The following is a 576716-nucleotide window of genomic DNA, read 5'->3' on the forward strand; positions in this document are numbered from 1 at the left end:
TAGTGACATTAATCCAATTTGATTGGATATCTGCCTCACTTTGGTTAGAGCATTACTTTTGAGTTGAATCTGCACCTACAAAGACAAGGTTCCTGCTAAAAGTGATCAAGTACAGTGAAGTGCTATTTAAAATTCACATTTATTTATTTTGCATTCTGTATTATACCTGATAATTTTACCTTAAATCATTAAATTAAATTATATTTCTGTCTGTGTGCAGAATTGCACATGGACACTATACATTGTGCATTTGTGCTTTGAACTTGTACAGATAAAAACAGCTTTCACTCATGATCGTCCAAAGCTCAAAGCTTGTTGTATCTTAGAGGTTAAATAGGGGGGTTTAAAAGGAGGCTTTAGTTGAAAGCATATGGCATCCATGAGTGATCCTTTACATTCAGTGGCCATATACTGGTGTTTGTGTGCGGTTGAGTGGGTGTTGTCGCACTATTCTCAGGCAACGAGCCCAGACAGCCCTCACCCTCTCCTCTCTCTCTCTCTCACTCCCTCGCGCGGGACAGGCACAGCTGTCAGATCAAAATCAATCGCATTTTAAAGGACGTGCGAGCTAAATATTTCATTCTTGCCTTGGGAACCAATTAAGTGCTACATATGAAGTCAGAAGGACTGGTTGAGCCGGAGTCGTACTGGTGCGTACCAGCTGCTCCATTGCTTACACCAACCCCCCTTTACCCCATGCAAATGTGTCAGTGTGAACGTTCGAGTTCAATTACCTAGTGATGTTTTAAAAATGCACCAAAGCCAGACTGGCAGTCCGGAATTGGAGGGGATCCACCCCAGGTATGTTGTTTATTTAGTTGTTGTCTGTTGTGCTGGCTGTAACCCATTTGCCCTGATTGCAGATGTAAAGGATCCCAGCGATAGGAGGGACCGGGGCCTTCAAAGTGCCATGTGTCAGAGAACACCTCGCACCGGATGGCAGGGACAACTGGCATCTATTCCTCAAACCATGACCCCTGCCTCCATCTCCCATTACACTGCATCACTATTCACACACAGAAAAAAAAGTTATTTTCAAACTTAATCTTTGTGAATGTTTCCTCTGGGTGTCCTCTATATATTTTTTGCTGATTCCGATTTTTGTCTTTTTTATTTGCTCTTTTGTCCACTTCTCCGTTTCCTCTGCACTTAAATCAGATTCCCCGGGTATGATAAATCACTGGCTATGTATTCCTTTTGGAGTTGGAACAAGGTATTGCGTTCTTCCAGAGCATCTGCTTTGTCAATCTAAAGGACAAGTAAAAAACATTTTTTTTTTTACTAAAAGTGTGTGCTAAGACTGAAGAAAGGCAGGGGTGAAACAGATTAGAGGGTGAAAGAAGGAAAAAAAAGTCACACTAGGAAGGTTAAAGTGTGTATATGTGAGGTAAGGGGGAAGCTGAAGGCGTGTACAGTATGTGACTGAAAACGAAAGAGTTGGTAGCCTAAGTGGAAAAGAGGACATCTGAGAATGAAAAAAGAAAAAGTGAGAGAAAAACAAAAGCAGGGAGTAGAACAGGGACTGACATAGAATGAGGCAAAGTGAGAGACAGTGGCAAAAGGAAACAGTGTGAAAGAGAGAGTGAGAGAAAGGAAAAGTGGGAGAGAAAGAGAGAGAGAGAGACAGGGAGGGAGTATGATTGATAACGGTGCTGACAGAACCCCTCTGGCCATGCTCTCTGTGGCAGTTTGGGGAGACAGGGCCTCCCCGCGTGAGACCGAGCTGCCCCTCGCCACTGTCCCAGCACACACTCCACATCTGGTGGGATCGCCCACGCTAGGTCAGGGGTCACGGCACCATGGGGCTACTTTCGGACTCACATCCCCAGAATGCTTGGAGAAAAACACAAGGCCTGACGGGTCTGTGCAATAATCAGCATTTTGAAAGTACAAGCATGAGCCTAATCACTCCTCAGGAATATGTTTGCTTTGCATTGACCTGGGGAAAAGGTAGAAGACGAAAAAAAAGAAGAAAAATATTGCTTTTTTATTTTTTAGCAAAACTGTGATGACATGGAGTATCACAAAAACAAAATCTCTGTAGAAGGTAAGCAGAGATTAATGTGCTGATGTGCAATGTGTGCCCTGTGTGTGTGTGTGTGTGTGTGTGTGTGTGTGTGTGTGTGTTCAAATTTAGTATATGTGTGTGCATTACTGCCCGTGTACGAGGAGACAACACTGATGAATTAGAGATAAATAATGAAGTAGCTTGGGGACTGATTTGTGATAGCAAGAGGGCCCATCAACAGAGAACACTAATACTTTTGAATGCTATGCCGTTTGATGTTGATCAAGTTCAACTCGGTTGACAGGGCTGAGAAGACTGTGGGGAACACAGGGACCGTACTAAAGAACCTACTCAGACAGGTGAAAGAGGAGAGGGACAATACCACTCAGACACACTCACGTACGCAGCCACTCACACATACAAACCCACACCTAACCACACACACATACACACAGGATGAGGAACCCTCATCCAGTTCGCAGAGTTATTTAAACATTTTACCTTTAAACAAGAAAAGGTTAACTCTGTCCTCGTATAATCAAATGTGTTTTATTCCATTTTAGAATCGACTTTTTGATAATTAACCGGGTGAAATTCTTATAAGAAATACACATTAAATGGCTTAGTGCCCCACCAATTTGTGTCTATAGACATTCATGACATGCCACTGTTCCTCTATTGCTTGGGGCATGGGTCATTTTGAAAGTGTCACCATTTAACCGGGGGGAGGGTTTGGTCTCCATACCTCCAGCATTAGCCCATGTGGGCAGAGTTCGGGTGTGTGGAGAGCGTGGCCTCATTATGAAGGAGATAAAGACCGTTAAGGCTGTTTGGTCTTGGGCCGGCTCCAGCCCCTATGGTGAAACACACCTGCTCCCCTCTTTAAAAAGCCCTGCTCCAGTTTAGCTCTTGGCCACGGACGAGTAATGACCTATCCAGGGGGCCGTAACGCCCGCTTCGTTTAGCCTGTCGTTAAGACCCAGAGTCAGCAGCATACTGCGGCACAGTACCGTGCCAAAACTCAGTACAGGGTGTCCTTGCCAAAGATCTAACATCAAGCCTACTCTGTTAGAATATGGATAACTAACTAGCTAACCACATTAATGAAATGGCAGAATAAATTTGGCAGCTTTACTCTACACTTGAAGAATTTCTTTTAGACATATTGTCAGTTGGGTTTGATACTTTGATAATTCAACTGAATCATCAACATGCATAAAAATCAAAAAATAAGCCCTTGTATCTCAGCCAATAGGAGCACACTCAAGAATACAGTATCCACTTAGTAATTAGAGAACATAAAGTTGCAGCTTGACACTGCTTGGTTTCCCATTGTTGTCCTGTCTTTGTTGTTGCACACACAAACACAGCACATACAGACATGCACAAACACACTCAGTGAAGACACACTGAACGTGCCTGTGTGCAACATGCATGTGCACACAAAAATACATACAGAGGCGCACACATGCATGCACACGCATTTACACACACAAACACGCTCACACACATATAAAGATTTCCCAGTTTCCCAGTTATGTTTTCATCAAAGCTTTTCTTTGGCACTACAGAGCAGCGTCAGTATGGTAATGTGTTGTGCTGCCTGGAAAGCTGTCAAAAAGCTCCCACCTTGGATGAGAGACCACGGTAATTCAACTGGGCTCCTGTCTTCTGTGTGTTCAGGTCTCCTCATTATTCCGCTTTGCAGGGTAATGGCGTCTTGCACTGTTTTATCTGTCAGCTCACAGCAAACTATAGTTTTTTAGCCCTGTATATTAGATGCTAACATCAAAGGCAGCTGTCTTGACACAGGAGAGAAAGAAAAAAATTGTTGCGTAAAAAAAATGGAAACACTCCCGGTAGGCGAAAATTGAATCTCTTTACGTCTGGGGTGATGTGTGTATTGAGAATAGATTTGCTGGTTGGTGTCTATGTGTTTGTTCTCGAGTAAACAGCAAGGCTTGTTTGGGTGTAACTGTCAGGTATATGCGTGTGCCCCGTGTGAAAATGGGTTTGTTCGCAAAGTGGGAGTTAGAAAAAAAACAGCAACACAAATTCACTCTAGCTGTCTGATCAATGGGGATTTAAGTTACCACTGACAACTGCATAGCAGATGTCAAGAGACATAGACCCCTCGCATACCGTAGCAATGCTAGCCGCATATTCTATCAGCAGGTTTTGTGACTTGTCTCTTTTTACCCAGCTGAACGCCTCTGAGAAGTGATTTGTACATGCACTAGTTAGATCATTTGAGCACACATTTTTGTTTGGAGTTGTATTCAAGTTTCAAGAAAAGTGTGCTCCTAGAACTTAAGTCTGGCACCATCCTGGTTCCCCACCTGCACTCACCTCTATTTGGGCATGCAGGGCTTTTGCCCCCTTGGGTGGTAGTGGCAGATTTGTATACATGGGTGTGTGTGTATGTTGAGGTAAGATCTGTGTTTATAGGAGTAGATGAATGTGTGTGTGAGTGTGTGTGTGTGTGTGTGTGTGTGTGTGTGTGTGTGTGTGTGGTGTGTGTGGTTGGGGGGTAGGGTTCTTCAGAAGACGCGGGTAGAGCAAATTAAAACTCACCGCAGGAAATGAGCGCCCTTGGCACTCCTCTTCCCAAGCAGCTGCACACACCCCAACCATCATCTGCCATTTTGACACATCCACGGGGCGTAGCAGGCAGCGACAAGGGGGGAGCGAGGGGTGCCAACGCGACACCCACGGCTGCGAGCATCGCCGGGCCGCAGCCTCCAGCCAAACAGGTGTGTGACATCATGCCGCTGGTTCCTCTTCAGGGGCCCGGGGAGCAGGCTGGGGGACCAGAGCAGAGAGGGGGGTGGAGGAGGAAACAAAGGGAGGTTAGGTCTCTACCTGACAAGCTCATTGATAACGTTTGGGACACGAGCCCTGAAGTAGATGGCAAATTGCCTCTAATGTCTCCCGGAGATCACGGGCCAAAGTCAGGTGCTGGGCGCTAAATGGGCTCATTAGTTATGATTTTTTTCTTTCTTTTTTTGGACTTTGCAAGGAGTTTTACACACACACAAACACACATGCACACGCACACCATGTCAGAGATAGTTGAAGCCAGAGGGCTTTTGCAAACTTGGGACGTCATCATAACTCAAGACAGGGTTATAGTTGAGTCCAAGTGTTGAGACCTTTTCCGCTCAGCTCTTGTAGCACATACAAAACAGGACATTTTTGGTTTGGAGTTTGACTATTTCAACAACTGAGACATGCTGAGTTATCTAGGGAATACACAAGTCAAATCCAAATGATCTGAAATCAATCCCACGCAGACACTGAACACTGTAATTTTTTTCATCAAATCTGTAACCAGAACAAAACTTAACAGAGAGACAACAAATGAAATCAGCACGTACATATTTAGAATTCTCGGCACGTCTCCCACATACACCCCTCTTCACACTTCAGTCGAATCCCCCAGCGACAGATCCTGTAACAGAGGAGAGGGAGGCTGTGAGTAGCCTGGGGGGTTCCTAAAGGCACCCGTCTGGGACCTGCTTCATAATCAGTGGACAGAGAGGATAGTGGTGGTACGGCTTCCCAGAGCCACTCTCTCCCCCTGGCTGCCCGAACTCTGGTAAGCACCCCAGGGCTACCTGTTAAGGTGTTCCCCCTGGTCCAGTCTCTCTTCCTGGGCAAAAAACTCACATGCAGTCGGCTGTCTCCAGTCTACAGTGAACAAGATCATGTTGCTGATTGGCTGAGAGGGACAAGGAGGGTGGTTTTGTATTGTTGATGTGCATTTGTACACAAATTAATGTTGATGTAGACATGCTTATGCATGTGTGGGCACATTATGCATGTGTGAGCACAACTACATCTGTGTGTATCTTCTAATGCCTGCACATGTTGCTGCAATGTACAAATGTTTTGCACGACTTCTTGTGTTACTAAGAGGAGGTATATTATTGTTAGTTGTCAAGGAGATTGCAAGGGAGCTGGAATTACTCACCCACATGGACATAACTGCATGCCAAGTAACAGCCTGGACAATACAAGCCTCTCTGCAGACCTCTTTGGCCCTTATCAACAATAATGCTTGTTAATAACGTGAAATGCCTCTAATTAGTCTGCAGTGAAATTAACTGCTGTAGCCTAACAAGAAATGATCTTCCTGATAATAAAAAATTTAAAAAGACAGCAGCTCAGAGATAACAGACACTAAAGATGAAATATGGCTACTGATGTGTGTTGTTGGATTTTTTTATTTATTTTTTTGCTCTTTAGAAAAGTACATTATGACATGTTGGCTAGGATCTGTTTTATCTGTCTGAGTTTTTATTGTAGTTACTGTAGGTATATGTAACATTGGCTCTGTTTCTGTTTCCATAGTCAAGAACAATATTCCCTTGACTGTGCCTCAGGGTATCTCTCCTCCTTTCCGCTGTTCTACAGCAGACCTCAACATCACCACTGCTGTTGTAGATGCAGAAAACACAGTAGTGGTAAGAAACCAAGGAGGCAGGTCTGGGGCTGCAGTCGTGGACTTTCTAATTCAGGCCCTGGCCAAGGGATCTGGGAGACAGAGTAGATTTTAACAAACACACTGGCCATTTCCAAATCTGCCGTGTGTGCTCAGCCGTCCATGGTTCTCCAAGATATCTGGAGGAGAGGGAGGGTGGGTGGGAGGCTTCAGGGAGGTGGGGTGTACAAGGCGGAGAGAGCCAGGACTGTGCCGTCTCTCCAGTTTGGTTTGGTCCGAGCACAGAGCCAGCTGGCCTCATTAGGACTTGATGGGAGGCGGGCTGGCATGAGACGTGCACATGCATGCACACATCAACAAATGTAGTGTGAAGCGTGGCCTGATGCCCGTGAAAGACCCACACGAAAGTTTTTTTTTTTTGCAGTTTTTTTTTTTTTAATGGAGTGCACTGTGGCTTATGGGCAGAGGGAGTGTATGATGTGGGAAAACATGATCATTAGTTTATGTCTCTCTTTAAGGTGCTGTCTTTACCTGGCTCACCTGAGCTACCTCAGTGCGCTTGAGTGCTTGTGTGAGGGAAGAGCGAACCATGAACAGGGGCAATGAGGGTTGGGGTTGGATGGAGTGGAGTGGGTATAAAGAGACGAGAGGATATGATTCATGGTAGGGTGGGTTCATCACGAGAGACGGCCGCTGACCTACAGTCTGAGGGCCGTTGGACCGGAACCAAGGCCTTGTTCCGACAGAGCGAGTGTAGCGTGAGCTGTGACGGATGGCGCCGGTCTGTTTGAGAGCCCCTGAGCAGGTGTGTGTCTCGCTCACATCTGCAGGCAAGCACAGTGAACCGAGACCAAATGGCAGACGCACGGGGCCCATCGGGTACCTGTGCACTGAGACACACTAATGATTATGGATGCAGGCCTATTAACGGTCACATCTGTAAGGGAGAACAACAACCAGCGCACTGGGAGTGAGTCAGCAGTTTTAAGTCCCCTCTGGAACACAGACATGCTGGTGTCAATGTTGGGATAAAAACTCAAGTCAAAATGCTGCCTTTCCCTCAGTTCAGGTCCAGGTATGGACCTCAGCTCTGCTCAGGCTCCATCGAAAATGATGAGGCGCTCTGGCCTCCTTGAGAGAAGACTTTAGGAAGTTTACTTGTTGAACTTGAAAACTGACACATAGTTGTTCTGGATTTCAGGACAGAAACTGAAGGACATTCTGAGTAGGAAAAAAAAAAAGAACTTGCTGTTACAGCTCACCACTAAATTATCTAATGAATTCATCAGCTTAAAAACAGCGTTAAATATTTATTCTAAGAGTATAGGTAATAAATTAAATATTACTCATTGACTCATTATTTAAAAATGCATAATATGATTTGCATAGTTTTATCCTGATAGGAAATAATAATGGGTAGTTGTCTTGTAGCGTCTTTCATGACGGATGAAGCTTGCGTCTTTTTGTTCCCTCATCATCCCTCTCTCCTACTTGCTTCTCATTAAAGTTTTAACGGAGGCTGTTTTAATTGTCAATCCTTTGACAGGTTGATAAAAGCAACTTGACAATTAAGTTCATTGGCTCTGCTATGCATATTAATTAGGTCTTATTTGGGTTTCTATTGTTATTGGAAGGAGCACTCATGGTGTAGCAAAATGTCATCCATTAACTTCCCTCTTCTCAGAACTTAATGTAATTAAGCTTGCTATTGTATGACTACGAGAGGAGACTCAAGAGAGGGGAACTTTTAGTATTCATTGTATAAATGAGTAATGCCATTCCTGTGACACTGCAACAACGCTATTTCTCCAAAATCAGCCATTCACAACTTTATTATCTGTAACAAGTGCTGCCAGCTCCTGTTTGGTTAACAGACAAAGGAAGCTTGCTTTCATGTCATTGTGTGTGTATTCACATGTGCATGTGCATGTACTGTACGTGTGTCTATGTGTGTGTGTGTGTGTGTGTGTGTGTGTGTGTGTGCTTTGTATGTGTGTTTTTGTGTGTGTGCATCCGTATGTGGGTTTGTTTATGTATGTGTGAAGCAGAGAGATGAAGCGAGAGAGGGAGTGCGTGTCAGAGGGGAAAATGAAGCAGGACATAAAGGGTGCAGAGAGGCTCAGCATTGGGAGGGAGGGGAAAGAAAAACGAAGGAGTGGTGGGGTTGGAGGTGGGGTGGGGGTGTTCTAGCAGATTACCCAGTGCACCTTGCTCAACTCTGCAGGCCCACACACTCACATCAAAGTGGTACCCCCTATCTGCCCGAGGCTTAGTCGGCCCCTGTCCACCCCCCATGTCACTCCATACATCCTCCTGTTCATGTTGAATAATTGACAGTTCTGTTTTACATGCTCAGCATTTGCCAGGACATGGAAGTGTGACTCCAAACAGGGCATGACTCCGAGAGGTGCTGTGCGTTGGGTTGACTTCATTATTGTGCCCTGCTAATGCTCCGCGCACACCCTGAGCTGAATACCATCAAGCATAATCCATGGTGGAATAATCTGTTGAAACAGAGAGGTGGTTGCAGTAGTAAAGATGCATTTTTGCTGCGGTTTTATCGAGACTTAATTGTCCACATAGCTTAAAGAGTTTCCCTTCCCACATGTGAGTTGACAGCAGGTTTCATTTCGCAGCCAGGTTTATGAAGGGAGCAACAACTCCCTTCATTACAATGAGACTGTTTCAGCTCCTTCTTTGAAGATACTATGTACTGTCTGGTGTGTACTTACATTCTGAATCTGCTGAACTTGTTGGATGTCACTCAAGACCGCCAGAATGGCCGTGCATAGCAAAGGACAATGACTGCCATGGGTATGTGAAGGGGGCTAGAGTGTTTGTGCCAGGGCGATCTCTGAAGTCAAATAAGCCATTATCAGTCTGTCAAGCCAGGTCTCATTTGAGGTCTCTTAATAACAGTTAGGCAGTTTGGTGAAGTCTCTATCAATGCCCTGGTAATAGCTTTTTACAACTACTGTAGAGAAATTAGACAAAGAACTAAAGTGATAAAGTAAGGTTGCAACAGGGTGGTGTGTTCTTCCAGCTATAATCCCTGCCTGCATATGTGCTGAAATTAGAAAAATATCAAAGTACTTCCGGTGTTCTGTCTTTGCATCACATTGTATGGAAATTGAAGATTTACTGTAGTAGTGTAGGATGGTATAGTCCTTAAAGCAAGGGAGGGAAAGGCCTGGCTGTTCATTTGATAGTTTACCTTGACCCCTGAAGTGTGTCGCTCGCACCCTGAGGGCTTGGGCTGGCAAAACCTTTCTCAGTCCCCCCTGGGAATGATAATCTCAACGTGGGCGTTTACTACGGACACCAGACACAACACCATTAGCCACAGCTCCGCTGCTGCTCATTAGGACCCTCGATCGATATAGGCGGCCACAGAAATCGCCAGTGCTGCGGAACCAGCTATCACTCTTCAGAGTTATTATCGTAAACAGTACTGGCCAAGATTTAGGGCAGCACCCCACTTTTGCTGTTTCTGTTGGAAATAGAGGGTTGGGAGGGCAATAACTGACTGACTGAGGCCCTTCTAAGGAAATTATATTGTATCTCTTGTTCGGAAACTTTGCGCTGTGTGCAGTCATTGCCTTGCAATAAAATTAGAAGCAGTCAGGAAGCATTACTGTGTAGCTGCTCTGTTCTCTCTGGGGTTTGGTATTATGACATGGTCAGAGCAGAAAAACACTGACACAGAGGAAGTTCACTCATTACTGCGAAGATATTTGAGCGCTGATGTCTCCCTTATTGAGTGTCAAAAACAAATGAGTAGATTCAAGCACAAATATAATATTTGCTGAGTTTGCAAAGCAGCGCTGTAGACGAGATAAAATGTGTTATGGGAAAAAAATTGAAATCTATAGGGTTAAAATGGTTAAAACTAAATGCAGAATGACCACACTGTTTTTAAAATGTTTCAGTGGGACCGTGGGACCCCTGTTTGATATCACCATGACAAGATAATTTAATTATTTTCCAATTCTCCCCTCCAAAACATGAGGTGTGGAGACATTAGTCACAGGAAATTGTAGATGAAAAGACAAAAAAAGGGATAGTCCATTGGTTTCTGGCAGAGGAGAGAATAATATTGAGGCAAAATTGTGAAAATAAGAAAAAGGGGAGATGTATTGATTTTTGGTGGAGCCAGGGAAGGAAAAGAGAGGGAATAAAGAAGTGCTCTTTGGCCGACGTGTCCAAATGATGTCTCAGGGGAGGTTCTTAATGGTAGGGGGAGGGGTGGAGGGGGGTTAAGGGGGTGAGGTGGGGGTGACGGGGGCAGGTGCCTACCCTGACTAAGGCATGGAACTGCCCTTAGGCTAGGGCTAATGGTATTGGCTGAGCTTACTTTAAGCAGCTCTTTCCTAATGGCCAACTATGAGTGTGCCACAGGATAGACAGGTATTGATTGGTTCAAATGCTCTTGAGTTGACAAGAACTGAAAGTCCCTCAAGCATATACAATCTTGCAGCAAATTATGTCACACGGAAAGGTGATTAAAAACAGAAGCTTGGGGCAGGCACACTCATTAAAAGTGTATATGATATTTCTCTTGTTGTCCTTGTATGGCTCTCTCTTTGTGTTTACTCCTTTTTCTGCCAAAGCCTTTGTCTCTCTGGTGTTTGTTTTTTAGTTTTCTTGAGTGAGAAATGTCTGTTTATACATTGTGAAATTCTACCAGCAACACAGTCTTCAAACCTTGTTTTCCATAATAGAGATCCAGTGCATTGACTGTTGAACCTCCATTGCATCAGTCAAAGTGGTGCACATACTGTAGTTATGCACTTCATCAGTGGTGCAGAATTGTCATTTGAGTAGAGTCAAATGGTCTGACTTTTTTTTTTTTTTAAATGAATACAGGTGTGATGGTTATATTCTCGTTTTAAAAGGTGCAGCATACGGGTATAGTATACAGAGAACAATGCCATATATTTGCTTTGTTGTCATGCCCCCCTTCCTCATACACACATACAAAAAATGCTGTGTACAAGATTTTCTCTTATTCACAAGGGGCGCTTTCTAGACTGCTTGAGGCATCTGCTTTGATTGCATAATTCCCAAGAGACGAACAACACAAAACAAAAATACTGACTGAATTCAGACTTATAATATACCGAACAAATAACATACCAGCTCCACTCTTCAAAACCATAGTTCTCTAAAGAAAAGGAATTGGAGAGTAAATTCAAAGTTGAAAGCTTAGCTCTTTCGCAGTGAATGCAGGGATGAGGGTGAAAGATGAAACAAACTTTCTCCTGGCTGAAAATGTGCAGCATTACAAAAACAAATAGGCCATAGCATACGCATTTACGTACACTTTAACTTAAGTGGCACATATCAGAGATGCTATAAACCATTTTTTAGCCTTAAATGCTGTTGATATTTCAGGAATGACTGGTGAGGAAATGTTTTATTATGCAGAGGTAATACAACAGGTCCCCCACGTCATCTGGTGCTTTGCCAAGTGTAGCATGACAGTTTCAAGCAAAGTTAACAGTGCTGAACAAATGAAAGTTAAATTAAATGACGGGTCCTTTTTCTACAGCAAAACAAAAAAAACGAGAGAGAAGGATTTTCTGCATCCAAATGATACGGCTGCACTCAAAGCTCACAGTTTTCTTCTCTTTCGATTAAATGCTCTTTCTCTGGCTGTTTGTGTTTTACAGTGGAGTGTGCTACATCGCTACTTTCTTCTCTACAGGGGCCCCTGGGCTCCCCAAGCAATAGGAGTAAATTAGAGTGCACCTGTTCCAGCTCCAAGATAAGCCATCTCCAGAGGATTTCCTCTGAGTAAAATGAAGTGAGTGAAGAATAAACAGAATATCACAGCATTACTCCACCAAGGTGAAGTTGCTGCTGCTCTGGGGACACGGTTCGTTTTGCACAACACCCAGCAAAATATCCTCTATAAACCTCTGGATGTAAGACTGTAGGAATGGTCTCTGCTCACAGCGGAGAGAATAGGCGCTGCACTTTTGTGTTCCAACCAAGGCAGCGAGTCTGCTCCTCGACTGTATCTACTCACAACCTTGACTTGAAATGTTCTTATTTGTGGTCTGGGTTTTGTGGTTTGTTTCCAGCATGTTTTGACTCTGTGTCAACACATCTGCGATAGTCAAACATCAAACCACATACTTCCCCTTTTTCCATTCCTGTACTGCTGCCAGATATTTCTGAAAGTATCTAATTAAGTCAACTAAGAAAATTGTCAGTACATCTCTCCCCTCTTCCCATCAGCTAAGCCACATGAGTAACTCCTTGTATGTTTCTTAGAGGAAATAAAAGATGTAACCCCAGTGTGATGCCCAAAGACCGCTGACCATAGATGTCTAGAATGCAAAATTCACTCAGTTGGTTTACACATAAAAGGCATGGATAATTAGAGGAAAAATGTAATTCATCATACGTTTGATAATCAGTCTGATTTGGTCTCCTATCTGCACCAGGGTATTCAAATAACCCCCCTACTATTAGCACCCCACTCTCCCTCACACCAGTAGTCTGTTTTACCCTCTCTTTGTTCCCCTACAACACATTATCATTATTGTAGCTAATTGCATGGTTTGCCTTGAAGTTGTGCTGGAGACTCGTGATCTGGGGTTGAAACGTGGACAGGGATCCAGTCTTCTCCACAGCTTGCTTTACACTGCTAATTGCCGTTACCACAGGATAAGGCATGCTCCTCGCTGTGGCCAGCCGGACGAGGCTGGAACAGTCATGGGGTGGGTTGGGTGGGGGGATACTATCACACAAGGGTGGTAAGACGTGGGAGGGAGAGCCATGGGTGGCATAACTGAAGTGGGATGGGTAGACCAGATTGGGGAGGGAAAGGATAGCGGTTGGGGGTAAGCGGGGGGGATGGAACCGGCGTTAGATGTGGGTCAGCGGGAGTGGAGTACCCTAAAGATTACAGTTGGTTAATGCGACCCCTATCTGACAGGATCTGAGCCCTTACTCCCAGCAGAGGTGGACCCTGGCATTTGGGGAACCCAGCTATTAGTGAGGCTAATAAAGCCCGGGCAGAAAGTTTTGAACCTCCAGTAGTCCAGAGAAATTGTCCTGCCACAGGTCCAAAAGCTGGATGTTAGTTAATATAGTCCTAAATGACCGAAGAGAATCTTTAAATGCTTATTAATAAGACAGTGGAGCTGTGATGAGGTGTAAAAGACATCTATAGGCACCAATTTTCATTTTACAGTCTCTCCTAATAATTGTGTTTTTATGAACCTATCTTTTTTATTATCTTTGTTTATTAAAGAAGTGTAATGTGAGAGATGAGTTCATCTAACTCTGAAAATCTGAGATTTGTGTGAGCTCTGATAGTTTCTTAATTCAGATGGGAACGTTAGTTTTACACCACAGTATCAACTTCCAACTTCAAAATGAGTCACAGCTCCCGACGGGGTTTTAGAAAAAGGAAGTGGAATCACAGACATAACTAGTGACAAAGCCTCCATCACCTCATATAAGATCTCATTCCATCTGTGAGAACTTTGGGTCTACCCTAGAAAAATAATAAATATCCAACTCTCATGACTGGCGCTCGTTTTGTTCAAAAGGTGGCTTCAAGACCAAACAAAGGAAATGGTGTCATTAATGATATATATTATGAACTAGGGCCTCTTAGAACAGTTTCCTACAAATGCATGGATAAGGAGTTGATCTCTTTCCTAACAAAGGATCTCTAAAATATGAAGTGAAAAGCTACCCCAAGATGAAGCTGGTAAAGAAACAGGCGAGGAAGAGCCTATTTCCACAACACAAACAGATTTCCTGGCCTTTAGCAGTCTCTTACTGGGATACTTTGAGACATATCCATCAAAACACAGCTGTATTCATTCATATTTCATACCTCCTCCTTCTCCCAGTGCTTTAACACTGTTCTTTGATCAAAGGAGAAAAGTCGGATCACAACAGGAAGGTTCCCTGCCAGCCAAGAAGGAGAAGGAAGGCCAATCCACTACTGTACTGTACATGCTACGGTATAGATTGCTGTACTTCAACTTCAGTCACAAAAAAAGAAGAAAAAATTAGAATAAAATAAATGAATGCCTTGCAAATGCAAAACTAAGAACACTTGAGAAATGTATGACTTTCCACAGATTAAATGCTTTTATAAGAATCTCCACATTATACAGTGAGCTTGGTTTCAGGCCATGCGCAGTTCTATTGCAAAATTGTACAAAATACTTTTTGTTATAAACACAAACTCCATCACTCATCTTGCAGAAAAATTAACAATTTCTGCAGAGTTAGAGATGATTGATTGAAGTCTTTGTTAGATTTAGAGGAATAACAGTTTCTGCAACTCAAGTGATGGAATTGCTGAGAGACCGACAAGCCAGCAGCAGATTCAAAACACACAGCTCAAGAGTGTCACCATGTGGACGCGCCTGGATATGACAAAACAGTAACTGAGCAGCGCTGAGAGCAAATGTTTTACCTGTGAACGCAGCTCAATAAGAGCAGTCGTATTCTCATTTCTTCTCTGACCCCTTGCATAGTTTTGTTAAATATTTTTTTCCAATTAAATTTCATGTCAACTGCTTTACATTAATCCTTCAGCTTCTCTCTTTACCTCACCTCCACCATATCAATTCCAAGACATAGCACTTCCAAAGACCACTTTCAGTAAGGCTCTGGGAAAAAAAAGTGTTTGAAGACCTCCCTGACATTTAGACTCTCTCTGAAGATGACTTTGCCTTCTACTATAGCCTGCGGGAACATAATAAGACCCACACTAAACTTCAATTGATATGCAGTGCCAGATTCCTCTAGGGGAAATTATCATTCTGTTCATAATAAGAGCCACAACAAGCACCTGGAAAATGACTTTATTATACACTCCGCTTCAATAAAAGTTTCCTATGACCCATCCAAAACACACACACACGGTGAACGGAGCATAATCGTGATGAAATGAAAACTATATTATGCATATGATAGAATGCTTATTTGATGGTAGGCTGTGCGAGGATGCACATCTGCTCGGGTGTGCTTGATTGGCAGGTGTGTTAATGTAGCGCTGTAGCCTTGGATGGAGGTGCTCTGAGACCCCTTTTTCCTGAAGTCATTATCCAAATATGTTCTGTTTTTCAAACAAATGAATAGCACAAAAATCAAAGTATCAAAAATGTATTGCCCTTCATAATGGAATTCCCTCTGAGCAAGGACATATAACAATGGGCCATTCTCAGCTTCCTGTGCTTTCCCTCTCTATATGCCAATGGATGTGACCTCCACAGCTTTAACAATGGGGCATCCAGCAGCATAAGCACTTGGCTTCTCGCCACAGCCACTACGTGCAGTAAGGTTGCTTTCATCTTTGTTGTTATATTTAAGGATGACATCCTAGCCTGTCGGCCTCTACTATTGTCTTCACCGTGATTATTTTCTACCGTTGTTTAGCCCCAGTTGTGGCTCTTTGATGAAAAGGTCGCCACTCAATTGGAAAACAGTCATTAAAATGCGGTGGGTACTATTCACCAGTGTGCATGGGGGAACCAACTCAACTGAGCTGGTTAATCAAAAGTTAATTATATAATTTTCATGCAGATGAGGGAAACATTCAAATGAATCCCAACTCTACAATCATTACAAAAAATAAATAAAGAAATAATTCTAAAATGCTATAAAATGTTCAGGGACCGGGAGGCTGTAAACAATATGAAGTTTAATTTGAGGTAAACAAAGTGAATATCCACCAGGGGGTCTGGGAAGGAGAAAGTGAGGTTAAATCAAATTTGGAAACATAGATACCAGCAGGTTTTGTTGTCCTGATATACGTGCAATTAGGCAGGTCCTTGATGAGGACACTGGGAGGGAGAAAGTTGGCTTTCACAGTAAATGCTTTGGGATTATTTAAAGGGAATTTATGGGATTTTATGCTTTATCTGTAAACATTAATTATTCTCACACAAGTATACCAAATTGAATTAAAACCATATTTTAGGAAATGTTATAAAAGCATAATTATCTTTTATGAGGATGTTGCAAACTTATTGAACTCCATAAAGATAAGTATAAATCAATTCCAGGAAGTCTCATAGTGACTTTCATAAGAAAACGCCTTGGACAACGTTTTCTTCTGTAACTTTGTCAAAGAACGTAAAGTAGCACTTTACAAAGAAATCTCAAGTCTTTCCTCATCAAAGGAAATGATTGTGTTATGCAAATTACAACTATGAATATTAAACCAACGATGTGAAGTATCACAAATGAGCAAGCATTGTTCTGGAAGTGCAATGGAATGTGGTTTAATTTCTCTTTAATTCTATGTGCTTTTATAATGTTCACCTTTTCCCAGTTGTGCCAGCGGGTTTGGGTTCATTGGTGTGCATTACAACCGCGCTCTAACAATGCAGGGCCTCCACGGTGTCAGCACAGTTCATGAATCCTAGCCCCTTATGCACCAGGCGATTAGTATGGTGCTCTGTCTGTGGGGCTTTGCCAGAAAATGAGTTCTCTTTAAAACATATGCCCCCTGCTGATTCTTTTCCTTTCCTGATATGAAATTCCAATTTTTATAATGAACACCAATTTCCTGTACGGAGAGGGTGGGGGAAAAAAAGTTTTGGATGACTGCAGTTATCCTAAATTAGAGGAAAGCTATTGTGGACATCACAAGCAAAAAATATTTAGATGAGTGTATTTCAGTTTCTGGGCTAATCAACATTCTGGTACGAACACAAAAATCAGCTAGTGTAATTTTCCACATCACATATGCACATGACTGGTGTGGCAGAAAATGGAATTACCAAAACTGTAACAAATTCAATTAAGTGATTGATTTCTAATAAATTGGCTTAATCACCAGCTGTTGTCATGCTAAGATTGTTGTGTCACAAGTTTGTCATGCTTGTCGGTCGTGGCTGCTTTACAAAGACAATTTAATCTATTTACGGGCACTCAAACAGCATTTTATACGTAAATAGGATCATTTCAGTTCTAATGACCAGATCTACAAGGCGAGATTACACATTATGACAATCTGATTGAACAAAAGGTTTGATCATCTCATCAGATTTCAAAAACTTTATTACAATTTTAAACGGATTTAAATGTTACAGACATACATGTAATTGAGATCTGTGCAATGATTTGAAGTCAGTATCCTGCACCCGGCCGATCCATCACTGGTGTTGATCATGATGCAAGTACAGTCTGTGTTTTTTCTTCATTTTTTGTAGCTCTTCAATTATTAGGGAACCTTTTCTTTCGGTCAAAATGACTGGAATCATCATTAATCTGAAGGGGTTGAAATTAAATCTCAGTTGATTTTCTGTTTAAATATTTAATCTAAGAAATATTTAAATTTTCATTTTCATGATAGCAAACAAGTCTGAGTAAATTAGCATTACATTCAGAAAGATAAAATTAAACATTCATATATTCAATAAAACAAAAAAGGGAAAAATAAAAACAGTCATTGAGCAGTTTGTATATTGTCATTGCTGCTTTGGAACACAGTGGCACACAGTGGTGTAGTGTACATTAATATTGTACAATTGAAGTAGACATTGGTGATAAATTATGTATAATGAGCACTTACTACATTGTATGGTCTAAGTCTCTCTTGGGTTTGGGCACTCGCCTCTTCAGGAAGAGACACCACTTCTCCTGTACCCATCATCTAAGTACAATCAAATAGAGATTTTAGTAGATGAAAGTTGGTGTAAGATCTGGACCCAACATAACATATACAGCATCTTAAAATAAGAAAAAAAGCCAGTCATTCTGAAGTATTTCTGTTACATTTTCTGTTAAATTTCATAAAGACACCACATTTCCTGAAACTGTAGAATCATTCACATAAAAAAATAAATAAATCACTCACCCTGATGGTTGCCTCTAGCTCTCCCACACTTCTCTTCCCACCTGGTAGCCATCCATAGGACCAGTGCTGGGACAGGGTGACCTGAACCACCAACGCCAACAACAACACCTGCACCATCACTCTGCTGTTCGCTTCCATTAGAGCTGCAGGGGAAGCCAAATTTGTAATAAAAACAATACTGTCACAGTCTCCTCTCTCACAGCCCCACGGCTCGCAAACCATGGGATATAAAGCATTGCCCAACATTAGTAAACAACATTTTAGACAGTAATTAATAAGAGGAGTAATTCTAACTTAATGAACATTGAACAAACTTCATTGAGGACTCACCTCTGTATTTGCCTTGTTAGCATGTGGTGCATTAGCCAGAGGGAGGTTTTATAGGTGTTGTAGAAGGATGCTGTCAGGATTATAATCCCCTCTCTGCAGGTGTGACACATTTACAGACTAATGGGACACAAAATACTACTAATGGAGTTGGCTAAGTGCTTAGATATGCTGACATCACTGTGAGGGTTCAAACAGCATAAAATATATATCAAAATTGTCTTTGTGTTTATATCGGATGCATGTGTGGAAGTGGACAAAAAGACAACACTGGGATGAGCTCTGACATATCTCTCCATCTATAATTTATTGGGATCAGCTTTTAGCAAACAAATTGTTCAAATCCATACAGATTCAAAAGGCAGAAACATCATTGAAAAACAAGATGCTTGTGCGTTTATGTTACATCAGCTGCAAGGCCTCACTGTCATTACCCCTGTTTCTTGTTCAGCATGACAACACATTAAAATGAAGTCAATAATGCAGTAAACCTTAGTGACGGTTAATGACCACAATAATGTATGTACACTAAATAAACAACATGATCAGTAAACCTATCTCATGACTTTATAATAATGAAAGTACAAACACAGTAGAAAGTTATTTACCCCAAATTAAGACTTCCAAGCTTACGGCTTTACAAAGAAGTAAGCAGAAGCCTTGCAAAAATATATGTTTTTGTGTTTGCAGCAATGTCGGGGTTTTCCTTTTTTAAATATGAAACTAAGACTAACTATCACAGTCAAAATATGTCAAAATGCCTGTGCGTGCATATTTAATATTTTGACTGAGCACTGGTTCTTGATGTCAGTGCTTTTCAATGTCCCAGACATTTTTCATCTCAGTTCCTGGATATGAACAACGTTCAACCACATCACTTATCAACTCTCATTAAAACAAACATTTCTGCAGTTATTTTCTTCTCAATTTCTTACACACTTATTTTAACTAAAATTATGATTTACATTTGTTATCCTTATAATATTCTGATAAGTGTTTGTACAAACAATGAATTATGATCCATACAGGAGACCACCATTCAAAAACAATACACTTTAAGAAATGAGTCTATTATATTAAATTAAACATAAACATCTGGCTTATCTGTATTAAAATTGTGTCACTCGGTGACAAGTTTTTCATGATTAGAACTGTCTTTCTAATCAATATGGCACTGCTTTATGCACATATGCAAGTGTAAAGTTGGCTTGTTAATGTGTATAAAATTTTTTTTTTTAAAGCAAGATCTGATGCTTGGCTGCAAAACATCTGTAAGAATCATACGTTTGGATTCCTGTAATAATACACATTATTTTCTGCCTGTTCCAATGTGGGCTAATTGCATTTTGCAGCGTCAGGCACCAATCCACTAATATTGCCACAGGCAACAAAAGAAAGTTGGTGAAGTTGAATAAAATTGCAACAGGCAGCAGCTGTTAAGTTATTCACAGACAGAAGTGAGGTAATTTGCAGCGTCTTACAGAATTAAATGTATCTTGAGCTAAAAGTAGATTATTCACACATGTCAGACAGGACATCATTTTAGCAAAAGCATAAATCATTTACCCTACTTATCAGACACACTATTTATTCTCCTCATAGCAATCAGACTTGTTGAGTGGGTAGAATAAAATACAAGACTACTGTAAACCAAAGGCATTGTGGTCAGTAACAAAATAAAGTAGAAACAAAAGAGAATGCATGTACCCTACAACACATTAGTGATGCATTTCAGGTAGTGAGCAATACATACTACAATATATATATACATTATTTATATAGGTAAAGTTGGAATACAGTTTTTGAATATTTCCTCTTAAACACTTTATCAACCCTCACAATGTTGCACTTAAGCAACATAAAATTCTTTTTTTGTATATATATATATTCAAGAACCCAATCAACCCAGTAATAAACCACTATAATTTCTATATTTATACATGGGGATACTTGAAAATCAAGCTTTCATGAAAGAGACAGACTCTTGTGGAGCACAGATGTTTTCAATTATATTACAGTATGTTACAGCATTTGTTTTAGATCTGTAATCAAGTGCAAAATGTAAAAAGAGCTTGCTTTAGAAAATAACATTCAGGGAAAAAATGCATAAGTTAGTCTGACATAAGTATACAGAACAGTATCTGATAGGTATTATTTAAAATTGGCGTAGTCTGAGAAGATGTCAACAAAATCCTGAACCACTCTGTAGCAGAAGTCGTATTGCTCCTGGAACGAAAAGCAGAAGGAAGAGTGTTACAGTGCATATATGTGCAGAAATGGTTCCAAGCAACACAAACGCGAATAAGCTGAGTTTTATATTATCTCGTTTTCTACCTACCACAGTCTGAACCATGTGTGGTCTCTGCATGCGTAAACTCTTGACTGTCTGAAAAACGTCCAGGAGCCCTTCAGCTTTCACCCTCTCCAGAATGTTACTGAGGGCAATGAAGGTACCGGTCCGACCTGCACCAGCACTGAAACATGAAGGACAAAACGATCAGCAACCACATCACATAATGCACACACTGGACCGGACTAGAAAATGAGAATTTGTTGCAGAACTGCAGTGGATTGTGGAAGAACTACAGACAATTCAGAAATGTAGCTCAGAAGAAGACCAGGACATTTTTTCATTCTCAACACTTCACCATTTCTTAACAATAATGCTGCAATGGAAGTCTTATAATCTTAGCAGTACATCCTTTTCCCATTTAAATGAAAAAAGTTTGCAAGAGAAAAGGTGACCTTTGTGTAATAGTGCTAATAATCATCCTCACTTAAAGAGAGGCTAATCCAAACGCTAACACTAATCAGTTTGGAAGCTCAGTGTTTGACTGAGTCAATGTTTACAATGATGGTGGGATGGAGAGAGAAAGACAGAGAGAGAGAGCCGGGGAGCGAGTGCGAGAGTGATGTGCGATTCGGAAGAGAAGTGTAGAGAGACGTTGGGGATTGCAACGGGTTAGCCCCATTTCCCAGGGGCAGAGAAAAAGCTTTAAAAAGCCCTTCTTAGACAAGTGGTGATGAAGGAATAGAAGAGAGTGATGACACCATTTCCTGTCGTTAGCTCATCTTATCAGATTAATCATAGTGGGAGTCAGAGGAGATTTCACTTTGAGAGGTTTTAATTGACTGTGAATCAGTGGATTGGATCAATCCCACAGGGGCATGCTGCTTTAGAATCACTTCACCTGAAGCTAGGTTCTGATCAAAGCTTTCACAGCTAAGTCTTTATAAGGGATCACATAAGTGGTTTAGGCATAGAACACCAGGTCTACTGAGGCAAAATGTAGAATTTATTGTAACAGACATAAGAAAAATGTATCTGTAAAATTGAAATTCCTTCAAATATCACTCTGAGAGTTTCAGGTGATCAGGAAATAAAAGCACAGCGAAAAATGAAAAGGGGTTGTATTAAAAGCACGAGTGGACAAAATCACTACTGTACGTAATTTACGTCTGAAGACGCACATCATGCTGCAGAATTGTCAAACCGAAATTCCTCACCTGCAGTGCACAATTATGGGACGGTTTCCAGACTGCTGCTGCTGCCTCTGCACCGCGGCAATAATGTCAATCATTCCTCTTCCCTCGGCTGGTATTCCGATCTCAGGCCATCCGTGGAAGTGGAAGTGTCGGACGTGTTGTGACTGCTTTTCCTGGTGAGATGGAGAGCTTACTCTTTTATTTTCATGCAGGTAAAAATGGTAGCTATAATGAAATTTCATGAACTGCTTCGTCTGTAAAGACAGCACTGAGGACACAGCACGGTTCATTTTAAAATTTCTTTTAAATGTTATAATAAAACTTTACGCACTGGTCTGTAGGTAAGCACCATGTCTTTGAGAGTGAAGGTTTCACACAGCGTATCTCCAGTCAGCTCCACAGTATAATCTCCAAATGTTACACTGCCCTCTGATGGCCAATACTGGAAGCACTTCTCCTGGTTGGAAAGGTCAGATGGAAATAAAATAAGGCTATGTCTGACTGATTTATATCCAATTTTTGTTTTTATATTTTCAGAGTGCACCAATATAAAACTCTTAAATACATACACAGACTTTCAGGAAAAAATTAGTCAGCGAAATAATGGAATAAAAAAGATGAAGATTAAATGTGCAACTCCATTCTTAAGCCTGTACTTTTGCAAGAGCACCATACTGTACCTGCTCTCTCTCTTTGAGTTCGGTGAGCATAACGATTGAATGACACCTCCACTCCCACACCATCCTCCAGAAGTCCTCCACTGTGTGAGACAGGGGGCCCTGGGTTGCGATAAAATAGTCCTTCTGCCTGTAGCCCTGGAGGGCAGATCAGCCGGTAAACAACACTTGAGAGTGCAGCAAACATAATATTTTGCATTGTTTGTAAAGGAAACAATGAGCTTTATATATACTTGTATGGGAAATCTATACAAGAGGTCATAAGGGAGTGCTTACATCAATAAAGGAGGCATTGATGTAGTCGGTGAACTCCTGTCCTCTTTTCACTGAGAGTATTACTCGGTTGAAATCATCTGCAAAAGAAAAAAAGGAAAATAAAACTTTCCGCAAGTGATTCCTAATAAAATAAAAGTTTGAAGAAGCTGATGGGAAAAAAAAACAGCTAAGTAAAACTTTAGCTGTGTTATTAAGGCCAAACAAGCCAGAGCCTATATCAGTTTTCACTGTAAAAAGTTGTACCCCGGCATTCCTTTCCCGGTCTACTCCCAACTTTAAGTCAAGATACAAGCCCTATTTAAATGTCATTGATCACACAGACATGAACTGATTATCCACATATCTGTGTACGGCATCTCTGAAATCACCAGCAGAGTGATACTTTGATGTTACTTGGAAGTGATGTATTATGAAAGTGTTCGGAGTATCAGAGAAGTCCTTACACGGAATGATCTGAAGCACACGGTTCTTCTTCATGTTTGCAGGGAGGTTCCCAGTTCTCATGTTCTCCTTCATTATGCGAACGTTGGTCAGCTTCTGATGGGAGAGAACACCACCACCAGAGGATTGACGTGATCAAAAAGTTTGTTTTCATTAGTGCAGTGGGCAGTGCAATGCTAATAAACATGGTGATTTTTTTAAAGCTAATGTGGACAATATTTCTTTTTAAAATACAACAAGTAAAAACACAGAACTTGGATAAAAACATGCACATTACTAGAGAGGAGAAGAAGAAGAGGCAATAGGGAATAATTCCAGTCAGTGTGTTGGGAACTGTGAGGAACTCTTTGCAGCAAAAATGAGACATTTTCAGCAAGCTACAGTAAATTCTATGTGGCAGATGGTGGTGCCTTATAAAGTTTTAGTTGATTCAAAACATTGTTATTTATGTTACTACTGCCAGGAGTGGCACCCTGGGCAAGTTTTCCATGAAAATATACCGATGCAGGGCACAGGGTGATGGTGACAATTCATTACTGACTGAAATGTTAAAGAGTGAGCTTCTTTGTTCTTACCCTGAACTCCTCCTCCAGGCCCAGCCTGTCGTGGGGAGCCCTGGTGTTGTGAAGCCTCTGCAGATGGCCCTCCAGAGAGCACACATCTAGCTCTGTGTCTCCATACAGATAGTACTCCAACAGAGCCTGGTAGATGAAGGAGTACTGCATCTGAAGAGGAAGACAGAGGAAGTGAAGGAGACGAAGAGGCAGAAGTAGTTGCTTTATTTTGCCAAAATATTTCCCACTATTTCTGCATCACAGACACAGTTGTTTTTCCGTGTCCTCGGCTTGTTTATGCCTCAACTAGGGCGAGTGAGTTGAGCTGTCAGTCCGAGGTACAACAGGTCGGAAAGGGTCAACACTTACATCTGTCTGGATGAGTTGACAGCGCTGTTCTCGTATTCTGCTCACAAAGCCAAAGACATCCAGCCTCTGTTCCATGTGCATCATGTCGATCATGCTGTCAATGACAATGAATGTCCCAGTCCTCCCCACCCCGGCACTGTGGAAACACAAACGAGAAGAAGGCACAAGGTCCTCTCTGTAACAAAGAGCCAAGTGTAGCAACAAAATGTGTAGAATAAGAATCCTAGTCGACATTTTATCTACAAATAGAACCATAGAAATAGAAGAGCCTTGTGTTTTTTGCATTCATAATACAGAGTAACAGACACGATATAATGATATATGTATTGCCATACTATCCCTGTATTCTTAACATAGATGTCAATTGTGGGCATCCCCAAGCATGTGTAAAAGTGCTTCACCTCTGAAGCCCAAACACACTCCTAATAGATTTACAAGGGTCATTTCAGCAGACGGCACCTCTGGGAGCACAGAGCTGGGATTCCACAGTGGGGTGTTGAAGCCTCGTCAATGGGCCCCATTCAAGAACAACAGTCCCTCTCCCTGAGCACCTGTTGCAGCAGTTGCTACAATCGGCTGCAGATTTCTTTGGTGAGGGTTTACACTGATCTGCCAGACAAACATATGTATACATACCATCTCTGACCTTATAAAACATTAGTTCACAATATATATTTAACAAAACATTATCAAATAATAAGAAGTTTACCTGAAACTTCCATTCCATGAAAACCAGGAAATCTTTGTGTTTGTGAACTGTTTTTTTCACAGAGCATATTTTAGTTTTGCACATAGATTTATTGCAAAACAGGATATACATAATTCAAAGAGGGTTTTATCCTCCTTAATAAGGAATTTAATCAACTCTGACTGTATTTCTACGGCCCTCTTCTGACTTCCTTTATGCTGCATATTTTACCTGCAGTGCACAACAATGGGTCCAGCATAGGATGGATTGACAGTCTTGACCTTCTTGAGGAATTTCAGCATGCCGATGGGTGAGAATGGCACCCCGAAGTCTGGCCAGCTGGTGAAGTGGAGCTGGGTGACCAGCCGGGGAGCGCGGGGACCATCACTGCCCTGCTGTGAAGCACAGACACACAAAATTTATACCAAATCAGTCAACTGACTTGCCGTCTATTATATGTATGACACCTGTCGACAAAAAACAGTAAATGACCTCAAAGTAACTGAACAATTTGTATTTTTTGTCATTTTGTTATTTGTGACAGAATATAATTATTAAACATGCACACTGTTTGCCTTTGCCTCACTCTCATATCTTATGAATACTCTCTCAAGAGGATGTAATTTCATTCTCTTGAACACTTGGTTGCTCTGTGTTCAGAGAGCTGAATGTGAAAGCACCCGGTCTGTCAGCTTGTACTGCAACGCTACAGCAAAGTCACAGTTTTCACAGAGTCAGAGAGGATATCTGCACGTCTCTGGCTTCAAATGGAGAGGGAACAAAGTGAATTTTGCAATCTGAAGACTTCGCAGTACACTGAGATGGAACTTGGCAGTCAAAAACATAAGAAAAGAAATACAGATACTTTATGTGTATGAACCTACAAGGAGGAGTTTTAAAGAAGAGCACATGTGCACAGTATTTACTGTATGTTAAATACACATACATATTGATAATTTTCTGCTATATTTATTACATATACCCTTTAATATTCTTTAATGTGTTTTCGTTAATTTATTATATTCTGTATCCTCTTATAGGTCAATAAAATGTTTAAATTTCCCTATGGGGAATAGTACTTTTCACACCATTTAAATTCGGCTTTATTTCTTGTTTAATTTTTAATAAGAGTCTTGCTATTATGATTATAGATTTTTAGAGCAATTAAGTACGTACACTATTATTTTCCGAAGTGTGTCTAAATAAAAGCGACCTTTATCTTAATCTTTGGCAATATTTTGGATAAATGTTGTCCTTGTCCCTACTGTGCAGAATAATTCTAATTTAATTATAATTAATGTAGTGTGAGGTAATCAAGCTCTATGTTGTGCCAAATAAGACTCTGTTGTGCATTTAAAAATAATAAACGCTTGATAATTACCTTAAAAAATACATCCCTCATTATTATTCTGATATGTAGATATTTTACTTACATACTGAACACAAAACTTTCTAATGGTGTAGTCCACAAGTACAGTGAAGTCCTCCATTGCCACCCTGATATTCCCGTACATCCAGCAGCCTTTTTCTGGCCAATACTGAAAACATTTGTCCTGGTAAGAGAATCACAACAATAAAGAGGTTATTCTTCTTGAATTAGAAGGCCGTACAACAGTCTTACCAACGTAACTTACATATGAAAAATGTCTGTAGGGCAGCAACTGTTGTGTATATCGTACGTGTATGTATAGAAACGTGTATTTGACGTGTGTATTTCACAGTCCAATTCAAAGGCAATCACAGGGACTTTGTGAAACTCAGTCAGTCAATAAGATCTTCACCATGACGTTTCAACTCATTAACTAGAATCTCAGACTAATTATCATGAAGCCTCTTAGGATCTTATCAACAATTATTCCATCATTGATCCCCAATGCCTCCATTCTGCCCTATCAAACCTGCTGTTGAGCTCTCAATTGATCATCCCTTTGAGGCTACATTTAATGCGATGCTAAGTAATCTGCTGGGTGACACTTTGTATAGATTCGTAGTTGGGAAAGGGGGTCAAACAAATTATGCCCATGACTTTGGGTCATGAGAATACAAAAGGGTTTCAGTAATGGTGCACTGGAGCCATATAGATTGTATAGGTTCACTTTATAACACGCCCTACTTGGGAGTATTCGAAGAATGCAATGCAGAGGGAAAACACTCTTAGACAAACCTCCTTCCTTTCTTTCAGATTTGTCAGCATTACTATAGTTGCAGTTTTCTGTTCCCAAATCATCCGCCAGAAGTCGGCCACTGTCTCAAGCTTTGGCCCTGAATCAAGAAAAGTATTAAAACACAGTACAAATGGTCATAAACTCAACTACTTGCATGTGCAAAAGTACTTAAAATATGAAACCAGGCAAAAATGTACATTTACCTTGAGCTGCAATGAATTTGTTCTTCTCTTTATAACCCTGTGTGAAAAAAACAGTATAATGATTAATGCCGCACAGAGCCAAGTCATCCGCATTAAAAGCTCATTTGTAACTAAGACTCACATCTATGTAAGAGGCATTAATGTAGTCTGAAAATAGATGTCCATCAAGATGACTTAACACCACTCTTGAATGATCATCTGTGGAAGAAAGAAGAAAAAAGGCCACCAGTCTGTAAATAAAGGTGCTTCCTATTTTTCATTTGAGCCAACATCACCTTTTCTTACGATTTAGTAATCAATAAAACTGCAAGTCTAAAGGTCACATTAATATTGTCTGCTGCAGAGTATAGATCTTCACTCACATGGTAAAATGTTGGGGTATCTGTTTTTCTCTCTGTTGTGCTCTCTGCTCGCCTCCTCAAAGGACCCGTGGTGGTAGTAACACGGCAGCGACTATAAGGAAAGAACCCAATCCTCGTGAGATAAAAATAAAGCCACAGGTACAACACAGCCTACACACATAAGATTTTTATTACTATCTTCTATACTTGTTCTGTGCTTGCAGGTCTTAGTCAGATACAGACTGTACTGTATAGTCCACGCAACACAAACTCATGCTTACATTGAACTCTTCTCTGAAGAGCTTGCCATCGTCTGCGGAGCGTATCCGGTACTCCTCCTCCAGCGAGTCCAGAGGGATGGGGAAGTACCTCTTGGATGGCGAGGGAGATCTGGGAAGGAGGACCACTGTCTGCTCTCCTGTGTTTAAAGGAATATATGGCGGTCAGACTGCTAACGTTTCCCAATGGAGAACATTACAAGCTCTCATAGCACCTGCAAAAACAAGCCTGATGGCCATTAAGATTTCCTACTTTTGTGGGTACATGACAGAAATGATTTCTTGAGTCATAAACATGCTGCTGCTGCTGCACGAAACTGTCTTAACTCAGAATTTGGCATTTCCCTTTATTTATTTATTTTTTACTTGAAGTGAGAGTTTATATGGCTCCCTACGTGCTGGGAAAGCTAAGAGCCTTCTAAACCCTTTCCAGCTACCTTGGAATTCAGATCATGAAACTTTCCTAGTCTATAAAGAACATAAATCTATAATTAAAATAAAAAATAAATAAAAAGTAAAAGGCTGAATTATATTTTCATGCACTGGCAGTTATATTGAGTGCAGCACAACAGTACCTTGTTCCTCCATGAAGCCATTTGGAATCTTTTTATCCACCGAAGTAACTAGAGCTTTCCTGTGGTTTTTGAACCTACAGTAATGACAGAGAGAGACGTACAGAAAGCAAAACCATGAGAGAAAATAAAGGGCTATCTTGAAGAAGCAGAAAATGAGCTGACCTCAATCACTAGAACATAGCTGTTAAGCACATAAGGTAGGCAAACAACAAATACCAAAACCAATATCAACCATCTGAGAGAGGCAAAGCTGTTCCTCCTCATGTCGTCGTCAGGCCGGTCAGTGGATGAGTGTCTGTGGCCTGACCTGACCTAGCTGTTTCTGTTTGCTGTCTTTCTTGTGTTGCAGCTGTTTACCCATAAGCCACTGCTCACCGCCTGTTTCCAAACCACCCCCACCCTGATGCCCTGACACACATGCTCACACATATGCTAAAAGGGAAATAGAGATTAAGAGAGATAAAGAGAAGAGAAACACTCAAAGAAAGGCAGATAGAGTAAGTTGTGAGTGTGTGTGTGCAGGTTTATTCACCTGAGACAGTAGATTGTCAGCAGGACAACGATGATAAGAAGCAGGGATATGATCAGTGTTGAGGGCAGCACATGAGCACCCTGATGGGTGGGGGTTTCTGGATTGAACACACACAGAGAGAGAACAAATAGATTCAAACACATTGATAATTGATATTTAAAGGAATAGTGTGATGTTTCGGGAAATACACAAATTAAGTTACAGCCAGCAGCCAGTTAGCTTAACTTGGCACAAAGACAAAGGTAAGAAAAAGGTAGTAAAGTATGCCTACTAGCACCTCTAAAGCTCATTAATTAGCACATTGTATATTGTTTGTTTCATCTGAGCCAAAGATATGGTGCTAATGTGCAGATTTTTTTCTAGCTGCTAAGCCAACCATCTTCTGGCTGCAACTTCATAGCAGACAGATATGACAGTGGTATCAGTCTTTTAATCTACTCTTTGCAAGAAAGCAAAAAAACATATTTTCCAGCATATCAAATTATTCCTTTGAAGGAAGACTATGTAACTCATTAGCATTAATAGAGAAGAGTCATAATGTCAGCACACAGTAATATCTGTCTATAGCTTGCTAACATTAACTAACATACCAGACCGAATAAACCTGCACCAGCAAAATCCCTCAGTGTGTGACTAAGGGTGTGATCTAATTCTAATAAATTAAACATTTGTATGCAAAACAAATTTTTATTTTGTTGCATAGTCTCACTTTAACATGTTATGCTTGCCATATGCAGTGTAATTGCTCTTCAGTCATTGCAACCCTTACCTGCAGTTTGGTTCTCATGAGATGAATTGTTCACAGCAATAGAGATCCCAATCAGAAATAACACCATTGTCACTGTGGATTTACAAACAATCACAGAAAAAAAGATTAAACCATGTAATTCTTCACAATTTCCACTAGAAGGCACCAAATCAATATGAAATACATCTGCGGCCTGGTGAAGCAGACAGAGGGCAGAAAGGAGAGCTCAGCTTTGATGATGCTTGAGAGCGATGTCTGTCTCTCTGCTGAGCAGTTTAAGTCCTTATGGGAAATCTGCTTGCAGTCTTGTCCTGTCAGGCGGACTTGAAAGAGCAGCAGCATATCAAATAACTTGATATTCAGACATCAAACGAGAGAGGAGGCTTTAACCCACAGGTGACAGTAACCATATCCCCTGTGGACCCCGTGGATTTGACAGAGGAGTTGAGCTCAACGTAGTATTTGTTAGAAGAAGCCATCTCATTTTTTGTGTTGTCTTTGATGTGCAGCACTGTGCAGTCTGGCAAATCGTCCTGCACGCTGACAATAAGACATGCACACTGTTCTTCAATTAAGTCGTTTTTAAATACAGTAAGTTCAATGGCCATAAATATGATTTCCAGGGGAACAGTAATATTGATAAACAGGTTTAGAGTGTTGTGTGAAAATTACCATATGTATATAGGTTATACTGTTGGCTCTATGAAGAAGGCCAGATGGTGTTGTTTTTCTTTTTACTGCAGCTTCTCCTGTTTTCTCTCCCTCCATCACTCTTGTCTCTCTCTTTCACTCCTTCTATAGTGAACCATCATTTTATTCTAAACCACATTCTCACTCTTGCCTTTTACTTTATTGCAGGAAGATATTAGTGATTTATTTGGGGCAGAGCTCTGCGAGTGTCTTTCCAAAAGGAAAAGGATATGGGAAGTTCCTCGCAACTCAACCAGAATTAAATCGATTCTGACACATTATCCTTGAGCCTTATTATCTCCAAAATGTAGCGGCCAATTTCTCCAAACCCACACCCATTTCCTTTTTTCTCCCCATCCTCCAAATAAGAGGGTAAGAAATCACAGAATAAATTTGGCAAACAGGGCATATCTGCGTAAATGGCTTTGATGGAATAAATGAGAGAAGCTAGAGATGAGTGGCCTAATTTATCCTCTGTTCCAAGTCCCCTTCTCGTTATAGAGGCCACAAGACTGGATGGAATAATTCATTGTGTCAATTTAGTTATTCTAGAAATGGGTCATCTAGGGGCCTCATTTGTGTTCTTTGAGAAAATGTCTTGCACATAACACTAGGGGGTTTCATGTAACTATATTTCCCAAAGCTTTTGTAGGAAATAGAGCGACATAATAACACTCTAACAATATGCTCAAAACTAAATGAATGTCTAAACTTATAAAGTATTATTGGACAACAAATTAGGGGCTCTGTGTTTTGGCCATTATACAGTCTCGCTCTACAGCAATACATGGTACAACACACAAGATGCACTCGTACATTTGCACGCTCAAAGGGTTGTAATCAGGGTGGCACCAGCTGACAAAAATCCTTGTATTTTATTTATTTAATGTTCAGAATCCAGTCTGGTATCTATTTTTCATGCTAATCATTGCACAACCAAATAAAATGCCCCAGAATCATATCTGTGTGCAAAATACACACCACACACCACACACTGCTTTTTCTCATGTATGCATGCCTGCACATACGTCCCACGGCCAAAGGCTATGTGTTGCATATGTGCCGCACTCTGTCGGAGGGAGCCAATTCTCTCCCCAGTGTTAACAAGCTGACAGTGTCGGCACCTGTTCCCTACTCTACCCCACTGGGCAAGTCACATTCACTCACACAGACCCATCCTACAGCTCTATGCCGCAAGGCATGCTGTGTGTATGGGTCATTGAACAGGCCACGGCATATCTGTCATCTCCTGGCAGCTACAGTATATACAGCATAGAGCCAGGAAATGAAAGAACAGAAGTGAACGATAAAAATATGTCAAATGCACTGTCACTTTAAGTGACTCGGTTAAATTAAAAAATGATAGCCCCAATCTAGACTCAATGTTTTACTGTACCACAGAAAAGAAACTGATGGAAAAAAAAGGAACTGGTAAAATATAATAGGTCTGTGTCTGTTGATAGAGTCTGTACTGCAGTGTGACCATTTGACCAACAGAGGGAATTAATAACACAACTAAAGAGTAGGTTGATAAGAAGAAAATAGTAGTCTTATTTCACTATATTGTAACCATTACCAGTTTGGTCACGTACGTATTAGTTTATTTATGCAGTTTGAATGCACTTATTCTAAGTCACTTAATAGTTAATAAGTTAATAATTAGTGTAATATGATCTTTCCAAAGTGATTAATTAGATATTTTACTTCTTTTTCAGACCAAAGAAGAAAGTTAGTTTTTGTACTGTAGACCAAAGCCTTTAGTAAAATTAAGTCTTCAGTGTCATATATACAAGGCATCAAAAGTCACAAGTCCTTGATTATTAATGCAATCTTTATATCTTCAGTAAAACTGATGCACTTTCTTGGCGTCGTTTTAAGGAACAAATTTGCAAAGCCATTGTGACTTGAACTATTGTCTCTTATTAAAACACTGACTTCTGTAATGGTTTTGGTAATATAGTTCATTTTTTGAAAATCTACATTTATCTTCATGAAACTTGTCATGACTCATTCATTATGGCTCATACCACTTACTATACACTATTTATATATCTTAATTAGCATCTTACATCATTTGGCCCTCATATGAAAATGGATTTGTTGGAGAGACCCATTTTAAACAAGGGAAAAAAAAGCTTTCGCATAATTGGCCTTGACATTCCCACCAGCTATTGCATCATTTATTCCAGATCCCTGATTTTTCTGTCTTTTTAATGAAATACTAACAACAATGTGATGACTTCAACCTCCAGCACCTGCTTCACATAAATGTTCTCAGGGAATTAAATTATACTGCATCACTTGAGTTGGGAGTGCAGAAGCACCATCCATGCATGACGCAATGCTAACATTCAGGATGCCTCACATGCTGCTTGAACCTTGGGGGTAGGGTTAATATTTTGTGCACAAATATGCATTATTCAACTTCCGATCCGCTTTGCTTTTGTGCTTGTGAATAGAGACGAGATAAAGATCACCGCATGAATGTGCATTAAATGTGAGACAGCTATAGAAAGTAGAAAAACACTTCTGTGATATATACTGTACATCTCTCAAATCCCAAGACTCACAGCACCCTATGAATCTGTTCTGCTTCACTACAACACCCCCCTCACCTCGGCTCTCACATGAAAACCTGAGAACAGAACTCAAAGAAAATAGACATCAGAAATAGAACTGCACACACCTTGTGCCAGACCTGCAGCCTGTTAACTCGTCTTTATCATTAATTCAAACCAAACTGTGCAGGGGAAGGTGATGTATTATCCATTTCCAGACAGAAACACAAAAAGATGACTAATCCAGGTAAGAGATGTTCCTTCTTAAAATGACTGTCCTTAAAGATTTAACCTCACATATGTGACCAAAAGACAGATATTCCCTTGCAAAATAATAATAATAATATGTCAGAGTGCTGAGAAAATGCATTTATGCAAACATTGGTTCAGAATTCTAAAGACTTTAACCATTTATCATATGACTCTATGCTGACCTCCTGGCCTTAGTTAAACACCTTGTATAAATAGTTAATTATATGCACACATGCAATACGATGTAAGCTTCTCAAATGCATACCATAAAAACTTTAATGTCTTGAATAATGTTAATTATGCAGTAGCTTTAAATCAATTTAAGAGCTTATTAATATCTTATCAGATGCTAAATGCAGTTACAGCAAGTAATTTGATTTCTGCTGATTTTTGGACTCCTCAATGGATCTATTTAATGTCCTTATGTCACTATATGATAGCCTGGATGGAGGCTCATTGGGGTGACATTCATTTTTTAACCTTCACAACCAGGTATCTAAAGTTCCCTCTTAAATTTCATCATGAAGCAGCATCTGCTACTATAGGTAGTTTGTAGCTGAATTGTCACATGAAATAATCTCACAAACTATTGGACATTAAATCTTCTACTATGGTTGAAAATAAGGTTTGTTGTGTGTATCTTGTTCATGGAGATAATTAACTGTATTCTGTGAAAATCACATTCATAACTTGGTGCACGGTCAATTTTCTTAACAGATTAAGCACTGAATGTGGAAAAAGCATACTGAGTTCTTCAGGAACAGAGACACTGATATTCTCAAAAGATTATTCCTTTTTCTGTGGTGTCTAATCTGCTATTGTGTTTCCACTTAATGTTCTTGTTCACTGGTTTGATACAACACAATAAATTGCAGCCCTATATTTGTGGTAATTTATTTCAGCTTCACAGCAAGGAGCCTCAATGAGTATAGCTTGCTCAGCAGCCCTTCTTTACATCTTTTTCCTAATAGCTTGTGGACAAAACATGGAAAACACAATGATGAAATGTTTACACCTTTTACAGAGGCGCTGCTGTGAGGTGTCAATAGGAACCAGCTGGCAATTCTAGTTGTCCTATAGAACAGGTTGTCTTAAAATCTTCAAATTAGAGAAGAAGAAAATATATATATATATATATATATATATATATATTTTTTTTTTTTTTTAAAGTGAAAACAATCATACGTGTTTTACATTAGTACTTTGTACTATTTAAATAGCACAAGCACTAACCCCGTCTGTTGCTTTTATGTTGTTCATGTATGTGCTCTGTCGATGTGTCCTTTCATTTTAAAATCAAACCCAAGCCTGAATCCCTACCTGCTTAAATCTGCTTTTACATTCACAATCTTTTCATTATGGTGCATGTAGCCTATCCCAGCATGCACTGAGCAGGGAGGCTGGGTGCACATGGGGCAGCTCTCCAGTCTATCAAAATGTGTTTTATGGTGTACAGTTATGAGTTAAGGAAGGATGGAGCTATATAAAACCACATATAGCCATGAGCAGAGCCAACAGTTGATTGCTATGTCATCTATTAATGAACACTGTTAGTAAAATGATCTTCTGTGCACTTTTATTCACTCCACAGTTTAACAAGATGCTAAGCGCACTGCAATAAAACAAGACTAAGAGTCTGCAGCCATGCTGAGGCTATACTTAGGCACAGTAGTCAGCATGTTAACATGTTTACAATGACAAAGTTAACATGTTGATGTTGATGATTTAGGAGGTACGTATGTTTACTGTGTTCCTTGTTTGCCAAATGATGTAAGGATTGGGATTGCCATACCACACATTCATAACATACATTACATGTTGATTTATTGGTATTTACCACAGTAGGTAGCTAAGCACTGAAATGATCAAAAAATGCACTGTTTCAAAGTTATTCAACATGTTCCATCAATGACACTGTGTAGCTGACATTGATTGATATTCAGATATAATTCTTATCTGAAGGATGCATGACTACAAATTTCAAGACATCAGTGAGACATAAAAAATACTGTTAAACATATGGATAGCATTTATACTACAGGATAGTAATTTGCTTTACAACAAAGGTAAAGAATGTTCTGTTTAAAGGGGTATCTCAAATGATAACAAAATACATCAAATAGATAGCTGCATCCAATCATGTCTCAGCTTCTTCACAGATCAATACAGTCTCAAAGACAGATCCACATTTTGTGCTTGGCACAGAATAGATGGCATGTCTTGTACACAAAAAGATAAAAGTATTTTTTTTTGTTTCCAGGGAGAGAAAGAACAAAGGCAGAGCAAAAAAAAAAAAAAAAGAATACCAGAAACAGCCACCACTTCCATCGTCAAGTGCCAAGGAAAAGGATGGAACGAGAGCACAAACACATGTCAGTAAAGTGTGGCAGCAGAGAGGAAAGATGAGAGAGGAGATGAGATGAGAAGAGAGGGGAGAGGAGTGGAGCTGGAGGAGATAAATGTCTAGATTCTGGGTTCAGAGATAACAGCCATAATGGCAGACATCCTTGGTACACAGAGGCAGTAAAAGGATGAAGCTGCACAGCCTGGTAAGTCACTGCTATATCTTCAAATGTCATTTGCTGTATTTCACATACAAGGGAGGCAACAAGGCTGCCTTTCAAAATACATCTGTCGTACCCTTTACAAAACATTATATTGCAACACTTCCTATCAAAAAGACATGATGCCTAATACTGGGAACACTACTGCATCTTTATTTAATCTTCTCACTCCTCTTTACATGTCTTCGATCACTGTCTGCTACATAGTTAAGGTCAAAGAATTGATCTGGAGAGATGATTTCAAATCCAATTAGTATCATCTAGAAAGTAGACACTAATTATTGGATTATTTCTCCATTCATGGATTGAATTTCAATTGATTTCCTGAAAGCATATTGACCTGGTTTGTGGTCAGATGGATTAATTAAAAGACTTACACTTCCAAGCAAAGCCAGTATGATCTGGTATCAGTTGACCTGTTACTCCATAGCAGCCATGTGGTCCCAGTTCCTCTCTTGGTTGGACTTATCGGGGTGTCTTACCCTCAGTCCGCCTCTTACTCACATCCTCTCTGAGATATTGGACGAAGGGATGACTGAGACTGATGACTTGGTGGCAGCGCCTGAGGTCGTTTTGAGGTGTGTCAGCGCTTTAGATTTGGATCAAGTCACAGGGCATCATGGGAACCTGGAAAATAATACAATAGTTAGACGTGTATTCAAGTTCCACCAAACCCAAAAGCTATTCTACATATTATATTGTTAAGCAGTAACAGAGACAGATTTTCTGTGACTCACTGTTTGAGTCTGACTCAAAGAAAAGAAAAATCCCATGAAATGCATCAATACACAACAAAAGAGAAGTGGAATGAGTGGGAGTTTCCATCTGTGCACAGTATGTCTGACAGAATGACGATGCATTTATTTAACTATGTGTCTGTGCGTGTTTGTGTGTGTGGATGTGCAACCATTCGTACTGTACGTGCCCACTGTTTGTGTAATGTTTAGTGCACTTCTCTGCCACAACCTCTGTTATAACTTACAGAACCCACTGTTGCAAGGCCAAAACATTAACAAGCTACTGTATCTCCAACCATGCAAAACTAATTATGCCCAAATAAATCTTCTGAAACAGTGTTTGTGGTACACATTCAACGCTTCACATCAGTGTTACCCAATTAAAGTTACCACTAAACACGGCCCCAGATCTGTCTGTGAATGTGACTATACAAGAAAACCACTGCATGAAGTATGTTGGAATACATTCTTTGCTATTTACACAAAGACTTTACTGTCACATTATTCTATCGCCTTGCTTGAGTCTGAGAACGAAAGCATGCCCCTTCTGCCCCTCACTCCTACTCTCCCAGAGTCTCACTGCCCACAGGTGTGAGACACAAAGCCATATTGTTAACACTTGGCCACTGTGACGCAGCCGAGCAGAAAGCAGCAGAGAAGAGGTAAATTAGTCACTAAACACAGCTGGACGAGCCCACTCAGTCTGAGGAAAATGAATGAACAAGGTATGGAAAACACCTCTTTTCCCCCTGTATAGGTGCTGGGCTCAACTTTTCCTAATGTTACAAACTCTTTGGCACCTCAGCATAAACGTGTTTGCCATTAAAAGCAGCCCATTTAACTGGAGAACTGTAAACCTGGTCAAAGGATCCTTCATAAATGAGCCTTCAAAAAAGTGCTCCAATGGTTTAGTATTGCACTTTCATAAAGTTCTGGGACTTACAAGAAAGGTTACAGTTTTTTTCTCCATTATTAGAAACAAAAGCCAGGTTTTGAGAATACTTGACTCAAACACCAAAATAGTCCATGGGCCTGACCAGATTTTGGTACCACTCAAGGTGGCAGAATCTAGTTAACATTTTGGAAAAGGTATGTATATAATTCATATTTTGATTTGCTTTGTCACGATATATCTTTTAACAGCAGGGCATATCCTCGCTTGATTTATGAACCTTTATAACCTATAAAACTATGTTTTAAAGGATACACACTTCGCTTTCAGTAAATTCCAGTTGTGAGTCAGTCTGAAAGACACATTTTAGCAATGTGACAACTAAGAACATCACAGGCACAAAATAAAAAAATTAAATAATAAATTGTGTTGGGTCACTTCAGACCTTAAATGACAAGAATGTGTTGTCAAGAAAATCTAAAATTTTACAGGCTTTGCCTTCTAAAAGGAAGTTCAAACATACATTCATTCAATGGTCATACAAAATATTTTAGGTAGTCTGGTTACTGCTCCATATCACCAGTATATGAGTCAAGGTTTTGAAAAACGCTGGATCCTACACCAAACATAATTTAACCTTTTTTATACATAAAAAAATCCCTGCCGAGTTATGACTTTAAAACTTCATGCCCAAGCAAAGATTACTCAAGTGAAGCCACAGAGAACACTATACAACAGTTTTCAGGCTGTGTAGCACTAATAAGTTTACATTGACATGTACAATTAGTAAAGTATTCCTTTAAGGTTACACATCTCCAACATGGCAACATGTGGCTTTAATTCAGAAGAGTAACTCTCCAGTGCATTTATTCTGTATGTACCGATGATACAAGAAGGTCAAGCTAAAAACATATACTAAGAAGACATTTTATGTATGTCACTACACAGCCTGTGTGACCTTTGCCCTTGCCCTCAAACATTAATCTTGTTACTGAATCTGTCAATCAAAGATAAATCACAGAGTAACCGAGCAGGAATAGCTACTAGATCTGAGCACATTCAAACTCCAAGGTCGAAGTCCCTACCATTGACAGTATATACAAGGTCCCTACTATTTTCTATACAGCAGGTTTATGAAAAGTTTAATTAACAAGTAGTGGTAGAAAGATATTAATAATACATTAAATAGTTAACATGCTACACTGATGTAATAACATACTTCGAAGAATTAGGCTAGGTTTTTTTTTTAATGTTAATATATTATTATTAATGTTAAAAAGCCTGAGCTAAATGATAATAGGTATAAAAAATTTATGAAATATAAGTTATTCATACTGTATTTCACTTGCCTAAAAGTCTTTTGGGAGACTTATATGAAACCATCTTTTCACACAGAGTATTGTTCTCCTTTCAGCCCTGTGCATTCAATCCAAAGAAGAAGGAGACATGCTCACGGCATACGATTACTGCAGGCACAAGCACTTCCTTTCTGTGCCACTCTGCCCATTGACTAAGAGGGGAAACATGCAGGCTATTAAAGTTTTATGGGAGTGCAGTCATCACCCAGCACTCTGTGGTTCAATCATTAATTCATACCCAAACAGACAACACTGAGTACTGTAGCTAAGCAGGGCTGTGAAGTAAAGTTATTTCTTCTGGTTACATAGTCAAGAATTAAATGTCGCTATTGTTGTCTTTTTTTTGCAAGGTCAAAATATTTCAAATCCATGCCTAAATATGATGGGTGTTATTCACATACAGCTAACAGTTAGCTTTCATATAATGGGGTAAACTACTGCAGGTCTTTAGACAGTACAGACGCATGCAGTAAGCTTCATTCATGACGCTCAATGTGCAGAGCAAGCTGAGACTATAATTTGTCAGTCAGGTTGGAAAGTGTGTTTGCTTCAGTCGGCGAGGTTGTCTGCTGAGAAACTGCCTGAACAAGAAGGCAAAATGACAGCATGAGATAAAGACATACCATGCTGAAACAGCTGTGTCTTTTGCAGAATACATTAGAAGACATTTCTTGGTGTACATGTAAAGATCTGCCACTTTGAGACTTCATATAACTTCCTACTCACGCAAATCCTGAACCCTAACTGACTGGTCTACTGAGCATGTCACAGCCTGAGCCTCAAACACCCATGCTCTGATATAAGTGTCTATCGCCGGGGGAAATAGCTGAGAAATATTATTTTTATGCCTCCATATGAGAGGATGAGTAGAGTAATCTCAAGCCTCAAGTTTGAGGACTCTGAAAATGACACTTCTGGGGCACAGTGTAGGTGAAACCAGGGACGAGAGATAATAATCATTGCAATTACAGCTTCACCACTCGTTCTATTGCGGCTCAACCAAGGGTAACAAGTTTGCTCCTTTCACTAGGGTCCAGTCGAAATAGGTTAAGTGGCCATGTTCAGGTTTCCTTGTCTCCATCACCACGAGTGTTTCCTGAAACAGCTCTTTGTTTTTAAGTGCAGCAGCTCTCATTAAAATGAACAGTCACTGTCTCCCCTCTCTATCAGACAGAGTGACAATATGAGCACTTCCTCTTCTCAGAGCAAGTTACGCCACAAAACACTGACTTAGCACGACAAGCCTCTAACTGACTGACATACTTGAGTCAGAGGTTAAATGCAAGAATGGATGTCGAGCCTGGATATTACAGAACTTTCCTGGACTACATCCAGATGAATATGTAAGGAGCACAGTCATTTTCATCCAGCACGCTCTGTCATAAGCAAGACTGCAGAGGCAGTCCAATCAAAAACAGTTGCAGTGTTTTATGAAGTTATGAGATCTTTCTCAAAATGACTCACACTGTCAGTGTACACATGCAGACAGTCTTACCTCTTATTTCAATGATAAAATGGTGACAGCCAACAGACAAAAAAAAGCAACAGCGACAAAAGTCAGACCGTTAAGATCAGCCCATTACTAAGGGTAATTACCCAGTCACCTCATGAAAACTTTATATGGTTAAATTAACCTTTGATTAGCCCACAAGACTTAATGTGCCAGCAACGTTAAAACAAGTGTAATCAAGATGACAAAATGTTAAACATATAAATCAGTTCAAATACTGCACGAATCCTCTCTGGCTTAAATATTTCTGCAAGTGTAAACTCTCAAAAACAACTTAATATGTGGTCTTTAAAACAAATCTATAATGTGCACACTGAGTGGTGACACAAAACTGTTTAAATACAAACTCTAACATGGATGGAAAAAATGATTCAAGTGCCCTTCAGTGACTGCTTGTTTTTTAAATTAAGATTCTGTAGTTGAGGGGACATTATTAGACCTATACAGAAAACTTTTCAAGCGGTCACACAGACACCAATATTAGTCTATATTATCTTCTACCTCAACCCCCTCCTCTACCCACATTGCTGTCTCCATTCTTCTTTAAGCCCAGGTGTTCAACGCCAATCTCATACCTGATGGTGAAGCACTGAATTAGGTTTTATGACCGACATCTGATAGAGCATCCATGGCAACCTCTAAAATGACATCCATCTGCTTGAGGGATCGTTCAAAGCAAGTGGATCATGTTGACTCAACAGTGACTCAGGTCTTCTTACACAGGCTGTTGTCATATCAATGTCCTCCATTTATGTTTCAAAGTTTAGGTTACATAAACTGCCCATCCATTCCATTCATTCATTCTCTAAAAGTCACATCTAAACCAGTGTAAAACAGGCCAGTGTGGATGCATTTAACATATCAGCATCATTCTTACCTTAGGATATTGAAAAGTCATCTTCAGAAAATTAATTTTGCGCATGTGTCTAACTATAGCTCATGTATTCCCAAGGTGAAAAAGATGTGGGCTTTGTAGTCCAATATTCAGACCACAGATGAGGAATCTGAAGTAAAATTAACATCAGCTTTTTATTAGGCCATTTAATCAGGGAAAGGAACTGATGGCGAAGTTATTGTGAATGAGGTTATGGTGAATGAGGGGCATTTATAATTCATATATGAACACATGGCATTTCCCATGCTGCTACAATATCACCTCATTGTCATAATATTATCATAAAATATGTACTAACCAATTCAATTTCTTCCTGTCTATTCCTTTGTGTTCACATGTTCCAGATTCATGAGTCAGTGTTTGCCATTAGCGCCACAATGGAACCGGTACAAATATGGGAAACTGCAAAAATGTGTTTTGAAGATGTTTATTTTACTTAAACCAGACGTTAGATCTGAATATACCCTTGCATCAAAATAAAGTGAACTGGCATGTTATTATTCTCTGCAGTGATATAACAACCCATAATGTGCAGCATCCTGTAGCTAAACCTGTATGTTAAGTAGCGTATAGCTACAGGCCTGTGTACTACACTATATGTAGCCTACAGTATACTACGTGTACTCGCCCCCTTGCGTTTTCTGTCTAGACCAGTGATGCTGCATATCCATTGCCCCCGTTCCCCATAAAATCTCGTCTGAATTTGAATATGCAATCATAAATGTATGTGATCAGACAACTATTCATATAAAAACAATCATTGGTAAACGATCAGATAATCACATGGAGCATCCTGGTGGTCGCAGGGCGTGTGGATTTGCTCCACTAACCCATATTTACTGTGGTCCATCTTGTCTAGTGTTCAGGAATGGCAGCCGGAATAGAAATAGATCATGTCCAATCCCCTGGGCCTGCATTCGTTTCCCCTCCCTGGAGATTTTGTTTTTGCAAAAAGCATTTTAATGTTTTCAGAGAAACGCAATGTTGTCTGATGAAGAGAGAGAGAGAGAGAGAGAGAGAGAGAGAGAGAGGTGCAGGGAGCCTAACACACACAGCCACACTGAGGTTGCAAAAATGAACCGACACAGAAAAGTCGGTGTTTACGCATAAATAGGGCAGATGGAGAGGTAGCTGTGCTCTGTTTTATTTTTTTCTCGTGTCTTACCGTGGTTGAATCCGTGATGACCTCGCCTCACACGGCGCAGCGGCTGATGGTGTCGGTTTGTGTCGTCTCTCCTGCACGGACCCGACGCCTGCCTGCCTGCCTGTCTGCCTCTTCTGTTGTGTCCTTTTGAGAATAACGTAAAACGCACGAAGTTGTCAATTCATCTAACCGGAGCCGAATAATGCGTCTATGTTCCCCTGACGATCATATTTCCAGCAAATCTCTCTGAGGATGCGCTTCCACCCCCCTCCCTCCCTCCTCTTCTTTCCTGCCTGCCTGGGCTGAGGCGAATTGAGCGGTGTTATGGCAGCCAGAGTGGAGACCGGAGACCCTCCCCCGGGCGCAAAGCAGTGTATCAGGTGGACACTCAGCATCCTTCACATTCCTGCATCACTGGACGATAAAAGGGCAGGCCTGTGCATTAAAAAAGGCACAGTTTGTTCTTGTTTCTCCCCTGTGATAGTGTTTACGGTTGACATTTTAGCATATGACGTTTGTTCAATAGGCTACAGTAAGAAGAAAAAAAGGCTTTAAGCTGTAACATTCCTGTAGTGTTCCTCTGGAGGTTTACACTGACCTTATCCAACTTTATGCTATCTTTCCATGTCATATCATGTTATAAACGTGCATGTTTTGAGGCATATATTTTGACAAACAGATATTTTGTTTATGTTTCTTAGTATTTCTCTATTGGCCTTTAAATCGGTCAGGAGCTCCAGTTTATAGATAATTTAATATTTAATTAAACTTTTTTTTTTTTTAAAACAAGCAGTTCAGAGTGTTTCCGGCCAATACTGTATATCACAAATCATATGGACAACGTTTACAGCAAAAAAAAAGAAAGGTTTTGCTTCTTTTAGAGCATGAATGTATGTAGAGCCATCTGCTGGTAAACCTGTCATAGGATGAGCACACAGTAAAATAAGGTTATTATTTTATGTAAGATAATAAAACCAACCGAGATTTCATGTTGACATGTCAAGGCACAACATGTAATGTAATATTAGGCCTCAGTGTATGTCTGACATTGTTGGAGTACAAACATTTATTTTGAGTGCTTTGTTAAATTTTACATTTTACTTAATTATATGGCTCATGGCCACCTTTATTCTGCTGGTGCATTACAGCTTGTGTAAAATCCCATTTAGTTTCAATTAAATACTTACTACAGTTAGTGACATTTGTGTGTGTGACTCATGAGTCAGAAATATGAGCCACTGGGGAAAACTTGAGGGCAGTTTTGTTAAAGGGCAGCTGTGTAAATGCTCCTCTATTCCCAGGATGTGCAGTCATACTGGCAAATCTCAAATCTGCAGGGGCTGGTGAATATCACAAGGAATATATATATATATTGACATTGTTTATTGCAGTTAGAAAATGTGGTAAACAAATGTGCTTCTTATGGGATAATCCTCTGTGGCTTTTATTGACTTTCCAGAGACATGAAAACAAATCTTTTAGTATAACTGTGCTGGTTTTGCTGACCTCTTGTGGAAGCTGAATTGAGTGAATGGAGTGATTCAATCTGCAGTTAGGGGGAATAGACTGCTGCCACATAAATACATACATACAAACGGTGGGACAAATCCTTTACAATGATTATGTAATGTCTCTGACTAGGTTACAAAATCCCCCACCATAGGGAACTTCTTTTAGTTTTTACTGACAACATTAGACTCCTGAAAATGAACAACATACACAAAGGAGTGAATGATATTCCTTAAGAACATGCTTTCTCACCTGTCTTTCCAGTCAAACTGAATCATAACTGTAAAAACTGTACAAGCCATGAGAGAACTGAACCGTTTGGTGGTTTAATTCTTAAAATGTTTGATTATTAATATTATAAAACATGACTTAGATAAGACAAGATAAAACTATTTTGGGATTACTTGACTACAGCTCCACACAGATGTTTTTTTACTTTTTAACTATTTAGTAATTTATAGCAAATTGTGAGGGGAATATGCAATTATAAGTCATATGAGTCATACGTCAGTGATAACGCTGATTAAACAACCAACATATTTCACTGAAATAAAATCTGCTCAGACCTACTTGCACTCATGCACAAATGTGAGTTTGAACTTTCTCTTAACGTAGCCCATAGCCCCATGGTTGGATGTCTGTGGGAAAATACATAAGGCAAATCTTTTGGATGGGGGTGGTTTGTTTTTTGCAGTAAAAATTTATTTTGTGTAGGACATTTGGCACAGTCATAAAAGCAAAGCCATTCAAATAAAATATGTAATACAGTCAGGTACATAAGCTTTTTGGAGAACTAAGAAAACAGAAGACAAAATAGACTTTAGAGTTAGCAAGAAAGTCACTGTCGAGTGTATGAATGTGAGGGTTAGTCAATGTTTAGTGGTTACTAAAACATATGACTCTACAAAAGATAACCTCACCATCATGTGTCACATGTCAGCTGAAGTTTCCTCTGTAGGACTACTGAGGAAATCACATGCTGTACAGTCAGAGATAATCAAATATTTGTGCTAGAACTGAAAATAAAAAATTTCAATGACTTAATAACGTTCAGTATTTCAGGTGACTGGAAAAAGTCTTCAAAAGTTGCAATTATGGAACGTTCCTTCATCTGTGTGGTACATTTGAAATCATTTAAAGTGAATATTTTTTGGAACATTTTCTGCATCAATGCATTTTGAAGTAAAAGGTCTGATACATATGCACTGTTTGCTTTTTTGTTTGTTCTCTTCTCTTTGCAGCATGTACTCCATTGAACTAGTAGCACCAGTAGGACCCACCACATTTCAGTTGGGGGCAGTGTTGCTCTATAAATACTGCATAAACATCTACAGACTCTGAACACTGCTTAGTGATTCATAAAGTTTACTGTGTGTGTGCAACAATGACCCAATCACTTACCTAATTTACCTCATCATAGAATTGAATTATTTTAATTTCACTCCACAATGAAGTCAAAAGAGATCTAAGCATGATGCTCGGCTCCAATTAACCAAAATGCATTGCGAGTGAGTCATGTGGATTGCTCACCCAGCTGAAGTTAATTGCCATAGAAGAAACACTTAAGCCTGCTGAAAAAACAAAAAAGAAATGATCTCTAAAATGCGGCATCTACAAAGAGCATCTTTGTCTTTATCAGAGCAGCAACAATAATTGTGTTCGCATTGTTTGAGGTTTAAATCATCAGTGCTTTGTGCAACATACAAACATCAGTACCCGATTACTTTGGTCCTCAGTGACGTGATATTTTGTATATTTATTTATTATTTCTTTTTCCCAGATAACATTAAAACTTGCTGGTTTCACAGTGAAACGGCACTGAGGCTTTTAGCAATGGGCATTTCATGAATGGACAATGTGGCACTATGTTGACGGTACATTTGCTTCCTCAAGGCTCAGGAGACCTTTAGGGAGGAAAATGTTTCCCACCTGCATGTCAAATAGACTTCTGTCATGAAAAACAACCCAATCTGACCTTCATCACTTCATTTTATCACATTGGAGGGAGGGAATCCTTCAAGTGGGATTTAGCATTTAATAAGATAGTCTCTATGTTATTTTCTACATCTACTACAATACAGTGATTGATTGCACTCATTTGATTTATTAATACAGAGAAGGAATATCCTGTCTGTGACCAATGACAAACCCACACTACACATCTTAAGCTGTGCCCTTGTACTTGAAGCATCCACAGCTTGGCACTAGCGGGTATATTGTTCTGAAATAGGCCATGATGACAAGTTGTTCACTAGTGACCGCTAGCAGTGATATACATTTTTCTTTCTGTCCTGCCTGTTGGCTCTAATGCCAGACCAAGAGAAAAGGTGCTGCTGTGAGCTTTATGACAAAATGCTTTATCCCCCATTAACCTTCACAGAGTGGGTATCAGGAGGGGATTTGAGGTGGAATAAAGCACCGGTGTCAATAGGCAGGTGTGTCACTGAGCTCAATGGAGACGATGGGATAGCATAAGGAGCCCTCCGTCCTTCATTTCCCCTCTTTCTTTTGGGGTCATTCCTTAGCTGGGCTCTGACAGCAACCGCTGATAAGAAAATGATTAAGTATCATGGACTCAACCACAATCCAATTCACGTTCCTGGTTGCTCTGCAGACTACAAAAAAGCTGTGTCAGAAGCTTTTTTTCTAATCAGGAAGTCCAAACAGCTTTTTGATTACTCTTCATATGTGTGTAAGTCTGCCTGACTTACAGCCTGAAATCCATTTACAGTATATTGTGTTTCTGAATGTGGGGCATGTTATAGATTAGAGACATGGAGGAGTGTGCATATTGACTCAGGATCAAAAAACTAAATAAAGCAAATCAGGCTGAACACTCCCCTGTATCTGAAATGGATCAGTCTGAGTAGACAAACTATAAAAAGAAACATATACACATACACACACATGGATATACAGTATGTGCAAAGGCAGATTTAGTCCACAGGGATCAGCAATCAGCCATGAAATTCCCCCCGTGATACATCTGGGCACCCATGAAAATGGAAATGGCAGCAGCTGATCTGTCGATGGGGACCAATCTGTCTCCTCATCAGGGCTCTTCATTAAAGTCAAGAACTGTCCATTAGACCCCTGTAATCCTCCCTCACCCAGTGCCATACACGACCTTGCAGTGTAACAGTATACACTGTTTTAACAGCTCCTGAGTTCCCACAGAGGCATGGTAAATGTCAGGGGAACTTAGGTTGCCGGATTTTGTGGGTGAAAAAGTTGTTTTGCAACAGGATTTAGAGAGTTCTCTGAACTCTACAATTCCTCGTGGAGTCGTCAGTGACATTACAGCCAATCATAACCAGTAATTTAACTTCTCCTCATGACTCTGTCATCGCACAGTGTGACTTTTTTTACTGTCTACTACAGAATGTGATCATTCCTTGCTCAACATAGTAGCTGCTTAATTGAGCTGGATGCGCGTCAATGATTTCACTTAGAGGGGATCATCAAGATTCAGACAAGCACCTGGTCTTTTATGTGCCTGTAGAAGGCTGGCAGGAAAAACGATTACCGGCCTCATTTGTTCTCTATAGACAGTTGTGACCTTTCCAATTGGCACATCCTCTTACGAATATGACAGCTTTTCTTTCCTGAAACCAGGAGTGATCTTGCATTTAATATGCACATAAATTGCATTTTTGCCTATTGGGGAGCTTGGAGTGCGAACATACTGTACAATCAGTATGGCTGCGCTTTTTGACTTTGGATGTGTCAGTGAGAGTTTATGGTGGTCCCATTGTGCTCGCCTTTCAGCTACATGAAAAAAAGAAAGAGATGTCTATAAATGCCTGTACATATGCTGAAATATAGTTTAATTTAATGTCCAGTGATGTGAATAAATAACAATGAGTCACGTAATATTAACACTACATTGTGGGTTTTTTTCATGCATGTAGAAGAATGAATAAACTGTTGTCATACACAGTAATTAAACAGCTGTAATATTATGAATGGCTGACATATAAGCATTTATTTTGCATTAATGTGTAATATGCCATGTCAAAAAGATGCAGAAAGACAAAAGTACTCCTCTAGAGCTGTCTTAAAACTTGAAACCCAACGCAAACTACTGACCTATAAGATAAGGGTTGCTGGGCTGTTAACAAATACTGTAAGAAATACAAGACAAAATACACACATGGGAGATACACAGCAAAATACAGCGGTACATACCAATCAAATCCCCTATCTCCCTGTATACAATGAGGTTAGATTGTATCATAAAATGCATTTCTCTGGATGAGTTGGGGATGGAAGCACAGGGAATGATTGCCAAAATCACTGTTTACTTGAATGGATTACCTTTCATTGGAACTGTTACGATGTGCAATCGCCGGGAAATATCAGTGCAGAATGAACTGGCAGGACTATCAAAGCAAAAAGCTCAAGTGGATGTTTGATTTGGAACTTGTATCCTCACCAGGAGCTACAGAATGTACAGTAAATGTTATTTAGTGTCTCTTTAGTGTGCAAGTTCACTTCATGTTTATCAAACATATAAAGGTGTGACTGATTTTAATCCTTGTTTTTATAGTACATGTCATTTCAGAATTCCTATAAATTACACTTTCTTTTTATGTGTACAAGCTTATAGTCTTGATTTGCACATTAGTTGCATCGCTCCAGCCTATTTAGCAGAAAGAATTGGGCATTCGTTCAGGGAAACTGAAAATATAACTCTGAAAATAAGTATTTTTTGCAGCTTTCATTAAAAATTTCTATTTCTCTAATCTCTAATCCTGATATTTGTTTTTGTATGTGAAAGGGAGAAAAAACTTTGAATGGCACTGTTAAAACTAGAACATATGGTTGTGATGCTGACCTACGGAGCACAGCTGACAACTCGAATTACAAGCATGATGCAAAGGCAAAACCTTGATGAAATGTCTTTTCATTTTTACATGACACAAAAGGAAAGAATTCAATTTGGGGCTAAAGGGATTCATCTTTTGACTGCAAAGAGACAGAGAGAGAAAAGGCAGAGGAATACATTTCAGGCACTTCTCTCTCTCTATGGGAGTGTTAATGCTTTTTGTTGTTGCCTCTGTTTGTTGTGCAGCGCCCGGGTCGATCAGTGTCTGCTGCCTCACAGTCTGTGGAGGCCATCTCTAGTGATGAGATTGTACAGACTGTGTCTCAAATGCCCACACATACTCTCATACACAAATAGAGGAATGCACACACGCACACACAGTACAAAGAAAAATTAGTTCAAGGACACCCACAAAAACACACTAACACACACTGTGTGCTCTCTCTTGCTTCAACTACCTCTTACACTTTTGCGTCACTGCCTCTGTTTCAAGGTTTAAACCAAAGGCCTTTTAAGTCATTTTTATCCAAGGGCTCTTCTTGTCCATCACTGCTTTCATATCTTCAACAGGACTGGAGCACAGTCTAAACCTGGGCCTTAGTAATGATGACCACAGGCACAACAACCATCTGTAATGTGTCCGCTCCTCCCTTCAGGGAGCTGGAGAAGGATCTGCTGTCACTCTAGCAGGGGAAACATCTGTTCCCATTAAATTACTGTGGCCCTGCCATGCAAGTTATCTCTGCTGCACTCCATTTTACTGCCTGAGTCCTGCGCCTGTCGACAAGGGGATAAAACAAGATTAGTTAAATGACTGGGAACTGGGGAAGTAGTAAGGGCTGGACAGAGGGGGAGAAGAGAGAAAGAGGGGTAGACGTCTCTTCCCTTGTCGTCTGCTCTCTTACCAATTAGGAACTGGGGACTGTCCTCGAGTGAAGCAAAAGAGGGATGTAATCACCTCATCCATCAGCTAACTTGTCACCGCACGGCCTAAACCCATTACACGAGTAACACTGTGAGTGGCCTGTGAGAAGAAGCTTGTCCATGCTGAAGATCACTTGGTTTTTCAGTTTTTGACAGATGACTGAGCATGGGCGTTGTTCTGACATTTGCTTTTCAAATGCTGCAGTATTGCTCACGGTCAGAACTTTGTTTCACGTTCCAACTTGAATACGTTTTGAGGAGCAACGAGAATGCTGCTGCTGCTGCTGCTGCTGCTGCTGCTGCTGCTGATGCAGTGTTGTGGTAGGAAAAAAGAACACATCCACTGTGCATTCAATTATATATAAAAACTTGCAGCTGGGCATATGGCACAACGACAGCCCACAACATCATGTGTCATCTGATTGCAGATGAGTGTAGAAATGATGTAGAAGAAGAGCATCACATTCAGTTTTGTTACTTTTCTTTCAAAGGACACATAAATAAACAAAGTGCAGCATCATTTGGACAGTTTGTTCAGTCAGCATGAATTAAATATAACAGAGAAAGGTTTGTGTGTGTGTGTGTGTGTGTGTGTGTGTGTGTGTGTGTGTGTGTGTGTGTGTGTGTGTGTGTGTGTGTGTGTGTGTGTGCGTGTGTGTGTGTGTGCATGTGTGTGCGCGTGTGTGTGTGTGTGCAGGGTCTGTGTGGCTAAGTGCTCTCTGTGACTCTAACCTTTGTATTGCTTTTCATTGTAGTTTTTCTCTGACAACTAGAAAAAAAAACAATCTTGATATTGGTGCATCAGTAACAGATGCTGCTTGAGCTGAAGTAAAGCAGAATATTTTTGGGGATATGCTTCCTTTGTTATGTAAACTTCCTGATTCTTTTCACAACAAGCATTCATTTGGTATTCAACAACTACAGATGTGAGCTAAACTAAAGGCTGCTGTAGGCTTTTTAATGTAACACGCCTCTTCAAAACTCTTAACAAACATTTATACTGTCATAAAAGGCTGCTATGCTTTTCGCTAGAGGGAAAGCAGCGTTGCGTTTTTAACACATGCTTAACAGCATGAAGTATGATGACCATATGTGCAGATATTTGCTGTTGAAATGAAGTGCGAACCACAAGTCACAGCATCGCCCATCACTGAGGTTTATTTAATTTTTTAAAATAAATTTGGCACACAGCTTTGCCTTGTGAGATTTTCTTTCCTTATGTGACTGGAAAATCAACAATTTGCTTTTTTTCCCCCTCTTGTCATGTTGCAATAATGTCACTGGTCAATCAAAGCCCAACATTATAGAAAATGACATGCAATTTAAATGAAAACGTCAGTGACAGATGGCTTTCGGTTTGCAAGAAGTTTAAGCTGTAAATGACTTTGTGTTCAGTCATTCTGTTGTAGATTGAAGGAGAGCAGGTTAAAGCTGTGTGTGGGGTGAGGAATAAGCTAGGTAAGAAGAAAAAGAGATATCTGGAGGGTAAAAACAGCAGGGGGGGAAGTGAAGTAATGAAGAATATTGGCTGAGAGAAAACCCTGCTGAGTGTCATGACAAAGTGAGACAGCAATGACAAAAACTAAAAATAGAGATGCTCAAATGGTGGGACATAAATAAAATGCAAGCAATCAGGTGACTTTTGTGTCAGACTCTATCCTGGATTTTGTCACTGTTGGATAGAGCCAGGCTTGCTGTTTCCCCCCTGCTTTCAGTCTTTATGCTAAGCTAAGCTAACCGGCTGCTAGTGGTAGCTGCGTATTGAATGGACACATACTAAAGTGGTATCAATTTACTGATCTAACTCTCCGCCAGAAAGCAAATAAGCATATTTTGCAGCTGTTTTTACACCTTCACTGTGCACATTTATTAAACAGTTTACATAAGCCTCTTAACAATAAACTCAAAGTCATTAATGGAGCTGTATGTAAGAACTGGCAATCTGTCGAATTCATACTCCAAACCAACTGGGGGCAGCATATCACCAGAAATTTGGGCTGTGTCCACCTCTGTCGTAAGAAACAAGAAAATGCACTCTCCCTCAGATCTCATTTACTTTCAACAGACAGCTACTGTAGCAAACATTTTAACACTATCAGTAACGTTATACATTTAACTACCTTCATAAGCTATTTCTAAATAGCAAATGTTAGCATCAACAGATGTTTACTTACCAGTCTAGAAGAACAATTGCAAGTTTAGTATCAAACTTTATCCCTTTACTCGCCAAGCACAATGCCAATTTATCTTTTGTTTTTCATTTCTTCTGTTTCTATCACTTCTTTCTTTGCCACCGAATGTGGTTTCTTGCCCTTGGGGCAGCGCTACTTCTTCCACCTCTCACGTTGGACTGAAGACATACTGGACGCTACAGTGCCTCACTATCGCCTTAGGCTAGCCGGATTGCAAACTAACTTCAGTAGATATCTCTGCAACACAATACATAGACGTCTTTGAGTGTTATTTCTTGACTTTGTGTTGATAATTTTAGTTAATTTTTGAATGTTTCACAAAATTTTTTTTTACATATAGCTCCTTTAAGCGTTCTTTGCAGAGGCACCATACTTTCCAGTGTTTGCATCAATCATCGCCCTAAAGAACATCATTGGTGAAATCTTCACCGCAATGCTGATGGAATGTTTCATAATAATTAATAAACCTTATTCAGTGGAGCTCAGCGGGTGTCATAAACCTAATAGTAAAAAGCAGCAGTGGCTATCATCTTTCACCCGGATAGTTTAATTCTTAGCACTGGCTAAGTCTGATTAAAGCTCTGCAGCTCATTGCCATGCTTTTCAATACAATGACTGGGAGCTGTGATAAACAACTTTTTAATTGCAAATGCCTGAAGTGTGACCAGTGTCAGAAGTTTGCATTTTACATCAGCGTACTGTTTCCATTGCAGCATGACTCACCTCGCCTAAAAGACGGTGAAATGCGTACCCAGGCTATTCAAAACACTAAATGCTGATTATTAATTTACATAGAAGATTCTGTTTGATTTTTTTTTTACTCCTTTCATGGTTACCCTCTTTCTTCCACATTATTTTATTTGACCGATGTCAACTTTATTCACTACATGAATAACTAAAAAAGCAAATATGGTTGCAAAATGTCCTATGTGGGCACACTTTTGTTGAATGTGAACATAATTAGTCATCACAGAATATTCATTAGGAAATTATTATTACCCTCTTCAACATGTAATAGACCTACATCACAAACCATCTTTCTTCTGATAAGGACATAATTGTCTTGCGGGGTCTGCAGACACTAGAGGGCTTCAAGAGATTCTCACAAAGTAACGATTGGCCCTTGGTGTTGGACATGGATAATCAATGTGTAATTATTCTTTCAATGTGAAACCGAATGAATATGCAAAGACCAAGACACAGGAGCTCTATCTTTCTCTTGTGTTTTAATCATTCTAATGAAATACTGTTTTGCCCCCATTTCCACATATGAATAAATCAATGATATAAAGAGAGATAAGAGAATCCCTCTCTCCTTTCTCCTCATCTCTCTCTCTCTCTCTCTCTCTCTCTCTCTCTCTCTCTCGTAAATCTACCGACCCATGTCTCCCTCCATCATTTAGATTCCTTTTACAGTAAATTTTTACAAGCAAGATATCTTGGCTTGTAATGAGACAAATATAGATTTTACAGGTTAGCCGTGTCTATCTGGCAGAGCTTCTTCCCCTGCTATGATAAACAACATTTTGTAATATGCATTTCACCTTGAAAACGGTTTTGCTGCGTCATCACTGTATAATAAACAGCGGTTACCCAGTTTTGAAGCAGTCTTATCATTCCACTTCATAAAAAAACACAAAAAAGGGAAAATGAAACATTGGGTATCTTGATAACAAAGCAGTGCGCCGCATTCAGCTTTCATCAATTTTTATTCATAAACAAAACACCATATCACCGTTGTGTAATACAGGCACTTTGTGGAATTGCCTTCACAGCAAACAGCAATACCTTTGTGCCCTTGATGCCCCATCTTACAGTAAAAGACATTTATCTTGCACACGTGCATGTGTAAGCATATATTGTGCACACATAATATCACATAAGCACTCTTGCACAGCCTCTGCCCCAGTCTATTTCTCACCCTCATATCACAAGGATGCCAGAGGAACACAAAGAGAGAGCATCATAACCTCTGCTGTGGCTAGTCTTTGTAAATTGTTCCCTTTAAATTATTCATCAGTAGCATATTTGTCAGCCAGATCCTGGTGTGCTGTAGAGGGTTTTAAATAATGAATAGATTTCACATCTAATAACACTGGAGTACGCACTAAACTCCATAAAGTAACTATCAGGGAAAGCATGACTCATATACAGGATGTGTCAGCGAAGCTCTAACAGCAGAAGAGAATCCCGCTGCATATGTCAGCATCACTCCCAGCCTGCCTCTGTGCTGTATGAAAAATGGTAAACAGTGTGAGAGCATCCCATTGAATCTGCCTCCCACTCAGAGTCTCTCTGGTTTTCTGACATTCTGCTGGTGGGAAACAGGTGGGCGGGGGTCAAAGGCACACTGCCCTGGTACTCAAGAGACCCCAAAGTTCAGGACCAGCTTTAATTGTGGTTCTGGAGTGGAGGAGGTTTTGACCTTTACTGATTTATTTACAGACAAACATCTCTATCATCATAGACATGGTTTGTCATCTTGTGAGAAATCCTTGGATTCTGCACCAAAATAAATAAATAAAAGCCTCTTTTATCATTTTATCAGCACACGCACCCTGGCATTTGCATGCCCTGGCATACACACACAATCTCAAGCTCACAAACACATACACTCTCACTGGAGCAGAAACTGAACAGAGTCATTTGATATTTGTACAGGGCAGAGCTGAAATGAATTAATTAAACTAACCAGTTTGGGGTTACATTTAAATTTAAATCTTCCTCGAAGGGACATCTTCTCCAGGACTTGAGTAATGTTTGAATTTTATTCAACATTGTTCCACATATAAACCCCAGTGAATATATTCAAGTTTGTACAGCAGTTAAGTAACATTTATTGTCTCTTGGTCTGATGTAATCCCCCGAACAGAAACTTGACTTTTGTTGTTTGCTGAGTGTGATGTTTGACTTTCACACAGTTAAAATTATTGGAGTGGTGCCCTTCATCATGTTATCTCATATGACAACAGCTGATACATTATTTGAATTATTTCCATTGCAGCTTTTTAGGATATAACATAACTACACTCTTAATGAAACACTAACCAAAACAGAAAGCAGCTTACTTCAGATATATATATTAAAAGTGAAACAATCTTTGTTTACTCCACTCCTGTTACAGTGCAATGCAATACATGTAATTTTTTTACGCCCTTGGTCGCTGAGCTCAACATTTATTAACCTGAAACATATTACATGATGGATTGGTGGCAGCCATTGACTGGAACACAGCAGTAATCAATGCACACTGGCCTCCACTAACCAACCAATTCAATAAAGCCGCATGTAAAACAAATAAAAATGTGAAACTTGCAAATGCTGCAGCAAGAAAATACTAAAACGTTTCACAATCTCATGGGACCATTTAGAAGGCACAAAATCAATTACTCAAACATTTGCAATGTAAACACAGTATAAGAAATAATAATATGATATGAAATAAGCTTTAAAATTGTTTAAAATTAGATAAAATAAATGTTTAGCATGTATTTGCATGCAATAATTTGCGCTGAAGGTTGTACTCAACACCTATTAAACCTGTTAATATAATTAAAAGGCCAGTGTGTAACATTTAGGAGAATCCATAGGTAGAAACTGACACCTTTTATCTACAGGGGGTGTGGACCATGAGTCCACCCTGTTTCTACGGTAGCCCAGAACAGACGAACCAAACACTGGCTATAGATAGGGCTGTTTGAATTTTCGCAAATTTCGCCGCCACTATAGCTTCTCCCTCGCTTGGGGAAGGGGACGGTGAAGGGAGAAGGTTGCAAACTGCAAAGGCACCACTAGATGCCACTCCACCCTGGACCTTTAAGAATGTCCTCTAGTTGCTGAATCCTCATTGATGATTATGCCCAATTTAAAAGTTGAGTAAGAGGTATGCCAGGATGAGAAATTGAATACTGGTCATGCAAAGAACAATGTAATTGGATCAGGCAGATATGTTGCAAAAATGATTAATTCATGAAATTACAGCATATAATGAGATACAAAAAAACACCATCTCATCCTGATAAATGCCTGCAAAAGTCTAATTACACAAACATAACAATCAGGCTCAGAACATTAACTGTGTCTATGTGTCTGTCATCTCAAACTATTTGCCATCAGTGCAATGAATATTTAATCTTTGGATATCTGACTTGCAAAAATATTAAATTGGGATCAAAGAAATGAGTCAGTTTGCCTGTTAAAGAAGGACACACACGGTCATAGAAGGCTCAGCAGCAGAAATGGAGACAAGACTAAATTTGACGTGTCTGTGTGTCACCTGTTGTAACCTGCTCCTAGAAATTAAGTTTCAATTACCTGACTTGCCCTGCATGTGATAAAATTACTTTGCAAACATAAAAAGTAATTTCCCAATTATGTTATGTTAGAAAGCATAATTACTGTAACCTGCCTGAGTTACGTTCACAGGCAACATTTTTTCAAGCGAAGAAACCCCAAACAAGTGTAAGGAATGATAATTCACATTTTGATTATTTATTTTTGGTATTTATGCTGTTTCTAGAAGGCTGATTAAACCAAATGGCTTAGAAAGGCAGAGGAGCCAGAGGGATATCTTACAAGGGTCCCTGGCCAGAATCAAACCGGGTGCATTGTGATTTCATGTTATGTGCCTTAACCATTTGCTTGCTGGGACCCCCTGAGAGCAGGACTGGGGTTAACATTTGTGGTTGCATGCACTTTGGTTAAAGCTAGGGAAAGATTATGGTTTTGGTTAAAGGTCCAGTTAGTAAGATTTAGTGGCATCTAGCAGTGTAGTTGTGATTGCAACACCCTTGCCTCACCTTTCAGTTCCAAGCATGTATAGGAGAAACTACCGTGGCCTCTGTAGAGGAGTTCTTGTGCTTTCTCGTCTCGCAGGTTCTTATCGATCCTGGTGGAGCCTCCTGCCATGGTCCTGCTAGATTTCCATTACCAATACTGTTGTTGCTGTGCACCTGTCTGTCTGTCTGTCTGTCTGTCTGTCTCTCTCTCTGTCTCTGTCTGTCTCTCTCTCTCTCTCTCTCTCTCTCTCTCTCTCTCTCACCCCAACTGGTTGAGACAGACGACCACCCACCTAGAGCTGAAGGATCTGTCCTAGGTTTCTGCCTTTTAACAGGCAGTTTTTCCTTGCCCTGGTCGCCAAGTGCTTGCTCATGGTGGTACTGTTGGGTCTCTGTAAATAATGTTATAAATAGTTCGGTCTAGACCTGATCTATTTGAAAAGTGTCCTGAGATAACTTCTGTTATAAATTGGCGCTATACAAATAAAATGAATGGAAAATTGAATTGAATTGTTGATAAAAACGGCTCGTTCTAAGATAATGAAAACACAATGATTCTTAATTTCAGGTGATTATACACTAATGAAACCAAACCTATGAATATTATATTCCATTTCTGCCAATAGAGCCTCCTAAATATTACACACTGGACCTTTAAATATTGAAAAGGTAAACATTTCCTATTGTGTCCTATCCTTGTGCTTTAAGTCAGCTTCTCATGGGCATTGTAGCAAAATAGTGCTAACACAGAACATTTTAATAATTAGTACCAACATTTTACCTGAAACATTTCCTCAGTATTTAAAAAAAACACCTTCTTGACATCCCTGACAGGGATAATAATGATTTAACCATGAATGTCTTCCACTGGCTATAAAATATCAAATAGGAGACTTTTTGATTCATCAAGTTTTTGGTTATTATTAAACCTGAATTCAAAATCACCACTCAAAAATGTGGCTGTCTATCCCAATGAGACATAACCTGAGCAGATCAAATTAACAGGCAGTACACTGAGGATTTCTCTAGCGTTGCTCACCCACCATGTGTGGAGCGGCCACAGGGGACAAAGTGAACAGCAATAAAAGAAGATGAGTGAGGGATTTGGATAAGTCACCCAGGATCACCCCATTATATGAGCTATTTCTTTTTAAACCCTCATCAGCATAGCAGGGATTTCCAGTGCGGCTTTACCACAGCTCAGGCAAGACTACAGTCTCCCAAGAGAAAAAAAAATTCTCTTTTTATACCACTGCATGATGCAGCTGTCACTTATAAGCACATGAAAATAAAAGGCCTCCTCATTTATGAGATTTAACAAATTCCTGAGGTAGCACCTAACATTAAGGTGATATCTACAAACACTTCCTATGGCAGAGGGAATACTGAGTTCTTTTAATGTGTCATCCGTGCTGTGAGAGGTTTTTCATGTAATTTGCAGGCAACTGTTTATCTGCAAAATAAATTCAATAGGCCATCCTCGAACAGTGTCAAATAGTATTCTGTAAACTAAGAGACACAACCGAGGGGGCAAGGGTCAAGTGTTTTTTCCTCAGATAGTGTCAAGTGAGCAACCTTTGAGGTCAGAAGGTGACAAAGTGAAAACTGTTGACATAAGAGGACTCAGACAAAACAAATAATGCTGCTTGAGTCGTCCAATGAGTGAGAAAAAGATTCTGTTCAGATTCACTGAAGTCTGCCGAGATTCAACCATGGATCCCTTTCTCTGTTCTCCTTGTAAGCCATTACGTTTTTCGAAACATGTGTCCATTTAAGTGAAAGTGGTCCTCGCCCTAACCCCTTTCCCCTTCAGTTACAATATGTGCTTTATTGATCACAAGGCTGTTACTTGGATTGCTGTTGTGGTTAGATGTCATTGCTTTGGTCAATCTGAGTGAGCCTCACAAACAACACAGGAGACTTCTGTAGAAGCCTTTAAAAAAAGCACACAAGCTGTAAACACTTTCATTTTTTTGTCCAAAATGCAAGATTAGTAATACACTGTGTACTGTGTCCTGGTGAAAAGGGGTTGCATTATAATGACTGTTCTACCTAAATATTTTAGGTCCCCACTTCAGGAAGGAAAGCTTATGTCCAGACAAAAGTCCTTGCCATGTACTTGAGGTGAACTTAAGCCATCTTACACAAAAGAGAAAGGCTATTAAATATTGATCAGACATCTTGGAGAGTAAATGGATGTGGTCTGATGCAGTCAGCAGAACAAAACCTTCAGATAAATGTTGCATGTTTCCTTTAATCAAGTCAAAAAATAATTGAATAAAGCTGATCATCAGTGAAAAGATGTCTTCCTATTTAATTTCCTATAAATAACCTATGAACTGGTCCATTGCCAAGTCTGTAAGATAGAAGTGCCTCTCTGCTGTCCTGGATTGCACTTAATAGTCGATAATAAGTACTGACATTGACCAATGCCCATTTTGGCAAGTGGCCAATGACACATTCAACTAAACTGGATTTGCACTGTCATGTTTTATTATGTACACACGCCAAATGGCCATTATCTGTGTGCATAAAGATCAGACCGAGGTAGATAAAAGTAAGCTTTTAATGTCTTACTGGCAATCGTCGATTTTGTCGACTAAAATGCCACCGTTGCCGGCAGATTTTATCAGTTGTAGCTAGTTAAATAATTAAGCTAACGTGTGTTAGTTGAAAATGTTGTCTCTGGCTGACTTTTTAAATTGTCTAGCTGACTCATTATAAAACAAAGATTTCAAACATGTATTCATGATACAGTGCTCAAATGCTGACGCTGAAACTGCATTATTTTATGCATAGTATTGAAGGAAGGAAAGGTTTTCTGCTCAAAATGTAAGTAATTTAATACTGAGTCTCTGCCAGTACAGAGTCCTGGTCCAATACTCTTATTTTCCTAGATAATACAGGTCCACAGTTTACACTTCATGTACGTAAAGTTATTAAAATCAATTCAGTGACAATTAAATAGCTCTGCAGTGCTTTAGGAAAAAAACTTGCCTGCATCAAAGCTGTTCCTTAATGTTTTTTTTTTTTTTGTTGTTGTTTTTTAAATAACAAACCCTCTGTAATCTTTTTGGCCTTGTCACTGTCTCAGGGGAGTTTCTCTCTTCAGTGGTTGTTGCTTGGGTGCAGCCTTTGCCTGAATTATCATGTTCATGAACTGTATCTATATCCTGTGTTGGATTTCGTCATCTTTTTTTGCAAATTGCATTTTATTCATTGTGACAGTACAGCTCACTGTTACTGTACAGGGATGAAAGAAACATCTGTTCCTATCATTTCGACAATGACTCATGATGTTTAAACTGACTCTATACTTAAAGACTCGAACATGACAAACTGCGGGAGAGTACTAAGTAACCTGTCACATGGTCACAACTATGACACATAAACACAATTTGTCATTCATAAACTGATTACAGCATGACTGAAATTACTTACCGTGATCCAAGTTGGATCCAGTTCCAGTAAGGGGTTAACATATCGGTGGCAACGTCATGCGTTAAAACAGCCACCCCTATTATTGTGTATAACCCCCACACCGGCCTATTTCCAGCTTTGCAGCGCCTGAAATTATAAATTATAATGGCAAGAAAGACATTACCTGGCGAGTCATAGATCTGGAGATTACCATAAAATAGAATAGAATTCCTGCCTCCAAACTTTATAACAGAGTCATTATCTTACTTGTGGAGAATTACAAAACTTGACATGTCTGCACTGCCCACAGTTGTTAGGCTATGATTGGATGATTGCTCTTCAGGGGAGGGACTACTAGAATAATCTAATTTTTTTTTTAGTTTAAGTTTCAATCGGTGCTCCACAGTACACTTTATGATACTGATGCATTTGTCAGAATTGTGAGTGTATAAATTAGACTCAGATTTATTTCTCTATAGGCCATTTAATCGCTTCACTGTAAATCTATTATGAGGGCAAAAAACATGAGGGGTAATTCAAGCACAGCAGGCTCAACCGCAGACTTTCAGAGCAGGTGTGAAGATACAGTAGAGAGGCTTTATTAAGTCGGTGTCAGGTAAACAGACCGCAGTAGAGAGTAGTAGCAGGGGTGGGTGTCATTCTGACAGGCAGCACAGTGAGGAACAGGAGTAGCAGTGCTGGGATCAAGAAACACCTGCTGCTCCCTCAAGAGCTCCCCAGCAGCATGGAAATGCGGAGAAAAAGAAAACAATAAACACTTTGCTATGCAGTGAACACATTATTCTGGCTAGGCATTTTGAGTAGAGAGCCTAATAATGGCATGAGATGTGTTTCCAATTTCATCTCTTCTGAGACTGTAATCACATTATGCATAACATTTTTGCGTCTGAATACAACTGGCCCTTTTACCTGCACAGTGGGACGTCACGACATGTGGGACTAAGTTTGAAAATACCAACCCGGCTCTTCTCTCTCAACCCAGGGTGGCACAGACACACATCAAAAGATTACACATTTATGTATATTCATGTGCAGTTTTAGTTCTCTTGAAGCTGCAAATGGCAAGGGTATGTGATATTACAAAGTCAGACTTTCGTTGTAGTTAGTTACCCAGTGTTGGAATGTAAACTCAAGTACTGTCCCCATGTTTCAAAAAATGTCACAAAGCTGCCCTCTTGGATGCCCCTATGGTAGATAAGCTAACAATAATTCTTGGAGACTAATGCGCCCGTCAAAGTACAACCACTAAAAATGCTTGATTTTGCCACAGACAGGATAAGATTGTTATTCTAAGTCAGTGGTTCTCAATCGTCTTGCAATTGTACACCACCTTTGAAATATTTTTTTCAGTTAATTGTTAAGTAAAAGTCTTGCATATTAAGTATTTTTAAAATGTGGTATTACTTTTCCTTAAATAAAGGATCTGAATACTTTATCTGAATACTTAGCCTTATGTCAACCAAGAAGCCACACAGCAGTGTTACACCACTGCAAAGCTGAGAGAGCTCGCACTTGAACAGAGGTCAGCACTTAAATGATGACCGACAGAGGCAATCAGGGCTCTTTCTCCCAATTGTGTGACTTTCCCACAGCACTGTACGTGTTCATTATGCACTCTGGGCACATCACTTTAGTGGACTAATTCCTAATGATTCCTCAGACTCACCACCTGCAAACTACTTCTTTTTTAACTCAGCCAGCACTATTGCCCATGCATCACAGCTACAGCACAAATCAAAGGGGAATGACTACAGGACTCATGTGGAATCCCTAAATGTTACATTAGCACTTCTATCAACTGCCTATCTAAAGAACGAAAGGAAGAAAGTATGTAAGAAGCATGAATATACAAATAAAACCCAAAAAAGGAAGGAAAGTGATAATTGTGTTTAAGTGTTAAAGTGTTTAAATGCCTTTTAAAGGTCCAGTGTGTTAAAATAATGAGGATCTATAGGCAGAAATGCAATATAATATTCATAGGTATGTTTTCATTATTGTATAATCACCTGAATATAGGAATGATTGTGTTTTTGTTACCTTACAATGAGCCGTTTTTATCTATAGACGCCACATGCCGCTTTTCTATATATACATATACTGTACATATATATGATGTGTGTAATGATGAAGTAATCTCAGTATATACAGTATCTCTTTTGCAAGACATATTTGATTAAGAATTTGTGCCAAATACCTTTCATAACTAAAATTTTATTTTGAAAAAGGACTGAATAAAAGCCATATACATGTATGTAGCCTACTATTCCAGGAAACATAAGTCATTAATGAAAATCGTAAAACTGAATACTCAATGCATTACATCATCAAAGCAGTTCAGTCAAACCATGATATTTTAATAGCATGATAAAATAACTTATTTCAGTACAGTCATCCTGTACAGTATGCTAAAAATCTACGTGAATGTTTTTCTGATAGTGCTTTTAATGGTCACAAATTTTATGTTTTTTGATGCATTTCCAATATACTTTAAACAATATGGCCATTTTATCATTATCAAAGGACAGATACATACATCATTGATGGGTTAGCATTCCACTGTGAGAATAACGGGAAAAAAAATATCATCTCTCTCCATTTCTCCAACCTTTTCTCTGTCGTTTGTAGGGTATAATGTTCACCAGCCGGAGAGCCTTTTATGTGAATAAAGTAGATGGGAGCCTGAAAAATGTTTGCTAATAATAATAATAATATGAATCTACTTTTACCTCCATATACTGTTTAATATTGCTGTTTTGGAGCTGAAGCATGATGACGTTCAACAAAATGCAAGGTGTACAAATTTAAATGTTTAATATTGACCAAATGTAATGAAACAAGGTTAAAGTTACAAACCAAACCAAATCTAGTATGCAGAAGTAGAAAAATGGAAAGGCGTAGAGATGTATTTTAAAACATCATATAACACGAACACCCTTCTTTGTTATTAGCGTGAGTTCAGCGAGCACAGTAAGGAGAACCATAAGAGAAAATGAGGCACTGAAATGCACCACGAACCTCCAGTTAATAAACTCTTATACTCCATGAATGATTGTCAGTAATAGTGGAGAACACCATTACACATGTCCTCTGTTTCTATTCTTCATCATGAAGAGTGGGGGGAAAGGGTAGCAGCCTGAGAGTTAAAAGGAGGACAAGTCATTGATTCTTGCTTCATTACCATTTGTTCCACTGCTTTTTAAATGAAAGTTATGCTCCATTGAGATACCCCTGTAGTAATGAAACATATTTTACATTATTTGTCTCATGTGCAATGTTGCCCATTTATAATAAATCAAGTATTTTCAGAGGCAGGTACTGTTTTCTACTGTGGATACTGCATGTATTTTGAACAACTGAGGATGTTTCCAAGATGGTTGCTGGATACGTTGCAGAAGAGTCCATGAAAAAAAAAACCACTGATTTCAACAGTGATACAAAAACAAATCAACAACCAGTTGCCTGCTCTTCCTCTAAACTGTATTCAGACCCAACCTCATCCAGCAAGGATCATCTTGAATCAATGGACAGTAATGCACCGACAATGCCCCTGACAGACACACACACACCTCCCCCCTACAAAGGCAACAGCAGAGCAAAGAGACTGAAGATAGCTTACTGCTGGAATTGCCAGGTGGGATCCCCCTCCCAACACACACACACACACTTAGGATTTGTTCCATTTTATGCAAAGTAGTAAACAGTATGCAAGCACCGGGTCACATCAGGCAGCGTCTAAATTCAGGATCTGATTACTGTATATGAATTAGTCATTTAGAAAGGAAATAGATACTTACAAGGCTGCTCACTGGGCTGCTGGATGAACAGTTGGGGGCTTTAGGTTGTCTGGCTGTTTGGGAAAATGCTAAAAGCTTCAGTGACACCTTGCAAAGAAACAATATATATGGTTTTGCTAACAGAGAAAAAGAAGAGCAAAAATGCAAACAGAAATCGTACTTTCACACACAAAGACAGACATTGCACTCTGAGGTCTAAAAAAATTCCAAATTGGAACGGATTATGATGCTCTCTGTCATTTCACTACTGTGTTCTGAGGACATTTTTCATCCTCAAGTGTGTCGACTGAGTTATTAATATAAAGACATGTCCTGGTTGACGGAAAAAAATTCCCCCGTATTTTGATTTAGAGTGGTATCGCAAAGTTGTAAAGGGATTATTCTCTATTAGCAAGTCCTGTCAGGTAATGAGACTTCAAATAAACATCTTTCAACCTCAGCTGCACTGACAGGGCTTAACAGTGGAGGTGTTTGATTTCACTGTATTCAAGACAGTAAGAAATTCCATTTTAAGGCCTTTTCCAGAATATGCTGCTTACATGCACATTTAGTTTTAGTCATTAGGATTTCTAGGAGTATGGCTTGACAACAGACAACAGCAGCATTATTTTGTTTACTGTAGTACATGTAGTACAGTATATTACAGATATATACATTTGATATTATATGTACAGTTTGTGCCAATTCACACAGTAAATGTTTGAACTGATTATGTTTGTAGAGTAACAACAGACAAAACATATTTTACACAACATCTTTTTTTAAACCCAAGGGATCACTGGGCATCACAATAAATACAGCTGCATACTGTTCTTCTGTCTTTGAAAACAAAACAAGTGTGTTTTTTTTTTTTTATGGATTTATGGATTTAGTCTTTTTTGTACAACTCAAGATCCACATAAAAATCAAAAGTTTGGACTTTAGGGGAGTTCAGCCCGGATATTGTCAATTCATAATTGATGTGAATAAACATGATCTCCATATCAATGACATTCACATTAAGCTTCCCTCTATTAATTCACTGCAGTCACCAAAGGCTTGTGGGGAGTTTGGCATATGTGGCAGCTCTCCAAATGGTCCCTTTGCAACAATGGCATGAGGGAGTCACTGCACTGCTGGTTATTATGAAGTGAGTGCTCTGATGGCAGTTTAAAGATGTCACTGACACAGGCGATCCAATGGCTTTTGAGTAGTTTTTTAGTAGGTTGATAGCACTGAGACACTTAACACTACTCACATGTCATTTGAATCAAGTTGGTGACAGTTAATTCCACTCTATGATGCCTGGCTGGTTAATGAGAAGCCTGCTGTGGGCTTGACTAGAAAATTATATGAGAGCTCAAAGTGGAATAGTAATAACAATAAAAACATTTGAAGGATAATGTTTAAACTAGATCACAGAGTTTGTGACAGCATAACATTAACGTCATACTGGTATCGGTTTTAGCTGGGGGGAATAGTAAGTTCAACAGAATAGAGGCACACATTTGCAAATTATTTTTATTTCCTCAATCAATAAAACACAGTAAGTCATTGAACTGATGATGTAACTCATTTCAGCTGGGATGTTGACGGGTTACAAGTGCATACAAGTAGCTTCAACAAGCCATTAACAAACCTGCAGTTCACAACATCCTTGTTGTAAACAGTCAAATGTTCTGAATATTACAGTTGCTTAACCTGTAAATCTGTATTTGTATATATAAAATTATATTATTTATAATTGCCAACTGTTTATACAGGGAATCTGCTCCTCTTCCACACAAGAAGCCAAGGTAATTTCAAAACACAGGTGGCATCTGAATATGGATGTTTAGCTGTTCACTCTGTTGCAATTCCCATCATGAGCTGTATTTTTGAAATGAATGAAATAGCTTTTAATATGAGGATTCAGCAGTGCTGTGTTCCATAGCGATAAGGTTTTCTCAAATAAAGGATAAATAAATAAAATAACTTGTTAGAATTAGACACCTAATGACTGCATTTTGGCTAGACTGGCTAAATGTGCTATACTGCTCAGACAGCACACTAAAAGATAAAGGGTTATGATATTCAGCAGAGACTTGCCTGGCCCTGGTTTTTAATAAGGGCTGACTATGAGCTGCTGAGATCTGTAGTGCTGTGCATTTCCACTGGGACAGTGCTGTGTATCGACCCCATACACTGGCTCTGAACACACCCATGACAGTCTTGCTTGCTTATTTCCCTCACTAACCAATAAACACTCCATGCTTGGTTGCATCGCAGTTTACAGGATGTAACAAATTATTTACTGGAATTAGAAAATGAAACCAGATCTCTTAATCTAATATCCTTGAAACATATTTTCAGCTGACCCATGTATTGTTTATTCCTAAACATGATTCTGTTGTAGTGTTTGTCTTAATAATTCAATCCAGTTCAATTCAATTTATTTGTATAGCGCCAATTCATTACAAAGTTATCTCAGGACACTTTTCAAATAGAGTAGGCCTAGACTGTATTCCTTATAAATGTATTTACAGAGACCTAACAGTTCCCATGAGCAAGCACTTGGCAATGCTCATGGTGCAATGCTCTCAGTGGCATACCATTATTATTTTCTGTCCTATTTTTATATTCAGAATATACACATAGCAGACCACAGGGTTTTTGTACTTTTAATTCAGATCAAGGCGCCCTGGATTCTTTCTTTTTAACAGAAAATCCAACATTTTCAACATTATTCTGGAGAAGTCATAAGTGATTTCACTGATTATGCAGAGCAGCGGAAATATTCAATTTATGCACACTGAGTTTGCAGTGAGTGAGTTTGCAGTCTCCCCCGGAATCCCATTGTTGGTTTTGCTTGTCAGATTTCAACCCACTTGTAAATCTACATGGACATTCCGGGGTTTACTTTATCACTTGATAACGACAAGAGGCTTACCTCACCTCAGGGACCGACTCCTCTCTGTGTTCTTGTTGCATAATGTCAAACACTTCCTTGTTTTTTAATGACAACATGTATGTGCTGAGATATAACACATCTTATTGAGTCCTCTCTCAATCCACATTTGTCTGAAAATAACCTCAACTCAAACGAGTGCCAGCATCAACCTGATTCTAAGTTACTCTGTGTATTTAAATGTGCTATAACTGTGTTTCTCTGCAAGCAATAGCTGCCCAAATGCCACAAGATTTAAAAGAAAACCAGCCTCACTTTGACATTACTGAATAGGAGCGATTCATGGGGCATCCCATTATAAACTATAAGGAAGTGTTCAGGAAAGTGTTTTTTCTCACTCTGACATTTCCCAAGCAAAATCTAATCAAATTTCTAAAATAACTAAACCCTTACCAAAGCAAAAACCTGGTGTTTGAAGAGAGAGTCAGCTTTGGCCCGCCCAGTTTTTTAAGTGTATTAAAAATGGCAGCCAACTCTTGTTCTGGGCTTCTTTCGAACCATATTTTAAAATGTTGGTTGCACAAGTGAAGGGCACAGAGGAAGACTTCGTAGCTATTTTTGATTCACTTGAAACATCCAAAGTTCAAGTACATAAAAAAAAGTTGCTCTCACTCAGCATCCAAACACTGCAGCTGTGCATAATTATGGGTCACATGCCCCATGCACAGTGCTAATCATTTCCCGTCAGATTATTTTTATCATTTAGAGGGCATTTAGCAGCTAAGTAAAGTAATAAAGTATTTTTTCATTGACTTGACTTATACATTTTCATGGTATAAACATTCTGGAAATACAAGAACCATACTGAACCTCAGGGCATGTTTAAGTACAAAAGTACCAGTAAAAACTGAAAAAATATTGTAGTATATCATCTATATATTTTGACCTATTCACAGGATGCATCGGTTATAGTGGTCAGTGAGATAATTTCTGTCAGACGACTCATGTGGAATAGATCATTCTGTAAATGTAGACTATGTACAGCATTAGTGTTTGGTGTCGAAATTTTAACCTTATTGATCTCAACTATACTAACTTTCCCCAAAAACCACATTCAATCAAGAACCTGAGAAATGAGAAATCTACTCTGTATAGTTAATATTTTTCTGCCCCTTTATGCTCAGCATACATTAAAAAATATGAAGCAACATGTGATATTAAATGAGGATTTAATATGTGCTACGCTTCTATTTTTCACAAGGCACATGGTCCAAATATTGGAAGTGAGGATATCAAAATTATTCATCGGCTTAAATGTTATATGTATGAATGACAGTTAAATTGCATGGTTCTGAAACCTTACCTGGCATGACCCTTTTACGTTAGGTCATTCAACTACAGGATATTCCTCACTCTGTTGGAGTTTTTGGAACTGCGAGAGCTAATCACAAAGTTACAGAGTGAAGTGTCTTTTCTTGTACTCAGCTTACAGAGAACACTTTAACCTGACAGACTAGTTTCTCTTCAGTATGTTTCTAACTGAATTAATGTTAATCAGTGACAGCTGGCTTGACAATATTCACCAGCAGAAACAGCCAAACTTTTGTATCAGACCTTACATGCACCAATTCAGCCAATTAGTGTTTTACTATAATTTCACTGACACTTCTGTGGGATCTCCAACTGACCGGACTCAGCCCCCCAAGAAGAAAAGTGCTAACGTAGACGTTTTATTGTTTCTTTATGACTGGTGCCCGTGCTCCTGCCCTTTGACCCAGCACCCCTAGCTGGAAGTCTGTGACTCTCTATAGGATCGATAAAATGTGTGATGAGAGCTGTACTTTTTAGCACTTATGAGGTAGAGGCCTGCTGAGAGAAGTGTAGACAGTGAGGTGGCAGTCTAAATGGAAAGTAATGGATTTTTTTTTTTAACTCCAGGCTCTGACTTTAGCAACCTTCACTCTTTCTAATCTGGGCCATCTATGGTCTGTGTGACCTGAGCCCCAGACTGATGCTTCTTCACCATTCATTATGTCTGCCACTCACTTTGTGTTTCACTGTCAGTTTTGAACTGCCTTCTCTCTTAACATCCCTCTTAACCTCTAAAAATCTAATACGATTATCTAATCATATAATTCACTAATTATGGCATCAATCCTACTGTCTTTTCTCCAATAAGTGTGTCTAGGATTTGTCAAGTATTTAAGGAAATGTTACATTACCAACTCTTATTATGCCATAAGCGAAGATTTGGGAATGGGTATGGAATTTGGTAATGTCAAGATGCTGCTGAATTGTCCCTATTCCCATTGATCTTGTCATTGTTACTCCTCTAAGCAGTCTAATCAGTGTTTCCAAGTTTGTGTATTTGTTTGTGTGTGTCCTGTAGTTAAGTAAAAAGCTGGCTACTTTGATGGAGAGTGAAGGAACAAGATATTGCTGATACTTGACCTGGTGAACTGGCACTCTGACTGAACTACACATTGCTATCTATCTTCACAGTCTATAAGATAAATAAACAGTGGTGAGTTTAAAACACTTAGTATAGTTCTAACGATTTACAACTCTATACAATTTAATTCCTGAATATAATTAACATCAGTTTGTATTACTATATGTACATTTTCGGAGTAAGGTGTCAAATGTGTTATCATATCAACAAATTGTATTATTAAATATAAGAACATGAAGCCAAGTGGGTCTCCACCAAGTCCATTTGTTTTCTATATCACAGAGTTATAAGCACTGCCATAAATCATGGTTACATTCCCAAAATAAGTAACTGAAAATCTACATCCATATGTTTAACCTTCCTAAGCCAATATGGAGACTATATTTGGTTTAACTGTTGACTAAGTCACTAAGTAAGTCATTATAGAAACAAGCATTTTTCTTGGCCATGGTATGAATTTGGTATGACTCTGATGCCATTTTCAATAAACCAAAAGGTACACATGTAGAAGCTCTCATCAAAAAACATCAGATTATGGGGTGAAGAGATCCCATTCATGATAAAAGTATAATTAAAGAACAAGGCCAATTTCAGAGAGAAGGATAAACCAGATTTGTAATAATTATATTGATGAGACACTTGTTTTTAAACATTTTTAGGGCTACAGATGTTGGCAGATAAGCAGCACTTTATAGTGGAGCAACACACTTAGTCTATGTCAACCAGTGCCTGCAGCTATGCCTGTCTGACTCTTTCCAAACCCCTCATGCATTTACACAGGAACACATTGTATAATTCATCAGCTGTTTTCTTGATGAGGAAACCCTTGAAGTTACAGTGAGTGATTTATGAATAGTAATATGATCTTTAGGTTTCGTCAAATGCTTTAATGTATTACTTGAACTGCTTCACAAAGCAGCTGTTTATACTGTATATATATTCATATAATAGGAAGTCTTCCTGTAGTTCCTTTGGTATGTCAGAGTAATTACAATTAGGGGGGCATGGCTGTACCAAATTTCATCAATCAATCATTGATCAAATAGTATGACAATTTTATTCCACACATCTTTCTTGTAAATACACGGTATCAACATTATCCACAATGCAGCTAGACTGCCGATATTTCAGTCACACTAGTAGCAGCTAATGCAGCCTTGAGCTGCTAGTCTCAAACAGAGATAAGGAGTGGGATACATGATCTGGTAACCTATTTTCTTTCTGACGCCACACCTCCAGATTTTTTTTTTTTAATTTTCAAACAGCCACAATTTCACTTAAAACCACAAATTTAGTAGGAAACATCAGGGGATTCCCAAAGTCATTAGAATACATCATATTGGGAACATAAATGTCAGGCTCAATCCATCAACTAGATGTTGAGCAATTTCACTGGATAAGAGAAAACTTTGACCTGCGAGTGGCGCCAGATAAAAAGGTCACCAAAGTCAGTAGAATTCATCCTCTGGGTACCATGGATATCAGTTTAATGTCAATCATTTCAACAGGTGTTGAGTGTGAAGACATTGATGTGAATTTCAAAATCATGGCGGTGCTAGAGGAAAAAACACTAGAATTCATCCTCTGGAGACGATATATATCTTTACAGATCATGAGATGAAGAAAGGGAAATATATTGCAATCCATCCATTAGCTGTTGAGACATTTAAGTGCGCAGCAAACTGTTGGACAGACTGACCAACCAACACTGCCATCCCTAGAGCCACCTGACTGGTACTGATAAAAATGCTTTTAACTTGGAATATTTTCAGTCAAATTGGCAGGAATACACATTTTTAACCAGTGCCTCTTGTTTGGGATTTTTTTGTTACACAAACTGTAAAATAACATCAAGAGTCACAAAGCAAATATGTCCACAGTGCCTGCTATGATGTAGCAGCCCTTGAATTTTGGTACTTTTGTGTATTTTCTTTTGGAAGGCAGTGTTCACCTTCTGCCACATTAACATGACAAATGACGAAACAGTCTTTTCTTGATCACTAACTACTTGGATACAGTGTTCTGAGTCTCCATGTGGGAGTGTGTGTGTGTGTGTGTGTGTGTGTGTGTGTGTGTGTGTGTGTGTGTGTGTGTGTGTGTGTGTGTATGTAGTGTACATGACTGACTGACTGAACAGTGAGGCGCCTTGCAGCCAAGAAGAGGAGCCACAGTGTTGCTTTCTGGTAAGCTCTGCTTTTGTTGGAATCAGAGAGAGCATGCCTGGCTTAGGAGAGGGATCAGACTGTTGTGCAATTGATCTCTTTGACTGGATATCCAAAGCTGCAACATCAAAAGTAAAAAATAGTCACAAAAGAATGGAGCAATGAATTCTTGCACAGAAAACAATAATCATACTGCTAAAATGTTTATAACAGATAATCAGCTTGTCAAATCTTTAAGCAGCAAAAATATGAATGTGAACTCATATTTTCAAGGAGAAAAAAACACTGCCGATTAAAGGGAGGGTTCAGATTTGAGAGACGTTGGCATTGATCTAGCGGATCACGGAAACACAAAATCAGAGATGACCTTACATGAACTAGTGAAACTCAGGTTGTGTAGCATCAGCTATGACAGTAATTAAATGAAAAGTACATTTATTTTGCAATGCCTGTTCAAAACCTTTCTTTCAACAAGCTATCAGTGGATCTCGGATTTGGAAGCAAAGCTGGGGGGGGAATATTCTCTCTGACATTTCAAAACACAGATTATCACAACCACAGAGTTGTGTAGTGTGAAATTGCCATGTGGTGTAGTGTGAACGAATCGGCAACTGAAAAGACCCTCACCATAAAATCACTTGCTTTCTTCTCTTATCCAGTCTGTGAAAATAACATGTCTGTAGTTGCTTTGGATGATCAAATTTGAAGTTCTAAGAGATACCAAACAGCAGTGAAGTGCAACAGTAAACATACATTTTAAAAACCTGTTCCAACATCGGTTTCACGTGTCTACAGTTGCTGCCTTTTTTTGCAAGAAAAGGTCATGCACAATACTCACAAGAAAATAATTCAAAACCAAATATATGTATACCATCTCCAGGGAGAGTAATTTTAAAATCAAAACAGGATTTCAGCTATGCAACATCACAGCTATGCAAAATATAATAGTTCATAACTCAATCAGAACTAGTGACACGCTACACTGAACGTTTCTTTTTGTAACTATCATAATATTGGAATGCAAAGTTGTTTTGCTAAATGTTTGTCATTTTCTTGCTTGAATATATATATAATATTCAAACAAAAACATCAGGAAAAGATGAGCTTAATGAAATGTAACAATCCAGCCCAAAAAAATGTAAATAAATTAAGACACTCAACTGGCACCTGCTCAATTATGCCACCAGAAAACAGTATTATTTTTGTCACTGTATTTTGTAATATACACCTGCATCAAGAAATATGATGTTGTACTAACACAGTGAAAGAGAAAACTTAACTTTAGCATAATTTCCATACTTCCATATCCCACTGTCTTCTTTCTCCTTTTCTTCCTCATCTACAGTACTTTGAGTGTTCAATTTACTGCCTGTCTGCATTTGACAAAAAAGCCAGCCTAGAACTGCAAAGATAAAGAGACAAATCTGATCTCCTATTGTTATGCCACCAGTGTGTGTAAAACATTGGTACTTTTGAAGTGAAACGCTTTAGGGCTGCCACAATTTTTGAAGTATTTTCAGTAAAGTGTCAATTGTTCATGAGACCATACATATATACCTCCGTGTTCCTGGGGCCTCCATGTCACAGAAAATGACTAATACGGAATAAGCAAATGCTTTTCCTTCAGTCTGTACATGTGTTAATTAAAAAGTCATAGATGTGACAGTCAGTGCACTTGAGATGCAACCACACTTATCTTTGCTAAATGATCCCTGAGTGGTTAGGGGTTAGTAATAGTCTGTTGGGTAAATACTTTTTTTTGTTTTTATACTTCGTTACTATCCTGAATTTGTGAGGTTATAGCAGAAGAGCAACTTAAAGGCTATTAAAAATGTATGCTGCTTATAAAAACATGTAACAGGCCTCACTTTAATTGATCTCTGGGCTTAGGATACTCTGACGGAAGCACACACTGTCACACAATTGTTTAATTTACTCACAAAATAAACATGAAATGCAAGGCTCAGCTTCATTTAGTCACTGTTGCCAGTGGTTGTGTGTGTGTGTGTGTGTGTGTGTGTGTGTGTGTGTGTGTGTGTGTGTGTGTGTGCGCGCGCCAAGACAAAGCCTATTTATCAGGCTGCTAATCAACCTGATAACCTGCAGCTGTGCCTACTGCCTGGCTGAGCCACCCTTCACTCTTCACCCTCAGCCAGTGTGAAACCACAGACCTCTGCTATACTCTCATATTTCTCACTTCCAAAATGACACAGTAAATCCTTGAACAACCTTGATGACTTTTAATACACTACCCAACTGTGAAAGACAGATTTAAGCTTGACTTTTTGCAGATTACAGTCATAGAAAAGAGTTATGTGTTCAGACGTCATTAACCATCTCCAACTACAGGATAACATTCAGATTTGTGGTACTGAATAAAAAAGATATACCCTACACTTGGCTATAGATAGAGATTTGAGTCCAACCAATTTGAGCTAACAAATGACTCTATGGTGAACAGAATCCCTGTGATTCTTAAAACTGTTTGTAATGACAGAAAACATAGCATTTACCATAGTATTGAGAGGTTTTGGGGGTCTGTTCATCTGCCAATGGTCAAACCATCAGACTTCATCACTTCTGTTATATAGTTGGTCTGAGCCCTTTTTACTGTTTATCAACAAGGTGCAATTTTTTTTATTTTTCAAAAAATGTTTTTGATAAAGAGTAACAGAAAATGTGGGGGGAGAGAGAGGGGATGACACGCAGTAAAGATTCACAGTTCGTAGATCCACAGGTCAGAGTTGAACCCACGGCTACTGCAGCAAGGACTCAGCTTTGGTACGTGGGCCGCCAGCCATATAGGCTTATTTATAACTAAATTATAACTTGTCATATCACATTACAACCACCTGAAGAAATAGTGTGACAGCATTGGTAGGACTGTGTATCACAGCCCACGTGCCCTTTCATGTGCGTTCTTGTGTCCACGGACCTACGGTACCTGATAACCGTAAGTTTTCACACAAAGTCTGATCTCTGAAGAGAAGACGATTAAAACACATAAAAAAAATCTAACAATCAATCCCATCTACCAAGGCCGAGTCCTTGCTGCAGCAGCTATGGGTTCAGATGGGTTTGTGGCTCCAGAGAGAGCTGAAGAGGAAGTCTGATAGACTGCTTAAAATGATGTGACTTGAGTCCGTGTCAGTTGATGCTCAAGACTACAAGTTTTAAAATGAAATAAATCCTCAGATTTTTATCCTTTTTCAGTCAGAGCACAAGTCACCTTTTGTGTGTGTGTGTCTGTCTTTGTGTTTCCATATATTCATGTTATTGTTTTGACTGATAATATTAACTAACTTCTACCCAATTTACTAAATATTTTACACCGTAACTGCAAAGAAAGGCCCTGTAAAGATATTTCTTCAAATAATAATAGACTTGAATTTCATTAGTGTCTTCAACAATGCGCTGAACAATTTAATAGACACAAACACAATTAACCCTGTGCTATCCTTACAATTCACTTCATTACAGAGTTGAGAATCTGACCAAGAGAGCTTTTTTCAAACACTTTTTAATTAATCTCTATAGTTGTAGACCAGAAACAAAAGTCATCAGGGAAAAGCAAATTAAGTCGGACATATTGTTATATGAATATAGCTTGATATTGCATGAGTGCACTCTCACAGAACAATGATGTGCCATTCAGTATTCACAAGCACTGTTGCATTGGTGAGTGGCTTTTTATACTGTTACATGTTGCAGGTTGCATGTATATAGTTATGATAGTGCTTCTTCAATGTATGCAAAAGTAGGAAAATGTTTTCACGTAGCAGTTGTTATCAATTAATATTCAAGAAGTCCTGTTTTACACACACATCTATCATAGTCAGCATGCAGGCATTTTGCTGAAGTCCCTATAGATTCATTGTCCTTGTAAATACCCTTGGGTGCAGTTAAAAACAATATGGCAATCATCAATTCTGTATTAGTATTTTGATGCCAAGAAACATATTTGTGAGGCTGCATTCATACCAGTATACACCATCTGGTGCTTTACATAGAAGCATCAAACAATCAGTCCATCAACAGACTCATTGGACAGTATAACGGCATTACACAGAACATGAGGCAAATGAACCAACTGGTAGCTGACAAAAGCAAAGTGACCAGAGCTGCTGTTATCAAAGAATAATCATGATTTTGTCAAACATCCAAGATTCACAGAAACCATCTCGCATGTCTCCAGTATCTTGGCTCACTGCTCATCTGAAGGAAAGGATGATTGGATGACATTGTACAGTATTATAATCCACAGATAAAAGATTAATTTGTCATATAAATGAATAGTATATATCAATGTATATGATAATGGAATAACAAATGGGATGCCCTGAAAGACATGGTTGTGCTACTCTGCAATATCAAAGATGCATGTCTGTCAGAATAAAGTACTCTCTGTTTAATACCATCAACTTGGTGGTACAACCCTCCCTGTGTGGAGGACATTTTACCAAGGAGAATAACTCATTTGTGATGAATTGGATTAAAAACTTTAATACGAAAATATGTGGTATCACCTTGAAAAGTCAAAATCTGTTTTACATAAACAGAACAATTTTATCAAAATAGCATTATCGAAGTATAACGTTGTACTGTATGTAATAAATGTAAACATTGATTTTTTTTATGCCTCTGAATAATGAAAATGCATGAAAACATCCATCATGGTTTATTGTATTGCTGTTCATATCTCGTACAGGATTAAACAGGTTAATATAATATGGAATATCTGTCAGATCTTAGTTTATGCACCTTCCATTACATTGCTGCCATTATATACAATGTAATCATGGACTGTATTGCTTTTTTAGAAATGTAAGTAATTATCTTTACTAAGTAACTAAGTAAGTTGCTTTTTTCATGTTTCATTTTAAAGAAAAGTGTCTTAGGGCCTGTGAGAAATGCTATTAGTGGTAATCCATTACAAAAAAAAATGTAAATACCTCTTAGGGTAGGTTATGAAAGGATTCTGATATTACCTTCATTGCTCTAAAGAGACCCCTGAGCTCCAGTTAATGCCACAATTCACCACCTTGCTCTTATCCTCTGTATTTTAGATACTATTTAGATACAAATATTACAATAAGTACTATTTGAATGTATTATTAACATACTGGAGTTGAGGCTAGGTCTTGGTTGGTGTTTGTTTTCCTGAAACTTTGCAGTTAGTGATGAGTTCTAGCCCAGCAGTTGAAACACCAACCCACTGCAACAACATCAGTACAGGCATCCAATAGCTTTCCCTACAATTGGCTCAAATAGACTTGAAAGGGAGTAATTTCACTCTTTTTTCTGTCCAAGCACATGCCTGTCTCCAGGAGATGGCTTGAGGGGATTTTTAAGTCTGTCTCCCATTCGGCCTATAACGATAAAAAGTAGGCTCAATCTTGCTGCAACTTGAAAAAAACATTGAAAAGGGAAGCTGTAACAAGAAGACTGGCAGCTAGGGTAATCCATCCTGGTCGTCCAAACAAAAAAAGGTTAATGGCTTAAGTGTTTGGAGCTCTTAACAGGAGAAAAAAAACTGACCTGCCACCAACCGTCTGGGGCTGCCCACAGCCTAACTTAATTTCCTGGCTACCGATCATGATGGGATTGGATCAACTTAACTTGATGTAGGTCAAGAGAATAGCAATCTGGAGCCAGCGGTGGGTCATGAAATTATTAGACCCTCTCCTATACTGTAGGTGCAAGCCTGTGTAGTTCAACTGTTTAGATCTTCTCGTCGAATCTCGTCAAATTGTTGTTTTGAATTAGACAGGAATCTGTGATATTCCTACTTTTTGTTCGCCGTCAGTGAGTCTGCAGAAAGCTGACTGTAGTGGTCAGAATGACTTTTTATACAGATAGTCGGAGAGATTAAGAGGAGAAATGATGATGTCGTGTGCTGCTTGCAAATTGTATAAGAGTTCTTAAGGACCTTTCATTATCCGCTGTTCTTATTTTATCTTTCTTGACAAATTTCATCAAGACCAAGGACATGACATTTCTAATTTATTAAAACTAAAATAGCAAATATGTAACACATTTCATGGCAAATTGTGCTCCTATGACTTACATATACCATACTGCAGGAGTGTTTTTGTTGCCAATTCAAGGACATACAGTAGGCCAAATGAGATGTGAAGGGATAGAAACATCAGAACAAATCATACCACCATCATACTCACAAAAGATTAAAGATTATATTTTAATAACTTTACGTACAAACTGTTTAGATCCTTTACTTTTATATTACAGCAGCCTTGCTGGGAACATTAATTTTCATGCAATGATACTTGCAATAAACATAATCTGCAATTTGGTGGAAATGTTTTTGGTACCTCTGTGGGATATTTACAAAATAAAATAAAAAAGTTCTAGCCCCTGTAAGCAATATTGCTCCCTTCTATTTGATAGCGTTGTGCCTAATAGGATTATACAAGAAGAGGCTGTGTGTGATGGAGAGGAGGGGAGACTTCCATGATTTACAAGCCTGACAGGAACAATTAGGAGGGCACGCTCAGTGGGCTATTACTCAACACAGACTAAATGAAAAGCATGCCTTTCATTTACATCAATGCAGCCATGAGGGGAGAAAGTGGAAGTGTAGCTGAAAAGAGATACTCTTTGTTTCCAATTTCAGGGGCCTATGAACAGCTAAAATGGCCACTGCACTTGTTTTTTGCACAACACAGTCAAGCATTTTTGGCACAGATGTGACCACTGCTCTTTTTTCCCTCTGTACTATGCTGATAATGGACTCTTGACTCTTGACACATCCATACTACAAATAAAGGGCTGCATGTTCTGTTAGTCATTTTTATCTGAATATGTGTAACTGATGTGGTACTGTGTACTACAACTGGTGGAATGACACATAACCTTACACAGTAGAGGACTGCCATTTTCTCACTTAGTTTCTCACTACAAAGTCTGTAATTGAGGGATGGTGAATCTAAATCAATGGGATGAATAGGCTGGACTTGAAAGTAAAATACTAAAACTAAGATGAGAGGAATCTAGAGCTACAGAATGAATATTAGTTTAAGATGATCTTGTATCCCCATCCATTATCACCCTTTTCTATACAACATATTCTGGCAGTGTTTACTTCCATATGAGTGAGTGCAGGTAGATGAAAGTCTACAAACAGGACAGCACAGCGAGAGGCAATTAGAGCAGCTGCAGTATTTCTAGGCTGGCCTAATGGGTCACGTGTGAATGCAGCAACGAGGGACTTCCAGCAGCTCCCGTCCCCACATCTGCTGAATAAATGAAGAGATCTCTCCAAAAAGCACAATGTTCGTTGACAGCTGATCAGAAGAGTGGGGAAGGATGTGTGTGCATGTATGTGTGTGTGTGTGTGTGTGTGTGTGTGTGTGTGTGTGTGTGTGTGTGTGTGTGTGTGTGTGTGTGTTTGCATGTTGAATGATTGGAAAGAAGAGTAGCATACTGATCACTGATGATCAGGAGTCTGTGCACACATTCATTTTTGTTATACAGTAAGTAGAGGAGATAGAGGTTTAAGCAGGACTGTTTTTGTTTAATCCCACACCCACCTGCTCCTGCAGGCTTTTGCACTATTACCGCCTGCTCCTGCAAAAGCACCTTCCCATTCGTCGTGTTCCCACTGAGATTTTGATCACTGCCGCCCTCAACAAAGTTTTCTGATGAAAATCTGTCTCCCACATCCTACACGGAAGATAAGACATATGTAGCCTTTATGGATTGTTCTAATCTAAATAAATGATACAGAAATTCAGTTACTCTGATGTTTAACACCTCAAGAAGACCATCTGAAATAAAAACTAAGCAGTGGTAACAGAATGTGGATACAAAGAAAACTGTAGATCATGCTTCAAGTCCTCATACCTGAACTGCAAAACACGTTCTTGTTGTCATACAAGGTTGCCAGGCAACCAGCAAATAATCCAGGAAGTCACTGTGCCCGGCCAAAAATCTTTCCAGTTATCTATTTCTACTGGATGGATTGGCATAAAATTCTGTACTAACTCTTCTCAGAAGATCAATCCCAGTGACCTTGGTGACTTTTTTTATATAGCGTGACCATAAATTGTCATTTGTGGTTTTGAGTGTCTCAACTACTATCAGACGGATTTCTATAAAATTTAAAAAGCTGGAAAGTTTAATTTCAGCCAGAAGAGATTAATGAAGCTCAATCAGGAAGACCTTGTCATTATGCCTCATTCATTCACAATTTTCTCACTTTCCTTTCTAATTAGTTTTGGGCGTTAACTCTTTCAGTTAATCCAATCAGATTTAGCCACAATCTCCAACAGCCAATCATGTTGCTGCTGTCAACCTTTAAATTTGTTCTCCTTTCTGCTACTTTCAGCTCTCATTTCAGTGCAAAATTGTTGCGACCCTCCTCCACCCCAGTTCATCATATCCAGTGTCCAGGTTGAGCTCATCGGAAATCCACTCCTCATCACATACAGATCTTCAGCATTCTCTTCATTCCTTCACCACCACCACCACCACCACCACCACCACCAGTGTCTTGACTCCATCAGGGGGTTTCCTATACTAGGCTTTACCAACCCCTTCTAATACAGTGATGTCACGATGGGGTCTAATCGCCAAATTTCCCATCATCATTGTGCACGTATCAATTAAATATATTTGTTCATTCAAAAATCTCCTGATTGAACTATGTTACATGAGAAGAGGGAGAGGATGATGATAGCTTTAGTTTAATTGTATTTTCTAACTTAAAGGTCCAGTATGTAACATTTAAGAGGATCTATTGGCAGAAATGGAATATGATATTCATAGGTATGTTTTAATCACCTGAATACAGGAATGATTATGTTTTTGTTCCCTTAGAATGAACTGTTTTTATCGACAGATGCCGTGTAGTGCGGAAGAGAAAAACCAAATGTTGGCTCTAGATTTGTGCATTCATATTTTTCACACATTTTGCGGCCACTGTAGTTTCTCCTTTGTGTTCGGAAGGGCACACTGGACCTTTAAACATCTTGAAACATATCAATAGAAACTTAAATAAAACATGTATTTTTTGGTTGTCTTAGAATGTCCTCGGTTACGATGCCTTTGGGAAACACCCCTTAAGTTTAAGAAGTTTTGTAAAATGGATTTTATGACATAACCTTAAGATACCTTAGGGAAATGAGGTCCAAACTTGTATGAAGAATGAAAACACTGTTACTCAAACTCCATTTACTGTATGCAACAGACCATAGGACAAGTCTACAAAGTCAAACAAAACTCTAGAGATACAAACTAAACTCAATGACCACTCTAACTGATACCATAATTAGAGGCATATACCAATAATGTATTCATCCCATTATATCCCATTCCACCCCTCTAGGATGTGGCATGAACTATACTTTTATTACTTTATGAAAGTTTTCTTTCTTCCTCTAATGAGCTCTCTGGATCCTATGAGTCTCCCCTGTACAAACATGCCCAGTGTTAATCCCATGCAGTTTTAGGCAAAAACCATGCAGTTTTGCAGCCATTTCCTTGAAACCATGGAGTTTTTGCATGCAGAAGAATTTTTGTTTTCACCCAGTATATTTGAATACTTCTGCACTGGGGTTCGGTCCCTAAAAAGTATTGGAATTGCATAAATTGGATATGACTAGAAAGCTAGGATTATTGTAAATCCAATGAGCCCAATGTATTCATGTGTAATGACGATTATCCCCCATTGTAGTAAGACTTTTTTTTTAACCTCACTATATATCTATTATGACCTAGGATAATCACAGCCTCATAAAACTTTACACATACACATACATCATGCCACCCATACATAAGTCAGTGCCCTACTTGGGCCACCCTATATGATAGTGACTAAATGAGTATTACTTACCATTGCAGACAAGCAATGTTAAAAGGGCAGTTCAATAATAGGAACCACTGACATTTTCTTTGATGTATCTCCATCAGCTAAGCTGAGCCATTGTCTTTTTGGTGATTCAACATCATCTGTCTTTCCTCAAAGAACTCTTTACTTGATGCCCTTCACTAACATTTAAATTCCCTGCATGGAATATAGACAAACATTTTGGGTGGAGCTAGTGCATACTATTAATAATTTATTTGGTGCTTTTGTTTTTGTTTGTTTTGAATTGTGTATAGCTATCTAAAATGTGTGTGCCATCACTGTCATTGTCTTGAGGCAACCAGGGTTCCCCAAGACCAAGTAAGTATTTCTTCTAAATGAGAGCGAGAGCAAGATCTGTATCTGCATGCACAATAATCATCTTCACAGATATGTAAAGAGTTTTTGACAACGACCCCACTTTTTAAAAAGAGTGCCCTCAGGGGTACTGTATACAGTAGTTTCAACAGTTCTTGTTAATTTTGTTTTCAACAGAGAAACATCCATTTTTAATATGTGATGTTTAAACTCTCAAATTAGCATCATTATACTTTATTGTTATTCACTTGAATAAACATCAACCAAGTATGTTTTGTAAACTGCAGCACATAAAGAATTCTTCCAAAAGAATCAATGTTAACAACTTGTTTTGGAAAGTTGTCCACTAAACTATATATTTATGTCTTTCCCATTTCCACATGTTACACACTCCCACCTCCTTGAGGCTAAAGAGTGACACTTAAATCAGTTTGACAGCAGAGATGCTATAATTTTACAACTCACAATCTGCCTGCTTTGTGGATATAGAACTTTCTGTAGAAAAGCTATCATTGCTGAAGTACAACTCTCAAAAACTCACACTGCCTCTCCCTAACACTCAGTTAACATTAGTATGCAGGCTGAAGCTCACATCTCCTAGGTTTATATCTCTGTTAGACCACCTGAAGCACCTTTTAGCAAAGCTCCGATCTATCATCTTAGTGCTTTTCCAAATTGATTTCTCACCATTCATTCATCCAGAAAACATTTTTACCTCTGAACTGTGTTTACTGTATTCCTTTCACTTGTTTGATCTATATTCTATATCACACAAAGTCTAAAATTATGTATATGAAGCCAAATCATAAATACATCCTCCGCTGTATGTAGGGGCAGAAGACAGAGGCAAAGACTAGGAAAAACCCTGCTTTTATAGATACATAATTGGAAACCTCCTGCCTCTCATGCCGGAATGACCAATTTGCCTGTGACCTGTGTCACACAGCTATAATTACCTCCATCCAATTAGAGACAGATCTTTAGCTCAGCCTACAGCCGGTAACTTGAATTTCCTTTGCCAGGAATATTCCCTTTTGATTTTAGATCTCTTTTCATCAGGATTGTACCTTCCATCTAAATCATACTCCCTGCCCCCAAAAAGTTAAATTGGTGAGTATTCTGCTGAGTCACAGCAGCTGGAAAAAAATGTATATGCACATCCGTCTGGATTGCACGACAGAGTGAAGCTAAAGTATTATAAACATACCACATTGAGTCATACACTCACATCCCAAACTACCACGCAGTACAGTGTACACATTTTGACAAAAAGAAGTCAATGGGCATTGGATACTAAACATAACCATTCAATAAGCAGTATGTCCGGTCTGTAGAGAGATCAGCAATGGGTGTTCTAAAGGGCAGTGTGTAAACCCAGTAATGAGTAAGCACTTCCACTATTGCTCTTGACAGATCTGACAGCTTCTCTCCAGTATTACCGAGCTGCAGCTTCATCTCAAGGGTGTATGAACTGAGACAGATTATTTGGGACGTGATTCAGAACTGTCATTATTAAGTCCTCAATGCAATCTGCTGCTATTTGATGGCGTCGCCTTGGACAGTGGTTCTGCAAGACCACATCTGAAAACTATTCCAGCTAATGTAAGCAGCATTTCCAAGAATAACCAATGTTCCATTACATGTGGTACGGGACAGGGTGTTGAGGCTGAGTACACAGAAAGTGAAGAATGCAGAAAGATGGAGAATTTAAAAAAAGAAGAAGAAATGGCAAGAGAGTTATAAAGGTGGCGGGGGAAGTGGTTTCAACCCTAGAGCAGCTGATATATTCATGTATCACCGTGATTAGAATTTCTATTCTGCTACTGCAGTCCTAACAGTAAAGTCTTCTGTTCCAGGTAATGTGTGTTTGCAGCATGGGAATCATTGACTGCATACAATATGACATTGAATAGTGTAGTAGTAGTAGTTTAGTGTGTAATGTGAATGTGGATGTGTTTGTGCTTTATGTGTGTATCTAACACTCACTCATGTTTTAATGGCTGGCTGGCTACAGGTCATCACACATCATAGTTGAAACAGACTGCCATATGGTGAGCTGAATATTATTATTACTATCATATGATTTTTGTAATTTTACTTTATCCACACATACATTTAAAGTGTTTCCATTCATTTCTGCAGCAGCATTTTTAAGTACCAGCTGCTGTGTAAATGTGGCACCACTCCCCTCACAATCCACTGAGTTTAGCTGTTTTCCATTTCAGAAGATACAATTGAGAAGAAAACTTCCCTTACAGTGTAACAGTGTAATTTGCCCCTAAAATAATTGGTGCTGTATGAGTGAGTAGCAGAACGGTAATGGCGATTTGTAACAAGAGCTTGAGGGGCTTACAAAGCCAAAACATTCAAAATGTTTCCCAGTCTGTTCACATTTTATGGACAGGCAGCTGTAGATGATACAGTAGTTCCAGCCAGTAGGTCCATGATGAATACTATTAAACATGAAAGATGTTCATAAAAATATTCTATCTATATCTCTATACTATTCCACCTAAAACAAGTGAGGAGCAGTTGACCACAGGTGTTGGAACAAGGGAACTATAAAACTATAGTTGTAAAAAGTGGCAATGTTTCAAACAATACAGATAAATAATGTCCAAAGAAAAGATGTTGATGAAGAAAACTGCATAAAAACTGAGGTTTGAAAACTCAATTTCCGAAACCTATGTATAAAATATATGCAATACAGTGCTCTGCACTGAATACAAAATGTCTACATGCCTGAGTGGTCTTGAGTGATATAATAAATCTAATTTAAATACTCACCCTTGTAGGCCACTTGCTGATGTGGCCTACAAGGTTAAAGACACCTAGTAGAGTTATGTGGGAATCATGGAATACTGTAATATAATACTGTAAATAAATCATGTCTCAAAAATGCTGTGTCGAGGGTTAATCCCTTGATATTCCAGCCACATACAGCATAGTCTCTATGTCTGGTTCACTAAATGGCCAGTGGAGTTAGTTACCACTGAGATTGCATAGGAGCTCAAATGGAAAATCTGATGAGTAACAGTGATTTAATTTGGATGAGCAGAGATGACATATTCACGCATGAGGAAACTTCAAAGCCATATTTGGTGAGTCACAAATGACGACCCCTTGAGAGTGGTGTTCTGGAGTCCTTATATTAGCCGAGAAATATCAAAGTCCTAACTGCACATGTGATTAACCAAAAACTTTAATCTCATCTACCCTATTGGATATTGTTTGAAGCTCATCTCTTTTACATAGCAGCACACAGTGCATATCTCTTTACTAATTCCACATAATATGGTATTTTCTTCTGTGCTATTCCGAGAGGCATCATTTTTTTTTGATGAGATAAAACCACTGCAAAACTAATTCATATCTGAAAAAATCTGATTAGTCACAACAATATGGGCTGCCATGGAAACAAACATATTCTAGTCTGAAGTAGTGCATATGAAGAGAAATGGGAACCAAGCACATCCAGCATCACTGGGGCTCAGAGATCATTTCTCACTTTGAAGTGTGTTGTCGACAAGAGACTGCAGTTGGTGTTGACACAGACTGGGAGCAAACAAAATCTGGGCCATTATGTATTTAATGATGGAAGAGGAGGTACAGCCACCACCACACCACCCCCAGCCCTCTCCCCAAACTGTTATTCTCTAGACTGTGTGGACAGCACTACTGCGGAGACTTCAAAATAATTTGACAATATCGAGACCATTATGTGCATAATGTGCAACTACTGAAGTCGCTATGCAGTCTGATTGAAAACCATCACTAGAAAGGATTCTGGGTTGCAAATATTGTGATTGTGAGAAAGTGTTTTTAAATTGTTTGCTTGTGGTTTTAGATTGTTTACCTCACTAAGATTATTTTTGAGTGTGTAGCCATATTCTGGAAAGGTATTATGCTCACAAAAACTCAAACCATTTGCACAAAGGAAATAAAACTGTTAGATCCCTCGTTAACAAAAAATTCTGGTACATTGTGTTTACAAGAAAAAAAAATCAAATGAACTTAAAGACTGAATAAAAGCAGCGGTACACAAGTTTAAATCAGTTAATCTGTATTTTTATCGGTATTGAAATATCTCGAGATCTATCACATGGATTGACATAACGGTTTGTAAAAATATCCTTTGTCCTCTGAGGATGAAACGTACTAACTCTGACCCTGAGTTTTCCTCTCGTGCCACCATGAGGTTGACATTTGTGATTGACAACTTTCAATGGATTGCCATATAATTTGCAACAGATATTCAAGGAGAGGATGGATCCTAAAGACTTTGGTGATCCTGTTACCGTTCCTCTACATCAAGCAAGTCAAAGTTTTCACCCAAAACTTGGATGGATTTCTGTGTAATTTGGTGCAGATATACAGAACATCGATCCCTGACCTTTCATCTAACACCATCATCAAGACAAAATTTTGATTTGCTCCAAATTTTGGTTTATGACCAAAAAGCTGAGAAACTAACAGCATACCATCAGCCTCAGCTATACTTTCTGTTTAGTGCTAATTAGCAAATGTTAGCATTATGCACAAAGATGCCTGCTAAACATCAACATGCTAGCATTATCTTCATAAGCATGTTAGCATGCTGACATTAGCATTTATCTCGAAGCACCACTGTGTTCATGCAGCCACTATAGCTGTAGGCTCATTTGTCTCTTTTATGCATGTTAACACTGAATCATATAACAATTGTAATTTGTCAAGCCCTGAGTGTTAGTAAAATATATCTGTCCCAATATTTCTTGTGAAAATTTCTAAAACTATCTTCAAGTAAACAACAATATTGTAATCTGATATTCAAATCCACATTTACTAGTGTGTAAACATTTAAACTCTCTCTGAAGGTAACTGTTGCCCTAACTGAAATAGACCATTGTAAAAAAATATGGTTCCTCATTCTGTGTCTGTCGTTTGTTGATCCAAGGAAAGCATGCTGCTCTGAGGCCCCAACGCCAGATTAGCTGTGTTTGAATGTGGTCTCCTGAGGGATGGGCACACAGTGCATATGCAAATAGATTTACAGACAACCAATTACACTGAAAAACTCTTCAAACAAAAGTAGACCAGAAAGGAGAAACCTGCCATTTCTGGATGGACGAAAAGGGCATAGAGAGCAAAGAGTCAAACAGTGACTGAGAGTTACAGAAAACATTGACAAGAAGTTTTGAGTATAATGTGTAGGATTAAATTTTAAATTGGATTATATTTATATAACACTGAGACTACACTTCAAAATACAAATATATTATGCCTGATTTATCATTGTGTTTATACTCCATATTAAATAGTTACCAAGAAATCATCTGCAGCCAACAGGGAAATGATGTGTTATGTAACAATTCTATATTACATTTATTATTTGTTTCGTGTTTACGTGCCTGTTTTGTATAATGGAAATGAGTTAAAGAGCATTAGCGTTGGCTTCACTGTGGGAGTTTTTACAGATAGTTAAGCCAATTTTCCAGAGACATTAATAGTGATTAATGGGGCTGTGTTTTTAATGCCATTTGTTGGGATAAAACTGGAGAGATTTTGTGAAAAAACTCCCAAAAACAGAGCAGGAGTCAATGCATTAAGAGCTGTTATCTCCTTAACAAGGACAATATCATTTAACATTATGGCAGTTTGGAGAATGGCCACCATCTGTGTTCAACAAAGCGTACATTTCTTGTCTATGTCTGAGTGTATGTTTTAGGAGTGGGAGTTGGATGATGTGTGTGTGTCCATGACTGCCATTGTCACAAATAATACCATTACTCTGGACTGTATGAGTATTTAGTGTTTAGAAGAGATCCATGGTAGAGGGTCTTTGTGCCTTTACTTTAGCACAGCAATGCTTTCAGCTGAATGATAACATCTGCATGCTAACATGCTTACAATTACAATGCTAGCATTTCTCATGTTTTGCACATAATATTTACCAAAGTCATCATCTTAGTTTAGCATGTTAGCATGCTAACGTTTGCTAATTAGCACAAAGTGCAGCTGAGGTTGGTGGGAATGCCATTAGTTTTGCAGCTTGTCCTGATGATGGTGCTACATCTGCTACATCTGTTGTGGGAAGTTATTACAATTATTTATGACAGCGATTTGAGGAAAAGTCAAGCGATTATCAGAGTGATTAGGATACATCATCTGGCAACCATGCACATCAGCAGCACATTTTGTGCCAATCCATCCAGTAAATGTTGATACATTTCATAGGAAAAGTAAAAAGTTTGACCTGCTGGTGGTGCAAGAGGAAAATACAAGGGATCACCAAGTTTTCAGGATTCATCCTCTCTGGGCCTTTGATAGTTGTACCACATTTCATGGAAATCCATTCAATAGTTGCTACGAAAGTCCCAAATGTTTCCTATGAGGAAAAGTCAGGAGATCACCAAAGTCAATAAGATATATCTTTTTGGAGATCTCTGTACAAATTACAATTCATGCGATAGTTGTAGAGATATTTCTGCACCAAAGTGGTGGACCAACCAACTGACTGACATTGCCATCCCTCACTAGCATGACTAAAACTACAGTGATCACTTTATCTGATTTCATTAAATGTGCTCATTGTGTTCAGTATCTTTGAAGTATAAGAATATAAGTGTTCAATGCTGTTCAACTTGTCCCAAAGGCTCCAAATATCATTCACCAAAAACTTTTCTCAGCAGGTGCAGTTAGGATATGTGAAGCAACCTCTCACAGTGAGAAAGTCCTTGTTTATTCATGGCTATATCCAGTGATCGTACTTGTTCTGATCCCCATGTGTTTGCTGCATACAGTGGGAAAATACTCATGAATAATTTAGATAAAAGATAAAAATGTATGTTTACTGCTTTGGCTGTTTCATATGCTAATGCAAACATTTCTCTTTCACCTAGGGATGCTCTGTGGATCTGTAAGAAGCATTTGACAGTGCACAGTTCTCTCACCTTAGAGACTTAGGAAAACTCAGTAGAGATTGGGAAATCAACTAGAAGAGATAGAACAGTGTTTGTGTCTGAACATCATCATTCTCTTTATGCAACATCTGCTGTTTTCCCATTCGCACATTTTCACTTTCCAAGCCTTCATTGAAACACACATTTCACCAATTTCAATGGGGTATGACCACTTTAAAGTCTCTGCTTGTACAGTGGCCCAGAGGCTCAAGCTGTCCTCAGGGATCCAACCATTATGCATGGTTAAGCTGACAGTCATCAGCGAGCAGTGAGGGCTTTTTTGCATAAATCTGGACACTCCCATCACAGCCTTTGGCAGGTCAATAAGCGGCGTAGTAGAGAAGGGATTGAGGGAAGTAGCGAAGGGGCGGGGTTTCCCTACTTGTCAACTGTGTGTTGTTCCACTCATTAAGCACAGTGAGATTAAGCTGGTGTTGAGACTGAGGGGGAGCTGTGTTTCTTGGCGGGTTGGATCGGCAAGCATGCAGCGGGCGCAGTCAGAAACCCGTCATAGACCTATGAACAGGCAGGGCTGGGAGGGAAACAGACAATTAAATCAATAAGACAGCAGTCAGCAGATCACTGCACCGGCTACCGCTCCCCCTCACTGTTGAAAGAAAAAACTCCTTTGAAAAACCCTTTCTCCTATTCAGCTTCAGGTTGCTTACACAAGCAAAGAGTTGTAAAACGTTGGTCTTGTGATGAAGTCTTGGTGTCTCTATCCAAGCTTAAACCAACTCCAAAGTAATTAAACTAATTAAAGTTAATTAAAGTTAGATAGACAGACATAACCAGCTGCGCTTTAAAACATGAATTCGACTTTGAAACACCACTCAAGGTTTCAGAGCTCTATAATCTTCTTTCTGCAGTAAATTACTAGAATTTGGTCTTGAATCAACTATTACTGTAAAAGGTACATTGGCAAGAATTTAGTTTATAGCAGTCTCTCAATCTCTGGGGCAATCTTTTGAAGGAGAGTGCCAAACAATGAAACTCGGTATGACTCCCCAGGAAATTAAAAGTATCAGTTCACTGAATTTACTGCCAGCTGTTTTACAGTTACTTCTTACTCTTTTCCACTTGTGAGGTTAATATATATATGCATACATAAAAACACACACATACATATTATACATATAGCTTATGCATATAAGGGGATATATTGCCTGTGAACAAAATAAAAACAACAAATAAAAACTATATGGGTACCTTGGTTTACTCTTTATTTAGTCTGCCAACTCCTGAGATTATCTAAGTATCTTTGGTTTGCTAACTGAGTATAGGTTTTGGGGTTTTATCAATACTGATGCAGCCTTTCAGTACTTAATTTTAACAAAACCTGTATTTGCACTATACTCTCCAAATCCTATACACAGGAGCATTAAATAAAGCAAACTGCAGAACTTAAAACTGAAATACATAGATAACTGGGGAAAAACATAAGGTATCCAGTACAGATTTTTTTTTTAATTGTCAAACAATTATTGGTTGCCATCAGACCAATTCTTGGTTGCGTTGTTCTGTCCATTTGGCTGTGTACAATGCGAGAGAAAATCACGAGCTATCATCAAACGTATAGCTATAAGACAACCACGTGTAAACCCAACTAGCCTTGATAAGAAAACATTACGCCTATCATAATAATTTCAGATATGAAACAAAAAATGTTTTCTTTTTACCCGGATAAAGAATGTTGTAGAATGTTTGGCGAACGATGATAGATGACAACCATGAGATGGCGCTGTTCGGATGCATCACACAATTCGGAGGCATATCACATATTTAAAGATTATAAAAACTGATTATTTTCCGATTCATGGCACGTTTTTCATTATTTTTTTAATGCGTTCTGCGGAGAAGGGAGACTGGCATTGAAAGGGAGAAAACAGGATAGAGTAACACAGCGGATATCGCTTATATTGCTCATATCACTCGGCCTTCTTTTTTTTTTTTGACGACGACGTAGTTAAGGCAGCAGGCGTGTGTTGCTAAGGCTACAAAGTGCTGCGGGAAACCCTGATATCCGTACTCATAAATATTTTGAAAAACGTGTTTTGTAAATAGTTATTTTACTCAAGACTGTTGCTCTGAAGGTCAATTCTGTAAATAGTTTCAATAGTAACTACTGATCAACCCAGTTTTAGGCTTAAATGAACAACTTCTGCTTATCACAACTTACTTCATATTTAAGTTCCGCCTACATCCACTATAAGATCCGCAAATTCAGAGTATGATATACAAATAGGCTACAGATCATTTAGTTGGTTGAAGAGATAGAGATACAGATACAGATACAGATGATAGTGTACTCACTCATTCCTAAAAAAAATCATTGAGATGCAAAGATCTAAACTTAGTAGTAGCTATATAAAGTAACACCAAGACAAAAGGATGTATCAACTTTTTCTCACATGATAAAAACTTCTTTGCAGTATGATTTTGTGCAATTTGTTTGTGCAAAATATAGCCCTTATACCCACAAGATAACAATATGTTATTGAATTTCTTTGTTGCAGGTCACCCTCTCCCCCTTTGAGAAATGTATTGCAGAACTTGCTTGCATTAGACAGTACAGGTGTTCTTATTATAATGCCCATTCTCTGTTATAACGGGACTTTATAAATCATTAAGCCATGAACTTCTAAGAAATTTAGAGCAATCTTAGATATTTAAGACATCCACAAAATCAATATTCCCCGCTTTCCAGTGCACATTCCTCTCTGTGCCTCTCTATCTATCTCACTGTCTCTATTACTCCCTCTCCTCATTTCATTTTCTCTCTCGTCTCAGATTCTCATTAACACTGCTGCCCTGTTGGCTCTTCGTCTCCTCTCTTCCCCCCTTTGTGCAGCTACAGAGCCTCTTCTCTTTTCCTTTGCTCAATTCAGCCCCCTTCACTACCTCTCATAAACAATGTGTAAGATGTATGAAAGTAATGGGGGGGCAGTAGACATCCAATTAAAAGCACAATGCATTATTATTTTACAGCTCCCCCTTTCTGCTGTCTCCCGAAGCCCTTCAGATTATATAACAGCTCAGTGTCAACAGAGCCAGCCTGTGGAGGACAAGTTGAGGGGGTCTTCGCCGATGATGCAGCTCAGCGACTCTGGACTTTCCCCAGCAGCTTGCGTACTACCCCTCACTCCTCCTCCTCCTCCTCTTCCTTCTTCCTCCCTTTGCCATATCCACCCACCCATCCACCCACCAGCCCACCCTCTCCCTGCCTTTCTTACACACACATACACACAATCACGAATGCACAGGGATTGCAGCAACAGCAGCAGCACCGCGAGATGGAGATCTCCGCTGCGTGTGTGAGTGCCTATTCCCGGTGAGTGCAGGGACAAGAGCGAATGAGTGTCAGTGATGCTTGAATGAGGTGAATAAGGGAGAAGAGGGGGAGAGAGCAGAGTAAAAAAACAGGAGGAGGATATCACTGAAGACCTGATGAGGTTTTGAGGCAATGTCTTTCTGCTTTTTTCCCTCTCCCATCCCGATAACCTGAATCTTTGCCGGATGTGTCACAACTACTCCAGCTGTCACTGCACCGGCTGCCTGTCTCTCTGTCCTCCCGCAGCCTGTGAGAGCTGCTCCAGTGGCTGGACGGTACCTTGGCACCCACTGACTACATGGATGAACACTGGTTCTACAGGGGATCTGTGCTTTCTTGTCCTTTGCACCTCTGATCTGTTTCTCAAGGTAAGAGTTATGCTTCCTTTTTTTGGAGTTGCACATATTCACAGGTATTGCAAAAAGAGTGTGGGATTCATCTGGTCTGCCTTTTCACATCTTAATTGAATCAAAGTGGGTATCAGAAGCATGCATTAATTCTGATAAAATACTGTTAAAAGTCTTAGGTTTGTGATTCGTGCTTGTGTATGATCCCAGCATACATTAGATATGGATAAATAAGGGAGGGGGCATTTCTGCATCCAAGCATTGACAGGTTTAATGACTAATAAGAGAGTACGTCAAAGGTTTTTTTGGTCCCAATTGAAAATGAATGTTGCATGCTGATGTAATTCGACTTTGATTTATATACTTATATCATAATGCGTGTCTTTGCAGCCTTTGACTGGCATGCAGTATTTATCTGATGAGGCAAACGCTGATTATCGAGATTGCTGTACTTGTGAATTGTCTGGGCTCAATAGTGAAGAATATTGATGAGCGCCCACTAATAGACTATTTTGGTATTGTATATTGTATTGTAATAGACTGTCGGAATGATGATCATTTATTGGAAAACACCTATCGTATTAATTGGCATAGAATATATAATAAATTCAGATGAGATGAGTGATGTCCTCCTCAAGGCTGAATTTGATGAAAGGTGGTTTCAGACTTATCATGACTAATGACATGTGTGATCTAGGAAGCTCTAGGGTACTGCATCACATACAGAGCTGCACTTATATTTGCTCTCAGTCGGTGCCCCCCCCCCTTCCCTCTATTTTCTACACGTCATTCCTTGACTACTTGAATTTACAGGAAACACAGACGGGGTACAGCTGTAAGGTGCCAAACCCACTGTAGCTTGTCTATCTCAGCATACTTTTCACACATAAATCATCTTCTCCATTACACCCAAGTTAATCATCAGTTCAACCTGAGTACACATGTATGCCCATAGCCCAACCCCTTATTAATCAATGAATTCATCAGGGTGATGCACTATGGATGTGAGCTCTAAAGTGTTAAAGACTGAGTCTGTCTTCTCCATTATTTTATACAAAAAGGGATCCACACTAGCAATAGAGCGTGTGATCACAAAAAAAAACCCCAAAATGCCCTTCTGCATATCAGCCTCTCCAAACGTACTCTTCCCAAGGATCCATTTCACAGCCAGTGCTCTCATCCAGGAGATACAGGGATGGGAGCTTTTTTAAAACCTCCAACTATTCCCCTTAACAGAAAGTGCTGCTCAGTGATAAATCTTTTAAGCCAATGTCATAAAGCAAACTTTCACAGGTGTAGCCGGCAGCCCGGATAGATACAGATAGCTCTGGACGACAGCTGGAATAAGATGGTGTGCGTGTATGTGTGTGTCTTGCATGACTGTGGAGCTGAGTGGCTGGGATTGTTCTCAAAAATGGAACAAAAGACAATATAAAAATCTTAGACCAAGGGGGTTTACATTGTTGCAGAAAGAAGAGCTTCATGGTGTATTGATAGAAAGATTACTGCAACACAAAATGTGTAGGGGCTGAACACAGTACCACTGCGCAGTACAGGAATGCATATGACTTCACACACGTATAATCTTATGCGTTATACCTTATTATCACATCCTTTACTCTGTGCGAAGGAAGGCATAGTTGGTGCAATGTCACTTGCAAATAATGAGGAGACAATCCTCAAAGAATGTGGATACAATGTACAGTAACAATGCATACGGTAGAATGCATCTTGATGAGCGTAGCATCAACCTATAACGAAGAGCAAACACCCTTGTTTTTTTTACTAAAATGATGAGCTGTACCATTGAAGAACATTCCATGTTTATGATGCACTCAGTTTGTGTTGATGGTGGAGTGGAGGTTACTATGTTTGAGGAGTGGGAGGCCACCATAATAACATCACTTAACCATTAATGAGAGTGGCTAGACAGTGTTATCCTATGTAAATATCCCACAGATGCACTTCAGTAATTATTGCGTTGACGCTGGCTGACAAGGATGCAAGGGAATCTAAGCAAAGCCGTCTCTTTTTCTCTGCTTTGCGATGGGGCATAAATCATGAGTCAGCAGTGTTGTAGACCCGCTATTGCATCCAACCCCCCCCCCCATTAACATTCTTTACAAAAAAACACGTTTCTACAACACTGTGGTCATAATAAATCAATCATGAAACTCTTGCTATAGGTGCTTTTTTTTTTGCTCATACATGCAGCATTTTAGCGTGAAGAACTGAAGGGCAATTGCAACCGACAACGTGGTCTGCCAGGGTACATAAGGAGATTTCAGAGGATTACTTTTGCAATTTTAGAGTCAATGCATTATTCATAATCCTTTGGATAGCTGAGGCCAAATCAGGGAAGGACCTCAGGTCATTAGCAGAGATATAGCTCGCTTTGAGAAGAGGAGGAGGAGGAGGAGAAAGAAGACAACGAGGCAAAAGAGATTCGCAGTCAAACATCTGAATATATCCATGTGTCACATCAGTCTCTCTGTCGGCCTGTCTTTCATCTCGCTCTCACTCTCTGTGCATCTGACTTCCAACAATAATAAGTCAGTGTAGAGCTGTTGTGTGAATTACCATTTAGCTGCTTTACATGCCTTACATGACTGCATAGGAAATTGTATGCGCCTAGAGGAGACTTCCTGCAGATGTGATTACCTTTTCAGTGGTGTGAGATTGGTATTTCTGAGTGTGAAATAGTATGATCCCATGTGAATCAGCCTTGAACTAATTCTTTTTATCCATGGAGCCGCTTCTGACAAACAACTTACGCTAAAATCAAAGTGCATACTAAGCTATGTTTCAGAACAAATACCACCCCCAATAAAATTCAGCTGCTCCAAATATCCAAAACAACTGTGTGTAAATTCATGACACAGCGTACCATATTGTTTGTGTATAATGATATTGAGCTAGTTGCTTGTTTCAGGGCTTTTTTTTCTCATCTGGCACTGAATGCATTGCAGTGACTGAAGTGACACTAGAAGCTGTTGGCCTGCAGTTTTTTTCCGAGCATTAATAGGAAGCTGGATGAAACACTGTTGCTGCCTAAATATATTCCATTTCATCAACAGTTTGAGGTTACAGTGGACAGTCTGCAAGGTGAAACACGCGGCAGGACTCCCGTGAAATACAACCGCATGCTTTTTATTATCAGTCCTTGTCTGCTGTTTGTGTGTGTGTGTGTGTGTGTGTGTGTGTGTGTGTGTGTGTCTTTGTTTGTGCACACGCTCCTTAAGATGCTAGCCAAGGCCTCTCAATTGAAAAGGTGACAACAAGGCCCATACACACTAATACTCACACTAAGAGCATGAGAGGGAGAGATATACCAACATGTATACATACTGCTCAAATACAAAAAAAAAAAAAAAAAAAACATCATTACAAAGTGCGTATTCTATTCAGTTAGTCATGCTTTTGTGCACTTTACATATTTAGTCTTTAGGTCACTGGAACTCTTCAAGCACTGCAGATGTAGATCAGAAATGAACATTAATCTAATCTACCCATGCATTTCCTTTCACAAATTTCATGTGAGTAGAGAAACTGACAGTAAGGAAATGTCTGTTCAGTATAAATTTCCCCACCAGAACAATCACATTGATGGATTTACAATGTCTCTGAATGATAAAACATGATTACTTTCAGAAAAGCTGCAACACCATGAATAGCTCGCTTTTGAGTGGTAATAAATGATTCATTGGAGTTTATTTATTGCGTGGTGACTTGTCATATGAAAATGATTAACCAGCTCTTTCTGATGTTTTCTGTCAATGATATCAGACATCATTTAATTTCCTTGTGCTGCTTGATATATTTCATGCTCTAGCTATGAAATGTGTTTCATCGCAGATGAGACAGAAAATGCAATATTTCTCATTTGATCATATGGACCTTAATTCGAAAACTCTGCATGGAGAGTGACTATAAACAAACAACAATTATGAAAGTAATTTTTAGCTCCTTTGTGTGATCAAAGCAGTTTGTGATTTATTACACAGTGGTAGCACAGTGGCTCAGTGGTTAACACTGTTGCCTCACAGTGAGAAGTACCTGCGTTCATATCCTGGCTGGGGCAGTATGTTCTCCAGTCTTTGTATGGGTTTCCTACAGGTGCTTCGTTCCCCCACCATCACAAACATGTATGCCAGGTAATGTCAGTGCCCCAGACCAAGGCTTAGAGGCTTAGAGCTGCTCGCTGATGATTAGGATGGGTTAAATACAGGGAATTAATTTCAATACAATTTATGATTGTGTATGTGACAACAGATGTGATTTAATTTTAATATAAATCAAGCTATTTCATTGGAAATATATAAAAATGAAGAAAAGACTTGACATGACATTAAAACTGATTTAAACTATGGTAATGATTAATGATTGGTGCATCATTAGTATGTTGGTAGTTAAATGTCTTATAAACGAAACACATTAATTTGAACCAGAGTGCAACACAAGAATTTATAATTTTATTGAGGATCTATGAATGATTTGGTGATCATAAACAACTATGGTTCAGATGTGTCAAAGCATTTTTTTCAGTTTCTACCATTAAACTCTTTTGTAAACTATATATGTATTTTATTATAAACAGTATGCTAAAATAGTTGTTAGAAAATAACACTTTTTGGAGACTTTAACACTTTTTTTTTCATGCTGTGTACTATTATGTATTTTTATTATTAACTGTGAAGCAATATGTAACTGCTATACAAATAAAGTTTACTTACTCACGTTCTAAAAGTGTTTCTCATTTGCAGATATGTTCAAGTGATTTCATGCCATTCATATTAAATTACTTATGGTAGAAAATGTCTTTGTGAGCCGTTTGTTTCTCAAACTCTTTGCAGCCTTTCATTTAAAGTTGTAACAGTAATCTGTAAACATTTAAAGTTTAAGGTCAGTTCAGTCAGTCAACTTACGTGGAACAGATTTATGATGGAAGTATGTGCACAGTTTATATTTTGTGTCTAGGCTCTGACCTCATCACAGCAGAGATTGAGGAGCGATGTTTAGAAATTTTCCTCTAGGGAGCCTACAGGTGGATGCGGGTGGAGGAGCCTAACACCAGCTTTTATGTAGAGTCTAGCATGTGTGGGCCAGAAATGCTGTGTGGTCATTTCCTCTGCTAGGAACCTCAGACTACAAGGGGAATATATTATATAGTAAACACTTTCTACTAGTTGGCAAGGCACCAACCACCCCACAGCTATTCCTTAACAAAACAAACCATTGTGTGGAAAACACTGTCAAGAAATCTAAACGCAGAAAGCTTACAAAAATATATCTGAGGAAATGTTATGTTGATAAGGAGATGACCATAAGTGGGTGGATATACAGTAAGCTTAAGGTTGGCCATGAGCGTGGCTGAGTGTATCAGTGCAGAGCAGCGAACAGGAGCTCAGCAGTTCAGATGTAATTATGATATGAAGAACAGTAAAGCGAGCTGTCACATAAACCCATTTGTTTGAGTTGGAACGTTTCCCTAATGTATAGCTGAATGTGGTGTGAACAAAATGTAAATGTAACTCTCCTACGAGCGACAAAAGAGACTTTCCCATGAAGCTAAGTGGCTGGGTGCACGGCAGCAGTCGTGTTTAAATCACAAAAGCTAATGTGCACAATTACCCTCCAAGAGAGACCAAAGCTTGTAGTGATCCAATAGGAAACCCAAAAAATGACATCAGCCAAGGGGGAAATAAGCCACAAAAACAACTGGGCCCCAAACGCTTATAATACTGAAACACAGGTATTACTATTTTGCCACTACATAAATCAATAACATAAATGTGTCACAATGTATTTGTAAAGCAAAAGCCAAAAGAAAAAAAAGGTCTGCTACTCGAAGTTGTCACTCACAATCACATCTACGGCAAAGTAATAACATCAGCCCTGTTATTCCTGTAGTTTTGATATTGTCAAGCACACAAACTAGAATCATTAGTAAAGAAAAAAAACTGTGAACAACTGTGTTAGTAAATGTCTGGTTCTTTTATTAAAAAGTTGAGGGTTCATGCTTTTGTGTACAAAAAAACGTCAAAGGCCAAGAAACATCTAATCACAAAGCTTAAAATTCTGTTAGGTGTACAGTTCAAGGCAGGTGGAAGATAAAGATTATTTTGCAGCTTAAATTGATTTATAAATATAGAAATTCAGTGACTATGGCATGAAACCTTTTGAATCCGCTTTTGAATCCGCTGCTGTCATTTGACACTCTGGCTGCTTCACAATTGCTCATGGTTTCTGTAGTAGAACCATCTGCCATGCTACAATGACAGACAAAACATGATTTCTCAGGGGAAAAAAGGTTACAATAGTTAAAAGTGGGGGCCATAACATAAACCTGTAGATACTTATCCAGGACAGTCCTTTGTTTCCATGTTGCGCAACACTGAGGATATCATTATAAGAGACATTTAAAATGGATGAACTCAGAATGGGAAAAAACACTTCCAGAACATCCCAATCAATAATTTGTCACCATGTGTATGAATAAATACTGTGTTTTAAATTTTTGATCACAGATCATGCCTTTAATACAGCCTGATAATGTACAAGTTGTGTTCCCATATGGAGAATAGAATCTGATTATCTGCTACAGTATTTTGCTTATTCATAGAGTGTTCATAGATTGAATTCCTTCCCACTCGATAACATAGTAACATACAGACTCTTTTACTTTCTCTTTTACCTTTTTCAGGAAATATGGTGAGCAAAGAGGACACCAAATGCATTGTTCTCTCAAATTCAGATGAATCAGATTCAGAAACAGGCCCATCACACAGTCTTGATGCCCAGTCTGGACCAGAATCAGGCAAGCAGCAGGTGAAGAAGAGAAACAAGGCCTTACAGGTGCGTTTTAAGGATATCTGTGACGCTCAGAATGAGCATCGGGGAAGACGCTCCAGGTCCATTTCCTGTAAAGTGACACACAGAAAATACATGACCATGCCAGCAAGACGCTCTATTCCAAACGTAACCAAGAGTACTGGGGTCCAGACCTCACCGGACCTCACTAAGCGATACAAGACTTTCCCTTTCGAGAGGAAAAAGGGACATACATTTAAACATACTGCTTTGGTGGAAGATTACAGGGGACAAAACAATGGTTTTTTGAGTGATATAAAAGCGGGAGGCGAGGATGGACAACCTATTGGGGAGTCCTCTAAGTATAAGGGTAAGATTGTGGGGCAGACAAAAGCACTGCTTCACCACACTGATGACAGCAGTGATACAGAGGATTTGCTTTCCAGTGCCAACTGTGTGGATGGACCCTCTTGTCCAGAGTCACATTTCTCGGAGGAGTGCCATCCACGCAGCTCTCCTTCCAAAAGAGAACCAGAGTACCAGGTTTGTGGGACAAGGACCAAACACAAAGGATTACCCAAAGAAGACATGGATGCTGGCCCTTCCTCAAAGCGCCAGCTGGCTAACTCAGAGTTTTCACAGGACAAGTCAAAGGGCACTGGCCCTGTTGCATGGAACTCTTTGACACAGGTGGAGTCTTTAGGAAGCCCGTCTGTGAGCTGTAAACGGAAAAAGGGTACGCAGCTAAACGTACAGCAGTCACAGACACTTCCCCATAGTGCCAAATGTTCTGTACAGTCACAAGGGCAGTTTCGGACAAGGCATGTGTCAGCCTCCTCTAAACTCCAGCAAACAGTTGGGGGGAATGAGGGCTTTCCTCCACGAGACACAGAAGCCCCAGGCATGGGGAGCAGTCAGCAGATAATGCCCTTATCTGGAGACAAGGATATCAAAGCACAGCTGCAGGCCATGGAGAGCCTCATCAGCTCGAGCCAGGAGACCATCAAGGTCCTACTTGGAGTTATTCAGGAGCTGGAGAAAGGTGAAGCACAGAGAGAGGGGTGAGTAGAGTAAGCTTTACAGTACTTACAACCAAACATACATTATACACTGTACATTTATGCACATTTCACTGTGTATTGTCCGAGGATGTCAGTTTATTGCAACATATTTTGTAGCCTTAATTTCTATTGGTTAATGTAACACTTTCACCAAGGAAATAATCGTCCATCATTAAAGTACAACAAGTATAGTAGGTCAAAGGAATTTGGTCACTTGGATACTTACAATGGGCAGTTTTTGGCTAAAGGCTTGTTTGCTGTTTGTATGATTGTCTGACTGCTGGTGTTTCTTGCCTCATCAGATTTTATTTGTAGAAATATCACTGTATTCTCTGATTTCAGCAGTTAACTTGGTAAGCGCATTAACAATGATGGCTTAAGCTACAAAAATAAAAACCAAGTTGTAAAAGACAGGGATTATGCTTCATGAGTCTACATCCAGGCAAGTGACAATGTGAGGCTGTACTTAGGCACAGCAGTACTTTCCAATTTACAGTAGCATTCTAACATGTGACAATGACAGCATGTTGATATTTAGCAGTTTTTTTTTTAGTTTTTTTAGTTAGTTTAGTATGCTAACACTTGCCAACACACCAAAAATACAGGGTTAGGGTAGTACAACTGAGGCTGATGGCTGTTGCATTGTAAACTTGAAACATAAATTTTGATCTCATGATAGCGCTATATAGAAGGTCAGGGGATCAAAGTCTTTTTAATTCATACTCTGTATCTCATAGATGTCTGTATCTGTTTTTACAGCAATCCATCTTACAGTTGTTTAGATATTTAAATAAAAGTAAAATAAAAAAAGTCAACTTCAGGTGGCACTGGAAGAAACATCACCAAAATCAAAAGCTTCATCTTCTGGGAACCATGAATATCTGAGCAAAATGTGGTGCAAATCTATCAAGTAAATGTTATTAACTGAATAAATGAAAACTTTAATCTGCTGGTGACACAGGTCTGAGCATTACTATTTTATTAATGTCCTATAACATCAAGTTCTAATGGGGCGTTTCAAAGACATAGTACAATACATGTTAGTAATGTCCTGTGTAATTTTGATGGAAGAGCAACTGTGCCTCCAATAACTCTTTATTTGTCATATTTCATTAGAGCCATACAGAACCTGTAAAGGAGAAAACGCATTAACAAGCTTCATAAAGGTCTCAAGCCATGTCTGCAGCCAGACTCCTACAACAGCACAACTGTAAGAATAAATGTACTCCATCTCTAAAACCCACAGCAACACAAAGCAAATTACATTTAAGTCTTATCCATATCCAGTGGAGAACAAGGCACCCTAGTGTGGCTCTGTGAAACTTGGTTTTAAAGGCCCAATTAGTGCAGCCCCATAAAACTTTGCCTTTCATCTCCACAAAACTGTGCCTGCTATAGTGCCTCCACTGTGTTGTGTTCCATCAGCGTTATTAGAGAGGTGCAGTTACACAACCCAAAGCCTGCCTTCCATAGTACGTTCCCAAATAGGCTTCACTATTTTTTTGCACGGCTGGACAGTCAAATAACCTTCTTTAATACTATACTTTGAGACAAACCAAACGCAACTAAAAGCCTGTCCTCACTGCGAATAAATGTGTGATTTCTAGTGATTTTTAAGCAACTGCTTTTAGTAAACATTCAGTGACAAAAGGATAAAGTAATCTACTGGTCCAGCAACAGTACAGGCACAATGTTTGTAGGAAAGCATTTTATTTATCGGGGTTATCTCCACTTCACTGTTTACATTGGAAATAACTTTACAAAATAGCATACTTCCCCATTTTCTTTCTTGCTTTCCCTCACATGTCCCATGAGTCAGTTACAAACATGACAAATATTTCCTACAAAAACAGCAGGAACTCTAAATAATGCACATGCTTGTCATCTGTTTCACATCTCAATTTTGAAGTCACACTTAATGTTGGATGCAAAAAGGAAATACAAACAATGCATTTGCATGACATCTGTTTCTTTTTCCTAACGTAAGAAAAAGTGAGTCACTGACACTTGATAATGATTGATAAATAAATATTACAGTTGTTCTAGTCTCTTAATCACAGCATAATAGAATATATCTTATAACCCTAATCCTTTTATACATTATATAATAACGGGACTGTAAGTAAGTGATAAGACAGACAACACTTTTGCATTACCTCATATATAACAGTCCTAGTGTGATGAATGCCAACTGTAGTTGATACTGTATTGATAGTGTTGCCATAATACTGTTAAACATGAATGTCTCTACCTATGCTAGTCATGGTACAGCACCATATAGTCAGTAAATGTTAATCACAAAATAAAGTCTGCAGGTATCTGCTGTATATATATATCATGTATGACATCCAGTATTCACGTGATATGTAACGCATTGAATGCCACCTGACCTTAGACAATGTGGCCTGATCTGACAGTAGTTTTTTTTCACAGGTTATCAAAGCACAAAATACTATGCAATGCTCAGGCAAGCAGAGCAGCAGGCACGTAGGCAGGGGGTGTGGACAGTGAAACGGGAATGACGAGGGCAGGACATATCCCAGGACAGCTGACGTGGGCAAACAACACAGCAGTGAATCTGTGCCAACAAACAGTTAGCTTAGAGAATGACTTTCAGAGGTGTAGTTCCCCCCCACCCCCACCCCCACCCCATAAAGCAACTACGAAATAATTATCTGTGACATTCTGTTCTTTAATACAGTGCCATTATATTGGGTCATGAACATTTTACCCTAAATGAGAAAAAAAAAGTGTGTTTTTGTGCTGAGTACACAGAGTGATTATGAATTTAGGTTAATACACTTTGATTATTAGAGCAAAGCTCTTTAAATTACAAGGATGTACATGAAAAGACAGGCAGGAAAGCACTAGTATAGACCGTGTCTGTGCAGTGAGTTACTGTCCTTGCTCACAGCTGTTCAAAGAGACTTCATTTGAGAACAGGGCAGGATAGATGAACTTAGTGACCTTGAGCTCCCATCAGCATTTTCGATCGCACAGAAGCTGTTCTGTCTCCCCGAATGAGGTCACCTCTCATGTCATGGTGAACAGTTGAGGTCCAACCCTTCCACATGTCATCCAACAGGGTGAACGGCTACCGTGACAGCAATCAATTACATGTGCAGCTCTAACACAGCCCCTCCAATCATCCCCATACCACTGCAGCCTACATGCAGTGACATTAAGTGCGGATAACAACATGAACACCTGCATTCTTATGTAAACTCAAATGAGGAAATATTAATGAAAAACTGCCTATATGAGAGATAGGGACTGCTACAACCAACAAAATCTATTTGATGTTCTTGACATATGTACACATAAGCTTCTGTCGTGCCCCAAGAGATAGTTTACTGTAAGTTGGTCCTTTGTGAAGGTCTTTCAACATAAAAAATTACAAGTCTTACACAGTAAAGACAACAGACCCTTGTGGCTGTGTACTTATGCCATAAACAGAGCAGATACAATTTGTCTTGTTGATTGCTTTTTTTGAATCCTTGATGCTCATTGTCTGCAGCAAATTGAGTTGGGTGAAAAATAAAAAAGATGTACCGTATAGTGCAGAATGTAAAGCCATTGATTTTTTATGACACATGATTCATGCAGCATTTTAGTTGCTAAGTAGTTATATCGCCTATAGAATAGAGACACAGAACATACTGTATTTTATAACTATGTCATGGCAAAGAGAGGTAATCCTATTATGGAAAATCAGCAAGTCTACACACTTTATTAACCAAATCTGAGAGGACTGCAGGATCAGAGCTCCTGCTGCATTTTCAACTGTTAGGAATAAACAACACAAGGTGAAAACCAAGCTGAACAAATCTGGCTGATAGCTGATGCCCACAGGTGTTAAAATATGAAGCTAAAGTCTGCCACTGGAGATCACGTATATCTTTTCATCTCTCTGTTCACAGGCTCTCCTACCGAACAGGACAAGACACAGCAAATTGTGACACTTGTCGGAACAGCGCATGCATCATTTACAGGTGGGCCCTTTTCACTGCCAGCATGTCATTAATGCTGCATTAAATGCTGTTTTCTGTATGATAATTCGGTTCGGTGTGAAAGGGATGCTTACAAGAGGTGTTTGGTGCAGTGGTGCTTTTCTTTGCAAAGAACGTAAAAGAAGATGTAGTATATGGAGGGTGCTGCATTAATAGTGATTTGACAGAGGCATAGTAATAATAATAAAAATGTTGAGCTTTTGTGTGTAAGAGTAAATGGAATCCCAAAGAGAATAACCATAAAATAAGCACCAGGTATATAGAAAGAACAACTCAGAGAAGTAAATGTGCAGCTACTGGCAGCTCTGAATACAGTATATTGGATGTTGCACCATAACATGTTTTTCTATAATGGATGATGAAATAAATAATATTGCCAATATCATTTGCAAGGGTTCCTGGGGTATGTATGGCCTAACTGTAATGAATAAGTAATCATACACAGCAGTGGGAAGTAAATTAGACAGAATAGGAAATACAGTTGACCCTGTCACAAAGTGTTTGAGGACCTAGAATTCTATCACATTACATAAAAGGTTTTATAAACAAAGGCTGGATTAGCTCTATACAGTCTCAGAAATACTAACAAGCATTGTACTGAAGCCATTTTTAAGAGACACTATTTCTGCACAACAGTTTTTTGTGCTGTAACTGTTCTGATATGCTCTGAGCTGAAAAGGGGCTCAGAAGCAGGTGGGAAATCAACTCAAGCTGTAACCTTGTGTCATTTGTCACTTCAATCCAAAATCCTCTACTGCTGAACCCTTGTTTTATAAAACAGGAAACAGGCATGTGTTTGGAAAATACTCTCAAACCTAGAAAATATACATTGTATAGCGGCTTTCTGAGTAGTTTTCACATGGGCCGGTGGGAAACAACCTTAATAAAACACAAAATCACAAATTATAGATGTAAACGTTGAGTCCTTCCTGAATATGGAATTTTTTCTGCACTACATGGATTTTTTCTACCCAACTTCTCCTTTATACTTCCCTTTGTGCATGAAAGCTACTGCACTATAATAGAGAATGTTTTTTAACAGTAAGATAACAAGGGCTGTCTGCTCTACTGTCCTTTTGAATTATTTTGGATGAATCTCATATATTTACAACACCTTGAATATTCTATTATTATAATTATAACTAATTTGGTTTTTTTTTTTTCCTGGAAAGAAAAGAAAAGCTGCCCTGTCCTGGAAAAGGGTTTTCATTTCATATAACATTTTCAAGATGCCTCCTCTGTTCTGTTCCTTGACGAGTGTGTTATGTTAAGGTGACCCAGATTGTGGTGTAAAACCATTGTGGAACAAGATCTCCATTTCATATCAGATACAGGGGCGTGAGAAATCCTCATGCCTCCCACAAGAACCACTTGAATAAACAAAGTTGCATTCACCAATGTTATACCTATTAACAATTTTCTCTTAGGCACAAATAGAAGTGGCGTGTCATACAAATCATGTACTGCCACGGGGGAGGGGGGGGGACATATTTGACCTAGATATTATAATGCCTTAATCTGAATGAGTTTTGAGTTTAAACATATTAAACAAACAATGAAATAGCAGCTAATGTGATATATAGAAAAGAAAATTCTCACACTCCAAAAGCCACCTCAGGGTTTTGTGAAAGTTGCTGTGTCTGTTGCACCCGACAGTATAACATCACTTATAATGAAATGCATTCTCTCGTCCATCTGTCACGTCCCCTTGATCGCCCCCATGGACTGCATTGCTCTACCAAGTTATTTTTTTGTCATATAAATTCACATCAAACTTTTCTTCATTTCTGTCAATGCAGCTTGCTCACATGACACAACAATGACGGCTGTAGTAATATTTTCTCATTGTTTGTTTCTCCAAAATGTGCTTTTTGTTGTCTTCTGCTGTCTGACAGGACTTAAAATTCTTTGATTGTGCAAATAATCAAATGATGAACGGCCACCTACTTAAGTGGCATTCATCACTTAAAATTTGGAACGCTTGTTCAAGCAAGCCTCAGAAAAAGAGTAAAAGAGATTAAGAATAAGAAAATGTTCTTGTGTGAAGCCCACTGATTTCTGTCTGACTGTCATGGATCGTGTCGTGGATGGAGTAGCAATGGAAGATGGACTGAACTTACCAACACAATGCACCTCACTTTGGGGGTTTTGATGACATAATCACTGATCTGTGCAGCACACTAATCAAGACCTACTGGATATGAACACCACAACTGACCCAGACATGAGCCGCTATCTTGCCTATTACTATTGTTTAAGTTGAATACTACTGCTGGTGCATCGAAACAGGAGCTGTGGTCTGATGTTGGTCTAGAAGCACAAATAGAAACAAAAGGCTTTCCTCCATCGACATCTCTCCAAAAACACAACAAGATAACAGAGACAGAGTGCTGCAAAGCGACAGCCACTCTCACTCCTCCACACCATAGCAAAACAGAGAACAGCTGGACTGCAGTCAATAAAACTAGAAAACAGATTTAAGCCTTTACAGAATGTGCCTGAGTTGCCATCAAAGAATAAGGTTCAACAACTATCAACACTAAGGCAAAAAGGAGATCACCAGTCCTCAGCAAGAAAATCTGACTCGACACTCCTAAGTAAGGCAAAACAAACATCAGCAACACCAAATGATTGGTCTTTATTCTGCTACCAGAGACATTGGGTGTCAGCAGTAAAAAAAAATTCAGCTTTGAGAGAAAAAAGGTGTTTAATCTAACTAAAAAGGATTGTTCAAATATTGTCTAACAATCTGTGTACACTTGTTGTGCATATCTGAGACTAAATTATGTTATTAAAACATATGGACAAAGCTGTTCTCCTATAACCACAAAACTACATTCTGCTGTTCTTCTCCGATGTCAAAGTAAAAAAGGCCAAGGTTGGTGATAGGAGAGGAATTGTCTTGTCCAGCTGTTCATATTAAAAACAAATATTATCTGCATAGTCATGTTCTTTCCTGCACCAGTTTTACAAATGCTTAATTTTCTACAAATTTTAGTCCTGAGGACATCACTGAGCCAGAAAATTGAAGAGGACAGAAGTGAGACAGCTCTCATCTAAAGCCAGCTCTCCTCAAAGCATTAAAAAACATCAGAATAGCTTCAGATACATGAAAAACATCTATAATGGCACTCTCAGTGCTGCATTTGGTACAGCTTAGCCTAATCTCTCAGGTACAGTTAATGACTCATTAATCTATAGTATACAATTTTGTTTCAGCAATAAAATATTTCTTGTGGTGTTCCCCAAGGTTCAGTCTTGGGCCCCATATTTTTCTGTTAGTATATGCTGCCAATGTAGGATCAGTTTCCTTTCCTACACAGATGACACACTGCTCTGTATCTCACAAGACAACTTGAGTCTGGTTGACAATCTTATAAATAGCATTTCAGAAATTAATAATTGAACGGGGCAACATTTTCTTCAGCTAAATAAGGACAAAACATAGATTTTGGTTTTGACACAGGCCAAAAAAAATCTGTTTAAATATTTCAGTACTAATCTATAGCTAAGAATTTGGCAGTGATCTTTGATAGCAAGTTCAATTTTAACTACAAATCACTGAAGTGTCTAATGATCACATAAAGAACACTGCAATGCACTTTCTGTGATAAGTGTAAAAAAAATATTATTTTGCTTTTGTTCACACTTGTCTCAGTTATTGTAATGAACTGTTCACAAACCTTTGTAAAACTTACGATATAATTAGTTGTTTTTTTTTTTTTAAAGTATATTTTTTGGGGCTTCTTATTGCCTTTATTATAGTGACAGCTGAAGATATACAGGAAAGGGGGGCAGAGAGAGGGGATGACACGCAGCAAGGGGCCGCAGGTCGGATTCGAACCCTGGGCCGCTGCAGCAAGGACTTAGCCTTGGTACATGGGTCGTGAGCTCTACCCACTGTTTAAATGTAATTTCTTGCCCTTAAAGAATACAGGCATGTAGAAAATGAGATCACGTGGTGCTGCAAAGATTAGGTTACATTGTAGACAAAGTAATGAACAGTCCCCATCTTCCAGTTAAAGAAATAATTTCCATACTAACAAAAGTCATAAACAGGGTAATGAATTTAGTAAACCCTTCCTGAAAATTGGTGCTGTCGCAACAATATTGAATGGTAAATAATTCACGATCCCCTGGGTATGTGAAGCAAATTAGAAAATTAGACCAGAACAGACATAAAATAATTTAGTTACATTTCCCACTGTCAGAAAATAAACGATAATTCTACAGTACATGATTATAATTTCTACATGACAAGAGGGACCAAGTGTGTCCACATTCAAGCAAAAATATTTAAAAAAATATCACTGCAGGGCTCAGAGGAGAAAAAGTATGCACACCGATGGGCTCCAAATAAATATCTTTCATTAATTTCTACATGATCATAATTTCCATGAATCATGAATGCAAGGATCACAAATAATATACTCTAGGTGCTCTCTTGTGTAACAACCAGAATACTGCAGTGTGCCGGTGTGGGTTTCGATTTGTGTCCCTATTGATCAACAAGGCCTTTTCATTGATTTGTTTTCATGGGTTTAGTCATTACTATAAGTAAGTGTGGCTTTCAATCTGGGGGTTTACGCAGAGTGGATATGTGAGAACTATGTAAATAAATTGTCATATGAGCCTCTAAAAGCTATTATTTGTGTCTTGTGACTGCACTTATAGTTTACTTATTTCTTACAGCTGATAAATGGGGCAATGCAGTACATTTAGGTTCCATCTAACAAGATGTAACAGCAACATAATTTGTAAGACTGACGCAAGAAGTCCACTGCATAGAGGAGCAAAGAAAAGTCCTAAAGCCTATATCTGAGTTTCTCTTTTTTCGTCTCACTGATTTTATCTTAATAAGACAAAGTGTGCCAACTCCTTGTGTCAGTGAAGCAACTTGGCTTAATTAACAAACTCTGAACAATTTCTGGTGGCAAAAAGTGACTTCAATCTGTTGTCACTAAACCAAAGCACGTGGTATGGTAAAAGAATCACAATGAAGATGCACTCTGCAAAGTACTAATAAAGTGGGAGATTATCATTTCATCTGTGATCTGTATCATTAGTTGTTTATTTCAGTTCACCCAACTGGTTTTTAACAGTCGTTGAATAAAGCAGAGCTGTAGTTGGCAAGCAGGGTAGTAATCTATCACAATCCTATCTATCTCTGCCAAAGCAATTGTCATAAATATATTAAATTCTGCAAACAGTGCTGTTTAATATTCTTCTCCAAAATCCAGCTTCACCTTCCAAGACTGACTTATATTTACTATTTATTGTTTATATCAGCTTTTTATTTCAGGTGTACTTCTTTTACAGTCACTCACTAAGCTGCTGTATGATCCCATCAACAGCATCCTTTTTATTACAACAGTCTATCAATCCAGTGAGTTAAACTGCTGATAGAGTAGCAGTAATCACCTTGCTGGACCAACCACTCTGTGTGACACCTAGATGAGGAGGCCTGTGTACAGTGAGGTAAATTTAAACAAGCCAAGAACAAACCAAAAAAAAGCAAATTGGAGCCAGAGGACACCTCAAATTCAGACAGAAACTGCATGGTGCAACTGTAACCAAGATTAGCAGCCCCTGAGATGTAACCCTTAATTTCAGAGCACTCCAGCATCTCCAGTATGTCCGATAAATTCAGGACTGTAGCACCTGCTGACCTCAGGTAGTCAATCTTTGGGTCTTATCCAGACTTCAACTCTCCCCTGACTCTCCACCCTCAGTATACTGCAGCATCTCATACATCACTGCAACAAATAGGGCATACATATGGCAAGAGAGAGGGAAAGAGTGGCTGAATATGGACGATAAATTATGGGAATAACTATAAAGATACTGTCCGTTACATCAAGGGAAAACCTAACCTGCCTCTAGTGGTATAGCATCGCAGACACGTTTGGGTTTATCTGCCCACGTTTTGAGAGATCCACCTCTGTGATCTTTGCCGTTACCCCAATAAAATACAGTTGCGAAGTGGAAGGAGACACTGGTTCTTGAAGTGTTTTTCGCAATCCTGTAATCCCATTCAAAGGTCCTGTGTGTAACATTTGGGTGGAATGAGAAATAGAATATAATGTGCATAACTATGTTTTCTTTCATGTATAATCATCTGAATTGTTATGTTTTATAGAACCGCCATGTTTCTATAGTAGCCCAGAACTGACAAACCAAACACTGGCTCTAGAACGGGCAGTATGCTTTTTCACGTATTTCGTGATGACCATTGTTTCTCCTTTGCACTTGGAAAGAGAGGGTGAAACAAGGGAGTTGCAATCTACAAGAAGAAATACACCGCTAGATGCCACTAAATCCTACACAGTGGACCTTTACACAATATCTTCATTTTACTTCTGATGAAGATGTAACAAACCTATAGAATTGAAAACTTACATAACAAACACAGTCACCACAGTTGCTTAATTAAGTGAATTGATCAAAGTTGCAGATTGTGTTTTTAGTTTTGTACTTTATGTACACAGGGTGGTGTCTTTGAATTTAATCAAAGAACCAGATATTTTCAAACAGAGTTCTTAATCGTTTGCAGTAATGACTTACTGATGAGTGTTTCATGTCCATACAAGCATCAGAAGTGCTCCAACTGTAAGCCACGTAAAGTTCTCTATGGTAAAAATGAATTGAACTTTTACTTCTGGAACCTGAAGTACACACAGATTAACTTGTCACTTTCTGGTGGGACCAGGCCATAACCGAGAGGCTGTTTCTGGAAAGGCGCGTTGCTGTTTTCAGTTTTCAGTGGTATGAACAAATTCCATTCACCTTTATTGCATTGGAATGGAAAATTGCTATTATTATTGTTATTATTATTATTATTTAGGCGAACTAACCTTTTAAAAAAACCAAAACATTCAACTCAAAGAAGGAGACAGCATGGTGAGACCTCCTGCTTTTTATTTTCTTGCTGTACTTACATGTATAGTTCAAACAAGATTTACAAGAGCATCAGTTGTCTACCACTGAGTCAACCTAGATTATAGGAGGAAGCCCAATTTAAAAAACACTCTCAGATCAAAGCATTAAAGGATTGTATTCCTACCATGCTGTGTTGAATAAGAACCAGCATTTGAATCAAAGCATACAGTGTAGTGTTTCCAATTTGGAACTAACAATGACTTTAAAAAACAGTTAAGTTCAGGGAACTGCAACTGCAATGCAATGTGATGAGACGCAAGGAGCTAATTAGCACTTGTGTCCCATGCTGAGATGGCAGAGCTGTGGTTGTTTTGGTGACAATTGTCAAGATTGCCTATTCTGTTTTGTTCTCATTAATGAGATTGGGTTTTTCTCTGTGTGTCTGTGAGGCAGAGAGCCATGTAATAGATGGCAATGGCTTTTATATCTGATATACATGACAGGGGAAGAATTTCTGCATCTGATTTACATAACCTGTGGGGAGTTTCTGCTTCAACTGTTGCCTGTCAGTGGAGGAAATAACTGTCACTCTCTGGTGATTTAATCTACTATGCCCCGTCGTGTAGTTCTGTAGATGTTACACTGTACTGGGCCTGAACCACTCATCTTGTCAAGTGGAGAGTTTGAACTACATGTGGATGGCCAAAGGGGAAATCACGGGAGGAGGAATGACTTAACGCTGAAAGGTGCCAGTAGCAGCAAGAACAGAGAATAGTAGCAAGTGGGTATACACTGTGGAATGAATAGGGTATGATGTGCTAAAAAGACATCTCACAGGCTGCAAAATCCCTCCCAGGAGCAACAATCATTGAATGGTGCTCAGCACACCACGACCACAGACAAACAAACGGCTCGCCACTGATCACAGCAACAGCTACTCACACTGCATAGCTAAAGAGATGATTAATCTGTTTTGCTGAATGCCCTAGAAAAGCCTGCCTGTCTCCAGTCGCTTCATCTGTTTGTGTACAGAGATGATCTTAGATATAGGGCTTTTGTTTGCTGAAGCACCTGCTCCCCAGTGCCACCCGCATCGTACAGTGCTGCCTCTGGCTTCCCACTGAGGCATTTGTCCACAGCGTACAGTAATTGCAGTGATCTGCCAAGTGATTAATTGCTTATTAATTGCTGAGGCTATTCTGTGTTGTGTTGTGCTGCTGTGATTCTGCTCCACTTTCTGTCAACTCAACATTTTTTGTACAACAGTTGTAAAAGACAACGATTTTAGCATTAAACAAAAGATACAAATATAGAGAAAAGCAAATTAAACAATAGATATGAACAAGAGATTGAGATTGTAAAGCAAGTGCACCACATAATGCTAGAAACAGCCATTCTGGCAAGACTTGAGTCTGTCCATAAAAAAAGAGTTTCTCTCGGTCCAGGATTCAGCATTAAGAGGACATTAGCAGGCAAAGTCCTGTGCAACAAGAGGTTTTGATTTGACACAAACATGCTTATAAATCCCTTTTTAAATCAATAATGATGTTGAGTTTGAAGTAGCCACACGCCCAGGCTCCTGTAAATTTAAGACTTTTTATTTAATCAAACATATTGATTCATTGGAAGTCCCAGCCTAGAAAACTGCCATCCAGCCGTCCATTCGGTTTCTCCCCTGAAGGCTTTAATAGAGCTCCTTTCTTAACTGACACTTATCTTAAGGGTGATGACAGTTCCCAGGATTCATTATGTCACTTTGAGTATAGCATATCCTTCAGCAAACTAATTACACTGCCCATCAAAGCAGTTACCCCATCAGGCAAAGCTTTGTACCTTAACGTCTATTTGTGAGCCTGCAGACAAAGAGAGGACTACATGTTTGACCTTGACATGCCAGATGTCATCTCTTTTGGCAGCTTCAGCTCTCCCTTCTACCTTTAATCCTCTAGACTTAGAATGACATGAGCTTTGTAAGTCGTAGTATGCACTGTGCTTTTTAAATCCAGAGTGTTAAGTAATGTTGGTGATAATAAAAAAATCAAAAATGCTCCAAACCAAAAATCAACAGAACGTTTTATTATCAGGTATGGTTTGTTGAAGAGTTTCACTTTGGCAGGAAAATAGCAGATGATTCATTCTCTTTTATTTCCACTATGATGCTTTCAAAATTTATTGCGCACCCCAGGAATAAATACATTAACAGAGCACTGCAAATCAATAGCAATAAAGTGAAAGGAGATGGTGTATAATAATGCATTTATCCCTTGCTTGAATACAGGCAGTTAATCAGGGTCTGCTTGGCCTCTCGATGGTTTCATTTGGATGGGATTAAGCCCCACGTTTCTCCCAGAGAGATTTAATCGGAGAGAGAGTTCAACTACGGTGGCGGAACAAAATCAGACGATGACCAGCCTGGGATTATACTGGCGGATGTGGACGTCTGATGTCAGGAGCAACCCACATTCTGGCTCATTTTTGATACAAATATAATCTATGCAGGAAAAGCCCTTTGACTGCATGTATAAAAAATGCAGAAATGATGCAAAGGAACTCTATTACTCGGAGGAGTCTCTGAAATGTGGATATGTGTTGCAAGAGATATGTGCTGCCAGGGTGTCTGTTAGTGCATTTGAACCATTTGCTTCCCTCCCTGCCTCCATCTGGACATTGGTGGATTATTAACATAAAAGCTAAGTCAAATATTGAGTCATAAATGTTATAGCCACCAAAAAGACAACTTTAAAAACCTTCAGATGAATGCACCTGAATCTATAATCAAATCATTGTATTCTAAGTACAGTACTGAACTTAATAATCTAAATATTCTAAAATTCTACTTCTTAAACTTGTCTTATAGTGTCGAACTGGACTTCAAGCTGCAAGAGGACAAGCTACATCCCCTGATGAAGAGACTATGCCCGCTGGATGGCCAACAATGCCCTGCTCTGCCTTACTCCAATGAAGTGTTCACATCCACCCCAAAACGCAAGTCCAAAACAGAGTCCAAAAAGCATGCTCGTTGGAAACTCTGGTTCCTTTGAATAAAACATGAGGGCTTTGGAAACAGCCTTTTCATTGGGCACATTAATACCCCTGTTATTCGCAAAATGGATGAAGGAGTATGGATAACGACAGAATCCGGATCATTTGGGGTTCTGAGTTGAGACTGCACATTAAGTCAGCTGGGGGACAGCAGAGACAAAAACATTTAAAATTCTGTCAAACCTTTTTCTGGCATGTTTGCTGAAGAGGATCGACATACAGCTGCAACAACTAGGTGAGCTTGGGATGCATTTTTGTACATGTATTTTTAAAGCTGTAAAAAGATGGATGTTATTTATATACTGGGTAAATGCACCCCTCACTTTATATTTATGTCTTTTTGTTGTATCCTCCAATGCAATGGTCTTTTGGTCTTTTTCCCCTTAGAGCATATTGCTTGGCAACAAGAGGAGGCGCCATGTGGAGGGCCTTTTATGACTGAAGCTATAATCTCTGAATGGACATCAGCCCCACCTCCAGCAAAGCACAAACATTTGACTATTGAGAGGAATATGCGTAAAAGACTGAAACACAGTACAGTACATGGCAGTATGTCAGCACTGTTCTTATAACCCTTCTCTCCTCTTCCTCCTTATCTGTTAACGTCCCGCTCAGTTTGTCTGTCTGACTGAACGTCTGCCTGCCTTTGTTAATAACCCCTGTCTCCTCCCTCTCTTTGTAACTCTGTCCCTTTATCTCTCTCTGTCTTTCTGTCTATCTCTCCATTTAGCCCACTGTGCAACCAACCGACTAGCCAGCCAACTTTGCCTCAGTCATTCTGTCCTTCTCTGTTGGCTACACTGACACATAATGTTCAGAATCTATATTTTAGAATATCTGCATCTTTTTAGCAAAGTACTGTGAAATGAAATTTTAAAGGATATATGTTTGGGCCCCTCCTCTTGAAGCAGGTATAATTGAAAATGCAGAAAAAAAGTCTTCTGGGTTAGGTCTGATTTTTTTAACAACATATATAATGTTTTGACTACTTCTAAGGCAGTATATTTTCTACGATAACTTAAACAGTGTTTGTTTGGGGGGAGGTGTGTGTGTCTGGGGGGTGTGTGGGGGGGGGGTATTTCCAACAAAAAGTAAAGGCTATTTTGACATTTCTCTTTGAGTCCATTAAGAGTTTGCCTTGCCTCTCAGTCACTCATTGTGTCACAGCAAAGCTCTGATGTGAACTTAATCTATTTTTAAGTCAGTTGTTTCATGTCCAGTTAGCCACCACTTGAAGTGTTGAAATATTGATTTATCTTGCCACTGCAAGTTTCATCTTGTAAAATGATGACTTTTTTCACAGAAGACAATTACAGAACACCAAACATCTGTCTACCAACCCACACAAACAACTGTGCACTGAACTTGCAAGAATAGAAGGGCTATATACAGTGCTAAAGGAGTATGGTAGCAATCTCACAGCAGAGAAGACTTGTAGCCACCAGCTTTGGTTAAGTACAAAACAACAAAAACACTGATGATGTAGCAATGATACTGAACTTGCACGCTGTTACAAAGCAGGTATTTACTGAGTTCTTAAAGTCATTTTATAACAGCAGCTCTTATGTAGATTATGGTACTGTTAAATATCAAAGAAACGTCAGGAAGACAAAAACTGGCCTCCCATCCTTAGAGTACGCAGTAGATTACATGATTCAGGTCACCAATGTCCATGCAAAGATCTGTACCTTGAGAAAGTGCAATTTAGTGATTATGTGCAATATTATGCATTTTTCTACTGTTTCTACATCACAATTAAAACATTTTCAACTGAAGGTGATTCAGTGTGCTGCTATGTCTACTGAATGCTAGAGGCAATAGAGTTGCAAAGTGCAAAGAGCTATTTTGGGAACTCCTGGTTCTAGAAGTAGAATTTCTCCCATAGACAATGTTAATTGACTCACAGTCGGAACACTTCTACAGCTTTGATCAGCATTAAACTCTTCCAGTTGAATCATCAGTTCAAAAGCTAACAACCGCCTTAGAAAATATCTTTCTTTTACCTTTGACTACAGGTGCATTTCAGTAAGAACTATTCGATCACGGCTCAATCACGCACTAAATGCAGTTTCACTTTTAATTTTTGTGTCAATAATGATTGAATTCAACAACTGCTTTTGTTAACACCTGCAACAAAGCATTTTTAATTCTCCCCTGCTCTTCTATAGTGGCAGCTGATGGGTATTGTAGTATTGGATAAAACATGATTTATCAGGAACCTGTGGCCACAACAAAAGCTTCTGTGGTAGCTATATTACCCAGAGTCCTGTGTTTCTGTTTTAGAAACATAGAGGATATCGTTGAAAGAGAGAAGTAAAATGGGAACACAGAATGCCATAAAACACTTCCAGAGCCAGCAAACCCTCCCACTTCCCAACTCTATGTGACAGCAGACAACTACACCAGCACTGGGTGTAGTCACAGCCAGAGCGGCATTCACCCGGTGTCAAACAGTCCACATTTGACATCTTTTGTGCTTTAGTGAAGCAGAGTTGGACCATGACCAGGGCTCAGCAGTAGTGCAGTTGAGCCCCTTCTTCTATTTTCTAATGTGATTAGTCCTCTATGGCAAGAAGAGACGCAACCTTCAAGTCAAGACCAGGAGGCGAGTGGGGGTTCGAGTCCATCAAACTGAGTGACCTGATCCCACACTTCCATCCCTCTGCCCTGATTACCCCCACTGTGTCTGTCTTACATTCTCCTCAGCAGATTCTCTTTCTCTTTTATTTTACTAATGTCCTCTATCATTTGATTCCTTCAGCATTTCCTTCCTCTGTTTTTTCCACAGCTCATGATTCTCTCTACATTTATCTTCCTCCTCTGCCATCTGCTTCTTACTCTCAGGCACGTAGGAGTTCCCATTTTCAGTTTCTGTTTACAAAAGCCAAATTAGTTTATTGATCAAATGCACTTTAGAAAAATGCTTTTCTTCCATTGTTGGCACTATTCGTATCATTATATGTATATGTGTATTTTTTGTTATTACAAATGGTTTTGAAACAGGTTAAAAAACCACATGATCAGGCATTGTTATAGTAATAGATAAGAATATTTACATAAGATAAGAATATTTATTTATCAATACTGAATAAAATATTTTCAAAATGTTATTGAAGTCATTTATCTCAAAAATAATACTAAAATTCAAGGGTGTACAGATGTAGTTTGGGGTACATATATAACCAGAATAAATAAAATGCAATACTGAACATAGACAATCTCTGTAGCATGGTCTGTAAAGGTTTTTTTACAATCATTTCACAGAATTATATAAAGTCATAGTAAAGTGCAGTTAATTTAGGGATGTCAAGGACTGTGTAGTATGGAAGACATATTTGAAAATTTTTGACTTTTTGTTTGAAATAGTAAGTCAACTTTTAATTTTTTTACCCTGGCAGAAATGGGCTTGCGAAGTATGGCAGTGGTTATTGTCAGCTAAAAACATCAGGGGAAAAAAGGTCCCCTAGAGTTCCTCTAATTTAATCAGAAATTGAGCGTTTCATTGCCATTTCTGGTTCTGGATAACATGTACAGCTTCTGGTTCTCTTGACGCAAATGGCTTTTCTAAAATCAGTGGTTTTTGGGTGGTGTTACGAACACTCTTGAGGAAGACCATTATGCTGGATCCGCCAGTCCCTGTTTTGTTCAGCGCAGTGCCCACACCTCTGAGCGGGCAGCCCATGGCGCGAGCTTGATTACCAGGTACAATGACATACTTGGTCACAGTATTGAGGTGGTAGTTCCGTAAATCCACCAGTGCTGAGACACAGGAGTTGTAGGCTTGGCAAAGATCAGAGCTGGCTTGGGACAGGATGAAGTCTCGCAGAGATGGACAGACAGACAGAGTTTCTATCAGCTGACGGTGGGCAGGAGGCATGTAATCCCTCATGCGTGTCAGGAAGGCTCCTAGATAGGGTGAATCAATGAAGAGAACAGAAAAGAGACTTTGAAAGAAAGGAAATAACAACCTTTCCTGGAGACATTTTCTGTCAGAGCAATCAACCTACTGCACAAACAGCGTGATTCATTCTTGGGAAGCATCTGAGGGGGTCAAAGGTTGAAGGAAATGTATCTTTACCTGTCTCATCCTCATGCTGGATGCACAGCAAAGCATCAAAGCACTGAATGGCTGAACTCTGGGCTGCACTTCCACCTGATAACAAAATTGGCTCATTGCTCACACCTTCATACAGCAGCCCCCTTGGAAGCATGGGGTTGTCTCGCCACCTAAAACATCACATACATACATGTACTATAATCAGAATCATTTATTGGCCAGGTATGTGTACACATACAAGGAATTTGACTCCAATCAATAGTGCAATGGTGGAGAGTGCAAAAATATTTTTTTTATCTAGTAGGTTACTTTACATAGCCTACATGAAGTTAGGGAACATAACAGTATATACAGCATGTATAGCAGGCATAGATTTAAACTGTGTATTTAAACAATGATAATATATAATTTATAGGAAGAATAAATTATTTACAGGCAAACTAAACGAATAAACACTAACATAAAAAAGTACCAGAGAGCGCAGTACCAAGGCAGCCATCCACGGCGCCATCTTGGATGATTTAAGAAAACCATAAACAACCACAGATACACAGAAATACATGGTATCATTCTACATGTTATCCAGTTAGACCTACAGGGCAGCAGAAAAGTAAGTAAGTAAAAACAGAAGGGAATTTCGTCCCTTCTGTTTTATTAAAATAATTAATACCTTCAGTATGCAGGAAAACTCACCCTGAAACAAAAATTCTCAATGTTCCATGAAACGCAGTTGGATCCACATGATCTGGAAAGAGAACAAATTCAGTTATTTTAATTACTTTGAATTTCCCTGCTTTCATAAAAGGCTCAGCATGTAAATTGATTACATTCAGATTGGGCTAGGTTTAATTCAAACTTACTATGCATGAGTTTGAAAGTTTCCTTCATCTTCTTCAAAGACTGAGTTACTTTGGCGAGACCTTTTTGTATGCCGATGAGGTCCAAGATTTTCATAGCACGCATCACCTCCAGAGCCCCCTGGACACACACAGTATGTGGATGGGACACAAGAAAAGGAAGATGGACAGACAGCATCATCAGGCTGAGGTTCAGAAAGAGTTAACATGAAAAAGAGGAAGAGCGGCCAATACTAACCGTTATGCCTGAACTGGCAGCCATCTCGACCAACAATGACACTATGAAAAATCCCCTGCAACTCTCACCACCAGGAAAGGAAAATATCAAGTCCATGTTCCTATTTTCGAAAGAAAGTAATGTTTTAAAACTATATGAGCTGGACATCACATGACTGTGTGACTGCAAAAATCATGTGAAAGTGCAAATGAGACGTGAGTGAATAACTTGTTCTACTCACTCAATTTCCATATCCCTAAAATGAAAATGAAAGAAAAGAGAGACAAGTGTTTTCATTGGTGAAAGAAATACTTTTTTATGTGGGTGAGTTTAGACATACTGTACATTTTTATTGTATTGTTTACTATTATAATAAAGGACAGTATGTGGATAATGGACATCAAATAAGGTAAAAAAACAACAACATTACTCACCCTGTTGGATCCTTCAGTTTCCAGTTGGCTAAAACTGAGTCTGCATAAGTCAGGATGGGTGGAAGGCCGAGCCTACGAGACACTAGCCAATAGGGCCAGGCCAAAGATTTGGGGAGAATCTGTCAAACAACCATAATAGTACAGTTTCAGGCCAGTAGTGCTGCCTTGCTGAGATTTCAGAGAGTTTTAGCTAGCGCGGCATGTCTCCGGGGTTGGCAATGGCTGTCTTTCAACCACTTTCAGCCAGTCCACCACTTTGGTCCAGACTGCAATATCTCAACAACTACTATATGAATTGTCATGAAATTTTGTTGCCCAGAGGATGAATGCTACTGAATTTGTTGATTCCCCTGACTGTTCCTCATGAACCACTAGTTGGTCACAAGTTATCACTTACCTGTTAAATATCTGAGCATCTGGGATGGGAATTGATAATATTTTAACTGTTGTATTATCTTTGGATGTGAACAGAAACAGAGTAGGATGCAAGGATGCATGACAGTCTTTATACCATCATCTAAAATAGATCAAATGAGAGAACATTTGTACAGTATTTGTTTTCATTTAAGTTTTCTTAGTTAAAGAAAAAATCTGCCACAGCTGCCTCACCGTGGGGCTAATGTTATTATAACATATGATATTTACCCTCAGTAATAGACGTGCTGCTTGGTTGGGAAGTAGTGGCAGAGTTTCAAATACATGGCATCATCAGAATCATTTTACAGACATTACAGCTGGCACTGTTGTCATCTCTTTTCGTGAAATGAAGCAAAGCTGTGGACTGTTTCTTCCCCTCACCATGTTTCCTTCTTGTTGCAAGTTTCCAGCAGCGTAGACGCATGAGTTTGACATTATTGTTACGCAGCTGTCAGAAAAACATGCCAGCATCGATAAAAGTAATAGATTAGCACGGAGGATACAATTCCGTTGGACTGGACAATTTGGAATTGGTTCCCAGCTGGAACTGGTTCTTGATTCCCATCCCTAGATGTATCCTAATGACTTTGGTGATCCTGGGACTCCATCATGAGGTCAAAATGTAACTTTTTCCATTACTTTTGTTAATGGTCAAACACAGAACCTGCAGTCTCACAGAGACGCTAGCATACATATATACATCTTCATAATTTTTTACAATCCCTTGTTCCATTGCACTGTTGGGTTTTACCTGAGCAGGTGCGTGTTGTCCTTCCTGCCATACATATCCCATGCTGATGAATCCCAGGGCTAGGTGGGCCAGCCTGAGCTCCCGATGGTTACTCAAGAGATGGGGACTCAAGACCGGCATCTGTATTGTGATCAGATTTTCTATTTTTATATTACCATTTTCAGGAACAGTGAACAATGTATGTCCACATTTACATGCACGGGTTCTCAACTCTGATTGCACTTATTTGCATTCAAAAGGCTTTGCTCATTCTCACCTTATGAACCAGATCCCGTAGTTTACATGATTCTATCAGATGTGTGAGATTATTTGCCAGGTCCATCCACACCCGATAATAGTCTGGAAGGTTACTCTAGATGATAATAAGAATAAAATGACTTGCCCATTGATTTTTGATTGTTTTTTTGCATGGGGGATTTTCATGTAGAGTGTAATCAGTAACATCATCAGCTCATGTTTGCTATGGTGCCTGACCTGCATGTCAGGGAATGAGTGAGGCTATCAATCAGAGAGAGAAAGCAATTTCAACAAGGAGGCAGTAGAAAACTGAGAAGTTTAGCTAAACAGAAAACAGGGGATGCCCAGATGGGAAATCCCTGTATAAACAGACAAGTAGGCTGTGCTTAATGCCAATGTTTAATTCTTCAGCTTACATTTTTTTAAATAACGTTAATGTTGATATGTAAGTTTTGCAACATTTGCAAATCCATCATTTTCATAAGAGACTGTAAGAGACCACATGTACTGTTTTATTTCTACCAAATGTCTACTAATACATAAAAGAATCTGTGATTCCTTGAAGAGTAATGAACTGTGTAATGTATAGTGCTGGACAGGGAGCAGGCTCAGTCATGTGAATGGCTCAATAGAAACTCGAAGAGATAGACTTTCACTGGATCAATAACCTTCCTCAAAAACAAATCTACTAATCTGTTTCAGGGCAGAGGGACTGCTGACTAACTACTTAAACAAAGGCAATAAATAAAGAGAAAATATTCATCAAAGGTAAACAAAAATGTCTCTGTCTGTTCAGTATGTAGAGCCTTGTTACGACATCTTCCATTCTTTTCAGATCTATTTTCAATACACAAGGAACTATACAGTTAGGGAATGTCTGTTAGAAAAGAAAAGAGGAAACTTACCAGTGGCTCTTCAAGTAGAAATCCAAGCTCTTCAGAAATATCAAATGTATCAAAGTCTGCCTGCAGTGTTTCTCTGCTGTTAGGCTCCATATGCTCTGCCTTGTATACTCTACTGCAGTAGTTTGGCTTTGAGAGGAGAATCACTCTGTGCTTCTGATACACAGATATCAACTGTCAATTTTGCTCTGAGCCTTATTTTACTACCTTTGTCACATCCCCTTTTTTTCACACTCTCAACAAATAGCCAATCAGATTCTTGGTACTGCAATTTCAAGTTCACTGGAAGCTTGAATTTCTTGTTTTGTACAGTAGGCAATATAAAGGAATTCTTCCCATTTTTGGCAGTTGATGAAACAAACTGAAAAAAATAGCTGCTGCAATATTAAGATTGTATTTGCACACATTCTGCTGGTTACTGAGACAAATAGGAATAAGACTTCATACTACAGACAACAACTGCTGTCTGTTATAAACTCAATGAATCACTGAATTATTGAACAAAACTGCTTATGCTGAAAAACATTTTGACTCTCAAATATGTTATGTAACATCAGAAAAAAAAAAGTATTTGTGGATTTTGAATTGTTTCTTTCACCTCACCATGCCTTCTGCACATGCATAAATCATCACATTTATGTTGTTACTCTGCAACAAAATTATTTGACACACCAACTTTGTTTACATATATAAGAGTTAGATATTGTTTTAATATGCAGGTATATAATATCACTGGGCTCCACAGCAAGATGGGATAGCTAATAGTTAAATCAGAGTTTGCTAACTTAACCCAAATACCTCAGACAGTCAAACCCCGTCCTTCCAGCTCATTAACAGTGGTCACTCTAACACAGTTACACATTCCTTAGTTCTGGGACAGTAAACAGACAGATAGTGGGGTGCAATGATAATGTCCTGGGCTTCTTAGTAAAGGCTCAACATCCTGCTGTTTACTTGGACATAGAGTGTTGTTAGAAACTAAAGGCTAAAGGTTATATGTATATATGGTTTTACAATGACCAGGTCAAAGGATTGTATAAGTTCTTAAAAATTACCATTACAGGGTCTAAACACCACAATTGCTGGAATGCTTCAAGTCATGTCTGCATCCTTTACTGTAATTAATTTATTTGTCTACCACACTCCTTGAAGCAAAAAAGAAACACATTTTGAACCAACTAGCATTTTGTTACTTGTAATCTTGCAGGATTTCAATCTCTTCCATGTTTCATTTGTGACTCTAGTCAGCTATCTTTGTTTCTGATGTGTTCTTTGATATGTTTCCAAGAAGCACAAATATTATCTTTCAACACAGACTACATTGATTGCAGACAAATATTGTATCTGAGCTTTAGAGGTGCGATTAGATTGATTTTTAAAACTCTGACTGAACTGTTAATGTGACTTTGGTGTTTTAACGTATTAATACATCATTACGGACTGGAGCCCCAGGACAGAGATGAACCCGGTGAATGTGACCTCTCTATCCATGATCCATTTGGGGCTGCAGTGTGACCTCCAAAACCCCCGAGACCCCCATAAGATCTGCAAGCTGTTTTTTTACAAGTCCCTGTCCTGCTTAGTCTGTGGTAAGTGTGTGTGGATTTATTTTTCTATTTTAATGAGTCACAAATTTGCATATCGCTGCCGGTATGAATAGTTTGGATGCGACATATTTGCAGGCCTGTATTCCGTATTTCCGTGTTGTTTAATCATCACGTCCCAGGTGTGTAAAGGCTTTTTTGCCTTCTCAATGCAGCTCATATGAAAAACTAAAACACAGTAACTAACTTTTTCACAAATTATTACAGCATGAAATTAAACAAATGAGAATTTTGATCACCAGTAACATTTGTTTTGGATTTTATAATCAACACAACAATTCCATTCCGCTTCCTGCCTGGCACATTTTGTGATTTCTCTGTTTGAAATTCACATCTTATAGCTCTACAATCAAGGCCCAGTGGGGTACACTGAGATCTGAGATGCCAAGTGAAATTTGTAATGTTGTAATGTAATGCACCAAGGCTGTATACCTAATGTGAGCCTTTGAGAAGGTTGTGCCAATTCCCTTGCATTACACATCAGTGTAAGCTTAGTCCAAACAATGTGAAACGTCCCATTGGGAGAAATAATTTCCTAAAGGCTTCATCGATGCATCATTCTCTTTCATTCTGACAGAAAAATACCAGATTCCTCTACTAAAATATTTTGTTCTGCCAGGAACTATAAATGAATATTTGTGGGGGGTTTTTACCATATTGCATGGGAAGTGCTTGTTTTTGTATGTTTATGATCATATAGCAAATTATATTATAATCCATAATGCATTTTGCATACATACAAAAATACTGCCTGATTTTTTCTAGTGGGTAAACCAGCTTCCTACAGAGGCTGCTTGGTCCTTTGTCATCTGGAGGTGTTGGGTTATTTCTCTGGGTTTTGATCAGGTCGGGAGTTGAGACCCATATCTGAGGTGCTTTGTCAAACGGCTGCATCACAGTAACATTAGCAGAGCAATCGGCTGCCCCCACCTATCATGCGAGCCCTTGTGCCTCCCACTGTCAGCATGCTTTACTGCCACTGCCAGCAATCTCTCAAATCATTTAACCATCCAAAGCAGAAGGAATAACAGACAGGAGAAGAGAGAGAGTAGCAGGAGGAATGAAAGCTGTGGTGCTCAAATTAATTTCAAGTTACGGTAGTGTGCCTTAGTTTTTATCTATATATCATGCATGTAAGTATGTGTTTGTGTATTTATACTGTATTTTTATGTTTGTATTTTATACTATATGTGAAGCACTGTGTGTTTTAGTTGCTATGTAAATACAATTATTAGTATTATTAATGTCAGACACAGGGGGCTAACAGGACAGTAGATTTACTCTGCATGGGAAAAGAGGATAAATTGGTAGTGACTTCAGGACAGCATCTGTGCAATGTTATACGTCAAGGTGGGAGAGGGGGATATCAAGGGCAGCGATGTTCAGAACAGGGGTTCTTGTAGACTCTGTGTCATTCACCAATCTCTCATTTCTTAGTCTTGTTCACTGTCTGCTACTCCCCGACTTGTTTTCTTTCCTCTCCCACATCCATGTTGTCTGCAAGCAAAAGAAGGATGTCCAACTAGCACATCAACTGCACCCTTTTTGTGTGTTAGTTGTGTTACAGGATGTAAAAGAATTATATTAACATGTAGTATAAATTGGTTATTATCTTCTATAATTAACATTTTTAGAAGAAATATCAAGTAATGCATACTATTACCGGTCTTTCTCACCATCTACATGTACAATATACGAGCATCTGATCCTGTCATGCTACTTATACAACATGTTTTTTTGGAAAATTAAGTTGCTAATGATGAACACTTCTGCCTTTAGTTCAATTAAAAAAACATTGTGCCATTAAGGTAGGCAAAATCTAGTATTTGTCTGATTAAAATGTATATTTTTTCTCTTTGGAATTGTGTCAAATTTACAATTAATCGTAATTTATTTAAATGTAACCCACTGATTTTAATTAACCAGGGTATAAAAGGTCTTCGGCTTTGTCATCTCATGTGGCGAGTTTTGCAAATTGCCTTATTTGTAATTCATTCAAAATAATTCCCCATATGCAGTCATCCTGGCTGTAGGCAAGCTAAGCAATGAAACTAAGGTTAAGGACTTGTCTAAATGTTCTCTATGAAATGTGTCAAATGATGTGCTATCCAAGTGTTAAGCATAAGCCTGTTTAAGTCTGACAGCCCTTTCCTCGGGGGGACCTTTTCAAATGTTGCTTAATTCCAGTTTTTATTTACCCACAGTTGGACTAATAACAAAGTCAAATTCACAGCAACTCACTCCTACACACTGCTTCACTTGGCTTTAACCATTTTATGTGAAAGTAGGTAGTGAAAGTTCTGTACCATACTTTATTGCACTGGGGCTAATTAACAAAAAAAAAACTAGCTGATGCTTTTTGGACATAAACAAGTTTTCTAGTAACCCATCAAACTCCAAAGCTGCATGTAATAATTGGGTAGGTTTTCAAGACCACTATATTTTAAGAAAGCCTATGAGAGCTTGAGATTTAGTGCTCAACCTTTTTAGCATGCAGAGCAACGCCTAATTAGGGCTAAACTGGGTTTTGTTCAGGAAATGCATTATACTTAAGATGTCAAAAAATCTTACTGTATGTGGAATAGACTGTAATAACTATAATGAACCAAGTCAGTCAGGATTTTGTATTTGCAATAGCATACCATTTTGTATAATTTAGTTCATATAATTGAGCTCAGAGATGGGCAGTATTTCAATTTAATCTATTTAAAACATGTAATTAATTACTTAAATAATTACTTATTTTGTCATTTGTATTTTACTGGGCAGAAGAAAAAAAACATATATATAGCACTTTAAAAGGTACTGGGATATATTAGGCAGCATGTGACTATTTTGTCTTCAAGTTGAAAGTAGAAGCAGGAGAAATGGTCAGCGTGAGGATTTGAGCAACTTTGACAAGGGCTGAATTGTGATGGCTAGACGACTGGGTCAGAGCATCTCCAAAACTGCAGCTCTTGTGGGGTGTTCCCAGTCTGCAGTGGTCAGTACCCATCAAAGGTGGTCCAAGGAAGTAAAACCAGTGAACCGGAGACAGGGTCACGGGCGTCCAAGGCTCACTGAGGCTCCGGGGAAGTGGAGGCTGCCCCATGTAGTCCAATCCAACAGACAAACTACTGTAGCTCAAATTACTAAAAAAAAGTGAATGCTGGTTCTGATAGAAAGGTGTCAGAACACACACTGGATCACAGTTTGTTGGTATGGGGCTGATCGATGTATAAACAAAAAGCAAGAAGACCATGTCATTATGCCTCAATAATTCACAGTTCTCTCACTCTCCTTTCTAATCAGCTATGGTCGTTTACTCTTTCAGTTAATCCAATCAGATTTAGCCACAATCTCCTCCAGCCAATCATGTTGTTGCTGTCTGCTGCATTGCGACCCTCCTCCCTTTCACCTCCAGTTCATCATTTCCAGTGCCTATAGGCTTCACCAACCCCTTACGATGACATCATAATGGGATCAAAGACTTATCACATAGGGAGAGGGCAGCAATGGAGAAGACCCCCGCCTCACCATATCCGCTGCTTTTTTGTTGTGTGTTTTGCACTCTTTCCATTGTAATGTTGGAGATTTCAACGCAAATGCGTCTTATTGTCACCTGAAAGAATTAGTGCATTACCGTGGCCTAAATGTTCAGTCCCCAAGTTATATTTTTAGCTGGCTGTTCACTTAGTCAGTCACTGGATCGCTTTGACAGACAGAAACCACCCACCATGCACCCCTGAATTCGCAGCCTCCCACTTCCAAGATATTCAGATTGACCACTTCAAATATGTGAAATTAGCAGAGCTTATCTTTACAGTGTGGGGGTGTTATGGTCAGACCCATATTAAGGCAAGTACATGCTTAAAATGTGATAATGTCTTTTTGAATTTTCTAATTACTTGAATTCTATTTAAATAGATTTTATCATATTATTTTGTATTTTGTCATTTATTCTTATACCTTTGATGAGCAAGCATTTGTACTTTGTAACAAGATACTGTTTGATGTATTATGCCTGGGGAGACAGAGCATATTTAAGTCCCACCCACAATGGAGGGGAAAACAATTGATCTCTCCACAGAAAAATAACTAAAAGCTGCTGTTTGGTGGGATGTACTGCCAACAGGGTAAAGAACCCAGAACTAACTTTTCGAAAAACTGAGGCAAAAGCGGAAACAGACTTGAGGCATCAGCAGGAAAAACGGGAAAACTGTGGGATCCTGACACTCAGTATGTCTAGTTTGCAGCAAACATTTTTTAAGATAAGTAATTTATTCAGTTCCTGGTTTTGATATTTGCATTAATTGATGATCTTATGGGAGGGGGTTAGCAAATTGTCAATTCAGAACCTGAATATGTATCATTCACTGCAACAGCAGAGCTTCTGTGCTCTATCTCTTTTTAATTATATAACGAATAAAATATAGACTTATGTACTGTATCAATAATGTATTCTTTTAAAATATAATCTTTCTTGAATAATTTAAAGCTCTAGGCAAAGCATTCATTAGACATAAAGAATGTTCTTGTACTATTATTCAAACCATATTATTAACTGAGATTATTTTGTAGTAGAACCTTAAAACTAGTGTTAATATGCATGCTGTGTCTTTCTATCTAAACTATGACTCTGTTGAACAAAGAGACGTTGTATGTCGTATGTCCACTGTACCAAGTATATCTCCTGAAGTTGTCACATAAGACAAGTACTGAATCCATTCTGCTCCTGGTCATGCCTCTAACATATGAGACATGTCAACAGAGAAAGAAAACAAAGATTTAACGTTTTGGATAAAGAACCCAACCATTTGTAGTTCTCGTCATCTGTCTTTGTAATTTCAGTTTCCACATTTCACCAGACAAGAATGTACACACACTCATACACACACACACATACCCTCTAAACCACCCCCTCCATTACTTTCAACAACACCCACTTGCTGCAGCCTTGCAAACGGACGGTTATTAAGTCAAAGCAGAGGATGAGTTGGCGTGTGGTATTCATTCTGCACTAGAGCAGGATGCCTTTCTGTATTAGTACAAAACTGACGCTGGGACAGACACAGAGGGCCTCCCCTTTCTGTCCCTCTTGAACTATAACCATATTTTAACTGAACTGTCAGAGAGCCCAGAGCTGAGGGCACTCCTGGAAGCAGTCAGTCACAGTATGAAGTCTGACACTGCTGCTACTGGTATAACAAGAAAGTGTGGAGTAACCACTGAATGAATTAAATAAAGACTGTGCCATTTCAATATTTGGAAAGGACGAGAGCACAGTTAGAAAAATTAATACTGATATTTGACCCAAGTAAATTATTTATGAGTCAAGACAGGGTGAGAACAACCCAGATATAGTCCATGAGCCAGGGGGGTTGATCTGTATCATCGGGGGGACAAATGCTATCATTGTTTTGGCAAGGTATACACCCCTAGTACCAGAAAAATCACGATAGCAGTGCAGGGGTGGTAGCGAAATCACTTTTTTCAGCTCATGAAGTTACTAACCCCCTAAGATAAATGCCGTTTTTGAAATCTGGTGTATATCTGGTTCATGGTAGGGATATTGTCAATATTCTATAATATAGTGCTTGGTATCGTTGGAAAGAGGATCTTTTAGGCTTTCATTTAAGCCCGGTACTGAATCTGTCTGACAAACACAGAGGTCACATGACTTCTTTAAACCAGAAATAACACACATTTTCTCACAATTTCCGGCTAAACTGTATGATTTCTTTTATCCCTGGGGCATGAAGGAACATCAGGGACACAAAACTTTCCCAACACTGGAGACAACACACACTGCAAGCTAACTATCAGGCTGGTATTTGGAGAAGATGTTTAGAAAAGGACCCACAAGTGCCAAGCCCTGTTGGAAGAGGATGGAAGATGGAGACAGAGGAGGAAGGTGAACAGTTGGTGCTGCACTAGATGGAAGGCCAGCAAGCACTTGAAGCTCTCCTGGATCTACTCGCCTGCAACTGCACAAAAAAATGTTCACTCCTACGATGTATGTGTCTTGCAAATGGCCTCAGGTGCACAGGCATGTGTAAACTGACAGAGTGTGAAAACCAGGCGACCTGTGTAGAAAGTTCAGATGAAGACGAGGACAACATGGAAAATGATGATGATTAGATAATAAAATAATGGATATCAACATACAAACCAGTCTTAGATTAAATATATTCACTTTACAACCTGTTTCTTTATTGACTTTTACAACTAATAGGGCTCCATCCTATTTGTCCATTCTATTCGCTCTATTCTATTTTGAAGACTTGTGCTGGCTGCACAAGTCTAATTTAAGGCTCTCACAAATAAATAGTATGGGTATATTATACATTTTCTGAATCATCAGAGTGCCTTGAGTATTGAAGTTGTTGAGTTTTGTGTCCCTGATGTTCCTTCATGCCCCAGGGATAAAAGAAAGCATACATTTTAGGCGGAAATTGTAAGAAAATGTGTGTTATTTCTGGTTTAAAGAAGTCATGTGACCTCTGTGTTTGTCAGACAGATTCAGTACCGGGCTTAAATGAAAGCCTAAAAGGTCCCCTTTCCAACGATACCAAGCACTATATTATAGAATATTGACAATATCCCTACCATGAGCCTAAACCAGATATACACCAGATTTCAAAAACGGCATTTATTTTAGGGGGTTAGTAACTTCATGAGCTGAAAAAATTGATTTCGCTACCACCCCTGCACTGCTATCGTGATTTTTCTAGTACTAGGGGTGTATACCTTGCCAAAAATCACTAGAAGACTTTGTCCCCCCGGATGATACCGATGGCCCAAATTTGGGGCCCTGGCTCATGGACTAATAAGCTCCAGGGAGGTTAAGGTTCACAGTTCTAGATTACAGTATCTCTCATTCGGCCTCATTTGTCGGTATCTGCAAACGTGTGTGTAAACTGATTTGTATATTTTGGCTGCATGCTGTTTTGTCTTGTACACTGTGCTCTGTGTATTCTATAAGTTAGCTTTGGCACACAGGAATAATTGCTAAATCTGAAAATATAAGACTCAAGCCATGGGACAACCAAAGACAAGCAATCTGTAACCTTACTCATTAAGCTATTTTCAGATATAATTTGGATAAGCTGAATAAATAATCAAAATGCAGTGAACAAAGATTTAAAAGAGAAGGGTTGCTCTTTGCTCTCTAGGTTGGTCTCTGGTTTTTAGCCTCAACCTCAGAAGCACTAACAAGGACCCACCGGAGGATCTCAGTCTGCACTCAGGCTCATTTTGGGTTAGGAGGTCAGTAATATAGTCAGCAACTACTTCCATATACACCATAAAATGATCATTAAATAAAGCACGAGGGTAACCAAAGCACAGAGGCTGAATTTAGGGTTAGATCTTAGATTATGAGGGTCACACTATACCACTCAAACCAAGAGGGGTAGAACTACCACACATTTCTCAATGGATAATCAGCATGACATTGCTCGGGCGGGGGGGGCACTGAGGCAAGTACTGGTGAAAAGGTTAACTGTGTTTGTTTATATTCCTCTTGACAGTGCCATTAGCAATGCCTGATGCCTGCGCATTTTTTCTAGAATGCGCAGTCAGATGTTGACCTTTGCATTATCAGCATGGTACCTTTCTCATAGTACCACTTGACTATGATACCATTGATTAGTAGGATGTTCTACACTAGACCACTGCTTACAGTATGTAAAAGGAGGATTTTTAACTTAAATGCCCTCATTCCTATCTTGGATGTCACTACAAAGTTATGGGATGCTGTAAGATGTGTGAACTAACTGCTGTGTTACACGGTGAGCCTGCATTCTTTATTGCCGCACCAAAATGTAAGGTTTTATGTTGTTTAATGGATATAAATGTGTGTAATTGTAATTTATGGTCATGATAGCTATAGAGTGGAACAATATCTGTGCATTTTTCAGTGGCTTTCACACCTTGTGATGCATCAGGCCGTTGTGAACTTACATTATACTAAAAAAGAGCATCCTAAATGAGTATACGCATCACACATTCAAGCCAGGGGTCCCATATAGGGGGGGAAAGTTAGGACAATTCCAAGGGCCCATGACTGACAGGGGCCCAAAAAAATACATTGAGACTGTAAAAGATTGCCTTTCGCACATTTTTTATGGTTGCTTTTAATCTTGCATCAAATAGTGAACTGCATACCATATGCAGACTTGCATGCATGTACAAATCACCAGCAGTAAATATTGTGTTAGTACTAGTATTGAACTACAAGAAGCAAGACAGTTGCAAGCCTTTAATTAGAGTTATGTAAAGCTTTTGATGGGACAGTTAGGTCCTAGAGATGTGGTGACAACAGCTGCGCAGAGTGGGCCCAATTAGATTTTTTTGTCATGGGGCCCAAAATTCCTGGCGGTGCCCCTGATTCAAGCTATCTACTATTTTGCATCACATGAATATCTTGCACCACACATCTCCACAATACTAATATGTCCCACCTTCAAATCTCCAGTCCAGTTCATCTTTTATACACAGGTATGCTAGCAGGAAAAGCAAGTCTGCCTTAATAAAAGAAAAATATGATCCCACCCAATTAACATATTGTTTGGTAACCTGCTAATGAAAGTGTGAAAGCCCAAAGGGGGGCTCTGCATGCAAAAAACTAAAAAGCTCAAAGTCATGTGTAAATAATGCTTAGAAGAAAACAATAAATGCGTATGGGTACAAGTCTTATACTTTTATATATATAATAAATGCATCTGGACAGTCAGAGATGCTGTAACAGCTGATAAATGCAGACTTAATAGTTGCCCTTGAATGAACTCCCTGATGTGCTAACAGTATTTGATTAATGCATCCAGAAGTCACAGTGCAGCATTGATTGTAATCCACAATGTGAAAAATAAGTTTCTTTCTCTGTGTGCTTCAAACGTATTCCATCTAATGGCTGCTGGCTGTGATAAAGCGAACATCACACAACAAGATTTTTGGCTGACTTTCAAAAATGTGCATAGCTACTACAGCATAAACAGAACATGATGCAAAAGCACAGCATACAAAGAGCTATTAGAGTGAAACATCTCTGAATGACCTTGATGGAAAATGTGACATAAAAGCACATTTAGAGGTATAATTAGTCTAACCTTGAGCCTTATTTGTTCATCCAGATGGTTTTGATTTTATTTGCTTAAATTTGAAGATATATATCTCCTTATAACAATGTACTCAGTGTCATCTGGTCTGTGGTGTTACAGCAAAAGATTACATCTGCAACAGTAATGCATCTTTCCAAATTTAGTGACAGCGTCACACATGATAATCCCCAGACTTAACTTAACAGGTTTTGCTTTTCTACTAAATTGTTCTGTTTGTCTTTATCCAGGCAGATATAAGAAAAAGCTCACAACATAATTTAAGCATTTAAGCATTCATGTGAGCACCTTTACTGCAGCAAAGCAAAGGAAAAGTATCTGGTTGGATAGATTGTAAAAATGAGTTTAGGTGAACTGTTCCTTTTATGTTTTTTCTGATGCAGAAAATAATTCAGTAACACAAGGAAAGCAAGAATAATAATTTTGATTAAATGTGAAATGTGAGGAAAAAGCGAATATTCATTTATTATTATTTGTCTTTAAAGGAAACAACAACCCTGAGCTGTTGGATGATGAAAGCTTGTTTTCTGCAATCACAGTTTACCTGTCAGCATTGGTCACTGGAAGCCAGTTTTGACATCTTTGACATAAAGCCTCCTAGAGATGCACTGGACCAAACACTGTAGTGTTGTCTTTTCAACAGCAGGTTTGCAGAGCTGCCAAACAGGTAACATTAATCAACACTAATGAGATTACAAGATTTTGTAAATAATAGAAATTCCAGGTTGACATTCATTCTCAAAGACACAGATGATGAGGAGTTTAGACAAAAAAATTAAAGAAATAAAATAATAAAATGAAATGACAAATGAATAAACAAACAAATAAAGACAGCCAAAAATATTAAATAATAATAGTTGTGTTTTCACTTGTAACTGAATCAGTGGCAGATGAGAATACAGAACATGATTCTCATCTGTGAATCAATAACTCAAATTCATGCATGGAAGACGTGCAACTTGATTCTTGTGCCTCTTGCAGTCCAAAGCACTCACATGAATTTATTCATACGTTCTGTGCTGACAGCAGGCTGTAAATAATCATTTGGCTCATACAAGTGGTGGAAGCATATTGTCTGAGGAATAGATTGCTGTCTGAGATTTCTCAGCTGTCTTCCGGTTTTAATTCCCAGACAAATGAGACGTACGCAAGTTTTGACAGATTGTCTGTCATTCAGTATGTGATAGCTTTTGTATGCCTGCGTGTGTCGCGTGTGTGTGTGTGTTTGTTTCTGGATATTTTGGGACAGTGTTGTCATTTCTCAGTACGACGTCGAAGAATATTCCCTCAAAAATAAATGTGTGGTATTTGAAAAAAAAGTCAACCAACAAATTGACCGCTTGCATCCAGGAAAATCCCCTTGAACGAGACATGAGTCCATTTCAATATGGCATGGGTAATCAATTATTTATCCTTATGGGCTGTTATTCTGACTCACAAAATAAACACCATGGAAATGCAAAAGAATACACAGTACTTGAGTCAACAGTTCTTCAACAGTAGAGCCTCCTCGTTTCTTTTTACATATTGACTTTTGTCATTACCTCACATGAGTGATGTTAAATGGAAGCAAATGGTGCAGTGAAATGTATAAGAATGATGGCCCCCCTCAGGCCATGAATAACTCAGAGACCTTCACAGTCAGTGAATCTATCCAAGGGGCTCTCCAATATACTGCAAAATACATGGAGGATATGTAAATGGTGCTCACACACCCAGCATTTATGGGTATACACATGCACACAAATGTGTTTATGACCATTTTGTTAGTCCAGCTCTTGCAAATTGATTTCAGCAGGTTTAGACTCAGGCTCTCGCTCCAGCCCTCCTCCCACAACAATTATCTGCCACCGTGTTGGCCGCTGCTCTCTGACATGTGGGCTGCAGATGGCCATCCTGTGTAACACTGCCAGGACAGGGGCAACTGTTCCCTGTGCAAAACAATTGTCACGATTTGCCACATGACACTTTCATTCTAATGAGTCTCATTCACTAAAATCGGCATGTCTTCCAAGGGCGTGCATATACAATGCGCCCCTCCAAAATTCTGCAAAGAAAACATTAAAGTCTCAGTGTGTGGCGTTCCAAAGAAGGCCAGCAAATGTATTATAAATCTGTAGTTTGAAAAGAAAAAGAATTCAAACACTTTTTCCATGGGAGAGAAAAACTCTACCTACAGTGGATTATCCTGTAAAAACATATTGACCACATGGGACATTTACCTGTCATGCACAGTGTATCTATGGCTCTCTCTCGCTCAATCACAATTATAGAGCTGAAGCTGTAACGTAATTGCAAACCATATGGGCAGATGGTCCCTTTACTGCATGTTTATCATGTCGCACTGCACATTCAGCTATCTTTTAATTTGTGAAACCTCTGTCAGTGTGCCCTACATTATGGGGTTTAAGCAATCATGATTAGCAGATTCCCATCATTGCCACAATATACTATGTGTGTGTGTGTGTGTGTGTGTGTTTCTAATGCTTTAAGTAATAAAGGGAGAACAATTACTGTGGTGCTATTCAAAATATTACAGTATCATCTAGCCCTCAATTTACCTCAACGTAACTCTCCAAATCTTTTATCTCATTGAGGCTGAGGCTCAATGTCTGCAGTCTGTGTAAATATAGATGTTATTCAGTAACCAGACAGAAAGGACCTTGAATTTGGAAGGAAATATATATATATATATATATATATATATATATATATATATATATATATATATATATATATATATATATATCAACACTTCTGAGTGACCTTCACAAGAAGAATGCTGTATATGATGGAAATTTAAAAAAAAATTGCCTTACAAATGTTTTTGAACTTATTTTGGATGTAGATCTAGCGAAGCAGTAACTTTTAAAGAGCTCATCGTATCCTATTAAATTTCCACCACTACCTGTTGCCAGTACCTGAGTCATAAATTATTTACAATGTAATATCATCAGTGACTAAACTGCCAGACTTATGACAGACAGGTTCTGTACTGTAACCTCTGTGATCACCATAATAACACTGGGATAATGTACTGCATAATGTGACGGAATCATTGGCTTGGTGGTTTATTTGGATGTTCATCAGTCAAATCAGTTTCCAGTAGATTACTTCTTCTCAGCAGGAGCAAGGTCTTATTAAGGCTGACAAACTGATTATGAGCTATCTTGCCTCCCCTATACCTTCAGAGTAATTACTTCTGCCACTGGGGTTATGTTTGCAGTCCCGTTTGTTTGTCATTTCACTAGTTAGCAGAGTATCTCAAATAGATATCAGTGAAATTATTTCTTAATAATGGAAGGCATCACCTTTGGCCATTTTTCTGCTTTTTTCTTACAGTGCACATCCCGCACATTCCATTATTACTGTTACAACCAGTAGAACCACAAATGGTCGGAACTAAATCCACAACAGAAGACACCGCACCTTGATGTAAAACACAGTCTTTACTTGCCAGAGCTACAGAGAAGTCCAATAATCGACTCGTTCAAGAAGAGCCAGGCCTGCACAGAATCAATCACATCAATCACAATGCATGCCTGCATGGTTAGATTTTAGTCCGACTTGATGCTGACTTGCTCTGACGCAATGCTCACGTGGAAACTATCCGACTTGACTGCAGCTTTTTATCACCGCCTCCTGCTGCTGCAGCCTGATCTCATCCACTTTCCAGGTGAGGTGCAGTTCATCTCGAACGAGCCTAATGACAAACAGATCCAAAAGGGCACAGGCAGAGTCCAAATCCAGAAAGAATTCAGGAATTGCTGGAACATTTTGACACTAGGTACAAAGTTGAAGTGGCAACTGACACATGGAAACACAAAGACTAAATGCACAGGTGAGGGGGAGGGGCAACGAGACACAATATAAAAATAATCAGGACACAAAAGGAGGACTACAAAATAAAACAGGTTAGTAAACATGACTATGAAATAAAACACTAATGTTATGACAGACATGAGAATTACAACAACAAATCTAGAGGGCTGTGCAGCCTTGGCAGGGCTATGTATTCACTCACTGCTTGCATTGAGATTGTTTGGTAGAGATTCTGGTCTGGCTGAAGATAATGTAAAAATGTAAGAGTATCATCAATGAGCGAAGTAACAATATTGTACATCCAACATTTAATTTATTTCACATTTCATGAGTGTTTGTTGGAGTGAATACACGCAGAGCTTTCCATGTAAAGACAGTTGAAGTTTATGATGCAAATAATAAATGCTGCATAAGAACATAACAACAGGCAAGGGAGAAGAACAGATGGTTCGTCTCGAAGTTGTTCTCATGAAAAATGCAATACAATGCAAACCAACCTTTGCTAAAAACAACTGTTGGCAAAAGTGGAGAATCACTGTATTACTGCAAATATAGTAATGAACCAGAGAACTGCCAGGGTTGAGTGAGGTGTTTGTGAATGTGTGTGTGTTTGGAGCGCGAGTCTCCCTCCCACATGCTGTAGGCATGACTGTCACAGGTGAGGAGTGTAACAAGCAGCCTTCGACTAGCCAATTCAAACACATGTATATGCCCTGTGATTTGAGCTGGCATGACAGCCAATCCTGTCAGCCACTCACAGTGTCACGCTTCTTATCTGTGTTAACAACAGCCGCTCAGTCTCACCGCAAAGATTAGAAGGTGTACCATGTCTAATCTGCTGAGTTAAAGCAATTACTGTAGCACTACTTAACGAGCGAACAGAATAGAAATACTGCATACAATTTAAAAAAGGTTGATTGTTTCTGACTATGCAAAATGTAACAAAACAGTCAATGACTGTAGAAAAAAAAATATTTTTTACAAAGGCTCATACATGTGTAATGAGTTACTAATTTGAATCAATGAGCTGTCCAAAATATAGCTCTACTGATTTTTTCGGGGAGCCAAAGCCAGAAAGCAATTACATCAACATTGGCTTTCCTCTTATGTAACATCAAGTGTATTTTTCTGAATTGCCATGTGTGTTTTTCACCAACGTTTGTTTCTTATTAAGAAGTGAAAGTTCATAAGCTCTGCCAGGGTTGTCAGGTCAGTGAAGCATCATGCCATATCTCCTCCCTGCCTGTCAGTCAAACAAAAGAAACTTCTCCATTACCTGTTAACCAGAGTGCCTGCTGTTTTGTCAAGAATCCTGTGCAATGGAGAGCAATTGAATTATATTTATACCAGTGTAACCCCACATCAGGTTTTATATTAAGGCTGAGAAAGTGTAGTGATGTATAAAACCCGCTAAGCATATCTTTCTGATAGTAGGTATCCAAGTAGTAATCTTGCAAACCATACCCAGACGCCATCAACTCACTGCAAAAGAAAGAATTTCTGCTTTTCTCTTTTCCTGCAGCCAGGGACAGTGCCAGGACTTATTTAAAGTGCTTAAATGATTTGCATGATGTACAGCTTGCCTAAAGATTCCTGGTCCATAGCAGAAATCTCATTCACTTTCAGTGATATTCGCCTTACTGAATAAAAATAATGGCACCCATTTTTGTTTGTGTAGATCTGATGATGCCAAAATCATAGTCACATATGCCCTCGATGTAGGACCTGACCAAACGTTTGTGATGCAGACAGGTTGCAGTTGCTGTTACTTGAAGATTTGCTGTTTAACTGAGCTACAGTAAGGTTGCCTTGTACAAAGCGGGCTAACTTTAGCTTTGTCTGGCCCAGCAACAGCAGCAACCCACTGATATCACTACACACTGAAGCTTGCCCCTATCCATTTTCTATGGACAGGATACACTTCTCAAGGCATCGTAGCCCACAGCATGTGATGCACGTCAAATCATTGTTTTCAGTTTTAAATTCCAACACACTGGCAACATCTTGATTCACGTTAAAGCTCTAGAAAAGCAATCATTTTATCAAAGGTATTTCCTCCTAAATCAACACATTTTGGCTTCTGTACCCTCACTTCTAATTCTAATTCTTCTTATGCTAGTGTGTGTTATGCAATGTGGTCAGTTCTTGGAGCCTTGGTAATTAAAAAGACAAATAAATCTGATTGAAAAGAGCTGTGACACTGTTTACAAAAAAAGTTTGTAAACTTTTCAAGTAAAAAGGCGTGGACTGGCGGTCCACCTCAAGATGTAATTGTCAGTCTTTACAGCTTGAGCACTTGATGTGGAAGTTAGTATGCACACAGGTTGTTCTCAGTGGACTTAACTCTTTTCCGTGCAGTACAGTGTATGTGTCAACCTGTCCCTTTTCTTCTTGACAAAATATACCCAAAGAAATACAGGGGAAAAAAGGAGGGAATGACATCATTACACGAATACTTTGGATAAAAAGGGGAAGAGGACTAAGTGCTGAGAGAGTGTAGCAGAGAGGAGAAAAGTGGTCAAGGAAGAAAAAAAATGCAAGAAAGACACATTTTGTACAGGTCAAAGGGATTATGGCTGCAACTTTATATATTTATTTTATTTTCTGATGAATTGTTTTGTGTATGAAATGTCCGATAGTGAAAGATGCCTTCCATAAGTTTCAATAAGGTGATGTCTTCAAATTATGTGTTTTGTCAATCAGTGGCAAACCCTCACATTTGAGAGGCATGCCACATCAAAATGCAGGGTATATGCACCAAGACTGTTATGAATGAACTGACAGTTTAAAATGTATTGTCATTGTTTCATCCTTTTGATTCATCCTGTTGTTATGCATTCTGCCATAATGCTACAGTAGCGCAGTGAGCAGTATATGATTCTCTGCCGCACTCAAATACACTGACAGGGTCAAGTGAGCAGACCTTTATGTTAGTGTGTTTTGACTACCTTCATGTGCAATATACACTTGCACAAATACACACAAACACGCACATAGGGCCTGGGGGAAAGACATGGTTGCTCTAATCAATATTTTGCTAGAGGGAGACAGAGACAAACAAAATGTTGATTTTGGGAAAGCAACTGTTTCTCCATAGGGTTCCCTGTTGACACTCTCATTATCTCTAGGGCTAAAATAATCAATCCATACATAGATGCCTTTTAGGTGGTACAGGATTCCTGAAGTATGTCATGTAGAAAGACCACTAAAGCAATGTGCTATCTCTCATTATTGGTAAACTTTGAGGAAATAACTGTTTTTAAAGTCAGTGATATCACAAGAACAAGGGTCCAATGGTAATACCATCATCTATGTGATTATAAACAGCATGGTATAAGAAAGTGGTAATAATATATATATATATTATCACAGTTTTTATTCATGCTTTTAACAACAGTGATGTACAACAATATTTCCTTTATCTTCAGTGTCCCTTCAAATAATAGAAAACGTTGTAATATAATTCACAGCAGTTGTCTAATCCTTTTTTAATAAAGTGTGAATCCTAGTGCAGTTTTCAAGGAACAGGAGATTGAAGTAAGCTGTATTTCATCTCTTAAATTCAAGTGTCAACAGTGCAGTGAAGCTGTCTGTGTTTGTAGCTTCATTATTGCCATCAATGTTTTCAGTATTTTTCGTTTGTTTGTTTCATAGCCAATTAAATCTGGTGGAAAGACAGCCATGGGTCAAAGAACAGGTGATCAGGTGACACGTTGATATCGATCTAGACTCTACTTTAATTTATTCTTTATTTTCTAAGGAATTTCTGCACACAAATGAGAACATACACACATTGAAGGAGGGTCTATTGGCAGAAATGGGACATAATATTCATAAGTAGGTTTTAATTAGTGTATAATCACCTGAAAATAAGATCTGTTGTGTTTTCATTGCCTTAGGGCCTTTCAGGTTGTTTGCGAGTTTCACAGCCACCATAGTTTCTCCTTCACACTTGGAAGGCTGAGATGCATTCAGATGGTTGCAATCTGCAACTTCACCACTTGGTGCCACTGAATCCTACACATCGAATTGAACCAGGGGCTTGATTAAAGGTGAAGAAGAATCTTGATTGCAATAACAAATTGGAGGTTTGTGCAGCCTTGGTGGAGGTTTGGCCCTATTTCTGTTTAGTGCAGTTGCTCATTATGCCTGTCAAATACAAAAGAAAAACAATAACAAATTCTGTGTTTTAAGCACAACATACTTTAAAATGACATTCAACTGAACACTGACTGTGGCAAAATATCATTTGTGCATAATGCTGTAGTCAACCATAGTAACCAAACAGAGAGTTAGAGAGAGAATATCTGTCACAACATATTACATGAATCAGAATCAGAATCAGAATCAGAATCAGATTTATTGCCAGGTAGGTTTTTACACATACAAGGAATTTGTCTTGGTACAATGGTGCTTAAAATATACAATCACACACAAAAAAAAGATAAATATATAAATCACACAAAAATATACAAGTCACAAAAATCACACAAGAATAAAGTACTTTTTAAAAAATATATAGATAAATAAAGATAAGAAAGATAAGAAAAGATGGGAAAACTGTACAGAAGACAGGAGTGCATTAATGTAATGCATACAGTGGGAAAGAGATCAGCTGGAGTTATTCCCCTGATGTTCATGCGCTCTTCTCTAGTGAAAGAGCCCCGGGTATCACAGTCGAAAACTGAATTAACACACAAAACAAGAAAAAACAAAGCGCACCAACACACCGAGGCAACTGTCCGTGGCGCCATCTTAGGTCTTACTTTACTGAATTTATGCCTGATCTCACTGGCTCAAATTGTACAAAACAGCAAAATCACTCATATTTACACTGTATCATCAAATGATCATTGAATTACACATCTGATGAATGCCTCAGACGTCTGATCACCCAGGAGTTTTATTGCTGCCAGAGGATAAAAAAAAGAAGCATTTTCTTAGGTTCAGGTTGAAAAACAAAAACGTAAAAGGCAATACTCTAGTCTATGCCTGAAACTTTAGAATGCCAGCATCTTGGCTGTGGTACTGAAATAATACTGTCACTGTTTCAATGCTGGAGTCTCTTATATACTTGCATCTTGCAAAGGCTTCCAAGTCCTCCCCCACACACCTGTCTTTGCACGTAAAAGTGTGACAAACCTAGTTTTCTGATTAATTAAATATATATTTTGTGCCACTGGTTTCATATAAAATCAAAAGGAATAGAAAGTCAGATGAATTATCTTTTACTTTTCTGTGATACAATATATTGCATGTGCAAACAATAGCAACAAACCCCTTTTCAAGCCTGCAGTTGAAAAGGACACTCGTTTCATTCTCTGATCATTACAGAAAAGCTTCTAATATATTTCGGAGCAGTTATAAAGTCACCTCTACATTGCAATCTTCACACTATTTAATCATTCTTTGCTCCTTGTTATGATGAAACAACTCAAGTGTTTGGCCATGTTTTACCTCTACTCTTACAATTCTTATTGCAGCTTCCAAACAAAAACAATAGTTCATGTCCTTCTGCCTGTCAACAACTCTGCATGTGATGAGTTTGTGGTTTTGTTGCATCATTTGTCACTGTTTCATCTAATTTGTCACTTGTCCAATTTGTGTTTCCACTGAAACCCAGAGGCAAAATGCAAGATGTTTGTTAAAGATCAATATTCTGCACACAGCACAGAGCATCTTCTCCAGGACACATTCTGTAAATGTCTGTGACAAAGTGTAAGGGGCTTTCGCTCACACTGATAATTTGTTCTCTTGATATAGTAACAATTTTATCATTGAGAGCATGAGAGACACTGCAAAACGATTATATTAGTTACCAAAATGTATTAATTGAGTCATATTGTTAACCATTTCTTTTAGATGAGACTGTTGTAATCATAGGAGGATATATAGCAGCAGTCTGAGGTGTATGGCAATGGCTCTCAACCTTTTTGGACCCCCAAATTAACACACAGCAAGCTAAAAGTCATGAACGGTAGTCATTTTTATACATTCTCTCATTGGGCTCATTTTTAGTCAATGTAATAAGAGTGAAATTGAAATATTCTCAATTTTTCTGGGGACATGCTCAAGGACCCCAGGGCTTCCTCAGACGCCAAGTTGAGAACCGATGGTGTAGGGTATAAGCAGTTAGTCGAATCAGAGGTGGTTGCACTATGTTGCTGGGCTGCATCCGTTCACTGTCTGAAAGCACATTTAGCTGTCTGAGGTGAATTTGTTGCTATTAAGACAACTTTCAAGTTACTTTTGGGCTCAGTTACTGTGTTGTACTTCCAATTGCAACTTAATGTCGATCTTTCACTGATTTTACTTTTTTTCCTCTTGGCAATTTGACAGCTAATTCTTTTGAGAATCCATTTTCCCATACTAACGTTCATGGTATCTCCTCTTTTCTGCTCTGTAATCACTACCATTATGTTTTGTACAATATTGTTTTAAAAAAGTGACACTTGTTGCCTAATTCCATGCTCATGTCCTCAACTTTTAGTGGTTTGTTTATTTCGCTGCATAGCTTTGCACTTACACATATAGTGAGGGCAGAAAAATGTGGAATTGTTCTGTGTCCTGTGTTTCAAACAGTGTGTTTGTGCGGAGTTGACAGGTTTTAATGACATTCAATATTTTGCCATTGTACAGAGAATCGAATATAAATTATGAACAGAATATACTCTTTTTCTCATGCTTGTGCAAACTCCAAAATACAAATAGTAAGTTATATCCACTGATCACTGCTTGTAGGATAATATTTGTACTTCTGGTCTGCTCTGTCAAACGCAAGCTTGAGTTGTCTAAGGGGATTCTCATTCACAGATGACAGCATAATCACTTCCTGGGATACTGCAATAATGAAATCCGTCGTCTTACTGTAAAATTTTGCAGGAACAATCAAATAATGATAGTGTCTTTATGAGTGTTTAAATTAAGTGAGAAATTAAAGCTCCAGTGTGAAACAATTAGAAAGATCTATTGGCAGAAATGCAATATAATTTTCATAGGTATCTTTCCATTAGTGTATAATGACCCGAAAATAAGAATCATTGTGTTTCCGTTACCTTAGAATAACCTTTTTAGATCTACAGACGCCACAGGTTACCTTCTGTGGAGGCTGCCATGCTGAACTGCCATGTTTCTACAGTAGCCCAGAATGGACAAACCAAACACTGACTAGATAGGGCCATTCATGTTTTTTGTGCGTTTCTCCCCCACACTTATAAAGGGAGGGTGAAGCAAGTGAGTTGCAATATGCAACTTCACCGCTAGATGCCACCAAAAGATTAAAGATCCTTTAAAGGACCACTGTGTAAGATTTAGTGGCATCTAGTGGTGTAGTTTGTAGTAGATTGAATGCTGTTTCTGTATTTAACGACCTGGGAATGAGAACGGTTCAACATGACTACATGGAAGGCAACCAGCGGCATTTGTAGATAAAAACTAATTTTAACTTAACAAAAATGCAGCACTCTTATATTCAGGTGATTATACAAAAATGAAAACATACCTATGAATATTATATTCAATTCCTGCCAGTAGATCATCCTAAATGTTACACACTGGACCTTTAAGGTGCTAAGAACTTAAAGGCCCAGGTCACTTTTTTTGAATTCCTGGTTCTGACAACAGTAACATTTAGTATGAAAAAGTAGGTAAAAAGTTAAATTGTTAAATTAAAAGTTAAAAAGTACATGCATATCATTTCAGTCATTGTGTATGTCCATTCAAGCGACATTACTCTGTTTTTAGGTGAGCTGCAGCTACACTTGAGCAATTTACTATCGTCCATAAGCATTTTTTTTTATTTATAGGATCAAATGTTCACTGCAGTTGATATATATGTGACACAGACTAATTCAAGAATTAGACGTAATAAAACATATAATTTTTATAAATTTAGCAAACAAAAAACTTCAAAAACTTTCATCTAATCATTGGGTTGTGGATGCTATCATTCAACTTGATAACCCTAACCCATTTTGTTGTTGGACACTTCATTAGAGCAGCTGCTACCAACATCGATCCTGGCCCTCCACATGACACACAGTTATGCTACTCTGCTGCTTCTGTTTACTCCAGCATAATTGTAAAATCAGGCAAACTATTGTGAAATCAAGTTCATCAAAATCCAGCTGCCTCCTCTTCAAAATTTCATCAGAAAATCAATGCAAACGTGTCATTGAGATGGATGGAGACAGTTGACTTCCTCATCTTTGTGTTTTTCAGCAACTTTAGGCGAAGACATTTTTGGCACAGTTTACTTGTCAGACAAAAGTGTAATACTCCCACATTATTTATTTAAATTTAGACATATCATTCCAAGTAATGTGTAAAACAGAAGTCAGAATCTGGAATTCGGATTCATGGACTAACTTTTTTGACATTTCTGTCATCCTTATTTCTCATACTTCACCACTGTCCCCTAGAAATTGCATTTATATATTATTAAATTGTCTTCCCAGTTCTGTTTCGTGTTATCTCTAATAATCTCTGCCAGCATTATGTTCAAGTTTGAGGTGATACAATATCGAAAGGAACCTACATTTTTACCCTCAGAGCCCTCAGCCTGTTTGAAAATCCTTTGAGAACCACTGAAGGAGAATAATTATAATTAACTTACATTTTCATTGCATTGCATTCATTTTCATGTTAGTATAAAATGTGCTGCCTTAACTTGAAAATTAAAATGCAAGCTGGACTTTTTGCATAGGAATTTAAAGTAGAGTATGTTGTGATGATAATGAAGAAAGAACTGACTAAGCCAAGCCAACACTACTGTGCCTTTATTTTCATGAGACATAGGAAAACAAACCCCAATGTTTGTTCTACAAGACAAACATGGGAACCTTAGAAAATAGTGTACTCTGCCTCTGCAGCTAACTGGGCACCACTCCATCCATTGCTTTTGGTGACTTTGACAGGTTTCACAAAAATAAGCCTGAAAGAATCTTGCTATCCGTCCAATTAGGATTCAAAATGTGATTCATTTTCATTTGAGATGGTGTATTTCAGATTATAACAAATGCATTTTTAACCATAAGCAGAAAATTATTTTTCTGTGGTGACTAGATTTTTGTTTTAATATTCATTTGGGCTGTCCGCAGCAAAATAAATGAACCGTTTTTCTCTCCTCCTCCTCTTGATTCAAATGTGGTCTCCAGCTTTATCCAGAGGAGATCATGTATTTGACAAATAATAAATGAACTGAATAGAATTGAGATGAATAAATAAAATACGTATGGCTAAGTCCTTGCTGCAGCGGCCATCGGTTCAAGTCCACTATATGTCATCCCCTTTCTCCCTCCCTCTTTCCTGTCTATCTCTCAAGCTGTCCTGTCAAATAAAGGGATAAAGCCACCACCCCCCAAAATATATATATATTTTTTAAATTGCATGTCACCACCTACTGTACTGTGTGTGCAATCATGACTTTATAATGATCAATGTCATTTTCTGGATATTAAAGTTGTTTTATTTAAATAAAGCCCTCTAGATAATAGGCTGTATCTCAGTGGCCTACTAAGTTAATGTTGTTTTTTTTCCCGGGTAGGGACTTTGAGGAATTTTATTTTGTGTGATGCGTGTTTCAACGACTGTTCTAAATATATTATGTTTAAATTGAGAATATTGGACTCATCATCCTGTTTATTGTTTCCTTATTAGGTTTATACAGTTAGGCAAACCAGGACTCTATTCCATTACACTATTATGTGCACATTACAGAAAACTGAGACTATACTGTGCAAAAACACTTTATTAAAACATTTGCATACATTTACAGTAAATGAGAAATGTACACTATACTGTACTAAAAACCTTATTCAAATCTCATGGTTGCATAGTTGTGGTGGCAGTAGGTGCTTCACCATGTGGTCAGATCTGTACTCTGTTGAGTGCACTCTATTAGTTATAAAAGGCTTTTATATTTTACCAGTGCACAGAAATGTGATGAAGTTTGAGGGAATATCCTTCTTCAAAATGTAATTTACTATTATGTTAAAAGTGCCTTTATTTATTTTAAGTATTAGCATTTTAAAAGCCATGGTATCACTGTTCATATATAACACTGATTGCAGATCTATGAATTCACACTTTCCAGTCCTTTTTTTTTTTTTTAAGGTTATTTTTTTGGCCTTTTATTGCCTTTATTTGATAGATACAGCTGAAGATAGACAGGAAAGGGCAGTAGAGAGAGGGGATGACACGCAGCAAAGGGCCGCAGGTCGGATTCGAACCCTAGGCCGCTGCAGCAAGGACTCAGCCTTGGTACGTGGGTTGCCAGCTCTACCCACTGAGCTTTCCAGTCCTTTTTATCATCTGAACACGTAGACGTGCTTTGAAAAAGAAAATAGGCCACATTCCAGCTATAAGAGGCTGACCCTCTGTGATTGGATAGAGCCGGAGTTACTTTTGCATGTACAATACCATATGATCAAGATTTGCATAATTTTTCTTCCAAGCAGTGGCCTTAAACCAAACCAGTTATGAATGATAAATCCAACTTTGCCATTGTGAAAAACCAACATAACAGGGCTACGGAGAGCTTTAGTGCAGTATACCCATGGTGTTTCTGATGTAGGCAAAGCATCCGTCTGGGTAAGAGGGAAGAGAAATTGCTTAGATTTAGTCTAATGAGCATAGTTCACTTTAGAGCACACTATTGATTGCACAAATCCCCATGAAACTTGAAACAGTGGCAGTCAAATGAAAAGTGACATTGCTGGAAGACTTAGGGTGGACATACTGTACGACATGAGAATTTTAATAGGATCAGCTCAGAATAGACTCTCCTACACATATCTTGGTGAGAAAACCCCATTTCACAGTTTTCTCAGGTACTTTCTCTGAGCTCTCAAACTAGAATATTTGAGTGAAACAGCAACTTTATATTTATTTCAAGAGCTCTTGTAGTGCGTCCACCCATAGCAAAATTTCAAATTGGAATAAAAAAAAGGTTTAAATGGTTGAGGTGGGAAGAGGTACACCAATGACTTAAAAACACATGGCTCAGCACGATGCACTGCAGCCGGACACAACAGCCACAATTGTCATGTAGTTTTCTTCAAAGAACAAACTGAGAGAACCTATGAAGCAAGAAAAGCTAATTTATAAAAAAAAAAAAGAAGCTATTTCCCGATACCAGAATTGTTGAGTAAGTACATTTTCGCTGCAATGAAATATATGTACAAATCTAAATGGGTCAGCACTGAACTAAGGTCAGAGTAACGTTGCATTTAATGTCTCATCAACAAATCAATAAGTCAAATGACACAAAGTCAATAAATTGTTCAATACATGGATCAGTGATTGTCAGGTGAGGAAACTTACATATTTTAACTGCTGTTTGAATTATGTTTTGCCAGTGTTAGTGTTATTAAACTTATCATTATATATAATATATATAATATAAGTTATTACATTATTCAGTTGCTAGCTGACATACCACAATGTTCTGAGGCCATTAATAATCAAGGAGCATGGCCCAACATTATCCCATCTACTCTGAATTACTATAAAATGATGACTGTGTAAACCCATATTTACAGCTATTGAGAAGTATAACAGTATATGTCTCAGATAAATAACTGGAGATATAAGTAATTGATCATCACCTTGCTTCATTCAGTATTCATATCAGCATAACCACTGGGTCATGAGTAGTGGCAAGAGTGAAATATATACCCCATTTTTTTTTACTGTTTTAGTTGAGTAACCGGGTAAGTCATCATGGAGAAAGTGTAAACTTACTGTACTTTACTGTGATTTTTATTGCTACCCTACTTTGGCTGGGTATTATAAAGGAAGGAGAAACAATAACTTGAATATTCAGCACTTTCAGTTCTGTACCATATCTAGACATTTATTTATAGTTTTGCCTTTACTCTCTCTGTTCTTTTGTCCACACCCAGGTCTACCTATTCCAGGAAGATGTGTGTGTCTTTTCAGAGAAGCTTTGGGAGAACTTTGCTGGGAAGTATTGGTATTGAGTAAGCACTGGAAAGAGTAAACGCAGGAGCAAACAGCCTCATTTTTATTTTATCTATCTATTTATATATATCTATACTTTTTTTTTGTCTTTGCTGCATCAGTAAGGTAACTGCAGGAGCTGTTGGGAGCCTCTGACTCCATTAATAACTTGTGCAGTGGGGACCTATTATGCAAGTCCTGAAACCTGAGAGCCAGTCACCTGTTCTGCTACCTGAGCCTGGGCTCTAGGGACGGAGGAAGAGAGAAGAAGAGTAGCCAGCCTCATTGAGCTGCCTGCCCACAGGACTAAACTCATATGGATAAGGCCTTCGGTACTGCTGGAAGCTCCAGAGATCCCTGGTGGGTGTTTTTAACCAGCAACTAAACCTGAGGCGTGTGGAGGGGAATGAATAGACTTAGAAATATCAAGATCCACTGAAGTGTGTCCACTGTTAAATTTCAACCAAGGACACCAGCTCGCCTTCTCTTTCATTTTCATCAGCTCTCAACTTTCCAGGCAGCTAACATACGCTTACAGGGTAATTTGTATGAACATATTGACTCAGTTGATGAGTTGTGCTTTGCTCCTTGATCCCCTGTAAGCTGAAAGGAGTTTTCACTGGGGCTTGTGAAAAGACCTCACAGTGCTCTCAGCTACTGGGTGACGGCGGGAATGTGTTGTACTCCCAGCTGAGTGCAGGAGAGCTCGCACTGTGGCTGATATATCTGTTCCAAAGAGAGGAGCAACAGTTGATGCCTTGGCCTTGTCGCTCTGCTTTATCAGGTAAGAAGGTGCCACAATATTTGCTATCAGGGTTGGACAGTAGATTATGTCAATAGATTATGCTTATTTTTTTTCTCTGTAATAATTTGAGTTTTTTTCAATGGTAACAGCAAGACAAACATGACGACAATGATATTATATACTGTATATACATCTAAAAAATAATAAATGTTAGGGTATAATGGTAGGACAATAATAATTGCAAAGGTATATGAATACCAGTTATTTTGGATATTATGTTCACAAGCAGTACCAATATAAAACCAAAACCAAGCTGCAGACTTTTCAGCACTAGTTAGTTCATAAATAGTCTAACATTAATAGTCTGTTCTTGCTGTTTCAGATGGGGATGAATGTTGAATATCTTTGTAGAATTTGTATGTTTTCCTACTGTGAATTCAAACAGATTATGGCCCATGTGACCACATTCCAGTGACCCACAGTCGAGACCATTACAGCACGCTTGACTCAGTCTGACAAATTTCTCCAATACAGAAACCGAGTATGTAACTGCTGCAGATAATAATAAGGAGCATTTGTGTCATCTTTATTGTCAATTTTGAACTGAACAATAAGAATGTGTGTTCAGAAAGTAATTTGCATCAACGTTTGAAACTGCAATATAGAGGTAATATTCCTCATACAAGAGGCAAATTCAAGTCATTAGGTGACTCCTGTAGGTTAGGTTTCTTTTCATTCAAAAATTGTTGAACTGGAGTACAAAAGACAGCGTGCAGAGAAATAAAAGACATTGTGAGTATAAAGAAAAATGTCATGAGACTATAGTCCATGACAAAAATAACCTCAGCTCACACCAGCACGTATGACACATCTGAATACAAGCATTTTGTCCCAGAGCTCCCTCAGTGAGCCTCGTTTCGACACTGGCTGTGCTGATGGGTTTATCTCTCATATACCCACAGCTCTGCACAGCCAGACTGCTTACTAACCAGCTGCAGGTCCCATGGCTTCCCTCTCTGTTCCTGGCACTGTCAGGAGCACAAAGGTTTACTCAATCACTGGTTTCCATGCATGCAACAATAAACATATGGCCACATCAGCCAAGTAAAAACCCTGTCTGCTCTCTGTGCTGTCACTCTGTCTGTCTCTCTCACAAATGCACACTCTGTTTCAATTTTTTCCTCTCATACTCATCCTCTTGCATATTTTTCTCTGTCTCTCACAGACCTGTAAGTTGGTGCATAAGGTTTACTTTTATATTCTATATTTTTATGTCAACAAATTCCAAGACACCAAAAGCAGCAATGCGTCTTTCTTTCAATACTCTCCGAGTTCCCCTCCCTGTCGAGACCCAAGTCCATTCATTCAATGGTATAAATATATTTTTTTTAAATGGCCACAAATACATACATGCATTTATAAAAGTAATTTCCTAAAACTGCTAGTAAAAGTTAAACATAGGACTACATAATGCATTGATCATGAACTCTTTTCAGTTGTTGTTACAGAGTGTAAGCAGGATAGTATGTATTTAAGGCTGCAGGATGGTGTATGCAAAATCAACTCAACAACAGTGTCCATGTTCAAGTGATGTCAAATGTTCAAGGATCAATTCAGTGTCGGTTTTTATGGGATTTGTTGACAATAAGAAAAATATAGAATATCACCAGACATATCCTTTAAAAAAGTTTTTATTTTTTAGTCCCACCGTGACTTAAATTATAATATTTTCCTATTACAGTAAGGTATTCACCACAAATCTCTGTAACAGCGTTGGTGCTCCTTAGCATTTGACATGTCTCTGAACTCTACTGGAGGGATCAACACAATTCCTCCGACAGATATTTTTGTGTTTTGATGATAGTGGTATAGAGAGCTATTTAACACCCAAATGTATTCAGTTGGATTGAGATCTGGTGACTTTGAAGACTATACAGTAGCTGATGATTTTACTTTTCTTTTCTGTATTTAAACAATACAGTGAGTCCTCATTTCCTATAGAATCATCTGCATTCAGTATGTTTTCTTACTCTTGTTGTACATCTGTATATACATCATACATTAATATAGACAAACCTTTATACACTATTCATATATGCACATACAATACATGCACATGTACCCATATATATATCTGAGTATATTAATTTGCACGCTGTCCATACTATAGCATATATGCTGTTAAATAAATGTTTTAGCTGAAAGACTGTTTTCACCCTCAGTTTCATTGTTCATAGAAATTGTGTTTAAATCCTTCTTTTAAGGGAAACGTCCTTCAGGTCCCTTTCTCTCACACAATATAAACTCCTATCCAACCCTCTTTTGTAGAGTGCAATATTATAAAACTTGCTGTTGTTCCTCCAATTACACTTGCTGGCTGGGCAAAAATAAATCAAAGAAAAAATGGGGTGAAACTGTGAATGTATAAACTTCTATTTCAGTGTTGTTGTTCAAGCCCACATTCCTGTCCCATGTGACTCACCTCAAAGTGGAGCACACAGGGTAAACATAATTACTTTTCTTGTATTATATACACTGTACCATTCATGCAAACATCTTAACAGGCCAACGACATGACTTCAATTTGCAAGGTCTCACTGTGACATTGTATAACACAGAATGAATTGCTCTGTATGCATGACAAGTTTATTTAAACAGTAAATTGTCCCTCCATTTGTTATAATCTCAGTTTTATTGACTGCAATAGCTACACTGGGCTTTATACCAGCTGAATGGAGAGAAGCGCACTTGGTGTATCATGATTATAAAAACTGAATTATACTGAGTGGTGAATAAAATGAGTCGATAAGCCCCTTCCTATGTCTTCAGAAACAATAGGCCTAAACATTTAAGCTATTGTTTGGTGTTAAGGAATTATCCAAAATGTGCCAGGCAAGCAGGACAGATAACCATGTTAGGAGAGTCATCGTCAGCTGAGCTGAGGAGCAGAGAGGCAGAGAGAGAGATTTTTCTTTTGGGTGCTGATAGGTGGGAATTAACATGGCTCTAAGCATGGAATAAATGATGGAATGATAAAGTGAAGTGAATAATGTGATATTGAAGTATTAGCAGAAAGACTATTTTCAGTGACAAGATAGCTGTACTTTTGTGATGAGTAGGTAAGTCTGATAATTGTGTTTCAAGTTGAGTATGTCTTTGAAGTGCACTTCCTTTTTATGTCATGTATGGTGTGTGCAGCCTAGTTAAAATCTTAAGGTCCTAAGCAACAATGTACAATTATTTCTTTTTATGTCGTAAATTGACAGATGAAAAAGCAGAAGACAACTGGTTGATGTCCGTGGGTTCCCACAGTTGGAGACTTCCAAGCGTATCGACACCTAACATCAATGAGGTAAACAGGTTGCACTTACCTGCTTACATAAGGTCTTATGGCATAGAAAGTTAGTGAACACTGTTTCTGCAGATACTGAGTGGATACACTGCTGCACTCAGTTCACTTCTGTTATTTGTTACTCGAAGACGCAAATGTTTTTGCCTCAAGGAAGAAGACATTCTAATTTTTACATTTTCTGAGAATGCTTGTTGAACAAATTGCTTTTTGAACTGATTGTTGTTATGTATATTTCAGCCAGAAATCTATTTCACTGTCATCGCTGTCAACTAAAAATACAAATAATACAAATGATGTAAAACTGTATGTCTGAATATGCTACAAAATACTCTCTTCTATAATTATATGATGTTTGATCTCTGATTTCCATCACTCCAGTTTACATTCAAGCAAGAGACAAAATTACTCATTAAGCCAAATTATGTTTGCGTAAAACTCTCCTGATATTTGGGTCTTGGGAATGTGAGCCAACACAAGAGCTGTTTGAGGAAGATGTTTAATTGTTTGCCCTTCAAACAAGGAGAAAAGGAAAATGTAAACCAACAAGATATCCTGTGTGCAAAAGCAGCAGGAAAGTATGTTTAATTCAAGTATCTACTATGTGTTCAAAGTTTGTTTGATTTTATTTAATTTTTTTCTGAATTGAGAAATGTAAATATTAGACTGGTAGTGTTTTGAATGTCATGGATAATTTGTCCCCAAGTGCTGCCCATCAAGTTACACATTGTCATGGCAACAGCAATGGATCAAGAAACAAGTCAAGCAGGAGAGCCGATAATAAGTCCCTACAACCACATCACAGCGGCTAATATCTTTGTATTTGCACTCTTTCTTGGTTTCGTTGGAGTTACAGAATCTTTAAGTTGGCACAGGAGTCAATTGCACACTTTGAGCACAACTCTGATATGTAGCTTTTTCTCTTTTCTCTGTCTTTTCATAGGCCTCAAGTAAGGATATCACTGCTTCACTGCACAGGAATGTCTTGTCACGGGCTATGTGGTGGGGGCAAGAGGAGAAGGAGAGTGTGTCCCTTAAAGCAATAACACACGCTGCCTGCTCTCAGACTGCAGATAGTGGATCTTACAGTGGCGCTTCCAACCTGTTCAGGACTGCAAGTGTCCCAGATGTGGTGGGAAGGAGTCCAAAGCCAGCATTTTCTTCCATTACCATTACAGCTCGGAAGGTTTTGCCATCACGTTCCACCTCACAGGACCCTGTGTATCCATCCACACTAACACAGCATGTGAAGGTATCACCTCAACCAAAACTATCAGGAACTTTTGGAGGAAAAGCCTCATCCATATCCACGAGAACAATGAGAGTGTCAAACTCTCAACTGGATGTGTGCAGACAGAAACCTACAATTGTGATGCCAAATGAGTTCAGACAGGCCTACTCATCAGCGGATGGATTGGCAGTGAGAGATCGAGGAAAGAGGAAAGAACAACTTGTACAACGCAGACTGAGCTACACAGAGGGCGACAGAAAGCGGGACGTGATAGGTGGCTCCTTATTGAACCTGTCCTCACAGCCTTCCTACCGGTCTTGTATCCATCTTGAGGTGCCTCTGAGGTCAACTAGCTCTGTTGTGTTTTTGGACAAGTCCCTCTGTATTTCCCTTGTGGAACTAGAAGGAAGAAGTGCAGGTCAACCCACTTCGTACATGTCCACCCTGTCTGTTCGCCTTGGTGTCTCATCCTGCCGCAGATCCTCTACAGATAACAAACCAGCAAAAACAAATGAGGGTTACAGGAGACCTAGAGCAGGCCATAACAAACGCAATGGCCGAGAAAGGGGTTTGGGTCATTGCGGAGGCCCTCTATCAAAGCATCGGGGCTACAAGGTCGAGCAAATAGCACCCGCACATGGTGTTAACAGCAATGCAGATGATTCAGACACACAGCGCCACAGCAATACTTTGGGATTATTGTCATTCAGAGGGCTCAGCCCCTCAAACACAAAGGCTGGAAGGCAGAAGAGGAATGCAGATGAGGCAGCCTTTCCTACACGAAGCAATTTCAGACACAGGCAGCACACTTCCAATATAGGCCCAGGTATGAATTTCATCACTTTGCTTCAGAAGGGAAAATCTAAAGGACCCACACCAATTGATCTGTATATTCCTTTCAGTGACCAATATATTCTTAAGCTGTTGTAGATAAGATCACATTTCCAAGGCGTACCAGCTATCTGAATGTGGTGCCAAGGTGGTCTTAGTTAAAGTTTTGATTTGTTTCACTCTCACTTTTTGATTTATACACCATGCATTGTTAATAGAACCACACCCACCCACCACACTTCTCTCACTGTACATTCACACTCTTTAAAATAAATCCCAACTTGTACACACACACTCAGTCCAGCTGCAGACTAAAATAAAGAACAAGCAGTTTGATTTATCCTCCTCTGACTTCCAACACTTCTATTTAAAATCTTAAGTTAGCAACTGCAACTGTATATATTAAAACTGCTTTGCTTAATCTAAAGATAGGCTGAATTTGCATGATTTTGAACAATCTTTCTCCAGATGTACAAGTAAGGAAAAGATTAAGGTTATATGAGGGCTGTATTAAGAAATATAATTTGGTTTGTGCCACTGAGGAGCTTCAGTGATTAATTGTTGGTGGCAGACTCTCTTTGGGGGGATATAAATGGTAACTAACAAAACATAGTAGTCCTAAAGTAACAGTGTTGGATGTGGCAGTCCATGTTCGGTCTTCTGAAAGGTAGCTAAATAATTAAATTATGCGATCTCAAAGGAATTGCTCAGAGTTTTGGGAAATACGCTTATTTGTTTCTTGCCAAGAGTTAGATGATGAGGTCAATATTGATACATGTCTGTATGCTAAATATGAAGCTACAGCCAGCAGCAGTTACCTTAACTTAGCTTAGGACTCTAACACTAGAAATGAGGGAAAGAGGCTCATTCCAGCCGTAACAAAACCCAGCTACCAGAACATCTAAGACTCACTAATTAACACATTATATCTTGACAAGTGTAAAAGAAAAAGACTAAAAATTATGGTTTCACCTGAGTTTATGTGATTGCATGATAATGCATGATAATCACTGATGACAAGATTAAGGAAGTCACTGTGCCTAGCCAAGAAATAGTCCAGCTGTTTCTCCCTGTTTACATTCTTTATGCTAAGCTAAGGCTGGCTGCAGCTCCATGTTTTACAGATGGATGTGAGTCGTAAGCTTAATGAAGCCATAAGTCTCCATACAGAATGTAGACGATGGCTACTGTACCTAACATGCAGTGAGTGGACCTATACAGTACTGGCAGTGGACTCACAGCTAAGAGGACTCAATAAATATGATGTCACTGCCTGAAGCACTTACATGGGCCGTCTCACAAAAAAACAACTGCAACACTTAATTATTAAACCACTATCTCCACTCATTACATTTTCTGCACCATCCCACAGATTTTTCTCCTGTGTTTTCTTATATAAACTTTTGTTTTTCTTTCACTGGGCACTTCATTTATTGCGATGCCTAAAGGGCAAGACATATCCTGTGGCAATAGCTTGCCCAGCATGGCAACATTACATTTTTGTGTGGGCTTCCTGGAGCAGGTGATGGTGCTCTGTCTACATGCCACGTGGTCATGGCAGGTTATTCAGTGGAGATATATATTCCACAGAAGGTAGAGGAATGGGGTTACGGGTGCAGAATGGATGCACTGTCATCTTATACATTATTCATAGGCCACACTCATGTTCCCTCTGGGTTTTTTTCTCCCTATGAGTTGTGGGGGTAGTGTGTGTGTGTGTGTGTGTGTGTGTGTGTGTGTGTGTGTGTGTGTGTGTGTGTGTGTGTGGGCGTATGGGTGCGTGTTATAGGGTCAGTTTGAGGTCTGTTCATTTTCCCGCTTCTCCAGATCATAAAAGCTTAGATGGAACTTGGAGAATTGTGAAAATTGTGCTATAACTCAAAGGGGAAGAATACAGTCATCTGGATTACATCTTCTGTATCAACACCACATAGTACATAACAAACAACAAAGATAAAACACACCTTCTTCAAATTAATATATATATATATATATCCCTGTGAAATTTATTTTTTCTTTGCAATCAAATTTCCCAGTGATATCTCTTCGTTCTGTGTTTCTCAAGTGGACTCTAGAAGATGGAGCAAGCGAGCAGACAGCGACAAGAAAGAGGAACGACAAGACCATAACTGCTCCACGGAGCCTCAAAAAGTCTCTGCTTTGGACAAAACCTGTTCCCGACTGAAGGCAGATTCTCTGGAGGGCGAAACCAAGACTCTCAGCCTCAAAGTAGGAGCCACATTTCAGTTCATATTTTTGTTGGCGATCTTTTCTCAATCATTACTCATATTTTATATCCCCTACACAATAGGATCAAGCAAAAGGATCCCGAAGTAAATCTAACCTTAGGGTTGAAAGTCACTTACTGGAATTTTTCTGTAGCTTTTAGCCACATCTCTGGGCCTTCATCAACAGATTTTCTTTGCTAAATTGTCATGGAAATAGATCAGTTGTTATCATGTGACGGGTATAACAAGTGAGCATATATGTGGGGGAGGTTCTTTAGAGATGGTCTCCCTGACAACTGAGCAAACTGAGGACACAAGATATGACTGAAAGTTCCATAGAATTTCTATTGATTTAGCATTGCACGTCATGCTCATGCAGAGATGAGGAGCAGACTACAGAGATCTTTTTTTTTTTTTTTAAGATACTGACTCAAGTGACATCACTTGAGGCAATATATTAGATTTTGTCCCGCTCCCTCTGGCACGACAAAGGCTTTTTACGTAATTTTTCACATGTGCAGTAGTTCTCCCCAAGACCTAAACCTAAACAGATTTTGATGTGTAAAATCAGAGTCACCCTTTAAATGGATGTTGTGCTAAGAATTAGCAATGTGCTAAGGCTCGATACAATATCACAAGTAGTTCATTATTCCTACTGATAATATTTTAGATATTACATTATATTTCCTGCAGGTTCATATAAAACAATTATGCAAGCCCCCACTGCTACTGCTTTTGATCCATCAAAGTTAAGAACTATCAAAGAATCAGTGAAGCGACTGAGGATGCAAATACCACAAAGAATGGTTCCACAAAGTACAGAACCGACTGACAACCTAAAGGTAAATTATGGAGTCAAGAAACTGCCATGAAAAGCTGTTTAGTATTATACTTATAAAGAACAACTGCAACTGTTTTATTATAAGATATGTATAAGGAAGTTCATTGTATATGGGACCTTAAAAACCTTTTATATATTTATATATTAGACTTTTTCAGTTAAGGTTTCCCACACAAAGAATCTCAATATGTTTACTCTTGAAATAAACATTATCACAACAGCAGCATCTCTTGAGGGGTGATTTTTACACTTGGAGACATTTTTGCTTTAGTTGGTGTTTGTCACAGCCTCTGCCTAGAGGGGGTTGAATGAAAGAAAATCTTTAATAATTACACAAATTTTCTTTTTTTTCTTTCCGGCTTCCTTTTTTTATTTTATTATTATTTTTTTTTTCAGTTTTTTGTTCTACCCACTTATCCCATGTAAAACATTTTATCTCAGGCAGTGAGGGGTAAAGATCCAGTGAGGTTTGTGAGGCTTTCAAAAGGATTCAGATTCCCCCTGTGAGTAAAGCTCTCTTACCTTTATCCCCTCTAAAGCTGAGCATAATATTACCATGTTGCCTACACCTCCTAGCTATTACAAGGCTGTGAAGAGGATTCTCGAAGGTTAAGGAATAGATTAAGGATATTCTAACCCAATGAAGATTTTTTTCTTTCCACAAGGATTAGTGTCTATGGGTTGTTCTGCATTCGTCCTACCAACAAGCAGCTTACTGTATATATCCCTCTCCCCACCCCAGGAGGCTTTGGAGCTCTTCAGGCCAGACTTCATCAGCCGATCTCAGGGTCGGTTGAGGAGGCTGGAGCAGAGGGCTCTGAGAAGGAGAACGCTTCAGGACTCCAATCCAGACCTGGTGCAAGGCCTTAGGGAGAGTAACTACAAACAAAAGAGGAACTGCACCACACCTGATCCACTTAGTGGTAAGTGCAGCTGAATATCTCTGCCTGAACCCTGGAAAAGCACCCCAATAAGGAAAACACAATGTCATCTCACTGGCCAATGGACTACCAACCAAAAAGGTTTCAGTTGTGCTGTCAGACCACCAGCAGCATACAAACAGCTCTAAGTTATATGATAAAAGATACTGGGCATTGTGGAAGTGTGATATCCATGTTAGTCGTGACAGCAAGCAATTCACAGTCTAGCACGTTGAGATAGCCTCCTGGGAGTCAGTCCAAAGCAGGCCCCCATCTTCAACATCGATCTTTTACCATCTGTGAGCCGTTGTTACATCACTTCTGCAGGGACATACACATTCATCAAATCATTGGATCGTTGGGATGAAAGCTCCTGGTATAAGGTATAAGAAGTAAAACCTCACACATACTGAACATGAACATGGACTATAGACTGTTTCTCTCGAATAAGCCATGTTAACCTCAACAACCTCAGCTGTTCTGGGGGGAAAGGGGGGGATTTTATTTTTTATTCGTCTTATAGTGTAGTGGCAATTATCCAACTTTGCTCTCTGGTGGCCATTATCTAGTATTGCAGATCAGCTGAAGCATTTTTCTCTTAAACCTCTGTATGCAGGGAATAAACTCAAGATGAGAACATCTAGAATATAATAATCCCTTGGATGTTTTCTTTTCAATTTGTTTCAGGTTTTTTTTTTTTACCACACATGAAAAAGGAAAAAGACAACATCATACACATAAATTCACAAATACAGATAAAATGAAATCAAGCATAGCACAGAGACACAACTAAATGAAGACTTGAGACCCAGACATGACGTAAATAGCAAAATACCGGTTATGAAAACCCTATTTATATGCAAAATGCCTAGGTTAAACCAGCAATTGTCAAAAATGTTATCCAGCAATGTATAAAAATTGCCTGTAATTCTATGGCTGCCAGTAAAGATGTTTCAGAGAAAACAACCAAGTAAGTAAATATTAAAAGATCCACAAGTACATTTTTGCATCATTACTTGTTATTTATCGTTTGACATTCATAAAGGTGCAGATTATGATTTCTGTGCAGGAAATGCTATTATATATTCAGTGTAAACACTGTCAGAGTCTTGCTCATCTGAAGCTGTCAGACTTACAAACTCTGACAAGGCTTTGTTCAGCTGAGCACACACCACATCCAACATTTCTCTCAGCAGTTTGATTCTTTGTCTGCTTTGTGAAAATATGGGATTTTAAAAGCTAAACAGGGAATTTGAAGGATTCTCTACAGAGGTTTGGTGATCTCGGAACGCTTTCTGATTATACCAGCATGAACACTTTTTTTCATACATTAATCACAGAAGATTGTTTACAGCAATATTTCTTTGCAGCAAAGCCAACTGTAGCTGACATTTGACTGCTCAACCCTGTAGTAAAACATTAATAACGTCGGGAGGCACGATTCTTCAGGTAAATGAAGGGCTCTTACTTGGTTTTGGACAGTCATGGGGGAGTCATGGAATTAGGAGCCTTGAATAGCTCACACTGGTGTCTGACTGAAGCCTAAAGTCTAATTATGAACAAAAGAATCTTCTCAAAAGAGTCTTGGTGCTGTTGAGCTGAATAGTCAGACTTAATAGGACTGGATATGGCTATGTATGGTATGTGTGTATTTGTGTCTTTGATATGTGTCCATGCATTTGTGTATGTGTGTGTGTGTGTGTGTGTGTGTGTGTGTGTGTGTGTGTGTGTGTGTGTGTGTGTGTGTGTGTGTGTGTGTGTGTGTGTGTGTGTGTGTGTGTGTGTGTGTGTGTGTGTGTGTGTGTGTGTGTGTGTGTATTTGTGTCTTTGATATGTGTCCATGCATTTGTGTATGTGTGTGTGTGTGTGTGTGTGTGTGTGTGTGTGTGTGTGTGTGTGTTTGTGTGTGTATATGTGTGTGTATATGTGTGTGTGTGTGTGTGTGTGTGTGTGTGTGTGTGTGTGTGTGTGTGTGTGTGTGTGTGCAAGTGTAGGTGTGTCAATACTCAAATGTGCAACTGTCTGAAAAAGAGAGATCACACACAGCCCTCAGTGTTCATTAACATATTCTAGATTAATTTACATATTAATTCCTATTTGTTATTCATATGTGTTTGTGTGTGTGTATGTGCATATTTGTCTGTGTGTTTGTGTGTATGTGTGTGTGTCCTAGATAACCTTTTCAAGCCAAGAGAGAGGTCTATATCAGGCAGAGAGATGCAGCTGAGGTCCAGACGGTGAGTTTCCCAGACGATGTCACTCTGTCTCTCCTCGCTCTTTGGTTATTATTCAGCACAATCCATCAAGCTTGTTTGTCATATCTGCCATGCATGTGGGTTTTTGCACAAACACGATGTGCGTTCACACACCCACATACTGTATGGATACAATAGATGTTTGATGTCCAAATGTCTTGACAGGAGATATGAGCTACCCTGTGTATACCTTATCTCTTCCTTTTTTTCTTGCCTTATCTGGAAAGGCACACCTGATCAGATGATGGCCGCCCATTGTAATTTTTTTCAAAAGCGACACTATCTGACTTGGAGGATCTCTTAACAAATTGGCTGTAGTTGTGGGAGTGAAAAATGAGTCTGTGTGAGACCTGTTTATCAGTGGATCCAGGTTTTTGCCGGCTGTGGTCTCACTAGATAATACCTTGTCTCTAGTAGCTATGCCAATCTGTTGGCATAGCTCAGCCACCCTCAGACTTCTGATACCATATTCCCCTGCCCTGTATGAATTTTGCCTTTTTTGTGTCTGTAGGATTTACAACAAGCTGCCGGAGGTGACAAAGAAAAAGGAGGAGGAGAAAAAGAGGGCTGTATCACAGACCAACAGACTGCGCGCGGAAGTCTTTAAAAAGGTAGATGGGACCTATTTTTAGTACAAAATCAGTTCAAAACACTGATTACTTATTCAGTAGAACAGGGAACAATTATATTCCAAAAATAACCTTGCAACAAAAGAAGCTTAAAATCCCAAACATAAAAACAATCAATTTATAACACTGTGCTTTAACTAAGCGTTGTGTATTGAAAGCATCTCATGCTGTTTAATACTGGACTAGGGTCTCATTTTAAAATTTGAATGCTTTTTGCAAGAAATTGTGTTGAAGAGGAGGTTTTTTTTTGGAGTCACTGTGGTCTCCTCACATTCATTTGTCACCCAGGAGGTGGGCAGTGGTTAGGTACAACATTTTATTACTTTTACTTGCTTTTTAGTGTTGAAAAACAATAATACAGTCCTCTGGGACAATTCAACTTCCACTAAACTAGGCCAACAATAGCCATCTTATAATTTTTGGTGGGGATAAGAAATGTTCAAAACAGGTGTCTGCACAGTATATTTTATGGCAACAATATATCTGTTTGTTTGTGTAATTGAATGGATTTATTTATAGATCGACAAAAATGATATGATATGATATGAAGTTATAAAAAACTAAAAAAGGAAAATCTAAACACAAATATCCACACCAATATACTTAGCACAACAAAAATACAGTGCATATTTTGATTTATTTTGGTGTTTTTCCCTAGCTCTTAATTTTTTCAGTTATTGCAATTCAATTAAATATAGATGACGCATACTCATTATGTCTAATTTAAGTGTAATTCAAAGGGGAGTTTGTGTATGTAAGCATCATTCATGGGGATAAAATGAAAGATGGTTTGACCATTGTCCAGCAGAGGTCACTGTTTGACTGCTAAACCCAGATCCTCTGTCATTTATCACATCTATCGCCCTAATAAATATATTGGCATTTAACATTTAGGTGCATTCGTGTTCCTCATATTTTATGTGAAATCTGATACTTTTCAAAGATGGGTGTTTTCTTCAAAATCAGACCAGGAAACTCTAAAGAACTTTAATTCCAAACATAGACTCTTACCTCATCACAAGCCTGTTTCACTCTCTATACCACAGCCTGATTGTGGCTTTCAGCACTGTAGAAACCAACCTACTGACATGATGCATAAGACCTGATTCAACAAGCAGCGTCTACGTCCTCCAACAGTGAGGGACATGAATGAATGATATATTTAGGACATGCAGTGTCAGACAGATCCATTCAGCTTCACCTCTAGTGAGACATCACTCACTCGCCCATTATAACCTAACCACAACAATGAATTCCCTGTCAGTCAGGTGAGATGTGAAAAATGTGAAGAGTTGTCTCCAGACTCTTGCAGGTAATTACACAATGATGGTGTCTTCAGATAGATAGTGTGTGTGTGTGTGTGTGTGTGTGTGTGTGTGTGTGTGTGTGTGTGTGTGTGTGTGTATGTGTGTTCTTTCCAAAATTTTATTCAACATGATCTCAAGATGATTCTTGTTCTGCCTCAGGCCTTCGACAATTTAATTTTTTAAGAAAACAGTGAATCTACAGTAAATCAGCGTTGTGTGGTTTACTGACGCAGCTAGCAACTATAACGCATAGTGTGACCTCAAATGTCTCTGCAAGAAAATATTTTATTTCTTGGGGAAATGGAGCAGGCGTGGCTGCTACCGTGCCAGTGTGACCTTGCCACCTCTCAAATGAAGCTATTAGCCAGGCTCAACCACAGTGAGATTGGGAGAAAAAGAGTGTGTTCCTCCCCGATAAACACTGAGTCGTGTGTGCTTTAGAGGCCTCATTTTTGTCAGAAAGTCTCCAACACACACAGAAAGGTAGAGCGCAGCGAAGAGTCACAGTGGGGTCTGATAGTGCAGGCTACAGGGTGGGTGTTCTTGAATGCTGGCTGAAATTAGATTCCAGCTGTTGGGTAGTACTGTAAGAGGAAGGTGATTGCATAGCGGGGTGTTTGGTCAGATAGCAAGCTAGAATTATTCCCCCTACCTGGGCTTGGATACCTCAGGGGTGAGGCTGATGGAAGTGAAAGCCAATTTAGCAGTGGGAGTTGCTTCTGTGTGATGCAGAGCTGCTCTTAAGAGAATCAGGGAGGGGAGGTCTAAGTGCAGATAAATGTGTTTTTGATCTGTTTTTTGTGGTGAAGTTTTCAGTATCGTTGTTGTTTTTCTTGTTTTGCAGAGACTTCTGGACCAGATCCTGCAAAGATAAAGAAGACAATGAGAGGCAAATGGGGTTAATTCAGTAACCGTTCAGGCTCTTCAGTTCTCTCCATGTATATTAAACATGACTGTGTGTTTAATTCAGTTAATCTTCTTTGCAAATCATTGCCATAACTGTGCATATGTATTCATTTTCTTCTATTTCTTTAAAAAAAAATCCTGTTTGCTCATTGTATCCTGACTGCTTTACAGTGCAACAAAATGCAACAGTAAACAAAAAAATTTGATTTTGCTGACATTGTCAATAAGCTTTTGCAGGGTGACAGGAAGACACATTAAAAGCAAATTTCTTTATTTTTCACCAGTATTTATATATGTATAATTTGATTGACACATAACAACTATTTAGATATTTCTGCTTATGCCAATGGCATACTATGGCAAAATAAGCTATTTTGTTTTTGCAAATTATACTGTATAAGTTTTCTGTAGATGAAAATTGTATATTATGCTCAAGGCGTATGTTATTAAGTTTGTTTGTGTGCACACACTGACAAAGCCCAACCTTCTCACCCACCACCAACACACTTATAATAAAAAAAGTGAGAATGGTTTGGCAGTTCAAATATTAAAGGATTTAAATTGTAATCTGTCTTCACCCAGTGATTAAATACAGATTAATCACATAATTGTATTAATTTATTTCCTAATGGTTTGATTCTTTACAATCTCATTTTCCTCTAATGTACCTCAAAATGAAATAAAAGTTTTTTCAAGGACATTCACTGTAGAAATAGTGTCATTTTCCAGGAAATTGAGTCTCAGTGCTCTGAGCAAAGCACCTTGATTCTGTCATTGGTACAGTACTATAGGTGTTTATAAAGTGGGAGAGGGGAGAACCATGTTTCGTCATTGGCTTCGCGTCTGCCTTGAGGCCACTGTAGCCTCCCATCCGGAACAGTGGAATTCCAAGCTAATCGAACTCAGGAGACACACAGCGCCTATGAAAGGGGCCTTTGTCACAGAGCTCTAAACCAGAGATGACATTGTAATAAGAGAGGAGACTTCTGAGAACTGCCTGGGACCGCAGTCCACATATAGCCCATAAAGGTGACTGACATCTCTGTGGCATTTAAACAGAGCCTGTTGGGATGAGGAGGGAACAGGGGAAGGACATGTGCCACAGGTCTCAGACAAACTCACTGTATAAATACATACTGTTGTGGCAGACCTTTGGTGAGCAGAGTAAATACTGACAGTGTTTTAAATCCCAAACAAAATGTTAGGTTAAATGTTGACTACAGGGTGAATTTTAGTCTGCTGTTCATTCTCCTCCAGTATGAAAATGATGGACCAGCTGCCATGTACTGCAAGGTTCTTGGATCCAGCAAGCAACATACTGCATGTAGTAAACGGTATTGTTATACACTGACTTTACTGATGCCAGCAAGGCCATTTTTAAAGAGTAATCCACATGGGAGAATTGCTCTCCTGCCATGTAGGCTGGTTCCAGATGATGAGCAGAGACTGACAGGCAGTTGTTTATGAGGAGAAGGGCTCCTGTCAGTCAGCCTCTCTCTCTCTGAGGCATCATGTGTCTGTATGTCACATTGCTATCTCCGCATAATGTGGACTATGTGCTCTGAGGCCCCCCCGACTGGCTTCCCAATGGCCTTGAATGACTCAGATGCCCTGAGGGTAGCGCTGATATGCCTGGCATAGAAAAGGAGAACACTAGCTGACTTTACAGGGCTAATTGTGTCTATTGAAGCAGTGCCACTGACTGTATCTGTTTAGTCATTTTACTGCCACTCATCAGAATATCTTGGCCTTATGGACATCTCTTTCTAGCAGCGGCTCTGTTTTCTAGGATTGTGATTGTAACATCGATACAAATAGCCTTGCCAATTTCAGTCTACAATATTTATTGTATGCAGGCCTTGAAATTAGCAACAGGAGGTCACTCAAAAACACAGGCAAAAGAGAACCAATTCAATAGTTACAACAACAAAAAAATATCTGTTTTTTAGGGTGATGATACACAGACACACCAGGACACTGTGGGATTTTAGGGACAAAACTAAACCAATGTCAGCTCAGGCAAAGCACTGCAATTTTTCCTTTTCTTTGCAGTTTGAAGCCTTAGTGGAGTGAACCGATGCCTGCGCAGAGACATCTGTGACTTTTTTGCCCGCAGCGTACACATACTAAAAAAGATTAGACTAAACCAGACCAGGTAGCCAGCGCAAAACACAGATGGGGCCATGGTGATGACAGTTTGTGTGTGTGTGTGTGTGTGTGTGTGTGTGTGTGTGTGTGTGGACAGAGATAGAGAAAAGGAAGAGACGATCTCATCCCAGGGGTATAGCAAAATGAGGGGTGACTCACTATTTTCATCGCTGAATACTATTTAAAATATATAATATTCACACGGAAACTGAATTATTAAGTGCTTTTATTTCACTGCAACATTACAAACCTTACTCGTGACAATGAACGTTGTGGGAACTAGGAATCAACAGGTTTAAAAGCTTAACATTCTTTTAAATGTGAACTTGTAATCCCATCAGCGTACATTCATAGATTTCATTCCACACAATTTACCATAGTGTTCCATACTATATTTTCCAGCACAAGTAAAAGACTGGAGAAAAGACTGGTCTATACAATTCATTTACACAACAACAATAACAACAACAACAACAACAACAAATGTTCATGAATAACGTGTACCTTCTGGGAAAATGTATAATGTTTTGTTTCTTCTCTACAATTTATGGTGTCATTTTTGAATGTGGAGTCTAACAACACTCAAATCCATTATTTACTAAAATGATTGTGCTTCTTGGGAAAACACAGCATCACACAATGCCTGAATTCTCACCTTCTACCAAACATAAATAAATATATGTTTTGTGTTGTACTACAAAATGTCTGTAATTTTATCTTTTAAACAGCCTTGCAGACATCTCTCCTGCTAAGATATTTTGTGATTGTTTTGTATATATTTATATATGTATACATGTATATACACAATTTATATATATATAAATATAATGTAATTGTAAGTTGAAAATTAATATATATATATATATAGTAACGCCTAATGTATAATAATAACATATATAATTAAATATTATTTCTCTGCACAACACATTTTTTATTTTTTTATTTTTATTTTTTTTTTGTTAGCTGACTACAGTTAGCTGACCGTTGTCTTCTTCCCCTGTTGATGTAACATTATGGTAAGTAACGTTAGCTATGTTCTGCTAGCTGTGGCAGGGGGGCAGATAATAACACACCTTCACTGATTCTTGGTGTAGATTTAGACTTGAGCTTTCGATATGGAATAGCTATTCCGTCTCCCTAACACGCATTAGGTGGGTAAATGGGTAAAAGATTGGATTTGGCAACTAGCTAATTGGATTTGTCAATATCTGTCCGGCTTTAGGACCCAGCGGAGTGTGAGGCGCACATGGCGAAGTGTGGCTGCTCCGGTACGAGAGGGGATGGTAGGTCCGCTTCACTACTCTCCAACATCCTCTCTCTCATTCTGGCTTTTCTACCGCTCCTTGCCATAACCCTATCACATGGGCAACACCTCCACACACACACACACACACACACAAAAAACCCTTTAGCTAACACATGTGTTTGAACGTTTTTCCCCCAGACAGTTGCCCGCCAAACGTCTGGGGTAGGAAGGAAAAGTTTTTGACAGCTTCTTTTTTTAAATGACAGCCTGCCGCATCTTGGACTCTTGGTGGTGAAGCTTTTTTTTTTTTTTTTTTTTTTGTCCCTCTTAGCCCCCCATCTTAAACCCACTATACATCTCTGTGAACTGCTTTGACCTGTATCCTCCATCCTGTCCCCTGTGTGAAGTGTCTGGTCGTGCTGCATTAATAACGCAGTTTGACCGGAGCGCTTTCTCCCCCTCCCCGGCTTCACCCCCACCGAGCCCGGGCATCATGAGAACCTGGAGGCGGCGGAAGAACTTTGCCTTTCTGATCTTCGCTCTCCGCGTCTGGTGCCTGTCCACGGCAACAAAAAATGCGGACAGCATGGTTCACAGTATACAGGAGGGTGAGTAGGTAACATAGCTGGTATGATGTCTGTCTTTAGTGACTTGGCTTGTTTTCACATAATGCTGCAGATGTTGAGCCCCAGTCTTGGTCAACTGAGCATGTTTGGAGTTGATTTCATGTATGTTCGTGCAGTGTAAGTACCTTTTATAAGAGGGTTATCTTGTTGTAGTTCACCGGCATACTAATATGTAAAAGAACTAATCTCATCGTTTTTATAGATGTACTTGATGGGACACTTAAATACAACCATTTTTTGACATTTCTCTTCTCATGCAGCTCTTCTCTCACATTGGGGAAATGTAGAAGGGGAAAGAGTTTGTTTGTTTAGATCCATCTTTCTGCTCAGATTGAACAATAAAAGGAAGTGTGGACAGATGAGTTTAACATCCAGGAGGATAGAGCGTCATCTTTAGGCTGTAAATATAAACCAAACAGGATGTTTGTTTTATGAAGCTAAACTTTTATCTTCTGAATGAAAAAGCCAGTAATAACTGCGTATTGTGTGTGTGTGTGTGTGTGTGTGTGTGTGTGTGTGTGAGATGCAGAGTGTGTGCCAGGATAAAGATTGTTTGTATGTGGTACGTGGCAAAGATAAAAACAGCCCCCCTCAACTCTATATTTTAAGTTTTACATGTGTTGGACTGTCAAACTGTTTTCTGTAGATTTTGACAAGTTGGCAGGCACGCACCAATCATAGATTATAGAGAAGACTCTAAATAACTCATCTCTTAACCTCAGTTGACTCCAGTGCATACAGACAGAGACTCTGTAGAGTGTACTTCTAAAACACTATTGCATGTCATCATCACAATGTGAGAGGGTACCATAGGAGCTCAGTGCTCACAAGTCCTGAGGAGGTAAAGTTAAGAAATGTCCACATTAATGGTAAAAATAGAAGTTTGAGTCATATCGTCAATGAATTTCAGCCAGCAAAATTTAAATGCAATGCAGAATCGCTCTCTTTCTTAAAACATGCATGTACTGCTCATTGTTGCTGATTTTGTGCTAACAAACGTGAAGCCTGAGGGTGCATCATTAATAGTACCTCACAAATTACAGCAAAGCTTCAATGAAAATTACCCATGTTTACCGCACACATCATCTCAATGTGGGGTCATTAGAGCTCTCACTCAGAGGGTTAGCTGATATATGAAAGCACGGAGTAAAAATAGTTTTAAGGGGTTGCGTGAGTATTGAAATAGGGCAGTACATACCACCTCTTTGATGTCAGCAGGATATTGACTTCAGCTTCTTTCTGAAATGTTTGTCATGGCCTCCCTCCACCTCGGTGGAGACCGAGCTGCAATGGCTTTAGGATGCTGTAGTTTGTGAAGCAGAAAGAAGCTAGAGAGGTTTTCCTTGAGGCAGACTCTCCCTCAGTTCTCTGACAACATTGTTTGGATTGGTTTATTTCGGAGTAAATAGCTATAGCAAAGCATTTTTTCAATTCAGAAATTCTACAGATTTTTCTGTTTTTATATGGAGTTTGGGATAACAGGAGCTGTCGATAGACAAACTAGCCCCAGGAATATTCTGTTGAATTTGTTTATGTTCTAGTTTGCATGCTAAATGTAAATGTTTATGAGGTGGATTGGTCTAACATGCCATTCAAGAAAGATTAATGTAGTGTAAAACAGTGACAATGTAATATTCATAGTACAGCAAAAACAGTATCAAAAACACATGGTTTATGAGTAGTATGATGACTGGGGCTCTTAACTTCAGACTTACCCCCTGCCCAAAATAAAAGACAGCATCTGTTATTTCAGCAAATTCCCCCAAATTACATATATTTACGTATAAGTGACAAATCCCTCTAGTGGCTATAACAATTATGACATAGTGTGACTCGGTATAGAGTCCACAGAGAAAGAAGGTAGAGGTGATTGAATGGGAAAATGTTGGACTTTGACACAGAACACAGCTGTTCGCTTTCCGCTTGCTACTGACAGTCACGTTGGCCAAATGTTAACGAAATTAAGTAGTGAAAGATGAATTTACACATTAGAGGAACAGCAGGTATTCATCACCAGGGAAAACAAGATGCCTGGGAGTAATATGCAGCTCAGGATGTATGTTAAGTGTAAAGCGGTTGGAAGGTATCTATTTTGCCTGAACGGACTGGTTCAACAGTGGGCTGAATCCGACACGACTGGTTGCTTGACTTTAACCAGATTTGTGATGAGTGCCCTGCCAAAATCACCCAAACTTGGGCCGATGCCATGGGTTGACACTTGCCCAAAGCTAGCCTGAGTGCTGCCTAAATCAACCAAAGTCTCCACCCCCAAAAACTCCATATTTGAGTCCTCCAGTGTCAGAGTACTTCTAAGCACAGCAGCAATCAGCTGCAATCGGCTACCTGGATAGAGTTAAAAACTAAGCAGTGTTAGCAGTTCCTGAATTAAATGATGCATCAGACAGTAAGGGTTATCTCTGCAGAGATTTGGAGGTGTTATGTTAAGTATATCCTGCACTTGAAGCCAGTGATATTCCACTACTAGAGTATTATTTTAAGAAGAATTCAACAAGTGGAAGCACTGTACAAGTTAACAGGTAGATTTAATCACACTTCCCCCGGTAAGCATAGAGTTGTGTTTGGTGTAGCACAAGAGAAACAAAGGCTGTTTACCAAATATATGCCATTGTAGCAAATGATCAAGTGTGAATTTGTGTGTGTGAAATGCTGACATTTTGTTCAGCTCCTCTTGCTCAAAGCTTGAAAGAAAAGGTTTTGTTTGTCCCTGTTTTTTTAAGATCAGAAAGAATACTTGAAATGATCAAAAGGTTGATTGATGGCTTCTTGAGTGAATCTTAGAATATTAACACATTTCCTGTTTAAAGCAGTATTAAAATATGTTCCTCTGTATAAATGTCGCTGTAATTAAATGATGAAAGAATCTGCAAAGTTAAAATCAGGTGATCAGTATTTGAATTGGCTGTCTGCTCATTAGCTTTCAAAAAATCTAAAAGCAAAACTAAGAGAAGTCCCATAAGGGCAAGAATTAAGCAGGCTGTGTTTACAAATCTTTGATGAATCGCTCTGTGGGTCTGTCTCTTTTTGTCTCTCTTCTGCATATCAACTGGTTTTCTGAGGGTCTGATCTATTTTCTGGGTAGAGGCTCAATAAATAATTAGAGACAGAACCAAATGACCTGGATTAGATTTGTGGATATTATCTGGTCAAACAGCAGCATCAGACAGAATTAATTAGAAAGATTAGAACGTCTGTATTGTCTAAACAAACTGGCAGAGAGGAGAATAAAATCTGCCCTGAGCACATTGAAACACTTAGAAATTCATGCACACTCCCTTTGGCCTCTCAGGTGCGTAGCCCACCTTTCAGAACAGTTTCCTAAAATGTAACTCAGCACCCGTCCTCAGGTCTGTGGTAGAGCACTGACGTATGGCTGCCATCTGGGTTAAAACAACCGCTTTCTGCTAAAACCATTTAGGAAATAACCTCACCCTGGTCTGTCTTTCAAACCCTTGGGGTGGCTGTCGCCTGACATTTTGAGGCCAGGCTGGCATTGATTTGTTGGCCACGAGGGAATGACAGACACAGTTAGAAACGTCTCCCTCTGTTAAGCATCATTGGTCATTATAGCCATCAGTGTGATTTAGCTTCTTCCAGCTCACCACGTGTCGCTCTGCCCCGAGGATGACAGGATCACAGATATAATAGATAAGCCGATATTATGAGACGGCAGCACAACACACAACATACAAACCAGCGGCATGCGCGGCTCAGAAATGTTTACTGCTGTGTGATAATCTGAGAAACTAACATGCACACATGGAATAATGCTCTGAGTAATCCCAGATGTCATGACTGGGTGATGAGAGAGAGGGGAAAGAAAGAAAAATGTGTGAGAGGTGTATTGTGAACGTTTGAGGAATCTGGGTGGTAGACAGCAACAGAGCTGGAGACCACCACCTGATAGATAGATAGATAGACAGCAGTCAGTCATAGATGGGATAGATGAGGGTGGGAGCATCCCCTCCCGATCTGCATCAGCCGCCAGCGAACCAGAAGAGACACAGAGACAGGTGCAAAGACAGTTACCTACCTCTCTCATCCATTTACTGCAGTGATTGAATGTGTCATTCTCTCGGTAAAACACCGATATTTTTGTGGGATAGACAATTTTCTCAGAAATTTTGTGGAGCAAAGAGAGGAAGAAATTAATAATGAATAGATTAGAAAGAGTAGGAATGGAACATAGAGTCAATGCTTTTACAACATATCTGAACAGCAAGCGGCTGATATTGATGCTAGAACACAGAATGAAAGCAGATATTGGATTTGCGAGGGGGGGGCAAGCATGCAATTGTCAGTTCTCACGTTTAAAATGAATTAGAGGCCAGAGGTATATCAGAAGAAATATGGAGTATTTTGGCGTGCACAAAAGAGCTGGTGAACATATAAATTCTTTAGAGCAGCGGTTGCTTGTTTTTGTCTTTTCCTTTGACGAAGCGCCCATCTCAAGATATATTAGGTTTTCGCTATGAGAGTAAGGACAGTGGACTGATGCAACAATATAATCCACAGTTGCACAGCGGGCTGATTCACAATGTCGCCCCTCATCAATAATTTCACAACAGAAAGGTCATCACACCTCTGTGTCAGTGTATTTACTGTGAGACGTTCTTGACTGGAGTCTAGCCGTGCTCTTAAGCCATCAGCCTTTATATTGTGGTAGTTTTTGATGGAGGGAATAGAAGCTGCTGAGAGAGTATTATATAGAGTGAACACCTTTGTAAAGAAAGACCTTTGAGGCAGAGGTTGGTTGTCCTTTGCCCACAGCAATTTGGGACCTCTTGATCTCAATATGTGTACGTGTGCATGTGTGTTGTGGGGTTGCCCCTACTTAACTACTTAAATTTCCTTCCTCGCGTGTTTTACAAAATCCTGACAAATACAGAATGTTTTGCTCTTTGTGTTTTTGGTATCAAATGAATATATATTCAATAAATATAGTTTTGAATGTATTAGCCTGTTATAGATCTTTGGATAAATTCATTGTCTAAAAGCCAACCCAAGGGTTTAAAAGCTGTACATGGGCCTTCACTTGGCCCTACCCCTCTGTTGTGTGTGGTGTCCCATTTGCTAGTTAACAATACTGAGAGATGCAGACTTAACTACAGACTTGCCTCTCTTCTAACTCGCTTAATTCTGAACTGATTTTTCAGTTTCTGTAACTATGATCTGACCCTCCAAACAGAGTGGTAGAAGAAAAATTCCCAGAATGCTTTGCGAACTGGAGGACTGTAGTATGAAACGGGGAAAGAAGCCCATAAATATAAGTATCTTCAAACAAATAATCATGCAAAATCTTAAAATCCATTGGAGATCTTGGTTTAATGTGAATGCAAAGAAATTTTGGGATTGGGTCTTTGAGCTAAATGTTAATGTGAGCAAGCATGCTAACAAGCATGTGCTCATTAGCCTAAAGCCAATGGGGAATGCTATCAGTTTTCTATTTCTTCATGAACCAAAATATTTGAAAAATGTTTTTTTTTTTACCTGAATTTCAACCTGAAGATGGCACTAGATGAAACGTCAGAGCATTACCCGAAGTTATTACAATTCTTCCTGAGGGGAACATCAGTACTAAATCCCAGGGCAATCTATCCAATAGTATTTGAGACATTTCATTCACCATAAATGTCAATCTTATGATGGCCGTAGGGGAAAAGGAAAGGGATCACCAAAGTCAGTAGGATTCATCCCTGAATGTCAGCACAAAAGTCCATGGCAATCTAACCCACCAATCCCGACCGACTGATCGACATTGCCATCCATAGAGCCGTGCCGCTAGCATTGGTAAAAATCCATATTCGTTGAAACCCCGTCTCCCCCACAAATGGCTGCTAGGTGACCCGGCATGTGTGATAAGTTTCTGTTAATCCACAAATCCTCCATGATGAAATCCCCATAGCTCTGAGACATAATGCCCAAATCTGTGCAAGACAAGATGGGAATTGGCTTTCCCACTGTTGCTCCCACCGGATGGGAACAGGACACAAGCAAATCTCACTAACCCACCCTGAGAAGTCTCCTATTACCGTTATTTCACTGTGAGTCACTGACCTCGTAACTTACTCTATCACGCCAATAATGGGCTGTTCTGTTTGGATTGGATCTTGGGGGTCCCACATCCAGGATTAACACCTTCTCAACTTCAGTGCTAATTACTCCAGCGTGTCATCATAGGGGAAAGTGAGCGATGAGGGAGTTGATAGAGGGAGGGACTGTTGAAATCAGGCAATGAGGGAACACTCAAATTCTCAGCTCCTCCAAAAGCCTTTGGGAGTCTTTGTTTTTTTGTCTCTCAGCCTGGTCTTTCCCACTGTAAATAATAAGCTCATGATGTTGTTCTTCATTGGGAGTCATATTGAAAACCACCCTCTCTTTGTTTTTGTTTGTACCTATTTCATTCTGCTTTGGACAACTTAGCACATCCACTAGACCCTTTTCTGTTATCCATGTACGCTGGTAGTAGAGGAGCCAGAGTGCAGTTGTGGAAAAAGTACTTCATTTGAGTCAGGATATTATTACTTTGCTGAAAACACAGGAAATGTACTCACTTATAAAAACAACAAATTTGCTCCATTTGATCCGGAGTGTAGCAGTCTGACCCTATGTCCCCATGTCGGTTGATCGGTCCACCACTTTGGTCCAAATATCTCAACGACTATGGTTTGGATTACAAAAGACATTGTATCCATTACTTTGGAAGACATTCCCATCAGCACTACCACATGTTAAGACATCTTGTTGTGAAATCAGATCAGAATCGACAACGTACAACAGTAAAGAGCTAAGAAGCTTGTTTCTTCTACCCCTTTAAAAGGCTGGCAGACATGGATTGAGGCAGAAACATAATTTGATATTTTTGCCCCTCCCGCGTCATCTCTAAATAAATCCACACATTTTTGAAGACAGCTTTCAGAGTTTGTCTTTGAACATTGAAAGTGCTTGGAAATTACAGCTCTGGCCAGTGTCTTGTTGAATATACTGTAATTTCCATCTTATTGCTGGAGAACATGAACTAACATAGTGAAAGCTAGCCAGTTCATTATGCTGCTCGAGATGAAACGCAGACATGAAAAATACATTTGTGCATTTGCTCTCTACAGAGAATAGAAGCCTATACATATGTTTCACTGGATGACTTATTTTAAGTTGCTTCTAGCATCAAACATCAATTCATATGCAGCAAAGTAGCTAGCACTTCAGAGATCTACAGCCGTACTCCTTTTTTTAAACAATGCTGTCTTCTTTTGTATGTCTTTTATTAGTCTAGGAACATCATATTGAGGATGAGCTGTGTCAGCAGCAGGGCTTTTTTCTTTTTACTGTTTATAAAAAAGGATTCATCGTGGGCCTTTTAACAAGAGGAATTGTAAAATGCTGTCTTTGATGTGCTGGTAGGAAGAGTGTTTGTTATGAAAGGAAACCCAGGCTTTTTGTTTAATGCTGAGTTTCACATTGTGACAAGACTCACTGTGACAACCTGTAATATGGCAGACAGTTTCTAAAGATTATGTTGATGTCTTTCTGCTTCTCTGAGTGACTACCTGCTAATTAAATAAATGCCATGACAACCTCACAGGTATCAAGTTCCAATTGATGTTTCAAAGGTAGATTCCATTTTTACTTCCAGGAACGACTCTATTAAGATAGTCATGAGCTGCACCGTGTTTCAAAGCGGCCTCATTCGCCATTCTCTTTGTTAAGGGCTCTTTATTTCCGAGGGCACATTGTAGGTGTAGCATCCGTTGCTGTATTTAGGTCAGTGGTGTTTTCATACGGAATCAGTAATTGGATGTATACAGAAAGCTCCACTAATGTGTTTTTAGAGCTCCTTTGTTCCACTTTGACCCAAAAGATGAAAACATTTTAGCATCTTTAATCCTCAGATTTCTGTGTATGAGAATGAGAATGAACCTGGAGCATCTGAGGCAGAAGTAAGAAAACCCAGAAGACTTCACTGAATCAGTGAACTAAGCATCACTGGCTTCTTGTACTTTCTTTACTCTTATTCCTCTCTTTCTCATTCTTATGCCATGTGCAGCCCCAGGTATGTTCACAAGTAACAATTTGTGTATAATATTGTAGTGTACCTACTAATGACTAATAACACAGTGTGTATGACTTAGTGGCATCCAGTTGCACAGTACACTGCCCTTCCAAGCACATAGGAGAAACAATGGGATCTGCAAAACCTGCGAAAAAACGTGAAAGGCACAATCTTATTATTGATATTTCAACATATGGACTGGGGATTGAAACACCAAGCCTGGGATTTGGTGAACTGTGATTTATTAGCGATAAAGATCAATACCACTCTAATCTGGAAATTTGCCTGGTTACCTCATGGTAACAACAAGACCTCAGGAAGTCTCTGCACCCAGGCAACAAGCAGTTGAGCATGTCACCTCTCACAAACCCACTAATTGTCATTTCGGTTTATCCACTACAGTTTTTGTAAATAATAAACAAATGATATATTACCATTAGTGAGCTTTAGTGGCAATGATGAGCAGACTTAAGACAGGCTAGTTGTTTCCCTTGCTAAGCTAAGCTAAGCTAGTTGGCTGCTGATTGTTGCTTCACATTTAACAGACGGATATGAGAGTGATATAATTCTTCCCTTCTAGATTCAAGCAAGAAAGAGAATAATTGTATTTCTCAATATTAGTGTATTACTTTGAATATTGGCAGGTTTACATTTTTGTAAATGTAAACCTGCAAATATACATGGGCAGGTAAAAATGCTGCCACATTACAGAATGTTAAACAATCAATAGCCAATGTTTATAGTAGTAGTAGTGTTTATATGAATCTTTGGTAGTTGAATCAACACCTCTATTGAACCTCTCTCAACAGAAGTTTTATCTTCACAAAGGTAGAAAACACTGCAGAACTAAGGTGCTCATATATTTTATTTCATGTATATTTCCAACACGTCAGTAAATGAAAAAAAAAACATTTAAAAAATGAAAAAACTGTCCACACTGATAATACCACCTATCTCACGTCCATGGAGTGGTTTCAGCTTGGCTCAATATGTTGCTGTTTTGTGATCAATATGTGTGATCAATACAGTGGGCACTCCCACAAGATTAGAAGGTTAGAGCCAGATTTCCATCGAATCCAATTGCAGCAGTTGAACTCACCTCTGCTGCGTGTTGCTTGTCAGCGTTTTGGCACAAGACACTTGTCCTTGTGTATAATAGTGAAACCTTCATTTTCCTTTTCTTCTCTTAAAGAGGCTCCTCCAGTGAGTCACTATTGGCAGAGATTCCCCTTTTGAGAGCATCACAGGGGTTTGATTGGAGGCTTGGAGGGCTTGGTTTGCAGCTGCTCTGAAGATATTGAACATGAAATCTTTGCTATTATCAAATCCATAATCAGAGTTCTTATCCTCTGATCTGCTGTTATTAAAGGTCTGTTCTCTGTGTGGAGGAATAACTGAAAAGTCACATCTCTGGGGCCATGTTGTGTTTCCTCGCTTTTATATTTGACCTCAGTTGAAAGCTGTAGGGATAAGGCCTGTGTGGTTAAGAGCAACTAAGACAGATGTAGTTTGCATTTGCAACATAAAATATCTGATTTTGAGTTTGTTAGATACCAGTATTTTTGTAGTAGGGTTCAGGAGGCGTTAACACTACTAACCAGCCTTCATCATTTCTCCTGTTGTCTACTGTATCTCTGTGCTCTGAACTTTAGGATTCTTCTGTTCGTCCATTTCAGGAGTATCAGCAGCAAAGATGATATACTTTAGGTAGTAATGATGAATATTGTACAATAAGGCAATTATAACACTTCTACAATAGAGCTGAAAAAATAGGCTGATTAGTTGACAGAGATAATCTGTGTCAGTTTTTTTTTTACAACAGAATAGTAATTAAGTCTTTTTTTTTTAAATAAAGATTTTAATATTTGATTTATTTTCTGGTTTTCTTACTCCTCTACAACAGTAAAACTAACACCTTTGGATTTTTGACAAAACAAGCCTTTTGAATACAGTGTCTTGGCCTTCAGGTAAATGTGATGGGCATTTTTATGTAATTTTTATTATTATTTTATAGATCAAATAATTCATAGAGAAAACCAAAGCATTAAAGCTCAGTCATAACTTTGAAAAACAGCAGTTAACAAAATGTCACTCACAAAGGCAATTTGGTAGCTTTTGATTACATGATATTGTGAGAACTGCTTTTTCCAAGGTCGAGAGTAAACTCAATTAAAAGGTTTTTATTCCTATGCTAAAAAATCTAAACCTGCAGGGTGTAACAATTTCTCTAAAATACACCGTATGTTACACATAGTTTGTATGCAAATGCCATTTTAGGATAATCAGATTGCAGGAGGTTTTTTTAAGTCACGCTGTGATGTTCACGCTCTCTTGTACTCCCTCAGCACATTGCCTATAGATTACTACATGTCCTTCATCCCCCTGTTTTGACCTTCCTTACGTTGTTTATTCTTTTGTTCATCTCAAGAGAGGAACCCCACGTTAACATTGCTGATTGAGCAGACACAGTATTAGCTGTGAATGAAAAGTGGTGTATTCTGTTTCTGCTGTAGACTAAAGGGAACGCAGATAATGCTGCACATATGCATTCTTCAGCACATTAATTATGCATGTATAGCTGCCTCGCTTTAATCACCCCCACAATATATGCACCCTTCTCCTCAAAAAAGATGAATAAATAAATCTACAAATAAATGTGAAAGTCATCAGTAAAGGTCTCTGATGCAGCAGGTAAAATACGTGTGCGTAATGTGTTTGATTTTTGTCCGCAGCGCCCTCAGTTTGAAGTAATTGCAGCTCATTTTGTTTGTTTATATTGTTGGCTGTGTCACTTCCCTGCTGAGAAAAGTGGACTTCAGGCCCTGTTTGAATTCACATTACCTACCAGTTAATTAGTAATACACTCATGTTCGGGGTGGAATGCCAAAATGGCAGAAACGAATCATCCTTGTGAGATGGTCCAAATGGAGTTCGCTTAAAAGAGCTTTGGTTTTTTTGAGGCTATTTAAAGAGAGAGTCGGGGAAAGATGTTTTTGGCTGCCAAACAGACTTGTGTTTTTTAGATGTATGACCCGCAGCTGATTTTCCCTTGTGTCCAATATGGGGATACAACTGTGGTTGGCTTAGCAATCAAGATACTCTCCAGAAAACATATGGGATTAACCCAGTTTTAGTTTGAATTTCAAAGGTTCCCAAAGAGGATAAAGCCCATGAGAATGATCATGAATGTCACATTTCTTTGCTGTTTGAAGGGAGTGCTTCTTTTTGGGGAGCAATGACGGGTGTTGCAGCATAAACTACAGTATATAAACTTTAATCTTTATCCAGCTTGAGCCCTGGTGCACACAAAAACCTTGACAAGCTCACATACAGCATTCGGTTCTCTTGCACACACATACATAAACATTAAATCACACATTGAAGGGGTCAGTATGTTTCTAACAAAGTGCTTGAATTTGCATGTTCAGAAAGCAGCAATCGAACAAGGGCACGCACTTCACGCTGCAAGTGTGTAGAAGTGAAAAACAAGGCAGAAATTGAACTTCTCTCTCAAGATTTCCTTATTATTCTTCACACAACTTCTTCCATCACTTTCTCTGTGAACAAACAAGTGCAACAGCATGAATGCCTTTGAGGAAAGATTGCCCAAAAGAGTGCAGTTCATTGTGCTTCAGGCCCCCCACCTCTTTCTTTCGAGTGTGACCACTCACAACATCTATAAACGCTTTTGCCCTCAGAGTCGGTCTGATGACATCTTGTATGAACTAGTTTGTTCCTAGCATACCCCTGCTTCAGTTTCCTCTGTGCATTGGTATTCAATTAACATACAGTATCTGAGAGATCTAAATGAATTTGCGAGGGACATCAGTGGAAGTGTCTTTTATTAGCAAGACGTCTGCATGACTTTCCTTTTATAGCTGCTCTTTAATGGCACTCTAGCCACAGCCTGTGGTCTCAGTCATGCTGCTCCGTCTGTCTAACGCGGTTTTCATGCACCACTAAAACCAACAAACTACCATCGGCACATGTTCAAATACCCCATTAAATAGAGGAGGTCCCTTTTATGCCCTTGTTAGCTTATTATGCACTGTGGATATACGGAGAGTCGTGGGCCACAGTGAGAGCGCAGAGCAACCGCTGTCACAGACTGTTTGAAGATGTAAGAAATGCAGTTTGTGGTGGTGCAGGAGTCCTCGCTGAATTTCGTCTTCAAAGAAAAGAAACGTCAGGCTTTTAAGAGACAGAGTGCTTGAAAATGAAGACACTGCCAGCCGGGAGGAGAGAGGGAAGAAGAGTAAACAAAATATGTCAGACAGTAGTATCGTTTTTCAGTGTACTACTGAACTCTTGTTGTACCCCGCGTGGCGCTACACATGCTCATGCAGACAAACAGATCCTTTATGTGCGTATCTCAAGGGATTAGGGAACAGGCCTAGACCTTAGACGTACAGTAAATAGAGACACAGCATGCTCTTTCGGTCTTCCTTTGGTGATAGCAGGAGTGTGAAACCTCAAACAACCTCTCCCCTCCCCTCTAACACTCCCTCTCCACTCCATCTCCACAGGTCCTCTCTGGGTTTGTAACATTTATTGGGCTTCACAGGAAGCCTGCTGGGCCTGCTACAGCGCAGACATGCCCAGTAAGGCCGTGGGAGCATTAGGGACAGCCTCAGTTGTCTGTGGGAGAAAAGGGATGAGAGCTGAGAGAGTAGAGGGAATTGTGACTGCGATTCCCACATTCAGCTTGAAGCCACTGATCCGATTTATTATATTTCATCCTATGCTATATATATGTATACATCCCATTCTGTTTGCCTCCCAAATGAGCAGTCTTTAAGAGCTCGTTAGCATAATTGGCTTCAACTTTGCTAATTTTACTTCAGTGACAAGAGGAGTAAGATGATATGTTGAAGAGAGAAAGTGCAAAGAAGGAGGAAACAGAAAACTGCAGCGCTAGTTTCTGACCTACAGTGAAAGAGGCAAAGATAGAAACAAAAATAAGAAATGGAAAGGACAATTTTATCCTGGCAGTTGTTTTTTTTTTTTAACTCCACTACCGTCTGGAGATATTGTAAAGGCTGACTTCCCCATAAACTGTGTGGGAGCATCTATTATTGATGTGTCTGTGAATGTGGTCCTACTTCAGAGGCCCTTTGGGGGACAGCACATCTCCTCTCAGGCTCCCCTGCCTTTGTTACAGGCTTTCTCTCTATCTGAAGCATTTTTGGTTTGCTTGAATTATTGAGGATATTACAGAGCAGCTTTGACCTATATCGCTGACCCCTTTGTCTGCATGCCAGTTTAACAAAGTCTACTGTATAAGCATTTGTAGGATGTTTGTAGTGTGATGTTACATTTTCATTATTCAACTATTTAATCTGCCCTAATTATCTTTTTTTTTTACAGGAAGTAGTTCAGACAAGCCTAAACAGCGAGGGGAAGCAACCAAAACAGAGCGCTATGGGACCACCGTACCGCTGCTGCTGAAGGGCAAGGAGCGCAGACCCCTCTGCCAGCTCCCAGCCGGGGTAAATACTCTCAAGGCTGTTTAGCAGTACTAGCTTAATGCTAATAAGCTGGCTCCCAAGTGTGCTTCCAAGAGCTCAGCCAAGTACAGATGTGTGGCTTTTTGTTTGACATAACCACAGTATATGATTCCCTGTTCGCCTGCTTGCTTTTTTCTTCAGCAGAAAGTCCCTTCCTCAGCTCTGTTTATCCTGTTGTGGTTTCTCTCCTCTCCTGCTCCCTCTCCTCTGTTTTTAAGTACGTCCTCTTTTGTTTGTTGAATACACAGTTGCCCCATAGGCGATACATGCTGTGAAATTATTCCTGAAGCACACCAGCCTTTCAACAGTTTTTACAAGTCAGCAGTTCACGAACCTGACACTGTGAGAAATATTCGAGAGCATGAAGTAGCCTTACAACACGTTATAGATGTGTTCTTTCCATTCGTACATATGTACAGTCAAATCAACCCTCTCTGGACTCTCTAGATTTGTGTTCTCAGGCAACGAAAACCAGCCTGTCCCACCTACTACTGCTGGAAAAAAGAAAATGTTTGAAATTCGGCATCCCCCACCACAACTTAAGGAAACTTTTCCAGAGGAGGGAAATGCGTAGGTGTTGAGAACTCCCTGAGCAATCAAACATTTTTTCCTGGTGCAGGGAAGTCACCATCTGAGAGTAGCCTTATATGCTCCTCTCTCAAATTCAGTCAGTAGGGGAAGGGCAGTGATGTTAATTAGCTGAATTGGTTATCACTAACATGTCACATAGGCATGAGGGGAAAAAAAGCAACTTTTAGCTTCATGGAGTTAATTAAGCAGCCCGTTTTTAACTACATCAAATATGTTTAACCACCAGCTACTGCTTACAAACTGACCCTTCCCATATTAAACTGACCGCTAGGGCAGCTGCTTGATTGTCTTATTGCACTAAGACTTAAACCTTCCCGGATAACAGATTTATATAGCTGCTCCTTGTGCCAATAGAGGGTTATCAAGCAATCGTAAAGTATTGCAGAGTCATTACTTACAGTGACATCCACTCTCCACACACACATAACTCTCACACACAAACATAGACACCCTGACTCTCAGACAGAGCTGCAGACCGGGTGGCAAAGTATTGGCCTCAAGGCACTGGTCAGCAGATCTAAGAAATGTCACAGTACATCTGAAATATCAACTGATGTGATTTCTATTCCTCACTCATTGAGATGTCTTTCTTCGTGTTTTCCCTGTTGTATTTCCTCATGCATGAATACACTTTTCTTCTGTCCTGCTGCAAGGGCACTCTTATGATAACAATTTTCTTAAGGCATCAAGTCATCTTAGAGCTGTTTGCTGGGAAATGTTTTGAGATTTCATTTAGGATTAAATTTCAAAAAGGCACTTGACATTTTGAGCAAAATCTCCTGCATCACCTTCATTTCCTGGGTTCTGGCAGCCATGAATTAGTGGCACGAAATACTCATACGCAAGTCATCACAGTCTGCCAAAGCATTAGCAGTAACTTAGTAGAAGAGCATTTTGAAGCCAGTGTAGGAATTGCAGACTTCGTCATTAATAATTAAAACTAATATCTATAAAGGTAATCACTGAATGTGAATAAATTGAATCACTATTACAGAAAAAAAAAAGATTATAACATTGAAGAGACAGAGTACAGATAGAAACCTTGAGTAGGCCGTGTTGTGACGTGCACAGACTTGGGAAGTGTAGGATGTGGCAGCTTTCTTCCTGTTCCTCTAACACTATTGTGCCTTACCACATCCTGCCTGGTACACAGCCTGTGTAAGTAAGGTGAAGCTTCACACAAATGCTGATCCACAGGCAGGATGGGTGAGATCCGGGCACCACCTCAACACTCCCATCATCTTTTTGTGTTGCAGAGACATCCTGCGTCACTCCAGCTGCTGGTACAAGCGGAAGGTGAACAGCTGATTCTGTTGCTGGAGAAAAATGAGTGAGTTTTCCACTGATTAATTTTAATTCTCTTTCCACACTCACCAGGACAGAGGGAACTTCATATTTATTATTATAATCACATACAGAGCCAATAGATAAACCCACACTGCCAGCTATGGCTGGCTGGATTTATATATGCAAGAGGGGGAGAAGTTGTATGGGTCTGGGCTATAATATAGTGTATTCAAGGAGGGAGAAAATAATATGTCCCCTAGTGATTGGACTCTTTTATGGTTCAGTCTCTCTGAAGGGCCTAAAGATGAAAGCTGATAAAGAATAATGCAGAAGAGAGCTCCGAGGACATGCTTGTCCTCCCCTCCTTTCCCTCTCCTCTCATCACTCCACTCCCTTCTTGACTGCGGAAAACAACACAGTGAACTGTGAAACGAGGGGTGGGGATCATTTGGAGTTCATAAATATGTAGATACACACACAAATTGTTTCCTATAAAGAGAAAAGACTGTTGTAAAGCCAGAAGAAAAAGTGCGTAAAGGTTACATGTCCGGGGAAATTTACAGTCTAACAAGAATGATGACATCGCTGTCTCAGGTCTTCTTTCTGCCAATGTTTCTTATTCAGAGGGAGTGGAGACATAATATTTTACCCTGCTGCTTTGGGATACAGATATTGACACTAGAATGATGGGTTTAGTCCACAACTGGTCAGACCTCCATCTCTGGTAACTCTAGAACAAACACAAATGGGACTGCTGAGATTTTCTTGCTGCTTCCCCTTTTTATACCGCAGAACCTTTAGTCGGAGTTTGAAAATGAAAAACGACTGCTGTTGTCAAAGTTCAGTAATATTGATTTACACAAGGCTTGGGCGGTATCTACATTTTCATACCTTCATTACTTCCTGACATTTCACCGGGGTATATGGTATATGATGGTATTTGGTTAAAAAAAAAAACAACAACAAAAAAAAAAACCTTAAAAGCTGAAGTCATTGTAGCAGCTTTTTTAAACATCTTTTTAGCAGCCCAGAATCATCTCACATCACTCTACTCAGCCAATCAAATATGTGCATTGCGACTTGACTCAGATAGTGAGATAATCACAGCCTGTGTGACACAAAGGAGACGAAATAAGAGACACTGGGAGAAATAAGCAAGTCTGAAAAGTAATTTCACATGGTGTGCTCTAAAATGAGAAAAGTAGACGCCGAAAAGAACTTTGTATCAAGAATGGACAGACTCTTACATGTTCATTCTTCCCACAGGCAGACCGTGGCGATTATTAAAACGCCAATGTGAAACGCCACAAACCTTATGAGACAAGCACAGAGCTCTTTGCCCAAAGATACCCACTCAAATCCGAACAGAAAATAAAACCAACCATCGATCCACCAGAAAGAGGAGCATCATTTTTTGACAGTATTGAAAATCATATAATCAGGATTTCTAAATATGCTGGGATACTGTAATACCTTGATACTGTCCAGGCTTAATTTACACATTCATTATCTCTTATACATGTGACATATAACTGTCAACCACTCTGAAATATTGCAAATCTAAAACCACTATTTAACCAAAAACCACAACCACCCCATCCCTGTTCAGAAATAGCACGTTCTTTGGAAACACACTGTCCCGGCTGACTCTTCCATTCACTGTTCTCCATGTGACCTCTAGTGACCTCAGCATCAGCTGTGAGTCATCCGTCACCAGGCCCAGGAGCATGCTGCCATTCCCATCCGGCTTGTTCCCTGTCAGGCCAGATGTGTCCTCTGATATCACTTCACCAGTTCAGCCAACTCAGAACAGGTGGTCTGTGACCTCTACATGGGTCTGTTTTGCCGGGGCTGTAACCGTTCAGTCTGGGGCAGAAGGACAGATGAGGGCGCATGAAAGGGAACTACTAATGATGTATGGATGCCTTGATATTTTTTGGGCTAATTTCCAGTAATATTTTGTATCTGGAAACACTGAGTCCCACTCCTATATACAATATATATTTCCCTAAATGTAACATATTGCACACATTAAAGTTAGTTGAACCAATCCAACGTTGCTGAGATATGCTTGATAGTTGAATTGCTCAGCATTAAGGAAAGTGGTTCCTTTTAGGGTTTGAATATCAGTTTATTTTCATCTCCAGCAAAATGTGGAAGTTAAAAGGCAGTTTTCATAATAACAGCACTTTAGAGGTTAGGTTCGCAAATATATTTCTTTCCTACCCAAAGCTGCCCTCCTTGCTTTACTTGCTGACGCATGCTGTCACAGTGGATATCTTCATGTTACTCATAGCAGCGTCTTACTTTTTAATGCCACTCCACAGTTTTAATGCCGCAAGGCTGTGTGGAATAGGTTTGCGTTTTAATAGAGCTCAATAGGGAGCACAGCGGTCACAGTTTTACTGATGATCCATAAAGAATTGGCTGGATTGGATACCGAACTTGAGCATCAGTATGGGGTGGTTCCTACACCGACAACAAAATCGTATATATATGCCGCTCAAAAAATGCACACGTGCCAAGTAGTATGAAGTAGATCTGCTGCTTGAATGGCACACAGGTCCCCACTTGCATTTTTTTTGGAAGTGTTTAATGCTTTAATATTTTCAGTTCTAGTCCAAATCATGAAATTATATCCAACACTGCAGTTTTGATTTAGTCTAATGGTCCAAAAAACATCTCAGTCTGTGTAAGCATGGTATCTCTTATAGAAGAGAACTTTAATGCTACTTAAGGAGAAATGTGGCGAAACATTTAGAGTTTTAGAGATGGAAGATTGCAGAATCAAGGGAAAAAGAACAAACAACCATTATGTGTTGTGGATGTGAATAGATATGAATGCAGGGAGAGCTTAGGAAGTTTTGCTTCTTTGTGCTGATTTATTGTAGGTTTCCTGTGAAGGCTCATCCTTTTTTTGCTTGAATCTGCTGAGCCCGTGCAGTTTGCTCATTTGGCACCGCTGCCGAGCACACCTGTTCCAAGGCCAGTGTGAAATGATCTCAGTCCTCACCAATATAAACACGCTACCAGATCCAATTAATAAACTGCTGTTTGTTAGCCGCTGGGCCCTGTCCCAGGAAAACTTGGCTACAGCAAGACAAGTACAGATCTCCTGAGGAGAGAAATCAGCGGGGTGCACTGTGTGTGTGTGTGTGTGTGAGGAAAGTTTCTATAGGTGGCATATGGCTAAATTTAGTTCCATTGTGTGTGTGTTTAAGAGAGTCTCTTTGTTTTTATCCACCTTGTGCATATTGCATTCACTGCTGGAAAGCTTGGACTGGATTTTATCTCCCCAGGTGGTAGAGGCCACTTCGTTTGTGTCCTTGCCAGTCCCTTGGTCTGTATAAGATAGGCAGTCTCTGTATTTCATAGTCTCTTAAATTTACTGTTTTACAAGGTACCACCAAAATTGTATCACAGTAGTCAAAAGAAGAGCCTTGGAAACCTCAGAGTGTTCCTGTTTGTGAATGTCTGTGCTGAAAAAGTCAGTTCAGAGTAAAAGTTCCTTTGCACTCTACTCTCTGTTAGTTTTGATTTTGGATTTTGTCAGCATTGTAACCGAGCAGCACATGACTTAGACCGGGTCTCTGCTTGATTTCAATTGTAACAGTCTTTTATGCCATTTCATATAAACTTCTTTGTTCTACATGCCAGTTCAGTTAAAATAAGTAGCTTAACATGGTTGAAAAGGAGAAAATGTTTTCCCATTACTCTGTCACATTTCTTATTTTGTAAGAGCAATGGGAATGGCTGTGTCATATACAATATTTAAGACTTGACTTGTGGTACAGTACAAAAAGAGCTGGACAGAAATTTAGACTTGTGCCAGCAGCGGCTGCTTTGATGTATAGCATTGATCAATGGCACAGTTGGCCAGCTTCAAATGATTAATGGTGGTCGTATGGGACATTCCACATTAGTCTTGATTAAAGACTTCAATAGCACTGTCTGGGGGACCAAGGTGCTTGTGTGTATGTGTGTGTGTGTGTGTGTGTGTGTGTGTGTGTGTGTGTGTGTGTGTGTGTGTGTGTGTGTGTGTGTGTGTGTGTGAAAGAGAGAGAGGGGGGAAAAGAAGTATCAAAGATGTAAGGTTTGGCCCACTTAGTTAAGTTTTCTACGTTTAGTATTCTAATTTCTGGTTTCTAAGGCCCATTATTGTTTGATTTATCTCATTTAAAAACTTTTTACTTTTAATGAACAATGGCCACAAGTGACAATTATGGGATAGAGGTAAGTACAAAAACTTCCTTTAGTTTTAAGAAGCAGAAGTAGAGAAGAGTTATAAAGTCCCAAAACTCAGTAGAGTAAGTTAACCAGCAATTTAATTAGCTAGAATTAACCACCGTAAGCTATTAGTCTCAATAAGTAAGGCTGTTGCATCAAGAACCTGTGTATTGTAGTGTATTGAGTTTAGCAACTGTGTGTTTTGTTGCTGGTAAGTTTCTTTTCATTTTTAAGAGGAAGAATGTGTTATTCTTTCAAAATAATGATGTCTCACACAATAAATACAAATAGTACAAAATAGTCTGAAACTAACAGAATTCTGATCAAAATCAGAAAAAAACAAGATTACGAAACAATTTGATGCCAGCTTTAGCTAGTTGACACTTTTCAATACTGGATACATTTTGATTTGTACCAGTAACAGTAATAACAGTAATACAAACACAGAAACACTTCATGATATGCTTCTTTACATTCTATCCAAATTGGATGTGATTTTAGTCATTTAGTGTCAATGTTTTTTAATTTTTGAAATAATATAGACAGCAAATGCTGCTCTTTGTCTCCACCTGTGGGTTAAACTGTCCCAGCTTTTATTTTGAAAGTAGAAGGCAGGATCTAACAGAATGACCCTTCGGCTTTCAGATCAAATTGAACAGGTGACGCTCTCAGTTTGAGCTCAAGGGATTCAGCTTTGATCATTACCAGCGTAGGAATTCCTATTTCTTGCTCAAATGTAGTAACATGATTCCGCTTGCTAAAAAATCATCTGTTATGCTCACGCTTCAGTCCTTTCTCCCACAGAAATCGGATTCTACTCCTATAAATCTGTGCTTGTGCGCTCTCAAGGTTTATAGGTCCAGTGTGTAACATTTAGGAGGCTCCATTGGCAGAAATGGAATATAATATTCATAGGTTTGTTATCATTTTTAATAGCCTGAAAATATAAGTTATGTTTTTGTCACCTTACAATGAGACATTTTGTTGAGTTGCCTTTTGTGAAGGCCGCCATGTTGAACTGCCATGTTTATACAGTAGCCCAGAAGGGACAAACCAAACACTGGCTCTAGATAGGAGCATTCACGTAGTTTCTCCTTCGCGCTTCGAAGGGGGCAAGTTGCGATCTCTTGAACTACACAGCAAGATGCCACTAAATCCTACACACTGGCCATTAAAGTAGCACTTAAATTTGTTTTGCGCTCACTCAAATCTTTTGTCGATAATATACTTCCATAACTTTTAAGACTGTATTGTCATTTTGGGTCAGTTGTTTTCAGTCCCAATTGAAACACAATGAGCTGGATGTGTTCGTAGTCTAACTAGCTCTCTGCACAAGACCGTGCATTTCCCAGTGAGAACATTTCCTTTCATTCTTCTATGGCAGGAAAGAAAAGAGGAAAAGAGCCCTTTTGGAACACATGGCCACATTTAAACAACATCATTATGTTTTTGACAAAAAAAAATCCCCATAGCAACATCCTCAGTGTGTTTTCTGTGGGGAATAAGATGCACTCCATTTCAATAACACAGCTGACAATGCCAAGATCTCTCTCAATGTGTGGTACCACACAGAAGGAATATTATTACCAAGTCAGGACAGACAAAGAAAGATCCCAGGTTTCCTTTAATTGGATCTGTCAGGACTATGAGATAAGTTGAACTGTATGTGGCTCTGCCTTTCAGCAGCACTATTTATGTGGAAAATAACTGGCTGCTAGCTTGTTTGGCTGTCAACTCTGATGCCTAATCAGGGTTGTAAAAGGAGCTTTTATATGTGTAACTACTCAGTAATGATAGGTTTTCATGCAGTCTAGATAAACCTGTACTGACCTAATGACCGTATGAGGTCAGGAAATAGACGGATGCTGGATGTAGAGCAGCAACAAACTTCACAAGCAAGACTTTGGCAGTCTACTTCCTCTTCTGCTGCCTCTTGCACCAACTCTTCCATCACTCCCACTTCCTCTGTTCCCGCAGGTCTGTGATCGAGTTGTTGCTCGTTGATGCTCTCTTCCTGTCACATGTCTCGCTGTTACTGTCTATATCTAGGTTTTTCTGCACCGCTATCTCTTGCTGTCCCTTCCTATCCCTTCCTCCCACGCTCTCCACATGCGTGCTTGTGTTTTCACCAAGCAGCTCTTCTTTCACCATGCAACCTGAGACCCTGTCAAAGGCACCAGTGGGGAACACTGGACCTCAGGCCGCTGTCTGGTGCCAGCGCATGTGTACTCAGACTTTGGTGCCAAGTCTCTGTGTGTCTTTTCTTTGGATGCCAAGGCATTTTGCTCCGCCTGTCACAATCAATTCACACATTATTACAAGGTTAAATACCAGTCACCTACAAGCAAGGGGTTTCTGTTGGCTGTTACGCCGCACTTGTGTATGCCAATTATTCAGATTTTCTGTTATGATACAGTATAGCAGATGTCCAGTGGTGTATTTTATATTTTTGCCTCATTCATTTAAAAGAATAGTTTAACATTTTGGGAAATGCTTTTTGCGGAGAGTGAGATGTGAAGATTGATACCACGCTCTCATGTCACGTCTTGATATTGACTAATGAATTTATGGTATCATGACATCCCTAGTCTTAGTGCTAAGCTAGGCTAACTGGCTGATGGCTGCACAGAGAGCTCTGGCAACACAGGGCCATCTGTCACATTTCCATTGTTTACCTAGTGATTGTCGTGAAAGGACAAATTGATTGCCGCTGTAATTACTTTCCAGAGTTTTAAAATCCTTCCTCATAGTATTATAAAGCGCTGTGCAGGGCTTTGGTGTTTGAAAAGCATTCAAAGTCATTGATCTGGTACTCAAATATTCCTTCCTGGATCATAGGATCATATTTAATTGTCTCACTGGTACCCGAAATATCAATCCCCACCAAACTTATACAAAAGTTAACTGCAGTGGCTCTCATTTCTTTACCTGCTGCTGGCTTTTTGTCAGGTCGAGAAACAAAATACTTTGGCAGTCAGATCTACTTCAACTCTCTTGTGGACACTGTGTGGAGACAACTGTCCTAAAACACACATCTTGTGTGAGCTGATACACATGCTGTCTGTTTGAGTATTGATCCAATTGTAATTTCCCCTCTTTTTTTTGCTCACATGACATTGTGGTTGTAGTTTTTTGCTAAGCTAAAAGCACATAGTAATCACATTTTGCCTCCTGCCATCTTTAATTAGTTGGCTAAAGAGTTTGTGGATAATGCAAATCGCCCTTGGGGAAAGTTGCCCGGTCTTGAAGGACAATAAGAAAAAAAAAAGGAGAGAGTCTTAGGTGTTGCTTGGGGAAAAGATTAGAGTGGTAGTTTTTTGACCGGTGGGATCAGAGCCAGGCATCAGAGCCAAACTAGCTTAAAGTCTCTCCTAGTCTTCCTTTTTTTCTCTTTAAGTCTCTCCCTATCTTAGGTTCACTTTCTCTCTTTGCCTCCCTCGTTCCCTAAAAGTGTGATTAATTTTCCAGACCCCAGAGATCTCTGGGGAAGATCAGTGTTAAGCCAGTTTTTTTTTTGACCAAGCAATAGTTTAAGTTGATTTGTCCATAAAGAAAATCAGTTACTTCTGACCTGTAATAAAGTGCCTGCTTGACGTTATATTTATGTAATTTTGGAGCTGGAATCAACTTGTTTATTAAAATTTAGAACTACCAAAAACTGTAGTTGGACAGATTAAGCACAGTTTTTTTTGAGTAATCATTTAGCTAAAATTATGTTCCAGATATTGCCCTATATTTTCTTCCGATGAAACATAAATACATTGATGCACTAATGCAGTAGTCAGCATATGGCATTATCTATTTGTCCACTGCTACAGACCTATTTTTAGGAGCCTGCATCAGTAGAGAGGATAGTGAGGGTGTTGTCACAGCACTTAACCAATGTGGTCAGGTTGTGTTTTGTGTGTGTATGTGTGTGTCTCTCTCTCTCTGTGTATATGTTCATTTCCCATTCATGCGAGGGAACATTAAGTGGAACATCTCCCAATTTTAACTGCTTTTAACCTTACATATACTGTACAGAGTGGGTCACCTGTCAAGGGTGCTGGCTTGCAGAACAATTAGGATCCTGTGAGCGTAAGCGATTTTCTGCTTCATTTCTGAGCACTTCACAGCCAGTAAAAGCCTCCAAATGAGAGCACAGAGGTGATGCATTTGCAGCCTTGTTCACAAACTCTTTAAAAAAGGCTGAAGCTCTTTTTTGTTTTAAATTAGACTCTGATATACTCAGTATGGTGTCAGTGGAGTGAACTATCGCCTTGGTGTAGGTGAGTAGAAAATCTATTATCTGCGTTGGAGATTTTGACATGGTGGAGTGGGGCTACAGATGTTGATGGTGCATAATATCCGTATTTATCGTGGGTATCATTTATCTGCATCAGCAGGAAACACATCCTGGAGAGCGTGGTACATGAGTGATTACATTACCATGCTGTACATAGATATATTTCTCAAGATAATAAAAGGCATGTGTGAACTGTACATTATAATGCACTTCCATGCATTTTTCTATGACAGGATACAGCCATTAGTGTACAATTTGTCATCAAATTACACTTCCTGAGCCGAGGAATCAGTCTGTACCGTAGTGGAGTGTATCATTATCATGTTTCACACACAACCTCCCAAAACCCTTAGCCATAAAAGCTTGATATAAAAGCTTTAATGAGAAATCCTTTTCAAAGTAGAAATTGCTTTGTGTTTGATTCACATCCTCCTCTGTATCTCAGCATGGCACAGAGAATGGGTCATTTGTAGTGGACCCATGAGAAATAAGGACTGTTCTGCCTGAGACAGCACAGCTCAGCAGCTGTCGCATTCTCTCATTGGTGTTTATCTGATATGGTTAATGTCAGCAGTATTGCTCACCATGCTATCAACCCATACAGGTGATATAAGATTTACATTATATGGATTATTGAGATTGCTCATGAGCCAAAGCCACTGGTCTGCAACATTTTAGATTTGCATTATCATGTATGTTCCCGATCCATTCAGTCTGCATCACAATACACGTATGACATACTGTGTGCACGGCAGCCTTTCAGCACAACATGACAAACAGCCTTATCAGCAATCAGAAGGCTTGCAGTCATCCGTTCAAAAGGTCAGAGGTGTTTACATGCAGCGCACACACAAATACAGTAGCCCCAGACACACATGGACATGATGAGAGGAAGTGTGTGTTCACAATGAATCCAGATGTGCCTAGGAAAACCGGTAGAGAGGAAGTGCATCATGTGACATCACTGATAGAGGGGAAGTTTTTGCTGTTCTGGGTCCATGTTGAACTTGACAACACAGGGGCAGCAGCACAATGAATCCACAGGCTGTGTGTATAAACACAGAGAGAAAAATACAGTTACGCTTTAGTGCTGATTTGTTGGAGAAACAAATCTGCAGAGAAGCAGATAAATCTATATTGAAAGTGATAAATATGTTCTAAATAGGTTTTACTGATAAAAGTAAAACCTGGGTTGTTATTTTTGTGTTTATGTTTTTTTATCTGTTATAATATTTTACTCACCAAAGTAACTGCTGAGATCAGGGGACATGGTGCCATTGCTACAACTGAGTTTGACAGTGAATAAAGCAGGCAAATAATAAGACAGCAACAAGAACCCTAAAGTTTCTAAACCACTTTAAATCTGAAAGTAAGCACAACTGAAATGTAATGTATGAATGCACAACCAGGGCTAGTACAGGAGGTCAAAGTTCAATCAAAATTCAGTTTGTAAACTGTGATTGATGTTTACAAGAAAAAGTTTGATTTTACAGTTCATCTTAATTTTTTCTTTGTTTTCTTTTATTTGATCTTTCCCAGATCTCAGCCATTATTTGGTGAGTATAATGTTATTACCAGTAAGAATGATGGCCTAACCAAAACCCAAACCTCTGAATTGTCCTTGAAGGCTTCCTCTCCTCTGCCTGAGCTTAAACTCTTGAAGATCAGTGACATTCTTGGTAATCCGTTTTATGGACCCTATTGAGAGACCACTGGGTTTATGTATCCTCAGCAGGTTGATAAAAGCAGTACATTATTGTATTTTGGACATTGATGTGCTCCAGACCGCTCACACTGGCCGTAGCTATCAGAGAAATGTCAAGTGTCTCACAGCTAGAAACCCAAAATCAAGGCTCTGATTAACTTAAAAGCACTTTGTTGTTTTACCACCCGTAGCCAGTCCAATAATTGACATGTCCCGCTCAATACCCAGCAGCCATGACGACTCACGTTACACAGCATCAGCATCAGTGACAGATTGCTCACCCTGATCCTTATGTTAAAATGATACATCAGTGCCAAGTGAAAGTTTCCATCTCTACCATGTTTGCAAGGTAATGGGGTGGAGAATGACAGATTGCATGCTATTATCTTATTGGAGAATCAGCGCAGGATCCGTGAAAATGTAAAAAGTGGGTTTAATGACGTGAGTCGTTTTTTAAGAGGAGGGGAAGAAATGCTCCATGGGGTCTGGGACTGGAGAGCTGATGGTCTGGGATGTGTGCAGTCAGCGGAGCGACAACATGTTATATTAAAGCAGTCGTCTTACGCAGCACAAGTGCTCCTTACTGCTTGAAGCTTAAAGTTGTCTGCATCAACTTTAAGGATTTCAGAAAGGAACAAATGTATGGATGGGCGTGAATGTGGGAGAGCAGGGGTTGATTCATATTGATATGCACCACTTATTTCATGTTTTTTGCAGGAAGATAGAAATGATGGAGTAAGACAAAAATAAAAGGGAAGGGAAGAAAAATGAAAGACAAAAAACATCTTTAATATTTTTTCTGCTCAGCTCTTAATTGCATATTTCCCCTGAAGACAAAAAAGTATGGCTGAACAATGAGGCTGCCCAGGGGAGCCACCATAGATTAATTGGACAGATAGGAACCCTCTGACATTAACATTTATGCATTTGTTTACTCTTTTTCAATGAATAATAATAGGCCACCTCCCTTGAAGATCCCTAGTCACTCATTAGTTCCGGTGTGTAGCTTGTTATGGATGGGAATATTGAAGCAGCAAAAGCAAAAAAAAAAACCACTTCATCTCAGTATTGGGCAGGCATACAAAAACTATTTCCAGAGGTTGTTTGGAATACTTCTTTCTCGCAAACTTTTAATGAAGATTTGATGCTACCGCACACACTTGTTATCCATATATCAGCTTCAATATGCAGAGGAGCTAAAATAGCCTTTTGTATTCTGTTTGGTCTACGTGCAAATAATCAACTTTTTGGAAAAATGATTCAAAAGATACAATTTACTGTATGATAAGTTCTCAGTATTTTGTTTGTAGTAATTCATTTTAGAAGATTTATCAGCTGGATGATTATTCAGAATTGTGTGCTAGGTTTTTTATTAGCTTCCCACCATTTTAAATGGGTTATACGAAAGCACTGATGTTACTGATGCTTCTTCTCATATAAGTATAATGCTTACATAAACTATGTGAGATGTGTTTTACAGGTTTGTAATATGGACTAAAACTGCACATGTAGTCTGTATATTTACAGAATAAGAGAGTTAAATAATAATGCAATAAATAAAAAAAATAAATAGTTTAATACCATCTCTTAAAGAAGTTATCAGCGGAACCTCTCAAAGTAAGTAAAATTCTGTCTAATTGCAGAAGAAATGACGTACTCTAGCCAGGAGGAGGTTGAGGGTGGATATGGACTCGGTGATCAGTGATTGAAGAAAAGGAGTACAAGCTCTCCTTAAACCACAGTAGATTCATCAAGCGTGTTTTTGAGCATAAAAGCATATTACCATATAAAGAAAGAGTTTATGGTTCACTGCTTTGTAGTTGTGGTGATTTTGCCTCCAGGCTTTTTTGCGCTCATACCATCATCATCTGGTACCCAGAAATATTCTGCGCTGCTTGGTTAGAGTAATAAAGAATTCAAACACTCCTTTAGCCACACATTTCACATTCACAACATGTTTAGCTGCGAAAGCTTGGAGCATTAATTACAACAAACAGCCTCAGTGGTGCAATAAGTGGAGAGGATGCAAACGCCAACGGCTATTTTTGCACAAGATGGACAGGTTGAGTCTGCATTATAGCAGCTGGCCATACCCAGAGAGAAGTTAGATTCATGTACAAGGTTCACTCTTACCGTACTGTAGATGAGCGCATTTTCCCTCCCTCTGATTCGACAAACTACTCCCTTTAAAGGGTGCAGGGGGAATATGACATCATTCTCTTTGTACAGTTACGAGGAAAAATATGTTTAGTGTGGGAATCATTTTATGGTGTTAAATATTCCGGACGTGTAGGCCAGCAGCTATGAAACAGTTCATTCTTTAACAGCTCTGCTGTACCCTACTGCTCTTAGCTGAGGTGGTTGCTTTTGCTCACAAACAAGGGCAGTAATCACATTGATATAGCTTCAGCACAAATTGCAATGTTTCACACCCACTGGACGTGCGCCGTACGTCATTATAAGTATAACATTTTTTGGGATTTGACACCACCAGCATTTCTAATCCTTGTTTTGCACCTGCAGCCTTGCATTTTTACCCAAATTCTGTTTTCAATTTTGAAGGCTTTTTAAGGCTCTACGGTAGTAAAAAGTAGAGCCAGTAAAAAGCAATGGGTGGTAAAAAGAAGAATTATCTGCAAGCAAAAAAGGTTACTATAGACGTGCTATATAAGAAAATAAAACCCTTTGGAGATGTAAAGAAGATATGTCAGAGGGAGAAGCCATATCAAGGGGAAATAAATTGACTCCAGTGATCTGTGAGTTCTTGAGACTCTCACTTGCGAGAAAAATGTCTGACAATTGATGCACAATCCCACACTGTGGATACCTAGATTTATCTTAAGGCATTTATCTTATACAACTTACACTCATCTTACACTGTGCGCTGTAAAGTCATTTGGAGAGTGGTACAATCCAATATAGGTACCAGCAGTTCATCATTGTTATCAAAATGTCTCCTTTTAGAGGGATGCTGACCATCAGAAGCCTCCTACCCCCCCCCAGGAGAGAAAAATCATATGACCTCACTGTCACTTGCTATCATTTCCTCTTATTTCTTTCTGTCAACACTCATATATTATCTTTCATGGGGCCTACATTTTCTATTGGTGACAAGTCATGCAGTCATGAAGGAAATCATATGGTCAGTGATGTAGCTCAAACAGGAAAATGTCATTTGAATATATTATCGGGCATTGTGTTTTCACATGAATGCCTATGATTTTGTTAATTTTAGAGTGTGTGTGCGAGAGAGAGACAGCCTCCCCTAACTGTATCACTATACTATGATTCATCATTCACAACTGCTTTCTAGGGCAGACAGCCCTGTTTCTCCGTCTGCGGCTTGTTACTGATGTGATGACTTCACTCGCCTTGGGCACCACATCACACACACAGCTCTGAAGCCCTAGGTGAGGGACACAGACAGAGAATGTTGTTTGAATAAGTGTACCCTCTTGGTGATTGAATGGTAGAAAGGTGGGTTTTCGTTTGAATCTGAACCGAACGTCAACTCTACAGCAAGTTATAACACTCTTACTCATAGCTTGTAAGTTTTGGGCCTGACCACTTTGAGTTTTTGGTGCATTCGCATCTACAGAGCCATTTTGTTTTTTTAATCTCTTAAACCAACTCTGTAGAGATTGCTATTTATTGTCTCATTTGGTTGTCTTTCTTTTCCCTATGATGAGAATCTTATTTTGGGAAATCATCTAGTGCTTTCTGAACTCACTGCAGAATGATTTAAAAGTGAGCTGCTCTCTCTGTGACTTCTATCTAAGCAAAGAGGGATCTTGACTCATTAAGGAGCTATCTTTGCTTTGGTCAGTCAATATTTAAATAGACTGGGCCCATCCGCCTGCTTGTTTGATATTGGTCTGCTGCCTGCTGGAACATTTTTATTGGACAATTTTTGTCTGCTTTCTCATTAATGTGACTTTTTCAGCCATACCAGCAGCAGGACAGAGACGGTTCAGAGAGTCAGTTGGTTGGTCAGTCCACCACTTTGGTCCAGACTGAAGTAGACGAGTATAGGATGGAATGGATTGGCATGAACTTTAGTACAGACATTTGTGGGCCCCAGAGGATGAATCCTAATGACTTTGGTAATTTACTGACCTCCATGGAATTTGTTACAGCCAGTCAAGGTCCCCAGGGAAGGATCCTAATCAATCTGGCATTGACATTGTACAGTGACATTGTGTGTACCAATTGATTTACAATTTTTCTAGTGAAATATCTCCATGTCTGCTTGATGGATTGGCTCACCTGACTTTTCCTCTGAAATGACTCCACAACTAATGGAAGGATTGCATGACATGTTCCCCATACGATGAATAGTAATATCTTTGGTGTTTCCTTGACATTTTTTATTTAGCATCACCATCAGGTCAAATTACAAATTTCTCTCTTAATGACATTCTCATCATCTCATCTTAACTGTACTAGCACGCTAACATGCTAAACTAAGATTGTGGACAGTGTAAACATTAAATACTTGCTAAACATAAGCATGTTAACATTATAATTGAGAGCATGTTAGCCTGCTTATGTAAGCATTTAGCTCAAATAAATGAAGCGTTTAGTCTATAGTCTCAAATATCTACTAGTGTGGCTGGACACCTTAAATTTCAGGGAGACAACCTGGTTGAAACCAGATTTAGGACGAACATATACCGGAGAGCCTGCTACCAAACTAATGATATAGTTAACATGATAAAATTTACACCTATAAAGAACAGATTCATTTTGTGACTTGCTGTATTTTCACAATAGTTATGTGATTGTTACCAAGAGTTGTACAAATGTATGTGAGTAATCTTTTATCAAGCCAGAGAAGTAGAGTGAAGGAAGGCACTCCTATAATTCTGCAGTTCAGGGGATTTTTCTGTTTTGCTCCCTCCACTCCTCTCACCCTCATCTCTGTCTCTCCGTCTTTGCTGGCTTTGTACACTCCAGTGCACCCGATACAGTCAAGCCTAAGCTGAAGGGACATTGAGCTGTATGTAAATCAATTTGGAACGCATCTGTATGTGGAAATAGAATTAGACTTGTCAACCACACCTCTTTAGTTCCTCCTCTCTTCTTCATCTCTCTCTCTTTCTGTAGTAGTCTGCTCCTTTTTCAAGTTAGGCATACAGTACCATAAGTAGCAGCTATAGGAAGGAAGGCTTAGGGTTAGGCTCGTGGGGTAGAGGGGATTAAAAGAAATCACTGAAGTTAGCAGTCTTCAAAGGAAGCAGAGAGACTGCAAGAGGAGCCACATTTCTCTCAAATGGTTTCATGCTCAAGGGGCTTTGTGTAATGGTGAATTATTACATGAGGCATGGAGTCACATATATGTAAATGAGGCTCAGCGCTTTAAATTTGCACAGAACATTGTACTTTCTGGATGGTTGAGAAAAGGATGAAATTAAAAACACTGATTCATGTAAACAACATGCAACATATCCTGTTTCGGCTTCATCAATTATGCCGCTGTGGTGAGTCTGTGTCTGCTAGGTTTGATTTGTTCTTTTCAAATAAAACTCACCAAAACATGTTTGGTTCAGCAACAACAGTTCCACCTCCCATAATTTCAGATATGACAGAAACTCATATCTGACCGTTTTTTCATGCAGCAGAAAAAGGAAGAGGGATTTTGTATGGTCTACTGTAATGAGTTTTTCTGCTGTGTCCTCGTGTGTTTGGTCCCTGCATTGTGCTAGTCATATCTCTGGCAGCCATTCATTGATTGTTGTGTAGGATATATGTCGGCAATCCATTTATGTCAAGAAATGGAAAGGGAACAGGAACATATGTTAATCTGAGACAATAGGGATCAGGGAGGTTGAAAGGATGACAAAGATCTGCATGAACACCTTTTCCAACTAGTAAACCATACTCCTAATTATGTTCATCACACAATATAAGCACGGACAACATACAAGGCTTTTAGGGGAAGTGTGGAAATCATTCATCTGGCTTTTAGAAACAATCAATAATTCATGCCGTAAATTAATTTTCAGAGAAATTAAATTAATTCTGAAGAGCACTTTGTAAGATTTTGAAGAGATGGGAGATTATTTTTTAGGACAAATAACGGTATTTTCTGCCTCCCTGAGGTGCTATTAAAGAGCCCCTCATTCATCACAATTAACCTGGGCGACTATTAGTGAAACTTTAATTAGATGTTAGACGGTGTCTAATGAATCGCAACACACACTTAAGAGCATTGAATCAATGGTTATTGACTCAAGCAGTTACAGGAGATTTATATAACATTTCGGAAGAGAAATATTGAAAGTTTTTCTTTCAAAAGTATATTAAAAAAAGAATATCTTAATATCAAGCAGTAAAATAGCAAAGACACACACTACCACTTCATAGGGAAGCTTATAAAACATGCTACACTTTTGTCTAAAATTGCAGTTGCGTAATAAATTATTACTCATGTGAAGTGAAGGTGCATGGTAAAATAGAAAGTCATTTAGCACATCCGTCAGAGGCTCTGTATTTCACTTGCATTCATACATTTTATCACCTGTCTCTTACAAAGTGAGGAAAACTGAAAGCAGTACTTTCATATAGAAGAGGTTTCTGGTGAGAACTGAGGCGATTTTCTGACCAATTCTCATCTGCTGCACTCCATCTAAATTGCATTTGATTGGCTGCATGTTCCTCTTGACAAAAATAGGGATGGAATTGGGTAGTTGTTGCTAAGAAAGGAGGTATAATCTCATGGAAGTATTCTGGTATTCAGAGAAAAACTCGCTCTCCTCCATTGCTTACGGTTTAGTGGAAAAACACGACCAAACACATTTTAGGTGCAGTGAGGATGACATTCTCTGTTGGCTCTCAATCAAAATGTCAAATTAAAACCTTTTTTTGAATGCGCTCAGGAATAAGTTAAATTGAGGACTGTTTTTAAAGTTGTAGTCAGTGCAACAGCTAAAAAAGGCAAAGAGGGACACATCCATCCACAACCAAGGCAATCTGATCATCAGATACACAGTTCCACGCGACAGAGCTAAAGTCGCCAGCAAGGGCGGAGAGGAAACTCTCCTCAACACACAGTAAACATTCATGGCCTCAAAAACTCTTGCCAGGGAGTTGATTACAGGCAGATTCCATCATGTAAAATCTGCAGATTTAATACAGTATGTGTCGTAGTACCAGGGGCCATGCTGCCCTAAGCTGGCTCTCCCAAACATGTCCTCAAAACACAGCACGGGAGCATTTGCTCGGAATTACCGCTCACATGACACAAATCCCATCTTTACTGCGAAAACATCCCTTATTAGAGCATTTTGAATTTGCCCTCCTTTCAACAAAAACATTATAGTATCGTGCTGGTGTTATGGTGGGAGGGGGCTATTTATCAGTGTCACTTTTTAAACACTGCTTTTGCAAGTTAAGTATAAAGATACATATTTTGGGAATATTTTAAGTACATTCTACCCTCTGATGTGTCATCCATTTTTAATGAGACATACCGGGCTCTTTAAAGTGATTACTGGCCGTTGGCTTTTCAGATTTGGTTTAGAGCTTGCTAATGGCATGATAAGGCACATTAAAGCGATAATAAGTATTTAATGAAGTTAAATGTGGCCAGGCTAGGGCCACAGAGGATTGATCCTTTTTTTGAACAGGTCATAAAAAATTAACTTTAAATGTACAGATAAGATATTAAATGGTGCTGAAGTTAAGAAAAAGTCAATTATTGGCTTTTCCACTCTCATCTAATTAAGGTTTGTTGTCCATGCAAGCTGTGTGGGATGGCAGAGCACTGTGGGATATGAATGGTTCCCACTGTGATTTGGACAAACACTGCGCTCCAGTTTTTTAAATCCTCTAGATCTCCCCTTCTGTCTTTATGAATCCCATGTTTTTCGCAGAAAAAAAAAAAAGTCGGCCAATTTGTGATACTTTTCTGACATTTTTAGTGTTGACATGGCAGTTATGCACTCAGCACACAGACTTAAATTGACTACTTTGCATTATATTTACTGTTGGACCATGGTGTGGTGAGTTTGTTTTATTTTGGCCAGGAATCTTAAATCATGTCACATACAGAGTTATTGACAACGTTGTCACTCTTCTGCATTTTTCACTTGCTGTTACCTTCTCACACTTTCTCTCTCTTTCTCATACATACACTCACACATTCAAACACATCCTGAGATCATCCTGCCTGATGTCAGTGTGATTATGCAGCTGCAAAAGATGGGTGTTCCTGCTGCTCCTTTGCCAATGCTTGGGGTGGGGCTCACTGTGTCCATCTGCTCATGGCCTTGAGAGGAAAACCCACACACATACACATTGACACTCAGTTTAAAATATGTCCATAGACACGCATGTGCACAGAAACGCACATACACAAAATAATTACCTCAGCAGGGATTCTACTCAGTCGTGCTGAATGCCAGGGGATTCAAGGACACGTACAAATCACCTAATAAATTCACAGAAAATCAAGTCTCTCCTTGCCTCAGAATGTTAAGCATTAACCCCCAAAATCCTCACAAGCAAAACTGAATGCACACACAAAATCAACTCTTGGGTAGAGTTGTCTTAGACAAACTTTTTTTTTTATCTATTCAGATTGTTTTTAAAAAAATGCCAGGGTGTTTGATGTGTCTCTTTCCTCTTTTTTTGCTCTCTTCATAGGGGTCTTTTTGCAAGCCATTACACTGAGACACATTACCGGGAGGATGGAAGTGCAGTCACCGGTGCTCACAACTTCACGGTACGGTGGCACTGGAGTGCTTTTGACATTTATGGTCGAATTGACGTGCAGTGGCACTACGAAGTCACGCTGTAAAAACTGACCCTTTAAAAACATTCATGTAGACAGATGTTTTTTTACTTATAGGGGATCGGTATTGTATTTGATCTACACTGTCTCTTATGCATTAGTTAATCAAATTTAGGACTGAAATTAGATAGTTGTTTTTTGTTTGTTTTTTTAATCAATCTATAATGTGACCAGTGTGTATTTGAAAGCTTCTGGCTGTTGCTGAACAGGACGTCTAGCCTGTGGCCTACTTGAGGATAAGCTGTATTTTATGATGGCTGTTTTTAAGCCAACATTGCCATCAGGATTTTATTATTGAATCCCCTTTTAGCAGCTGATCTATTCCTGGCTACTTTTTTAATTCTGCCGGTACATGTACGGTAGCTTTGTAAAGCAAAGCATCTGCTATTCTTTTGAAAAGGAAGAAAAGATTGATCTTCATTTGAATTTCAAGTACTTATCAAGGCCACTCACTGTGGCTCCGTGTATGTGGCTCACAAGAGAAAATTCAGGCATAATTGCTTCTTCATTCTGTCATGAAGGTATTTTTTTTACTTCCACTTTGGTAGAAGAAATATTTCACTGTTATCACCAGCCATTGAAGAGGAGGGATAATGATAACAGAAATGTAGTAGTCGATACCACAGTAAAAATGTCCCAATCAAGTTGTTTTTTTGCCATAACACACATTGAATATCAGATTATTATCTGAGTCCCAGTTAATAGCTCTGCATTGCATTAAGAAAAACTTCCCTGCAACCAAGCTGTTCCTTAATGGTTTTTATATATAATGTATTAATATTAATATAGCCTATATATATAACTAATATATATATAACTAATAAACAAAGTAGACTATAAAATATTCTAACAAACTGTCTCTGTAATATTTTTTGTCTTGTCTTGTTTAATTTCTTTCTCCCTTTTTAAGTGTCCTGCAGAGTTTGTTGCTTCAGTGCAGCCTTTACCTGAGTTACCTAAATGTACTGTAGTGTTTATTTTCCTCGTCTGTACATCTTTTACGTGGAACATGAATAAATTACTCTTTTTTTGCTTTTTATTTGTGGCGTGAAGAGTGTGCGGCTTCCCACCACTCTATGTCTCGCCCCAGAGTAGGAGCTCACACAGACGAGAGAGTGCACAAAAGTTTTCCGAGTGAATCAGCTGTATAGCTGAACTCGTCGCTGTCTTCGACATGTTGTTCTTCTTCTTCTGGCATTTATTGGCCAACTAGAGTATTTGTAGGCGTATATGCTGCGCTGTCAGGTCCGGAAGAAATTGCACCCTCGGTACCTACAGTACACCCCTACTCTCTTTTTAACAAAGTTAACAGTCCCTTGCCTTTGTGCGGCACTCGGATTGAATCACTGTTTAATTGAACAGCGGCATGGACAGTTTGAAAGGTCACTTACAGCTTGGAGGAGAAATGTTTGGTAACTCTGCAATGACTGACAAGTCTATATCCCACAAAGTTATGCAAACAGCGTTTTCCATTCTCTCTCTCTCTCACACCTTTAATTTTGAGTGGGAGGATGTTGCATCAGGCTGTCAGACAGACATACTGTATTGTCTTAGATAAGCCTCACACAGCTGCACACTTCCAGTACCTGCTGTCACTGAACTCAGCAATCAGGCATGTGTTAATCAGGGATCAGTGGAGAGACATGTACTGTAAATAAACTCTGCCTGTCTGAGAATTATCTCATAAGACAAAACAGAAACTGTGAAAATATGATTTTACTGCTGCTCCTTTAGCATACCGGTCAACATCTATAAAATAAACTGAAGCAGGAACTATAAATTAAGTGATTAATTAACTCCTTAACAAGTAGTAGCTTGGCAGTGGGTCAGTCATTACAAATAAATTTTTTGAAGCCCACAGAATTTCTTGTAAAACTGGGTTTTTTTATGGGGTTAACTAAGGCGAATTCCATCTCTGTTCAGCTTTTTTTGTAGCTTCAGGACATTTTCTCCAAATGAGCTTTTGACTGAATATTTTACTTTGAATGCATTTAGGTACTTTAAAAGTCACAGACACATTGAGGATAACTGAGGAGACGATCACTTTTGCTGCCTGATGTTTTCTTGTATGAAAGGTGAAGTAATCTAGGTCAAGCACATCCTAAGCACAGACCCTTTGTTGCTGCTCTATTTTTATACTTAATGTTATGAATCTACAAAATTCCATCACCACCTGGCTCTGTAACTTGTGCAGTATTGCACTTATCAAACAGACGTTGGAACCAACTGTATTTTTGCAAAAACCTCACCCCTCAGTATTTCCCCCTTCAGTTCAATATTTGGGGATGATAAATAGTCAGCATAGTGACTAATGACAGTTGATTTAAGAGGACTGGAGTGCTGCTGGACAGTAAACGGAGGTCTGTATTCCCTTTTAACGAGAGTCACTTCCTCTGCTCTCCTTGTGCTCAGACAACAGAGTTTTCAGTGTGTCTGAGGAGGCTTAAACATCCTCTACTATACCATTCTGGTAGAATAACGAAGGAAAAACAATTACCATATAACTGTCACCTCCCATCCGTGTCAGTTTTCCTTGGTCTCCCTTCAACTGTGTGTGTTGCATTCATTTTTCAAAAGGGCCTGTTTGTATGGAGAAGGATAGAAGGCAAATACTGTTCTAAAGAGCATGCTAATTTCAAAGAAAATAACTTCATTTGCATTGTATGTTGTCCTCTTTTGATGTCAGAAGAGCAGTGACAAGCAGCGTTTGTGTTTTTTTTTTAAACTGTAATACATATTTAATTACATTATCCAGTGGGTGAATCTTGTTTTCATCTACAGTATGTAAAGGCTTTTAAAGCTAGGACAGGTCACATTAGGAGAAGAGACGCCAGAGACCGAGAATTTGAAAGTATCCAATCAAAGGTCTCCCTGCAAAACCACTCCCCCAACACAGTGCTGGACTACTGCTGGAGGACGAGTAGTAGTCGAGATGAGTGATTGGGGAGAGGACCTACCTAGTTCTATGTACTACGTTGTTCAAGAAAAAAGCAAATCCTCCCCAAAACAAAACAAACCAAATATTTACCTTGATAATGTATTGATTTCTGTTGGGATGTATAAATAAATATAACAAAAAATGCTCCTGAAATACTTTTCCAACCCTAGCTTTAAGTGAACAATTCATGTCTTTTAGAATAACTGCTACTACCATGGGGAAGTTCAAGAGCATCCAAACTCTGATGTCACCCTCAGCACCTGCTCAGGCCTTCGGTAAGAAACATAACCCATCATTTTGTATTCGAGCAGCATCTCAACTCTGCCCTTTAAGTGCTATTTGCCACTGCAATGTTTATATTTACTTAAGTCAGTCTGAACAGCAGCCCATCGCTCTTAAGCCCCTTAAGCGCGCTGTCAGTAAGTTGGTGTGTGACTCGCAGGAATAGGAGAAAATGTCACACCTCATTGTCTTTGTCCACAGAGGCGTCCAGTAAATATCTGTGCTCATTTTGGCAGTAATTGGCATCTTGCTGTTGCTAATGACCAACCACAATTGGAAGATTTGTGCATCAGTAAAAGCCATAACACATCATGGCGCCATCTTCTGCTTAATTAAACAGGAAGAAAACATTTCTGGACAAGAAAATGTTTAGTTTGCCATGGCAACCTTTTATCAACAGCTAATGACAAAGAACATTAAAATTTAATTTTGTGTGTATTTAATATTGTAGTGGTATTGTTGTATATAATAATACTGAACTCATTTGTGAATTTGAAAGAGCATGGAGTTTTAACCCTAACAAGGATGATGTTTAGGATCTCTGGGTGCCTTGCCAAAATAAAAAGTTTCATAGTTTCATAGATTCATTTGGCTTCAGTAAAAGTTGGCTTGTTGGAAGAAAAAAAAAAGGGCTGTCAAATATTCCATTAGAGAGAACCTCATTCAATCAAATTCTGCATTTGAGAGATTGAGAGAGGTTATGCTTTGAAGCTTTGTTGTCAGACTTTGTTGTGCTGCTGTCCCTGCAGAGGCTTCATCGCGCTTAAAAACAAGACATTCATCATTGAGCCGGTGTCTGGCCATGGCAACTGTACCCACTCCATCTACCGAGTGGAAGAACTCAAACTGACACCAGGAGACTGTGGCCACGGCTTCAACATGTCCTCTGTTGCCCCTGAAAACCACATCAAAAACCCCTTCCAATCCTTCCACACGAGGGTGAGATTAGTATTATGGGTTTTTTTTATTGCAAAACTTGTGTTAGAGCCAATGGGTATCACAGTTCAAACCTATATTGTCATCAATTTGAGCATTTCTTTTGTTGTATTTAAATGCCAAACGTTTCTGAAGGGTAAGATTAATATTCACTTGATGAAAGATAAATTGGTGTTTGACCAAAGATCAGCAAATTGGCAAGCCGACCAGTTTGGATAAGATCCAGAGGGTGTTGCCTTGGGCTTGACACATTTTATCTGTGCTTAGAGCCCAAAGTGGAGGGCCCATGCAGGTTTGGCCAATGATTTACATGGAGCAGGTGCAGCATCCATCTGCCACTATTCCCAGCATTAAAATCTCCATTTGATTCAGAAAGCGAAACTTACCAACATACAGCACCTAATGACCCCTGAGTAATATCTGGGCTTCAAGTTTTTAGAAGGTCAATTCTACCTTAACAGGCATTAGATTGGTATTTTCTTTTCTTAGAAAGCAAAAATAAGTGTATTGAAAGATTTTGTAGCCATTGCAGGCCTGAAAGGGTTTTAATTTAGGCCCACAGGAAGCAATAGTACATCAGTCGTGTGTCTATGATATTTGCCAGTACTTGAAATGTGAAGTCAGATCTTCAGGAGGATCAAATGGACAAAAGTCCTTTTTTTCAAAACATTTCTAACATGCAACATTTCTGTTTTTACTTCAGCATAAAAGAAATGCTCAGAAGACAACTAAGTATGTAGAGCTGATCATTGTTGCGGACAACAGAGAGGTAATGCACATTCCATTTACGAATACAGTAAACAACACACTAACCCTTCATGGTATAAGTAGACAAAAAGAGCAGGGTAAGCTGTAGTAACAGTAGAGCAGGTCCCGCTGGGGCCGCAGAATTAGGTCAGTGTGCAACAAGCAGTGTGGTCTTGTGGCAGAGGCTCCGTTTGACGGGAAGTGCTGAACGATTCCCCAGCGGACTAGACAGGAAACCGGAAAAAGCCATGTGGATACAGAAGAGTCTCCCGTAAGCACTGACGAGCTCATTGTGGGGTTTCCTCCTGGCGGCCCTCTGCTAGTGCCACCAACCTGAATGGAAATGAAAGAAAAAAAACGGGATAAGGGATCAAGTATGTTGTCAGGCTCAGATTCCAGAAGTCCAGCACCGAACACAGGTGGATGCACAGTAGGGTGGAAATAGAGGGTCTGACTTTGCTACTATTTGGATCCAAAGCTTTGCAGGCTGTCAGAGCTGCCAATATACCTGCTCCCTGCGGCCGTGCCATTCGTCTCTCTAACACTGGGAGATTTTTCTAGATCCAGATGGTCACAGCTTGACAAGCTGCCTAACACACAGTAAAACGTATTGCCTTTGCGGGGGTTCTGTGTTGTTTCATGCTTTTTAGTTCTGAAAATGACTAACTACAGTATTATTCATGTCTTCATGCAACACATCTTACTTGTGGGTGTTATTGAAATGTTCCAATTTCTACCACTGATTACATGTAATTTTGTTTTCAGTTTCAGAAACAGGGGAGGGACGTGGAGAAGGTGAAACAGAGACTGGCAGAGATAGCCAATTATGTGGACAAGGTAAAACATCCTCTCCCCTTTGCACAGGAGGGATAAATCACTTTTTTAAAATAGAAAAATCGCTGGCAGCAGAGATTAATGGGATGACTCTGTGATATATTAATGTCCTACTAGAACAGCTGCTTTTAGTCTGTCTAAAACCTCTGCCAGGGCTGTGGATCTATAGCTCGCAGATACAGCAGGCAGATGGATTTGCATAAGGAAAGCATAGATAGAGACATGGAAAAGACATGCTCTGATCATGTGAAAAACAGGATGCTGATGCACACAAGAGAGGATTGAGGGCTGCCGAAGTGAAATGTAATGTAATTTAGTGAATTGAAGCAAGGATAAAAGTCTATAGTGTCTCACACATCTGTATGAAGGTGTTTTGATCATTCATGTTATGTAAGCCTTATCAATCTCCTGGCCTTTCTATCCACACTCACTCTCTCCTTATCCACATGCTGCACTTCAGTTCTACAGGGCCCTGGACATCCGGGTGGCCCTGGTGGGTCTTGAGGTGTGGAGTGACTCTGATAAATGTCCCATCACCCAGGATCCCTTCACCACCCTGCACGAGTTCCTAGACTGGAGGAAAGTCAAACTGCTGCCCCAGAAACCTCACGACAATGCTCAGCTCATCAGGTGGAAAATTAATTTACCAGAAGAAATTGAGGCCACAAATTAACAAACAGTTATTCATATTGGTACACAAAACACTAATTTCCTAACTAGTCAGCCATTGTTTACCATTAATGTCACTGCAGTTATCTAAAAACATTGTTTATTTTGATTCCCATTAGTTGTCACCTCGGCAGGTACAAATCAATTAGTACTATCAACAAACTACCACTAATAATAATATATCTGAATTCATAATGCAAAGAAAGTTAAAGCTTATTTTGCTTATTTAAGTATTTTAGGCCTGCCTTCACTTTAGTTTACTATTCCATTGAAATATGGCTCTGTATTGTTTTTTTTCATGTGTTTGTCTTCTCCTGACTTCTCTTCATCTACCTTGTTTGTTAACTGTGGTTACATCCAGAACATGCTATTTTTGATTGCAGATAATATAATTTTTTTAACTATTTGTAATTTCTGAACAAAGTTAATACACTACATCTGAACCTAGTAAGAGATTCATCTAAACCTAATCTAAACTATTAAATGGATTTGGAAAACCAGCTGCAATAATGGAGTCTCCCATAACATCTTTATCTACTCTCCACTCTACTTCTGTCCTCTGTCCTTTGCAGCGGGGTTTACTTCCAGGGTACCACCATTGGCATGGCACCCATTATGAGCATGTGCACAGTTGAGCAGTCTGGAGGCATTGTCATGGTGAGTACAAAACCTTGCTGCACCCACCATGCCTCCACCCTCCTCTTCCTATGTGTAGCCTGATTGTATCAGTATTCAGCCAGATATTGTTCAGATTCAGCCAGCTAACACAACCCAGACGTGATTTACACAGAAAAGGTGTTCGCTGTTATCTGGAAGCACATTTACGGACAGGTCTGGCAGGAAGTCATGCTTTTAAACATAATGATATTTGTGCTGGCACTCCCTCAACATTTATGCCCTCATCATTACTGCAAACATGTGCACAAAGGAATATGTAAAAATATACCCTCAGAAGGATTGTAGTGCAGACACGCACGCCCTTGTAAGGTCATTTGAATTCATTCAATCAGGCTTTCCTGTGACATCTCTAAAAGGGTTAGTGGGGCACAGGGTAAATCAAAAGGCCACAGCATTTAAACAAAACCACATTTACATTTTTATGAGATGTGATAAATTGTTTATGCCACACATTTGAATCAAAATGCTTTTTTTTTTTTTTTTTAACACACAACTGTGTATCACCCCAGGTACACACATTTATCACACATAGTAAATAAGCTTCCTGTTGGTCTCCTCTGCCTGCTGTAGCACTTGACACCCATGCCAAATCGCAAAGTGGTTATCAAGCCAACGCCATTACGCCCCAGTCCAGATGTGCATCCTCCTTTAATAGATGTGTTTTCTGCTGGCCATGGCTGTGGTGAGGCTTCTCCAGATGTTTGTCTTCCCCATTACTTACAGATGGCAAGATGGTTTGGACCGAGATTAAAGGGCAATGTAACCGGTTAGAAGGCGGCCAGATGACATTAACCATTTCTCAAACCATACCCCGCCATGTGTGTTAATCAGCCTCAAATCCTCTTATTTGGTCCACATGTTCTCACAGTTTATACATCATAACGTTATTTATTTTTCCAAGTAAACTCACATGGGTCTTTATATGTGAATGGTTAGGTTTAAACTGTGACAGCAAACTATATCCACTTTTTTTTTTCTTGTCTGGGAGTTATTTTCTCACATGGCTAGAAATGATATCAGAGCATTTCCTCGTAACCAACACTATCAAATTCTCGCCATCACAACAATGGCTTATATGTAACCACTTCAAAGTAATGACTGTGGCTTCTAAGAGTTTCATCCATTTCTGCTGACTTTGATATTACACTTTTTTGTGAGGAAGCACTCAACTATGAATTGGACACACACACATAGAGACACACACTGATAAACATGACAGAAGAAGGGGAAAGTTTTCCCATCCTTCTTGTTAAAAGGCAGGGTGCAGCTCCCCACGATGCTGCTCTGTAATCAGTGCAGAAAATAAAAATAGGCTTGCCCTCAACTTTGACATATGACCCTGCCTTCATAGGAAGCATGTGATTTTCTCATGTTCATGGCAGGGAACATTAAAGGAAGATAGACTGTAGCTACATGGGCGACCTCTGTCTCAGGGGTTGCCAGATACAAAATGCTGGCTCATGCATATTAGTAAGAGTTTAATTACAAGCGTCTTTGGAGGGGGGGTTGTTATATCGATCAGGCTTGTTAAATATGCAACTAACATGCAGCATTTATCTGTGGTAAGGCTGGAACATACTTCTCTGTACTTCACTTTCTTTATTTTATTTTGGTATGTATATTCAGTACATATGTTGATTAGTGAGCTTCAGATTTTGTTGTTAAGGCAGTCAATTAAGGGAACTTGAGATCCTAGAATCAGTTTACATCTTAACAATAGAAACAATAGGTCTTTGCTTCTGTCCATAGCCCACCACTTCAGTTTTGGCCCTCCAAGGCAAAAAGTTTGGGCACCCCTACTTAAATGTCACAATATCAGTATTTTTCCGATATTAATAGGGGAATTGTATGCATTATGCAAATTATGGATGGTCAGTGTATTGAACTGTGTTCCACTGGCACTACACACTACACACTCAAAATGTTTAAAAACTAAAAACTTAAACAACTCATTTGGCTCATCCTGTCTATCTACAAAACTAGGTAAAACTAAAACTTCCACCTCTCTCTCGTCATTCTGCCTCTCTCTCTGCCTCAGGAAGGACAGTTGTCTCGCTTATCAATGCAGCGAGTCGTACAGTGGTAGGTTTATAGAGCTCACTGCAGTAGCTGTTTCCACTAGCAGCGGGTATGATTGGGTCTGCAGGGGTAATGGAATGGCAGATGAATTCAGGCCTCCATGAGGAGAATAAGTAATAGAAGGAGGATGAGGGGGCAGATCGGACAGTTACAGAACTGTTTTGGGAATCTGCAGCTTAAAAATTGTCTTCTTTGAACTTTTTTTTTTTTCCTTTCTTTCATTTTTTTTCCTTTTTGTGAGTGACAGTGCACTTTAGTATGGCTTGGTTTTCACTCAAAGCTTGCTTAGGTATCTTTGATTGAATTTTACACATAGTCAAACATACAAGATTATACATAGTTTACATGTTCTCATGATCTGGGTTTCCCCTTTTTTCCCATCACAGGATCACTCTGAGAACCCACTGGGTGCAGCTGTGACTTTGGCACACGAGCTGGGACACAATTTTGGCATGAACCACGACACCCCAGAGCGCGGCTGTGGCTGCAGGATGACTGTTGATCGTGGAGGCTGCATCATGACCCCCTCCACAGGGTGAGATTCTGCTGATCTTTCTCAAACAAAGTTTTATCCTAAAGAGATTATAATGCCCCAACCTTAAAAGTTCAGACAAATGTGTCCACTGCACCACACTTGATTGCAATAATTATGTCGGTTGTGCTATATATGTATTTAGATTGTAGTTTTAGACTCTTTATTTTTCAATTTGTGACGTTTACAATAAAATCTTTGCTCTAAACATATTTGGGAAAGTGGCTTCAGATTTAAAAACATTAGCTCAGACAAAGGTTTAAAATTGGGCCTTTGGGCTGTTTCTTTCTGTTGTGGGCGCATTGGTTTAGAGCCATTAAGTAGTTACCCTTTAAAAGCCTTGTTTCACACAGCTACAGGATTAAAATGTTTATCAGCTTAACATTTCTGAATAAATTAGCAACTTCTTTTGCACATGAAAAGTAAAAAAAAAGATTGATTAGGCTTCACTAGTTGCAGTTTGGATAATTTTCATCTGTGCGTGATGCTCCATTGTTTTTGTGTTGTTGTATGAGAGGGGGCTCAAACGCACACAAACACACATATTAACACACACTGACACACACACTTTGGCCTGAGACTAAAACAGCTGCTCTAGCATTCTACTCATGTTGCCTGGGTCGCTGAGATAACAGCGCTGCTGCAAGTGATGGACTCTGCGACTGTTAGTAAACAGCAAGCAGATAAGGCGAATCCAGAGCACAATACCAGATTTCACCCTTGGTCCGGTGCCAGTCTGGTTTGTCTGATGGTGAGTCCCACAAGCCGCAGATGAATGTGGTCAGGATAGATTTCACAACACTGTGAAGAAGACAAGAGACAAAAGGCAGTAAGACACAGTCACTATTGTTACTATTTCAAAATACAAATCAACAAAGAAACTGCTCACACAGCCCCCCACCCCTACCACCGCATACAAATCAACATCAACCCTAGCCTACATCTGTCCCACACATTAATTATATCAGCGGGGGTTAAATCATGCATGTTCATGGGGATTTGTCCAATTTTGAGAATGTAGCAGGAAGGTTGCCAGATCTTATAAACTTTCTGGTTGAGCCAAGAGTAGTTTTCTGTAGCTGAGTTTGAGGTGTGCCATTACTTACTCCAGCCAGTGTTTATGAGATGGTGGTGCCATATTGTTCCATTTGGTTAGCTGTGATTTTTGTTGTCAGAGGGTTAGGATTAAGAACTGTGCTACGTGCACCTGAAAGTGTATTAAAACCCCTATCCAAAAACCCTCCAGCCGCAGACAAGACCAAAACATATGGCTGTAGGTGCCCGGATCACACCCACAGCTTAAGTTCTCAAACTGTGTCGGCCTAAAAAACATTTCCATAAACGAAAGACAAAAGAGTTACACAAGAGAGGAAAAACTTTAATAGGTGGACAAACAGACGAGAACAGGCTCAGATTACAGAAAAGAAGAATGTACAAAAATGTAGAAAAAAAGGTGAAGACAACAGTGTGCAGTGCATCAGTCTATAAAGAACTGCATTAACAATGATGTGCTAAAATCTGAAAAGCTGAGCATCTGAGTTTAGAGCAATGAGCAGACACATTAGAATCTGTCCCTGTGGATGTGTGATTTTACTGACACTAGTTGTGGCTACTGTCATTAAATACTGACATTAAAAGTAGATAAAAGCTTCAATTATGCTCAGAAGACACAGTAGAAGAAAATTGTGAGTACATCCTTAAAAAAAAGGGCTGTAAAATCTGCTAGAAAACACATAAATAATATAACTTTCTATGTACCACAATTGTCCCAGAGAAACTTAAATAACGTTTCACTGTACAAATAGAAAAGAGATGGCTGTCAAACTGTGCTTGTTTGTGCAGCCGCTGTGAGCTCATCCTGCTGTTCTCATACTACAACAGATAAAAGTATAATGCACACCGAGCACCACTGGATTTATGCAGTGTAGCTTTTACACGCGCACTCAGTGTTCCGACATTATGACTTCACTTTAGCTCGTCGTCAGGCCAAAGATATCTAATGATGTCATGAGAGAGTTTAGAGAAATGACTGCATGATCTAAATGGGCTTCGAATGAGTCACGGCAATACTGAATTTTTTAATAGGTTAATGAAGAACAGTCACTCCTTTTCAACACTCTCTGCTACATAATTATGAGATTAGACACATTAATAGTTGAGAGAGGTGATCAGTGACCTTTCAGTCTGAAACTCGCTCCTCTGTTTGCTAAGTAAAGGGTGTGGAATAAATCCATACACAGTGGTATGGTGACATTTATTTTGCCTGGCAATTTTGTGTTGATACACTGACTCCAAGTATCAATATTTCCCTATTTAATTATTCATATTTTAATTGGATACAAAAATACATACATATGTTGATTTTTTTTTTTATGGTGTTGGTCAGTCACACAATCCTAGCTGCTGCATTAAAAAATACTGAAGTGAGATGAACACAATAAACACTGGAAGATATTACGGTGTGTTAACAAGTCAGTAGTGCAGTCGAGTAGTAGGTCTTCAGTTAGCTCATCAGCGGGAAATCTTTAGGGCTTTATTTTTGTATTACCAGTTGGTCAAATGAATATGTGTCCTGGTCACTCATAATGACAAACTGACTCAGAAGTTCCCCTCAGCCCTCATTTCATTTCTCTGTTTATAAGGACAACACACATTAATCAACATTTCCATCAATGAGCCATTGTTACCCAGCTGACTGCAGTCCTTTGGCAAAATGTTGGACCATGAATCTAAAAAACATTTTAGAATCTTTCAGCTCATTGTTGTGGTTTGAACTTAACTGGTTTGGTTCAGTCTTGCCGCTCTCAATTTCATGCAGTAGCAAAACACCTCAAAGTTAGCAACTAGCTGGTGAACATAATGGAACATTTAGCTGCTAAAGAGCCAGAATTAACCCTCAGTGGTTGGTGGAGACAAAAAACAGCTAAAAGGAAAGGATATTGGACTTACATTTGTCAGGTAGGTAGGAATATAACTCCAAATGGATGTGAAAATTGGCAATTTATTTTGTCATCAATGTTGTATTTACAGCTAGTTCTACAGCTTTCAAATGTGTTTTGATGTTTTACATTAAAGGGGAACTTGGCAACTCTAGCCATTTCTTCGCTGGTTTTCACTTTTGTCGTCGCGTGTGCGTTTATGTGGAATAGCCGTAAAGCAGTTTGTGTTTCTTGCTTGTTCTCGCTTCTCACGATACTTCCTATTTCCAACTTACGTTGCAAGGTTGGTTTTCCTGGGGACACTAGGGGGAGCGGGGAAAGTCACCATTTTCACCGGAACAGGCCATTTAACCATCCAAATGATTTCTAAACAGGTTTATTAATTGAAATAGTTGCCAAGTTCCCCTTTAAGGATGAGATATCAGCTATGTTGTCTAGATGCTGTTGTCTAGATGATATCAGTTGTGCTGCCTCAGTTTGTCGAGGGAAAGATTGTGCCAGAGTTTTCTGAGCCTCATCAAAAAATTTAAATGAAAAATTATAAACTTACTTGAAAGTTCAAGCTTGGCTTAGCCAGTTATCTCCCAAATTGAATTTCCTGAACTATCTGCCTGAATTCACAGTTTCCTGTTGACAAAACCAATAATTTCACAAACAAATCTAGGAATCATTTCTCACAGATCTGGTTTCTTCATATATATATGTATGTATATATATATATGAAGAAACCAGATCCGAAACACACACACTGCTTTATATATATGTATAAAACCCCCTTTAACCCTCAGCACAAATGCCTTCAGAATGTTAAACACATTATTGTAAAGCAGCGCAGCTCGTTTGACTGTGTGTTTGGGATACTCTCAGCTTAGACTTGCTAATGGGGGAGAGGACAGGCTGCATCTAAATGACATGATTATCAGTGACGCTGCCAGCTGTAATCAGGGCCAGGGCACACCGAGAGAGATCCGCAGAGAGGTGCTTTATGCCTGGATAGACAGGCGGAGCGAGGAAGCAGTGCTTTTATTTGTCTTTTTATCTCCCTCAGTGGTAAAGCAGGAAGAGAAACACAAAGAGAGATAGAGGTGAGAGTGAGAGACAAACAGGAGAAAGATGACAACGAAGGAATTATTTGGCTACACATTGACATCTGTGACAGGCATGTGAGCCATGAAGGCTGGCCACGAGAGATTTGTGTCATAACTATGAGAGGAAATTGGAGGGACAGAGGAGAGGAACAGAGGTTTACATGGACATTTTGAAGTGGGGATGTCTTTTAGAAGTTGTGCTAAGAATTGCATCATATGAACGTGGGGAGAAGGCTCAAAAGTACTTTTCTGCGTCAATATGTGTTTCCGGGCAGAAAGATGAAACCCAGCAGGTAGCTGTGGCTGGACTTTGAGGCCAGAGGTGAATTCTTTGTCAACACAATATGGGGTTGTGACTCTTGTTATATTCTTGTCGGAATGACAGAGTGCAAGTGAGGTGAGATGGTACAAAATGTCATTATCTGAGGAGAGGAGAGGAGGGAGAAAGCTAGTGAGGCTGCTGGTGGGTAAATGTAAGGCAGTAAATGTAGCCTGTGTTTTGCTGTGTTTTCGTCCTGGTATTTAATCACCATAGGCTCCTGCCAGTGTTGCAGCCTAACATTTCCCGAAAGGTCAGACATGTCTCTCCTGCTTAGTGTGGACTAAATGCATGTCAGTCTGTAGTGCGGCTTAGAGAGCAGCAGAGACAGCTTCATGTCCTTCAGAGAGCCTACAAATAGAAGAGCCCTTCATAGCTCTCATGTGACCAATGCTTCTGCTGTCTGCAGACCCATTTCACTCTCCATCCAGACTGACATTTCCTCCTCCTCTGAACACACCAGCCTCACATGCTGAGATGATCAAACTGACAAGAATCATCTGCACTGCACATATGGCTGTAAATCCATGAAAAGCTGCTGGGTGCACAAGAGACTGCATCTCAGTACACTGTAGAGGTTTAAATTAATGCTACAAGATCACTTTGTAAGTCACTATGAAAAGCCTCCACAAGGCCATGCCTCCCCCACATTTTGAGTTAAAGGGACATTCCACCAATTTTGCACATGCCATTCAGTTTACACATCACTAGCAGAGCTCTCAGCTCGGGCGCAAGAGTTCGATTTTTAAGTAAGTGTAAAATTCCTCTGCAGCAGTTGCACTCTGGTGTGCACATAGGTCTGTAGATAAAATGTTATAGTCAGCAGTAAAAATCTTAATTTAATGATTTGTTTGATATTGTGTAATCTGTGAAAGCTTTGTTTTGGTCTAGCTCACCCTGTACTCAGCAGATGATATGTTTCCACAGAGAAAATAAAAGGCAAGTCGCTGGTATATAGTAGTGGTAGAGCTGGTGGCGAGTTTTTCTTTATTCTTTCACATTGTTTTGTTTAACTTTTTTATGGATTCCTGCCTACAGTTCTGCTTTCTTCAACATCTCCTTTAACGTTTTCTAATGCCAAAGTACATTTACTGTTTGTTCTGTGAGAAAGCGGGTCTGCAGTCATCATCATGAAAGTATAGGCAGCTCAGACAATAGATGGTTAAACCCAGTAAAGCATGTAATGGTGGAGGTTTGATGGTTCCCTGTAGAGTTTTCAGCACTCTAATAGTGCTATAGAGCTGTTTTTCTATGAGTTGGTTCCTGTTTTGTTTATCGCCACACATTTTCCTCTGTCAGTATCACAGACTTATAAGGCTGTACGACATTGATGAGACTATGATCTTTAACTGTGTGCTATTCACAATGTGAATGACATATTTGCCTTTTCAGACATTACCAATAGCCAGAAAGGAGCTGACTAGTTAGATTTTATGTAACTGTTGTGCAGAGCCAAATTAGTTCCACCCCAGCAAACAACACCTGGAGAGGGTGCAGAGCTTTATGCTAATATTATCCAGGGAAACCTACACTCTGTGCTCGGCTAATTTCCTGGACAGCAAAGCAGCCGTGTGGTCTCAGCTGTGATAATATACACCTTCAATGTGGGTCTATTGCAGACTGAGATCTGTTCATTTGAGCTGTTCCTACATTATGTATTGCTCATTTATGGTGTGTCTTTCTGTAGGTAAACTGTCCTGACTTATGTTCCTGGGTTTTTAACTTTACAACATTTTTCATTTCTTTCGACTGAGGTATTACCTATAACTGTTTTTTTCTCTTTTCAATCAGCTTCTTTATGAGCGATGGGGTCTGTTGCGTGACGACACAATTTTCTGCCACGGTTAGAACAGTTTGGATTATTTCACATGATAGGTTTCTGTATTTTTGTTTTCACTGAGCTCTCTGCCAGCTTCAATGGTTTAAAGTAGGCCGGACTCAAATCTGATTAAACCGCACCCACACAGCCCTCCTGATGAAGTAAATTAGCTTTAGTTTTTAGCGCTACGGCTGTTTCTTCCCAACTTCATCTTAAATTTTTGCTTGTTTAGTCTTTGGTCATAGATAGTTAATGTTAGAGAGAAGTAATTTAGATTTGAAACCACATTTTCATTGGCTTTAAATACAGTTTATGATACATTAGCGTTTGCCAGAAAGCCATTGTCTAGTTCAGTGGTTCTCAACTCAAAAGTTGGAAAATTTTAATATCCCTATTAATTCATCTGCATCATCACATACCAAGTGAACAGTAATTTAAAGGTCCAGTGTGTAACATTCAGGAGGCTCTATTGGCAGAAATGGAATATAATATTGATAGGTATCATCTTCATTAGTGTATAATGACCTGAATAAGGAATCCTCGGTCGTCTTACATGGAGTTGCCATGTTGAACCACCATGTTTCTACAGTAGCCCAGAAATGACATACCAAACACTGACTCTGGTTAGGGGTATTCATGTGTCACACTGGACCTTTAATGTTGTCTTTGTCTTTTTTTCTTTGTCAGTTCACATAAATTAATTTCTGTCCTTCCCCTGAAAGTCACAGACATTTAGCCAATGGCACAAAAACGCAACATATTCTGTCCTTGTTTATGCATTTGTGCTCACCCACATCCGGACAGTAAACTCTTTTGGCGTATCTGTTCATTGTCATTAAGAACTGCACCAGGGAGTGGGTGACAGAGAAGTTAGATATTCTTGCAGCATCCCTGGACACCCTGAGAGGCTGACACTGCATCTGTTACCAGGATGGAGTAGGCTTCTGTTTTCTGGAGAAATGTCAGCTGGAAATGAGCAGTGCAGCTCAATTATCAAACCCCTGTTCATACACAGTCACTGGCCACATTGGACATCAGCTGAAGGCAACTAATTTAGAATGATTTCTTGGCTTCCGCCATGGCTGCTCGAGGTGCCCTCTACCTTAAATAAATGACAGGGCACATCTTAATTGCTCAAATTCAGTTTTACCCAACTGTGGCAGACATTTACTAGTATACATCGTTTTTATTTTACATCATGAAACCAATGGGAGGGTTGTAAAATATATTAGTGGTCATAGTGGACACATCCTTGACAGGTCAATCCTGACAATAAAGTGTGTTTTTGTTTTATGCTCAAAGACTGTCAGTGTTTTAGAAGATCCATGTTGTTTTTTTACATACATGTATCCACTGGATCTTGCTAATACTTTCCATGTGGATCTAATTTGATCCAAAGAAATCTTATTTTCCTCAGTGAAGAAATCTCCAACTGACAACTGTCCCAACTTTTACCATTAATGCCAGTTTATTGAGAACAGACTCTGTTTACCCCTATGCAGATCCCAAAGCATGCCTGTGTTCTGTTATAAGTGGCAGCCCATGCTATATAAGAAGGGCTTGGTCTGCTCTGCGCTGTAGTATGATCTGCATAGTCTGTCTACCCTTGATGTTGTGCATGGGTCTCCACACACAGAGCTGCCAAGCCCTGTTTGTGTGTTTTATAGTGGTAAAAAGACTCTAACAAGTGGATTATGGGAGCAGACAAGGGCAGACAGAGCCCGGTAGATTGGCTTCTGGTCAGTGAGAGATGAATGCAGCTGACACTCAAAGGTGGACAGTCTTTTTTTATTATGACAGTATTATAGACAGTCTGAATGAAGTGGACACAGTGGTTTCACCCAAGGGTGGCTGTTAGAAGAGGATGTTTTTCTGTGCTCTGTGTTCTTGGGAAATCTGTGTTCTCTTGGTAAAAAAAAAAAAAAAAAAAAAAGATGATTTTTTCCCCCAATTGAATCCACCGTTATGTCCAGTCCCCCCAGGAGGAGCTTCACTATAGTCAACTAAGAGCAGTGAAATATCCATGCAATTGCAACAGCCAAATCCGCCTTAGCCAAAGGCAAAGCATCCCCCCCAATATCCCCACCCCCACCGCACACACATACACACACCTCTGTCCAGTGCCACGCTCCACAAACATATTCTGTGTAATGTTGAATTTTCACAAATCTGCCCTGTCAAGCAGCAAGCTTTGCAGACAGTCTCCACGCTGTGTTGCTTTTGAAGACCACAGTCAGTCTATCGCTACATAAGTATGTGTATGACATGTTTCCGTCTAAAGTCAAGCTTTTCAGGCATCCGGTGCCAGCTGCTTCTCTCTGTGCCATGTCTGCCAATCCTCTCTGCTAGCCATTGCTGCCTGCCACATCCTCCACATCCTCTTTTTGAAGCTAGACAATGTCCCTCTATGACTGTGTGAGCTGTGAGATACTCATTTTGCACCCCAAAGCCTGCTTTTCTCTGCTAGTCCTTTTGTGAGGCTGTGCTTGTTTGTTAGCTGACATGAAGCTCATGTTAAAGTTACCAGTGACCTACTGCTGACTGCATTCATTTTAGTTCTTATATTTAAGTGCTGCTTTTGCTTCAGTCGATCATAGCGTCCTGTTACCACGCCTGGAGACTTGGATAGGCATCAAGGGCACAGCTCTTCGTTTATTATGCTCTTACCTCTCCAACAGAACCTTCTCTGTTGTTTGGGTAACTATTCTTCCTCTGTGGCTCAGCTGAGTTGTGGTGTCCCTCAAGGTTCAGTTCTTGGTCCCATTCTGTTCTCTATATACATGCTGCCTCTTAGCGAGGTTATCCAAAAACATGATTTGTTCTACAATTTTTGATTGACGATGACACTCAGTTATACTTACTCTTAAAACTCACAAATCCCAGCAGCCTAGCAAACCTCGCAACTTACCTCTCTGATATTAAATCCTGGATGTCCCAAAACATTCTCAGATTTAATGGTGATAAATTGGAGCTCATCCTGTTTGGTCCCCTAAATCCCATGAGCTCACTTGGTGCTAATCTTGGTGGTCAGCAAGATAATGTTAAGCAGGCTGCTAGGGGTAATATATGATGCAAACATCTGCTTTGACTAGCAAGTCAAAAATGTTGACCAGTCATTGTTTGATCCAGCTAAAGACAATTGCGGTCATTTTTATCCTCTCGTGATCTGGTAAATGCTTTTGTTTATTCTAGGCATTGATCACTGCAATGCATTTTACTCGGGTATCACCAGCTGGTACAGAATGCTGCTGCTCGACTTGTTACTGGGACAAGGAAATATAAACACATGACCCCAGTGTAGGGAGCACTGGGTCCCTGTCAAATTTCGGATTGATTTAAAATTTTTATGACTCACTGTTAAGTATTTGATATGTTTTTGTGTATAATGTTTTTATTCTTATTTGTTACTCATTCCATTGTTTTATTACTTCAGTGCTCATGTTCCATATTGTCATTTTATCTGCCTTGCTTGGTTTTTATTTTTTCCTCTGTACACCACTCTGTAACATTGTTAAGAAAAGTGCTATATAAATTCAGTTTATTATTATTCTGTCTGTTTCATTTCTTCCTTTCTTTTTTTCCCTTTCCTTTCTTTCTCCTACATATCTGCATATTACTTTTGTTTTTCACTCTCCATCTCTCTCTGCCTATTTATTTCAGTTTCTTGGTTCTTAGACTCGCAGATACTCACTCTCGCAGGAGGACCATTCCTCCGGGCTTCACAGCTGTTATTGGCATATCGCACAGTTTCATCTTTAAAGCCATAACATTTTCTCGTTTTCAATACGAAGTCCAATTTCTTTCCTCACTAAATTAGACATTAGTCAGCCCTTCAGGTAAGTGATACCAGGGAGTGAAATTAATGTGGTAGAAATTGTGTGGTTTCGGGCCTGCTATATTATCAAGGTTTCACATACACACGTGCTCACACACACACACACACACACACACACACACACACACACACACACACACAAGTCATCCACATCCAACATAACCCCTCCTCATGCTCTTCCCTCCAGTCAGTTGCGTAAATTGTCCCGGTCTAGCCAGGATATGCCTCTTGAAAATATAGCTGCCAGAGAAAATGTTTCTCTGGACATTTGATGGCCCGCTTATGTATTGAGTAGGATTGCAAATCTATTGAACTGGAGCTCATACAATGTCAGTAGACCATTAAATTTGTGTGAAAAGGCCTCTTGAATGAGCAGATTGAACAGAGCTCTGTCTGTGTTCTGGCTCAGCAGAGTCCACTTTTCTTAAGATCACTTTGGTTTCTCAACAATAAAAGCACACATGAAGCAGGATTGTTTCTGTGTCTCAGGCAAATTGGTACATTTTATTTTAATATCCCGTCTCTTCATTCTTTCAATTCAGTCAACCTGATTCTTCCATTCTTCTTGTAGGTATCCATTCCCAACAGTTTTCAGCACATGCAGTAAGAAGGACCTTGCTGCCAGTCTGGAGAAAGGCGTTGGCATGTGTTTGTACAACATGCCCGAAGTCAAGGTGCTCTATGGTGGCCAGAAGTGCGGCAATGGTTACGTGGAAGAGGGAGAAGAGTGTGACTGCGGTGAGCCAGAGGTGAGTTTGAGAGCAAAGGCCTTCATCTTTACTTGCTTCACTGGAGTGGATCAGTCTCCCAACACTGTGGTTGTACTGGGCAGCTCTGTGTAACTATGTGAATGTGAAACGGTGCGGGAAAAAGCAAATGTTTTTGGGAGATAAACAAAAGTTAAAACACAAAGTCAGTTGGGAAAATCAATTTAAGTGTTTGGTGAATCAGGATTCAGCGAAGTGTTGTTAATGTGATTTAGAAAAAATTCCGTGGGTGGTCCTTTTCCCAAAATGTCAACAAGAACAAAAAAAAAGCAGGCCGGATTTTTCTTAAGATTCTCATTTCTATTCACTGTAAACTGCCTCCACAAATCAGCATGTACTCAAAAGTATCAAACGTGCACCTTTCCAACTTCATATTCCCCTTACAAAACCTATTGTCCAAAGAAAACAATGGTAACCTTCCTGTTAGCAATCACTGAGAACCACAACAAACTTCACGTAAAAAACTCTCTTGACATTGATGTTGTTATTGCGGCTTAAAAGCATCGAAACCTGCTGTTCAAAAAATAGCCTAAAAGCTCAGCAAACCACCCGAGGCCTCCAATATAAGTGTTTTATTTACATCACACCTTCTCTCCCACATGTGCTGAACAGTGCTCTGACAGGCCGCCACGCTGATGTCATATCCTTGTTGAAGGCCCATTAATCAAACCACTGTCCAACTGCGTGACAAAGGAAACAAACAAAAGTGCAATCGGGTCGAGACGCTGAAATAAGCTTTCTTTGGCTGTGGAACCCAAACAACTAGGCACGCTCTGATGCATGTATTCAGCCACACACACACACATACACAGACACACCTTGTTTCTTGCTAACACACTGTTAAGTGAGAATCACATGTGGGAAGCATGTATTGCTCAGTTGCAGCCAAGGCAGTTGCATGTCTCAGAAAGCCTAAAACCAAAGGAGATTTGATGATGAATCACTCAAAATCTCTCAAGGTTGATGGATTTTGTTTAGAATGTAATGCCCCCCATGATTCTTCAAATTGTTTGTTTGTCTAACCTACATCTAAAACCCATAAATTATCAATTTATAATGATGTAAATTAGTGAAAAGCAGCATATGATAAAATTTAGCTTTTACTATTTGCAGGTAACTATAGTTAATAGTAGATAATTCAATACATTTTAAGATTCAGATCAGTATCAACCCTTTGTTAGCTATGGATTCTAGTGGCAGTCTAATTCATATTCACAACCAAAAACTGCAACCTGAAAATGAGATCAGCAGGAGATATGAAATTATTGGGGGTTTGAGGGCTTTTTATTGTCTTTAATTGATGGGGACAGCCAAGAAGAGTGACAGGAAAGAGGGGAAAGAGAGAGAGAGGATGACACCCAGCAAAGGGCCACAGGTCAGATTTGAACCGTCCGCTGCTGCAGCAAGGACTCAGCCTTGGTACATTACCTTGGCCAGCTCATCATTGCGTGTGATGAGTGACGACATTAGCTTGCTGTGAGCTCATGAATCCGACAAGTTTCATTTAGTTTCATTACCGAATTAACGTTAATTAGCCGATGATTTTTGTAACTGGTGAAAGTGACGGTCAGCGCCAGCTAAAATGAGCCATCTAACATTGGTTCACTAAGAGAGAAAAGGTTTGATAAGTGATTTGTTAGCGTCCTCTTTAATCCTGAGAGTAGTGTTATTTCGGCGAACTTACTATTTAAAACTGACTCAACAATGTGTTTGATTATTTAGTTAAGTGGTGTTATGACTGTGTACTCCATCATTTAGAGGCAACTGTTGGTAGTATTTTAGTGGAGTCATTGTGTTGACCACCAACGAACTAACTGTATAATTTACATTTTCCAACTCCATCTCTGCCAGTTTGCCCCTCCATAACCCCCATGATATCACCACAGAGGGCCTGCTTGTTTTATTTGCTGGCCCACTTAGACCTCGAGATGAAAGCCACCTTTTCTCTCCTCTCTAAACAATAGGATTACGTCAGGGCCAAGAGGTAAACAGCCAGTCTCATAAAACCACACATCAAATGAAAATTAGATGTCCAACCATCCAGTTCTCAGCCTTCACCACGTCTTGTCATTACCTTAGAGGCCTACAAGCAAAACAGCCACGTTGAGAGCGCGATTTGTGACACTACTTGGAAAACAAAGCCGATGTGTTTCGGCATCCAATAAAAGATAAACATTGCAACACCTCCCTGAAGTCTTTTACAGCATTATTTCTCTTTCAACTAGTCCTTACGTACCCTATCTCAGCGGCTTCTGCCAACGGCCAGCTGATCTTGTCATCATGGTGAAGTGGCTACAATCTGTGCCTCTTAGGGGCCTTCAAATCCCACTCTTGCTCCTGCCAATGATACCCAAATAGTGAACTCTTGCCACATCATTCCATTATCTCCATCAAACCAGATTTGAAGATTTTAACACACCCCACCCCAAGTGCTAAACATGATTTCTATATTTTCCTCCTCTGCTTCACATTCTCAGTTATTTTTTTTACATGGGTCGCCGCATTAAACACACTCCTCTTTCTGCAAGTCCAATGGTCTTGAGAATTCTCAAATCCAGAACACATGAGCTTCAGTTAATATGTCTCCACTCAAAGGTCTCCAGGTCAGGGTAAGCAAAGCATGAATCCCCCGGACAGGAAGTGTGCTTCGCTGACCTGTAAGTCTCGATCTGACAGGGACCAGCTGACAGAGCGGTGATCAGGTCCACATGTTGTTAACTATTTTGTGTTTTCCCTTTTATTCTAGGAATGTATGAACCCATGCTGCAACGCCACCACATGCACCCTTAAGGGAGATGCTGTGTGTGCCCACGGACAGTGCTGTGAAGACTGCAGGGTAAGACCCTTCTTTTCCCAATTTAAATGCCTTTATACCATTCTCATAGCTGAAAAAGTTCTGAAATTGTATTTTCTCTTTTCTCAGTCTCCTGAACATTGCACAAAGCTTTACTCTGCAGAGATGGACATTTTTCATTTCTAGACTCAAGTGCAAGACCCAAAACTTTCTTAAAGCCTGTTAATTCTCTCTGTTAGGTCATTAAGAGACTCATAATAGTGTGACCTTGGATATAATTTAATATCTCAGGGCAGCTGATTCAATCTTGGGATGTTTTACCTCAATAGGCAGGTTTCAATTGAAGAAAGGCTCTCAAGTTAGATTGCAAGTTCACTTTCACCAAGTTATTAGTGGTTTTTGCTATGACATGGAACTCTTTGTCCACTCAGATGTCCTCTCTTTGAAAAGGAACATTTGTTGAAGATGATTAAACGATTACATGTTTCTGCACAGACCTCCATGAGTCCTTCCCTGTGCTTTATACAAAAACGTGTGACAGTGTTGTACATAGATACAATAGATGTCCTGTTGTAGCTCATTTCAGACATGAAAAATGTATTCATATTTAATTAAGCCCCCAGTCACTTTTCTTACTGGATCAGATCTAGTTGCAAAGTGGCTCGAGTGTAAAGGCCAGACCAGCACAAGGTTAAGTATGCAGAGAGATTTTGTACTAGATAGGTGTCTTCTTCTTAAGAGCACTGTCAGTAGATCACAATGAAAAGAAAATAACAACAAAGGGCTGTGCAATATGACAAAAATCTCATATCCTGATGTATGATAACAATATATATCACTATAAAGCACATTTTCTTTAAACAGTTTATATAAAATCACACATGGAATGGCCTATTTCTTATTACATTTTGAATTATACTTGCCAAATAAAAGTTACTTATTCATATTTGATTATATATTGAGATATATAAGAGAGAGATGGGAAGACGGTGGATATAATAAAAGCACAGACCAAGTAAAGCATTTTGTACCACGTTGGTTTCACTATTAATCCCGATTCAGACTGAAATGCGAGTTGTGTTTTTTGGGGGACTTTATAAAACATACTGCTGGAGAGACACAGAGAGAGAAACAGAAAGAGGCAGGGTGGGGCAGATTCGCCTCATGTGCAGAGCTGCTGGTGTATGCGTGTGTGTATGGGGAGAGTGAAAGCAAGGTGAGCAGAGTAAAGTAATTTGTGAGTAATCGCTAGTGAAACATTTGCTTTGCATTACATCCCTGCCTCATCAACTCCTCCAAAAGTGCATATTTCTCTCATATGAACTCCGGACTCCAGAAGAGAGTGATTTGTGACACAGTGAAATAGGTGAAACAATAGACGTTTTTCTATCCTTACACAATATAATTGGTCATATCACACAGCCCTAAACCACAACGCACTGTATCTACTTTCATTAGTTTCACATGTAAGATTTGTCTATAAAAATGTGTTTTCATGGTTTTTATTCTTACTACCTTCGTGGTGCAAGGCAAAAGAAGAAAATCAGCCATTGAAAATGACAAAGACCATCACAATAAACTACATTTTCAACATTCATCCATGGAAAATTATTACAGTATAAATATCCAGCAAAACATAAAGGATGTAAGCAAATTAAATTAGAATCAATCTCAAATCTCCTCTGATGTCTATAAAATCAATTTTAACTGCTCATTATTATTATTATTAGGGCATCCACTAGTGAAAAGCCTGGGTGATCATCCTTCACACTCATGGTGGTCATTAATTAAGACTTGAACTGCAAAATCAATTTAAAACCCATCACTCTTGTAGCCTCCAGACAACTGAGAACATTTTTCTTCCTTGATATCATTTTTAACCTCGCTAGCAGCATAGCTCTATGGATGGCATTGTTTTGTCCAGACTGAAATTTCTCTATTAAACTATTTAATGGATTGCTGTGAAATACTGTACTGACATTAATATTTCCCAGAGGGTGATCCCCTCATTTTTATGTAGCGCCACCAAGGTTTTTATTGCATGGATTGCCACCAATTGTGGTGATCTCCATCCTCTTCATCTAGCATCATCAGGTCAAAATTCTAAACTGTCCAATAGTTTGGTTCTCACATAGCCAGACCACTCCACACTTTGGTTGGAGGTGGAGCAAGTGCATGAAACGCAAAAATAGAACCAGGGTGGGGTTTTCAAACAAGCGACACATTGGGAAAACCTGTAACAATCTCATATTCGCTCATCTGCATCGCTTCCTGTTAGGTGGCAGTGTTACAGAGCTGCTAGTGTAGCTGTAGACTCTTTGTTTCGCTCTCTCATCGCTGTTCTTAGTGCTATCACTCCTTCTAGCACGCCATATGCCAAATATCACACAAGCATTGCTGCTCTCTTTGTAACAGTTCTGTCATGTTTGAATGAAGCCAGAATATTTACAAAGCCCAGAAGCATTTACTTTAAAAGATAGAGTCAGAAATGTTGCAGACTCTATGTTTGAAAGGGTTTCCTGTACTGTATTTACTGTGTGTGTTTACAGCTGAAACCAGCTGGCACCCTGTGTCGAGAGTCCAGCAACTCCTGTGACCTGCCAGAGTTCTGTACTGGTGCCAACCCTCACTGCCCAGCCAACGTTTATCTGCATGATGGGCACGCCTGCCACATCGTCGAAGGCTACTGCTACAACGGCATCTGCCAGACTCATGAGCAACAATGCATCACCCTGTGGGGACCAGGTAACTCAATGGCTACTGATAAGTTTGACTGTGTACATAATCTTTACTTCCATAAGGGGATCCTTCACTGTATTTTGGTGATTATATTTTTGTATTTTCTTTGTTTGTTTTTGTGTGTAGGAGCCAAGCCTGCCCCTGGGATATGCTTTGAGCGAGTCAACTCTGCAGGGGATCCTTATGGGAATTGTGGGAAAGACTCCAAAGGCTCCTTTGCCAAATGTGATGCACGGTAAGACAGTGCAGCTGCACTGATGCAGTAGAGGTACAGAGAAATCACTGCGCAAAATACAACTGATTAGCTTAAGTGGTGTCATTAGCAATCATCATTACGTTGTGAAATCTGACATGTGATCTTCAAACAAAAGTTTACATGGGTGAAAAATGTAATTTGAGAAAGATAGTAGCTAATTACGTTCTAAGAAAGTATTCATGAATCGTTTCATGCTATTCTTGTTGGCTAATTGTACTAAAGATCTTCTCCCTTTGGGTGAATTCTGTAATCAAGCTCTTTCTTAATTGATGTAATTGCTTTAATGGCCGGAGGACAGAAGCACTGAAGCTCTCTTCAGCGGTCTTTCATCTTTCTCTACAGATACTTATCTCTGTCTGTGATTGACAGGCTTTTACGCTTTAGGCTTTTTTAATTAAGTGTTTTACTATGTGTGTTTTAATGTTTGTGTGCACACATGTGTGTTCCGCTTGTGTGTGTGTGTGGGTCGTTTGCAGGGATGCAAAGTGTGGTAAAATTCAGTGCCAGGGAGGAGCCAACCGGCCTGTGATCGGAACAAATGCTGTTTCCATTGAAACCAATATCCCGCTACAAGAAGGAGGGCGTATTCTGTGTCGAGGAACACATGTTTACCTGGGTGATGACATGCCTGATCCTGGACTGGTTCTGGCTGGTACAAAGTGCGGAGATGGCATGGTGAGTGATCAGCTTATCACTTAAGACCCAGTATTATTATTGAACATTTGGTCTCACCATGCAAAGGGTGAGCAAACCATGCTAAATCACATGTGGCCAAGTATTATACACACATTCTTATTGTCCACAATGTTAATAAAAATGTTCTTTCTATAGGTTTTGAAGTAGCTGTTAGCTTGTTGTTTACTGCCCTATAACCACAGGATGCAGCTACATCATTTGTCCTCTAGAGATCCAAGAATGCTGACAATTTAAAAAACCTACTGTAGTATTCCTTTTGGCACTGAGCAAATAGTACTGCAGTACAAGGCCCAGAGAGGTTGTTCTTCCTGAATAAAAAGGGGATAATAAAGTTGCCTTATGGCAAACCAGTTATTTTATTAGGTGTGTCTCAGCTTTTTTCCTTCTATATGCTGCCCTTCTCACCACACCAGACACACCAGGGCCTTTTTCTGCCAAGAAAGAGACCTCTTGCTTTGAACTGGAGAACTTGGATCCTTAATCGTCTCTCCAGATTAGGTTACAAGATCTGTTCTCAGTCCTACCTAATGGCACACTGATTGTGAGAGCATATAATATGGGGCTCATATGAGCAGTGTCACCAACTTTCTCTTTCAGTAAATAAATAGGTAAACATTCACTTTTAAAGCAACTCTACTTCCAAAGTCCAGGAAGCCAACTTAACTTATTTGCAGTGTCCACTGGCCTCTATACTTTCCTTATGGTCCCAAGTTAAATGTTGTTCAGGTGCAGGTTCAGCAAGACAGTTAGAGTTAATACTCCACACACCATACCCTGTGGTTCTCCCTGATGGAATTTTTTTTTTAATCCAGTTGCGAAGGAGATGGCACTTTTTCACCATTTCCTGTAATACTGAAAATATTACACAAGTTTTGACACACAGCCCAGAACTGGCCAGGCCACACTTGCTCCTTTGCAGATACTCATGGTGCCTCTTCACACAACTAGATGATTGCATTTGCCAAACCCCCTGCAGCTGTGGATTTAGCTTGTGAAAGACCAGAGCTCTGCCTAAGTGGTTGATATTTGGCAGAATGTGTGAGGGTGGGGTTATATGTTAAAAAAGAACTACTTTATACGATATGTTGTCTATCAGTAGTTGTTCACGAGGGCCACCCCTGAAGGCGTAGTGAAAGTCTGGCCATCCTAGAGAAGGGGGAGACGCAATAATTGTTTAAATATGGGGATAATGCCGCACACTATGCACAAGCTATTTGACCGTCTGAAAAGCAGTTCTGAAGAAACATATTGGCAGCTTTAGAGTGTGGAACCAAACTGCGGGGTCCCTCAATCCTACAAGTCCTTAGAAGTTCTTTCAGTTACCTGAAGGGACTTGCCCTTGGTGCTAAAAGGCCTTTGAGGTTTGTGTGCAAAAATGGCCGTCTGCCAGGTTAGCACGTCTCCTGGCTGTAGTCTCTGCAGAATGTCAGTTAGCTCCACACGTTATCTGGGAATTGTGATTGCCTGAAGGTGGGTCTTTGTCACAGGCCTTTGTTCTTCTCAAAAGGGTTTTTCATTTTCCATGCCAATCAGGGCATTAAGTTGGCAGCACATGGCCCACAAAAGACCTGCAATTTGAAGAAGATGAGTGCTGCAAACCTAATGCGGGTCTTATTTTCTACATAAAAGAAACAGCTGGCTTTTTTCCAGTCTGATGTTTTTGTTCGGTCTAGAGGATACACAGCATAGTGTGGCTTTTGCAGCCGGAGTGCCCAAACGTCTTACTTTGGAAGGCCAAAACTGAAACTTACTGGTGGGCTGCGGGCCAAAATCAAACACCTATTGTATTGTATTGATAAAATACAAAATGGTACTCTGATTCCAGGCTCCCTTTTACTGATCAACTTCCTGCACACTCTGCTCACAAAATAATAAAATATTTATATAACAGTGATTTATATTTGGGCAGTCCTGCTTTTGCATCGTTATCCAATGAATTACATTGCGTTATGTGTGGTGCAGCTAGGTAAACATGTCCATCAAACATCACTTCAATAGTTGACTAAACCTGGTGTCAATATTAAAGATTTTATGTAGCATTTACAATTGTATTCCATTTCCATGTTAATTTCTCACTAATTTATGTATTTTCTATTAAATTGTTATTTGTTTATAGACAAGAAAACTGTGACTGTACTATCCTATTTGAGCAGAGAACATGCACTCGCTACTTTATGGTTTAGACACTAAACCTGTGCACATACAAAACAGATATTATCCAACTGTGCCACAGAACTGTTCACACTTCTTCTTAGTTTTTGTATTCATCTTCATTTGCTCTCCAATTATGTACTTGCTTAATGATGCTTGTTTTTCCCTTTATAGGTGTGCCTGAATCGGCAGTGCCAGAATGTCAGTGTCTTTGGTGTGCATGAGTGCTCTGGGAAGTGCAATGGACGTGGGGTGAGTGCAGAGTACCTACTAGCTCAATGTTATACACCGTAGCTTGTGAAACAGGGTCGTGGGAGGACTTCAATTTAGTCACTTTTTTTACCAACTTAATTGAAAATGAATACCATCTTACTGCCCTATGATTGCGCACCATAGCAGAGCAACTGTGTATTTACAGTGCAGCCTCTGAGTTATGGCAGCTGCTCCTATTCTGTATGATCAATCTTCATTGTCCCACTGAGGTTAAATCAATCCCATTTAACAGAATCATTTATGGTCTGCGCATAGTGTTGTCCATCATCTTCAGAATGTACAGTAAGAGAAGATACAGTGCAGCACTGCAGGGAGAGACCATAACAATAGTTCTGTTGCAGTATGAAAGTAACTCTTCCTGCCAAGAAATGATCACCTTTCTCTTTTAGCTTTTCTTATCAATAATTCAATAGGGAGTGCTTTTATGTTTTATTTACTTTGTTGTTTCGTTTTTAGAATCAAACACTCACCAGGGGCTAAATTCACCTACCGTAACCGCTGATCTTAACTGCCAATTAAGTCAATTTATGGTGCAGAGATTATATACAATAAGAAATCAAAGCTGTGAGCCTAAAATTGTATATTCCTTAAACTCTTATCTTGTAACTGACCAAAGACTCCTGGACCAAATTAGTCTGTCAATAAAAAAAATAACATCATGCTCAACAACAAATAAAACATATCTGCCAGTTGATCACTGGAATAAAAATGATCACATAAAAATGACTTTGCAATAGAATTGGAGTATAGAGAAATTGTTTCTCATTAAAAGTGTGGACTTGAGCTGCATCTTTCCGCCCGCAGAAGTATCTGCCAAATCAATTTGTCTGCCATTTTCTCAAACACGTCGCACAGTACGAGACCTGACTGGAAATTTAGTAATTCTTTGTATTTACTGTAGAAGCTGAAAGAATATTGTTTTCCTGCAAGTCAACTCACTTTATCTTGCAAGGTAAAGTGAGTTGACTTGCAGGAAAACAACTTGCAAGGCATGTATTGGCTTTATGCAGGAACATTGGCATCTATTTTTTTTTTTGCATATTAACCCGGTGAAAAGCAACTTTGTAGCTTTTTTGAACTTTATATATGCAAATGTGTCAGACATTTTCAAGAAATAAATAGATACAAATCTGAAGTGTGATCTTTTCTGATATATCAAATACATTTATATGAGATCGAGATAGAGCCAGATCATTGTGTGTACCTAAAACAAAATTCAGTGACTGACTTTTTACTATCCTAAACGTATTAAAAGGATTTCCTAAATGTTAGTTTTACGTAAGAGCGACAGATAATTTTACTTACCTTGTGACAAACATTTAAAGATTGTATTTGCTTCGTGTGTTGTAACACACACACACACACACACACACACACACACATAAAACTCCCCCAAAACCATACCTCCCTCTGAGCCCCCAAGTGCCTCTTAACCCCGTCACCCAGTGCGAAGGAGTGTCCATGGCCTGGAGGCAGTGAAGGCACTTGACTTTACGTCTGTGCTAAATGTAAATCCCCCACAGCTGCACAACTCTCTCTGCACCTCCCTCTTCCATCCTCCCTCCAACTGACAGCTGGACTGTGTTACCTCGCCAGGGAATCCTCCTGGATCCGACTTCTGCACTGGAAACCCGAGGCTTTACAGGATGGACTCTCCCATGCACATGTTTTATCTATTATGACTCTTGCATTTGTGCGAGTGCACACGCACAGCCAGTGTCCTCTTATATTGAAAGTCACTCAGACTAACGAAATGAGAGTGGCTTATTTATGAAAAATAAACCAATTCAGTTTCAATCTTGTTATTTGGGGATAGACCCTTTTTAGAGGGCAATGCATCATTTATATCTGGAGATAGCTGGTAAGAATATAAATGCCATTTGATACTATTTGCAAGGAAGTATCAGTGTAGTAATATATAGTAAAACTACCCTGTTTGCAGGTGTGCAACAACAAGAAGAACTGCCACTGTGAAGCACACTGGGCGCCTCCGTTCTGTGAGAATACAGGCTTCGGTGGGAGTATTGACAGCGGGCCAATGAGACTGGCAGGTTAGTGTGGACAATTTAATTTCTATCCTCTCTCATATAGACAGAGACAGCACTAACTAAGAAATAAGCAACAACACAAAGCCGTACTAGCTGCCCCTTTGTACATCTCTTTCTTGCAGAGTCAGTACTGGATTGATGTGTGGTTTGGATTCGAGTGTAACTCTCCTAGAACAACATAATTTCCACTCCACCAAGCAATAGATTACACAGCACAGTCTGTAGTCTTAAAAGAGAAAGAAAATGAATCTTAGTCCTTAGAGTGAAGAAGAGAAATATGTATCACAAACTGTGCTGCTGACCGTGGCCTAGCTGTAACAGTCTTTGCGTTATGTCCTGTCATTGTTCTGTGCTGTAGATGTGCGTGTGTGTGCATTAATGTGCGTGTTGTCATATATGGCATCAGCCGACAGTGTGGTCATTACAGTGGCAATCCTGGTCACCCTGGTCAGCCTTCTGGTAACCATCGTGATCATCTTTCTGAAGAGGAAGACTCTTCTACGCCTACTCTTCACCAATAGGAAGAGCACCTTGGAGAAACTCAGGTGACAAAGGAAGAACCAGTGAGATTTGATTGTTGCTCAGCGACAGGTTTGTGAGGCTGCAGCAAAAGCCCTTGAGAACTTATTCAATGTCATTCATTTCAAACTTTCAACTGTAAGTAACACCTCAGTTTGGCTCCAATGTCATGCAAAATGAATGACATTTCAACAAAAATGAAATTTGGCTACAGGGAAGTTTCCAACAATATATTATACGAGTAATATTTATAAAATTAAAGAACAGGCCAGTATTTTTAATTATGATCACCTGAGAAACACAAACAACTTGTATTTTTAATCTACAAACTCTGAATGTACTCTGAATACATCATATAAATGTATATGGACAAAAACAGGCTATAGTTTGGGCCTTCAGAGCCCCTAAGAACTTGGTAATTAAGTATTTCTCCATAAGGTTAATTATTCATGACTAAATGAGCCAGAATTGAAGTTAAAGTTAAAAAAACATCCTAAAATAACATTTATGAAGAGTTTAACACAGAGACTGTGTGGATATGTTTGATCACATTTGATTGACAGTGGCTTGGCAACATAAACAAACAACCCACTAACGGTCATCACAATTTGACTCAGATGTTGCTAAGCTATGATCTTTTTTTTTTACGAAGCTGTTAAATTCTTGTTTATATGAGGGGGGAAAAACAGGCCTATATTTTCAGTCAGGATCAGCTGAGAAACACTTTCATCTACACTGAAACAGCAACAGCATATGTGAATATACCAGAAATCTAATGTATATGGTGAAAAAACTACAGAACTTTAAGTACTTTTATTGTACTTTTAGATCTGTGGAGGCCAACAGACCAACCAGCCCCATCAGGACTCAGTCCCATTACAGGCCCACACCACAGCGCAAGCCTCCACCCACACCCTCTGGCGTCAACATTTATAAGGTGAGTCATTCCCTGCAATATGTCTGGATCTATCTATGTTTGTTTGTGTGCTCATTTCTTTGATTCAGAAAATGTATTCAGTCTCGCCATATATCTCTCTCGAAGAAGAAGAAATATTAATTACGGCGCTATTGTTGTCAGGAGGCAGAGAAAGTTTAATTGAGAGATTGCTAAATTTAAATGAGACTCAGGATGTTGTTATTTCAGCCCCTTTATTATTTGTTTGTGATAAACAATTTCTTTTAGAAGAATGGAGCGGAGTTGATTGATTACGGCAGAGGAAGCACGCAGGTTTTGATTTGTTTGTTGGAAATGATAAGCAGAGGGAGATTACCTATCATTTGGATGTGTATGACAAACTAAAGCCGCACGCATGTATATGCATGAGTGTGTGTGTGTGTATGTGTGTGCAGTATCTGCAGCATAGAAGTTATATCTAATATCATAATTGAGTGTAGAATTTCATCCAGTTTGCTTAATTATATTCAGTCGACCAGAGTGACTATTTGAAACAGCCTGTCCTTTCTTATTATAGTCACCAATTCAGCCACTCGCTGATGTGCTGATGTCCAGATGTCAGTCAGCATCGCAGCAGCTCTCTTTGAATACATCTGCATTGTGTGTGTGTGTGTGTGTGTGTGTGTGTGTGTGTGTGTGTGTGTGTGTGTGTGTGTGTGTGTGTGTGTGTTGTCCAGCAGCCAAATCCTTTCAGGCCATTTTAGGTGTTATTGTTTTGTTCTGGAGCGGAGGGGTAACAGCTGGTCAGGACATGTGGTCAGACTCTGGCTTTTACAGTTTCACAACGTCATATCTAATAATGTTGTTTTCCAGTTTTATGAGCGACTCTAACATCAGCTTTTTCACATTAATGAGAGCTTCATGAGTGAGGTCGAATTTGACTTTTTATGCCTGCTTCAGCTATTCATTATTTTCATGATCACTTAATGTGCCGATGGTTTGTTTGATGATTCTAATAATCTGACATCTTGTTATTTGATCAAGGTCAATGAAAATGTCAGAAAACAGTAAAAAAAATACCCATCGCAGTTTCTCAGAGGTTCATTTGAGGTTCATCTTCCTTCATGGGTTCAGAATATTGGACCTGACCCAAAACTTGTGGAAAACCTAACAGGACCAGACAGGCGTGACCCAACCCAAAATTCACCCAAAGACAGTAAGACACAATCTGAATAGACCAGAGCGTAACTAGACCTGATCCCAAGTGCGGTCAGCCCAAACCGAAAAAGAACACCAGCAGTGGCAGCAGCGTGATGCAACACCAATTAATGAGAAGCTGAGATCGAAAAGTCATTGTCATTGTTCCCTGCTATTTACGGATCTGTCTCACCCCAAAAAGTAGATTTTCCTCCTGTGACGATCATGACGAAGCAAGTAAGCAAAGCTGATAAAGAGGAAGATAAACTTGCTTGTTTTTTTTTTACCAAAAGTCTAAATATTTAATTCATGTTCAATTTACAATAATATTAAACTGAGAAAAGCAGAAATCCCTCCCATTTGAGGGGCTGGAACCAGCAACTCTGTGACATTTTGCTTGATAAAAGACAAATAATCGATAACTGAAATACTTATTACTTATTATCTGGAGTTGTGAGAGTGGTTAAAAAAGTAAGAACTTTGAGAAGTCACAGTAGGAAATGAGAGGAGGCGAACTCTGTGTTTACATCGATGATGCTTGGTGCTCAAACGCAAGTGGAGGAAAACATTTTGCTTGAAACATTGCAGAATTATTTCTATGCATGTGTAGGATGAAGGAACTGAACTGCAAACTTTCATGTTATATATCCTTACGTTGTATGAGGATGTCTATATTTCCTTAATTCCTTGAAAAGCAAAGCTGTAAAAAATACAGTTAATGATTTAGTTCCAGTTTAATACTTCAGTTTCAGGGTCCCGGTATTGTTGGTGGTGGCTCACTGTCACACTATCATGACTTTCTGGGACACTTGAATAGAACAGAGATTGTTAATGTTATTAGCAACACCTGTGCTTTTCCTGCTATGACAAGTCAAAACATCTGCTGTAACAAAAGCCCATGCACTGCCGCCATAACAGATGACACATAACTGCTGTAATCACTGAGAATAACTTCTTCTCCTCCTCTTTTCAGTCGTCTCTCCTGAGTGCGGAGCCACTTCTCCCTCCACACAACTTCCACTCTCACAGCCTGCGCAGACTGCCCCTCTACCAGCCCCTGCACATCAGCCAGCCCATGCCGGTATCTCTGAGCGTGGGTCAGCCCACCCTGCCGCCTCTCCCGGCCCACCACAGGGTCCTGCCCGTCCACACGTCCCTCTCGCCACCTCGAGCGCCACCTTTTCTCAGTCTGCCTCGCCAACAGTCATCGTACAGGGTGGACCAGGTTTGTTTGCAAAAATGTTGATGTTGAATGAATGTTTTTTTTGTAAAACACAGATTCGGCGGTATTGCTTAGATCTCCAAACGCATGTTTACTGCAGGTTTGTAGCTTATAAATCGTCTTATAATACTTTAAAATGGGAATTTATTTTTGTAGACCACAGCCTTAATGGACCATTTAAATGGCATAGCCCATTAAATTCAAGTTGTGTATATTTTACTGTACATTACTCCTGACTGTTTTCTAAACCATACCACAGGTTTCTATGTTGATTCTCTCCAACATATTTTAGGCAACCATCAGTTTCATTTGATTGTAATATGAAAGCATGACAATGAACCTGCTGAGACTTGAAACTTTCTTGAAACAGGTAATAGTGAACATTTACTTTTCTCTGTCAAAGTTACATTCTCATTCTCATTACATTGTTATGATTCTTAGGTGGTGTGTTTTGGAGCCTTCTGACATTTGAGATTTGAGTAATTTGCTACAAAAAGCATTGAAGATCATGTGATATCACTAAAAGCTCCAGAACAAGCTATGCTGTTAACACAACATCTCTGTTCTGGAGCTTTCAGTCGTATCACATGATCTTCCTCAGCAGATGAATATGCCTTGTAATTATGTAGGGTGTTTGCAGAGTAAAGTAGAGATAAAATTGATTGGATGAATTAAGTTAATGTTACTTGTACTACAAAACAAAATAGACATGGAACAAATACCAGTTTTCCTTCGAACGCACAGATGAGTTTTAAAATCAGTCCCTGTTCACACTGTATTACCACATGATAGTAATGTAACTGAAAATAACTAAAGCAGAAGAAACGCTCACTGTGATGGATTACATGCCAAGCAAAATTTAAGTCTCAAGATTTTCACACCATACTGAAATTAAAAGAAACCAATGGAATGGAAGGTAGGAAATAAATCTGAAAACTGAGGTACTCTTTAAAAACGGTCCGCAGCCAGTAATGTAAAATATATGCAAATTGTAGTTAATGGTCTAAAACATGTACAGCTACCTGCGGGGGCATTTTAAAAGGCTGTGGTAAAGTGCCTGATACTGGAAACTCACTGCATGTCTGCACTGCAGTCGGCCTGCTTTCCCACATATCGACACACAAAATTCAATCCGTCTCCCTCCTTGTGACCCGACTCCTGAGTAAGGTGCTGCTTTCAGCTGAGCCAGCAGTATTGGACGCAGTGGAGATAGTAAATCCATCTGTCCGCTGGATTTGGTGGTGGATCCAAATCCTGATATGTTCCTGTAGCAGCGCAGCGAGGAGGGTTGTGTTGGATGTTGGCACTCTGTGAGCCGCAGCAGGGTGCACGGGTAGTTGACAGATGTACGCTGCTTTAAAAAAACAGGGAAGACTTTAGCTTTGGGATATGACACTTTCTCTTTGTCGGATAAAGAGCATCACATAATCCCAGATGTAAAGCCAGAGCATGAAGGACTTAGAGGGAGGCGTGCAGAGATCCAGTTTTCATACCTCCAAGGTTAATCATTCAGGTGAGCAGCAGCAGTAGTAAAGTAGTTTTACCCAAGTAATGTACTAAAGTACAGTTTTGAGATACTTGTACTTTACTTTATACTGTTACTTAATACATCTACTCCTCTATATTTTGGAGGCAAATGTTGTGAGCTACTTTTTTACTCCACTACATTTATTTGACAGCTTTAGTTACTAGTTACTTTTCAGACTCATCACCTACTTCAAAACACTGTCTGGTGGCTCCTTGTCATGTTTCAGATCTCTGTGAGTTGTTATCAGTTCCACCAGAGACATTTCATCCTCTGAACGTCTCAGATGATTTCATTTAAATAACTGTTTGAGGCCCAATGAGGTAAAGTGATTCAATATTTAGCAAAAAAAAAAGGAAAGATGTATTACAGAGTTTTGTAGCAGAACTTCTTACTTCCTCTACCATTAATCATCTGTATGTAAAGTAGTTCCATCTCAACCAGATACAACACTAAAATGCTGGTTACACATTGGTGAATCCGTAATTAACACTAACTGTTATATAAGATACAACAATAGTCTAGTAGAATCAGTACTTTAATTTTTGACACTAAGTACATTTTGCTGATTTTCAAGGACTTTTTCTTGTAATAGAGTATATTTACATTGTTGTATTGGTACTTTTAAGTAAAGGACCTGAATACTTCATCTACCACTGAGCAGCAGAAACAACTGGCATCATATCCGGCATTGCAGCGTATCACCCTTGATTGATATGAACGTGTGCCAACTGAAGATGCACTTTAACTGAAAGGCCACTGTTTGCTTTATAAATAGGCTGCTCACTGACCTGCCAAAACAATGAAACCCTGCTACCTGCTAATATCTACTAGCTCATTTTGCTGTAATGAAACAGATGGAGCACGTACCGACGGCAAACATACTGTAGGTCAGAAACAGTAGAGGGGATTTCTGTCGAGATTTAATAACGGGCCAGCAAGGACATACAGGACATCAATCTTTAAATAGAAAGCGTATTACAAGCTTATTGTAATACTTGACACAACCTCCCCTGCTGTCTGTGCCAATATGTCTTATTTTAAAATACTTTTTTGCAGGCTATCTTATGCCTGCTTGCAGACTGCACACCATTAAATGTTGAGGTGTTTCAAGGGGAATAAAGCCTATCCTGCATTTATTACAGTGAGGCAATACATGAAAAGAAAACAGTGTGGGAGCTGAAAATGTTCACAGATCTGCTTGCTATTATCTTGTTCGCCCGAAGGAAAAATACATATCAGATACCTGCAGAGTCAAATAAATATGAGGCAAATAAGCCCAAACCCTGTTCAGGTGCTCTGCAAAAGCAGGCTGCAGTATCACACTGCTGAGGAGTTAAAAAATATGCCTTTCCAAAATGTCATCTTTTCTGGAACTTAGAAAAATAGCTTTGTTTTTGGCCAGACGACCACGCATTTTTCAGTTCCTCCGGTGGGTTTTGAAAGGTGCTTGTAAGCCCAAGGCTCATAGATCTTTCTCAAGCCGCAGAGGACAGTGCAATCCTTCATTTTGAATTAAGACGTGAACACCACCAAGACTCCAGTTACAGTGTGAGGTTTTCTGCCAAGAGCGGCATTAGAATGCACATGGGTCCTGGATTATTCTTGCATTTGAGTGGAAGCATCTGTCCGTTTACATCTTTGTTTTCTTCTGTACACTCCCTCGAAAAGCAGCCTGATTTTGTGTTTCTGGTTACTCTTCACTTAAACTAAACTGTCCATAACTTACATCTGTTTGTCAGGAATGAATGTGTGCTTAAAGATCACAGTGGATGGTACACTGTATGTGAAAGTCTGTTAAATACTGTGAAATTCATCTAATGGGATCACGAGAATCCCCTGCTGTGTATGTTTTATTACCCCCAAACTCTCAAACTCTCCCAAGTAAGAACAGTATCCACTTGGGACTGTAGTACAGATTCCGAGTAAAACAGACCTGCTGTGCCGTTAACGGAGCTCGATCTGATTAAAGCATCGTAACATTTCAACCTCTGTGGGGCACCTTGTGTATTAACTGCATCTGGAGAGCTGCGGGCTGTTTTATGCAGAGAGTTTTGCACATTTTGAGTTTGTAAAAACATTTTTTTCTCCGTTAAGAACTCCTACAGTGCACCTTGGCTAATTAATATTGTATGGCACTTTTTATTGGCTACCAATGGTGTGACTTGTGATACTATGAAAATAATATTATTTGGATGAAATATGTTATGTCTTAAATTGCTTCTTAATTTGTAAACCACTTATTTAGTTAATTATATAGAGTTGAAACAATTAGGCAACTAATCAGTCAACAAAAACTGATAGGGAATTATGTGGATAATCATTTTAAAACCAAAAATACAGTGTCAATATTTATTTATTCTTTTAGTCCTCTATAATTAATTCCATATCTTTGGTTTAGAACTTGTTGGTCTGACAAAACAAGCAATTTAAAGACATTAGCTTGGGCTCTGATGGGGATTTTACCTATTTATTTTTTTTACATTAGACCAAAACAATTAATGGTTTTATCAGAAGATAAACAATGGAATAATCAATAATGAAAAAGTCATAAGTTGCAGCCTTTATTTTGTATTTCCCTCACTTATTTCAACTTTCAACAACACACTAACATACTCTGCATGGCCAAAATGATGTGGACACCTGAATAAAGTATGTGGAGACCCGAACACTACATCTATATGTGATTGTTGCTCATGCTACATCTGCAGCCCCAACTCCTCTGGGAAGCTTTACCACAGAATTTTGCAAACCTGGCTGCAGGGATGTGCTACCATATACCCATGAGAGCATCAGTGACAGGCCATATGGCCCGGCTCACAGTCAGCACTACCCAAGTCATCATAAAGGTGTTGGATGGGAGTTGAGGTCAGGGCTTTGTGCAAGTTCTTCCACACCCAACTCTGAATAACATTTCTTTATGGACCTTGTGCTGACGGGGACTTCGTCGTGTTTAACTTAATTGGAACTAAGGGGCTCAAACCATGAAATACAGCCACAAATCACTTAAATATGTGGACACTGCAGAGCTGTGCTGATGTGAAACCTTGCTGCGCTTGAGTTCTCTGGGTCACACAGAAATTAACACTCTTTATAACTGTAAGTCTGTATGTTGAAGTCCTGGCTACATTCATGAATGTTTTAAATCTTTCAGCTCTCTTAAGTCGAACCTAAGCATGAGGTGGAAAACTTTTTTCTCCTGTGCTCGTATTACTTGAAGTTTGTCCATGTATTCCTCTTGAGTGTGTATAATGGTGCGTGTGTGTGTGTGTGTGTGTGTGTGTGTGTGTGTGTGTGTGTGTGTGTGTGTGTGTGTGTGTGTGTGTGTGTGTGTGGTGTGTGGGGTGTGGAAGTTTTGTGCAAATATGTGCGATGGTAGCTGGGCTGCTGGTAGCAGATGTTTATCACTGCCTTGCCTCCTTGCTGTAGATTAGTAACACATGATGGCACCTCATTCAGATAACCTTCCTACATTCACACAGCACTGCCACAGAGGTGGTAGAGACAGAGGAGGAAGAGGAGGTGGTTTGGGATTCGTCTCCTGCTAGCTGTGTGGAACTCAGAGAAGATACTGATAACATAGTGCCCTCTAGTGAAACGTGTCTGCTTTTGTCTCCAGATAGCTCTTAAACAGATAGTCCATATTTAAAGGGAGGTAGCAGGTGACATGCTAGATTAATCAGGTTTCCTGTGAGTCAAGATAAGAGTAATGTGCTCTGCGTTTTTTTTTTTTTTTTTTTTTTTTAAATTAATGTCAAATAGGATGTTTTATTGATTCTTTAATACCAATTTAATACAGTGCTAATCTGCATTTGAAAATCAGTTAATTCAGAAAAAATAAATCATTCCTCGAAACACATAAACCATAATCACGTACCTCTGTGCAGTAAATACTAGGGAGTTTAAATACAGGACTTTTGGCTTAAAAATAGACAAACACGATAAATTTTTAGCTCTATTCTTCTTCATTTTATAGACTAATACCGAGCTCATATGCAGCACTGACCTAATGGACTGAACTTTCTTTTCTTCTTCAGGACTTTGAGAAACCCAGGCCACCCCAGAAACCCCTGCCTGCAGACCCACTAGGGAGGAGCTCTCGGCTCGGTCACAGCGCCACAGCAGCGGGGTTCCACATCCTTGGAAATGGACCCCTCCCCATACCTATCCCCACTGTGCCCAAGCCTCCACCCACCATCCCTTTACCCAGCAGGTCGGTGCAGGAATCACGTGTCTTCATAGCCCTTTGAGCTACAAGGCTTGCACAATGTCTGGCACCTGGTGCACGAGACGCAGTGGTGGCATTTGCAAAAAGAAAGAGATAGATTTTAAGTTATTTTTTCATTGAAGCCTTAATTAATGACCATCATAAGGAGGGACACTTGCCCCCTCTTATCACTAGTGACTGTCCTAATAAATGATCCCATCAGTTTTCTTTTTTTGGACTCACATTGGGAGTGCTGGTCTAGTTATTATTATTACTACTTTTATTATTATCAATCTAAGAAAGACCTCCACAATTTAAAATTGTCATATTTGCATGGTTTCCTGGTTTATTAGAACCACTTTTAATAAGGGGTGATAGTTAAGTGATAGATGTATCACACTGCCTTTCAAAAAGCTAAAAAGACATGCATTTAATACCTCTCTATATTCAACATTGTGCTGCTGTAGCCTTTACATGAATCTAACATCAGACTTGTGCGGCGTTGAAAGTGTTACTACATATTAAAGGTGCAGGTCTGACATACGTACATGAATAACATGCATTTGTTTATGTTTCAGACCTGTGCCGATGTTGCCCTATAGACCACCAAAGAAGGACTGCTGAGCTCTTGACGTCATGGAGTGGATCCTCCCACCAACAGAGGGAGATTTTCTTGATTTGCACTAATTACTGAGACTCTGTAAGACCTTTTGGACACTAGTATCACAGAGTTTCTAGTGAAAGGGGGCAGACATCACACCTCGGTGCTACGCCTCTAAAAGGTGCTTTTTTGTCTTCGCTCAGGTACCAATGAACTATTTATCTATTTAACTATTTAACTTCAATATTAGCGGTCTCTGAACGGAGCACTCTGATCAAGAGTGACTTTTCCCTGTGGAAAAGCTTAGAAAAAGAAGGAAACATTTCTTTAGAGTATTTCTTTTGCATTCTTTGGTGATTTTTATACTTTTTTCTCAAATGAAATGCTGAAATATATAATGTTTTTATAACTAGGGAAGTCGCTTGAATAATTGAAGCGCAAAAAAGTTTGTTTTTGGGACTAAAATGAAGATAAGGGAAATGGAGCACAACTCAGCAAGTTGTCAGTGTAGCTTGTGGGCCATAGAGCAGTGTTATTTATTCTGTTTTTCATATTTTTATGAGGTATTGAATACCAAATACATCTTTTCTATTCATGTCGCCACGGTGCTACAAAGTAGATATTAATCAAATGTTTTTTCAATTAAATACATGCATTCATATTAAAGCCTCGGACTACACCACTTTTCATGGGATTAATCCGATCTGCTCATTTTACAGTCTCGCAGTCAGGCTCCTTTATTCCCTTATAAGTATAAGTTCACTACTCAGTCAAGTACAAAAGTACTTTTCACACGTTTCAGACTGGCTCTGACACACTGCTCGGGGCATGTGTTGGACGCCCAACACGTTTTCCTGATAACTGGCAGACGCTGCGGAGTCTCAACAGATTCGACAGACTGATTGTGTTCCAGAGAATTACACCAACACCAAATAATTCAACATTAACTCTGGTGTTTGTATGTTTAACATTTACGCTCACTTTGTCTCCGAGTGCGCAAGCCAAGAAGAATGACTTCAGCGCTGGGAGCTTTCCAATCTCCTCCTCGACTGTGTCCAACGAGATGTTTTACCGTATCTGTCCCTTCTTTCTGTTTTTTTTGCCTTCATAACATTCCTTTTGGATTTTGTACGGTTGTGTTATTCCTGAACTCTGAGATTATTCATGCATTCACATCATCATTCATTAGATTCAGAGCTTGGCGTTGCACTCTGAGTTAGGCAATTTCCTTGATGTTATTTGTTGTTGACTTGCTGTTACACAAGAAGGGATTCAAACTTTACAGCGCAGTTACTTTTTCTGTGTCAATGTTCACTTTGGCATTTTTATATTTGCGGTGTACCCAAATACAGTGCTTGTTTTCACACCAATGCAGACCGATTGAAGCCAGTAAAGCCCTGCATACCTGCGTTGCATTCGTGTACAGACGTGTGCAAAGTAACGCTTTTTCTTGAGATGTATTCGACAGTCAGAGTAACTGCTCTCCGCTGGAAAATGTTTGTCAGTGCTGTGTCGATGTTTATACCATTTGTAAATCCTAAATGTAACGTGTTTATTTGCATAACTGTAACATGTTTAAAAGCCATTGTAAAGTGTAAATATTGTATGTCAGTTATTATCATTTCTCTTATTTGTTTTTGTTCTTTTTTTTTTACAAGCACAGTAAGTACTGCTTCGACGCCGTGCCCCGTTTACACTGGGTGGTGAAAACATAGAACTTGTAGGCCACAGACAAATGAGGGATTTTATTGATGAAATCAGAACCAAATAAAAGTACCTTTATGACTGTTTACAATACGTTGTTTTAATTTCAATTTCATTCATACAAAAAAACACAAGAGAGAAACTTTTTAAAACCAGAAGTGGCTGTTAAAGAGATAAATAAGGGTTCATAAGGACACATTTTCACAATTTGATGATGAAATATGAATAATTAATTGACTTTTTTGTTGTTGCTATTGTTTACTGGCTTCTGCCTAAAGATCAGTCTCCAAAATGTGACTCACCCCATAAAAAAGCCACCAAAAAGTCAGCAAATACGGAATTGAATCAATCGAAATGTTCTTTATTTGGGGAAAAATCCTACTGTATATGAACAACTGGCAACATGTGATACTTAAAAATCCGATGAACACACAGCACTGGTAAGAAAACAATGAGACTAAGATGCTTTGCTCATGCTTCCCTCTAGTAAGCAGCAACTGTGATTCTTAGTGAGAAAATGACTCAAAACACTTCAGGTGTGTGTATCATTTTGTCAATGAGTGCAGGAAAGCCTGTGCATTATTGTCCAATACTGCCATCTGCCAGACCACACTGGTTACTACAACCACTGCATGCTCCCCTCCCTCCCTCCCTCCCTCCAGCTTTATCTCGTTATCTTGCCTTAATGTGCTCCCTCAAACCACAGGGTGAAGTTGCCCTTCAGTGCTGATTAAGGATCCGATCCCCCTTTAACTCTTGTTAACTTAGACTATTACTGGGGATGAATACAAAAACAGAAAAAGCTGTCCTTAGAGTGAACTAAAAAATATGATAAAAAGTAACCACACTAATTTGGGCTGTTTTTTTCCCCACGAAAGCAGTAGCAGTAGTAGTATAACAGTAAAGTATGGCATATTAAAAATTAACGACTGTTGTTGTACAGAGTGGCTTGCAAGTGAAACAGTATGTTAACGTTAGGTTGCCAGTTATTAGCCACTTGTGAGCGCAAAAGCATTTTCAACACTTCCTACTGAGGTTAGGGGGACGGAACAGTTAGACATTTTGGGGAATGTGTTTATTCGCTGTGTTACCTACTATAACTGCTATACCGCTGTCATTTCTGTCCGGTAAGTTGAAGGATACCTCCAGCAGCCGTGCCGCTAAGGACATGGGGGGGGGGGGGGGAGGGGAGAAGCCTTGAGAAATGCTTGACACCAGAGTTGAACCAGTTGCCAGGCAACCAGCGTAACGTATTTACCAAAATTATCCAGCACGTAATGTTACCGGGCGTAACCACGTATTCAGTAGTGAAAGAGTAGCAATGTGTCCCCAGCAATGTACAGTAGAAAACATGTTAAATATGCTCTCCTTTTTGAGCGCTGTCTCTTGTTATTTCCCTTTTTTTTAATATTTACATTTCAGTTTGCCAAGGAAAACATTAAGTGTGTGAATCCCCCCCGACTTGGTTGCGCCCACTATTGTTCATGGTTGCCAATTTAGTGACTTTTCAGACTCTCTTAGCAACTTTATTTCTAAAAAGCCACTATTGACTACTTTATGTATTGTTTTATCCATTGGAAGCTATTCTATTATATCTATTCTCTACAACTGGAAGATGTATAATTCTAATTGGTAGGTATGTTTAAAGTCAGTAAACAATTAGCAACCAAAATAAAATGGAGTCGCAGCCATTATCTTAGTGGATATATTCCTTTAAATGTAAACTCAAAGGTCAATATAGTCATCAAAGCTATGTTCTAAATGTGCATAGAATTGTGGGGAATTCACCGCTTTAAGCATGAAGTAAGTCATTGTAAGCACATGCTGTCAGCAGAAACACATGTTTCTAAGGTTGTTTCAGGGTTAGCTGAATCTGGAGAGAAGCCATAAACTGTTAAAGTAATAATGATGGACCATATATCCACAGGCCTCCATTTCAAATGTTGTTACCAAAGCACAGTTTTCCTTTAGTTTTTTAGACGTGGTCCTACAACTGAAAAGCTGTAGGCTTTTTATTGGAGCAGTAACACTGTGGAGGCTGCAAGTAGATCACAACAAACATTTGTGCCAACCTCTTCATTTTCTGGCACAACAGTTTTTCTTTTTCTTTTTTGGGGGGGGATGTAGAAATAAATATGTGGTTTGTCAACCACTGAGATAATCAGTTGCCAAATGAAACTACAGTTGATAAATGTATTTTACACTATGTACAGCTTGTGGCCTTTGTGTGTGAGCCAGTTCTCATTGTAAACACCAGACCCCACTGAGTATCTGCCCATCTATCTCTGTTCTCACATCAGTGTGTGTGTGTGTGTGTGTGTGTGTGTGTGTGTGTGTGTGTGTGTGTGTGTGTGCATCTGTTGATGACCGCACTTCTATGGGATTAGTGGCCACATGACAACACTGGGCTGGCCGCCTAGTGAGCCTTTCATTTGGCTTCACTTGCAGAGGCGGTCTGTGTGCTGTCCAACAGTTTACTGAGAGCTGGAGATTTCCAAACTTCATTTTTGGGGGATCTGTAAATGAAGTGTAAACTGGACAGATTGGGAGCTCACTTGTGATGGCACAGGACATTACCAGTTTAACTGGAGAGGACTATTTTGAGGGGAAATCACCCTGTTGTTCAGACACAGATGCTTTGAGTCAAGGAGACAAAGAGTATGATGACATTTTGGAGCTTAATCAGTTTGATGGACTGCCATATTCTTCCAGGTTTCACAAACTGCTGAGAGAAAGGAAAGAGCTGCCAGTGTGGAAAGCAAAGTGTGAATTCATGGACACTTTGGCCAAAGGACAGTTTGTCTGTGTCAGTGGCTCTGCTAAAACTGGGAGGAGTTCTCAAGTGAGTACTGTGGGGCATTTAATACTTTACATTCATGCAACAGCAGATTGAACTTTGCTTCTGGGAGATATTTTAAGTCATCTTACTATCAATTTGTGGTGGGGAAGCATCTGTGATGTTCACAACTTCTCTCACTCTTATTCTGAAACAGATTCCCCAGTGGTGTGCTGAAGTCTGCCTGTCAGTCCAGTTCCAGCATGGCATGGTGGTTTGTACCCAGATTCACACACAGCAGGCAGTAGATCTCGCCTTAAGAGTGGCTGATGAGATGGATGTGAACATTGGCCATGAAGTCGGGTACAGCATCCCTTTGGAGACGTGTTGCACTAATGACACAGTCCTCAGGTATAGTAAAGCAGTAATGCTTCCTACGTTCAAGCGCAGATGCATGCAGTGTTTCTCTAGCTGATTCTTTCTCTCCTTTTGCCGGGTTACAATGAAGCATGGTCCTGACACACACAGCTAAATCACCCCGCCTTTTCTTATTCTCTGGAGGGAAGTGAACAAAAGGCTTGAGGGGGCTCTTTTCAGGGTCTCCTCCGCAGCTGCCCGGTTCCCTGTCTGCCCATATGTCACACTCCCTCATGTAGGTCCCTCATAAGTCAGCTGGGGAACAAAGAAACTCAGCACATTGAGGGGAGGGAGATAAGATAAACAGGCAAGCTGCAAGTACGAAAGGATCCACTCCCCAGACTAATTATCAGAGTAAATTACACTAATGGGGGCCGAGCTGATGTGTAGACAAAGTGCCTTTCATTAAGATGCCATTCGGAGGCATGCTGAATGGATTTTCTGAATATACTGTTCCACTCTTTCAGCCTAGAGGCTTGCAATAAAAGAAATCAGAGGATTTATTTCAGGCTGTTATGAATTTAAATACAGTGCAAGTGCCTCTGTGCGTCTATTTTCTCCCCCCAACGTAAAAAATCATTTTACCACCCCCAACAGGTACTGCACAGACGACATGCTCCTGAGAGAGATGATGTCAGACCCTTTGCTTGAGCGCTACGGTGTGGTAATCGTGGACCAGGCCCACCAGAGGACTGTGGCAACTGATGTACTCCAGGGTCTGCTAAAGGACATCGCCCTGCAGAGGCCAGAGCTCCGTGTGGTCCTCCTCACAGCCGGTGAACCCGAACCCAAGCAGTTGGCCCACTTTACTGGGTCAGCTGTGCCTCTGATTCGCCTAGAGAACCCAGGTGCAGGGGAGGTGGTGTACAGCGGCACAGGCGACAGCTACTTCTGCTCTGCTCTCCGTCTGGTGCTGGAGATCCACCACTCGGAAGAAGAAGGGGACGTGGTTGTGTTTCTGGTGACGGCGCAGGTAAAAAAGAAAAAGCAGCACCGCACGACTGATGGATTCTGCTGTCTGAAAATGTGTCTTCCTTTGACTCTCTTATTCATTTACTCTCTAAGGAGATAGATCTGGCCCATGACATCCTGTGTCATGAGGGACAGACCTTACCCCCTCATCTGGGTGAGGTCCTGCCCGTTGCCGTGCACCCTGGCCAGCCTGGGAATCTACCAATGCTGGGAGAGGAGGAGACAGGCCGGACCCGCAGAATATTCCTCACATCCAGCCCAAACGAGGACTTCTTCTGGGGTGTTAACTCGATAAGCTTTGTCATTGATGCCGGGCTTGAGAAAAGATATGTAAGTTAAATAAGAGTTCAAGTGAACCATATTGCTGCTAATGTAGAAACCCACCAGAAGTGGGCATGGACATTTCAGGGTCTCCCCAGCAGGGTATTTATGCTTTGTTGCTTTAATCATAATGTAGGAATCAGTTTGGGTTGTAACATTATGTATTACATTGCTCTATACAAAATTAGAATAACACAGTTTACTATGTCTGTGTTTGACATTATATGTCTTGCAGATTTGTGTATTTTAAATGTTTCATTAAATGTCTTTATATAATCAGTGGAGTAAAAGAACAAAGGTATTATCTTAAATATATATTAGTAAGTACTTGTTATGAGGAAAAGTGGAACTTTGAGTGTTATATTACATATATAAATTTTTTAATGCCGATGCATTCATATGTAAGTAGCATTTTAATTTAGCAAGTCGAGGCGGACCTACTTTAATCCGTATGCATTATATTCTATAAGATGATAATGTGTTTTGTATGTAAAATCTTCATCTGCAAAGTAACTAGTAACTATAGCACACACATAAATGTAATGGAGGAAAAAGTACTACAGTACTAAAGTATTAAGTGCTTCAGTAAATGCAGTAAGTTACATTTGAGCACTGTATATAATCATTGTCAACATGCTGTTACAGGTTTACAACCCCAGGATCAGAACAAACTCAGTCATCATTCAGCCAATCAGCAAGGGTCAAGCTGAGAGTCGCAAACAGCTGGCAGGTCCAACAGGTGAGAAAGTTACGAAACACTGTTGATGTAAATCTGTGGCTGCCGATTCCCTGCTGCTGTCCAGTCTAAAGAGGATCTGTCTGTCCTGCAGGAAAGTGCTTTTGTCTGTACCCAGAGGACAGACAGCTTCCTGTTGAGACACGCCCACATATTGTGGCGTCTGACATCACTTCCACCGTGCTCTTCTTGAAGAGGATGGAGATCGCCGGACTGCGCCACTGTGACTTCATCGACAGGCCAGGTGACGTTTACATAATAACAGAGAGAAGATTCTTAGGGAGGTTTGTTTTGTTCCATAAATTTCACGTCCTCAGCGATAATTAGAGTAATTTGGGGTTCAGTCGGTCCATTCCCTTTTGTTCCAGCACACAGGAACTTTATTTATCAGAGGGCAGTGAGCCGTGCTTCAGCTGAACTGACAGCTCCTGTTCTGCGAGCATCCTTTTAGAGCTGACCTGCTTCCCTGTGCTTTTGTTCCTCCGGATTTATTCACCCCCACTAACACACGCATACACGCTCACAAACACACACTCAGCCTCCCATTAGTTGATTAGAGCATAAACATAGTGTTGGTGTGTGGGAGTGTCCGTGTCTCTTTGTTTTCACTCGGAAAAAAACATGTTTGTTTGCAAAAACAGAATAGAAAATCTCATTTGTACCATGAAAGAGTTTTTCATTTCGCATAGTGATGCATGGCAGATGTTGCTGAGGATTATAAAATCCTAATCTTCTGCTGGCTTTTTACTCCGAGCGTGCCCACCAGGGTGCCGGTATACTATAGAGGGACTGTCCCAGTGGGTCACCACTTTGGATTACAGTTTAGACAGCATGACAACTGAAAAATAATCCATAACAGTTTTATTTAAAGGGTATTTGTATGTAATTAATAATCTCTTAGTTGAAATACTAGACAGTCATGTACTGGGTTCTCTGTGGGATTTGGTTCTGTTTAGCTAAGGTTTAATTTTGTACAAAACTAAAACAATGTTTAATCCAAAAAACCTTTCCGACCCAGATCCTGGAGGCCTAATGCAGGCTTTGGAGGAGCTAGACTACCTGGCAGCTCTGGATAATGATGGTAACCTGTCTGAGATTGGCATCATTATGTCCGAGTTCCCCTTGGAGCCCCAAATGGCCAAAACTCTGCTCGCTTCCTGTGAGTTTGACTGTGTCAGCGAGGTGGTCATCATTGCTGCCATGCTAACAGGTAACATGTGCCGGGCTGGCATTTGAGCAAATATTCATATTAGTATAAATATACAAAGAAATACCATATACATGTACAAAACCATGTTTCCTGTTATGTTTCTTATCAGGTAAACGGTAAATTATAAACATCACATTTGTCTTATGGGTTTTTTTAGCACCAACTTGCTTCATGGTTCCTCCTGTGGACCTGAAGCCAGAGGCAACCCAGTGCCACATGAAGTTCCAGCACCCTGAGGGAGACCACTTCACCCTTATCAATATCTACAAGGCCTTTAAACAGTGCCAGCAGGATCCATGTGAGTTCAGAGAGCATCATGGAAACTCACACACAGATGCTATAGAGATTAGAATCATCAAATCAATTAACAAATTAAAATTATAATAGGATTTTTATAACAATCTAAAAAAAAAAATATTTGCCTTATGAAACACGGTAGGGAGAAAAAACTAAAACAATACTCATTTTTAAACATATATAGTTATAATGATTATTTTTAATTATTATTATAATATATTATTATTATTTCTTCATCACTGATTCTGCCTTCCCACAATCCTCTTTGGCTCTGCCCTCTTCCCCTGTTAGACTGTAATATGGAGAAGTGGTGTCAGGATTTCTACCTGAACCACGCTGCTCTGCTAATTGCTGACACTCTTCGTGCTGAGCTCACTGACACCCTGAAGAGGATCGAGCTGCCCATCTCAGTGCCTGCCTTCGGTTCCCGAAGCAACACCCTCAACATTAAGAGAGCCCTGCTGGCAGGTTTCTTCATGCAGGTCAGGAAACATCAACAAAAACACAGAAGAATTATTCATCAACATCAACTACTTTCAACATTTCAGTACCCAGAGTCCTCCTGAAGACCATAAAACTCCCCTAAGTAGAACTTAAGCAGCAATGTGAAGTCTGCTTTAATCATGTATAATTATTTCTTGTTTCCACAAGTAGTCCTTATAGAATATAGGATTATTGAAATATTTATGTTTATTTAGAATGTAGGTGATTAAAAATTTAGTTTTTTATGACTTTTACACTTCAACTGCATTCATGTCTCACTCCCTAACTGCTATTTCAACTCCTTTCAATGCTGACACTAAACTGACACTTTATACTCGTTCAGGTCTCTGGTGTTTTCTGAATAACACCAAGAAGCTTCTCCAGCTTTTTCTAACTTTATTCTAACTTCATATGTTCATTCACAGTTTTCTCCAGCTGCTTTCAGTTCTTAAACTACACACTCCATCTTCTTTTAGTTTAAACACATGAACTGGCAACAATTTCTTTCAGGACTTAAACTTTACCTGAAACTTCTAGCTCCTATTAATTACATACACTTCGACTCCTTTCGATTCCTGAACTTCCTCCTTTGTATATTGTTTCAGCATTTCAACTATTACAACTGCAAATTTCCAGTACATTTCCCTCAGAGAATTTATCCTTTTATGTTTTGGCTTTTATTTTGTTTACTATTCAAGGCAAAATCAAATGTATGACTTTACAGATACATCCTGTATTCAGATGCTCTGCTCTTCTTTATTTAAAAAAAATATATATATTCTTGTTAGTGACTCCAGTCCTTTTGTAGAAATCCATCTGACTGTACCTGGCTGTGATTTCCCTCAGGTGTCGCGGGATGTGGATGGATCAGGGAACTACTTCATTCTTACCCATAAGCATGTGGCACAGATCCATCCTCTGTCTGGCTACGGAGCCAAGAGCCCAAAACTAGGCCTGCCTGAGTGGGTACTGTTTCATGAGCACTCCTTCTCTGAGGACAACTGCCTCCGCACTGTAACCCATATAACACCAGAGCAGTAAGTCTCCACCTTGTTAACATTTAAAGTTGTGCATTCACATAAATGACCATATACAGGCTTGTTAACTAGACTGCAGTCTCTTGTGTCTTCAAAATAACCCAATAGACCAGCCTTGTATCTTCACATTTGAAGATTAAAAGTAATCAGAACGACACATTCCAATTCCCTTTTGGACCAGATGTAAAGCCCCCAGTTCAGCTGAGACTAGTCATGCTGGTTTTGAGGGGAGGTATCATAATCCTGTTCGCAAGTATCAGCTGGTTGGAGAGGGGATTATGGATTGCATAGATCCCTGGGAATGTGGAGCTGAAGCTTAATGGAGGAAGAGAAAGCTCTGCAGCTTTTGTCATGCTTTCTTAGGTTCCACATCCTGAAATGTGTGTTCAAATAATGTGAGGAGCAGATACTGTAAGTATCTGTAAGTACTTTAAGTCTTGTCATTCAAAACGAAAACCCAAATTGAAAACAAGTCTGCAAAGGGAAATTAAATTTGCACCAGTTACGTTGAGTGCGTTTTACTAACTTTGTCCTCTCCCCTGCTAGGTTCATTCAGATGGCACCACAGTATTATTTCTACAATCTACCGCCGAGTGAGAGCAAAGACATCCTCCAAAATATTTTGAACCAAGGAGCTTCTCGGTACAAAGAGGAGAAACCTTCAACCTCCCAAGAGGAACCCCAGGAGGACCAGACTTTTGACCGCTGTGTCATACAATGACTGACACCCACTGTTCCCAGTGGTGGTGAGGAAATAACCAGTAGGACTTATTGCACTATATTGCACAGATGCACATTGTCTGGGTAGTTGTAAAACAGATCATATAATTTAATTTAATCAAATTTTGCCACAATATCATGTCCTGCACTCATATGAAATAAAATAATTTATGTTATATTGATTTTAAGTGTCAAATTATTAGTATTTCTACTTAACCCTCCTATTTAACTATGGATGATGATCTTAACTAAGAAATATGGCTATTCAATTAAGAATAATTTCCTTATACTTGGTTTTATTCTACCCCAGTGACGTTTCTAATTTAGTTACTCAGTCTCCACTGAACATTTTAATGATTCAGTGGCTCCACATCCTGCTCCTCCTCTCCCCATCTTACCTCCAGTCACTGTCCAACAGTCAGTCACCCACAGCACCGAGGGTCCAGCCTGATTAATGAGGTGCAGGGACAGTTTGGGCCTGCCTGCAGCTCCATCTGCCATGGCTACAGTTCAGCAACGGCGGGGTGACCCAGTTCACCGACACTGCATCAAAAACATTGTGTCCCTTCTTCACTGACCGGGTCTGAACAGTGCAGCAAGGACCAGTGCCAGATCCCACAGGGAACACTGTCGCCTAACCCACTTTTACTCTGAATTGTCTTTTTAAGTCAAACCAGCTGTGCACAATATGTTTTGAGATAATGTAGTAGATGTTTAAATGTCAGGATAAATAAACGGAAATAATAGTCATGATACTGTATATTTGTTCCCTAACTATCTGATTAAAATACATCTTCTAATTCATCTTAAAAGGTAATCAGATGTGTCTATTAGGCCAAGAGCACATTAGTATTATCTGATTCTTTAGGAGAAACATACAATATCATGAGTGAAAGAACATTTACAGAAACTATGCATAAAATTTAAAAACATTTTATTTCAATGTCACAGCAAACCATGCTGATATAAAGTCACATTTATACGTAGAGCAATGTGGAAAAACTAGCCTCAGAGTTTGCATTGAATGTTGCCAAACTATTGCACACTGTTGTTATGAAATGCAATCACAAGCTTAGAGCTTTTGTCAGCCATCAATCACGCTTCATTCTACTTTATTCACAGCATTATCGGTGTTATTGAATATCAAAAACACCAATTATATATTAAAATGAGTAATTTTTTTTGCGTAGAAGTTATATGTGATTATACCATCTTTGAAGAGTTTCTTATACTATATGTTTTGTTTGTAAGAAAAATGAGGCAATCCAGGTGATGGCTGGTACAGTCAGCAACAAATCCTACACATAGGAGTTTTACATATGACCATAACTGCTTATGCAATAAGAAAATTAAATAATATCTTCTCAATTTACAACTCTTTTCACAAAAAATTTACATTTCAGAACCTGTGATGCAAATGTTAGAAAAAGATGGATTCATTTTAAAGGCGCAGGAGGTGAAATTAGCTTTAAAACTGTCATTCAGAGCAGGGTGGTATTGCCTGAGCATCTGCCTGTTAATAATGGTGTAAATTATTGTTTCCTGTTACAGCATTTGTGAGAATACAGTTGTCAAGTCTTCCCCATGGCGGAGCTTGGAGGTCCGGCAAGGTGCAGAGAGCAGAGTTAAAGTTGTGTCTGTCTTCCTTGCTATGTCATCATCATGAATGCGTACCTGTGTCGTCACTACCTGTTTGTGAGGTCAGCTGCTGCAGGAGTTCTATGTGGAGCTTGACACGGCTGAGGAGTGGAGCGTTTTTCTCAGCTCGCAGCAGCTTGGAGTACACATTCTTATAGGTTTTCAACAGCTCCTCGTCCTTATTGCTGTAAATAACATAAACGCAGGTCAGTGAGCATTATGAAAGTATGAAAGAATATTAGATACACACATACCTTCCAATACCGTGAACGGTTTAGGTTCTGGCTCACCTTGGTTTCCGTTTCATCGTGGTCATCAGTTTGATCAGCTGCAGCAGCAGGAAGGAGAAACTCGGCTCAAACACGCCAATTAACTTCATCACTTCCTCGAGGTTCAGTCCTGAGGGGGGGGCACTGGCCACATCAGGAGACTCTGCTGATTCAGCAGGGTCTGGTTCACTCAACTACAGGACAAGAAGAGAAAAGAAAAGATGTTGCAGGTTACAGTGTGTGATCCGGAAAAGGGCTGACCAAAGCTTTGCAAAGATGAATAAGCATTAGAGAGCATTCCCATCTGTGACTCTGAGACTTACCTCCGTCTGCTCCTCCAGCAGCTCATTATGAATCAGCTGGAAAGCATAACGAGTTTCTGTCATGATCTCTATTGCTCCAGTCAGGCTCTTCAGCTTAGCCGCACTGCTGCTCTGACCTGTGGAAACACAATTTAAACATTATCGTGAGAGGCTGTGGATAGAAATTCTATTATTTACTCAAATCTTTCTCTTAGGGTAGGAGTCAAAAACCTTCACTATTAAAGAATTCGGGGGGGTCTCAAATTGGTCCATGCACTATTCTCTATTTTCTCATTTCGAGTCGAGACTAGTAGGCCACTATTGAGGTTGGGAAAAATATGGAGGACAGGGCACCAGGTTAGGACATAACTTGTGTGTGTGTGTGATGGTTAAACATTTTACAATGACAGAGTGTAACAATCACTTCAGACCTATAACAATGAGAGATGAAAATGTAGGAAAAAAATTATTCCCATTTTACCCTTGTTTTAGTGCAAAACCAAAACATTTGAAAAGAACTGTCACCATGATGAACGACTACTCACCTGCCATAGTAAACTCAGCAAAGGCCACCCTCTCCAGAAGGGTGCGTAGCAGCTCACAGGGTGCATCTTTGAGGCTGAGGAACAAACAGACAGCCTTGCTGTAATGGAGCTCCGCCAGGCTCCGATGCTGCTTCCTCAAGTGTTCATCCCCCACCTGTCACACAATTAAGAGCCAGAAACACAGACACGCTTCAGTGTGTATTATGCTGCTAGAAGTATGAAATACATCCCATCACCATTTCTAGTTAGTGTGTAGTTATTTTTTATTACAGAAACACATTTTTCTTCGGGCCTCAACAAGTCTAAGTCAAAAGGGTGAGTTCAGACACATGTATCATTAGTACAAAAACATATATATTCACTGATATTTATAAAAATATAATTGTGTAATGTTACATGGTTTCCCACCTGGTTGCGGAAGCAGCTGTGGTACATGGAGGCCAGGCGGTGGTGGATGGTGGCAGCTCTGTACTGGTAGAGCGGCTGACGAGCCGACTCAGTCTGCAGGTCACAGTACTTCAGGGACTTCATCATCGCCTCGGTCACCTCCCGCTCGATCTGGGATAACACACACACAGGAATGGATGATTTAAAGTTTGATCACAAGTGGAGCTGTTAATGATGCAAAACAACTAATAACTTCCATATATCGTGGATTTTGTGAAAAAAATATGCATATCATCAATTTAAATTTGTAAAAGGTAAGACCTCGAGGATATAAAGGTTTAACTTAATTTAAAATATTTGTTCAGTATTATGTGTTCAAACCCACCTGCTCCTGGGCCTTCCTGGACAGCGGGGCGTAGTCCTGCAGAAGTGTAGCCAGGGTGAAATAGGTAGTGGACAGCTCCCAGTTTACACTGTCCCACACTGCTGAGTGGCTCTCTCGGCTTGCCAGCGACTTTATAGCCCGCAAGTAGTAGTCTATGGCCTGGGGTAAGAATTTAATGAAACAAATGTAAGCCAGGGAAGGGTGATGTAGCAAGATGGATACATAAGAGATCATTAGGATTGCAAAAGAGTAAATACTTTTCCATTGCTTTAGTGTGAATGCTCAATGCACAATTTAAAACATCAAGAGTTTGAGATGGCACCTTGTTGTAGTAGAGGGCCTCTTCAGGGGAGAACTCCCCTCTGCTCTGGTCGGCAGAGATGGCACAGTGGGCCTGAGCACAGATTCTCATGAGCCTGCCAGTGTTACACAGCAGCAAGGCTGTGTTGGTCCTGTCCCCAATGGCTTCAAAGTCCTTCATGCCTTTTTCAAAGAAGGCAAAACTCTTTTTCCACATCTCCTGCTCTGCTACGGACACCGACCTCTTCACTAAAAGGGGAGCAGGAGAAGGCCAGTTAGATACAGCAACATGGACAAAAAGGTAGGTAAAAACCGTTATGTAAGCACAATGGAGAAACACATTTGTATTACTTGCATACTCCCTATTTCTGCTGACCCTGCGGATGGTGGAAGTGATTTTGTTTCTTTCTTTCTTCCAGTGCAAAGCATCTAAATTTCAAAATCACTCATCCAAGTTTGGAAATACTGAGCAAATTACATAAATAAATACAGGAAGCTCTATCTATAAAATAAAACAAATAACTTATAATGTTATTGTACTGTTTTCTGTACACTTTTGGTGTTCGTGGCTATTGTCTATTAATCCAACACACCTTTCTCCGTCTGCATGGCTGCAGCCTGATTCATGTGGTAGACTCCCATCTCATTGCGGATGTTTCCCAGCCTTTTTAGCACCTGAGCCAGCTGATCCGAGGCGTGATCTTTCAAAGCCTCAGAGACGAGCAGTTCATACGCCGCCTCGTAGCACTTACTGCTAACAAACAGCTGATACTCTGGGTCCATGGCCAGGTCTGTTGCCATGTTGAAAGCTAGCGGGTAGAGAGCAAAATGATTGACAAATGGAATGATCCGTAATTTAACAGAACAACTTGAAAAGGCAAGAAATGATAGGACACCTTTTGGGTACAGCAAGCACCGATTTAAATGTGAATGATGTTTTAGGACCAAAACAGATAAGAAGACACTGTACACCAGTTATGGACGCCCCTAATTTCAATACATCAAGCAAGAAAGCCAGCCATTGTGTGCTTAAAGATTTGTATGATTGTCTCTCCTTAGTGACTGACCCTGGCAACTGCTCTCTCTGTGCAAGCTGTGCAGAATCTCCTGGTCCTCTTTAGTCTGGTAGCTGTATTCCTCCAGGTATGCGGCTCTGTTTTTGGCATTCTGGGCCAACATCAGCTGGATGTCCCCACACAGAGACAGGCACTGGCTGTGAAACTGCAGCACCTGTGGGTGCAGTGTACCGCTCACTGAGCAATAAGCATCTAGAGGAAACAATGGAAGAATACGAAATGGGAAAAGAGAAATAAATGTGTTGTACAGCAATGTAATTTTAGTTGCGGCATATTATTATATTATTATTATTATCGTTATATATTAAATAAATATTTAAGTGCCCAGAGTTTGAAACTGTTTCGGACTCAATCAGATGTAAGGACCTGATCTGTTTAAAAAAAACTTTAAAGTAGTTTGCTCCATTAAATTAAATTACATAAATACGACTATCATAGTTTAGGCTGGCGGAAATTACAAAGCTTCACATTTTAAAAAACAATAAAGCTAAATCAATGTTTCTCGTATATTACATAGTTAAATAACCTTACCGTAACACTGCAGAGATAGCTTAATGTAGCGTAAAGCTCGCCCGTACTTCAGCAAGTTAGTGGCTGCATCAGACAGGACGTAGTAGGCCTTTGATGCTTTGAGGAAGAGCTGCAGTTTCATACGGTGCTGCCACGAGCCGGGGAGCATCCCCGAGCGCGTTGGGTGCTTCTGATCTGCTTGCAACGGCCCCGCTGGTGACACACAGACGAGACATAAGCAAGGTTGAGTGATGAGGACGAGTGTCCTGGGCATTTAGCAACAATTTGAAAGCACTTGCAAGTAAATAGATCTGACTCACAGTGTATGCCGTAATGCTTACCTATTTCCTGTTTTATTATGTGATATTATATCAATTATCCTTTGAAATAAGTAGACTGACCTCTTTCAAGAAGAAGAGAGATGCCTGTCTCAGCAGCGCAGGCTCCGATTGCACTTCTGTCCTCGTATTTGAGAGGAATGGGTGTATTAGGGTCTGCAGCCGGGAGATCACTCTCCTTCTTGATGGTGCCATCAACCGCCTTCAGCCCCTATGTAGTGTCCATTGCAGCATTTTTTAATACAGTAGATGACACATTTCTTGAGACAAATCACATTCTTAGCATTGCATGTACAATAACAATAAACATCAGTCAGAGACTTGCCTTTAGTACATAGCTCAGGACGTGTCTGCATTTCTCCTCCTTGTCTTGTGAAACAGGGAAAGCACAACTTGGCTGCGTAAAAAAGGGAACATTATTCTCTGGTGTTAACATACAACATATTTATCTGTGTATTCCACACTGTCCCCTTAGGTCTGCATAGAGGAAAAACATTTAGAGAAGCACTCACTCTGATCTGGTGAGTGGATTTGTATTTCTCCGGGACAGACAGCTCCCCTACAGAGCGGATCACAGCCACAGCTTTACTATCATCCTGTGAGCTGTAGGAGCTGTTCTCATCGCTGTCCTCTGTCAGCTCCGCCTCCTCCTCCTCCTCTTCCTCTCTGTCTTCGTCGCTGTAGCTGTCCTCTGAACCACCGGCCCGAAGGGACTCCTCTCCATCTTCTTGGGGAGGCTCATCGAGCTGGAACAGCTCTGACAGAATGTAGTGGGCCGAGGCGATGATCTGAACAGACAGGAGATGGAGATCGGGACTGGAGTCAAGTTCAATCAAATCAAAACGGTGACATTCTCAGATTTAGACAAGTGGTTTCAATTTTTACTTCCCTTCTGTCAAACTATGGATTGAAAAAAAACTATTCTGTAACTTTTTTTAAATCCATGCTTACCTGGGGATGCCTCTCCTGATCCAGTAGTTTGACGCAGTTTAAGAGCAGAGTTCTGATTGTGCCATAATGCTTTCTGTTTTGCCTCGCCTTCAGCATCAAGTTGCTGGCAACTCTGAACCACAAAACAGAACTCATTACAGTTTTGCACACTTTATATAAACAAGTACTAGTGGAAAATAGCTGTTTAACAACCTAAATATCTAGTTTGTATATAGTAGTAGTCCTTTAGGCTTCCTAATTTGTTAACAGTTTAGGGTATCTGACTAAACCTGGAGTCCAATTATACATTTATAGGTTTGCCCATCTTAACCAAATATTTTAAGCTCATTAAAAAGATAATATATACTATATACTCAGCCCTGAATTCCAGGAAACAGCAGGAACCCTGAAGCCCAAAGACAATCTTGTCCCAAGTCTTTCCCAGATACTCACTTGTATAGTAAAACAGCCACAGGAAGAGTGAAGGGATTCTGGCATTTTTCCTCTTCAGCCTCCTCACACAGAGTAGTAAGATCATAAAGCTTCACAATGTCACTCCCACTAGCTGTGGATTCAAGAAATAACATTAGAACACATCAAACTAGAAAAACTGCATAGCGTACAGTACAATAGACACATTACTTATTACAAGGACAAGGAAATTCCCATTCACTTATTTCCCACCTTTGAAAAGCCAGTAGGTGTGACCCTCTTTGGTGCAGTTGGACTTGAGAAAGGAGAGGATGTTTTGGGCGATGTCTTTCACCACCCTGGTAGAGAAAGTCGAGTTCTCCAGATGAGGGATGTCTTCTGTTTTTATCATCTCGTATTTCTGCAGGTAAAAATATAAAAGCAAAAGCAATGATGAAATGTATTGCCACAGATCATAATATTACCTTTTGCAATACTACAGCCAGCAGTAATTTACCTGAACAATGCCATTGACATGGAAGCACATGACAAGCTCGGGGACATTACACATCAGATTGTCGAGCCAGTAGTCAATGCCTGTCAGAATGTTGATTGGTTTATTGTTGTCCCTGAAAAACACAGGAAGAAAGTTAGACGCTACATTACGTAAATATAATGTAGTGGAACCAATGTATGTCATTGAAGGAAACAGTTTAAACTCCAACCTGAGTCTCAGACTGACGGCAGGATAGCGACCACCTCCAAAAATAGGCATGTTGGACCCAACCAACATGTGGATATCCTCAAATGTCCACATGATGTTTCGCACAAAGTCGTTCCTTAAACCCTGTCAAACAAGTGACATCAAAGTGTTTATAACAGTGTATACAAGTGTACATTAGATATAAGTTACCAACTTTGGTAGGAAAACCTTAAGGAAGGTTGTATTACCTGACTGTTCTCCCCTTCGTTGAAGAGCATAGGGAGGTTTTGCTCTTTGGGTATGGACGTCACCTGGCCCAGAGCAAACATGCTGTCTACAGAAACACTTTCCTGCACATTTAATAGTAGCAATACTGTCAGCAGCGCAAACCAGAACTCTCAACGCATAAGTTTCACACAATCTAATCTAAAAACACTGGTTACTGGTTATTTTCCAATACATTTCAGGCATTAAATACAGAAAGATGACACACAGGATTGATTCCTAATGAACAAGAAATTTAGATATAATTTCACACTCATCTCTTAATTCCATCACAGGTCTGGCTGCCCCAATCAGAGACTACTAAATACACTGTACCTGCTTGGGAGGATCTGATTCTTCGGCATCAGACGATGTGCTGGTGAAGGTGGTGGGCCATGAAGAACTGAACTCCTCTGCCCCGTTCTCCTCCTCCCCTTCATTCAGGTCGTTTTGTACAGGCTCTGCAGCCCCGTCACCATTTATACTGGAGGAAACACAAGAAGTTATTATGGGACAAGACTGGAAAAGATAACCTAAGTTCCACTGTGAACCAAACTCAAAGTACTCACCTGTAATAGAGGAACTTTGACAGGATGGCTTTCTGATACCAGTGCTCTTTACTCTTCTTTTTCCTCTGCCATTTCTGATCTACTAGCCGCTGGTAAAACTCTTTTAGCCACGTCCAATCTCCCGTCTACAACACACACATAGCAGGGAGAATACAATCACTTAAACCACATTCTTAAAAGTTACTGTCGTGAAAAAACAGTGGCAATGGCAGACAAATTTGGAATAAAAGTAGAATTAAAGTATGGAATATGCCATTCTGTACCTGAGAGGATCTCATGAAGAGCTCTTGAATGTCCAGCTCATCCAAAAGCAATGTCCTCCCCACGCGGTGAACAGCCATACTCACGTGGGACTTGCTGTAGGGAATTTTCAGAAGCTTCTTGATGTTCTGAATGTGACAGAAAAAAAAAGTGTCTGTGCATGTCCCGGAGACAAAGAAAGAAATGTTAGCTTCGCAACAACTCCACAAACCTCTGAGTCAGATACCACGTCGACATCATCCCCGATGCAGTCAATAAAGTCGTAAGCCATCCCAAAACTATAAAAGAAGAAAAAAAACTTTATTACCACTGAGTGTTTGCAGTGGCCATGAAAATGCTTTTGCAGATGAATGTATGATTTATGCACTTATAACCCTGATTATTAGCATTTTCAGCTATGCAGCAAGAAATTATCCAGTGCTTCTGCTTACTGGTGTCTTAGATGTATTATATATAAAATTCTAGATGTAGTTTTGTAACATCAATGAAAAATACAAATACACCTCAGAGTACTAATCAGTGTTCATCAGTGCATTCAGACCAACAACAGAGGCCATCTGCCCAGCAGGTTTCCACAAATTAAGCAGAGCATTCAGCGTGAGCCTCTAAAACCAACCCTGCCTTTTATCTTCACTCAGCAAAACATAAGATCTCAAACTGTCATCACAAATTAATATCACATCTTAAAATACCAACTAAACCAGAAGTGTTTCTAATATTTAGTTTGCCCCAATTGACATAAATTGGTCGGCCAACATATCAAAACATTATATCTTTCAGTATAATACAATACAGTTCAACAGCAACACAAACTACAGACTCCAAACTGACCATACGGTTTGAATCAATACTCCTATTTAAAACAGTTTCAACAAAAACTGAACATTACAGACTTCATATTTACTGCAGGGCTACAGTGTACTCGATTTAAAACTAAACTTCTCTACAGAGACCAACACAGTTACACACTTGAGCAACAAACATGAGCTCTAGTATTAGGATCTCTCATGATTTTGTACCTGGAAAAAGGCTTGCTCTTGCTGCTGGACCCTAATATAGTGGTGCCAGCGCTGCCCAGCTGGGGGTTTTCTCTAAGCCAGTTGGCAGGAGGCAGCTTCAGGTCCGTCTTCTCCTGCAGCAGGGCATAGCTGGTGGGAGGAGGGGCGGCAGAGTACTTGACCACAGCACGGCTCTTGATTTCACTGTTGCCTGAGCATACTGCAGAGTCCTTCAACGTAACAGAACAAAACATCATAGTGTAAGTGAGTTACTGGGACCGGGAATCACTGATTGAGGTTGGAGTGGAGTCTACATGGACATTTAGCTAGTCTGAATAAACCTGAGAGTGTCTGGTGGATCTGTGAATCAATACACTGAAACTGGTGAATAGGAAGATTTCACATTGTAAATAACCATGCACACAGCAACAGTCAGTGTACCAGTTCCTCCATGTTTTCAGTCTAGCTACTTACATGTTTGCTGTTCTCTCCTGTGCAGGTAGGGCCACTGATGTCTTCCTTTGCATTGTCCAGGGGGATCCCAGGCTCTCTGTCCGCAGCTGACGCGCTCATACTCGACTCAGGACACTCACTTCGACCCGGCGAACATTGGCTCCTTCTTAACAACCAGACAACCTATCCATGGCTTGGACAACTCGTGGGAAATGTATGCATTACCCAGTTAAACGAGCGAGACGCGTCTATTATGTCAATAAAGTTACTGTTGTGTCCAGTTTGCTAGCTGAACAGGCTAGCTCCTCGAAAGAGACCCGGAGAGATGTAAATAAAAAAAAGTGTCGCTACACAACAAGGTTGTTAAATTGACCCTAAACGACGCTCACATGTGAGGCTGTTAATTTGAGTAGTTTTTAGCCCTTACTTAAGAAGTTAAATACGCCTGCAGCTTCTCCTCTTCCTATCATCAGCCCGACTGTTGTTGTTAGCCTACACGTTGGTGCGAGCAGTAAGCGAACAACAGCTTCCGGTTTCACCAAAACTCATCTTATTTTCTTATTTCGACACTCATCATTTATTATCATTTTAGAGACGACGACTTTTAACAGATTATAACGTAGAATATTGGCTTACGCCTCTTAAAAAATATTTTAGTATTGATAAAATATGTGAACCGGAAGTACTTTCAGAGCTGATTGTCTTTCTAGAATAGTTGCGCACTTTCTAGTTTGTTCTGGATGTATTTTATTATGAAATTCACTCACATGTTGCCTTGTTACAAAGTGTGTCGACACGTCATCTGTTTAGTTCAATATGTTAGGTATGCATATGTTGTACAGTAAAAAAAAACAAAAACATTGGTACAGAATAGTAAGTGTATAAATTAATTTAAATTGCATTTTTAATTAGAAGAACAGAAGTATTAGCAGCAAAGTACCAAAAGTACAAAGTGATAGGTGGCAGAATGTCCCCTGTCAGAGCATTATATTATATAATATAATATATATATATTATATTCAGTGGGTGGAAATATTCTTTTATTTACAAGTAGGCAGAATTTAAAAATCTTATTTTACAAGTTAGATATTTTGCATTTATAGCTTAAAAACAGGGTATATTGGGCAATCTGAGCAGCACAAACTCAAAGAGAAAATATTATAATATTTGTTTGTTTTTTATTGTTTATAATTGTATGTATGCATACAATAAAACATCAAGATTGTATAACATCTTGATCTACAAAGTACCCCTCCTACAGCTTTCAAATTAATCTGGTAAAGTAAAACTACAACACAAAGTATAAACTAATTATAAAGCATATAATGGACATGCTCATTGTATTTTGCATTGTGTTGTTTTGTGTTGTATCAGGCCTATGTTATATAGACAGGGAGCGGATCAGCTGACTGACTGCAGGGAGGAGGAGCTGTGAAACTTTGCTGCAGGCAGTTAGTTTCTGTGCTGATGGAGGTTACGTTTTAACAATTGAATTCGTCGTCGAGCACGTTAAAACCGAGTGGGAACAGGAAACGGATCCAACCCGCTGCAGGACATTTAGTGTACCGACTAATCTTTGTTTATTGTTTATTACAATGGGGAGCTGGAAGAATCACGTGCGCGCTCGACTGCAACACAGGGACCAAACTGAGAAACTGCCCTATGTCGGGGTCTTCACTAGCTGTAAGGACAATGTTTCTGTCTCAGCCTTTGCAATGCTGATGTCCTCGCTGTCTTAGCCTAAAGATATGTGTCTGCTTTCTTTCAGTGTCTCAGCTGGAGGAACGGTTTGAAATTCGCAAACAAATATTGGATGATGTTCAGTCAAAGAGGTTAGAAATGAAGTATTTTGTCCTTTTTTGCTGATCCTGATAAAAAACTTTTTTTTTTTTTTTTTAAAAATGTACATTGTTTTTTTTAATTTTCAGTGGAGATGAAGTCGGGAAAAACACCAAACTCCTTCAACTCCAACTGAGAGAGAGTGAACACCTGGCTGAAAAGGTGGGTTTAATGAGTAATTCAACACCACCAGCATCAGCCTCCAACTATATTCAAGAGGTTTCAGCTCTCATATGACTATACAAGCAGCAGCAGTTTGCACAAATATGTTATGTAAAAGCTCAGACATCCACCTAATAAAATACATTAATAGATAGCTTTAGATGTGTTTGACTTTGTGAAATCATCATTACTAGGTTACGGCCGGTAAAGATTGATTGGTGTGTGCATTCAGTGACATGTTTGTCACTTTTTGTCCCCCTCCAGCTGTCTCAGACCGTCTCTGACCTGACCACCGTCCTGTATCTGAAAGAGGCTGAACTGCAGTACTGGCAGTCACGGTAATCTCAAGTTTCCAGTACACGGTTGTCTATAGCCAGCAGAGTATAATACCTGCTCTCTCAAAACTAAGTATAATAAACTAGTGCTAGGCCTATTAGTTGTTGGCTTACATTTAGACACTTTATAAAAAGGATTAGGGATTTGTCATTTAGAAGCTCTTCTCATTTTTGTACCATTTTCCTATGTTTTCCGTTAATGTACTGTGTTTAGATAATAGGGGGATTTTCAGTATATTTTCTGGTCTAGCAAAATTATTTTTAAATAAAACCTTCGCATAATCACTATGTCACAAAGTAAATGAAGGAATATATAAAATGGTTACTTGTGGTAATATGGTACTGATCGAAGGTACACTAAATCACCATTTCGTCACTTGGATGTTTCAGTGTGTCCCACTTCCGTCAAGAGGCACTTACTCTGGCTAAAGGGAGTAACACCCTGAAGGCGACCCTTTCAGAATTCGAGTTTACCATAGAGTGTCAATCCAAAGAGCTGGCAGCCGTGCGTGCGGAGCAGAAAGAACTTAAGGAAGCGTTGGGACAGGCTTGGAGAGAGAAAGAGGAACTCTTGCAACGATGGATGGAGGAGAAGAGGGAGGAGGCGGACAGGTTGAATAAGTACAACGACACGCAGGAAAGGTAAGAGAAGTGAATGCGTGATCTCTGTGTGACTTACAAAGCTTAAAAATATGAATGTCAACATAACTGCAGGTTTGGAGATTATAAATTGATTACTGCTTTTCTCCAGGTGGCAACGTTTGGCCAAACAGCTGAAGAAGCAACTTCATAGGGAAGTGGGAAAAGAGCAAGTTCCCATAGTGACGAGTTCTTGGAGTGGCCCACCAGAAATGTCTCCATCGGTCATTCAGAGTAAGAATCCACATTCTTCACAATGCAGTAGGTAGAAACAAATGTCTCTTAATTTACTGAATTGCAGTGCCGCACACAGAGGGACCTAGAGCCTTTATTAAGAGCATCCTCTTAATTAAGAAGGTCTAGTTGATGAGGTGAAGAAAAAAAAGGGGATTTTGAATGGTGAATTGTTAATGTGATCAAGAAAGCGCTGATGGCACTGATGAAGGCCTATTTATCCAAAGTAACTCAGCAGAAATCAGCTCAAAGCTCACAAAAACATCCAAGTACCTTTCCTTTATCATGAGGTTATATTGCTACTCAATTTGGACGACTATAAGACCATGTACATGAGGAGGAAGCCATTTTAATGCATATTAGGTGCTTCAACGTGATTATCAGGGGGTACGTTCTAGAATAAAAAGCTTAGACATGTTTAGTATTTTACAGGCTGATTCCAATTTTATATACACAGTACTTTACTTTGAGGAATGTGAACATGTTTGGACTCCTTTTCTTTCAATTTAACAAAATACAGTGTTTAATAAACAGAAAATATACTCCATAGTTAGAGAAGTTTGCACATTTAAATCAGGAACTATCTGATCGAAGAATAAGTAAATGAGCCTAAGAGTCTGACCAAGCAAACAATACTAATGTTTTTTTTTTTAAAGTATCAATGTTTGATACTAGCTCTATAAAGGGCAGAATTTTATCCCTGGCAGTCTGGATAAGGGGGCGGAATAAAATTGGACAGATGACCTCAGTATTTCTAAAACCCCTGGCTGCTGCCCTTGTTAGGACCCTCAAATGAATATTGTATGGAAGGAATGGATGGTACCCTCTTAGCCGGGTGTTGAATGTAACCTAAAATGTGTAATTCAACATTCTTACTCTTACTCTGCTGATCTTGTCCTCAGGGATTAATAATACAACAGAGATGCACCAGGGGCACACAGACCACAACCATGTTTCAGCTGTTGAAGAAGTCTAATATTCCCAAGAGATCCTCAGCACAAGCATTTACCTCTCTGTCAATTTCTCCTGTGCTTGTAGTTGGAAGAATTGATTGCACATATGTGACGCCAGGATTGTGGAACAACCCTTTGCAACTAGAAGTGTTATGATGAGATGGTTTCTTATCTGTATCTGTACCTGCATGTAAATGTACCTAAAAGTTGATTTAAAGATCAGTTTCATTTAGAGTTTGTTAGTGTAACTAAACTCAACCCTAGTAATTTCAATTACACTCCAGCTCCACATCTGGAGGTACAAATTTACATTCCTCGCTAAATAATTTTTACAATCCCTCCAGTTGTACCATTTGAGGTGAAAAAACCTCTGTTCATGTAGTGTGTGTCATTTAAATTGCAGGAGCTGGTGTTGTTGTACTGTCAGGGCTTGGTATTAGTGAGTATGTGCCTATTTCAGCTTTTAACTTTATCTTTATTTGAAAAGAAAATTATGTGTTTTACTATCTAGGTCAAAAAGTTTATTTGAAAATAATTTCATAACCTGGGACCTTTTTTTTAAGGCTTACTTTGTAGCACAATTTGAAATTACTTTTGAAAAATTAACCTTTCTTATTCAAATGGAAAGCCAAACTCATCCCAGATTAATATGTTATTTTAAAGAAATGTGAATTGTTGTTTTTCTATATGTAAAAAAATAAAGTCTGCTATAATTTACTTTCTCACTTTGTCATCCATCAGAGTCTCTCCTGATTTGAAAACAATGGTGACTGCACAGTTAAATTGATTTCCCCATCAATTCTATGACATTGTGTCTGCAAATTTATCCTCAGCTGTTCAGTTGCAGAGTTCCTGCACTAATACTGTCTGAGTAGTTTCTCCGCATTAAAAAAAAAAGATAGGAAAATCCCACAATGTAAGTTTTATATACTTAATTGGCTTAAGAAAACATGCTTTCATGCTTTCTGTGATTTATTTTTTCTTATGTTTGATTCTTCCATTTCCTGTTAGAATTCTAGCTCCACGTCTCCATGGCAAATTGAGATCACATTTCAGGTTGTTTGTTTGCTGCAGGTTTCCATAGTCACCAGTGTTTGCATTAGTTGTTAAGTTGGACAGTGTGTGTGTTGTATTGGTGAAACCACTCAGTGGACTCTGAACTGATCTCAAACTGTATTAAAATGGTAAAAGGTGGAAAGCGATATTCTTCAATGAGCAATGATGGCAAATGGGTAAGGAAATCCTCATTTCATCACATAATCATATTATTACAAATCATAACATTCAGACCTGGTTGTCTAATTGTCTTTTCTTTCATTTCCCCCCTCAGTTTGCTCATCCAGTTTTACCAGAAAATGAAACAAGGAGTCGTGAGACTTGTACAAGCACTGGGATCATGCTGACTCAGGTTAAATCATCATTGCCTCAGGATTTAAACTTGGAGCGCTATCCTAAATGGAAAACTCAGCAGGTGTGTACGTATGTACAGTAGGTCATGTTTGCCGTACAATCATGGCCCAGGGCTCTGAATGATTTTATTGCACTTTCTATAAAAAGCATATCTGAATCTCATTGTATCCCATCCAACTGTATTCAGGTGTATTAGACTATACTCTCATCCCAGTTTGAGTTTCTTTATGACTTTCTTTACAGGAATCCAGAGAGTATCCATTCTCAGGCCATGACAACAAGCATTCCTTAAAAGACAACATCTCTGTATTCACTCAAGTGAGTATGAAAAGAAAAGAAAAAAAAGAAATCTTCAGATACATCACCACATTCCTCTTTAAAAAGTAACCATCTTTTTTTGTATCATGTTGGTATATTTCAGGGTGTGGGACGCAGGAAGTGTCTTGACGATCACCGACAGCACAACTCCCACTTCTGCCTGTGCCGTGATGAAGATGACAGCAGCTCTAGGGAGAACATCACGGTCTACCAGACTGACTTTATGGTGAAGCAGGCTGTTAATGGTCCAACCAGCACCAGACGGTTCCCCCGCAACCACCAGCAGAAGTCTGCAGAGGCAGCTTTGGCACAAGCAGCGGAGCAATTCATGTGGTTCGGACGACATGACTCTGACCTCAAAGACACCCTGCAGGCGCTGGCAGCTAACAACTACTCAGCACCTTCCAAGCACTGAGATACTACTGAGATACTTTACTAGATGGTATCATTGAGAAGGCATAGTATATAGAGGATATGATGAACCCTCTGGACGGTCCAGCTGTCAAATAAAGAAACTAATAATCATCAGATAGCCTTTTTCCTTGTTTTGAGCTGTATTCCAGAAAGGAAAAATAGGGAACTTTATAAACAAGGTTTTATTCCACAGCAACACTAATTGGACTGGAAAGTGGACCGTTAACAATCCACGTAAAGGATCAGTGTGTAGGATTTAGTGGCATCTAGCTGTGGAGTTGCAGATTGAAAACTGAAAACGGCTTGCATCTATATTTGATGACCTGGGAATGAGAACATGCTGTGAAGTGTGTTGTGGGAAATTACGGTGGCCACGAAACTCAGGAAAAATGCAAAAGGCTTGTTTGTCTGTTCAGGGCCACTCTAGAAACATGGCAGTTCAACATGGGGGACTCCAGGGAAGGCGACCCGCAGCATCTGTAGATAAAAATGTCTCATTCTAAGGTAACAAAAACACAATAACCCCTACATTCATTATACACTAATGGGAACATACCTATGAATATTATATTCCATTTCTGCCAATAGGTCCTCCTAAATGTTACACACTGGACCTTTTAAAGAGTACTCCACCAATATAGAATCACGCTTATATAAACACTACACAACATTGTCAGACTATTTCATGCAGTCTTCCTCTTTGGCAAAACCAGGCGAAAACATTACCCAAAATGCAACACAGCTACCGACAGCTTGTTCAGTGATTCGGCTGGGTTATGCCAGTAGCGACTCAAGTTTTTTTGTTTTGTTTTATTACCACTGTGCACCACCATCATGTTCCTTTGCCTTATTTTCATTTTGAAACTTCACTTCAGTGTAGGTAAGGAGGCATTTATGTTAAGTTTAACTAAGTAGTAGATGAAGCAAAATGAGGAAGCACACTTAGTATATAATGCATATACAAATGCATAATGGAGGCATCTAAACACAATCATGCATAGTCAGAGCCACTTTAGGAGCCCTGTGTAGATTAATGGTAGTTCACAGTTCTGCCAGCAGAGGGCAGCAGGTCTGCACGAGTTATCAGTTGGCCTGACGATCCACTGAGTTGTTCAACAGCCAAGTTGAGTGAGAAATGTAATAACCAAAACCCCTGTGTAATGTGCATGCTCTGGAGAAAATGTGGGGGGAAAATAATTCAGAAAAGAATCCAGCTATTTTTATTCAATGCATATCAACATGATGACATTACATTAGAGCATGTGAAATAAATTAAGCTTGATTTGAGTCATAATGCATGGGTTTGTTTCACCCCTGAGGATGAAGTGTGTGTGTGTGTGTGTGTGTGTGTGTGTGTGTGTGTGTGTGTGTGTGTGTGTGTGTGTGTGTGTGTGTGTGTGTGTGTGTGTGTGTGTGTGTGTGTGTGTGTGTGTGTGTGTGTGTGTGTGTGTGTGTGTGTGTGTGTGTGGGCGCGCGCACCGCCCATACAAGAGAGGAGAAAGGATGGCAGCGAAATAACAGAGAACACTGCTCTGACAAAAGCACTTAAGAGAACAGTATCCCCAACCACTCTCTCCAATAGGTGATGTTTTCTCTAGGGAATACATTCTGACCAGCTGCTTTCTTTCTTTAAGTACCCACCGGGGAGATGGGTTTTTCTCACAAGCTTTCTTTCAGCCGTATAGTAATTAGCTGTTCCACATGCAGTGTCGACCTTGTGGGAGTTTGTTTCACTTTTAAAAGGTGACATACATATCACAGTTTTTATATAGCAAGACCAGAGAGCTGTGAGACATCCATCTGGAATTGCCGCCCCTTTGTGATTTCACTTTGAGATTATCTCACACATTGTTGCCTGCAGGTGCACGACTGACACCAAGCTGCAGGGCGAGGGGTTGTAAAGACAATACCTTTGATAAAACAGAAAAAAAACAGGTGCACAGTTGGGGGGGGGGAGGTTATCAGCTCTATTTTAACCCTATCTTTGCCATTTCACTAAAACATGAGCCTGCTGTATATAGCTGCTAAACATTCTTGGTGGTGAGATCATACTTGAATTACTCTAAAACACTTTTTAAAGAGGTGCAGTCATGTTGAAATGTTGAGCGGGAAGTAAGTGTTTATTAATGAAAAACACCTGTGCTTGTGTTTGACAGTTAGTTCTGTCTGGTCTCCACTGGTTGTCTGCCACCTCTGTCTCTGTGGGTGCAGTTTGCAGACTATACTTTCCTCGTGGACTTGCCACAACTTGAACAACTCCTCCGCACGGAAGCCACCAACACTTCATAATCAAAAACTCTCATTAGCTCTGTTCGGGAATAGCAGTAAAGCTTTTAATACTTCACAGGGGAGTGAGAAACTCTTAGGAGAGCGTGCTGAATGGTGTGTCAATCATTAGTCAGTATGTGGTGGTGTGTGCTGTATGTGCCATGTTAGGCGAGATATGTGTGTTATATCATGTAGAGGCAAAAACCCAGAGTATATGTAAATACAGTTCCTTGGTGGAATATCAAACCTTCTCCCAAGGACAAAAGACACATCTCAGTAAACAAGCATTCAACCACCAAAGCCGTGCACTTCATGAATATTAAATCAGACACTTTGAATCCTACCTCTTTGGTGTTAGGAGGCCCTAGTCTGGATTCTTACCATTTGCTGTGATTTATTCGCAGGTGCATGTGTCTCTTTGATGTGTTGAGTTGAGAGGTTTTGCACCTGTTAGGGAAAAAAATGCTTTGAAAACAAGAGGTGGATTTGCCAGACAGTCAAAATGACAGCAACAGAAGGAAGATATGTGTTGCCCTGGTACATTGTATGTATGTGTGTGTGTGTTTTTTTCTTTTCAAAAAAAGGCTGCTGTGCTGTTTTGACATACTCTGTTGTGTGCACAGCAAAATCACTTTTTGTCAAACAAAATCTACCTTTTTTTTCTTTCTTCTCCTCACGTCAGTTTTGGCATCTGATCTGACGTTATGAAGTTGTGCATCTTGCATTTTGTCCATTACCTATTCATTAAAGAGGTGACTTGAAAAGAGAGTTGCCATGGAGATGCTGCGGTTAAATCACATATCTCAAAGACTTTTTTTTGTTTGTTTATTCTTTTGCCAATTATAACTAATGTCTAGCTTCCCTGATTTCTTTAGATTTTCTTCCTCTCTTCTTATATCCTTTTTAATAAGGTGTCAAGGCTCGCAGTATGACTTCTCTTCATGTTTAACATTTCATCTTGTTCAAACATCCAGCATCCTGTCCACATAGCAACTGTCCAAAACGGCCTTCAAGACATAGAGTTGACTCCCTTAAACCACCTAACCATAAGACCGTTTCCAATCTCCTGTCAGTCATTCCACTTGCAGTGCTTACAATTCCCTGGCAGTCTCTTTTCTCAGGCAGCCAGTTGGTTAGTGTCCCCTGGCAGCCTAGTGGTCCTTGTTCCAGTAATGGTCAGAGGCCCTCCAGAGTCTGAGGGTAGTGATAAAGGTGGCTGGCTATCTCATTTCCACAGAGGACAAGATAACATCCTGAGAACATTCCCATCACTCGAGGAGTTTGTTCAGCGAAGATAAGAGCTCCCATGCTATAGCTCGGCTACGAAGCTCAGTGGGTGTGTATTTGTGTGTCTTTGCACTGTATCCAAATGGAGTACTTTGGAGCTTGTTAGCCGCAGTCCTGCTCAGGCCGGCTTCCTATGTTTGCAGCTGTGAGGTCTGACGACCTCAGGTCACCAAGTGGCGCTGCTGAAACGCTGCCTCGAAGATCAGACCTATCCTTGCACTAAATCACATTCCTCCATGTATTTTTCAACCCTCCGACACAGTTTGCATGCTAATTTGTGAGTAGGTGGTGAGTATAATTACATTAGGCTGGTTGTAAACAAAGACCTACAAGCAGCAGTCTGTTCAAGTATCCCACCCGAGAGAGAACAAGAAAATAGTTTATACAAGGATGATTTATTATGTACAGTTTATATGAGGCTAGGCTGTGTCAGTTTGTACGCACATCTGTTGCAACTGTGATTAAATATCAAAATTGCACTAAATAAGAGTAGAAACTTGTTTCATTTATGTCCTATGTCGTTTGAGACATTAGATATTTGTCATGTTTTTCAAGCAGAATCAGTCTTTTGGGTTCCTGATCTTGTGTTTTATCATATATTTAGAATAAGGGGGCAACAATGCAGAGGCAGCCTTGAGGGCGACATGTATGGACACTTCCATGCTCTGCTCAGAAACACGCTTCTTAGCTCAAACAGAGGCTCAGTTTGGCTTGCCACATCTGTACAATATTGCCAAGTATTTCATCACTACTTAAGAAGCTCCACCTCTTAGTTTCATCTAGTCTGCTGCTCCATAACCTCAACATCACAGCATTTTAGTGTCATTAGGTAAAATGGCTAAATCTAGTCCAATTTACAGATCAGTGGCCAGACCACACGCCCCACTGGATCTGCTTTTTTACACTGTCTCGCACACTCGACCGAATGGAGGTTGTTATTTTAAGAAAAATGATGTAAAAGTGTGTGAAGAATGAGGTTAGTCACATTTGACATCCTCTAATTGGAAGAGACAAATGCAACTGAAACAAAGTGACACTTCAGAGAATTTAGCTTAAATCCTGCTTCCTTCGGATTGGTATTTTCTGTGCTCGCAGTACAGAGACTGCTGTTGTTTTCAGATCTGACTGTCTAACTTCCTGCTCTCAGCTACATTACATACCATATCTACAGTTTATGTAGTCAGCCTTGAAAACTGCTTTAACATCTCACATAAACATTCACAGTTTTCTATTTCCTGCAGTAGGAAGGGGAGAAGCAAAAACATCCAGAGACCTCACAACAAGTCTAATTAACTGTTTTCACACTTATTCTCCAGTCAAAGGGGTAAATCTGCCTCATTTGCATTCTATTGGAGGCATAAATATAAGCCCGTGAATGTCTTTAAAAGGCTGCGATGAATGTGTCAGAGGCCTTAATGTGGTGGAATATAATTAGATGTGAGTGTGGTCAGAGTGGTATTGTGTGGCTTTGTTTGAATCATATTACGCCATCTCTCAAAAGCAATGTTAAAAAGATCTTTCTGCTGCTGCACTGTATGCACACTTAGTGGAGGAGGTACATACAGCACAATGGCACACTCAACAGTCTGACATCATTATCGAATGTAAATTACATTCCCATGAGCTGCTCATTACAATATCCCATATGTAGCGTGTGTCATAAGTTGTTAAATTTCCAGTTTAACATGATCTCCACTTTTTAGCTGCAGATAATCGTAAGTGCTCTGGTGGTGATGTTGAAGTTAAATTAGCTGCACTTCTTGTTCTCAAGAAGGATGAAAGATTTGAAATATGTGTAACATTATTATAAAATCACAAGAGAGGTCAGCACACAGGGAGCTGGGTTATCCATAGTGAAATATTCAAGGTTACTTTGAATTGTAACCGATGATTTGATGGAATAAAAGAAAGATGAATGAATAAAGATTAAAGACAGTTTATTTTTATATTAGAGACTATAAAGCAAAAGATCTAAGTGTACGCATTCAGGACCAAGTAAAAAGAACTGCTATGCAATAAGGTGATTTAAGCATGAGAGACTGATTCAAGGTTGCAGTGAAATATTCATTCAAATGAGGTAAAGAGTGGAGCAGCATAAGAATAACCCGTCTTTAAAGATTAACATAACCCTTGGAGATGTTATTGTATCCCCGTAACCAAGTCTCGACTTCAGCAGGTGCAGAACAGCTCTCCCTCTCTCTGAGTTACTGCATTAAGTCCCTCAAATTTAGTGGCACAATCATGAGCCTCCCGTTCACTCTCTGGAGTAGAAGAATCGCTTTGCATTTTAAAAAGGTCAAACACTCAGATCTCTGCCAGGAGGAATTGAGGGAAGAAATAATGTGTCTCTGCAGAAATATGCAGTCGCACACTACTGATCCTCTCAAATACCCACTGTACAGTGAACAGATTAGAGGTGTGTGTGTGTGTGTGTGTTGACTGTCATCCTAACAACTAGTGTATAAACAAAAGCAAATCACAATATCAAGGCCTAATGTGATGAACATTTAAATAATTTAAGGTCTGTGCTACCAGATTCTTATGCTAGTGACTGGAGTAAAATAAAAAAAGGGAACAAGTCATGATTGCTGTTTGAAATGTGCTAAGCTTAAGCTTCGATAAGCTTATAATTAGCAAATACAACCTTTTGTAGGATTAAATATGTAACAATAAAGCAGATTTTTGAAACAACTCATACTCAAAATTATATTCTGTCCCCTATTGCTAATGAATACCAACACATATACTACATACTTCATCATACATACATTTTATCATCATTAAATAATATACTGCGTCATCAATCATTCCACATATTGGTTTGGTAGTAGTTTAAGTGCCTTTGTTTTTGCTCTTTTATTTATTTGTAAAAAAAAGGGATGCCTTCATCTAATTCAGATTTTGACTTCCAGATAGAACCTCACAGCAGTGATTCAACCAGTTTCCTCCGTCTCTTCCTGCTCCTGTCATCCATCCCCTCGGCTGCAATTGCAAAACATATGCTTCAGTTGGTGTCCCCTGTTGGCTGGTGTTTGGGTTCATGCCCAGTAGTTACATTGTGCTGAAGACAAAATGACCACGGGGAAAGATTCACTCAGAACAGGGCCAAGCGCCCCCAGGCCTGGGACCACACACACAGGGCACATGGTACAGAAGCTACTGCAAGATACAGAATAGGAGATATGTAAATGATTCATATAATTGCTGACGGTGATTTTCTTTGTCTTTGTGGAAAGCTCCATTCAAAGTGGAAAGTGTTGGAAAAGTATGCAGGGACTGAAGTGGCCGGGAAATCCAAAGATGATCTCTGCCATCTGTGCCGTGTTATATGGCCGGCCCCACTGTGTGAATGAAGGGAGGGTCCGCAGCCTATTGCTGAGACTGGAACTAAAAAAAGGGGAGAATATATTGCATGTTTTAAGTATGACATCAAGGCACAGCTGCAGTTGCTGCTATCTGCACCTGTGGTATGAGGAGGAGGAATGAACTGATTACACATGCAGTTGTGTGCTGAATCTATCTATCTATCTATCTATAGCAAAGGTCAACTACCAAGTCCCCCCCAAAACAACCATATCCCCCTCAGAAAGTCTGTAAAATGAAATGTTCTATTTGTTAGTATTTCTCACATCTTATTTATTAAGTAAATGCATTAAGTTCATGTAAATTATTTCCCCCCAAAGGTCTAAATACTGCTGCACGGTGTCTCTTTAACACTGCAAATATCTAGTTCAGAAATAGAGACTAAATCTGTCATTCATTCAACCATTTATTAATTTAATTATTGCCCTAAAGAAGTCAAATTTAGATCTATTGAGTCTATAAATGTAAAATATCCAGGATGTGCAACTGTCAAATGAATGTAAATTCCCACAGGAGATGGTTGAATCAGTAAAATTAAGTATAGACTCAAAGTGAAAGTGGAACTTGCGGGTTCTGTTGCAGAAGTAAGAAAACCTCATTCAAAATCCCACCGACATTGTCGATGTGTGCAATCGTATATATCGTTGTTTATTAAATATTTCTGTTTTTTAACATCCTTTAACAAACCCATTCCCATAAGCAACAGGCCTAGAGTCTGTGAAGGTTTCAGTTTCTAATGGCGAGTGCTGGATGCTGATGTGTCATAAATTATGGAAAGTAAACCACAGAAACAGAAAGACTGATTAAAGAAATACTGAATGAAAGATTGCAGGGAGTTAGAGAAGCTAGAGGAACAGAGGCTAGCCTTGACGTGACGTCGTGACTTTGACTTTCCACAGCGCCGTTGAAGTTTTTAAGAGAAGATTAATTCAAACATCACCAACAATCACCATAACAAGTTAAAAACAAGTTAAAACACAAACTAAAGCCAGTTTTTACCAAATATTTGCACCCGTGTCAAACTGAATCATGATAAAACTAACGTTAGCTTGTGAATATATAACTAGTTTAGACTGACGAGTAAAAGAGCTAATGTAAAATTAAATGTGGTCGACACAGATCAAAATTCTATTTAATAAGTTTAGTTTTTAAATACATCAAATTACAAAACCACAAGCAAATAAAGTTAGCCAAATTACCAAATAGCGTCTTTCAGGTAAACTTAGCTAGCGTAATCCTAGCTAGGGACATTTACTGAAACACACTTTTCTCCATGTAGCCTGTGCCTACGGTATAAGTCATACAACATTTAGAAAGCATTGAGAGTTAAGTTTAATATATTGTTTGGCCCCCAAAATGAAGTTAGGTAGGTATGTTACACCTTGTGATGCTGGAGTGACCATCTGTTTAGCGTGAGCTTACGTAGCCTCGTCGATTGCTTTTGATTAGCTTAAGAAAAACCTTTTCTGTCATTGAATTAACTGACGAGCCCTGACCAAGTTATTTTATGTATATTTTATATTTATATATATATTTAATGCATACAGAACAACTGATAAACTGTACAGTGAACCCAAACAGTGAGCACATAACTGCAGGATGTTTGTGTAAAACGAGAGATTTGTTCAGAGTCTGTATTATGTATTTTTTTAAAATCATTTTTAACAATCACTTAAACTTAATAGGATTCTTTTTTTGACAGATTCAGTGTTTTCTTCTCGTTGTATTAGCTCTCTGGTTGTTTGAATGTTTTCTACTGCAGGATGACGCTGTTTATCAGAGAGTGAAGGCTCTACAGTGAATACAGCTCTCTTAAATAATCATCTAAAAAATAACACAATTTAGTTTAGTTTTCTTCACAGAAATTAATGAATGTGTATATTTTTTTAAAAGTTTTCTTCCACAGTTTAAAATCAACAAGGCCTCGCAACCCCCTGTGAAGCTTTGGGGACCCCTAGTGGGGGTCCCGACCCCCAGGCTGGGAACCACTTACAGTTTTGTGGTGCAACTCAATTTTGCAAATCGCTACAAGTTATTTGATTTAGGAATAGTGGGTCCTCGAATGAAAACAGCAACGTGTACGGGGGTTTAGGTGAGACCTGCATTATTTATAGACTTTTAAAAAAAAATCTTAACCCATCCTTTAAAGTTTTATAAAATAACACGAGAGATAAGGGGGGTGGGGAACACATATTTCTGGAACATTCCCACTGTCCCATCTCCATCAAGTACACGAAGTGTCTCTCGTCTGCTGTCTATGTGTGTGTGTATGTGTATGTGTATGTGTGTGTGTGAGAGGGAGAAGTGGGCAAAGGCTCCGCCTCACTCAAAAAGCGAGAGAAAAAAAAGGAAAAGCAAACTGATACACACCTCTCAATTCTGGCAGGAGGAAAAGAATAGGAGTGTTTATGAACCGTATAAGTAAACAGCAGGATAACCAGGCACGCCGAGAGCCGAGGCTACTTCCCCCCGTAAAAACCGACAGCAGGCACCGTTTCCCAGCGCCGGAGATTGTCCCGTTGCGTTCAGGATTAAGTTTTTCTGTCATCTAAAGGTGGATCATTATCTAAATCCGAGATAACAAGCGAATTTGAAATGCGTAGCCTGCGATGCTATTTCTGGAGCCCCCAAAGCCGACGTTTGAACTCTCAGTAAACATCCAGTCGAGGTAGGATTCAAGATTATTGCGAAGGTGGTGGTAAAAAATGTTTCAGTGTGTGTGTGTGTGTGTGTGTGTGTGTGTGCTCCACACGGGGTGTAGTTTTGAAAAGCTATACTCGCGTCGCTGTCCATGTGTCCCTGCGCCATCAGCAAGGAGGGACAAGGGGAGGGTGGGAGTAGACGTTAGCCGATACTCCACTTCATAGTGATGTGGGAATTGGCTTTATTAAGTTCTTAATGAGCCTGGGCACTTGTAAGGTAATGGTGGCCATATTAAAGAGCCAATATAATCAATTATAAGTGATTTTCTGATTTAAAAAAAAAATACTTATTTTTTATAAGGATATTGACATGCACTTAAAAAGAGTTTGATTAAAAGTTTAGTACAAGTGTGTTTTTTTTGTGTGCAGTTGTAGTCTTTCTTGCTAGCATGTGTACAAACCAAACAAACTCCAGTTTGAACACTTGTCATCTGTTAGCCTACTAATTAATGAGTGCTTAATTAGTGACCCAATCAGGCTTCCATATGAGCACCTGCACACTTTGAAACAGGACATAATCCCTCCATTTCACAGTTTTGACAGGCAGAGTGGGCGGTGGTTCTCAAAAGGCAACAATCTCCACTCTCCCTCTTTTCTTTTTTCTTTTTTTTTTTTTTACTGCATTTGGAGGCTCCAGTGGAGGAAAGCTTCAAGTGGAGGAGGAGGAGGGCGGCTCCATTGTCTGGCCAGTGAAGGGGTGGGGATTGAGGCTGTATGCAGATGTGCTGCTGGCAACGGACATCTGCTCCCCCCCTTCCCTCCACCCACCCACCCACCCCATGGGCATTGTCACAACAGGCAGGGGGAACTTAGAGTGGAGCCTGCCCGCAGAGAAAAGGCCTTTTGTGAATGATATGCAGGCCGTGGCCCGTACCCTTCCAGAGGCGTATGTTTGCATTTGAAACTCCACACATCTGATCATCCCAAGAGGTCTGCTTTAAATCAGAGATTTCAGATCAGAGTGTCTTCACTCCAAATATATATCATTTGCTGATGGTGGAACAGATGTAGTACTTCTTAGTTTGTCATTCCTTACTGGGGTTTCCTTTTTTTTCTCCCTGCGCCTTCAGTCCCACCTGCAACACCACCCTCCCTGTTCGCCTCCCCTCAACTCCGCCGGGGGTTGAACCTCTTCCCACACGTCTTTTGCGGCCTGCATGCGTTCAGATATGAAAGCTGCCCTCCCAAGGCAAACGCATCATACGCAGCATCACAATGTACATGGCAGCTCCTATCAGGCCTTTTGATTTATCGCTGTGGAGGAAAATGCCAAGAAAATGCAAAACCAACGCTTTAATATTTATGATATCATGCACACAGCTTGTGCTTGATGGTAGCTATCAGTGTGAATGCTTGTGTGTGTGTGTGTGTGTGTGTGTGTGTGTGTGTTTGTGTTTGTGTTGGAAATCAGGAGTCTCATTCGCCTCAACAGATATTCCCTGGTGACTGGTGGAGTCAGTGTACTGTGATTACGAACATGATTTGTGCTTGTACAGAGCACTGTTGTACATGGCTGATCCGCTGTACAACATGCTTGTGTAGGGACTCATTTGTGTGTCTGCTGTATTATAACACGCTGGATAGCGGAGAGGCAAGCTGGGGGAGCGAGTGCACCGATGCAGGAAGAGATGATTTTGAAAGCACAGGTGCTGTCTCTCACTTTGCTAACCACTCGCTCATTGCGTGTGGTTTTCATTGGACAGCGTGTTTATTCAGTGAGACTACCTTCTTGCATGGCTGCTATGTTCGCTCTCTTTCTGTTGACGTGATTACTATATAAATTGGAAGAGCTAAAAGCAACAGAAAAAAACCATCTGAATCATGCATCAACTGCCTGTTTTGAAGTCACAGAAGCAAAGTAATTACAATTGGTTAATCATATTCTCAGAGCCTAATACTCCATTTAACACAGTAATTTGGACGCTGCTGAAATAGCTCTTGTGAACTCTTCTGAGAATTCCCATAATGGCCGGGCCACTAACGGCTTCTAAAAGTTCCCATAGGAGTTGGTTTGAGAGGATTTTACTGTCATGTGATTGTGCTATGCATTGTGGAGAGGAGGTAATGGGTGTGAAATTACACTGTGCCATCTGCAAGAGGCCGAAAATGCACAGCCTGATGTCACTCAGACATACTGCTTTGCAAAATCACAGAGCAAGGAAGATTTAGGGTTTATACCACGGGTTTTTTGGCATGGCTGCAAATCATCTTCCATTGAGTAATTCGTAGTCTCTGTTTTTTATTCAGCCATTTCACTTTTTGAAAGTATCACAGTTTCCTGATAGAATATTTGAATGTGAAACATTGTTCTTTTTTTTTCAAAAAGTCCTGCTATATTTCTGTCACACAGATCTTAAGACATCTTAAAACTTAATTCTCAGATTGTATTAAGGCTTTGATGTTGAAAACAAAGATTGTGCTGTGAAGTAGTGCACTTTGCAAATTGAGAACTGTGTGCTTCAGAGCATTACAATGATGAGGGAACAGTTGTGCTTCAATTATTCTTTGAGGAACTGTTGCACTGCATCCCGTGCGGGCTGGTAATAGTTTTGTCTCAAAGAACAGGCATTTTAAAATCTACTGTGTGTTTAGTGTAATTGGTCCTCTCTACAAATTACCAGCACCTGTTTCTTGCTTGTTATAACATGCTCTGTTGTGTCTCAGTGTCTTCTGAGTCGGTCGTTTCTGTTTGTGGTTGGTTGTGAAGGATAGTTTTGGGAGAGTGGTTGTGGACTGCACCAGACAACAGCAGGTGTCTGATTCTCTTCACTGATATGGCCTGTTTGCACAGTGTGCTTAAAAGATACAGGATGGTGTGAATCCCTCTGTGTGTGTGTGTGTGCACTCGTGTATGCCCCTGCAGTATGAAGAAATAGATACATCCTCAGTTGTTTCACTTCAAGTGCAGCTGAGGTCAGTTTTTATACTCTCACAGCTTCTCTGTATCTTGCTCCTGCCACGTTGGCAATCCTACAAGCTTGTTTGCAAGCTTTGCCAAACCAAAATAATGTATTTAATAGTCATTCCCAGTTCAGCTGGCGTCGTGGCCAGAAAACAAGCAAATTATAGTCCAGGGTTTTTAATTGAGACAATCAAACATAAAATTGCAGAATCATATCCACACATTGTTGCCAAATCTAAATATTATATCCGGAGTGATTAATGGAATAAGTTGTATTGTTGCTTGTATTAGAGTTTCATTATTGTGTGACTTGTGTGCGAGTGCTGCTACATCATTTCCCTGCTTATCGTACACCTGAGTGTTTAATGGCAGCTTGTGGGGAAAAAATGAAATGAAGCTTAAATCTTAATCTTTAAAGAGTTTAGTCTTTGAGTTAAAACTGACATTTTTTATAACATGTGATTGAAGCACACAAATAATGATTATTTACATAACTGATCCAGTTTTTTGATTAATCAATGAACCTTTTGGCAAATAATAGTGGAAAATGCCTAACAAAAGTTCCAGGTGCCTCAGGTGATGTCCTTAAGTTGCCTGTTGTGTCTGCCAAGCAGTTAAAACCCAAATTATATTCAATTTAGAATGATATAAAACGGTAAAGCAGCAAAAAAATATTGTTTTTGTTGAATGATTAATTCATCATTATCGACTAATTGTTTCAGCTATATATAGCCATGTATGTACAGTGAGCAATTATACTGCTAAGACATTGTAACATGTCACAGTAGGAAAATCACAGGTGGAAATAATGCAATTAATGATGGCCGAATTCCATTCGGCTTCAGGATCGTGCAGGCTGGCTCACTGTGACACTTGAATAAAACAGAGCCATCATTAATGTTATTAGTAACACCTGTGCTAAAAGGTCTGCTGTGATCAGGGCCAATCATTTAATTGACTATAGCCTACAGTACAGTGAGTGGATATAGTATGCTGTGGATGCATAAATAAGCATTTCTCTAAATTATTAACTCATTATATGATTGGAGGAAAGCGCTTAACAGCAGTGGGGGAACAGTGGAGGATGTTTACCGTTCCCTGTATTTATGACCATGCGAGTTTGCTCACACCACTTGGCTGTCTAATAGCCTCCAACCTGGCGTAAACCATCACACTCGGAGTCCCTGCTCCTCCTTAATGACTGGCCATTTTCATCCAAAGAAGTCCTAATTGCTCTCAACTGCATGCATGGACATTATGCCAGAGATAGATGGAGTGGGGAGGGCGGATGAGGATGGATGAAGGAGCGCAGTCTGAAGATCTAATATGGATGTAATACACTGTCTTCCTAACATGGGAAAGTGTGTGTGTGTGTTTGCCAGCAGGGGAAAAAAAAGAGTTGATCTTCTCCCACTCACCTCCCCTCCTTCGCTTGGCATAGCCAGAGCTGCCATTAACTTTCATGCAAACCACAGAGGATTAGGAATGAATAGTGGCACCGTCTTCCAACTATGTGTGCCTGTACATGCGTGCTTGCGTTCGTGTCTGTGTGTCACTTTTGCAGGAACTAGCAGAGACAAAGCACCATCTGCACGCAGCAGGCTGTCCTGACTGCCTGCTCCTCTCGCTGGGGCAGAGAAGAGGCTTTCTGTGAGCATTGTTATGAAACCGACTCTGGTGCTGCTGCTGCTGCTGCTGCTGCTGTTGATGCTGCTACGCTTGCTTGTTAATGCTGACAGCTAATAATGTCCTCCTGGATGACTGTGCCTTGCTGGAGCCACAGAGAAGAGACAGAGACTAATGAAGAGAGGCAGGAAGTGAAGGAGAGAGAAAGACGGATAGATAAAGAACAGATAGAGAGGAAGATACCAGTGGGGCGTGCAGCACTCTCTGTCCGAGCTTGTGAAGTTTCCTGAAGAGGATTTACACACATATACCCACACAGACTGAAAGTACTGGCCTATGTATTGTGTTTTATTTCCTCTTTTTTTTTTTATGTTCCTTCCTTCCTGCTCGCTCTCTCCTCTCTCAGCGTCTCAGGAGGGAGGTGGCATGAAGAGGAGGAGGAGGAGGAGGAGGAGGAAGGGTTCCATTGTGTCTCGACATAGCCCCTATTCCAGTCCAGCTGACATAGACTTGTGTCAGGAGGATCCATCCTGCTGATGTGAGGCAAGCTGTAAACTGAAAGAGATGTCTAAAATGCTGAAGTGGGCTCTGGCCAGTGGAGAGATGGCTCTGTTTGTTTGCCATTCTGCTGAGCACCACTTCGCAGAGAAAACTTTTCTGCCCAAATGTGCTGACGGAGAGGAAGCGGGGGGGTGTTGGGGGTGGGGGGATGGGGTGGGGGGTGGGGGGGGTGGGGGGGGTTTGGAAGTCACTTGGAAAGCGCCTTGCCCATTGTCGGTCTGTGACATTGACATTTAGAAATAGCGAGGGGGAGAAAAGAGTTAAAAAAAGCTTACTTTTTTTTCAGCTGTCTGTTGCCGTACAAACTGTTTTGCCACTGCTCACAATTCTCTGAGACAGCAGTCATTGAACCTTCCAACCACATGAATATGCATGTTAAGTCCGCTCTTCTTCTTTGCCCTCTGAGCTGCACTTTTTTTTTTTCACCCAGAGACCTGTCGTGTTGTGTTTGATTGGCCCTGACATTTGAAAAGGTCCTTGAATAAAGAAAAAAAAGTTGTTTATGACAACTGGAGAACTCTCCTTGCAGCAGGGTAAAAATGGCATTTTGAAAGGAGCACAGCTCCTGCATATTTAAATGCTAATGGCTCTGTGAATGTGCGGGCTAATAGCATGTTTCAATCTGGAGTAGTGCAGTATGTACACTTTCAGTATGCAAGCACACTGAGTGCTACTTCTAATAGCTGTGGAAGGTGCATCAGCTCATTTTATTAACTGATTATGTGGAGTCTGAAGTTTTTTTTTATATATATATATAAATGAATACTTTCTTGTTTTATGGCAGCATGGGGATTATCTCAACACATAGGCACAAAGAACAGGCTTATAGTCAGAAAAAACCCTCGGGGAAATCTGTTTTTGAAATTCTGGCATCTGTGGTGTATTATTGCAATGGTTATGATGCAGATAAAGTTTAACAGCTTGTTTTACAAGCTTGCTGATGCTGTGTGGCAGAGTAGGAATGGTAGTCTTAGACAGGGCCCCTGGAGTTCTGGCTGGGCAGCCCTGTAGTGAGGCGTCAGGTCCTTGGTTTATTATGAGCTGTTTTGTTAGCGGTAGCCAGCCACAAGTGCCATGGATCTCTCTGGACTTTGACCTACTTGTGGAGTATTTGGTCTCATAGTCCTGCTTGCTCTCTAGATTTTACATTGTGTGGACACAGGACAATTGATGATGTCATGAGATAAGGATATGTATTGAATTTGAGCCTGTTATCTCACATTTTACTTAAAACCGATACGTGGCAAGCTCTGTATAAAAATACCACAATCGTTATTTTATGCCATTTCAACCCTTACTTGAGTAGTGGTATTAGAGTATTAGAATTGTACTGACTGTGATGATTGTTTTACTTGATAGTGGCGAGCCATATGAAATATGGGTTTAGGGAGCTGGCGGTGATATGCGTCAAAGGTCCTGGTTGATTTCCAATGTGACGTAGTGTCAACTCCCAGAGCTGAGTTTGTACAGTATCTGGTGAGCCAACCACTGACATGCTAGCAGCTGTCAGTCACAATAGCTCTTTGAACTTTGTATTTTCTTGTGGGAATTCTTCTCCTCCATGGCAATTTGTTCTCAGTATTGCACATATTTTCATTCAGTAAATAGTTGGAAGGACCAGTGTGTGTAGGATTTAGTGGCCTCTAGCAGCGAAGACACCACTGGCGTCCTGCATGAGAACGGGCTATGAAGTATGTAGGAGACACTACGGTGGCCAAAAAACCTGCAACAAATGCGACAGGTCCTATCTACAGCCAGTGTTTGGTTTGTCCTTTCTGGGATACAACATGATGGATGGAAGGTGATCCTTGGCGTCTGTAGATTAAAAGCTGCTCATTCTAAGGTAAAGAAAACAACGATTTCTATAGTCAGGTGCATTAATGAAAACTTACTTATGAATATTATAATCCATTTCTGCCAATAGATCCTCCTAAATGTTACATACTAGAGTACAATAAAAGTTCTCTGCCTGAGGAGGCTGTTATAAGCTATGATAGCTTTCTTCAGATTGCACTGATGGCTTGCTTTTGTGAATTTGCATGTCAAAGTTTACCAAGGTTGAACTTGAAAGATGTTTGTGGATTTATTTTATGTTGGAGAGGATTGAGTTAGTTGTGAAATGTTGGTGTTTTCATTGCTGGTGTGCCCTGGCCCTGAGGCCAATAAGATAACCTCAAAACTTTATTTTTTTAATGCTGTAAGTTTATCCTTGCAGTCCAGGTTAAATCTGTCTACATACCGTGCTTTCATGCATCTAACAGCCTCTTTGCTTGCATAAATACTGGCAGGAGTCCAAACAGGGAAATCTGGCAGATGTCCATAAAACCATTTGACTCCTAAACCACCCTGTTAAGTGAGAGGCTGCACTTCCCATTGATTTGAATGAGCAGTGGACATCACCATGGCCGCTGCTACAGAGCATCATTCAGCGCTCATACGCACTCACACATGCTCGCACAATGTCACACAAAAGCAGTTATCTACTTGTTGCTTTACAGAGAGCTGAACGGGGCGAGCTGTCATCCTGCTCCTCATCAGTCATCTGTGGCGAAACGCGGCGTATTATCTGCTCACTGCTAGCAGTTATGGAAGTGTTGACAAAGTGAGTGGCGTAGCTGAGCTCTGGAGTCTTATCACCTCAGCTATCTCCATTATGAATATGGATATTACCAATGTTTGGTGAGCCTGAGGCTAATTCTTTGATTCTCAGCTGCTGAGAAGCTCAGTGGGATGGTTGGCTTTTTAACTCGTCAGCTTGTTCGCACAAAGACATGTTTGATTTTCACCCGTATGGAGATGTTTGATTCCTGATCCTGAACAAAAAGGATTTACTGTGGGTTAATGTTTCACTGAGCCAGACAGAAGCCACAGACTCTCAGTCCCTCCTACTCAGTCCTCTGTGAATACTCCCCTCGGGACTCTGTGTGAGGTTAGAAATAGGTGTCCCTGGGGTTTTCAGACAGCTTTGGAAAAAGCTATTTTAAGGCATTATACTTGCAATTTTTCAACATCTTTTTATCCTTTTATACTACACATCTGACATATCAAGTAGTGACCTAACTCTCTGCAATAAATATATAATATTTACCGAACACGATTTTATTCCCAGACTTAAACTGCATGCTGCTTTTTATTTATAGCTTCCAACATCTTTTGACCTAAGGTGAAAATTTTTCCAATAATGAAGTTTTGTGCCATCAGGAGATAGGGGGAGTGCATTAGTACGATAACAGAGCTACAGTTCATTGGCATTGCCTTGTCAGGGATTTTGCTGATGCATTAGGTCTATGTTTTACCTACAGCCATAGTGAACTCGCTGTTTAAAAAAAGCAGCATAGCCAAATTCGAATATGAAGAAAGTGAGAAGTCCTATTATCTCATTCAGACATGCAGTCGATGCAGCACTGCTGGAAAGATCTCTCTCTCTTTTTTTTTTTTTTTTTTGTAGTTAAAAATTGATGTACCAAGGGAAATACTGTATGAATTCCATGCGCCATTCACTTTATGCAGGTATTAATATACCACATTTTTATTACATTTTAAAACCATTTTTCCTCTTCTTATGTTGTTTTTTTTTTAATCTTGTATAGAATGTGCCAGGAGAAGAGTGTTTTCATTTCACTGTACACAGCAAGCTGAAATGATGATAAACTTGAACAGAGGTTATATGTTTGCCGGTCTTTTCAGCCTCAGGGGAAGTTTGAACTACTGAAATATTTCAAATAACTCAAAGAACATAGCTTTTTGTTCCACTTTTCACCCACTTGTCCATGTCTTTTCTCCCTTGGTTAAACCCCATCCCTGACCTTTCTCTTCTCTCCTCTTTTTCTGCTGCTAAGCTCTCTTTCCCTTATTTTCCTCTGAATATCAGTTGTGCCTGCTAATCTGTCTGTGCCCTTATCTTGTCTCTCTTTTTTTTTCTCCCTTCAGTTTCATCTCTGTGCTCTTGCTCACAGGTGGCTGAGGGCTGTGCTGGCTCCTCTTTGCTGGCTGTCTGTGTTTCTTCTGTTTGGTAGCCTATCTATTGAATACCAGCTGCTGTCCTTGGTCAGGGAAGCATGCCAGTGTAATAAAAACTGCCTAATACACACCACATATACATAAAAGCACGCGAACGCACACATACCTGCACACAGACATAGACAGAAACATGCATACATGCACGCTATGATAAATTGGCCTTATTATAAGCAAGCTATTAATTCAACAGGGAGGCTGAAAAGAGACTACCACATGCGCGGTACTCATCGGAGGAGTAGAGAGACAAAACCTGCTGTCATTGAAAAGAGGTCTTTTCAGGTTGCGCTGACACAAAATGTTCTATGCAGTTAGTTTTCATCGCTGAAATTATAAAGCCTCGTAAACGAACACTGCTTTGTAGGATGGTTTTCTGCGCACCATCGTGACCACAGTCGCTATCTCATGTCTGGCTCCCCATCCTCAAGCCTTCCATGCTGGGCTTTCAGAACCCCCCTCCCCTCCCTTGAGGCTGGATACAGCCAGACACCCACCTTGGCCCCAGTTCCCAGCCGACACGTCTGTGTTTTTTGGTGTCCGTCTGTATATATGTGTCTGTGTGTGTGTGTGTGTGTGTGTGTGTGTGTGTGTGTGGGCAGCAGCGTTCAGCGGTGTTCTCACAGCCCAGCTGAGACTGACAGATGGAATCATTTCACACACAGACAGAAAGGCAGGATACAGGAAACCGGGGTGTGTTTAATAGTCCTGGCGCTGCTGCGGTTGGTATTAATCTAGGTCAGTGTCGTTCAGCTCACGGGGAGTCAGCCTCTGGGGCAAGCTTGGCCTTTCCTTAACCCCATTTACTCAACTAACTTACAGTCTACTTACCTCATGCGTAGTTTTGCTGTTAAAGAACCTGACAAGATGTTTACACTGTGTAGTGTTGGGCAGATTACTGCTGTACCTGGTTCAGCAGGCCTTTTCTAAGCGGAGCACAGTGGCTCTTCCTAGCAGCCCAGATGGCTCACACCATTGAGGCCCCTGGACTTCGATAACACACTCCAAAATGTTCAGCTCAAAGCTTAGTAAGCTAAAAAGACTGCATTTTTGTTCTTGTACTCGCCATATGTGTAACAAATGTCTGCCAGTAGACAGCTCATATTGTTTATGATTGTTAGGCTGTAGGTTAACCAGACTAGCACGGATTATTTAAGAACAGACATGCTACCAGTAGGGCTGGATACTGAACCCAAAACCTTGAGTATTGAAAGCTGTCAAATACTTAAAAGTCACCATGAAACACTTTGCAAAATTCTTAGTGTTGCTTACTTATTCTGTGATCAAATATTTCTTAGTTAGAGTTTAGACTGTGTTTTACTGAGGCAATGTTCAGTGTTTGGCTGCAAAGTTCAGTGTTTTCTTAATACAAACACTGATAGTTTGCACTGAGAAGTTTGGCATGTTTGGTTAAATGGAAAAAAAAATGTTCTATATTTCTTAAACTAAGATACCAAATATCATTTGTATCAGTCTCAGTCGAGTATTGGCACTACTATTGCAACATTTGAAATGTTACCAAGAGTCCTCCAGGTGGACCTCGCACTTTTAAATATATTCCACACACGCCAAGACTTCTAATTAGACTGTTTTATCTGTTATCTGCAATTTTTTGGTTGCAAACTGAAAGAAGCCATGTAACAAACTGTTTCTTCAGACACAAACCAATACATGTACTGTTAAAACCATGCCCAAAATAAAAAAAACAAATCAAGCAAATAAGGTTTTAAATGTGCACAGTGTAAATAAAGCATCTTTGAGATGCATTTTAGATAGTTCATATCTTTCACGTGAAATCCCCCATTAAATATTAAATACTGACGTTGTTAGAAAGAGTCACTCTTTATGAAAAAGTGAAAAACAATTTAACAATCCATTATTGCATTACACAAATATAAGCTACATTTCTTGGTTTTAGTAAATCTACTTTAAACTCTGTTGGTCTGTGAAAAACATACTAAAACTTATTTTTACTTTGAGTTTACATGACAAAGATCAGATTAGATGTTGCGGTAGCTTGGTAAATTAAGAGTCCTTTTATATGAACAAGGGTTCAAGAAGCTCTCGTGCAGAGAGGACTGCATTTCTGTATCATGATTTCCCTCCTCTAGAAATATGAAATTGTGAACCAAAGCTCATTCAAAATATGAGCGTTTGCACTCGCATCGTGAACTCAATTCAGTTAATTTGCAGTTTAATTGCTTTTGCAGTTGCTGCATATGTATCAGGTGCTCACTCGGTAGTTAATTGCTAGGAAAAGACAGATCATCAAGTTCAACAATTAACAACCGGCACTTGCCAACCTCGACACACAAAAATGTACAAGTGTGTCTAATTAGACTAAAACTATTCCGAAGGGATTACGCGCAAATGATTTACCATCATGTATTAGGTGGAGACTAGATTTTCTCAGTAATGCTGTACCTGACGAGCAATAGTCAAATAATAGTTAGCTGTAAACTGGTGACAGTGATCACGATGACGGGGAAAAAAGAAGGTATTTGTGGTTATCTGTCTTCATTCTTTCCTCCTTATGTGTTTGCCTTTACGAACCCTCACTTTGCTCTTCAGACCCAGAAGCAAAGCATTTTTATAGTCTCTCCTCATTAGTCACGCTTCTTTGAAAATCCTAAATTTACTCCTGCAGTGGGACTGGGGCATCTTCATTTGTCAATCAGCCATTGGTTATGGGAGTTTTTTAAGAGATTGGCCCTGTTCCAACACAATCTTTTTTTTTTTTCTTATTTAATTTTTTGTTTTTTGAAGGGAGAATTTTAAATTCCGTCTCCCTGATGCATAATTATTCCATAGCTCTAAAATATAATTGCGTTTTTTGTTGCTTGTCTTCTTTCCTTGGGACTTCTATCATGTTACAGCTAAACGGTTTTAAAGATTTCACTCTGGAGAGGTGTAAGAAATCAGTGAGCGTAAGGTTCGATATTTTGAGTAAATGGAACTAAATTGTTTTGTCTTGTGCTAAATAATAAGGTGTCTGCTTTGTGCTCTGGCCCTGTGTTAATGAGCTGTTAACTGAGGAATAGAAAGGTGCTGAAGAGCTGAGAAAGACAAGGTGAAATGTTGAAGACACCAGCTGATAGCAGTTTCACACAGGCTGTAGACACTTTGTATCAAGTCGTGCAGCCCTTTTCTGCACCTTTTGTGTTTATTTATCTTCTCTGCTACTGACAATCCATTACAAAGAGCTTACAAAGCAATCATTGACTGCGAGGATTATTAGTCTAAACTGCAACTCCACCTAATTTTATGAATAATGAAGAGCAGGTAGAAACAGGACTAAACTGTGTTGCCTTACTGTAATATTAGAGTGGTACGAACTGCCAAAATACACAGTACAAGACACAAGCACAGCACACTGGTTTATTTTTTTTTCATTCTGATCCTATTGATTAGGGAAAATCATTGCGAGTGGTCACGCACATTTGTACATGTTACCATGGTTACCAAATGATTTGCATAAATATATGTGCTCCTTTATACAGTTTCTTGACAGTTTATGGCCAGGAGATAGGTTTAATAATAGTAGAGCTGCAACAACTAGTATTTTACTGATGGATCGTTTACTCTATAAAATGTCAGAAAATGTACGAATGTATGTATTTAGACTGAGTAGCAGATCAGTTCCTCAACCTAGTGTGCACCCTACTTAGCAGCGGGCATCCTAAGGTGTCCTTAATTTGCTTTCATTGTCGTGTCTTGCATTCATCACCAAGGAGTTTGGTCTCATCCATCTTGATGAGAAATTGGTCCAATTTTTCACAAGTGTATTGTTCGTTTATGTAAGGTTAGTATGTCTGTGGTCTAGCACTCAGTACCGGTCTTTGTCCCTCATAGAAAAAGGTCTGGGGTCATTCTCGTCGTATTGAACAGGAAGGTGAAAACGACAGATTTATTACCACAATAAAAGCATCTTGGACACAACCTTTTACCTGTCAACTTAAGTAACACAGGTTTTGGTGTGATTGCTTTGGTGTGTGAGTGCACGTTTGCTTTTATGTGCACGTCTGCTCTGTGAGTTGAGGTGAGTACATATGTGTCCAGTATCTAATCTATCGGTTAAAGGCATATATACCAGCATATTTAGAAACATGTTTACAATCCCTTTTTATTTAATTAAAATGTGGATTTTATATTGTTCTAAGTCGTCAGTGGTCTGTGTTCTGTAGTGATGTTGTGAAAAAATAAATTGCCAATTATCCCTGTGGAGATTTTATGCCAGGCTTTGTTTTAGTTCATTAGATGTAAGGAGCTGGAGAGAGGAGGAATGCAGGCCATGCCGAAAGCCTCAATGGGTTAGGCTAACAGGCTGCCGTGCACAATAATGTCGCCATTATGCGTTTCCTGGGTGACTTAAACGAATAGGCATTATTACAAAATTGTGCATTAGCCCAAGTCAGCAGTTAGTACTGCTGCAGTCTCATTTTGTTTAGAGTTGAGAGAAAGATGGAGAGAATGTGAGGGAGGGAGGGAGAGGGAAGGGGGAGGATGGGGGGGGAAGCTTCAGAGAAAAAGGCGATGTAAAGGAGAAGTGGGGAATGAAAAGGACGCTATTTGCCAGAGGCTGACAGGACATGCAAAAAGAGGTAAAAGGATACATGGAGAGGCACAGATGGACTGACAGACTTGGGGGATAGTGATGGTGATGGAGAGGTAGAAAGAGGAGAGCTGTAATTGTCAGTAACTGGTGTATTTAGACAGGGGAGGGTTGGAGGAAGAAAGAGGCTGGCAAGGAGGAGGAAGGTGTAAATCAGTGGTCTGAGCGACAGCTTTACGTGCCCCTCGGAGCCCCAACTATCCGATTAATGAGAGAAGAGAAACCTTAACCACCTTCCCCACTCTGCCGCTTCTTTTTCTGCTATCTTGCACTTTCAGGGACATAAATCATAGACTCTTAAGCAGTCACTTTAGGTAGCTGCTACACAATTCTTCCTCAAAATGTTGACTCTAAGGTATCCCTGTCCTACGACATGCTGCATTAATGAGATTTTCTGTAGCTAGTGCCCATTGAACCACAATCATTCAAACTACAACCAGCAGCTTAGCATAAAAACTGGAAAGGGGGGGGGCTCTCTATCCTCGCTCTGTCCAAAGATAAAAGCAATAATTGAACTTTATAGGTGCATGTTTTGTTACTTTCAGACACAACAAGGATTTCTGTTTCCCCCTGTTTCCAGCCTTTATGCTAAGCTACGCTAACTGGCTGCTGGTTGTAGCTTCATATTAGGTCCGAGCAATACAACAATAGCAACAAATAGTGCCAGCAATGTATCAATAATAGACACTTCATCTATAGCAATGGAAAAATAGTTCAGTGCAATGGCGATAATTTCAATTCTGTGAAGTCAAAGAATGGAGTATGACAAAACATTTTTCCACCTGGTCTTTACTAAGAAATAGGTCAGTTAAATGATCAATAATTGTCATTATAGACTGAAATCGCTCAGTCCTACGTCCTAGTGTATCAATCTTCTCATCTAACGCTCAGCAAGAAGTTGAATACGGGTAAAGTGTATTTCCCAAAAAATATTCCCCCCTCAAAGGGAAGATGTGAGGAACAGACAAGGCTGAAGTTAAAACAAAGATATTAAAAGTAAAAAGATGGAAAAGAAAGCAAATTGAGAGATTTTTAGATTATTGCCATAGGGAAGAAAATTGAGTTTTTTTAAATATAAGGGAAAAAAAGTTATTTCCAGTTTATCTTAAGGGCACCAGGTTTCCCTTCTGCATAACTCTTTGACTACGAACCCATACTTGCATAGCTCAGTCCCTTTCGTGTGTGTATGGGCTTGGTGGTCATCAGGTTCACACAGTTAAACTAGTTCACTGAGGTTAAAGGCTGGAAGCTCGGTTGATGAGCTAAAAAAAGTGTCTTGCTCTTTTTCTTCAAGATGAAAACTCCACCTTGTAGTAAACGCCTCCACAGATATTTCAGTCAAACACGTGTTATGACAAAGTCAAAGCTAACTTTACTTCTATGCCTTTTTTACCCTTAGCCAAACCCACAGGTTTCTTAATCTGGTGAGACGGCTCCTCTGAGAGATGGCCTCAGTCAGAAAAAGACCTCTCTCTTTCACTTTCTTTTTCCTCCCCCTGTGTCTTCTGTGCTATTACCAACCTAAACAAGATCTCCTGGGCTGCCTGCCTTGTTATGTACTTTTCATTACAAAAGGAGTAGAAAAGAATGAGCGTGAGGGAAAGAGATGTAACATAAAGAGCTGAAAGAGAGCTTGTTTCTGCTTGTGAAATGTCTTGATGTACAGAGTGTCAGATGGAGAAGCACTGAATGAATTCATAACCTCTAGGAGTGATGCAACACCTGCAACAATGCAATGTAACGCCTGGCACGGCACTTTTTAACAAATGTTACTTCTGTTTCTGTGAGACACAGTAAAGAAGCCATGGTAGCACATCTGTGGTGTCCATCTGCCACATTTCACAAGCATTACGAAGCTCTTAACTTTGAACACCGCTCAACTCTGTGCCAATAATTTATCCACCATTAGGGTGTAAAAAAAAAAAAAAGAGCTTTATTTTTTAGGTACATCACGTGAGTGGCATTTAAGTTATTTATTAGAATTAACACCTATATGCGAAAGCTTTACAGGCCAGCTTCACACTTTTCTGCAGCTCAAACATGCAACTGTGTGAAAAGTTAATTTCTAGAAAGTTTAAGGGCTTCATTACCCAGAAATCTTGTTGGTAGTGGCTATAATGTTTCTTTGTTTTTAACGTTTTTGGGGGCTTTTTGCCTTTTATTAGATAGGACAAGTCAAGATTTACAGTTGGTTGATAAGATAGACTTAGAGTAAAATTTTAATTTGTGTGCGGAAATGTGTTAAAGTGATAATGCTTGTTGTATGTAGGGCAGGGACATCAGGGTGTTGCATTCATTGCATGTGATACTGCAAGACAAACTGATGAGTATGAGTGTATTACATTACTAGATACACAGTCTACATACCTTGAAAATTCTCTCATTTGGGCATTATTACATGCTGCAGGTTGCAGTCACAGAGTCCAACAGTGCATGAAATCCACCCAAGTAGAAAGGCAAGATGTAATTACAGAATAACATTTGCACATTGGCTATATTGCAGAAAGGTGTCCTGAATGTCTCTTTGTCTTCATACATAATACTACAGAATATGTTGTTCTAATTAATGTTTTCAGTCAAAATCCTCAACGACAAGAGGATGTGTGTGGTTTGCAACATTCGTCGGATCAGACAACAGCTACTTCGGTCACGATCTGACTTGGTAACATTCACAGACTTGTCAAGAAACCTGCGAACATGACTAAGAGTAACACAATGTTGAGTGTGTGTTGAGTAGAGCGCCTGCCCTCTCGACGCCGAGCCAGACAATCCCTGGAGTTTTGTATTTCCGTGGTTTGCATGTGCGTTTGAGAGTGTGTGACTTTCTCCTCTCTTTCTCTTCCTCTCAGGTCAATCCTCTTATTGTTAAGTTACATAACAGCACTTAGTCAAGTAACAATCCGGCAGCACTGGTGCTAAGGGCTGCAGGATAACTGTACTTCCTCTCCGGCACTCCTCTGGCTGAGAGCTCTTCTCAAACTTGTTGTTGACTTTTCAACCCGCTAAGTGGAGTCGACTTCTCTGGAAACAGAGCGAATCTCCTTCTTACATGAGTGAAATTTCTGGAATTAATTTATGGAAATTAAGTCACGTATGCCACAGATTCGGGTTTTTGGTCAACTGCAGCTCTCAAATTGCTGAGCGGGCCATTCTTCCAGAGCGGTGGTTTTTTTCATCCCATCAGTTGAGACTGCCATTGAGAAAGGAAGTGATGGAAATATGATGTTTGAAATGATTCCAGGAGAAGACGAGTGTAGGTCTTATTTGGAGTGAATGCAGAGGTTTAGAGGTACCTCAGCTACATAAAACATTAATGATAATATAATTGATACTTATTTAAAGGTTCTATCAAAAAGAGTAATGTATTTTTTAAATAGCACATTGAGGGATACTTTTACTAATATATTCAGTATGCTTAATCAGTGAAATCAATCAGTACTAAACATTTAGATTATACGTGATGAGCAAAAAAACATGAACATCTCATTACAGGGCTTAATGTCACCGCCCTATTAACACTTTATATCATAATATGTCCAATCAAATATAAATGACAGAAATAATCACAACAACTCATGTTAATTTGGTCGCCAGATAACATGTTATAAGCCTGTCATCACAATACAGTTCCAGTATATTCCAGTAAGTGTTAAATATACATGTTAATATGAAATTATTGCCAAGCCCTACCTTACAATTTAATTTAAGTTATTGCTATGAAACGTTAGATGGTGGTACTGGATTGAACAGTATTGTATTGTGATATTATCTTATTTTACTCCCATCCTGATACTGCATAACCGCCACAGGTTACTGTAGGTTGCGATTTTGAGGAATAGTTTGGCAGGCATATGCGCGCTATCGCAGCCTATATTACTGTTTGTCCACGAAGGCTGCTGTCAGTAAAGTGAAGTCTATATCAGGAGAGTTTATAATGACTAAATGGCCAGAAGCACTCATGACCTAGGCTTATAGTGTTGCCGCTCATGCAGCACAGAGTAGGAGATGCCCATGCATGTCTCCTCCAGTCTATTCATAGCCAAGGCGGTGTGACTCCCCCGCCTCTGACTGACTGTTTCCTGCTTTCCCTCTTGCTCAATTACTTCTCCTCTGACTCCCACATGTGGGTCTTCAGCTCTTTGGCAGGAAGGCTTACCTTGTGGAGGAGGGAAGCTGAAGCACAGCTGACTGGTGAAGCAAGCAGAAATCTGTTCGGTTTAAGAAAGACACACAGTGTGTTTGTCAGAGGAAGACAGGAGCTCATCGTGTGTTAAATGCAAGACATATTTAGCACCTACAGTAGCGTTTCTTTTCACTTCACTTAGATTGCAATGCGCCACCTCCCCCTTCCTGCCCCTAGCAGGGAAAATGCCCCAACAGCTGGCCATATAGGAAGTGCAACATCAATTCATCATGCAGCCATATTGCTTCGCCTGACCCCCACCCCACCAAAACATAACAGTTATAATTGCAGTTAGAGCGCAAATATCAATATATCATCATATAAATAGTCAAGTGAGAGCCATTCTCACAGTGCAGCACTCTAGGATCAGGCCCAGAGGCGTATATGGAAAGATACAGAGGTAGGGTTATGAATGCGAAAGTGCTGAAAGAGATACAGTTAAAATGTAGGAGGAGGATGGTGTCACAATGTACTCATCCTGTCAGACGATGTTTTTCTAGTACTTTCCTCTCCCTCCCACCAACCCCCTTTTATGTCTTTATTCTGCTGATACAACCTCCTCCCGTCTGCTGACTAACTGACCCACATTCCTCTGTGATTCGCTGCCCTTAGAGTGTGTGTGTGTGTGTATGTGTGTGTGTGCTCGAACGCAAAAGCCTACATTTCTGCTTGTCATCTTGTGTGTATGTGTGTACCTTGTTTCCCGTGTGTGTGTGTGTGTGTGTGTGTGATGTGTGTGCATTCTTGTGCCTTCCTCTGTCTGCCTGCCTTTCCCCAAAAACTGTGCCGTGTCCCTCAGGCTTCAGCAGGAACCAATTAGAAGATTGCTCTTTAGAGGAGCATCAGTCACTGAACATAAATGATCGGTAAAATGCCTCATTTACTCACTCACTCTGCGTTTGTCTGCTTTTGCTGTGTTCCACTCAGTCTGGGGAAGGGGAGGGGGGGGCTGTAGTTGCAAAAGTGACATTTCTTCATTAGATTAAATAAATGATGCTCAACAAGACGGGGCTCCCTCTAGTGGAGAGTCGAGCCGCTGCAATGTGAGTGTCTGATTTTTGCAAGGCTGTTCAGTGGTTTCTGCCAAGGTTTTGAGATGGAATCGACTGTGTGTGATATTTCCTGTTCCTGTTCTTCTTGTGATACACTTTCAGGATACCAGGAAATCATGATTAGCATGTGTTTAGTTGTGACTGAAAGTTATTAAACTTCTTAATTAAAAAGGCATTTCTGTTTAAAAGCCAGAAATCAGTCAGACTACCACATGACAAAAAAGTTTCAGCTCTACCAGTTATCAAGCTCTGTAACCACTGGCTGTGCATTGTATTCTTTTTTTTTTTTTGGATCGTACACACCATCCTTGTCTTCAATTTGCACAACATGTACTTTTTTATATGATGTAAGGGATGTAACTGCTGTGCACTATTTAGTGTAATGTCCTATTTGTTGTATCATTGTGTGTACAGTGTATTTTAGGGGGACTGCAGGTCAAAATGAGTTGCAAGATAACTCTGGTGCAATACATCAAATGGCAACATTTACGTTAAATATTGTACAGTACGTGGTCCCTGACAAAAAAAACCAATAAACTACAATCAAAGAAATAAAAATGCTAAACATAAAAATCAAAGTAGTGAAATTCACAGTGAATATACGTCACTGTCAGACAGGCTTTCAGGAATAATATTTGTCTCTGCTTTCTTTTAATTTCAGGTATAAAACATCAGCCAGCTAACTTCTGGAGGACTGGAGCATTTTGAGACTTTAAGGAGGAGAGGTGGACACAAGAACCAGAGAGAGGAATCTGTGACGGGATGGCTCTGGTCGACAAACATAAAGTCAAACGCCAGCGGCTGGACAGGATCTGTGAGGGTGAGACACACTCCTATACTCCTCTCTTTCTCCCAGATTTTTATTTTTTTTTTAAACATACATGTGGATTTGAGATGCTGGCTACCCAGTTGGAGGTCACTGGAAATTTATTATTTTCTAGTTGTTTTATTTTTTAAGTTTTTGGTGTGTGTAACTTTGAGTGTGTGGATTAGTTTCACAGGTTTATGTTGTAGCCATTAAAAAAAATTCCCTGCACTGTTACATGGAAATTAAGTTTCCATCAGTATTTAAGCTTTTCAGCCTGCCACTACAAATTCAGTGGAAAGCCAGTGGGATCGTTTGCATAAGTGTGTTTGTGTGTGTCAAAAGGGAGCCTTGGGACCAGCCGAGGCTCCAAAACTTCGGCTTTGAAGGCTGTCTAGGAGGGAGTGAGTGTGAGAGTGTGTGTGTGCGTTTGTGAGTGTGTGTATGTGCGATGCAGAGGAGGTTGGGCTGATGGCTGAATGAGACTTGAGTTCGATGTTTCCAGATTGCTGGAGAGACGAAGCAGGGAGTTTGTAATAAAGTGAAGCACTCCTCCGAGCCCTGGGATTGATTATAGCTGGTAGTGGGCTTGATTTGTGTGTGTGCATTCATTTGTGTGTTTAAGACAAAGCAAGATATTTTCCTTTCGTTTTTCTTCACTCACTTTTTTTTTTTACTTAACCACCGACAGCAGCCACTGAATGTCTGAATGTTTATTTAATGTGTATATGTGGGCCCAAACTCATACTCGGCCTTCGCTCACACCAGTAATGCATACACTGTGCTGTACAGAGCATGATTCTACTTTTCTATTCTCCTTTTTGTAATGTGGGTATAGCCTTTAGCTGCAAACTGCTGTTCTTCTGTAACTCATTGCAAGTCTCTCATTGAAGTGTCTTTCATCTGTCTTTGTTTACTGGGGTCTCTAATTTCAAGATATGTGAGGATCCACTTCAGCATTTGCTATTAATTTGTTAGTTGCATCTGTAATATACAGCAGATCATTAGAGGGAGTATGCTTACAGTGTCTGAAACACCCCCAAAAATGTGCCCCGTTATCCCCCTTTGAATGAAAATAACATCTCAGCCTCTTCTATGACTGCAGGCTTTGCACCCTGCCTTTGAGTGTGGCCCTTTAGAGCTACCATAAACACTTTAGACATCGCCGGACGACACCTTGTATAAACCAGTTCGGTTCAAGCTTACCCCGGTCTTTCCCGGTTGTCCATGATATCTACCCACACTTTCTTCTAATGTGATCTTTCCACCCGCTGTCTCTGCTGTCTAGAAAATGTTTACACTCACTGTCCATTCTCAAAGCCTGTCACTCGAGCAGTCTGCCAAACTGGTGACGTTTAACCTGCGATGGTCTCGGGCTCGTGGGAGGTGTTTGTTAAAGACCACTTACAACAGAAGAATTAAATAAACAACGATATGATAAATCACTTTAACATCCCACATGTAGTGAATCGCATGAGCAGTGTTGCAAAATTGTATTTTTAGTCATTCGCATTGCTTCCAATCAGTGTCATTTTAAATTAAGTGTTCTCATGTATGCAAAAGAACATCAGCTCTCTATAAGCGAAACCATAGGATTTTCTTAGTAATATTGAGAGAATCAACATCAACATTCCTCTTTGTTCATGTCTCAGGAAAATCCCATTAAGATTGCGAAACACAATATAATAGATTCCTAAATGAAGCGGCGATGCTGTCTGTTTCCACCCTCAGAATGAGAGCCACATGTGGCATCTCAAACCTCTCCAAACCACCAACCCTGCTTGCTTGGAAACACTTTTTCCTACTTTTTTTTTTTTTTTACACAAGAAGAATGACTGCGTATTGTCCAAGGAGGCAATATTTTAAACATCATATAACACTATCTGCTCCTTTTGTCCCGCAGACGTCTTCAGACATAGTCAACAGTGTCGACGTCCCCTCTGCTTATCAACAATGAAGTCATTCTGCCAAAGATGAAGGGGTTTTCTTTTTTTTTTTTCTGGCGCAGTTAGTCACCACAGCTGCTCTTAAAAATGTGTAGAAGAGGGTGATTCACATTGAGGAAGTTAAAAGATCAGAGGGTGGTGAATCACGTTGTTTTCATGGTAGCGTTAAATCTGCTCAACCATATAAAAAGGGTATTTCAAAACCAGAGGCATGGGGTGTTCTGCACCATAATGTCAAAGCCACCCACTATTATCTATAAACAGAGTGTTTGGACTGAGGCGTGAAATAGAAATCAAAGTTCGTATCATGTGTATTGACAAAAACAAGAACGTTATGGAGTGATTGTGATTGCGTCGCCGTCGTGGGTTGCACTTGGCGAGACGGCGAGAGAAGCTTCCCTAATCTCCATTCATCTTCTGAGGATAACTGTGTCAATCCAATACTTGTTTCACAGCGGAGTGCATTGATTACATCTTTACTCATTGTGATGAGTGGCTAACTGAGCCGTGCCTGTGGCCTAAATTGAATTCGAAATGGCTGATCTAGTGTGGCTGTTTACTCCCATCAAAAGTGGTCACGGCACTGGAATGTAGATTTCAACCGAAACGGTGGATGCTTTACTGTTGAGGATATCTGATGCGATTCACTGTCCTTGGCTTTCATGTCGGATTTTTGTGGTTTTCCAATTAGACGTGTAAGGTCAAAACTATGGCTGCGACTCATATACATCGCTTGTTTTGTTTGATTAATCTATTAATCATTTGGTCTGTAATGTGTTAGAAAATGGCGACACTTGCTCATCCCAATTTCCGAGAGCCCACCCTGTCCAACCAACGTTCAAAAACACAGATATTCAAATTCCAGTGAGTTTTTGTACTTGATAAATTAGCTTTGACAGTTAATCAATAATGAAATTAAGGGTTTTTACCCAGGAAGTTGTTTTAAACCACCGAGGTGTAGACCCATTGTGTCTTGTGATCAGTTTTATTAGCTGTTGTCGTTATGAAACTTTTTTCCCTAAGCGTTAATGTTGTACTGTATAAAAATATAGATCTGAAAGTGATTGTCTGAAACGTATCAGTTGATTGACAGGAGAATTAATTGGCCGCGATTTCCATAATCACGAAAATGACAAACATTTGCTGGTTCTAGCTTCTCAGATTTGATGCTTTTCTTTCATTATCTAATATCTTTGGGTTTTGGACTGTTACATGAATTATGATCAGCATTTTATTGGCAAAACAATTCATTGATTGATTCATCTGGAATATAATTGCCAGATCAATCAATAATGAAGATGATTAGTTAGTCGCAGGCCTATGAAAGTGTATACATGTTTTATGATGTTAGCAGAGGGGGTCTTTTATTCCAGGCGAGGCGGCTCGCCCCTGCTAAAATATACAGCTGGAAACCATGAAAACTTTGAATAATTACTGTATTGTTTAGTTTATTTGAGTCAATTAATTCATTACACTTATTTCTCTGTTAAGCCTCACAGCATTGTTTAGTTCAGATATCAGCTTTCAAAATGTATACGGTACAACTGTTCCTTCTGTTGTGGGTTTGATAAAGTGCCAAGAAGAGTGTAACTGCAATAAGGGAACTGTGGCAAACATCTGTTGTGAGCATCAGTTCCCATACTCTCTCGTTCCTCCCTCTTTTTTCTCTCTCTCTCTCTCTCTGTCTCTCTCACTCTCTTACTCTAACTCTCTCTCTCTGTGTCTCTCCTTCTGTCCGCTCCATCTGTGTACCCAGCATGCATTGGCTTGGGCAGCAGCACAAGTCGTTGCCATTGCCGTTTAGCCAGAGCTAACTGACTGATCTGGGCAGAGATGGGATGTGAGCGGCACTGCGACGTGAACTAGGTCGCAGTAACAGCATGTTCCTGAATGTTGATTTACAAGTTGTAAATCTGTGCTTGGATGCAAACACCACAAGGTGGGGTAGTGCAATTTGTCATGGTGATTCCAAGTGTTTTTAGTTGGCAGTTAAATAAATATGTTATTGCTTGATAATGCACGCTTTTTTTTGTCATGTGTACAACAGGAGGAGATGTTTAAACACTGAACAGTAAATAATTTGGCCAGTCAAGCTAAAATACCATAAAACTAAGCCTGTGAATTATTCATAATCTCACATTTAACAGACCTGCAAGCTTTTTTTAAATTTTTTTATAACAAAACACTTCATATTAAATAGAGAGGACAACCAGGGAGGCTTTGGAGGAGATGGGGAGGAGGGGGGGGGAGGGGGGGGGGGGGGTCTCCTGATGTCATCTTCCCCTGCAGGGGGGGGCTTCGTATCCTCAGCTTTTCAGCACAGACTCGGGGCTCGGCTGCATCCACCTCTCTGCTTTCATCCCTCCCTCCCTCCCACTCGTCTCCCCACGCTCTGGCATCCAGCTCTGGTATGAAGTCATCGGAGCGGTCTCTGAGTCTGACCCCCCCTCAGGCTTGTTCCAGGCTCCTCACCAAAACCCACGACCCCTTTATAGGCTTTGTGGAGAGGCAGGGAGGGGCATGGAGAACTGGGGGGGAGGAGAAGAGAAAAGAGCACATTGAGAAATGGTAGAAAGTGTTGTTTTTGGATGGAAATTCTTATAATCACAGCAAACCGGTATGTGTGATTGTGTTATTATTATCAGTAGAGTGTTACTGTCTCTTGTGCACACCTTGAATGAAGTTTTATGGTATGGTTATCCTTTTCTCCTTAGTGTCTGCTGTTGCCTTTGTTTGAGCTGGCATGTAGTTTAGCGGTTGTTTGAAAGTTGGAAATGAGTTCCTGGAAAAATCAGATTTCAAAATAAGCTCCTCAGCTACGACATTAAGTATTGTAATGACATGTGGCTTCTCTGGATCGTGCTGGAGATCATATCAGAGAGGTGGGGTGATGGGGTGCACCCAAAGGAGATGGATTATGGGTAGAGGTGTCTCTCTCTTACATAGCTGGAAATTCTGTAGAATTTGTGCGCTTTTGCTGCTGTGTGTGTGTGTGTGTGTGTGTGTATTTCGTGCATACTAGCAAAATTGAAAAAAACGTGTGTGTAAATGATTGTCATTTAGATAAGTACTAGCTTCATTGCCATCGACCTCCATTTTACAGTCCATTTAGTCCCTATGGAGATGTTTGAAGAGACAAATAATCCCACTGGAATCACATACAAGGCAGTCATGTGCATAATGTCTGTTAAGTGTGCATTACAATTCATCTGACAGCGTTATTCTTTGCTGTGGTAGTGGCATTGTAATCCCATTTCCAGTTAGTGCCTCCTGCCCCACGCTCATGCATAAGTCAATGTGTGTTTAACATTCAAATCATGCCTTGAGTACACGACGTGTCACACTGTAGGAGACAGTTGTTTTTATTTCTGTTGCAGTGCAGTATTCAGTTTGAGTTAGCGTGTGATTTTTATTCATGTATGCACGTCAGACCAAGGCCAAGGCTTTTGGCGGCGTTTTTTGCGTGTGTGAATGAAAAGGGACATTAACGAAGCTCCGCGGCCGCTGCTGTCTCTGTTGCACGTCAGAAGACGAGCACAACGGGGTCAAAAGGCTGAGTGGGGATCCGGGATCGTGCAAGCCTTACGTGTGTGTGACTGAGTGGGTGTGTAAATGGAGGGGTGAGCGTGAGTGACAGAACATTTCTAAATGGGACTTCTTGCATGTGAACCCTCTGTTTCCAAGAGTTGGTAAAGCATGCAAACATTTAACACGGTTAAAACATGCACCAACAAGCGCACGCATGCAAGCACGCACACACAAACACAATATGACCCACCTCTGCTTCTTCTGCTGGCTTAGCTGTAATATTAATGTGGAGGCAGGGACTCGGAGGACTGAGTGACAGGGAGATGAAGAGTGTTTGTTAAACAATGGCAAGCGCCTTGTGTGACAGATTAGCCTCACATCTGACGTTGTACATCTTTTCCGTCTTGTTACTTGCTGCTCGCAATTGTCTCTGTAGTCCTGTAAAAGAAAAGTCATACACTACATCAGGCTAAAGTAGAGTTTTATGAAATGTATTAGCAGTTAAAAGAACTACATAATTGTATCCTTACTCGAGGTTCATTTAGTGAAGTTTCTATATGTTTTACCCATTTAGAATTTTTTACCAGTCAAGTTTTATTCAATGTAAGGTCTTTATAAGCTTCTGCTGGGGTGGTATTATATTTGTTCTAAAATCCCCGGCTTAATTCCTAAATCCCTCTGTTACAGTGAATCTGGCGTTGTGTGCATAGTCTGGCAAGTATGGCAAATGGAGGAACATTAGAATTTGAAAGTCAAACATTGTTTAGTTTGAGACAAACAGAACTCTGTGATTTACTTTCCTGTCGGGATTAGATCGGCAAACCCTGAGTACACACCTCTGCCCCCGTCTCTCTGTTTGAGGTTGACTTTATGGGGATGAGAGATCTGCTGCACTGAGACCTAGAGTCCCTTGAGAGCTGGGATAGAAGAATGAGAGGAGTGGATGAGGTTGGGGAAAGAAGCCAGGGGATCACGTATACTCTATAGGCTACTGCCCTTGACATGAGTGTGTGTGGGTGGGTGTGTGTGTGTGTGTGTCTGTGTATTGGCTCTGATCATTTTCTCCTCATTTTAAACAGCTCAAGTCTCAGAAAGAGACTGTTAACCTTGCAGTGGTATACTAAATTAAGAATGATCTACGCACATTCTGACTTTTACAGATGAATATTTTCCGATTTGGACATCTAGGAAAATAGTGTCCATATTACATAAGCATGTGTGCCTTAGGAAATGAATGACACCCATATTCGAAATGATTGTAGAACTTGATGCCTTTATAACAGCAACACCCTGCCTGATAAAATCAAAATGGGCTTCAAAAATCAGTTCTTTTTCCAATTCTCAGCTTTGATTTAATAATTCATCTTTATAGTTGCTTTTAGATCTCTGTACCGGCTCGCCCTTGCCTCCTCTCCTTTCCCGTTTTAATTTCCTTTTTACATAAAGCTGACTAATGTTCCTCTGACCTTACCCAAAGAAAAACGCTCTCAGTCATCTGCGCAATTGGTTTTGGAGCCAGTGTCATCAGCTTTTTCCTGTCATCTTGTGAAAACAGCAGAATACTCCGCTACCTCTCTGATCTCTTCCTACTCTAATTACACAACTGTGATTAAACAAGAAATTAGTGCCAATGACGGACATGCCTGAACAGTTTCCACGGGCCCTCTGTAAGATATTCAGGAAGTTTTTCTCAATATGCTGATATATTAAGACTTTCTTCACCGTCTAAAATATGTATTACTGCCCCTCGCTATGGTTAGCTCTGAGATTAGATTTGGATGGAAATGGACACTTCCTCACCTTACATCTGTTTTCATGCATTAATAAACAGGGATCCTCTGCAGTAGGGATCAGGTTTCAGCCACAGTGACATGAAATGAGACATGCAGGCAGCCAGGTTGGTTGGTACACCGTCAGTCATGTGTTGAACATCACCTTGGTTAAACAAAATGATAAATGTATACCATTAATTACATCTTTATGTATGGTTTATGGCCAAGGCATAATATAAAACACTGCAGCATAATAGCAAATAGATTTTTTTCACTATGGCATATTTGAATAAAGCGGAATGAGCTCCTGTTGTTTTCAGCTCAACAAGCATAAGGTTTTTGCAAGGCAAAGGTTGTAGGTGCTTTGGATTAACTGCTGTTACAAAAGGAACCCTCCCCCCCCCTTACACACACACGCCACACTCCCATGTTTTATTTTTCTCTGCAAAGAGGCAAATCCAGATTACAGAGCTTCTTTAAGTGAAGGAGATCAGATGAGCTTTAGGAAAGAGGGGGAAGGTGTTTTTTTTTTTTTTTTACTGACTGAATGGCCAAAGAAAACACTGACTTTCTGTATAAGTGTTGCATTTAACACTTATCCTTCTACTCTACAAGACAGGGGAATATTGATTATTCAGTGTTGTTCAGTTTCTTGAAATGACAAGAAGGAAAATGGGACAGACATTGCAGCTGGATTTCGTTATTCTGCAATCTCCATGCAATCCCTGTGTTGTAATTTTCAACATCCTCCAGTTAAGATACAGATAGCAGGACCGAGTGATCTCAAATCAAGGAGAGTGGGGCAGTGACAGTGAGCGCCACGAAGGCATCAAGGACATTTCAGAGTGAGTTGGGCAGCAGTTGCGTGGTGGCTCTGCTGCAAGCATGGGGCCTGGAGGATTAGTGTCCAATCACAGTGGATTTGATGTTTACTGACAGCACATGGGACTTAGCTGAGAGAACTGTATTTCATTTGTATTCATTGAAGCTGTGCTCCTTGCCTGGCCTCCCCTCCCCGTGCCGTGATTCTGGCAAAACTAAAACCTGTTGACGACAGTGCATCATCAACAGCTTCAGGTAGGTGACTCTTTAGGAGAGGGTGAGGGGGTTTGTGGGTGGACTCTAAATCATTGGCATCATCATCATCACCAGATATGCTTGTATCTGGTTCAGGTGACGTCACAGTGGGAAGTGGAATTAAAGAGGCTTTATTTAGATGTAATCCCTCATAGCAATCGGCAGAGCGAGTAAAATGTCCCAGAGAAGGGAGAGATAAACCCTATTGGATTAGTACAAGCCCCTGCCCATCCCAACCTATAACATAACCTATCCCCTCCTTTCATTTTTTTGGTTCTTTTTTTCTGAACGTTCAACTCAAGCATACATCCTGTTACCGTGTCTTCCGTGGAATAACTGTGCTACCTCTGCAGTGTACTGTGTTTGTGTGGTTTGGTGTAATGTTTTTGTGTGTGGTGTCCTCTTTCCTCGCGCACAACAAGACAGCATGACCAGAGATTAATTATTCAAGGACCAACAGCCAAAGGGGAGTCACCTGATAGTACGGACTTACAATATTACAACCTGATATCAGGTGAAACGGTAGACCCTGCTTCATCTTCTTTTCTGCTTGTTCTGCACCTCCCTCTCTCCGTTCCGCAGCTACAGTTCATGAAGACTTGAAAAAGAACTTTCAAAAACACAGCTACAAGTGGAATTTTTTTTTGTTTTGGGTGTTTACTTTTTCAATCCGTTAAAACTTTTGCTGCTTCTTCCTTTTTTGCCAATGCTTGTCACTAACAAACAGTTGAGTCTTGGTCGCTCCCACAGTTGGGACACATTAGGAGGGAATGAGGGTCAGTGGGACAGGGCTGAGAGTGTCTACGAGCAGCAGGCAAGAGTAGCTGGCCGGCGGAGCTCTCTGTCATACGGAGAGGGAGGAGGGTGGTACGAGCCTCCACCAGGAGTGCAGCCCCCTGACCTGGATTTGAAACGCGACCCGTATTCCTACCAAGACTCTCTCTACGGACAGGTTTACGCAGACCGACACGACCTAAGGGGGTTGAGGAAGGGCTCAGTGCCTGATCTAAATCATTACGAACGTGTACCAATGGCTCACCGAGGATCCATTCCGCATCAGGATTACTACTCTCATGACCCGGCTATGACTCCTCGGCCGCCTGAGGGCTTTTACCGGCCAGAACACCAGCCTCTGCCGCCTCACCCTCATCCACTCAGTAGGTCAGGCTCTCATTTCGGGATGGCTCCTGGGGCTCGTAATGTGTGGGATCAAGGTCAGGGAGGGAGAGCAGGACCTCAAGCCCCCGCATCGCCTCTACCTCCTCCTCCCCCTCCTCCAACCGCTCAGGAGTTGAACCGGGCTTACAGGGAACCTGGTGCTGTAACTGCTGCCAAAATGACGCCAGATGGCCAACGCATACCCTCCCGAGACCCATCTCCTGCTCACTATGGTATGGAGCATGCATCTCCTCGGTATGCCAGTGAGCCTCCACCTCTGACCGGTCAGTCTGTCTATACTGATGTTAATGGGCGCCCTTTGGATCCACAGCAGCAGGCTGCTACCTGTCTAGTAGTGGATCCAGCCAGTCAAGGTATGATTATGAGGCAAGAGACAGCCTCACCTTTCACCATTCAACAACAGCAGCAATTACAACAGCAGCAACAAATACAACAGCAGCAACTTCAACAACAACAATTGCAACAGCAACAAATACAACAGCAACAGTTACAACAACAGCAACTACAGCAGCAACAATTACAACAGCAACAGCTTCAACAACAACAGTTACAGCAAGAACAGTTGCAGCAGCATCTGCAACAGCAACAATCCCTGCCACCCCCACCTACCATGCCCATCTCTGACCCTAACTTTTCTATGGCAGCTCCACTTCCCACTCCACCTGCCCCAGTGCAGACCGCAGCAGTTTCCCCAGCAGTGCCTGTCCCCATGCAGGCTGTTCTAACTTCAGTTCCTCCTCCCCCAGTCACTCCACTTCCTGCTCCTCTTCCTGCTCCTACCCCCACTGCGCCACAGACGCCTTTGCCTGTGGACCCCAAGAAGAACGTTGATCCTGAATTCCTTGCCCTGCTGCGAAATGAGGGCCTCTCAGAGAGCACCATCTCCTCAGTTATCCAGCAGGGATTTGACTCCACTAGCATGCTGGCTGTTATGGAGGAGAACGATGTCCGCACCGTTGCCCCCAACCTTGGCCAGGCTCGTGTACTATTTCGCGTGGTCCACAACTGTAAGCGGCCGGCTGAGGCTCTGCCAGTTCCCTCCCAACCTCAAACACCCATGCGAGGCCGCTCTAATAGCTTTAGTCATCGTTCAGACATCTACTCCCAGCAGCACCACCATCCACCACACCCTCCACAGGCTTTGACCGTGGACCCCCAGTTGATGCCCCCACATTCTCCTGGGGCCATGCAGACCATCTCCCCAAGGATGGGAGAAGTTATGGGTAGGAGGCCGAGCAGTGCCCCCTCTCAGCACCTCCTGGAAGCCTCTGGAGGCTACCCAGGCCAACCACCTCGCTCCCCAGGACCATACGCTGGAGCCATTATGCCTGTTCAATCAAGACCCATGTCTGCCTACTCTTCTGGGATGACAATGCCAGGGATGCACATGCAGGGTATGCAGATAATGCCACAGCAGATGACTGGGTCAATGCCAGCCATAGCAGGGTCTATGCACTCCATGCAAGGTATGCCACAGCAGATGCCCGTGTCCATGCCAGCTTTACCACAGCCACCACAACAGGTACCAAAAGCTTACTCTACAAATTACACAGTGCCCATGGAGCTGATGAAGAGGGACAGGAACTTACTGCCATTGTCACCCATGCATAGCCCTCACCCCAGTCCTCAGCAGATGCGTAAGGGTGGTGGAACTGCACCAGACAATGCCCTTGTCCCTATGGGAGCACCAGGCCAAGGCCAAGGTGCCCTGGTTGCTAACCAGAAGCTAAGTCGCCGCACAGGTCCACCAGTCATCGTGTCCACTATGGCATCTCCAGATACAAGTAAATCCTTTTTTCTCCTTCTGTCCTCACCATTTGCTGTTTGTCTGATTTCTTGATACATTTGGTCTTGCTTTCTCTTGGCTGTTGCACATGTTTATAATAGATAAGAAAATGGATTTGTGCTGGAGTTCATTTTTTGCATGGTTTATGTAAGACACAATTTCCCATTCCTCTCATTGCTTTGAATAGCTCCACAACGCAGTGTTGCTGTGGGTTAAAAATCATATCATGTTTTCACAATCTCGCTGACATTCTTAAGAACCATTCAGGATATTGAAAGCAACAACTTAGTTGTTTGCTTGGTTCTTTGAAAGATGAAAAGAAACCCACTAATCATTGTGATGAATCATTATTACATGCCATCTTTGTCTGGAGTTTTGAGATTTTTTTGTATTCTGTTTTCCATCATTCAGCTGAGTGGTATGTGAGAGTTATTTAGCTGTATGTGGTTACTGGTGTGTGATGCCTGATGCTTGACTGTAGGAAAGTCCAAACACAATGAGATTATTAATTGAGAATTATTTTTAATCGCTTTATCTTTTTGGTTAGTGTTGTCATTTGTTTTCTGTCCTGTGTTTGTTGTCATTACATCAACAATGGAGAAATGTTGTGTCTTTTCTTCTCATCTCGGTGGAGCGAAATCTCAAAGTTGCTGTCTCTCTCTTTTCCAAAACTGTTGTCAGGATTATGATTAAAACCGTAAAAGGATGACTTTCCATCCCTGTCCTACTTTTGGTTTCTGCATTTGACATGATGCTGAAATGATACTTGCATCCTGCTTCCTTGTCTGCTTATCTCTGTGAGAGCCAGATTTGTCAAAATTCCATATATTTTGTGTGAAATCCTTTTATTATTTCAGTAATCTCATGCAGTTCTCTTGTCAGAATGACACATTTCCCCATTAAATACAAGACAAAATGGCACTGATGAGGCATAGTATAGGGGATTTGGGAGGAACAGCTGTCAGCACCCTTTCTGATACCTTTTAAATGTTAACAACTGTGCTTCATGTTACACTCTGTCAGCCAGTACATTCATGTGTGAACAGTTCACATTAACACTTCTCTGACCAGAAAAGTCAGATACTGTGTGCTGTAGTGTTAACAGTCTGGGAGCATAAGGTGTCCAGGCAAGCATGTGTGTTAGTTTGGAATGATGTGCATCTGTACACAATATGTGCTCGCATTTGCCACAATAATATTTTTTTCCCCTCATTTAGCTCTTATTGATTGTATATATGTAATGCCCTTGATAAGTAATTGGAGAAAAAGCGTTTGCCACTTTTTAAAATCATATAATCTGCCTCAGTGATACAGCATTTATAAAGTGGGATGATGGTGATTGCAGCATTAGTTGTATGTAGCTCTTTAGCTGCAGTATCATTGTAACTGCAGCTGTTTTTGATGAAGTCCTTTCTGCTCTAACACACACCATCTCCCCACAGCCCCCAAGCCCCTGTTGTTGTAAACATGGATGTCTTATTGCATTATGATAATAAGGGTGCATCAGAGTAGCCTGGAAAGCCTTTACAGCCACTAAGGCTACACAGCCTTCCTTCAGTCCTGCTGTTGTCAAGGTGTACCACCGACCTTCATGAAATAGCAATTAACTTTGTCTAGTTCTTCGTTTAACAGATTTTCTCACAGGGATCATGCTTTACATTTGCCCGGTGTAGGCTGAGTTTCAATGGCTGCAAAAAATGTCATTGAATTTTTATTGGTGTCCCAAATTCATGTTTCGATTCCAGTCCTCCAAAAATAAAATGCTCGGGGCGCCCGGATGGCTCACATGGTAGGACTGGCTACCCGTGTACCATGGCTGTACCAAGGCTGAGTCCTTGCTGCAGTTCGACTCTGATGAGTGGCCCTTTGCTGTGTGTCATCCCCTCTGTCTCCCTCTCTTTCTCCCCTCTTTCGCCTTACTCTAAGGCTGTCACTATCGATTAAAAAAGGCAATAAAAAGCAATTTTTTTTTATAAAAAGGCATCTTTACTGTATAATGACCTGGATCAGTTACCCAGATCAGACTAAAGCTTTAATTCTGCATAATAAAACCTTCTTTTCACACCCATGACCTGATTAAAGTATATTTCAGACATTTTGGGCAATAAGGGCTGATTTCTCCATCAACATCCACTCACCGGAGGCTGACTGGCAGCATCACTGGACAGATAAAATCGAATTACAGTGCTGATGGCCGATGTGTGATTGTGTCATTTTCTCTGTGCAGGTTGTAATGAGAAGGGGAGGGGGGGGGTTAATCCTTCAGATCCTCCATTTCCACTGCTGCACTAATCCACCGATATTCTCATTGTGCTCAGACCAGCCTTCTGGTTTTCTGTGAGACTCTGTGAAGTACTGTACATAGTCAGTAGATCGGAATTGACTTTAATGGAGGCCAAAGCAGACTGGAAACAAATGATTTAACTGAGGCTGTGTTGTTGTCATCCCTGGGATTTTTTAGGCCCAAGAGAGCAGATATTGAAAGATCCCAATTGCTTGGCTGTCAAAACAGACTGCTCCTCTTAGCAGCAGACGGACACATGCTTTGGAAAGGATTTCTTCAAGTCTGCCACATACACATATATTGCATTGTTAGTACACACACACAGTCAGCAGAGTAGACCTCATTTGCATGTGGCTGACATTTGTTGCTTTGGTAATTTCATCTGTTAATGGACACAGCCGCAAAGCTGCTCTGAAAGCATATTCCTAAATTGTATGTTGCTAGGCAACGTGGGTTTTGGTAGTAATCGTAGGCAGATTTGCTTGTGGTTAAAGGGTCAGTCCATTGACAGAGAACGCTGCAAATTTACACGTTACTTGTTTTTACAAATTCGCTGGCTAATCTAATGCATCCGGAAAAAGCATTAATTAATCACATTCAGGCTTCTCTTGCCTTTTTTAAAAGAAAGACATTATATGCATAATGACCCAACAAAACAGGATTCAGCCTTCCAGTTAAAATTTCATGTTGATATTTTGTCAGGTAGACAAATGATATTGTAATATCAGCAGTAACACATTTTGCATTCCTTAAAATCCAATTAGTTATGAGCTTATGATATTCTGACAACCTCAGACAATCCATTAGATGCAGCAGTGAGTTTCACCCACGATCCAATTTTTTTTTTCTCTTAATAGCCGAAACACAGATGGTATGCCCCCATTCACCTCAGTATATGAAAGACCCTTTAGCAAGACCCCGCCTCTATATGACTGACTAGTACTCCCATCCCCCACACCAGCATAATCACGTAGATGTTACTGTGGAACTTCCATTCTTGTACTTCCACCCTGCGGAGTGTGTCGACTCCTGTGCGTGGACTCTGGCCAGGCGACCTGATGCCAGCTCAGGTCAGTTCTGCTCTGCGTGACATACTAGCCGCAATTCTTTTCCCTGCTTAGGCCTGACGTGATGATGGGGGAGGGGTTATGGCATATTAGTTCTGGAGATAGGAGATTATGTATTAAAGGGGGGCAGGTCAAAGTTACAGGCAGTTGTTGCACGGAGTGAGGGATTAAGGAAGCGAGAGAGGGAAAGAGATGTAGTCCTGCTACTGATGGATGATGAATGCTATTTGCTGGGCGGGGGAGGGGAAACTGGGCGTTGACAGCTGTCAGTCAACCTTGGACTGTCCATGGAGATGAGGAGTGCTGTCAGTGTTGCATACTAGACTTTGAGGGTCAAACTTTGGCCTTAATCTGGGCTGACAGTCAAAGGTTGTTTTAGTTATGCTGCTGGTCACTCTGTTCGCCGCACATAGTGATAGATATTTTCTCCTTCTGACGTGAGAGGGTGGCTTACCAGTGCCACAACCTTGAGTAATGCAGCCATTGGATTAAACTGAAAGGGATAGACACAGACATTATTATAATTGTGCCTTTGAACATCTAAAGCCTCTGCTGTTTCAGTTAGTGAAATTCAGTTTTATTCACCTTGCTGGGAGCTGTTAATTTTCTGCATAGGCAATAATAAGTGACTGGCAGTTGGAGTAGTTTCAAGGCTTGGATGACTATGAAACTCTTTTGATTGAATCATTAGTACAAACGATGAGCAACTGTGTTAGAACATACCTGGTTGTTTGATAAAAAGCACAAGCTTACTTTCATAAAAATGAAAGGAGAGGTGTTAACTGATGATGCCTTAAAGAGTAATTAGGTAAGAACATCCAGTCACTGAGCTAAAGAAATACAGTTTTTAGAAACCTCATGCATGCCATTCTGCCATTTAGCAGTTTATATCAACTCATTTTGGATTCTGGGACAATTTGGGATGAACTGAGTAACCATGGTGTGGGATTTTGTTCACAATTGTAATGAGAAAACATCTTTAATTTGCAACAGCTATGATTGGTGCCTCTGACTAGCTCCTACTCTATAGCAATTGGGGCCAAGGCTCATGGGTATTGGAGTATTTCGAGCCATCCGCCTGACCAAATTTGTGGTAAAGGCACGATTTCTCAAAAACAAAGTTGAAATAATTGAAGCTGATGGCTAACGTAAACCTTTCATTTAATTATCCAGGAGACTCATGTTTTTCTGTGTTGAGGAATATCATTACCAGATAACAGTTCTGTGCACCCTGTATGCAGGATGATGTGTGCAGTGTGTACACATGTGCATCTGTTGTGTCACACCAGATGTTCCTCTTAATATCAGGCAGTGATTTCCCTTTCCCCTCGTGAGTGTGTAAAGTCTCTGGTCTCTCTCTCTCTCACACTGCCAGGACTAGATCTATAAAAAATCTTCACTACTCATTTTCTCTTCATCTCTTTCTCTTGTTCTTTGTATAAATTGATCCCAGTTTGTCTTTGCCTCTCCCTCCCTACCTTCTGTAGAAAATTAATCTCGGTAGGAATTGATTTGGCTGTGACACCCTCCTAACTCAAAGAGTGTTTAGAGACATATTTCTCCCATTACCTCGATCTTCTCTTTTTCTCCCCCAAACGTCATACCCAGCTCAGCACATTCATTCATTCATGACTGTGGTTGTGGGTTACAGAGCCCGTCGGCAGGAAAATGAGGGAAATGAGGAAAGATGGGAGGTGATTGAACTCGACTGAAGACGGCAGAACAGAGGAGAAGATGGAGCAAGAAAGACTAAGGAATGGAGTTAAATACACACAGGGCTGTTTTAGATTAGATAGTGAGAGACTGCCTGCTGTAGAGGCAGTGATAGAAGTCTTAGAAATGGGTGGAGGAGTGAAAACGGGAGATTACACAAATTAAAACTCTGTCATGCCAACTTGGAGCAAGTGAAGGGAGGGTAGGGTAGCAGGAGGACATCTCAAGTCCATTTTTTTTGGGGGGGGGGGGTTGTTTTTATTATAAGAAAAAGAAACCCAACCTGAATCATCAGAGTCATGCCCATTTTTTGATATATATATATATATTTAAAAAATTCCTTATTGCCTCTGAGAGTGAACGACCCTGCCGGATTTGCTGCTTCTATTTTTCTGCTCGTCTGTTTGTTTGCCGACACGTTGTGTACAGAATACAGATAAAATGCTGCACAGGTGCCGTGCCGTGAAGGGAAACTGAAAAGGCGAAGTCTGACCATGGACGCAAAAAGCTCTTTCTGGCCTGGTTGCTGCATCCTTTCAGAGAGACTTGAAGTGATTAACTGCTGGTTGGGAGAGCAGAGGCGAAAGAAGGACAGACAGAAGAGGTCACACGCTCAAACATTTGCAGCTAAAAAAAAAAAAAAAAGATGATGAAGAAAAAGCAATAAAAATCCTCTCCTCGCCTCTCGTTTTCTTTCGCCTTCCCTTCTGTTCCCCTCTGTAGTGGCTATCTTTGGTCTATATTATTTGTCGTCCATAACCACATTATAATGACGACATCAGACTGTCTTACGCGTGGAGTCGGCTCAGTGGCAACAGTAAAACAACTGTGTCGCTAGTTCATTTACTACTGAACATCTGGCGATAAAATTCCACTTCCTGTTCATTTGTCACTCCAGAAGCCGTACAGGACGACAGAGAAACAAAACGTCTGTGGTAAAATATAAATGAATTAAGTCACACCAAATGTTCAACAATATTTCCTCAAATTACACTAAAAGATACCAACAATAAACAAACTTTGGTAAAAGGCACTTAAACTTTCCTTTACTCTGATTTCCTTTTTTGTGTGTTCTTTCCTCTCCTGTCATCTCCGCTTTCCTCTTCTTCCTTCTCCTTTTCCTCCCTTTCCTTCCCTTTCTCCTCTCCTCTCCTCACTTCTTCTTTCCTTTCCTCCCCTCTCATCTCCTATCCTCTCCTTTCGTCTTAGTGCCAACCAGGGAGTCACCCTGAATTATTCATTTTGAGAAAATGAAATCTTCACGGGTGTTAAACAGAGGAAGAAGAGGCAGGGCTGACCATGTTGTCTGTCTGTCTGTGTGTCTGTGTGTGTGTGTGTGTGTGTGTGTGTGTGTGTGTGTGTGTGTGTGTGTGTTTGTGAGACCAGGCGTTGCAGAACTTGACACTTTGCTTGGCTGTGTTTTAACAAAAGCGTGGGGGAGATATGTTTAGAGGTGCAGATGAATCTCATTTGCACCCGAGGAAAATATTATACATTTCTCAGTAGGCATGTCAGTCGTGTTCAGGATCACACAGGGCTGTAAATGGGATTGTGTTTCACAGTGTTTTTAGTCTCACACAGGGTGGAGGAGAACTGTGTTTGTGTGTCTATATGTGTGTGTAAGTAGCCATCACTGAATATTTGTATTATTATTATTTTTTTTTTAGCTATTTGGCCCAAACACACATTACATTTCTGAGCAGGCTAAAGTTTAGATAGCCAGTTGCTGGATGAATCAATATCACACAATGTAGTGTGTGTGTGTGTGTGAGTGAGTGTGAGTGTGTGTTTGCGTGTGTGTGTGCGCATATTTGTTCATGCATTGGTCCACTGTTTCATTTTTCATGGATGCATGTTCACACATTATTTGTCTAAGCCTGCAGCATACATGAGGGGTGTAATAAGCAACGCCTCCCCCCATTCATCCCCCATCCTCTATGTCTCTCTCTCTCTCACACACACATACACCCACTCGCTCGCTCACATCCTCTCTTTACATCTCTTTCTCTCTCTCTAATCAGGCCAGTTGGCTCAAGTCGCAGTGAAAGAAGAAGGTGGAGGAGGAGAGTGATGGTGTTTGAGAGGTGGAGCAATGCACAGACGGGGCTTGAATGGGAGAACAAGAATTTATGTGCCGAGATCGCCTTGCAAAAAAAAAAAAAAAAACACAAACAAGAAAAAAAAACTCAACATCTGTTGTCCACCTGCAGCTGTACCATCTCTCTTTCTCCCTCGTTTTTTTTTTTTTTTTCACTGCCCTTCTTCTCCTCTCACCAGTCTCTCTTTCTCATTCGTGCTTCAATCATTTGGCAATAGCACATCACGTAGATCACAGGAGGCAGATGGGATGGTGAATTTTAGAGGTCAAATTATTCTGTAGGCCTTTCTCCCTCCAGTGCTCCCTTTACATGAATGAGGCTTTTTTACTCCAGGCCTGGGTTTGTGGGCTCTGGTTACGTGTTGTAACCAAACCCCCTCAATGGAGCCCTTTTAAATTCACTGCACTCCTATTGAGCTTACAGTAAATACATGCAGTACACTACAATACGGACAGTATGTACAATACTGCAGCATGTTAAACTACCTCCAGTACATTGGTTTTGTTCTTTATTAGGTCAAAACTTTAAAACTTTGCTGTCTTTTGCTTACTGTCACTTTTCTTAGAGTTTAAAATCTTGGTTTGTCACAGTGGTGCTGAGTCATTCGTTTGTTCTTTTTGTTCTTTCAGTCATTAGAGGGCTGCAGCGAACAATTAGTTTCATTGTTGAAATCTAAATCTGTTGGTTAACAGTGAAAATGTCAATCACGACTTCCCAGAACCGAACGTGACGTCTTCAGTTTGCTTGGTTTGTCTTGAACCAAAAAGATATTCAATGTACAGTGACACAAATGGAGTGAAGCAGCAAATCTTCACGTTTGAGAAGCTTGAATCAGAGAACCTCTGGCATTTCTGCTTCATAAATGACTCGAGCGATTAACAGATTATAAAAATTGTTGTCGATTCATAATCTGCTGAACATTCAGCACTAATACACGAGTTGTTTATCCATACTGGATACTGGAGTGTGATACTGATATTGATATTGAGATGATAGAACATCTTTTTAACATGACAAACATGATTGGGATGCTTTTGATTTGTGTTTTTTTTTTTTTTTACATATTAAGTGGGACATTCTAGTTCCACTAAACCCACTTTCTCTCTGGAGGACAAGCTATTTATTGGAGACACTTTTTCTAAATTACCTCAAACCTAGTTTAGTATTCCTGTACGGTTTCTTGTAACTCTCATCGTCGACATAAATTCCAGTACTGATATATCTGAAATAAGCTAATATTGGCAGATTTATCCATCCAGCTCTGTCTACAAACTGCACTGAACCAGGATCATTCACTCATCTGGTCTTTGAGCTGTGTGACACTTCTATGTCCTTGTTTAATGTTAAGAAGCAGTACCAACATCCAAAAAAAGAACAACAAATAGATCAACTGGTAACCATATGTTTTTCTGACACAGATTCTTCACACTTGTGGTGGAGACAATAAAGATACAATAAAGCAGGATGTGTTACTGTAGAACTATATATATATATATATATATATATATATATATATATATATATATATATATATATATATATGAATTTTAAAGATGGCAGTAACACTAACAAATAATTATAATTGAATAACTGCAATACATTAAAGGCCAAAAATATTGTTAACTTGTTTGAGCTTTATTGTGCAGAATGATGAGTGTGCTGCATTTGATACTAGAACACCATTTCACATTGATCTGCTGAAAGGGGAACAATTAGTGGGGAGGCAAATTGTGGTCTGGTATGCAACTTACAAGTGCAGCAACACTGAGAATGGACTTGTCAGTAAACTAGGAGACATCTTTTGTCCAGTAGTTAAACTTTAGAAATGAACAACATCTGCATATTGACAGGTTCTGGGGAGGAGTAGATGCAATGTAAGTGCAAGAATTTGAATTTTATTAGACATAGACTAAAACAATTACTATTACAGGTATTTAAAACCTGTCTGGAGGAGATCTTTAAACTTAAATTTAGATACAGATGAAGCCCAGACGATTCAATAATTATTAACATAGTTAAAGATTGATTGTTTTGGCTCTAAAGAATTAAAAAGCTGAACTGTTTGCACCAGCTGGCAGATTTTCGGACTGCATCTTCCCTCTAGAAAAGCACCGTTGTGTCTGCATATGATGACCCGACGGCCTGGGCAGACTTCTTAACCTTTATTATGAAAATCCCTTTTAAGGCGTCTGTCGGAGCGTAGTAGTAAACATGCTAATCTGTTACTCATGTGCTTGAGTTTAAATCGCAGGATCAATTAGACTCCTGGAAGGATTTTCCTAAGTGTTTAAGTAAGTTCACATGTAGCAATCGACTGCGATTCACCCCTCTGCTGAAAGAGGAACACACTTCCTGCTTGTTCTTTCTCCCCAGAGAGTTCAGTAGCAGGTGTGTGTGTGTGTGTGTGTGTGTGTGTGTGTGTGTGTGTGTGTGTGTGTGTGTGTGTGTGTGTGTGTGTGTGTGTGTGTGTGTGTGTGTGTGTGTGTGTGTGTGTGTGTGTGTGTGTGTGTGTCTAGAGATTTTTACATATGGGAATTAATTTAGCAACTGGAGGATTTTCTGTTAAAAAAGGATGTTCACAGATGTTTGTGCTATACTAAAAGATTACCCAGGGTTTTGTGTGTCATTTTTCCCAGCGTCAGTGCTCACTTGAGCTTCTACCTTCGTCCTTTTTTAATTAAAACCTGTGTACGTCTTGATCTTCTCTGCAAGCGTGACAAGTGTTGATGTGGAATGCTGAGCAACATTCCCGCACCGAAGCCCTAGCAATGGGGCACTCAATGGCTGATGGTTGATCGGCAAAAACCAATCAACTTGTGCCCGCGTTAAAGAGCGAAGGGATCGAGCAGTATCAAAAATCGCAGACTGGGAGCGTGAAGGAGAGTTTGTGAGCAAGAGGGAGTGAGACTGAGAAAAAGGGGGGTGGGAAGAGAAAGGGGCTGGCACTCATAGACCGTTGAGGGCCAGATCACAAATAATAAAACAGAAAGGCACGGAGGGAGGGAAGGAGGGAGGGCAGGGAAAAAAAAGAGGGAAGGAAAATATGTTGAGCGAAAGGGGAAGGTCGGAGAGAATGGAAGAAGGAGTCGTACGTGTGCCAGGACCGCTGCACCTCTCGCTGTGACTGGTGCTCTTCAAGGATTTTTTTCTCCCCCCCCTCTAGTGCGTCTCTTTTATTTACCTCCCTCGTTTCTTTTCTCCGCATAGCTGTGGTACCGGCTTGTCTTTTTTCGTCTTTTCCATTTTTCTCCCCCCACCCCTTCCTCTCTCTCTCTCTCTCTCTCTCTCTCTCTCTCTCTCTCTCTGTCTTTCTGTGACTCGCAACAAAAGGCTGATGGAGTGAGCCTGACGTCTGAATGAATAGCCCAAACCTGCCGTGAAGGGAGAGAAGAGGGTGACGGAGCAGGGAAGAGGAGGCTGAGGAGAAAAGATACAAATGATCTGGCTGAAGAGGCGGAAAGAGGAGAGCTCAAAGTAGTGCTGATTGCTGGCTGAAAACGAGTTCCAGTTTTTTTTTTTTCTTTCCTCCCCCTCTTTGGAGATTAAAGGAGTTGAAGGCTTTAACCACACGGGGGGTGACGACCGTAGTTCTCGCTCTCCTCTGTCCTCCCTCCCCCCCCTCCCCCCTCACCCACTGCCCTCCTGTGCCACCTTCCATTCCTCCCCCCCCCTCAAGAGTACCAGTCGTCTGAAAAAGAGAAATGGAGGTTCTGGGGGTGAGGTGACGAAGGAGGACAGATTTGGAAACAAGCTGTGGGAGAGCAAGAGAAGACGGTAGGGAGGCTGGAGGAGGAGGTAGAGAGGAGAGGATAACCCCAGGGCATACTGTGTGAGAATCCCCTCAACCCCACTTTTTTTTTGTCCTCCCTCTCCACTACATATCCTCTGCCATGTGCAGCTCCTGATTTGAAGAATGTGGAGACAGCATTTCCCAGGCAAGGAGCATGTTTCACATTGTCTTGTGCTTATATGTATGTGTGTGTGTGTGTGTGTGTGTGTGTGTGTGTGTGTGTGTGTGTGTGTGTGTGTGTGTGTGTGCAACCATCAGGGGTAATAATAAAAAGCTGTGGTGTGTGTGTAATGGCGAGAGGTTGGGGGGGGGAGGGAGTTGGATTTGGCTTTAAGGCTAATGAGCCTCTTATGTTTTTGCAATGAAGTGTGTCATGAAAACAGTGTGTGTGTGTGTAGGTGTGTGTGTGTGTGTGTGTGTGTGTGTGTGTGTGTGTGTGTGTGTGTGTGTGTGTGTGTGTGTGTGTGTGTGTGGCGCGCACATGAGGGCAGGCACCCATGTGAGTGTGTCAGTGTTTCCTTGGTCTGAAACCACATGACTCTGCACAGCAGCAAGAGGAGGGTGAGATTAGATGGGTTGTCATTTGATGGGTCAAAGGTCACAGAAGAATGGGCATACAAGTGGCCCTGTGTGAGGGTTAATGGTTGCTCTTGTGTGTGAATGCTGTCTGTCACAGGGTATGTATTTGGGCACGTACTGTGGAGACAAAGATGTATTTGGGGCTCGTTATTTTTGGTTTTTGGTTTTTGATGCTTAAAAAAACAACTGGAAACGATAAAAAAAAAAAACAATCTGTAATATCCTGGTGAAAAAAATCATTAAAATATAATTTGGCCCACAAAACACTTGTTATCATAATCAGCAGCTAACTCTCCTTGTTTTTCTCAGAGCTGTCAACATCACAAAAATACCTTGTTTACTGTAAACTAACTGTAATCAGTGTTGTCGTATCAGAGTGGTAAACAAAATCCTGCCAGAAACCAATGTGCTTAAACCAATGTGCTTTTTTTTAAAATTACATATAATTTAGAATTTTCTGTTAGATGTCTTTCATACTTCTTGATTTTGCATCCATGGTTTGTAACTGTCAGTGCCTGTGTGGATGTAACACAGCTTAGATTCCTTATCTCCCTCGACCTGCACACACTCACTTTGTGTGTGTTTATGTGTGTGTGGTGTGTGTGCACATGTGAAGTAAATCTGGAGTGTGCGGTCCGCTGTTCATCAGCACTGACAGCTGCTTTTGTCTCAGGACCACAATTGTTTTTAGGCCTCGCGAGCGAAGCACAAAAGACAACGTTTAAAGAGGAGCTGGTGATGGATGGATGCTCTTCTCTCTCACTCTGTTTACCACTGACACCACCTGTGATATCTTTATGTCAGCATGTTTCGCTTCTTTTCTTCTCCTGGTCTCACTTCCACTTTTACATGTAATTTCGCCCTGCCTTTCTCTCTCACACTTTTATCTCTTCCCTCCCTCGCCCCTCTTGGCTGGGCGTTTGGGTGGTGATAAGTTTGGAGGAGAGGGAGGACAAACAAGGTCTTTGTGTGTCCACATAGTGGAACAAGAGACAGGCTGGGGTGGCGGCGGTGTAGCCGGGCGCTGATAGGGTCCGGTGGGGGCCTGGAGGAGGCAAGTCTGCCAAAAAAAAAGATTACACTTCCCCTCTTTTTCTACAGATGCCAGGGGATCGTAAACACACTCCAAAGTGGACACTCCCAAGAATACAGGCGTCAGATTCTTGTTAACATGTATGCACAGTTAGGGTAACATCGCTGTTACATTAAGTAGCGTGCAGGTGGACATGGACAGCCAGCACTTAAGAGACCAGACGTAGAGTAGAAGGGAGCATTGGCATTGAGAGCTGTGAATGCCCTTGGAAATATTATTCAACAAAATGTGTGACATCCTGATAATCACTGATCATTAATGGTTATCATCTGTGGGTGTGTGTGAAGCTAAGTGCAGCCAAACTCTGTGTGTCGGTGTGTGTGTGTGCACGCTCACAGTACTGAGCTGTGTTGGGCCACAGCGAGAATGTTTTTGTTCCTGATGCCTCCCTGGAAAATGCCGCAGAGAAACACCAACCGTGCCACTTAACGCCTGGACTTCAGACCTCCGTGTTTGGGTTGCCAGGTAGGGCGGCCTGTGGCACGTTGTCTTTTTGGGGGGCGAGAGTTGATGAAATCCAGCTTTTTTCCTTTCTCACTGGCTGCACTTGCCACAAAGAAAGCCCCACTGGGTTATCGGTGCGCACCCCCCCTCCCCTCCTCTCGCTCTCGGACTATCCCATCACTGAGGCCCCCAGCTTGGGAGTTGCTAGGTAACCAGAACCAGCTGTTGGTCCTAAGCCCGTTGAGCCCGTTTTGGCTCTGCGTCAACTGCAGAGTAGTTTTCTCTGAAAGCTTGCTGTGAACTCGGCGACCGCCACTGTGGTCCTGACATCATCGTGCCATGGAAAATCTTCCTCACTTCCTTTTGTTTTCACAGTTTTATTGTTCCACGGATGCTGCAACCCCGGTGTGAGAGCGTCCATGGCATGTATCACACCAGTTTGAGTCATTTAGGAGCATTTCATCACCTTTCTTCGACTAGCGGGAAGGAGGTGGGAAATGGAGCGAGAAAGGGCAAAAAGGAGAGTGAAAAGAATACGCTGGTGGGTGGCGAGGGCTTGCTAGAAGAACTCACCTGTAATTTATAGGATATAAAAGAGTCTCTAAAGTGTGTCGCTTCTCTGTGAGGCGAGGATACTAAACTGTCTCAGAGGGCTATTAACAGAGATTTGAGATGGCAGAGTACACGGTGTAATTATTCAGGAAATCACAATAGCGCAGGTAAGTTAATGCGACTCTGCAGTCCCAGAGTGGACCGTTTACCTTTTCAAAGTACGTAACAACCTCACAAACAAGCCGAAAGTAAATCTGAGGGGAGTGCATTGACTTCCAAGCGAAATAGTCTTTGTAAACCAACCGAGGCATGTTGGAGATCCGTGAAACCACAAAACCGAGAGCGCACAATCCGTCAGAAAGCAGAGGAATAAAGATAACTGATGTAGTGCAATGTTATTAAATAGCAATTCTGAAGATTGGTTTCCAAACCCGAGGGGAGAAACACAAGTTTGAGCTAAGGTTTATTTTCTTTCATTGATTGTTTGCGCTCTATTTAGGAAATGATCCTTCTCTCCCTGAAAACTCTGACTCATAGTGTCTGGCATCTTTCTGCTGCTGCCGAGCCGCTTTTCCAAGATCGCCCCTTCCAAACGAGAGAATTAGACACCAGATCGTAGTCACTAAGGAGAGACACATTTCTTTTGAGTTTCACTTAACGTTTAAAAAGATGACTTCTATTTCTGTTGTCAGAATCCAAAAAGGCTTTTTAGTTTGGAACATCTGTCATCCATTTGTGGTTGAAAGTATGCTCTTGCCAGCTATGCCAAAAGTTTTCATACTTCCTGTCCAATCATCCAGCTTGTGATTAGCGCTGGCTAAAGGATGATATCAACCTTAGTCCATTCAAGCTTCCCTCGAGGGATGTAACAATACATGACCTCCACTGGATAAGACTATCTGCTGTCACACTCAACACGGTTTAGATTTATTTAGTCAAGCTGTTGGCTTTGTTTCTTTATTACTTGCTGGCTTACAGACAATGCTGGCTGCTGTACTATGATAAATACTCTGGGTATGTACAATAACAGGAAATTGATACAAGCAATTTGCATTTTTATCCGAAAGCCTACCAGCCAAAATATCCTACTGCCTAATGTAAACCATCTTTAGACACGTTGTTCCTGCTGCTCACAGAAATTTACGTAACAGCAAATAGGCACTTGAAAAATGGCTCCGTGGTGCATTTTTGTCCCGCTTAGAAATGAGTCTGGTGTTCTGTCTGGTGTTGGGTGGGACCCTGTGGTTTGACAGGGAGAGGGCTGGCTCTGCTTTTGGTTTTCTAGAGTCCAGGTCTTTCTGCTGGATGGGGCGGCTGGGAAGCTGCTGCCAGAACTCCCCGGGCTGGTGCCGGTCCAACCGGGGAGGGAAACAGAGGGACAGGGAGAGGGAGGTGGATATAAACAGAGAGAAAGTGGCAAGAGAGGAGTTAAGTTAAGAAAAATAACCAGATGTGATCAGTTTTTTTTATTCTTTAGTAGCTGGCCTACAAGTGCTGCCTTGTGCCCTGTGTGTGTGTGTGTGTGTGTGTGTGTGTGTGTGTGTGTGTGTGTGTGTGTGTGTGTGTGTGTGTGTGTGTGTGTGTTCAGGTTCCTTTGCTAGGTTAATAATCCATAACTTGCCACCTGAAGAAGACCATAGACTAGTTTTGGTTTCTTTTGTCATAATTATACAATAACACATTCAGGATGTCAACATAACCCAAATCGTCATCCCATAATCAACAGATATAAACCTACTCACACACACACACACACCCACATATACATACGGGAGAGTAAAGGGTAAGAAGTCTCCGCTGGGTCAACACCAAATACTCACACAGTACCACATAGTAGCTCTGCAGGTCCAAGTGACTACAGTGCAGTGAATTTCCTTGAAGGCAGCCTCACTTTATCTGAGTAATACGGCTCATCTAGCTAGAAGAGTGGCAAACGACGGAAAATAATGTTCAGTTGTGGTCAAATGTGCATCTTGGAGGTGTTTCAAATACATCCCCAATATTTTTCTGAGCCGGGGCACAGCCAGCTGCTACATGTGGATTTAGCAAGAAGAAGAGAAGAAGAAATGTTTGCTTTGCGGCCTTTGTGAAATTAAATAAAGGAGTGACGGGCACACAGAGGACACAAGTGCACCTATACGCCGTCTGCTCGGCCCCGTTTCTACATAACCCGCCCCTCCTGGCACTGTTGGTGCACTTAAAGCCCGTCACTTTTTGATTAGTTTAAGAACTTCAGAATGCCGATGAAATGTAGCGTAGTTTACTTCTCACAATGAGAGGAGAGAGATTAAAGCCCCGAAAACTCATTAACTTTGATGTGTCAGACAATCCCTGGAGGGATGGTGACAAGAGGCCATTACAGAGCCTCAGTCAACAACACCTGTCCAACAGAGTGTGTGTTTCTTAGCGAGCACACATTCACCTTCACTCCATTCAAATGAACAAAACACACAATTGCACATGATAAACACCCCGCCGTTTTTTCTTCTTCGCTGGCTGAGCGACTGAGGGGGAAGATTAAGTTCTTTCCATCCAAAACCAACAAGATCCTTCAAATCACCAGCCAGGTATCCGAATCATTAAGACCCTCATTAACAGCCTTGTTAGGCGTTAATTATCCACAGATTCATCATGTGTTAAATGCTGTGCCACGTTCTGCCTTATTAGGCTGGAGAAAGGCTATTAGCCACCAGGAAATAATTAATCAGCAGCGTTTGACCTACTTCCTTCAAGTGACGCTGCTTTTTCCACCAGCTTCTTCTCGTCCACGTGTGTACAAATAAGCGACTGCACGTTTGTCTCTCCTTTCATCTCAGAGCGTGTTCTCCAGGCCTTGTCTGTTGGAGTAGCAGTGCATTTTCCTCGTGTGTGTGATTGTTGGATGATAGAAGTATTTCCTCCCTCAGCTGAGTCTGAGCTGTGATAATGAACTCTGTAGGAGTGTGATGAGGAGGCGCAGGGAGAGCTGTGGAGCCACAGGTGTGTTTGGCAAGCAGTCCCCACCCTCCTCTTGCTAACACACACACACACACACACACACACACACACACACACACACACACACACACACACACACACACACACACACACACACACACACACACACACACACACACACACACACACACACACACACACACAAACAGACACACACACACAGACACACACACAATGACTCCCTCCTGTGAGAATAATGCACGCTTTCAGCGTATACTCTAAAGATCGAGGTCACTTCTATCACATTATTTCTCTTAACCTTTTTCTTTCAAGTACCTTTTATTCTTTTCTCATCGTTCTTTCTTCCGATATGCCATTTAGGCTTTCATGAAGCACTGCTTTTATTAGGAACGCTGCACAATAATAATATTGTTAATGGCTGTATTGTAATGAAATATAATAAAAAAAGAAGAATCTCTTTATGTCTAGAGCATTTTATAAAACACAGTTATAAAGTTGCTCAGAAAAGCACTTATAAAACCCTCACCTCATAAAATCAACACTGAAGACAAAGTAAGCAAAACATAGAATATGAAAGCAGAGAGCTAATAATTTTTCCACTGGTTGGAACTGCTCAAAGAAGGCCTTTCCAAATGTGAAGAGCAGTGATCATATGTTGTCAAATTTGGATCAGACAGCAGTGATCTGACGGTGTGTACGGGTTAAAGGGATACTCCAGCGATTTAGTATTTTTAAGTTGGGGAACTTGCACAAAGATTGAAACCACACCTGGCCAAGATATCCTGATTGTTAGTGTCTAACTCCAGAAACGGTGTACACTTCATTTCCCAAACTGCAACTCAGTAGCTTCTTTCATTAGACCTGCCCTGCCTCTTAAATTCTCTGTTCTTTTAAACTCCACACTCCAGTTTGTAACGCAGGCTATCTGTTAAAAATGTCAGGTCTCAAACCCAAGTAGAGATAACCCTGACAACATTGTTTTCCCTCTCACATCACTGCCCCCCTGTTTTCCTAGTTCTTCATCTTTAGTTCTTCATCTTTAGATCTGTAACGTTTAGTCAGACACTGGCTGAAATGGAATATAATGTTCATTAGTATATCTTCCTTACTGTATAATCACCTGAAAATAAGAATTATTGTGTTTTTGTTAGAATGAGCCATTTTTATCTACAGAGGGAGCCGGTCCTCTTCCACGGAGGGCGCCACATTGAACCGCCATGTTCCTACAGTAGCCCAGAACGGACAGAGCAAACACTGGCTCTAGTTAAGGCCCTCTCATGTTTTCCACAGCCACTGTAGTTTCTCCATTGCGCTTGGAAGGCGGAGCTGTATTCAAATGGTTGCAATCTGCAACTTCACCCCTGAATCCTCCACACTGGTCCTTTTAATACCCAGGGCTGTGTACTGGCAAGAATCTGGCAATATAGGGGGTTAAGATTCAATATATTCCAATATATTGTGATACTGTAACCAAGGTGAGATATATATATATATATATATATATATAGACTTTACAGTAGCATGTGCATTTATATTTATCACAGTCCCTGTAACACCATAGCCCTCAGTTTACGTTTACAACACTGCTATCTAGCGGTTCGAGGTTTGAACACAAAAATCAATTTAGTGTTTTGAGAATCCATCACAAAACAAAATATTGTGATAGGATGTTTTTAGATATTTTATTACACCTGTATTAATACCTCGAGTGATGAACTCTTCTCCTACATGTCACCTCTGCTTGTAGAGATCTTTTAATACACACCTCAGTGTCTCGTCTCTGAGATGTCTGAATGCGGTTCACGTTGCTCTTTGGTTTGATAGAAGCAGAGAACTCCACCTGTTATTAGGAGAATTAACACCAAAAAATACAGTTTGTATGTCAGTTTGTCAAAGCTATGATATTAATGACACACTGCTGAGCTCTTTTTTTAATTAATCCTGTTCTCATTTCTAGTGCAGGTAGTCTTTTATTCATTATGTTGTGTAGGTGTGTTTGCGTGTCTAGGGCTGCTCGATTATTTTGGTCAGTGTGGAGGTCACCATTGTTTAACGCGATTACTCATTGACTTTGGAAACATCATGCATTTACTGAACTTAAAAAAGCCCACAGAGGTGGATGTAACCTGTAAAAGCTATAATTTGAATCTACAGTTAGCATAAGATTGCATTCAGAAGTTTGCTCGCTATAAAAGTAATGTCATTTTTACTTTTTGCAAAGACTAGTTTGTTCAACTTGGCCCGCATGATATTGAAATCTGGATGTCAAATGTAAGTGTCTACATATATTTAGTATTCATATAAGCAACACTCACAGTTACAGTTTGGAAAAATGCCATCATTGGCTTTTATTTATAAAGAGTTTAGTGCTCTAACTCTCACTAATCGGCTTCATCTGGACTGCGTGGGTGTGTTGTGATTGCATTTTTATTGACAGTGGCATGGCAACATCAGCCAACAAACACAACAACCAGCATCAAATTTAGATTCACATTTTGCTTAACTTTGATCGGTGCATGGAAATATCTGACATAAAACATTTTTTTTTCACAACTGAGCCCCGCCCAGGAGCGCAGAAATACAAAAATCTCTTGTAAAATGTCCAAAACTGTTTTCACAGAAACACTTGCCTTCATAGTAACAAGCTAAATGAGAAAAATAGTTTTTGTACGGGCCTTTAAATTGGTATACTTGTACCAGAAAATATACCATCTTCTTAAAACTTTGATCAGTGCAACCTTTTTGATCAACTGTGCAGAGCAGAAAAACTAACCCAGTGGTGCAGAATTGAAGCCCTGATAACTCAAACACTGCAACATTTGCACACACTTCTTTTATTTTTATTTCCATTATATGCATCGGATCTGTTTAAAGTACATATGTTAGCATGTTGTAGTCGTGTAGGTCACAAACACTGTCCTTCCCAAAACTGTAGGAGTAAGAGAGACAGACATAGAGCGAGCAGGCTTGGATGTCCTCTCCAGCAGCGCAGATGTCACTAAATAAAATATTTCATAATCCTGCCCAAATCCTCTAATCACCATGACAACAGGCAGCAGGGAGCCAGAGAGTGGTGGTGTGTGGACCCCCCCCTCCTTTTTCTTCTCCCTCTTTTTTCCCTCTTTTTTCTTTTAGTAGAATTCGTGTCCACACTGTCAGATTTTTCTCCCCTCAATATTACACTATTTTACATCACATTGATTTTTGGAAAAGTGAGTTATTTGGCACATTCACACACAGTCGACTGATTCAGTCGGTCTTTGAAGGAGTCGAGCGAGACGCTCGCTCAGTTCATCAATGCTGGTACATTTCTAGCTTCCAGCAGTTTGTGCCACTCTTCTCCCTGAAGGGCAACTGTATCACAACTCGACAACATGGCGAGGATAAAGATAGAAAGCCAGAAAAAACTGGAGATGACCACAAGTTTGAATTTGATTATCGAGTGCCTGCTGATTTAAAATAAAGAACGAGTCTGGTTCTGTTAAGGGTCTAAACTGTGCACACGGTGCAGACACACACTGGGGGCACACACTGAAGGCCTGCCGGCTTCTGTACGGTGATAGGATAATGGAGGTGATGACCTCATGGGGTGAAAGGACCTGTTGCCTGGTAACAGTGTGGATAACAGCAAGAGAGGGGGCATTCGTATCATCAGCATTGTGTATCTGTGTGTGTGTGATATCGACCAGTGTTGCCAGGTAAGGGAGATGATAATAGTGGTTTAAAGTAGAGAACTGTGTGTGTGTGTGTGTGTGTGTGTGTGTGTGTGTGTGTGTGTGTGTGTGTGTGTGTGTGTGTGTGTGTGTGTGTGTGTGTGGTGTGTGTGTGTGTGCGCCCCACTGATTTAGCCTATCACACAAGCAAAAACACACAGTCCCAGCCTGTGTAAACACTTCCTGCTGCTGGGTGCATTTCCTACATTTTACTGCTTTCTTCTGCAGCTCACTTGACTGTGTGTGCCAGACATAAATAATTAACTCCCTCTCTTCTCTCTCTCCCGTCTCTCTGCAGGTATTCGGCCCCAGATTATGAATGGGCCTATGCACCCACGCCCCCTGGTGGCGCTGCTGGACGGGCGCGACTGCACCGTGGAGATGCCCATCCTCAAAGATCTGGCCACCGTGGCTTTCTGCGATGCCCAGTCCACACAGGAAATACATGAAAAGGTACAGAAATATCTTCACATACGTCAGCTTTTTCAAGTGTAATTTAAGTCTTACTGGTAGTAAATTGTTTTATTTTATAATAAACTTGTTTTATTTTATATCTTTACTGTTACCTACACAATCTTAAGTGTTTGCCATGAAGGCTCCTTGTTTATAAGGCCATTTTAGCAGCCTTTGTTTATGTATCTAATTAACTTTAATTAGTTCTTGCTGACTTGCTGTCAATTTTATGTGTCCTTTTTTGTGTTGCTTCAAGGAATCCGGAGCTCATAGACATTAAACGGCATTAAAAGACAAAGTGAAAGCATTTCGAATCTGCCTCACTCACTCAGCCAAGCAAAAAAATATATAAACTTCACATAGTCCTAAGATTCCTACAGTCATACACTGTTCTCCTTTCTGTCTTGATTATTATTTTAATAATAATAATCATAATAATGAGCGTGGATGTGAGCAAATATTTTAAAAGTCAAGGTTTATTTAATCGCTTGTTTACGGAGCTATTAGCCTACAAAGGGAGCCTTGGTCATATAAAGATTATTATTTAAATAGCGCGTTTCAAAAACAAGTCACACAGTGCTCTTCAAAAGACATAAAATCAAGTGCATAGATTACGTGGAATTAAATAAGAAATGAAAGAAGGACAAAAAACAAAGCCAAAAAGCCAAGTTAAAAATAATTGTATTTGACAATCGGAATTATATGCAACGTCTCTTTTTTACTGTTTAGCTTTTGCAGACTTTTACATTATAGCTGTGGCAAACAGTGAAGATGTACAAACACGAAGTGAAGTACAGTTTGTAAGTTTAACATACAGTACGTGTTAGTGTCAGGACAGGTCAGTCCACATAACATTGTACTCTCTAGAAACACCATCAGACTGTGCCGCATGCTGCACCACTAACAGATGTAGTACAACCTGCAGGAACTCATAAGCAGACACACACACACACACACACACACCGAGAGAGAGAGAAACAAACACACACACACTTTGATACTGACATAGTATGAACTTTGAATATGATTCTTGAATAATTTTCCTTCAGTTGAGTGCAGAAGAATCGTCTCTTTCCCTCCTTCTGTGTCTCCTCCTCTGTAATGTTTTAATAATATTTCAGCCCACTGGCTTGTTCCACTCTCCCAGTTCAACTATAATGGTTTCATCACTGACTCTAATCCCACTGGGTGCTGAAGTGCTGCTTTGTTAAATAAGGAGGAGGAGGAGGCTGGTAATAGAAATGCAGTATAATTGTTCCGAGCCAGAGTGGGTGAAACATTTGTCTTATTTTACTGCCTATACACTGGAGCCAGTCTGTGGTAATTTTACAATCCGAGCTTAAGGGTTTGTGTCTTTACACTTCATGTTAAATAAATTTCAGTCCTAAATTCTCATTCTCATTTTACTTATATGAATTTAGAGGCTAAATGGAAGAAATGCTAAAAAAATACTGACTTTTTGTTTTGTTTTCTTCATATTATCCCTTTTTTTGCTCTCTCGCCTCACACACACACACACACACACACACACACACACACACACACACACACACACACACACACACACACACACACACACACACAAACACAAGCATTCCCTGTCCAGTAAGATGCTCTCATAGTTACACATTACACATACTGAGGACCCATCTGGGAAAATAGATGTTGGCAGCGTTCCCATAACTATAACTGCACAGCAGAGGGTACAGATGGGGCACTCTATACATACACACACACACACACACACACACACACACACACACACACAAACACACACATATATATTTGCACACACACTTGCCAGCAACCTCACTTGCAAAGTTTCAGCAGTGAAGTACTGTTCACACACAAGTATATAGACAAACTGACACACCAAGCGAGCAAACAAAAGCACGCTGCTGTCTCTTTGCATGCGCTGCCTGAAAGTGAGCAGATGCAGAGATTAAGGAATCTGTCACTTAAGGAAATCAGCCTTGTGCTCCCAGAGTGCAGCTGCAAGCCAGCGGTGACCTGCAAAACTTTTGTGGCCCCTGTCGAGCACACACTAAAAATAAATTTATTAGAAAGCACTCATAGTTTATTAACTAATCCGGCACTGTCCTTGGAAAGACACATACAACTTTTTGAATTGCAGAAAGATACAAAGCTGTTTTTCAAGTGCCTTTGACACCGCCGTATCAGTAACCACTTTTTTATTGAAGTGCGGCTGTTTTAAAGTAAAATTGCACTAAAAATCTCAACCACAGTTGAGGATGTAATTGAGAAAATGACACGTCTCGCTCAAGCCAAAAGCACTACATCAATCAGGACAAAAAGAATGTTTCAAGAGAAATGGAGCATGTCAGTACTTTGTCATACAAGAATGGCAGTGTTTTGATTTTATTTTTTGCATTTTTTTTGCATTTTTGGGCCTTTTATTTGAGAGTTGACAGTGTGGTGATGGACAGGAAACGTTGGGAGAGAGATATTCAACAAAAGTCCGCAGCTGAAACTGAACCATTGTTCCCCCTTACGTGTCCCTCCATCCAGTGCGCGCTCCCCAGATTAATTTCACACCAGAGCTCCCAGCTTCAGAAACCTATCCTTGTGCCCAGTAGCCTGCGATCTTATAACACATGTTACGAAATCCACAGATAAAGAAGATAAGAGTGCTAACAGGAGTGTGATAAATATTGCGGTTATGTTTTAATAAAAATGATCAACTAATGTATTAATTAGTTAGTCTTTGTTTCAGCATTTGGAGCCAACAGGTGATTAACTTAACATAAAGATTGAAAGCAGGGAAAAGGCTAACCTGGCTCACCCCAAAGCTCAAAAACACACCTACGACACATAGAAAACTCTCTATTTCATAGTTGTTGTTATATATTCATACTATGTAACTCCCTCTTAAACCACAAATGAATATTCATGCTCGAGTATTTCTTTAAAGCTTTGTGGACGTGCCATTACACCGGTGTAGGATAAGCATAGTGTGTTGCCATTGTCAAGGGCTTTATGTGCTTTGCAATATTCATGATTCTTTGCTGTAGGTAATAGCCCTGTACAGAACAGTGTGAAGGTGCACATCCACTGTGGCATGCCAGCTCAAACTGCAGAGGCGTTCTCAAACTAATTAACACAATACAAAACCCATTTGCTCACTTTTTCCACTTCATGTTAACTTGCTCTCAGTTTATATTCCTGTTGCTTAACAGTCCGCTGTGATTTCTGTGTCATTTTCTAGCACCCAGCCAAGCCTGCTACTGGCCTGCTTCGCTCAAGTAATGAGATTAATGCACGAGGAGAGCTTTAACCTTGAATTCAACATCCAGTTCCCTCTACAGCTAGCTCCAATAAAAAAAAATGTTGTATGGAAATTCATGGCTATGCTAATCTAGCCGGATTAGGTTAATTCAGTTAGTGGGTTGTGAATTTAAACCTGTTATTTAGCAGCCGGGGCTTGCAGCAGCTACTTGCTTATGCTTCCTGAGTTTCTCAGGGGCTGTCAGTCTACTTTATGGTCTTGCCTGCATCCACTCCAACCTTGTTTGCATACAGTCTGAATGAATTGATTGTGACAAAAACCAGCTTTGGCAAGCACTCATCATACACAGACAACCACTCACATTTTAGAGCACACGTAAACAATCAATTTGCATTTAGATGAAGAATAGTGGACATAAACTTAGGTCCAGAAAATGCTTTCTTATTCATGTTGGCCGCAAGAAGTTGCTCATACATAATGCTGTGGAAGAACCATCGGAATATGAATGTAGGGATGATACTGATTAAGAACAACAATGGCATTGTGATCATAATATGAATGCAGATGCAAAGTTCCAGTTTTCTTCCATCCAGCTAATGACTGTTGGGGAAACGTTGATGTTGTTAAGACAGTGATGATGATGCCTCCTCCTCTCTTATGTCCCCTTCAGGTGCTGAATGAGGCTGTAGGGGCCATGATGTACCACACCATCACCCTGACCAGAGAGGACTTAGAGAAGTTCAAGGCGCTGCGCATCATTATCCGCATCGGCAGCGGCTACGACAACATCGACATCAAGGCTGCCGGGGAGCTCGGTGAGACTGAGGGACAGATGCGGACAAAAGAGGAGGGAGATAGGTGTAAAAAGAGAGGTTGTTCAGAAGCAGGCAGTAATCATATGCTGAGAATAATAAACAAGGAGGGGGTTGTTTCTGCCCATATGGCTCATTCATTCATGGCCGCATGAGGGGAAAAGAATAAAGAATGTATCAACAAAAACAGAAATGATGCATTATGGATAAGCAAAGTGCACCCTTTGGATAGGGGCCAAACCAAACTCTCCTTGTTGTATTGACTTAACATAAACAACATATGTAACAGGAATTATTACATACTGTAAACAGAATATGTAATTGAAGTGATTGAATATTCAGAGCAGATGCTCCAACTGATATGAAACTCTCCCTCAGATTCCCATTTGGCCCCTTCAGCATATGTTTGGTATGAGAGCAGGATTTAGTGTGATATCTTAATTATTGTCGTTTGTGGTAATACATTTCAGTACGCTGACGTGGACTTTTTTTTTTTTTTGAGAAATGTTCTTTTCATGGGCATAATTAGCAGTTATAATTATCATCTTATCCTTCACAGTTCAGTTTTATACACTGCATTTTTATCTTGTAGAAGGTCATAAAGAAAATACATTCCCTGCCAATTATTTTGTGAAATAAAAAAGAACTACAGATGAATCTCTCTTCAAAACAGCTACAGTAATTATAACCAACTATTATAACAATTAAATCTGTGGAGCAATTATGTTACTTGTCATTTAAAGTATCTATGTCATTGTCATCTTTGATGATCTTTTTGTTTTCTTATTTTTTTCTCTCTCATATCTTTTCCAGGCATCGCGGTGTGCAATATTCCCTCAGCGGCGGTAGAAGAAACAGCAGACTCAACACTTTGTCACATACTCAACCTGTACCGGCGAAACACCTGGCTGTACCAGGCTCTCCGGGAGGGCACGCGGGTCCAGAGTGTAGAGCAGATACGGGAGGTGGCGTCGGGGGCGGCCAGGATCCGAGGAGAGACGCTTGGCCTCATCGGATTTGGTGAGCTGCTACTTTGGGGGTGCATTCAGAGTGTATTCGGTGTCGCGTTAACGAGAGCATATGGTAGCATATGTGGGAGTGTTTGTGCTCGAGGCTGGAGTTCAGAATGAATGTCCAAACTTGACCTGCTTATTGTTTTGTTTATACTCAAAGGTGAGTGGGCAGTCCTCCTTAAACAGTGGATTGTTTGTTTTTTGGTTGACAGCGGCTGAATATCCATAACTCTTGAGATCTGTCTCAGTTACTAGAAAAAGGGACTTTTTTTTAACTTCTTTTAGCTATATGAAAAGGTATCTTAATTTATCTGCCCCTTTACACATTGTGAGAGTCCTACTTTTATTGTGTTTTTATTTTGTTTTCTGGCTTACCCATTTGTTGGTACTCATTAGAGCTTCAAAAAATCTTCTTTTTATTATTGACCAATAACCAATCGGAGTCTACAGCCACACTAGCAGCTCTATGAGGCTGGACACAGCGGTGCTTTGAGCTAAATGCTAACAAGCTCACAATGACAGTACTAACATGATGTTTAGGTATAGGCTAATGTTTACCATGTTATTAGAACCAAGTTAGTGTAGTGGGTTAGCATGCTAATAGTTGCTAATTAGCATTAAACACAGATTATAATTCATCTTGAAGGGAACATAAATGTATTTTGTGTCAGAATGTCAAATTTCTTGGCAATCCATGAAATAGTTGTAGAGAGGTTTCACTCAGAAACTCAGGAGAGTAGTTATTAGGATATATTGTCTGGAAACAATAACAGTTTGTGCCGATCCATCCAGTAGATGCTGAGTTATCTCCCAGAATAATTGAAAACTTTGAACTGCTGGTGACGTTAGAGGAAATGTCAGGGGATCAACAGAATCAGTAGGTTTCACCCTTGGGGTCCATGAATGTTAAAGCAATAGAATTTTGTCAAATAACAAATAGACTAATCATAATAATATAATAATAATATTAAAAACAAGCTATTAGAACCCGATTCGTCTCTCAGTCCGTGCTTTCTGTCCATTTCATGCCCACCTCAGGTCGATCAGGCCAGGCGGTGGCAATGCGGGCCAAGGCGTTCGGCTTCAACGTGATCTTCTACGACCCCTACCTCCAGGACGGCTTGGAGCGCTCGCTGGGCGTTCAGCGAGTCTACACGCTCCAGGACCTGCTCTACCAGAGCGACTGCGTCTCCCTGCACTGCAACCTGAACGAACACAACCACCACCTCATCAACGACTTCACCATCAAACAGGTAGAAAGTAATTGTAAATCTCAGGTGATGGAAGATAAAGGAAACTGATTTTACTATCTCTCATTAAAGATGACGGTCTGAGGAGCTGACACAGCCTGTAATTAATCAAAAACCGATAAAGCTCGATTGGCTGAAGCTTTCTCATTACCCTCCAATGCAGGCTGCACATTCTCCTCACTAGGCTAATGATCCCCAGAGGTTTGTAGTACAGCTATAACCCAGCAGACTGGGAGCTGACTTGGCTAGCCACTGGCGTTCCTTAGCTGCCAGTGCTCCTCTGCTGGCAACTTCCAGTTCTTCCAGTTTAAACAACCTTTTTAATGAGTAGGTAGATACCCAGAACAAGCACATGCAAAAGAAACAGAACAGCGTCAGAATCAGAGAGATTTACATGTTGGGGTGTATGGCGGTGCTGACATTTTTTTTTGCGTTATCGTCGGTAAAGTGGTGGGAGGATTCGCTGTAATCGGCCTGTTCTTCCTCACAGTTTCTGTTCTTTCATAACTCTCAGGTCAGTGTGACACATTGCCGAAGTGTGTGTGTGTCTGTAGTGGGCGTAGGAGCATGTTTGTGTGCTTGTTCACCAAAAAACGAGCCAAGTTTACTGACTTTAAGGCTGAATTGTGTCATTTATGTCTTAGTAACACATTTCAATCATCATTTGGACCCAAACAGAACACAGTAATTATTTTATCTAATGTTCTTTTATTATAAACCAGTAAAAAAAAGAGCTTTTATCAGCAGGTAGATGGTATAAAGTCCATGGTATGTTTGTGAACTTGCACACTTTGAGGAGCACACCACACCTATTGTGAGCTGCCAATATATCGCGGTTGGTGACGAGCCAAGGAATGCTACTAACCGGCCAAGTTACAGTTGCCAGCTGAGTGGGCTTGCCAGGCTAGGCATGGTGAATCAGCAGCTAAGCTAACCACGACATGCGCTTTAACCCCCAAAATGTAATGGCTATCCTTTCAGCGTTCTCCTGACCACCGCTGCCACCTGGAGGACGTAACATGAACTGCGGGTTGTGTTAAATTCCATGGTTTTAATAACTGGGAGCCGTGCAGCTGAATCTGACATCTCTTTCAAAAGTGAATGTCTTCACTGATTGTGTTGTTAGCTTATAAGAAAGAGTATCAAGTTAAATACAATGTATGTTCATCTGCACCATCTCTTACATGCTGGTGTTTTTAAGTATTCTGAAGAGCTTCTGTGAAGATGAAGGGATTAGTGTCACTTAAATGTCCCCTTTCTTTCCATATCCTTTTGTTGTCTTGTCTTTCTTTATTTGAAAAGCACTTGTTTTTCCCCCCATGTTGGGTTTAAAAGAAAGAAATTCTTCCCACGCAGCATTGAGCTATAACAGCACCTCTGGGTGTGCAATCTCAAAGCCACACATGTTGAAATGTTGAATGCTGAAAATAAACGCTGTGCTCTCGCTGCTGCTGTGTGTGTGTGTGTGTGTGTGTGTGTGTGTGTGTGTGTGTGTGTGTGTGTGTGTGTGTGTGTGTGTGTATAGATGCGTCAAGGTGCTTTCCTGGTCAACTCGGCGCGGGGAGGTCTGGTGGATGAGAAAGCTTTGGCTCAGGCCCTGAAAGAAGGCAGGATACGGGGAGCCGCATTGGACGTCCACGAGTCGGAGCCTTTCAGGTGTTTATGATCTATTAGCTAATATATCTAAAAAGCCTTTAACCAAATTGATTCAGTTTGGTTTGTAAAACATGGTTTGACTTTAGTGTTCATGAGAAGAGTCTCAAATATGTACAAAAGGAAAATAATATGTGCTAATACCCCCTAATAATTTAAAGTAAAGACTAAATTCTGGTAATTCCAATTTTAGGCCTATTAAAAATATCTTAAATATGATTTATCCACATCTTAAAAAGTTGATTGGATTAATGGTGTTAATGTTACTTGCATAAAGTTGTAAAGTTGCATATTTCAGTCCCACTTTTAAATGTGATTTTGAATTTATTATCCTGTAACAACTAAAAAATGAAACCGACATGGAACCAATACTGATTTTCCTTCATATCCTTAGTCCTTAGTTTTGCCAGTATGGACATGAAATGAAATTGCATTCATAATGGTTTTAAAAAGTCTTAAATCTATCCAGTAGAAACCTCCAGAAACCCTGTACAGAAGTCCCAGTAATATCAAGAAAATCAGTTTGGTGTCTGTGTTTTCTCCCTCTTGCATACCTTAATCTGTGTTTATCTTTGTCTTTCATTTACTGTTGAACAGTTTTTCCCAAGGTCCTCTGAAAGACGCCCCCAACTTGATCTGCACACCCCACACCGCCTGGTACAGCGAGCAGGCGTCGCTGGAGATGAGAGAAGCCGCCGCCACAGAAATACGCCGAGCCATCACTGGTACGGAGAAGTCTTTAATCGCACGCATTCCCGCATTTTGCTTTTTCCTCAGCTCACCAGTGTCCACTCTCGCCCCGACACAGGCCGTATTCCTGACAGCCTCCGAAACTGCGTCAACAAAGAGTTCTTTGTCACCACAGCACCCTGGGGGATGATGGAGCAGCAGCAGCCACAAGTTCACCCTGAGATCAATGGTGCCGCCTACAGGTAGGAGGTGGATTTACCCAGAAGGCCGCTCTCATCGCACAGAGATCACCTGTGTCACCTCGACACCTGCAGCAGATGAGGCTTAACACGTGGGGGAGGGGTAGTCTAGATGTTCAAATGTATGTTTGTCACAATTCTGACTTTCTTTTCCTGAATATTAGGCTGGGTCCTAGTTTTTGTGGCATATTTATACATAGAATTGGCCCAAATGAATTTATCCCTTGTTAAGTTTAGGCTCTTCGTTTCTCAGTCTCTATATTGTCTCAACCAGAATGAACTGCTTCTCTCACACAGCCGAGTGAACCAAACCATGGTACAGGCCATAGCAACGGGGGGAATGCAGGACAAATTATATACCTAATTCTCAACCAGGTAAATGAATACTACCACTGCTGGCCCACAGGCCAGGGCAAATGAACAACATCATTAATTAAACCAAATTCCATTGAAATCTGTAGCCTTTGTTTCTGCTTCACACTCTTAACTCACATGTGCTGTAACTGTACCCACTCTACCCAGCATCTCATCAATTCCCCAAACACACTCCCCCCTCCCCAACCTGAAACTGAAACATAGCACACAGGATCACTCTAATGGTGGACATTTACAATACAGTCACAGCCACATATGACTGGAAAACGAGAGTAGTAGTAGTAGTTGCCTTTATTCTCTCAGCAGCGATTCAGGATACAAATTGTCAGAAGTGGAAGGATTAAAATAATACTTTTTCTTTTAAATAGTGAAGTGACAGGTAAAGAAAGAAAACAGGAAGGTTGTAGTTGTGGAGTTCTTTCAGCGACAGGAAGAGGACATGGAATTAAGTCACTGAGAGGAAGAGAGAAAGATACAGAGATACTCATTTGGTGGGAAACTGGGATAAGGGTCACGCTATAGTTCACCAAGGAAAACCCCTAGCAACAAACCTGGAATATTATCAGTTGTTGTGTTTGCAATAAGAGTCCCCCCCCCCCCCACACACACACACACTTTTTTCCTTTCAGCTCCCTGTAATAAAGTATTGGTTTCACCCAAATTATAAAGACATATCTCGCTTACTGGGGACTCTATTCCTGTTTTAATGTATTTTTATCAACTTCCAAGCCAAAACTATCTGTATGGCTAAATGGGGGGGAAAGTGAGAACTCATATATTGTTTTGTAATTTGGGTGAATGGCCCTTTAAAGTACTTCCCTGCACCAGAGTATGAGCCCTAATATTCTCATGTATTGCCTCCATGCTGCAGTGCTCCTTGCATTGTTTAACCATTACTCAATATTTTGTTTCTTAGAGTTGATGATGCTTAGTGAGCCTGCCAAAAAACAAGATGTTTTGATTCTTTTTAATGTTCATTTGTGTCCCCAAAAGTACATCAGTATATGTAATTCATTTTAAATTTCACAGCTCTCATGTATTGATTTGGTATTTGCTTACTCTAATGAATTAAAGTTGCTTTGAAATCCCACTTCAGACAGTAATGATCAGAAGCAAAACATTTTATTTTCCGCTTCGTAGTGGGAAAATAATTTGGCGTATGGCAGCAGCATACTTTTAAATAGAAAAAGTGACTTTCAGTTCACCAGTTTTCCTTTCCTCTTTATCACGCCTGCTGATCACCTCCTGTCCATCTCCAGATTCCCTCCTGGCGTGGTGGGTGTTGCCCCTGGCGGAATTCCCGGATCTATGGAGGGGTTGGTGCCTGGGGGAGTGCCCATCGCCCACACCCTGCCCCCCGGTACCCATCCGTCACAGGCCACCTCCCCCAACCAACCCTCCAAACATGGCGACCCCATGAGAGAGCACATGACTGAGCCGTAGGACTGCTGCCGCAACCGAGCAAAAGGGGGGCTGAAAACCTGATGTAAACTAAAAGAAAACCCAGCGACCGGCCAACTCAACCATCCAACTTGTACGCTTGACTTCAGCCATCTGAACCTACCAGCAGACTGCCTGCCGGGCAACGTTTCACACGTCTTCTTTTTGTATGAAACCACTAAGCCCAAGTGAGGACAGCGGATGTTAATACACACACACACACACACACACACACACGAGCTGCCACACTGAGATGGTACTGACGGTCAAACTCATGCGCCGAAGATTGGAAACCTCCCCCCCCCCCCTCCATAATCTGTTTCTGTTCGTCCTTGATTTAAGTGATGTTTTTGTTTTTATCTTTATTTTTTTGAGTATATTTTAGGGAGAATTCCTCCTGACTCCTGGGACACGTTGACTTTACCACGTGCAGGATGGAAACATGACCCACGCTCCCTACTTTTAAAGGGGGGAGGCTGAAGGGACAGGGACTTAATAAACGATCCGTCGAGCCTCCGCTTTCCCTCCTCCCTCGTCAGTTTCACCCATTTCAGCGCAAAAATGTCCTGTGTTATTTTGTTTTTGTTTTTTTTTATTTTCTTCTGTTTATCCTATATTCTGTGTTTCTGTTGCAAGTGAATATCTGTTTTTTTTTGTTTTTCTGTTCTTCAGTGTGTGAAAATGAATGGATTTACAGTTACACGTATGTTTAACAGACAAGAAAAGTCAGCTGATGACAACAGCAGCATCTGCCGTCTCTGTCAGAAAAATCTGGACTCCATCTTTGCTTCTTTTTTTCCAATCGTCGTGGCTGGTGGCCCCTGAATGTAGAGACGAGATGCGGGGCAGCAGATGTGGTTTTCCAGTTCCAGGAAGAATATTTTGGCTTATGAGGTAAAAAAAAAAGAGAAAAAAAAAAGACCCTTTTCAACCAAAAAATGGCAAGAAGATAAAAAAGAAAACGACCATTCGTGGTTAGATATTTTCTGTTGAGTGTGTCATCTCAATTAAATATTGCTGTTGTAACTTTTCCAACTCTGCTGAACTGAGGTACCTACGATATTTGGTTATTGTCACGAACAGCGTCCCAAATGTTATCTGTTCGCATCCAAAGGACCTACAGTACATTGCAGCACCAGCTAGCGAGGTAGGAAAGTGTTTGGGAAAAAAAAAAAAATCTCTTACTGACTCAGGAAAAAATATTAACCCTCAAATATGTCCAAATCTAAACAGAAATGGGGGGAAAAAAAACAAGTCTGGATTATCGCTTTTCATGTCTCCACCTCTTTCTCCATTGTGGTATTTTTTTATATATCAAATGTACGTTTTTTGATGTTCAAGGTTTTCAGTCCTGTTAGATTTGTATTGCCTTGTTAAATGTTCTTATAATCATAGTCTTATGTGAACGACCCCACCCTCTCCTCCTTATAGTTTCTTTGTTTTTCTGCTCTAATGAAATCCAGCTGTGGCTCTCGGAGGCATCGTGCCCTCTGTGAACAACAGCAGCCACATTCATTCCTTTTAGCCCCACGACGTTAGCAAGAGACGGCTGCTAGCAGATTGTTTGGTTTTTAGTGTGAGTATTTGTATTTGTTTCTTGTACAAGGTGAACATATAGCATACAGTGCAGCTGGAAACAATAAATAAAACTTACTGTTCTGATTGATGATTGACTCTGTGGAACATTTGTGGGATATTTAATTCTCCTGGATGCTTTAACTTATTTAAAAGTTGCTTAAAAATCCTCTAAATTCTCAAATTGTGACATGGTCAATGTCAGAAATGTCAAAAAATAAGTTTATTGTGCAGCTAACATAAAAAAAAAATTATATAAATGGATTTTGGCACCTATTATTCTTTCTTTTACTAGGTAGATAATCATGCTCCAACTTTTAAAAATACAGTTCCCATAATGCTTGTTAACAGGATGAGTATTATGGAGTTTTGCTATGGGCTAATACCTAAGCCCTATATTAGTTTACATTTAAGCAGACCATCATTAAAAGTATGCCGAATTAGCCATTAGCAGTTGGTGTCTGCAGTGTATCCATTGATGTACAGACAGATATCACTGGTTTACTTTGATACTGAAGACAATTAATAAATGTGTTAATTCTCAGGCAGGTTCTTTGGAGTTATAAGATGCATCTTTTTTATGATTTCTAAGTGGATTTATGACTGTTTATAAGTGATGGACATCAACGATAATGATATCCTCAAATCTAAAAAATATGTGTATCGTGTATGTGTGGTGAGATGTAGTTAAGAGGAGTAGAGAAACAATTGCAGCAGTCGAATGCCAACAGGTTTAAAGTACCTTAGTCAGCCATGAGGTGTGTGATTCGATTAGTGGCCTGAAACAATATTGTTTTGGTCGACTCTCCCCGCTCTCACTGAGTCGTTTTCTGCTGTAGAAAACCCCACTTTACTCTAATTTCTTTTTTCACAGGGTGGTGAAGTCATGACCTGCCCTACTCTGCCTCTGATTGGCTAGTACTTGTTGCTTTCATTGATTTGGTTGGTTAGATTTAGGCATGAGGAGTGAGATTGGTTAGGGTTAGGCAGAGCAGGGGGAACGTCATGCCATCCTGTGAAAAAAAAATATCGGCCACTGTACACTTTCTGTGTAGAACCAGACAAAGTTAGGTGGACACAAACACAACTCAAAATGAATGTTAATGTTTCTCTGTAACTGCTGGGTGTATACATAGCAACAGTTAATGCCAAGAATCACCATATTAACTAATAACTAATGAAAAGATCTAATGTCAGATGTGTTTACAGCTTGTTTCTGCTGCCCCCAAGTGTGAAAAAGGTAACACTTCATTTGGATAGTCTGTCTGCAGAGAGTATTTGTAACATTTCAACAGATTCAGCAACTGTTGTTTGATATTACACCACTCTTGGTCAGGGTATATTCATAAATTGTCACATATAATAGATAATATGGTTAACATTTACAGCCAAAACAAAAACAGTTGAAATGTTACAAATAATCTCTGAACTATCTGATAGTGTGTTACCATCAGTTACTGCAAGTTAACACACTATATTGTAGTTGTAAGGAGATAAACATTTTAAGTGTTTATTAATGTATAAGTTGACTGTGAAGCATCTGTAACTAGTGTATAAACAACTAATGAATGATTGACATTTTTTAACATTTGTCTTCATACTGGATACGATGATTAAATATTAAGTATTTATTTATTTAATTTACTATTATATTATTATATCCATTATATGTCTTTATTTATTTAGATTTATTTGTAAATACTTCCTCTTTACTCTCAGTGGCAACTGAGCAAACTCCATCCACTGATGAAGGACATAAGATAAGGCTGAAAGTTCCAGAAGAAATCTAGACCTTGGTGTACCTTGAATGACTATAATAATTACATGAGCTACAACAATTAGTTAATTAATCAATTAGTCAATCAAAAGAAAGGTAATAGGCAACTATTTTGATAACTCCCAAACCAACATTGGTTGGACAAAACTTGAATTTTAGGAAACTGTGAAGAAACTATGAATTCATCATCAGAGTAATCGATAGTGGAAATAATTATTAGTCCCAGACCTTCAAGCTTAATAATCATGACTTTACCAACACATTTATACTACATGTCTTTACATCTGCTTACAAGTACATTATAGTGCATTATATATTGTTTATTCAAATATTTTGTCAGAAGTGTTCGTTTCATAATGACTTTCAATTGACCTGCTTATACTTACGTGCCACACATTTTGAATCCACTAGGGGGTGCTACAGAAATGTGCTTCAAGAACATACTGTGAAAGTGACACAGAATTCCTATTTAAAGAGAAATCTAGCGACATGACGATGACAGGTTAAGTGTTTCTTATCTGAATTAAATATGTAAAACAGCTTTAACCGATAAATGAAATAACAGAATTACTAGCTAACAATATCAGAAAGAAAACAGTTTAGTTGGACATTCAAAAAGGTTTTCCTTTATTTTTTTTCCTTATTTGCCTGTTCTTTGCGTTACACTCTGTATAGTGAAGTCAGGCCTAAATCCACAAACCATCATAGTCACAACTGCAACTATTGCATAAATACAAAGCAACATACAGGTGATGCTCAAAAAACGTGTATGACTTGAATGAAACACGAAAGAGGGTTACAGTACGCAATGGCAAAGGAAAAACAAAATGCAAACATTCACAGCAAAAAAAAAGTAACGACAACTTGTGTTTTTTTCTTTTTTTTCCTGTCAGCTTTGGTTTTAAATGTTGCCGTCTCTCACAACGACCTTGATCAAAAACATAAAGGTGGTTTCACATAATGACAACAAACAGGCGTTGCAGAGGAGGTGAAGTGACGTGTACCATGAGGGTGACCGTGACAACAAATGCTATAAGGATGGGGGGGGTAGGAAAAGGGGGGAAACAACAAGACAAGTGTGACTTCTGGGTTTATGTCGACATTGAACGCGTCTCACTCCCACACACGTCTGCCCAAGAAAAACAAAAAGCACCAGATTTTAGGCATCCAGATGAGGTACTAAATCATTAAACATAAGTAAACTTTTCACTGATGATTTCATGATTGGTTCTTTCCTCACAGCAACAGTGTTTCTGTGCAATGTGTCTTCATCAAGATTGAGAGAATAATTAACAAAACCACAAAAAGGAGAGAAAAAAAATAATACAGAAAGCTCTTATTAGCTCAAATAAGTTTCCAAACAATAAATATGTAGTTCAGAGAAGAAAAACCACACACACACACACACACACACATACACACATACAACTTCTCAGTTCAACCAGTCTGAAAAAAAAAAAAAAAGGTAAACCAAAGATCCAACATGAATGTTTGTGTGTGAAACCTCAATGAGTGTAGATTCGACTTGTAAAGGGAACATCTCCCTTTTCAAGAGCTTCATATATGACCTTAATTCAAGCAATGATACTGTATTTATATAGAAATGTTTTAATAAATGTGCAGTGCTTATTAATAAGGATTAAAGTCTTTTATTATTACACAATCTCTGGTTCTCTAAAGATAATGATATTTATTGGCTTTGTCCCTGCCCATTCAAAAACAAAATGCTAAAGAAGCCAACTCTTATACAACTTGAAAAACATCAAAAAGATCAATTTGGAAGTGTGCTTTTGTCAGTGCCCACACTGAACAGATATAAAGTGTTGATTTGAGTCAATGCTGGTATATTTCCTTATACTCTTTTTTTTTTTTTAAACAACCACATGCATTTACATCTATGGATAGAGTTTCCTTTTTTCCTTTACATTTGAAAATCAAACAAATCAAAAGGTCGTTTGCATTCGTAAACCTTTATTCTCTCGATTCTGTGCTGAGCAGCAGCGGAGTCTGTAAAGTGTTGAATGTGTTTTAAGTGTTAACCAAGTGCCTGCGTGTGCTAGAAGAGTAGCAGTGTCTTCTGTCAGAGGTGGAAGGTGGGTGGGGGGGCCTGTGGTTCCCTGTCCTCTCCTGAAGGCTTTCACAGTTTGTCCGTGTCAGGAAAGGAAAACAAAAATCAAAGGAAAAAAAAAACTGTAAGAGAAAGGAGCAGGGGAGGTGTCCTGCCCCCCCCCCCGCAGACTGCCCCCTCCCCCCACCCCCCACTTCAGTTTTGTCACTCGTCGTCGTCCTCCTCCTCCTCTTCGCCGTCAGACAAAGACGCGCAGGGGCGGATCTGCCGGTAGCCATCCAGCCACTTCTCCACCATCTGGGTGACGAGCGGGTGGTTGCGGCGGCGGGAGCTTTTCTGAAGAGCCACCAGAACCCCGCCCTCTGTCACACAGCAGTCCAACCACTCCCGCAGCAGCTTCTCCTGTTGCTCTTCATTACCCATCTGAGGGACAGGGAGAAACAAATACAGCCATCAGAGGGAGCCATATCACCAGTCTAACCGTAGGAGCTCATACACACTCCTGCTGAAGATGTGTCTCTTGCACCAGGGGTCTCAAATTAGCTTGCTACTGTCATCTCAGGAGTACTACATACTGAACAAAACATGCAAAAAGCTGTTTCTATCCATTTTTGAGTCGTACCTTTTTTTGGCTGCCAAACAATGAATGAAGACCTGAAACCTGCTCTCGCCCCATCTACCCTTTGCACCTTTGACCCCTGCCATTATTGCATAATTTTTTAAAAGCAACTGTGTTTTTATTTTAGTAGTTTAAATTGATATGAGCCAACCAGAAAACATTTTTTAAAGACATAACCTGCAGGACGGATTATATTATATCTTTGACATCACGATGCGGGATGGAGGACACGGAGGAGAGAAACCTCTTGCACAAATATTACAAGTAAACAGGTTTCATGCTTGTAACAAAAAACAATCATAAGCTAGATTCAAAGGGACAAACAAGAAATCTGGTCCTTACTTCCTGCGCTGAGAGGAAGTGAATGTGAAGCAGTTTCCTCTCGCTGTCGACCAGCGGTAGGAACGTGACGGTCACGTCATCATCTGTGTTTAGGTTGGCGCCAGCGCCGCGATTGTCAAAGCCATCGTTCTCCATGGCCACCAGTGCTGAGAAGTGGCCCCGCGTGTAGCCCAGAGCAATGGGGCTCTTCCAGCAGAAGCTCTGCTCCCACAAAAGGGGCAAGTACACACCTAGAGGGAGAGGAGGAGGGAGAGAATTTGTTTCAATCATTTTCCAACAAATGGACAAATGGAATTTACAAAGCCGGGGGGGGGTCTAGTCCTGACACAGACAGTAAACATAAGTATGTATGTATTGTAAATAATAAGGAATTGCATAATTGTTGGTCACACTCCACATTAATTTACTTTTGTGGGGCGCTTGCCCACACTCATTACAGCAGGTTTTCCCACTGCGAACAAAGGAACCCTGCTTTACTTAAATACATTCAATTGTTTTCTCGCTTTTCTGAATAATTACTTATTTTAATTGACTGTATCATGAATGTTTCAGAATAATTAAGAATTAATTTACCTTGGTTCATCCCTTTCAAAGTGGCATATGTGGCAATATAAGCTTAACTAGTGTTAAGTGTAATGAAACATACTCTCAAAGTGAACAAAAATGTCCTTTAGCGTTGCTCATAATACATTATCATTTTGAATATGACATAATTAACCTCAGTAGTTATTTTTGACGCTTTGTTCAGGGGAGAATGCATTAATGTGTTTCTGTATTTTCGGTTTTGCCCTTCAATAACACTTTCTTTCTTTTGTATCAAAAAAATATATTTATAATACAGTAAATTAAAGGCTATCATTTTAATGATACACATTTTTGGCCACAGTGGGCAGGAAAAATAAAGGAGAGGAAGAAATATGAAGTGGTGGAACAAGTATATCCTTTACATTAAAGTAGCAATACCACAATGTAATAATACTATTACAAGTCCTGCATTCAAAATCTTAATTAGAATATTATAAGTATTATATAATAAGTATTATATAATAAGTATTATCGTGTAACATGTAAAATGTATTTATAGTTTAAGTACTCGTCATGCAGAAAGATGGTCCATGACAGTTACGTTATAGGATTATTTTTACTGATGCATAATCACAAATAAAACATTTTAATACTTTAGTTGGTTGAGGTGGAGCGGGTTTTAACGATTTCATATACTGTAAAGAAGTTTAATTAGTATCAATGCATCATATTTTATAAACTGTTCATATGGTTTGTATGTAAAATCTGCAAAATAACTATAGCTGTCAAATAGGAGTAAAAAGGATTTTTTCCCCTCTGAAATGTAGTGGAGTATAACGTAGCAGAAAATGGAAATGCTCAAGTAAAAATATACCAGCATTGACCTATAAGTGTACTTCAGTACAGTAATTGTGTTAACACTGTCACTGCTGACTTCAGAATGACACAAAACAATGCAGAAAACACAATACAGACAGTATTCATGTCTCATAGACCTTCAGTTCCATAATACACAAAGCAGCTCTCACACCTCATGAATTCCTCTGTAACCGACACCACAATTGAGAAGCCTCTGTTTACCTCCTCTCCCAGTAACCTCTGTGTTTTTACTGGGTTCACTTGGTCACCACTTTAAAACTGAGCTCCTCTCCCTATAGGCACCCATAGGCACGCCTCCCTCTGTGTGTTTTACATTTGCTCCTGGCAACAGTAAATCACGGATCCATCAGGCAGGCTTTACCACAAGCAGTTGGCCATTACAGAGCACTTTCATCATCCTCTGTACAGCATCACTCAGCAGGCAAACTGAGTCCAGGCTGTTTTTACTGTTAGCCATAAACGTGGACCCCGCATTCCACACTCGCTGGATTGTTTGACTCGGGGTTCTGATGGTTTACATATGTTAAAACATATCTCTGTGTGTGTGTGTGTGTGTGTGTGTGTGTGTGTGTGTGTGTGTGTGTGTGTGTGTGTGTATCGAACACTTTCCCAGCATCACAATGCACTTCTAAATGTGCTCATATGACAGGCGGGGGGGTTTTTGTTATGTTGTTTATGTTATTTTGAGTCACACAGTACTAAAATAGGCGTTAAATGAAAGACACTAGACTGATGCATGTTGTAAATAGCAATTACGGACAGATCAGAGGGGCAGTTATGTCAGCTATGTAAGCTATGCAGACACATGTAGGCTGCAGCTATTTCACAAAGTCTAGTCCTTCTACACCCACTGGAATGGAGCTTCTCTCAACATTTTATGATATCTGACCAAAACAACATGAGTCCAAACACTCAAATAACTGCTCACCTTGAAAACGAGTGTACCCGAGTGTTTCACCACGGAAACTTTTGTAATACTTCACTCCATAGACGATAATAGGCCTACGAAGTATGTGTGCAAGAACAAAAATGTGGGTCTGCTCCAAGCTTGATCCTGGCTGTTAAAAAGAGAAAACACAACACGGAGGGAAAAAGCAGTTAGAAGGGCGGTGTCGGTAAAACTACAAAGCAAGGATTCTTGAATACTGTACATTCCCTCTGCCAAGTTACCCCTGCATACTCTGAGTGTTAAAACATAAAAAACACAAACAATTACTGCGCTTTCACACCCAGATTTAATAACAGATACAATAACAGCAACCCGCCCAAATACTTAAGTATATGAGGTCACGCAGAGCAGTGAGAAGTGCTGATGACAGACAGGATGCACTTTCAGAGGGCATTACAGATTAAGTATACTGCAGTAAGGAGCTGTAAAGCTTCTTGCATAATTCATACATCATTAGTGTGTCACATTTTAAGCACATCAAGCTCCGGTCCTCCATATTAATGTGCATTTGCTTTCATGTACCTGACTAGCCAGGGAAAGGATGAAAGCCCAGTCTTCCTGCCACTGTTCCTCTCGGAGTGAAAAGTGCAGGCCGAAGCTCTGGGAATACCACGACTCCCACTCCTTCCAGCGCGTGTAAAACCTGCAGATCACACACACACACACACACACACACACCGTTTTGTATATGACATTATTTGACCTCTCTGTGCAGAAAGGCGTGGGACTGCTATTCCCCGCATTCCTCCCTCTCTGTTGTGGTTAAGGTTGGCTGGCAATTACTCATTATATCTAAACAGTAATTTTTTTCAGTGTTTTCAGCAATCCCATTTTTATACTAGAGTTTATTAATCTCCTCTATGTGCCTGTTCTCAAACTGGTCTAAAGCCCTAGTCAAAGCTTTTCATTTTCAGATCAAAGTCTCAGCTTTGGATTCTGGGTATGTATGCCAACGTCTAAACCACATATCCCAATTTCCAACATAGTCATGCTATGCAAAAGGAAAACAAAGTGTAACTTGAACTTCAGCTATTTCTGTGTCCTTGAGCATGACACTAAAACTCAACCTGCTCAGTTGGCTAGATGCTTACCCTCGTATTTATAATATGCTATAAATAGGGATGGAACGGTTCAAGTAGTCACGGGTTGGCGCATGTATTTATGTATGTATGTATGTATGTATGTATGTATGTATGTATGTATTGTTTCGGTAAATTGAAATAGGCTATGAAGTCAAAAAGGCTTGCGCAGAAAGAAATATGGTATGCTGTATAGGAGCATCATGGAAGTCACATATGAAGGAAAAAAGTGGTGTGTGCAACACGTATGGCTTATGCTAATGGTAATACTTCCAATATGATGAACCATAAAAGACACGTTTTTGATTTTTCACCTGCAATTTTGTCTTCACAACAGCAGGTGAGCTGCGTGTGGAGGAGGCTTGTTGTTAATGACGTAGCCTCAAGAAACAATTGAAACCAACTTGGTATCAAATGTCTTTGGCACCAACCAGGTGTGATCACTCTTGCTTTGTAAAATATCCGCTGTGTCCATGTTAGAAAATGTCTCTGTCTGTCTGTTCCTCTGCACTCTGTGTCAGGCTGCCGCACTCTCACGTGTGATTAATTTAGCCATATGAAGCATTATCTAGGCCCCTTCTAGACAAGCTAGCATGACATGGTTGTTACCAATTGATGCCTTAGGTCATCTAGTTATATATATACACCTGTATCTTCACTAGCTGTAATAGGCTCTGAAAGACAGTAATGCCAGCCATATGCAGGCGCCCTAGCAGAGTTTGAGAGGTTATATATACTTCTGTTATGAATTGGCACTATACAAATAAAATTGAATTGAATTGAATTGAATATGTTTGTAAGTATAAGGATAAACATGGATGTGATATGGATGTTTTGATATTGCAACTTAATGCTGCAATGGTCAAGAATTTAGTGGACATAAATGCAGTATATTCAACATGTTTGCTCAAGTTAATGTGTGGTGCATTATGTCAGTCAGTCAGTCTACTGGTCAGTTTGAATATACCTGAGATAACATGCAAATTAGCATGCCATACTGTTTACAGGTTATGTTTTAAAGGAATGTAACACACTGTAATCTGTATTCCTAGTCTCTGTATTCCTAGTAGCCCTCACCAGTGAGAACAGTCGTGCAGACTGTCGTGGAGGGTCTTGCGGAGCACTGAGTCCTTGTCATAGATGCCCCACGTCGCCTGCAGCACAGAATCGAGGAGACAGTCCCCGGCCGTGCGGTTCCACAGCGCATACAGTCGACTGTCCAACCTAGTCCCGAGCTCCAGGGACCAGTTGATGATGGGAGACTCCTCTTCGAGTTCTGAACAAGAGAGGAGGGGGGAGGGGGGGAAAGAGTGTGAGGGGTCAAAGGTTCTTTTGAGGGCATGGTGAGATAGGTGATGATGGCATTTGAAGGGACTGTTAATGTTAATGGAGAATGTTAATGGTTACTCACACCTGTCAGAATAGATTTAACATAACAATGTCTACATAGATCTGCATGCACACCACAAAACCGGATGACTGTGAGATGTGTGGCTATGGCAGGAAACCAGATAAGATATACAGTATACAGATATGTCTTACTCATGTTGCAAAGTGCAACTGAAGGCATCCACTGTTTTTTTGGTTAATTATAAAAAAATGTCACACTTTGCCTTAAGCTGCATTGATGCTTGCAGCTGAACAGACTAAACACTGGCCCAACACAGCCCAACATGAAACAAAACAGCTTGTTGTTCCTGAATTTCAAATGGAGGGTGTGATGCTTTGAAGCAATATCAGATTATACTTCTTAAATTAGATTTCTACCCTTCCTACTATCATGTATGTGTACCAGTACTGGTGCACATACACTTAAACAGATATTTTTTTGGGGGGGTTGGGGCATTTGAACTGGTGGTGCAGTGAGACAAATGGCTCTGTAGTGGGAGAACACAGTCTTTTCTTACAATGACCAAGGTGAAATTTACAAATGACTTTTCTGGGGAACTGATTTATTTAGTAGTTATGTTGTTTTTGTGTTTAAAAAGTAAAAAGCTCAAGATCAATATAGTTTTGTAAGAGTATTGAATTATTCTGGACATAACTACACGAAGCTCCTAGCAGTGAGCTTTCCTTTCACTATGCTTCCTTACTACCATGATACTTTCCCTGCAAATGCACACACACCGTGCACCCTTAAGAAATGTTGTTTACATGGCCAGGTAATCAGGTTTTAAGTAGTGTTAATAGACCTGGTCTTAATCCCATAACATGAGCAAAGAGACAAGCTTTTTTGTTCACTTGGACATTTCATGTTTCTACTAGAAACCTGTTGTTGTTAGGTGCAAGCAAACACACCCAGAGAAAACCTTGAAGGTGAAATAAGGGTGTCTGTCTCTCTTTGTATCTATACTACAGTGCACAACATTCGACACACACATAAGCAGAACACCAAAGAAAGAAAGTCGTGTGTGTGTGTGTGTGTGTGTGTGTGTGTGTGTGTGTGTGTTTGCGCGTGTGCGCGTGAAAAACTCAATCAGACTGATTAGGGCAGACGCAACTGGTACACACGATAAAGACAGACCGTCTGGCAGAGTGACAAGCAGGCAGGCAAAACACTGTGTTGCCAAGAGGGAAAATACAAGTAATATAACACTGCCAGCATTCGGCAGCCTTCCCATTATAGTATTCAGTTTGTGAGGGGGCTCCCTCTGTTTGCCAAGCCACCAGACCATCGTTGTCATCCCCGATCTGGCTTCTCTCTCTCGCTCTCTCTCAAAGCAATTGCATCTATATGTAAACATAGCATCTGACAGGTGTTACTGCAACACTAAGTCACAAAGTTGATAGTGTAAATATTTCACCTTTTTGTACATCTCGGTCCAGCACCTCATCAAACAGTTTTTCCTGAACTGCAGGGGGCAAGTCCTCGATGTCTGAAAAAAAACAAAAAACAAAGAGAACTGTATGACAGAAACCAAAAGAGGGGTTATTAGAGGAGAAACAGGTGCAGGTAAAATTAAGTCTTTGTTTTATTCACTTATTATTTGATGAATGCATCCATCTCTACTTAAACTAGTTATAACACTTAACTCAAATGACTGAAAAGGCCAACTAGAATTGTTTCTGTCGTGGCTCATTTCAACTCAAGCGATCGTGTTTTGTTCGTTCCACAATAGCCATTCGCTTTCACTGCATGCTCGAAGCACACACAGTAGCTTATTCTTTAGCTAAAATAAATGAATGCATTGACTTTGTGGAACTGAACAGAATAGCTCTCTATAGTGACCAGAAGCCAAGGTCTGCATTGTCCTGAAAACACTGCATAACAAAAATCCTTAGCTTAGCTACTAGCAACAAACTGAACCATAAAAGCTATTCCACACAATGAAAATCAACAGAATTAGCATTGAATGCATGCAATTTTACAGAGAGACATTGGCAAAAATGCTAAATACAGCTTTGTTATGAACGAGAGACACCATCGTTGGCGGGCTGGTATACTCAGTATGTAAGAACAATACTCGAACAGTGAGCCAGAGGTAGCCTCCGTCTTCTGGCAGTTGAAAACAGACAATTGTGGCATTATGTCCCCTCAGCAGCCGAACAACAAGTAATTTCATATGCCACAAGTAAACAAAACAAGTATTCTATCACGCACTTGGCAAGCCAGAGAGGATGGCTAGACAGGGCTTCTTCAGTTTTGAGTTATACGAAACACAGAAAGCATACTTTAAAAGCTTCTGGAATTCATGTTAAGATTCATGAATTTGTGGGTGCACTGTGGTGTTTAGCCTCCACCAAGGAATCTATGTTTTCTGTCATATTTGTTTGTTTGTTTTCTGAGAAGTTGCTGACCTGCCGGCAGGGTGAAGGTCACCAAGTCAGTGAGGAAATAGCAGGTGAAGTCTCCCTTGCGCTGGTGAAGAGAGGCCGCTACCTCACGGCGGATCTGCTCCGTTAGCTCAGGACACACCATGGCTGGAATACACTTGGCTGCCTGTTGAGACACCTGCAGAGAGGAGAGGATAAAGGGAAGGAAGCATAATCTAAATATATAAAGAGTGTATGAGATGGTGCGTGAGAATTGGGCAAGAGCATATCTGACACTTGAGGAGGGCTGTATTTCAAAAGTAACCACAAAATAAAAACATAGCTGTGTTAACTGATGCTAAAAAAAGATTTTAAGGTAGTTGTAGCTGCACGCTGTGACCAACTGTATCAAATGCAACACTGCAGCCTAAGAGAAATAGAACCAAACAGTCACCACCTTCAGCTGCATGGAATAAGTCATTTGTCACTTTGATAAGGTGAATAACTAAGATCTAAAGGTGTTACAAGAAAAAGATAAAGAGATCTTCAGTGAAGAAATCCCTTTGTCAAAAAACATTACATAAAAAGGCAGCAGTAATGAAGTAGAGGTTGGACCACTGTTTAAAAATAGGGCTGCACAATATGGTAATTGGTAATTGACAAATGTATTTCATGATTAGTGTGGGAATGAAAAACTATTAAACATGTTTGTATGTCAGGGCATCTCTCTGCAGCACTATAGTCCTATTTAATAATGCTGTTTTGTCACACATTTTACCTTTTGTCACAATTGCATATAGCAATTTTGATATATTATCGATATATTGAATATTTCGATTAATTGTGGCTGCAGGAATTACAGTGTTTGCTTTTTGGCTTAGGCTAGTAATGATTTTCCACATATACAGTAAGAACAACGTGATTCTAAGTGCAAATTTGTTTTTCAGCATAGTTGGAGCCTGAACACTTACAAAAGCCATTACTTTTTGTCTGTTTACGTAGGCAACTCTGTGACCTGAGCTAATTTTACTTTCACTAATCTAATCTAAATTGCCTCTAGGACAGAGTGAGGAAAAGAATTGTCCGTGTTTGATGTTCAAGATGTTTTCAGCTTTAAAGCATTTTTCAGGGCATGATCCAGCGCTTATTCACTGACCCCCGTGGAAATACTGGGACAATGACAGAGTGTGGGAGGAGAGGTGTGTGTACAGATAATCTGGGATCACAGTGCTAACGGCAAGCGAGCGGCAATCAACTTCAGCACACTGCAGACACGCACACACATGCACGGTGAGCCTTCTTGTTAAACAGACGCCAGGGAAACCTCATTTTTTAACAAAACATTGGTTATCATAATCCCTAATAACATAAAATAATTACGAATACAGGAGCAGGAGGTGAAATTATTATAAACTGTGCACCAGGCTTCTCTAAATCTGACCTCCTGCAAGCACAGAGAGAGTAGTGTGAGGCTGAATTGCAGTCCCTTTCCTCTCTATAAACCCTTTGCTCTTGTGATTCCTCCTGGCTAATCTCATTGGATGTTGAGTTCACAAGAAAAAGCTGCATAATCTCTGACACAACAACAACAAAAAAAGCTGCAATAATAGCATAATTCAAAAGGTGCAATTTCAACCAACCACCCTCAAATTTTCAAACTGTTTTTGGTATCCTGCTTTTTTTAATGGTTAACATATGAATCAGACCGAACTGGCCACGTAGAAAGAATATTTTTGAATAAACTACTGTGTCTTAAGTCTGTTGCTAGATTATCAGCTCAGCCAATTTTTACTTTTTTTCCACTTGATAGAGGCATTTGTTTGTTCCCAAAACAAGAATGAGTTATGCCTTGTTTGAAGTTCTCTGCATGTTTAACTCATCTAATTTATCCTCCAGCAAAGCATGTAAATTATTATGTTCAATCTTTGAACTTCAATTTTATATTTGTTGTACAGAATGATTCACACTGATCTATGATCTACCAACACGTCATGTAACTGTTTTAAGTGGTAGAGTCTAGTGTGTGGTTACAGCGCAAACAGAACTCACACAGATACCCAGTAGCTGGGAAGGGAGATTCCTGAAAGAGTAATAACCCATTGGTTGTCTCTACTGACCTCTGTGAGTAACACAGCCAGCATGTCCTGCCTCTGGAAGCGGATGGCGAGGTGAACCAGCGTGAAGCCATCATCAAATGCTGAGGGCCGATTTAATAGGCGCACCTCATCTGATGTTAGCTGTCGTGCGATGTCACCTCCCGATGACTTGTAGGCCTCCACAGCTGCCAGATCGCCTTCCACAACACCTTTCAGACAAAGAGGGATAAGGAAAAAGGTCACATTAATAAATGGTTTTAAATACTTTTTCTTTTAATACTTTTGTTAAAAATCGCACACCACGGATACAAAAACGACTTATCATGAGAACAACCTTGTGCAGAGGACATTCCGTGCTCAACCAAAAAGTATAAAATATTAGAGATCAGAATGTGCTTTATCTCTGTCGCAGCTGTAACAGCTTCGAAACACCACTGACTTTGAAGTCAAGGAAAAAAGACAATAGGGGGTCACACTGTAATGTCTGTTATTTTTTTCCCCTTCTTAATCTTCAGGCTTAGATCTTAGCATGGGGGTTGAAGGATATGTTTGATGCAGATGTTTGCTTTTCTTTACCTTTTTTGGCCAAATGGAAATATTACTATCTGCAAGAAGCTATTTATGTCCAACCACCAGCACACAACTGTCTACAGTTTTTTGCTTTGAAGTCAGAATGCTAAGACACTTATCATTATAGTAATCCATCATTGAAACCTTCCCCTTGTACGCCCACTGATTAACCGGATGTGTACACATCTGATGCTCAGGCCTGAACCATATTTGGTCTATTCTGTATTTTAATGTAGGAAGGAAGGAAAAAAGTTGCAGTGATGAGCATGTAGTTCCTGTACAATAGTGAACAGTCCTGGGGGCTGGAGGACAGGGATATTTTTAGTCCAGCTCCTAAGCCAAAGCAATAGCACACACACACACACACACACACACACACACACACACACACACACACACACACACACACACACACACACACACACACACACACACACACACACACACACACACACACACACACACACACACACACACACACACACACACACACACACACACACTGATAAAAGTGGACGAAGAATGAAATGTGGATGGTTGAACGATCAGCCCAACACAAGAAAAGTTGTCTGTTTAAGTCCAGCCTCAGTTACTGTGATCAAACCAGCAACACGGTGAGATACAGCCAAAGTTATTAGCTGCTGAAGGGAAATAAACTATTTTGACAATTGTGTTATGACAGAATAAAATCAAATCAAACCTCAAAGTGTGAATTAATTTCAGTGCTACACAGGTTCACAAAATTTCTCTTTCCATTTCTAGCAAATACAGTAAATGCCCGTGTAGTATTCTCTCGCACATTTGACAACATTAAAACACTGTTGAGCTTTTGTTCTCACGTCAAAGGACCACACACAATGCTCAGCTGCATAATCTGTGTGTGAGTGAGACCTAGAGCGAGAGAGACATGGAGTGGGTGGAAGGACTCGCTGTGCCATGTGGAGTTGGCTAGCACTGTGAGAGATGAGGAGAGAAACTACACAATAGCAGCGCAGTGTGATAGAGAGGGATCACAGCCACTTTCCACAATACACTCCATTAGTGTGGGTGTGCCTGTAGCCCTGCAGTCAGTACTGTACCCACAGATCCTTTAGAGAACACAAAAGGCTCAAACATGCAAAGAGGCGTACACTTAAAGACAGACTGATGAGACAGAATGGATCATGCTAAGTGATGCTGGTCTTTACAGAAGTACAGAAGAACAGTGTTCTTTCAATAATGTGGCTAGTGGTCTCCTTCACACCTTGATCATAGGAAAATGAACAACAGTGATCGGACAAATGGTAGTACTATAGTAGGTCTATTTGTGATGGGTACATTTACCTGCAAAACCAGCCACTTCAAATTGAAATCTAAATGTTGGCTAAGTGAAAAAGGTTGACAGATTGATGCACAACATAATTAGGATTTAAAAGTGGCCAACAGAACAAGACAAACCACACTGCTTACTATATATCACAAAATCTTCCTCTGCCTTATTATTTTTCTGCAATGTGAGCTTTTTACCGAGACAGTTTACCTTTATTATAAGGTGAGACTACTTCACCTGTTTCCAAATTATTTTGTTTCTACTGTGGCATGACGTGTTGTTTGTCGCTTTGGATAAAAAAGGCAAATGAATCAATGTTAATTTTTTATCAGGATCATTTTCTTTATCATAGTGTAGCCTTCGTGTTTCAAGATACTTATTGCTTATTGTGCACCTGCACTAGAGACAAGTGAAACTATCTCCTTCCATTGGCAGAACTCTTTAAGAAAATAAGTATTTAGGGCTGAATGTGACACATTATTAGTTGTCAAGATGGATGCAACCCCTATTTGGTAGACAGCTTTTACAGTAGCTCCCATAAAGCAAACAATCTTTGAGGATTCCCCAGCTTACAGAAACACAAATTAAACAAATAAGAAGAATTTACTCCTTTTTTATGTCCAATATCTGGACATTTTGTAATTCACAGGATTCAATTTAAATGCAAGCTCCCTGGTATCATGTGTGTCAGCTCACTGATATTTCTTACATAGATGCCTAAATGGACCAGAACCAATGCCTTAATACTGCTTTTCCTGGACAGGTGTAACCACACATGTAAGCACCACGCATATAAGGAACATCCATTGACTTTAAGGAGTTGGTCTAGGGTTATGCACACTGCAGGAGCAAAGGTCATTGCTGTTGTCCATGACTTCTTACTTCTGATGCATGGGTCATGCTATTTTTAGTGCAGCAGGTCCCTTTGGAAACTAGAGCATCTACTCTGAGACCACTGTTTACAAACACTAATGTCTATACGTGTATGACAGGGAAACCTACCTAGCAACACAGGACAGATTCACTTGCCTATTCTCAGCCCAAATGGGCTGTGAAGTCTCTCGATGTCCTGTGAGACTCACTATTCCCTACATAATTAACACTAAGTAGTTTGCTATATAGTGAGCATTAAATTGGGATATCGAAGACTTGTGAATTATCATCAACTTGTGTCACGGCTGACAGACGTGGTGAGGCATTAGTGTCACTTGCATGTGTGTGTTCTCAGAAGCTACGGCGAAACATTGCATTGTGGGTTGATTGGGAAAAACGTGGTGTGCAAACTATGGACGCTACATTTTTGTTCCATTGTGGGAATATTTGAGAACAAAGAAGTCAGACACTAGAGATGAAACAAATAGTTAATTAATTCATTACTAAATAGGCAACAATTTTATTTTATCAAGCAAAAATGCTGAATTGTTCTGATTCCTGCTCCTGAAATGTGAATATCATATTGTATGATCTATTGTTTTATATGACAGTAAGCTGAATATTTGGGGGTTTTGGACTGTTGATTGAAACACTGATTAAAAAAACATGCATATGCATATGTCTACTTTCATTCTGGGAAGCTGTAATGATTATTAGAGGAAATAATAGGGGGATATTGCTCATGAAAATAATCATTAGTGGCAGACCTAAAAATGAAGTGATTTAATGAATTTGTGGGCAAATAGGGAGAGACTGTGGACCAAGCTTGGATTTCATATCCTTCAAAGGATGATGGAGAAGGGACATTTCTGAACAGACAACGTCCAGACGAGACCTAGTCCCAAGGGGACAAGCCACACAGACATGAGGGAATTCACCATGTCACATGCAGTAAGAGACCCGGTGTGAGACCAGAAGCAAACTAACTATGGTGACGTTTCTCTGACATTCAGACCCGATGATTCCTTTGCTTTAAGGAATGTAGCAGTATGAAAAAGACTAGAACTATTCATCACTACGAGAGATTCATTGGGATATCAAATGCATACGTGGCTGTCAAATCTGTGTTTTTAGTGTAAAACTGAAGAATTGTCTGTCAAAGAGACAGGGAAAAGGGACTGGAGTTTGAGTGGGTGTGCAGAACAAACTCTACGTAGCCATGGCAAAGGCAAAAGAAAGAGTGAGATAGTGGTGTGAGTGAAGGAATCACTAGTTGTTCTTAAAATGTTCATCCTCCCTCCCACTCCACATTCACCAGTCTGCAGTGTGGGTGGCCGGACACTTTGTGTAGGTTTTACACCAGATGAATGCAGGGGATTTCTAAGCATACAGTGTATCAACAACACCAGAAGGGCACAAATCATATTATTATATTATAAACTGAATTGCAACCTATTACCTGGCAGATGGTAAAACCATATTAATTGTTCAAACAAATTCTGGGAAATCCTGTTTCAGTCACCCATTTCTCTGTTGGCATGCTCATACAATTCAGTTGACTCAATGCTCACCTCATAACATAACAAAACACAAGGGAAACAAGTTGAATACACTTCAATAAAGTCTTATACTTTTGAAACTCACCAACACAGGCATTGAGGAACAGCCAATCAGTCCTTCTCATCCTGTTCTTAATCTGCTTCAGTTTTTTGAAATCCACTTCCAGCTCCTCTTTGATCCCAATCCCAGCCCCTGATGCCAGTTCAATCCTCTGAAAGTCCATGTTCACCTCTGACTCACGTTTTGAGGTCGGGGGTGACCTCCTCTGACTGCTGCTACAACCCCCCAGCCCACCTAACACATTCCCAACTCCTTGCCCAACAACACCCCTCCTGTTGTCCCTGTCCTGTTCATTAAGTTTTGAGGAAGGTTGTTGGCTCTCAGGCTCTGATGCCAGTTCAATGGGTTCAGCTAGCAGACTGTTTGGCCTGGGGTGGTCGCAAACCACACACTTGAGTGCCTTGGCCCAGTTCTCGTAAGTGCAGGCAGTGCAGGTCCAGTGCCGTGCATGAGTGTTGAGCCTGTTACGGTCATTATATTCCTCACAGGGGTCTGTAGTGGTGGCCGGGGGAGCAGGGCGGCATCCAGAGCCTGAGGTCTGGGGTGATTCCGTGGGGCTGCGTGGCTGCTGGGTATGATGTCCTTGATGGGTCGCATGTCGCCCATGCTGTTGTTGTTGAGCCTGCAGCCTCTGGCACAGGCACTGGGTGCAACGGATGGCCCGAGGCCAGTTCAAGTAAGTGCACATGTGGCATGACCACTTGCTACTAGTCTCAGGTACATCAGCAATGCGGACACGGGGTCGGGCACTGGAGTCTGGACAAATAAGTAAGCTGGAACCACCCTGGGTTGGGCTGTTGCTGAGGCCTGCAGGGTCCCACTGATGCAGACTGGCATCCAGAGCAGGGCTGCTCTTGAAGGGCTCCTCAGTAATGATGGCACCCCCGCTGGGCTTCTGAGCGCGGCACATGGTGCACTTGATAGCTGACGGCCAGTTCTCGTATGTGCAGTATTCACATGCCCACTTGGCAACCAGCTCGGTCATCGTCGCACCGCCACCGAGGGAGGCTTCCTGCCGTTCAGAGGGATTCTCAGCTCGGCAGATCCACTCTTAAGGAGATCACACAGCAAGCAGTACACTAGGGCATAAAAAAAATATATAGCATTTTAGCAAAACACTTTGATGTTATGCCAAATAAACATATTGAGAAAGAAAGTTGAAAGAAATGTTTCTGCATTCAAACAGCTTGGTGCTTAACTTTCCAGGTTTTCAGTGGCAAATCTCTCCAATAATGCTCCTTACACACACACACACAGAGCAGCCCAAAGTAGGCTTTATTACAGCCACCTGTGCCACTGAGCCATTAGGTCATTTACTGTCAAACAAAAAATCTACAGTGCTGCCTGCTCTTGGTCTGGCATTTAATTGTAACAACAACAACAAAAAAAAGTAGGGGACCAATGTTTGGAGACCCACAAAGCAAAGTGCCAGGACTGAGTGCAGCCAGGAGTGCAACACTGAGCCCCCTCGTTTCTAATAAAACTTGAAACTGGCTTTAAACGCATACAGTAAGTTACATACACCAGTCAAATGTGCCCTACAACCGAGCTGGGTAACAAGAGACAAGGACATATGAAACCAGACACCCAGCAGGGACGCGCGTGACCGGTTAGGACACTTACTGATGCACTGAAATTGAATTCGCCCCAAAGCTTATCACCTAACTTACATATGAAGCTGAATGATGCGAACTACATGTGGCCCGTGTTTCATTCTGGACAGTTTTTACTACACCAAAAGTTAAAAAGTTAAACGTTACTCGCTGAGGGGCAGCTCGGGGAAGACTTGGTTGCACTGTGTTTACACCACGCCTCCAAGTTTACCAACACACCGTGAGATATTCAACACATAGGCGAGATACGACTCCCCAGAGCTGCATGTTTTGTAGGCAAAGCGATCAAACACAGTGCCCACGTTTAACACCTACAGTAGTCACGTTCAACCTGTTTGTGTTACTTATGTTTCGTGCACAACATTAACACAATCGGACGAAATAAACAGGCGGAGTTCAACAGTTTAATAAGAAGTCGAAAGAGCACATACAGCTAACATTAGTTGACTAACAGCGCTTGTAAACAGCCCCACGGAGCGAGCTAGCTGTTTGTTATCTTACATGACAACTAACGTCAGGCTACGTGCGTTCTGTTGCCAGCCTGGAATTACTGCCAAGCTAACCTAGCTGGATGCTCGCTAACATTACGGGATTAACTGTGTGTTAACCGTTTGAGAGGCCCTTATTAACTCCACAAGAGGGTCTGCTAACGCTGAAAGCCTTACCTTTGCTTCGCTGTGTTTACACTCCTCAGTTTCCCCCACTGCGGCCAAAACAAATGGAGCTTCCCGGAGCTTCCCCCCCTGACCAGAGAAACCCACTCCAATCCGAACTCAGGCTTCTCTCACTTGGCCAACACTAACCGCATATTTACTTCTTTGGGGTGCCGTTTAGTTGGCAGTTGAAGGTCCATACATACCGCGGAGCAAGAACCCCCCCCCTAGTCCCGTCCCTCGGCCGTCTCCTTTGACGCGTTAAATCATTTTTATCCTCTTCCCGATTTCCAAACATCAAGCGGACGGGCTTTAATGGCGGCACAGGGGAAGGGAAGCAACCGAGGCAGGGCTCAAAAATACACTACGAGGGGAGAGAGCTGAGAGCTCTGGGCCGTGTTACAGTCAGAGGCAGGATCAGGATTTACCACCTGAATCTGCCAACCAATCTGATTGGTTGATTTTTGTGTATCCTTGACATTGACCAATCAGATTCTACGTCTCTCGTTCCAACTGTTAAAGGGCTCCGTGGAAGCAAAACAGGCTCGAATGTCACAGTAATAACACCGGCAATTCCGTGTAAACATGAATTTCTTTTCGTCGGTATGCCCCGTTACTTACAGTAACAAAAAAAAAAAATGTTTGTTTTCAATTTGTGCATCGTAAATTGTTGCATCTCTGGCCGGCAACCACGTGGTATTCCCTCAAAAGGGATAAGGGGATGATGTCATCGTAAAAATACTGCAGCAAGCAGTCTGCAGTAATGCATGACAGCTTGAGCAACAGTTCTCAGCACTCAATTATTATTGTTACACACTCCATAGCAGACATGTAATTTGCGCCACAATTAATACTTCAACAAATAATTTGTTCATCAAATAAAATGTATGCATGGTTGCAACTCTTGTTTACAGGAAAGCCCGTCCCCCTCCAATGTGATGTCATTGACACAAGCACCAGTAAGTTTGGCGCATAGAAATACAAAATAAAGTAGGAGTGACAGTTTTGCTATTAAGTCTTTGGAAGAAGCTAAAATGTCATTTTAAAAGGTTTTATGCGCTGAATTAACCTGCAAATCCCATTTTGTTCTAAATAAAAAGAGCATGAATGTAACCATAAACATTTTTAAAGCATGCAAAAATCACTTGCACATTTAAAGTCATACTCTTATTCACCACAATAAAAAAAACAAAAGGCACATTATATCACATATGCATGTCTCATTTATTATCCCCCAGTTTAAGAACCATGTTCTCTGTGCTCGTCCAAGCAAGTCCTTGGTCTACTTTCATCAAGTACACATATCCAGGTAAAAGCTGAGAAGATCTAAGCTGTGCACTGGACTTTGTGCTTTCAGGGAGGTGTTGATGTTGCAATGGCCCGCTTGGGGAAGGAAGGGAAGGGTCACTCCATACAGTAAGAGTACATGAGTGTATATTTGTATTACGTTGGAACTTGAAAGGTATAGGATCCTAACAATGTTAGCACACTCACACTTTATGCCAGTGGTCCTCAGCACCAGAGCCCTGCTGGTTTTCATTCTGGCCATCAAGTCAGGGTTACACCTGCGGATGCCAGAAGACTTAAAAAGCAATCATCTAGGGACTGAGGAGCAGGATTACCAGTGAGGACCAACATTGAAAACTGCTGCTCTATACCACCACAACACTAAACTGAGACAAGCTTATACAGTAAGTGCTGTTTAAATGCTACCCCCCCCCCCTTGTCTACTATACATTCATTATATATTTCCATAATATATTCCAGTAGTCAAAGGAAACCATACTCCTAACAAATTGATTTTTGTCATTTCTTTTAACATTGTGTGATTGTGTTACTCTGGGTGATTATTAAGTAACATTTTCAGTGCCAGTTCCCGATAAGTGACGCATTGGCATTACACATCAGGGCAAATGAAATGACCCTAAGGCAAAAAACATGACATACAAAACAGGCTGTGTAAATAAAGCAGAGCTTGTTCACAAGGCAAAGCTTCTCCCACCACAAAATGTCTTCATTCCCAAACTGAGTGCTGATCTCTATGTTAGACGTCCTCCATGCACAGTGCAAATGCCTGTCCATGCTGAATATAACAGTGTCTAGAATTGACCAGTTCATGCAAGGAGGGTATCCTACATCAATCAATCCACACCTTGTTACTCAGTCGTCTTCAAATGGGCCAGATGTTTTTTTAAAAAAAAGTCATCTGCATGTCATTCATGCTCACCAACTCTGCCTTGAAGGAAGTGTCAGTTACCAAAACAGATTCCCTCTGACTTACAGTTATAATTCCAGTTTCAAATAATAAAGCAAGCAAAGTCACAGCTGCAACCATGATATCTCAAGGTCCACTTAGAAGTCGTCAGTGAAAGTAAAAAGGGAAAAACAGCTTTAGGAAGCAGTGAAGATTGTTTCAGGTAGACAAAACGTATCATGGAAAGAGAGGCATATAACTGCAGGGGGAAAAAAGAAGCTGGAAGTTGATTATTGCAAACACAACACCATTTTTTATAACTTTACCCCTCAAGAAAGATCTGTGAATGTGTTCTGTATGCAGACAGAAACTGCCCTGAGTGGAAGGCACTGTATACTGAAGCAAGGTCATGTTGTTTTTATCACATTATCCAGGTCCATACACGTAACATTGACCCAACCAGGTCAGAACACATGAGGTCTGCTGTCAACTATGCCAAGACAGGAAGGTGATCGCTCGCTCTCTGTTCCCAAGGTTACAATTCACACACTACAGGGGTATCAGCCTTCCATTAGGACTTTAATAGAGAACAAGTCAGTGAGAAGTGAGCTTTAAGTAGTTATATGATCACGGTCAGTAGTATTAAAGACAACCAGCACTGTAAAGAAGAAGTAGCAGCCAGGTTTTTATGTGAAGAAGAACAGACAGATGCAGTATTTTTTTTAGTGGTAGCTCTCTGTGTTGCAGCAGCAGAAAGGGAACCTTAAGCATCTGGTTAGTAAAGCTACAGTACATTGTGTTTGCCCTGTGAACCCCATACAACGCACATAAGCTGAGCTCAGTTCGGCTCAGGGTGGTCAAAGAGGACTACTCAAGTGGCACAACATGAAAGCATTGGTATAGCACGATAATAAAGAAATCTTAAATTTTGTTAAGTGCAGCAAAGCGCATACAATTTCAGTGTTATCCAAGAGGAACAATCAAATTAGATTTACTGTTAATCAGACAAAATATATATATATATTTATGTATATATAAAGCACCCATTATAGAAGTGGCAGAGTAAATTTTGTTCGAAATCTACCATTCAAATAGGAAACTAACTTAATTAATTTAAGACTGTGGAACATGGAAAATAAAACGTCCAAAATAAATGTGCGTGTTAAAGAAATTCTACTTACATATAAATCTCTTTCTTCAAATTAAAAAATAAAGTTACCATTTGCCGATTTCATTTTAAAAATTGTTTGAAGGCCGCAGGATATTTTCCCCATTACTTTTCTTAGATGGTTTGTTTAAAAGAAGGCCGAAAAAAAAAAAAGTGCAAGAGGTAATGCAGGTGTGGGTGCTCAGAGTTGGTGATGCAAATGTGAAAAGAAAAGGAAAGCGTTGAGAAGGGCCTATCTCCTAGGGAGCCAGCTTGCCAACCAGTTGGCATAAATTTTGTTGTGATGTTCACTTCCGACCCTGAAACCAGACACATCCACACTAAAGTACACAGACCGACCCCATTCCAAAAAGAAAGAAAATGAAAAGGGACGACTTTTTTCCCCCCAGTGAGACACACCTGTTAAGCCTGCAAAGCCTAGCAATGTTTCCCCTTAAAATGGAGATCAGTCTAAGACAGGAAGAAATACTCACAGCGGGACACCACCTGTGCATGCCTTTCACTTTCAGGACTGGCACTTCTTTTGTCTATATTTGTCTATCTTTGATTGCTTGAGATGCCCAAATCTCAAGGTGCGTCACTTATTCGTGTCCCATACACACCCTGAGTGTTTCTATGTGGTCTGTGAGCCACGAGCATCCCCATCAGGACTAAGGGCAGCCGGTCGGCCTTGCGCTAAAACGCTGGCAGAGACCATTGGCAGATGAGCGGCTTCGCTCACTAAGTTCTCATATTCGCTACTGTCCTCGTCTTCGTCTTCCTCGTCATCGTCGTCGTCTTCATCATCTTCCTGACCTGCAGCTTGTCTGTCTAACGAGTCAGAGCTTGATCCGTCACCATTGCCAAGGTACGGGGTGCTGGGAGTGGTGACAGGGTTAGAGCCTGCGCCCAGGCCGAGCCCGAGGCCCAGGCCCATCCCCAGTGGGCTAGGGGTAGGGTGTCCCGGAGAGCCCACAGCTTGGGGCCGGGGCAGTAGAGCAGCACTAGTAGGTGGGGAAGAAGAGGAGAGCAGAGAGTCATCCTGGGACAAGAGGTCAGCATACGATGGGGGGTTGGGTGAGGTACTGGGCCGCTCCGGGGCAGAGGGTGTGTGGAAAGTTATCCTGGACAGAGGGGACGCCTCAGAAGGTTCTGTGTTCTCCTCCGGCGTGGAATGGGAGTCGGCATTTTGGGCCTCACGGAGCACTGTGGAACAGAGAGGAAGATGTAACTGGTAGAAAGGAATACATTAAATCAGAGTAAATCAAGTTTGACTGGTTGACTGATCAAATATTTAAAAAAAAAAAAGGCCTGAGGGAAAATGGATTACTTCAGAAGAACTGAAATGCTGTGCAACCTTGGATTAATATTCTCTGTTTTGCTGTTTGCTATTGATCTTAAGCCAGGTGACGTTTCAAAATTCAAACCAGCACTAGGGATGGAACGGTTCAAGTAATAAATCCAAATGGTTCGGTTTGCTAATCATTGTGGGGGATGGGTGGGGAGCCTCGCGTCGACTCAGTAAAACTTCTCAACTGGCACGCATGAAGTGTGGAGTGCAGCTTTCAGTTATTGTTGGAAATGGCAGGTGGACAAAATAGAGTAGCCTACAGTTTTGGGCTGCTGTATGGGAGCATTACGCAGAGCAACTCATTCTCTCTGCAGCACTTAAACAGTCTCCCCATGCAGACTCAGATAGGGCAAAATCGATAACTAAAGCATTGGGAAGGGGGAGAGTTGTTTATAGCGAAAGACATGCAGTGCTATGCAGTCGTGGAGGGTGTGGAATTTCAGCATATGAGTAGTAATGTGGCTATATTTATATAAAAATAACAAAGCAGCATTTCTTTCTAGCAGATATTAGAAAACATATTCTTTTAATTAAGATTTGACAATGAATAAGTGTTTATGTTCCTTATGTCAGTAGCCAGAATTTTGTTTAGGCAAACAATTAACTTTTTTTTGTCAAATAAGAATTGTACCGAAACGAACACTGTGACCCTAAAACCATGATATGAATCAATCAATTTAATGACATAATTCCAGTTTATAGAATCCAAAACAGGTACGTACTCCTCTCTTCTTCTGCCGTCTTGCGTTTCCTGAGAGCAATTTGTTGTTTAAGTTTGTTCACATCCTCTTGATTTTTTTCCTTCACACGTTCGCTTTGTTCTACCTCCCCACACACAGCCTAAAAACAAAATAAAAAAGGTCAAAAACTCATACAAAAAAGAAAAGAAAAACAAAGGCGAAAACTTTCTTTTAGTCAGTTACTCACCTGCACTTTATCTTGTAGTGCACTGTAGACTTGGAATATTGTTCGGATATCCTTCATCACACCATCTTTGTCAAAGAATTCCGCCCTGGGAAGATATTTACCAACAGATATATCCATTATATCATTCAAGACATCATCACACCAACAAACCCAGTTTGTTCACCAATATCTAACATTACAAACGCGTTAGAGCAGTGAAGGCTGTGGTGGTTACATTGCATCTTCTTTATCAAAGCTAAATCAAACATATTCCACTGGCTGTCACACACAAATATGAGCTGAATGGACTGACTGAAAATAGAGTGATCTTATCAGAGCTGGATAGATAGGCCCAGCTAAACCCCCCTACAGTCTGGATGACACTGACACACAGTCTTCATCCCTGCTATGACAGTAACAGTGGGTCTAAGTTTAGACACAAAGATACAGAAATACAAACAGGAGCATGTGCAGCCTGTCGCATACCAGCTTTCCACTGCAGTCTGTCACACACAAATGTATGCTGACACCATTTACACACTGTGTCGAGTGTAAACTAGGACTAACACACACACACACACACACACACACACACACACACACACACACACACACACACACACACACACACACACACACACACACACACACACACACACACACGTTGGATTTGCAAGGAGACTCAAGTTAAATCCCTGCCAGCAGTGCACCCTGTTAAACAGAAAAGGGGGCAGAAAAGCAACTCCCACTGATAAGATGAGGCAACCAACATGGAGGCAGGAGGGAGCTGCACATGTTATGCCCTCAAGGTGAAGCTGTAGTATAGTCAGATAAAAACAGGTGGCTGCTGCACATCAGAGGAGACACGTGGATGTCTAAACCCGCTCCGAGCCAAATATTGGAGTAAAATGGGTATAGTGCAAAAAATAAAAAATAAAAATAGCTGGGAGTCCAAACCTTACCCATGCTCTTTGATGACCTGGGTGTAGTTGAGTGAGGTGTTGGGCACTGAGGAGACTTTGTATTCTTGCTGGCTTGTGTTGCCAAGGTTTGGGATTGTGAGGGTGATCCTCTGGTTGTACCTACTGAGTGTAGATGACCAGTTAGCACTGTTAAAATGTGACACACTTGTTTAGAAAAGGAATACTATACTCACATACTATAATACTAAGTGCAATTATTTTCATCACAAATGAACTTTTTTTTTTTGCTTTTAAAACTCCCTCTTATTAATATTTCTTTGCTTAATGAGATGGATTCTGGTGACTTGAGCTGAAATGAAAAAATAAAATTCTCCCCATAGTTACAATTTCAGCATTTGGTGACTTTATAGTGCTGATAATGTAAAATGTACACTTTCTTTAAAAAAAATTCCAATCACACATATATGCACTAACTCTGTCATGTTTAACTTTCTAAACATTAAACACAACATTTTGAACAGTAGGCGCCAACTCGACTTTCTCTCCTGATACTCAGGTTATCTTCCAATACAAACTACAAATGCTCTCTTTTTCCCAAATTTTAAATCTGTATAACTCACTGCATGGAATCATTTTTATGCAATATAACATGAGGCCAGGGACTGAATGAATGCAAATGATGGCATAAACACTGCATTTCTTAATGACATTGATGAAGAACCTGTATTTAATTGTGCATAAGTCATGTAGTGATCAGATCAGAGCATCCCTGTGCCAAAAAACTTAGATATATTTTTTCCCCACAAGATACTTTGAGTGTGTGTATTCAAGTTGGTCAACATGCAGTTATTACCTGCTGTTAGGTCTGAAGAGCACATACTCCAGTGCGTGCGTGGAGCTGTTGGCGGTGGAGATGAAGCTGAAAAGAAGGAAGACAAGGTCGGGCACACCAAGCAGCTGAGTCAGCTGTTTGTGGATGATCTGTTCCCTGAACGACATCTGCTGTTGCGTGTTCCTCCGGAACCGGTACCAACCAATGACGTTCTACATGACCGAACACACAAAATTTTAAAAATCTGTTTAATAAAGTCACATTCATCTAACCCCATTTCAGACGAAGCAACAAGTACACAGGCGACTTATTGAAATACTTGATGACAAAAGGTAACATAATTAAATTTAATACAATGGATACATTTGGTTGTAAAACGTAATATTTGAAGCCAAAACTATTGAAATCTGGACTTGGAAAGTAATTTCCACAAAGCTAATCTCAAGGCTAAATTTATATTTTAAGATACACCAGTCAATCATATGTTTAGTTTGCAACCCACCACACAAAACTTAAGTTTAAAGATAAGATAGAACTTTGTTATAGAACAGCAGTTGTGGTACAAAGTTGGAAAGAATGCAAATACAAACAAATATAAAGATTATCAATAAGGTGCAAACCAAATGTACACAATGTCAGCAATGGAAACAGTTAACTATTCATAATAAACTGGTTAATGGTAAGGTGCTAATACAAACTGTATACACAATGCCCAAGTAGAGAAATTAACAAGTTAATGATGAAAGGTTAATGATCACAAAAAGAAAGCAGGTTAACAGTAAGGTTCAGATCCAAAAATATAAACTATGCCAATAAACACACACTAAAAATATATAGTAAAATAGAAAAAGTATATAATTCATGTCTGATTTCTTAGGGTTCATTTTAGTGTATACCCGGTTTACAGGTAACAAGAGGGCATCACTGACATTTTACAGGACATCAGCCACAATGTATTTTGAAATGACAATAAAGAGAAATTCACTCACTTTCCGCCTATCTTTAAGAATGCTGTTGAGCGTTTCTTCATTGATTTTGCCTGCGTAGTCATAAAAGCTGATGAGAGCGGGGAGGAAAAAAAACAAGTAAGTTCAACCTGATTCATCATGTTTTTCTCTTCCTCTGCCTTGGCCTACTTCTATTACCCAATTTTGTCAGATGGGGCCATCTACTGTCCAATGTCAAATAAATTCAGCATGTTCTAAAATGGATGAAAGGCAACTGGTGTATCCATTTCAATTGTCAATATATTAACAGTAACCTAAAACTACGATACCACAAGCTACTCTGTACAAAAGGCACTTTTTATTGATGGAAAAAAACAATAACAAAGGCTCTAAATAACAAGGCAGCAACAGCTCTTGTAAAGTGCAACTTTAACCTACTTTACCTGATCATACATATGTTATAACAAAGGTTGGTCAGGTTTCCTGAATGAAACAATCATGGCCAAAATTGATGGCTGACCATTTTTGTGTCCCTACTGCAGTGCCTGCTCTACAGTTGTACACATCGTAAAATTTTGGCTCAGACCATGTGCATTGATAATTGATGGTAAATGAATATGAAAGTTCATATCTTACCTAAACAACTGTGCACAAGGATCATGGTTATGGATTTCTGTTGGAAACAAATAGTGACAGATATTTCAATTATGTATCATTATATATGCAAATCTTTAAAGGCATAATCCCACTGTAATCTACAAGCAAAATTCACAACACAGGACTGCAACCTGCCGTCAATCATCATGTAGTTTATATTGGGTCTTTAACAGTAAACCTGAACTTGCAAAACAGTAAGGCTTCTGATTATGTTACATTGGCTTTTAGTTTCAGTTGTCCTAGTTTACAACACAAAACCACGTACCAACCACTTGTTCCAACCACATTAAGAGGTCATTAGCATAAACCTGCACTCTCCTGTGACAGAGTAAACTGAAGCAGAGGGATAAGTGCTCAGCATAAAGCTGCTTATTGGCATCATTTCTGTCCCAGTTACATTTCACATTGCATCAAAGCGAACTACTAGGTAGGACTGAAGGGGCAGAGCAGAAAATCAAGACGCAGTAAAACCATGCAACCCACACAACTGAAAAATGTATAATCCATTGTTAGTAATATCTTAAATATATTGCCACATTTTGGCAGATTACAATTTAAACCGATTCCTGTGGTTCCCTGGCCTGCAGTTATGCTGAGTGAGGACTCTGAACTAATTTTAACTCAAAATGTCAAAGCAAGTTAATCCAAAAGAGTAATTGTGTTTTGTATTCCCCTTTCTCTAAAATGCTCCCTGTTGTCATCAGGCTGCTTGACTGATCTTAAAAAGGTGCGCTTTGTAGCAACTGTATTTAGTCTGTCATAATGCTGTTCATTTAACGAGACATCTTCAGCAACGTTAACAGTTACTATACAGTCTATAAAACAGATATTAAGGGCCCTGCACACCTACACAAGTGTTTTAACTTGAGGCTGATTAGGCTGAACTTCTCATCGGGGTTATGGTTGGGCAACTCTATACAGGGAACAACATGACGCCCAAATATGCACTTAAAGAAGGATAAGAGCTGTGCCTAAAATCAGAAACAAAATGAACAGAGGATTGAGGGAGGTGTCAGCAACCTCTGTCTGTACACGCCTACGCAGTCTTTGGCTCTTAACAGGCAAAATAAGTGAAAACCCCTGTGTGGGTGGACCATGAGAGTACAGGTGCTCAGAACCTGTATAACATGTTGTTGTAATAAGCTGTGTCTTTTTAGAAAAGGCGCAAAATAACTAGACAGGGCCATTTTCTAGCAAACTTTTTGAGTTATCATAGTAGAAAAAGAACAGATGTTATTAATAATATTAACAATGGCTCTGTTACATTGAAGTGTCCCAGTAAGCCATGACAGTGTAACAGAGCCAGCATGTAAAGCACCAAAAATACCAATGCCACTGAAACAAGTAAGTGGAATTCAGCCATCATCCATTTTATTACTTACACCTGTTTTCCTATGTTAAAATGTCTACCAGGAAAAGGGTCTATGAAATTGTGATCATGTGACTTTCTTAACTGTCTCCTAAGTCTTCTGTCACAGGATGGCATTGATCAGTTGCTGCTTCTTGCTTAAGATGCCACAAAGGTTTTCATTGTGTCTGTTTTCAGGGCTTACCTACTACTTGGAGCAATTCTGCACTGCTGATCTGTGTGTCACTGATGCTGACAGTCTCTTCTTGCCTTACCTCTCCTAATAGGAAGCCCTCCTGTGCAAATACAATTTGACAAAAACTGTGGTTAGGGCACTTATGTAGACCTGAGACAATTAATCAATTAGTTGATCGACAGAAAATTCATCAACAAAATTGTTTCTAATCAATCAGTAAGTTGTTTCAAGAAATGCTTTAAATTGATATACATTTAAAAATCCTCTTTAAAAAAGGCATGTGATGGATATTTTCCACTTTTTAGGAGATTTTATAGACTAAACAAATTATCAATTTATAAAGAAAATAACTGGTTCACAGATTTATAGAAGCATTTACTGCAGTACTCCTACAGTAATGCAATTTGTGCTGTGATACAGAAAGATTAGCCAGGTGGAAAACCTTGGTAAATGTTTTGAACATGAATATGAATACATAACATTATATTATGTTCCTTCATGTAACATAATATACCTAATTAACTTTCTGTTGTGGGACTAAATGAAACTAACATCACTGAGAAGTGACAGCAGCTGGTAAACAGCAGTGTCGCCTTTCTCTTTCTGCTTATGTCAGGAATGCAGGCAAACTTGTAAGTAGCGAGTATCCATAAACCCAGGCCGACTTTGGAAGTCTTGACAGGAGGAAACAGGCATGTAAACAGCGCTGCCGTTAGCTTAGTAAACGTCTGTGGGAAAGGTTTTCTTTCCAGTGCGCACACAGCATCCACCCTCGATTGTGTTTCTACAACAGTAATGTCAAAGTCCACAACAGAAAAATGTTTTTAAGCTCGTCAGTCATTTCGTTAGACGGTTTAGACATTAACAGCTACCTGCAACCAACATTAGCTAGGTGGCTAACAAGCTAATGTAGCGATGCGGAAACGATAAAAACAAGAAGGGCTGTTGTTACCTAACTCGGGAAGTTTACTGTGTTAGCTTATTCTTTTTTGATGACACACGACACTTCTGTCAGATAACTGGTCGAGGTGACTGTAGATGTTAGCAGCACCGACATACGGAAGTCACTTGACTTAGTAGCTTAGCTAACATGCTAAGTAGCCAACTACTGAGTATTTCCTGGAACTCAAACTTTCCTAACAGCGTTTCCCATATTGATCTAGAAGGTGTTCATGGGTATGGCTCTCTGTAGCTAATGTTACAGCTACATATTTAACACGTGTGCAATTGTAGCACAGGCGATCATCTCAAAATTACTAGTCATGTGTCTGTAGTTACAGTCTGACTAAACCATACTTGCCGGTAAATAGACGGAACCAATACTAGCTAGCCAGCAACAGGATGATGACACTGGAAAACAACACAAACTAATGGCGTTGATGAACAAGCAGCCACATCGCCGAGCTACGCACACCTAAGCAACCATTGCATAATAGTTTGTCAACGCAATGTTGAATACTTACATGATCTGAGTTGCTGTTGGCGCTGTGATAACACACAGAACTAAAAGTATAACCTGAAATGGATGCCGCCATGATGGAAACATCCCTATCAATCCCGATGCCCCCTGCGGTTGCAAGCACGCTCCTCAAACGCAACGTCTTGTGGGAACTGTAGGCGGAGACTTGACAGCATGGAAGTCGCTACAGAAAACCCACATGGCTGTGAAAATACCTCGGACGCAGAGGAAGAAAGAGACTCGGATAACGATGTTGGACCTTCAAAACTTGGAACTAAAGAATAGTGAGTGTTGTGCTCCGTTAGCTCCGTTAGCTCCGTTGCTAACGTTAACCTATGTTGCTTGGTTACGCTCTTCAAAGCTACAAGAGACAACAACAACAACAACAAAGCTAACTGACACACCGGTTACCCTTTCAAAATATGTTTTAGGATGTACTTTTTCTCTATCTCTAGGAGCCACCAATTGTTTAGACATTTTATACATCTTGTGGTAAAACATTTTTAACTTAAGTGCTCAACTTAAAGAATTGACACGTCGTAGGTTGTGAGATAACGTTAGATATGTTGTATTGTTGTTGTATATGTATTGTAAGCAATTAGCTATACAAACTTAACTTATCAGGCTGCTTGTTCATTTTTATGTTTAGTTTTTGCTAACTAATTGTCATCCCTTTCTGCAGTTGGGAAGATGCATACCAAAAAGAGCTTGAGACGTTCAAAGAGATTGGGGATGTCGGTGAGATATGGTAATCATATATTATTATTATTGAGTATTGACATGCTTGCTATTGCCATAGCTGAACCAACATTTCCACTGGTTATAACAGTGGCCCTGGGCAGGATTATTTTAATGCCAAAATGCAATGATTCCTAACAAGATATTTGTTGAATGCTGTATTTTTTTATTTCTGACCTGGCCTGTCTGATTAATAAAGTATCTCTGTTTCCATCTTTTTGTAAGGTTTGGTGAGGAGAGCATGAGCCGTGTGCTGCGATGGATGGACAAAGCTAAGATCCCAGAAAATGCTGCCATTCTTGACATTGGCACAGGAAATGGAGCCTTTTTAGTTGAACTGGTGTGAACAGAGTAAAAATATATTCTTTTATTTCACAGGCACTTTATTTGAGTTTGAGAGTCACATCTCCCAAATTCCACCTCCCATTGTATTTGAATGATGGCAGCAATCCCAAGACCTCGACAAACACTATCAGCAAAATACTAAATACTGCTAAGGGTTAAGTCTAAAACATGTTTGTGATTTTAGGTGATCTGAACCTTTAATCTATAGTTTGTAAATGACAGCTATGTTTACTGTGATGACCTTGTTAACAAACTACTTTTCCCAGACATTTCTATAACAGTTGATAAGCTTTGTTTTTCTTCTGCTTCTGTGTATTTGTGTCAAGGCCAAACATGGATACACAAATCTGACTGGTATAGATTATTCTCCAGCATCTGTAAAATTGGCCAGAAATGTTCTGCAGGCAGAGGACTTGATGGATGTCACTGTAAAGGTGAGTTCAGTTACGCCTGTCATTTAAACTATAGTGTACAGTTAACTAATGCCAGTATCACACACATTTAGCAGCCGCAGGCTACATTCTGTTCATGTTTACTGGGATAAGAAGTGACCTGCAGTTGGGAAATGTAAGTACTTTATTATTAATCCCCTTCACTCCTCCAATCCTCCTAAATCTCAATGATAAAATATAGCTTTAGGCGCACCGTAAGGCAGGCTGGGCAGGTTAGAGGAAGCATTACCATGTGGGAGAGTTGGATAGGAAGAAAACCCTAAAAGTGATGGAAGTCTGCCCACCATTCAGATTAAACCACCTCAAACTCCAATGAACTGGCAGGCTTTAACACATCTAACATGTATATGCAAGAAAAACAAGGTCTTTCTAATGCTGACTGGTCTATAAGGGATGTGATGAGTGAGTTTTCCTCTCCTGTGTGCATAAATACAGATGCATATATGTTATATGGATCACACACCTATGATGGTGTGTGCTTTGCTTGGGCAGAAAGCCTTCCACTGAAGTCAATATTGACCTTTGCTGGACTTGACTGGGGGACTGTGTGTGTGTGTGTGTGTGTGTGTGTGTGTGTGTGTGTGGAGAGAGAGAGAGAGAGAGAGAGAAAAATGGTATGTTGGCATCTTGTGAATTTCTTCAATATTGCAGAATTCCAAAATAATAAACTGTCAACTGTGCTCATTATTTGTGTGCATGTGCATGCTTGAATGGAGTCTGGGGGAGTGAGAGGAGTTTCAGCTCCAGATAAAAAAAAAAAAAGCTTCTTCTTACCTCAAAGGTCATTCTTTGTTTCAAATCTATGTCAAGCCCTGGCTCCATGTGCATTATTCACTGTCTACTGTTGCTTTGACACGTCACCTTGATACATTCCTTCAACATCTTCCCAGTTTTCCATTTTGCAGGCTCCCACTCAAATTGAACTCATTTAAGTTGCAACAATGTATAGACATCTCTGTCTCCAGTGAATCAGTGTTAATGTATTTTGTGACCCAGGGTCTGTGAGTATGTGGCTCTTGAACTCTCCCCAGAGACCTGGTGTTCTGCCCTCTGTCCAGATAAAGGGCTCCTTTCACTGGTGGTATGGTGAGGCTAGGAACCTCAGCAGAATTAACTGCTGTCATGGCAGCAGTTGAATTTAGTTTTAAAGTTTACCAATGAGGTATAACACATTTCATCTTGGTTGATGCTGAAAGATTTCTACTGCAGTTCACTGTGTAGTTTACCCTACGTCTAAATAGTCAGACTAAACATTAGGAGCCATGTTGTATATTCACTGTAGAGTTGGTCAGACAAACATTTCTTTAATTCTTCACTTTTTCTCTATTTTAGGAGGTGGATTTCCTCAACTGTGAAGGGGAGCTAAAGGGTTTTGATGTCTGCATCGACAAAGGAACATTTGATGCAATAAGCTTAACCCCAGACAACGCCAAGGAGGGCAAAAAGCTCTATGTCCAAGCTGTGAAAGATGTTCTTAAAGACAAAGGATTCTTCGCTATCACTTCTTGTAACTGGACAAAAGAGCAGCTGCTAGACAGATTCAGTGAAGGTGAGGGAATGAGTCTCTAAAAACTTGCCAAATTAGACAGGTAATTCTCTGTAAACCCGTCCTTTGGACAAAATGGAAATTAGGATTATGTCATGTCATTCCTTCCCCGATTCTACCTTGCCAGCACTGAAGCACTTCTTAGTCTTTTGTTTTGTTTGTTTTTTACGGCTGCCTGCAGCGGTTTACTCATATTTTTAAAGTAGGTCACTACTAGTACTTTGGTCTTGGCCAAAATGAAAATTACATATATGCATTTCTTGTGTGCAGCTATATGATATATATATATGAAGAAATCCACATGAGTTTTGGAGTATCCGTATTGTATGAAAGAGCCAGACAGTTTGATAGGCAATGAGGTTTTGGTCAGAATCGGTTATGATGCAAATAAGGAGAAAATAGGGTCCCTGGTTTGGCAATGGCTACAGGTCCTACATTACTGGTTGGCTACTTAGTAATTGCTTACTAGATTAAAACCTAATACAAACAAAGGTTTATATTAACAAAGTGTTTGCTGTGGTGTCAATGACATGTAGACTTTTTAGATAAGTGTGTGCATTTGACTACATTACATATGTAACAATGAAGTCATTTCACCCAGTTGAACTCTGGTGGTTCTTTCTGTGGTTGATCAGCTTGATGATTTCCACATTTTACCAAGTGAATAAAGTGAACGGCTGCCAAGAGGAGAAAACAAACAATATATCACACGCTTTCTTGACATCTAGAAGCGCTATGGAGCTGTTTTTCTGTGAGTGGGGCCCCGTTTTGTTTATCTCGCACAATCACACAGGTGTGTACACATTGCTGCCAAATGTGTCACACTTCATTGACCAAGATGTGCTGCAATCCGACCACAAAGACATAAACATGGATGTAAACCATGCTTGATTTAAAATACTAGTGTTTTATAAGGAAGGAAATCCATTCATAACATGTATTAGGACTCAGCTACACACACACATTTGTTTTAGTTAGTAACACTAAATTTAAACGTAACGTTTGTTTACAAGAAAACTCCATGGCACCTTAAATGCATGTGCGCAGTGTTGTAATTGGGTTATAATGCTGGCAAAACATGTTGATCCTTTATATAAGCAACAGTGTGATTTACAGTTATGTTCTCTGGCATGTAACATCTTTATATTTGGGTGTTTAGTTGTCTGACCCCCAGTCAAAACACAGACACAGTTCCACGACTGCGACAGTTACCTGGCAGGTTGTTAAGCTGCAGGCAACAACAGCCTTGTAAAGTCAGAATTTCGGCAAGCTTCCAGTAGCTGTCACTCGTCTCAGTGTAGTCACTTTGGAGAGCCTGCAGGGGGCCAGAGGGCCTTGAGATCTCATCTGTCACACTGACAGCCTGTCTTTACTAGGCCCCAGGAAGCGCCACAGATGGTGGATGGATAGTTCTTGACTCCCAGTGCTTCTCCTAACCCCTCTGTAGCCATAGTCGGCAGAAAATGATTCTTGGCATCTGTGTTTAAGACAGCATGTTAATGTTTTAGGCAGTTTGCATAACGCACATTTCTTAACCTGGACATGTTCTCTGTGTTGCTTCACAGGATTTGAGTTTGTACAGGAGCTGCCTACACCCAATTTTCAATTTGGAGGCAAGACAGGCAACAGTGTGACAGCACTCATCTTCAAGCGAGTACATTGATTCACATCACCCCAGAGAATATTTGTATTTTTTTTGTACAAGACCTGATTATGTTTGTATTAATATTTTTAAGCTATGTGTAATAAAAGCAGATACTGTATACAGTGTAACTGTGTGGGACAGGTTCCTTGAAATAAATAAATAACTTCTGTTGTATTGTCTGTACATTCACCCACAGTGCTAAAGGCACATGTTCAATATATTTATATGAAATTGTTCTGTAATATTTGTAATGCGTTCATGCAGCCAAATAACTATTTATATTTCAGTTTCAAGGTTGTTTACATGCATAAAAAAATGTTTTATTCTGTATTACTTTTTAAAAAAGGGCCTCAAGACAAAATCCACAATCATTTATACTGAATAGTTTTTCCCCCCTATTCCATAAATCATCTTATAGCCCCTCAAATTACTTTGCAAGGACCCTGTTGAGGGCCCTGACCCACAGTTTGAAAACCGATGTCCTGTCTTACCAGGTAGTTAATTACATCCATCTCTCGTGTTGTGAAAAATAGTCCGTACCTAATTGGCTAAACTGGAAACCAGCAGAGCTTGGGGTCCCGAGGACCATGATTAAGACATAATAAATAAACAAGAGGCCATGGCATCTGTTGAGGAGAAGCCAATCTGCCATTTCCTTCCTCAATGGCATCATTAATAACTGCCAAACTCTGGATCCTAATTGCATGCTCAGGCCAGTGGTCCAATGGGAGCTGTCGACGTTGAGGCAGGCTGTTGAGTAAACACATGCAAGCTTTACAAGAATTACTGCCTGGAATTTTACAAGGCTCTGGATATCCTGCCTGGATGTGCATATTATGCCCACGTCTCACAGAGATTTTTCCCATGAAGTGAAACCTCCTCCGTTGAGCTCAATTGAATAAACTCTCCTTTAGCTTTGTCAACATTCACTCTCACTGTCTTTAAAACATCTACTAAGGCATCTCTTTTAGTATTTTTCATTGAGTCACAGTGTCATTAGATTTTAATAGGTTATATACTGAAACCCACTAATTTCCTTTGCACAGGTGCTGTTGCTAAGAAACAAGCTACACCGCAATCCTGTTTGCCTTAATAAAGTCCAGAGTTTTTGGTCAGTTTTGTGGCTCCTTCATTAAATAATCTTTCAGAAACTGTACTGTTAGAGAAGTTGCGTAGAACATTTATGAAAAGCTTACAAAGTCATTTAATTGTAATAATATAGTGATATGATGTAATGTCTGAGTGATGTGCTCTTGACTTTGGGTGTGTTCACAGTTGTATGTGTGTTTGTCATTTTGAAACTGGGTATACTTCGCCTCATTGTACAATCATGCAGGAAGTCAAACTGGCTTTCTTGTTTAAAGGGCCCATTTTTAGCACAAGGGAACCATGTCTTTCTACCTTTTTAAAGTATTTTATTACCATCCACCATAAAGTAACTAAAACATAAAACTGTGGATCTTGCGGGGCTAAACTCAGCTGTACAGTACATTAACCTCCGTCAGCACTTTCATGGCTTTTGGGCTGGCACATATTTGAAGCTACACTTTTATTCCACTCATAATATTAACCTTTAAGCTTTTAGACTGGATGCCATAGCCCACTGGCTGCCCTACCAGCATGAATACCACGCTTTCATTTTAACCTCTCAAGTGTGATACTGCAAATATTTATGTTTTTTCACTCCATCTCCCTGGAAACACGTTTGAAGGTTTCCTAATAGGATTTTCGTGGATTGATTGAATTACTCCACCATGTAGCAGTGGAGTTTTTCCATGGCAGGAGAGCCAATATGGAAGTGGGAAAAGATTTCCTCTTTCAAAGCATTTCAGACCTGTTCACACTCCTCCCTGCATCATAGCACTCCTCCCTGCATCATAGCAAACCATAGTTAGATCTTAAGATCTTGTTTTTTTTTTTTTATTATCTATTTTTAACTTTTTCGATACATGTCTGGGTCATTGATTTAGTCTGATTCCGAGTACAACAGAGAAGGGAACGACCAAACGGCAGGGTAGCCACCTTTTAGTTAGATAATGAGTGTGAATGTAACTTTGGTGTACTACCTACACGGCAACCCCTATTAGCTTCATTAACATCAATGAAAAGCATAGTAATACAAAGAAGCACATGAGTATCGTAAATGCCTGAGGGAGGACCGCAGCGGAACATACCAACTCGGAGGGGGCGGGGGGGGGTTAGGCCAAGGTTTGTTGTAAATGCAACTTTAAGCCGCGTGTCGTCAAGCACTAAATACGTTTGTTGTTTTTAAAACGTAATTAACTTTTAACGTTTTATATGTACTGTAAGCTGGTACTTCAGTCGGTAAATAAGTAGGTTAGTCGACCCTTCGTCTTCTGGACTCCCCCCCGTCCCGACAGGGTTTTCCCGTACGCGGATATTGTTACAATCAGCGCTGCAGGCTGAAAGCAACAGCGAGCTCTCAGCTGCTCGCAGTCCTGCTCAGTCCTGCGCTGGTAACGCTGAACTGGCGGCTGCAACTGCGAGAAACTTTTAGTCATTTTTTTCCTTTCTGCTTTTTGTTGAAGATGACCTAACTTCGAAAGAGCCTCTGCTGGCCAGGTAATAGGGCATTTGTTACCGATACGTGATCAATTGTAACTGTGTTCAGGCATGCATCATCATGTTTCTTCTTCCACTGCTGTGAAGTTTACTTTGTCTGCTCATGCTGGGTTTCCTCTGTGATTAAGACGTTAGATGACATTGTTGGGTTACTTTTGGGCACAGATCAGAAAACAGAAATGTCTTTTTTTGTCGCGTTAATTATAATGGCATTTTGTCAATCGGTCTATGCTGATTTTAAACCAGATTAGGCACAAGAAAGTGCAGCTTCTGGCATGTAGCACTCTTTGTTGATGTCAGATTATTGACTCTAGTTTAGTTATTACAACATTTCTAGACTAAATCAGCTGTGTTGTGAAGTATGCAAATGTCTCTCAGGATCTGAAAGAGAAAATCTGCTGCTTTTGCTCACCCAACCTGTTGCTGGCATTGAAGGTTTCTGCTTAATAACCTGCTTTAGAGAGGGGGGTGGACCAAGACCAAGCTCTTTGAGCCAGCAAGCTCCCCTCTATCTATGAGCCCTGGTAATAAAGCTCAGGCTGTTGTCAAACTCAGTACCTGTAGTTGTACAGGCGGTGTTGCTGTGCAGCTCATATGGACACACGTCTCCTCACCACAACTTGAGAAGAGATTGAGACCAGTTTGAGTGCTTTGAGTCATAAGGCCTGGTTGCATATCTCTTACCAATCTCCACCACACATTTAGGTTTGTGTTTCCTCTTGAGATAGTCATCTGTAAAATGCAAGCCTATTCTGAACGTTGTTCATCAGAGGAGGTGATTTTCTTTTTATTTTTATGCTGAAGAGGCTGAAACTATGTGTTCTTCCTCAATTTTGTTTCAGTTTTTAGAGCAACGATATAAGGCTGCATCCTTGAAATCCAGTTGAAACAGACTGTTATAGTCCATTGTTATGACTACGTGACGGAGAGTCATATATCCAAAATGTATTTTATTACATATGCATGAAACTGAAACCCATGTTGAGAACTGATAAGTTACTGATAAGAACACACAGAATAGTCCAACCACCCTGAGCCTGAAAATATTTATTGCCAAGTGAATAAAGTAATTTGTCTTTTTATGATATCTAATGTGTGGTGGCTCTATGTCTTAATCACGGGACAGGGTTCACAATCATTTTGAAACTACTTTATTATCTTCTTAGTCCAAAATTAAAGGCAGTTACACTCTTGAATATGGAGCACAGTGGCAGTGAAGCACTGAACTGCTTATTTGTCAGTGTTGTTTCCTTTCTTTTGTGGGTTAGGAAGTAACTGTTGGTGCTTATGTTTTGCCCTCTCTGATATTGCATGACAGTTGATCTTTGTCGACACCATAAACACAATACCACGAAGAACTGGTTTGGTACCGGGGTACCCTAATTGAAAATACCAGGAAATATTTCTTCTGCCGCCATGGTGGCGGTTGTCCTTGGCTCGCAGGGATGGCGGTCGAGTTTTGGTTAAGTTAACATGAATTGTCATCAGCTGACCAAAGAGTCCTGCTCATAAAATTCTCACACACAATGCAAGGTGTAGCTGAAGTTTAGGTTGGAAGTGGAGCAGAGAGCTAGGCAAAGATTTAATCACATGTCAACTCTAGTGTCTAATTACAAAGAGGTTGTTGATAAGGGTGCCTCACAAATACTGGTTGGGCTCAGAGGAAGCCTGTTCTGCGTATTTATGATCTGCCTTTCCAGTTTTGGGGAAGATTATAATGATTACACCTTGCTCTGATTTCCAAAATAAACCACTGCTGGAATGTTACAGCTTGAAAGTGAACAAGCTTTTTTAAAATTATCTATCAAATACTATTGTGTGAACCTGCAAATCTGCCAATACCTGAGTTTCAGTGCCTGTATAAAAATATATTTTTTATATACATATATGACAAATATATAAACATGATTTTTTCCCCCTCAAAACCTTTAAAATAAAATCAGCCAAACAGCAAGTGCATTAGTGTTTAATATAGTCATAACACAAAATAAAAGAAAATACAATCCAATATTATCAAAAATATAATATTTAAATCTGGAAATATTTTGGGTACTGAATATGTACATTAATATTCTGAACAACCGTTCAATGGTAGTTTGGTCTTCACTCAAAATTATTTCAATATTCTGCCCAATATCTGACTAAACGGGAAGTGACACATTCTCATCACAGTTGCTGATAATCACTTTTTGCTTTTAACATTTTTAGTGAAGCACAACTTGATGCACTGCAATTGTACTCCACAACAGCTCTGGCATTGTTAGTCAGCAGACTTGTTTTGGATATACTATAGACATAATTTATGGGAGCAATTAAGGCCGGTGGGTTTTTAAAGGGGATCACTCTGCACTCCAGTGTGTGCTTAAGACGCACACATTTGCAACGTCTTTGTGTTGCAGGCAAAAGGCCCTATTAGAGCCCCATTCTGTCAGTGGGCAGCTGTGTGACTGTGTGCTGAGCAAGCCACTGGTCCATTCTGTCTGTGTGTACAACTCTCCCTCAGTCCACACACTGACCCACATTGGGCCACTTTCCACCCTCTGTCACTTTCTCTGTTTTAGAATTTCTGTATATTTTGTTTTATATTTTCTGTTTTTATGCTGTTATTTGTCTTTCTCTTCTACTAATACTGTGGTTCCCCTCTTTCCCTTGTTCTCTGGCCCGAGGCATTATGCAAAGCTACCAGAAAAGGGTTGTTAGCCATGCCTGTCTGTGCCTCCGTGCTACCCTCTATTCATTTCAGAGGCTTCCCTTTCTTCTCTGTGACCTGCAGTCATAACTGCTGCTTCTTCAGACGCACTGAAACTCATACCACTTGGCTTCAGCGAGTTAAAAACAAACCATAGTCATTTCAATCTATCTCTATATTTATTTTCACGCTGTCATTCCTCATTTTGTATATTCCTTCCTCATTAACATGATAGATTTGTAAGTCTGGCGTCTTGACGCCCACAGAGCCAAAGACCTGCAGCTGAAAAGAAAAGAAAAGAGGCATTCTCACATACACCAGAGAAGCACTCCCCCAACCCCCCAAGACAGGCACCAGGCTCTACTTAGAGATGAAAAGCATTCTGGGATGCAATAGGAATACTCACATCAACACATCCCACTGTGGCGTTTCTGTGTGGTGATAGTGAAGAATCATTTAAAGTAAAAAAAAAAAAAAATAAGAAGATGACTGCTGGTGTTTTGTTTTTTGACTCTCAAATGAGTGACTTTAAACCCTCTGGGTCTTAGTTTTCTTCACTGGTATAGATTTGTTTGTCAGAGTTTGTTTGCATATCCAGTGTCTGATGGTATTGTAAAGTGTTTTATGCAAAGGTTGTTGTGTGTGCATAACCTATGTTCTTCGAGAAAACCTATAGTCCAGATGAGCTAATGTCTTGTGTTTTGTAGCCTTGTTTCATCATAACACCCCTGTTATGACTGACAGTGGTTAGCATTGTTCAGTTTATTTTCCTCAGGTGCTTTGGATTGGCTTCCCCTCAAAATGTCAGCCATCACATAACTCATGTCTGCGGTGTGAAGATAGCTTTTCTGTAAATCCAGTTTGGTGACTGACCTTCACCCCCCCCAAAAAAAAAAAGCAAGAAAAAAAGAGAAACGAAAGCTGACACGGACAGCCTAATTTGATGTATTTATAGAACTTGTTTTTAACAGTTGTGCCAAAACTTAAGCAAGGTACATGCCTTTTACAGTTAACTGCAATGGCTTTTCCTCATACAAACCTGTCACTTGATGTGTTACATCCTCTAAAAGTGACTCTTTGTACAAGCCTAGGCTTGAGAACAGAGCCCAGTGTCCTGACAATCCTGCTTACAAAAAGAAAGCCAATTATCAGTGACATGTGTCATAACTCCTGGCTGTATTCCTCTACGGTATATTCTAATTGGTTCTCTGTAGTTGCGTTTGACTCTGTCAGCATGTTTTACATACACCTGCAGGTCATTCCAACCATCAGCACAAGACTAAACACCAGCAAACAGGAAGATTTGCAACCAATTAGCTTACATGCAGCAGGTCAGCTGATTCACTGCAGAATGCCAGGAAGTAGACAGAGGATGGAGTATCTAATAGAAGTATAGCAATATATTTTCACTCCTTTTCCAACTTATAGACTGGTAAAAGGAACAGATCCGAACAGGAAAAGTTCCGTGGTTGCTACGTTCTTGCTGCCCAGCATACAGATCTTATTGCTCCACAGAAGGGTTGTAACAATTCAAACTGACAACAATTTGATCTGCCTCAGAGTCTTTCAAAGATTAGATCAAATCACACATTCTGCCTACAATTTAATTTGATATGATTTGATTAAATTAAATCGTTCCCATGAGCACAACAGCTCTATAAATATAAACTGTAAAAAACAACAACAATGATGAGTCATCACTGTTACAACACATGTACGCCTTGCTCTAATGGAGTCTTTTTAGTCTGTGTCAGACGGCAGTCCGTAGCTGGCATCTCAGTAAAAACACCCAATGTGATACATCTGTTTTACACCCCTAATACACACTATGCTGAGCAGTCAGAGGGACATATGGTGAGCTGAGCCCCCTCATGAATGAATGAATGAACGGACCGATGGAATGCTGCTCATAGTTTTCTTTCTGACATTCTCCCACTCATACACACTCTCAACTCACCCAGAATACACCTCCGTAATGTGAGCATGGTATTATGTAACCACAGTAATGTCACTTTATTGGTTGATTCGTAGTGACAATCTGTAAACATCACTTGCATACACAACATAGGAGTGGTCTCCTTATAGAGCTGAGCACTTGGACGGGATTGCTAGCAGCGCTGGAGGCTCCCATGTAATGTATCCCTGATGGATTAAGGCTCTGGTTAGTGTGCACAGAACAGAACAGGCACTCATGGATAATGGAAGAAACCACAGACGGAAAGGCAAGGATTGATAGTGGGGGAAGTGTAATTAGTGGGGTACCTGATGTATGGAGAGTCATGGCATGCAAGGGTCACTCCAGGGGGCAAGAGGCCCCATACCTTCCTTTACTCAAACTGAAACACCTGATCCTACGCCTGTCAAGCTTCTTAAGATTTCAGTTAACTAAGTCCTGGTCTAGGACACACACACACACACACACACACACACACACACACACACACACACACACACACACACACACACGGGTTGACCTCAAATACATTTCAGGCTGCCCAGTTAGAGAAGCTGTGTTGTGTTTTCAGGTTGCATGTCACTCTGTTACTGTGCTTAGTAAACTGGCCTTGTTCAATAGTCCAGTTCCTATAACACACACTGATAAAGAAATGACGAGCTGGTCAGATATTATTCTTCACTGGCTGGGTGATGTCCTCTTTTTTACACATCACCAGTTGTCACTGTTTTTGTGTTTTCTGTTTAGTTGCTATGGCTACCTATTAAAGTCCTAGAAACATTGTACTGCTTAGTAACTGTTTTATGAAGTAACTCAGAGTGAAACTGACTCCTGTAATATCTGTGTGATCTTACTGAATTGATTTTACTTGAAGAAATCCCGTTAATGCTTGGTGGTGTGACTAGATAATTAGGCATTCATTTTTGTACATTACTTATCCGATAGGGAATATAACTATAGCAAATATGTTAAGTTAAATCTTAAAGCTGTTAAATGTAAGTTAACATAGTGGGTCACTACTTACTGTATGGTACAGCTTACTTACTATAAATGTTAATGTGATGTTTATTTTGATGTGTTTTTTTTTAAAGCAGACAAAGTCCATGAGGAGTTTTATCTTAAAACTTTTATCTTTAACTTGGCATTAACTCTCTTCATGTATTTAGTAATGAAGTCAGTGCGTTCCACACCCAATTCAGCAGCGGCATGTGACCACAAGGGAAGCAAAACCCATATACTGCAAAGGGAAGTGTGCTTGCATATGTGTGTTATGCTTGTGTGTCTTCATACCAACTGAGCAGTGGCCTTGACTTTTAAAAGGCAATTCTCAAGAAGTTCTTTTGAATTATGATTCCTCCGTCTGTTTTCATTGCAGATTTGTTGTTATAGGTAACCACTCCTATTCCAAAGTAAAAAAATAAGGTCAAAGCTCTTTTTAAATTGCTCATTAAGAAGGGGCTTTAAGTGCTGGCTGTGTTTATGCAGAGGCTGATGGTCACTGTCGTTGGAGAAACGTTCAGGGGAATCTGCAAAAGGAAGCCAGGACCTGACCACTGACAACGCATAAAGTTTGACTGAATGAGCTCTTCATTGTTTATGTACTTCTGAAGATCTAGGGGTGCGATGGCGTGTTGTTTTGGGCCACTGTTCCTGTGCCAGTGGGTACTGGGGTGATGGCCAGAGCATTCAGTGGTATGTCTTGACCTCCCTAGGACCATTTTTACGACCTCAGCCTCATTATATGAGAGAGGGGTGGCTGTGTGTTCACCCTGAATGAACAATCCACACCGCAGACTTTCACAAAAGAACGACTCTCACTTTCATTCAGCCCAGACTACAAAAAACCCTAGCACGCAAAACTATTCCTTCTGATGTTTGAATTTTGTTTCGCATTGGCCGTATGGACTACGTAATCTTACCATAAATATGTTCTAGCAATACTAGCCTGAGAGAAAACTGTTAAGTATCACTTTATCACTAACATTTCACCATTTCAAAATAAGAATCTAATATGCACAAGGTTTTTCACTTGTATCACCCATGCAGTGTTTTGTTTGTTGGTCCTCATCATTTCATTAGTATGAAATGAGGTTGGTTTCTTTCAGCTGCAGCCACCGATCAAAGACTTGACACCAGACGCGCTCCGCACAAGTATGTAGTAAGCAGAGCCAATTGGTGATGGACACCAAACACCCCGTCACAGAACTTTAGGGGGCCCCAAATAGGCTTCTATTCATCTGCCTGTACAAATCACAGCCTGGGCAAGGAGCCATATTATCTTAGCTGCCCTTTCTAGTGCCCTCCTGAGTCATTGGCTATTGTGAGCCAAGAGCTGCTGTCTGCACCACAGCATACACAAATCTTACTGGAATTACCATTAGATTTCAGTCCACAATGGAGGTCAAATTTTGTTACAAGAACTCAGAATATTTTCTAGGCTCAAATAATATCATAGCTTGCATTTGGTGAGCTTTCCTTCTAATAAAATGACAACTGCACAATTACAGAAACCAGAGTTGACATAAAATTGCAAAGACAAATGTTGCTCCTTCTTGTCTAGCAAGGCTCCGTAGACGTTTACTTGCAACTGCCGTCACTGCAAGTAGGGTCTATAATGAGTAGATGAGTCTGACTATATGAGCCCATCTTACTTCTGATTCCAACTTGCTGGCTGCTGTTTGTCAAGCTGGAAAAACATGGCAGCCGTCCTGAAAATGTCATTTTCTTTGTATTTAAACAAATTAACAGAACTAGCACACTCAGTTGCTTGCTCATGCATTGTTTGAAATCGACAATGCCTTGTTTATATTATTGAGTACGGGATTCTCAAGAATGGGTGAGTCAAAGTATCATTTACGCCACTACCCTTTGTTTGCTGCTTTGTTCAGCTTTACCGATACCATCAAATGATTCTCAAGAAGGATGTAAAAATGAGCATGTGAGTTTTTGGCTGGCTTTTTGAGACTTATTGGTTAGTGTCCAGTCCAGTCAAACTTGTCCTGCAAACAAGTCTCTTGGATTTTCTTTAGTACGACAGCAAGGTCAAACAAAGGTTTTTTTGAACAGCAAGATTCACTTTGAGCAGTGAAAATGTGATCTGATCAGTAGAGGCTCAACACAAGTGCTCTACAGTTCTCTCTCCATTAAGCTCTGGTTTCCCCATCATGAGGAGTCGGTTCATTAAGTAAGCATGGCTCCAGGTTTGACTTCACACTCAGTCTGCCCTCTCCCATGACCCCACTTGCCAGTCACTACACACTGCGCACACACAAGTGCAGGTTAGCATAAACAGACCTACAGACACAGCCACACTTGAACTGCTGTTTCAGCCCTGATGGAACAAGTCACACTTCCTAACAGCATCAGTCAAACAGCACACCGTAACAACCTTTACACATGACCGCCATGCTCCTCAGCTCCCACTCCCACACTCACACACACATACACACCCTGCTCCCCTGCCCATTACTCAGTGTCAGTCCTAATCAGTAAAGTAATCTGCAAAACTGATCAAGAAGTACATTCCCTCCTCCTCTGACTCCTACCACCAGCACCAGACCCTCTTGCCTGCGGAGGCCCAGTTGTGCTCCACTGACTCTCTGGGATAAATGGAGATAATGGGAGTCATATGCTAGCAGTTGGTTTGGGGCAGGCCTACATGAAACATTTATAGTCTTCATGTAGTCATGGGGCTGGAGAAGAGGGAAGGGATAGAGATGACATAGTGAAGCATCAAGACAGGACTAGACTGGTATAAAATTGCTTCAAATGAAATCCCTGTGTGTGCAACCTGCCCATCTTTTCTTTTATGATCTGTCCCTGTCCCACAAAACTCATTTAATACCCAGTTACCACTTGCATGCTTCTCTCTAAAGCATGTTATATAAGTGCAACAACCCTAACTTAACATGAAACCACATGTTACATGGGCAGGATAACATGGCAGGCCTGGAAGATCCATTAGCCTCATGTGTTGCTCCACAGCAGAAAGCTGTCATTAGCCAACAGTTGATTGGGGGATCTGAACCATGCTGGTACTCTCTAATTGGATGCTGTCAGTGTTTGGTGGTTGGTAATGAAGGAGAGAAGCTCAAGCCCAAGGTCAATGCTATTCCTGCTTCCCCCCCTATACTCAGGATAAAGAAACTAAACTGAACCTGCCCCTCATTTACCTAGATCTTTCCCATGCATTAAGTAGTATCAGAATGGCAGAGCAGACATGATGAGGCATGTCTTGTCAAAAAAAAAAGAGCATATGGCCTTATATATAACTCCCTCCAAGTGTTTTAAGAGTTTGTGTTTACTGCAGCACTGTCTGTGCTTTACCATCTGCGGGTGCCGGCAGTCAATGAGGCAACCACAGTTCCATATATGTTCCTTTTCTATTCATGTTTCTTAACCACATCTGTAGTCATGTGATGTCTTTTTTCCCAGATTAGCTAAGAGTTGCTTTCTGTTATAGCGTGGTTAGATTCCCATATGTTCTGTGGATTATATTGACATGCCAAATGTTCCATAATACAGGGCAATAAGGAAACAATTTAGCATATGGCAGCATGTTTTGTTTGCAACGACAGTAGCTTTAATAGGCGTATAGCTATATGGAGGACTAAGTGGTTAATTTACAGGGTGTGTTTCAGGGTGGTAAATGTTGAATGGAAAAACATAAGTCAGCTACACTTTTTCTTAACTATATCAGCAGTGAAAATGCTATTCATCTCATTTCTTTTGGTAAATTGTCTCCTTGGTGTAGACATCAGTTGAAGCATTGCTGTAGGACTAGAGACGTAACTGAGCAGGGTTCAGCTTTGTTTTTCACCTGCCACGCAAATAGATTTCTACTCTCCAGATGTTAATTTTTATTTCCCCCTATTCAAATGATCAAATAACCTAGCCTTGCTCTCAAACTTGTGGCAAACTGTGCAACAGTTGGGAGCTTCGCCCACGTCCTTAAACTCCTGTTTCTGTTTCCAGAAAAATTGAAATGCTGATGAGAAGGAAGTGAGAAGGGTCACTCCTTAGATACTTCAACCATCAGCACTGGAAAAAAACAATGTGTTAAACTCTTTTTTTTTTTTTTTTTTTTACCACTTGCCAGGTTAGTTGCTAGATTAACTAGCCTGAGGGAGCATTTTCCTTGCACCAAGGGAGCCCCTGAACTGATCACCCTCACATGATAAACCCCCCTGGCAGCTTTTTAAGAATCAACATTTTAAAACCAGCTGGGAATAACAGTCTCATATGTTTTTTTCCACAAAAGAATTCAGTCATAAGAATCCCCCTTCTCTCTCATTGAAGAACCCTGAATCTATTAACACAACATCCAAGTGAAATAACAATAAGCTAACACACATTTTTGAGTGGGTGAGGACTTTAGTTAAATGGGATTATAGTATTTGTGTGCATTATTCATCTGGTCTTATAAGACTTCATTCCTGGCAGCCTGGCACAGAACAATGCACAGTAATTGCTGTTTGCATGCTTCTCTTCACATAGTGGTAGTATAGGATCATACAAAGTCATGTTTATAGGGATTTACATGAGATTTATATCAGATTGTGGTCTTCAGTAGATTTATGAAAAATCCTGCAAAAGTATTAATTTAACTTAAGTCAGGGGTGCAAATACTTTTTGTTGGGCCTATAATCTGCTTTAAGGTGTGTTTAGGCCCATGTCTTTGCTCATCTTGTCCACCATTCAAACACACTCAGAAGCTGGGATGTTTGTCCTCTATCTTTTGTACCTGTGGACGCAGTGCGGCAAAGTGGAAAATATCTTTGTTGCTATGTTCTGTTGTGATAACACTGTGTCCTGAATATAAAACTGTAGAAGAAAACTTTGAATGCCAGTATTTTAACGAGTAGGCCTATATATATTTTTATTTCTCACTCATCTCTTTCCATCAACACAGGGATCGGCTCAAGTGTGTCTACCTCCTCCTCAACCACAACCATCATCAGCACTTGAAGACTGCGCTTCAGATGGGAGGTCACCAACCGGTCATCTGTTCAGCCCAAATGCACTATCTGCCCTCCTGCCCCGTCTAAGATGGCTGCCTCTGGCCTTCTTCTGCATCCCAACAGACTGGAGCAGAGCTGCGTGTTACCATGGTGATCATTTTCTTGAAAACACTGGAAAAGAAGAAGGGTGTCAATGATGTAAGGTCCAAGAACACCGAGAGACGGCTGGTGAGAGAAACTTAACCTTTTTGAGTTTCACACAAAGCAAAACCGGTTGTTAACTATTGTTGCAGTTAAGGATCTGCACATTGGTTTGCATGTTAGGCAGTAGTCAGCAAAATGAATAGGTCAGTGATTATATTACATAAGTGCATGACCACATGCCGCAGATGCCACCTGTAGTCAGGCATACTCACTTGCACAATGTGTGTAAGTATACCAGACCACAATATAGTTGCATGTTCATTGTGGTAGTGAGTATGTTATTTTTAGTTCTCATTAGTGTTACAGTAAAAGGAAGACTAAGCACTTTCACTTTAGTAGCTGTCTTACCCCCAGCCAGATGAGAAGATCCATATAGATTACATCTTTGTGCGTTCGGTACAAAGGGGTCTGGGATGTGTTTAGGGCCAGCTTATCCCAAAGATTTAAAGTAGGTGGGTTGGGAGGGGAAGTCAGCCTAACTTAGTCCAAAGTTTAAAACCAAAAGTATTCTCCAAGCTAATGTTTTACAGCTTGTATGTTGTGTACTTAATAAAATGAAAGGAAACAGAAAAGATATTGTTGAAGAAGGAATAGTTGGCTTACACAAAATATGTCACTCACTGCACCTGGCACCTCTGAAGTCTTGTCCAGTGGGAATGCTAGGTTTGAAAATGTTGACAAATTTGAATATTTTGGAGTACTTGAAAGGCATTTTTTAAATTTTTGACAGAAAGGTCTGTTCTGATTCAAGGTTTGGGCTTAAATAGGACAAATATGCAGATGAGAGACCTGCAGACGGTTGACAAATTAAAGAAAAAACCTGGAGAAATGAGGGAAGACATATCATATCGTATTTCCTTTTTCACCTCTAAGTACTGAGAATTTCTGAAAATAAAATAAGGAGCATTTTACATTTTATTTGTATCGCTCTATTTAGACACCACAAGAAAGAGTTGTGCATGACTTGTAATCTGAGCAAAGCTTCTTCCTGTTGTTCTCGCCCTGCCTCTATCAAATCTTATATGTTAAAATGATTCTGTCTCTCAAACCAATTCTTCAACCTCTCAAGGGGGGGTTTATCAGAAAACATTCTTTATCACAGATTAATCTCATGATCAGTTTAGTTGTTTGTTTACCTAGCAAAATTTCATATTTTCAAAAATCAGTCAACCAAGTTTCATTTAATCGTCTTCTGCAACAAAAGAGCCTTTATTTCGAAATGTATGCCTCGTATCTTAGAAAACATTTTCTGTTGTGGTAATAACCTCAAGGTGAGTCAGAGCAATGTATCATGGCATTTTCCTTTTGTCTTTTGTGCAGACAGCCACCACCCTGTTGTAAGAAGTGAGCTGTGAGAGAGTATAGGTGTCTTGATTTGAACATAGGCGTGGGTAGAGAGAACTGCTTTATACTCCCTAAACCAAAAACAGATGTATGCAAACTTAAGTTAATATGGCTCTCTAAAATTATCATCCAGCATCGTCTCAAAATTACACTTTGAGCCGTCTGATATGTAATTTGAGTCTGGCCTTGCAAGTGTAAAAGAATAATTTGTGAAGAAATGTGTTTTACAGTGTTACACATATAAAGAAGACAGAGCTAACATAGCAGTTTCTGTTTTTAGCCTTTTGCTTAGGACAGTGGTGGAAGAAGTATTCAGTAAAAGTAGAAGCATAATATAAAAAATGTAACTCAAATTTGCAACAACAATTTTTTCTTTATAAAATGTGATATTGATATATGTGATATGTGAAATTCAGGGCAGTGGTAACTTAGAGTTAAAAGTCCAATATGTTTATCAAATATAGTGGAATGGATTTATAAATAGAAAAGTGCAAGTACTTTAGAATTGCACTTATGTAAATGTACGTTTTTTTTTTTAAGTACGTTCCAGACCTATCGGGGTACTGAACGTGCAGAAATGAAATTGATGTCAATCTTTTCATTTGTTTGGGCTTTGAGGGCAAACACGATGAGGTTTTGTGTCTTACTTTTTTGTTTATTTTGTCTGCCTTTCTTCCACAGCGTGACCTCCACACCATGAGCAGAGGGACCACCCTCTTCTCCTGTGGAACTGTGGGTAAGTTATCTCCATTTACTTTATGTCTTTCTGTTTCTCTTTTCTTCTTAGCTTCCTCTTTCATGCAACAAAAAAAGCATTCATTCAAGATCTGGACAGTATCAGTGGTTGAGCTGGGATCCTTTATCATACAATAATTTCACAAATGTAATAGCATAATTAATTGCCCCATTAATCCCTTGATAAGTTGAACCATCAAAGTTGGCGACCCCCCCCCCCACTATAACCATCTCATTGTTTATCCCCTCTGTCTCACTCCGTCTCTCACTTCTCCCTTTCTCTGTCTGTCACTCATCCCCCTCTCATGATCAGGGTGCACCTGCCTCCACACAACGTTGCACACCACTCTCATGGGAGTGAACTGTAATTGAATATGCTGTTGCCTATGTCAACAATTTCCCTTCAGCTCTGTTAGTATTGCAGTAATTACCCCCTGCGTTAAAAGACATGCTACTGTTAATACAAGCCCCCGCCATTTGTCACTATTCTCTTTTTCTTTTGTGGGGAGACGTGGTGATGTCAGAGGGAAGAACGTGGCTGGCGAGTTCCACTGTTAATGTTGATATTAACATTGTCTAGCATGTCTTGTTAGTTCAACCGGCACTTTGTGTCTTACTTTCAAAGGGTGGCCTTTTGAAGTTCATCCCTTTCTCTCTTTGTATAGCTGTTTTCCTAACATTCCTGCCAGGTCGTCACTGTAGCCCCCGTACATTGTTTGTCCGCCCAAAACAATGATTTCCGTCCACCAGTCTGTGAGAGAGCATGCCAAAATTAGAGACAAGCATCCAAAGGACGGGATTTGGATCAGCAAGACGGCCCTTTTTGCCAAAAGCGTCAATAGATTCACAACTTAACCACTTGGCTCGGTAGTTCGAGCCACTATGGCACTTTACTGTAGGTGTATTATCTCCCACAACTGTGTGATAGATTCTTTTGTGCGGATGGTGAGACAGCTGGCAAGTCGTACTGCTTTCCACAGCATATCCTGCTAACCACTTGACTAATGGGAGTGACTTCCCATCTGTTTCACTGGCTGATTCTTATCATAATATGTAGTTCATGTTTTTGGAATCATCGTTCTTGCAGGTCCAGGTTTTAAATAGTAAGGAATGTAGATGTTGCTTGTTTGTCTGCTGGATACCTAAAAACGACATCTATAGCATTTAGTGGACTGACATACGGACTGAGGAACAGTCAGATACTTTTATTTTTTTGTATTTTGCCATCACAACTTACAGCTGAGGTTTTTCTGCATGTCCTTGAGCTGTTTATGGGAACAATAATGAGACATAACACATAGTAACCTTCTTGAGTCATACTGTCGGCCATTAAGGCATACAGTATATCATAATGAGCCAAATACCAAATTTGTAATAAAAAACATCTCAGACATACAAAAAATGTATTCCTTAAAATGCATTGAGAATTGAATACCACTGTGCTTGCAGAAGATGGTGCTTGCGGTCAGTTTTGTTTTTGTTTTTCAGCTTTTAGTACAGATACACATGTGCAGCACTGGTTTTGAGCTGTGCAGCTGCAATGTCATTTCCTCTATCCTTAAACCTGTCAATCATCTTAAGACAAATGACTGATGACAATTTTGCATGATTTTTTGATGCACCAAAGATTATATTTATCAGATTTTTGTGCTTAGTGGTGTGTAACTGCCCTGAATGACTTTAAATGTATGTTCAGTTCTTCCCTACTGCAGTTACCATACAAATATGATATCATCATAATCTCCCTTTTTTCTTCCGGACAGCTTGTTCTCACAGTAACTATTCCTTCTGGCCTCATTTCTGTTTATTTGTGCCTTTTGTGTCTGAGTGGTTAAGTATTACTGGTTCCTTTCAGATATTCCTTCCTTCCTCTAAGCTAAAATTCTTCATGCTGTAATTAACATTATGCAAGTTTTGCGCATTATTACTTGTTCCACTGATAGACTTATAAAATAGGCTGCTATCGAGGTCAGTGAGAGTGAATTTGTATGTTTTGAATTTTGCAGAGGCGGATAGGTGGCTGGACTTGGGGCAAAGCTGTGCCATCCAGCAGAGAACACCCTGCCAGCCTGGGGCCAGTCTGGAGAGTTTGTGGGATGTGATGCCTGACCCAGGGAACTGGCACTGGGCCAAGGAGCCAGGCAGCGCCACAGCAATCACCAGTCTGATAAGAGATCTCAGCCTCGGCAACGGCAGCATAGCCACCCCCCACTGTCACACCATGTCCACCACTGCACACTACACCACTACAGCTATCAGCCAAGCCCCTACGGCACCCCCAAGCAAACGCCAGTGTCGCTCCCTGTCATTCTCAGACGAATTCAGTGGGTTTCGCTCATCTTGGAGGCCCCAAGGTTCCCGGGTGTGGACACCAGTGGAGAAACGAAGGTGCCACAGTGGAGGAAGTGTCCGAGGAGGAGGGGGTTTCTCTGGCAGCCATTTTCCTGCCGTGCAGCGTAGCTCCAGCTTTAGTTTGCCCTCACGCTCCAGCATCCCTTCAGATGGAGCCCTGGACCTGCCATTCTTTAACCAGCGACTGCCTCTCCTCCCTCAGTTCACAGCCTCTCCAGTCTCCCCTACATCTCCTTCCTCCCATCATCACCACTCTTGCCATCACCACTTCCTCAGGCCTCTCTCGCTCTCCCACGAGCAGATCAGCCTGCCAGAACTCCAGAGGGAAGAGGCGTCGGAGGCCAGCTCTCCAGACTCCACCCCAGAATTAGGGAGACGAGCCGGCCAGAGACCCGGGGGCACGGGGTGTCTGTCACGGAGCAGGTCCCAGCCTTGCGTGCTAAACGACAAAAAGATTGGTATGAAGCGTAGGAGACCAGAAGATGCCCAGGAGCAGCGGCCCTCCCTGGACCTGGCAAAGATGACTCAGGTTAGCTGGAAATGTTGACATGCATAGACAAGCACACACACTCGCATACATTTGAATGTGTGCAATTATAATTTGACTCATTTCACAGAGTTTAGTATCACTGTCGTTCACTGATTAAACATAAATCAACATCAGCTTATTTCTAATCTTGCTTTAATGCTGCAAAATGTCTCTATTGCATTTAGTTGGATCTGGACCAAACACACTTACCGAGCAGACAAATACCTCTTTGTTCTTAGACCAAGGGGAAGTTCAAGTGATCCTCAAACATAACTGGGTCTCTCTCTGAGTCTGATCAGGGACTGGATTAAATCAAGCTGAATTAAGTTTTCTGGGTCGTCAGTCCGAGGCTTCAGGGCTAAGTGATCTCAGGCCTCCCTCCAGCCCAGGGAGTGGTGCTTACTAAGGAAGCATTCCTCATGTTCGGTCACGCTGCCTACCGATACGCTCTAGCAAGCCCGGCTCCGGTTTATCATTTCATTTACTCTGTTGGGTAAACAGCCTATCCAAAGGTTGGACCCCTCACCTTTTCATTTACTTCCTCTCTGCAACTTCTTCCTCTCTGCAACCATCTTTAATTCCCTTTACTGGTTGATCCGTTTCTTTTGCCCTGTGTCTACAATCAAACAGTTACCAGAGTAACCAAAGGGGATTAATAGTGGGGATATTTGGATGCACAGAACCCGGAAATGCTCTCCCCAAGACAAGAGTTTGTTTATTCTTTTGTAAGGTCAGAGGAAGCATTGGAACAGCATTGGAGAGTATAAATGACCCCTGGTCAAACCCAAACCCAAAATAGAGCCGTGGAAGTATTTAAATGACATGTACTGTTTTGATGCTTGGCAGTGCTCTGATGTTTTTACAGAGCCCAGAAAGATCTTGATTTTATTCTTCACGTCACATTCATCTTCATTACCCATTTGAATGCTCCGGAAATTCTGCATAGAAGAAATAGCACGAACAGCAGACGCTGATACCAAACAAACCAACCTGTACTCAGACACAATGCAATGACTCAGAACTTTGTTTAAAACATTCAAAATCTTCCTGAATCGCACCTCCAGTCACGGAAATATTGTCCTTTTCCTGTTCTCTTATTAGAAAGTACCATTAATTTATCCCTCCACCCTCCCTTCCTTTTCCCAAAGATTTGTGTTCCCAGCCAGTCACCCTCAGGACCTAGCCAGGGTTGGATAAACAAGGCTTTGGTAATGGAGCCTAGCGAGCGTGTTTCCTCTAGTCATGCCAGCAGCTAAGAGGGGAAAATCAAGCACAATGATCACACATGTACGCACAGATACACAAACACACACACACACACACACACACACACACACACAGTCAGTTTTTTACCTTACCTCTGGTTGCAGAAATGTTTGAATGCACGAGCAGACCTCAGCAGATGATTGCAGACGTAGTATCCTGTTCTCAGCAGTTAACAGGCTGAGGCATTGTTTTCAGTTCAGGTTTTTATTTTTATTTTTTTGTTTTTTTAACTGACTTGCATGATTGCGTGTACTCAGCACCGGTGAAAGGATTCAGGCCATGCAGGTTGGATGGGTAGATCTACTGTTGCTGTGTTTACTTTCTCACTTGCGTGCCTGGAGAGCGGAAAGTAAGCGGGTACACAGAACATACAGTATCATTTAGCACACATTTACTCTCTCACTTCTCTTTCTCTTCCTATGCTTCTCTGACATGTTAGTATTTTTGATGCAGGCCCAAAGGCTGCATCTAGTGTACACACAACCTAAACAAGCTGGGTTGTACTATGTCAAGCTAAATGAAATAACCCAAAACTCCCAGAAGCACCCACTGAAGAGTCACTTGGTTGTCATAGGTTAACGAGGTGGTTTGTCTCAGTGTGTGCCAAGGGAAAGCTAGTAGCTGGCAAATTGTCTGGAAAAGGAAGTGATAATGTGGAAACGCGGGGCTAGTTTCAACCTGCGTCTGTTCTAGTAAAGACAGAAGAATTACCGTCAGGGTTGAAAGCAGATGAGATTTTCACGCCTCTTGGGGGATTGAGGTAATTTGCGTGACTTGTGGTAGAGATTTAAATAAATGTCAGAATCACATCACATTTCTTGCATTTGACGGTTTTACCTTTTTTTTTTTGGCAAACTTGATGTGTGAACTTACCACTGACAGTGTGTGTGATTAAGTGAAGCTCTTACTCCCCTTTCCCCTGGCTCTGCACACATACTCCCACCCACTCTTTCCCAAGAAGTGGGTGGGTTTTCATCACAGCACTCTCAGGCTGAAAAGGCGTCCCACTCAGCCCTGCCTGCCTGCCTGCCTTACATACACTACACTATACGTACATTAAGAGTTATTGCTTCTTCTCACACCTACACACACTTGCCACCACACTTCCTCCATTATATAGGTGTGTGGATGAGTAATAGAGTCTTAAGTCCAGGTAAAGAAAAAAGAATAGTAGTCTGTGTAGTTTGTGACACCCGAAGGAGCGTCTTGTCATCTTGGTTACAGTGTGCTGGAGGTTCAGGGGGTTAAGGATTGTGAGGGTCAACACGTAACAAGTCCCCAGAGTGTGTTGTCAGTGGAACATGGTGTAATTTGGCCTCTAGATTCCTCAACAACGTCAATGAAGGCGGGTGTGAATTCTGGGGATGCATGTCATGCTAATCGGCTATAACTTGACTACAGTAGGGATTTACATGCGACCACCCCCAAAATTCCTTGAATATCCTCCCTGTCAGCCGCGTATATCAGCTCACTCCTCTGTCCACTGTCTCATTTTTATCCCTGGCTGCCCTTCCAACTTGGCCCTTCATTGTTTTTTCCTCAGCATAGTGGGCGTAGTGAGCTGTCAGATGGGGAATGTTATCTCTTGATTCTAGGTCACTCGCTGAATGATTGTTGACGCAGCTCACACTTTGCTTTTGAGGAAATGGCCGGTGTGAGGCCTGTCTGGCTGGTTGGGATTATTTTATTTGTTTGTCGTCCTCGTAGCCCCAGTTGACGGCTTCAGTTAGGTCGCTGTACATTTTGAAGAAAAATTACAGGCTATCTTTGGCTTCGCTGTGTTTGCAGTATAGGTGGTAAAAGGGGGCGTGTTGAGAGAATGCTTGAATGTGTGTGTGTGTGTGTGTGTGTGTGTGTGTGTGTGTGTGCAGATGCCTGTGCATTCAGGGGAGAAATGGCAGGGCGAAGAAAGGGGGTATTATTTCTGCAGGGAAGCTGGCAGACAAACTCCTCACTCCTCTCTATTAATATCTTCTTGCTGGCCCAAGTTCGAGCTGCTCTGCTCTTCCCCTCCTCTCTCCATCTCTCTCCATTCCTGGGATGGCAGACATGGTGATCATAGCTGAGCGTCAAGCCCTGTAGGGTTATGGGAACACCTAGGTTGGCGTCTCGAGGTGCGGTGGTCGCCGTGTATGTAACGACATGTTGTGACTCGTCGCAAAGGAACTCTGTAAAGCATCAGTGTTCAGTTACACATATCACTTGGATTCAACCTGCGCTCCAACTTGACATATTTATCTTTTTTCATCTTACCTGTAGGCATTTGCTTATATCTGCCATGCATTCTCTCTGTGGTACAGTGAATACCAGACAAATACACAGACCAAAGCATTCACACACAGGCCGCAACACAGATATGAGATGCGGAGGTGTGGAAGCATGTAGTCTGGCTGTCAGGAATGAGTTAAGTTCTCCCGTCTTTGTTTGCACCGCTGCCCTCTCTTTTGTTTTAGAGTTGTTTGCTGTTGGAGGTCTGTTTGCCTGTCTTCCTCAGAGCAATGTGTCGCTGGATGTTGTTTTATGTGACCTAATTTCAGCAGAGTCCAAAGAAATATACACGTATTTTGAGTCAGTACATAGAGTGCATAGAAAGGTACCTACATTGTGTGTGTGTGTGTGTGTGTGTGTGTGTGTGTGTGTGTGTGTGTGTGTGTGTGTGTGTGTGTGTGTGTGTGTGTGTGTGTGTGTGTGTGTTTTTTCTTGTCAAGTTCAGAGCATGGCATTTGCCATATTACTTAGCAGGGTGCTGTTTGTTGTTTGCCCTAATTATCAGGATATTTGCCTAACCTCTTAGCTTGTGCTTGTGCTTCTCCTACAGCAGCTGCGTTTCAATTCAGATGTTGTAGATCATGTCAATGCAGTGGAAGTTCTGGTTGCGTTGATGGTTTGCAATAATGGATAATGTCAGAACACCACTTATGTATGTGTATAAAATAGCATTTCGCTTTACGACTTTAATGAATTATTTTAAAAATGCACATATATATAACTAGTACAGTTATAATCCTAAATATTTTCATTATACCATAACCATTTCTGATTTGATTCTTTTTATGGCCAGCAGTTGGTAGTTTTGTATCACTACGCACCCATGCCAAACTGAAAACTTAAGGGAGCAACACCCCGAGTTTACACATGAGGTTTAGTTTACTCGCCATGACAAGGACCACTCAGCCTGTGAAAACAGTAATATAATGTCCACTGAGGCTCTGGAGGAGCATTTTATGAGTTTAGGTTTAACAGAAAGCCTGCATTGTAAACAGGAGATATGGGGTTTGAAATAAGTGGGCAGAAGGTAGGGACAGTTTAAAAGAAATTACATTTTGGGACATGTAGTATCCAGTGTTTGTTTTTTACCTTGATATTTAATATTAATGACTTAAAGTTATGAGATCTCTAGATTCACTCAATTTTGGCCATTGTTAAATGTTTTATTGTGAGTCCCTCAACTTTGTGAAAGTGTATTACTAAATTGCTTAAATCATACTCCTCGAAGGATTACAACTTTAAGTCAGCAAATGATTAGATTAAGAAAATAACCTACTCAACTCCTGGTTATGACAGTAGGTTAAGTTTGACATGACAGGATGAAGTTAGAGAGTATATGTGGTAAAAGTGAATATGGGTTGGATGTGTTCCATCTGTTCAGGGGTATGCTCAAGTGAGAGACAAAAGAAAAACACAGGCAAAGCTGGGTACACAACAGAAATCCAACCCCTGCTCCCCCCAACCTACCACCACACCCACCCAAATCCCAGTCAGCCTTGGTAGATTTTATAGAAAGCATATTGTGGAGAAGCTGCCTCTCCCCCTCCTTTCTCCCTGCCTTTCGTCTCCTCCTCTGCTGTGATAATTAGTAGTGGGGTAATACCGGGGGTTGAACAGAGAGAGCAAGGGCTCAGAAATCCCCTTTTCCACTCCGGTGGGGTAACTACAGCAAAGGCCTCCTACTCTTCGCATGAGCACCTCAAGCGTTTGCAGATGAAGTATCCTGAGTTTGAGCGGCTTACACGTAAAGTTAATCCAGCAAAAGAGAGAAAACCTTTTAACTCGGACAACCAAAATCTTGCGTTATAGTTTCCTTTTTGGACCGTGCTAAATCAGGGTAGGGAAAAAAAATGAGCCCACTAAAGTGAGTCTTAAGAAATGGGAGACTCCCAGTTCATTGTAACAGGAAAAGCAATGTCCTAACACACTGGGGAACATTAGAGGTGTCTGTCATGTAAGTTGAGGCTCTATAGAGAAAACCTCATCTCTATTCACCTCCATGCCTCCAACATCTGCTGCTGGGGCACTCCAGAGATCATTAACCCCTTCACTGCGCTGCACGGCTGCCTTTCTTTGTTGCAGAGAGGAATTCAGGGTGGAAAGAGAGCATGAAAGCAAACCGGGAGACAACTTCTCAGTGAACGAAATCTCTTCAAGGTCAAGTGTTGAGAGCAAAAACACATGCAGTTGTTCACGCGCAGATTCTCCCTGGCTCACCCTACAGTGCACAACTACAAAACATCGTAACAACTGTGAACAACAATGGCTTAAACAAGAAATGTCCTCCACTTTACATGTTTGTGTTCCCAGTCAGGCTGTATGGGTTTCACACTGGCTTCCACATTGATAAATAGGCCTGGAGCACAGTTTGAAACAAGATACCTTTTGTGGTTTGCAACTCATCTAAATGTTTTTCTCAAACAACCCAGAAGGTTTAGAATTTGTGCATGTTCTTCCACAGCTTGTGTGTGTAATCGTGTTTACATGCTACATGCCGTCAATGAAAGGGAAGACCAGCTTTTGGCTTCCCAAACTGAAACTCAACCTCAAACTGACATTCTGGAAAACCCGGCGCTCAAATTCCCCCTGACAAATGTCTTCTTCTGTAGCCTCATTAGCCATGTGAACACGACTTAAGGTGCACATACCAATGTCTCTTTTTCCTCTTTCTCTCCTCTATACAGAAACTTCAGACTTTTCAGAGCTTGAGCTGCCCTGGATTCTCTTCCACCGATGGCTGCCAATCAAGCCTGCCCCCTCCCACCTCTGAGACCTCCAGCCAACCAGTTTTGGACTTCACTGCTATGCCAGAGATGGGACTGGAGTCACGGCAGGAAGTGGCAAAAGATGAGGAGGAAGAGGATTCATCCTACGAGGAGCTGGATAGCGACTCGGCTTGTAGCGTGGATTCACGGCCCGGGTCTCCTGTAGGCATCGTGGGTGGTAAACACACCCTCTGGAAGGGTGACTGCGGGACACAGAGGGACATTTTCCAGCTCGGGGGAGAGCTGGATCTTGACCAGATTGAGAGAAACTGAAAATTTTATAGGAGATAATAAAAAGACCGTGTCTGGACTGATGTAGGAAGGTTTTGGACATTGATGATGTACCAAGAGAGGACTATTAAGAAGGGCTATGAGAAAGAGTGGAGGATGTTTTTGTCAATTTCTAAAGGGAAAGATGAGGAAGATGTTATAGATGATAAAGGATTAAGTATGTTGTTAACGGCTGGTTTCTTAATGACACATTTGGCTTGAACATTCTTACTGTTTGAATCAAAAAGCAGTGACCTTAGTTGTTTTATTGGGTATTCAGCTTAACTCAGGAGTAGGAAAGTGAGGGTTAGTCTTAAAAGCCCCCACTGTCTTTTCAACCTGATGACCTTTCCAAAGTCAGCTAACCATAGATTTGTAGCTCTGTAGCAGTACCTGGGCTTTCCTGTATTAAGCCCGAGTTTTTTTTTTGTTGTTGTTTTCTTTTTCTCAGAGAAAGTGGGGGGCGTCAATGATGGGGTGAAACAGGGAGGGGTAAACAACAGGAAGAAGTATCTTCTCGCAGACTTACCCATGACCTTTCTCTTCATCTTTTGTGCACACATTAAATCAGATTTTTGTTTTTGTGCTGAATGTAGGCTCAATAAGCTTTATGAGGAGTTCGGAAAACGACAGTGCCTTCTTTTGGATGCTTGTTCCAGCTGTTCTCTTCAAGAAACTAGCCTCAATCGAAGCCACCTTTTCTGACCTTTTTGTAGTTTCTTAATATGCAAATTGTATATTTGAATTCAACACTGAATCTCAAGTTTTCAGTTCTAATATCAATGTATATTTTTCTAAGTGACTGTTTTTTATGAGCTGTTTGCGAAAAGAGAAAGAAGGTCTTTCTTCTAACAGAATGGACATGAAATAAATTTACAACCTGCACTCATATGTCTGGTTTAATTTCAGCTTATTAATAAATGCTCGAGATTGCTGTGGAAGACTTTCACTTTGACAGATCAAAGGTCTGAATAAGCTGCAAAGTTTCCAGATACGCTTCAGAAGTTGTGCTTGCTCCCCCACACTCACTTCCTGCATCACATTTCAAAACCATTTGTAATGAAACTCACTCATTCAAAATTTTTAAGTCCTTTCAAATTCATTTGCTATTTTCTTTTCAGTGACTACTTCCACTTTTTTACAGCTCTTTATGAATACATCAGGTTAGGTAAACATCTGTCTAGTGCCCTTATGTTGCCCATCAGCTCCAAACAGAATGGCAGGAAGTCTAGACGTGGAATATCCCTGGCCGGCAGTGACTGGAGGAGGTGATGATGAGGTGAAAATGTCCCAGGACCTGCAAGGCAGAGAGACAAACAGACACGTCGGCCGGGCGAGTTTGTTCCTCCCTGGGATTTCCTATCATGTGTCTCTCATGTCTGTCCAAGTCGCTGAACCAAACTCAAAGCACCTGCCACCTTTTTTTATAAGCCTTACTTATTGAAGGGCCTCACTCTTTAAACCGCATTAAAGACTTGTGACATCATTATTATTGGCCACCAGGGAGGCCGATCACTGAAATAAAGTGATAAGACAGACTGTTTTTCCGACACAGGGAGGAAAGCCCTGCCTGCATAACAGTGTTTACGTCCAAAACAGGATGTTCTAGCCAGTTGCAGCTTTTCCTTCGATCATGGCCTTGAAGGAAGGTGAACTCCGAAATCTCAACTCTGAGGTGTTGGCTTACACAAACACACACCCAAACACGTACAGCACTCATTGAAAGGCCCTGAAATAGATACGGAGTGTGCAAGGCTTGTTTGCACAGAAATCCTGTCACCTGGCCCGGAAAACTATATAAGTGGTCACTTTTTTTTTGTTTCCCATAGGTGAGAGTTTGTGTCTAGATGTTGCACAAACAGGGATGAGTTCATGAATAGAAGGCGGACGGCTAAGATTTAGAGGATGGAAAATGAAAACGGGCGTAAACTGGTGAAAGGCCCAGACATCTGTTCACACCTCGCTTTTTTAACACAAAAGAAACACAAAATCCCGTTGCCATCAACAGTATTGTGCTTTCTCACTGCTCCCAAAGGTCAGTGAACCACACACACAGACAAACAGACACACATGTGCGTTTCCTCTCTGGCAGGAAGTGGCAGGCTAAGCGGGGGAGAGAGTTAATATCTGAGGTAAAAGCGCTATAAATAGGAAGCATTGTAGTTGTGGCTGGCAAATGTAGACATTGGAGAGAGGGAGACAGGAAAGGCCAAGTTACACAAATTTACAGCACTCTGGACTGCGCCGCCTCGATTACATGTGAGAAAACATTGGCTGCGTTTTCAAAGAAAGCTCTGTTTGACGCTGTCAGCGAGATCACTTGAACTATCCTTTGAGAACTTCAGAGGAGGTCAGAATAATGACATCACCTTTTCATCAGGCTTTTAAGGCGTAATCTGGTGTTTACGTGTGACTGAGTGGGAATCATGCTTGCATCTTAGCTTTAGCAGAGTGTGTCTTTATTTTCTTGTAAGTACTGATACGTTTGAAGCATCTAAGCCTTCTCTTCTCCTTCTTCTGGTAGAACTTATGTGCGTATTATTGTTTGGGGGAACAGTTGCTATATTATAGTGCAGATGGGTAGTCCGAAAAAGGAACCGAAAAACAGAACAACAGGGTAAACAACTGTATATGTATTGTATATACTGTATATACTGAAGTGAGAATAAGAAGAGCAGAAAAAGAAAGCAAAGAGCCAAAGAAACAATAAAAGTACAAAGACAAACAAATGGATAATAAGACGTAAAAGCAAGATAATTACAATCATTTAATATGGTAACTTATGTAGTAAGTTCTGTTTCTGAGTATCAATACTAATCTTAATGAGATCATTTACCATAAAATGTATCTGTCTCATATTAGATGATGCTGATTTACATGAACACTGTTTTTAGTACATGCACTATTACCTCATGCATACAACGATTAAACTGTCTTGTGTTTTAACATGAATTAAAATTAACAGAATGTTAAGAAATAACTATTTTGGTGTTATGTCAAACATGTCTATGTATTTTGTTGCAGCGATATCCACTGAAGTTTGCATGCTAACCAGCTAGCCATGGCCCCCCTCCGTCTCATAATACGACTTCAAGAGGCCATAGGGTGTCACGTTAGTGTCTAGTCTGTCTCCAGTCCAACATGCGGGACGAAAAACTTGTTATGCCCAGAGAGCAAGAAACCATCTTTGCTGGCAAAGAAAGAATTCAAATAGAAGCAAAACAAGAGATGTTATGAAGAAGTGATTAATGTTTAGTAATGCAAATCATTTCTTGATAAAAAAATATATTTAGAAGAAGCCTATTCATAAGATAAGATAAAATAGAAAAATAAAAGATATCATTAAAAAAAATAGAATTAGTGTTGTACACTATATACAGATTTTTACACAGATGTGATTGAAATATAATATTGCAGGTAGTGGCATGGTGTAAAAATAAAGAATTGCACCGGACAGGAAATGTATATGCACAGCAGAATGACACATGCACCTCATCAATCATGACTTTCTTCTACATGATAACAGCTGCTTTTAATAATAAAAAGCAATGCTATTTGTAATGATATTGATTACACAAAAAGCAATAAAAGTCCTGTCCAAGCATTAATTCTTCGTTGAGGATTCAGGAGACAAAAATGCTTGGAACTGCTCCTCCCGTTTACTGAACGTACATTTTGTGCTTTAGGTCGGACTAATTAATCTTCCTGTGCAGGACAGCTGCGTTTATCTGGGTTTACATGTGTACTTGTAAGTGCGTACGTGTGTTAGCAGACACCTATCGTAGTTAGACAGGTGGCCGGCAGTGTCACATGTCACTGATTGACTAGTGCTCCACTCAAAGGTGACAGAGTGCAACCCAACACTTTGTCACCATGGTTGCCATGAATGCTGTGCCCTCCCCTCCACCTCTGCATGTCAGTGTGATTTACATCTACATAATATGCTGTAATTACTGGTTTTGTTGTATGCCAACCACCCAGGAATACCTGGAAATCCCTGTAGTATAAGCTTTTTTTCTTTTCTTTAGATATTCCTGACATTACATAAGCAAGTCACCGTTAAGGCCACTATGCTCCCTGTTCACTGTGATGGGAGAAAGGCTCTCATGAAGAGTTATTCTTGCAGAAATTAGACATGAAATCCTATAATGAGTTGAAATCTCACTGGACGTTTTCAGTTAGCCTCCTGGGTTCAGAAACAATAAACAGGTTGAGTTAATACATTTATTTAATGGCGTGAATAAGTATTAGTCATCTGATTTTTCTCCTCCAGCAGCCAATAAAGCCAATTGAACAACATCAGCCATAAACACTTCAAAACATTTGCTTGAGAGGGTTGTTATTTGGCAGATATTTTCCATCAGCATTAATTACTGTTCTTAGGATACAAAATGTCTCTACAGAGAAAGCAGTCTTTTCCTAGCAGCTGTCAGTTAGAGGAAGAGAGAGTGAGATAGTGATGAGCAGCTGATAGGCACCACCTGAACAGTACATGTTGTTGACTTGACCGAGATAAACCCTGGAAAACCCAGAATTCAGGTTGTAACACTGCTCGTAAATCTCACTCACAGTTTATGGGGAGCAGATGGCAACATTGTTCAGTGTTGATGTGCTTTGTGGTAAACACAGCAACTCATTCAAATCAAGTGTTTCTCCAAGGACCGATGCTGCCAGCCTTCTCCTGTTACCAGAAAAAGGACTGCCATCGGACCACAGAGTATTTGACAACACATGTGCTGCCAAGCATTTATTCCATTTTGGAAATGTGTTGCCATGCCGCCCAAACATTTCCTATTCTGCATGTGCTGCAACTGAGTACATGTATTATAGAAAATGAGAGAGAGGAAAGTGGGAGATGAGCAGTTTTACTCAGTGGAAGGACACGTGCTGAGAGAGAGGAAACACATGCCCGTTTTTTTTTTTTTTTCTGAATCCTTTTTCTTTTGTGAGCAAAAGGGTAGTACACACGGGAGACTGGCTGTTGACTTGTTACATACACAATGATGACTGAGTGCCAAACAATGGGCGACTGAAATAGACATATTGTTGCAATGGCTGTTCGACTCCATCCATCACACCAGTCACATCTGGGTCGACTAGTGCTGCCTGAAGCGCCTTCCTCCTGGTCTGAATCCAGAGTGGCTGCTTCTCATGAATCTAGACGAAACATCAACTGTGTAGCAAGTGAATATCTGCAGAAAATAATGACTGGCTCCTGAGGGAAAAACATGAAATAAATGAACAGAGCTATTCTGTGACAAATATGGCATTAGTTTGTCTGGCAGTAACTAATTGACCTTACAGAACAAACTTAATTTGTATGTAACAACTCAAATAACCCTTCCCATAAAATTGCAATACACACAGTGAGTTAAATACCTGGATCATGAAAAAGAAGAGTAAACAGATCTCTAGCACTGTTCTGTATGAAAACCTTGATTTATAATCTGGCTTCAGGTCCGTTGCCCTGTCAGTTTAAATCGCTGATGTTTGTTTTCCAGCTCCAACCTTTGATGAGAGTCTCAAAGCAGACAGGGTTGAGTCAGGACACTGTAATCCCACTGAAATCAACGATTACTCAGGGACGACCATCAGAAACAACTTCAGGATTGAGAAAGCAACTGGCGCAGCTGCGGCCTGCATGCTTACCTTTGACCTCGGGCATAAAGGTGGTGGTGGGGGGTTGTCATTTCAGGAGCCTTGCCCGGTCATGGCTAATAGAGGCTGAATTGGAGCAACGACCACCTGGGGTGATAATGGATGTGAAGTGACCCCTGGTTTGACAGCATCATTCAGTTTGACACGAATTGCTTGCATGCATTTGTAAGATAATTATTCAATTTATTATAATAAGTTTAAGCTTCGGCTGCCGGAGTTTTAGTGACCACGGTGTTGTCTCTATGACAATAGATGCACAGTTTTTAATGGGTAAAGAGAAAAAGAAAACTCAATGTTTGTTATTGAAAGACTCCAGGCAGGACAGACACCTGGCTATTATCACATTTTAAGACCTGACAAGAACATTTTACCTTTGACCTTTACAACCTACACCTGCTCCTTGAGGATCGTTGAACTCTAAGTTGAGGTGAGTGACTAAAACAAAATAAGCCACAAATGGTTGCATATGAGATAGATGGGATGGTGAGTATAAAGACCTAAGGTGCAAAGTATAATTTTCTACGATTTACATTTGCACATTTGCAGTCAACAGTTATATATTTTCTGTAAACATGGGCTGCCCAATGCTTTACCCTTACAATTTGTGTTGCATTTGTGTGAATCTTTGCTCTTATTCTCAATCCATCTTCTTCAAAGAGACTTCAGACGTAGCAGATGACCTCCTCAGAATTTATGGTGCAAACACATGAGATAGACCAAGGGAGATGTAGCTACAGTTTTTAGTGTCCAGTGACTCCTCATGAATCCCCTTGCGGTAAGAGTGCTACAGGTCCATGCCCAAATGGATTTCCCAGCTTGTGTGTATCACAGTATGTGCACACTCTGAACTTTCACATATGTCCTCAGTGTTAGACTCAGGCCTAGTCCATGGTTGTGTAATATTGTTCTTGCTTTCATTATAATAAGGACTTTGGTACCACTGTGGTTTCCAGGCTCAACACCGGTTTATCCAGCCATCTCTTACAGGTATTTATCAACCTGTGGCTTATTCACTCTCAGATCTAGTGCATGGGGTAGTTACTTCAGCCAGAAAGTCGACCTGGAAGTAGATTTGGCTTTGCGGTCACGTTCTTCACTTTCATCAAAGAAATATGTTGATTTGTTATTTCCGTATGAGGACTTACAGCTTACTATACAGCTGCAGACACATGCAGTCCAATGCACACAAAAGGCAACCTCAAAGAGCTTCTGTGTGACTTGAAATTAACTTGTAGCAAATAACCCATGGACTAGTTCTATAGAGATGTGCTGTGTAGATTATACAATTAGAGTGAGTGTCCATCAGATCTACTTAACCACCCACCAGCTGGGTCCTGTGGGTGCGTACAGGAAAGGCGCCTGCCTCGGTCACACATCTGTAAACATGGGCAGACGAGTAGGCAGCAGTCGCTGATGTTATCACCACAGACATTAGCTGCAGGGCAGACAACAAAATGCAAATTAGGTTTAAATAAAGACCCTGGATAAACTCGTTAGCAAGTCTCTGGCTGATCAACAAACGCCGTCAGAAGACACTTTATAATGATATTTAAAAAAGAGTAGGTTGATATTCTGAGGTAAATCACTATAAAGGTGATTAAGCATTATCTAAATCTTCTTTAAGTCATTCTTCTTTAAGTAGAGAGAGTGGGCCCACCAAACACATAAGAGATATGCCTGTGTTCAAAGAAGAACTCAAATTAAAGTAAAAACGGTGCCATATATGCCAGTAACATATATTTATACAATATATTATTATATAACAATTATATGCTTACTCTACAGAAACTTTAAAAAAACATCCTGCTCATTAAATATTTGACATTATTCTTTGATTTGAACCACTTCTCTCTTTTTCCTGTAAGACAATTATAACAACTCCCATATTATATAAAGCACAGTGCTCATTAAGCAACTGTAGCTGTGTGATGAATGGATTCAGTTTGATAAATGTTTTCATTTTGTTTCCCTGAAATCTGAAGGGAAGGAACAAACAGGATCTTGGCATGTCACCAAATCCTGTGGGAGAAGATATTCTTGATGCGGCTGGTTTTGGTGTTTCAGGTTCCCACCAAGTACTGACAGATTACTAATCTGTGTGAGCCACTGTTGTTGCTTTGGTGTGGGTCTCTGTCAAGGATAGGCGCAGATAGTCCTGTTTGATCTAGCTGGGAAGACAGAAAATTAGAGTGCTAACAAAATCCTTGGTAAAGCATCAGCAGCCATTATCTCGAAGTAGTACATGGTGTGTCACTCTAATTTAACTTTTCTCAGGCAAGCAAACCCTCCAAGGTTAAAATTAATATGGCTTTTTAAATCCCTTTTTCAGAGAGATAGAAAGGTTACACCCGTAACTAACAATGAAAGGGAAAGGAAAGCTCACTGAATGTATACATTCATCTGTCTGCATCCTTTTATCTGTGGAAGGCTTTAACTTTGTAAAGACTCAACTGTTTTCTGTCTTCTCATGTTTTCACTTCCCCTTACATCCCTCGGCCTCAATGTCGCACACAGAAACACAATCTAAGTCGGCCATTGTGTAAAAGCTCTACACAGTGATCAAGTGCAAACGGTTGGTGTCTTTATAATGTACATTGTGCCATCATAGCGATATGAATAAATGGGAAAAACAGAGCGGACAATAGAGCTGTATGGGTAAGCATAGACAGGGCTGGTGTCTGTTATTTCTGCCTCCCTGTAGGTTTGCATGTCTGACAAAAGAGAAAGGCCTCTTCTAATGTTTGCACAGTGTGTGCTTTCTAAGTGTGCCCTGCTTCTGTACTGTCTGTGTACATGTCTGTGTATGCCTTTCAGCAATCAAACAATGCGGTTTGCCTGTGTAGGAGTCAGTCAGCATTTGTGTATCCCATTGAGTGAGTCAGTAGATGTACTTCACGCCTGTCTGAGATTTGGACGTTTCCTCCTGTTCTGGCTCTTTTTATCACTCCTCCCTTCCTTTGACATACACTCATAATCAGTGAGATGAAGGGATGGGAGGTGGGAACAGAGATGTGGGGTCTCTTCTTGTTTTTTTCTCCTTCTCTGTGCTCCATCACTGAGGTCTGATCCCTCCTCTTTGGAGCACGTGGCTGTTCTTTCCCAAGGTTAGGGAGCAAAGTCCATTCTGAGGGGAGGAAGTCGAACTGTCACTGGTGCTCCGATTTATCAGCTTCCTCTTAAGATTTACTGCCGTATAGTGGTCTACTCCTCTGCACGAGAATCCACAGGCTGCTATGGAGAGTGAGGCACACAAATGTGCACACGCACACATACCACAGGCACTCCATCATGTCGGCATATACGTACGTGCACACTCTCAGCACACTTGTGCCTCCAAGAATAGAGGAAACAGTGAGAGGAGAGGATGAGTTGTGAAATATAGGGGAGAGTTGAATCGAGGATTGAACCAAGAATGCAGAAATGTTACACAAACAGAAGAAAATTATAATAACTCTTCTGTAAATTTACAGTGTTACAACCCTGACCGCAGTATTTTTCACCAAGCATGAGTGTGAGAAAGCCACAAAACATTTTTCAACCTCTGTCCTTCATCACATGCTGGATGGTTTGTCAGCTGGGGTAAATATGGATAAATTCAGCACAATGTAGTCTACAAAGGCCTTGTAAGGAGTTAGGGTTTGGAAAGCCCCATAGCATGCTATTCATTTTCCCTCCCCTGCGCTCGCCAGCCCACTCCACCCGGCTATTATGGCGGGGTTGCTCTCCAGGGACCCCCAACACAGACGCTAGTTTGGAAACCCCAAGCATGCTTGACCGCCTGCATTTCAGCGAGGAAAAAGGGGGAAGGAAAGGATGTAGAAAGGGAGAGAACAGCCTTGTTCTTGGCTGCATCTTCCTGAGTCTGTGATTTCCATCCAGTGCGAATGTAAACAAACAAAGACATGAAAGAAGAAAACATGGGCAGAATGGAGGAGGAAAAAAAAGGACGAGGCGAAGGAGGAGGGAGGAAACAGTCAGCAGGCAAAACATATCTTGGCACAAGGCGTGAGATACAAGTCACCAGCTCATTTATTGGTACTACTGCCAGACACGCAGACAAAAAACACATGCAGGCAACAAAAGCTGGCTTCCAGACCCACCGGCACAGAGAAGACTTTCTATAAGGCCTGTGACAAACTCTTGACACACTTCAATTTAAACTTGGTGTACAACAGCTGCAGGACACAGATTTCTGATTTGAGTATATAAGCGATTCAGGGGTTCCAAAGAGGGTCATAAGATCAATCCAGTGGTCGCAAGACAATGAAAAGAGTAGGAAATCAGAGAAAACATATTTTTGCCACACAAAATTATATTTAGTTTTACAAACTAAAACAAAACCTTTCTAGTTTTTGCTTTTTGCTTGTTTTGACAAGCTTCATTTTAAAGGGATGTAAGCCAAAAAGGTTTGGAACCGCTTTAAGGGACTAAAACCAAAAGGTTCTGCAGGTTTCTGATAACAGATTTTTACCTAGATCTTAATTCATTTTATATGTGACATTTGCCTGGAAGGCAGGAAATCAATCTATAAGCTTGTGGTATGCTTTGAAAAATAGTTGGTGGTAATGAGGAAGTGATGAAGTATGAGTTGTAGTCTATGGAAAGCATTGGCTTTGTGTTTAATCTATGAACACTATACTTTAGCTTGTAGGCCAACAACCTTGAATTTTTTAATCATAATAAATCTAAAGAAATAATCATGAGGTGAATTACTCTTCTAGGATGACAGGAAGTTAAAGTAGCTACACATGGGTGTCTGATGAATACTTCTATAGGCTATAGTTAATCACACTGATGTAAAATCACACTGACGTCAGTATATGTGCACATTGTTAACAATGAAAGTTCTTGTCAGCTAATGACAGCTTATGACATCCAGGCCTGTGTTATAGCAGACTGTTACATAACCTGCACAGAACAAAATGGTACCATGTGAAAAGGCTTGCGTTCATGGGTGGACCTGTGCAGAGAACAGGACGTCAGGGACAGATTGATTGGGTGTCAAGAGAGTAGGAGGAAGGAGCTTTATGAGCATAGGCTCCAGTTTCTTTTTTCAGCATTAGTCACTATTACCTCTTTCTGTTTCTACTTCTTTCTCTCATCGTAAGTCTAATGATAAAAACAAGGAAGTTGTCAGTGTTGATTGAGTGAAACCTCTTGTGTAAAGTGTCTGTGCAGTGGCGATATCCAGACAAATATTTTTTCAGCATCAAAGGTACTTGTGTTTGCTTTGAAAATTGGTTCCCCATTTCATATCAAATGTGTCATAATTGGGTTTTCACATACTTCTCCACAATCCCAGTCGTTCATGCTTGACCTCCGTGGAGTAAGATTATCTGATTTTTTCCCCCTGTTCTCCAATATCCTCCACTGGGGAAAGATGGCAAACATATATATTCACTAATCTAAGTCTGTATGGAGCCATCTACAGCTCTGGGTATACGCAAAGACTCGGAAAGCCTCGCTGCAGAAAAAGGAGAGGTTTCATTTAAAGCAATTTCCTTCTTTTCTTTCATTTCTTCACTCCATTTTATCCTCCCCTGGTGCATACCATGGAAGCTATAGTGGTGTTTCCAGCTGCCAAAACCGACCACAAAGTGCTTTCAAATCTGTGTCATATGGCCCTTCTCTGCTTTGCTCTCCCCGCGGCCTCACCACTTAAAAAACTGCAGCCACAGTGACATGAAGGCAGAACGTACTGGATGTTCAACAACAGCATATACACTTTTTGTTTAGATGGATTAATGTATAAAAACAGTTGATCTGCTTTCTGATCTTTACATATCTATAATTTAGCTGTAACTAAATATTTACTAAAAGCTTCCTTCTATTCAGAAGATTTCATGTTCAGGACGTGAGGCGAAAAGATCCCTCCCATGCATCATATTTTGGAGGGCGGCCAGTCATTGAAACAGTTGTTGTGGCAGGTGATAGTGTGAGGATGTGAGCTGTCAGAGCTGCATATAGGTTGATGTACAGATACAGACGGTAAAAATAACTACAGCACCGGATTGTGATGATGATGTATGCCTAACTCTTTATTTACCTTGTTTACTCTAGAGGTCCAGTGTGTAACATTTAGGAGAATCTATGGCAGAAAAGGAATCTAATATGGTATAGGTATGTTTTGATTAGTGTATAATCACCTGGATATAGGAATCGTTATGTTTTTGTTACCTTAGAATGAGCTGTTTATATCCACAAACTCTGCAGGTCGCATTCCATGGAGGCCACCATTTTGAACTGCCATGTCTCTACAGTTAGCATACACTTGCTTATTTATACATAAAGCAGACACAAAGAAACCTTAGCATTTATTTGGAGGTGTGTTTCTGACCACCTGATGAATGCAAGTCCAATAGTCACTCTTCACCTTAGGGAAATATTTGACTCTAGCTGTTAAGTGTTCCACAGTGTTCACAGGCTAGTCACTAACTTTTCTGTTTGTTGCTGGGCAGGTAGGGTACACCGGGTTTATCCGATCTTTTTTGATGAAAAAATCTGCCTACTACAGCTGGAGTCAAGGTTGAGAAGTATAACAAGAGAAGAGAGACTTAACCGAGCAAAGTTAAACCAAAACAATCAGCTGAAAGTAGCTAAAGCTGAGGCAATCTGCAGTCAGGTGATAATGGGAGGCCTTTCAAATTACACGAAGTGAACTGGGCCATTGTTAATGTTTAAATATTTATTGCAGCTTTAATGTTGTTATAGTAAATCCACAGATTAATGACAGTCATGATAGCTTTTTAGATGTTTTTTATTTTTTCATTAAGGAAGTTTTAAAAAACACTTGAGTTTCTGTCTTCGGTCTATGATTCCTTGACTGGAAGGACTCCAGGCTGTACACTGCTTGCTTTTGTAGATGACTGTTACTTTCCTTGTAAGCCTGTACTGTATGTTTTGCTTGGAATTACCTGAACACCATCAAGTTACTGGCATAAAGCTTGTTGGATTACTGAAGGTGTTTGTCCAACAGAAAGTGTCAGACAGGGAAAAGCACTCAGTGCTGACATGGAAATTGTGGGTTTATGAAAGAGGGAGTGATTTGAGATGCAAAACAAACATCACTCTTCCTTCTTTTGTGAAATCCTGAAGGGAGGTTTCCCTGCATAGTGCTAACTTTAAACTGTCATTGGTCGATCAAAGATCTTATCAAAGTAATCTTAAATTAGTTTTTTTCTATAAATACTGTACTGATGGAAGTAAACAAGTTGAATTTCTATTGACCGTGACTACTTCTGCTACTTTCAACATTTCAGACAGGTCCTGCCCTCCTCATCCACAGATTGGTGTAAGGTTTCTGCCTTCCATCTGTCTGACTGCATGCATGCCTCCCCAACCTCCTGTCTTTTTTTCCTACTAATGGTTGTGTTCAATAAACGTCTACATGCACAGAGAAGTCTTTCTAACTCACAGACTCAAGTAACCTGGGTTGACACATGCAAACATTATAATTCTGTTAGAATAACCCAGTTAAGCTAATACTTGATCATGGGAAACCAAATTAAGAGAGCTGACTTTCTCTGATGGTTCAATAAGTTAATGAGAAAGTGTAATGACTGTTAGGAATATTTGGCATGATCACTCTCTCTAATCCTGTATTATAAGTCTTTTTCAAACTCCATGGTCAGTTTATGTATTTGCTCATTCATTTAGTGTTTGAGTCTTGTGGCCTTGGATCACTTTTGGCCTCTTTTGCTGGTTGATGATGGTAATGAAGCTATAGCTACTCATTCAATTATAGAAGGTCACCATCCCTCTTCATTCACTATCTGCACCTTAGAGTAATTTTGGGAGAGTTAATGTTAGACAGGAGGATTGATACCACTCTTATATCTGTCCTTTAAATATACAGCAGCAGGTTAGCTACCTTAGCACAAAGACTGTAAACAGGGGGAAACAGCTAGCCTGGCTCTGTCAAACGGTAACCAGGTCTGCCTACCACCAGCACCTCTGAAGCTAAATCTAATTAACATGCTATATCTTGTTTGTTTAATCCATACAGAAAAACAGGAAGTGTCAAAATTACAATTCTCCACTTTATGGGGGTTGTGTACTGGACTATTTCCTGGCCCAGACCACTTGCTAGGCAACCAGCAACTCCAGGAAGTTACTGTGTGGGGCCCAGAAGTTGTCTAGCACATGACCCTTTTGAATTGGTGTGTCAATTATATATTTATATATATTCGTTTAAGTTTTTGTATGGATTATACAAATTAGCTATAACATGTTAATTAGTGAGCTTTAGAGATGCTGCTAGATGGATTTTATCCACTGTTTCCAATCTCTGAGATAAGCTAAGCTAACCAGCTGCTGGCTGTAGCTTCATATTTAACAGACACATATCTCTCTATCAGGAAGCAAATATGGGTATTTCCACAAAATGTATGTAAATGATCCTTATACACACTCATGAGTAGATATATTTACCACAATTCCAAGAGGTTATCTGTAATGCAGGAAGCGCGTGTGTAATGAAGGAAGCCTAACTAAAAGATAAACACACCACACCTTGTACTGTCTTGTCTTGTCAGATCCTGTCTCACTCTGCCTGACTGCTGCCGCTGCTGCTGCCTCTGGGTCAACAGGAGTGGCAGCTGCATATACCTGACTTTTTAAATCAGGCTTAGCCTTTATTGTCCCGAACGCATCAAATCTGTTGCAGCAATCCTCTTGCTATATCCATGTGCAAACTGCTCAGAAAACCATGAAACTGGGTGTGTTCAATGCACACAATTATCTCAGTTTCAAGGGAACAGTTTGTGCTTACAGGTGCAAGATGCACTAACTGGCACTCCCTAAGCATACTCCTCCCTATAATACATTATGTCTAACATGTGATTTCTTAAAGGGCATTTGTGTGAGGAGAGTATGTCAGCACAGAGGCATTTTGAGTCACAGAGAAAGAAAGTGAGAAAGAGAGCGTGGTGTGTTTATTTTATCAGCACGTCGTGGCATGGTCCAAACAAAAGGCCCTGTTTTTGCCACACAATACTCCTTGCAGGTTATTTCTGGTGCCCCGGTGGTGGAGAAGGATGAAAGACCAGCCACAAAGGAAAGAATGTGGTTCCTGTTGTGGTCATAGGGGGTCATAGGCGAGTAGATGTGGGGGTAGGGTGTCTGCCTTTTGACATTGGGTGGCCCCTGGGGTGCATGAGTCAAGGTCTGCTGTGGGAGGAAGGGTGAAGTGAGGGGAAAATGGGTGTTTATTGGCAAGAGCTGGAGGGGTCAGAGGGATGAGTTACGTTATGAGAACAAGATGATACAAAGGATGCCACCTCATAACCCTGCCAACAATAAGAGTGTTTTAAGGAATGAAGACGGTCAAGCTTGGCACTGACGTAATGATTAGAAGTGATGGAAAATGGTGATGGAAATGGAGTTTGCTAAAGTCTCTTTTTCATGATTTGACAGCAGCAGTCACGAACGCAAGTCTTGACAAATTCTCTGCAGGGACATTTTGGCCTATGCTAGTACAACAAAACAAACAATGACACATGATGTGTAAATCCCAGTGGTAACATCGTGGTCACTACTTGTATTTGTGTAGAGTAGAGCAGTGTGTGTGCATATGTGCGTGAGCGAGAATATGTCCTTGCTTCTGTGAATGTTTACTGCGTGGATATCATGTGCTGTCAAATTACACACCTAAGATCCTGTTACTGTACGATATATGCGTGATTGAATGACACTGTGCGTTTTTCTAGCAGTTTGTGTGTACATGCTCCACTTTTGGCAGGCTCCCGTAACTGCCATCAAGAAAGACTGCCAGAGAATCTAGTTCTGCCACTGTCTGTCTGGCTGTCTGTGTTCACTATAGCCACAGGGCAGAGTCATTATCACTGAGACAATAAACAGCTGATGACAGGATGTGTATATGGGCAACTTTTTCTTTTTATCGACATAAAGATTCAGATTAGATAGCTTGCATGAAGAGTTTGATTGGACCAAAACACAAAACAATTCAGACAGAAAGATTATAGAAAGGCACGGGAAGCATCACAACGGAAACAAAAACCTCTTCATTCAGCGAAGTGAGTCAGACTTACCTTTTGAGTCTCCTTTGTGTATCTGTTTTTGTGCATATTGTTCAGTGATTACATATTTTCAAAGATGACATGGCATGCACATGTAGAGGAACCTTTTGCAATGAGGATTCTGATTGCAGAAAGCAAAAACAAAACATTCATGTTTTTCCTTTCTGGGCTCTTTCTAACGTCACTCACTCTCCCTTTCTCTGTCCATGTGGTTGCGTGTATGCAGTCTAATTGGCAGAGTGGTCTGGGACCCTGTGGCTGCTTGCCTGGAAGGCTGGCACAACAATACAGGAAGCCGGCACTTATATGGAAGGAATGAGGAGAAGGACACGGCAGACAAGTCAATAACTACGTAGTATTTCTCATAAAATGTATGTTAAGGTCATCTTTTGTTTGAAAATATATCCTAAGGAATGAAAACAATCTTCGTGCAGGAGAAGACAATGTGGAAAAATGAGAGCGAGGCAGCAGGGGGAGAGTGTAAGGTCCAGAGGATGTTTGGAGTTTACACTGACTGTCGGTTTACTGATTTGTATGTTTTCCTGGTGATGACACGCATGGGGCTTTTCTGATGTGTATCATCCAGAGTACAGCTGAATCTAATGCGACAATGTGAACAACCAAACAATACGAGTTGATTGTATTCTCAGTAGCAGTTTTTTTGCTACAATTTCCCCCCTTCCTTCAACAAAAAACACTCAAAAGTTATTCACATGCCTCACAGTAAAATCTTAAGTATTAATCTGCATAGTGTTAAATGAACTCTTAAATTTGGGGCATTTTCCCCTCACAGAACATTTTCGAATGACATGTTGATTATTTGCTCTCTCACGGATCTGATATGGCTCTGGGTCAAGAGTTCAGTGCTCTTTAAAAGTATGAAATCAGCTTTGCTGGTTTATATTAGTGTAACTCCTCTCTGTTGTGTGCCACAGGGTCAGTCACAGGTGATGTTGAAAGATGATTAAGCAAGAATTAATGTTGCAATCCTTAAAATTACAGTGCTGGTTGATTTAGCAACACCTGTGGTTACTAGTGGTAACAGCAAGTGCAGCTAATACTACAAGTCCCAGAATTCTGAGGGCAGCAAAACAAACTATTGTTGTTAAAAAGATAGCTTTTTCCCACTGTGATCAGATTTATTGTTGCACATGGCATGAGTCTGCAAACATCAAGGAACAATCAAAAGAGATGGTCACCTCGCTGAGAAGTTGAAGGTGTGCAGCCTGTTGCCTGCAGCTCCGTACAACAAAACTAATGAAGTCTTATTTTGTTGGCTTCAAATTAGGCTTAATGTTCACTCAGTTTCTCTCGACTGTCCCTCAATATTATAACATTAGTACTAAATCCAGCCTGAGACCGTATCCACTTAGCTGAGCAACATGCTAAAGCAGAGCTAAACAGGCTGAACGAAGAAGTTAGCCCTTGTTAAGAAAGAAGTAAAGTAGTAAAATGCACAGACACGTTGCCATCAAAAATAAAAGGTTATCCACTCAGCTCTTATAATCCTCTGAGGCTGGATGTAGCAATTTTTGCTGATAATTTGACATTGTGTCAATTAGCTTATCGACAAACCAAGCATTTTTCCGAGAATGACGCCACAGACACCCAGTTCACAATGTTGCACATGCAAGGCCTAGTCACTATTGTGTTACCTCCTTTGGTGATATATAGTGACATAACAGACATTTATTTCAATTAAAATCTTCAAGATTATTACTTTAAGCAAACATCATTGAAAAGGCTTTATAGGCCGAAACTGGAACTTGTTTTACATATATAACTAAGGCAGCATATTTTGCTGACAAGGTTTTATAAGATTATTGCTGACCCATTGTTTTCCCTTTACCACTGATGCTGTCTATCTTGTTCAACACTCCCTGCTCAAAAAAGCTAGATGAATCTGAACTCAATGCAAGCTCCTCTGAGAAAACCAGTTGAATTGCTTTGTCAATCGTGTGGAGGTGAGTCTGGGGAAAACAAACAAACAGATAGATTGTCTTGATGTCATGCCGTACAATGAAATGTAGAAATGTTAATGGATAAAAACAGTTTTCCTAAAAAAGCGATGTGCTTGTTCCTTATGAAATATTATGGGTGTTACATTCTCTTTCAATTGTTGGATTTCAGCTCTGTGTTTGGCTTTAAATCCGACAATTCAAACGGTCCTTAGTCAAGTCAGTTTTATTTATATAGCCAAATATGACAAATCACAAGGTCCCAGAACAGTTGATGGTCCTGCACGGAGAAAACTGAATCAAAGGAGAGGACAGGGAGGAAAAAATAGGGGGAGAGAAAGAGAGAGCGAGAGTCAGCAGGGCTCTGCCTGTTTACATCATGTACACAAACAGTACTGGCGCAATAAGACCCACTCCAAACTGAACTGTTTCTCCCCACATTTGTGTTGCTTTAATTCAGAATGATAAAGAGCCCGAGGTCAGGCCATCAGGTAATCTAATATAGAGGTGGAGCAGCAGATTTCTTCCTAAGAACTCCCCAGTAATCCCTCAAGATTTGCTTTCACCAAGTGAAGTGGTTACACCATTTTCTTGAAAAGCTGTGTAATGGTACTAATACGAGTTAATAGCTTCTGCATGTATAAAACTGAATAAGCAGGTTGCTTTTAAATTCCTGACTAGGTGAAGTAATCTCAGCTAATCAGCTGGTCTGCCCCTGCAGGGTTTGTGTACACACTGAAGGAAGGTAATTGAGAGAGCAGAACATAAACAGGTTTGGGTAAGGCGGCACATGACTATTCATGCAGTGAACCAAAGCTTTTGCATCTGGCCTTGAACAAATACAAAGCGCATTACAAATTACATTCAAGTACAACGTTAATGTACACAGAAACACAATATATTTACAGCTAATGTAATGCCCCCTTCCCGAAATGCCATTCTATTACACTGTGCTCCAGTAAAAAGCCATCTAGATGCCTATCTGGCAGAAGGTCAAGAAATTTGAGAAGCTATAACCAAACCAATAAGCCCAGAGATGATTATTCAACACCCTATCCCCTGAAAGGCAGCTGTCAGGATTTACGCAGTCAAACGCTCCCTGTGGCTTTGAACCTGAGCAGAGCCTTCGTGGGTGTAGACGGAGCAGGGTGGAGAGCTACATGACTCTGACTTCAACATGGCAGCTGTGTGTGTGTGTGTGTGTGTGTGTGTGTGTGTGTGTGTGTGTGTGTGTGAGTGTGTCCAAGTGCACAATATGGTTAACTATCCTTCATCTACCAAATGAAATGACCCAGAATGACAGTGCTAATGTTTAACAAACAGCGGTGACAGGGTGTTCATTTATGTGTATGTTTGATAACCTCACCCTGACCTTTCTATCAGGAGCTCATCTTCTAATAGTCCTCGTCAGGGCCACTAATCATTTCACAGACTGTTGCACAACACCTTTCATTGGCTCCAAGGAACAAACTGGGCTGCCAGTGACGCTCATACTTAATAAAGGCATCCTGCAGCCTCCCTGTGCCACACACACACACGCACACGCACACGCCCACAGACAGACACACACACACACACACACAAGCCACCACATGTTTTAGCAATATTGCTTGGAGAGTTTTATGACCGTGAGTAACACTGAGCATGTAAAGGCTAAATCCAGTGACCAAAATAATAAAGCCCATCATAAAAAAATCATGTAATTTGTGGGAAAACACTCCAGCCAACATATTCTGTAGCACATCATGACACTGAAGAGCCAGCAGATGGCGCCATTTTACTTTTATATGTTTAAAGGCAATGAGTTCAATCCGCTCAGTCCAGGAGTCTCATTTCAATACTCATTTACTCATAAACTGCACAGCCAGATTTGAATTATGTTGCACAGTAACTGAATTTCTTTGACTTTTCCGCAGTATTTTTTAAGGGATTATGAGTTTTTTGGTTCTTAAAATAAAAGGTTATTATGTGATATTTTTGGGTGCTGGATGTTACAAGCATGAAACTTATTTTGTTTAAATATTTAATTGTTTATTAATCCCAAAGTACATACAGAACTCCAGAGAAACTCTTAAGAGGAATGTGCAGGGTGAGATCTCTGAGGTCACTGCTCCCTCTTCTGACAGAAAATATCACATATAGTGGCTCAGTCCGCTGTGTGAAAGGTTGATAATGTAACATTATTGCTTACTTCATGTTTGCTGTTTGTTTACTTTTGTGGATTACATAACTTTTGTATCTGCTTGTAGTCCTTCTCGAGGCTCTAGGGGCTTTTAGATCTCAACTGCACAATTTGCTTCTTTTCTTTTGCTGTTGTGGTTCTGCTGTTTTTTTTATTTTATTTTAAGTGATGTGTTTAATATGAAGGACATCAAAATTACTGTTGATTAGCTGGAAAACAAAGCAGTTAAAACACAGTCTGAAGGATACAAAATCAGCACTAGTGCTTTTCCAAAATTATTCTCCATGTGCAATCATTACAGTGATGAAGAGCAGCAATAGTTTTTTAATCTCTAGAATGGTGGTTTTCAAACATCTTTATGTGAAGGACCCCTAAACTAGCACAAATTAGACCACAGACCCATATTGTATAAGATTTTGTGCCAGGGTCCCCCATCTGATATGATTTTTACTTTTAGATGTTTTATTACAGAAAGTGTATGAAACCCATGATCAAAATAGCCATACATTCTGTCATTGTGTTACTTACGGAAGGAATTATAGTGAAAATAAATGATTCCCCTTTTTGCTGGGGGACCCCCTGGAACCCTCTCAAGGACCTCTAGGTCTTTGAAAACCCATACTCTATAATACTACTGCTGATGGTCATGAGAAAAGCAATAGTAAGTTAAAGTCTGAAACACACAGGATGTGATGTTACTCTCCCCATCTGCCATTATCCAAATACAGGTCCAGTTCAAAGTTTAACAAAATTATATACCACCACATAGATAAGTACTATACTATTTTTATCTACAAACACCACGGGCTGCCTTCCATTGAAGCCGCCATGTTGAAAAGGCCATGTTTCTGCAGTAGTCCCGAACGGGCAAACCAACCACTGGCTCTAGATAGGGCTGTTTTTTGTGCGTTTTGCAGCTATTGTAGTTTTTACCATTACAGGCAAAGGAGAAAATATATTCTTTTTGTAATTTGGATGAGCCAGTCCTTTAAAGTATCTGGACTGAATTGTTCTTTGTGGTCCTCATGTGCATATTTATAAATATTTTAATGCCCCCCTTTTTATGCTGCATTGATTTTAATGGGGTTTGGATGGAATCCACAAAACATCATACCATATGTGTTCAAAACAATGATTCAGCACTCTGTTATGTTGTGTTAACTGGGACAAACTGGATCAAGCAGGGATTAAATTGGCAGTTTTTCTCTATACAAACCAAAATAAAATTGTTCCAGAGATACTGAATAGGAAAATACTGGTTTGAACTAGATGTAATAGTCAATTTAGCCATACTAACCCATCCTTTTTAATTAAAGGCATGACCTATAATTGATCAGTAACTTAATGTTTGCCATAAATGGATTAATAGTGGAGTGGGGATGGGAGGAAAAGAGACCTAACCCCCCTGAGAGTGCTCTCTCTGTCCCAGAGGTCTTATCAGTTGCCCTCCTTGTCCCTTATACTGCCCTATTTGCTGCTGACTGTCACCCAGCCAGATAGATAGAGGTCTAATAGAGAGGCCTGTTCTGTTAAGTGATTGAGCTGTAAATACAGATTGACCTGAACTAAGACTCTCATCATCTGTAAACTCATTCAACACTCTGCGTCCTCTCCCTTGATGTCTGGGAGAGTTGGAATCATTTCCATCACTGAGCAGGGGGGCATCTCTGATCATGAGATAGAGAGAGGGAAGAGAGCCACACGGCTCGTAGTATATATATATGTGTGTGTGTGTGTGTGTGTGTGTGTGTGTGTGTGTGTGTGTGTGTGTGCTTGTGTGTGTAAATGTGTATGCGAGAGGGTGCTGAAGCGTCAAACGACAGCCCCGAGATGATCTTTCCATCAGCCCCACAGAGAGCGGAGATTGTCCCAGACAGAATTTATGGAAATGGTCATAAAACGTGAAGACTTCAGTAATGGGATATGTCGATAAAACCCACGGCGGCACAATCTACAGCAGTTTACTGAGGAGATGAGTGGCCCGGCTGTTAGACAACTCAAATCAAATTTTCTCAATAAAGCCCTGTAAGTCAACAACCCTAAAGGTTCCATAAATCATAATATAGGACAGATTCATCAAGGCTGTATTTATTGTTATGGCAGAGTGCCACTGCAGCATTAATCCTACTATGTGTGCTCTAATGGCTAAATTAGGAGTTTTCCTCGTTTCTGTTATCATGTCATACACATAGACTTTTCCAGGACTTCAGGTTTTATACAAGTTTTAATTCCTAAACAATGTCACAGTTAATTCTAACTCAAGGAAATTGTGATCATTAAAAGTCTCAGTGAATGCTTGTTTAGTTTTCATTGTAATCATTTTTTTTTTTAAGGATGATAATATTCCACAAGGAAATTATTAATAATTTAAATAGGGATGGCAGCTTGTATTGTGGGTACATCTTTAATTAAGTAATCAGGGAATGGATTTTAGTGTTAGGGATAGGGCTGCATGATATGGTAAAAATATCATATTGCAATGTTTTTTACATATACTGCGATTGCAATATGATTCACGATTAGTGGGAATGATAATCACAAAAAAAATGACATTTGTTGGGGTCTGTATCAAACAAACATGTTTTCCTACATCTGGAGAACACCATTTTAAGGCCACTACTTTATCAAAAAAATATTGCACATAATATTGCGAATAATTGTGCAGCCCTAGTTAGAGTGACATTTAAACAAAGTTAAGAACCATAATTATTATACCACAATTTTAATAAAACCTTTCCTCCTCCTTCTGTGGTTGGCTCTTCATTTAATAAATATAACATGAGCATGTGGGAAAAAATACACACAGAAAGACAAACAGTGGCCTGAAAGTATTTCAGTGGGGACTTTTTCTTGGTGCTTTATTTCTGATTCCTTGCTGCAAGTGTGAAATCAATAAGGTTGGCAGTTCCTTTTAATTTCGGGCAATGTCTAGTCATATCTTATTAAGAGCAGTTAATGACCCAAAGCCCCCCGGCAGTTGATCCCCAGTTCAACTTGCCAGAAATATTGGTGATTCACGAGAAGTAATTTTGAGTATTTAGTGAAGAATTCTTAATGTGCATTGACTTCGGAAATTCTGTAAACTCTTTAACCTTTTTTCAACAGCATTTATTATTTAATTATTTCTAGATATAATTTGATTCTAGTCATGTGACCGGACCCCCCCACCCCCACCCCTTTTTCTCCTTCCCCACCAGAGTCGGTCCTTTAACGGCTGGATGCTCCACATGGCCAGTGATGCCTGCAGAGCCAGACAGGCAGGACGGACCTCTATGAAAGCCAGCGACTCCTCCCCCTGGGGGATGGAGAGGACCCACACCGTTTTACTAGCACAGAAGGGCAATAAGTGCTAAAGGAAAACAATTATACCCCAATCATTTCCGATTCTTTGGCAGTCATGGGCTGAAACAGTCTGAGGATGAAGGTTACAGGGCAACATAGGGCAACTATGAACAGTGACCAAAGTGTTCAAAAGGGGAGTTATGCTTAAAAACTGAACTTACAAACACAAATATTAGGCACTAATGAAGAAAATTATGCTTTTTACATTTCTGTGTTTTGGAGGACCATGTTATATGGCAAGAAAACAAAATCAGAAACGCAAGTCTCCCAGTAGGGGAACAAAAATGGCTCAAAATGATAATGCTGCCTCCAACAAAAGATTTTCCCAGCTGAGTAGTTGTTCGCTCAAGCCAATAGATGACTAGTCATTTATTCACACATTCATGATATTAATAAAATAAACTGTTAAATGATAACAGAAAAAGCACTAATGATTCTGAATGTGACAGAACAACCAGCAAGGAGACTGAACACGTAGTTATAATTTACGTCAACACAACGGGACACAGTTACTTACGAATGAACTCGCTACAAACTTGCTCTCCTCCGACCCGCGCTGTCTTCAGAATCCTGGTTGGAGCTGGTGTACATCACCTGGCCTCCATCGGTCTTGGAGGCTTCGAGCCTGGTTCTGCTGCCTACTTTACCTTGCTCCGGTTCTGGTGCTCATTCTGGCCCTGCTCCCTGGTAGCATTCCCCACTGAGTCCCCCCGCCCCAGGCCTGAAAACCCCCTCCAGGCAGCCCAAAGCTCCTATGATAGTAGTGTAAACAAACCTTTAAGAAAAAAGCATTTTAAGAGGTTAATAGGAATCTCCTTTTACTTTTACTATCCACAAATGCCAGTATATTTACACAAATATATACAGTTGTGGCTAATTTCAATAAAGCAATTATAAAGAGCATATTGGATTCCTGTTCATTGTGCAGGGTTAAAATCAAACACAGGTGAGCTGTCGCCTGAACATATTTAGGTCTTTATTTGAGTCAGTGGTCACGCTCAGTGTCAGGAGTGAAGCTACTCTGGGGAAGCTCGAGCGTGGATCAACAGTAATCCTCCTCCCATGGAGGTCACAGTCTAGTTATAGGAGGCAAAGGTTCCCTCCGCTGTTTTCAGCCCAACTTCCATTAGCAATCTGTTAGTCGCAGTCCATTGAGAGGGAGGACTGGAGCACGAGCTCCCGGGAGCACACAAACATACAAAGACACACACACATGCTCACGGCACAGACCTTGTTTGATGAAAAAGAACAATTAAGGGAGAAATGAGGGAGAATCATCAGGGGAAATGGCTGATGAAGACTTTATTGATTAGAGCAGCTTCACTGATCCAGCTCTCACTGTAGCAATTACCACCAGCCAGTGGGGGCCTCGTGGTGCAGGGCCCCATTTGAAGACCACCACTTGAAAGACAAGAACTGAAGAAGCATTTTGGACTATATCTGACAAACCAACAAGCAAGAACATTAACCTTAACATTAACTGTGCCGAATTTTGAATTGAAATCTTTTTATTGCACTAAAGCACAATTACATGATTATTAGACTTAATATTCAGCTATTTAATAACATTGTATTTGAATACCAATATCAGCTACAGAATAAGATTTAAATAATAAAGACAAAATGGTAATGAATGCACCTCTGGGCTCTGGGGAAATGACTTTTATGTTGATTCCTGGTCTGCTGGATGGAGGGTAGCATATGTTTACGATGTAGGATCTGCTCTTTATTATCATGAATAATTCTTGTTATCCTGTTTAACTTTGTTTTCACCACATTTGACTTGACCTTGTATATCATATACACATGCAGCAGAGCAGGCTTAGATCTTACATCTTTTTGTCTCTCTCTCTCTCTCTCTCTTTCTCTCTCTCTCTCTCTCTCTCTCACACACACTCACTCACTCACTCTCACACACACACACACACACACACACACACACACACACACACACACACACACACACACACACACACACACACACACCATGATTAATTCAAATCCCTCGTGAATAAAGCAATAAAATCTAACGGGGGCACATCTGAGTCAACATACCCACATACCTACTGAAGAGGCCAGTCTGATCATTTGTTTGTTTGCTCAGCTAAAACAGCTTGGTATTTGTATTTAAATCAGACTGTTGTCTCTTCTTAGACCAAAGACGCTGTTAGGAAATTGATTTTGAATTGAAGTTGACTTATCAATGCAGATGTTTAGATTGCAGATGCTCGCATGTGTGGGTGACTTTACATGGTGTATGTTGATAAATTGTATTTAGTTTAAATGTAACTGTTGCCTACTGACAAGACAAGACATAGTCAGAATGTCTCTATGAGAGGCAATCGGTTGCATGTCTTGTGATTTAGTCATCATGCACTGAAAAGCAAGTGATTGATCTTGATTAAAACATGCAAGTTCTTCCCTGTGGCCGAGATACCAAGTTCAAAGGTCAGATGTGGTGACCTTGGGAGAACATTCATATAATTAAAGGTGAAGGGCCAAGATTTAATCTGAAATGTGGCCTAGTGCTATGTATGAGGGTGTAGACTGACCCCAAAAACAACATAGTTGTAGTAGTAGACTAAAATTAAGATTTTTTGGTTATACCTGAAACACATCAAAACACAAATTATACATTATTATATAAAAACTAGAAATTAACTAAAACAGTTGACTTGTAAAACTCCCCCAAAAGTTAATTTCTGATTTCTCTATATACATACACACATCAGTAACATAGTTACTGAATGGTAACTCCTGTTTTTTAACTTCAACATATTGAAACATGGCTTGTAAGGCCTCTATATGAGCACCTCTTACTCTCGTTAAAAATAAAATCTAATGTTAAATATTTCACTAAAAGGTTCCTGTGAAAAAAAGTTACTATTTAGGGCTATTATGGGCTAATTGGTTTATTTTATATGTGCGGTATAAAAAAACGTCTCAGCTAAGCATGCATTGTACAAAATATATAGTAACTACATAAAAACACCCATTCTTCAGTTAAAAAAGTATATCTTCATATCACATAATTTTTCTACTGAACTAGAAACGAAACAGATAACAACAAAATATCTATATTAAAACTAAAACTACTAAACGCATGCTAATAATTGACCAAACCTAAAGGAACAGACATTTTTAAATCTAAGATCCAAAAAAGAGATCATTGCTCAGTCATAAAATGAGCACCTCTGTTGGGCTTTAATGTTATCATTGCAGACTGGGGGTGGATGAAAAGAAACCAGTCCTCCCAGTAACATCTACCATTGCGGAGCCACTGTGCTCTTATTCTGCAGCTTACTAACTACAGCCTCACACTTGCACAACCTCGTGCACTATTTGGCAAGGGCACAGAAACGAAAAAGAGATAATGGTCAATGGAGAAATATAAAGGGACAAACACAATCTGTTTCTGCACTAGATGGAGATGAATGGGGCATAATCCATTGCCTTCCATCACACCTACCCAGCCTGCACCATGGCTGCTCCCTGCTTAACCGCAATGATGATTAATTCTACACCCACTATTTATATTTCCTAATTGTAAATTAGCACGAATTATCAATTACGGTTAGTGCCTAATTGCCCTTCATAAAGACAGCTCCCCAGGTTTAAACGGGTCCATTTAAATAATGTAACTAATAGCTCTTGCCTTTACGTTGCGGATACATCTTCATTGTTCCACGCGTGAACCGTGATGGTTGCTCGTAATTTAACAGGGCAATCGAGAGAAGGAGTGCAGGTGGCACTGCGGGACTAATTATTGTTAATGAATTATGATGTGACCTTCTCAGAACAATGGCTAATCAATGCTCACGTTGAGTGACAGTGCGCTCTGTGCAGATGCCGGAGACCACAGAGCCATTACTAGCAGGGCCTCAGTCCTTTGGAAAACAGGCAGCTGCAGCAGTTTTCTCTTGGTTTCTCACAATATGTACACCACAACAATCACCTCCCTGTGGCTGATATTGTTGTTTTTTTTTCTGTGGAGAAGACAGGCTGGCCAAAATATCTGTGTCGTCTTATTTACAGACAAAACAATCTGAAGCTATAGGCAGGGCATTAGCCCAGGAGCTTTAACTACACAGTGCTTATACCCTGGGAAGACAAAATGCTGATTGTTTTGTAGTCTTTCACTAAGAATAATCCGTGCTATTAGTATTTAATGGTCTTTATCATTTTAACTAAGCCCCCAGTTTACGGAATGGAAATGAGATCAAATGCTCTGATCCTTGGTCCATCACCCACAGCTATCTCACAACTGAGGATCGTGATTTTCATTGATTTCTGGACCCATGTATACCTGCAAAGCCATGTGAATGCCTGGGGAAACTAATGCATATTGTGTGTGTCATTAATAGGACAGGATGCAGGACAAATCACTGTGTTCCTTTTTTGCAGACACAATAATGACATGGAAACCGAAAATGACTAAAGCTCTGCACTCCACGTCTCCTCTGATGCACACAACACAACACAAGACAGAATTTTAAGTTTGCAGAAGTACATGCAGCTTTAAAGAGGGTTTTCACATGAAGACAAATTGGAACAAGGCTCGGAGAGATGCAAACTTTGTACTAAACATCTCCGGTCAGTATGTGGTAGAAAGTTTGTGTACTTTACCGACACGACCACACTATGCTGGTTGTTAGTTGACAGCTCAACGTTTGAACTGACCTTTACCTTGTTGTGACAGGGGCGCTGTATGACTGACAATGTCCCTCAGCATAATTTACCCCCACCCCACATTGCCCTCCATCTCCTCTGTGATGCAGTTGACCCCTTTACAAATCACCCCCAACTTTACACATCTGCTGCCTGTCAGCATCTGCCAGGCGCACTCACCCGTCCCGCCCATAATGAAAAACTCTCATTACTCGCCTCCACCCAACAGGTATACAGGCCGTTAGGACAATTACTGGGCAATGCCACTGACCTTGTTGTCAGAGAGAGTCAAACAAACACAGAGGTCTAACTGAAAGGATGCCTGGCAGCAAAAAGCCCGTAGGCATGCAGTGCAGACAGGAGACTTGGCAAAATGAGGGAAGCTTTATGCCCGTTAAGAAAGATTGTACTGTATTGATCTACAGCTGCACTGGCACACATCAGTGCCAACTGCCTCTGAGTGCAGAGTAGAAACCCAGGTAGTAGCACAGAAGTAGTGTTAAACAACCAAACTGGAGGTTTTGTGTGTTGTAGAACATTAACAACAAGTGCAGGTTGTAAATAAAAAAAATATTTTGTGTGCCTATTGAGTATTGTATCAAAGGTTATAATTCTGGTATTGTTACAACCTTAGTCAGCACAGTGGAAATCAACTCGCAGAGACTAAAGCTGTGTAAGATTGTTAATGCAAGAGTTTTCCTTGTCTTTGTATTTTGTCAAAGGCATATTGATCAGTACAAGTGCTGCATGCAAGATTTACATATTAACTGCCAAACACAAGCTGCGTCAGAAAGAAACAAAACAGAAGGGTGAAGTCAAACAAGTTGTAGATCTCTGCAAGTTGATACTCATCCTGAAATGAATGGAGACAGACAGAAAGGTAGAAACTCAGCCTAGTTTTTAGAACAGGCAACCACCAATGGAAAGTGTACAATTACAATTATGAGCCAAAACATAGTAGGTTGTTCACTGTATCTTAGAAACCCCTACAACTACAAAGTTTAGGAATCTGGCACAGAGGATCTAACAGCCTCTCTTAATGGTTCACCGGACACTTGCTGCTCCTTTGTGTGAGTCCCACTTTACAGGGGAGTTGGGGAGACAGTGGAGGACTTTAGAGAAAACAATAGACACTACAGTCTGTGAGTAGAACTGCGGCTTATAATGCCGCTCCAGCCATTAGACAAATTATCTGACGTTTAGCAGACTGGGGGCAGCCTCCCCGTGAGGTGATGACTTTATTGACCCTGTAGGGGGGTCTTGGATGGAAGTGTGTCTCTTTGGCTCCCTGCGGTGTCCGACAGGGAACACTCCTCCTCTCTCAAATCTTGCTTGGGCCCGTGCAGACTCAGAGCTGAGCCAGCTGCTGTTCCCGCTCTCTGAAGTCTACCTGAGGGCCTCTTTGTCCTCGGGGCTCGTCCCTTTGTCCCTCTGACCCACACAAACAGATGTCCAGCCTCTGGGCTTACTCGTAGGAAGTTGTAAACCTCCAGCGTGCAGTGGGCTCTATTCATATGGAGGGACTACAATAATGGCCGTGCAAGTGCCATACACATGCAAATGCAGACATGCAGACACCCTGTAGGGGCGGCTTTAACAAATGTTTGACTATGTAACTACTGCAGACCATGCCAGTCCAACAGACTATGACTAGGTAGCAATGAAACCTCCATGTAGCAGAGTAATCACCCTGACCTGTATAAGTAACACAGGAAATTGTGTAGGGAGGCCTTTAACAGTGTGTAAACATGATCGGATCCCCCATGTCACTTACACGAGACACAACTACAAACAGAGAAAAGGCCCTCATGCCTTCTGTCTGTCTTATCCACACACAATGTAGACCTCACAGACTTAGAGGGTAAAATATGTTAATGTAAAAAAAGCACCACACCACAGCTATCCTTAGAAAAAAGAAATTTTTTACCTCCTATTTGAACTGATTCTAGTTTTATAAAAATGTAAATTATTAATCTGATAAAAAGCAATAACTGACAATGCAAATAGTTTAGCAGGTTCAAGGACCGAGGAGGTAAAGGAAGCATCAAACAAGCCCTCATGTTCTGTTGCAGTTACTGGTTTGGCCTTCCAGTATCCAAAACGACTGTCTGTAGCCATCAGGTTTTATCTGTATTGGACACCTGCTGAGAATATTGATCCTGTGCTGGTTTCACCATTTTAGCCATCACCAGGCATCAAGCTTTAAACAACCCTATGTCACTTCATATTGAATACTAATAGCATAGACTTGGAAGCCGACTGATTGTGAATATAAATCTATCACCTTAGGTGAGAAAACAATCAGTTGTATTCATTGTACACCTGCAATTTAGCTGTGAATGCTTTAAAGAAGCATCTAGAGTAGTGATTTATCCCGGATACTTTTAGTCCTCCTTATTTAGTTCTCTCTAATAAGCAAGTCGAAGTCATTTGGTATCGATTGTTTCAATGCTAGTGCAAACAGATGGGGTATTGACTCTTTTCTCCATATCAAAATGCAGCAAACCTTGCCATTCCAAGGATTATTTTCTGTTATTTAACTGTATGAAAGTTGCTGCTGCGTAGTGCAATGCAGTGCAAATAATATTAGAAATGCTATACTGATATTATTATCATGGTTTCATGAAAACAACAACAACAACAACAATAAATATATAAAATGAACAACAGAGGACGTGCAATTATGAGTAAGTAAAACATCTAATGGATAGAGGGGCCATAAGCACTAGTTGTCTTCATAGCTGTATTTACTGAATTATCTTATAAATGTAGCTCACCGCATCTAAAGTGTTAATGAAAACACCATATCTTCCTAAATAATCATACAATGCTTTTTTATTTCAGTTATTGCACATCTACTAACATCTGTGTTTAACATTTACTGCTGCATTCAATATTGACGCCGTAAAAATGGAGAGTGTAATTCCAATGCGTTTATATTTTTACATCTTAATATAAAAAGTTTTTATTTGTACTAATAGGAATCGTTATGATGCAACATTCCCATGAACAGCCAGCAGTCAATAGGCAGAAACCGTTTGGTTTTGATTAAGAGAAAGTTTTTCTTCAGCTCAAGGGACACGAATATTCCCTTCTTGATAGTAACGCTTCTAAAAGAGTCCAATTTGGGGAGACGGGGCGATCTCTGATATGGATCAAGTGCCATCTGTGCCCAATTTACTCTCGGGTCGTGGATTATTGAATTGAATGATATGGGTGATTATCGACAAATGCTTTGAGCGCATTAGGTGGTCGTGTGAAACACTAATAGTGTTTGTGTCACGTGTCTGGCTGAGAGACTACTGGGGGGACAGACGCTTTAAAGACCGCGCTCCGGTCATCTCATTCACGCTGCAAGACTGATAGACAGAAGCAGAGGAGTCCAAACTCCGAGGGATCATCACCACTGATCCGGTCTGATGAAGCTCGAAGACAAGAAGTAGGCTAAACTATGAGAAGTTCCTCTCCACACGCGTAATTACGCACGTCAGCCCTTTCCCCTTATTTAAAGGTGTTTCTCGATAAAGGATGCTGGACCCCAAGGACTGTGGAGTGACAATGACGTCCAGCCATAAGATTTCCTTTTCTATAATTGATATATTGGATCCGAAGAAATTCAACAGCAAAAGGGTAAATGAACTTTCGATCATCGCGGAGAAGTTTCCTGTGCCAAATGCAGAGGGAACAAGTCTGGACTCGGACAGCACCGCAGGCGGAGACTTCAGAGTTGAGCGCACGGAATCAGGTAGAGAAAACAGACAATTTTAGAATATGATTCAGCCTGTGGATTAAACGTTTACGTGTCACTATTTAGCATCATTATTATGATGATTATCATTATTTTTTATTGCATATACCAATTATTTCGAAACATCCAGACTTAAATAAATGCGTATGCATACATTTTCATATCTTAACATTATAAACTAAGAGCGCATGAATAAAATAAACAATCTAAATTGTGAAATCTCACCACAAAACCTTTGTAGCTCCAGGCTACACACCAGCAAGTGAGACGCTATTTTCTATCAGATTTATTGTCATCTCTGTATGACCTTCCCTTAATTTCCAAGGCTGCGTTTCCTTTCAAGGAAGCCACAAAGGCTTGCTCCCAGAGCCCCAGCGTGTGATTGGCACTGGGACAGGCAGGCTAGATAATTGTTTAAATCGTCCCATTGAGGATGCCTCTGCGCGCTTTGATCGATATCCCATTACTGCATCCTGCATATCTCCCTCTAGCACCTTGCAGGTACAAACTTCACACCCCATCCATGTCTGATCCTAAATATCGTTCGATTAAAACTTCCCTTTAAATAGATGACATTTATCGACCCACCCGCAAATATGAAACTCCATTAGCACGTCATGGCTGAGGTGGCGGAGCTGGATTTAGACGGGATTTCTTTCCGCAACATGACATTTGAGGCGCTGTGTGGTTTATAAATTATTTAAGGATTAGTGACCAAGTCTCCCCCTCCTCTGACTCTATGCTCCAGCGACCTACGGATCCTAATCAAACACTTTACAGATGTCAACTTTAGGCCTTCTGTGTTTGGTATTTAAACTGCAGTTCAAAAAGGAACATCACTGCACAATGAAGGAAAAACTCTCTTACCTTTTGATATTTGACACATGACTTCTGTCTTGTCAGGAGCTGTCCTTTCAGCACCACGACCAATTTAGTCCATTTATCAAGCTGTTAGGCTTTTTGGCCTATTACTCAAAACACAGACATCAAAAGGTCCAATCAAATATTAGATATCTCTTCAAAAATGTAGTTTTGGAAATTGCTGTGAAAATTCAGTCAACTAATCAGTTACATTTTTAAAAACCATCAGGGAAGCCAAACCTTGATGTTCAGCTGCTTTAGATATGGGTGGATGAGGCCTACAGTTTCAATGTTTTACTGAAAAATAATTAATATGACTCTAATATGACAATTCCTTATATTATCCGTTAAATGCTGCAGAGGTTTACAGGATGTGAGCTCACTCTTCTTCTTCATTCACAGGGGAGGAGACAGGATATGAACCCTCCGCAGCCTCCAGGCATCATGCAGTTGATACAGACCCTCTTCTGCTCTCCCCTCCGGCTGAAACAGAGCCCTGTCTCACAGGAGAGCAGGACGATGGAGAGTCAGATTCCCTGCAGGACCCATCACCGCACAAGCGGCGGCGCCCAGAGCAGGCCTGTGCCAAACCACGGCGCGCCAGAACAGCATTCACTTACGAGCAACTGGTAGCTCTGGAAAACAAGTTCCGCACAACTCGGTATCTGTCCGTGTGCGAGAGACTAAACCTGGCCCTGTCCTTGAGTCTGACCGAAACCCAGGTGAAAATTTGGTTCCAGAACAGGAGGACCAAATGGAAAAAGCAGAACCCCGGGGCGGACAGCACCTTGCAGCCCGGCTCCAACTCCCTGGTCAATGTCAGTCCAAACCCACCCACGTGTGGGTCAAGCCCTGCCAGCTTCCACCAAACTTTCCCCAACTTCACCTCTGGGAATGTGATCTTTCACACGGCCGGTGCTGTTCCGCTTTCATCCACTGGAGGGCTCTTGCATCCCTTCATGTCCAGTGGTTTCGTCCAGCCGACTTATTTTAATCCACATCTATAAAAGAACCCAAGACTGATATGACAAATCTTTACGGGAACAAAAAAGCAACTGAACATTAAGCCTACTGCCCAGAATCATTGTAACTGTTGCATTGATGCCATATCATGTTCTACAAACTGACGGGAAAAGGAGGCACCTGTCAGGTACCATTACCATTTTTCCCTACTGGGGTACCTTTAAAGAAGTTGAAAGCTTCCTTATAAACCTCCAAATAAGCTGTTGACTGTCTTTAATCTTTTGTCATGGACTTTTTCCAAAACTTGAACATCATAACAAAAGGCCAAATAAGTGATCTGTGACTGAGCCAAACATTAGTGCTCCTTTATAGCTCTGTTAAAAGACTGCACCACTATGCACTCATTGTCTGTCCTTTGTCTGTTTGCTGAAACACCTGCTCACACTGTGTATTTGACAGCTCATACAGTATCATTTTCTGCATCTCTGCATTGTCTTTGTCTCAAACTGTGGCATATTGCAACCATCCAATACCCAGCTGTGTTTCTACCTCTCCCGGGCTTGCACAGCTTACGTCTGCTGCCATTTATACAGCATTATCAGTGTAACTTAATTAAAAAAAACATAAAACATCTGTGCGTGGCTCATGTATTACAAAGTAAAAACATTTCAAATGAGAATGAATTGCGGGACATTTAAATGTTGCATCAGTAATAGGTTTGTAATCGTGGTAGATCATTTTCTTGTCAAAGGGCCCATTGAACTTGCATCTCCTGCGCAACAAGGCTGAGATTCTACCAAGAATTAGTGCAAGAGGGATCTTAATGACCAGAGACGGAAGCCTATATGAGAGGAAGTCTAATATCTAAGCCTAACATAAAAACGAGACCTTCAACTAAACATTATTTCATTTTAGAACAGTACCATATTTGTTCTACACACTGGCAAAGTACAATTCCTCAAGTACTACTTGGTATATGTATTGTACATTTTTATACACTATATTTATATGACAGCTGAAGTTACTTTGCAGATACACAATATATAAAAGTTGATGATGATTTGATAATATTCTGCATCATTATTGTCTTAACTACCCAACATTATATAAATCCAAGTTAATGTATTCAGTATAATAATCCTGTAATATACAGGCACCAATTTGTTTTATTTTCAAATGTATATATTTTAGAGAGAATGACACCAATTTCTTACAAGAAACTATTTCAATAGGTTTATAAGCAGCAACCAACAGCTTTATTAAAGGATAATAAGTCAATTACAACTGTTTTATAGATCCCAGCAAATACTTTTGGCTTGCCAGATTGTAGAAAATCCTCTTCCAGCTGGAAATTTACTGTGTCTTTTAGCTAGCTCTTAAACCTACAACAACTGATTTTTTAGGGCCACTTGGGGGCAGTGGAAACAAGTTGTGAACACAACAATGACCTTATTATCACCTTTTAAGCTGTTATGGTGAACTTGTTGGCAAACAGTGGCACATCCAGTTACGGAGCAACATTAACTTTCACTTGGAGTCATGTTTATGGCCACCTGAGAAAGGTAAGTCAAATATTCACTCTTTTTTTAGCTCTGTTTACCAATCTCTGAGGTACATATGTGTTGATTTAGCTGCTAAATGCTTGACTGTGTTCATCAGCTAGATAACTATCCGTATCTTTGAGGTTTGAGATCTGAGTGATGATTCTCTGTAGGTTCATCACTACAAGCTTTAACACGGTCACATATTTTATTATTGTCATTCGATACATTGTTATTGTAAAAATATCGGTTCTAGCTGACTACTTACTGCAGCATCTGGACCAAAATCTATAGATTTAATAACAACTAATAAACATTATTAATAGGTTGATTAGAGATTATATTAAAACGGCTCATTTTAAGGTAACCAAACACCACAATTCTTATTATCAGATACACTAATGAAAACATACCTATGATTATTATATTAAATGTCTGCCAATAGATCCTCCACAATCTCCATAAAACAACTTAACAACTCATTAATGGCATATAACTGATCTATAAAGCAATAGTAATAATAAAGCCATTAGTTACATTTTACAAACCCTTAAGTTCCTTATTAGAAAGTGGTACCAATATATGAATAATATAAATGGGCTGTTGAGTAAGGAGCTACATTTTAATACTGAAGTACATTTATACTAATATAGTAATACTAATACTCATGTAGTTTTACTTAAGTAAGTCACTTTTAAATGAAGGACTAACTGCTGCTTATAGTGAGTCTATTACCTTCACTTACATTATACAACCACACAGTGTCACCATTCCCTTTCTTTTTGTCTTTCTTTCTACATAATCTCAGTTTATATGCAGACAGACAGTAGTGGAAGAAAAAAAAAATCATCATCAGTGTCAACAGTTTATTTAGTCACTACTACTAGTCATTTTCAAAGAATTTAAACATACTGCGTATCTGGTTTTAAATAACTTTTTAAAATATATTTTTGGGGGCTTTTATTGCCTTTAAATTAAGTGACAGCTGGCAGACAACATTGGACAAAGAGAGGTTGACAAGGACCACAAATCGGAGTCTGAAGTATGTACATTATAATACAATACATAGAAGATATGTATACGTATGCTACAGAATATGACAGAAGTGTAATGAATAATGAATAATAAGCTAAATCTTGTTGGTGACAGAATAAAGCAGAATATTGCACATTAACCAAAGACCAGACTTTTTTTGGTACATATATATACATTCTGTTATATAGCAATCTGTCATATTGGTCTTGTGAGTTTTATGAACCTTAATTGATTTTCATATTCACATTGACTGTAATTCACTGAGGCTCTTTTCTAGTGAAATAAACTTATATATGAGGCATTCACTCATTCCTGCTCTGGTAATAATGTGTGAATAAAACACAGTAAATGAAGGATAAGTTGCAAATTTGTCGAGGAGCATTTTCAGGGGGGAATGTATGCACATATTTACAGAGAGGGAAATTAGAAAAATTGAGCTATGCAACCACAGTTAATTGCATACCCCCTGCTAATTCTGGCACTACTGGCGTAATCGGTGTATGATTCTAGGAAGTACACTCTTCTGTTACACTTAATTTACATCTGTTTCTGCCTCGATGTTTAGTAGATGTGTATGACTGATGTAATGTATCACCCACTGAGCTCAGAGAAGCCAGCCAGCAGAACAGGGCAGACAGAAGAAAGATTTGGTATAACAGCTATAGGTAGCCAGGATGATCAGTGCAGAGGATTGGGATGGGAGAGCTTCAAACCCAGTGTCAAGCCAGTGTCATTAGTTGAGATCTTTCAAGAGTGTGTTGTGCTTTCACTACTTTGATCTACAATACACTGGTTGAATAAGCGGCTTCTGTCTATATCTGCAGACAGTGAGAGTGCTGCAGGGGGAAGAGACAGGAGGAGAGCAGACAGAGAATTTCTGGTAGGTAATTTTCTCCTGACATCAGTTTGACGGTTAGAGGGCTGACAAGCATCCTTCAATTAGATGGAATTTTCTCACTGCTGTCAAAACCTGGCCAATGTCAACTTGTCGCTGAAATTCTGGTGTTTGTGTAGCTACAATTTTAGTTTTTCTATGTCTTTCTTTCCCCCTCTTTCACATATGCATTCCTTTGCATTTCTTACAGATATGCACAACACACATTAATAAAATTTTGGTATTCCATCTAGTTTTGTTTGTTCTGAGTGATGCATATGAATGCCCCCCTGTGATACTTTTCATTCCAACAAGGCCTGGCATGCAGCCGAAGAATTTGACAGTTTTGATCAATACTCTTGAAAATTCGGCATAAGGAACCTATTCCATATTTTGGCTTGCGGCAACTGTTATACGACAATGTGATGAATAATTTTGCAAGGCATCTGAGGGGGGGTCATTTAGGTCTGGGCGAAGAGGGCGCTTGTTTAAAATTCATGCTGGAGAATGCTCTGGGACAAGGTCAGATGTTAATAGTAACAGTGCTTTCATGTCTACGTGTGTGTGTGTGTGTGTGTGTGTGTGTGTGTGTGTGTGTGTGTGTGTGTGTGTGTGTGTGTGCATGTGTGTGTGCGGTATGGGGAGAAAATTCCATCTACAGCCTATGTTCGCTGTACTTAACTGCTGCAGAGAAACGAGTAGGAGGCTTGAATAAATAAATGGAGCTGAGGATTTCCTGGTATGTGTGTGTGTGTGTGTGTGTGTGTGTGTGTGTGTGTGTGTGTCTGTGCTATCTTCAGCTGTGGTGATCCACAGGGACTGACGTCGTTTCCACTGAGGTTCACAGGTCAGATGGGAAGAGCGGGTGGTGGGTTGGGAGGTGAAAAAAGAAAGAAGAAGAGAGGTTTCCAGGTAGATCATTGTGTGAGTGTTTTATAAAGATACAACCATGTGTACTCACTGACAACAGCCAGTTTCTTATTCCTTCTAATAATTTATGAAAACGTTTTATCTATCTTGATATGTTATTTATGATTACTCACTTATATTAGACATCAATTAGCACTTAGTCCTTGACTCAGCTTGATGAAAATAGGCTTTCATGCTGATTTAATCCTAGAAAGGTCAAGTGCCTGATTGGTTGCTCATTTAAATTTTATATCTAAACCATCCTAAACCTGCATTAACACTGACACATAATTGCCTTGTGAAGGTGGTATGGTGACCTATTTATACATTCAGCAAATATGGAGCAACATTGGTGCTTATTTTGAGTCATATTCCGATATACTCTTCTTTTAGCTTTATTTTTGGTCTCCACCCACTCCTGAGACTCCTGTTTAGCAGCCTTAATGTTCCAGTACATTCACCAACTAGTTGATAACCTCGTCTGTCGTTTGTTCCTGGGCAGGAAGCAAGACTTTTCATTGAAAACAATTGCTTTCTGAAAATGACGCAGAGGAGAGTGCTGAGACTGAGATGAGGGTGTGGTCTGTAAAACAAAAACAATGAGCTGAAAAATGCTAAAATGCTTCATGGAGCTGAGGGAACAATCAGAGAACAGCAGGTAGAACTACAATTAAAATAACAGTGAAATTTTATTGTTGACCTTAAGAACTGGGTCCAAAATGAACAAAACCCCACAACAAATAATAAATAACTCCATTAGCTTTATCCGGGTCTGTCAAACCTTCCAAATCTTCCTCTGCAGGTGGACTGAGTTGTCATGGAAACAGTTATTTTGTCATCATGACCTTGACAATAACAACTGAGCAAACTCCATCGACTGAGGAAGACTGCAAGATGTTATTAAAAGCACAGTAAAAAGCTTTTAGGTGGATCTTGACTTAAGAATAGAATTTTTGTCAAAACACATTTATATCCCTCTCACTTTAATTTATAAAATCCAAAGTAAGGATTTTATTGTTCAATCAAAACAAATCAAAACATAAAAACTCTTACAATCTAAAAACAGCACATAACAAGTGATCCAATTGCAAGTGCAACATTTTAACCATGTATCGGTCTTATATCCAGAGCATCTTTGTGCTAGTGGTGGCAGTGAGGATCCAAGTTGGTTTATTTATAAGCCACAATGGCAGCAGTTCAGATATTTGCACCTACACACACACACACACACACACACACACACACACACACACACACACACAATGCTACTGCTGCATACTCAAAGCTTTTTTCTCTTCATTACAATGAGGTGTTCTGAATAAGTACTGTACAGTCAGATTTTCAGAAAGCAATGATTTCATTCTTCTATATGCTGCAGAATACAGTGGACAAGTCAATTCAACAGACATCACTCTGAGCTCATTATCTGTAATATCTGAAAGAGTGTGTGAGAACAAACTTCCCCAAATCATTGTGAAACTGCACTCCTGAACACAGCCCCAGGTTTTTATTATTCACTTTAAATTGCAGCCAATTACCTGTGAGCTTTGGCTCTGGTAAATTTTATTATAACTTCACCAACTTTATGATTCAAGGGGTGTAATACACTGGAATCAAATACTTTTTTAGGCATATATAGTATGCATATCTGTCAATCTGTGGACAATGTTACTGCCTTGCTGCGTATAATATGCAGGCCAAGAAAAAGAGAATGACAAGAACGCAGAAGCTGGTCTGGGAGACTTTGCAGACATTCTGCATTTGCTTGAGTTGTTAGAGTTTAGCTTGACATCTCTAGTAGATGCTTTGTATTTCAACTGCATCCTCCAGCGTGCTGCAGCGCAGCAGGGACCCTGGCCAAGGCAGGAGGAGATAAAACTGATTTCTTCTGTACCAAGCGGCAGTCAGCTGGCAGAAGGAGCCAGCTTGTAATGGTCTTTTAATCAGCTGTAGAGAGTGAAAGTCAGGTTGAGGTTTAAAATGGGGGATGGGGATGTCCTTGGAGGTTTGCCTGTTTGGGAATTCAGACGTGAGCTGTACCACCTCATCTTTGGGTCAGTTCAATGACAAACCTCGAAAGTCATAAAAATTTAAACAGCACCATTACCATAGCACGACTTGTTGAATATCTTTGCACAATTGTTTTATACTACATGCAGAATATTTACATTATGATTATTACACCAGTTGTTTCCTTTGCTTAAATTCTGTCTAAATCCCTGAAGCTAAAAATCAATATTACCAGACGTCAGAAAGCTACTGTGCTCGAAAAGGAATAAAATACCAAATGTTTGACAATCCAAACGCTCCCCTCTGTTTGCCTGCAGTCAGTCATTATTTCAGCTGTCTTCTCCAGCTGTTACCCACCATTAGGAAATGGTGTAATGAAATGAACTCTCCAAGTGTTAAAAGTAAGTAAATATAATAATTTCCATATTCATAATCAAATCTGTTTAATGATTGAATCATTTTCCTTGGTGTAACTGATTCTATTTTGAATGGGTTTTTTCTTTGGATTGGCTTGAGAGTGTACAGTGTGTTCAGATTTTCAGAGAAAGTCAATATTCTGTCTCATTCAGTCTGACTTTGCCCTCCCTCATTGATTTGTTCCTTCTATGATGAACAATGTGGTTTTGATAAAGCTATTTCTATGCAGAAGTGCCTTGCAGAAGCAAAAAAAGTTGCCTGTGAGAGGCAGAAAAGTGGCAAAACAATTAAAGCGGCCAAATTGAGCTACAGCAAGAGCAATTATGATTTAGAGTGAGACTTCCGGCCTAATCTGACTTCTGGGGAAATATTTGGATAACTTCCCAGTTAGGGTTTTTGCTCAAGAAAGTCCGGAAATGGCATGCCAATGTATGAGCGATGTCTTGGATAAATCTCTGGCAGGCAACAGCGATTAAGCTCGTCTGGTCCATCTCTTCCCTTCCCTCACAAATCTTTTGACTACGTATTTTAATCTTTGCACACAGGCCAACGTGGACACACTGATGTGATTACAAGACCACTAACTGGCACAGGAGTCAAGTCCTAGATGAAAAAATATTTTTCCAGGGAAGAGGCTTTATGGCTTGGGAAATGAGTGCAATGTGATTTAATCTTGAGTAAAATGAGGGGGGATTCCAGATCCCTAAATCACCTTTAACTGTGGGCTGAACTCAAGCAGAGCAACAGTAGTGTGTTTCCCATTGTCACGCTGAGAGGAGCCTGTTCTGCTAAAGGCCCTTGAGTATATAATCATCTAATCAGCTTGGGCCAGTGACAGAGAGATTGTTAGTTAAATGCTCTGTATAAAAACAACAACCCAAAAAGCAGTTGAAATTCATCCATTTTGTATGAAGTCTTATATAATGAGTGAGAATAAATATTGAAAATCCTATAAATAAACGGATGATCAGGCAGAATCTTGGTATTGATATTGCCCTTTGGTCAAAACAATGCAACAATAGTTATGAAACTTCCTCTCATTGACAATTTCTGTTTAATATTCTCTTCACCTCTCCTCTCCCCAAACACTGCAGCTTTACCAGATGTGTTGTTTCACTGATCTGATGCATTCAAAGGTCAGCTGTGCTAATAACACAGAAAAGGACAGAGCGCTGTTAATTACAGTCTGTCTCAAAGTCAAAGACCGCAGTGTCGCAAGAGTGCTTGTCCTCCCTTGCACACACACATTTATACACACACGTAGCTCCAACACGCTCATTAGAGGACATTATCTCGCAACGGCTGCTGCGTGAACTAATGGAAGTCTAATGAACTCTATGCTGCCGTTAGATAGGGAACGGGATGCAACAATCTGACTCTCACCTCTCATGCACAGATTCTGCAGTAAGTAAAATTTCTCAGTCAGATGCTTAGAGACCTACTACATTTACTGTTGAAATCCTGATGTCTCTGTGCTGGATCATAAACGCTCCAAGGTGAGCTGACATCCAGATATTTGACTCAGAAAGACAGAGATGGATGCAGCACGCAGAGAGGAAAATTTCAGCTTTTTAATGAGCCTGGGTTTCCTTCAAGGATCTCCAATAACAGTGTAAAAACACACACTTTTAACTCGTAGAATACTTCTGCAGGACTTTGAAGAAAGTGTCAACTTTCCAGAGATGATAGAGGAAGCTTGCAGACCTGTGTTATGTGGTTTTGGTGTAATTTGGTGGATTCCATATTGTATGAGAATGCCTGTCTTAAATGACACAGAAGATGAGGATTAAAAGTAAGTAAAATTAATTATATAGCCTTTGTCATAAGGTTCTTCACACAACAGTGCTAATATAGAGCAACAATGTTATAAAATTATGCTAAAAATGCATTCTTATTAAAGTTTAAAACTGCAGTATTAACCCAATTATTATTCAGTATTCATTTCAAAAAAGCCCACCATAACAGTTCAAATAGCCAAAGTCGTGATTCCTAGTTAAAAAGGTGAGTATTAAACCTGCAATAATTGATTGGTTTACCCCCTGAGGGAAGTGGAAAGAAGTTATAAACACAGCATTGACATATAATCATCTTTTGAGTTATTATGGCTGACTAGCAAATAGTTGCTATTTACACTCCCAGCAATGGGAGCAACATTATCATTCATTTGGAGTCATTTTTGTGTCCACCTGGTGGATGTAAGTCCAATATTCACTCTCTATTAGCTCTGTTTTGGTCTCTACCGGCTCTCTACCGAGTCCGATAGTTCTGAGGGAAAAATTTGACTCTTTGTTATTATAGCTGCTTTAAGGAATATTTTCTTAGTTGCACTAACACAAGTGTCTGTGTGTGAGTGTATGTGTGTGTGTTTTACAAGACTACAGCCAGGTTAGCAGCTCTGTAAGGCTGCACTTAGGTTCAGCAGTTTTTTGAGAAAAATGCAAATGTCAGCATGCTAACATGGTCACAATGAGTAATGCTAATATACTGATGTGTAGCAGGTATAATGTTTACCATGTTCATCATCTTAATTTTGAGTTATAGCATGCTAATGTTTGCTAGTCAGCACCTTTGACCCCAAAACTGACACCAAAGCATCTTGTTCGCCCCCCTGGTGGCTGACTGCAGTATAGGTCATAAAGCCCATTGCTTCTATGTTAGCAGATGGGACATGAGCAAACTAAAAAAGTAGATAATTAATATTTCTGATAAATTTGGTTTTATTCAGTGATGCTATAAAAAGCCGACTTGAATTGGCCGGGTTTATAGGTAGGACTTTGATACTGCGTCTCCAACAACATTCTCTACTGTGCAAACTCTGGCTCTGAATGACGTCACCAGTGCAAGATGGCAGCGTTCGCATCCGGGATATTTTGGCTTCATTTTTGTAGCAGGAGCAGTCGCAGGAGGTGGTCCCACAGCGTCCACCTTTAAACACTGATTGCCAGTACTAACGAGAAAGTACAACTGAGGCTGATGGGAATTCCTTTAGTTATGCAGGTATTTGGTCATAAACCAAAATATTACACACATTGAAATTTTTACCTGAGGACGCTTGATAAAATGTTAAGCGTCCACCAAAGTTGTTACATCAATGTGGGAACCAAATTTTTACGGAAATTCATCCACAAATATCAGCCTCATGGTGGTGCAAAAGTAAAAAGGCATCACCAAAGTTAAAATGATTCATCCTGTGGAGAAGAACGACCCGACTGACATTACTATCTACAGAATGATATCGTAATTTAATGGTGTGTTTGAATATGAGTACATTTATTAACACAAACCACATCTGATACATTCAAACTGATCAAAACTGATTCAGGTGACTCTGTGGGGAAATCTATCTGTTAGACTCCCTTCATTCACACAGCTTGAGCATCTCTGTGAGATGTGAATAAATCACAATCATTTTAACAGGAATTAACAGCAATTAGACTCGGAGTCTCATGCATATGGATATGCTCTAAAGGGGAGGCAGTTTATTCAAATGAGACTTTATCTTCATAGAGCAGCGTCAGTTTCCCAGGGCAGGCTCTTTCACTTGTCAGAAATGAACCATCTTACCTCTTTAAAGTTGCAACCGGTGGGAGCTCCAAAGATGAACATCACGGCAGCCCTCAACATTTCATTTCGTTTCGCTTATTTTTTTCTGTTTATTCCCGCCGAAAAAACAGATGTCATGATGAATGGCGAGGGAGTTGGCTCTCGACAACAGAATTAATTTTCTTCCTGTAAAGAGGAGGAAACGTGTCAATGACAGGGCTTACAGGGAACATGTAGAATGAAGTGAAAGGATTTAATTTAATCATGATAGGTCTTTTCACAGCATTAAACCCATCCATGCTGATAAAAACTGTAACTAGCAATGCACTTTACATTTGTGGACGTCTTTTTTGTTTACATACAATGACAATGTTGACAATGTGATCTCACACTTAAAATACACAGTGCTGTTGCAATGGAGTTTTTTTCGGGTATGTATGTATAATAGATGGGATAATGTGTCATTAGCAGTTATTGTGCATCAGTGGTGAAACACAGAAATAACTTGATATCAGTGTCAGTGATATTTATGTCTTCAACAGCAGCCTGTGTTCAAAATGTGGTTGAATAGCTTGCTACAGCACCTCTCCATTGCATGTGTTCCACTTTGATAACTGTCTTCAAGAAGATGAACTCATTTAAAGTTAAAGGCAGGTTGTGGAATAATGACAGCACCAAAATAATTTACTGCAAATACTGTAACTCCCATCTTTTTTTCTGAACATTTCTCATAAGATCACCATCAGCAACGAAATTAACCCACAAGATATTTGAAACGGATAAACTGATGGTCTTTTATAAACAACGTGACAAATACCATGGTGTCATCTGCAGTTCAGTTTCGTTTCAACAGAGCTTGTGGTTTTATCATTAGGGCCTATCGTGCTATTGTGAAACATCCACACTGACTCCCACTCGTACAGAATGAGTCACGGCAGCTAATGAAGAAAAAATGTTCTCCTTTACTTCAGAATAACTTTATGAACTAATTCCACCACCTGCACGTGACAGCTGTTCCGGTAAAAATACGATATCCTGTCGATATTACGTAACCAAAAAATGTCCCTGCTTGCACAATATTAATTACAAATTAAAAGCTGGTGAATTCTCCAAATCGCTCAAGGACATACAGTTGTTTGCTCTAATACCTTTGAATTACTTAAAGGCTGGAGCGCTGATGTGTGTATGAGTCTGATTTGTTCATAAAAACGAAACGGCCAAATAAAATAAAATGGACCATTTACAGGCAATGGTGTGTAAGTGATTTCTTAAGAACTTCAGTGATTCATTGTGCATCAACGTTTGGTCCTGAACACTAAAGTAGCCTATATGATACAGTAGCTTCAGTAATGGGGTTTATAACAGTAAATCAATACAGAAAATAACATAAAAGTGCATTTGTACATGTCACAGATTTTTAACCCGATTGTTGCTTTTGTTGCTCTTGAACTCCATCCAGTTTTTTTTTTTTGGAACATTTTCCAAATTAGGTTAAGTTTTCATGAGGTGAGGTAGGTGCACTACTTTCTCCACACAGCGACTGCAGATTTGCGTTTTAAGCGCTGTGCCCATTCATCATAACGGCTCGTTAAACCGAGTCAATAAAAGCATTCGGAGGTTGAAATGTAGATAAGATTGGTCTCCGCCGGTGACTCGTGCGCCGCTCCGCACGCGCACCTCCCCTCTCTCCTCTGCACTCCGGGGTTGAGCGCGGGGGGGGAGCTCACTCAGATGGAGACTCCGGAAAGTCTCGCATTTCCGCGACAGAATCCCACCAACATGAACACGGTCCATGCTGAGGATACATCACCATTTCTTCCACTTAACGTTTCTTACAGACACCTGTCGGGTCGTTTCAACCGCCTGGATTGGTGGTCATCATGGCTCGTGAGCGACCGCACAAGAGGCGCGTGGATTAAACCGACCCAACTCCAGTGTGAGTAGCTTTGTTTATCAATTACATAAAAAGATGGAGGTTTTTGTTACATTTCTGGTCTACGTATAGATTATTTCTTATATGAACGATGAATTTGCACAATTATTTAAAAGTTCATTTTCCTGATATGAAAAATGTTGCGTGTTTTGTCATAAATTCGCTCTCTTATTAGTTCATTAACGTCAAAGGAAACGTTGTGGTGATTTGACAGCAGAGCGGTATATCTATTTATGAGTAAACATCCTGTATATGCAGCAACAGCCAATGGTAGCCTAAACTTAACTGCAACACCGCACGTAAATTGTCAAAACGATGATGTATAAAGTCCCCCAAAGCGATACTATGTGTTTGAGACTTTGTAATTCTTAAAACTAACATCCTCCTGGTTGGATTTTCTCCCTCAGTGAACAGCTGCAGAATATCTCAGTGTCATGTCTCTGGGGGTAGACTCAGACATTCAACCACAAACAGGACTGTGTTATGGGGCAAAGATAAACTGCTGTAAACATTTGTACACATGCTCCCAACATCTTGTGCTTATCTTGTAATTATTATTCTGTTTGTTGTAACGTAAGAAACTGGAACGTTCTCTGCCTACATCTGAGTATTTGACAGATTAATAATAACTAATTCCTTCCATTATGCCTAAACGTTTTCTCTCATGAGTCCCAGTAAACAAGCCAAGGAGTGACTTGTGTATTATTTTTCCAGCTCATTGCCAGTGGTTTGGTTTGAAGTCTGGGGCCAGAACTGTTGATGTGTGAGATGTTTGTGCACTCACTGTTTCTGTTTGACATTTAGTTCAATTTCCTCTCCTGCTTTCCCCCTTCTAGTCTATAAAGGGGGCTGCAGCTCCTGGGTGTGGAGGTCCTGACAGGTAGGCAGATGACCTTTGGACAAACCCGCCTCTGTGGACTCAAAATCACTAAAGTTGTATTTTATTGTTAATTGGAGGGTGAAAGAGTGGGAGTCGGGGCGTGAAAGGAGGAGGACATATATATATATATATATATATGTGGAGTGTCAGTTTGTAGCACCTCTCCACACCCCATAACTCTGCACACACCCAAGCCAAACCTTACTCCGGCTGCTGCACCCAGTCCTGCAGTCTGTCTGGTTGACTGGGCAGGAAGGTTTTAGGTTGCCCCCCGAGTTTGTGGAACAAATGTCTGGAGCTGCTGAGATGTCAAAGCCATGCTTCTTTTGGCAAGGGCTGATGTTAGAAGGCTTAGGTAATGCTAAAAGTATGAGAGGGGAGAGGGCGAGTGAGAGAGTTGTACCATATCAGATTGTTTAGACTGGACTCTGGGGGTCCACCACAAATGGAAGAAAAGGATTCTGTAACAGAGCACATTAGGAATGTGGGTGGATTGCATGATACTTAAGTGTTTTGGCAACAGCTCAGTGTTTCTATTTCAAGAGTTGGTAGTTTTTAACTTGTGATGAACAATCCTCAGCAATGCACGATTGGCTCTGCATTATTTCTAAGATGAAAACTGTTTTAGAGAGGATTCAATGTAGTCAGACTTTTATCTGCATCTGTCACTCCCTTGTTGTTCTGCTCGAGCTGTCCTACTGTTGAATGGGGATTTTCTTTATTTTTTCTTTTTCATCTGATAACGTGTTTTTTCACATTATCACATTTTCTACAGTTTCCTTCGCTGCAGTTGATTTTAAAATGTAATTTTTGTCATTTAAGATTGAGCTGTTTGGCTGAGTTTTAATAAACTTTATGTATGAGGTGTGTAAAAATTGCTTAATTAAATGTATCCATTCGGATGCACTTAATGAACATATGTATATATTACATAATATGTTAATTTACACTGTAGTGTGAGTACTCAGTGAGTGTGAGTCATATGGCTTTAGAAACCGAGTTTATTCTGAAATGACCACAAATTTAACACACTTAAAACCCAACATTTTAACATTACTAGTTAAACACTAAACACAAACTTTGCTCAGATAAGATTTTACCTTAAATCAAAATAGTAAAGGTTTAAGAAATGTCTTCAAATAAAGCTAAACTGTCTTTAATTAGCCACCAACCAAGACAAATATTTTCCCCATAAGTATAAAAGTATTACAGTGTGGGCTCAAAGTGAAACAGAAGTCATGAGTGATTCATACGATATCATTTTTATGTTCATGACACATAATAATTACAGTCCAATTATAAAGGTTTAGAAATTAGAATTATTTGTATGAACTTTTTTGTTTTTTGACTCCTTGTCAAATGTCATATTGAGCGTGTGAACAGCTTTTGGCTCACATTAGTCAATAAAGAAATCCCGTAAGTGCGATCAAGCTGCTACATGTGGCAGTGTTTTGTGTGTGCAAACAGGATTAACAATAGTAGGTCCTCACAGGCAGTCAAAAACAGCAGCAGTTGAACAGCGCTGACAGGTTTTTCATCAGCATAATCTCCAGCCAAATTCACTCCTCGTTGCTATTCAAGAAGACACATGTGTCAGGTTTGTGGAGAACATCAAGCTGTGGTTGCTAACCAAAGGCCCAGCCAAGCTTCTGCCACTTTTGTGAATGACGTGATCAGGAAGAGGGTTTTAATGTGGTTCATCCTCTTTGAGCGACACTTAATAAGAACATGCTGTTTTGTTACCGTTTTAGACTGAAATCTACAAGCTCAATCAGGCTTTCAATTATATTCAAAACAGTTTTCTTTTATCGTATATTAAGAGCATTTGGTCCTGGCAGATTCAAGTCCACTGTGGTCATATTGATTAGTCTCATCATCTAATTTTGTAATCATAAGAAAATAACAAAATTAGATGATATATTTTTGTAATATTTAGAGTGATGTAATCTGAGTCTTTTGGTAAACAACATACTCACCAAATTAAATGCTGAGATCTGGGAAAACAGATGAAGCGAGAAACATGAGCGAGGAAAAAACATTACATTATGACCTAAACTGTCTGTTGTGAACATCCATCACAGTCCCCAAAAGCAGTGCTGGGCTGTGAGGTGGTTTCGGCTTAGTGGCTACAGATTAAATTTCAGGTCACATGACACCCACTGGCCAAGAACGACTGCACAAATAAAATAAATAAATTTATCATGAAGACACTCGTATTAACTAAGTATCATATAGCTGAATAATGTTTTTGTTTTAATATGAGCCTGCTACATAGTCTCGTTCAGGCATGCATACATCCATGATTAGTTAAGAGCTAAAATGTGATGGCAGGATAGTGAGTGAAGGTAAAATGATTGGTTCCGAAACACCACAATCATGGCTCCAAATTGGAACTGTTGGGAAGAGACATACGGCTCAGGAGTGCCCCTTTTCCACCAAATTAACTCTGGTTCTTGACTGAGGGGTTATTACCAGCACTCTCCCTTTCAAAACCATCTTTTTTCTTGCCATCTTAGGCTTTTCCATCTTACCTAAATGGCACTTTTGCTGTTGAGTTGAAACTGACAGTGAGGGCACCCAAAATGCTGGCAATATTCCCTCAGTGCACAGGAAAACACTTTGATGTCGTGTTACAGATCTCAGCAATCACTTTGATGAGCACATTAATCGATAGAAGCGATGATCACAACTCTACGCTGCCCACCCAGGCAGACCTCAGATCCACCTCTTGCCTTAAGAACAGCCCATTCCTTCTCCCTCACACTCATTAAACAGTAGGACGCGCGTTTCAGATGTTCTCTGCTTGTTATTAATGTCACCTTGGTTTTAAAGTGCTGCTAAAACTAACAACCTGTTGCTATTAGAAAAACATATGCATGCTTACACGCAAGCAGAGTTTAGCTGAGGACCACATCTGTGCCCCAGATGTCAAGGTGGACTGTGGTGACCTGTCTGATCAAGACAGACACCACTGTTAAACAGATGCTTAATATTTCTAGTGCCTCTCATAGCACATGTCTGTTTGTTTAGACTGTACTGTTGCTCCTATAGCCTGCTTGTTTAACAGATTAAGGAGTCAGATTCCTGTGAGGGCAAACATCATTCTCCAGTGACAGAAAATCAACCCGCTTATCATTTCTGTGGGAAGTAGAAAGGGGATGGGAGGACTAGTCCAGCATCATGAGACAGATGAAGCTCCTTTCCTGAGATATTTGTGCTCTTAGGAAGTTGTTAGATTTCCTGCCAAGATTTCATCCATAATCTGATTGTGAAAAGGGCCAGAGAAAGAAAAAAAAACCTGATACCTCCCAGCAGGGAGTGATTGGCTGTTTTCTGTCCTTCAAATTACTTTTACTTTTGATTTCTTTTTCATCCACATAGAGAAAGTTTGATTTTACAGCAGTTTGGTATCCCATCCGTCTTTGTTTGACTTCCCTATCAACAGGGAGGCTGTTTTATTTCCTTTTGTGGCATTGGTTATTCTTGTGCCTCCCATTTCCCAGTGCTGGGATTCGGCCAAGTCCCAGTCACAGAGTGTACTGTACAGGGTCAGAATGTGTTTACACAGTTATAAACATGAAGACATGATTAAAACATGTTTCAGGAGAGGCGAGAGTATGTGTGTGTACCAAGTTCTGCCTCTCGGAACTGACGGTTTCCCGCTCTTTAGCTGATTTTGTGGTCACAGTGGATAATCTTTCTTTTATAATGTTGATGCTTAACAGAGCTGTACATATACATACAGCATTCAGCATTTTGTCTCTGGAAGACCTCTGCAGAGATGCTCATTTTCATTTGCTATTTAGTTGGTATCTTGGTATCTGCAGCACAGAATGGGTTGAGGCTGATTGGCATCACTTTTAAATTAGAGGGTGCAAGACAGGGAGGCAGTGTGTTAGGGGCCTTTAACACCTCAAAGAGATGCATAGGAGCCCATCTGAAATCTGAAATGTCATAGAAAATGCTATCAAGTTTTAATATACTGTCACCTTGTCTTTTATCTGAGGGAGGTTAGACTAGAAGGGACAAGGCACAGGCCTGTAGTTTGACAGTAGTAACTGTTAATATTTATCAGCAGCACTAAAGGTTGAACTCCAAATTAGACACAGGAATCTGTACAGCTGGGGCTAATTAAAAATAATGAGCTTCATGGTTTGTCTATGTAACAGCCTGAAGCTACTGATATGATGGACCTTTATCACAGCTGAACATATTGTTATTACAAATCAGTTCCCAATGTATTTCACTATAGCCTGTGAGGTTTAATAAGGACGTATCATCTCAAAAGTGAACTAATTTTTCTTATTTGCAGTTCTTGAAGGTGGCCTATTCTACAAATTACATTTACGTGTGCTAAAGACATGATAATTAAAGCCACTATGTGTAGAATTTGAAAACGTCCATCATTGGCGCCCCCTAGTGCCAGTATCAAAAACGACACTGTGGGGGGTCACGTGATGCATTTGGACTGAGAGGATCGCTTTCGCCGACCTCCCGCTTCCTCAGCTGATAAATGTAATTTTTGACTGACTAAACCTCAATTATTTTGGTTACATTTGCTGGGAAACATACCCGGCACTAAAGGGAATACTAATCCACGAGAGGCACCGCGTAGAACTCGTCCCGAAGCAAAAAAGCCGCTTGCGGCTAACACAGAGGCTAGCATGGATGATGGCGACAGCATGTCGTTTGAGGAAAACATGGCTAACACAGTTTCCAAAACTGTTACTGAAAAGATTGGTGCTCTCATGGAGCAGAAGTTTACCAAATACACTCTATTCTGGACAAGCTAAGCAGCCACATCGAGGACAACAATAAGCGAATAACTGAGACTGAGAACCGCATATCTGATGGCGAGGACCGCACAACCACTCTGGAAAACAAGCTAGCCGAACATGAACAACGAGTGAAGATCTTAACCCACTGGGCCGAGGACAGCGACAACAGGAGCCGCAGAGATAACATACGAATTATTGGCCTTAAGAAAGGTGCAGAGGGGAACCAGGCCATCAGGTTTTTTGGGACCTGGCTTCCAGACACCCTGGGACTGGAGACCAAGCGAGGCTCGATTAAAATTGACCGGGCTCACAGAGCGCTTAGGCCCGCCGAAGAAAAATTATAATCGACCTGTTATCATCAAGTTGCACAATTTTAGCGACAAACAACAGATCCTCGCTGCTGTCCGAGAGAAAGGCGAGATCACCTATCAGGGCGACAAGATTTACATCCGCCAGGACCTATCAGCCCAGGTAAGGGAAGCCCGGCGTCAGTTCAACAGGGTATGTGAACGCCTCATCCAGAGAGGACTACGGTTCCAGAAGCACTACCCGGCCAGCTTATACTTCGTCTTCAACGGGGAGCAATGCTCCTTCAAAAGCCCACGGGAAGCGGAGAATTTTCTGAGCAAGAACGGTTAATTCCGAGCCCGGAATAAGGATTACGTGAAGTGTTTTTACACAAATTACACAGCAGACACAGAAACTGAACTTTTGCCATATGGAAGATGAGGAATAGATAACTGCAGTCAGTGTGTGACATGGGGACAGCACCCTAGGAGATGGGTACCAGACGATTATTTTTTATAATGTAACTGGTCTGATACCTCGACCACTTGTATGGACCGCTCGGTGTATGGACCTCATCCCTCACAGTTTTACTTTCAGAGCTACAAGTGACAACTGGTACAGGTATCTGTTGTTAATTGTAAACGCTTACATTTTTCGATTTAACCCTTATATTGTTTTTATTTAGAAATCCTGGATTTACACAGTATATTGATATTTTGGCTCTGATCGAGACCTGCTACAGCTATTGCGATTCTTGCTCTCTTTTTTAATTTATTTACTTGCCTATTTTTTCTGTTATGGACACATATGCTCAGGTAATATGCCCATGTTGTTTCTCAGTGATTATCTAGAGGCTATGGTTTAATCACATTAGTTGTTCGGCTGGGGAGCAGGAGGGTTGCGGAGAACAATCATCGGCAGTGGGATACAAGTGGACATTCCTGCGGCTGGTGTGGTTTTTTCTCTCACAGGTGGGAGGATACCTCTCTGCCTCACCTGCCTTAAGACTCTTAACACCTTTGTAAGGATGTTCTCTTGTTTGGGGGTGGGGTGGGGAGGGGTTTCTACAGACAGCCGTACTTATTGTGTTATTTTGATTCTTACAATGTAGGTTTAGCTCCAGTCCTTTACTGATTACCAGGTCAGATACTGCCTTTTTTCTTAATGTTTCATGTATAGAATACTTCCAACTATGGTAAGGGCTTAATCTTCCTTGAGTGACCTTAAGGTTGTTTCACTTAATGTGAAGAGTATTAACCATGTCATGAAACTCCAGAAAATCTTGTCCCCTCACTTGCTTGGAGGGTGCTACACCCCATTGATAAAGACTACACATTCTTCTCAATTCCCCACCAGGTCTTTTCCAGAATAGACTACTTCTTGTCTTCGAGAACAGTTTTGCGCAGAATACTGAACCGTACAATTGATACCAAGTTTCTTTCTGACCACTCCCCTATCAGCGCTATCTCTCCTCCTTATCGGGATCCAGCCTGCGGGCACTGGAGGCTTGACCCTACTCTACTAAGTGACCATTCTTTTATACGTATACTACATCTGAGTGGCAGCAGTTCATCTCTATAAATAAAACCCCACATATTAGTCCTTCTACATTGTGGGAGGCTGGCAAAGCATATATACGTGGGGCTATTATGTCTTATAGGACGGCACGGAGGAAAGATGCCCTTAAAAGACAGTTGGATTTAGAGAAGGCAATAGATAACCTGGAAGCTCAGTTTAAGAAATCTTACAGCAGCTCTCTGGCGAAACAGCTGAATGCCTTGCCCGTGGTAAAACTGAGCCCAATGTGATCCCTTCTCTCATTGACAGAAATGGAGTGAGGCGCCTCAAATAATCTGATATAAATGAAGTAATGAAACTGTTTTAAAAATACCTCTATAGCTCTGAATGCACATCTTCTTCTAAGACTAGAACAACATTTCTTAATAAGATAAAATTACCGTCTCTCTCAGACGCACAGAAAGCAGATTTATGCAAGCCAATCAGTAAAGAAGTCGTCTTACAAGCCATGCACACTCTTAAGGGAGGTAAAGCTCCAGGACTGGACGGTTTTGGCCCTGAATTTTACAAAACATTCAGTCAGGAAATAATTGGTCCCCTTACAGACATGTATTTAGACTCCTTTAATAGGGGTTGCCTCCCCCCTACATTGGGCATCGCTAATGTCTTGGTTATTCTGAAGGGATAAGCCTTCTGACATGTGGTTCCTATAGACTGATCAGTTTAATTTCTGTAGACAGCTAACTGCTGTCAAAACCCCTGGCCAGATGCCTGGAGTCATTACTCCCCACACTTATGAATCCATATCAGACGGGCTTTGTTCATGGACGCTATTCAACCAGCAATGTGAGAAGACTCTTGAATATTATACAATTTACCTCACAATGCAAGCAGAAGGCGCTAGTCGTCTCTCTGCATGCAGAAAAGGCCTTCGATAGGGTTGAGTGGGGCTATCTGTTTGATGTTCTGGGGAGATTTGGTTTAGGGGGGGACTTCCTTAAATGGATCCAAACCATATATCACTCGCCTACAGCTGTTGTCATAACTAACGAGCGACGTTCTGAACCCTTCCCAATAGCAAGAGGTATCCGCCAGGGGTGCCCTCTCAGTCCGCTCCTCTTTGCCTTAGCATTAGAACCATTAGCCGAAACTATTCGACTACATACCGACATAAAGGGAATAACAATAGGACATAAGGAACACAAAATTGCCTTGTACGCGGATGATATCCTTGTGTTTTTGTCCGCCCCTCAGCTATCAATTTCTGCAATTATGGATATTTTCAATAAGTTCAGTAACATATCTGGCTACAAAATAATTTTTTGTAAATCTGAAGCTATGCCACTGGGAGCCCTGAATACTACAGAGGCTCCGGAGAACTTCCCTTTCAGATGGTCGAGATCTGGCTTTACTTATTTGGGGATAAAAGTGTCCTCAGACTTGAGGGATCTGCAAAAATTTAATTTGGCCCCAATCTGTACTTCAGTCAAGAGAGACCTGGAGCGATGGCAGAACCTACCCCTTTCCTTGTTTGGTCAAATCAGTCTCATTAAGATGAATGTGCTCCCTCGACTCTTATATCCTTTGCAAATGCTCCCCTTATATCTATCAAACAAAATCAAACTAGACTTAGAGAAGGCATTTTCCAAATTTATTTGGCAAGGCAAAAAACCTAGGCAGAGGCTTAAGATACTACAATTACCTACAGACATGGGTGGTCTTTCTATGCCTAATATATTGTATTATAACTGGGCCTGTCATGCACAACACTTCTGGCTTTGGTTACATTCTTATGTTAGGAGAGGGACCTGTATTGATTCCTGGGCTTGCCACCCTTACTCCCTATGGAGCTTAATCACATGTGAAGCAAAGAAGATAAATCCAGAAGTAAAAGGCAATCTTATCATTTACAACAGTATCAGGATATGGCATGATATATCTAAATACCTGGGAAGGAAAACTGTGAAGTCTTTACTGTCTCCCATAACTCAAAATCCTGATTTTCCTGCAGGTGTCAACTCACCCACGTTCCTCTCTTGGAGGGACAAGGGAATTCATGTAATTGGTGATTTATTGAGAGATAATACCTTACTGTCTTTTCAGCAGTTACAGGAGACTTTCAATATTCCCAAGCACCATTTTTGGGGGTATTTACAGATTAGGTTTGTGTCTTCACAGACCACCTCTTTCTCTACTATCATCTCTTACAGTGATGCTGAGAGATTTCTTCTAGAGCGCAAAAACACATAATTTACATAATTTTACTCACTTCTTGGTTCTTCCGTCTCATACATTTACCAGATATTTCTCATAGATGGGAAAAAGACTTGAACAATGAATATATTGAGGATGATTGGCAGCCTTATCAGATCCACAGAGAGAAACTCAATACAAGATACTTCACAGGCTGCATATTACTCCTGTTATTTTAAACAAAATTGACCACTCCATTTCTCCTCTGTGTAACAAGTGCAACTTAGAAAGGGGGACGTATTTCCATTACTTTTGGGAATGTAAACTGATTTCCAGATTTTGGAAACTTATTTCAAAAGAAGTCAGTGGGGTATTTAAAATAAAAATTAAGAAAGACCCTGGGGTTTTCCTCCTAGGTCTTCCCTCAAGGGACTTGCATCTCACTGTATCACATTATAAGCTCTTTGAAAACTCCTTCTAGTTGCTCGAAATTGTATACTGAAAAAATGGATCAAAACTTTTCCACCTAGTGTCACCCTTTGGTACGGGGAGGTCTTTAATATCCTCCCTCATGAAAGGTTACAAGCTGTTGTAAAGGGTAAGGATGAGTTTTTTTAAACATTTGGACGCCGTTCCTAGATCATATACCTGCAGATCTAAAAAATCTGCTATTGAGGGGCAGACAGTTTTCTGAATGGAATAAGACCTCCCCTTGCAAGGGACACAGATAGGCTGCCGATGACTGGTTAGCCTCAACTAATGATTACATACTGCGGACTGGAAACAAACTAGAACTGTACTTTTTCATCATATGTCATTATTATTATTATTGTCTTGGTCATTATGACTATTTTCACCTTTTTTTTTCTAACTCTGTATAGCATGTGCGTCTAATGGGTCAGGGTGGGGGGTCTTGTTTCTGTGTTTTGTATTATCTGTGCTTAAAAACAATAAAATGCGTTTAAAAAACAAAACAAAACAAAACAAAAAAAAAACGACAGTGGCAAAACACCAGACATAGCCTCAACCAGTGTGGTTGACATCCGTGGTTCAGAGAGAAATATCTCAACAACTACTGAATGGGTTTACTGGGAAATTTGCTACAGACATGCCTGATCCCCAGAGGATGAATTGTCATAAATATGATTGCCTGACCTTTCACCTGTTACCTTCTGGTCAACATTTCCATTTTTAAAATAGCCTACCAAAATAAAACAAATGATAACTCCCACTTCAGCTGCAGTTCGTGTTTAGCACTAATTAGCAAATGTTAGCATGCAGACAAACACATTTCCTCCCCCCCTACAAGTAATTTCCCCACGGGATTATTAAAGTATGTCTGATTCTGATTCTGATTAACATGGCAAAATTTACATAATTAAAAAATTCAAGCATTGTTATTGTGAGCATGTAAACATGCCGGCGTTAGCATTTAGCTCTGTGCCTAAGTACAGCCTCTTCAGAATAATTGCATCCGAATAATATGAAACAAGCCAAAAGTGTATTATTGTGTGTTGTGTTGGGTTGACCTTTATAATGGTATGGAAAATTTATTTATTCATCCAATCTTTCATTCATCATGTCTTACATGAATTTGAGTGAATGAATAATCATTAGTAACTTCCACAAATGTAAAGAAGAGGTTTTACATAAACAAAATATTTTAGCTGCACTTGATAAACCCATTAACCTGTGACCAAAGCTTGTACTTTATCCAGTAGGTTTGATGACATCTGTATGATAAATAATGTTAAAAAGATTGGATAAAGACAGGACAAAGATTAAGAAGTTAGCGTTAATTTGAAGATGACTGAAGAGGCTGGGTTTTCAAAACACTGATTACAACACAGGGTATAATTTCCAATTGGATTTAGTTGGTTGTGTTGGAAAAAACAAATAACAGTCATGATCTGACAGTATGTGCCAACAGGAGAGGAGTTTATAAGCTTATTAATTATCTAGAAAAGAGACCTGTGTGTATAATTGAAATATAAGAAATAGCAGCTCTTCTTGACCTCAAGTGTTAGAAATAAAACGCTTTGGGTTAATAAATTCAAATGATTTCAGCCACCCAGCCTGAATAGATTCAACAAATTTCATGGCCGTCAGCACATTATTTCATAGGATATTTTGTGCCAAGTTGATATTCTGACCTGAGGATGGGGAAAGAGGAATACTCACTGTCCAAAATGGAAAAAAAGTTCATCCTGTGGGAGCATCGCTGTGCTCTCTAAATTCCATGGCAATCTGCCCATTTAAGTTTGAAATTTATTTTCTACAAGTGGGAAATTTTGGTCAGAGTCGCCCTAATGGAAAGGTCAGTGGCTCAGCAAACCGATTAGGATTAATTGTCTGGGGAGCGTCAGTATCCGAGCTATCAAAACATCCAGCTAGCAGTTGTTTAGATATGGGGTGTGATGTGGGATTTGAAATCATCGTAGAGGTGACAAGAAGTGTGTGTGTATATGAGAATATTTGTGTGGGTTTTTAGCCATGCTTGCGGTGAAGCTCTATGGATGTCACTGTCTCTCGGTCGTTCCACTGTCGTTCCAAACTGATATATCTCATCAACTTTATAATGGATTGTCAAGCAGTTTTGTGGAGACAGTCATGGTGTCTAGAGGATGAAGCTTTTGAACTTAACTTGAACTTTGTGAAATATCTCAACAACGATTGCATGGATTACCGTGTAATTTGGTACACACATTCATGTCTTCCTCTGAATAATTGGTAATGATGTTGGTGATATTCTGGCTACTAATTCAAGTTAAAAAAAATTATTTCTCCAATACATGTACTTTAGTTTATTTAGTTTCAGTGCCAGAAAACTAAAGACATTCCCATCAGCATCAGCTAGACTTTGTGTTTAGTGCTAATTAGTATATGTTAGCATGCTAACCTACTAAACTTTGATGTGAACATGGTAAACATTATAATTGCTTAGCATTAGCATGTTAGCATTGCCATGTGTTAGCATATTAGGATCATGATGTTAGTATTAGCTCGAAGCACCACTTTTCATTGCTCACTCTTATTTGCACAATGAACTAGTACACAATCTGCACAAACCCAAATAAAGGTTAAACAGATTAGACACTGGTTTCTTATGAGAATAGTTATTACGTTAACAGAAATACAGGGAATACCATCTCTTATCTTTATCATTTCACAAAACCACTTGATTGATGTTTGAACTGCACTTCCAAAATTCCACTTATTTCTGCAAATTCGAGACTTCACTTCAAAAAAACACAATAAAAAAAAATCTTGTAGGTGGTACTGTGTTGTCGTTGTATAGCCTTGAGTCTGCAAGATTTCAGAGAATCTGACAGATTCACAACCTACAACCCAACACATTGCACCATCATGAGTAATATCCCGTTCTGGCTTTGATACCAAATCCGTCTTGACATTTTGTGCTTTGGACAACAAAGGCATCAAATGCAATGATGAATGCAGGTTTTTATTTTGAGTCAGCAAGATTTTGATGATGGGGTTTCACCTCAGTCAATCCTACCTGCTGTTTGCTTTCCGCCCCAGATCGATTTACAGACCAGAGAGGTCTAAAGGCTGTCTTTCCTGTTCTTTCTCACACAGTTTTTCTCATCTCTGCGGCTTCATTTCCCCACTCCATGCTTTACCCTTGACTCTCACTGACCTCTTTATGCTCTGTCACATTTCCAAATCTCTCTCTTCTCTCACACTTTGAATTTTTGCTTGAACTAGACATTAATCTTTAATGAGAATAATAGATTAATAGTTACAGAGAACAAAGAGGATAACAATTACCTGGATTTGTAGAATTAAAGATAGACAGAGGCATGAAGAAAATGAGATTCAGAGAACCATATCATTTATGGATATCATACTTTTCAAAACACAGCTAGAAAGGGCTTTACACATCATTAACAAGCATAAAAACAGCATTAAAATATGGAAATGTAGGACATATAAAGGTAAGGCAGGAATCTGGATTAGTATGGTTTAAACTATTAACTACTGTGGATGTGAGAGTTTGTATTTAGCCCACCTCCATCTATGGATATTTCATTAAGGCCCATATCACCCCTAGAAGGATTAAAAATAAGTTATTTGCGTAACCCCTGCGTCAACCCGCACAGGCCTGCAGATATTGCCATGCATTCCTCAAAGTCTGCAATTGCTCAGAGCTCTCCCATTATGAAATCTGCAAGTGTGTGGGGGCTTACTTGTGGACTTTTCAGGCCCTCTGTGCACACATTCAGCAAGTCTGCACTGATGCAGACACAATTAAAAGTATTGTTGCAACATTAAAACGATGAAGGAAAGGCTGTAAGCATAAAAAACGACAAATGGAAGAAGCTGGGGAGAACAAATTTACATGTGCATAGGTCACAAGCAAGCTGTGTGGTAGTTGAGTATCCTACTCCAGAGATGCAGAAGACACAATTCAACTGCTTGTACAGGCTGAGTAGAAATCCTCATGATGAATAAACTGAAGAGTAGAGGAAATCTAATTTAGCAACAAAATAAAAATGTTGTCCCCTCCTCATTGTACTATTGCACTCATGCAATTACACTTTGATGATGTCAAAAAAGCCTGACTTAGGGGGTGAACATTTGAGTTTTCTCTCTTCTATCCCAGAGCCACTCTCTCTCAACACAACCAATCACTTCTGAAAACCTCCTCAGGCTTGTATATAGTTTGCAGCATTGTCAAATAATTTATGATTTTGCTATCAGTAACAGCTACAGTAGGCTAAAAGATAGACTTGCCCCACAGTTATGATGGCAACCTGCCAATCACATCTGTGGATGGCTGCACTATCCGTGCAAAGCGTAAATGGTTGTGAGCTAGTTGGAGTTTATAATTTACTGACAGTGATCAAATATTATTGCTGGAACTGGTTGAATTACTTCCATGGACTGAGGTGGAGACGCCCTTCATTTTACTCTGAATTTGCACCCTCAGTGGCGTGAACATGTAGATTCACATCATGTTTTTGTGGCAGAGCTTTAACAGGCCCATGTTGTGTTAGAGAATGCTGTACTTCGCTAGAACTGGGGCAGGATTTCATTCCCTGGTCCAGTGGGATTGTTAAATTTAACAAACTGCAACAAAAGAAAAAGAAAGAGGCTGAGGAAGTGTCAGAGAGGTGTTTTACACTAAGGTGTCTGGAATTTATTAGCACTGGACTCTTGAAATAATAATGCCTACTTTCTTATTATTCATGTGGAGGGAAAGAAAAACAAAATGTCTGCACTTGCCACACAGTGTATCCACCTGTATCAATACCTAACTGGGTTCTCTCTTTGAAAAACCATGATCTTGAAAATTATATTTCCAGGTTAAAAAAATAGAGCTCTCAGCGGGCTTCTAGCTCACAGAGAATAATCGTGTGTTTTTAGTTTTGAATTACAGAGTAACTATTATTCTGACCTTGAAAGTATCTTAGTGGAGCTTGTCTTTGCATGTGCTATACAGCCCTCATCCTAAAGCAAGGCTCTTCATCTCAGCAGACCACACACACTCTGCAGCTGACCTCGAACATTTTAGAGGTTACTTGTGCTATAGAAGGGAGTATTTGACATTAACATACTGATGCCCCAGAGAGGCTCCCTCAAATACCCTAATATTAGAAATGCTCACACTAACTTTTTTTTGGAATTATGGAAGATGACTGAAATACTTCAAAGGAAACTACGCTGCTGCACTTTTGGTGAAAAGAAAACTGAAGTCATATATAAAAGCTACGTGCTGTGTTTTAACAACTGTTTCTGATTTACAGAAGGCCCTGCTGAAGACCGGGGAGCATGTAAGAAATGAAGACAAACGATAACCTGAAGATTAAAAACAATGATGAATGGACACATCAGTACACACAACCTCCTGTAGGTGAATCTTTGCAAGAATAATTTCTGGGCTCCTTTTTCTACATGCCTACTCTGCTTTTATGTCAGCATGCCACTATCAGACTGCAAATATGGGAGAAACACCCAAACGGACCACAGTTACATCCTCCCCAGCTTTCCCATGGCTGAGAACTATGGGAAAACGCCTGTCAGGACGTTTTTTGATTTCAAGCACACAAACTTGCCTGACAAGCTGGATGTCAAGTGGGTTCCCTTGTTGACACTGACAAACCTGCGGAGCATCTCAAAAGTCAAAGTGGTTAGCTTCCTGATGGGCTTGACACTGATGTTCCTCATCATGGCCTCCTACATCCTGACGTGGGACAAGAAAGGACTTTTGTTCACCCCTTCACCTGATCAGTTCAGACCTGTGGTCATCCTGACCAACACAACAGCAGCTGAAGCTCCCTCTGAAAAGAATTTAATAGACATGAAACTGCTGGTGAAGATCATCAGCTCCAAGCTGGAATACAAACCGAGGAAGCTGCCTGATAAAAAGGATGTCATTGAGACGGACACCCATGTAAGTCTGTTGACAAACAATGACAAAAAAATATGCTAGCAAATGACAATTCAGTCCACACACGAAAATCTTAATAAGTGACCACTATGATTGCTTCATTTATTGTTGACAAAAGTGAATTGTAGGAGACTGACATTTAACATACACCTTATAATCATCACTGCAGTAAATGCCTGTTTGGTGAAGCTCATAATGACCAGTGTTTGTTGAGACTGATAGAGGTGTTGATTCAACATAGTGTTTTCAAAACCAAAGTTTCTAGGGCTGTTAAGTAAATATCAGGTTACATGTCTCACTAAGTGTTTCCAAGGGCCTACTGACTGCTATTTGCTAATGTACTGTCATTCTACTGTGTTTGGTGTATGTTCTCATCTTACTTTTCCACCTTACCCTACATCATTTTGCGGTGTTTGTGGCTAAAGCATCATCAACTCTTAACAGCTAAAATCACATTTTACAGCGGTAGTGAGTTGAATAGCAATTATTGGCATGTGTCAGACATATGAATATCTAACTCTATAATTCAACTAACAGTACAAAATGACCAAATACTGACGGTGACGCTGCGTCAGTTGCAAAGCTGCAAAACCATGTCATATGGCCCTAAATTATGGATGTTCTTTTTATAACCACTGGCATACAAGGTAAATTACATAGATTCAAGGTGAAAATAGTTGCTGTTCTCTGTGAAAGACCTTTCAGATACTACAGGAGTACACTGTGGAACATAATATCTTCTACACATGATTTTCCAAAGGGGCTACACTGTATTTTACAGTATTTCTGTTATTTTGTCCACCCTATTCATTTCCTAATGTCATTTTGTTCCTCTGTGCAGTTGTTCTCTGTAATTCCTCACCATTTCCTGCCCGGCATTAAGAGCCCTTGCTGGTATGAGGAGTCCTACCCTGAACTCAGCACTGATCTGTACAGGAGGAACCTCTTTACTCTGCGCTCAAAGAGCTTCAAGACTGTGTGCGACCGCCTGAGGACCAACTTTCAACAGCACTTACACCACAAGGACGGCAAACTGTTTCGTCTACGCTGCTTGCCGTTCTTCTACATCATCGGCCAACCAAAGTGTGGCACAACTGACTTGTTCCACAGGCTGCTGCTGCATCCAGAGATCAAGTTCAACACGATGAAGGAGCCACACTGGTGGACCAGGAAACGCTTTGGTGAGTCATAAACTGATCACCCTAACCCTAACCCTTGACTAGGGCTCCTCAAAGGTTAAATAAATATGAATTAATTAGTAGTATTGTATATAGTAAACAAAAAAACAAGTATCATTGTATGACTACAGTCAGTGCAAGGTCCTCAGATTAAGCATTTCTTCCTGTCTGCCATTTAAACTTGTCTTCTAGGCTTTGCAAATGTGAAATCACCTAATTCAGTTCATCATTTAAACTTCATGTCACTGATTTTATTTGTACGTCCATATTTGGTTCAGATTTTGTCCTGTTAGGATGCTTCTAAATTTCAATTTAGCAATGTATAAATGTTGAGAAAAACTGCTAGTCTGCAAGCTACAAAACTAACTGATTATAACTGAAGACCTTCTGCTGCTGCTTCATAATAAAATGCTCCATTTATTCTCTTCACTGAAGAGTTTTTACTGTGAGTTGCTTGCAGGAAGTGCTGTATTTTATTTTAACAGCATAAAGTGCAAAAAGAGAAGAACTATGTGTCTGTTGTCTGCCTGTTTGTCTCAAATTCTTTGTATGTGCAGACTTGACCAAAATACTGAGAAGTGTATAAAAGCCTTATTTTGGCGTACCTTGGGTTGCAGGTTATATCCGTTTCAAAGATGGCTTCCAGGAAAGTTTCCCTGTGGAAGATTACCTGGATCTGTTTGACTTAGCAGCCCACAACATCCAAGAAGAAATCAGTGGAAATTCATCTGGAGTCCACAGCGCACTCCAGCTTATAACAGGTGAACACATGTGAAAGTGTTTGTGTGCGTGGGTGGGTATGATTTGGTATTCTTAGCGTCCATTATGCATCAGATGGAAGAATCTCCTGCGTTTATAGTTTTCATTTAGTGTTTTCGGAGGAGCTTGAACTGCGAAACAACTGGATCTGGACCGTGATTGAAATTACAGGTTACTCAGCATTACTTTTGCTTCTCTTTCCTTTATTCATGGAATTTGCTCATTTTTAGTGGGTTTTCCACAAGTGGCTCTGACCTCAGGAGCCCTACAGTGGCACTCGAATCATTCTAGATATTCTGTGGTCTAGGAGAGCAGCATGGTGTAAACAAAACCTCGAACGCCCCTGGGTGCTGTCACAACCACCTTTATTCACTCTCCATGCTATGAACAGAAATTATTGTGACTCAAACTTTGCTCTCCTGGACCTGAAAGACAGTGGAGAACATCCCCCAGTAAACAAGAAATCAAAGTAATTACTTTTTTGGAGTGAAGTAGTGTTGATCTTTTGAAGGGAATCCTTAATATTAACTTGGTTTTGTAGGTTTTTTTCTATGAAATGTGCCAGTAAGATTCTGCTTTATTTGGAATTTGCATGGTTACTGATAATAAAAGACACAAATCATTTTTAAAATCTAAAAAGCTGCAACTGCATTGTCACAGATCTGTTCAGGGAAGGTTATGAAGGCATAATGTTCCAAGATAATGATGCATATTTTGGCCTAAAATTCAGCTACATTATTATGCCTGAGCCTCACTGCATTTAAAATGAACTATTGTTACCCAAGGTGATGCTAAGACTGTCAATGTCTTGACAGGTGAAGCCAGTGCATCCACAATGTGGGACAACCAAGCCTGGAGCTATCTTCACGGAGACATGGAGGAGACAGAGCCCCCGTTCCTGGCCCAGGACTTCATCCACACAGTCCAGCCCGGTGCCAAAATCATCATCATGCTTAGAGATCCAGTAGAGAGGTATTGTAGAGAAATCCATCTGCCCGTGTACGTAGATACAGATGTGATTTTCTGTGGAGGAACAGTTTGCTTTGGATCACTTCTGAGGGCTTTTCCTGTAATTTGTCATTGTTGCAGAACATTGTTTTAAATCATAACTTCTTTTGTAAATCCAGAAAAATGTCCCTTCATAGTTCCAACTGGCTTACACCTGACTGTTTCTATCTGTTCCCAGGCTTTATTCTGATTACCTGTACTTTAAGATGGCCAACAAGTCAGCAGAGGATTTTCATCAGAAGGTTGTAGAGTCTGTACAATTGTTTCAGTCCTGCCTGTCTGAAAGGTCACTTCGTTCCTGTGCCTACAACACCAGCCTCTCCAACACCATGCCGGTTAGCTGAAATGATGTACACACTTTTAACTGTCTGAATGTTAGATGACTTAAGAACAATCACAGCTTTTACAACTATATTTAATGCTACTTAATGACTAAACCTAATTCCTTTGGGAATTACTACCTGTCCTTCAGGTGGTTGTAAATGGATATTAATACACTGAAGTGTGTCTCGTTCTGTGCAGGGAAAAATATGACCAACTAGTTGCCCAGAGTCACTTCAGACCCTTCAGCATATATCCTATTAGCCAGCGCTCCCACAGGAGCATGCTGAGTTATGAGCTCTGTCGGTTGTCACCTCTAATCACAACACATGGGTGACAGCACTGTTATCCTGGGAGATTTACTACAATAAAAAGCAGCAATCAGCTCGACCTGAAACCACTGGAACAGAAACAGAATCCATCTAACAAAAAACATTCAGAAAAACATCACTGTATTCTTTCTGTTTATATGACTCTTCTTTTATGGATGAGAGGAAGATGAGTGCTTTCGAAGTCTGTTACAGCTTTAGCTCTGCTTGGAAATCACAGCATATTAGCTTAGTTTTAGTGGGTGCTGTTGTATGGTGGTGCCCCCCTGAGGACTCATTGTGTCTGTGCATCTGAACAAAGAAAAAAAAACCTGTCTCACTCTTTATTTATGTATCATCACCTGTGCACTACACTGAAAAGGCTCACAGCATTGTTTTTGTTGAACATGTAAATCTTTAAATATGGCTCAGAAACATTTACTTTCATTAGAATGATTTAATAAATAAGCTGAACACTGTAGCTTTTAGCAGGTACTCAACGGGAGTAAACATTTGTTGGAAACTGTTTGTGAGGATTTATGGTAGCAGGTGTATCTGTTGACTCATGTTCATCATAATGAAGGAACATGTCACCCAGTGCAACAGTGATGAGTTAGAGGGGTGCAAGCTATATCAGGCTCTGCATACACAGAAAATACTTGTTAGCACAATCAGTTCATTGTTGTTGTTTTTTTGCCTTTTCAGTGGATGTGTTGTCAAAAACAAAAACAGAATTTCACCAGCTTCATCATTTAAAGTTATTCTCACCATAGGATACTTTAAAGAAGTTCATGTTTAATTAACAGTTGAGATTTTAAGTTCACTTTTACAGTCTCAGCACAAAGGTCTTGTGATGTTGACTTTATTTGATTTTCCCCACAGGTGAGGCTAAATTTGGGGATGTACATCGTCTTCTTACTGGACTGGCTGACAGTTTTCCATAGGGAGCAGATTCTAGTTCTTCGACTAGAGGACTACGCAGCCAACCTTAAAGTGACAATCAAGAAAGTTTTCGACTTTTTGGGTGTAGGTACGTATCCAAAAAGCCACAGTAACATGCTCTTCAAATATCAAAGTATTTTTAATATCAGGGGGAAATAACTTATATCGTTTATTTATCTGGTTGTTTCTGCCTTGAGCCTTTAATTCTGTATTGATAAGTACTCTGACATCAAGCTCCCCAACCTCCCTGCAGGTCCTTTGTCAGAGCATGTGGAATCAGCACTGACCAAGCGGCCCATGTCTAACACCCGGCGAGCGGCAGACAGGAACCTGGGTCCCATGTTTCCAGCCACCAGAAACCTCCTCAGGAAATTTCACCAACCCCTCAACCGCAAACTGGCCAGTGTGTTGGACAAGAAGGCCTTCCTTTGGAGTAACACCTGAAGCATGGATGAAAAGTGGATGGATGTGAATGGACAAACTGAACAAGAAACTAAAGCAAGAAAGCCTATTGATGGAAAATAATTTACAGTGTGAGGACTTATCCACGTGTGTATAGTTGTATATGGTATTATATGAAGCTCTGAATAAGTGTATGGGTTTTGTTTGTGGTATTTATTTGCTTTTGAAAGAATGTGAGTGACTCGATCAAATCAAGATGATAATAATAATGAAATAAACAGATTTACAGTGTTGAAAAGCCATTTTATTTCTGTTAAAGCCCCACAAGATGTACTGTTACAGTCACCATACATTCATTAATTACCTATGGGTAAAGTTTTCATTTTAATTATTGCTCAAAAGGATGTGATGGATATCAGTGATGGGGGTGTGATTTGGCTATTATATGAACATCCCATGTCCCATTTTTATTGTCCATTTCCCCCCAAATATTAGACAGATACACAAAAAAGCCCAAGAGCAAGTCAGTCCTCACATGAAAGGGTTATGTACATATTATTATAATTACAGCACTGGTGAGTGCACAAAGTGAGTTTGGAAAAGGTCATGAGGGAATATTTCGAGAGATGTTTAAATACCAGCAGCGTTTTTACCTTTTAACCTCACTGACCCAGGGTCAGTCCCTGCAAACTCAGAATTATAACTGTTTAATCCCACAAAACTTGTGTTTAAATTCTTTAGTGGAGATCTCAAAGTAAGTAATTTATCAAGTAAACATTCAACTGGTTCTACTTCCTCAAATATATCATTGTAAATTGAATTGCTTTGGGTTTTCTTGCTCATACTAAACATGTAGTTTGAAGACATCACCTTGGATTCTGTGAGATTGTAATTTGGGCATTTTCCACTATTTTCTGGCATTTGAAAAGCTAGACAATTAATTAACTGATAAATTGGCAATCATTTTAATTGTACTATTGTCCCAGATTTCTAAATGTACCAAACTGTTCATGAATTCTGGGGAAATTGATGCACGTATACTGTATGTAGTATATTCCTATGTGATTGAATGGTGCAGTCATAAAAAAAAAACATGGAATCTCTGGTTTAAGTATTTCACTCAGTGTATCTTCAATGAATAGATGGAACAAAATAATACAAAATAGGGAAATAAAATTAAAAACTGGATGATAAGGAGTTAGAAACATACAAAAATGGCTATAGATTTTTCAAACATAGTGGTGGAGTGACGTCATTCATGTTCTGGGATTAATCACAAGAGGGCACTAAAACACAGCTCATGACTACAGTAACCTCACATCCAAACACTGCTCCTGTGATATGTCACAGTGTTATATTTAGGATACAATACAGGTGAATACACAAATGGTTGTTTAAGCCTCCCCATATAGAATTATAAATTATATTTTCTTTTCCCATGAGGATTTCATTGGCTCTGATTAAGGGCTGGGGTCACGTCATCAGCTATATCTCTAGGCTGCTCAATCATTGCAATTATAAACATAAAGGTTATGTATGTTACATTTAACAAACCAATTACAGTATCATAAAACCAAAAGGATGGAATTAGAAAGGGAGTTTAATAGTATAGCAGACAGGATAAGATGAGAATAATTTCCCTGATGACCACGATTCCACCTTCCAGGCACCAGGCTGAACCCCTCAATCAAATTTCTCCAGGTGATCATGATAATTATATATATTTATAATCAGTTCCAAATACACAAAAAACCACACAGACATTAAATATAAATAAGTGTCATAACCCAGCCTGAGGGCCATGGCGAAAATGGGAAACAGCTAGCAAACTGAAATGATTTATTGCAATAAACTAAGAAGTAGGTTTGGATGGGATGTAGTGTCAGGAATTGTGAAGAGCAAAAACAAAAGGAGGTTGCAGATAGAGGTGGGGAGGAGAAGTAGTCATTCTAAACACTGGGGCTTACGAATGTTGGAGTTCTGGGCCCAGGTGCTCCAAATCTGGTTGGCCCCTGTAATCAGGCCCTTAGTGCACCTTAAACAAAACATAGATAAATTCACATTTCAGCAGACTGGACAGGGGGCATCCCAATGGCTTATTTTATTTCAGCAGAAGAGTCAAGAGAGCTGTACTGTGACAAAGGCAGAGGAAATAAAACTATTTTAACGTCATCCTTTTGCCTGTGATCCCCAGCACTCTATTTTTCTGTCATGGAAAAACAACACTAAGTGTTACATAATGAACTGCTTCCACATTTCTTGTTTTAAGGACTAATTTGCTTTTATGTAAATAGAATTACTGTCTCATTATGTTGCACTAAGCATATGAAATACAATCAAAGCTTTGCTTGCTTAAACTGATACTTTACACGGATGAGTAGTTCATGTAAACACTTTTCTACAGTTGTGTCATTATTCACTGTCATTGGAGAAGATTACAACCCTTAACTGTGCCTGACTTGATGAGTTGATGGGTTTTCCTATTACATTTAACGCCATTCAGATAGCAAGTGACATTTTCCCTCTGTCATTGTCAACATGCACTTAGTGAGGAAAGAAAATCAAAGATTAGAGATTGAGGAGGGCCCTGTGATAGAGAATCACCTTGTTTAGCTCTTTGATTATGTGCATTTACAATGTGATTGGTCTCATAGATGACGCCAGAGCTGCAGGAGACGCAGGACTGAAGAGAGAAAGGTAGTCAGACTCGGCTGATTACCTTCTTCATGTGATATTGATGGTAATCCTCTCCAGGATTTTCAAAGGCGGGGAAAACCGATAAGGTGTATTTTGACATTCCTTCATTTTGTCAAGGACGGAAGGCATTGAATTGTGCACATAGTAGTGTCTGTGAATGTGTGTGTGTGTGTGTGTGTGTGTGTGTGTGTGTGTGTGTGTGTGGATATTTTAGCAGCTAGAATGTTGTGAGAGTCAACTGAGCACCCATCCCTTTTTCTTGCATCATTCCTCTTCACACCCTGTTTCACAGTTTCAGCTCATTCACACCTGGAAACTGATGAGAAAAACCAACATCATCATCATCTAGTGTCCACTGAGAAGCTTCACTACAGCAGTCTGATGTCCAGTGCCTTGCTCCAGGGCACATTGTGACGTTGGTCAGTCAGTGAGATATGCATTTCTCATTCACTTCCAAATGAAACATTGTTATTATGCACTGATAGCTGAGATTCAACAAATGTAGTGTCCAAAACAAAGTATTCATTTGCACAATAGAGCTGAAAAAGCTGATGTCCCAGAAAAATGTCTCCATCAACTCTAGAACTTCCTGATGCTCCCTTCTACAGTCAGTCATGATCGCTTGATGATATCACGATTACACACAAGTATATTGCTGGTTCTCATGTTATCATTAGTACTAGTACTAGAACGTAATACTAATAGTAGTATTACGTGTTTATTTCTAATATCTAACTGATATTTCTTTGTATGAGACAAATAGATGAGACTCTTTTGATGTGTCTGTTTTTGCCTTGCTGCAAGCCAAATTTCCCAACTTAACTGAACTGAACTGACTGGCTGTTTTAGGTTTGAGTATCGTGATTTTATTTTCAGTTGACAATCCATTAATACAGTGGTATTCACTGATATGATGTGTATTTCAGTTCTTTTTTATTTATTTATTTACTTATCTTCTCTCAACAGTGTGAATTTCCCTTTGGAGATGAATAATCTATCTATCTATCTATCTATCTATCTATCTATCTATCTATCTATCTATCTATCTATCTATCTATCTATCTATCTATCTATCTATCTATCTATCTATCTATCTATCTATCTATCTATCTATCTATCTATCTATCTATCTGTTTCCCAGTCAGTCCATGTATTACACCTGTAACTGACACAGGCTACTCAAACCCAAACCTGCAAACTATTGATAATGGTTTGGAAAGTTCATGTTATGAATAATTTGTATTTTTTACATGTTTACATTTCTGTGTTTAGTCACACATCTGATCCTTTGCTGAAATCTCCCCGCTCCTTTTGTTTGGCACTTCTGCACGGCTCATCTGTGATGACCTGAGATAAATGACTCATGTTGGGGAGGGAAGAGGCATTTGAGACTTTGGAGCATCCTCAACTCATTGATTAGTGAATCAATTTGGGTTGTTGCTCATACTAAACATGTAGTTTGTGGACGTCACCTTGGATTCTGTGAATTTTTCACAATTTCCTCACATTTGAGAGGCTAGGCAATTAATTAACCAATAAATTGGCAATAATTTTTACTGAAGTACTACTGGTCCAAATTTCAAAGTGTACCAAACATGTCATGAATTCTGGGAAAATGTGTCTGAAATTAAGCACAATTATTTATTATATGTCCATGTGATTGAATGGTGTAGTCATAAAAAACAAAGGAGTCCTTGGCTTGAATATTTCACTCAGTGTATCTTTAATGAATAGCTGGAACAAAAGGATCCAGAATAAACAGTATATGTCAGACAGACAGTGCAGAATACAAATCTTAAATTTTTTTTAACAACATTAAAGCTACTTAAAATGAAATAAAAGAAAGAAAGAAAATAAAAAACCGGATGATGAGTTAAAAACATACAAAAATGGCAACAGATTTAGCAAAAATAGCGGCGTTGGAGTGACGTCATGTTCATGTTCTTTGCTGGAATCTCCCCCTGCTCCTTTTGTTCGGCACTTCTGCACGGCTCATCTGTGATGACCTGAGATAAATGACTCATGTTGGGGATGGAAATGGCATTTGAAGCTTTGGAGGATCCTCAACTCATTGATTAGTGAATCAATGGCGAAAACAATGACTAAAAATCATTAGCCTAGACCTAAAGCACCAGAAGCTAAAAGCTACTGAAGGAGACACAGGCGTAATTGAAGAAGACTGGGAAAGAGAATGAACATCCTAAAGGATATTATTAGAATAGTAACGGGTCATGTTACCTGTTCACCACTGAAGTAATGCTGTTAAAATGTTTAGTGTTTTTATGAACACCAGACACTAGAATCTATATCTTCATAAAGGTTTCACTTCAACTGCTCATTTTAGTTTTAACCACTCTGATTTTTATTATATTTTGATAAAAATTAGCAGCTAAAATGGACATTTTGTGAAACATACTTAATCACTTTTTGCTATGTTATGTTACACGAAAAGACTCAAACCACACTCATGTTTGTCTGTTAAGTACAAGGCTACGGCCAGGAGCTAGTTAGCTTAGCTCAACATAAAGACTGAGAGCAGGGAGGAAACAGCTAGCACACTTGTCATCACTGTGAGGTTGCTAGGTAACTCCAGGAAGTCAGTACTCATGGCCAAGTTCCATAACCTCATAAAACTTGTGGTTTTTACACTGTTTTTAAGGATTAAACAACATGTTAATTAGTGAGCTTCAGAGGTGCTGGTAGGTGGAATTTATTACCTTAGGATAGAGCCAGGTTAGCTCACTGAGGTGAAATTGGTATCAGTCCACTTATTATCCCAAAATGCTAAACTGTTTCCGTCATGTTGATAGTTTTGATTTTGATGATGATTTTATCGTTTAGATTTGAGCGAAGGCCATGTGGTCCAATCCAGCAGACTAACTACTCTAGCTGAAATTGCAAAAAAGATAATGGTGGTTCTGATAGAAAGGTGTCAGAGCACACAGTGCATCACAGTTTGTTGTGTATGGAGCTGTGTTGCCGCAGACCAGACAGGGTGCCCATGCTGACCCCTGTGCACTGCCGAAAGCATCTACAATGGGCACAAGAGCATCAAAACTGGACCACGGAGCAATTGAAGAAGGTGGCCTGATCTGATGAATTACGTTTTCTTTTATATCTTGTGGATGGCCGGGTGCGTGTACATCGCTTACCTGGGGAACACATCGCACCAGGATGTAATACAGCAAGGCAAGCCGGCGGAGGCAGTGTGATGCTTTGGGCAAATAATGTGCCGTGCCACAAAGCAAAAATGGTTCAGGAATGGTTTGAGGATCACAACAACAAGTTCAAGGCATTGACTTGGCCTCCAAAATTCCCCAGATCTCAGTCCAATCAAGCATCTGTGGGATGTGCTGGACAAACAAGTCTGATCCATGGAAGCCCCGCCTCACAACTTACAGGACTTAAAGGATCTGCTGCTTACATGTTGGTGCCAGATACCACAGCACACCTTCAGACAGCTAGTGGAGTCCATTCCTCGACAGGTCAGGGCTAGGGCTGGGTATTGTTAAGAACCTCACGATTCGATTTGATTTTGATTCTTTAGGTCACAATTCGATTCGATATTGATTCGATTCAATATTGATTTAAATGCTTCGATATCGATTCAGTAATAAGTAGAATTACACAAATAATTCATTAGAGTACCTGTTGATAATTTTAAAATAATTGCCGACTTCAGCGACTCTAAAACCGCTGTCTTTACCTCTGTGTACAGCTTCAGGACGGCAACTTCCACCATGTGTTTGTGTGTTGGTATGGCGTAATGTCGGGTCGAGTGTGTATACCATCTTCTTAAAACCCCGTTTTCCACGACACTAATCCACAGGTTTAGCCGCGGTTTGCTGCAGAGCATCTGCATGGTGTCGGCTTAAGTGGTTGCGCAAATTTGTTGTGTTATTGCAGTATTTTAGTACTGCCTGGCACAGCTTACACACTACCTTACTTTTGTCTGTTTCCTGTGTTCCAGGTTTCCAAAATGACTCCAAACGTCTGCTTTTAAAGTTGAAGGCACTGGTTTAACACTGCTGCTACCTGCTTCGGTTGCCATGTTGTGGTTGTTGTTGTGTGGTCGAGTGTGGCCTCCGTCCGTACAACGCAAATCACACAAAGGTGTTGCTCATGGGCTTGAATCGATTCAGAGGATTTAATGAATTGATAATGAATTGGGAAAAAATATATTGCAATGCACTGATGAATCGATATTTTTACCCACCCCTAGTCAGGGCTGTACTGGAGGCAAAATGGTGACCTACACAATACTAGGCAGGTGGTCATAATGTTATGGCTGATCAGTTTACATTACCATAGGTGTTCAGTGTTGATGGCATACAAAGTGCAGGAATATTACATTGGAGATTCTGAGTCCTATCTGTGGTTATGGTTTATGCAACAAAGGCCCTTTGGCTTAAGTAAGGGAAATAATCAATTGTGGTTAAATGTTGATAATCATGTTATGTCCTGTTCTGTGGTTAGCTACAGTTTCTTTTTTGTATTAAACCAAGACCATGATTATTCCCTAAACTTAACCAAAGTGCTTTTGTTGCCTAACATGACCATTAAATGCGTAATAATGCTTTAGTCACTATGAGCAGGCACTGTATTTAAAGATTGGATATTTTGGCGGAAAACAAATTAAATCTGTTGTCAGTGAATATTTTACTCATTCACTTAAGTATCAACATTTGTGACTGAACCTAGGATAAACAAAAAGTCCTAATTACATTTATAATAATAACATAATCCAATCGGTATTACATTTTTTTTTTTTGCAGTTGTAAATTGGATATAGATATGATTACTAGGACACATTGTTCCACTGATTTCAAAGGATTCTCCTTAATATATGGGCAGAGCAAGGTTTTATCAAAACAGATCAAGCTGTAATATAAATAACAAGGTGAAAATCTTAGTGAAAAGCTTTATAATTGTTAACAGTTAATTTTTGTATGCAACTTGTAGACACTGATAACCCTGGAGCTGCATCAGTGCTAAATGGAAAACAACCCACTTATCAGTAAACTTGTCATCTTCAACCACAAAAGTATTTACTTCACTGGAAAATAAGTTTTGTGCCTGACATGTACATAGTAGGAACAAATCACGATGTTGTCCATTTAACTTTTGTAACTTAATTCAAACTTTACCCAGAAAAAAACACTTTAAAACCCGTCTTTACTCAGCAGGAGAACAATGACGTTGTTGCTGATGATGTTATAAAAATAGGAGTAAAAGAAATATACAACCATATTCACATTGGGCAAAAGAGGTAGTTTGAGGGATGCACATTAATGTCCAACATCAAGCATCCATGATTTTGTTGTGACATCAGCTGTACTGAGAACAGCAAATTGCAAACATCTGGCTGATGATTCAGATAGTGCTCAGCCCAATTAATCCAATTACATGACAGTTCATCTCTACTCTGATCAGACAGAAGATCAGACCTGATTCTGAATCATTCTCGTAATTGTAACGCTACAAACACTTGACTTCATTCAATTCAATTAATTTGGTCATTTTTTTGAATATGTCATGATTATGACTTATTATACGTCCTCTGTCATTACATTTATTCTTAGAATTAATTAATTGTGATGTGTCCAGGCTACATTTAAAAGAACACTTTTCAGCCAATTTTCATGTTCATATTAGTCATAGAGGTGTCATAGATAGATGTGGCATGTGGAATATGGACTGAATATCCCTATGTACTAGTACTATTGATGTTAAGATACATCACTGTATGACGAAAGCAAAGAACGTGCAAGGCCTACAGGGAGATTTTGTTGCAGTTCATTGACACAGAGTTTCACTGAGGGCTGTGAGCAGAGTGTGTACCAGTGTTTGTGTGTGTGTGTGTGTGTGTGTGTGTGTGTGTGTGTGTGTGTGTGTGTGTGTGTGTGTGTGTGTGTGACAACAGGGTGCTTACAACTACAAGAACCTGCTAATGCTACCTAAAATGCTGACAGTAACGGACTTTCACACACATACGCACACACAGAAAGTTTTATAAAATCTTTATCAGTTTATTTACAAAACGCCAAGTTTTCTTTACATAAAAACCAAAGACAGCTAGAAATGGCAGCTCAGGAGAGATCCAACACTCAACACCAACTAACCCCAGAACCCTCAGCAGGCTGGACAAAGCCTTAAAGGTCCAGTGTGTAACATTTAGGAGGCTCTATTGGCAAAAATGGAATACAATATTCATAGGGATGTTTTCATTACTGCATTATCACCTGAAAATAAGAATCGTTGTGTTTTTGTTACGTTAGGATGAACTGTTTTTATCTACAGATGCCATGTTAAACTGCCATGCTTTTACAGTAGCCCAGAATGGACTAACCAAACACTGGGTCATGTTTTTTTTGTGGATTTTGCAGCAACTTTAGTTTCTTTTTTGTGCTTAGAAGGGGAGGCTGAAGAGTTAGTGCAACTTAACAGCTAGAGGCCACCAGATCTTTCACACTGGTCCTTTAAAGGAACAACAGATTTTATGTTGTGCTATTCTATTGAGGTTCGGACAATTAAGTCAGTATCTACAAACATATTAGTTGCAGTGGTAGAAATCATATCATCAAGACATGAACTGATAATCTGATTGATGTTTTCTAGAGGCTCAATTCAATCATTACCATTTCCCATTGGTAAGTCATTATGAAAGAATGTTTTGTGGAGATCCCTGAATTTTGGAGAAATGTGTATAAAACGATGCACAACACACTGAGAATATCTGCCTTTGATCAAATAGTGCAGCCATAAAAAGCAGAAAGTCTCGGATTAAAAAATTAATCAATGAAAAGCTGGAACAAGCTGATACAGAATATAGTTGAGATCATTTTAACATTTTATTCCACAAGTGGGAAAAACTGCATGTTGAGAGGTTGAAATAATACACCCAATATAAATATTTCAACCAAAGGAATTTAAACCGAACACAGGACTTATGAGTGTTGTCCCAGAGTCCGAAAGGATTTCTTTGTTGTTCATATAAAGAGGCATTTACAAATTTAAACTCAACTTGATAAATATCATGTGAATTATATTTTCAAGGGGATTTTCTTCTTTGATTTACACAGAACAAAATACAAACATCTATCCCTCTGCTGAACCAGTCATGTGTTTCAGAGGTATATGTCCTGTGTATTGGCTCTATTTCCTCATGGCCACCCATCAGCAGCAACAACAGTCAGCAACATCAAAAGGCGGCTTGTCTCGTTTTACGCTTGCAGAGACACAGAGTAAAAGAATGATAGAGATAAATCTCTGTGTACTACTGGGCCTGAGCAGAGGCAATCAGTCATGGTTGAACTGTGCTATGACTTCAATTTCAGTGAGAGGAAACCCATCCTCCTATCTCATTTGATTGCACAATAGAGGGGCCCATTGCTGGGACTCTGTTTATTTCATACTGGTAAAATGGAGAAATGTAACATTTTTGTGAATGTTTTTTTTTGTGTGTGTGTGAAATACACACGCTATACTTTATTCCTTACCTTTTATATTGCAATAAAGAGAAAAATGATTTCACAATACCACAAATAAATACAATTAATACAGAAACAGGAACAAAGAGCCAACAAGAGTTCATGTTTTCTATCTTTTTTAACATGTTTCAGTTTGCATTAACATTTGGTCAGATGTGAAGGCTACAAGAGTACAAAAGTTTAATTCAACTAACCTTTAACTTCTTGAACTCAGATTTCCCTCTTAAATTTTCCCTTAATATAGTTTTTAAGTTAGGCAGAAGCTTCGTTCCTCATCGTATGAATACGTCACATTTATATTCTGTCTACAATATTACACCGAAACTACATTACGTTTAAACTAAGTGAAATTTTTACTGCACCAAATGAAAATATGTTCTTGAAATTCTCAGTTTCCCTCAAATTCAACTTACAACTCACTGAACAGTTAATGTCTGTATTAAACAACCTGGGAATGAGAACAGGCTGTGAAGTGTGTATGAGAAAGTATGGTGATTGCGAAACTCACGAAAAACTGTAGAAACATGGCGGTTCAACATGGCAGACTCCGTGGAAGGCAACCAGCGGCATCTCTAGATAAATACGGCTCATTCTAAGGTAACTAAAACACAACAATTCTATATTCAGGTACACTAATAAATTATTCCCTATCAATATTGAATTCCATTTCTGCCAATAGAGCATTAAATGTTACACACTGGACCTTTAACACTGGTATCTTGGAACTGAGATGAGAATTTAGAAGATCATCTCTAACATTTGAGTTTTGCGCTTAATAGACTTTCTATTATTCTATTTCTATAATAGACTTTTTTATCTATTCCATGAAGTCTTCTTTTTCATTTCAATGACCAGTGAGTATTTAGTGGTACGTAGTGGTGAGATTGCAGATTGCAATCAACTGAAACCCTCTTGACTCAACCAAACGCGAAAGAGAAACTATGGTGGCTGCAAAACATACAAAATGCCCTATAGAGCCAGTGTTTCACATTCCACAGGCCACAGTCAACAACCTGATCAACTCTATGCGAAGGAGATGTGTTGCACTGTGTGAGGCAAATGGTGGTCACACCAGATTCTGACTGGTTTCCGGACCCCTCCAATACAGTGAAACTGCACATTTTCAAGTGGCCTTTTATTGTGGCCAGCCTAAGGCACACCTGTGCAATACCCATGCTGTCTGATAGGCATCTTGATATGCCACACCTGTGAGGTGGATGGATTATCTCGGCAAAGGGGAAGTGCTCACTGACACAGATTTTGACAGATTTTTGAACAACATTTGAGAAAAACAGGCCTTTTGTGTACATAGAGAAAGTCTTAGATCTTTGAGTTCAACTCATGACGAATGGGGGCAAAAACAAAAGTGTTGCATTTATAATTTTGTTCAGTGTAGTTCCAGTCATCTGTTTATCCACTGTTCTAAAAGAACGTGCTGGATGTAATGAAAGGTAACCAGGGAACCGAGTGAGGAAAACAATATCTTAGCCTCATGGTAATTTCTGCATAAAATGAATTTCAAGCCCTGAATCCTTGCATTGATATAAATGTTACAAACCATGTAAATCATGCCTGGCTGCCTTTGGTAACAGGTTTTTATGTAGTATTTGTGCCAAGCCAAGAAGTATCTGTCAGTTTCAATCTGCATCTGTCATCTGTGCTGCTGTGTTGGTTTGACTCATTAATCTGACTCGTTCCAAATAGTTATTTTGTCAAACTGAAAATGCAACGATAGTCACTTTTGTAATGTGATAATGTGACAAATTGTGACTCAGATTTGTATGAAATATTAATTAATATTTTTGTTGTTTTTACGTGTCACTTTTGCATTTCAAATTTGACATTTCATAATAGCAGTTATTAAATCTGAATCACATTTTTTATTCAGGATTATAACTGAAGAATATTAAAGTCTCCCTGGAGAAGATTTTTATAAAAGTCCTGCGCCGTGTAAATGACTTTGAAGACCCTGTGCCTTATTAAAAAATCTAACCTACACAGGCATTCAGTATGTCGTCTATTTCTTGCCTCATGGTTAACGAGTTCATCAGATCAGGTTTGATCGTTCCCACATACGAGCATACATATCTTCATTCCTCTCTCTCCTTATTAGTGAGAGATGTGGCCACTGGATCAGTGGAAATGGTTGAGGAGCCTTGGTAGTTCACAGCAGGTGATGATGTTTCCCTTCTGTCAGGTTTTATGTCACGCCAGTCCTGTTATTCCCCTTCCCTTTTGGTTCTCTCACACATGCCTGCTAATGGATGTCCGCGGCTGTCAGCGATGGTGTTGCTTGTATTAATTGAGTGAAGGTTCACTGGTTTGTCTGTGTGTGTGTGTGTTTCATGTGCATGCTTGCTGTTGTGCACACGATTCAGAGAGTTTCCAAAAAAGGCCAAAGTAGTTAGCACAACACACACACACACACACACACACACACACACACACACACACACACACACACACACCATAAACTCCATAGCCTTGGCCTTTGCTATAGTCAGTACTCTTCAGCATAGACTTGCACTTTGTTTTATTTACATAGCACGTTTCACAATCACCATTTTTCTTACACCATTAGCCTGCTGACATTTTCTAATGAGTGCTAAACACCACATTTTTATTTGGTCATAAGTATTGGACAAATTGAAATTCCGTCCTCATGATGGACGTATAGATAAAAAATACGGGGATTGATAAGTTGATTAGAATTCATCAGGGATCCATGAATGTCTGTATCAAATCGTATTGCAGTCCATCCAAATGTTGTCAAAACATCAAAACTACAAATGTCAACCTCATGGTAGCGCTAGATAAAAGGTCAAGGGATCACTAAATGCATCATTTGGAAACCATGAATATCTGGACAAATCTTTGTGCTAGTCCATCTAGTACATGTTTTGCAAGAAAAGTGAAAGATTTCATCAGCTGTTGACAATAGAGAAAAATTCTGAGGATCACAAATGTCATTAGAATTCGGTGCACAAAAATATCTGGCCAATCCATTAAATACCTGTCCACATATTTTACTAAAAACAAAAATGGACCATAAATATCTGTACAGTTTTTTAGAGAAATCCATCCAGGAACTGTTTGGATATTCCAGTCTGGACCAAACTGGTGGACCATAGAGCCATGCTGGTAGCATATAGTGAGTTTAAAGCTGGGCATCCTGAATCCCAACAAATATCTTATTAACACCAACATTTCATGGTTTTAAACATTCACTACCAAATTGTAGTTTTCACCACAATTAAAATAATTATTATACTTACAAAGATGTTTATCATGTTCTTTGCCACTGAGTGGGAGCAGAGATTTAAATTACCTCTCAAATGTTAGAAAATGTGTACTTACTGTAATCTGTGTCTGTGATAGCATTTGGCCGCTGTGCCATTGATGAATGATGATTAATGAGTTGTTTATGCAAGTAATTGTGTGATCAAATACCATCATCTATTCATTCATACTGTGTAGGCCTGTGATGAGTTGCTGTGCTTTTCTTGATCGCTATTTGTTCTGTGGTTATTGACATACTGTGTAAGCTACTTTATGTTGATTTGTTACTGTAGGCTGGCTAAAGCTATTTCAGTTGTTTGCTAGTCGGAGACAGCAGGCTGTGGTGGTTTGAGTCCAGGGCCGGCTGTTAGATAGGATTGATAGATTTGGCACTTTGTCTGCTGCCTGTGGTGCTGATCAAAGGTTGCAGGTTTGAAATTGCATGGAGTTGCTGTGTGTCTATACACCCTTGTGTACACGAGCGTGCTCTTTATAAAATTATTTACAGAGACCCAACAGTGCCCACCATGAGCAAGCACTTGACAACAGCGGCAAGGAAAAATGAAATTTTTACAGGCAGAAACCTCAAGCAAACCCCGCCTTTAGGTGGGCAGCAGTCTGCCTTGACCAGTTTGGGTTAGAGAGAAGGGGGTAGAGGAGGAGCGGGCTGGGGGATAAAGAGAGAAAGACAGAGACAGAGAGACAGAGAGACAGAGATGCACAGAAATAACAATAGAAACAACTATACTAATAGAAATGACTAATAATGATGATGATGATGATGATAATGATAATGATAACAGCCAAACTGTCCTGCAAAGAAAAAGTTGGTCTTTTTTAAAGAGCTCTTGGAGGCTTACTTCTTCCTTTGTAAAGTATCTGGAGACAAATATGCATCCATGGTGTGTTTGTGTTGAAAGGTGTACTTGTTCAATGTGCTAAGTGCTCAAATAATTGTACACCAACCTCATAATTGTGCAGTACACATTTGAAAATATAGTAACCCTATGCTAACATGACAAAAAATATGTAAGAAGATGTGATACACCAACTACAGCTTAAAAATAATAGTAGAACTAAACCAGAGTTGTTTTTTTGGCACTTGGAGATATTTTCAAACTTGAAATTAGTTCCATCTATCCATTATCTGTGCCCACTTACCCTGGTCTTTGGGAGTTGGAGCCTATCCAAGCTCACACTAGGTGAGAGGCAACGTAAACTTTGGACAGGTTGGCTGTGTAACAAGGCTGACACATAGACAAAGCAAACACATCTACAGTTTCTAGTTCATTCTGCCAGCATGTGTTTGGACTGTGGGAGGAAACTGGAGCACCCAGAGGTAAAAACAGACAGACACTGGGGAAAATGAGGACGTGGGGTCAGTGGATGATTCTTCTTGCTGTGAAGCGACACCGCTAACCTCTGCACCACTTGGTTCCTCGAGTGCTGAAAACTTTTAACTTAAAGTCGCACCACAGCTGCTTTAAATCAATACCTGCCTTGCATCATTTCTTGACAGCAGTATGCAAAGACAAAAAAAAACACATTTAAGTACTTTCAAAATAAAAATAGTATCATTTTCCTTTCCATTTCTCATCAGATCACCTACCATTTTTGTTTTATAGTTCAAACATATTTCTTGTGTGTACTTTTACGTCAGGAAAATTACAGGAAAGGCATCTGCAATTCAAGGTCTCCCCTGGTTATTGTTATCAAGTGTTTTCACTTGACAGTAATTCTCCTTTTCACAGGACATGAGCTTGCTTGTTCATTTGACCTCTGTGAGAGCGGCTTATTCGTGTGTAACCACCATTCTTCAGAAAGTGGCTCCATTGTCTCCAGATCTATTCACCGCTGAGGTCTCTCCTAATGAAATGACCTGATGGATTTTCCCTAAGTCATGGGCTTTTAGCTGGCTGAAACAATGATGGTGTGGATCAGTTTTGTTTTCTGTCCTTTTGATAGATTCCCAATCCCTCCAATTGGCTTTTCTCAGTCCCTCGTAATGGCAATCTCCTTACATTTCTCTACTAGATTTTCTCTGTGGTTGAGGGTATTGACTGAGTGGAACAGGGATGGAAAAAACATATATGGCCACTGAGCTATAATCACATTCTGTTGTATCTGGACGTCACACTCCCCTCACCACATTGTGCCACTCAGCATTAGCAGATATTCTGTTTTTTCTCCCAGGGCATGAAAACTGTGAATGCTATCTGTTAAAATATAACACAACCCTGAGTGGTGTCCCCACTTCTGCTTTACCTTTAACCTTTTCCAAGCTCTAATGCACCTTAAAAAAAGGATATGTCCTCCCGGTGTCAGTTTAGATGTGCCCCTCTTTGGTCTCAATTATTGTCTGATGGGATTTCTATTGGTACCTCATGTCAGAGTGGGTCTTTTTCGCACATTTTTATCGCACACAGCCTTCACTGCACCTGACAGCAGGGTAATGAAAAAGGTGGACTCACCTGTCAGATGCATTTCATAGCATCAGCTCATAGCTTTAGGTTTATCTGAGGGTTATATAGCAAAATGACAGAAGGCAAAGGTGCAACAGTTTGTTTATTTGATATTGGGGAAATAAGTAAAGTGGCTGTTAATGGATATGAGATTAAAAACAACAATTTTCATAGAATAATTGGATTATTGTAGTGACAATGTAGCACTGATTATGGCAACTACTACCTGTGACAAATGAAGCCACTGACTTTAAAACGTGAAAGAAATTGATTTCATTTCACTGTCCAGTCAAGTTAATGGATTTTAGCAAGTTGGGAGTCTGCATGCAGCTCTCCATCAATGAAGTAGGAGGCGGCTGTGTGAATATGTGCCTTGTATACTGGGCAGCACTGGTAAACATGGGCAGCATGCTAACTGGAGACTCAGAAAAGACCAGACAGCATTTGTCACACTTAGCTTGGACATACTTAGCTTAGTATGTACTATACTTCCTCAGCCCACTCCATATGACATGTACAAGCTAAGATCCCTTTTTAGGGAAAGATTTTTTTAAATAAATAATGACAAACTGATTTTGCTTCCCAGACTAGAGTCATCTTAGCATAGCAAATTCTAATCTTTAGTACATTTATTCATTCCTCTGTATGGCATGCTACAGCAGAATATTTATCTTTCTGCCACCCACACAAGCCCTGCAAACACTGACTTTGATAAATGAAACAGTAAAGCTTTTTTTCCCCCACATGAGACGTATATTTCACCAGGGAAAGTCTTGTGAATAATACAAGTCACATAGTCTATTATTTAGTTATTTATCATCTGTTTGTATTATATTTGCTATTCCTTCTAAGCATTTTCAAAAGAGAAATCAAATCAAATAAATTAAATATTCCTTCAAAATGTCCCGACTATGAATCATGGTGCGTTAAGTATTTGATACCAATCAAAACTTTCACTCCGAACCATCTGTTGTACATCCAAATCACATATTCACCAAAACTTTCTCTAGTTATTGTATCTTCTGATCATTAAACAGATGGTTGGAAATGATTCACTCGGAAAACTGAAGTCACATACATCACACTCTCATTAACTGTCAGCAGCACAGCTCTCAGAGCAGCAGGCACAGTTGAAGTCACCAAAACATTACCACAGCCACACTGGGCCTACAGTAGTAAATGCGGCCATGCAGGATATCGTTGAGTACTCTTGACCATTCTTTAAAAGCACTTGTGATACCCGTGGCAAGCATTTGAATGCAAATCGATTCACTTGGTATTCACGTGCAAATAAAAGCCTTGTGGTTACACCTTAATGTGGCAGCTCTCTTGTCTTGAATTTTTATGAGGTATGAGAAAAATTAAGCTTTTTTTTTAACCCTATGATCTATTTTTAAGCACAAAGTGTAGCAGAATTCCCTCCCCTGGAGTTTTGCTGTTGTTTGATTCAGGGCAGCATTACTCAGCTGTGGATATGACTCAGACATGAAGCTACACTTCTAGTAGCAGCCAGTTTTTGTGCTTCAGCTGAAAGATATGATGCAGGAGGAGCAGAAAAACTCTGTGTGTATTTTTTTGTGAGTAAAATGTGTCCGTACAGCCTCATCTTTTCTGTACTATGCATCTGTGTGTCTCTCATTTTACTCTCTCCCTCTTTCCCTCTCTGTTGCATCAACATTCAGAAATGGACAGACTAAAAGGTGACTACATTTGAAGAAGACATACATCTCTAGCACATGTACATACCTGAGATGTGTAAATGGTGTTATTAGGATGAGCACACATTTATATTAGCACATATAGTCTAACCCACCTGATTAATCTGAAGCAATTGCTGGAAAGGTGGATCTTACAGATCTTATAGCTGGACATTAGTCTAATCTGTTCACACAAAGGCGTGATTGGGTTAAGTTCTTAAGTGCCTTTATTGCTTTGAATCTGGACCAGTGTGGTGCTTTGGTTATGCAGAGTGCTGCCAGGTGAGGTATCTATTATTGCAGAAGATAAACCTAGCACATCTTGATTGGTGCTTGTGTGGAGCATGGGAAAAGTCAGATCACTGCTCTATTAAATGAATGAGAGTACCATGAGCGTCTGTGCTTATTTCAACATTTCTGTCACTGAATGACAAATGTGTTGAATCAAGAAATGGTCACAATCAAAGTTCATTTAAATAAGTTCTGGCTGTAATATTACTGGTGTATAAATGACATTACATTACATTCATTTGGCGGATGCTTTGGTCCAAAGAGACTTACCATTAATACAGTTGTATAAACAAAAGTCAAATATGGCATAGTTTCTTGATGCTATTCATCTTATAACCAAAAAAACTGAGAATATAAAGAAGAAAACATTTAATGATTTTGATTATTATTATTTGATGTATTGTTTGAATTAAATTATATATAAACATGAGATCAGATCATGTTCACCAAAGGACAACTAGTTATGTTTGTAATCTACTGATCCCTCCTCTAGTGTCATCAGCACATTGTAATTTGTGGTCCGGAGTGAAATATCACAGCAACTGTTGGATGGATTACAGTGCAATCTGATGCAGGCCATTATGGTTTGGACAAAACAGGTATCACTATTTATAATAATAATAGTTACACAATACACAGATACACAAACACAATCACAATCACATGCAGAGCTTATACCAGCTAAACAGGTGGCTGCAACATTATATACTTATGTAATGAGCCTACCATAATATTAGCTTGACATTTTGCTTGTCCTTATGGTGGATTACACATGATATCAAAACAAACAACTTCCACTATTGCTGCTAATTAATATTCTCCTATGGAAACCTTCTGAGTTAGAGTTGAACTGCATTATATCCTCTTTGAACTGACAAAGTTTTGCCTATGAAACCTTCCAAAGGTGCTGGAGAAAATCTAAAGATTAAAATGAAAGCTGTTTTTCTCAAGTGCTTGAGGGTCCTCAAAACTGTAAATTTGTGGAAGGAGATTTTCACTTCAAGGCAATGTTACTCTTTAAACACTGCTGCAAATGCATTTGAGACCAAAGAAAAACACTTTACAGCCCACAGCAAAAACAAATACACCATTCCTGGACAGAAATAGATGGTATTTTTTTGTTTGTTCTGTGAGCAGTGCAGACTGTTTGCTCGAGGGCATGGGGAATACCATGACATCTGGATCCAACATTCCCATGATTCCCATTATAGCAGCATACCAGGAACCTCATCCAAGCTTGTTTTTTATCATTTACGAAAAATCTCCAAGATAAGACACATGCTCAATTTTAATGACACAGAAAAAGTCATATATGCTTTTATATGCTCAAGCTTATACTACTGTAACTCTCTTTTTACCTGTTTAACTTTAAACTTAAATTACAATTTATCCAGAACTCAGCAGCCAGAATTTTAACTAAATCTAGAACATTGCCAGTTATTTTTAGAATATATTCTAAAATGTATTTAATTACTTACAAGGCTATCCGTGTTCTAGTTCCAGATTATATTACAGAGCGTTTAACCTCTCACAGCCCACTCTAGCCCTGAAATCAGCTAATCAAGAAACCTTTTAGCTGTTCACTGACCAGACTGAAAAACAAGGGTGACCGTGTGTTTTTTGATTACCACAGTTTTGGAACAGCCTTAAAGGTATAATGTTTTCCTTTTCCATTATTGCACCACCTTCACATTTCCTCTTATTCTATATTAATATTTTATGTTTTTTTTATTTTTACTTTGTTGTCATTACATTACAGTCCTATAGTTCCACTGGTAGAGTTATGGAACTCATTTGGTTTCTGTGATCAAGAGATTTGTGATGTTTGTACTCCAACTGATGTGTAACACCTGCTTTGTATTAGTACAATTAATGAGCAAACCTGAGGGAGCGTAGAGTGAAACACATTGTTTGCTCTTTGTTGGCATGAAGAAATTAAAAAGATCAATCAGCTGAGTTTTCTCCGTGTGTGTTGGATGATTCATTACTTATGCAGTTCAGTGTTGTTGCTGCTGATTAAAAGAAGTTACTGTGCATGGGTGACTCCAGTTACTCTGGATGTTGTGCACAATTTGACAGCCGCCCCCTTTTACTACACGGTCAGTTAAAAATACATATATCAAAGACATCTAGCTTTCCAGTACTTCTTTGCTTCTTCTCTCCTTAAATTAAAGTACATTATTAGGCACATCTGAGCTTCAGGTAGCTGCTCCCTTTATTAAAGAGATGGAATCCCTTCAGTATACGAGATCCATTTTCACAAATTTTGCTTTCATAGCTCACAAAACACAACAAACGCTTAGCATCCAAAATCTCTAATGAGGAATTTTACTTTATGCAGGATTTATTTTTTTTATGGGGACAACTTTGACTTTATGAGGCTGGGAGAACCACTCTTGGCCTGACATCAGGGCTGTGTGAAATCAGCCACTCGTCTTGCCAGCCTTCCTCCTCTGCTTTCTTGTACTTCCTACGCGCTGTGGCTTAATCACAAGGTCCGTACACAGCATTTCGTGTACGGTAGGTTTGTGTCTGCCTCTCACCCACTCACTGAGTCTCCCAGGGAGATAAGGTATACACACACCTCCAGACTGGGGATCCTTCCAAACTTTCTAAATACTTTCCACTAATTGTCCTTGGCTGGCGTGCTCTGTGAATACAGTGATGGTAAATGCAGCTTTCCCCCCCTTGGTGAATAATAAAAACCAATGGAGGCAGCTTTGATGGGTGACATAATTGTTTCATGTATTTGACAGAAACAGACTAGATATTGTTTCAGGCACTTGTTTCAGGCACAAGTGCGTAAAGGGAAAGAAGGACGTTAACCAGAGAGTTGATGACAGATGATAGAAATTTGGTTTCTGATGGGGGAGAGGAGGATGGATGATGATGATTCCCAGAATCTCTTAGTACTGTCACAGCTGCCTAAATTGGTGAGGTAGTGCCTACTTTCCTCTCTTTTTCTTGATTCCTTTTCTTCTTTTCCCACTCCTTCTAGAAGCTCTGCAATTAAGAAAGCTTTAAACTCTCAGCCCTGATGCTTTTGTTAAAAGTCTTTGTTCTGCTGCCAAATCAACTGCAGCAGTGGTGGGTGGAACACATCTTAAATGATTTTTCAAATTAATTATTCCTTCTCCTTGACTTAATCAGCGTGGGAGAATGAAGGTGTTAAGATTTGGCAGACTTGTCTTTTGGTAAAGCATTGTTCAAGTAAAAAAAACTGCTGAACTATCTATACATTATTTCAAGTGATATAGCAATAAACACAGACAATAATAAATGTGTGAGAAGAAACTTGGGGAGGTCTTAAAATGTCAAAATGCACAGCATTTATTGCAATGTAATCACAAACGTATTTAGCAAAGATCAGACACAGTTTTGACAAAAATAAATAGATCTTATACCTTTAAAGGCTTCATACTGTCACAGTAAAGTAAAAGCACAACATCCTGATTTTCACAGCCGCTCATATGGCATGAGCTGGAATGTTAATTCACATCACTGAATAGTTGCTACCACATTCAAATAATATTTTACCCTCTTTTGCCCGATGTAACAATACAACATGGTGGTATTACAAAATAAACATTACTTTAAATTTTATTACAATGTGACCAAACTGCATAACAGGCTCTATCATCACGCTTAACCACAGCACAGAATACCAAGCAAATGACAGAATGTGAAAGGTTTCCTCTGTTGTGTTTTGATTAAATCAGAGAGCTCATAGTCTAAAAGGCACTTTAGAACTCAGGCCTCACAGCTACAACATACAGTAATTCCATCTGTGCGATGCACTGCTGTGCATGTGACATGACTGTATTGTCAAAAGTCCTCATCTGTTTCATATTATCCCTTGAACACACACACTACTTCATCTAGCCAGAGTATCATCATTGAGGTCAGAAGTTATGCTTGAATACTTATCAAGACATCCAGCCATTCAAAACTAAAGGCCCAAACAGAGATATTTTTAGACCATATAATTTACAACTTTACTGACATGAGGTAATGAAAATACTCTTGCATTAGTGCATTACTAATTTGACCTTTAACAGCATCAGGAAATGTTAAAACTTAAGATTTACTGTAGTTGTCTACTGCTTGTCCACATACAAGAACTGCTAATCAATTTGGGAGTGATAGCAGGCTCCTGTGTCCTGAACTTTGGAGATAGGGCTACACTAATTCAGTTTGTGCCTTTAATGACACAATTAACAAATAAATCACCATAATGGTGATTTCCATATTACAGAGCCTATTTGACACACATTTACCAGTATGCTACAAAATCAACTCATAAGAAACTGTCACTCTTTGCAGAAAAAGACTGACTATTACACGGAAATACGTAATGCCATTACAGTCTACACACACAACCTACAAAAGTGGTCGACTATTCTTCTTTAAAGAATAAGGCTGATGATATTCTTATCAATGAATTGATCCAACTGACAATAATTGTGTAAAAAACGTGTAACCAAAGCCTGGTATAGCTGATTCCCCTGTGCCATGCACCTTTGCTGTCATCGTTAAAAACACATGTAAGAGCCACACCATTGCATTGGGTGACATGTCATGGTCAAATTTGGTTTATTTTTAGTTAATCCCATGTCCTAATGGTCTAAATATTCACTAGTGTACCAAATTTAGTCCCCTACAAAGGCATGCTTTCCTCCTGTTTAAGGAACGTGCAAAATACTGCCGTGCCCAGCTGGACGGACTTTTGCATCACTTTTTGGTCTTTTCATGAGATTTGCTGATAATAAGAAAAATATAGAATATCTTCAGCCTTGTCCTTCAACAATAATCAGGTGACAAGCTTGTTCACTCTGACGTTACACCATCCCACAGAGGTCAATCTACTGTCATACCCCTGTTCTCATGAGTGTTAACTTCAAAGTAAGATGTCAAATCCAAGACAACTTTACCACGGCAAAGTACCCTAATTGTCTCTGAAAGTGATGACCTTCACTGGCCAAGTGGCTTGTTGGTAGGTGGTTGGATGTTGTTGGTTGTATTGGAGTTGGTGTTGCTCCTCCCTGCGTTGTTCTCCATCCTGAGAGAAGAGGAGTTGAGTGGACTTCTCTTTAGGACTTTGTTAGCCAGAAGGCTGCAAGTCTTCCTGTACTGGTGACGCAGCAGTGAGTAGACAAATGGATCGCTTGCTGCCTTGCTGTATGCCAAACATTTGGACAACACACCCCAGTGAGGGCTTATAGGTCCTGGGTAGAAGAGCTCTACAATTCTACCTCAAATAAAGCAAAAAGAGGAGAAAAAAAGTCAAACACCATCCATGAGCAAATTGCAGCAGTTGAGCCAGTTCTTAATTAGGTGTAATTGGAGTGGAAGACATGTAAAGGAAACTATCCTCCCCCAGTGCTGTAATATTGTGAAAATGTCATCATTTCACTTCACTGAAATGTCATCACTGTGTTGGGGAATGTGAACTGATGGGTGTCACTTTTCCTGCTTCTGGTTAAAAACATTTGAAAACGTATCCAATGCCTGACAGTTATTTTGTCCTAATAAATTAAATCAAACAAAAAAATCAACAGGAGCATTGTTTTGTTATTATTAGTTTGATCTCCTTAAGTCTAACGTGTCTCAACACCACAGAGATCCTAATGTGCTTCCTTTCTATTTCCATACCACAATTCTAACAGCTTTTGACAGGTTGCCACCACTAATACTGGGGCTAATACTAATGAGAGCCAGTGATATGATCACAGACTCATTTGTAATCTCTCTCTCTCTCTCTGTCGCTTTCCCTCTCATCTCCTCAGTAATGGAGGCTCAGGGACAAGGATTAGAAATGTGTGGAGAACCAATAAGCTATGACATTATGAAAAGGAAGCAGATAAAAATGTTTAAAATGTTACCAGATAGTAAGACAGCATTGAAAATAATTATCGCCACCTGTATTCAGGCGATAAGCCTAGTATAACCACATTAGCAGCCACAGCAAGGTAAGTGAAAATCCAGAATCCCTCTGTCAAAGTCTTGGGAGAGTTGTTCTACTTATTAAGCTGAATGAGGAAGATAATTTAAAGCATTTTTTTTATTGCTGAGATAAGACAAAATGTCCAGAATTTAACTGTAGTTCACTCATGTCTTATGGATGTTAAGCATTTCTTTTTCAAGACAGGAAAAGGCCACCTCTACACGTTTTGATGTTACTGTACATGGTGTTAAATACCTCACACACACATGCATTATCCTTCACACACACAAAACCCCACATACATCATTAAAAATCACTGCTCACCTTGTAATGACATACGGGGTGAAGCACACCACAAATGTGCCGATGAATGTACTGATCTTCTTGGTGGCCCTCAGCCTCCTCCGCTTCTGCTCATCCAAGCATTTCTGGCGCACACTGCCAAAGCACATAGGTACCATTATCTACCCAGGAGGCATGATCAGAGACATGCAGACATAATGAAGCAGTCCATGGAGAAAACATGTGGGATGGATGTGAAGAAAGCAGTGAACTGTGTGCTGCTATCTCTGAGGATTACAATGGGTAAATTTCACACTGCACAGATATCAATTATGTAAATGAGGAGCGATTCAAAGTTTAATTATTTGACTAAATCAGGATGGAGAGCAAATGATTGAAGCGCAGAACATGAGGAAGGCCTTGCTGACCTTCATGAGATGTGATAATGTAAACACTGACTGCCAGCAAGCTTCAATCATCATCAGCGGAGCACTTTAAATTCATCACATAGAGGAAAAAGTTTTGTGAATAGTGTATTTTTTAGTTCAACGTCTGCTTTTGGCAGGATGCAACTATGCATACATAGTGAAGAATGTACATCACAAGTTCCACAATCCCAAGGGACGTTTTTTTTTTTTAAAAAAGCTTATTTTGTCTCACCAACTGTTTACAATCCTAAAATATTATTTAACTTAAAACTATAGAAAACTGAGAAAAGCAACAAATCCTTAATCTGAGCCACAGAATGTTTTGAATTTTTGAGCATCAAAACTGCATTTTTCTGTCCATCAACTAATCCATTCAGCACTGTTTGCAGTGCAGAAAAAAAGACAATCCACCACCATCACCCCCTGTTAATGTTCTATATGAAAACACTAAGTGCAGCTTTTCTGGCATTATCTATTTGCGTCTTGAGCACAGAGTGTCTTAACCTTCACTGGCGCATTTTGCCACAGGATCAACATGCCTTCTGAAATATTTCACATAGTAGACAAAATGACATGGCACAGACAGTTCAGTGAACGACAAATGCATCAAAAGGACAAATGGATTAGACTGAATGCATCTCATATGGTTGTTTACCTGGGGTGAATATCCACAAGCAGAACCAGCGTCTGCATAGTGATCACGTCAATGCGTTTACAGTGAAACCGTGCAACTTTCAGCACTTTCAGATACGTTACACACAACACGATCAGCGTGAGGAGGAAAGTGAGGGAGTGCAAAGCCACGGTAAAAATGATAAACTGCGTCCCAGTTCCCTTCGCCCTGACATTGCAGAGAGTACACGATGCGTAAAGGTGGTGGTACCCGACCCAGGAGCGGCAGGTGGCCACTGTGGAGAAGCAAAGTGAGTGTATCCACGTGTATCCTAGCGCTATGACTGCATCCCGGTGCCGTATTCTTGAGTGGTAGCTCAGCGGGAACACCACCGCCACCCATCTATCGATGCTGAGAGCTGCCATGCTGAGCATTGAGTTTGTGGTGAGAAAAGTGTCGAGGAAACCAACAATTTGACAGAAGCCGCTGCCTCCGGGGTGGCCCGTGGTGATGAGCCCGACCAGAGTTAGTGGCATGTTGGACACGCTTAGCAACAGGTTGCAAAACGTCAAGTTGAGAATAAAAAGACCGGGTACCTGTTTGCGGATCTCCGGGTTGTACAAAAAGCAGATCAGCACCACGACGTTGGACAGCAGCGACACGATAATAATCCCCAAAACCAACACGGAAGCAACTACGTCCGCCGCGTCCATGGTGCTTCCTCTCAAATATAAAGACTTTTGATGAGTGCATCCACAGTCTTGATGCAAACTGTCATGAGTTGCAGTCACAACATATCCAACACACTGTCATGCTTACCCTCCCCTAGCACCACATGTCTTCAGTAAACGAGACGGTCCCTCCAACAGCGTCCACGGTTAGGTCACAGGCAATTCACAGACGGAAAGCTCACCTGGTTATTATGAAGGAATTTAGGAAGTCCGTTTCATGGGAATTGGGTCACAGCAGAAGGCTTGCTCTAGTGAGGCGCTGCGGTAGTTTTCAAGCACCCTTGTCATGCCGCTGGTCTCACAACTGAGGGTTTCCTGGCTGCGCAATTGCGCATTGACATGATGGCAGCTTTGAAAAGGACACAAAAGTACTTCAAGCTGTCGGTCTCTCGAGCCACTTATATTGTCTTCTCTGCCAGAGTCTAAAGCGCGCTGGTGTACCCCTGTTCAAAAATAGCTTTTTAGTGTAAAAATAGAAGCACGACGCACGATTGCGTGGCTGGTGGTAAGGCTGATGTCACGAGCATCACGTTGAACACAGCAGTTTTGGTAATGAGATGTTTTGTGTAAGTAATACGTAGATCAGGTTCGTGAATATTAAAATGATACATCATTTCTTTTTTATTCATGTGTGTATTTATTGACGATAGAATGGATCACATCCCCATCACTTTATTGGAATTAAACACTTAGAGTTTAATCCACAGCTCAGGCATCATTGCGATAGAGGGAGACCCAGAGCCTCATCAGTGCCGTGTTCAGAGCCTTATATGGAGCTTTAATGGAGGCAGAGGTCTACTGCATCCAGATTATTACTACAGCAGCACCTCCACCTCTGGCACACACATTTACTGTGTGTGTACATGCTGCAGCCTTGTGAGGGAGGGCATAGCCTATTGTATTGCATGGAGTATCCAAAGTGCCTCCAACACATTATAACAGTTGATGCTGAACCTGGGTAGAGGTGAGCTGACACACAAAATTCAAAATAAAAGAAAAACAGTGTAGGGCTGGCCTACACATTGGTACACAATATATAAAAATATATTTTTTAGGATGCAATGATACATTTAATGTTTGTTCTAATGTATATAAGATCAACAAACAATGTGTGTTTGATTTGTGTTGTGCAATTTTGAATCCTATTTTATTACATTCATTGTACTGTGTTTATTAGTGAACAAGACACATTTTTAATATTTATTTATTTAAAGATTTAAATATTTGACTTAAATTAATGATAAAGAACACTAAATTAAACTGAATGGTAACTTAAAATGGCGGAGTTGATTAATTGTGAAAAACGTTGATCTACACACTTTTAGAATAAATAATACATTTTACTGAATTGAACTTAAGTTGTTACTTTCAATCTGTTAACACTGATTTCCCTGAAACAAATTAGCTTCTACATCAGTTACTTCATTTTGAACTTATTTCAGTTACTTAGTACTTAAACTCAAGGCAATCAGGGTAAAGGTCAGTAGGGTCAAAAAGTGATAAATAATAACCAGTGGTGGTAAAAAGTATTCAGCCATGTATTCAAAATCTTAAGTAAACATACATAAGTTTCATGAGAAACAAAATAAAACTAATATGTTATTTCTCATTATTATGGTTGAAAAACATCTGAGCAGAATTTTAATGTTGTAGCTGATGGAGGTAAAACTAATTTGAACTACTTTATATACTGTTGGATGGTTAAATCTAGCAATATATCATATTATATAACCTGACAGTTAATGCAAAATCTTGGGCTGCAAAGTAACTAGTAATTAAAGCTGTCAAATAAATGAAGTAGAGAAAAGGTATACAGTTTTCACCTCTGTAAATGGAAATATGCAAGTACAGTCTAAGTACCTCAAAATTGTACTTTGGTACAGTACTATATTAATTACAGTCTACCACTGATAATAACAGATCATATGGCTGTGATTGCAGTTCACTACACATACACCCTTCACAGTAACCTTGCTGATAACTAAGTAACTTGCACTGGTTCTAAAGTGTGATGCTTCAAGCATACTTCATGTAACTCTGTTTTATAAAGATAACACAAATCCCACTTTTGAATTACATGCTGTTTTCCATAGCAAGTAGAGCTTCAGTGATGCTCAGAAGAATTACATATTCAAATCATGTCCTCTTTTCAGTTCAGTTACCAAACAAGTGAAATAACATTTCAGATGGAAAACAATTTAGGCTGCAGCAGTCTCAGATGTTAAATTTCAAATTTCCATGTCTAGTGTCAGAAGGCAGTAGTATTGATAATTGTGCTGTACTTCAAAGGTTATATGAGATTTTTAAATGCTATTATAGCAGCAAACTAGAATGTCAATCCCTTTGCCTTTGTGTTTCTATCCTAGACTGTCTGTGCTTTGTTTACAAATCTGACCACGTGTGCATCTAAGTCTCTCGGTGTACAAATAAAATGGTGAATTAAGGATTTATTTTGACCAAACCAGTTAGTGGTTGTTGGATCAGTGGAATGACTAACAAAGGTGACTTTTATTTTGATTCTTTCTACTTCGAATTAAGTTATGGTGGTATGATATTATGCAAGGTAAAAATACCGAGCGATAGCAATGTCATGGCTGTTTCTTGCCTATGTCAGTAGGGATCCTTTCCATAAGGCTGACAGACACATATGAACCTCTAAGCAAAAACAACCATGGCCATACTTTCACAGGTGCATTTGTCCCCAACAGTCCTCAAGGATTAGTGAACACAGTAGCCATAGCAGCCTGTCTAGTGGCTATTTACTCATCTAACTCAGTGAAATAAGAGTATTTTTTGACCAAACCACGGCTGGTGATAGTTACAAAGACAGCGGTAAGACTAATATAACAAAATCTGTTTTGGTTGTATTTTTTATGGTATTATTTTTGTTTCTGCCCAGTCTGAATTGTGTTTACCTGCTAGGTAAAATTATTGATTTTGTCAATGGACTCTGGTCTACCGTAGAACCCATTGTTTTGGTCTGAGATGCTGGTGCTCTACTGCAACATCTAGTGACAGGTGAATTTTGCATAACCTTTATGTTTTTTTAATGGAAGACAGTATGCATACTTTTCACAAATGATCGAGAGCATTGTGCAATTTACAATTTTTGCCAAAAACACTGCACAAGCAGGCAATGGATAGTGTAGTATTTTTTTGTGATTTGCCCTAATCTAACTCCTCTCCATGCTGTAAACTCCACTGATATAGTGCTCCAGTATAGAACAAATTTGATACAGGTCAGGTTTCATGTCCGAGGCAGAGAGGTAAGATGACAAGTCTGCTGTTCGTCGAGCTGATGGGAGAAGACATAACTTATTTTCTGTCATCCTGTAGTCATCCTGTAATTTGTTGTGGTTGGTGGGATCTAGTGTGTAAACAAAACAGAACAGAATGAACTTACAGAATGAGCCTTTTCATGTGAAGACTTTATGACCATTATATTATATTAGTCATTTAACAGTTTCTACTTTCACCTATTCTTTGAATACAGAATAGACTCATTTACCACTGTCACAGACAACCATACATCTGAGCTCCTTGAAAATTTAAATTAACATGCTCAATGAGACCCCCCACTAAAGATGAAAGTTAAAATTACTCATTTGCAAAAAAAAAAAGATTTTCCTCACATTAGTTCCAGGAGCAAAATTAAAAAGCATGGATGTGATCTATAGTGTTTAATTGAAAAAGATTTCTCCACTGTCTAGCTACAAGGATAATAGAAACCAGTCTATTTGTTATAACAGTGGTCACATGAGCAGCTGTCTAGCCATCCTATAAATTATCAGTAATGACAAATTGACAATATTACACAGATTTTTTAATTAATTCCAGAGAGGGAGAAGTTTTTAACTTCTGCCCTTTCAACATAGTGAACGAACAGATGGTGAAACTACATTGGATTTTTTTTTTACACAGCTTCAAGTCTCTGTAGGGCTCCCCTTAATAGGATAAAGTTCAACTTCATTTGCTTACAGACTTTGAGTTAATGAAAGGTTACAGCTCCACACGGCCACACATATAATCCTCAGAAAGTCTCTGCAGACACAGGTAAGTTATTGCAAACGCATTCCAATCCCAGTCTCCTTTTATACACTTTGGTAAATAATCTTTCATTACAGTCAGACATGGCCGATCAAAAATATATCTAAAGATCATTTGCAGCTACAGAGTAAGATAGAAAGCTAAATATGTCTTTGGTACCATCCTCTTTTAGAAAAAGGGAGATAATAAGATGAATAATGATAATAATCTGAATTAAACACAATCTGAACAATTATACAACTAAAACAGAAAAGAGAAAACAAACAAAAACAATCAATCAAAACAGAAAATATGTATAAAACAAAATCTATATATATTATATATCAATTATACATATAAAAGATATACAAAAACAAAACAAAAGAACAGATAACACAACAAAGGAAACCAGCCCTATTAGTAGTTAGATCAGTTCATTCATCCATCGTTTTGTATGTCATTATGCTCCAGGAAATAATAAAAAACAATGTTTGTTTTTCGTGAAATAGCTTACATTTTACACAGATTGTTTTCTTCCAAGAGCAGGATTAAGAGGCACATCTTTACCAATAATCTGACTGTTCAGATCCAGAACCCTTTTCCCAAAAGCAGAATATCTGTGGGCACATGCAATAAAACAGAGACCCCTTCTGGTTATGACATGCATACATGTGTCGGGAATATTAGGATTAAGGCTGAACCTGGAGTGATGTAGTGTCTGCTTAGCCATTTATATTGTAGTAATTTGGAGTGTGTGAGTGAATCCACTGGCTGGGGATGTGAAACAGGAAATGCATGTTTCATTATCTGGGCTGCAATAGAAGTGAATGGGGAACAGAACAAATATTTGTAGCCTATAAATGGATAAACAGGCTTACATGTTGTCTGCCTCTTCAACCTGGAACGACTTGCAGACAGAAAGATTTGCTTAATCCCAATTATAGCTTTTATAAATTTAGTTAAAGGCTTGGAGGGTAACTCAATTAGAGTTCTGCTTCCTCAGCTAGACCTGCTTCCTCCTGTCTGTCTTGGCATATGATTTTCTGAGCCAATACTGTGTGTTTTGTTTTACATATTTTAATGTTTGTGTGTACGCTGTTCAGAATAATGTTGATGTTTTTAAACTTTACATTGCTGCTGTCTTGGCCAGGCCTCCCTTGAAAAAGAGATTTTATAATTTCAATGGGACATGCCTGGTTGAATTGGTTAAATTTGATAAACAATTATAATGTAATTTGAACATACAATCGCCTACAGAGCACGGAAGTCACGCTTGTAGCCTATTGGCTGATGGGCGTCACCTGTTTGCAAAACGCTTCATAGTAATTGGCTCATTCACAGCTGTGTGGCTGGTATCATCCAATCACATTCATGAATGTGCATAGCGCGGACATTACAACTGTCAGTGTTTACCAACATCGTTGACCGTCGCAGCTCAGCTGACACCGTCTTCTTGTTGTGGAGGAATTCATTAAAGAGTTATCAGCTGGTTGTCACACAGCCAGGACAGATGGTGAGTTTTCCCTCGTTTGTTGTTGCCTCTGTTCAGACTCAGGTCTAAGCTAAGTTTCTGCTACCTGTGCTTTCTTTCACTGGTGAGAATGACATAGCTTGTTTTAGCTCAGGTTGCATTGTTGTTGGCTATTTCTCAGTTCAGCCTCAATGCTGTTGCTCTTCAGATATATTTTATTTGCAGTATTGGCATTGCATGTTTGCAAATGATATACTGCTGGCTGTTCAGTTTTTGTTGTGCTGCTCAATCTCTGTGTATTCAGGTGCATTGTATCTGTATTCATTTGCATTGATATATTAAAAAAAGAAAAGAAGGTTAATGGTAATTAAATTGCTATTGTCCAAATTGATAAATATGGCCTGATTTTGGGCATATTTTCCTCTGGCGGTTTTGAGTTGTTTTGTGGTTGTTTGCTATTTGCTCTTTCATGCAATTTAGCTGAGAACTAGACTAGGACTGGATGAGATTTACTCAAACATTAGGTTCTTCATATTAATTGATTGATTTGATTTATGGATTATTTGACATAGGACAAAAAACAACAACAAAAATCCAAAGGATAACTATGTACTATGTATTGGGTTATTTCCAGCATGGAAACACAAGACATTCAAGATAAAAAAAACTAAAAAACAACATAGTCCTGAAATCCACAAGCACAAATCACAAAATGTAAAATACCTCCATCAAAACTAACAAGAACAGCTAAAATAATGTTGCTGCAAATGTAATCTATTAATCTGTTACCCTGTTCCATAAAAAAAGTCCTAACCTGACTTCTATAAGGCCCTCTTATATTTAAAGACTTGATATGTAAGGGAAGGCCATTCCACAACATGGCATCAGTGTATAAAAGAGGAGCTTCTGGCTACATTCTTCACTCAAGGCACTTTACATGAATTCACCCTGGCCCTATAATAGTGATACTGAGTATGGACCATTGTTAACTGAGAACACAAGTACTGAGGAGCATACCCACTGATAATATTCAGCTTTCACATAAATCTTCCCTGTGTTGAAAATCACTACCCTGATTATAAAGCCTGTTCAAAACGCTTTGAATAAATTTAAAATGCCTGCTGGTCGAGCTGAAATTCTTTAAGCAGTGACATTTTTGGAGGTTTAAGCTTTCCATGGGCCGGCGAGCAAACATAATGCAAGCCAGCATTTACAGACCCCACGATTCAAGTCTGTTCTCAAGATCAAGTTGTAGTCAGTCACATGTTCTGCAAATAAAACAATATCATCAATCAGCATTGTCTGTTTTGTGTAGTGTCTCTGATATTGAATCGTCTGCTCAGCTGGACATCTCCTGTGTCTACTTGCAGAGTCGCTGCTTCATCAACCTTCAGTAGCAGATTCACTTTCTCTGCCATGCTATACAGTTTGAGGAAAAGTTGATGCCATGCAGTTTAACACTAAAGCTAGACTCATAGTTATTCCCAAACTTGGAATGTCTATGTTATTATTCAGTCATAAGTTACACTCAATTTGGACATGACAACTGAACGTCAAAGTCTTATAGTTATGTATCTCCCTTCCTCTGCCAGTATCACTCTTCAACACCTGTAAAACCGAGCTTACTGTATACGTCTAACTAGAGTGCGCTCCTCTTTTTAGATGTACGCCACCACCACTTTCATCTTGAATTTACTGTAGATCCAAAGGCTGTGGTTTTTGTGTTGGCTGAACCTCAAATAGCTGGTTGTATCTTGGCTGTACATAAATTCTTGCAGCCATTCTAGGCTCAGTTAATCGTGCTCGCCCATCTGCTTTGATGTCCTTTCTCCGGTAATGAGTGTGACATCGCTGTACACGAGCATGACAGTAAGCAGCTCCCAGTAGTTTTTTAAATGAAGAGAGGGGGTATGAGACTTTAATGAGAGATCGTGACGGTACATATCATGACCTTCATACACTGGGCACACAGGGTTTGTCTTTTGTGTTTGTATGTGATGCATGTTCCCCAAGCTGACTGGCTTTATTCCATTGTTATGCTGGAAGCCACAAATCTGTATGTTTATGTGTGTGTTGCTAACCTTCAGTTCTTGTGGGAATTAGAAGTGTCTATAAGGACAGATATCTCAGCGATTTCCTCCATAGAAAATATCCGTCAGCTCTTCAATTTAAAAAAAGGAACAAGGTGGTTATTTAAAACATCCTCATGAGCATTGTAAAGAAAATAGTATACAGTACAGCATGATGAGAGAAGTGCTAGCAATAGATGACTAGTGCCCGTGGCTGAATAAACACACGCCTGGCTGCAGCCCCAACTGGCTCATGCACAATTTCAGAGGCTGTCTTTTCATATTATTCTTTGTTTGTTTGTGCTTGGGCAGCCGTCTCACTTCTGTGGAGTAAGATTCACATCCACATACACCGCCAGTCTGCTTGTCTGTGTCATGATTCATACTTTCATACGTTGATTTGGTGACTCAGAGGAGCAACAGCTAAATCCTAAGCATGCAAGTATGTTTCTGCATTTTAATCTCTTGAGGGGTTATTTTGTTGTAAATGTGCAATCCATGAAGGTCAAATACTACTGGTAGGACACAAAGTATTTGTGATAAGCAGGTCCAGTGTGTAAGATGTAGTGGCATCTAGCAGTGTAGTTGCAGTTCGCAACTCACTCACTTCACCCTCCCTTTCTAAGAGCTAAGGTTGAACATGTTTAACCATATAAGATGACCTGTGGCGTAAAAACAGCCTATTCTAAGGTAACAAAAGCATAATGATTCCTATAGTCAGGTAATAATACAAAAATGAAAACATACCTGTACATTTTATATTGCATTTCTGCCAATAGAGCCCCCTAAATGTTACACATTGGGTCTTAAAATGCATTTTATTGTATTTTTTCTAATGTATAATATAGCTTGTCCAAGTCTAATGTGAGTATTTCATCTATTTGCTCTTTTATGCTCCTTAGCCATTATAATGTTAGGGTTCATTGTTCATTTCACACTTGTTACATACAATAAAACATCTCTGGAGTGCAGGATTGACAGTCTTCTGAGCCTTAAATTACCAAAACAACCTTTCTTCTCCTGGCTGGGCCGGCCTTCCTAAAAGAGGTGAGATCTCTGATTACAAGGTGTCGTCGTTGATATGCTGCACTCACTTTAAGTTATCAGAAAAATCCTTGGGCTGTAAAATGAAGTCTTGACTTGTAGCAACTACCTGTCAACACCTTTTTCATTTCCCCCAAAAAAACAGATGTAGCCGTACTTCTCCAGCCACAAAATAAAAGGATTTTCCCCTCATCTCAGCTAAGGAACAAAGAGGCAAATATCCTGTGTTACAGCTATGTTTTGAGTTAGTTGTACACTTTTAGAGAAAGTATTGTTTACACTCTCCCCTTAGGATGTGGGATTTCAAGTGTAGGCTGCATTAGAAGTAATGGGTTTAAGTGGGAAAGAGTCATTCTTCCTGTATCCTGTCCATTTAAAGAGGTACAGCTGGTACTTTGACAGAAAAAAAAACACAAGAAAAAAGAATTGAAAACTTGAACCTGTGGTAATGTTTCACTGCAGGCTGCTCAGACAGCCAATGCAATGCATTATAATTCTGTGTCTTCTCTACCTCTGACCATGAAAGCTTCAGTTTAAGTGAGGGCAGCGTGAGACTAAACGTGATTGAATGGGTGAATCTTGCTGGTTCACTGACTCATCTCAGCTTAGTGAAAAGCTCTGTTAAAGGCCTCAGCGTGATGTGTGGAGGAAGTTACTGCGCCCCTTCGCGGGGAATGAGGAAAGTAGGATCTGTCCTGTTTCTTTGTCTACCCGCTGAGATAAGAAGCCACTGTTGTCACGCGGCACTGGCACCAATCATTACACCCACCCTGTCTGGGCTGTGGGTGGATGGATGTGCTGATCTGTCTGTCCCCTGCTCCTCCCTGACAGTCGGGAATGTTGCTGCTACAATTCATTACACTCACATACCGCTGTTTGAGCACACACTGATGGTAGGGGGCAACAAGCTTTAAATGATTTTGACATCTTTCCAAAATTTCTTCCAGCACTGGTTCACAGAGTTCCTGAATCTGAAGAAAATACAGACAACACTAACATAGGTCATTTATTTTATTATTAAATTAGACATTTGCTGCAAGAAATGCACATGTCATGTATTTTTCACCTTTATGAAATATTCTATAGCATTCAGTTGTATAGCATAACACTTTTAATACAGTGCTTCCCTCTAGTGGATAAGAAATTATATGAAAGCAAAGACTGACTGCTTTTAAATAGCAATTGTATGACATAATATATTATTATTAAAATGATTTCACTTTCAAATTGATGAGGTTAATTATCTTTATGATTGTATTCTTTTTTTCTCTATAACCATGCTTGTTATTTGTTGTTGTTACAATGATTAAACTGATTGATTTACATGTGTGATCATTCACATGCAATATTACTCTATTTAACTCTTTGTTTTAACAGATGACAAAGACAGGAAATGACAGAGGGATCTATTTTCCGGGGCACCTCTGGACCTTGTGGTGGTCATTTCCTGTTTTGACCAAAGGAGGGCACTCTCTGCTCTCTGTACACTCTGCCTGCTGAACCTGGTGGAGGTGAGCTGATGCGGTGGTGTGCTGTCTGAGCTGTCAGCACTCATTAGTGCTGTCTCATTAAAGTGATGTCAGTGGCACTCCATTAGCAGTGAAATGAACAGCTGCCCTGCCTTGAGGCCAAGTCAGCGACTGAACTTTGTGGTTCAGGGAGGTCTGCAGGTTAACCTGCTACGAGTACGAACAGAGAACAAACTCTTATTTGTTTTATTTTTCTCAAATCAAATCAGATTAGTGAGAATGGTCCATGAATTTGATGGGATATATCGTAGGCTAATCTTGACTAACTCAAGAACAGTTTAACTTTTCATCTATTTAGCGCAGCAGTTTTTCAAGCAGAATGACATAATATACAGAGGGACACATGACAGAATTTCCCTGTAAAGTAAACACATATTATCAGCCTAAATCACAGCGTAATGCTGTAACAGAGAAGATTATCCAATATCTGTCATTATGATGCTGTAGGTTTGATAAACATTTGAAATGTAATAAGAGTAATACAAAATAAACCCTATATTTTATAAGTTGATATTTTGTGAGAAAGTGCGATAAGTTAGCAGCAACATAAACTTTAAACTAAAGATATAATTTAACAAATATTTTACCTTTGTTCCTTTTTTATTTCTATGAATAAATCACAGATGAACCATGGGTACCACATGCCTCCTCCTCTCATTAGTTAACATGAATTCTGGATATTGAAGTTGAAACAGTTACCGCTCTCTGCCATGTGGGGGCATCAGCGTGTGAAGTTGCCCCATTTGATTTATACATCAAGGATGTTAAGGTAAGTAAAAATGTAATGTAAAGTGGTTTTAAAAAGGATGTTGATATGGTACTAGTTCCTGATTTGCTGAATTTGAAACCTGGCATATGTACTTTAACAGACCTCTTGCAATTGACACAGAAAACATCTGATCTTTCTAAATGTCTCCAACTCTGAAGGCCAAGCTCACTTTACTTTTACCACCACCCCCTTCCTTTCCCTCAGCTCCTTGTGACCCAAAACATGCTACACCTCAGACAGACTCGGATAGACCAGGATCTGAATGGTATTTGGGGTCAAAACCACGATATCCCCCATTTGCCTTCCTCCATTAATGGCCTATTTAGCGTACTGCCGATGGCAGTAAAAAGATAGCCGGGCTTTTATACCTTCTGACTGGATATATTAGCAGGTAATGTCCTTAAAGAGGATTAGCGGATGGAGAGAGAGAGGAAAGGAGAAAGAGAAGGAGAGTGGCTGAAAGCGCCGTAGGGATGCCATGGCAGTAAATAGGCAGGTGATAGCAGGGAGGACAGGAGAGCTTATGCTGCCTTGTGCTGCCTCTGGCAATGGACGGGGGATTAGCAGCCATTGTGGATTCTCTGGTATCCTGAAGCACGTTGAGTCATAGCTGTTCAGTTGTTTGCATATCAAAGTATATGTCAAAAAACTAAACCTGCCTTCTATATATGAGCAAAGAAGCAGTTGTTTGTCCCGTAATATTGAGCTATCCTTTCTTTTAAACACTATTAGGGAAATCAGTTGTCATGGTCAATAAGTGGCTTATGCAACATTGGTCTTTTTCCTTCTGATCCCATGTAGTCAGACAGTCAAGAATGTGCCGTGGGTCGAGGTCAAGAGTCCCAACACACCAAACAGATCATCTTGTTTACTGTTTTCAGCAGTTAACCTGATTTCTACTCAAATACATTCTTAAACAGGCATTCTGACCTTTAAGGGTGACCTTTAAGGAAGTGTGCATATTATATAGAAGTTATGAAGTAGGATGACAAGAGATGAAGCAAGACAGAAAAAAAAGAAAAAAGAGAAATGACAAATGATTGAGTAATAAAAGTAGACTTACAGAGAGGCACTCAGCCCCTACACAGCATAACATACTCTCTTGCAAGGCCTTAGGGGTATTGGACTATTGGTGACGTTAATTTGTCTATTGTATTTATGATGTTTTTTTTTTTTTTTAAAATAACATTTGTATGAATACTGATTTTCTGGTGTCTGACTAGTGGACTTTTCCAGCCTAGTATCACTAGAAATTACCTTCATGTTGGACAATTTTACACCTTAATATGTCCAATGCTTCACATGCCAATGCAAGAAGTAGCCCTTAATGTAGCAGGGTGGAAAGCAAGAATGTGGAGATTGGGGTGATGGTTGGGCATGTAGCATGTCTAACTTTCATGCAGGAGACCAGACTTCCTGTCCCAGTATCCAAGTGTTTCTGTTGCCTAATCGTAACTATACCTCAACCATATTTTATTTGCCCTCACCACAATCTCTCCTTCAACTTAGCTTAGTTTAAGTGGAAAAAAAAAAATGTTGGCATTGGAAATAAACAACGACCAATATTGATGTTCTTGGAGATCGGTTTGACTTTAACCAGATGATAATATAGCCATACACATCCTGGCTGATGAAGTTTTACCAAACCAAAGTTTGTATTTAGATAAAGTGATTTCAAGCAACCATTTCTGGTTCCTTCTCAAGACCTTACAGACAAAAAACACTTTTGAATGAGCTTCTCAGTGTAAAATGCTCTTCCCTTCCAACGCCGTTCTTACTTCCATATGACTAATGCCCTAGACCTGAGGCCTTGGCTCAGGCCAGCTAAGCTGTTTTGGGGGGATTTGATCATGCATAGATGACATTGAGTTGGAATGGGTCACTGCAGAATCTACTTTAGCCACAGTCTGCTGGAAAGGAGTCAAGTGGAGGGCAAGCACCTGGGCTTGCTGACCTTTACCTGAGGAGAGAAAATAGAGGAGGGGGAGGGGGGTTGCAGAGATTCAGAGGCAGTTTCAAAATTTCAGGGATGAATAAGTGAAGCATTTAGCGTTGCATGAAATCCTGTCATCAAAACCGGAATGGTATCATCCCTGATCCCCCCTGCCCACTTCCTTATCCACTTCTCTGTGTGTGTGTGTGTGTGTGTGTGTGTGTCACACGTCAATACTTCCTCATGCTCACTCAAGTTTCCAAATCTTAAAGTGTGAGACTGTACTCTCTCCAGGGGAGGCATGTACAAAATCGTGTCCGTGCCAAGACATCCCTTTGACCATCTCTGCTCTCAGCAGCACCGAGGATATGAAAGGAGCATTGTGTGCTGCTTCACGCTCCATGGCCAATTGACTTCTTTTCCCATTAATCAAATGCACTGTTTACCTAATCTTTCATAGCATTTCAAAACCATTAAAACCAAGAGGATTATCCTAGTATTTCTGACGGTGTTTCTTTACCTCAGGAACAGGTGCCTCCATAACACTCTCCCTCTTTTGCTCCCGCTCCTTCTTCCTCCTTTCCTCTCTCCAGTCTTTCCCTCTTTATCACTGTTTCCTATTTTCACTTTCTCAACTTTCTTTTCTCTCCAAGGATTACTTTCTGCATTATCTAAATTCTTAAAAGTGCAACCTCTCCATCTCACCAATGGACAACTCTACCCTGAGCTCTGAATAAATAAAGTATTATTGCCCGATTAAAGCAGATTAAGCAGATGGAAAGGGAGTCAATCTGAAATTGGGTTTAATTCTGCACTTATCTGAATTCTTGCCTGCTTTCATAGTGTACACTTTTGTGTCTTTGAGCAGGAAGTTGGTGTGGGTTCGTGGGGCTACATTTCGGAGAGTGTATCTAACTGTAGAGCTAAAAGAGGAAATTGTGAATTGAATTGCACTTAAAACCCCTCTTTGTAAAACTAGACGAAGCACAAAGCAAACTCACATGCCAGAACAGTTGGCCAGGATCTACAGGCTGGTGTATAGGTTATAGCCAAGCACTGCAGCTTGTTCTGCCCTGAAGCTGTGGGAGCGTGCTTTTACTCGCTTCAACCAGCAGACAACCAACCGGGGTCAGATCTTTGGAGGTCAAAAATAACAAATTCTGCTTAAAATAGTAATTATGGAAATTATTTAGCACAAATGAGATATCAAGGGAAAAGGTACTGTGTGCGACTTTGTAGGACATTTTATTGCCCTAGGATTTACATCCATATTGGACAAATGTGCTCCTTACAAATCATGTCAAATAACTGTGTTCAGTGCAGGAAGTATTGTGTTCTTTAAATGACAAGGCAGTGTGGAGATTGGGGTGAAAGGTGTCTGTAGCACGTCCCAGTTTCATGCAAGAAGTCAGAGTTTGCTGTCACAGTCCTGCAATTAACTTTAGTGTTTTTATTAACTAACCATTATCTTTCCCTAACCTTAAGCGTACTGTAATTGCTGTACACAGATGCAGAAGCAAGAATTTTGAAAACATTGGTATTGAATGTTAAAAAACATCACAGAATGGTGCAATATTGATGTTTTGGTCTGTTGTTGGGTTGCTTTATAGGAATGTTGGAGTTCTTTGGCGTTTCACATATTATATGACCCTATGGCCTTTATTGTACGTTAAATATACATTTAACTTAAAAGTTGACTCTACAAATGAAGAGTAATGTGGCCTCCAATTATTATGTTTATTATAAACTGTGCTTTAGATAACTTCCAGTAGGATGTTGAGTTGTTAAACAAAAGCGCCATGTGGGCATTTGTAAAAATGAAGAGCACATGATTTATTTTAGTAAACCAAATAAAGTATAATATATGTATTTATCACACTTCATAAGACTGTATAGTCTTATGAAGTGTAAGTTGTGTGTTTAAGTATGCTTGCACACACACACGCACAAGTGAGTCAGTCATGTTGATAGAGTGGCTGCTGATGATGCTGAGGGTTAATCTGTATTTAGTTGGTCCATCCGGATGCCTTAGAGGCCATCTTATTAAAGGAAATGAGACGTTGTGAGGCCTTTTTCAACAGACAGTTACTGAGCTCTGCATGCATTCCTTCGTGTCTCCTGCATAGTGGATAGGAACTGCGCTGTCCACAGTGAGTCCCGACACAACAAAGCTAGACAAAAAGGCCCTTGTGCTGGTACACATGTTAGAGAGGACATGCCAGTGTGTCAATCCAATGCAATTTTGAAAGTTTATCTTTAAATAGAATGTGACCACCACAGACGGCTGAAGTTCTGAACTATTTGGATCAAGATAGCTGAAGAATCTAGAACCTTAATGCTTTAAAAGATTGACCAACCCCTCCAGTTACAGGGCGGAGGTTGAAAAGATGGGGACCTGTTGAAACAGACTAATAACGTCTTATTCAGGTCATTTTTTGCCTTGCCAAGGAGTTGACTGTACGTTTAGATGAAAGGGTTTAATTGGAAATGATAACCTGCTGACAGAGGGGATCTGTCAGCCCACAAGCCCTGGCTGTCTGTCTGCCAGTACTGCAACAATATCCACAGGGAGATTGGCAGATAGAAGCTGCTGTCAACGCCCTGAAGCTCAGAGTTGTTCCAGTATAAGCCCTGCACTTGTGTTTGCTTCAGCTAGGGGACGTGGCACTATTGCTAGCTGTGTGCAAATAGCCCCTCACAGATCTAAACTTACACACAACCACCAAGGAGTGCATGTCACACACAAACATTTTGGATCATTTACATGCAAAGGATAAAGACACAAGGGAGATGAGCATCAAGGAAAGCAGGACTCAAATGCTTTCTGACCATCAGAGCAGTTCAACAAGATCCAGGACATCAAAGCCACTTAAATATTTTTCATTCTTGGGGCCACAAAATGCAGGGTGATATGATAGACACACAATAGGCCCACAGTTTCCTCTTGGCTCCTGCAGTAGTGTTGACATGAGTAGAAATTAAGTTATCACCCCTTTTTAAAGTCCAGACGGCTGTCAGACAAGGCCCAATGGAACGGGGGAAGATTTAATGGTTCCAGCAGCGGGCTACTTAACATGGAAAGCTCTGTCTCACATCTCATTTGCCACTAGTACAGCATAGCATCTGATACCTGCTTCCTACATGTGTATCAGGAATGTTATATAGTTGACTGATGTTTTGAATAAACCTTGTGTTTCAATTTTTGGACCACAAGAATATTAAGTTGCTGCATGAGTTGATAACACTGTATATACTGTTTATTGTTTTAAATTACATTTCATGTAACAAATATTTGTAACTGATGTGTCTGCCCTTAGCATCTACCCTCTTCCTTGTCCTTTTCCTTGCCTCATCTGTCCTCTTGTCGCCCTCCTTTAATGATCACCTGATTTACTCATCAGCCTGCAGGTCTGCATTTGAGTCCTGCTTCTTGTTGCCAGTTACTGGTGTTGTTACACTATAATCAGTCCGAAAATAGACTTAACAGAGCTTGTAATTTGCATTTAGATGGTAACTGAGTTGAACCAAGGTAGACTTGTCAGACCTCATTGTAGGTCCTGTAAGTGCTACCATCCGATCCCCCATTTCTTGCTGCCAGGTTGCTACTAGAGCTTCCTTCCTTCGTTCCTTGGTCCATCTCCTGGCCCATTGCCAGTGTCCTCGTATCCCTATTCAGCTCAGTTTCTTAAGTCTTGTTTCCTACTGTCTAAACACCCCAATATTTCAGGTTACCAGTGCTTAGCCACCCCATCCATGTCTATTATCTTCTGGGTTCATATTGACCCTGAACCCCCAGGTCCAAGGATGTCACATTAATGGGACCAGGACTGACAAGTTTTCTGACCCCTCATATTTTCTTTTCTTTCTGCTTCCCAGTGCACTAGTCTTTCTCAATCACTCTGTGAGTGCTTCTGCCTGTCTCCGCTCTTCTGACCTGTTCCACCAATCTCCTTCACCTCCTCCTTCTCAAGTGGTTTCCTCTAGTTCTGCAGTCCCTTGACAGCTCCTCGAAGCAATCCATCCTGCTTCTTTAATATATATGACTTCCTCCTGACCACAATCACCGCACCCCAGCCTCATCTTACCTCAATAGACAATAGGTTTGGTTGTCCTCCACAGGGTAAAAAAAATTTCAATACCGGTTCCTGAATGATACTTTTTGCGATACCAATTTTATTACATTTATTTTAGTAAAAAGTAAATATATGATATATTATGGTGCAGTTGCTCACTTTAAAGGAGGAAGCTGTACAACCTGGATAACTGTCAAAGGAATATTAATAACAAATAGTATGGCAGCAATATGTCTGTGTAATTGATTTGATGTTTTTACACTGTTGGTATCAAAAGACATTTTTTGATAGTCAACAGTTCGGTACCTAGCCCTAATCCTCAGCACTTGGCTTCTTCAGGTTCAGCCACAGACTGGCACATCTGTTTGTGTGGCTCTGCACCATTGCTAATACCAGCAACTGTGTCTCTGCATGTTGCAACACAGCAGCAATAATAATAATAATTAATAGGTGTGTGTGTGTGTGTGTGTGTGTGTGTGTGTGTGTGTGTGCATGTGCGTGTGCGTGGGGGGGGCAATCCTGGTGAACTGTGAAACTGCCACTGAACATGAGCAAATGTTGCTGTTGCATTTCCACCCCTTAAAGGTTCAGTGTGTAACATTTAGGAGGATCTATTGGATCTAATGGAATATAATATTCATAGATATGTTTTCATTCAATTCAATTCAGTTTTATTTGTATAGCACCAAGTTATCTCAGGACACTTTTCAAATAGAGGAGGTCTAGACCGTACTCCTTAAAAATATTTATTGGTGTATAATCACATGAAATGGGAATTGTTGTGTTTTTGTTATCTTAAAATTGCCAGAAATGAGGCAATCACATGACAATGATTTTTGGAAATAAAATGACTGTCAATATTGTACTGATACCAACCACCTAATCATAAGTCACATAAATCACCAAGGACTCTCTCTGAACTGTGTTTTAGGTTTGTGGTCACACGTATAAAACTTTCATCACATTGACCCCATCAAAGGTTTGCCCCACCCTGACTCATCCCCACAGAAAAAAAGTTAAGAGGTTCCTGCTTTAAAAGAGGAGTCGCCCACTATGAGAGAGCCACCATTTAATTACGACACACAGGAAATTATCCCTAGAATGGGCCCAGTGCTGATAAGAAGTTCAAGACCACTGGATGACAGCTCTAGAAACCTGAGAGAACTTATCACCAAAGTGGGGGGTTGGGTGCCCACGACTGGGCGCCTGACAATCTGATTGGACTGTCATCCCCAGGTCATAATTAATATATTTATCAAATTAATAACTGAAAAGAAAATCTCAGCATCATTGGCGCTATTGTAAAAAGAGGCTTGCCCTGGCCCCAGAGGTGAACAGTGGCCAAATTCATGTGGCGGCCGGTTTCCCTTGTGGCTAATAAGGCTGCTGTCAGTATAATGGGACAGAGGGGGGCAAAGTGAGCTGCCTCTTTTGGAAGCCATGACAGATAAATTGCCTCCCCCCTGCACAGAATGAAACAGAATTTAGAGGAAGAAAAGAAATATGTTACTGTCTGCTGACAACCACAACCACAGTCTTTGCATATGAATACCTGTTATTGTATAGAAAGTAACACAAAACACGTACTAGACATGGCAACGTACATAGTGATTTGTTTTTTGTTTCTAGCTTTGCGTAGAAAACTGATGTAAACATACTTGTGGTTTTTTTTTTTTTACAATGATATATGATTAATTAAAAAAGTATATACTATCTTAGTTCATTAGCATACATTAGAGAAGATATTTTATTAAAATTTCATTGTCTATTAAGATCATCTGTGACCATATGACAATAATAGATGAACATTTGTGGGTCAACGTTTAGATTTTCTCGTCAGTGTTCATCAATTGGCCATCGATTGTAAAATGTCAACACTACCTGATCACACTGAGCCTATTAAGATTTAATTACTGCAAGAATGGGCAATTGAAACAGCAATTCTTTGATGTATTTTTATTTTTATTTTTTTCAATTGTGTTGATCATGAAGCTGATTGGAACAACAGAAAGGGCTACACAGGTCCGTAATTTAAATATGATCTTCATACGTCCCGCTTTTCTACATAGCATCCTATGTCATGTCATTTACTTGTGAAATTATCTGTAATTTTGCAATATTGAGCTGCACTTTCCTCCATTGCTTTTCTCCTTATTGCGCCCTCTATCAGCTCCACATTTTTCCTTTTTTTCTAGAGGGTTTGTCGCTATCAGCAATGTGATATTGATATTTCATCTGTTATATTTGCCTTTGCATATTTTTCATAGTTTGAAGTTTTACTGATTTTTTAGTTTTATTTATCTAACCTCCTAGCCTTGGTTAAAGGGTAATATTGTGTATTCCCCATGGAGCTGCATATTAATTCTGACCCCAGACCACTGCCATATCCTCTCCTGTGCAGGTGGAAAGCCACAGTGGGGATACTTTTATCGGGCATTCCAAGGGTACAAAACAGGAAGAAGGGAAAGCCGAATTGTAAAGGTAACACAATCAGCCGCTAAAGTAGTCACAGGAGTATCAGTTTCTTTAAGCTGCGCTGAGCGCGGCACAAGATTAAGATGTGGATTACTGAACATTTACTTCATGTCACACAGACGGAGGCATGTGGTTTGTTCTATAAAGTGATACGGCACCCTGACCTTCTTGCAATCCTGTCACGTGATATAATTATCCAAAGAGATGTACTCTTAAATTCTGTGCTTTTGACTGTTACTGGGTTTGGAGATTGGTAGCAGGTGTAGAATTTGGATGGTGCAGCTTGATTATGACTGACTAAACATATCATAATCAAATAATTGAGAAAACACTATATATTTATCCATAAATATATATTTACTGGATTAAAACATTGTATTTTAGTTCATTAGAAGCTCGCATATAGCTTGGGAAGTCACTTCTGGGATCATTAAAAGACTACTACTGTCCATGCACACTCACTTAATTATTTTTTTTTTTTGTATTTCCCCATAGACTGGAATCTAATCCTGTGGGGCAGACTTCACCTTTGACTCTTGTACTTGACCCCGTACCTTGAGAATGAGTTAGTGGAAGTCAGACATGCTCAGACTCTGTTATGCATCTCCGCTTGACCAAACTGGAGAGAGAAAGTAATAGAGGTGTGGGTGTGTTTGTGTGTGTTTGTGTGTGTGTGTGTGTGTGTGTGTGTGTGTGTGTGTGTGTGTGTGTGTGTGTGTGTGTGTGTGTGTGTGTGTGTGTGTGTGTGTGTGTGTGTGTGTGTGATGGAGACATTTTAATAACTGACTGATGACACACCTTCACAGTAAACATGACATTTCAACAATGCATTTGATCCTGCTCTTGAAAGTGAAACTGTCTCTAAACACAGCTGTGGGATTTAAAGGAATCAAACACACATCTGCCAATCAATAATCGGTGTGTAAGTTGAACCTGCTATGTGTCAGATGTCAATCACCTTTTGTTCTATGTCCTCAGGGGTTCAACCCACTCTTCCCCGGACCCTGCATCCACTGCCGCTCAGTGTAAGTGAATGGGTAGCACAGGTGCAGATTGGCGCACAGTTACATAGACCCCTCCCTCATGTCCTGTGTGCATTGTGTCCATTTTCTTTAGGTCCATGTTACATAGGGGTAACAGTATGTGTGTTTCCAGCTTTCAAAAAGGCCTCCGAGATCCTACCCACTACCCACCTGCCTGAGTCCTTGTTGAAAACAAATGTTCAGCTTTCCACAAACCTGGGGAAAATGTGGGTGAAAATATAGAGTGAGCAAAGGAGGGTGAGTAGGGGTTGGGCTACCCTCCCCTCTCCCCGCACACCCCTACTCACCAACCCACCCTACAGACTTTCTTTCAGGTTCTTGGTGTAGAGAGAGGCCGGCCGGCTGTCCCAAAGCGTTTCGCCTCTGTGAGCACGCACAAGATGTCCATTCATGCCCCATGGTCCTACAACTTCTCTCCCCCCCCCCCTTCCCTCTTCTCCCTTCAACTCCAGCTGAGGCAATTCAACTCAGACCAGAAGCAGGGACCTTTAATCTAACAGAATGTAGCAGGCACCTGAACTACTTAACCGCTGTGCTTGTTCAAGGGGGTGGGCACAGAGGCTAAGGTAACTGGCGTGTAACAAAGAGCCCCGAACTTTATCCCTGGCCAGGATGAGTACATTTCCTTTCTGTTGTTCCCAACAAAGGCCAGCAGGCACAAATGGTCTGCTATCTGTGTCACCGGGAAGTGGAGAGCAATTTGTTTCTATTAAACAGGACAGTCCTCATCTTCCCCAACTGACCCCCCTCCCTCTCCACCCATATTGATTCAGATGGCTTTTGTGCTGCAGGTAAAACCCTGCCAGTCAGTGGGTTTCATTTGAGCTCACCTTGACCAGGTGGAGACTTTGTAGTTTTTACTAGGGGCCCCCTGAAAGAGCAAAAGAAGAACCCCTCATTTTGCTGTGCAGGTTAATGTAAGTATTTATGGGGGGGCACTTAGGGCTTCAGGTACAATGAACCTTAAAAGTTGGAGGAGAACGAAAACTTGACTGCAGCATTCAGGGAAATTTGTACTGCTGTTGATCTTTCCAGTTTATGGCTGCAGGTCTCAGTAACACACAGCAATTCAACCCTTTTGCACACACACAAAGCACACACACATACACTCCACAGCATAACCCATCCCTGTGCTTCCTTACTACATCATATCAGTGGCAGCTTGACCTCTTTGATTTATCCAGATTCCTGTAGAGGGCAGAAATACAACTGTGAGCCACTGTATTTCACCTGCATCGGTTCCAGTACCACACAGACCCATTCCTGCACTCTGACAGAGGCAAGATGGCTGCTTTCATAAGAGGGTGTTTCTCTTTTTTATTTAAACCCCAGTCTCAGCCCATTCGTTTAGTCCCTGCTACAGATATGAAACCTTTTGAGTATGATTGTAGATCAGTCATGATACCACAAATCAAGCCACAGGAAACCTTGCTATTATTTTTGTGCAGTGTAAATGTGTATACTGCTTCTGAAACAAAGCAACATGGTTATAGGTGGATGCCTACAGGAAATCATGTCAAACAGTATTGTTCCCTCCAGTATTGAGGGATTTCATTGGATTTCTTGTATATTTGTAGTTTGCACAATAATTACTCTAAAAATTAAATATAATATAACTAGTATTTTGAAAGATATTTATTACCAACAATTGCAGTTAAGAAATGTTGTCATATTGCCATTGCAATAACAATCACAGTGTGTTTAATTTGTTTTTCCTTTTCCTTTTCCTTTCCTTTCCTTTCCTTTCCTTTCCTTTCCTTTCCTTTCATCCAGTTAATTAGGAATCGGACACATATGGTTCAATTCATTTAGCTAATGAGCACCTCTAAATGGTTAAGGCGAGACACTATCCCTCCTCAGTTTCACTTCATCTGTCTTTCCATTTCTTCACATTTTCCTCCCTCATCCCCTGTTTTTTTCCCTGTCCCCCTCCCTTCCTTTGTATTGACGCCATGGGACCCCATCTGGGCCCTTTGGAGGCGTGAAATGCACAGTAATTATTAGTAATCATCACACACCATCAGAAACGGATCCTAGTGCTGTAATTACATGATAAATGTCTGCCTAACACATGCCCTCTATTTAGCAGCCCCCTGGAGACCGCGGATAATAGACAGCTAACAGGGATCCGCAGAATGGGCCTTTCAGCGCTGGCCGAGGCTCATTGTCTACGCGCCAATACACCCTCACCCCCCGTTTGGCAACAACGCAGACCCCGATCAATCCCCTGCACTGCCCCCCACCAGCCTACTGACCCCTCCCCATACACACACACATCCCTTGTCACTGCTAAGTGGACAGCAACGTCAATCATTGGCATTACACTGCATTGCTAATGGCTGCCAAACAATTTCACAGGAGAGAAAAGAGTTTTGTTCAGCCATTTATCAGGTAATGGTGACTTGGTTTAATGCTGTTGCCTCTGACCCCTGAGCAAAATGTGATAATTGGCATTATTATCATCAGAGTGTCTTTTGTTGCTTTTTCATGTATCGTTCTGATCAGTTTGAGCCGACATCTGACAGTTTTTGACAGTGTTTCGCTGTCACATACCTAAGTGTTTTAACACTCCAGTCTGATCCCAAAGGAGTGTGACATGCTTTGTCTGCATACTTTGCTGGCATGCCAAGGATTGCATAACTATCTATAATCTTCAAACATCTGCTCTAGTTATTTCAACGTATGACTGACGATCATCTTTTAGGAGCAGATTTACATTGACTGCCTTGCATGTATTAAAAACCAAAATATATACCTCACATTGTCACTCCAGTAACTCCAGCAAATGTCACTTTTATAGTAATAGGTGTGTATTGCACCCTTATAGTCTAAATTATTCATTTAATTGTAGTAGTATCATCATCACAATATGAGTAACAACTACCAGCAGAGAAAGCACTCGATACAGAATATGCATAACTAAGAATTCAATAATCTAAGTTTAAAACTATTATTTTGTGTACTTTTTAAATTACTTTTAGTCATTTAGCAAATGTTACACAAGGCCTTACTGCCTGAGTTCGAAACATGCAAAGTCACCAGCAGGTTGGGTGTGAAACTGAAAGCAGCAGTCAGAGCTGACAGTGACAAATACTGTAGGAGAATGAAAGAGTGGGGATGTCAGCTCAGGCTACCAAGCACAAATGACACTCTATCTCTCTGCAGTTTTCAATGCAAATAAGGCCTAGGTGAGTAAATAGACATGTGCACAGCTACTTTCAAACAACACTTTTATATTCGTTTTTCATCGAGTGCCTCTGTACTTGTTTAACAACAGCGATGGAGGTCATCGCAGTTTGAATCTACATATGGAATGATCAGATATGCATGCAAAAAAGTATGCTCTTATCTAAATGCATAGAGTGAAATGTGGACTCATGTTTGTGAACAACAAGGGGAATTTGCCTGAGATTTGCCTAGCTGGCTCTAAACAACGGTCGCTCTTCTGGGATATTTTTTATATATTAGCCAGGCAAGGCCACAAGGATGTTGGCTGTTAAACAAATTTTAGATACTGTATTACACCTTGTCAAAATATTAACAGTAATTGCTTTAGTTTTTGGCATACTTTGTTTATTTCTTGTTCCTGTTAAGTCATGAATACATCATATAACCGATTTACTGGTAGACGAGTGTCAGTTGGTGCTGTACAATGGAAAGCCAAAGTTTGTTTGCCGCAAATGACAGTTGAAACTGTCTCTTACAGGGAACGCATTGTATTTTAATAAAACAAAGGCAGTTTGACTTTAAAAAACAAGTCCAACCATAGCTCATCTGCATCAACCGAGGCCCAAGGCTTGACATTTAGCCGAAGACTTTTATCAACTGAGATTCTGACAATACTTCATTTTACCTCCAGATGGCAACAATTTCCCTTTTTCCTGTTTTTGAGAGGAGGTTGTCATTGACCAAAACAAATAAGGTTTTTTTTTTTAAAATATGCTATCTATGATGCAAAAAGCTTAATTTGTTGTAATCTGCTAATCAATATGCATCCTCTCATTGGTCAACTCTTTATCATTTTAGGATTTTTGCCTGCCAAGACCACACACACACACACACACACTCACAAACTACAAATGTAACAGCTCTGCCTGAGCACAAAACCCAAAGCAGATATTGAATGAAGAGCAGTGCAATCTCAAACAGAGTCTGACAATAACAGACATATCAACTATCCCCTAATTGATACAGCTAGGCGGTCAGTCAGTCACTTAATGAACTGCTAATAGCCCTCAGCAATGCTATGAGTGACGGGTCGAGCATTCCACCTGGTGGAGGCTGCCTGGGGACTGTGGTGGATGGAGATGCTTCTCATTAATGGAGACGGGATGCCTGGCGACTGTTCAATCTTGTGTGGAGGGGCCTCTTGTACATGGAGGCCACGCTTCTCCCTCAGCTAGCCCCCTTACCCTCAGACAGCAAAGCGTCACAGAGTCACAGATAATGAAGACTCAATCAAAGAGACGTAGCATTCCACTGGGCCTGGCTGAGCAACCAAACAGGATGAGGGAGGACTGAAAGAAAGGCAAGGAGAGAAAGGAATAGAAGGAGGGAAGATGAGGAGAAAGGGCTTATACTCCATTCTGCATAGTAATGCTGCAATTAGAGAGTTTGCAAAGCATACTTCTGCTGGCAAACGAAAATGCATTGATCTGGAAGTCTGGCCATCAAGATTTGGAAAGTGCCAGACAAAATGATTTATGTATGATGGTCAATAAACTGGTTTTATTGGGTAAAAATTGGGCAAGACTTCATACAGAATGCATGTTAACCACTTTTCTTTTTTGTGTATGTGTACATTTGCTTCAATCAAAATCTGCAACGAGTATGTCAAGGTTTTTTTTATTTTTTTAGGCTATATGCAACTTCAGCTATAAACATATATTTTCATATATCAGAGCATTAGAAAAAGTAATATCATTAAAAAGTGACACTGTTTTTAAAGCCAGGAATTAGTGTCATTATACACATTACGGGTAGAAGTAGAGGTACATATGCTACTCATTCATTTGCTGTACTTGCCACAAGCAGCAGTGTTATTTATCTTAATGCATATAACTGCTAGCCATTCAACTGACCCATAATTTGCTACTAATAACTGCTGTGGGTGGAGTGATTATAGCTTTTCATTAGTGCCAGCAGCTTTTACTAGTGCTATCCTAGCTAAAGGGCCCTTGCCATAATTGTTAGCCATTATAAATATAGTACGTTGAAAGTATAGGGGGGCCACTGACGCCTCTTTGTTAACTGCTGATGATTGAGCAATTAAACTTTGGCAACTTAATTACCTCTCCACAACAACATGGCTATGAGGCATTAAGACTGGCATTATGGTAAACATTGTTGTCAGAGAGCAATGGCCTTGAACTGGATGCATGAGTCTGGGTTTATCAGCAGCTGCTATGGTAAACAAAGCAAAATATGCCAGGTGAGAAGTAACAGTAATGCTATTTAAAAAAAAATGTTTTATTGATTTAATTAGTTAAAATAAATCTTTCAGAAATTATTATTATTATAATAGTAATTATATATTACAGTAGTAGAATGGGAGTAGTGGTATTTGTATTAGCACTATTATTACAATATTTATTCAAACCTGGCCACCAGCCTATTAATTAATTGCATACTTATTGTGACTTATTGTAAAATACACAAAGAGAAAAATCAGGCCCCACAAGCTAGTTCTTACCATAGAAAAGCTAACAGATGTTGTATGGAGCAAAACAAAAAACACCAGAATAAAAACCAACATCCATTCGTCAGCCCAAGTAGGAATCACACTATGCAAGCTCCTCATTAAGTGGCATTAAAACTGTGAAGGTCTATAATTATCGAATAAATCCTTTCCCACATGAATGAATTCATCTGCGTGCCATAATTCTTCCCCACACAGAGCAGCTCTGGCGGTGAATGAGTCTTTTGTGCACCACTGTGGGAAGGCTTTTGTGAAATTACACTACTGCATAATGATGCTAATCATAAATTAGCATTTCAAGATGGAGCAGCATGTTTGTGTGTGTGTGTGTGTGTGTGTGTGTGTGTGTGTGTGTGGCATATGAGTGTGTACATGTACATAAATTTGACAAAGAAAATTTAAGCAATCTAATTTTAATTTTCATCACCAGTTCTCTCAATTTCAGAGTATGAGAAGACAAATATTCATACTAGCCTTTTTTTTCCAGATTTTTTTTTGATTGGGCCACATTCTTGCAGTTAAATACTGCAATCAATGTTATCACGGAAGGCTTTAGCTCATAAAATCTAAGATATACAACTCTAAATTAAACTTGCATACTTTGTTTCGAGTCTTGGTAAATATGTGTTATCTTCCCTCAGGCAGCTGCAGGCCAGAGAAGATGCCCCACAGACTGTCAGAGAAGTTGAACTCAGGAATGACCTCTTTGCTTGAATGTAAGTTTGCTCCCTTCATCTCCCTTCTTTCTTTTTGTGCCTTTATTCTTCTCTCTCACTATATATCTCTCCTTTCTGCTTCTGTCTCCTTTCTCTTAAAACTGCAGTGCAAACAGAAGCGCAGGCTTGCACACTGCCACACAGACAGACGCAAAATCAACACAAAACATTGGCATTGTAAACACTAATAGAAGCCACATGACGGTGATATTAGATTCAAGTTTCTATTCATTGCCTGAGAGTAGCAGGTGTGTGTTTCATTACCCACCAAAGAAAATAAGACTCCAGTGTGGGCTTCTTAATGTAGGGGCTTGACCAACTAATGAAAGCAGACAAAGAGAGCGATCTAGAGGCAGCGCCCACTCTGTGTCCACTTAGCACCAAGCTGGAACCTTTGCCAATTAGGACCTGTTTGTTTGATGTGACAATTAACGAGGAGGCGCTTGGTCATTAATCCCAATATGGTTTCACTCTGCTCACTGTTAAGATGTTCGTCTTTGTTACAAACATCCAGCTCAGAGTATGTTTAAGGGAAGAGACAAATGAGCGGACACAGTTTACCATTAGTTTGCCTTGAGGTAGAATTTGTGTTTATGACTATTTTGATTTTTTTACTGCATCGATATTAGAAAATAAGTCATTTTACTGAATATTGGCCCTGCTTAAACATGTAAATAGATAGATGGACGCTCAAACTCATGGTGGTCATAAGTTCATGATATTTACTCTCAGAATCATAAGCATTGTTTTCAATTGCTCGAACAATGCCTGTAGATAGGTGTCAGGGTTATACAGAACTCATTTGCATGAAAAAGATATTTGTGACCTCAGAATGAGGAGCACATGTAAATGATAACTGATGCAGTGTGTGACACAACAAAAGGACACTGATAGACATCCAGTCTCCACATTTAAATTTCATTACTATTTACCTAACCTTTTCTCAGGAAGGGAATCATTTCAAAACACATTGTTGTACATTTACAGTAAGTCATTGGTTGGCCTTTGTTTTTTTACAGTGCCCTTGTTCCAGTCAGTGGGGCCGTAGTGCTTTGCATCTTTCTTAGCTCTAGCTTTTAAACAAATGGAGTTTGTATATGCAAAGCAAGTGGCTTTTCAAAGATAGAACTTCATCCAACAAAGACATCAGTCATGTTCCTCAACACCAATACTACTACAATATTTTCTAATCTGATTCTTGAACAGAGTCTGACAGACAGCTGAAAGCTTTGTTTTTACCAAGATAGGATTCATTAAAGCATTTTCACCTCTTTTGGATGTGAGGGGGAGATTGGGAAGTAGCTCTGTTTGGAGGGGTTGCAAAGGCTCACGAAAAAGCAAGGGCCTTCAAAAACTACATTTTATTGCAGATGTAACAAGTGAGAGACAAAGTTATTGCAGGTATCTTACATGTATGTTGAATGTATTGGGTGTAAAAATTTACTCAACAACCAAGGTTTCAATGGAAGGAGAGATGTCTGGAAGCTGTGGCAGTGACTGTGCACTAGGTGGTGCCCCATCTCTTCACCAAGACAGAACTACATGGTGGTACTTTTCTGCTAAACCCTACACTAAAGCTGTAATGTTCTTACTGTGCATGTGAGCAGAGTGATGAAGCTTTAGCCGTGAGTGACAGAATATCAAGTTACAAACACTGATAGATGATGTCTCTCAATCTATTTGCATTATTTTATTTTCAGACAAAGTAAATATGTACAATGGTTTACTTAAGAAAAAAATATGTGGTATGTGCTGGTGCATGAGCATGTGTCCACACACACACTTTTATACTTACACACACAGACACACACACACACACACATTAATGCACACACACGTATATAAGTACAAACAGCTCTGAACACTCTCTCTGCCAGCCCACCCTCCCTCTCACTCTCAGTAACTCATAATAATGTGATCTAAAGAGAGAAAACTAGTGCTGGTTGATTAAAAGGGATTCAGGTGATGAAGGCTCCAGTCTTGGTGCTGAGGGCCTATAGTTTCAGCCCGACCCAGGGCAGCAGCTGGAAGCATAATTACATGGGCTGATTTATACATCATTAAGGCCTCCATATAAGTCACCCCTTTTGAAAAGAGCAGTTAAGCTACTTATACTTTTCACAAAACAGCAGCAATTCTGTATAAAATGAATGTATGCCGTTCCTCTGAAAGCATATGGTATATTTCTCACCTATTAATAATTCAAGTTGAATGAGCAAAAATTAGTTGGCTCGGTTACCGCCGCGTTTGTCCCACATTAATTTCACCGACATTTTGTAAATGGGGCTATTACGCTAAAAACAAAGCAGAGTGAATGACCACAGTTTGCTGTACTTAGGAAAAGAGAGGGCCTCATTCGTACACCTGTCATTTTCAAACAAGCCACCATTATGGTTTGCAGAGAGGCGATATCACACCTTTCACTGTAGCTGTGTCCCTTCTGTGGAAAAGCGGCAGCCTTGAAATTGTTACCTACGAAAGAAAGCCATTTGTAATATGAAAATCCAGACATTTGCTTTTCACTTCAGAGTTTGTCAAATGACTGCATTTCAGTCGACATTTCAAAATGAAAGAAGCAAATAATTAGCATTTCTACTCAGGCAATTACGCAGCCTGTGTGTGCTTTACTCTTCTCGTTCTTTCATTTTACACAATGAACACACTGAGTTTCTCCTAAACTCTTAAACTCATAACTAAGGTTTGATTGAAATCAAATGCGGCCCTCATTATTTGGGTAGCTGTAGAATACACAAGTGAACAGGTGTTCTTTTGGATATATCAGAGCATATACATTTTAACAACCCTTGACACCTTATATACACACTGATTTTGAGATACACACACACACACACACACACACACACACGCACATTCACCATCAACACAGAAGGAGCAGCTCAATGGGGCTGAGCACATTGTTGCTTTAACCTTCTGCGCCAGTTATCCCTCTCAGAGCTCCAAGCCTTGGCAGCTAACTCTATTGGCTTTTTGTCACGGAGCCTTGGCTTGTACAGTGGCTGGGGGTGGATAGCAGAGGGGGAGAGATCGGGGGAGAACAAAAACGGCAAGAAAAAAAAACCTTTCTTTCACATTATTCCTGAAGAGAAGTGAGTGTGAGCAGGGGCTAGAGCAGGCCTTGTCAAGGCTTGTAGAGGCCCTGTCGTCTTGGGGTCATTATGCTCAGCAGATCATTAGGCTCTGAAGAGGAGGCACACGACACAGCACCCACAACACCCCCCCCAATCCAACCCCTCTACTCCTCACTAAGGCTGAACGGTGAGTAAAATGACCTGACCTCTGCCAGCCCCTTTGATAAATACTTGTATTACGGCATCTGTATGGCTGCTTGAGGCTGAGATGGATGAACGGATGCAGCAGACTTCCTTTCTAATCCTCAGCGTAGTGCAGATAGGGTGCAAAATGGGCGAAGAAGTGGGTGCACACATTTCCTTTTGTCCCCTTCATCTGCACTTGGTGACCTTGCACACTTTGAGGTTGGAGAGAGAGTTGTGTGTTGAGGGTCAGTATTCCCTAGCCAGGTCAAGTGAGCGAACAAGGAAATAGCTAAATTAGGAATCTGTAATTCAACACTCACATGTGCAGCCTGAACGTGTTTGTGTCATCATGATATTTTACATGATGAATTCTGTCCTTAATGGACCCATTAGCGTGTAGGAAGAAACCAGTCATACAGAGGTCATATCTCAAATGGTTCGCAGTCATAAATAAAAGGGCAGTGACAAGTGAGGAACTGTTGGATTCGTATTTGCCGATACATTTACAAACTCTGCCCAGTGTCGCTCTCCTCCTTTCCTCCCTCGCTATCTCTTCCTCCTTCGCTTGAATGTCACCACTCTGTGGGAGGATTTAACGTTGCTTTTAACCCTCACCGCCTCATAATTACCTTGACATTTACCCTGTATTCAATCAAGTTTTTAACAGCAGATTTATTGCAATGACTTTTTTGTATTGCAGAAGGCAGCAGTAATTATGCAGGTTATTAAGAGGCTTCATGTTAATTCAGTTTTACATCGATAATATTCAGCATACTCTGTTTTCCTGTATGGAAGAGCGCAGTGTCAGCTGCCTTAAGACAGAGTGACACAGGAAAGGACAGAAATACTATTAGATGAAGTATCAGATGACTTGGGGTATGAGGAGTGGAACAGGGTAGCACTGCCTCTCCCTCCTTTATTGCTCAGGTTATTATCACAACTGCTGGGGAATTGTCGAGACGGGGAGATAGGAGTGGCAACGATCCATCCGGGACTCGTTCATCACCACACACTGCAGCCCCCCGAATAGAAATTACATCTGCATCTGAATTAGTAACATTATTCGCCAATTTGGCTCAGAGTGAACATTGTTCCATTGAAGGTGGAATTAAATTAGAAAATGAGTGAGTCTTTAATTTTCAGATTATAAATCAGGGAATATAATTCACCCCCTTGTACCTTAAGGGCAATCACATTATCCTAAGCGACATTTTATCCTCAGCCCCGCCAAGTGATCTCGTCACGACACGCAGTCACACACCAATCATGCTTCCTGGGGAAGCAGGAAATACATCTTCTCCTCCAGAATTAGACATAAAATATGAGTGTCTTATCCTGCATGAGAGCTTATTTTACATGAAATTTGATGGCCCTCCTGAACTCATAAACACAATAGAGAATTGCTCCGTTCAAGTGATGTAGTTTTCTCTAGCAGCACCGCAAGTGCATCATTTTGTTGGTTGAAAATCCGCTGAACATATAGAAAGATGTAATTCATACAAGAGTAGATTGTATGACAGTTGAAGAGTTTTACAAATAGAAACGCAGCAACCATTTAGGTTACTCAAAAGTGTTGACCTCAATATTACGGATTTGAAACCACTCAAAAACACCATTGTGCTTTTTGTTGTAGTATTCCATCTTTTTAACATGGTGCAACCCTTTGAAAGTTTGTACCGGGAGAAAAAAATTCTTCTGCAGAAGCAATGGAGCTTTACACCTTTTCTAAACAGTTCTGTAACATTATAGTGAAAATGCTGCTTGGCTGTAATAAACAACTTAGCAACTTATAGTCGCACATAACCTGGTCAAATTAGAAAAAATGGATCGACCTTTTACTGCCGGTCGTTGCTATACTGTGGCCCAAAACTCTGCCTGTTCATTTCATTCTGGCCAATGCCCAGACCTCATTAAAAATGAATGCACTCTTTAAACCCCAACACTAGGCCTTTTCCATTAGGGAGAGAGATATGAGGGTGATAAACATTATTTGTGATCGGATATGAATCGTGCGAGGATTGGCTGCAATATTGGAAGCCACATTGAAAAGTGATTGTGCTTGAATTCCCCCATGCAGTTTCATGCCATATCACAGCTCTCGTAATTTGATTCCTATTCATTTTGGCCATTGTTGTGTATTATATTGAAAGCCCTATCAAGCTGATCTAGACCAACCAATTTGGATTTTTGTTATTCTGTCCCACTTGGTTGATTTTAAGCTGATCAGGATATTTGCCTGGCACAGTCTTGGGCATTCTGAATGGCCTTATCTTGCATTTAATTACCATACTGCCTTTGTTGAAGCAAAATTCATCTATTTTGGTGCGTAGTGGTGGGGTGAGTTTCTGTCTGTGTGCATAAAAGAGAGGGGAAAAAGAGAAAGAGATGGAGAGTGTTTGGTTGTCGTCACTTTCTGTCTGTAGCTCTGATGTCACAGCCTCTTTGATATACTGTACAGGTGTATTTTCATGGAAACACTGCATTGGTGGATCCCCCATAAAAGGCAATAAACCTTGACAGGCTATTGGAGATTCACCCCTGAGCACTCCACTGACAACCTCCCAGACATATACATTTAATATTCCATTGATTGATTGATTTTATGGGACATGGTTAACATTATCATCAATACTGCCCTCTGGACCAAGACACCAACTTAGTCGGGAAAGGATAGTTGTCATAGATTATACATGATAAGGTGCCTGATAAACATCAGTATTAAGTTTTTTTATTACAGTACACATATGGTATACTTTTTTTAGTGTGTGCGTATATGAGTGCAAGTGTACTTCTGAGCATGTGAATGTGTGTGAATGTGTGTGTAAGACAGTGTATATCCATAAGGGGATACATTCCATATGAAATTGCAGTACAAATAGATGCACGTCATCCTAGCACATTTTACAGTATCCTCCACACTGCCGGTGGTTTGAGCTGTATTAGCCTGACTGTTTGACCCCGGCACAGTAGTCAACGTGCCTGTCTTACTTTTCTCCAGGTTCACTGACAGTCAGAACAGGATGATAATGGCCGCCCTTGGACACTCTGCACCAAGGGGCAGAGATGTGATGGGCTGCAGCTCAGGCACATATTAATATTAATACATATAAAAGCCGTCCGGCTGGCACAGAGTCATCAGCTGTAGACACACACAGGAATGCCTAAGTGTGCACATGCAGATACACACACTCTCTCAAACGCACATCTGCATGCTTGCGGACACACACATATACACAAAAACAAGTAAAAGGCCCATTATGGATGTAACTGCGTAGCGTTTGCAGATGGACCGTTTCCCAAGGTCAGTTTGAAACATTTGCCAGCAGGAAACCTACACAGAGTGCCGGTTGTTCACACCGTTTGGGGAAAACACACATTATGTAAATGATTCTTCTTTTGGATTGGAACGCACACAACTAGAGACAGTGTGCTAATGGCTATCGTGTCAGCCAAAGCTAATGGTTGTTGTGTGTGTTTGCTTAGGTGTGCGCTGTACTGCATGTGTATGTATTTATATATTCTTACACATACCTATGCATCTGATAGAAATATTTATTTAGTCAGAACCACCTTACCTATGAATGTATGGAGGAATTCAAATGCAGAAAGGACTGGAAAGCAGGCTACAAGGAAAAAGTTTTTCCCGCTTTACATATTTCGGTTAATTCACAAAAGCGGTTTGTTAAACGCTCCAATAACGTAGATGAGAGTGGGCCAGCCTTCACAGGCAATAACACAGCTTTATTCAGGCACTAGGAAGGGCGATGAAGGTACACAATGTCACTCCTGTCTCTCAACCAAGAGAAGGCAGTGTTAGTAATCAAATTCTATTTGCATATTTTTATATTGGCTGATGGTTTGGTATCAACAGCATCTACAAACAGTCTAAAGTAATGGTGCATACGGACAGTTCATTTGGCATAAATTCAAGGAAATGTCTGATTTTAAAGAGTGGGGATTATACCTTTCCTGTGTTTGGGTAGAGGCCATGACGTTCAAACACAAGGACAGCAAGGAAATAAAACTGATATAATTTGGAAAATAATTCACTGATGGGTGTCTGAGTAGCTGACATGTACAGTGATCTGAAAAGCAGATTTCAATGTCAATAAGCAAATTGAGGTGCCAGGTTCTTGTTTTCCTCTACATTTCAGACACAGGAGATGTAGCCGCTGAGAAGGAAAATTAAATAGCAAATGAAATAGCATTCTACATGATATCTGTCAGGGATAAGTGTGCAGGGGCATAATGTTCATCATATGTCACTGAACTGCATGCTTGAACTTTATTAAATCCCTTTGTAATCCATACTCAAACGAAAATGAATATATTGCCTGAAATATTTAGTAAGGCATTGTTAAATCACATAATGTTACAAAAGGGATTATCAAAAAAGCGAAGCTCTCAAGACAAGAAATAGAAATTAAAGTGCATCTTCAAGAGCAGAGGAGTCTTTGAATTTGACCCCCACCTGGATGTTCTTGTATCCAGCTGGCCATTTGTGACTTCTTAAGATCAACATGGGGTACTAAGAAAGGATGAACACTGTCATTATCTTAATACCTAGCCTATACGGAAGCACGGTAAGGTCATATTTGAGCAAAGCCCACCTAAATAGCACTTTTTATTGAACGAAATTAAACCATGGCTCCCTGGGGCTTCCTCCATGAGGATACTTGACACTGTCACTCCTGCTAAACAAAGATGCACTGAGACCTGTGATTACTCTAGAAGATGGCTCCCCATGAAAGTGTAACTGAAAGAGAATAAGGAAGGAGTGAGGGAACAATGATGAAGATAAAGAAGAAAGCCTAAAAAGAAGATAAAATGTCCCCGTTGTGCGGATAAGTAAGATTTAACTTTCAAAGCATTATCTTGCCTCCATACTGATATAATGAGACAAAGAAGTGGAACAACAGATCTACACATTTGTTTTTTAGTTTTACCTCTAGACTAAAGAAAACTCTGGTCTTCTCCAGAGCGGGGGGTTGGGCTGGGACAGGTCATATTTCACCGTCAGCCTGACTTGCCCCAACAATGTGACAGCAGGTGACAAATAACCTGGCTCATGATTGAAATCTGACAAAATAACACTGTGTTTTATAATAGCGTCCCCAAGCAGAAATATGGCAGCCGCAAACTAAACAGTGCTTCATCACCTCCATGCCAGTCCCAGCGGTTCTCCATTAAGGGCCAGATCATTGTGTTTTGCCTCCCCCCGTCCCAGCTGACCGCCGAAGTGACAGGCCCGGCTTGCTGCTATGACATTGAAAAATATTTGTACTGACAAGGCCACAAATCACATGCCGACAAGTTTTAAAACTCAATATTCACTCAATGTGCATCTGCTATATTCTCGTTAAAAGTGTAATATGGTAGTCTCTCCCCTCCACGCTCTTTTATTATTACGGTATTGACAGCGACTATAATAAAGTTGTGCTGTTTTGATGCCAGGGAGGGAAGCGCGGGAGATGGAGAGATTGAAAGAAAGGGTGTATGGGGGTGAGAGACGAAGAGAATAGCGGGGATGGTTGAACGCTCACACAGCGCTGTAACAAAAGTGCTCCATTTTCATGATAGAACTTCATCTGACATGTTTAGTTTGATGGTCTTCCTGTGGGTTTCTCAATAAGTCCAAGCCTACATCATACTGTAGATCCAAACATAACTTTTGACGAATAAAATGTAATACCTCACCTAATATTCACATCTCAATCACTGTTTAACCCAACTCTGCTGTCTTTCATTCTACATAATATAGCTCACTGGAGCATAATCAGTGTACCCTTTGCCTGCTCTAGACCCCTATGCTCTACTATACTAGTGGCATCGAGCCAATGGTTACTCTAATATCCCCTTAGTTTGAAGCCTTGTCGACCATGTAGGCCCTAATGTGTGCCCAGTGCGCACGAGTAAGTGTGCTTTAGGCTCATTGTTAACATAAGGCCAAATCTGTAATATAGCACGGACAATTAAGTGCACAATTTTTGTATAAATGCAAAATCCCTCACTGTGAATTATTTAATTCCCTCTCTACAGTTCATTTAATAGAGCCCTTTTGGCGGGCGGTTTGAGTCACAGAAAACTAATTTGATTCTGCTCCTTGATTTAATTAGATTTTATGATGTATGGTATTGCTAATTCGGTGGCTCACCATGCGTTGTCGGCGCCTGTCCCTTGCACTGGCGGTGAGCTGTCAGAGCCCCATTTTTAACAGTATTGAAAAATTCAAGCTTTATTATTGCCCCCTCACTCATTTTCTCCCATCAGGGGGAAAGTAATGAGCTTTTAGTCTCTCCTCTTTTACTCGTCTCCCTCTCCTCTCTCGTATACTAGCTCTTTTTTCTTTCCTCTATCTTCATCTCTCTTTAGCTCTTTCTTTTTTCTGCACACTTTTTTTTTTCTGTTCCCCTCTTTGAAAACAATAAGAGAGGATAAAGAGTTAGGGAGAGCTCAGGGAAAGAACTGTAGGAGCAGGGAGGCAGAAAATAGAAATGATGGCACCAACGAGTGCAATACAATAGGGGATCACAGAATGAAATGAACAAAGAATGAAATGAACAAATAAGATAGCAGGACAGGGGAAGGATGATCGAGTAAAAGAGTGAGAGAAAAGAATAAATGTGTCAAAGAGAAGTGGAATGTGAACATAGCGGTGATAGTGAATATGAGAGATAAGTAGCAGTTAGAGGAGGAAAAGGAGAGAGTGAGAGAAAAAAGGGATGAAAATGAAGGAGATCAAGGAAGCAAGAGGGAGGGAGAGAGAGAGACGGGGGGGTGCCAATACATTGGCTTACAGCGCTCCAGGCTTGCTGCTCTGGCATTAGCGCGCTGATTCATGAGTTAAGTTTCCCCAACTGCCCACGGCTATTAGCTTTCAGTTCCTTTGGCTGTCATTTAGACTCCAAAGAGTCTTTTGGTTAATGCACTGTTTTAATGAGAGTGCACCACTCGCTAATATATTTGACTGTATGAAAGGTCACAACAGGAAACTAAACAGATTGAAAGAGAGGGAGCACAATGGCGGCGGCACTGTCAAGATGCAAGACAGGTTTTCGAGGAAACAGATTGGAGTAGGGGGCGTCAGGGGTGGGCGGCGGGGTTAGTGTTAACCCGCGAGGCAGCCCACTACGGTGTCGCTGTTCCACGGCTTGCACCCCCTTTACCCAGCATCCAACTGTGCATAATAGGCCTCGGAACTGATGGGTTACTGCTCCCTCTAATAGTTACGCCCCATCCATCACAGGCTTTAACCAGAGAGAGAGAGAGAAAGAAAAGTTAGAGAAAGAGATGGAAAGAGACAGGCAATGGAAGGGGCAGACACCAGGAGGAGGCACATGTTTCATTACCCATATAATCACCAGTCTGATTGCCACACAAGCAATATAAGAGCGTCTTACAGCAGCCCCAGGAAATTTATGGCTGTCTGACTATGAGATTCCCTCCAACCCGTTAAAGATCCCTGGAATGCTGAGCCGATATGGAAGCAATGGAACAAGCGTGGTTCCAGAAATATGGAGTAAGACTCAATAAGTTTGCAGATTGAACATTTAGAGCATTTCTTTTTTTCTGTCTCTCTGTGTCAACTCTAACCTCAATATGTGCCATCTCTAACCTCATAACACTTCAGCCTTTTATTCCCAAATCCAAGGTATTCCAGAAATTGAAGTTCTAACAAGGGTGTGCAACAGCATTATCAAACATTTTGACAACTCTCCATAAACAAGCATGGCCTCCGCCCTTCTCCCTTTTCGCTCTTTGTCAACACACAGCCTCCGTTCTGTCACGGGACACCCGTAAGGGACTGTCTCAGAGTAGCAGAGCCGTGTCTAGGTTTGGGCCCCAAACCCGATAATCTAACAGTAATCCATTCAAAACTAATCAAACATTTACAAAGGTGCCATGATGGGGAGAGAGCTCTATTCATCAGCGTCCTCCATCACCAACACGCAGGCCGACCTCGTTACGCTTGCGGCGTCTCAATCTACCTATGCAAATGAGACAGCAGCACACGGGGTGAGCAGGGGACTGACAACCAGACTTGTGTACAGAAATTATAGACAAATATTCATCCATTATGGGTGGAGTAGTGTGCGTCGGGAAGTGCCTAGCAGTGAGGCTGCATACAAACTCTTCTTCTGTTGGGCAATTATTCACTGAGCAGGAAGTGACAGTGTTGTCAAGGTGAATTAGCAGCATATGTCAAGCTTTTGTTATAAATCCTGGCCTACTGTAACCCTTTTTTTCCCCCCTGTACGATGTATGTACACGGTTGATGATATATCAACACCGCTCAGTGATTAATAATTCAGCGAGGGTGATTCCACAGGGGGAGTTGTGGCTAGACGTGGGACAGGCCTTGTAGAGAGGGTTGAGGGGTTTTTGGGGGTGAAAAGTGGATTCCATTCCCTGTAATCCTCTCCCAGTGCCTGTAGGCCTCAAACCTTTTCCCCCATTACCCAAACCATTTGTTTATTGTGCAGTAATTACAAACCTACAAGCCTAAAGGCACACAGTGCAGAGAGGCGCCGTAATGATGGAGACATTTATAACAATATATCATAACAGCAATGGAATCAAACAATGAATTTATGTCACAGGATATCAATATCAACGAGCAGCAAAACAACCAGGTGGTTATTACTTCACAGTGTGTCAGGGCTTGTTGGAAATGGGAATATGCACTTGTTAAGGTGGACTACTATTGATTTGTAATGAACTTCATTCCCCTTAAAAGCTGTTAGCAAGGTAATATGTTGCATTTTATTTAGCAATTTCATGCATGTTTGCTTCACAAGGTTAAAAACCACAATCTGTTCTGCAACAAAAAAAGAAAATTTTCTCATTTTCAGCACTCCAGAAGCCATTTAATGCTCCCTGTGTAAGAGTGGCAATCCCTATTACCGCTGGATAAAGTGTACCCTTTTTTATTTGAAATGAAAATGTCAGTAATTTCTTTTGAGATTGATGACTCCTTACACCCGGGCCCAATAAATGAAAAATTGATGAGGCTCAGTTCTCTCTTTTAATATTTAAGGCAATATTAAAGTCTCTCTTACATCTCATGGAAATAGTTTTATTTAAAAGGAATAAGACCATTGGGCATTGTTTACTGAACACCTCATGCATGTTTTATAAACCCGGTGGCTCTTGGAGGAATTCAAAGGCCCTTGAAATCGTTACTGTTTTGCAGTAAGTATAAAACGACTTAAGAGGAAGTCGAATGGCACCGGCATTGTTGTGTAGCTGCTCTCTTGTTGTTGGATGTGGGCTGCTTTGATGAGGGTGCCAGTGGTGGATAGCGGTGCCAAAAAAGGGAGGAGGGAGTTGCACAATAAATGGCTGAGATTTTATTTCTTCTATTGGGTCGTAATGTGTGCTCGGTGAGGAAATTGATGTTTAATGTGGCTGAGCGGACGAATGGGATGAATTGCCATTTAAAACAAAGACCCATGGGTTGAAAGCAAGGGAGGAGGGAGAAGAGGGGAAGTCAGAAGTAGGACAAGGAGAGGAAGCTACTTGAATTGTACCGATAGTTTAAAACAAGCCGGAGGCAAGGAGAGTCCCATGCAAAGGCAGAAAATGATACTCAAGTATTACCGGCTTGGTTCAAATAGTTCTTCAAATGGGCTGAAACAGGGAGCTCATAGGTTTGAAAGTACACAATAGACCAGATTGAGCGAAGGAATTCATACCTCACAACAACGCCTGACCTGTGATGACTTTTATGCCTTTTATATACATAGAAAGTTAAATAATGCCAAATAAAGCTTTTGGCCTCCAGTTAAATCACTGACCCCAAAATATTTTAAAGGCTGATGGTGGGAACTTCAAGCAAACAAAGCCCTGCCAGGATCATATACGGCATATTCATTATGCCACTCTATTCTTATGGCTATAGATGTGTTGCCCAGTGATACACTTGACCGAGAAGTTTGTTAAAGTATTATTTTTTTATCACCAGAAATGTCTGTGTGCACACAGCCACAAACACAGATGCATGCACGCAGCATGCTTCCACATGTATACACACACACACACACACACACACACACACACACAGTCAAAAACAGCATATAGTGGAAAACCTCCTATACCAGCAGGACACAATCAGCAGCTCCAAGTTGAGGAGCCCATTACATTGTAGTGGTGGTTAACAGGGACATTCGAACTGAGAACCAAGATACTCCAGCTCCCATTTAGACAAATTAAATCAAGTCCCATAATGCTTTATGTATCTGTTGCCTGGGTTACACATCCTAGCACACCAGGCCCCTTGATGGAGGGCAGAATGAAGCCTTTTATATCAGATGCTTCGACAACAGGGGGTGACTACTACCTGCCAACTATTATCAAAGGCACTGGTTTCATAGCCCTGCCATATTTTTTGATTGATCTAAATTACACGTCAGTGAGTGCTGCAGTAACATGATCTATAAAGAGATAGCGACTACTTGTACATTATTAAACTCCCCGAGCGGCTGCTCTGCTTTTGGATTGCTGTAATTATCTGTGCTGGAGGCACAACAAGTGGCCCAAACACAGCTGTTAGCCTGCCTGCGCACCCCAACACTGGTTGGCATTAATTGTTTCTGAACAGAAGCTACATTTGGCAGAGGTTAACATTAAGAGGAGGGGCAGAAACATGCCTTTATGTCTGTAACTAAAAATAAGGCATGCATATAGTTTTTTACTTTTTTATGGTTTTATTTAAATATCAGGGTAAAATTAGAATATTATCAGGATGCAACAAAAAAAAAAAACTTATAGTTTTGGAAAAGGGATTAGTTGCAGCACTGTGGTCCCAAGGTGAAATCCAAAACACAATTTGCTAGAGGGAGCACAGGATGTGCAGTTCAACTGATATTCCTCTTTACATCTTCTCTCCAATATCCCATGAACAGAGATTAATCAGCCATTGGTGCTTTATATCTTTTTAAAGCAGAAATTCCAGTAAATCCTCCTGGCTTTAACAGTAGCTGCCTGTGGCCTTCTGACATCCCATATATCCCATCCTGTATAAGAGAGAGAGAGAGAGAGTCAGCCAGAGAGGAGGGCATTCTGGGATACCTGAGGGACCTCTGTGGGACTCTGGTGTGGGTCATGTGACCCATGGTGTCCGACACTGTGGCACCAGCCAGGGTTTGTGGCCAAGTGCTAGTGTTGTGGTGATAGAGACGGTAAACAGGACGTATCGGTTTTACCGCAGTGCCTTTCTTTACCTCAGGACAGATTTTGCTCTACGTACATTCCTCTGCAATTATAGCTAAGAACGAGCATGGAAAAGTGAAAACTTACTGGGAGGCCTGTAGGTAATAATAGTTCTATTAAAGATCATGGAAATCACACAATCACTTTGCTTTAACGTTGTTCTGTTGCAATTTCATGTAAAAGCAGAACATGCATGTAAACATATTTTTTATTCAAGGAAAGCCATATACAAGCCCCATAATGCGTTTGTCTTGTTTTACATCATCACACACCATCAGTGTCTTTTGCTTGCAAGCCTTATTTCATGTTGCACCTTTTACGATGACTGCTTGTGAGTAGAACAGCAGATGCAGACATTGAATTCGAATTCATACAAGGCAGACATAATATCAGGCAATATAGAGGCAGACAGAGAGGCTATTGAAATGCAAATAGACTGCTGGGGCCGCGGCAGCAGGGAAAAGAAATTGGCCAGGATGACAATGCAAGTAAACCACTCCAGTTTGTCAAGAAGGCCACGCTTTGTCACAAAACTGGGAATGGATTTCGGTACAAGTGCTGCTACAGCACTAAAAAGAATAATATTCAAAAATAGGAGGAAAGGAGAAATAAAATAGTTGCCCACTGCACAACTCTCATGTTAAGATTGAGAAATGCCTGTAAAGTTAGCGCTTTTCAGTTTATTGCTGTGTGTTTTCCGAGGGACCCTCTAATGTGTGCTGGTTTATGGTGGACCATGAATGTGAGCAATGTTGATGGTGAGAGTGAGAGGGACACGATGTGCATGCATGTGCGCGCTGGTACTAGTGTGTGTACACACTTTCTTGATGCTTCATTCTCCTCATGAGTGGCCTTTCAGTGCATGGTGTGTTTTGTTAGTCAGGTTGGCACGCTCCATCAGGAGGAGGGACACAGAACCGGGAGGCCTCACCGGACCCTCAGCCATAATAAATTACCTACAAGTGCTGCAGAACAATAACACAAAAAAGTGCGAGCCATCCATTTCGCCACCATTTACAAGAAATCAATATCAATACTTAATGCAATGCGGATGAAAAATGAGCAGAGATACGGGGGCATAATACAAGCTCAAATGAAAGACCTTGGAGTGCTGCTTCCCAAGGGTTTTGGGGATGAGGAGGGAGGCAAGATGTGAAAAAAAAAACTGAACTATAAGAAAGATTGCATTATGCCTTTTGTTTTTGTCCCTCATCTATTTTCGTAGTTTAAGTTTCATAATAATCTCTTTTCTCAGCTCGGTTGTTTAATTGTTAATCAATGAGCAATTTTGGCTCGCCAACAACCAGGGACAGAACATGCACAAACATCTATTTAAAATATTCCATCTTTAGGAAAAAAGAGCTACATTGTATGCTGAATTTGTTACTTTTTGAAACTTACCGTAGCAGCGATGGAAGTGACCATCCGACAGTTGCTGGATAAGTACATCAGTTGAACATGGACATTTCCTTAGCAGTCAGTGGAGATCTCTTTACCATGTCACAAATGAATCTGTTCAAGATAAACATGATCTATATTTGTCCTCAGGGCTTGCTGCATGATGTCATCGCAGCCTTAATGTCCCATTTCATTGTGGTGGTCACTGATGTATTGCAGATCTTTGTTGAGTCTTTTTGACTGAAGGATAATAGGGATACTGAAGTAACACTGAGGTTAACAAAAAAAGAAGAAGAATTGCATATAAATAGAGCCATTGAGTCTTTTTCATGAAAATTTCAATTTGTTTACTACAAAGAATGTCTTCCCATGAAGCCAAATGTGTGTGTGTGTGTGTGTGTGTGTGTGTGTGTGTGTGTGTGTGTGTGTGTGTGTGTGTGTGTGTGTGTGTGTGTGTGTGTGTCTTTTTTACATTCATCTGATATTGGGTGATACATGTTGTATTACACATGCACAGAGCATGAATTGTGTCTGTGGGGCTGTCACATGACTGAAGGGCTACTTTTTACTGCCAGGTGCATCACCAGCCTCAATTAGACTTGTCATCTGCAGTGAAAGGCCTTTTTAAATGGTGCTTTTGTGTTGAAGTTCCCCCACATCTTGTGGTTTGGTGAAGTTTAAACTCTGGTTCCCTGGAGGGCTAGCTAGCAGTTTAGTCAAAGTTTATATCCTTTTGTGATTCTCCTGCCCTCTGCCGCAACCCCTCCCTTTTAGTCCCTGATGGCATATCTGTATGAACCATACTGTGTGAGTGAGATATGGTCTTGCTCACACAACTCTAAAATCACAGTTTTAGTAAAATACATGCTTTTTGCTTTTGAACGAGTGGTACCCTTTATGCAGGTTGACCATGAGACAAAAATGACAGTTATGACAATGTAATATCTAAAATCTGCTCAGCTTAAACATGAACCCTTCTGCTGTTGTTTCCATCACCTCCTGCTTCCCGAGTGTGGTTGTCTCAGCCCTGGCGTCTGTCACCAGTAGATGGCACTGCAGCCAAGTTGTCAGGCTATACAGCCACCAATTTCACCTGCCAGCTCCAGCTGCCAAAGAAAAAAGTGCAAATGTATTTGTTTCACCCTGGCTCTGAGGGCTTTTTCAGCCGTTGTGTTCAGAGGCCAGATGCAGTGTGTGTGACACAGAGAGAGAATATCAATAACCAATATGCTCACAGGCCAGTGGCCGACAGCTCCAAGTCCTCTTAGCACACAGCGGCGATTCCCCTTTTAATGTCTGTCCCTATTCAAATTACACTCTTGTTGCCCTGAAAACACAAATGATCATGGCTTTGGTGATAAGCAACCAAAAACTGAGCATTTTTGTTGTCTCTCCCTCTTTGTACTCCAGTTACTCAGGTTACGGCCCATCAAAAGCAGTGCGTATATTCTTTACTATTACGTCTGCCTACCTCTGACTTATCAAAAGGCGAATAACATCAATTAGTCTTTGGAGGATAGAGTATTTTTGTATTGTTAAAGGTCTGGTGTCGAGTTCTGAAGGGAGCCATTGTCCCTTCTTGAGCTTGAGTCCTTTAGAGTGCATAAGTGTTTATTGAACTCAATAGAAAGCGCCGGGACAAAGGGACATGATATTCCTTACTCACTTGCTGCATAGTTTGTATCATAATTTCACCATAAATTGTTGCAATCTGCGCTGTGTGAGGAATTTTGGCAGCAATTCAATGTGGCTTTTTGAACTCTAGCTGGTCCGGTTGTATTTTAGGTTCCAGCTGGGTACTCTTGAAGACAATAATAATCCAAACAATGTTGTTGACTTTAAGGGTATTGTGGAATTAGATGGCTATGTGGTGGGTTGTGACGAGGTTGACAGTGTGAGGTGAGCACCGAACGGATTGTGGTTTGACATGACATGCGAAGGCTGATGTCCATTGTTGTGATGTGGAGCTACAGGCTATGAACTGCAGAGAGAGTGCTTGGATTTCTTTAGATTTTTTGGAGAAAAACAGAATAGAATCAGAATATAGATTATATACCTAATATATTGATGACCTTTATGCTTTTCTTCTGTTGGAATAATGCAATTGCATTGTTAGCTTAACTAGCATTTCATTCCAGACCAGAGGTAGGCAACCGGCAGATGTTAAGCTGCATGTAGCTCTTTAGGCCCTCTCCTGTGCCTTTGATAAAAAATTACACAGAAATGAATATTTTATATTTAATTTTTTAATATTTTCATTTATCATTGGTGTAGGCCTAAAGAGATTCTTACATTGTCCAATTGTAAAAATGTGTAGCCATTACACACTGAATAAAATGTTTTTAACAAACTAAAATGTGTGCATTTTGCTGAATCTTAAATGGGGAGGTGGGGGTATCAGCACTACTAGCATCCTACTCTAGAGTCCCCCTAGCTATGGATTCCAAATCCCAAAACATTTTTTGTGACAAATTTAATAGTACATGGACAGAATTGGTTGCCTTCACCTCCAATGCTGCTGGCTTACATGTGCTTGATCTGTGGTGAGAAAGTAAAATTATAAGGTTTAAATATTTTTTTTTTTTGCTCCAGACAGGCAAAAATGGCTCTGTTGGGATGCCCGGTTAGCTCAGTGGGTAGTGCTGGCTGAGTCCTTGCTGCAGCGGCCCAGGGTTCGAATCCAACCTGCAGCCCTTTGCTGCGTGTCATCCCCTCTCTCTCTCTGCGCCCCTTCCTGTCTGCCTTCAGCTGTCCTATCAAATAAAGGCAATAAAAGCCTAAAAAAAATACTAAAAAAAAAAAATGGCTCCATTGACACTAAAGGTTTCTGATCTTTGTTCTAGACATGGTAATAGTATACAATATAACTTTATTGGGCACCCACAGCTGCAGAATCAGCTTAATTTATACTCTCCTACAATACCATACAGATAAGTATGGTTACAGTCTTGATCAGGAATACAGCTGGAATCAAACATATTCATACATTTCTCTCCCAGACAGATGAGTAAGTGATATTGCAGAGTAGAGTGTGACAAAGTTCACTCTCTTGTCCCCGTGTTGCCCCAGGCGGGATGAGCTCATGGCTGTGCGGTATGGAATCAAAGAAAAGTGTTTGCTTGAAATGATCACATCAGTAAAACACACTAGTCACCATTGTTTTTTGAATGGGTGTACCGCTATAAGAGGTCATGTATAACTCACTCACAAGCCATCATCACTCTGTAGTAACTAGTATGGCATTGTTTTTTTTATTTAAAATATCTCTTAAATTCTTAGAGGAATAGTCTAACCTTTTGGGAAATATTCATTTTCTTGCTGGGAGTTAGATGAGAACATGGACACCGATCTCTTTGCCATTAAATATGACGCTGGATTGAGGGGACGGTTAGCTTAGCTTTGCATAAAGACTAACTATGTCCAAATCTGTATGCCTACTAATTAACACATTATATCTTTTTTCCCCTAATCCATACGAAATAATAATGTAAAAATGACAAGTTGCAGTCAGGACTATGCTGTTTCTAGAAATTACTTTTATATAAAAATGATAACAGCAAATATGTTTTGCCGACCAGATTAATATTTTCTATCAATGTAATGATGTTGTTACATATCTGGCAAGTCACAAAAATGTTGATACTGAATGTATAACTTAGCTAAGGTTAAGTCTGGTTTAATACGGATGTCCATGGTGACATGAGAAACAACATTTAACCAAAGACAGGTTAGGTCTTAACCTTAAAGTGTCTTGAGTCTGAAAGCAGTTGCCTCTGAGCAATAATCCAGGAACTGATAATAAATGTATTGTCACTACAACGTAATTGGGAAAACAATATCAGCTAAACATCATTTTTAGGAGACAAAGTTGCGGCAAAAAAGTGGATAAGGATATTTCTCTTTCGCTATTTCTTTAAGGGGCAGACTGAGGCAGGTAGTCAATTATGTCCTCTTACATTGTTGTTTGCGCCTTTGTCTTGGATCATTGTTTTATTTTTTTATTTTATGATCAGCACTTTGTACTAAAACAGTGAATGTAGCTAAAGACATCAGCACTCAAAGTCAGTTTGTGTTGCAATATGAGATATGAAGTGTTCAGGTTCAGTGTGTTTTCTCGTTCTGAAGTAGTTAGTGCGGCGTAATACAACTTAATTGCAGAAATGTAGCTTCATGTGGAGTGATATTCATTTCAGTGTTGTTAAAATTTGTCATTATCAAACCAAAAATTCAATGACTACACCCACTTAGCTAGTTCATACTTCCCCTTTCCATCAATATCCTAAATTTTGAAGCTTCCTTTCTGCCTCACCTTGCCTGATTCGTTCTCTTTTCCTTCTTTCCCTCCTTCACTCCCTCCCTCCCTCCCTGGTGATGATTTTTTAGATCATTTCCATTAACACCGGCATGCTGAGCTCTAATTACTCACTCACTCAGCGTTCTGGGCTGCCCGCCGCTCGTTTGGGTAAGCAATGTGGCCCGTTAGCAAGATGCTTGTTAACTGAATGCACTTAATTATATAAGAAGATAATTACATGTAAACGTTGCATCTAAAAGCAGCCATCCAGCCCCGCTTGCTGATTTAATAAGCGCATGTTTAGGATCCCTGTTTTGTTTATTTTAGAGTGAGGTGATTAATTGCCTGCTCTGATGAATCTGCTGGATATTGTCTCCATGGTGGCATAGGCCCAATCACACAAGGTTTTATGAATACATGTTTATTTGACTTTGTGGACTTGAGCATTGAAATGTCACGTTTACAACATGGCATGAACCACAATTTTAACTGATATTCAAGTCACACAATGCAGCAGCAACATAATCATGGACCAAAATGGGATAATAACTGTTAGATAATCACATGATCAGCCCAAAACAACCTGCATCTCCTTGCTTTTAGCTGTAAAAAAGATTGGGGAGTATGGGGGGGGGGGGTCTAGCACGACAATGATTCATTTATCAATATTCTATGGTCCAGGACAAATGATGCGGCTCTAAGCTGAATTTCATTCAAGCCCCTGTCAAATGAAAGATTATTTAGTGTGTTTTAAGAAGGTGGAGTGCAGGGTGGAGATAGGGGTCAGAGTTGGAGGGCTCCCTGGGGAAGTCCTGAGGGTCTATGGGACATCAGTCGTCCATTATGAGCTAATCAGGAGGGGGAGTGTGTGGCTGTGTGTGTGTGTGTGTGTGTGTGTGTGTGTGAGACCATGTATTGAGAAGTGGGAGGAAACGTTGGAAAGAAAGAGATCCGCCACGTGTTGTGTGTGTATAATGTGTGCGTATATGCTTGAGTCCATGTGGTGGCAGGTGTGTGTGTGTTGGGGGAGAAGAGGCCTTGCTTGCATCTCTTAATATCTCAAAGCAGCAGAAGGCAGGATCCCCCAGGATGTTGTCCATGGAGGCTCCCTTGCGCTCACAAACATGGGACAGACACCTCCTGCCTCCAGATGCTTGCAGTTCGATACAGGCCCAAAGACTGACATCCACCCATACTCTCACAGGGCTCTTTGCACAGCCCAGGGGACCTGCTGTGTTAAGAACATGATATGGTATTTACAAAAAAATATTTGTAAATGGAGGCTGTTTGGCTGTCCGTAATGGGCCCGTCCATGCTGCTGCTTCCCACCTTGCCATCTTTGGAAGGAGGGCTGGAAATGCAAACCAGGAGGGATAAATATCAGGAGATGTATGCCCCAGACGCCTGGCCAGGACTGCTACTGTCTCATCCAGTCAGCCAACATGTCCGCTCCACGACTTTAAATCACTCAACTAGAGACAAGCTAACAGCTCCTTCGCTTACCGCCACAGAAATGAAATCCTCGAGAACTTTGATGCCTGAAAGTGCATCGCAAACATTAAGTCATATTTCATTTCAGGCAGCTTGTTGGAGCAACGCCGCAGCGGATGTGAGGCTGTGAAATTTCCCGTAAAAAGTGTAACCTTTTTTTTTTTTTTTTTTTTTTTACAAGCACTTTCAGATAATAAATTGATGTTTCGATTAGATGGGCTTTATTCGTGACCACTCAGGAAATAAATACACCACAAGAAACAAAATATTGAAAGGGAAAACTCAATAGAAAACCTCCATTGATTTTCTTTTTTTTTCATAGAATGAGGGGAAAAAGCCCATAGCTATGCTGCACTAAAAGGACTAACAGAGCTGCATATGATAAACTGATATCCCCTGTTTGTGTTACTGTTTCAGTGGAAAGTTTAAAATGTCATAGCTGGTAAACCCGGAAATGTTCCAGGTTCAGTCGATTATTATTTTGCAATATTCAGGATTGTTGGTTGAGAAATCGAAAATTGGTGTTGAGCCCGATTCAGTTAAGCTTTTAGTGAGATGCTACATTCTCTCCAACAAGCAGACTATCCAGTAATGATGACCGGGAAGCCATTTTTAAGATAACTTGAAAAGATAACACACTTTATTCCTGAGGACACTTAATTATACTGCTTGTTTGCAGTGTTCATTTGGAGGATACATGGATTGGTAGCCTGTAAGTAGAGGCTGCTCAGGGAGGATTGTATGTATCAGAGACACCTGATCCATCCCCAGGCACACTTTTACAGCCTCTGAAACGAGACGCATCTTTGATTTGCTTGGCCTGTAAACAGACAGAGACATGAAGGAGCTCTGGTCTCAGCCTCGCTCCGAGCTGCCAATGATGCTGGCTGAAAAATGGACACAGTCACCCACCTGACTCTGACACATTTTTTGTTTTACACTACACAAGACGGATAATGAAATAAGGTTTTTGCAAGTGTTGTTGCACGTACACTTATTATTATGAAGGGAATATATTCATAACCGACAGTTGGGATCATGACTAACAACTTATCAACAGTGTTCAGATGTTCTTCATTAGTTTCTCTGTCATGATGACAAGCCTGTTTTCCTCATAGGTTTGAAAACACACACACACACACACACACACACACACACACACACACACATAGACGATGAGACACTGTAGATTCTTGGTATTTGGGTTCCCTCATCCCCTGGGGCCTCCTCTTGGCCTGTCAACATGAGGGCCACGACATGTCTGCGAACAGGCTGACAGCCTATTGCTGGGAGGCTGCCCGGCCACCAGTGCAAGTCTGATTAGATTGTACAACATATTCAGAGGAAAGATAAAACCACTATGGGAAAATAGTTTGCTTTAGATGGGGCGATAGGGAAGTGTCGAGGGTATGTTGTAATCTAGAAAGGTTAGAGGTTTGTTGTTTGAGTGGAGGATCTAATAACTTGCTTACAGTTGGTGCCTTGAGCAGCCCGAACAGGTTCTGCAGTGTGAATGAGTTTTCAATATACAATACAGCTTTGTAAGGATTGCTTACTACTTTTATCATGTGTTAACAAGATTTCAAAAATTTAAGAAAATACGTTGAAAAATCCCATTTTCATTTGTATTGATTACTGTAAGTGTAAGGCTGAAAGTGCATGAACTGTATATTTATTAATTAACTGAACTGACCACGAATGTAATGTAACCCCACTGCTAATAAATAGCAATGTGTAAGTAGAGTTTAAAGAGATTAATATTGCAGTTAATTAATAACAAAGAAGTAGGCTAGCTGCAGTTAATTAATATTAATTAACATAATTAATATTAATTAATGAATTAACTATATTTTAGGCTACCTCTTTAGTAAAATATAGCAGCTACACTTAGAGCAAGTACTGTTCAAAAATGTACTGTAATATATTGTAAATGTAGATGAAAGACATAGCTGCGTTTGCTACTTAATTTCAAAACACATTTTCCTGTACATTGTAAGTAATGCATGCACATGCACTGGTGCACAGGATATCTCATAAGAATGAGTTACATATATGTCTTACTGTTAAAGCAGAGGCTGTAAAACACATAACCAAACAGAGCAGATGCAAATGAGTGAAGCAGTTAATGATTTTGACTCTTTACTGAAAAGTGCCATCATGACGATCCTTTATAAGTTTGTATTTAAAGAGTTAAATGTGTCTGTTCTACCTAATGTTTGTGTCTGTTTTTGTCTGCTAACGTGTGTGCAGTCTAAACAGACTGCTTATCACATTAATGCCATGCCACCGCTTGTTTATCTAGACAGATGAATCATGGCTTAATTGGCTCTAATGAGCTCAGTTGTTTTTAATAAACTATTCCTGGCAACGTGAACAAGTGGAGTGGTGGGAGGTGCAGGACAGAGCAGTCCGAGTTGAAAAATCCTGTTGATGTTTTAATTTAAACGCTGCATAATATTTCATTGTGTAAAGGAAAAGCTATGCATCTTCAGCTGTACAGGAAGATTTTACATCTTTATATATGAATTTGACAATCTGCCATATAAACCAAGAGAGAAATGTCAATCCCACCCAATGGTTTAGGTCTGCTGTGACCTTTCCTGTTGTCCCTGCTGCTGTGGGCTGAGAGTCAGAGGAGCAGTGATGAGTCAGGAAGGAGGATGGAGGGATGGTGAGTGTTGCTCCTCCTCCAGACTGTCTGCCTCCACTCTGTGAACATGAAGCGGTGCGGTCGGCTAATGTGGCTGGGGAGAGAGCAGCGGAGCTAAGATGTCATGTCTGTCTGTTGGCTAACAATTAAATGTGGCACCTCAAGCAGATCAATTTGACTTTGAGGCTTCAGGTTTTAACTCCTCATTCATTTCTCACTTTTTTTCTCTCTTGCTCTCTGGCTCTCTTCCCCTCTCATGCAGTTTTTTTATTCTCTCTTTTAGCACATTAACACCTAATTTCCTCCAATGTACCCTATGTTTAACCATCTTTCCCCATTTGTTTTTTTCCTTGTCTTCGCCCTTTATTATAGGACATGTTATCTCAATGCTTTTTTAAAAAACTGACTGTCGGCTGAAAAGTCAGAACTTAACAATAAAACATAGTAACAGATTCAGAGCAGAAACAGAACAAAAAAAGCAGAAAACGGCACACGCGCCAGACAGACTCCTACTCCAGGACGGAGACGAGCGAGGCTGCGGGGAAACACAACACCAGCACAAACCAGCACTTGAAATATCAACGCTCCAGCCTTCTAATTAAAGCCAAGACTAATGGGCCCTAATTGCATCGCTAAAATGTACCAGTTCTCTTCTCTCTAGTGTAACTTGACTACACTTCTCCCCATATGGATTAATGGGGACCGGAGCTGCAAACTAAAAAGCAGTTAATTTATCGGAAGATCTGTTAGGGAGGATGAAAAGGGGGGAAGGAGGAGAAAAACAGCAGATGAGGAGGAGGAAGGGGGGTTGGCAGAGACCGAGAAGTACATTATCAGCCTCTTGTTATTGAAAATGCATTTCATATCTGTCTCCAGAGGTTTGCATTTGGATTAAGCTTGTTAATTTTACTTACCAGTGACATGCTTCACATTGGCCAGTACCCAAACCAGTTTACACTGTTGTAAGGGAAGACGGGCTTACAGGACAACAGTTGCATTAACTACTTGTGCTTTTAATTATATAACAAGGGTGGTTACTTAGTGGAGAGAAAGGGGAGACAAAAGGCTGGGGAAATGGCGGAAAGGGGGGGAGGGGGGGCGTCATTTTGAGCTTGTTGATGGTGTCTTCTGTAGATATGATGCCGGGCTTTAAAATGTTTCTCTTCCTTTGTGTGGTTTCTTTTGTTCATAAACGTAAAAAAAGAAGGCTGGAGCCATTTTCTGTGGTGAGCGAGACAAAATGTACTCAATAAGAGCACAATATACGTGTTTAAATTACTCTTTCCCCCAGGTGGAAAACCATTAAGCTTGGTGCACCAATCTGTTTTTTTCTCTCTGTCTGTCCACCATCCTGATCTTTCTTTGTTGTTGGTTTACTTTTCATAATAGCTTTTTATCAAATCTTGCTATTAATCCATTAGAGGGTGATATTCGTTTGGGGTAATTTCAGTGCACATTTCAGGCGGCATGAGCAAGAAGCTTCTGCACTGCATTTAAACTAATGTGCCTTCAATTCTGATGTGATACCCATTACAATGCTATACACAGGCTGGCATATTGAGAAATGTGTTTTTAATATTGGCCTCGTTAACATGCCAGTTGACTGAATAAAAAAAAAAAGAAAAAGAATGGTGAAAGCACTCTCTGCATGTATCTTCCGCATTCACACTTCATTACTTTTGTGCAAGCAGAAAGAAATAAGTCCAAATTGAGAGTGGTCTTTGGATTTGAAAAGTAATTTGCTTGCAGTTGTACTAGATTTGTACTTTGCAGTCTTTCTGCAGCGCGGTGTATCATGTGGTCACTATTTTGGATTACAGGTTCTCCGACAAGTCTTCCAAATTAAATGACAAAATATGTTGTTTGTAACTGCGCTCCAGAACGACACATACAATAATTTTCTGATCTGATGCCCGGTAGGATGACATCATTAGTCAGGGACTTACTAGACTTGATTACGGACAGAGGCAAATCTACGAGGGTGGCTAAATCCCTTGCCACCCCAGGTGCCACCCAAGTTCTGTGTCAAATGCTGTCAAATTGAACACATTAATTTAGATACATTTTTAAAATAACGTCTTAAAAAGGAGACACATATATATATAATTAATGATATGTTATGGCCACATTTAAGACTATGTGATAGGCTTGAGTTCAAAGAACAGAAAAAGATTTGGAAATAAAACAATTTCTAATGCCATCATAGATATTTCTATTAAGTGCTTTAGTAATGTGCCACACTAATGTAAACAGTTGAAATGTCTTCATTTGGGGGCTTTCACAAGCAAATATCTATATATGCGATTGTTTGAAATGGAATCACCATATATTCCTGCCACCCTTTAAAATCTATGGGACCCTCTGGCCACCCCATGAATATTTCTCTAGATCCACCTCTGGTTAAGGACAAGGAAACATTACAGTAACCAAGTTAAAGAGATGGTTAGGGGACCTTTGTTGTTATGGTGAAAATAATAACTGCTTAATTAAGGTGACAGAACACTCATGCTCATGATTAAGTAAAACAACATTGACTGTCGGCAGGAAACAGACAGTCAACATCATACACCTCCCTGTTTGCTTTGAGTCAACTTCTCAAAATAAAGACATGTAAAACATAATGAACACTGGCAAACTATCCAACAGAAACAGAAAGTCACTACATGTTTTGTTCATTTGCATATATGTATGAGGGATTTGCATATCCAAATGTGTGCTGAAGGAAGAATTTGTGATAAGATGTCAATGAAAGTTAGTATAGTCAAAACATTTACACATTTACAGTGAATTGTACGTTTATTTCGGACAGTATGAAAACCAGGTGGTATACTGGTTGAAAACCATTCAAACAAACTACTGTATTTACATGTTTACAATAAAAGCAAATGGTTCATGCATCAAGTCAAGCTATTTTGAACTGACTTTTTTTCATGCTGTTACCCATCTAAATCTACTCAGACCACAGCCTAAACCAACTGCTGTTAATAAGACAGTAATTTAGGTTAAATGGTCTCAAGTTAGATAAAATACTGTAGATTAGAATATAATCAAAGAAGTTTTGGCATGTGAATGGCAGTTACGAATACTGGCTTGCACATGCGCAGAGCATTCATGTTTCCACTGCTGTGCCGTGCCGTACGTGCTCTCACTCAGTGAACACAAGAGAGCTGCAGCCTCAGCGAGCAGGAAGAACTGCAAATTTATAGGGGAAGATTGGGGACTGCCTTAAAGGAAAAGTAGTTAATGACTGTAATGTAACTGAATTTGCTGTCAATAAAAGGATCTTAAAAGTCCCCAAATCTAGTAAGAAAAGTTGCATAGTTCCCAACACTACAAGAATCGGAACTTTTGTATTACAATGCTGATTGCAAATTAAAATATTGCTATTTAACCTATTTAATCCATTTATTTATTATACCCTCTCGAACCAGCACTTGAATGCCCCATTAGGCTTGAGAAAGTTGTTCAGATCAGTCCACACATTCAATCATATTACCATGCAAAGCTTATCAAATTTTCGCAAAAAATTAAATGAAGCTTAAAGTTCACTGTGACACCTGTCTTACATGTCTTTCAAGTCAAGTTGACATAAGTAAGTGCTGCAACAAAAGGCTGTCTGTGGAAGCAAGCAGAAGGCAGAAAAAGACAGGTTTTGTAGGCAGTTTTGATGGAAAAATTATTCAGCTGCTCAACATCTATGGAAATGGAAATTAAATGAATGGAAATTATATCTGCAATTATATATGCATTTAGCATGTGGTGTCATATTTGTGAATTCCATTTAAACTACTAGTTTTTCTATGTATACTGTACTATAGCACCAGCATTACAATCAGTAGCAGTAAAACAATTAAAATAAAATAATAATCACTATGATAGCTCTGCTACCCCCTAATTTTTTATTTAGATTGAAATTATTTTAATTAAATATATAGTTTAGTTATACAATGGCTCTATCCGGGTATCTCACACTGTGATTCTAATCAATTGACAGTTTGACTCTGCCCTTCTGCCTGACCAAACCTTTTATCTTTAATTGTGCTCACATTGAACTTCCAATCAGACCGATTTTGCCTTTAGCAATAGCTCAATCCGGCTAATTGGTTTCAGCATTTTTTTTAATTGCAAGGTATTGATTACACAAGGTCATCTCTGTTTCACAAGAGTCTGTCTTGCTTTTGTTTGGAAACTTGTACAGCTCTCACCCATTCAGACTTGAGAGAGGGAATCAGCAGTGCTACTCATTAGCCCACAGACCAGCTGGGCTGTGATTTGCAGCCACACACATACACACAACCGCATACTGTATACACACACACACACACACACAAGCGCCACAAACTTACACATGATATGTTATGCTGTATGTGCTTAGAGCAATCGGCTCGTGGTTTTTAATTAAACAGTCCAGCACAATGTACAACCTGGATGGGAAGAGCTGCACTTTTAGCTTCCATTTATTTCAGGCCTGTGGATGTTATAGGGAGACCAATAGCAAATAAAGGCAGAATCAATGGGGCTTCATTAAAAGCAGCAGGCAGTCTTTTGCCTGGACACGGCTTAATTACAGTTTCACTGGCATTTGCTTTAATTGGGGGAAATAAAGGGAGTGAAGTGGAGTGAATGGAGGATATTAGCATATCTATCACCGGGAGAGGCCACAAGGTCCTGTCCAACCTGCGGCTGTACACCTCACCTCTAACCCTTCAGATCCACACACACACAGAAACACACACAATATTTTGTCAGTCTGTGTCTTTTTTTGTCTCTTTCTCTGGTTTCTTACAGTAAATACACTCAGATGCACAGGCACATTTACTTTTTACTGGTGTCTGGTACACAAACTTATTGGAATGAGGTAGTGTTTCAGAAAACAGAGACCGAAAACACTGTATTTCAAAGGTATTTACAGTCAACCGGTACTGTACATCATGAACATAGAAGCTCTTTTTTCATACTTTTTGATGCAGCCTTGATTTGTAGAGTGGCATATTTAGTAGGCATTAAAAGAGGTGGCAAGGAGATATTTAGGGATGAAAGCACATGATATTTTTGGGGGTAAGGTGCCAACAAACCTGATATTTTGTTCAATATTTTAAAGAAATTGTTGGTTTTGATTATGTTTTTTAACAATAACATTTTCTTAGCTACAGCTTTCAGAACCTGCATGTTGTATAATGGCCTTAAATATAGTGACCAGACATCCCGGTTTGTCCTGATTTCAGAGTGTCCCAAGGGAGTGTCCCAAACACTAAAATGTCTGGTTTTCAACATTCACTACCAAATTATCCCAGTTTTCATCACAATTAAAATAATAATTTTAATATTATATTTGTTTTCAGCACTTACATAGATGTTTACCATGTTCTGTCCCACACTCATTATTACGTAACCCAGAATAAAAACATAATGCACCATGCGTCTGAGTTCAACACTTATTTATCTGTAGGCCTATGTATGTCAATCTATGTCGATGTGCCGTTGTCAAGGCTGTTGCTAGCCATCCTTTATAAAGTACCTGGCAACAAAAATACTGCGTTCATGGCGTCCAGGATTATGAAAGGTGTGCTCTGTAGGTGTACTTAGCACTAAAATAATTCTTTCACATCCTGATGAAGACGCTTTTTATGGGTGCATGAACTTCCGGTACACTTTGGGGGTTTGAAAATATGGTCACCTTAAGGTCCACTAGGCATGTAAAATAAATAGACACATACATTCAAGCACAACATACAGCATAACTCTATATCCTTAGGATGTGTGACTCATGAAAAAGCAGTTATGTAACTTGTTCGACAAGCTGTGGGGCAGCCTTAGGGATCATAGCTAATGTTAACATGACAACATGACGGTAAGAAAAAAAAAAGTTCAGGAAACCAGCAGAGACTCCGAGAAGGTACTGGTCCTGGCAAAGAAATAGTCCGGCATATAACCCCCATAATATAACGTTGGTGAGCTTTAGAGGTGCTGGTAGGTGTTTTTTTTTTTTACATTCAGATAGATCCAGGCTAGCTTACTGCCACTGTTTCCAATCTTTGTGCTAAGCTAAGCTATTTGTTCCAGCTGTTTATCGTGCAGATGTAAGAGTGGTATCACTCTTCTCATATAATTCTTAGCAAGTAAATAAATAAGCACATTTCACAAAATGTCCAACTATTCCTGAGGTGCCGACCATGGAACACAGCGTTCCCAATTCACATCAAAATAGCATGTCATTCCCCGTCTCTCTCTACTTATTTCCTGTAATCTCTGTCAAAAGGCATAAAAACTAATTTGTGTTTTTGTTTTTGGACCATATAAATATATATTAAATGTAGCTTATCTGAGATAGTGAGGGTGGCAGTCTTTTGCAGCCCAACAAAAATGAAGGACAGAAAACAAGGTTTTGGCTTTCACTTTATACTTAAATCACTTAATTCTGAACCCACAGCTACGTTTCTCTTCTATTTTGTTGGTGAACTAGATTGGCAAGCAAGGATCCGTGTTTCCTTTTGTGGTGATTTAGTTCACCTACACTGTTTTTAAAAAACCAAGCATCAATTTTTGTAGTCTACTTGGACAAATAAGAGAGATTAATGGATCTCTTTCATACTGTATTACACTGTATAGCATTAAGATGGCTGCTAGTGTAAGAAAATAAGTGTTTTATCCACTGAATAAAAACTCAATGCACTACTCGATGGGAGTTGCACTAACTGAAACATTTTGATGATGTGTATTATTTGTTGATGTGGCAAAATATAAGACACTAAAAACATTATTTCACCAAAACATCCAGTAAAAATAATTCATCAGGGTCTCGCCTGTGTGTGGATGCGATCCCTCTCCATCCAAGCTCTATCTTTGACAATGACTGATAGCCAGCCGGGATCAAACCATCCTCAGCGGTGCTTTGGTGACAGGTGAGCGGAGACAGTTTGAGTCCCATTCTCTCCCTCAGCAGTTAATAACAATTTGAAAAAGGGTTCAGGGTTAATAACACAATCATTACCTGGATGAGGATGGGAGACAGCTGTAAGCATGTATGCAGATGGACGGCCGTCATTAGTCCTTGTCAAACAAGCTGAATAGGCGTGATCTAAGAGAGCACTTCAGGTTTTAGTCATGAATGAATAACAGCTGAGAAAGGTCCAGCATTTAGCTTGTTTTGAGATCAGGTTGATCACAGGATAGAGGGTGTTATTTTTGTTCTTATCTGCACAAAGTCAGCAAGATCTGTGTTTGTGACATATTTCATCCATCAGTAGAAATTCAGGTAAAAATGGTTTAGTACAAACTGTACATGTCATGTTGCTTCATGTGACAATAGACGGCACCGGGTGAGCACATGAGGTCCTTCATTATTGAAAAGATTGATTTGTAATTTGTAGTGTTCCCATCTGTCCTGGTTACGCAAAATTATGGCTAAACCAGTTAGTAAACACTTTGCCCCATTGTCTGTTGTTTTGATAATCACCCATAATAGCATCCAGCATCAGTATGGTCTTTAAACCTGATTTAGGAGTTAATGGAATAAGAGGGAGAGGCAGTCAGTATATGCACTGGGCATAATGTCATTAGAAATGTTTGCGGAGGCTAAATTAAATCAGTCGTAAATTGTGCTCTCAAGTAAGCCAGAAAAACCCTGCCTCGTCGAGGAGAGGAGGGGGCGGCGGGGATTCATATTTTAACCTTGCGTAGAAAATGCACTTAAACAGATTAAAATAAAATAGGGACCGTGTGGATGGATGGGAATGGTAATTGCTGGTGCTTTAATGGTTTCCTGTTAGCCAAGTCAGGCTGAAGGCAGAGCTATTTTAAAGTTGGAGACGGTGATTGAGGTCATAACTTTGCAAATCTGGTGATTAAGCCAAAGGGTGCATGTCACCAAACAGCACGTAACACATCTAATGGGGCTTTTGCTGAAAACAGATGTTTATGGAGAGATTTTTTAGTACTTTACATGCTAAGTCTTGTTGTAGAGCAGGTGTGGGTTGGAGTGGATGGCTTTTGACCAAACAATGCAGTAGAATGTGGACTGTGAGTGATATAGCCTGCCAAAATGTTGAAATCTCTGTGTGCGTACTTGTGTGCACGTTAAGTGCACGTAAAGCCCACCCGTGTGTGTGCCTCATTCAGTTTCCTTAATGCTGTCAGTGCAGGCATACTGTTTGTCTGGTTGAATCAGGTAGCTCATCACACAATGCAGCCCAGACGGTAATGATAGCCGTAAATACTCTGGGAATTCCCAAACTCGCATTAAATTAAGACTCTGTCTTTCCCAAAATCTGACAAAAAGCTGGGGGGAAAAAAACACAGTGTCCATATTGTGCAGCATAATGTGGTTTTATATCATACATGATGATATGATGATGACAAAGTACTGTAAATGATGCACATTTCTGGGCACTGCTGTGTGACGTATGTCATTTTTTTCCTGTAACATTATCTATACATTTATATCCTGATGCACTGATTTTGCACTTTAATGTGACACCACATACCTTAGATATTTCATACACACATACACATTTCCTTCCTTAAACTCTCTGCTTCTAAGACCTTGCTGGTGTGCCTTTACCTTTCTATCCTGGGTTCACTTGTAACTCTGCACTGTTGGCTCCAGGTAAAACTGCGGCCCCATGCATGCTCATGTTCAGCTATTGTGTAAATTAACAAGGAAAAGGCTGTGCAGATTGAATGTCAAACATGCAGGTGATGACACATCCCCCAGCACACACAAAGTATGTATCATTACTCAGTGCCAGTTAAATTGTCAGTCGAACAACTGTCTGTCATGTTGCTCTCCAATCTGTGCATAGCTTTCTTTCTTTCTGGCTCATTCATTCATACTTTGACTGTGCTGCTCTCGTTACATGCATAGCTTTTAACAGGCAATCAAATCAGGAAAAGAGCTGTTATGAAGCCTTTAAACATTAGGTCAGCAATCCAAAGATGAATTTATTTAGGTGTGGAGGATGAAAATAATGTGAAAGATTATCTACGCCTGAAACTCTATGCACATGGGTCCAGTTTCAGGTCCCGACCTCTTATCGCCACCATCTCCAGAGAGCATTGTATTGTCCATTGGTACAATTGAAACTAAATTCAGAGAAGAAGAAAGTGACACCGCCATCCAAAAATCCCCTTAAATTGGGAAGCATCTTTCTGTCAACTAAAGGTCTTCTTCATTGATTGCAACAGAGTAGTTCATGCCACTTTCTGTTTCTTACAGTAAACACCATGATGAATTTTACTCATCAAAACCTGTGAAAGATGGACTCTTTATAGAAAGTTAAGAAGACCTCTTGGATGTTCACTGTCGCTCTGTAAATTGAAACCCGGACTTGGTTGTCAGTGCGCCAAAGGTTGATGTCACTAAGTAGCACGGGGTGACAGAGACAGAGAGTACAAGTGTTGAAAAAGCAGGACAGGAGCATGTGTAGAATCACCTGTGTTGTTCCCTTTGTGTTCCACGCTGTAGGGCACATAGCTCACTGGGTCACAAGTGTGAGCTAGAACTCTTTTGTCCAATGTCTGCGCCCCGAGGGCCCCGATCTCCTGGCAGGGAAAGATATCTGAATGTGCTCTTTTTTTTTTTCTTTTTTTTTTACACTTTATTCTACCTCCACGTTGCCTGTGGCCTTGGTGCAATACACTGGAGTGATCTTTGTAATCCTTTATACTTAAAGGATAATTCTGGTCATATTGTATGTTTTTCTTATTGTTAACAACATAGAATAAAAACACTAAAACCAACAATGAATGGATCCCACTAAAAAATATTACCTGTGTAACCTGGTAAAGATTATTCATCTGTACCAAACACTTTCATTGTTGTCCAAAAACAATTAAAACACATCAGTGAACTGCACAATTGCACTGAGTGACATATCGCTTTCATTCACGATCATTACAATGGACATGTTCGTTTTGAATTGACACTTTACATCTCACCCTGTTGCCTTACAGTACTCATAATACACCAGATCTGCAGCTGAAAATACTCCCCAATAAATACAGATTCACTCCTGCTTGAGTGACGTTTTCTAAAAACTACAATTTGGAAAATGTAGTTAAATGGAAAAATATAGTCTCGACCAATTTTTGAAGATATAGGTCTAACAGTAGTTATTAAAGCTTTTGCATTTGCTGTTTTAAAAATCAACAGCAGCTAGTTATAGCATTTATTAGGAGAGTTGCACAGTCTAACAAACAAAGAAAAACTCTAATATAAATATATTACTGTACTGTTTATTTGTAAACTGATCTGTGGAAATACATTGCAGCAAAAGCATTTTTTCCTGAAGACTATATTCCAAAATCTAAAACTTGACCTCATAGTATGCATACATCTGTCTACATCTAGACTCATGCTTGGTGATGAAGAAGCAGATGTTACTTTCTAAATAATGCCTGTGCCATTAGTTGACCAGCGCTACTGAATGGCTTGATGCTTTCACCTTTTACACTTTGTTATGCTTGGTGTTTATGAGTCAAAAATCTCTGTCAGGTGACTCATGCTTCACAAACACCTTATTCAATAACAACAGCCCGAGCAGTGATTGAAGGCATGGGGAAATCCACAGGTAAGAGTAGTCAGCCATCTAGTTCATGTCCCTTGGAACCAACCCAGACAATGTTTAGGCACACAGTCAACAACTCCTGTCCTTGCTTATCTTAAGAATGTAAACCTCTATAAGCAAGCGCTTCATCTGTAATTCTATTGTGAGTTGGCCGGTTGTCTCAAAGTGTCTGATTAATCTAATGTAATGCAAAACCAGCTTTGTCTGCGACACTGAATACTTGCGTTAACGCAGGCGTCTCGACTGTTGGACTGCACTGTACGGAATTCGCTGGCAGACAGGATGGCGAGACCACACCAAAACCTGCCAGTTACATTCTTTGCATGATTCAGACGTATCTCTTTCCACCATTGGGACCGACTTGAGAGGTGCTGATCAAAAGACCCGTCATCCTGAAGAGCTGGGATTTGGATGTGAGGTTGGAGAAAGGAGGGACAGCGAACTGTTGGTTGTTGTGTTGTTGTGTGTTATTATTTCCATTTGTTGGGGAAAAGAGAGATGAATGGAGGGATAAATGGATGACGGGTGGGTGGTGGGGAGGAGGAAATTCCCTTGTCTGGATGGAATTGGATGGCGAGCTTAGAGGGAGGGATGGGGGGCACCTGATGTAGAGGGTGCTGTCAGGCCCAAGACAGCAGGGTCTTTGTCTTCTCAATAATCACTTGCTGTACCTCTTCTTTCCATTCCCTCTCTCCCCACTGCCATTCTGCCTTTACTTTTCCAATTCTCTCTGCAACTTTGGCTCATAGGTCAATTGTCTTCAGTCCACAAAAATGAAAACGAATTTAAAGTAAAGCCTAAAAAGTCACCGCAACTCTATTTGTCATTTCAAACATGTACCCCTTTACATTATTCTGATGACAATTTAACATGCTCTCTTGTCTGAATAAGCACTCTGGTTAGGCTTGAATCTGAATTGAATGCCATGAAATGTACATAAAGGCTACCACAGCCCAAGGTTGAACATGCAGGGAGAGAGATTAAATATGCATTATTGTTGTAAATGTTTTATCTGAATCTTCATCATAAAATCAGTTAATAAACTGTGAAACAGTTTGAAAGAGATTATTTTAGGTTGTTGAGGAGATTCTTCTTACATCAATTCAAGTCAATAAATAGAATGTTTTCCTTATGGTGCAACCTGAAGCAGAAGAGGTGAACCCCTCGTACAGACACAGTAATAATCTGACCAATTGCCTTTCCCTATATTTTAAATTTTCATGTATGTCAGATGAATAAATTAATATTTGGCAAAACACTTTACATATAGCATGTGAGCAGAAGGAATTAAATGAGAGTCTAAACTTAACGTCATCACTCAAAGCTTGTGCACAGTCAGATATAAAACAGACAGCAGTCAATTTCATACCTAATAAACTCAAAAGATTAAATTGATGTAAAAATGTATTAGTGGAATCACAGTGAGAAATGGGTGCGAGCATCCCACATGCTCATGATAGCCATTGATTAGAGCTTCAATGGCAAAATGAGTTTTAAAATCACAATCTGTAATTCAACCCATGAAAGAACAGAAAACATAAGGAATGTTAACATTAAAAAAAGCTATCACTTGAACTCAGAGGTGAAGCCAGCAATGCTAAGTATTAAGATAAGTCACATTTACTGTAGATTTGCTGTTATAAAGTGGTAACAGTTAAAGCTCTTCTCGCTGTAAAAAAGTACATTGTGAAATAACCTAAAATATGCCAGCATGATGTATTTTACAGGGAATGATACTACAGATACAAATCAAAGAGATGAAAGTAAAAATTTAAAGTCTGAGTTCTTATCTAGACATACTTTTAAATCAATAACAAAAAATGTTACATTGGCCTTTGAAGGCAAAGATGATACATCCTGTATCAGGTCACTTTATCCAGGTGAGTTCATAGCTGGAAGACTTGGTTACCTTATACTGTACTTTCCATCCCAGACATGCTCTGTACCCCCAGACACAACATAACTAAATCTGTTCATTCACACTTGCCAAGGACAAGACCAGAAGATCAAAGTCCCTGAATAAATACAGTAGAAACTACAGGAGAATGTTCATTTATGAATTATGAATGTATGTGTTTGGTTGTTTTATACAATTCACCTTACTCATTCTGGTCATGGGATAAATGGGTGTAAAGGCCAATGAAAATTCTATGGCATGTAATGTCACAGTGGTTTTCAAGCTCTTCAGAGAAGTTGTGGCACATCTACTGTACAGATATTTCTGGAATGCGAGTTTATCCTCCTCAGGTGAGGTGGTTGTTAAAATAATCAGACTCCCATTATCGCACAACCCACAGGAGCCGAGACATAATTCATAGCTGACACGAGCCAGGGCGATGACAGGTTCCTCTCCTTCATGAATGGGAAGACTTGTGTTTGATTGAGAAATTCTTTGGGGTTTTGTTTGCCAAATAACAAGAACTTTATTTCTGAGATGTTTTTTTCCTCTTTGTAATGACAGCTGTGGTTAGATGTTCTTGTAAAAGCATTCATATTCATGTTAAGTTGGTGTTTGTGATGCAGTCTTTACTTTCTAGGCAATACCTTGGATATTAGCATGCATTTTTTCCCCCTTTTGTTTATTGTATCCTAGTGCTGAGAGCTTTTGACAAAGTGACTTTTCACATTTTGTCATGTAATATGATGAAACAATGTCATCTCTTATTCTTATGTATATTCCAGCTCCTTCTGAAAGCAACTTCTGAGCTGCTTCCATACCAGGACCAATGCCTCTTTCTTAAATTCACCTGACCCAATCAATTCACCTCAAGCTTCTCAGAGCCAATCGTAAATCATGAAAAAAATGGCTAGAAAAGTGACAACAGCGACAGTAAATAAATGTTTGTTGTTTCTTTCCCTTCCTTGTTTCCCACCCTCTTTCTTTCTCTGCTCTTTGTAATGGATGGGGTATTGTTGGTGCTGCCCTCTGGGCAGGGAGAGTTGTTTACTTGGGTGTAAAGTCCCCCATCCACCAAGGGTCTCTGTAGGGGATGTTCCTGTAGCAGCCTCACTCCTAACCTTCCTATAGCTCCAAAAGTTAATAGCATGGAGGAGATGTGATTTATATCAGCCTTGGCACCACCACCAACAGACTGACTTCTTTGTGCTCATGGCTTGCTCAACCAGCCCTGTTCATCAATAAAGATCACATTAAGAATTCACTCCAAACCCAGTAGATGGTGATTTAATTTCTGGAGAGTTTTTCTAAATAAATGGTCACCCGCGTTTCAGAAATAACTTCAGGCAATATGACTGAATTGTCACTGTTCCTGGTGTAAAACTTTTACAAGAGAGGATGCAAGACAGTGGTGTAAAATATCAATATGTTAGAGCTAAGATAAAACTAATTTCTGTCCAATCCTTTAGGCTTTATATTTTGGAAATGCATGCATTAAAAGAAACAGAACATTTTGAGGAATTACATGTTTGGTACTTTAAGAGGGAGTTGCCATTTGTTTTAAGCCCTTGTCCAACAATACAGGAAAGCATTTCAACTGCTGTTCTCACAAAAGGTCATTTTCATGTGGACTTTCTTATAATGACGTTCAGCTGAAGTACTCCATGTATTGCCTGTTTGGTTTACCTTTACAAAGATGTTTTAAAGCTTCACTCTTTCAATTCCAACCCGACTATGAACACAAATGACAAGCCTAAAATACATTTCCATCAAAATCCACATAAAGGATTTATTAATTTAGACATCCACATCATTATGTCAGTGTGTAATATTAAGTACACGTATGAACAATGATACATTTTTCACTGTGTAATCTGTCATGTAAACGTTAACCCTGAATAAGATAAACAAATTAGCACATCATAAGCAGCTCGCATAAAGGTGTTATTTGGTTATCTATTATGACTGTGTTGCACTTGTTCCAACAAGCCTTTTAACTGGATATCTTGAGTTGAGATTACAAGGTGTCTTGTTTAGGAATGAAAAATGAGGAGTTCATACTTCTTGGCAGTAACAGTTTTCATATTAGGTTTTTTGAAAGAGAAATCTCGGCACTGACACTAATCCCTGTTGTGTCAGCCTGTGGTTGCCAAATGATAGTATATCATCTCCTTGTGTGTGTGTGTGTGTGTCTGTGTGTGTGTGTGTGTGTTTGTGTGTGTGTGTGTGCGTGCGTGCGTGCGTGTGTGTCTGTGTGTGAGAGCATTCTTCTCATTTTGGAGTAAGCCAGCACATTTTGTCACTGTAACATAAGCTTTACCATAGAGAACCATGGCAGGGCTGCAAGATTCAATTTAACCACAACTGTTTACAGCTGTCAATATAGGGACCAACACCACAATAAATGCATTAAATTGCAACTGGCCTCATGTCACGGAAAATAAGGTGAGTGGACAGGCTGTGTAGGTGATGCTGGCTCTCACTATTATTACATGGCTGTGTCTTAAGGGTTGTCTGGGCTGCTGTCCATTGGATTTAATCAGCCTCTATTACCTGCTACCCTTTTCACAGTTAAAATAATCACCCACAATTACTGACATAAAGGGGAGAGCTGACATGAGAGTCAGAGGCAGAGAAATCACACACAAGTAATTTCTCTCCACCTTGGTTGCTTACGTGGCTTTTGATGTTTTGTGGTGTGTAATAAAAGGATTGAGGGGTGTCTGGCATTACCCCCCTCTGCTGCAGTGTGAACAGTAGATATGGAAATGCCCTTTAAAACACACACACACACACACACACACACACACACACACAGACAGACACGTAAATGTTTGGTCTCACACGAACATGTAGTACACACTTGCATAAGAAAACACCACATATTTACAGTACACAGTACATGAAGACACACAAAATCACATGCCTAAATGCACATGATTATGCACACTAACACACATGCATGGAGTGCACACACAGACACCCACTGTCACCGCCACCATTAACTAAAGAGGTCTGGACAATTTATTGTATGTCGCAGATGAAAGAAAAAGTGAAAATAATTTAATAATTGACCACCTCTAAAATTAAGAAAATAGAACCATGAGAAAAGGGGCATTGTGATCTACTTTAATCCTCAGCAGGCTGCTGAAAAATAAGAGACACCATTAAATGTACCTTTGAAATAAATGGGCCCAATTATCGAGATGGCTGGGAGTCTCTGATGAAGCTTTTGTCAAGGCAGACAAACATAGTGGAGGGACACTCAAAAGGGGGTGAGGAGCAGGAGATAGATAAAATCATTCAAAAATTATCTTTTACATGAAAGTTAAATTCACATAAATGTTAGTGGAGTTGTGATGCAGGGTCCAGAGAAAACACTGAAACTGAAATTTGCCTATTTGGAGAGATAAAGAGCGAATGATAGCAGTCATACCCACATAAGAGCGGTGACTAAAAAATGACCCACACAATTAAAAAAAAAACATGCTAAATGTAGACAATATGAACATTAGTAGCAATCATTACCAAGAGGGTTGCTCAGTTACATTAGCTGTTATGTGTTCAGGAAATAAGTCATGTTGAATGGGTTTAGGAGAGTTGTTTTGATAATGGCGTTTTGTTAAATCTCTCCTTTTTAATTATCGGGTCAGAGGGTAGCAGCTCAAACTCCCTCTCTTTCATCCCTCTTCACAACAGTGAGTGCTGCCGACCCTTCCCACAGCAATACAGAATGCTCTGTACCTCCAGTGTAAAACATAGCCTCAATTACTTTCGTTAAAGCTCTTTTCTGAGAGTAATTTGAACAAAGAAACGTGGTGATAGCATGAAAAGAATATAAATCAGGTGTTACTAGCTGTGATTGTTTGTTTCCCAAACGACAACTTGCCTTTTTTGGAACTCAAAAAACAGGTATTTATTTGAAGTGGGATAAAATTTCCAAATAAGAAAATGAGAACCAGGACACAACGTGTCTTCTGATGACCTCTATATGCCGATGACCTTGTTCTTTCCTTGCAAAAGTTAATTCCTTGTGTTTGATCGATCCAGGAAAGGACCAGACCTTACACAGGGAGCTCATAGGTGGTTTTGGACACAACAGCTTGTCAAGGGGTAAAGGTTAAGGCCACGAGTGTCTGTCGAGGCCCAGACAGAGGTCAGAAGGTCTCAGTCAGGGTCAAGACCCCAGGTGACCCCAAGTCTGCGCCCACAGTTGCGTGTTGCATTCATGTTTCTGTGGACTATGCACTAATGTCACTGTGGCCTCCGTACTTTGGTGAAGGAGAGGGCTAAATTTATGAGTAGTGAGTTATACTCTGCTCAGTGCTTACTGACTCCAAACATGTCAGAATGTAGGATAACATACTGTACATCTCCTCTTCTTTTATCTGTCTGTCAGTGAAGGACTTTTTAAGGAAAAAAATATAACTTCAAATATTTTCTTTTTTGTGTAATAACAAAGCTCTGTGATCATACTTTGTCAATTATTATTATTATTATTACATACTGAGAAAACAATGATTATGTAAAGCCAATGTCCAAAACATAGGATCTTATAATTTTATAAAATCAACACATTAGCTTTTGAAATCACTTAAAGAGTATCTAACAGGTTAACAAGTGAAATGTAAGCTGAACACATCATCTGCAAAGCAGCCATTTCAGTCTCAGCTGGTGCGTTAAACATAACAGAGCGTAATGTGTACTGCCACCCTACTGTACTATTCATTCCTTCATGACTATTTTATATATGCGTATGATTAACACTCATTGCGTGGCTCTCTCTCTGTCGGAGGCCTCCACTAAAGACAGCTCAAGCTTGAGAGATTTTTTTTCAGTCATTTTAATTTTTGCACTTCCATTTACCCGCCTTTTAATTTAGCGTATAATGATGCCATTAGAACAAAATCCATCTGGAAGTTCTGTTGGGAGCGGTTAATGTTCCATGGCTTTTTGCTGCTAATGCCATTGCGCCTGCATTGGCAACAGATGCTCTGAAAGCAACAGATACATTCTCTCCCAACATCATTACAATCATGCCCATGTCCAGGATAAATGTTGCTGCTTGTTCAGGACTATCATACCTGCAATGGGACTGTAAAATCACAAAGGATATACAGCAGACTGTATCACTGCCAATGAAGCCCAATTTTTCAAGCCATTTATTCATGAACCAGGGGTGTAAAAATATGTCTCTTGCCTCATACAAAGGTGACAGGCAGTAAAGAGGTGAAGCTTAGGGAAAAGAATGAGAAAAGTAAGTATGCCAACATTTAAACTAGTGCTTTGCTTAAACAGTGTCCATTTAGTGTTTTGTCACAGAAAAATTTGGTCCCATTGTGGCTATTTTAGTGACCCCTCTCCCACCCACCAACGAACACCCTTGGACAGTTCATCTTCTGTGATATGAAAGCTAGAGAAAAAGGCAGAAAAATTGTTTTCTGTTGCAATTTAGGTGATTAAGTACAGTGGATAATTAATTGGAATAACAAACAATTTCCTCCATGGAGGATTACTGATTAGTTGTGCTCCCCAACGCTGCCATGGCCTTTTTATCCTCTCTGCTTCAATTATGTTAATGCTAACTTTCTCTCCCAGAAATTATTGTGATTAATTTTCTCTTGTTTTGAATTACAATTGCACTGGCTGCTAGCACTTTAAAGCATTCATTAATTCCCAATTAGATTGGTGGGCTCATTTGCTCCAGTATTGCTCGGTTCTGTAGCACTTTGTGTTTAATGTGCTAATTGGGCGAGATTAAAAACAACTAACCTCTTATGAGAGGAGAAAAGTTATTCAACGGTTACATTAGCATAATTTATCCCAGGATACATAATTAGACATTGCCACAATAATCATGACAACTGACTAACAACTGTTGTCAACAGTTGGATACTAAAACTGAAGTCCAGGGTTCAGCCGTAATGGATGTTGCACATGTTGGCTTTCTTCAGTTCTGAGCATCTTGCAAATGTGTTGTCTGTGCTTATCTCCAATCATCCAACATGTCTAAGACAGTATGGTGGGGTTTTTTTTTTTAGATTTCTGCATTTTATGTCTCTTCAGTGCTTTGTTACAACCACTCGAGCAGCATTAACAGCTCACTACTCCATTAACCCAAGACTTGGATTGTCTCTAACTCATTTACCACCATCAGAGGATCGACGCTTCAGGCAAACATGAGTGGGGTTGGATATAAGGAAAAAAGAATGCTTTCATGTCCCGATGTGATCTCTTCAAATGGGACCTGGAACCTGGGAGCGAAATATTGTTTAGCTGTGTGTACCGCACAAGCTTTTTCATCAAAAGATGAGAGATGCTGGTGTGTGTAAGCACGGAAACTGGTCTTGAGAGGTTTGGTAAAGAACTGGGGTTGTCCAGATCAAAGGAATATAAACCTTGATCATTGCATCTATCAGAGCTCTGTTCTGTAGTCTGAACTTTTTTTCAGATTAAAGAGGCCTTTCAGTGCTAATTCAGTCTGTCTTTTCCTTGGGATTGAGTATAATCATCATCAAAATTCACACCAAGATTTTTAGTTAAGTGCTTATTTGGTTGCAGTGCTTGCCTCCTTGCACAACAGTATCCCTTACTCAGGCTTCTAAACTACACTTTTAATACTACTACATAAGGATTTCGGGGAAACATGTCTCGGCCAAATTAAACGCCAAAATACCTTCTTCGTCATTGCACTTTAGAACAACACAAGCATAGGATCTGGCACCACAGGACAACATCATCTGTCAAAATCATTACAAATCACTATTGGAAAAATAAATCTGTTTAATTATATTATTATTTATTAGCTATGGTTAAAGGTGGGGTAAGGGATCCAATACCATGACAAATACCATGATATGCAAACAACGGCATAGGTAAGTAATGTAATTAGGGCTGCCACATTTTCCTAGTCGACTAGTAATCATTAGATAAAGCCAATCGTCGACCAGTCGTCACACATTTATGATTATAATTTAGTTATAAATATTTTATCAGCTGAATGTGTTGGAACAACCAGAAAGGACACTGGACATTTAGTTAATTTATTTCAACAAAGTGCACTTCATACACTTCATGTCTGTAAATCAGCTGGCCTCCGTTAGTCCACCCCACTCCGGTTCTGTCGCACATTCAAGCCCCGCTCCTTGGCAGAATTCCGCGCTAGATACCCCTCGCTCCTATGCTAGTAGTGTTTAAATTCCCCCTGTCCTTTGAGTACCCAGTCCGGGTACAGTCATTTAATAGGACTGCTAACTAGCTAGTGGCAGCAGCTAGTACAGTTAGCATATGCAACAGCTAACCAGTATCTAAGTCATAAGTAAGGCACTATCTAAAGCCAGTGTTTGGTTTGTCTGTTCTGAGCTACGGTAGAAACGTGGTGGTTCAACATGGCAACTCCATGAAAGGCTAGCAGTGTCTGTAGATAAAAAAGCTTGTCCTAAGGTAACAAAAACACAACAATTCTTACTTTCCAGTGATTATACACTAATGAAAACACATTTCTGACAATAGATTCTCTTAAAAGTTACACACTGGACCTTTAAACTGAAGATTATAGGTGTACAATACAAGCTATAATTTCTTGATGTTTCCACCACTATAAAGGCTTACTTTTAGTCGTACAGATATTATGAATGTGAGTATAAACAGTCCATGCAATTTTTCTATATGTTCCATACAGAATCCATTCTAGCTTGCACATGTAACATTACAAGACCCGAAAGGAACTGGATGTGGTCACAAGTGTGGATAAGTGAGTATAATGACATCTGGTGTGAATAAGACTGAAGAGGGATACTATCATCTCCCATGTTGCTTTAACCTCTTTCATGTCTCAAGTGCTCGGACACTGGCAAAATCTATTAGTACGCTTTTAGAATTACAATGCAGTGAATATCATCCTATCCAATGTTTTGTTCAGGTAATTTATAGAGCACTTCGAACAATACTGAATCATCAAGATGAAAACCATTGTGCCTTGTGTACAAATGGACACTTGTTTATTTCATTGCACACTTTTCATCTATATGGAAATGAAAGGATGCGCTCTCAAGCCTTGTTTGCTTGTTTGTCTTGTCCAGGAGGGACAATGAAAGGAAAATAAGAATTGCCTGTGTGCTGGGAACTTTTGTAGAGGCAGCTCTCATGGCATTATTTCAGGGCAAGAGGAAAGGAGGGCTGGATGAAAGAGATGTCCAGTGTCACAGCCAGCCTAAATTCCCATTTTGGTGATGATTGCACTATTTGTGCTCTTATGTACATGCTACCTTACCCCACCTCCTTGTTAAAATATTGATTTTGCTTGTATAAATTCTTTTCGGGGGAAAATAAACTGACCAAATCATGTATTTCTACAAAGTTAGAACTTTTTCAAATGGGATTTGTTTTAATGTTGTTATGTCCCAACATGTACTAGGTCAAAATGTAGGTCAAAATGAAAATGACAGCAAGTAATAACCTGTAAAGGCAGAAAATGTTGAAAAAGGGGGGACTAAATATTTCTTACATTTTTGGTCAGGAGTTTAGATAAACAAGCAGACTGGATGGACACTATTAAGATATAGTTATTAAAAAGAAGGCAATGAATAAGCAAACAAGTGAACATCAGAGGCATGACTAAGAAAACACGGTATCTAGAAAGATAATTTCTGTTTAATGTCTGTCTCATTTGAATGAAGGTGCCTTGGGAATTACTAGCAGCTTGTGATGGACACAGTGGATTGTTCATGAAGTTTTCTAGCACTTTAATCAAACACAGATGAGTCACACCATTAAGGCTTTGGGAGAGAAACACTTCACATGGACTTTTAAGATGGACATATACAATGGCAACCCTTTATATGCAACATATTATATACCGTATGTTAATTTTAATTCTGCAGGTGCATGCTGTTGATAGAGGAAGAGAAGCATCTTCAGACCTTTCAGCTAACATCTCTTCCATTTCCTGCCTCAAACAGAGGACAAAGAGACCCTTGTCTGCTGTTCGTGCCCAGTGCCATTGGGAAGTTAAGGCGGGGAGAATTAGGAAGGGGCAGGAACAGGGCTCCCAACTACAAGGTAACAAGGGAAAACCAATCCCTCCTGGAATTATCCTGATACTGGAGACACAGTGCTCACCAGACAGCAGATCAATGGGTCTCTCTGGGGAGGAGAAGGAAGGAGGAGGGGTCCAGAGCAGGATATTGCACCAAAGAAAGTGTGCCACACTGTGTCCAAATTACCCCCAAAGTTGTGGGGGATCCTGTTACCTGTTCAGATGTTTTAGTTTGAATGTTCACTTGCCTGTTTTGGCTGTATGCCCATGCCACACCTACCAAGGATCTGGCTTTGTAACTAGTATTACAGATTACAATGACACAGAATTGTCCAACAAGCTTTGTTCTGTTGAGGTCTACCACATAACCTAAAGGGCAAGTTAAGCTGATGTGAAAAAAGCCTCTCTGGACTTAACAAAATAAATAATGGTAATGTTAAGAGCTACAGATTAGTTTCCTGTGGTTTGGTTCAAATTAAAGGTAAAATTTCCTTAACGAAAACACCAAAGCACAAATACAGTCATTTACATGTCAGCCATAAATTTGGAAAACAAGCAGCATTGTGATTAAGTGATTAACTAGCTGAACTGAGCATCTTTACGTTGGGCCTGAATGGAAGCTATTCATGGTAAAACATTTTGGTTTGCACAAACAAAGGTCCCTAATTGTGCTTCAGAATTACATTTTTTTTGTGAACAATACCAAATTCTATAGGTTCATCAACAGAAACACTAAACGTAAAACTTTGTTTGTGTTAAGGCCTCCATGTGACTGGCGACATTTCAAATTTTGGGGTCTTTTTGCCATTATTTGACAGGACAGCTCAAGATAGACAGGAAACGGTGAGAGAGAGAGAGGGGATGACATGCAGCAGTGGGCCACAGGTCGGACTCAAACCCATGGCCTATGCAGCAAAGACAGTAACATTTTGAACAGTTTAAGCATTTATAGAAAAATACCAAGGATGTGTTTAGGCCGACGTTAGTGACTGCATGAAAAGTTGCAGTCCCAGCTCAACCTTGCTTAACTTTTGCTGCAATAAAATGTATCATCATGTGGCAGCACACTACTAGTAGTTCTTTGTCTAAGGCATCTTCTGGGGTCCATCACTGATCACTCTCAACAAGTTCTATTTTCATATAGCATTTAGGAAAATGCTGTAACCTATGGAAAATGTTTATTCTGCTCCAAAGCCCAACCAACAAAGTTTTTCCACCGCTTTCCTCTCCAGAGACTACCTGTTAACCTTCCAGTACAACCAGTTTCAATAAGACCGAGACTCTCTTGTTTTCCTTTATTCACCAGCACACACTGCTCTTCCCCTTGCCTGTTGTCTGCCTTTATGAAAGCATTAGGTATCCTCTTTGAGCCAACACACATTGGAAATGAAAGAGCAGAACACTCTTGGTCCTCGCACTCCCCGTCCCCCACCATCATCCCACCCCTACAATGCACTCTTGTCTAGTGCCATGTTTCAAGCGAATGTCATCATCCAACATCTATGAATGAGTGGAGCACGCCACGTCACATATTGATCCACTCCCTTTGTGAGGCCTTCCAAGCTTGTGATAATTAGCATCGTCCATTAGCGACTTTGCTGAGCTAACGTGCCCATTAAGAGTCAAAGCTTCTGTTCTTTTCTATGAACATTCATTTGGCCCGGATTTTCTTCTTTAAAGAGCATAATAAGGGAATGGTAAAAATATGTTGTGGATAGATGAAAAGTGGAAAATATAAAGTGGGTGTTTAAATGCATTAAAAGGCATCTAGATTTAATTAACACCCTGGATAGCTGGTAGCTTTGTTCATGTGCTGTAAATGATCATCTTAGCAAAGAACAGAGCTATAATTTTGAGTATGTTTTTAAAAGGTGCTTTGCAGAGACATTGCAGAGGCCTTTTTCTTTTCACAGCCCAAATGCATAACTTCTCTTTACCCACTCTGATGCCAAAAGTAACCTATTAGAGACCAACGCAACACAACACATCTTTACTCATCCTCTTCTTTTTTGTAATTTGCCTTCAGTTGGTGAAGAATATGTCTGGTCATCAGGGGTTGTTGGCAACAATGACTCAAGTTGAAGATATTCATTTCATAAAAATACACAACAACAAATAGAATAGGAGATAGCAAAGTTTGCTGATGACACTGAAACGTTTTGGCAAGATTAAGGTGTTCAGAGATCCAGCTATGCAGAACATGAAAAACTAGCTTCAAACTGAATATGTTGACACTTCATGGAATTGTTCCTTCGGTGGTCCACAGTATTGATTGCAACACAAGAGGTTCACATCTACCTGTTTACTTTCTCTGTTTACTGTTTGCATTCCTCTGGCAGGCAAAGATATTATTTCTCTGTTGAGGACCCTAGAAAAGCGGCCACCCTGCGCTCAGTGTTCGACCTCAGAACCCGCTGTAGCACTACTGATATAATGAGAGACGGTGGAGAGAAACTACCATAGCCAGTAGAGGCTCTTGGTGAGGCAACCAAACAGCGGCTTCCACTCTCGCCCCTGTGGGTGCCGTTTTGGGATGCATGCGTGTCACGTTGACCTTACTGACCATCGGCTGGCTAAGAGGGGAAATGAGCGCAGGGTATGAGAAGGAGGGAGCACCAAAGTAAAGTGCTCACCCCGAGCCATTATGATTAACCATCAGCAGTTTTTGTGTAATCATCGGCAATGTGCACACAGCAGAATCCCGTATGGAAAGAGCTGCAGAGGAAAATCAATCACATTATATTACTGTGGACATGCTTTATTGACCTCTGTTGGTGTTCACACATTTCATACTTGATTTGTATCTACTGGCGGGCGTTTAGAACAATGTGGGCAATTTGGGCAATGAGGAAAAACAGGGCAGCATTTTCAAGCCCGAAGCCCATGCTTATGGATTGAGTGCTACTTTACGAAAAAGAGCAACCTATTTAGATGCACCTCCTGCATACATTTTATGAAATACCCACAAGCGTTGGATGGAGCTGTGCCCTGATTCAGGCCCATCAGAGAATATTTGTAGTTTGGACTGACTTGCAGTATATATATATATATATATATATGGCTGCATAGGACTCACAGTATAGTGAAATCTGAAATCTCATGTAGCACAGAAGGACAACAGTAAATAAGAGTTGGATGCCTCATTATCTGAGCACCAAGCCGTGACAGCTGCATTCATCCAAAATGCATTGTATTTAAAGGTTAAGAGTAGTTATGAGAAAAGTAATGTATTATTAAAATACCTTTTGGAGTGAAGTACCTTCAGATATATTTTCCTTGGTAATGAAAGCAGGATTCGGTGGAAATGTAGTAATTTGGATGCCCATTTCTTCAAGCCTTTATTCCCCCTCTCCCTCTTCAACGATTTATCTGGGGGAGAGTGAAGAGCTCACAGCTAGCGAACAGACAGTAAACATTTTGTTATAGTCAGAACCATCTCTTATTACTGGTTTTTCATTAAAAAAGAAAGCCTTTCGAAGCATTCAAAGCATTTCGGCGGATGAAGATGCTTCACAATTTTCTCCCTCTCACCCTCTTTCTCTCCTCACTATACCTGAATCCTTTCTCTTTTTGATGCTGTTAAGGGAGTAATTGAGTGCAGAAAATGGCTTGGCTTATTTGGACTGAGTCTGATCCAGAAATGATTAAAGCTAAAGGGGTTTGAGGTATTCAAAGAGAGAGAACGACAGAAAGAATATGGTTAATGCTTTTTTTCTTTTTTCCATTTTGTGAGGCGAGAAGGAGACGGGAGGGGTGGTCAGGCTGAGCAGCCAGGCAGGTTGGTGTTCGAGGGGACTTGGGGGGGTGGGGGTGGGGGGTATAGGTGCACAGAATAGCCCCTACTCATACCCCTATTAAAAGCATCAGGATTGTCAGAGACGGTAAAAAGACAGGAAATCACTGTAAGAAATGAAGCTTCTTTTACCAATTACTGAATACCGAGTGCACACCTTGGAGCTCTTTGTCCTCTGTAGCACCAGTTCCCTGTCTCTCTACCCCTTTCTCTCCCTTTTTCTTTCTTTTTTTCTTTCTTCCTGCCTCTCTCTCTCTCTCTCTCTCTCTCTCTCTCTCTCTCTCTCTCTCTCTCTCTTGCTGGCTTACAGCCTTTGAGTCAGATGCATTAGCACCAAGGCCCGGAGAAGAGGCAGGGTTTTCAAAGCCCAGTTGGACTCACTTCTAGCCTGTCGTTGTAGCTCCTTTTCAGGCTTTTATTCACAGACAGTAGGGGCAGGTCTGAAAGAGACGCCCTCAACCTCTCCACTCAAACATTTATCTCTCCCTTTTTCCCTTGCTACAGCAGAGATGATTAGCGAAGGGAGCCATTTACTGATCCGCAGCGCCTTTTCGTACAG

The 576716-nt window shown here is 40.1% G+C and overlaps 18 protein-coding genes and 1 long non-coding RNA gene across 33 annotated transcripts; 11 read left to right on the plus strand and 8 right to left on the minus strand.

Moving 5' to 3' along the window:
* Window positions 1-17477: 17477 nt before the first annotated feature.
* gnrh3 (gonadotropin-releasing hormone 3) lies at window positions 17478-18723 on the minus strand. Its single transcript, XM_051425140.1, has 4 exons — window positions 18625-18723; window positions 18295-18437; window positions 18010-18090; window positions 17478-17705 (listed from the first exon to the last, which is right to left on the minus strand). The coding sequence occupies exons 2-4, from the start codon at window positions 18430-18432 to the stop codon at window positions 17652-17654; spliced, it is 273 nt and encodes a 90-aa protein (XP_051281100.1). The 5' UTR covers window positions 18433-18437; window positions 18625-18723; the 3' UTR covers window positions 17478-17651.
* A 174-nt stretch (window positions 18724-18897) lies between these two features.
* LOC127350640 (receptor-type tyrosine-protein phosphatase epsilon-like) lies at window positions 18898-42888 on the minus strand. Of its 2 annotated transcripts, XM_051377459.1 has the most exons (21): window positions 42576-42888; window positions 36396-36645; window positions 29976-30047; window positions 29207-29303; window positions 28675-28748; window positions 28103-28239; window positions 27843-27933; window positions 27602-27678; window positions 27481-27517; window positions 27277-27374; window positions 26546-26665; window positions 25344-25507; window positions 24425-24560; window positions 24077-24226; window positions 23504-23597; window positions 23061-23137; window positions 22788-22922; window positions 22439-22564; window positions 22129-22280; window positions 20960-21095; window positions 18898-20847 (listed from the first exon to the last, which is right to left on the minus strand). In XM_051377459.1, exons 3-21 carry the CDS (start codon window positions 30040-30042, stop codon window positions 20773-20775), a joined length of 2043 nt encoding a protein of 680 aa, XP_051233419.1. In that variant the 5' UTR covers window positions 30043-30047; window positions 36396-36645; window positions 42576-42888; the 3' UTR covers window positions 18898-20772. The 2 variants fall into 2 exon arrangements, with proteins under 2 accessions (XP_051233419.1, XP_051233427.1); XM_051377467.1 differs by lacking the exons at window positions 29207-29303; window positions 29976-30047; window positions 36396-36645; window positions 42576-42888 and adding an exon at window positions 28907-28953.
* A 48986-nt stretch (window positions 42889-91874) lies between these two features.
* On the plus strand, window positions 91875-114617 carry insyn2ab (inhibitory synaptic factor 2Ab). Its single transcript, XM_051377516.1, has 6 exons — window positions 91875-91955; window positions 92161-92323; window positions 99006-100173; window positions 104094-104165; window positions 113920-114339; window positions 114492-114617. Exons 3-5 carry the CDS (start codon window positions 99011-99013, stop codon window positions 114101-114103), a joined length of 1419 nt encoding a protein of 472 aa, XP_051233476.1. The 5' UTR covers window positions 91875-91955; window positions 92161-92323; window positions 99006-99010; the 3' UTR covers window positions 114104-114339; window positions 114492-114617.
* Window positions 114618-117161: 2544 nt separating this feature from the next.
* Window positions 117162-122172, minus strand: LOC127350693 (indoleamine 2,3-dioxygenase 2-like). Its single transcript, XM_051377528.1, has 10 exons — window positions 121980-122172; window positions 121094-121189; window positions 120838-120957; window positions 119670-119788; window positions 119477-119491; window positions 119257-119356; window positions 119022-119139; window positions 118855-118906; window positions 118183-118331; window positions 117162-118010 (listed from the first exon to the last, which is right to left on the minus strand). Exons 1-10 carry the CDS (start codon window positions 122067-122069, stop codon window positions 117604-117606), a joined length of 1266 nt encoding a protein of 421 aa, XP_051233488.1. The 5' UTR covers window positions 122070-122172; the 3' UTR covers window positions 117162-117603.
* A 26602-nt stretch (window positions 122173-148774) lies between these two features.
* LOC127377424 (uncharacterized) lies at window positions 148775-164403 on the plus strand. Of its 2 annotated transcripts, XM_051425290.1 has the most exons (8): window positions 148775-149245; window positions 152473-152558; window positions 153499-154612; window positions 156683-156846; window positions 158429-158609; window positions 160780-160843; window positions 161373-161472; window positions 163642-164403. In XM_051425290.1, the coding sequence occupies exons 1-8, from the start codon at window positions 149215-149217 to the stop codon at window positions 163669-163671; spliced, it is 1770 nt and encodes a 589-aa protein (XP_051281250.1). In that variant the 5' UTR covers window positions 148775-149214; the 3' UTR covers window positions 163672-164403. The 2 variants fall into 2 exon arrangements, 1 of the variants encoding a protein (XP_051281250.1); XR_007887690.1 differs by lacking the exon at window positions 160780-160843.
* A 2741-nt stretch (window positions 164404-167144) lies between these two features.
* Window positions 167145-245567, plus strand: adam12b (ADAM metallopeptidase domain 12b). Of its 3 annotated transcripts, none has more exons than XM_051377937.1 (23): window positions 167145-167705; window positions 181159-181280; window positions 183146-183219; window positions 202040-202118; window positions 205324-205400; window positions 206157-206346; window positions 207047-207112; window positions 207856-207927; window positions 208385-208554; window positions 209166-209250; window positions 211737-211885; window positions 222454-222631; window positions 225396-225485; window positions 227993-228188; window positions 228309-228417; window positions 228915-229113; window positions 231460-231537; window positions 233501-233609; window positions 233965-234151; window positions 234954-235062; window positions 237191-237442; window positions 243002-243177; window positions 243750-245567. In XM_051377937.1, exons 1-23 carry the CDS (start codon window positions 167591-167593, stop codon window positions 243793-243795), a joined length of 2928 nt encoding a protein of 975 aa, XP_051233897.1. In that variant the 5' UTR covers window positions 167145-167590; the 3' UTR covers window positions 243796-245567. The 3 variants fall into 3 exon arrangements, with proteins under 3 accessions (XP_051233897.1, XP_051233913.1, XP_051233905.1); XM_051377953.1 differs by having other exon boundaries at window positions 234034-234151; XM_051377945.1 differs by having other exon boundaries at window positions 167146-167705; window positions 234013-234151.
* Window positions 245568-247983: 2416 nt separating this feature from the next.
* Window positions 247984-254627, plus strand: dhx32b (DEAH (Asp-Glu-Ala-His) box polypeptide 32b). Its single transcript, XM_051428795.1, is given in 12 exon segments — window positions 247984-248025; window positions 248028-248318; window positions 248470-248663; window positions 249267-249642; window positions 249735-249971; window positions 250608-250701; window positions 250793-250942; window positions 251717-251908; window positions 252066-252206; window positions 252497-252687; window positions 253535-253725; window positions 254272-254627. Coding segments are annotated over 12 exon segments (2259 nt in total). The 5' UTR covers window positions 247984-247998; the 3' UTR covers window positions 254447-254627.
* Window positions 254628-255362: 735 nt separating this feature from the next.
* On the minus strand, window positions 255363-265441 carry edrf1 (erythroid differentiation regulatory factor 1). Its single transcript, XM_051428782.1, has 25 exons — window positions 264806-265441; window positions 264353-264561; window positions 263545-263611; window positions 263336-263461; window positions 263073-263197; window positions 262840-262987; window positions 262488-262589; window positions 262262-262383; window positions 262054-262165; window positions 261810-261957; window positions 261579-261690; window positions 261147-261258; window positions 260708-260983; window positions 260521-260592; window positions 260259-260406; window positions 259879-260070; window positions 259339-259539; window positions 258865-259080; window positions 258294-258520; window positions 257972-258130; window positions 257608-257757; window positions 257200-257353; window positions 256676-256791; window positions 256374-256546; window positions 255363-256268 (listed from the first exon to the last, which is right to left on the minus strand). Exons 1-25 carry the CDS (start codon window positions 264902-264904, stop codon window positions 256106-256108), a joined length of 3729 nt encoding a protein of 1242 aa, XP_051284742.1. The 5' UTR covers window positions 264905-265441; the 3' UTR covers window positions 255363-256105.
* Window positions 265442-266194: 753 nt separating this feature from the next.
* Window positions 266195-269663, plus strand: si:ch1073-143l10.2 (uncharacterized protein LOC565165 homolog). The gene is made up of 7 exons (XM_051378623.1): window positions 266195-266467; window positions 266553-266616; window positions 266713-266785; window positions 267050-267123; window positions 267511-267762; window positions 267872-267993; window positions 268896-269663. Exons 1-7 carry the CDS (start codon window positions 266380-266382, stop codon window positions 268967-268969), a joined length of 747 nt encoding a protein of 248 aa, XP_051234583.1. The 5' UTR covers window positions 266195-266379; the 3' UTR covers window positions 268970-269663.
* A 370-nt stretch (window positions 269664-270033) lies between these two features.
* tex36 (testis expressed 36) lies at window positions 270034-272375 on the plus strand. Its single transcript, XM_051378553.1, has 4 exons — window positions 270034-270178; window positions 270277-270417; window positions 270600-270674; window positions 270778-272375. Exons 1-4 carry the CDS (start codon window positions 270128-270130, stop codon window positions 271087-271089), a joined length of 579 nt encoding a protein of 192 aa, XP_051234513.1. The 5' UTR covers window positions 270034-270127; the 3' UTR covers window positions 271090-272375.
* Window positions 272376-280418: 8043 nt separating this feature from the next.
* ctbp2a (C-terminal binding protein 2a) lies at window positions 280419-344881 on the plus strand. 6 transcript variants are annotated; one of them, XM_051378243.1, is made up of 10 exons: window positions 280419-280674; window positions 300320-300478; window positions 332342-332496; window positions 336414-336558; window positions 337369-337575; window positions 338607-338821; window positions 340344-340474; window positions 341069-341196; window positions 341280-341403; window positions 343035-344881. In XM_051378243.1, exons 2-10 carry the CDS (start codon window positions 300421-300423, stop codon window positions 343216-343218), a joined length of 1347 nt encoding a protein of 448 aa, XP_051234203.1. In that variant the 5' UTR covers window positions 280419-280674; window positions 300320-300420; the 3' UTR covers window positions 343219-344881. The 6 variants fall into 6 exon arrangements, with proteins under 6 accessions (XP_051234203.1, XP_051234195.1, XP_051234186.1 ...); XM_051378235.1 differs by lacking the exons at window positions 280419-280674; window positions 300320-300478 and adding exons at window positions 309056-311749; window positions 341698-341775 and having other exon boundaries at window positions 343035-343172; XM_051378262.1 differs by lacking the exons at window positions 280419-280674; window positions 300320-300478 and adding exons at window positions 321921-322688; window positions 322813-322849.
* Window positions 304750-328633, minus strand: LOC127351148 (uncharacterized). Of its 2 annotated transcripts, XR_007880799.1 has the most exons (5): window positions 328096-328633; window positions 307738-307872; window positions 306188-306854; window positions 305082-305191; window positions 304750-304937 (listed from the first exon to the last, which is right to left on the minus strand). It is a non-coding gene; the product is annotated as an uncharacterized LOC127351148 (long non-coding RNA). The 2 variants fall into 2 exon arrangements; XR_007880798.1 differs by having other exon boundaries at window positions 306188-307872.
* A 1915-nt stretch (window positions 344882-346796) lies between the features above and the next one.
* zranb1b (zinc finger, RAN-binding domain containing 1b) lies at window positions 346797-366132 on the minus strand. 2 transcript variants are annotated; one of them, XM_051378290.1, is made up of 10 exons: window positions 365722-366132; window positions 363274-364328; window positions 358899-359086; window positions 356827-356980; window positions 355833-355904; window positions 354106-354304; window positions 352472-352592; window positions 351929-352058; window positions 349597-349826; window positions 346797-349058 (listed from the first exon to the last, which is right to left on the minus strand). In XM_051378290.1, the coding sequence occupies exons 2-10, from the start codon at window positions 364232-364234 to the stop codon at window positions 348840-348842; spliced, it is 2274 nt and encodes a 757-aa protein (XP_051234250.1). In that variant the 5' UTR covers window positions 364235-364328; window positions 365722-366132; the 3' UTR covers window positions 346797-348839. The 2 variants fall into 2 exon arrangements, with proteins under 2 accessions (XP_051234250.1, XP_051234242.1); XM_051378282.1 differs by having other exon boundaries at window positions 365528-366130.
* Window positions 366133-366715: 583 nt separating this feature from the next.
* On the minus strand, window positions 366716-377604 carry abraxas2 (abraxas 2, BRISC complex subunit). 3 transcript variants are annotated; one of them, XM_051378349.1, is made up of 9 exons: window positions 377480-377604; window positions 376026-376116; window positions 374452-374488; window positions 373858-373924; window positions 372890-373080; window positions 372076-372195; window positions 371135-371219; window positions 370930-371047; window positions 366716-370062 (listed from the first exon to the last, which is right to left on the minus strand). In XM_051378349.1, exons 1-9 carry the CDS (start codon window positions 377549-377551, stop codon window positions 369491-369493), a joined length of 1353 nt encoding a protein of 450 aa, XP_051234309.1. In that variant the 5' UTR covers window positions 377552-377604; the 3' UTR covers window positions 366716-369490. The 3 variants fall into 3 exon arrangements, with proteins under 3 accessions (XP_051234309.1, XP_051234299.1, XP_051234288.1); XM_051378339.1 differs by having other exon boundaries at window positions 372076-372198; XM_051378328.1 differs by having other exon boundaries at window positions 372076-372222.
* On the plus strand, window positions 377586-382370 carry eef1akmt2 (EEF1A lysine methyltransferase 2). Its single transcript, XM_051378401.1, has 6 exons — window positions 377586-377759; window positions 378158-378223; window positions 378439-378553; window positions 378885-378992; window positions 380343-380559; window positions 382122-382370. The coding sequence occupies exons 1-6, from the start codon at window positions 377650-377652 to the stop codon at window positions 382217-382219; spliced, it is 714 nt and encodes a 237-aa protein (XP_051234361.1). The 5' UTR covers window positions 377586-377649; the 3' UTR covers window positions 382220-382370.
* A 2245-nt stretch (window positions 382371-384615) lies between these two features.
* Window positions 384616-408005, plus strand: LOC127351121 (protein FAM53B). The gene is made up of 5 exons (XM_051378364.1): window positions 384616-384784; window positions 395339-395615; window positions 397617-397671; window positions 399677-400551; window positions 406770-408005. The coding sequence occupies exons 2-5, from the start codon at window positions 395535-395537 to the stop codon at window positions 407121-407123; spliced, it is 1365 nt and encodes a 454-aa protein (XP_051234324.1). The 5' UTR covers window positions 384616-384784; window positions 395339-395534; the 3' UTR covers window positions 407124-408005.
* Window positions 408006-438008: 30003 nt separating this feature from the next.
* On the plus strand, window positions 438009-441168 carry nkx1.2la (NK1 transcription factor related 2-like,a). Its single transcript, XM_051378391.1, has 2 exons — window positions 438009-438710; window positions 439977-441168. The coding sequence occupies exons 1-2, from the start codon at window positions 438494-438496 to the stop codon at window positions 440579-440581; spliced, it is 822 nt and encodes a 273-aa protein (XP_051234351.1). The 5' UTR covers window positions 438009-438493; the 3' UTR covers window positions 440582-441168.
* Window positions 441169-452528: 11360 nt separating this feature from the next.
* LOC127351106 (carbohydrate sulfotransferase 15) lies at window positions 452529-474084 on the plus strand. Of its 2 annotated transcripts, XM_051378314.1 has the most exons (9): window positions 452529-452802; window positions 453636-453679; window positions 468225-468871; window positions 469710-470049; window positions 470664-470807; window positions 471621-471777; window positions 471992-472148; window positions 473325-473472; window positions 473638-474084. In XM_051378314.1, the coding sequence occupies exons 3-9, from the start codon at window positions 468398-468400 to the stop codon at window positions 473826-473828; spliced, it is 1611 nt and encodes a 536-aa protein (XP_051234274.1). In that variant the 5' UTR covers window positions 452529-452802; window positions 453636-453679; window positions 468225-468397; the 3' UTR covers window positions 473829-474084. The 2 variants fall into 2 exon arrangements, with proteins under 2 accessions (XP_051234274.1, XP_051234265.1); XM_051378305.1 differs by lacking the exon at window positions 453636-453679.
* Window positions 474085-495008: 20924 nt separating this feature from the next.
* LOC127351128 (G-protein coupled receptor 26-like) lies at window positions 495009-500185 on the minus strand. The gene is made up of 3 exons (XM_051378377.1): window positions 499012-500185; window positions 497971-498084; window positions 495009-496950 (listed from the first exon to the last, which is right to left on the minus strand). Exons 1-3 carry the CDS (start codon window positions 499680-499682, stop codon window positions 496674-496676), a joined length of 1062 nt encoding a protein of 353 aa, XP_051234337.1. The 5' UTR covers window positions 499683-500185; the 3' UTR covers window positions 495009-496673.
* Between the last annotated feature and the right edge of the window lie 76531 nt (window positions 500186-576716).

This window comes from Dicentrarchus labrax, unplaced genomic scaffold, assembly GCF_905237075.1.
Source record: "Dicentrarchus labrax unplaced genomic scaffold, dlabrax2021, whole genome shotgun sequence".
NCBI classification, from domain to species: domain Eukaryota; kingdom Metazoa; phylum Chordata; class Actinopteri; family Moronidae; genus Dicentrarchus; species Dicentrarchus labrax.

Bases quoted from the DNA above. Each gene is read 5' to 3' on its own strand.
- gnrh3 (XM_051425140.1), bottom strand. From the start codon at position 18,432: ATGGAAGCGAACAGCAGAGTGATGGTGCAGGTGTTGTTGTTGGCGTTG. The intron at 18,091-18,294 runs GTGAGTGATTTA...GATTGTACTTAG, and splicing joins AGCTAGAGGCAACCATCAGG to ATGATGGGTACAGGAGAAGT. The intron at 17,706-18,009 runs GTAAGTGCTCAT...CAACCCCTTCAG, and splicing joins GACTTAGACCATACAATGTA to ATTAATGATGATTCCAGTCA.
- LOC127350640 (XM_051377459.1), bottom strand. From the start codon at position 30,042: ATGGTGTTATTTCTGATTGGGATCTCTATTGCTGTGAACAATTCATCT. The intron at 25,508-26,545 runs GTAAGTAAAATA...TGTGCTTCACAG, and splicing joins GAAAGTTTTGTGTTCAGTAT to CAGGGCAGTGATGGTCCCCG. The intron at 22,923-23,060 runs GTAAGCACTCCC...TCTGCCCTCCAG, and splicing joins TCAATGCCTCCTTTATTGAT to GGCTACAGGCAGAAGGACTA.
- insyn2ab (XM_051377516.1), top strand. From the start codon at position 99,011: ATGGTGAGCAAAGAGGACACCAAATGCATTGTTCTCTCAAATTCAGAT. The intron at 100,174-104,093 runs GTGAGTAGAGTA...CTCTGTTCACAG, and splicing joins GGTGAAGCACAGAGAGAGGG to GCTCTCCTACCGAACAGGAC. The intron at 104,166-113,919 runs GTGGGCCCTTTT...CTTGTCTTATAG, and splicing joins AGCGCATGCATCATTTACAG to TGTCGAACTGGACTTCAAGC.
- LOC127350693 (XM_051377528.1), bottom strand. From the start codon at position 122,069: ATGGAGCCTAACAGCAGAGAAACACTGCAGGCAGACTTTGATACATTT. The intron at 121,190-121,979 runs GTAAGTTTCCTC...ATTATCATCTAG, and splicing joins TTCTACTTGAAGAGCCACTG to AGTAACCTTCCAGACTATTA. The intron at 118,907-119,021 runs GTAAGTTTGAAT...TTCTCTTTCCAG, and splicing joins AACTTTCAAACTCATGCATA to ATCATGTGGATCCAACTGCG.
- LOC127377424 (XM_051425290.1), top strand. From the start codon at position 149,215: ATGCCTTGGCCTTGTCGCTCTGCTTTATCAG. The intron at 156,847-158,428 runs GTAGGAGCCACA...TCCCCACCCCAG, and splicing joins CCAAGACTCTCAGCCTCAAA to GAGGCTTTGGAGCTCTTCAG. The intron at 158,610-160,779 runs GTAAGTGCAGCT...TGTGTGTCCTAG, and splicing joins CACACCTGATCCACTTAGTG to ATAACCTTTTCAAGCCAAGA.
- adam12b (XM_051377937.1), top strand. From the start codon at position 167,591: ATGAGAACCTGGAGGCGGCGGAAGAACTTTGCCTTTCTGATCTTCGCT. The intron at 233,610-233,964 runs GTTAGTGTGGAC...TCTGTGCTGTAG, and splicing joins CGGGCCAATGAGACTGGCAG to ATGTGCGTGTGTGTGCATTA. The intron at 235,063-237,190 runs GTGAGTCATTCC...TCCTCTTTTCAG, and splicing joins CTGGCGTCAACATTTATAAG to TCGTCTCTCCTGAGTGCGGA.
- edrf1 (XM_051428782.1), bottom strand. From the start codon at position 264,904: ATGAGCGCGTCAGCTGCGGACAGAGAGCCTGGGATCCCCCTGGACAAT. The intron at 263,612-264,352 runs GTACAAAATCAT...CTTCTTTTATAG, and splicing joins AAGAGCAAGCCTTTTTCCAG to TTTTGGGATGGCTTACGACT. The intron at 256,547-256,675 runs GTAAGTCTCAGA...CTTGTCCTGTAG, and splicing joins TGCTGGAGGAGCAGACGGAG to TTGAGTGAACCAGACCCTGC.
- si:ch1073-143l10.2 (XM_051378623.1), top strand. From the start codon at position 266,380: ATGGGGAGCTGGAAGAATCACGTGCGCGCTCGACTGCAACACAGGGAC. The intron at 266,617-266,712 runs GTTAGAAATGAA...TTTAATTTTCAG, and splicing joins GATGATGTTCAGTCAAAGAG to TGGAGATGAAGTCGGGAAAA. The intron at 266,786-267,049 runs GTGGGTTTAATG...GTCCCCCTCCAG, and splicing joins GTGAACACCTGGCTGAAAAG to CTGTCTCAGACCGTCTCTGA.
- tex36 (XM_051378553.1), top strand. From the start codon at position 270,128: ATGGTAAAAGGTGGAAAGCGATATTCTTCAATGAGCAATGATGGCAAA. The intron at 270,179-270,276 runs GTAAGGAAATCC...TTCCCCCCTCAG, and splicing joins TGAGCAATGATGGCAAATGG to TTTGCTCATCCAGTTTTACC. The intron at 270,675-270,777 runs GTGAGTATGAAA...GGTATATTTCAG, and splicing joins ACATCTCTGTATTCACTCAA to GGTGTGGGACGCAGGAAGTG.
- ctbp2a (XM_051378226.1), top strand. From the start codon at position 309,493: ATGCTTGTCACTAACAAACAGTTGAGTCTTGGTCGCTCCCACAGTTGG. The intron at 338,822-340,343 runs GTAGAAAGTAAT...GTGTGTGTATAG, and splicing joins ACGACTTCACCATCAAACAG to ATGCGTCAAGGTGCTTTCCT. The intron at 341,404-343,034 runs GTAGGAGGTGGA...GTCCATCTCCAG, and splicing joins ATCAATGGTGCCGCCTACAG to ATTCCCTCCTGGCGTGGTGG.
- zranb1b (XM_051378290.1), bottom strand. From the start codon at position 364,234: ATGACCGAGCTGGTTGCCAAGTGGGCATGTGAATACTGCACATACGAG. The intron at 359,087-363,273 runs GTGAGTTTCAAA...TTTGTCTGAAAG, and splicing joins GTTCCTCAATGCCTGTGTTG to GTGTTGTGGAAGGCGATCTG. The intron at 349,059-349,596 runs GTAAGGACCAGA...CCTGTCCCTCAG, and splicing joins ACTTCCTCTCAGCGCAGGAA to ATGGGTAATGAAGAGCAACA.
- abraxas2 (XM_051378328.1), bottom strand. From the start codon at position 377,551: ATGGCGGCATCCATTTCAGGTTATACTTTTAGTTCTGTGTGTTATCAC. The intron at 373,925-374,451 runs GTAAGATATGAA...CGCTCTCATCAG, and splicing joins CCTTGTGCACAGTTGTTTAG to CTTTTATGACTACGCAGGCA. The intron at 370,063-370,929 runs GTACGTACCTGT...TCTGTTCCACAG, and splicing joins GACGGCAGAAGAAGAGAGGA to TGCTCCGTGAGGCCCAAAAT.
- eef1akmt2 (XM_051378401.1), top strand. From the start codon at position 377,650: ATGGAAGTCGCTACAGAAAACCCACATGGCTGTGAAAATACCTCGGAC. The intron at 377,760-378,157 runs GTGAGTGTTGTG...CCCTTTCTGCAG, and splicing joins AAACTTGGAACTAAAGAATA to TTGGGAAGATGCATACCAAA. The intron at 378,554-378,884 runs GTGTGAACAGAG...ATTTGTGTCAAG, and splicing joins GAGCCTTTTTAGTTGAACTG to GCCAAACATGGATACACAAA.
- LOC127351121 (XM_051378364.1), top strand. From the start codon at position 395,535: ATGGTGATCATTTTCTTGAAAACACTGGAAAAGAAGAAGGGTGTCAAT. The intron at 395,616-397,616 runs GTGAGAGAAACT...TTTCTTCCACAG, and splicing joins AGAACACCGAGAGACGGCTG to CGTGACCTCCACACCATGAG. The intron at 397,672-399,676 runs GTAAGTTATCTC...TGAATTTTGCAG, and splicing joins CTTCTCCTGTGGAACTGTGG to AGGCGGATAGGTGGCTGGAC.
- nkx1.2la (XM_051378391.1), top strand. From the start codon at position 438,494: ATGCTGGACCCCAAGGACTGTGGAGTGACAATGACGTCCAGCCATAAG. The intron at 438,711-439,976 runs GTAGAGAAAACA...CTTCATTCACAG, and splicing joins AGTTGAGCGCACGGAATCAG to GGGAGGAGACAGGATATGAA.
- LOC127351106 (XM_051378314.1), top strand. From the start codon at position 468,398: ATGCCACTATCAGACTGCAAATATGGGAGAAACACCCAAACGGACCAC. The intron at 470,050-470,663 runs GTGAGTCATAAA...CTTGGGTTGCAG, and splicing joins GTGGACCAGGAAACGCTTTG to GTTATATCCGTTTCAAAGAT. The intron at 473,473-473,637 runs GTACGTATCCAA...ACCTCCCTGCAG, and splicing joins TTTCGACTTTTTGGGTGTAG to GTCCTTTGTCAGAGCATGTG.
- LOC127351128 (XM_051378377.1), bottom strand. From the start codon at position 499,682: ATGGACGCGGCGGACGTAGTTGCTTCCGTGTTGGTTTTGGGGATTATT. The intron at 498,085-499,011 runs GTAAACAACCAT...GTGCTTTGGCAG, and splicing joins CTTGTGGATATTCACCCCAG to TGTGCGCCAGAAATGCTTGG. The intron at 496,951-497,970 runs GTGAGCAGTGAT...TATTTGAGGTAG, and splicing joins ACCCCGTATGTCATTACAAG to AATTGTAGAGCTCTTCTACC.